The 557252-nt window shown below is 37.1% G+C and overlaps 6 protein-coding genes and 1 long non-coding RNA gene across 11 annotated transcripts; 2 read left to right on the top strand and 5 right to left on the bottom strand.

The window, feature by feature from the left end:
- Positions 1-28850: 28850 nt before the first annotated feature.
- LOC128810919 (uncharacterized) lies at positions 28851-30131 on the top strand. Its single transcript, XR_008438176.1, has 2 exons — positions 28851-28975; positions 29180-30131. It is a non-coding gene; the product is annotated as an uncharacterized LOC128810919 (long non-coding RNA).
- Positions 30132-38414: 8283 nt separating this feature from the next.
- LOC128810858 (homeobox protein vex1-like) lies at positions 38415-39894 on the top strand. Its single transcript, XM_053984000.1, has 2 exons — positions 38415-38843; positions 39523-39894. The coding sequence occupies exons 1-2, from the start codon at positions 38415-38417 to the stop codon at positions 39892-39894; spliced, it is 801 nt and encodes a 266-aa protein (XP_053839975.1).
- Positions 39895-42294: 2400 nt separating this feature from the next.
- LOC128810954 (homeobox protein vent1-like) lies at positions 42295-43905 on the bottom strand. The gene is given in 4 exon segments (XM_053984145.1): positions 42295-42654; positions 43157-43395; positions 43576-43878; positions 43881-43905. Coding segments are annotated over 4 exon segments (927 nt in total).
- Positions 43906-52458: 8553 nt separating this feature from the next.
- LOC128810895 (homeobox protein VENTX-like) lies at positions 52459-53856 on the bottom strand. Its single transcript, XM_053984057.1, is given in 3 exon segments — positions 52459-52998; positions 53119-53502; positions 53505-53856. Coding segments are annotated over 3 exon segments (903 nt in total). The 5' UTR covers positions 53712-53856; the 3' UTR covers positions 52459-52686.
- A 10019-nt stretch (positions 53857-63875) lies between these two features.
- KNDC1 (kinase non-catalytic C-lobe domain containing 1) lies at positions 63876-124987 on the bottom strand. Of its 5 annotated transcripts, none has more exons than XM_053984032.1 (31): positions 124786-124987; positions 120005-120203; positions 116617-116675; positions 100357-100503; positions 98082-98199; positions 96708-97729; positions 89200-89314; positions 86092-86163; positions 85928-85989; positions 83602-83760; positions 83193-83270; positions 82487-82577; positions 82173-82335; positions 81234-82078; positions 80982-81126; positions 79329-79420; positions 77506-77903; positions 75629-75722; positions 75420-75517; positions 74935-75146; positions 73526-73639; positions 72981-73128; positions 72545-72724; positions 71273-71488; positions 70874-70956; positions 69500-69650; positions 68978-69100; positions 68818-68877; positions 68042-68199; positions 64438-64509; positions 63876-64166 (listed from the first exon to the last, which is right to left on the bottom strand). In XM_053984032.1, exons 1-31 carry the CDS (start codon positions 124888-124890, stop codon positions 64121-64123), a joined length of 5625 nt encoding a protein of 1874 aa, XP_053840007.1. In that variant the 5' UTR covers positions 124891-124987; the 3' UTR covers positions 63876-64120. The 5 variants fall into 5 exon arrangements, 4 of the variants coding, with proteins under 4 accessions (XP_053840007.1, XP_053840006.1, XP_053840009.1 ...); XR_008438166.1 differs by lacking the exon at positions 63876-64166 and adding an exon at positions 66900-67779; XM_053984031.1 differs by lacking the exons at positions 63876-64166; positions 64438-64509 and adding an exon at positions 65614-67779.
- Positions 124988-177546: 52559 nt separating this feature from the next.
- Positions 177547-433548, bottom strand: LOC128810668 (adhesion G protein-coupled receptor A3-like). Its single transcript, XM_053983732.1, has 19 exons — positions 433328-433548; positions 390853-390924; positions 337023-337094; positions 333140-333211; positions 325332-325403; positions 324432-324595; positions 309071-309284; positions 297167-297331; positions 293570-293768; positions 292180-292329; positions 289096-289257; positions 286537-286752; positions 224593-224800; positions 223456-223664; positions 215053-215180; positions 214026-214149; positions 207417-207562; positions 182239-182334; positions 177547-179076 (listed from the first exon to the last, which is right to left on the bottom strand). Exons 1-19 carry the CDS (start codon positions 433546-433548, stop codon positions 177855-177857), a joined length of 3912 nt encoding a protein of 1303 aa, XP_053839707.1. The 3' UTR covers positions 177547-177854.
- Positions 433549-487546: 53998 nt separating this feature from the next.
- LOC128810674 (gamma-aminobutyric acid receptor subunit pi-like) lies at positions 487547-526011 on the bottom strand. Its single transcript, XM_053983743.1, has 9 exons — positions 525934-526011; positions 520600-520703; positions 511377-511444; positions 509933-510150; positions 509237-509319; positions 504684-504821; positions 494711-494863; positions 493642-493835; positions 487547-488104 (listed from the first exon to the last, which is right to left on the bottom strand). The coding sequence occupies exons 1-9, from the start codon at positions 525987-525989 to the stop codon at positions 487790-487792; spliced, it is 1329 nt and encodes a 442-aa protein (XP_053839718.1). The 5' UTR covers positions 525990-526011; the 3' UTR covers positions 487547-487789.
- Between the last annotated feature and the right edge of the window lie 31241 nt (positions 526012-557252).

Below are 557252 nucleotides of genomic sequence, written 5' to 3'. Positions count from 1 at the left end.
CACAGAGTGGAGCAAAAGTCCAAAGATCACAAAGAATTAAGAGGAAAGAACAAGTCATAAGAAATTTAAAAAGTAGTAAATAATTAGTTGATCTAAGGTACCTGCCTAGGTGGAAGGAGAAAGACACTGAGAGATCAGGGACATTTTATTCTGGTAAAAGTATCAGAGAAAATGAATTCTGACAAAGTCCATATAAAATTTTGTTCTGAATCCTCACTAAAAAAGATGCACAATGATCAAATGGGACCTTTTGCTCCTTTAAATCAAGCTGAATGCCAAGAACAAAGCATTAAAGAACAATTTTTCCTGAACAAAAATGTAACTGCCTTTGAAAAGTTTTTTGATGTTTAAAGAAAAAGGACAAAGGTGGCAGAACACAGCTGAATGATCCTGGAGGTAAAACCATCACTCAGAGTCTTGAAAGATTTCCTACGTATTTTTCATATAACAGCAACAGAGTATTTGGGCCAAATCAACCTAACTGTTCATAGCAACCTAATTATGTGATGGACAAGTGAGTCACATTTTCTTTCAAAACTTACAGATATCTAAAGTCAAAGAAAAAAGAAGCTTCATAAAGCTGTCATAAAGCTTCTTAAACAGATTCTGCATCACCATAGGAAAAATAAAAATAAATAAATTTTTAAGAAAATAAAAGCTAAGGTTAGCAGGGAACTGTTCACCAAAACAATAATTCTCTTTGAATCAAAGGTTTTTAGACAAATTTTGTTGCACCAGGATGACATCAAGTGGCTACTTGAGCCAATTACTCTATACTTGCTGGAAACAGTCATTATAACATCTCTTTAATAAGGTATTCCTACTGTGTAAACATAATTGTATTACCATCTACTGCCTCTATTTTAAATTCAAATTGTGCATGTCTTCATTTCAAATCCTCTGTGCTTTCCTCAAGCCTTTCTAAAGAAATAATAAACCTCCCAACTCATGGAATAAATTCCTTTTCTTATAATACTTTTGAGTTTAAGGAATCATAAATTCAGACTTCTGTGGACTTAACAGATTTATTAGACTTTATAATAACTGGAATAATTAGACTTAGCTAATCATTCTTTGAGTAGAGTGAAGACATTAATCCTTGAAATCTTCTTGGTATGTAAAACACATGATTAATAATCAAAAGTAATCTCACATTTTAAGCCAGTGAGAACAATCAGTCACTAACCCACCTCACCAGAGACATGGGAGAGCCTCCATACAGGAGGTTTTCAAGATGTGGTGGGACAGGTTGGAAATAATCTCCTCTCTGCTCCCTTTCCTATGAAAGGCTGGACCAGATGACCTTTCAAAGTAATTTCTTGCATAGGCTATTCTGTCATTTTGTATTTCAGACAACAAACATCTGTGGCTTCTATGAACTTGTATTAAGGCTATAAAAATATGATAACCAATTTAGAACTAGTTAATGGATTAAAATTTCAAGCACCTTTTGACTTTAATAATAATATGGTACACTACATTTTGTATTTCTCAAAATTTTATTTAAAGAAATTTTGATTTTCAAACATGGCAGTAAGGATTATAATCCAAATATTATATTTCCAAGTATTTAAAAGACAATCTCTTTACATCATAAAGGATGTGATCTTACAAGTTTACATCTTTCCTTCCTAGATGCTACACAGAATGTAAGACAGTTTTCAAAGAAAAAAAAATTTATTAACAGCAGAAGTAATGAAACCTTACAAAGAATTTTTATCCTTCACTCCCCTACAAAGCTTTACTGACCTCAAGAACCTCACCCTTATTCTAAAGAACCAGGCATAGTCTGCCTGCTTTTCATTCAATGTGACATTATTTTGAATAAATATCCAGTATGTGAGTGCCACAGATCTCATAGGAATTGAAGTATATTCCTAATTTGCTTGAAAATAGGTATAATTTCAAAAGTTATTATGATTGCAATGACCAGATGAAGAAAAGCAGGGACAGCATTGCCACATAAGCCCTGTCTCCTCAAAAAGGCAGTAAAAACAAACCACACACCAAAAAAACCCCACCACCACAAAACAAAACAAATCTCAAACCCTCTAATATTGCCCTGAACAGATATCAATTTGTAAGGTGTCTGTTTCCATTGTTTCTCTTGCTCTCCCAATGTCCTATATGAATTTATGGTAGGCTAAAAGTCTTCCACGTTGCTTTTCTTTCCTTTTCACCAGGTGTAAATGCACTTGAAAAGATTACCTGTTGGGGTACAGGTGTTGGAGTAAGGAAAGAGTTAAACAGAGAGCACCAGCAGCAGTGTCTCTCAGGACAGCTGTACCTGAGACAGAACTGGAGTTTCTACTTCTACATCAACACACAACTGCACACTCTGCACGCTCCTTTGCCATGGCTTTGGAGAGAACAATGGAAAATGTCAAGAGGACAGATTTATTGTGGGACTGCGAGTCCCACACAGTCTGTAAGCTGTATCCAAAATAAAGCTCTTAGGAGTAAAGATAACACACTGAGCACTTCTGAACAAATCTCAGATTCACTCTCTGCTGGTGGGTCTTGTCCCTTCATGTCTCACAATTACCCACTCTGAAAACGTCCTGCAGAATTTACCTACAGGAGATTTGTCCAAACCTTGTCTTGGCAGCAGTTTCTGCTCTGCTTGCACGTCAGCCGACATCTTCATTCAAATACTCAAATTACATCAAGCTGCCAGGTTCTGCCAAGAGTTACTCTAAGTTATGTTGTCATGATTTTATTTAAAATCTCTGATTGATACTAGGAAGGATATTTTTATCTGCTGTGAAGCCCACAATAAGGAGATCCATGCTAACCCCTAGAAAAACAGGCCTGAAAGAAACTACTCATCTACAAGAACTAAGCTGCCCTTCAGAGACTGATATTCACCCAAATACCCGCAGGGGCTTTTCTAACAAGACAGTCACCTTGTCTTTTCTGAGCTTTGGGGTTTCAGAGATAGACTTGATGAGGAATGACAGCTCTTGGTCATGGCAGACTCTGGAACTAACAAACTTCTTTTAGGTGACAGACAGAAAACTTGCTGCACTGAGTCCATGATTTTGTTGTACTGGGTAGAAGACACTTTTTCAAAAGTATTACTTGCCTTCTAAATATCTGTGTGTTTTTTCATTCGATCATTTATTTATATTGCAAGTAGTTTTAGAGCAATATAAGCATGAGGGTTGCATTGTCACGATTAATTTAACCACTGTTACAGTACCAGCAACTTAGTAATCACCAGAAGAAACAAAAATGTTTGATTCTGTTTTCACTGAAAGTCACAGAAAAATGTATGATTTTTAACAGGAATACACCTGTGGTCCTAAAATTTTTAATAATTTAGCTTTGAATTTTTAAAGTATTTCCTTTAGTAGCACCCTGCAAGTTCAAGAATATATTAAGGTCAGGCCATCATCCATTTGAAGATTTTAACCTATTACTAGCAGCTTAGACTTACAGGTATTTCTGTGATTTCCATGGTGCACAGATAAGAAATTATCCTCATATTTCAGTCAAAAACTGAAATAAAGAATACAGAATTAAGTGCTAACCAACTAAGATCATTCAGTCATTGTCTGTAAAACACTATCAGAGAATGGAAACATGAGGCACTCTTCTAGAGCACTTTATACACATTATTCCAACAGCATTTGATAAATAGCATAAACATGAAATAGTCACATCACAAAATCTGAAAGACAGGCAGTACATCTTATCTATTAATAAAGGACAGATATAATCACAGACTGGTTTGCAGTGGACATGACCCAATGATTCTCTAGTTCCAACCCCCCTGCCATGGGCAGGGACCCCTTCCACTGAACCAGGTTGCTCAGAGCCCCATCCAGTCTGGCTCTGAACCCTCCCAGGGATGGAACAGCCACAACTTCTCTAGGAAACCTGTAACAGCACCTCACCAAGCTCACAGTAAAGAATTTCTTCCTAATATCTAGTCTAAACCTACTCTCTTTGAAGCTACTCCCCCTTGTCTTCTCACTACACACGCTTGTCAGAAGTCCCTCTCCAGCTTTCTTGTAGACCACCTTCAGACACTGGAGGGTGCAAAACCTGGGGCTGGTATTCTCCAGGGTGAATAGCCCCAGTTCTCTCAGCCATGATAAGAAAGGTGCTCCAGCCCCCAGATCACCAGTTAAGAAGCTTGTTATTGTTGTTGTCCGATGCACGTTTCAGTTTCCACAATTTATTTTTCAAAGCTTTCAGGCTTTTTTCTCTAATTAAGGCTAGCTGTGTGTGTATCAGAGAGAGCGGGCAAGCACAAAGGGAGAGAGAGCAAATGTGCACACAAAAACTGCTGAAAGTCATTTCCCACAGGCTTGAGCTCTAACGATGGAAACAATAAAAAACTGTAGCTATTTAAAAAATATCTACTGGGGTTCTGTTTTAACAATAATTCAACATATTTGCCAATTTGTTTCCATCACTGGAAAATTCAAGTATTTCCAAGTACAGGAGCAAAGGAACAAATGAATGATAATACAGCTTGCATAAAGACAAAGAGAAAGGCTTTCTTTCCAGACTCCAAGACAATTTGCTTCTTCACCTTCTTTTAGGACAAAAAACTCTGAGAAAGTAGTCTGAGTACTGAAGAGGGTGTTTGCATAGCTTCCTTTTTAAGGAAGAGGAAGGACCTATAATAGTAGATAAGATATTCAGATTGAATGCTGGAACTATTTTGTTTTGATTTAATTGTTTTAATGATAAAATATCTGGAAGTCAAAATAAAAATCTGTTAATGCATTACCACTTAGCAACTTGAGGCTTGTTGTAGGTTTGTTTTCTTGAGGGTCAGATCCTTACCTGATGAAAATGCACATAGTCCCACCGACCTGGCTGTAACCAGATGAAGTTTCATTGCCTAGAACCAACAGAAAACATGCAGCATTTATAACTGACAACAATTTTTTTCTCTCTGATGCAGAGTGTTTTTATAGCCTGAGTGTTATTATAGCCTGAGTGTTATTATAGCCTATTAGTTGCAAAAAAGGACTAGGGAAAAGGAAAACTTTATAAATCCATTTCTGGTCCTACCATCATAGACAGAACATGATATTGCAAAATAAAAGCAGATTGTAAAACAATTAGACAAAAAAAAGCTTAGTTCTCTTTGGTTCATTGATGCAATCCTTCATTGTGAATCTAGCCATAAAGAATGCTTATGCTGTTGCTTAGACAACTGCAGGCAAATGAGAAATAACATAATACAGGACTGGACCCTTTCATCAACAGACCTACAATTTCCTTTTGTTACTGCTGTAGTGGTAGAATCGATTATGGCTTCTCATTATGTCCTTACCTGGTGTTAGCTCCAGCTAAGCCTGGCTTTAGAGATCTCATCCCTAAGAAATGTTTTTGTAGCATCTTTGGCACCTATTCTTGCTTCCTATATGCCCTCTTTTTGCATTAAGAAGCCATTGCTGATTATTTAGAGTTGGCAATAGTATGGTAGCAGGAAGCTTGTTGGGGTACAGGTGTTGGTGTAAGGAAAGAGTTAAACAGAGAGCACCAGCAGCAGTGTCTCTCAGGACAGCTGTACCTGAGACAGAACTGGAGTTTCTACTTCTACATCAACACACATCTGCACACTCTGCACGCTCCTTTGCCATGGCTTTGGAGAGAACAATGGAAAATGTCAAGAGGACAGATTTATTGTGGGACTGCGAGTCCCACACAGTCTGTAAGCTGTATCCAAAATAAAGCTCTTAGGAGTAAAGATAACACACTGAGCACTTCTGAATAAATCTCAGATTCACTCTCTGCTGGTGGGTCTTGTCCCTCCATGTATCACAGAGGCTGGACTAGTTGACCCCCAAAGATCTTTTCCAACCAATATTTCCATGATTCTGTGAATACTTTTTTCAATAACTGTTGATTTCTAAAACAATATTAAAAGTTATATTAATAACAGTACATATAAAATTTAGTATTTAGTGTGATTTACTCATCAGAACACAGTCAATATTAATCTCGGAAGACACAGAATACTTTTCCCATTCAGTAATCAATGGTCATTATTTCAGAATAAAAGCTATTTTCACAAAAGCTTTGGTATTCATACTGAACTGCCATTACTTAAATATAAATATTTTCTTTGAAGAACTAATACTGTGTTGGTTGTTAATATCTTAAGAAAGACAACAATTTCAGGTCCTAAATTATTGGCTGCTCTCATCTAATGACACACACAGATGCTTTATTAAAGACAGGTAAAAAAAGTTTCATAATTTCCACACCACGTGAAAGCAATCAGACAAAATCACTTTAAATTGCCACAAAGGGTTTAATTCCCTACTCCTTCAAATTTCATCACAATAATTTACAACTATTCAGAAGGTATGCAATCTGTTACTGAACTCGTTTGGTTTCATTTAACACCTGATTTCACTCTGCATATGTGCAAATTAATAGCCAACAGTGCAAAGCAGTGGAGAATTAGGATTCAAGGCAGAAAACTTTTTCTGGTGATTAGAGTTTCATAATGCACTTGCAGAATGGAAGGTCATCTGAGACAATTCCTAGAGTACAAATAAGTACACATGAAGTTATTTGAAACTCTTAGTTCTGTACCCTGGCAAGAGAACAGAGGTTTGGGTTAGCCTGAGGATGCAAACTAGACAGGAATTATTCACAGATGAGCATCCAGGAATAGCTGTTCCCAGCTGTCTCCAGATCTCTGCTACTGGAGTATCCCAGGCAAACTAGGCAGCAAAAGCAAAGTATAGCAGAATTTATAAGCCCACATTTCCTTGTGGAATTTGACTCAAGATCTAAAGAAATTAAATATTGTCACAGGCAAAATAGTCTTAACAATCAGGGAATTTATTTTAATTAAATTTAACTTATTACCAGTTAACACAAACTTACAATGACTGATTCAAATATTGGGTGTGAGAGCCTGAGACGAGAGATGTGGGACTCCAGGCAGCTCTTCAAAGTGTTGTTTATTGTACAGAAGATGTTACAGCAGTCTCGGGTGGTGGGTGACAGAGCCACGCCTACAGCAGACAGCTCAGCTTATAGGCAAGCCTGAAGCCACTTTAGTTCTGGTTACAATGCATTATATATTTTCTTTGCTGAGCATCTTAATACATAACAACCAATCAGCATAATCTAAAACACCTTTACTATTACCTATAGCCTATCATAACTAGTATCATTACCATATTATGGTCATTACTCTCCAATCACATGAGGCAGTATGCTACAGTTTAAGCTTAAAGTTGTTTTTCCATTTTCTTTCAGTGGAAAATTCTTAGCCCTTTTTTCTACTTTTCTACTCACATTGGCATGTTTGTTTGCCTGTGGTATCCTTCTGCTTTTCTGAAGATTTATTTCTGCTTGGTAAAAACATCTCTTTTCTTTGTGATCAACATATCCTTTGCTCTAGTCATAAAACCCCCTTCCAACTCAATTTAACCTTTGCTTTCTTAGTTGTCCAGTAATTGTCAATTTAGACATCTATTATTTTTCTATATCAAAACTTACTGCCATCTCTGTTCCATTCTCAAGTTGTACAGTCAGAGAGCTTTCTGCCAAACATACATATCTGTGAAATTTTCTTGTCAAACTTTCATCTTTTCCAGCATTTGGGAAGAAGGAAATATAAGTAATTAAACAAACACTTATGGAAATATCTTTCTTCCCCCTTGCTCAGGCTCAGCACAGGCCAAACTCATACCTTCCCTCACTTGCAAGTTTCAGCTTCCTTTATTTTCCCCATGACTTATGTTCTGCTCATCCTAATTTCCTCAGTGAGGTGGCAGACAATGCAAAAGTTTGGCATCGTGAGCATAATGGTTTCTTTCTGCAATCTGGGCCAGGAAAACGAGCTACACCAAAAACAAATGAAGATAACAGCAAAAAGATATTTCAGTTGCAGGAACAGCCAGTCATCAGTATTTGTAGGGAGTAAGGAAGATTTCTCCTGGGAAAACTAAATTGGCACAAGGCTTCTCAATATTTTTGGCCTTACTTAAAGTACCGAAAGTAATTACAAAGTCCCTGGGAAAAAGAGTTGTCATGCAAATTTCCTGCAAGAACAGTACGAGCCCCAGCAGGCAGATTCCAAGGTAACAGGGTGATAAAGGACTTGACAGCAAACTTAAAGCTGGAAGGAAGAGCCTGTAGCAAGCTGAACCAGAGCTAAGAGGCTGACCTTCAGCTAGATGGCTTTAAAGGCATTTCAGCCTCAGAAAAAAAGTGAAGGTCTTTCCATAAAGGGAAAGAACATTATACATAGTCTAGAAGGCAGCTGTTTCTGTTTCTTCTGTAAAGAAACGGAATAGATAACAAATAGCTGGTGTGTGTAATCATCAGGCCAGGACATAGGTAAACAGATACAAAATTAATTTTCATTGTCCACACCAACAGGAATTATTATGTGAAGCATAATTTGGGTGCCTAAACTCATAAGTTTCAATGCAGAAACAGAGAAGTTTCCAGGACTGTAACAGCCAAGCATTAATTTCCTTTGTGCTCCCCTGCCTTTGACCCTATCTCTAGTTCAAAAGGCATCCACTCAGCATCAGTTTGTTCTTTCTCACTAACAAAATGAAACTGACACCTAGTGGCAACACCCTGACAGAAAGGACCTCCAAGATTTTTTGGTGTTGATTTCTTTGTTGCCAGGATTTCACTCATTCATGGCACAATAACCTGCAAAATGTTAGTTGTTTGTACATCAGGAGAGTCGTCTTACATGGAAGAATGCAAGATTATCCTGATATATCCATGCTAAATCAGGTGCCAAATGCAACTAATTACTGCATCGTTCTGCCTCAAGCAACTTACCTTGTTTTGTCAGCAAAGCAACCAAACTAAGAACATTCATCTTCTAAAGCTCTTCTGCTTCTGAGATCTGAGCCACTCATGCAGAGTTGATGGCGAAAATATTCACGAAAATATGTCATTACATAATCTCTTTAACAGCTTCTTTGGAAATAATACACCTCCAGACTAATAATTTCCACATAAGAGGCAATGCAAACTGGCTTCATCTTACTAATTATTGTTTGCAGTATGAGTTCTATGCCAGTGGAGAATTCAACAATTGAATAAATAATACTAAAGTCTTCATATCTTTGTTACAGGAAAGCAACAGATAGTGCAACGTGCAACTCAAATTAGAGCAGACATGAAACAGTCCATTCGTCCTTAAGTAAAACCCTCAAAATTTATAACAAAGGTCATGGTGAAAAGCAAAATAATTTAAGACCCTATGGTGACAGATGCATGCCAAGTTTATATTATTTTAAGTTTGTAATATTTAAATGTGAACAAAATTATCCTTTCCTCAAAGTAAACTGCAATGTCAAAACAAATCATAATTGCAGTTCAGGTTCTGGGGTTCAGCTTCTTGTGTAAAAAGAGTTTTATTTATACATTTTAAATCTCAAAAGCAAATGATCCTCTCTCTCTTGTCTGTTTATTATTCTCACTTATCTCTTGCTCTTTTAATTTATAGGGACCTCAAGATAACCAAAATCTGTTCTATTTTTTCATTGTTTTAATTAAGTTCAGCATAATGATGACAAAAGGAATAGCAAAAACCCTATTTCAAGCAAACAAACCAGGAGTTAGCTGAGCTGGCAGATCTTCCTAGGCTCTCACAGCTTTAATTTTAATGCTGAAAGTCTAATCAAGTTGCAGTTTGAAACTGGAATGTTATTTTCTTCTGCTAGATTCAGTGCTGGTAATTACAAATTGGGTTTTGTAGGGGGAGGGGAGAAATATCTGTGTAGATCCTTCTACCTGGACTTGGCAGAATGCCTTCCTGCTTTTAAAAGTCCACTCAACAATAGCTTATTCTGCTGCACTTTCAGTTTTGTTAACTTTTATGAAAGCAGCTCCTTGGCTGAGTTCAGCTCTTCTCAAGAAACTCAGCTTGGATCTGTGAATGTACATAAAGTCGAGATCTAACAAGACAAGCATTTTTTAAAGATTAGCCTAATGTTCCAAAAATCCTACAATAAGCAGAAAAAAATTTGCACACTAGAACATTAATGTGAAACATATTTTGGAGCAAAATCCAATTAAACTCTCTTTTGAGTAATAAATATTACAATATTCAAATAGGACAGCTACTCAGATGGACCAAATAAACTGATATTTCTATGTGCCAGGAAGCATATGTTCTTTGACTTTAATATCCATAATGATTTTTAAATATGGACACAAAATACAAAAGGCCTATCTGGTTTGATTATAAAATTCTCAGAATGAGAACAAATAAACTGATGAATGTACTTATAAACAGTAATTGTGTCCTCCCACTAAATTTATTGAAAAGGAGAGAAACAGTAAAGCAATCTGAAATTTAGTTTAATGTCAGCATGACACCTTCCTGCAGAACTACCTAGTGTATATATGTCTGACTTCTTTTAAGAGGGTGTGGGGGAGAAGGGAAAAAAATATATATCTCTCCTCTCTGTATGTTGTTAATAGAAAACTCAGGGGGAAGCTCAGAATTTTTGCTGACTCCAGGTTTACCTGGGACTGAATCTCAGCCCTGTCCTGCTTGGCTCCTCTGGCAGCTCTCACTTATCTGCTCGTGGTGCAGTCGCCAGAGGCAGCAGAACAGCTGTTCTCTGAGATTCCAGGGCTCTGCTCGAGCTGGCTGGTTCCTCTCCAGCTGCTGCTTGTGCAGAATGCACTATGCAGATACAAGCAAGAGAGCCCAAAGCTAACTCTTATCTTCACTGCTATTAAAGTACATATGGAAATGATAATGGCAATAATATTTCATCTCTCACACAGAGATAATGTGTATAGAGCCTGGGAAAAAAAGGGTGCTGTGTCAGTGTTGAATCCTTATGAATAATACAAAAATTGAGATGCTGTGTATGACTGAGCACAAAGAGGATCTGCTCTATGGGAGACCAGAAATGAAGCATTTGTTTTATCAATTCTCCAGCCTGTAGGCTACACAATTAAAAATTCATTACAAATCAGGATGTTGGTGTCTTCTTGGCTGCCTGAGAACAGCTAAAGTAATTTCAAAATCCTACAAATGGACACAATTTTAGATGTTTTGATTTGCATGTCTCCCAGTAAGATTCTGGAACTCCATCTGCCTCCTGCTTACAACAATTTATATTCACTTGTTAATTTCCTGCCTTTTAGGTTCTGAGTGTTACTATCTCGGAAACAGCCACTTTGGGCATTGGGTCCTGGGTATTTTTGTTGTGTTTTTTTTAAACACCAACAATACTGAACAGTTTAAAGACTCTATTAGGACCCCTGAAGTTCTAGAAAGCATTGAAAATGGCCTTTTGTAGTATCCTGCAGGATACTACAAATCTGTAGTATCCTGTTAACAGGATATGACAAATTATCATAATTTATGTCTGGCCTGGGTTTGAACACAGAACTATACCAAAGACTTATATCTAGAGTTGATATTAAGAAATTGAATTCAAAATAAAACCCTGAGATTCTTTACATTGTTGTTTAATTTCACTTGGCTATTACTGCCATCTAGTGATACAATTTACAATAGTCGAAACTTCCCATTTAGAAATTACATTTCATCAAAAGTATTTGGAAATGTGCAGGGTATATTCTAAAAAATCTATGCTTCATTTATTTGCTAATGTAATGCCCTATGCTGGAATGCAATTATATACATATTCAGTTTTGAAGGTTGATGTTTTTTCTGTCTTCCCTATAAGAATGCATTTGAAGACTTGCTCAAGAATACTTTTCAAAACCATAGGAGTTTATAATGTATTCAACTGCTCTTCGAGTAAATTTCCTTTGAAATGGCCATGATCATTATTACTGCATTGGTTGTTAATAAATGATTCATAATTATTTATATATTCATATTATTTATAAGTTATGAAAATAATTTGGGTCGAGTAAAGAGAGCTAACCTCTTCCCTTTTTCAAATAGCAGAAGGTGTCCCATCTTGTTTGAAAAGTAATCACTTCCCAAATCTCCTACCTACCTAACTTGACTCCTGGGATATTACCAGAGGCTGAAGATCAAAGGCAAACAGGGCACACAGTCTTAATAATGAAGGTAAATTACCTATTTTAAACACTTATTATTTTTCTGTGATTTGAGGCCTTTAAATCAGGGTTGATCTTTCTAAAGAATTCACTGGAGCTCAAATTGGCAGATGGGGTTTATGAGTATCTGGGTTTACTTCCTAAGTAGCAAATTACCTAGTGATTTTCTACAGCTATGTGCACTTAATTTATTTTTTTTAGTCAGATTATCTCACCTGCGTGGCCAGACAATTCATAGTGCTTCCGAGCTCAAATCAAATTACACATAGAACAAAAAGATACCAACAACAAAATTTGCCACTTGGCAGTATTACATCAATCATGTTCAAATTTGGTTTTGATTGTTAATTGAACTGCAGGTGAAAAGTTGTCCCACACAATTCTACCCTGGGACAGCTCAGGCTTTCTCCAAGCTCGTTAGAAGTGTCTGGACCACAGACCAAGCACTGGGGGCTTAGGCACAGTGAGCTCTATTAGCTTTTTCTTCACGTGTTTCTCCAAGCACTTGGAGGCCTGTGCCTTTAGGGAATGTTTTTATATTCATTTAGAGGTCTTTCCTTGTTATCTTCCCTAGCTTTGATATTCTAAAGAATGTCGACATTCTTTAAATTAAGTAATCCTTGAGTCCTTTATTCTGGCAGAAATTTGTATTAAAAACACTTTGACTATCATTCTCAGAGTGAGCTGGTACTCTTTTAATATTTCCAAATACCAAATGTCTTCCTGCATTTTTTAATTCTCTGTGTTGAAACAAACTTGTATGTTTAATTCTGATTTTATACTTAACTCTCTGTACAAAATAAAATTGACAATTTAGCACAAAGGTAATCCTATTGTCACACGTAGCAGCAACCTCAATTCTAGATTACTTAATTAAAATAATCTCCAAAATCCCAGAAAGATTAATTCTTAGATTTTCAGCTTTTTGATACCTGGATAAATCTCATTGTAACAATACAAACAGACAAATGCACCTCTGCTAATTAACTGTGCAAAGTGGAAAGAAGAAAATGGAACACAGTGTATTTTGTGCAGTGGATTTTCATTCTTCCTGGAATCTCCTCAGATTTAGATACTGTTAATAACTATACACTCTACCATATTACAGTGAGATATTCAAAATACATGTTTCTTACCACTTGAGTAAACTGAAAGAAAATGCTTCTTCTGAAATCAGAGGTGTCTTTGCATTGTTAATTAAATACACAGATTATACTCTTTAGAAAATTAATGACTTCTTGCATTCATGAGTCATTGTTAAATTGGCTAAACTGATGGACTACTAACAATTCTAATTTGCACTATTTTATGAGTCACAACATGTCTAGTGCAAGACCCAACTTAAGGTGGTGGAAAAGTGTGCATTGCAAATTATCTTTTAAAGAAGCAATCTGCCAGCATCAGAAATGCAAGCAGGGATAGAAAGCAGAAATCATGCTCATAGAGAGAATTCTCTAGCTTGTCAGAGTCAGTGAAACAGATCAGAGCAATGCCTTTAAACCAGAGTGTTATCCAGAACTAGTCCAGGGAATATGGACACTCAGCATTTAACTTCGAAATGAAAAAAAGAGAAAAAATAACAATTCTTTTTTTCTGAACACAACTGTTGGGATGTTGCAAAACATAACAGCATGGGATGATTTGATGTTAGGTCTTGAACTGAATCTACGAATACATCATGATCAAAAGGGGGGGGGGGAATCTTCCTCCCTCCTCCTCCTTCAGATTTTAAACTGCGCTTTCTCCTTTCCCCCTCTGACTCTCCCACACATCGTGCCCTGATTTGAATCAATTCAAGTCGTTGAAAGAGAAGAAAACGAGCCTAACAAAGAAAGAAAGTTTGTCTGTGATTTAAATATGTGAAACAATTTATCCAGTCGAGTGCTAGAGCTGGTGTGAGGGGGAAGGTGAGATCACACAGCTGAGGAGTCATTTACCCATTCTCACAAGGATGAGCCATTATTTCACCAGTCCTCAGTGCAGCTTTTTCCTCAAAGTGTGCTTCCAAATCCTCCATCTCTGTGTCACCTATACAGTGTTGCACCCTGCTCTGTCTCAGTTCTGGTGCTTGTCCAACCAGAGTGCAGTCATGAATAAAAGACATTCATTTTCTCATTGTCACTGACATACTTTACTGGGTTACATTGCTTGAAAAAATTTAAAAAAAAAGTCAAGCAAGGCATGCTGAACCTGACCTAGTAAAGTGGAAGAGATGCTTGGTCAAGGCACTTCAAGAAGCCTGGCTAGTCAATCATACTGGTTTAGCTGGCCACTAAATTACATTCTCCCTCAGACTTAGAAAAACCTGGTTTCTTCTCACTATTCTCACTTTTCATCCCATTTCTTTCTTCATTTATGGACAGAATAACAGAACAAAGCAGCTGGAAGATAGAACTGGGCCATCATTTGGTAGAAGGACAACTGGAAGGTGAGTGGGGAATATTTGTCCACCCTACTCCTAACCTTTCCTGGAAGTGGGAAATTATCTGAGGCTCACAGCTTGAATTTTTCAATAGTAGACATCAGCAGCATGTAAAACTATTTCATTCTAATGATAATTGAAGAAACCTAGCTGGAAAAGATTAGCATATTGTGATTAAATGAAAAACCAAGGCTGAGTTAAATGTCAAGTTTAAAAACAGTATAATCTCATTAAACTGATTCATTATTTGCTGTAATAAAGGTAAATCTATTATCACTATGTCCCTATAAAGACAATAGGCCAGAAATTATAAAATAACAGCACATGAAATTATAAAATTCTGCAATAACATACCCACTATAATAACAGTTTTTACAACATCTCATAAAAATGAATTAAACAAAATAAATATTTTGCCTTATGACAGTTGGCTATGTATCTTCATATATTGAAAAAGAAGTTACACAAGGTAGATGGAAATTTTTTTGTTGTTATAAATTATAAATATGATTTTTTAAAGCGAATACCTATGCAGCAATTGCAGAAGGAAAAGGGATTAAATATTTTGAGCTTGCAACAACAGAGCTGCAGTTTGACTGTTCAACTGCAAGGCTGAGGACATGCAGCAATCAGATGCTGAACCAGGCCAAACACATCAGCTCTGCAGTGACCATCTCTGGGTCAATTCAAAACTCACTCTCCTCCAAACCTTTGCCAGTTCTCACTGTGCAGTTGAAAACAATTTGGCAAACTCAGCTGGGATCGTTGTAGTGGAACAATCTCAAGATGAGCCCTTTTATTCCTCCAGATGTTACTGCTGTACCCATGAAATGCATCAAGCCCACTCCAATAAAGATCAGCCTCCAGGTGGAACTGATGTAACCAGGTCTTTCTGCCCAAAGCAAGGTCAGCTTTGAGGTCAGAGGTCAGAAACTGCCTGGAGTTTTATCCCTTTAGTTATTGAAAAACATCCAAGGACAGAGCCTGTCCAAGTTCCATGTGCAGCCTGCTCCAATGTAAATGCAAATCTGTCCTGGAATAGGCTGGCTAAGCTATTTCCTTTGTCCAGTCAGACCCCAGTGGGCAGCACAAATCACTAAAGGACTATGAAGAATTTTGGTGTAAAGAAGATTTTCAAGTCTGATTTCCAGCAAAAGGGAAATAAATTAAACAGTTAATGTATTTTCAGCAGGGCAGCCTCCTCCTCACTTACAGTGGCCATAAGGGATACAACAAGGGAAGCACTCCCCTATAAAATACTCCTTGAAATACTGATCACTTCTCTGCCTATATTCCTAAGAGCAAAATCACCCAAAAAGCAGGAGTTTTTTCGTGTTTACTTTTTTTTTTCTCTGATCTACTATTTATTCATGAGAGGTGAAGTAAGACATTGAGAAATTCTGGACAGCTGCTAATTCAGCTAACATCCATAAATGCAGTTTTCTCTTAAATTCAGGTGGCTTTACATCAAAATGAAACAAGGCTGAAAACAGCAGGCAATAATTATTTCACTGAGCAAGGTCACCTGGGAAACTACATCTAAAAAAAAAAATAGAAAATGAACTGGCTGGACAAAATCTCAGAAGACTACTCGCCTGAATGATGAAATCACTACCTTTGTAATTAACCACACACAAACTCTCCTTCTCAACACTGGAAGCCAGGTTAAGGCCCAAATTAAAATCAAGATCAAAGCACTCAGAGAATATTCTATTTGTATTTAAATAAGTTCCTATCTAAAGAACTGTTTAAAAAGAGCTATGCATTATCACCTTCCTTAGGTGAACACATTTTTCCCTCCTTGTCAGTAGTTAAAAGAAATGAATATTCAGAATTAATAGCTTAATCGTTTCTGAATTCATAATTTCACTTCTATTAGAAAACTACATTATATAAGACAATGTCAGAAATAAACATTTGAACTTCTGACTATTGAAGTAGGATAAAATACTGAAATCTTCATGTTTTCAATGAAAAGCAATCCACTGTGAAAAGAAAAGAACAAGTTTTATACTGAAAAGTTTGAAAGTAAATATTGATAGTGGTTTGCATTTCAGTTTTGCAGCTACCAGAGACCAACAGGGTTTCACGTGTTTTTTCTGTAACTCAGCTGCAGAGGAGCTGTTTGGGCTTCGGTCACAGAGTGATACAAAGTATCTTCCTGGGGAGAAAATACTAGATAATAGAGAATTATCTCATTCCTAAGGAACAGTCTAACAAGAATCAACAGTGAGAAATGGAAAAAGAAATGCAAGGTGATTAATCATGCTGGGGGAGAGGGACGAGGGATTGCCAAGAAGAATAAGGGTCCCATCTCTTGACATTTCAGTCAAAATGGGGTAATCTTTTGAAAGGCAAACTACAGTAAAATAAAATTAGTAGGATCAACAGCAGAGGTAATGAGGTAAAATGTAAGAGCCTGTTAGTGGTCACCTCCTACTAAACCTTCTAAAACTTCTTGTTGCCTCCAGTTTCATAAATTCCTTCTCATTTACAGTGATTTGTTTCAAAACAAAAATACTTTATAAGTTTCAGAACACTTTGTAATGTAGTCATAACAGGGGAGAGGAAACTATTAAGCCAGACCTTAACTGAGGGAAAAAAGCAGATTAATCCCAAGGGGGTTTTTCCCTAAGGCTTCACATCCACACAGAAAATTCATTCTAACAAGAAGATACAAATCTATTCCCTACATTTTCTGGTAAGATGAATTTTCTGGCAAGATGAATTTTCTGGCTATAGATTTGAAAATGAAAATGTTAATAGTCCAATTTAAATGAGCAATTTTTAGACAGCAATTCTGGTCATTTTTATGTAGTCCTGGATTTCACCTGATTTCAGAGCCTGATTTGATAAGTGTTTTGAAATGGTCAGGAAGGACGGGCATATTATAAATAGCTTTTGATATTCTTTATGTGAATACTTTCCATGTAACAAGTCATTTCTGAAAAAAATGAAAACTTTTCACCACAAAGAGAAAGTCAGAGTTATCAAAGTTCTGGTTTATATACAGGCTTCAAATTCGTGTTGTTTTTTTTTAAGAGACACACATACTAACAAATGAATGTCATTTTCTGTGAATGAACCATTTTCAAAGTAAATTTGGGGAAAACATACACAATTTTTTTTTTTTTTAAGGAAGATATAAAATATTGAAAAGCCTTTAAACCCTGCATAGACTGAAAAAAAATTTCCTATATTCAGGAAACCATTTTAGTAGGGTTTTTTTAATAGTTACTCTGTCTTACTTTCACTAGCCAAAATAATGTTCAGTGTTTTTCTGATATGTTTATGACACACTTGCATCACCTGACGTACTTCAGAACTTGGCATAGAGAGCTAAGATTTGAAACCACTTTTAAAGAGTGAATGCTTACTGCACAGAAGGAAAATATTTTTCTTTTTGCTATTTATCAGTCTCTCTCAAAACAAAGTTGTTGCAGATGGTACAGAGGCTGCTTGGACATAATCTCAGCTAGAGATACTGCTAGACATGGACTACGGTTGTTCACAATCTGAAATAATTTTCTTGTTTTCTTTCTTTGCTTTAGGAGCTCAAAATTCTGCTACAAAGCCAGAGAAGTCTGTTACAATTCATTTATCAATAGCAGAACAGACCACTGTGCAATCCTGCACTGGATGAATCTTTTGGGACACATGAGCCAATATCCAGTAGTACTTAGAGGAGTCACTCAAAGCAAAATTAAAAATTGTCTGTGTATAGCTACAGAAGTATCAGGAGAAGCTTAGGTTCTGGTGCAGGAAAGACAGTAAAGTCAGAGCTGAACAAATCGATTTGGATGACTCTAGCAAAGTCTTGGCCCCATTAGATCCACTAGAAATACATGTGGCTTCCCTTCAAGAGAGCCACAACCTTTCCCTGATGCCCATCCATTTCCATCTGTCCTTAGTACATAACTTTCCTTCCATACCTTGTATAAAGTGATCAAATTTACACATGTATAAAGCCAGCTTCCTGTCTTGTCAAAAGGGAAAGTTGTCATACTACTCTCTCATTAAGTGAGGAAAATCTTTAAATTGGAATATAATTTTCTATAAATTTTCAGCAAACCAAGACCAAATCTTGAAAGCCTAAATAAAGTAAATTTTTACCTCATGCCACTGTAGGAGTCATGCTGATACAAAGGGACAGAATATATGTCTCAAAGCATCAGGAAAGTTAAAATCCTTTTCAAATGCATTTACTCACATGCAGTTATTAATAAAAATTTCCCTTCTTTAACTTCACATCTCAGTCCCCTTCATGACAATATAAAGTACCTTCTAGTTTATCTAATACTCCGCTGGTTAAATATAAAATCCAGACATTTTCACTTTGCTTTATGTTTCCTTTTTTTCTCTTTCTACTTGCACACTGTTTACTATGATTCTTTCCTAATAAAGGCTATTTTTTATTTAAGTCATAGAATCATAGAACAGTTTGTGCTGGAAAGGCCATCTTTTCCTCCTCCCCTGCCATGAGCAGTGACATCTTCAGCCAAGGCAGGTTGCTCAGAGCCCCATCCGACCTGACTTTGAATGTCACCAGGGATGGGCCATCTGCCACCTCCCTGAGCAACCCGGGCCAGTGTTTCAACACCTTCATTGTTAAATGCTTATTTCTTCATTGTTAGATGCTTATTTCTTGTGTCTGGTCTAAAATGACACCACTTCCGTTTAAAACCATCACCCCTTGTCCTATCACAGCAGGTCTTGCTAAGAAGTTTGTCCTTATCTTTCTTGTAGGTGCCACTTCAAGAAGTGAACCACTGCAAGATTTCCCTGGAACCTTCTCTTCTCCAGGTTGAACAATTCCAACTTTCTCAGTCTTTCCTCTTAGAAGAGATGTTCCAGAGAGCTGTTCCTCTCATCATCTTTGTGACCTCCTCTGGGCTCCATCCAACAGGTCCATGTCCTTCCTGTGCTGGGACCCCAGAGCTGATGCAGCACTGCAGGTGAGGTTTCACCAGGGCAGAGCAGACAGGCAGAATCCGCTCCCTCACCCTGCTGCCCACACTGCTTTGGATGCAGCCCAGGACAAAATTGGTTTTCTGTGCTGCCAGTGCTCAGCAGCACCTTCAAGCCCTTCTGGGCAGGGCTGCTCTCATTCTGCTCATCCCCAGCCTGGACTGATACAGGGAGTTGTTCCAACACAGGTGCAGCACCTTGCAGCTGGTGGTATTAAACCCCATGAGATTCCCATGGCCCACTTCTAAAGCTTGTCCAAGCCCCTCTGGATGTCACCCCATCCTTCAAGAGTGTCAACCATACCACTCAGCCTGGTGTCACCTGCAAATTTGCTGAGGGTGCACTTAATCCCTTCATCTATGTCATTAATGAAGATATTAAGTAGCACTGGTCCCAGTACAGACTCAGAGGAGCACCCCTTGTCAGTGATGTCCACTGGGAGGCCAAGACATTAACCACTACCCTCTGGGTGCAACTGTGCAGCCAATTCCTCATCCACCAAACAGTCCAACTATCAAATCCATCTCTCTCCAGTTGAGAGAGAAGGGTGCTGTGGGGACTGTGTCAAAGGTTTAACAGAAGTCAAGACAAAATCCTTCCCTTGCTGTTATCTCTCCATCATGGAAGGCCCCTGGGTTGGACAGGCAGGATTTGCCCCTGGTGAAGCTGTGCTGGCTGTCCCAAACCTCCTCCCTGTCCTCCATGTGCCTTAGCAGAGCTTCTGAGAGGAACTGTTCCATGATCTTCCCAGGCACAGAGGGAAGATCCGTTTCCCCTTTTCAGTCACCTGGGACTTCACTTGGCTGCCATGACCTTTCAAATATCATGGAGAGGGGATTGGCAACTACATCAATCCATTCCCTCAGGATTTCGGGATGCATCTCATTCCTCAGGTGGTCAAGAACTTGATCTTTACTTGCAGCAGGGAACACTTTTCTGCCATAGTCCCAATCCTGCTGTCCATCTGTCCATCCACTCTAGAGGTGTGGGAAGAGAAGTTGTCACTGATGACTGAGGAAATTCTGGGATGCAATTTAGCTAGCACTTGCTAAAATTTTCAATGCAATTTCAATTTCAATGTTTCCTGGCTTTAGTTTTAATATTAGTTTTAGTATAACCATTATTCCATGATACTGCATGTTTAAATTACTGCATAACCATATTTAAACTAAGATCTGAAAACATATAATGATGGCACCAAAATTATGCCCTAGAGCACACTCTTTCTGAAAGAACAGACATTAAAAAAAATAATGCTCTTAAAAAGCAGGCTAGAAGACTGTTTATCACAACCACCAAGGAGTCTACAGCAAATATGTCCAAGTTAGTATTCCCTAAAGACCTAAACATAATACTAACAAAATCTCACATCCTGAAATATAAATTCTAATCACCATAAACAGAATGTGTTTGATAGGTTTGCAGCAGGTTTCAGCTACACATGGAAAAAAAGTCTTCAAATATATGGAACAGGTATGAATTTTATTCTTACACCACTTAATTATTTTGTTTCACTGATTATCCAAAACTGAGTCTGAAGCAAGAATTGCCTAAGATTGGGATGCTGTATTTTTGTCATGTTCAAATTAAATACCTGAATAGAACTTTGCTTTTACAACAGAGGTGAACAATATAATAGTTGAACAAGTCTATCAGACTACAGAAAATATGAGTAAATTGTGTTTGTACTCAGAAATTTTAGAACAAGCAGGTCTGCTGTAACATTACTTCAAAACCATGGTAAATAAAATGTAACTGCCCACAATCAGTTAAGAGCTGTTGACCTCTTCATATCCATAAATTCAACATTGTGTCATACTGTTTTCACAAGAATGCTCTCCAAACAGTTTTCAAGGTTAATTTTGCTGTTACTCCCTCTGGCAGGGTAAGCAGATAATTCTGTCTCCTCAGTAATTTCTCTCCCAGCTTCTTTGATATCAGTAACTTGTACTCATGCTAAATGAAGTTTTCATATTTTGCCAAGGCCACTGTTTGAATTTGTCTATCTGCTATATTTTTGACAGTAATATTGATACTTCAAAGGATGTAGAAAAAGCATTGTCTGTTTCTTGTTAGTGAGATTGCTGAGAAAGTTTTATACCTTCAGTGACAACATTGTAGGGCAAGCTGCTCTACTGTCTCCATTTCTATTTCAGAGTAATTAAAATTGAGGAGGATTTGCTTGAACCTGATCAAAAGTATTTCTTCCTGTGGCTGTATAACAGATGGAGGAAAAATATAAATCTCCTGGTCACAATGTCAAGCATTAAAATATAAATTAACTGTATAAATGTTAAAGTTTTATTTTTCAGATCATATCCTTCAAAAAGTGTTCCATTCCTTGCATTGCTCACATTACTAATTCTATTGAAATAAGACTATTATTCTAAGTGTCAACATGTAAAATTGTTGAATTTAGGGCCTGTGAAACTTTTGGCTACAGTCAGTTTATTTGTTTACAAAACCAATAGATTCAAAATTAAACTAAAGAACAAGTTCCTAAATATTAAAATATTAACTTTTGTTCAATGAACAGCACAAAACCATTAAGGCCTGCTGCTGTGAATCAACACAATTTCACCCCACAAATCTTTACTCATTCACATCAGCTGGGGATCAGTCTACAGGAGATACTTTGCAGATGAGGCTAACAGATTGTTCAGAAGTGCTACTGCCATTTACTAATCAGCCAGGAAAATACTTGAATTACTTCAAGTCTTATGAGCCAATATATGTATTTAGAAAAATACATGTGAAATACAGGTGAAAAAAATCCTCACATTTTATTAACATGTAGGTATTTTTCCACATCTGAAATGCATTATTTTTATCAAATTTAAATTAGAGACAAAACCTGGTGTGTAGCAATGGCACACAGAAGTAACACCATTCTGAGACAAGGCACAGAAAAATTCCTGCAATTCTGGCTTTTTGTACTTTGAAGGTGTGGTGCTGCAGTCAGGCCAGCAAATCTTGCTTTCTTTCTTTTATGAAAATGGGGACTCTATTTCCACTTTTTTTTTTTTTTTTAATTAATCCTCTACTGAAAACTAACTAGTGAATTGACTTGGCTTTTGAAGAGGAACACAAAAGCCAGAATCAGCACAGAATAATCAACAGATGCGTGTGGCTGGAACTCAGTGGAAAAGCAAAGAGGCAGCAGTGCTCTATTAAGATTTTCCCTGCTGATGTCAAGAAACAGAACTTTAGAAAGATTCAGAACTGATTCAATTCAGGATTTACCTTCATTACTCTACCTTCTATCTATAGCTTCCTCTATATTTCCACAAAGATGAACAAGAGGTTTATGTTTGAACATGCTGGATTCCCAGTATTATACTGAATGCATCAGTACTTCAATCAGTATACTAATGAAGCACAATGAATGAAGACAGCAAAGTCACCTGCAAGCACTGACAAACTGAGAAAAATTTTAAAAACTGCTCTCTACATGCTCCTTTCTGGTGAAAAACAAGGTGACAGTGGTTCAAATACTTCTGTCAATGCTCAACTTGAAACACAATTTTTTTTTCCCTTAAAGTCACTCTGTTTGCAGGGACTTAAAATGCAAAATATTTTAGAGTATACTACACTGCTGAATTAATTAGAGTGATCCACTCAGGTCATACAGGAATATACAGTTTGGATATCAGAAGCCAGACATGCAAACCCATTTTGTGGAGCATTCATTATACTCTACATATCTGGCAGAGATTAAAAGGCTTGGGGCAGATTATCCCCCCAGTCACAACATCAGTGTAAGCTCAAGAATCCTTTCCAGGGAGCTGTGAAACAAGTTGTTTGTCCTGCTGAGGCCAGAAGGGAATTGCCAGCTGCTTGGATGTTCAGCTTGTTTCCTCACTGGTACCCTGGGGAAGACACCTCTGCAAAAACATCTGGCAGCCTTTATCCCACACTCGAGATGGATCACTTAATAGATGCATAATGGAGCATCACATTTCAGTTCAGAAACACTGCTTGGAAGGGAGAGAGTGGACAGCATCAGCACACCAGAAACTGTTCAAATTTAGCCTGCCCTAGTGTGCAAAACTGAGAGCAATTATTTTTGGTAGCCCAGAGTGATCTGCAGTTTAAGACAACTCCGTACCACATAAGTGAAAATTGTAACTCTGTATGTTTGAGTTCTACCAGTAGCTCACCCTACAAGCACATAGCTAAACAGTACTTTGAAGGAAGAGAAAAGAGTAAAAGCCACACTCATAGGGAAGAAAAAAAATTGATCTCAAATAAAATATTGGAAAGGATAGGAGCTTTTCCTCTTTTAAAAGAACAGCAAGAGGCAATTGAAGGATAGGAAAATCTTCTTTGGGTAGTTTCAAGGCATGTTTGTGTTGGCTAATATATATCAAATGGAACATAAATATTATCAATCAAATATCTACAATCAAATATCTTCATTTAAAAACCAAACAATTCTACTAGTTGTGTTGGAATTCTGGTGCATCTCTACAGTTAAGCAGGGTTTCAGTTTTGATGTGTAAAATACTGGCATTTCATATACCCCTCAGAATAAAAGGAGAAAAAAACACCCCAAAGATTTTGAAGTTCCAGTGATTTTGCTGAGAATCTTTTGCTGACTTCAGTAGACACTGAATCAGGTCTCTGAATATAGGTTTTTTTCCAGTTAACTTTCATAAGCTGCTTCCTGCAGTTTGCAAAAAACAACTTTGTTCACATGACTTAGCCCAGAAAAAACACTTTTGAAGGCCAACTACTGTATCTTGTGTTCCTTTAGCAGTTAAGATATTTGCCAGCTTCATTCTTTCAGAGAAAATATGCAAGCTTTCTTTCCAACAGTTTGAACAGTACCATTCCTGACAGTTGCAGAGTTTTTGTAATTTATACCTCAACTGTCTGCTCATATTTCATGCATCTTCACTTTAAGGCAATTTAATTGAAAAAAAAAAGAAAATAGAATAATGCATCTTGTTACAAAATCATATTTTGGCATCTGCAAACAAGAATGCTCATTTTCTTCTGTTTATATAATGTTCTATAAATGGATTTTGTGCAAATGGGCATTTTTTGAAATGATTGCTTGCTGATGGTTTTATGCATTCACTACATTTTCCTGAAATTAATTTGCAGTGGTCATACTTTTAAGTTAAACATTGAAGACTTTATGCACCAAAAAGTGAATTACTTTATATCCACCAAATAAACTGAACTTGGGCAGAACATTATTATATGAAACTTCCAAAGCATTAAATATAAATATTATGTGTTCAGTGTCCTTTAGCAATGCATTCCCTTACAACATATACCATAAGTGTTACAAATAGTAGTACTTTAATTATATGTTTGCCCAGGTAAGTTATATTACAGAATAAATGAAAAACTTATAACCTGTCTAATTTAAATTCAGCAGTTTTGTCTGCAAAGCCCTTCAGCTTCCCTGGTCACCTGTCAAGAGGCTGTGTGTTGATTTTTGTTTGGTCAATCACACAGGGCAATGTAGGGCTGTAGTTTCATTAAGAGCAGTTCATCATCAGAGAGAAGGGCCTTGAATCATCACAGAACAAAAAATACATAATTTTTAATCCATACACTGAAGTACAAAACAGAAGATGGGGGGAGGTTAAAACAATGAGACAATTAGCCTCACTAATTAGTGCAGACAAATTAGCCAGCACAATGAGCAATATGATCATTCCCACAGCAACTTGTCTATCAAGATAGTTTTTGTAGGTACTGTGGCAAAAGGTGATTTTTAACAGAAGATTTCTAGAAAGTAAATAAAAAAGCTTTTTATATGTATGAGTAAAGAGTAGAAAGAAAAAGATTCTTGTTTGAGAAAGTAACAATGAATGTTGTCATCCTTGGTTAAGCAGAGCTACAAATCAACATCAAGTAGTGAATGAAAGAAAACTGATAAAGGTACTGATTGTTTATGGAAGCCCTGGAAAGCAAAAAACATCCCTACACCAAAAAGTGCTTATGCCTTAGTCCTGAGAAAAATCCCAACTCAGGCCAGTGTAACCCAAAACCCTTTTGGAATACAGCAACATCCATCCTTCAGAATGTTTTTTAAGCTATTTTCAGAATGTGCATTTAGCACATATTATGCTTATGATAAGCACTATGACAGAGTATAATTAACAGACAGAAACTGACTGAATTCACACATATAGCCATTAAAATGCACCAGCCATACACTCATCAAGAATGCCATATTCACTGTGGACACCAAGCACCCTTACATGTCAACTGTCTGAAATTGCATGATCATCATCCTGTTGTTGTTAGAAAAGGTCTGTTGGTCCAAGAAAATAAACTCTAAAAAAAGTATGATACTTATAGGTAAGAGGAAACCATTTATACAAGAGTGTGGATGTGTATGCTCCATTTTGAAAGCCAGCACTGTAGGCTGGGAGATCCCATTCCAGTTAACAGCTCTCTTCAGTCTGTATCCATAATACACAAACAGTAAGTCCATTTCTGATCTTTCTCCTTTTGGTCATTACACAAAATGTGCAATTATGAATGAGTCTTCCAGTTTTAGTTCAGATGCTGTGGTAAAAGGTCTAACAAACACAATTTCTACATTTAAAATGTGTGAGAAATTCAATAGAAAAGGCCTGACTTTGTCATATCCGAAGTTTTTTGAGAAATACTATCCTACAAATTTGAGCTTAATTTGATTGTAAGCAGTATCTTGTAATAGTGACAATATACTACTTACAAGCAGATAGATTGATTGATACTCAAACTGCTGCTACAACTTCCTGAAAACTATGCCTCCAGCCTAAATGTACTTTTCCAAGCTGCCACACAGGTCTGATGAGCTGCATTCCAACCTATTCTCTTTCAAAGCTACAATTCAAATATTATAAATCATGCAGTTAATGGAATATAAATCTAGAGCTTTCACTCACATCTCTGTGTTACAGCCCAGTTTCCCCATCTGGATGCATCTGCTCTGCAACAGTCCTTCATGAAAGGACAGGTTAAATGCTTCAGAGGAGCAGTCCAGCATAGCTTTTAACACTCAAAAGGGGCTGTTCAAACAGAGTGCTCAAAAGTTGGCAGCTACATGCAATTAAGACTGCTCTTTACTTAGACCACAAGATTTTAAATATCAGCTTAAAAATGCCAAACTCTCTCTCTCCCCCAAGGCAGGAATCAGTAAATTAATAACAAGTGCACTAGGATGGTGAGGGCTGGGGGGTGGCCTGAGTTGTTGGTTTTGTTTTTCCTTTTGTTTTTCTTTTTGTTTTATTCTCTCTGGTCATGGTTCAAATTCATTTTCATGAAGCTTGCACGAGTCTTTTAAGAAGTGGTTGTTAAATATTTATGATATCAAATTACACATACAACACATAAAATATTGGAAACATCCATTCTTGAATGCATTAAAACTTCAGGCTATGTCTTTTACACTAGCTGCCAAATTTATGTGGCTTTCAGAGAAGTGGCTGAATGGAGCAAATTTCAGAAAATATGTCTCAAGGTTAAAAAGGATTAGAGAACTACTTTGTATTCAACATCAAAGGCAGAAGATTGACTGGTGTGTTCTTTTAATTTTTTTTTCTAAAATTTCGAAGTTGCCTGCTCTATTTTTATTTCTGAATCTAACACAGTTTAGTAAAGGTTTAATTCTGCAATCCAAATCAAAACCAGCTTTAACTGTGTTCAAAAGAAAGATTGGTACATTGCAGATCAGCTGTAGCAGGTACTTTCCAAATCCACAAATAAATAATAGCAAATATAAAGCACAAAAATCAAGAGACTGCTCCTTCACACACAAGTGAACAATCTTATTACTCTCAGTGAGGATCCTTATCAGAGCCCTCAGACCCCACACCAGATTTCATTATGGTTTTCTGTGGCTAGAGCCCTTAGCCTGAGCTTCACCCACCATCTAATGGCATTAGAGGCTTACTTAGAACCCAAGACCAGAGCTTAAAGAGCATCTGTATTCCAGCTGCCAATCCAGAAATTTAGTGTTCAACTAAATTTCCAGGAAAACAAACAAAAACCAAACAACCAACCTTCTCTCTCTCCCTCAGAACACAGCAAAACCAAGCTGACAATTCCCCTAGCACAACTATTATATGAAAAGCTGTTGAAATGTGTTCACAGAAAGTGTTCACAGCTCTCAACACTTTCTGGTTTTGTACAATACAATTTTTCTCTTTCCAGGTGATTTGGCTGTCTGACTGAAGGCAGAAAGCCCAGCAGAATTGAAGTAAGCATTGCATATTTAAAAAATCACAAAACTAAGTACTTGCTTCAGATCACATCTGGTATAGCTTCACAAGCACAGAACCTGAAGAAAAGCTGAATCAATTGTATCTTTGTAAAACTCTAGGGAAACATTCATCCTAAAGTGAAAAACAGATTTTTTTTTTCATTGAAAAAGGTACATCAGAATGCAATGACTGTCTTATGACAGAACGGAACAAACTGAACCTGAGATTAGAAAAGGAAAACTAGGAAATTAAAGAAACTTTGAAACCTCCTGACACTGAAAGAACACACAGTGAATTTCAGGAGTGCCCAAACTTACGAATAAACAACAGCATGTAACAATTAGTATTGTGACTGCTTGTGACACTGCTCTTCTCTGAATTAATTTGAACCACTTCAAACAATTTCAGCTGATAACTTCAGACTTCTAATATATAAACCAGATTACATAGGAGATGAAATGCAGTTTTATAGTGTAATAAATGACCCAAAAGAAAGACAGCAACTTGAAAGCAAATGGTTAATGAATTTGTTAGCAAATAGGACTAAATATGGTGAAAGATGTTTCCCAGCCTTGGCATCCAGCACGGAGCCTCACTGGTGCCTGGATAAGCAGAGGAAAGCCTTGTACACAGACCTTGCTATCTCCCCAGTAAAGTCACATTTGCAACTGAAGGACATTGATAGAGATTCTCAAAATAGTGTGCTGGGGAAAAGGGGGGTGAGTTAGACTGAAAACACAGCGCAGGCTTTGAGAACAAAAGGTCCTCTCACAGATTTACACTTTCCAAACACCAGTGATGTATTTGAAAGGAAACACAGACGATAAATTCTCATTCTCAGCGCACATTTCAAGACATCACTATAATTATTCCTATCACTTCTGTTGTCTATTGCACTCCCCCAACTTATGAGTAACACTTCCCATGTTTTCAGCAGCACTTTTTGTGTACCCAATGTGCAGGTGCAGCAAATACCTTGGCAAGGGGCAAAGCGATTATCACTTAAGAAAACAGTAACACTGTATAGTTCATTCTTCTTCAAGGTCTTGAGCAAAGCATAAATTCTCATGAAAACGAAGTCATTGCACTTCAGGCATCAGACAGAGAACCAGGTAAGTCTTATTGCTGCTTGTAGTGCTGATTTTACCATATTTTGTAATTTATAGACTTTTTCTTTCTTTCTCTCCTGCATTTGTTCAGTAATTCAAATAAGTATTTTCTTAGGTCTATATAAAAGCATCAAATATTGTACAATAGTGCAATATACTGAAAAGGGGATATTGTTACTAACTTGCAATTAATTTTCAGGTCAAGTCTACAGAGCTGCACTTCATTATTTCTGAGAACTCTGCACTTTCTGGTACGTATTTCAAAAATATGCACTGATGAATTTTTAACATACTAAATACTCTTGAATCCTATGCATTAATATTGGTTATCTCATATTTCAACCTCTGTTTTAGTCTGCAGTAGTTCTTAACAACCTTATAGTTCAAAAGAAATGGTACTGTGTAAAAAATAGAAACTATTTTTATTTTCCCTAACATTTACTTTTATATTCCAGGTTTACTCTTGCTGCAAGTGGAGTGGATCATGATCTGGCTCGTTGTTCCTTTTTCCTATGCATATACTTCTTTGAGAATTGCTTCTAAAGAGGTATAGGGCATGGGAAAATGGGGCAACTGAGGTGCTTCACCACTCATCCCAGGCAGCATCGCGAAGGCAACAGCAGAAATGTTTTGTGAAAACAGATGGGTCAAGAAATTAAAGGTAAATTTATGAAACTCCCAATTAATCCTCAAAACTTGTGTAGAAAGATACTGGCACTGTTTACTCTGATCTAACATCTAAATCTTGGTTTCCTCTTAAAACCCAATTTATTACAAGAGTAATATTTTAATCATTTCTCCAACTACATTATTTAATATGCCACTTGGTCTAATGTAAAGCACATGCATTGGTAAGAAGTTACCCCTGTAGTCCTTATTCCCATAAGTCTCCAATTGAAAATAACGGAAACGCAGTCACACAAACTGCCAAAAACGCCACTCTTTGTCCCTGTCTCACAGGTGCCAGGATCAGCCGTCACTGAATCCAGGTAATGCTGACTCATGTTTAAAGTCCAGCCATGCAAATGCTGCTTAAGTGGGTTGTCTGTAATACGTCAATTATTCCTAGGATTTTATCCTTTAAGATCCTAAGTACCTTTTGCACGATGCATGCATGTGTGGAATTGCAAAGTCATCTCCTGTAAAACTCGGTTAATAGTAAATCAAATTACAAACATACTAATTTTTTTTGTTTCTTTCCCCCACAGGTGTCTTGGAGGTGGTAGTAGAAGCTCTTTGCTCATTTCATTTAGTAGAAAAACAAAATTTTTATGTTTCTGTCCCATTACTTTCATTTACTCTAATAGCAATGTGTCACATCAATTCTGGGGGGGAAAATACTGCTGTTATGAAACAATGTAACTGTACATAATGCATGTCAAATAAATATCTAATGTATCAGTCACAGATCAAAAGTTTGTGTTACACTGCATCCCAGTTTCTAACAAGTGCTGTAAAGCTGTGAGCTCAAAAAGAGCAAAACAAGGTGCATTACAAGTCATTTTACCCTATGGTTATTGTTATGCTACACTATTCAAAATTAAATGAATATTTTAGAATTCACTTTTTATCTAATATAATAGTGTCAAAGGACTATTCTATTTACATATCACTTCTTTCTTACAATAAAAATTAATTTTAAAACATACATCCACGACCATATCTTTATTCCCCAGTTTCATATCAAAGCTTGTGATAAAGAGAGCTTGTAAGGGTTTTTTTTAATATAAAAAAATTAAATCTATTAATAGTTATTAAAGTCAAAATGAACCTCCAGAATTACTGCACAAGAAGTGGAAAAATACATACAAAACAAACAAAAGTATAACTAAACAAGAGACAACCACCCCATATAACTTAGTTTCTCATATTTCACAGAAATTTCACATTAATATAAAATTTAAAAAGCAATTGCACCAGACAAGTGTACATTTTACCTTTAATACATCTCTTTTAAAACTTAGCCTATAACAAATTCGAGATTCCTATTAACAGGACTGCAACTGATTCCTTTTTTCCTCATGGCACAGAATGCACAGTTTAAATTCAAAGCTAGTAGGAATAATAATGTCATCTTGGCCATTACCAAAAATGCAAAATAAAGTGTTTGAATTAGCAGTGAGATCTATAAAAATAGTAGGCCAAATATTAATCATAACAATAGCAGTGGAGCAGGCAGCAAGATTGAACTGAACAACATGAACTGATAAACAAACACCTCTTTTACATGATTTTGGGGTTTTGTATGATTTGGGGTTGTTGGACTTTTTGGAGTTTTTGTAATGCTTGTAAAATCATTTAAGAAGAGCAAATGTAGTTCTCCCTCCTGACACCACTGGTTACTGATCCCACCTTCCATGGCTACAGTGAAAACTTGGCAGGCCATAACAAACCTCTAATGGTTCTTAAACTCCAAACATCAGTCTCTGTAAGCGTCCATAAAGTGATGAAACAACAGGATATATAAATGATGAAACTCTGAACACGTATTGGCAGCAGAGCTACCAAATCTGGAGGAGGGGTGGGACAGCCATGGGACAGTGAAGCACAGATAATTTACAGGGCTTTTTACCTCTATCCAGCTCGTGCTTAATCTTTCAAACACAAACCATAACCCTATGCTTAAACACCTTTCTGAACAAGGCTGAAAGGAGAGTAAAAGATGTGGTTAAAGTGTGGGTGGAGAGACCTTTCCCCACTTTTTCTTTGGTATAGTGCAAGATACACTCTAATTATCATAAAAAATAATTATTCTAAGAAGGAACAATAAACCTAGGACAAAAGGACAGGATGATCCCATTCTGTAAGATTTAAATAGAAAGACAGAATTTTAGCTATAAATATCTTTTTCACCTCCTGAAAACATCAGGCTAAGATGAATCCACAGAACAATGTGATGAAAATAACATAATGAGGTACATGTCATGCTATTGATTAGTAAATACTCAGTGGTGTAAAATGAAGGGCTGGAAAAATGTAAAAAACATTGCAATACAAAGAAAATCAGTATTAAGGGTTGTACTGTTCAGCAAGTGCATCACAGTTTATATCACTGAGTTACACGGGCAGGGAAAGCTTTAATGAAGTTCCTTTGCACAAATGTATTCCTGCTGCTCATTCTGTTTGTCACTGCTCATGTAACTGCTGGGAAACAGGAAAAATTGAACACAAGACGTCTTTTTTCGGAAATCACGCCCTCGTATTTGGAAACACTGTGCACGCATGACTCATCCTGCAGTTCCCATGACTCTCTATTCCTACTTTTGCTTCACTGTATCTGGGCTTTAAACTAGATCAGAGAACCAGCCTACCTTGGGGGGGAAAAAATGAAGTAACAGACAAAAAATTCTTCTTCCCCCCTCACAGTGGAATTATTCCCCTGATCTAATTCCTTTTGTACCTGCACAAACAGGCACAGCTGCATCAGTATAATGAAAGAAATGAAAGAGAAGCAGAAGTTGCTTATGCTGGCAGGAGAGTTAGGAACTTCTTTGGAACTGCAGTATGAGAAAAAAATTTTTACCCTTCCCCTGCATCCAGTTTGCCTAACACAAAATACCCAGAGATCTTCATCTCTGCCTGTTTCAAAGACTAACAGACACATGTAAATGAAATTCATCTCTAAACACCACCTGTCAGCACTGCCATAAGTGACAGTGCAAAAGCAATAGGGAATCATGGTCTGTACATCCAAATAGAGGGGGTTTGCTACAAAATCAACACAAATAGGAGCAACATACTATACTAGGAGCACTTACATTCATTGGTTACTGAAACTGAAGCTAAATCATCAAATACTATTCCAGCATACACATGAAATTTTCTTTTTTATTTTTTAAGATGCTTCATTACCCCATGTGAACAAGAGAGGTGCAGCTCTATATGAAAAACTGAGCAGATTAAACAGCTCGCTGATGATGAAAAGGAGCAGTCTGTCATACCCTTCTCCTCCTCCTGATTACCTTGGACCAATTCAGGCTAATTTTCTGAACCTTAGTTAATTCTTACCAAAGACAGAAAGAGGAAAGAGAAAAATTCTTGGCTTTGGGGTTAAAAAAAAAAGCAAACCAGAACCAATGAACAGGGAAAAAAAATCCACCAAAACAACTTTGTATATTAGTCTTTGCTAACTTCATGGGTTTTTTCATGAAATAACTGCAATTTCATGATAATTTACACACCATGCATGTAAGCATAGAGAGAGAAAGGAAAACAAAGAGCCTGACTCAATATCTAGCTTCAAATAGCTCAACTTGGAACTAGCCCAAGGGTTCCTTGCTCTAGTACATAAATGCTACATCAATTTAATTAATGAGCTCTAATTCCTCCATCTCTCAATACTTGGAGAGGACAGTCAGATTTCACACGGCCCCAGAGAGGACGCGCCGAGGTTCAGCATCGCCCCGATCCTTCCCCCGGCCGGGGCCGCTCCGCGCCCTCGGCGCTCCCCCTGCTGACACCGCCCGGGCAGGGGCACGGAGCGGCAAACCCGGGGAGACGGGGATTCCAGACGCAGAGATGTGGGAACGGAAGGACTGGATGTTTATGGAGTATGTTGGAAGACAAGATCTATTGCTAGGATGGAAGAATTTGGGGCCTTTCGGGGTTTTTTTCCGAGCTTTTCCCTTTCTACAAGCCATTCATTTTAATAGTACAACCCCATTCAGAACTTGGGCTTACAATGCTTATTCGTGTCAGTAAAATATAGCTTTTACCATTATTGATAGTCAGCTTTGATATGCATCCACGCTGTGGATTTATTTTTAAAAGTAATCTTTGTAACCATTGTGCAAACTACCACAGGCTTAAAAGTAAAAACATACTGACATTATTCAAACTTAAATCTGGTTCATAAAATATGCCCTACAATGTGGACTGAATTTGCAGTCGAATAAACTATTACTTTTTTCCCTGTACTCCTCCATTCTGCAGGACCAAAGCCTCACGGCTATAGGTGAGAGAAGCTGGAGATCAAGTGAAGGAAAAAAAGAAAAAAAAAATGACAGTGAAGAAAGCCTAGTGACACAGCAAACAGGGACAGATTTTCCATGAGACGGGTCAAAATCTCCCTGTCTTTTTTTTTCCCCATCCTGTATAATATGTCGAGGGGGTTAAATTAAGATTAAGCAGTATTTGATTAAGCATAGAATTTGCATATGTTAATTCTAAAAAATAAGTATTGTTTTACATTAAATGGAGCGAGGGGAGAAGATGATGTCCATTATCTATGGCTAATTCAAGGAAGAAAAGCACTTCCCGACCCAGGGACACGCGGCGCTGCCCGGCGCGGTGACCGGGCCCGGCCCCAGCCCTGCCCGGCGCCTCCGGGCGGCGGCAGCGGGAGCCAGGTGGCCGGAGAGCGACACCCGGCTGGAGCAGCATCGGAGCCACGCTGGAGCAGAGGGCAAACTGCTAGAAAAGATGGCAAAAAGACATCACCCTGAAAGTAGACGTTGTATTCAAAAATCAGTATTTATTTACTAGTGAGTTACATCTCCATCTGCACATCAATCACTTCTGACCTGGTTCTACCTTAGTCTCTCCATCTGGAGAAAGTGAGGAATTATACTGACCCACTGACTGTAGAGATACCTGCATTTATTTATATAAAGCAACAAATCTACTCATACTGAATGAATCATCCTGGTTCTTCCTCCTCCCTCTCATGCTTCAAGCATTGCTCTGCTCAAGTTAAAGAGCTCATCTGACTTTTTAGTGAGTGCGTATATATCCAAACTGTTTACAAAAGTCATTTTATTTTCTTTCCCCCCTGTTTCCTGCTGGCTTAGAAACCCAAATGGACTCCCTAATCTAGCATATGGGGAAAAGCATGGCCAGAAAAACAGAAGCAGGAGTGAATCAATTCCTTCCAACAGCAGAGCTGGCAGTTCTACTCAACATGTTTCATTTAGTTGGGCATGTCTGTTGTATGAGATAGAAATTAATGTAGTTTGTAAAGTTTTTATCTGAAAAATGTCCTTAATAATTGTTAAAATAAGTGAATAACCTGTTTCCAGAGTTTTTCATTGCTAGCATACTGACAAATCCTACTACATCTTCTATGCCATAATATTTTTTGTGCTCAAACCAGCACCAGAAGAATAACTGTTGCTTTGCAGGAAATTATCTTGGCAAGTGATGCAATGATTAAAAACATTAACAACTATGAGACACATCATAAAGTTATTTCAAGAAGACACTTAAATGGACAATAAAAAGCAGAGCTGTAGGTGTCACCAGACCCTCTCACTGAGGGCTCTGTCAAGAAAAACTGTCATTAAATCGCAGCAATAAAATGTGGATCAGTTGCACCTCTGCTACACTTACAGCTACCATTTATATTCAAAGTTTGAGTCAGCCTGGATTTTGTAGCCCACGTGTTCATAAAAAGTGCTGATAATCAATCGAAAATGGGCTAAATGTTTCATCACAGGTTCTGACGAATGCTAATTGCTAACCAGAAACACACGGCAATTACCTTTTGACTTGTAATTGCTCTGAGATGATAGTCGCTTATGACATCCAATCACGTCATCGAAGTCCTTTTAATGGAAGCTTTGCCTCAAGCCATGATCTTTATCTTATGTAAATCATCACAACAACACTCCACGGCATGAACATTAGCATACTTTAAAAATAATGTATTTCAAGCATATTTTTGCTGGTGTTTATCACCTTCACAGCCACTGATACTTCCAGTTTTGTTGAGCTTCCTCTTTAGTTCTAATTGCAGGTCAAATGACAACTGGCAAAAATAAAATTTGTTGTTAATTAGGATACTGCCTCCTCAGAATCAATCACACACCACAGTACCCCAAGTCCCTAAATTTTAAATATCAACCAAAGGAAACATAACAGAAAGATCTTAGAGGGGTAAATAATCACACTAACAAGATCAAAACCCATTAAAAACAAAATAAAATGCATATTGATTTTCTAACATAATAGAACACTATGCATCTTTAATGCAGTCACATGCCAGCACAGGCAGTTTAGTCATTATATCATCTACTTCTGTTTACAATAAAAGAGCCAGTGTCTAAAACAGCCACCAGAGTCACTTTCATTGTTGTACATGGTTTTCTGCATGAAAAAAGTAGGAAGGAAGCCTCACAATCTAAACCACAGTCTGAAAGACTGCTCTCCTTAGAGGTAAATAAAATACTGTATTAGCTTCCTGCGTCTTTTAAATTAGGCCTTTTCTCCTGAAATTGTGCAATCGATTATTACAATATCGTCAAATAATAACACGATCGATGATCGCAGGATAAAAAAAACAAAATACCCACAAATCGACAGGTTTCACTAACATTAAAATACAAATGTAAAAACTGTCATCATATTGGCAAAAATTTCATTGTTTCAAGACATTGTTCATCTATTTAAAAAAGCACAATAATCAAAAACTAGAAACATTAATTAAAAAAAAAATGAACCATATCTTACTAATCCTTCTGGTTAGGTGTTACCTCTAACACTAAAATTACAATTATTCACTTCAGAAACTGTCTAGTACTTATTCGTTTTTCCAGACCAAACTTTACTTTCTCCAGGATGATTTTGCAGGGTTATAGGACTACGAAACAGGCTAACTAAAAAATAATGGTTCATTATTTGGAATGGTCCTTTTCAGACCATTGTCCTGAACACTGAATCATTTCCCAGTAATTTTTACTATAACCTTATGGAAACTAAGAGGGGGAGTGAAGCGGCGGTGGTGGTGGGTTTGGATTGGTTTTTACTAAAAAGAAAAGCCGTAACTTTCAACTTGCATCTTAATTGCTTTTAAGAGCTGCAAAATGCTGTGGGCACAATCAGAAGCATATGGAGACAATGCAACCACCGTCTCTGTTGGCTTAGTCAGAAGAGGTTTTCTTTAAAACTAAGTGTTAGGTCAGCCAAGTCATTGCTTTACCTCGAAGAGTATGCAGTCACCTACTGGAAGTGTCATGTTTATTAAAAAAAAAAAAAAAAAAAAAACACAACAAAAAAAAACAACCAAAAAAAAACCAAACCAACAAAACCAAATCAAACAAGACTGTTCAGGTAGATATTCAAGAGATGGTGTTTTTTTTTTTTTCTTTTTACTACAAGAAGAGCAAAAGACTTTATAAAAGCAGATGAATGTACATATGAAGAATATTCAACATTAGAGTAAAAAATTCTTACGTGGGTTATGCTTCAGCATAGTTAACAAAATTACATTGCATTTTTTGGGAGGAAATAATAATCTCCCTGAGGAATATAGAAAACCTAGGAAGAGAGAGAGCTGCGAGAGTAGCATTATCTTACTTAGGCCATCTCACTATAAGTACATCACCCTCCGTAAAAGGTGACATGAATTTCTTTGAAGTTGAAGAATTAGCACGTTGTCTCAAACATGTTCCGCTCCGCGTGGAAGCTGCTTCATTATCTCAGACTGTATAAACTCAAGCAGCGGTGACTGTTTACTGAAACAACCTGTAAATGTGTTAGCCCGTGTTTGCAGAGGATAAGGACTGTGCCATCCCAGGCCCACTTCAGACCGTAAAAGTGGTTCTTTTCTCACCCTTATCTGAATCATCCTTGAACAGGCTGCCTCTGAACAGAGTTTACACTCCTCTTCTTTGATCTACTTCATAAGAACATCAGAACTGTTTACTTTGAAATGCACACATTTCTTTCTTGGGATGCAGGGAAAAGAGATGGCGTTTTAAGACATGAACAGATACATTCAAGCGAACTAGTAATTCTCCCGGTGTCTCCTACGCTGTCCAATATCCTGACAAATAACTGCTCATTGCTTAATTTTATTCTTAAATAAACTCAAATTATTCAAAACTTCCGATCCTGTTCTCTGAAAATGACCTAACAAATCGCTATGCAAATGTCTGTCCTCTAGTTTCAACCACTCTCTCCCTGAAGGCGTCTTAAAATCTCTGATTCTACATAAACTGAAGTCGACAAGTGTACCTAAGACTTCAGAGGAAACTGAGAGGTCTGACTGCAGCACTCTGCCTCATGGACAGCACCAAAAAAATAGTTAGTCCTGCCTTTTCCAAGTAACTCCAAGCTCAAAAAACCTCTACCCACCCAGACTTAGTAAAGAGCACAGAGTTGCTCACAGACATACTGGTAAGATACTGTATCAGTGTTTCTTCAAGACTTCAAGATTTCTATCTGATGAGGACTACTTACTTGTTCCTGCCTCACGTCCCTACTTCCTTTGCTGATAATAGGCAAGGGGGTTCTTTCAAGCCTTGCATCAAGCAAGGCAAGAGGCTCGCAAAATTTGGGTATAAGACTCATAAAAGAGGTTTCTCCCCGTCCTTCTTTGTTATCTGCCCCTTCTGAATCCTCGTCCTTCATAGCAGAAGATAAAGACTGGAAATCACGGGGGCCGAGGGCAGCTCGAGCAGCATGAAGAAGCCCAGGCCGTGATGCAATTCCCAGCACCTACGTGGTGAGACGACTCCGCGCTGAACTTGGCGCCAGGTCAGGCAGCCTTGAGTTCTGCAAACTACTGCGCTCGGAGATTAGGCGGATGTAACAATCACCTGAAAGGGGAGATTAAAGCGCCTCTCAATGAGGTCCTTTGTCCCCGGCCTCATTTGATGCTCTGGGTCTTTTCAAACCGTGCCGGGGACGGCGCTTTAAATGTTTGCCCCGGCATCCGGGGCGGCTCCAGTGAGGGCCGGCAGGGCTGGGGACATGGAGAAGGGACCCTTCTCGGTGGAGTGGCTGGCCCAGAGCAGCCGCGGCGGAGCCCGAGAGATGCCCGGTGAGTCCCGGCCGTGCCCTCTGGGTCCCCCCGCACGCCGGCGAGCGCGGCGCTTTCGGTCACCGCGGGCGGGGCACGGCCGCCGCTGTGTCACCGCCCGCGGGGCCCGGGGCCCGCCGAGGGAGGGGTCCCCCCTTCAGACGCCCCCATCTGTCCCCGCAGACTCGCCCCGGGAGCGGGAGGCCGCGGAGCGCCCCGGGCACGGAGCGGTGTCGGTGGGCGCCGCGCCCGGGCGGCCCCGCACCAAGTTCTCGGCCGCGCAGCTGCAGGAGCTGGAGCGCAGCTTCCGCGAGCAGCGCTACATCGGCGCCGGCGAGAAGCGGCGCTTGGCCGCCGTGCTGAACCTCTCCCAGAGCCAGGTGAGCGCGGCCTCGCCCTCCGCCCGAGCGGGACACGGGCCCCCGGGGTGGGAGGCACCTCGCGGTCACCGGGGGACGGGGCAGTGACAATGACAGCGACAGTGACAGCTCCTGCAGGTGCGGCGGTCCAGCCCGCCCGTCAGCCTCGCCCCGCTGGCAGCAAACGGGGCTTGAGCAAACTGCCAGCCCTGCCTCGCCCGGCGCTGCTGTGCCCGGCTCAGCTCCGAGTGCTCCAGGGATAAGGGGCAAATGGAAAATGGTGAATGCGAGTTCAAAAGCTGAAACTTCACTGGGGTAAAAGTACTTTTGCAATCTCCATAACCTCAGTTTTCAGGCTAATTCTTTCTTATGGTTATGTATCTGACAGGGGCATTGCAGGATTTTTGAACAGAGCTACCCCTACCCAGCCCTTTTAGCCCCACTGCACAAGTCTTGTGTTACAGCCTTGGTCCATATCTGAGTATTGGCTTGCCATGCATCATGGAGTGTTCACAGTTTAATTCCTCGTCATGCCAAGACGACTACTCTGCAATAAATATAGGCCAAGGTTATTAACCCTCACCTTTACTGTTAATGCATTCTGTTACTTTGACAATAAGTCTGCCTTCAGGGTGTATTACTACACTGAAAAGGGATAAGAGGTTTGGTTCTTGATCTTGACTTTTTTTCTTATCCTCAGGTAAAAACCTGGTTTCAGAATCGTCGTATGAAGTTCAAACGCCAGACTCAAGATGCCAGGATCGAAGCTCTTTTCTCGGGCTTGTTTTTGCCCTATCGTTGTTACCCAGACGCGGCTACATCCAGCTATCCTCATGGGGTGGATGTCGATGTCTCTGCTACCTCTGCTGTTTCCCTTCACCCAGCTGTGCCAAACCCTGCCTTGTTGTTACCTTCTGTTCCAGCTCAGTCTCTTCAGCCAGTTTTGCCAAGTCCAGCTTTACTACTGCCTCCCGGGCCAGGATTATCTTGTTACTCTTCTGTGCTTCCAGCAGTGACTCTAACCACAGAACATAAAAGACTGATGTTCCAACCAGATCTTCCTTCCTGTTAAAAATGTGAACGATTATCTGTAATCTCAAAAAAGTGCCAAATACCTCTAAGAGTAACTATTTAACTTATTTTGTTATATTAAATAAACTAAAGATTCTTTGAATTATTTTTCTTTAACATAAAAAAGTTCCATCGCAGGAGAAGATAATTTACCCATATTAGAGAAGTTATACTGAGAGTGGAAGCGGAGGACATGAAATCTCTTTATTCCTACAGCTGTCACCATGCTGCATAGAAATTTTAATATAAATTTTCCTATCTAAAGATTTTCAGAAAATAGTCTATAATGATGTGGGGATATCAACTAAAAAAAGTGGAGTACTGTATACACTGCAATTTACATAGTAACTATGTAATTTAATACGCAATAGTGGGAGTTTTTAAGGAAACATTTGTGCATTTAAATTAAAATGTTACCAAAGGTAAAAACGCTATGAACAAAACTGAACAAGTTGCCCAGTATTCTCTTTTATGTGTATATTCTGCACCATTCTTCAAGTGGTCTCACCTGTTTTTTGATGGACATGTTGCATTTATGCACTAGAAGAGAGATAAAGCTAAGGAATTACCAGGCAAGCATGTATGTTGATGCCAATGTCAAGCCTACTTGCAATTTAAATCTACTTAAGAGAACGAATTGTTCACCAGTTCAGGTCTCTTGGGACACTCAAAAAGAAAATATTTCACTTTTTACTTCCAAAAGTTGCAGCTGTAACTTGATAGCCTTCCTAATTTTTAAACTGCAGAATTAGTTTAGGCTTGATCTTAGGAACACTTAGGGCTGTTCCTGAAAGTCACAAAGCAAGTTTTATAGAAAGTGGCAAAGCCAAGCCTTTAGACAATGGGAAACTAGACACTTTACATCAGTATAAAGCAGCTGCAGCAGGTGTGACTACATCTCCTTCCCCAATCCAGATTTATCTAATTTGCTTGCTAGGTGATAGACTACTCTGCAGTTGTAAACAGAGAAAAATCTAACACAAAACAAAATAAAAAAACACCACCACCAAGAAAGAAACCCAAACCCTCCCTTCCTCTTCTCACAGGGAAAAAAAAAAGGGGGCCTGGTACAGCTTTGGGCCATGCATTCCCTTTCCCTTCTTCTCCCTCCACCCTCCATGTCCGTGTACCCTTCCCCCCCAGCACCCTCCCCCCCCCATCACGTTTGGCAGACAAAAGGGAGACACTCGCAGGAATTTCCCCCACCACACCCCTTCTCTGTGCCCCACCAGGGCAGCACCGATATGTGACACAGCCAGGCAGCTCCAGGGACGACCGGTGCATTTCTAGGCCACTTAGAACACGCTTCACAGAAAATTCCCTTTACCCTTTCCAAGTATTTTTTTCACAAGTGAGAAGCCCCTAGGCTATTACATCGAAACTCATACGACTCACTGAATTAGAGGGCAGAGGGTGGAAATTTAGACTACTTGTACAATGCAACAATCAAGTAATGTATTTAAAAGGCCTTACAGGTGAATTAATAAAACTTCATTAAAATCTAGACTAGGAAATTAGTGTTAAGTAAGCGCTCTTAGGAGTGAACACCAATCCCAGGAAGAACTAAAAAAACCCAACACGTCAGGATTACTAGAACAAAACTTTATATGTTTAAAGGGAATAGATCAAAATGCTTAAAAAGCGCAAATTGCCAAGTATGCAATTATAATTGTTTTCTAATGGTGAGACAAAAGGCCAAATTTTCAGGCTACAATTCCATTAAGATGATATAGCTTTGAACCAGACACAAATATGCCCAAATTTTTTTTGCCTAGAGTTTGCTTTGGCAATTGTAAAATTCCATAATGAAGGCCTGATCTGTTAATTCCTGTTTAAAGATATGCTAACTTAATAAATATTATTACCACTGCTGCCTTCACATGGATGATGGGACTGGACTTGTAATATTAGATTTATATCCAGAGAGAAACTCATTGACAGCTTATCCTTCCTCTGGAGGATGTACTTAGCTCAAAGCACAGTGCAGGGCAACTGGATGCAGTTGCCTCTGTCCACGCTACCAAACACTCAACAGACAGACAATCTCGGTGGGACGGTAGGAAAGTCAGACAAAATGTATTTAACCATTAAATCCACTACCTTTACACGGGAGGACAAGTGACCACTGCAGTTTGCATTGCACAAGTGCAATCTTTTATAGAGTTGACACATATAACGCTATTCATATTTTATTTATATATATACACATTTATGAAAAAACTGGGGGGAGCAATGAAAACCATATACATAACACATTGTAGACTAGATTAATTAATATTTTAAAATTATCAAATATAAAATTATTCATGTCACATTTAACTTAAAATAATACACATTCTTCCAAATCAGGCAAGAGATTCTAAGCATGAAAAACATTACAGTATAAAACACTGCTTTATCACTATAATGCATATACTGGATGGCATTGCCTGTCCATTTTGTTCTGAATAACCGGATGGAAAGAAGGATGAGGAAGAAGCTGTTGATGGTAGTAGGGCAGTTCATTTGCCATAAAGTGATAGGTGCTTTGTGATGCGTCGTATCTGGGAACGGAGAAGCTGAACTGCACAGCAGGCATCGGGGTGAAAGGCAGCAGTCTCTGGTGCTGGGCAGCAAAGGGGTAGTGGAGACCATCCTGAAACAGAGCTGGTGAGGTCCCCGGGGCGTAGCTGTGGAATGGAACAGGGGACACGAGGCTGTGCTGGTGGTCCTGTATCTGTCTCTTCAGTTTCATCCTCCGGTTCTGAAACCAGGTCTTAATCTAAGCAACAAAAAGAAGGGAAGGATGTAGAAGATAAATCAGGGATTTGCCTAAGGATAATGAGCAAACTATAAACAACCATATCTGAACTGCTTTTGCCATTTTGCTTCAGATGGAATTGACACAGCGGGATTGATGCTTTTGCCATACTTAGCAGAAGGCAAAGGATCTGCGGGATGTAGAGGAAGAGTGGCTGTGTTCAGGGATTTTACAATAATTAATTAGAGTCTTTAAGACCAGTTTTGAGCTCCGCATGGTCTACACACAGATCGCCGTATATCCAGGACAGTTTATCTCACAAGAAATAAAGAAACCTTGACGGTTTCCCGATAGAAAGTATCGCAAATTTCCCGGAGTGGTAACTCGTTAATCCCCGAGGGATCCCACAGCCCCTGCTGAATTCAAGAGTCGGTTCATCTCAGAGAAGACAGATGTGGAACCGCCGACCCCGGCTGCTCCTGCCAAGCGAGGCCGCGAAGGATCCGCTTTCTGCGGGACTAACCTGGATCTCCGAGAGTTGCAAGGCAGCCGCCAGCTTCCTCCGCTCCGTGGCGCCCAGGTACTTCTGGCGCTGGAAGGTCTTCTCCAGCCGGCAGACCTGCTCCGAGGTGAAGGCGGTGCGCGCCCTCCGCTGCCGCCCGCGGCTCCCGCCCGCCGCCGCGGCCCCGGCGCGCTCCGCGCCCGCGCTCTCGCTCTCGTAGCCCGAGGACTCGTCGGCGCTGAGCCAGCCGCCGTCGGGGGCTGCACGGGAGGAGGAGGAGCGGCGGTGAGGCCCCTGCCCGGCTGGGGCAGTGCCTCCGCCGCCCCTCAGCCCTGCCAGGCCGTTGCAGCGGCGAGAGCCCGGATCCCGGCGTGTCCCCAGCCCGCTCGCCCGCTGCCCTCTTCTCTCGGTCTCCCATCCACCTCTCCCTCCTCACACACCTGTCTCCGACGGGCAGGGGTCGGTGATATCCCGGGGATCGTCTCGGCTCCGCTCCGCCGCGCAGGGCTCGCTGTCCGCGGGCTGGCCCGGCTGGGGGCTGCTCCGCCGGGGCTTGGCTCTGACCAGGAGGGTGGGACTGCCCAGCGAGCTGGGGGCGCGGGGAGGGGGCGCACAGCAGATGTGGGGCCTGACCCCGTGGGGCTTGGTTTCTTCCGAAGGGATCTGGACCTGATTCATGGCGGAGAGGGGCTGGGCGTCCCACAGCCGCGGCCCGCTCTTATATGGGCGCTCCGTCCCGGGAGGGGTCGTTTGTAAGTGCGAACACACATCAAAGTGGGAATCGAGCAGAGATAACAGCTACCAGCTAGGAGGAAAGTTCACACGTCTGGCAAATGTCTACAGCCCTTGGCTCCAGCGAGTCTGCGGGGCCGGGGAGACCCCCTTGAAGTGCAAAGCTGCCCCTCTCCCCTGGAGGGCAGGGCACGGGCAGCCCCAGCGCCGCAAACGGGCGTCTAAAGACACCGTGGCTGCCGGTGCCAGGGCGGGTTTACCACTCCCTTTTCAATCGCGGGGTCCCACACTGCACAGATGCCCGAAACCAGCCCCGAGACCCGCACCCAAGGCGCCGAGGCAGGGGTGAGGAATAAGGAACCTCGGGTAGAGCCTCTGCCAGTCCCGCCGTCCTTTTCCCTCCCTGGGAAAAGCCATGGGGGGCCCATGTCAAGAAGTCCCTACCCACGGGGCTCAACCCTCACTCTCCGGGCCAGAGCCAGGCTAGGGGTGAGCAGAGCCTCAGGCCCTCTCAGCTTGAACTTGGCGCCGTGTGTCTAGCCAGAAAACGCAACCCATCTCCCCAGTCGTTTAGTGATCAAAGCGCTGAGTGAGCAGGGGAGCTCGCACCTCATCAGCCTCATACTACCCCAATCCATATGCCGCTTCCCGAGAAGGACGGTGCCCTTGTAATGCAGGGAGGATACCAAGACATCTCCCAGCACAGCTTGGCTGGGAAAGGGGCATCTCGGCAGCTCAGCCCGTCTCCAGGTTCTTCTTTTGCTCAACTTCACCGGACTTTTGGTCACGCCAGTAAAAAATATCACACCGAGCACGAATACACCGGCAGTAGCGATTCTTTAATAACTCACATCCTAACCCTCGCTTAAAGGAGAATGGAAGCGAGCGCCAATCCCTCTAACGGGATAAATGCACTGATAGGACCTCAATTTCAATGACGATTCCAAAATCCTCAGAGTTCCTGCTCGGATGCATCACCGGAAGAAGTGGGCACCATGAACCTGGGTCTAACAGGGAAGTAGTTTGTTTCTTTCTAAAACACAGCAATAATCTAGGTTCCCACACACATGGGCAATGTGAGGAGGAAAAAAGAAGTCAACTAAACCCCAACTAAGCCAGCGCCCCAGTTTATTATGAAAATCATTTGGAAAAAACCTCTCATATTCGTGCTGTTAATTTTAATTGTTTCAGATGTTCCCGTAACTCCGTGGCCGCGGGAATGTGTAGAGGGTTATCGACCCCTCCCGATCCCACAAAGTCGGCTTATCCTTACACTGGCCCCGGGGGAGGGATAAAATCCAGGCACCTGAGCAATGCAAACACCTTACCAAGCCCACAGAGCCCAAGAGCTGGATGCCTCCTGGAGCTTTGCTTGCAACACCATCCCCTCAGGGCAGGGATGGGAAAGGTTGTTGTTGCCTCTGCACAGCCCCGACAGAGAGATCGCCCTGCTCTTCGAGGGGTGCTGGGCCCAGTCAATAAAGGAGTTTCACTTACTGCTGGCGCAAGACTCATTTTGGCTGATATGCACAAGCCAATGCAAATGCCCAAGCAGCTGAATACAGCTGGATCCCACTCTGGATCAGAACTGCACACCTGTGAGTGCCACTGGCCCAACCAAAACCACTGTAACACGAACATTTAAATCCTAGACACATTTCAGTCAAGCAGGGATAGGTTCTGTTCCCCAAATGAATTAAGAGCCTGCACATTAGTTTTAATAACTTCAAGATTCAATAACTGTTCCTTAACTATTCCACTCGTGTTTGGTTCCTCTTTTTCTGAAGTATCTTATTTCAGAAAAGCAGCTTCTGAATATCCTCATATGTGGACAAATCCAAGCAGAAAAACTCATGTTTTGCCACAGAGAAACTCACTCACAGCAAGTTGCCCTGATAAAGCAGTGAGTGCTATCTGCAGAGCCTGACTCCCTCACCAGAAAGAAGTTTAGACAAAATACAGGAAAACCGCTGGTATTCAGGAGCTCCTAAACGGAACACACACCTACCTAGCAAGCAGCATGGACTCTGCTTCCAGCAGGGCAGCCTCCCCACCGTTTCCCCAGCAGAAGAAATCTGTGCCAAGCCAGGCAGCCTTGGGTCCCCCATGCCCTGCAGGCCCCTCACCCAAGCAGACAGAAACACCCAGGGATTACCCTCTAGGAGAGACACTTCATCCCCAACTGCCAAAACCGAACCAGACACGCGATGACCACGCAGTGCTGTGCCCAAAGAGACCATTGATACATTATGTGTCTTATAGAAAGCAACTATTATTAACCCTAAAGAACTGCTGCCATTTCCTCCCTCTCCTTTGGCTAGGAATGCAGGGAAGCAGCTGACCTGTCATACAGTTTGCTGGAAGTCAATGAAAACCGTTGGGGTTTTTTTGGTGTGTTTTTTGGTTTTTTTTTTGTTTTTTTTTTGTTTTTTTTTTTTGTTTTTTTTTTTGTTTTTTTTTTTTTAATTTTTTTTGGTTGTTGTTGTTTTTGTTATACTCCAATCTGAATAGCCTATTTAGCGGGATATTTAAACCCAACGCTAGGATCCCCCCAACTCCAGATGAAAGTAGATGCATCTGTGGACCACAAAACCCTGGAACAGATGGGAAAAGTGTGGAAGGTGTTATGTGGCTATTGTAGTTCCCATTAGAAAGAGGTGACAGCTTGAGAAACTTGAAAACTTTAACGACCCTGGTGGGCAGAGGTGCTACATCTGCAGTTAAATCTTCCCCTCACCTTGCAGTAATATGGGGCTCATATGAGACACAAATTCACTTCCATTCAATTCTTTCCTATCATGTGAAAATTTTACAGCATTCAATTGATTTGATATATAAGCATGATGAAAAACAAATCTAAATTCTCTGGGAAAATTATGTATTTTCCTACAGAATTCTGTATACTCAGAACTTCAGATATTGTATAATATTGAAAAATAGATGGATTTTTCTTATATTCTTATATTAAGAACATAATGGACCCATTTCTCCAAATCACATTTTAAAATATTTATTGCTCTGCCTTTGTATGTAAGCCTTACAACCATAGGAAACATGCTTGCTGCTTCAAGAAAGGTACTGAAAGCTTATGCAGTCTTGTAAGTCGGTATGATACCCCAAATGTCAGTGCAGTGATTCATGCCAGGATGTGATAATTACAGATACGGCTGCCAGGACAGAGTGCTCTTCTCATGAGAGCTCTACAAGACTTCTAAGGACAAATGGTAGATTTCTGTCACTGGTATGCCTGGGAATATTTCATCTGGGGCTTTGTACACACATGGCATATAAACCCATGGGAACAGGCAGGACTGCAGCAACTCTACAGCATGAAGGTATTGCCTGAGGAAGGTCCAGCCCATCGTTGAGGCTGCAGCATCTCCTGCACAAGACACTAGATACTCATCCTTTGCCAGATGCTGAAGTACTTTTGTTGCTCTGGAATGCTGTTGGTGTGCCAAGGCCTTCAGCAGACCATCACATTGATTTTTCATGAAATCATAAAGAAAAAGTGGACATATTTTGCCAACAGAAAAATAATCATTCTCAAGGGGAATAATTGCTAGAATAGTTGGGCAAATCTTCATGTTGCAAACTTTGTATCTGCTAGCCATGTCTGTAAGTAAACCATGGGAAGAAAACAACCAACCAACCAAAAAAACCCCAAAAACAAACCCAAACAAAACCCCCCAAACAATATACAGACCAAACTATCATAGCATTTATCATAGATTGAAAGTTGATGTGCTAGGCCACCAGATCTGGCGGTAGTGGCTCCATCATAGGCAGATCCTAATTGCATTTATGAAAAGCGCAGATTTTCCAATATCTCCTTGACAAAACTGGAGGAGTGGAGATGATAGGGGGTGCAATACCACCCACTCCACTATGAGAAAGCAAAAAACCCAACAAACCCAAACAAAAAAGACTCCAACATTGGAACACCACAAAAAAAAAAAAAGTTTAGCTGCGCAAATGGGCAGGAGGAGAGAGCCTGGGGAAGTGTAGCAGCGCTTCAGAGGTAAGCAAACTCATTTTAAGGAGCGGGGTTTTAAAACACGGCTAGAAGTGCAGGCAAGACAGTTTGCTTCGCTTCAGAAGGGGCCCCAGGAATCCCAGGCCCACAGGCAGCCGCAGGGCCGGGCTGGGCTCCTGGCCGGTGGGACAGATGATGGCTGTTTGTACCCTCCACTGCTCCCCTTTGGAAATGCTAACTTGGTTATTCAGCGTCTCCTTTGATGTCCTGATAGGTGCTATTAGATAGTCAATTAGGCATCAACGAGATCGATTGTTTGGGAATAGATGCTTTTCTGTTTGAAGTACCCGTGAACACTAACAGTGCCATCACCCCGCCGCTCCTTTGCCCACGGGAACAATGCGGGCTAACACACAATAAATGACAAATGCTACTGACTCAGCCGGCAGCGCTTCACCCTCTTCCCTCCCGACTCACAGGCTGCAAGCCCAGATATCCCCATTCAACGACTGTGGGAGCAAACACGCACTTTGCATTAAAAACGATTTATCGAAGAAATATTTTTGTGTGCTTTGCATGCGGAGATGGACAAAGCACCTAGATAAGTACAAGTTAGCTCGAAACAAACTAGTACTTGAATTTCTATGTACGGCATCGCCACAGTGCCTGAGGACTTGTGACACCTCCACAGTTGCTCAGAATTGCCGAGGCAGAATAACTAGGAGCTGAAATAAGAATTAAAGCACTTAGCCTACTGAATACCGAAGAGACACTGGGATTAACTCCCTACTAGGTACTATTAGAGGATAAGAATAGGTTGAAGCCTAGGAGTTTAAGACACAGATATAAAGGAAGAGTAGTAAAATCTACTCAAGGAACATGTCGAGACCAAGAAGTCTCTCCTCTTTCTTCCCCCCTCCACTTCGGTGGGATTTATCAAGTTAATTGTCATCTAATTGAGTATCAAAGAAAGAGATAATGGGCAGCAATTAGATGTAATGGCCTAACAGTGCGAGATCTCTCTCGATTAGCACACAACGCCGAATAACTTCTCCTAGTTTGTAAAGAGGTCCCTGGAGTGGCTCCACCATGTCTAGGAGCTGCAGGGGGTGATATACCCCGATCCTATTCCCAATCCCCTGATGGCTGCTGTAGCCAAATTGGGACGCGCGGTTCCGAGCGCGGTTGCTGGCGGCTCCCCCGCCCCGCGGTGTTAATTCAATCAGGTTTCTCCCCCTCCGCGCACGCACTGCAGGGGAGAAGGTCTTTGAAGTTAGCGCTCTGGCAATTGTCCCCTCCCCTTTACCTCCCCGGGGAGCCCAGTTTCCAGATTATACAGCCTCTCTTCTTCGAGAGCCGCCGGTGGTTCCGACAATTTCACCCCACGAGCATTAAACTACTCCTCCCCAGCTAATCGACTCGGCTTTTTTTTTTTTTTTTTTTTTTTTTTTTTTTTTTTTTTTTTTTTTTTTTTCCTTTTCTCCATTCCCATTTGTAGCTCAGTTGCCCACACCGTTCCGGTGCTGGGTTATTGTGCTGCGATTGAAGACACAAAGGCGGGCTGCTCCCTGCCGCGCTGCCGGGGCTGCCCGGGGATCGGCTGCGGGGGCGTGCGGCGGCTGCCGTGCCGGAGCCGGACCATCCCAGCTCCTGCGAGGGGCCGATACCATGCAGGTGTCACTGAGGCTAGTGCCCCTTTACTGCTGCCAGGGCTAAAACGCAGTGAAGGAGAAATTCAAACAAGCAGGAATAAAGCATGAAGTCCGAGTTTCTTACTCTCAGAGCAAAGGAAAAACGTGCATTCACATTTTAATGCCAGAGTTGGGACAGCTTTAGCAAAAATGAAATTACTTCACATAAAGTTTTCTAGACAACTGGAACGTAGTAGTTGCCTTCTAGGGAGAGCCGATTTTTGCAGGTAGGAGAGAAATTATCATGTAGACATTCGGAGGAACCTGATACCATTAGGGACTCAGCCAAGTGATCATCACCTCTCGCGTTCATTTGAGCAATTACCGGGAAGCAGAACAGTATTTGCGAGCTAGCCCTGCCAGAACACTGTATTTCATGTGCTTGCTGAATATACCTGTGGCCAGGGAGTCATTATGTTAAGTGACCATTAGCACCCTTTTGAACAGAGATCGGCTTCTACCTCGCCAGCCGTTCTGCATCTCGTACGCCCAAAGCTGGGATGCCCCGTTACTCCCTCTAACCAGCGCTCACCCCTGGCACGAAACCCGCCAGCCTCAGCCAGAGCACGGGGAGCCGCACACGCCCACGCGGCACGCTGAGCCTCCATCCCCGAGACCGCCCCGGGGCTGGTGCCGCTCGGCCTCGCAGCCCTGCTTGTCCCAGCGTGGTGCCCACAAACCCCGCGGGCTTAAATCACGGCAAGGACGGCAGCACTGCGTGTTGTCCCCGGCAGCTCCGGTATCTCTGCCTGGCTCTAAACCTTTGCACGGAGGGGAAGCTGCTGCCCCGCTCCGGGCGCCGCCGGACGCGGCGGAGCCGAGTTCGAGTGCGGGCAAGGGAGAGCAGGGCAGAGCAGAGCAAGGCAGGGCAGAGCAGGGCAGGGCAGAGCAGAGCAGAGCAGGGCAGGGCAGAGCAGAGCAGGGCAGGGCAGGGCAGCCTGGGGCCGGCTCCGCGCCGCTCGCCCGTCGGACGGGACAGCCCAGCCCGGCGACTGCAACCCCGCGTTACGAGCCCCGGAGCGGGAAGGGCAGATCCAGGGGATGAGGGCTGGTTCAGAGCCGCCCCAGATCACTTCTCACCAGGGACATGGGGACCCCATAAGGGAGTCCTCCTGCCTCTCTCTTTTTAGCGTTGGGATGGGGAGACTACGACATCCTCCTCCCCTGCATAAACTGCATCCCCGCGGTTCCCCTCCCAGGAAACAGTTCCCCTCCGCAGGCGGGAGCACTTTGTTCTTCCTCTCTCCTCCCGAGCCTTTCCATCTGCCTCTTTCCCCGGGCCCATCTGCGGCGCTGCCCATGCCCCACTTCCCTTTCACCCTCCCCCATTTGGTCCCGGGAGGGGCGCTCCCAGAACGCCGCGGGTAGTCCCGGTGCCCTGGGAGCGCTCCGTCCCTTCACCCCCAGCTTCCCATACCGCCGCTCTTGCTTCTGAGAGCAGGAAGGGTTATTACCTTTATTCCTTTCGTACGAGCTGAGCAGAGCATTTGGAGGACTGGTGGGGCTCTCTTCTGTGGCCATACGAGATTATAAGGGGAACATCTAACCCTTCAACCATTGCTCCCTTGAAAACAGAATAGCCACATGGAGTCCAATGCTTAATACTTTTTTGGGTTTTTTTTACGGTAAATTGTACATTTGTTTGCCTTAACTGCTTTGTTATTTTAAACATGACTGCTTTAGAGCAGAGGAAAATATTCAGGATTGTAGCTCTTTCTGGAGACCCCAGTTCCCTAATGATGTTTGAAAGAGAGATTTCTTCAAATCAATATTACCGTTTAATGATACCTGACTTCGAGAAATAAGCCTCTATCGAATGGGAATTTTACTTACGTGTCAACAAACTTCCTTAATCCATATCTGCATAAAGTTCCTGAGATCTCAGCAAGATTGATAGCACCTGAGCCCTTTTTAATTTAGCTGAGACTCTTCAATTAGAGATACACAATTTATGCAATTGCAAACAAATACAAATATCTCAAATACAGCAGATTACAAAAAAAATCAAGGAGACTTGCAGAGGTGACTGCAAAGCCAACTGCCCACAGCAGCACATAATGTTGCTTTTTACCAGGCAAGGGTAAAAAGCAACATTATGTATACAGAGTGGCAGACTGGCCTCTGTATACAAAAGATATTCAAGGAGGCTGACAGAGAACCCTCAGACCATTCATTACAGGAGTTTAAATTACCAGTGTGCCGGAAATATCCTTGCAACCCCCCAGATCACCTCTAAAGTGATGGAAATTTTTATTGCTCTTTTCATGTTAGTTGACAATTGACTTTGAAAGATTTATGGTCAACTTACAGTCAAAGATCATTTTTCAGAGCCCCTTTTCTGGCCTGAAATCAGGCCATTTTGATCATCAATTTACTAGCTCATTATCCAAATTTTAAAAGTGCATAGCACAATGGTAAGGAATTTCACTGCCACTTATAGAAAACCAGCTTTGGAACGTCAATATTCTTTTGATCATCACCCTTATACCCTGATAACTGCATGTGAGATGACTAGATACTGTTTTGTAGATAAGAAATTTCAAGATCCTTTCCATGATCTGTTTAGGTAAGAGGTTCTTACTAATCTACTGAGGCAGTTCATTAAATCGTGAAGATATAATATCATACTTATTTAGAAAGTAATTTTTTAAATCTTAAAAGCATCTGTTCTGCTACTATAGCAAGCCCAGTATCGAGTAACAGGTGTATCCACATATTTGGCTAAAAGCACAGTTCCATGACAGGGTTGGATACCTGCTTTAGAAGACAGAAGGAAATTCACGCAGAGTAAATTGCAGGTGGGGCAGAACAAATCTAGATAAGGAGTGTATGCTTCTTTAAGAGAAGAGGAGCTTTCTTTTGGGGCAGGATGAATACCTCTACAATCCTTGAGAAAGGAATTCACATGAAAGCTGGAAAAATAGGTTTATTAAAAGATTTCATTTATATTATTGTTTGTCCCACCCTGTTTATATTTTACAATTGCCTATAAATGCAAGGGCCTGAAGTCCATGATTCAGATTGTCCAGCATGTCTTTGTAAATGTTTAGATCGGTGCTGCATCCTAACTCCACCAAGCAGTTACAGACGAGGGCAGCCCAGATATCTGTCAGTAGTGCAAATCCTCTTTAGTCCTAGCTGGTATCAGAGGGTCAGACACCCAGCAGGAAGGCCCTGGGGTCCCGGTACCCCACAAAGCAGGGTGCTGCCCAAAAGCCAACCGGCTGTGCTCTGCAGGCGCTGCTGAGGTCCAGGGCGGGTGCCGGCAGGGCCGCCAAAGGGAAGCCCTCAGAGGCAGCCCCTTGCCGGGGCAGAGCTGGCGGCCGGGCCACGTATGTGAGCGGCAGGGGCACCACAGCGCCCTGAGGTCCGTAAGGGAGAGCGGGGCTGCAGAAGGGCTCCGTCCTCAACTCCTGCAGCTGCCGCTTGAGCTTCATCCGGCGATTCTGAAACCAGGTCTTGATCTGGGGGAAGGGTACAGGGGAAGGAAAAAGGACGAGGTTACAACACCACTCAGGCTTTATTTGGAGCCGTGCCGTCGGCATTCGCCGAGCCCGCGGCCGCCGCCAGCGCCCCCCGCTCACCTGCACCTCGGAGAGGCGCATCCTGCCCGCCAGCTGCCGGCGCTCGGCGGCGCCCAGGTACTGCTGCCGCTGGAAGGAGCTCTCCAGGGTGCTGATCTGCTCCGCGCTGAACGCCGTGCGCAGCCGCCGCCCGCCGCGGCCGCAGGGCTCCTCCGGGCCCGGGCATTCGGGACCCTCCTCTGGCACGGGCTGCCCCGCTCCCGACGGCCTCCCGCCTGCTCCTGGGGACAGGGACGAGGAGGAAAGGGTCAGGCAGACCCGGGCACCGCGTGGGGAACCGCCCGCCCCCTCCGTCCCCGAGCAGCCACCGCGCAGCGCTGCCTTCCCGGGCCGGGGGTGTCCCAGACCCGCCGCCCCCTGCCCGGGAGCCCCCCCCAGGCTGCCCCGCGGCCGCGGTACCTGCGGCGGGAGTGGCCGCCATGCGCTCCCTGCTCCGGCCGCTTCTCCCGTCCCGCGGGCCCGGGGGCTGCTCCTGGCTCCGCTCGCTCTGGCCGACGCCGGAGCCGGAGCCGGGCCGGCGGCCCGCGGACGATGCTCGGTGTGGGGAGCCCTCGGTGGGGCTCTTGAGAGCTTGGCTGCTCTGAGACAACCATTCCACGGAGAAAGGGGCCTTAGTCATCGTGCCTTGTTTCGGAGATGCCGGGAAGGAGGGTGTCGGGGGACACGGGCCTCTCCTTTATACCGCAACTCCCGGAGGAAAACGTTGTTTGTGTAAATACACATCAAAGGGCCAGATAAGTATCATCTAATTGCTATCAGTCCTCCCCCCCCAACAAAAGATATCGTTCACACATTGCCCCAGCTCGCGGAGGCTCGGCTCCGCCGTGTCTGCCCCTGAGGAGTTCACTCCGCCGTCAGTGATTTACAGCTCTTGTTACATCCTATCCCCATTCAAATGGCATTTATGGAGCTGAGCAGCCTCAAACGGCGCTGGGGAATGTACCCCCGGGGGAGCGCAGCATCCCCGGCCGCTGGAGGGAGAAGGGACGCTGCTACTTCCGATCTCCCTTCCCGGAGTTGCTTTTCCATTCCTTTTCAAGCACTAGGCCCACTGTTCTTCTCAAGCCTGCTCTTCTCTGGGCTGAGCACCGCGTTCCCGAGACAGCCTCAGCCAGACAAGGGGAGAAACTCACTCACTGGGTTCTCCGGGATTGCAACACCACGCACTGAGTAGTTTGGAGGAGAAGGTTGTGAAACAGAAAAAGGTAAATGTCAAGGTCATTGGATTCCACGAGTCGACAGGCTTCTGGTTGTTTATATAAAAATATGGTTTCTGGACTAACGAATCAGAAAATGACAATTATTGCCGTAGAATTCACATTCTGCTGAGAGTTCTGCTGAAATTACAGAATTCATGTTTTATCTTCCCTCCCAGATCTCTTGCAGCTATGCAGGTCATCCAGATTTCTCTGCTATCTTATCTCTCCCTCTTTTTCTTCTTACTACCTTATGTATGTCTTTCAGAAACATTCCCATTCATCTTTGGCTTTTGTGTGCCACAGGGACACTTGGTTGCTGTAGTAAAGCCTCTGTAGTACATTGACAAAAGGCTCTTGGTGCTTTATGGGCAGTTTTTCACCGCAGGGTAGCCATGTATTCCCTCCCCTTTTCAACCTCCTGTCCTGTGCAAGAACAGAGTGGGACTTCCACTGCATTGATAATTCGTATCACAGCCCTGCTTGGTATCAGTCTGCCTCCAGAGATCACGATTGCACATCTCATTTAGCTGTCCTTGTTCTTGCCTGCTGCTTTACACTCACCCTCCACCTGCAGGCAAACCCAGTGCTCTTCTTCTGTCTACCCCGTGACTTGGCCAACCTGCTATTCTGCCACTCTGGCTGCATTTCTCAGCATTCACTTTCTCTGTGCTAACAGTTACTGTAACAACAGATCCAACTATTTCTTAGACTGTTGGTGAGGCAGAGGTTTGAAGACTGAAAACCCTTCTACTTCGTTTATGTCTAAATCTTCCAATGTATTCAATTTTAATATTATGCAGATATATATTTTCTTTATATTAATCCAGTAGAAGTTTCATTAAAAACCTCTTTGTCAAGCTTTTCCTAAACCAAACATTTCGACCTCTTGTCCACTCCAAATATAGTTGCTATATCCATTCATAGAGAAATCCTACAGTTTTTTGTTCACCAGAAAATTGTTTCATTGAACTATATTCAAGTTTGACTTGTGAACCCCTTTCAGGCTCTGTCATTGATTGTTCATTTTCATGGCATAGCATGAGTCCTACTTTGCTCTACCAGTGATGACACTGTTCAAGAGTTTGTCTCTAACCAAACAAAAATAGAAACACGATTGTCACCTTATTTAAAGGTGTCTACTAACCAGTCTAGAACCACAACCATAAATGACCAGAACTCTCCTGGAGCCCTTTGTTTCTGGCCTGTGTAGGTAGGGACTGACATTGCAGCCTGAGCCCACTAAACAAGCTTCCTGGAGGAAAAATGGTGCAAAAATGTGTAAATAAACATTCAAGCATTAATGCCTCCCACATACGTTATCTACCTGAAGAGGTCCACAAACACTTCTAGCATGGACAAAGCCTGTGGGACACATACTCACACAGACACACACACATATACATACATACATACATACACACACACACACATATATACACATATTTGTGGTGTTTTTTCACCAAACAAATGGAATTGTTCGATATCTAATTATTTGAATCCTCATCCATTTATAATTCCCAAGCATTTTCCGATTAACAATGGAAAGTTTAGAAAGTTTACTTGACCAGACAGTACAAAATTGCTTTTAAATTTCCTGTTTTATAACACACACATCCACCAACCCCCCTAACCCACCTTGAATATTTCAGGTTCTTAATTATTCTTTTCTTTATGTAAATGTGAAGACTTCCCTCACCACAGACCTGAGGATAAATTTTAAAATCCCAGAACTTCTGAGCATTAGACAGTTCTGTTGGCAACATATCTCACAGAGCAGACCAAGCAGGCAGGAGATGGAGAGGAGACATAGAGGAATGTGCTCTGTTCACTGAATTACTGAAGGACAAGTCTCTTGACTCAGCTGCATTTAACATGTGGCCTGGCAGCAAGCTCTCCAGTCAGAACTGGCAATATCAGGGCCACTGCCTGCTTGCAGAATCCTGCCAAGCCTCCCCTGCAGTCAGGCAAAATGCCATTCTCAAGGACTAATTCTCATGAACATCAGAAAAAGAAACTTTTCTGCAAGCTTCCTTCTCAATTTAAGTATTTCTGATCACTGTACCAGCATTCTGCATCACAGATGGGGCACAATCCCACCCCAATGAGATAAATATGTCCCATGTGCCCAGAATTATTTCCAGTCTTAGTTATTACAGAATATTAAGTATAAACAATATACTTATATCCTACTTATGTTCTTCTATATAACATATATATCTCTATTCAAATACTTAAAAAAAAAAGAAAGAGTCTATTTCTATGACATTACCTTTTCCATCTTTATATCAACAAATAAAGACACTTGGCAAGCTGTCATATAGGACAAAAAGAATACATGACCTATGGATGGAGCTCTAAAAATAGAAAATATTGAGTTTTATCATTCACTGATACATCTGCCTTTATTGATTTGAAGACTTTTTACCATCTGAGCTGCAAATTGCATCTTTATACACTGCTGTTTTATTAATTGCATTGTATTGAAGCAAATGGCACTGCAGAAAAGATGGTGTCAAATGCTGAGCTCCCAGAGACACAAATTGATCATGGTGTGATAAAGATTAAACCAAATCTCATTTCTATTACACATAAAATGTGTAAATCTCCTGGACAGGTAGCAGATGACTTCTGAATGTAATGACTGCTACAATATTTAACAGCTGCTAGTTTAATTTTATCTAAAATTCTTAAGCTGCCTTCTTTCTGTTTCTATCTATTATTCATTAAATGGTTGTTTGAAAATCTCCTGCTAAACTGTGATTCAGAAATACCATGTTTGAAATCAAGTGATATTACCAAGGAGATGAAAACCTGCTCATGCTAATGAAATTTGTCAGAGTAGGGCAGGGACAGACAGTAACTTTTACTCAGCTGCTACAGAGGGGCAGAGACAAAGAGCTCAGACATACCAACATGATTGCCACTAGCAGGAATCTGGAGATCCATTACCATAGATAATGGCAATACTCCATGCAGATGTTTGCAGAATACACAGCTGCCTTCTCTGGGGAGGCAGCACCTTCCCCTTCAGCTTTGCAGAAATCTTCACACACAACACTGCTCTCATGTTGAAGAGCTTCTGCAGAACTTCCTACCTGGCTGCCTACTAGACAGTTGATAATATTTAGAAATATTGGATAATAGATAATAAATAGAAATATTTTGGGATTACATCTCAGCCTTTGTGAATTACTTGTGGCTCCACATCTTGCAGCCCAAAGCTCAGCTGTGCCCCACTAAGCCCAAAGCTCAGAGCCCTGCAGGGGGGCAGGACTGTGCTGAGATGTCCCCTCGATGTTGGAGCTATGGAGGAACTGCAGGGAGCAGCTGAGGGTGCCACTGCCTCGGGTTCTCCACAGGTAGCAGGGAGAGCTGCCACCACTTGGCCTTGCTGCCGTGGGTACACAGGAAGGGACTGTCATTTTGTACCAGCAGGGGACCCTTTCCCATTGGAGGGTCCTGTGAGACCAGAGCAGAGGGAATCTGTGGTTCTTAGGAGTAGCTAGGTGGTGATGCAACTCAAGGAGTAAAAACCAGGCCGTTTATGCCACTCAGAGGCTGTGTGTTCACCTGTGGACATGCAGGTTTCCCACGAAGGTCTGCCCAGGGAAGTGAGGGCTGCTGGCATCTGCTATGCAATTTACACCCTGGTGTGTTTATCCAAACATTCTGTTTCTGAGTAATCACTATTTAGGACTTAAAAGCATTACAAATGGCCTCCAACCAATCTCTTAATTATCAATTATTATCATTATCTTTCCTCTTTGACAGAAAAAGAGCTACTTTTCCACAAGGCATTTAAGGACCATATGTGCATAAATACCGGGAGGGCCTGGTATAAACACAGTGACAATGCACAGATGAAAATTTAATGTCTCATCATGCTTGGAATTGATCTAAATCGACACAGCACTCAAAATGCCAAGAGCTCCCACGGCTCCTTAACACAAGGCTGCCATCAGCAGCTAAGAAGAGTCAGTGAAATGTTTTAAAAATATATATATTCTGCAGAGACATGCTACAAATATTAATAAAGAAAACACTTGTTTTAATGGCTCCTTACCCAAATTTAAGCTTATTAAAAAAAGTCAAATTCAGTAGGAAGCAGGACCACATTTAGGACATGTACTGCTGTTGTTACAGAAGCAAGGTACAGCAGCAGAGTCTTTTGTTTATTTATTTATTATTAGACAAACTATTATAGTTGGAAAACCATCCAAGTTTCGGGAATGTAAATCCTACTTCAGCAGTCATTGCTATCATATTGCCAGAGGGAGATCTCTATGGACACTGCTCAAATGAAACTGCTCAGAAATCTGTAGTTGGTTTAATTCTGTTTAGACTAGAAATTAGACTTTAAAAACAATTAGACACAGTTAGACACCTTGCAATCTTTTCAAAACCTAACAGAGTGCATTAAATCAGAAATTTTCCCTTTCCATTCATATTTCCCACAAATACTTTCCAAAGAAATTCAGAAAGAAATGAAAGAAATTATACTGACCAAAGCATTTATTATTCTTGAAAGTAACTTTTCAATTTCAGCTATTAAAGAAAGAATAATTTCCCCCCTTGATTCTAGTTAGAGTTAGCCTTTGAGCATGATGAGTCAGCCAGCAGGAGAATGAGCTATCACAGCTGGCAGCCCGGGGACATCTATCAGCTCTGTGCCCGTCCTGGTCTATGCCATACAATGCTGCTTTGAAATGCATTGGTCTCTGCAGTGAAAACATTTTACTGACACTTCCTTCCCCCCTAACTTACACCTAAAATAAATCAAGTCTTTGTATTGCTCCAAAACCAGTCTATTCAAATTAAATGGAAATAATCTTTACTTTTTTTCCCCCCCTGACTTCAAGGCTCATCTCCATTTCACAATTTTAGTTATTTCTCCCCTTTATCTGTATTCCTCACTATACACCATTTCTTCCTATTTTCCTTATTCCAGTCACTTCCAACAAGTATCCTGCAAATGTTACTATTGCCTGAAGAAGAGAAGAACTTTGGCAGGATATGGACCTGTAGCAACAGAGCATAAATGACACTGTATGTCTGCCTTCACCTATCCCAAAGAGGGAGCACAGACATGTCCTGACATTCTCTTAGTTTACTGGTAAGTGAAAAGCTGGGCTCAGTGGGTGAGGACAGGAATGTGGCTAGGTTAAGATGCTTAACACTGCCCCTGTAACCTGCAATTCGATGTCTACATTTCCTCCAGACAGTGCAGTGTAATTATTTTGCCAGGTTTTACAGAAATGAGTGTATTATACATGGATAGAAGGTAAACAGGATTTCAGACTATGACGATGTGTGTGCATGTTCTCTAAAAGATTAAAGGGAACAGCTGAACGCTGAGTATAAATACATGTTCATTTTACAAATGGAATATAAAAACCCTCTGCCATTTCGTGTTTGCGTTTTTCTAATAGGCAAGGGTGGCAGACATCTGAAGGGCCCATCGTGTTTCAGCCTCCCTTTGCTCCCGGTGCAGCAGCAACAGCTGAGACTGCAGAGGGCCTCTTGTGCCATCTCCTGGTTACAGCGAGACTTCACAGCCACAAAGCTGCCACACAAAGGAAGGGAAGTGGTAGCACTTTAGCTGAGGCAGTGATAGAATCAGGTTGGAGAAAACCTCGAAGAGCATCGAGTCCAGCCCTTAGTCCAAGTTCACCACTGAAGCATGTTCCTGAGTGCCACATGTACACAGGAACACTCCTGGGATGGTCACTCGGGTCCTGGCAGCTGAGAGGACTCACCCAGCACACGGATGGTGCATGGCACGATCGGCCTCTACTGCCCCTGCTGCTGCTTTTAGCATCAAGTCACTTTTCCACTGCATTAGCATATGCATAGAAAGGAAATTCAGCATCCCTCTACAACATCTTTGACATAAATTCTAGCAACTCATCCCACAGCATCACCTACTTTTGGTACCTATCAGTGGAAGAATGCAAGTAAACCCCTGAAAACTGAAGTGACTGGAATATAATTAAATTAATAATCAAATTAATATAATTCCCTGATTGCAGGTAAGTATTTGAATTAGTGCCCAATTTACTTTACTGAAGATCCCTACTGAGTCCCCTCTCCCTTCACAGGAACAAGAAGGCCTGCACTTATGACAGTTTTATCTCACTTGTTCTTAAAAATTCACAGGAAAGCAGATCTCAGAGGTGTGTTACAGATGAGTAACCTATTCCACTGCTTCACAGGAAGCTTTCCAATGTAAAAACTGAAACAAAATGAGCCTTGTTTCAAAATAAACAAACCCTCAAAAGCCCCTGCAGCTACTAAAATTTTTACAGCAACATTTCACATTCACAGGTCTGCTCAATCCAATCATGTCTATGTAAGTCCAGTTCTTTCAGTCTTTCTCAGTTTATGATTCTAAACATACTTATTGTGGTCCTCTACTCTCTCTCATTTTGGCTGTATGTATCCTAGCTGCAGTGCCCAAATGGTAAAGTATTCCTGCTGACGCTTCTCTATTGCCAAACAGAGCAAAATAATTACCTTCTGTCATGTGCAGCTCTCATGTAGTACACCTCAGGTCTCCTACCCCCACCTTCTTTTTTTCTTTTTACAAACTGTACACATGAATTCCTATTCAGCTTGTGATCTGTTATGGTCCCCAGAGATTTTTACTGAAGCTCTGTAGTGATTTTTCATTTAATATTTATCCTTCAAAACCGTAAGACCTGAAGCTGAAATTTAAACTGTTATCATGATTCTTGTGAGCTCTAAGCTTGTATGTTATATAAGTGTGCTTTCCATCTCACCTTATATTTCAGCAATACAATTCACAGACATTCCTACACGTTCCATACAGTGTAGGCTGGGAGAACACTGCCTTATGGTAATCCTGGATAGTTTGCCTCCCTCATCAGAGTATGGAGAGTCCCAAGCAGGTCTTCTCTTGTTGTTACTGTGACTGCAACAGTTCCCTTCTCAGCACCTGGGTGTGTTGAGCACCGAGCATGTTTTACCTCATTACTGTAAGGTAGAATATTTTGCTTACCCCCATCTGCACGGGTGCAAGGTGAAGGCCATCTGCAGGTCTTGGAATTCAGACAGCAGCACCTGCATTACATAGGGCAGCTAATGAGCAAAACAGGACATTGCATATGTATGAAATGTTAAGTAGCACGGATTTCTTTACTCACCCCCACAGCACTTTCCCTGGACCTTCACTCCTGAGCAGGGCTCCAGTGCTTTGGGTCCTCATTTCATTTGTGGTCCAGGATTCCCACTGTGGGAACGCTACTTTTGATAAAGCCAAAGCACTCACTTATTTTGTGTCTTGTCCCTGAAGGATCTGCACCTGCTTTTCACTCATAACATTTGGATAGTCCTAACCCCACTCAATTCACTTTCACAATTCAACAAGCATGTTAATTACCTCTGAAATGATGTATTAATCAGTTGTGTATTCACCTTAGAGGCCCATCATCTGAATCTGAGTGACCAAATATATAATCAGGCCAGGAGGAGCTGTTGTCAAAGCATTTATTGACTTCAACGTATAACATGCTGGTTTTATCTCTTGGAACAGTTACCTTGACCATTAAGTCATTTAAAAATTACTTCATGGACAAAAACATGTCAGCCTTTTAAATTAGTCTCTATGCTTGCAGATTTTCATACAGCTTTTTCAGTAACTCTTCTAGTGTTAAAGTTTTCCTGGCTGATTCTCTGTCATTCTCTTTACCTTGCCTTTCCACTCATTCCTGTGGTCTTGCCCATTTTTAAAAAGTAGTATTATTTTCTGGTTCTCTGGGAACTCACTTATTCTTCCTCAATCAAAAACACAGTAATTCCAATATTATTTTCCTCCTTATTATTATAGAACAGATTTAATCAGAAGTGAATGTCATGATATATCTAATTAGCTTGATAGCCTCTGTCCCGCATTCCTGGTTAACTTTGATCATGACAGGCATTGTTTAGAGGGGAGGCAGTGGAACAGCAAGCAGTCCAGGCTTTTTTACCATCTCATACTTGCCTCTTCTGGTAAGCAGAGAGCTCTTATTGTGTAACAGAAAAATATTGAAAAATCTGTTTTTATTGTTTTGCTTTTCCCTTGCTGACAAAAATTTTTTATGTGTCCACTTTTGTTCCTAACCTGCTATGCTGTTCTTTTATATTTGTTCTTGATAATGTAGCTGTCTTGTTTCTACTTTCACCTCCCAGTATTCTTTTCTGATTTTTTCAGGTAATTGATGAGCCCCTAACACAGCCACAGTGCTCTCTAAGTTTTCTTTCCTTTGCATGTGGATAGACTGTTGTTATACTTAAAATATACAGCCTTAGAAACTCTTCTTAGAAACTCTCAGCTCTCTTGAACTTTTCTTTGTGTTTTAACTCCTTCCCCAGGACCTCAATTCAATTCCTTGAATTAGCTGAAGTTTGCTTTTTGAAACCCAGTGTTATTATTCTGCTTCTTTCATGTCTTTCTTTCCTTTGAATCATGAACTCTGATGTCCCACGGTAACTTTCATCTTGATTGCTTTCCACATGCAGATTTTCAACAGTTTATCTATTAAACTCTGTAAAATCTTAAACAGTCAGATTATTCCCTATGGTTCCAGCACTAGCTTATATACACAAAGCTCTATCTGAAGTGTGCTCACACCGGGCTCACAGCAAATCATATCCTGGCTGTCATCAGAGGGATAAGAAGGTGAAGTGGGTAAGGATGTGAGCACAGTGTACTTCAACACATCCCCTGGTCTGGAGAAACAATAAATGAGAGACTATTTGTGACATTTCCAGACATCATCCTTGCAATTTTCAGATGCAGCCTAGGATATTCAGTATTTCATCAGTTTAGCTGATTAAACATCAAAACACAGTTGTTTGGCACTCCATTGAGTTCTCCACATATTTCCCTAGGTTTCAGTCCATTATTTTTTATTTAAATAAACTGATTTTGGGGGATTTTTTATTCCCAAGAATGGTCTTTAAGAGAATTATCCAACCTTTGACCTGTGGTTTACCTTCATGGAGAAAAGTTACTTTGCTCATGTCTGTGGATCTGTGCTCTCATCTCAGGAGTCATCTGTTCTTTTCCACCTTTTATTTTCAAGTCCTTTGCCCTTTCACTTCCTTGCATCAAGAAAATGAGAACTAGGAGATATCTTGAAGGGATATTAAGACACGTCTTCCTCAGAAAACCCAAACTTCTTCCAAGGGGAAACTTCTTCCCTTTTCCCCAGAAAACCCAATAATCCTAGTCTATGACTGTGCAGCTGACTCTCCTGGAATTTTGCTACTTAGGTGAATAATTTACTACTGTTACTGTTTATGAATTTTATCACATATGACGGCAAATAAGCATCTATTTGCAGAGTTGTTGTCATTCATTTATAGATTAAAAACAGCCACATTAAAAGTTTCTTCAAACTTGTTTGCTGCAGGAATTTTTAAGTAGGAATTCAAAACAGGAAATTGTTCATTCTCACATGTATTTTAGAGGGTTATCAGGCTATGAAGTCACATAAAAATCTCCAATGAAATATTCCACCATAAAATAGTAATTTATTGGTACATAATAATTACAAGATCTTTTGTAATGAAAAAACTCCCAAAATATCTTTATAGTCCAAACCATAGTGAGGGCAGTGTCTCACATTTATAATAACTTCATGAAGGCAAAAATATTTATAGGTGAAGAATTTCTCCTAATCAGTCAAATCCCAAAGATGACCACTCAACTAAGTTTGATTTATAGGACTTTAGTTTTCAAATATTGTTCAAACCTGCATTTCCAATGCTTTGAGGGTCTGTTAAAGCTCAGCATTCATTTAAAACAAATTATTTATAAAGGATATTTTGAGAAAAAAAGACTTTCTGAAAAAAAAAAAAAAGATAGTTCTAAACAGAACACTTGGAATTTAAACAAGGTTATGCTTTGGGGTGTATTTAAACAAGTATGAAGGAGAAATATAAGTTATCTGCACTCTTTCCACCATCACAATATCAAGGATTGTAACGCTCAGCTGTATGTTTAACACTGAAAAAACTGGTGGCTTCCACCCCTTTCTAACTATAACTTAGTTATTTTTTAATTTACAAACTTTCCTCAAGTTTTAATCCTTTGCAAATCACATTGAATACTCACAGAAATGCTGTCTCAATGCTTATGAAACCAATGCAATACACAAAGCCAAGTCCAGAAGTGGTGGAAAATTTTCTAAGGAAAAGAATTTGTCAGAATCATGAATCAGTGTTGATTCATTAATTCTATGCCAGCTCCTTGGTTTGCGATTCTACAGAATGGTTCATAGGTCCAATTGAGTTCCATCCCTGTTTCCTGCCAGGCTTCTGGAGGTGTTGGAGCTGAAAACCTGATTTCTAACAGAGCTGGTGTAAGAGGGACACACTTCCCAGCTCTCTCATAAAGAGGAGTGAAAACCCCAGGGATCCTGAAGGCAAACATCTGCCTAGGGCACCAATACACAAAGCAGCTGTAAAGTCTCCCAAGGAGCAGACTTAATTTCATAATTCCATAGGTCACTGTTTGAAAAATAAACATAAAAGCAAGATGAGGGGATTGTGGAAATAAATGAGAAAGAGCTAGGACAGCTGGTGGCAATTGTGGCTTAAAGAACAAATTCAAATATTTTTCCCCAAAAATTTGACTTTGGAACAGAAGCACAGGGCCAGACTGCAAAGTCCCTCATTCATGGAGTATAATTACTGATGCCAATAATATTTTACCAACTAGATTAAAATGAACGTATTTCTTTGATATATTTTGTCCCATTTTTTTTTTCTTAAAGGACATTCCTCACTAAGAAAAAAAAAAAACTTGAGCTCAACCCTTACTGCTTGTTAGTCATAAATGAGCAGCACAGTTATATGCTAGATGCAACTTTCTTCTGAAATCTGTGTCATGTAAGATGCACACACCTCAGTGTTCATGGACAAAACCAAACCAATTTCCTTGTAAAGAAGTGAATTTTTTTTTTCATTAGTTATTAATATTTGTTGCTGTGGTTGTTGTGGGGTGGTGCCTAAACACAAAATCTGAAATGTCTGATTGATGGAAACACCCCAAAGTAGTACCATAACTCAATACTATGCATTAATACCAATATAAAGTTTGATACACGGAAGCACTTTACAGAAGACATGAGCTGATTTTTAAAATCTTGTATAGCACCAGTTATTGTTATAGAATAAACAATATTTTCTAGATGTAGTAACACAGAGCTAAGAAATACACGAGCTAATTCTCATGAATGCAAAATATAAATGATAAAATTCACAAAAGCAATTTCAAAAGTCTGACTGGTAACTGTATAAAATGCATTTATTAAGATCATGTGATTAGCAAGTCTTGTGGAGTATTTTACATTAGTAAAACTTATGCTACTTAAAATTTTACTGTCATTCAAAGGCAAGGTGTAGGTTTAAGCGAATGGTAATTTTTAATTGACAAAACCCCAAATAACTACTAACAAAACCAATTATTTAAAATAAATGCATACAGATAAAATATGTGAAATGTATGTCCAAAGATAACGTTATTATTAACATTCTTAAATCATAAAGGTAGGAGGCAAATAGTTAATGTTTTCCCATTTGACAATTTTTAGAGAAATAGAAACACGATTTACTTCCTTAAGGGTAAGTCAGAATACTATAATTAATGACACGTTAAACCTACATATGGTAAATAAAATAAATCATATTAAAAGTAGGACAAAAGCAAGAAAACCCTGTTGAGGACTGAGTTTGTCAATGTTTAAACCAATAAGAGCCAAAAGTTAGTAGTATTGTATTAGTAAGAAAAAGTAACAGTATTTAAAGGAAAGTATGGCACACCGTGTTTTTACTGAGGAAGACGAGAAAGGGTTGAGATGTAATATTGCTGTTACTGACAAAGAAAAGGAGAAGCCTTCCTCTTACACATTGAGAAAGCTACAGTTTAGCATGTGCACATGCATTTCTGTCAAACACAACAGTACAACTGCAAAATAGCAGACATGTCCACACTCCTATTTCTTACATTGTTATCCTTCTCCATCACTAACACTTGATGAGATATTTAGTTCACATCTGCCTTTCACTCCTCTCAAAACATTTTAGTTTTTTTAAACACAGTTCTAAGCAAATCACTTTCAGAATAGTGCTTAAGCATGTCTTGCCCTTCCCTACTTTTCACTCAACACTACCATTGCTCCCTCTGGTAGAAATAATTGTATTTTGAACTGATTTTTAGCCTTAACATTCTGGCCCTGCATAAACCTGAGTAGCTCAATAAATTTTCTAGCAATAGCAACACATTTCATGGCCATTTAGAAGGTCTTGTAAGTATAAGCTCTATGAATAGGTTAGCACCACAGTTTTACAAGTTGCAGATCCAAATTTCACATGGTTATCTTGTATTGGATGCTGCTGGAGCACTGTGATCTACGAAAACAACCTCAGGAGCAAAAGCCATACTCAAATGAGCAGACAGACATAAATTGGCAAAGTGACTCTTGTGCCAAATACAGATGAACAAAGCAATTTCACATTTACTGTCTTCACAATGCCAGGAGTGCAGAAGCAGAGCAATGAATTGGTAATACTTACATCCAGATCTTACTTTCATTTGGAAACAGGTTAGTCTGATGACTTTAAAATCAAACTAAAAAAAAAAAAAGTTGAACGATAGCATTCTTCTCCTACCTTGGTAGGAGAAATAGGCAGCCAATTATTTATGCCAGTTACAGTTTTCATAATACACAACATAAAAGCAAGACACACCAACAGTCAATGCATTAATAGCAGAGGATCTGTGTTTCTGAATTATATGCACAATGTGACAGGATATAAGTGTACTGTGTTTATATAAAAATAGATTCAATATTTAATGAACTATGTTTTGAACTCTCCTAGGCCAGCTTGGCAACAGAAGCTGGTATCTTTTGGATATTGTTTTTCAGGCTAATTAATTATTTATGCTAAAGACGAGTAACAAAATTAATAAGCCTTTTCATCTATACTCTTTAATTTTATCTCTGTTTTTATTCTTTTGATCTGCCATTCAGTTGCCAGTGATTCAAATCTCATAAGTCAGCATTTTATAATTCCATGTTATGAATATAATAATTTCAACTTGAGAAAGTATCTTATGTTGCTTCACTTAAGTACTTTCTTGGAAGTAGGTCCAGTAGATGAAGTCAAGTCAATCCAGTTTTACAGTCTAGACCCAGAACAGAACAGATGAAACATAAATAATTACTGAAATGTTGCTTTCATCCTGCGCAGTGTGTCCTGAATTTTTCGAGAATGTTTTTCTGCTGGTATCTGATGGAAGTTGGCACAGTTGTCAGCTGCCAAGGCAGAAATGTCTGCATCTTTAAAACGAGTTATTCTTTGTCTGAGGTAAGACTGAAGCTTGAAATCTGGTGCATATGTGTAAGGATTCTCTTGAAAGGCATGAACTTGGCTCACAACTTTTGCAATATTTCTTGTAAGAGAATATGGTAAAAAAGATTAGTTTGTTTTACTGATGATAAAAACAAAAGCATAAACCAAAAAACAAACCTTGAAGGAAATTCAAAGGCATCCAGCATTTTATTCTATTGTATATGTACCTCTAGTTACATGTCTAAACAAATTAAACAATTTGGACTGTTAATTGTGAAATGCTGCATTAGCTCTCATTATCTCATTAGATGATAATATAATAAAAAGCATAGGTGATATATGCACAGAATTAAAATAATTACCTAAGTTTAGCCCACTTGTGAGCTCCATTTGTCATTGTGAATCCTCCAGTTTCAAGTTGCTGGACATGCATAGCCAAAACATGGGCTGACGGAATTGTTGGAAGAGTTTTGAATCTGTCTCCTTCCATCAGGCATAAGCTGTCACTTTTTAAAAACACCTAGTTAAAAAATGCACACAGATTAATCTCACATTAAGTTTTGGGGAAGGTTTTACAAGTTTTCCATGTACGTAACACTATCTATTTATTTGCCATGAATATTAACTTTTGGCACTGAAGTTGAAGACAACGCTATGAATTCATCTGGTGGCAAACTTTTTAAACTACACTAATAAAGTAACTTTAATCAAAAGATATTTCATACCTAATTTCAATTATTCTAAATCACATGCAAAACTGCATTTTAAAATCTCAATGTTTCAAAATTGTACACATCAATAAAAGAATGCCTATAATAAAATAGGCATTTAAGATTTTTCAGAACACATTACAGCTGCAAAGCTTCTGCAGAAATTTTCTAACACAATGTAGCATATCTAATGTTTAAGCTTGCTTTTGAAATTTTAATTTGTCACACAGGACACATGTTAACAAAATACTGAGATTAAAATTTATGTAAACTCTTGGATTAGCAGTAAAAAGTCTTCAATCAAATTAAACTCCCAATTAAAGTAATAATTATGGTTTTCATCCTGCAGAGACACCCATTTAAGCAGATCTTGCACCTTCTCCAACCCCAAAGATGTAATTTTGCATTTAGAACTTATTATACTATACCTCAACAGCCTTGAGCTCCTCCATTATCTCAGCTACTTTTGCAGGTAGAATTTTCCAGGCCTTACAATAAAAGAGAAAATATATTTTTTTCACATTAGTGTCTATATTGGAACAAGATTATATTAAGCAAAATGGTTAGAGAACAGAGTCCCAAACTTACTGGCAACTGTCGTACAATAAGGTTTTCCAAGCCTGCTAGGATTTGCATTGCAGTAGCAAAATTTCTTTGTTCATAGCAGCATTTTGCTATGAGAAGAAATTTTGATAACAAGCTCACCTGCCGCTGGAAAAAAATTAAGATATATAATATACAAATATACATAGTAAATCTACATAATAAAATTAAATGAGAAGGAAGAAGAGGTATTTCCTTTTTCAATTTGTTATCAAAATCGCTGTAGTAGCATTTCCCTTCACACAGTTTTTCCCTTCCTGTTGCTCAGGTGTCCTTGAAGAAAGTGGGACCTGTATTTCCCTCAGACAATCCATTTCTTACATTCTGTTGGATTTTGACACCTGCTACTAAAGAGCATCCAAGACCCTCCTTGTGACAACAAACCAAATTGTTAACTGCCCACTCACAGGTGTATTTCAGACTATTTCAATTTTGCTACATAACATCATAGATAATGACAAATACATAACTGTTTCGTAGTTAATAATGCAATAAACAATGACAAACCTTAGTTGTGTGACATGTTACAATTTCAGCAGCAACCCAGGTGCTGATACTGTCTGCATTTTTCAATAATTGCAGAAGGTACTGGTCTTGTATGCAGTTCGACAGAAAAAGATTACAGACTTTAAGTGAAACTGTCTCAGTAGAAACTGCCCTAAGGAAAATACAGAAAAAAAAGAGGCAAAAATAATTCTGGCTGATACTGTATTTTTAAAGAAAACCTTGATTGTGAAGATGTCAACTTCTAACCATTTAAAATAATTTTGCATTGCTTGGCATCTTGATTTTATACTTCATGATGTATGTAGTGAGCCATGTTACTTTTTCTTCCTTATAATTACAAGGTAACTATATCTGATTAAAAAAATAAGCTCATACAGGATACATTTCTGTACATAAAAACACTTTCACCACTCATTAGTGCATAAAAGCCCAGCCAATCTGACACAAAATAACAGCCAGACTCAAGAACTGCAGCCACATAAGAAATTGAGCCTCATATCAAGTGGCACCACAAGTTGTTTCCCATGACTGAACCCCAAAATCTGTATAAACCTTGGCCATTGAACAATCTGAGTTCATTCCCCACCCTTAGAAGCAAAAATCTACCATAGGCAGTGCAATTAACAACTACTAATTAGAAGCTAACTGAATCCACTGAGTATGTAAGAAGTAGACCATCATAAAAATAATTAGGTCTATGTGGTTGGATGAAAACATTAATTACTGATGAGCAAATAATTTAAGTAGGTTGGTAATCACTCCAGTAACTATAGGAAAATTCCCGTGTATCTCTGAATACCAATAATTCATCTCCCTAACATACAGAAGGAACATTGTACAGGGAAGCTGTGGAGTCTCCATCCACCTTCAAAACCCAACTGCACACAACCCTGGGCAACCTGGTCCAGCTGACCTTGCTTTCAGCGGGGGGTTGGACTACATATCTTGAGAGCTCCCTTCCAACCTCAGCTACTCTGTAAGACTGTAAATGTCTTTGAGATTTTATATACACATTCATGACACAGATCTACTTCAGAACCCATGACACTTTTTCCCTGCCAAAAATGAAACCTTTCAAGCAACCCCCAAAACAAGTTCTTATAAATAAGAACTTTTAGCCTCAACTCATTTCAGATTTCAAATAAATCACCTGGTAAATGTGGCCTTCCACATACATGCATGTGCATAGGTACATACCCATAACCTCATATGAATTCTCCTGAAATTAAATAACCCATATAAGCAGGCTACCTAGCCTGTAAAAAAATATTCAGTATTTAAATTGTTTCTCTGTTTCTGGCCGCATTAAAAGTGAAACACTCTAAGTTATTGTGCATCAACAGAATCAAAGGGTAGTTAAAATAAGCAACTTACTTTGGTACAGCAACACATTTATCTTTAACACCAAGTGCTCTGGAATTTAGGAAGTGTACTGGATGACATTTATTAAATACTTCCTAAACAAAAAAAAAGCAAGATATATCTGCTGTTACTTCTAACAGTTCTTTTAAAAATGCTCAGAAATAAAAATGACAGAGTATGGTCCTCCTCCCACCCCAGCAGCATGAATTATGAGAGGGATCACAGCCTAAGAATAGCATTAGATATTCTAAATTTCACTGTAGAGATTTCAAGAGAATAGTTTTAATTCAAAGTCTTATAAAATAGTATAACATCAGCTTGAAACAAGGTTGGGAAATGGTAAAGAAAGAAGAGAAAGAGTAAGAAGATAGGTATTATTTGTACTTCCAAATAAACCGAAGACCTTTGTACCTGTTGCAGCAGTGTCAGCTGCCAGCAAAGCTGCTGGGCACTGCACTCCATCAAGAGAACTGGTCCCACTTCATCTGCTCTAGCTAAGGAGACTGAGGATTTTCCTGTGAAACTGCTGCAGCAGGGCTTTGGCAAAACTGCTGAACTTGTGTGCAGTCGCTCTCTCTGATATTGTGCAATTGGTCCCATACCTTTGGATAACTTCCAGTAGAAGTTCTGTAGAAAAAATAAATGTAAGGTTACAACTTCTCTAAAACAAACTCTAAGTTTCCCCTTGATGTAACTTTCAAGAAAGTGTTATGAGAAACACCTTTGTGCATGCAAAACTCTTCAGCTAACCTTCAAGGTTAGCCCAGAACAAATTGGTTTACTCAACACTGCTATTTTAAGCTAATATAATATGCACAGTGGATGAGTCTAAGCAGGAGGTTGCCAGATCTCAATCAACAATCAGTGTTTCAAACAAGCCTTTGTGTATTCAAGCTTGCTGCCATAAAATATTTTACTTCTTTTTGCTCAGAATCAAACATCTCTTTCCAAGAAACAGTTGGTTTTTCATTCTCTTCCCTTCTTCCATTGTCCATTATCATTACTGTGCAGTGACAATAAAAAAAGTCCATGTTCCTCTACTCTGTTTGCCCTTTCTTCGCTGAATCCCCAGTATACCCATGGAGTTGTGCAACTTTATCACGTGGCTGATGTTTAATTCAGCTTGCAAATTATTGATACATTTGACTTCCACATGTTGTTTTGGTCACTCTGTAAAGAGATCTGTTTTTGGGAAAAGCCTGCAGTATGTTCTGGTTTCTGGGCCGTAGAACACAATAAAATAGTAAATACAGACAAAAGTTCAGACAAATTCTTGCTACGAGCTTTGAAGTTCTAGCAGGGAACCTCGTAGCTCCTGCTGTTTTCTTGTGTTTATAATCTTACAAAGATGCCTAATAAAAAGCATTAATGGTTGACAAGGGGGCAAAGGTCTCCTAATAACTATAAGTCACATGCTAGTGTCAACAGTGAAGAGTTCTACTCTCAAAATTTTGATTATCTGATCTGTGATTACTGAAACAGCTATCAGGAGTTAAAACTTAAGATTATTGCCATGGTTACAGAACTGTCTGAATCTCACATATTTTCAAAAGAAAATTTAAAATGCATGTACATAATTCTTACTAAGTAGATCTGGACTCTAACTTAGGACACTTCTGGTTTTGTCAAAACATAATATTTGGAAATGTGCTCCATGCACTGCAGTCTGAAGAAAAGACACACCTTTCTGGAAACATCTTCTGAGAGCTTTTTACATAGGGAATGTAATGTTTTTCTGCCTTCCTCACTTTCCTCTTCACGTTTGTGCACACCAGAGCACAGATCAGCACTGCCACTTTTCCTGGCAGAGGCGTCCTCGAGCAGCGACAACAAGCGCTCCCCGTAGCCATTTAATGAAGCAACCTGGGAATGCAAAATAGGCTAACAGAACACAGAACTCAATTTCCCAGAAATTATAAGCAAGTTGCAATACAGTTTTAAGATTCTTACCTGTCCAAAACCAGACATACTGAACACAGCTGTCAAATACAGCATTATTTTTCTTTTATTTACTTTAATTGTACTTAGAGTAGCTTTTTGTAATAACTATGTTACATATCCCATAACTGACTTAGTTTTTTTTTTTTTTTCTTAAAGGATCTACTGAATTCTGAATTACCTTGGAAGAAATAAATTCTTTTAGGGTACCCAGAAGATCAGTATTTGTTGCAAAGTCTACACTGTAACAGTCTTCAATCCATGCCTGCAGGATGTAGAAACTGCGGTTACATATTTTGGTAAGGAACGTGGAAGGATCCAGGCTTGCACTGGTGAGAAGAAAAAGAAACTTTACAAAATTGATATCCAATTCAAATTTAAAAATAAACATTGACAAAACCCACAAGTTTTATTTGGTATTTAATGTAGAATCTTAAATTCCTAAATTTCATGTCTCTAGAATCCATGGCTCTATGGAAACAAAGTTGAGGTTGTAATTACTACCCATTAGTGGATAACTGGTAAAAGTGAGAAGCAAAACTGAGAAGTAAGCACATTGTCAGATGCAGCTCTTACTCTCATTTTGCTCTCACTTGTTAAGAGAATCTTACAAAAACAAACAGCAAAATTATTTTAATTAAGCAGGACTTTTTAGAAACAGCTATTTGTTATTGGGAGGAAACTCAATTGTGTTTTGATAATGTTTTTCATGGGAATTTACTGTACCTGGATAAAGTGCTGCTGATTCTATCAAGAAGAAACTGCAAAAATTCTTCTTGTGTGCAGAAATAGCGAAATGTGTAAAGAAACTGCTGTACATAACCTTCTAAAAAGGCATTTCTGTAAAGCACAAGAAAAACTTCAGACAAGAACACATCTTCAACTTGCATTCAAGTACAGCAACAGCAAAAAAATCTTCAAAATATCAAGAACAGGCATTTTAAATTCTCAAACTCTTCATAAAACCTTGGTTCTTTTTTAAATTATTTTTACACATTAAGTACTGTGATTGCCAACCCTGAAAGCATAATTTGTTTCATAAAGAGTTTCTCTACTTTCAATTTTATGAATAACCACTTTGACATTTCCATTATTAAGGCAAGTTGCAATTCTAAATAGTATAGAAGAACTAGTACATTTTCTTTTTTTTTCTATCATCTAACTTGATGCTGCTTTAAAGCATTTTTATTATAACAGCATAAGAAGTCGATACATTAAGCAAGAAAATATTCCCTGTAGCTCTAATTAGAGGAGTAGTACTTTAACAACAGAATACACTTATTATACACAGATTAAAAATGAGGGCATTTTATTTTTTTATACACACACACACTCTTAAGGTCTTAACACAGGTTAATTGTCTGTTCTCCCTATTGGCTTACAGCTGACCATGGAAGTTTGGGTTTGATGAATGTGGAAAGTCCAATTCCAAAACATTTCCTTCACTTTGTGCAAAATATTAACTACCAGGAAAAGCAGCACTCAGTGTAACTGGGTCTCAAGAGTCAGGATGAACTGGAAGAAGTAGCTGGGAGGAAGTTGCTCCCTCTACAGTGGCACAAGTCTGATGAAGCCTCTGGCAATTTCCATCCTTCACACTATTACAGCTTAGGTACCTTAAAACAACACTGCCCTCACTGGAGTTGAAGGACATCTCTGTCCCCCTTTAAACCCTGAGATAAGCCTGCATCTTGATCAGTGCCAAGGTCTGATTATTGGGGCAATAATCTGTAGAATCAAACCTAAACATTTTCATACCCAGACCTTATTAATAAGAATTACTAAATTATATGATTATATGCTTATTTGAAGAATTGTTGTACTGCTGGCAGTAACATAAAGTCTTGATTCCATGGCAACTATCAGAGCAAACCTCAAATAAGTAAAAGATAAAAAATTCAAAATTGCTAGTTTTTTATTTATTATCAAATACTTTTAATGAAAGCCAGCAGATCCTTTGACATTTTCATCTCCATTTCTGTAAATGAGTGTTCACAGAAATAACACAAACTTGATAGAAAAGAGGATAATTTATTAAATGTTGAGTAACTAGGATTTGTCACAGAGACAAGTTTTTCCTGATTTAGCAACTATGCTTCAACCCACTCCCAATTTATGTGTAAAATATACTATACCTAGAATATAAATAAGCCATCAAACCAAGTGGTGTACCGGCCTGCAGAACTCTCACTCCATTCCGACTGTTACACTGGTGTTTCTCTGTGTTATAGTACAGCAGCAATGATGATTCATCCACAGGTGCCATGTCCATGGTGTCAGCTTTCCCATTGTGAATGACTGTAGGCAGCACACAGGATTCCACACCCCACTGCTCTGCATACATCATCTGCTCAAAGAAGCAAGGCCATGATAAAACAAGAAATTAAAGAGGAAAATTCACACAAAATGTAATCAATTTAAAGACAAATTGCATTTCATGTAATTGATTTTTTTCAAGAATACTAGTAGCAATTACCTTTAATAATTCTTTTGGATCTTACTTAATTTGGCAGTTTGACACAAACCATTTCAAATTTCATATAGTGATCTCAGCAGCCAGTCACACTGATGCAGTAATGAAATGACAAATGAAGCACAAGTGAAATAAAGTCTGACTTGCCTGCACATATTTCTTTACCAGTTCAAGAAACTGCACTTTTGATTTCATCTCCTGTAGCTGTCCTCTCAGTTTGGGCAACACAGATTTAGTTTCAGCTCCTTTAGATTTAAAATGCATGGCATAAGAACATCAATGATTCAGATTTATAGAGCAGGTCCTTAAAAGTACCATGCAGCCATTTTATTACTGGCAAGTTGCTGTAATCTTACCTTTGCTTCTTCTTTCTTTCTGCAATAGTTTCTGGTAAAACTTTATGGTCTTTCTGTAATTTTTTGTCTCCATCATTAGCAATTGTTCTAGTTCCTATTTAAAAAGAAACAGGATTCTGATCAGAATTGTAAGCAGAGAAGTAAGAGAGAGAAGTTTTAGAAGAGAATTATTTTGTATGAAGAAGAAAGAACATCCAAACAGACAAGAATATGTTATTAATAATGAAAAGCTACCTTTCATACCTGCGTTTACAGGCAAGATACACCAGGAGTTACCTGTTGCCAGGAAAGCATTAGTGATGCCACAGTTCTACAAGTTAAGAACTGGAGCAGACTGTGTGTAAGTTTGTCTGAATTTGTTCACATAAATAGGCCTTTAGTTATAATTGCACTTATCTGGTTGTTTCAAGAGCATTTTTAAAATTTAAAATCAGAAGTAATCCAGAATAAAAATTTGTATGTTCTGAATTTAGTGCAGGCCCTAGAAACACTTTAAACAGCTGACCTATATTTGCAGCAAGAACTCAAAGTCTGACTGAAATCAATGGCTTCCAAACAAGTATAAGTACATGATATTATACAACCAGGTCAGAAGGCAGACAAGAGAGATGCTCTAGAAATAAAGGACATATAAATTTCAAAGTTCAACTTTCATATTTTCTATTTATGTGTTTCGCAAAATTGAAAAAAATAAACTAAATTTCTATAGAATTATGTAACTTAAGCAGTGAGTAGAAACAAAAGTATATCAGGCCCCTCAAAATATATAAATTTAAAAGTAAACATTTACATTTATAATTGTTTGCATATCAAAGGTTTCATTATTTTACCAGCCAGTAAAAATGGGCCATCCACTTTGGGTTCAGCTTCTGATTTATTATGAAACAACAAACATGATGTAGAGATGACTTTTGCACTTGGGTCCTAAGTTAACTATCAGTGACCCAGTTACATGAAACAGCATTTTAAATGCAGTAAGTTCACAGAATGCAGCAGACAACTCCCACAAGCAGAGTGATCAGAAAACACACAGCTCAGAGCTAACCTATCAAACAACAGATTGGCAAATAGGTTAGCTTGAATGGGATGGACTTGCTAGAAATTAATTTGAGCTTAAGAAAAACCTTCACTGTTTTTCAGAAAAGCTCAAAAGGTCTAACAACATAGTTCATTAGTATAGAGTCATAAAAGCCCCTTGGGTTTTTAAAAGGTACTCCTACAGAGGCATTACATAGAGAACAGGGAAAGCACAGGAAAGCTATTATCCAGATTCTAACTGGAAGCTGCTCACTTCTACTTCAAGGTCTGCTTTTGCTTCATCAATTAAAACAAAATCAAGGTGATTAAGAGACTATGTAAACAGAAAGGGAATCAGAAGGAGTGGCCATTTGGAATCCAGTGGACAAAGTAGTTTGTCCCCTTAAAAATCTGGGGTGAGAAGGAATGAAGTCAGAGGCAAATTCCCTGTCTATTCCGTAACATTTTCTGATTCAGATAGGTCTAGAGTATAAAAACTTTTGATGAAGCTCTATGCCTGTGCTGTGCTCCAGTCACAGCCATTCTTAGCTCTTTTCTACAGTATCACCACCATGGGTTTGGTGCAAAGGGCAGACAGACAGTGCTTTTCCAGTTAACTTTAAGAACAGAAAATGGGTTGTAGATTGGTGATTGCACATTTGTGTCAGCGTGCTTTATTTTGGAATACTATGCCACTCCTGTGGTTTATTGCTAAGACATGACAAATCCTGAGGACTTCAAACTGCTTAAGAGTCAATATTTAAAAAAATAAATGGTGTTTTGACTCACTATAACAGAACAACTTTTATACAATTTAACCAGCAAGATGTATCTTAATGATTTAAAATCAATATACTTACCACTTTTTTAGCATCTATATTTTGTGACTCACTTGATTTCTGCTTTCCAAGGTTTTTCAAGTAACTATGAACTTCTGAATCAAAACATTCAGCTCCATAAAATGCACTGCTCCAACCAGGACTACAGCCACAAAAGTCAGGTAGATTGGGAGATGCCAGGTAGCTATTTCCAGCTGTCTTTATCATGGCCTGTTCCTCTGAACTTGCATTTTCTTCTGCAAAGCCTGGACCACAGCTGTTGCTTTGCAAATGCTGTTGCTCTTTTGCTATGGGGATTGTACTCTTCCAAGTCAATTGTTTTTTGGTATTATCCAAAGGTGAGTCATCAAAATCCATTTCAACTAATGATGTTTTTATCATAGGCTCAGCATTCACGTCAAAGTCTGCTTCCCCTTTTCCTAAAGAAGGTATGTAGGGGAAAAGAAATAATGGTCATGTGCTGTTTATTGAACTTAAACATGACACATGCAAAACACTATTATGAGACTACCTATGTGCTCTAACAGTGGGTTTAGATGCTTATTGTGACTTTATGTTTTTTTCCTCAACTACACATTGTGAAATGATAAAGGTTAAAAACACTTCAGAACTATTAAGCAATAGTTAAACAATAAACTTCTGAAAAGCATGAAGTATTTTCCACGCATATGTAACAAGCATTTAAACAACACTGAGAAACTTTAAAACAGAAGTTAAATATGTCAGACCTAAGCACACACTGGTAAATGTTCAGCTTTTAAGTTTTTTTCCCATCTGTAAATCTTGAATCTTTCATTCCATACAGAGAAGGCAAGAATATTTGATATAGCCAATAGATGTTAAACTTTCTGCTCCTACAGGACTCAATCCACTGAGTTATGATGGGACTTTTTTTCAGTTGTAACAACTACTACCAGCCTTCAGGGACTGAGGTGACAGTCAAAGGTTGGTGTAATGTTGACAGGAGCATTTATACCTGTCAGAAGTCTCCCTTTTCACTTGAGCAACCCTCCAGGGCTTAGATATGCCACCTTGGAGTCAGACAAAGCTAATTTCCTGGTGCAAAGAAATCACATACTCCATGGTAAAGTCTGGCTCCACATTTGCAATCATTCTGAGCCAAAATGGAAAACTGTAATATTGAACAACAGCAGACAAGTGAAAAATTACAAATTTATGTTTTGCTATAAAGATGAACAATGCAAGTGTATAAGCCCTTCTGTAAAGCACACACATTTTCACTTTGTTCAAAACAGAGAAGTATCCAAGTTTAAATGCTGAAATTTGGATGAACTACTTTGGAAAAAACCTCACACTGATAAAACAGCAACCAAATAGAAGCTGTCCATCAATGCACCAAGCCTAGAAAGGGTAATGGTTTTGTTATAATATTAGGATTCACCAGTCCCAGCTCAGTTTTGAGGTCAGTTACTGAAAGATAGATATTTTGTAAACTTTCAATCACAAAGTGTGTCAGGAGAAATGGAAAACCCAAACTGAAGAAGTATAAATAAACAATCCACTTATATAGTAGACACTAGAATATCTACTCAAACACAAGAAAACCACACATAGCAGTTACCATCCTTAGGGTTTTCAACAGAGACATCTGTTAAAATAAAAGTAAGTAAAAGTAAATGACATCCCACAAAATAACATTGGGTTATATGTAAGCTTTATATAAAATATATTTATGTCCTTAAGGCATTGATAGTGTTCAGATTCAAATGAAAATGTTAAAGGAGACTGCCTTCCTGAAGACACGAGCAAAGTGTCTCAAAGCTTCTGTCACTGATAGATTCCCAGCACTCACAAAGATCTAGAAACATGAAGTCCCTTCTCACCCTCTGTCTGATCACTGCTTGCCAAAAAGCTTTCAGATTTCTTCACATCTTGGAATATATTGTCGCATTTTGCTTCATCTGCCTCAGTTATGCTGCAAACACAAGGAGACAGGAAAAATTAGTATTTCCTATACTTTTATATTTACATCAGTAAAATGAAATCTTACAAGTGACTCTATCATGCACATAAAAGGCTTCATAGCATTTATCTAATTCCTAAATTTTTCATGTTCAGCTGCAGTTATTTTACAAGAAAAAAAAAAAAGTTCAAATGGCTATTCAAGCACAATGAGATATTTTCCTGTACAGCATTTGGCAAAACTCCAACAAGAAGGATCAGAGCACACACAGACAGAATGCATAACTACAGACTGCAAGTTCCTGTAGTGGGTTTTTCACTCAGGATTCAACCTCTGGATAAAACTGACTCTAAGTCATTCCTAGTTAGAATCATAATCATAATCTTAAGTCAAAGAAGCTAACACTGAAAAACTGCTATAGTCTTTGTCAAACTAATGTTAAGTAAGCAGTGTCTGAGAGATATTTTAAGACAGGCCTTGCATGTGATGTAAAAGCTAGACCTGCATTTTTCTCTGGATAATAAATGATGTTCTCTGTCAAAAACTACTTTGTAACAAAAGTTAATGTACAGGATAACCCTTCATACATCTCAGTAATTCAGCTGCGACCACTCAGGTTTCTCCTAGCACTGAACATTGGGGAACTAAGGGCCTAACTTCCAACCAATTTTCAATATCTCCTTAAAAATCCCAACTTAAATGGGAAATAGGCCAGCATACCAAGGTTGGGTATTTGGAGGTCATAATCTATTATCTCTGAAATTTGCTGTAAGGATTACACACCTTTCAACAATGAAGTTTTTCTAAACTGTATCTACTAAGCTTCTTTGTCAAAACTTGAAATTTGTAGTTCCAAAAACCCCCAAATTAACTTTGACACAAACTGATCACATTTTTCAACAGTCTTCAGCAAGACACTTTTACAAAAGTGTGCTACATTTGGAGGCTGCAGTAAAATAAGAATTTAAAAATTGTTTTTCAGGTAGATACATGTGTCAGTGAAAATTAAATAAGAAAAATGAGAAATAAATTTAGCTGGTTTTTGTCACCTAACAGGCTACTTACAAAACACTGCTAGGAGGAACACTGAGTCAAATTAAGCCAGTTAAACAAATATTTTCTAGCAAAGTTTAATTAATTTCCTTTTTCTTGGGTGTGATTAGAACACATAAAGAACTAATACCAAACAGAATAAACAAACTGAACAATAAGAACAATATACTTCTGACTAAACAGTCTTCTTCTAACAAGACTATGAAGCTCTCCATCAATTGATCAGGTTTGGGTTTCCAGTAATTGATTAATTGGGATTCCATTAATTGATCAGAATTGGGTTTCATTATTCAGCTATCCTAAGATGGAGTTACAGAAAAGGGTGGTAGAAAATATTTTTGACTGAACTATTAAGCACTATTTGCCATGGAGAAAGCTTTGAAAAACCTCAAATTGTGAAATGATCAGTTTACAGGAAGTACAAGTACCTGAGAAGAAAATGTATACTCTTTCCTGCTTCTACAAAATAGGGATAAAAGCATTAAATTCAAATATAAGGTCAAAGTTGAAAAACACCTACCATAAATGTGAAGATCTTCCTCCATTTACTACCTGATAGAGATTCTCCAGTAACTTTTCATCCCAGTAGAGGTCACAAAACTTCTCACAAATTCGATCAGAGAACATACCAAACTGAATTCCCTTTAAGTTTAATATGAAGTTACCTTGTTTAAAATAAAAAGAACAGAAACAAATAAAAGAGGGAGAAAAAAATTAATAGCAATATTCTTACAAATCAATGATAATAACATACAGAAGAAAATGCACATACCCATATCAAAAACTTCAGCTCCATTCTCTAAATAACCATCAAATGCAAACTCCTCTTGTATAAGATGAATCACTTCCTCTAGTAAAGTGTCACTTGTTGTGTTCTGATGGGGCAGGACTTCATCATCGAAGAAACTGTAACTGTCTTTACTCACTGAAGTACATGGTGTGTGCTCTTGCTCAGTGAAAAAACAATCTATGCTGGTAGCACACTCAGTTTCTTGGCAGTTGCTTTGAATAACTGCGCTACTTTTATCAGACTGGTTCTCTGTATTAGTAGTCTCATGACTTTGCACATTGCAAAAGGAGGCATCATTTTCTGCTTGCATGTTCATTTTATAGCTTGCAATAGTCCTTGAAAGTAGCAGTGGCAAACTGTGATAGCAATCATAAGCAATTCTGGAGCGAAGAGGCTTATTTGGTATTTGCTCTGATACAGCCAAATGTACTGGTACAAATGTCAGAACTCTTTTCCCTGAGTCCTGTTTGAGAATGATGTTATTTATATGAAGAAAATTAGGAGATGTAGGACAAGCTAAAGAGCTGGAGGGATCTTCAGATAAAATGCTCTTCTCTTGCAGAGCATGTGAGGAATCAGATGGTGATGGTAATGTAACTGTAGAAGCAAACGTATTGCCTGAGTATTGCTCTTCTGAAGACATCTGGAATGAGTGGCTTGGAACTTGTGAATCACACTCAGATGTTTCAGGTACAGTTTCAACAACACCTGTATCGTCAATACCACAGATTTTGGAGTCTTCTATATACCCTGATTTGTTGTGGTCCATATGTTTTTCTTTCCTTGTCTCTTTCTTGAATTGGTCAGAAACTGGTGTTTGAACCTCTCTGAAAAAATCCAAAGATTTTTTAAAATGAAAATTCAAATAGATTTAACAATCATGTTTAATCTTTAACTTATTCTGCTTTAGGATATACTAACTTAGTTATATTTGCATCTTGTTGCAAAATAATAGGCTTAAAGTGAGTTGCAGGAGAGGTGAATGCGGCAGGTAATGTTGCTTTCTCACAATTAAGTGAAATCTGGCACGGTACTGGTCCTTTAACTGCTACAAGTTTACTTTCACTGGTAAAAGGCACAAATCCTAAAAGCAAAAACACAGAAAGATGATCAATATGTAAAATATAAATGTAAAGTAAGTAACAATCAATTTAGATAGAAAAACAATTGCATATTGGACTGAGAAAATCTTATGTGGAGAACTGAACTAGAGAATACTAAACCAGACTGCTTACCTAGACTTGACTCTGAAGGGTCCATTTCATATTTTTCATTTCTAAATTTAAAAGTGATGTGATCTTGAGACAAGATGTCTTCCTCAACAGCCTAACAATAAACATTGAAGCCCAAATTGATGTTATTAGCATTTTCTTTTTTCAAATTCTGCTCAGCACATTATTTAAAAAAAACCCAATCCTCATATACACCTTGAATATTGCAACAACCTAGTCATGCCAAGGTGAGGAATTAAAAAATTTACATACAGAAGTCTAAGGACTGGTAGAACTGTTTAGAAATCTTGATAACTTGGTACTCAAAGTTTTGAATAAATTCAGTTCCATGGATTGACTGAATCCTGTATGCATTATACAGACACATTTGAAACACAAACAGAACCCAACAATTATATATTAATTTCTTCTGTGGGGTGGTAAATAAAAAGAGAGATTATGAAATTAGTTACTTGTTCTTCACCCATATAGATTGTGGAGTCAAAGCATCACAACCTGTGATCACTTCAAGAGCAAGAACTAGGAAAAGGCAATACTTACAGACTACTTGAAAATACATTAAAAAAAACCCCAAAACAACAAAAAAAATCACACCAACAAAACCAAACCCAAAATCTAGCTACACTTGCAGGCAACAAAATCTTACTGGAATACATTTACAGAATTAATTGAAAAAACATACAAAATTAAAGAAAGGTGGCACTTTTACCTTAAAGATGGGTTTACCCAATAATGTCAAAATATTTTTGCTGTTTATACCTTGTTCAAGTAAATAATGATTGCATGTCTAAAAAAAAAAAAAAGTAATTTTCAGTCAGTAAATAAGTTTTCAATCAAGCAAGGTATTCTTGGACAAGGACAAATTAAGATATATAGTCAATTAGAAGTAATCTAAGTTTAGGAAGTCTTATGAATCTTGTCCAAGTCCAAGTACCCTGATAATTTCAATATAAATGAAAAACACGCCTCTCTGTGTCCCTAAGGAGGTAACTTTAAAAACAAAACTCAAAGTGACTGGTTGTGATTTAATTAGATATCAATGTATTACAAGTATTAAGTTATTATTTTGATGTTAAAAACACTAAAATGAGACTTTAGACACAACTAAATCTAGTAACCTTAATTGCAGTGGTTAGAGAAGGTCTTTCTTCAGGGTTTTTTCTTGCCATATCCAGAAGTAGTTTTTTAAATTTTCTTGGCAATACTACTTTGTGACTCAGTGGAACACTGTATTTTGCAGCCATCCACAGAACTGCAGCAACACCATAAACACAGACCTATTGGTATAACATAAGAGACAAGAAAGATTTAAACAGACTAAAAAAAGCCTCCACTTCAAAAACAATCCCAGCAAATTATCAAAAAATTCCCTCAATTTCCTGCCAAAAAGAAAAAAAAAATACTAGAGCTTTTAATGTACAGATTACATTTGGCTTTTGAGGGTGCTAATGAAAATCCCAGTCCACTTCAAAATCTGGTTGTTATGCATGCAAGGCCAAAAACAGCAGCTATTTTTCTACTGTTGGAGTAATAGACATTAATTGTCTTATTCTTTACCTAGGAAAAAAGTAATTTAGAACCATTTTGAAGAATTCCTTTCTTATGTAAAAAGATTGCTGCAAGCTTCAGAGTTCTACCATAAAATGTGGCCAGCTGCAATTTACTTAAAAAAGGTCATGATAATTCAGCAAGTAAGTGGTACACAGTAATTACACACTAGCCAGCACAAGTTGTATTTTATAGAGAAGATTACACCTGTCAGAAGAATGAGGCACTGCATATTTATTTTAGCAATTATTGTGCTACCTGCAGCTAGACCGATTGAAGTTGCCCCAATGAGGGACCTTGAAAAGTTCTTGGTCTTTACCAGCTTTCTTTTTTCGTTTGAAGAATTACAATTTTCAGAGTCAGATTTAGTCCACTTAATGCTTAGTTTTTATATGTTAGCATGTACTAAAAATGCAATTTTAAGAAATTTAAAGCACCACAGTTTACATTGCCTCTGAAAGATATTACAAAAGCTCAATGGACAGAAATCTAAGCACAGTAGAAAATAATGTGTTCTCATAAAACAATGTTTTCTGGCACTCTTTTGAGCAAAGCAAACAGCAATGAACAAAACATAACAAGTTCACTATAAACAAAATAATCTTTTGAATAGTTCCATTTGAACCACTGAACAAAAGCTACTAATAGGTACAAAAGCACCTGAAATGGAGAAAGCAGCTCAATCAAAACAAAAATAATTTTCTTCCCCTTAGGTTTAGAACTCCAAGATTACTCTAAATTTATTTAGGAAAAACTTGCCATCCAAGTCTTCAGAACCTTCAAAGAAAGTTCTTTTTAACGGTTACTGTGATTGACATTACGCAGTCTTCATTTCCATACCATAAATTGAACTGAATGTTCATAACTAGAAAGTTATACAGCCATTAGGAAAAAGGCAGAAAAACCCCATCAGCTTATTCTATATATAATAGAATAATTGTAGAAAAACAAGGAAACACATTACTTATTATATTCTAAAGAAAACAAAGCATAAGGACTTTAGGATTATTAATTTCTACTGTCCGGTGAAACTGCTGTATTATATTTCAGGGTTAATTTAAGCCTCTGAAGCCTTTGAAAAACCTGCACATTGGATCAAAGCAGTTTAAAAAATTTAGGAAAGATATAAAAATATTTTCTACTTACAGACAGCTTTACAGAAAATTGGATTTTTTTAGTAGATTTTTATGAGCTTTTATTTTCTGATTCATGATTACTATGTCTGTGACACAAGGCACATATTAGCTAACCTCTTTTCTTTTTACATAATAGAAAGGTACTGTAAATTCTGTTCCCCTGACTTTTAAGATCACTGTGGTACAGTTTGCAATTCAAAAGTAGTTGCAGTGGAGACACATTCACTTGCTATTTGACATTTTTATTATCTTTGCTCTAAAAGCTCCTTATGGTTTTTATCTATAAGAAAAAGCTCTAAGAAAACTGTACTGGAAAAAGACATAATTCATAATGTTTCCCAAGTAAAAACATAGTGATAATGATTTTTTTATCCAGTCTTCTAAGTGTGAATAATGTTTGGGCTTTTGCCCAGATAGTCTAAGTTAATGATCTTACTGTGACCTTCAGAATGTGGAAAAATGACTTAAAAGCCTGTCTTACTTCTAAAAAACTGAAAATAATTAAGTCTTATGGAAAAGCATTGAATAGCAGATTTTTGGCAGTTACTCCAAGAATTCTGGAAGGAAAAACGATAGAACCAACTGATTTCATGAGAGATCAATCTATCAAAAAAAGCCCCACAGATAACCAAGAAACAATGGGAGAAATGAGAACTATTAACACAGTCTCAGAAGGGTTTAGCTTTCTTCTCCAACTAGCAGAGGGCTAAAACTGTCCTTCGATAAAATACAAAGCAATCTACATAACCTACCACATTACCTTCTCAGTATCCACATCCTCTTCTTCAATTTCAGGAGCTAAATAAAATACATCACAAGATTCTAAACAAGAAAATAAATCAGAAACAAAAGGTAAGATGATTGCTTTCTTCTCCACTTCCCCTGAAAAGAAATAAAAGCTGAACATGCAATCTCTTATTTTACCTTCAGCTTTTGGAGCAGCAAAGAGGATCCTTCCATGGCAGTCAATCAGGACAGAGTCCAAACATAAGACCACTGCAAAAAAAAAAAAAAAACACACAAAAGAGCAAGGCATAAGTATCTGTTCTTGTAGCTATTTAGCACTAATAAAAATAAATAATTTTAACAAAGAATTTACAGTGTCAGGAATGACCCTAAAATAAATGATGCTTTAAATAACATTTATGCTAGAACAGACACAAGCCAATAAAGAGACAATAGCTGTGGAATTATTCAAAGCAATTTCTGCAGAACAAAGACAAGAAACTGGAAGTTTATTCTCTTTATACCCAGCACTGAAAAAGAAGGTCAAGAAAGACATAAAACAAAAAGAAATAAATATAATAGGTAGATATACTCTAGTCTTCTCACTAGGTACCAATAAAAGATGGTCATTTTATCTAAGAATTTAAGTCTCTCTTCTCTTCTCCTCCTTCAACCCCACAAAAATAAAGGGTCATCATCTGGAGAAAGCTGACACACACGTGGCCAGATCCAAAACTCCTCCGGGTACAAGAGGATATGAGGTCCTGTTTTTCCCAAATAGTTATAATTTCACTTTCTCAGTGAAGAAATGTTACATAGGTCATTATTGCAAGGCCATGAAATTTTCCATTGATAAAAAAGAAATAATGGACTTCTAGAACTACTTTAAATTACCTGAGGTCTTCAGAAGCTTGACATTAAAATAATGAGATCACATCATATAAATTTGGCATTGAAAATCTTGTGGCAAAACTGTGTCTATCTGTTTGCTAACTTCAAAGGACATTTTAATTTAATGTGTTTTAATATATTAAGCCAACTGGCCAGTAAGTAGTCCTCTTGCAATCCAACCATAGTCTTCTATCTCTAGACCATCAAATGCAGTTTTCTTATTAAAAACAAAGTACTGGAAGAATAGATTCTTAAATTGAATAAGAGATTAAGACATTAAATGTATTAATTATGAAAGAAAATATTAAAGATGTTTAAGAGACACCCAAATATTAATTTATTAATAAATAATTAATTGAAGAGGTCTAAGAGGAAAAAAAATTAAGTTAGGAAAAAAGGCAGTAACACTTTTCCTTTTTTTTAGTTACCTGTACAAACCACATCTAAAATTAAATTATTCACTGTGCTTAACATAAAGGCTTGTCTACTACCTTCAATAATATTTAAGTTGGACCTGAAGTGTATGTATTGAAAAGCAAAGCTTTCCCAAATGAGAACCTTTGCTGGTTATTTCTGCAGAGGCAGCTTCACGCTCACTTGTCTTTGTTTGTCAGTTTGGCAGTAAATACCCCTGTGGCCCTGCTCACACAAACCAGAGCTCAGCTTGTTCAGTACAACATAAGAATCCTCACCTGGGCTCTCTGAATCACCCACGAGCAACATGTATGCAACATCCTCTGATAAGAGGAGAGGAATTAAGTTAAGTCCCAATGGAGGTTACAAACAACTTCTGTAGCAGAGTTGAATTAACAAATACGTGAAGAAGAGGCTAGCTTTGGGATATGTTTTCTCAGCCAGGTAATTCCTGCTTAGGATAATGAAAAAAAGTGTAATCAAGGAAGGATTTGGAGGCAAAGGCTGTCTATGTGAATAAATAAAAAATAATCCAGCTTCATATATTTAGCCATCAGCTCATCAGCTATGAGTCTCACTCTACCATTGTCAAGACAAAGGACTTTTTTACAAGATATATTCAAAATACGTAACAGCTTCACCTTTAGTAAGTATTATTCAAAAGGAACGTTGAGAGAACTTCGTATGTGTGTGTAGGCACACACTATAAACCTTTCCACAATGCACCATTCCCCTCAGAACAGGCAGAGAATCCTCTTGCAGAAACATTCTGATTCTGAAACCAATATTCAATTTCTAGGTAGCTTTATTTGTCAAATACAGATTTTTTAGAGTAAAGTGTCTTCCATTTGGTGGTTTGTATCAATACATTCCCTTCGATAGGCTACATAAGGTTCAGATGACAATTTTTAATATTTTTAAGACATGCATTCTTAAGAGAGGCTGGCTAAGCATATTACATTAGAATCTGAGCCATTATGTGCAGTTATCTGAAACCTTTAGAAACATAAGGAACATGCTATGAGGCTGAAATAATCTTTCTGTTACAAGGTATATTAAATACTTAGTTTTATGGGTAACAAAGTGCTCAGAATCTTAATTTATGGCTTATTTCCTTTTAAGCAGTTTTATATAATAGAAATAAAATAACTGAAGCTGAAATCCAAAGAGATGCAGTAAGTTTTCTGTACATTACTATCCAGTTGTTTATATTCACTTAAAGGCTTCAAACTCATCCCTGCCCATACTCTTAAAAGCAAGTTTTTTTTAAATCAAGGAAAAGAAAGGGTGGTGGTCGTGGAAACCTCTGCTCTGTTTATCAGAAGTGCTATAGGTTTATCATTAGTAGAAGCTAAACCATCATTCAGAATGTCCATGGAAATCTAGGATGGTCTTCTGAGTCGCACACAACATATTCTGATTTTGTCAAAGGACAGTTCCCTCCTCCTCTCTCAGAGGTTTATTTCTGAGAATTTGTCTATAAACTGAAGCATAGGAGACATGGAAGGACTAACTCCATGACAAGATCCTGAGTACTTTAAAATGACAAAGCCCTGTACTGCAGAAAAGAGGTCAGGAATCATTTGTCACAAAGAAATCCAGGCAAAAGAGGAAGTTTTTACATATATATATATATATGTAAGACTTATTTCTTCCTGCTTGATACAAGTCACAAGTGTTTTTCTTAAAAGCTGAAGTACAGATTCTCCATTCCCAAAAAATCTAAAAATTGTTTCACTGCTTGAAGCCAAAGATTAATTTCTGCTGCAAAAGCCATCAAGATTCCAAAGAAAGGAAAAAACCCCACCTATATATGAGACATTCACCTATATATGGAAGAAAACTCCAAATTGAGTTTTGTCACAATTTAAGGAAATCAAAATAGAAATATCTGCACACAAAATGAAAGTCCAGATCCTTTCAATCAACAGAATAAAGGAAATTTTAACAGAGTGAACACAAATAACTAGGCAAAATACTTCATTATAATAAAGACTATACCTGGATAATCTATGCAAGTCTGCAGAGTACATAAACACTCATGACATAATGCCCAGAGTTCATAGTCTTTCAGAGGCCTACCATACCAGGACAACAGGAGTTTTAGAGAGATCCACTGAAAAAAACAGTGAGGATGAAGAAAGTTATAAAAATTATCACAAAAACATTTACTAATGCAACAGAAAATTAAATCCTAATATAAAAAATACTCAACTTAAAAAGTAACAAGAAAATATATTTATTGCACTTACCAGTAATGAATTAATACTATTTTAAAAGCATGGCACAGTCAGCTAACTGTATAAATGAATTAATTGTTTCTTAATTCCTTCAGGAAGAGTGAGCTGTCTAGAAGGTCTTTCTTATCATACTAAGAAAAGACTCTTAGAATGTCCATTGTGTAATAGACATATTTTATGATGAAACATAATTACCTAATTATAGGGACAACACCTAGACTGAAAAAATTCAAATGACTGCCATCAACAGAACGGTCCCACATTCAAAACCTGATTTACCCTGGCAGTTGTATTACATGTCTTACCTTAAAGATTTCATCAACATTTCTTGTTCTTCTGTGAAAGATGTTAACAATATTGACAGAATTAATGACAGGTTTATTTGAGATCCCAGCATGTTGTTTTGTTTTTAACCACTGGTTGCTCAATTTGTAGTAACAGCATTTGTTTTTTCTGACGACCAATTTAGCTTTTGATATCTGGCATAATATCTTAATGTGACAAAGATACTGCTCCATGGAAACTTACTGTTCTTCAGAGACATGCTTTACATTTTGTGAGTTTTTATTTTTGGGGGGTGGTGTGTGTTAGTGTGAATCTAAGAACTGGAGATTTATAGTAGTGCACACACGCCTTCCTGATCAAACCGTGCTAATGGAAAAGCCCTTCTCTAGCAGCGGGTCTTGACATCAGCTGCCCTTCATGATCTCTGTTCATCTACCAAAGGAACACTAAAAAGTTCATTGTAGGCAGAAACCTCTAAGTGAGAGCAAACCCAAAGAACTCTTTTTAAAAAGAACACAGCACATTTTGTCTTACATATGCAGTCCTGAATGAGTCAATTTCAGGCCATGTTAGGGAAAAGAATTACCAGGATTAACTCTGGAAAAAAAAAAAATTTACCCTCAAAAAAAAACCCCAAAGAAACAAAAATCAATCAAATAAAAAACGAGACAAACCAACCCAAAAAAATCAAAATACAAAATTGAAGCACAGGAGACAAACAAAAACCCTTCTGAACTGTTTTGTTGCTTTTACAGACACCTTTATATTCCAATCAGTATTTGTAAAATCTGCATAGACTAAGGGTTTCTCCCACACACAATGGCACATCATTAACTTTGACAAATCAGCCTCTGCACTGTCATTTACTAAAGTAAATTTTTCATCTTTTTACTGAGATGCTCTTTGGATTTTACCATGAGATACATAATGAGCTGACTACTGCACTGAATTTCATAAAGCTCAACAAACAGAAATAGCTTCAGTGCAATCTATGGAAAAAAGAAGGACATTCATTTCTGTAGCTGAAACTTTGCTAATAATTTGAACCAGAAGACCTTCTCAAAGAACACAATACTTTAGGCTCATATTGTTTAAATATTCTTCGAAGGTGAACCAGATAAACTACATTTTTTTAAACAAAATATGTCAGGAAACACACCTTTTGATTTACTGAAAATGTTTCATATTCTACCTCCAACAGATAAAAATGAACTTGGTGCTATTATTCTTCTATCCTACATTGTGGCACATTGCAAAAATTAGTAACTTCAGCATAGACAGATTTGAACCCAGGTGATAAGATTCAGTGTCATTCTCCAATTTTGCTATCACCAACACCCTGGAGTGCAAAATTCTTTCATCCATGTGTTCTTTTACTGTATCTAGAAAAGTAAGCTCTTGAACAGTCTGATAAAAAGCCATCAATCACACAGCAAGAAGGAAAAGGACTGATAGTCAAAAGAATGACTTAGTCTAGAAAGCATATAGGATAGAGCTTCATACTGTTCATAGATTACTATCCCTGAGCAGCACTGTTCTCCCTCCAGAGCACCGTGGTTCTCACGTGCTTCAAGTGCCTTTGCTCACAGACACTTTACAAAGAAAGGAGCACTCAAATCTTCAAATTAACCCTGCACAGCTGACATGAGTGAAGAGAAACCACAAGAGAAATTTCAGACTGACTAAAACATTAAGAAGGCTTTGGGATTTAGGAATTTTCTTCTAGTAAGTACACACCAGTGCCACATGTTTCTCTGTAAGAGAATCCCTCCTCTTGAAGTTTATGTCTTTAAAGGCTCTAAAAGCTGCAGAGAAGAAAGACAGACTTCCTTTACTGCATATACAAATCACCTTTTACTTCAGGAGAAGGTGATGAATGGCTAGCCAGGGAAAGAAGAATCTCTCAGTAAACTGGAGACTGAAGTTTCTTGTACTGCAAAAAGCTGTAAAGTATTTCTCATCACCTCTGGGATATCCAAGCTCTTTAGAGTAAGAAAGAAATGACAGAAAGAAATTCAGGGGCCACAGGAGAGTAGGAATAAATCCTAAGAGCAGCAGCAAAAGTTTATGGTAAGACAGAAGTGTCAATGATAGATTAGAAAACAGAGGTGAAGAGGCACCAGAAAAACTCTGTTTTGGAAGAAAAAGGTATGTAGGGAAAGCAAATCTTAGCATAAATGAGAATCACTGCCATCTATGGGATGGCCAAGACAAACTGAATCAGGAAAAAGAAGGATGCAGTCTGGTTACAGTTTGGTGAACTTTATTTAAATGTATACACTCATTGTTTCTCTGGCAATCACTCTAAATAAATAAGAAACATCAAATATAATATTTTTAGCTGGTATTTGTGTGCTAATTGGTCTTCTGTCATACTAATAAATACTTGCACTGCTATTGTCTCTTACTATAATTCACATCTCTCCTCACCTTGACCATATAAATTTTATTCCTGAAAGAAACACCTGAGAAGGTCATTCTTCTAGTGTCCTAATTATTCCAAATTCCCACCTTCCTCCACCAGAAAGAGAAATGTGGAAGAGTTCAGATGAAAACTGAGGGTTCAGACCTGCTGGGGACATCTAACTCATGCTTCTAACACCTTGCAGAAGTTACCCCATGTAGTGAAGGTACACGACAAGACATGTTTCATCACATATTTGCATTTGTGGTGAAAAATGCATGCAGTCTGGTTCAATCAACTTTCAAAGGAAAAAAGGATACACTTCTCAACCTATGGTTATGAGGCAACTTTTATTTAAGGCTCAATCCTTAAACAAAGGTATTTAATGCAATGCTCCTGGTACCTCACCTCTGAGGTATTTTAACACGATGCACATTCTAACTCCACTGAACCTTGGTTTAGTAAACATAAAAGTATAAAACTCCTTATTTAGGCATGTCTCAGGTTTGGCTGTTTTGGTTTTTATCATGCAAGTCTCTAATTCATGGCTATTACTATTTCCTAAAACTTAAAAATAAAATCCCCACTCAAACACCAAGAAAAAGAAATCTGAAGTACTGGAAAATGTGTAATTAAATGCTTTTAGTCAAACCATCTGTAGCATGCAGTTACTTATCTATCTGTTCACTTATTTTAGCAAAGCAAGCTCAAGACAACTCTTCAGCATTTTTAAGTCCACTTCATTTAAACCATTAACATTATTTTAATAATGCTATTAAATATTCATTAATATATTATCATCAGTGAAACTGCACCAAAGAGAAAACAAAATTATAAACTAATGTCTCTTTCCGAATTTTTTTAATGTTCTAAACCATACCTTTTCATGACAGAAATTATATTACCCATTTTTAAAGTAATAAAATGTTTTTCATGGCATTGAAATTTTGTCAGAAAATATAAAAAAGCCAAATGAGCCATTATTGTCTATATCTACACCCTGGTGCCATTTTGGTTTATGCCCAAAGATTGCATTTTAAACCTTACTTGTTGGAAAAGCGATGGGTTTTTTGCAGCGCTGCAAAGATTGTTTAACAGATCTTCTACTTCACTGCTGGTACCAGAATTGTAACCCCCAAATTTAGTAAAGCATTCCAACTATGCAAACATAATTTATTTTATGAACATAATGCTGGCACATTTTAAATAGCCGAAGCAAAATTTTCATCATTCTTTTCTTAGCAAGTATTATTCTGGGAACTGACAACTTTTCTTTCCTTCATGTTATTTCCCCAGTGTTAAAGTGTCAGCCTGTAGCTACACGGTTTTTCACTTCTCTCATGCTTGACAGGGTATGAATGACCAACAGAAAACAAACTTGCATTTGCCAGGTTTCCATTAACCCTTCCCAAGTAAAGACCATAGTATTTAAATCACAGAGAAACATTTAAAAGGATTAGAGATGAGACATACCTGATTGGAATGAAACTGGTTAGAGAAATAAAAGATCCCCACTCAAACTTGAAGTGAAAAATATTTATTTATGGCATGCAAAACTATAAAAATTACTAGGAAAACCCTCACAAGATACATTGCAGTAGCCAGACAAAAGCAAGCAGGTATTTTTAGTAATGCTTACTAGCAGTAAAGCACACAACAATAAGAAGCAGTGTTTGAGTATTAGAAAAATACTGTCCACTGGAGAAGTACTGACAGGCAAGAAAAACTGTCTGTTCTCCAGAGCAGACAAGGTTGATCTTCAACCGGATGGGGCTGGTATTGCACCTTCTCTAAACAACATGAAAGGAATGCTGGAGAACTGTTCTAAAAGCTCTACTTGCTGCAATCATGCCAATTTGCTATAGAGAATTCAGAAAATGGCAGCACTGCAAATCCTCTGAGGTGTTTTCTATTTACCCCATAAGGCAGAAATCACATTAGCTGGGGATTCACATTTGTGCTTTTGCAGTAAATGAACAAACTCAGACTTAGGCTTTCTTAAAAAACCACAAAAAAATGGTATTTGTAAAATTCTGGCTAATGGGAACTTGAGAGAGAGACGGCAGTTGTACTTTTGTCATGTAAGGGATAGCACAGTGTGACTTTTTTTTTTTTCCAGTTGTCAAGAGGTAACACAGAGGCAAAAACTGCTATACTCTGGAAGCCTGAGGAATAAAATCTCTTTTCCAAAAGAAAAAAAGAAGCTGAAAACATTAACCCACTGCATTTCTCTAAGAAGACTCACAATAAAGTCTGCTATACAGTTCAACAGCTCCTAACTATGAATAACCTTCCTTCAGAAAACAAAGGATTACGAGGCTAGAAATTCAGCATTTCAGGAAGCCATTTCAGAAGCCTAGGTGTTAATATACTTAAAGGGTTTTTTTTTTTTTCTCCTTACAGAAGTTAAATAATCAAAGAAGATTTTACTATGTTTGCCTTTTTTGTTTAAGACTAAAAAGATTTTTCTAAATTGCACATTTTCTGTGGCAGGACCTGAACATTTGCTGGACTAATTTACTAAAAAAGAGAATATAGAGTGTGAGTCTATCAAGCATTTCTTCTATTGAAAAGACAGCTATGAACCTCTGATATAACAAAGAACCACTACCCTGCTGTCTTCATTTCAGATGCTATGTATTACAACACTTCTTATTAGGGTACCTGGAATAAGTTACCTTTTTTAATTCACAGTGATTGTCCCGTGAGATCAGTGGGAACAGGATAACCTCACTGTTAATAAGAGCCTACTTGTCTGCAAGAATGAAATTCTGTTTAGGCTGAAAGGACACTTTATTTAAATTGATGATGAAATATTTAAAGAAAAAGAAGACTTAAAAAGAATGGCAGAATAACCTGAGAATGTATTTTGGTTTACTTTTCTGTGTGTCAGTCTCAAGTGCTGCTGCAAAAAAGCAAATAAGATTTGTTACAGCTTTTAATTTCATGGAAGAATTTTGGAAAACTATAATTCTGGGGAAGATTATTTTCCTAAAACTACTTTCATGCATCCAGACTTAAACTTTTGCCCTGGTAATCTGGTAAGGACAGAATATAGGTCTTATTTCAACATCTTTTCCTCCTTAAAAAAGAATCCCTATCACTACACTCAACTTATGTTCATAAGTGATGGCAGAAATAGAAGAAAAAAAAAAAAAAAAAAGGATGTGTGTACAATAAAGGGATTATTTCTCAGAGTCTGAAGAATGCACTTGCAGGGTTTAAAACCAAATAAAGAATTCAATATGCATACAGTGAATAAGCCCCTCGGAAGGCAAAACCATGCCACATGGTACTTATCCACATTTATTATCCTCCTGAACTATGAATTTAATAAGCACACCTGTTGAGGGAGAAGAGACAGGAAAGGGAAAAAGGGACAGATTCTTCAACTTGCTCTAGTTTTTTAGCTATGATGAACCAAAGGCTCTTTACACACCGGATAATTCTAGGTTAGTGTTTCAAAGCAGGTGTTCGGGCAAGGTGAAAAGAGGGACGGACAGAGACTGAATATAACCCTAAGTGCCACTGTATGGGATGGCTGGAAGATGGGCTGGTAGGCAAGGAGAACAAGGCTGACTTGCCAGTAGACAAGCAAGGAAAAAACCCAACATTTTTACCTAAGAATAATTTCTGGAAACAAAATGTGTGAAGTTTGTGCTGCTCATTTTTATCCTGCTGTAACAAAGCTGGAGAAGGATAAACAATCCTGCAGTTTTAGCCAGCAGCTCTCCTACCACGGGGATTGTTTACACCTCTGAGTGTGGCACAAAAGAAAACCATCTAGTCAGAGACCAAACTTGTCCACCCTGAGATATGCAATTTGAGCAGAGAAGAGACCATATTACAATTATCTATCAACAAACTCTGGTAGAATCTCTCTCTGGTATTTTGCTATTTATAAAGACTTAATGCATGAGACAACATATCCATCATATTGTGCACATATTTAAATTCTATAGTGAAACATACATACCAAACAGAGACGGCAATTTAAGAACACAGAACAAATATAGCATATGTACAATTCCCAAAAACTTAAATGTACATGGAAGATTAAAAAAAAATAAGGACTCTATCCTCCTGACACTGATGGGATATTGTCACTGATTTCAGTGAGCTCAGGTTTACAGTCAGGAATTCTGCAATTTTCCTAAGCACCTGGGAGGCTCATTGCAAGGTAGTGGAATTTATGCATCGACAGTAACATAAAGAGTTAAAAATACATGTATGCTTTGGTTGTTCTTTTACAAATGCAATCAGCTATTAAGGAATGCTGCTCTAACACACTAGTGAGTACACTCCATTTGTAAAAAAAATAAAAAATTAAAATGGAAGTTGATTTTGCAACAGCATAAATTTCACTGTAGCACTTTAATTTTTAATTTAAGAAGAAAAAAGGATCACCATAATTAACTTTAATCACCAATATTAACTTTTAAAGTGTGCAGACTAGCAAAATTCCATTTTCTGGGATGCTAAAGGGGACAAGGGGGAAAGAAATCACACAGTATTTAAGTCATCTCATCTCCACATAAGTGACTACAGCAGCTATATAATGAAGACTTTATTTTTACTACCTGCTCATTACTTTTGATTTCTGAACCTCTGCCTCCACAAAGATTATCTTCATTATTGTTTGCGCTCATCACACCGCTGCTTAATTCTGGTGGCCTAATTAGGTTTGATCCATGTCTGTTCCCACTGGGTTTTGTTGTTAACACTGAATCCATCTTGTTAAAATGTGGTACATAATTTTCATTTGACCCTTGAAAAGTTTCAGAACAGTCTTCCAACACCATGTAGTTGTCTAGCATTTTCGCTCTACCAATTGACTGATTTGAGTCTTTTAGCATATCAGCTGGTTTTAGCCCTTCAGAGGTAGCACCAGAAGAGTCTTCTTTGTGATCAGATGAAGAAAAACCTATCTTTTTACCATTGATAAGTGACATATGTTCTTCTAGATTCAAGCCAGACACTTGTGTGCATACACATCGTGCTTCTAAATGACGATCATCAGATTGGTGATTCTTTGATTCTATTTCTGGTGGACTACTGACAGCAAATGAATTGAGATTTCCCTTTGAAAAAGCAACCTCATTATTATTGTCTGGAGGTAGTGACTCTTGTGTTAGGAAGTGATTTTTCCTATCTAGCGGTCCACTGTTGGTTACAGAAGTAAAAAAGTTATTTGTATCTGCAAGTTCAAGTGGTAGCTTTGGAAAGGTTTTCATTTTTCTCAAAGAACCTTTCTTAAAAAGGCAATCTCTCTCCAGGTCAATAACACATGATTTTATATCCAAAGCAACACTAGCAAAACTGTCAGTATACACTGCGTGTTTGTCCTCTTCTTTGCTCTTTTCAGTTTGAGTTGCAAGTTGAGAATGTTGAGTTTTCTCATTATCCAGATCAATTTGCATTTCCTTTAAAGCACTTTCTCTGCCAGTCACCATGGTAACTACAGAAGAGTTGTTATGACAGGCAGTTGTCACCTCTTCCACTGCAGACGAATCACCTGCAATGCTGTTTTTCTCATTTGAATATAATTTAGATCCCAAATTCCTCTGACACATTCTTCCCTTCCACATGTTATCACAGACATCTAGATACAAAAACAGACGCTTATATTAAATGTGTATTAAACCTCCTAATCACTCCTTGTAAATCTTTATATTGTTTGTTCTACCATTGCTGTTACATATCTTTAGTATATTACACAAATTCTCAATTTCTGAACAAATCACTTTGAATCATAAGGGACACTTCAAACATATTATGTTAATTAAGAGTTGCGTGTCCCTGTTTCCCCATCACCAATCTACAAATATTTAATAATTATTTGTTGTAGTCTAGAAAGGAACCTATAAAAGGAGATCACACAAACACATTCTTTGAAAAATCATTAGATATGTCAGGCAATCTAAAGTTTTAGACTAAATACATTTTCTGGTTACCTTGAGAAGCACCAAATGATTCAATTGAAAGAACTCTTCTTCCAACAGCAGACAAGCTTCGACAAATATTACTTGATGAAGCAATCTTCATTTTTTCTTCACATAATGACAAAATGCTCTAGAGAAAATGAATGTTAAATACTTATTTAATAATGAATAGATTTGTGAATTTCGACTAACATGAATGATGTTAACTCCCGCAGTACATCTGAATTTGTATGATGCTACACTGGAGGTCTTTCTTCTCCAATTCTTTATACTGTGTGTTTCTATTATGTGGTTGAATTAATTTCTTGTTTTTACCATAGGCTATTATGAAGTCATTTAATAAAATTCAAGTTTTAGCCTACAGTTAGAACATCAAGAACAACTGATAAAAATTAACTTAAATGTTATCCTTTATGAATAACATAGTGAAAATGCAAAAAGCTAGAGTGCTGATTACTTTTCTAAACAGCCTTCGCTTGAATTCAGTGACACAGGCAGGATGATGAATGTTTTTATAACTGAAATTACATTAACATTAAACCCTGAATCTTTTCAAAACTGCAAAATACAAATATCTAAAAAGCAATATTCCCAGTTAGAAAAAGCAATCATTATCATTACTGTTACAAAAAGTAACAGTACTTCATATCTCTAATCTGCAGCCTGGGCACCATTTGATGGCATTAGCATTGGTCTCACACATAATTAACTACAGATATTCACACATTTAAAAACCTGCCCCTTTGGGCAGGATGTAGAAGAGAGCTGCCTTTCCAAATACATCCCACAATTTCCTCAGTAACTATTCCTAGATAAACACTGGTGAGACCTCATACAGCTCTGAGGAGATGCTCTCACTTCCCCATTCAGCAATTCCCACTCAACTGCTCCTCTGCTGTTGTGCATGGAAGGAAGGAATTGGCCCTGTTGGTTCACATATGGGATTGAGGAAGGACAGGAAAAAGGGAGACAGGTATCCAGCTGTGCTGAAGTCTAGCAAATACCTAGAAAAGTCTAGGGGCTTTCCCTCCAAATAGCTCCCACAACTCTGTTCACCCAAGAAAATGTCCAGTGGAAAAGGAACAGAAAGAACATACTCATAAAGTGACCCTTATATATTACCCAAGACCAATTATTTTTGGGATGATTTCCATAGTCAGCAACAGCTTTCAGGGTCTCCAGACCACTTGGAGATGAGAGAGTGCTATACAATCCCTCCTCTGACAACTTAACAGTAAATGAATAGAAATAGAGAAGCTGACCAAGCAGGCTCCGTATTAGGCATGGTCTCCTGCTTGGGCAGTCCTCAGTCAGGGAGCCAATATTTTTTACTTTATTAAAATGAATCTGTTAATTCTTCTGTTGCAGTACTCCTTCTGCAAAGTATTGATCATAGGTGCTATACCATTTAGAATACACACTATCAGTTCAGGAAAATGAAACACCCACGACCCCCCCCCCCCCCCCCCAAAAAAAAAAAAAAAACCAAAAAACAACTAGATAGCACTATTCTGAAGTAGAAGAACTGAATCCAAGAAAAGTCACATTGCACATCTGTTATTCTCTGGTTACATTGCCACAGTCTGCAAAAACATTACAGTTTAACTTTTGCACATTAATGTCAAATAACTCTATCAGATAACCAACATTTAGAATGTAAATTCTTTGAAAACATCAGCAATTATTCTATATAGTTTCAAATTCTTTCTAACAGCTAAAGGTAAAATAAGAGGCTAAATGGAATAAAATACACAATCCAATAAAGATATCTAAGCCTTTATGTATTTACAGAAAAACTAGTTAATAGTAATGCTTTGAACAACATTGCTTTGAAAATGCCAAGGAACAGAGACTTCCTGGGGCAGGGTCCCTACATCCCCTTCTTAAATGCAATCCCATTATCACACAGATTTCACAGCATAATGCCTGTGCTTTTATTTCTAATGACACTCTGCCTCTCTGTAAACCAAACATTAAATGGGAAGAAAACAGTTAATGAGAAAATTTAGATCCACCAGTGTATTGACACGATCTTCTTAAAAATCCAAGCACTGTCGAACATCTACATCTACTTTTCAGGTTGTATATCCATTAGAGTGGGAAAAAGGATGAATTTCTGCAGAGTAGGGGAAGACCTCAGCTTTCTTGCAAAACCTGAGCATACTGCTTATCAAGACTATCTTGATAATTACAAAGATTAATGAGATAAATTGAGATTAACAAGCACATATACAGAAATATTAGTATCACCTTTTTTAAAACAAAAAATGATGTAGGGCTGTTTTACCTCAATATCTGGCCTATTTTCAGGATTCTCTTCTTGCATTTGTTCCAGTAGAGTGTGCAGATCTTGTCCAAATTCTGACTCTGTCTCAGGTTCTACAATATATTCTATTGCTGCTTTCAGTGTTGCACCCAAAGAATAGATGTGTGCCTGCATGAAGTTTAAAAAAAGACATTAAATATGTTACCAAGTCTTTCCCTCCTGCCACAAAAGCTTCAGTATCATACAAGCTTACAGTATTTTCAAATGTAAGGTAACAGTTGACTGGAAAGGTGATTTAATTTAAACGTGATAAACAAAAGCAGCTCCAGACCTGCTCTGGGGGATATACTTGCTGCAAACAAAAAGAAATTTTGTGGGGTCCAATTAGAACTCTTTTTTCCCCTCATCAATAACCAGTACTACAAGTATTACACCAGGCTACAATTAAATATAAAACTGAGAACCCTGTGTTTGTGTAAGTATTGTTTAAGTTAGAAGCATGCTAAAAAGTTTGACTGAAGGGAGATTGAAGTGACATTCCTCTTAGCAGGGAAACAAAATATTTATTTGAAAAAAACCCTTTTCTATATAGCAATATTTTATGAGTGCTATCAAGCACAAAGGAGCAGAAAAAATGCAGCATAATACCACTTGTCACTGAAGACACTTACGAAAGAGTTTTTAAAAATACTCCATGTTTTCCACCTCTGCTTCTCTCAAAGCCCACATCCTCGTGATGGCTTAGGGTTAAGTGAACCAGCAACTTTCTAAAATCTAGCACTAATGCAGTAGATTTCCCACACAACACAGTTACCACTCAATTTTAGAAGTATCTTGCTTCTTGGGAAAAAAAAAAATTAAAAACTGAAAATACTTATTCAGATCTGCTTAAGCAATGGTATTTTATCCGTGATGGCCTGTATTTTATATTCCATTCATAGAACACATTTATAAAATGTGTAAAATTTATAAGGAAATATAAGAGCAAGTTTGGATAAAAATTTCAATGGTAATGCAGCATAGCCAGGAACTCAAATGTACTGAACACTGGCCTCTGAGGTTTACAGATACATACATAAGTAAAATAATGACTGCACTTGCACATTAACTTGGTTTTAATGCCTTTGCTACATACTTATCTTAGAAAGAAGACTGACTTGAAGGTCAAAAGCAATTTTCTTCCTCCATCTACCCCTAACTTTCTCATTAAGGTGTGTTTTTGCCTCTGAATTGTACAACTTGTACTTTTTCTAAAGGTATAGATTTCTACAGCTTTTAGATTTACTTTCTAGTGAGGCAGGACACCCCCATGGAGGGAAGTGTAACACAACCTATCAGGAAGAGCTGTGTATGTGAGATCGGACAATTCCTCTCTTCCCCTCTCCCCTCCATGTCATCCCCAAACCAAGAACACATATACCAGTGCTGGCTGCTGGCTCTGAAGCCTTGATTTATTTTTGGGACACATCAAGACTAGGACAAGTGTCAGAAAAGCAGACTATATGCCATCTGATCTAGATAGAAAAGCAGTAATTTCAGTCTGAAGTTCTTCACTGTTATACAGCTTCATCATTAAGCAGAAGATGTAACTGAAGAGTTTTGAGAATCTCAGAGGAACTAAGACAGGAACTGGAACTGTTATGATTTTTATTTTGATTTAGCAGAAGAATCAAGGCCATTCAGCTATTCCAAAAGTAAGGGTTACTTTCGCCCTGTGCCACACAGGGCAGCAGCCCAACTGAACCACACCCTTGACAGACCAGAATGATTTTTTTTTTTTTTTTTGTGTAAGATGAAACAGACCACGTTGGCAAAAGGATACAAAACTATGAAGCCAGAGCAAATAGCCCACTAGCAAGGTGATGGAGAAAGTTTTTTCTTTTCACCACAACCTTTACCCATACTCATTTCAGCTGCAGAAAATACACTCCACCTAGACTAACAGAACTACTCACAAAGGAAGCATAACTCCTGTAAGTAAATGCTTGAAGCTTCATGGTATACAGACCACATAAGTTAACTTACTATAAAATTATCTAGATAAAAGTAGCATGACTCTAAGCCTGCCCAAGACTAAAGGTGTGAAAAGGTAGCTGTAACTAAGAAAAAAAGGATTAAAAAAAATATCTAGATTTATAAACTTTAGTATGTTTCACTTGGTGGAAGAAATTTAACGAAAATTTGGTGGAAGAAATTTGACCAAACAAATGTAACCTTCTTGGTGGAAGAAATTTAACCAAATCTCCTTCCACAATAGGAAGTTATGATGATTTTAAGGGTTTTTTTCTGTAGACCGTTTCATAAGTTTTTGAAACAGTGAAGAAGCGTACAGAACTTATTCCTTGATTTTGATATTAAACTCTGTTTTTCAGTAAGCTATGCCATCTTCCATTTCTTAGTGGACAACATAACAGAAATCTGAACATAAAGTTAAAAAAAATTAAGGAAACAAGGACACACTTAACAATATAGTACAGTTCTATCTAAAGAGTCTCTTGTATAAATGTAGTAATGTGCTGGGCAGTTTAATAATTGATATTAGTAAATTATTCCATGTATTTGATAGTATCTGCAACAAGTGACATCACCTCTGGTCCATAAAATTACTATTATAGAAACAAAGTAATCACTCCTCTAAGACCTGAAGTTAAAAACCACACTGCAGAAGTTACCAACTAATGCTACACAGACCAAGCCATGTTAGAATACCACAAGATATAATGCTGTGTAGTGTGGAGACACCTCTTAAGCCAGAAGGTACTTCCAAACAGAATAACTTCGGAACAGAATCATTTCTTCCAGTAAAAAATGTGTAAGAATTCACTATTTCTTATAATACATAAGCACAAGAAAGCCTATTTGAATATGATTTCATATATACAACTTGAATACCAGCTCCAAAAGTGGGACAGAAAGATGAGGAGCTTAACTTTAAGGGAACAAACAAATTTGTTTTTGACAAATTTTCTTCATCCACACAAGGCTGGATGCGAGCATTACAGGACATAGGAACAAGGGCAGAGCAACATTCCCTGATACCACATTTTCCAATTAATAATTTCTGTTCACAGTGGGGTATAACTCCTATGCCCTAATCTGCCTTTAAAAGCACAAGTGTCTGAGATGCAAACAGACAGGAGTCAAGCCCATTTTACTGCTCTGTTTTAATGAAGTTCACTGCATCTTTTCTTGTACAAGAGAAAGGCCAGTCCCAAACTGAAGTAAGATGTTTTTTTCCCAACACACAAGAAGTTGCTCTGTTAAAGTACTTCCTTTCCTCTGAAATGCAGGAAAACTAATTTTGCAGATGGCCATTTGAAGCACCATAGCTTGTAACTAATTTCTGTGTTAAAACATTTACAGGGAATGTGGTTACCTTTTTCAACTTGAAACTTCCTTTCATGTAAATCCCCCTTATACCTTTCCCCTCTCCCAGCTCTCCATACACCACCACTGCCACCCCACAAGTAAAAGGGGAAAGAAAATCCAGCTATGTAATCAATTTCCCAAGCTGGCAGTAAACATGGGTAATATTTAAGGTAATCCAACATAACCTTAAGGCTGTCCGAACTGGAGCAATGAAAAAATGAGATTACAATCATCCACTAGGTGGGGTGTTCTCCAAGTTAATGGATCAAAAAGCTTCTACTTAACTGCACAGATGGGATAGGAAGAAAATTTCACTTTCTGGGAAAGAAGAGCAAGATGGGTATATGAAATAAATAAACTAAACTCTTAAGCATAAAATACCTAAAGCTTACTAGAAGACACTGCTCTTAATGACAACAATCTCACAAGCAAGCAAAAGACTTTTCAGTCTACTCTATGGAGAGTAACGAATAAGAAAGGGTGGCAAAAAACTTTTCTTCTGGCCGACTAGAATTGGGACTGAATTGGCCATTAGAAATTTTATTAAATAGTTAAGAGGGCTTTTTTCCTTAATTTTTGAAAAAAACCCAAACCAAATCACTACAATAAAAGGAAACAAAATGAAAACCCAACAAAACACTCCTCCCTAAAAAACCCCTCACACCCACTTGTTTCAAATGTAGATAAGGAGAAAAGCTTTTTGAATTATAAGCATTTTTCATTACAGGGTAATACTTTAATAGCTGATAAACAGCATGCATTTCCTGAGAGATCCAAAAGAAAAACAAAACAAACCCAAAGCTCAAAACTCTTCAAAATTCCTAAGGAGGCTCAGGAATTAAAGACTAAATGTCACTTGTTACAAAAATACATAGACCATGCCAGCAAGACTGCATCACAGTGTCAGCTTCAAAAAGGATGGGAGGAAAGGGAGGAAGTCACATTAGGAAACCAGCTCCCCAGATCTGGTCCATATCCTCTTAGCCCAAAGCCAGCAAATATAACAAGAACTGTAGGTAAACCATTATGGTATGCATTACTGGGAAGGCCATTATGGAAATAATGTGCCCTTTAAGAATCCCAATGGCAAAAAAAAAAAAAAAAAAAAAAAAAAGATATCTGAAGAGAGTAATTATGATTTGAGGTTATAAAAGTCCTTCTTTCAGCAACATGCTGAAACAAGGGAACTCATGTATTTCAGAGAAAAATTTGAAGGTCGTGATCATACAAGTAGCTTCAAATTAAAATAACTTTTTAAAAAACTAGAGTGGTTTCCAAGACACAAAGGCATAAGAAGACAAGAAAACCCAAAAAGGTAATTCAAAAGGTGAAGATACTACATTTTTTTTAAATGATCAGGCTAAGTACTGGAAGCACTTACCAAGGGCAAGGAAAGCTTCTTCCATCATGTTATAATTTTATATCATGATTGAAATACATTCCAAAAGGCTTCTGCAAGTTCTCCTCAAAAGTTACTTGCCTTTCTGCATGCCATTTTATAATCATTTAACATTACAAGAAGTGAAATCAGAGAAGTAATGATCTGCTCTAGTTTTAAAATCTGCCAATCAAAAGATCAGGAGAGGAAATAAAAGCTCCAAGTCTACACAGAGAGTGTGACAGAGGCGTTGTTGTTACTGCTTGACAGGCCTAAAGAACTGAACTTCTCCAGGAACTCCCATTTGCAGACAAACACCACAGGAAAAAGCTGACAAAAGAGCTTTTGAATAGTGACTGCACAAGCATGTAGCAATTACAAATAATGGCCATTTATATTCTGTATTGAGATTTCACTAAGTTCAGAATTGTAGGTCTTCCAAAGAACTGAAAAAGACAGGGCATAATACAACTAATACTTACTGAAAAATATTTCTGACTAAATGACAAGTTACAGAAATTGTGTAATTGGTTGTGACATTTTTATCTGACCCTTATTTTAATTTGCATATTTTTTCTTTTTTTTTTTTTTTAATTGAGATTGCACGGCTATAGCTACTTCCACCCTTTCACAATTCAAAGCATTTAAGGGTTCTATAAAAGAAAGCTTCAGTGTGATTTTAAACCTCCAAGTTTTACAAAGAAATTAAAGGTAATGCTTGAGAAAATTACTACTGGGAGAAAACATTTAATATTTACCTATGTCATTTTTCTGTGTAGTCACTCTAAAATGCACTATTTTTATGCAAAAGAAAGTCAGTAATATTCCTTAGTGAGAAAATTAAAGGGAAAAGGTCTATTATTTCCAATACTTTTCTTCATTACAAAGGGACTAAATGCCTTTCTGCATAATTGTAATTACTGGAAGGTGTAATATTAAATATTAGCTGTATGTTCATTTGGCACTCTGGATACCTTGATAATTAGTCTGCTGAGTGTGCTAGAAGTGTTCAGCCACTGTAGACTACTCACAAAACATACAGTCTAGCTTGAAGTGGTTAACAAATACTGGAATGTGCAGTTTGTCCCTTCTAACTACAGTTAACTGTGCCAGAAAAAATTTGTTCCCCAAAAGACTTCTAAAAAAATGGGGCCCAAACTGCATCTACAGGTCACATTTTCTCACGGCTGAAGTCTGCAGGTATTTTAACTCTCAAATTGTCTTTTAACTAACCTAACAAAAGTAGGTGAAAGCTTTCAAGTCTGTATATGTTGTTAGGCCTGATCAGGTCATCAGTTTATATCACAAGGCACAAGCAAGGCTTTGTTACCTAGAGCCTGCATTTTACAGGTTCTGCTTTCTGGTGACCTCAATTTGTATCATCCTGTTTGAACTGAGAAACACTACTTGGGACATCAACCTAATCTCAGTTTTATAGTTGCAGGCTTCTTCTTTGTAACAGTTCATGCCAACTGTTTTATTTCCATTAATTTGTCTAAGTGTTAGCCACATGCAACCTTTCTGCATCTATGTTTTGCAGCAAGAATTTCCATATTTTACAGCATAAAAAGGTAGTATTTTGTTTGAATGCACCCATGTGCATCTTATTATTGCCACCCACTTCTTCATTTCTGAGAGCTGACACTCCATGGCTGCTGCCACAGCACACCTCACAGAGCTTCTCCCTCAGGGCATTGTCTTCCAGGCTAAAGAGTATTACTTGAAGTAATTGTTTCTTTTACAAATGGTGTTTCACCATCTGGTCCTGGAAATTTATGTTACTGCTAATTTTGTCAGGTTGGTCACTAGTCTATTCTGACACTTTTACTTCAGCCAAATTTTTGATAATTCTCCATAAAGAAGAGTTGCAATGTATGAACCTACTGAAGGTCCTAGAAGATTAAAACATGTTCAAAAAAATTACATATCTTTTTGGCTATAGCTTTCTTTGAAAAACTCTTCTGTATCTTATTCATTTGCAAATATTGCAGAGTTCAGGTAGCATTTCTCTGTTTAGAGAGATTTGAAAAATATCAGGTTTTCATTCTTTTGCACATTTTTTTCATACTTTTTGACTAACCTCAGGGGTTTCTTTTCAGGTCTTCTTTGACAGGAGGTTTTTGGTTTTGGGTTTTTTTTTTTTTTTTTTTAGTAAATCGTAAGATACATTTACAACAGTCTCTGTGCTACCTGCAAATATTATTTTAACAGCAATAGATTTTGGCTTTCCATATGACTCTGTTGATTGTTGTCCATAGAGCAATTTGCCAGCATCTACAGTAGTAATCACTTTGAAAAGAAATACTGTCAATTTAGAGCTATACCCAGAAACTAAGAAAAAAATTACAAATTTTTCAAATGGACCTCAATACAGTTTCAAAAAGCTGTTGTTACTTTAACTACTGTACTAAGGACAGATAATCTTAAACCACTGACTGTTACCTTGGTAAAGATTCATTTTCCTCTTGGAAGTCACATGAAGCTGAACATGCCTAGAATCTTGAGCAAATTTAAACCATGCTATTTGCAGGAAATTACTCATGTATTTGCAGAGTGAAGAAACAAATTAAGAACAAATTTCTTACACTTCCATCCCACTTTTAGGCTACCTTAATCACAAAGATCAGACATCCCAACACGGACAAGTAGCACACCAATGGGTTCCTCTCCTTCATGACTGAATAAGTATGACAGTTAAGGAAGAATACTGAAAAAAAACCCCTGAAAAACCAGCTGAAGATCTCAGAGGTTTAGATAGCAAAAGTTACTCACAGTTATCTTTAAAGCTTCTTGAACAATGGTATTTTTAAAAAACTCCCTTTGAAACGGAGTTTCGTGTGTCACAGCTCTCCTTATGATTTATCAGCCATTAACCTTCTTACTTTTAAGTCACTTCCCATAGGTAATTAATTTATCACTTAATTAAGGTAACACAACTATTCCCTGTAGGCATAGAAACAAGGAAGCCCGGGAAACAGTTATACGCATGCTGAGCAGACTGGCTCTGTCTTCTCTCAACTGTGTATGTTTTTTTTTTTTTTTTACTTTATAGCAAATACAATGTTAATCATAGTACTGAAGTATGTTATTAAAAAAAAAAACAAACCCAAAACTACATTCTTTTAATCTTAAACCTAAGAGACAGTGCCTACTGGTAAAGTCTGTCACTCTGAGTAATGCATTCACACCATTCTGTATTGAGGGATACTTATTTCACATTTTGGAGGTAAAAAACTGAATTGCAGCACTTCCAGATAAGAACATGGATGAGTAGCACATCAATTGGTTCCTCTCCTGCATGACTGAATAAGTATAATTATGACAGTTAAGGAAGAATACTGAAAAAAACCCTGAAAAACCCTCTGAAGATCTCAGAGGTAAGAACATTATGGGCCAATACACTAGGCTAGCATCCCAATTCTTTTATCATGACATGAATCAATGACATCCAGACTCTGACACGTAAAATAGTCATTACTGTACAATAACCAGTTAACTCTTCCTTAACAAAAAAATCTATGTAGATTTCCTTTTTTTTTTTTTTCTATCAGGATCATATATACGATGAACTGCAAAATGCAAAAAGCTGGTCAGACACTTCTCAATTTACCTCTCTGCATAATAACTTGTTATGACAACATTTAAAACACCAATTTTCACAGAACAGCTGGAGGTGACAGGAGCAGCCAAGGTTGGTAGCTCTTACTGTATATTACAGGAATGTAAACATTTGGTGAGGGAAAGTTTGGGGCAGATTTCAGACTGGTTATGTTTTTAGTTTGATTGTTTCACAGGGGAATGTTTTCTGTAGAAGTAAACCTTGCTCCTTTTCAACTCAAGCATAGAAGCAGTATTACAGTTGAGAGAAAGAAGAAGTTTGGTTGGGGTTTTTGGTTGTTTTGAGGGGCTTTTTTTCCTTTTTTTCAGTTTTTTTCTTTTGTTTGTTTGTTGGTTTGTGTTTTGATAGGGTTTTTTTTTTTAGTTTGGATGTTTTTTTCCCTGTTTTTGTTTGTTTGTTTTATTTTTAAACTTGGTGAAAGGGCTAAAAGTTCAAGAATCCTGGAGTATGCATATACAAAGAGATTAATTCACAATATGTTGCAAGGTTATCTAAGAAAACTTAAGCCACACTCAATAAATTTTCCAGGAGACACCACCCTGAGCTTCAAAAGCATGTTCGCGTTTACTCTGCTAAGGTTTCCTGAAATGCTGTAACTAAGGACAGTGACGTGTGAGTGACAACCATTTTGTCAAAATCCTGAAGGCTCTGTTGACTAAATCTCAACAACTTAATCCTGTACAATCCTCTACAACATCTAATTCACCAGGGAAACTGAATTAGTCTTGAAATTTTATCTGGAGATTAGGAAGGCATCTACCATCTACTCCTAAGTCAATAATTCCCTGAACTTTTCAGAAATAGTGGTATTTATAAATGTTCTCATACACCGGTGAAATGGCTCTATATTTCAGTACATGCAAATAGTAGAAATTAATTGCCATTGTTCCAGGGAGTATAAATTATCCAGATCCAGAGTAGCAATGATCATGGATCTTTTAGTAACCTGAATATCCACATAAAACAGACATAAAATTAATGAAAGAGGAATCTTTGAATAAAAAGTAATGATAAGGAATAATTCTGTGTTGCCTTTTGGCTTGCATTTCAACAGCACTGTTAACCATTCTAAGGAGTAAATACTGGAAATAAGTGGAAAGAGAAAATTAAGTTCTGCAAGTAAGACTAGTATGATGATGGATCCATCAAAGGAATGAGTTTGAATGGGCAGCACCAGAAACTGACAGATAATGATATGAGGACTAAAGAAGACAACTTCATCCATAGCTGAGAAAGTATCAGTACTAATGAGTTTACACGGAAGAGGTTGGAGACAAACAATTGATCCAAAACAATTTGTGCATCTTTAGCATTAAGAAGCCCAGAGATTTATGACACTCTGCATGTGTAACAAGAGAAAACAATCTCTTCTCTTTTCCATAGTTTTTGCCCATGATGGAGACTATCCACAAATTTATCCAACACAACCCTTCAGGCTTCAAAAAAAAGTAAATTCCAACAACAAAAACCACCTGTTTTAAGAGAGAACACAAAGTTCTCTCTTCACTCCCAATCTTTTCCAAACAAAAATTCTTAAGTAACATAATTTAAAAATTCTTTTGTACATCAGGGCATAATCTTCAGAAATCTTAGGGGAAAAATTATATATCTTAACTTTAATAATGCTTTCCTATAGGAATCTTGTAGCCAAATAAGGAATAAACCTAGAATTCTGTATGTTTTCATTGACCAGGTTACTTATGCAATCATTTTTCTTCTAACAACATTTTTCTGCCTAGGATACAGACAATTTCCAATAAAAAAAAGTCTCTCCGAAAAGTTATTTCAGCTTTAGGGGCAAAATTGTAGAAATATTGGCAATATGCTCAAAAATTTTGCTGGCAATGACCAATATGACAACTTTGCAACCCAGCTTCAGGACTAAGCAACTACTAAGCTGTAGGTTTTTGAGGTAACCAAATGATAAACTTTAAGATAGCCTAGGCATTAAAAGGAAAAAACAAAACAAAACAAACTCTGACGTAAAAAAAAAATTCCATTGGCCTCATTCTTCCTTTTGTTAACTTTGTGTAAAGCATCGAAAGGGTGTTTGCTCAGTCCCAAGCTCCTGAAAGGGACCTCAGCTGGGATGGTGATGTAAAAGCAAGAACAGGAAGATTCCATTTTCTTTTCTATAGCACAGTAGAGGCAGAGGTAACAAATGAAAGTAATTTATTTTTGTCACTGAAGGAAAAGACAGCTTTAAATAACGCTCAGAAGATTGAATGGTTTAGACTACAGGAGGAGATAAGTTACCATTTGCTGATGACAAGCTTTGCTGCTGTTAGATAGAATTAGTCTCAAGGGGAGGCTACATGAAACTAAGAGAAACAGAATAGAAGAAAAAAGGCACTAGGTGTTTTCAAAAGATTTGCTTCCCCCGTCAGATAAACACAAAACCAAAAACCCATCTAGGAGAACATATAAAAGTTTTCTTTTTTCATCCTGCACTGAGAGCTAAAGAAAAATAGAACAATAGAGATAATCTCACAGTATTCAAAGCTACTGCTTTAAAAGACTAGCAAAGTCATAAAGACATGACTTTCTTTATACTGTCTGCTGTTTGGATTTGGGAGAAAGATGAAGGCTTTCACATTTAGAGAAGGACCAACAGCTGAGACATGAGCACTAGGTTAGTAATGATCAGGTATTGAGAAATACTGCAGCATGAAACTGTCTGCTCAGTTTTCTTCAGTAGGCCTGACATATATATATATATCTATATATATATATATATAGATATATATATCTACACACACACACATGCTGAACCTTTCTTTATCTATTCTGCAGAACACTGTTTCATTTGAAACTTCAACCCATGCATTTATATGTACATAAAATATTTCTATGCATATTGTATTTATCACTCCAACTGCCTTGTCACATTTCATAGGAATAAGCTATATGAATCCTAATAACTTAATATTCAAAAACAATGTAATAACATTTTATTTTGTATTATTTCTATCTGCAGCAGTTCTACCACTTCATGTACATTTGTTTCTTTTTAAGGTTGCTGAAATACTTGGACTTTTTTAATATAATATAAATCAACTACAGCCCACTGAGAACTGCAAGTTGAGAGTCATGACATTCTAACAAAGATAGAGAGAGCATTCAGCCTTTTCCAGCTGTGATTCTCTCACAGCTGAGAGATCAGCACACCCCACTCCTGTCCTGATAGATAAAAGCAAGAACAAGTTCTAGATGAGAAAAAGAGGCAATGTGAACTTCACTTTCTTCCCCTTCACTAACCCATATTTCCTCCTCCTCTTCACGGTAGTATTTAACTCTTGATCACTTTTTCATTTCTTTTAATTTCTGAGGGTTTTAATCCTGCTGCACACTGAGGCTTCTGAACTACTGCATCTTATCACCTCCAAATACGGAAATAAGTCATTAACAGAAGTATTATCCAATCTCCCTCAGATAAAAAAAAAGACAAGAGTGAAAATTCACTGATTTCTATTACAAAGGTTCACTAGAACAAGCAAAACTGAATAGCCACATTATTAAAAGATTATAAATGCAAGCTCACACATGGTGGACATCAGTCCTTCATCTCACAGAAAGCTCATATCTCAGAAATGTGGTGTTCCACATAAATGAACCACTGTGTGCGACTCAATGAGAGTTTTGTGGTGCAGACAAATAGCTGTTTGAAACTGGTTTGAGACAGCCAACGTTTTTAACCTGAGGCAATCTTGTATTGTAGTGATAGAAGTAAGGCTATTAATGAACTCAACAATATTTAACTATTCGTGTTGAGCCTCCCGTTGGTCAAATTTCACAAGTCTAACACTGTACTGCTCAGGGCAAGAAAATGAAATAGGAGCCATTTTCATCAGGAAAAAGGCTAAAGTTCTTCCTATTTAGAAGGCAAAATCAGGGCAAATTTTAGAAGAAGCCTCAAATACGTATTTTTGCATATCAGTCTCTTCCTGTCTTTGAAGAACAGAAAAAATTCACATTCTTTGCTGTTCTCTACCATATGATGAGTAGAAAATTATAAAATTAGATGCTAGTGTTTATAGTCCAGATGTCTCTGACTTCTGGCTCAAGATTCAGTGAGAACAAAGACGTGGTTAATACCTGCGATAGCAAATTCAGGCACAACTTCCAGCTTAGCAGAAAAGCAGAAACTGAGATATTTCCATCAATGCAGGCAAGTGACAGCTTAAGTCTGAAAACTTAGAGCACAGTTACATCACATGCCTTCATTTGCATTAAGAACTTCAAATGATAATAAGTGTACTGTACAGAAATTCGCCTTTTCTTGGCAGTTATAGTATGGATCATAACTCTAAAGTGTAACTCCTATTGTCTCTCAGCACCAATACTTAACAGTACATTTACTAGAGCACAATGGTAATGGAAGTCTGTAAGGAGATAGCACTGTTAGAGGAAAAAAAAATAACATTAACAGATAGGCAGGAGATTCTCTGTTTTCATTCAGTGCTGTCCTAGAGTCCAGCAGTAGCTGCTTGGCTGCCTTTCTGTCTTTGTACTGCAACCACGCAAACACCTGGAAGAGGAGAACACACCAGAACTGGCCTACTCAATGCCACTGCAACCACTTAGCAACACAGCGACTTCAAGATCTCTTTAGATGCTCAGAAACTGCAATCCTTCCTCCAAGTGCACAGGATGGAACTGTGGCAGCACTGAAGTTATCATGGGAAGTTCAGCTGCACTTCACTGTCAGTACCGCAAGTCCCTTTCACAGCTAATTCCTTCTTCACCATTCTTCTCTGTAAAAAGTATTTTACACCTGATACTGAAACTGAAGGGCTAGTTTTCACCATCCAACTCTCAACAGTAACTGAAGCTGGTGCTATTATATTATTCCTACTTAACAAATGGAGAGCAGGTCAAGAAAGAAGGCACAAGCCTAAAACCAACCACATGAAATCAATTACTTTTCAGTCTTGTGCACTGCCATTTGGACAATGCTTTAGATCTCTTGCTATTTGAAATTCCAACTAGAAACTGACATCTTTAATAGTGCTGTTTCAGATGCCAGGACAGTAATGCATTTCAATTTGTTTCCTGTGTCTATTATTCTTATGTGCTTGTGAGTGCCAGCTAAGTTTAGCAACTAATTAGTCTGGAGTCACAATACCATTAGAGGTCTGGATCAGTAATTCACCAAGCAGGAAACAAAACATCTCTTGTTGAAATAACTGTAGCTTTAATTGAAGGATTTTTTAAAAAAATAGTTTAAAGAGGAAGAAGTCATCCAGCAGCCATACAAATCTCATTGTGTGCATCCATTTGTAGAAGTCACAAAATAGGTCACACTCAAATCAACCAAAACCTCTGGCTGACATAACTATTTTAAATCAGCCGAGCTTTGACACTGGAGTAACAGCTATCAAAGATCATCCTGAACATAATTAGTAGTTCCAAAACCAATTTTTTTCTGTTTATTTTGAAATCAGACAGTTTCAATAAAACCATTACTTGCCATTGTTTTAAACAAATCAGACCAAGCAGCTGCAAAAACACTCTAACAAAGAACAACCAAGTCAGGTCATCACCAAAGAAAGAGCAAGCAGTAATACAAGAGACTTGACACTTCTGTATAAAGGGCAGCTTATTGTAATCAAAGAACTTCATAACACTGAGAAAGCACAACAGGCCAGGAGATGTATATAAAGCACTACTATTCTGCTATTGCAATAGCAAAAGGTTATAATAGGGGTAAGGGGATAGACAAAAGTGTCAATACTTTTGGAAAACAGAAGAACTTGAAGTATTAACACCAAGAAGGAAATGGCCAACTTGGAAAGATTACAGTATTATAAAATCCTTGAAACAACTACATAAGCATTAACCTATTCAACATCTTGATCTGCAAAAGTAAAAACGAGCAGAGATCACCATGGAATCCTGGGCAGAAGGTGGTCTGGTACTAAAGCACTTAAAAATTCAACCAAACTCTACATGTGGTAAGAGGTAAAGCTTTGAAAGTTCCACAAATAGTTTGAATCCCATAGAATACTGACCAAATGCACACAAATTCCAGAGTAAAACAACACATTTCTGCCTTAATGCAGAGGGAAGCCCTTGCTTTTCTGCCTTGTGTATTGCTGTAGGGTGGTCAGTGGAAAACAGCTGAGGCAACAGGACACTGTCATAGCACTGCTTTCCCTGCTTTGGAAGGCTTCCCCACCTGCTAGATGAAGAAATAGCAACAACATACAGAAATCAGTGCACTCAGCCATTGTTACAAGAGACAAGGCAGAGCATTTTGACTTCCTTCCACACAAATGTGTACCTTCATGTATCTTCACTGACCTTTGCAAAAGGAATAAAAGGGTCAATGTTCAGAGTCACTCCTGACTCAAACAGTTTTCACTGAATGTTTAACTGATTGTGCTGTGCTTGGTATTGGGATTCACTGGGGCTTAACAGGTCTGTACATGCTGCTGAAAGAGAAGAGTTAAACAACAAATCTGTACACAGATGTGTTTTATCCAAAAGGCATATTCTGGCTTTGTCTATCAGATAGAACTAAAATTTCAGGTCACTTAGTATTACCACAGTCTTCCCAAATTCCTATTTCACCTTGCTCCATCTCCTTGGTCTTTGAAATTCTTTCAGTGTATCTATTCACTTTCTGCAGACAAGTTCAGCAACTACTAGGCAAGAAAAAAGGGTTGGGGGAAATCAGTTGGCCAAAGGAGCAAATAATTCTGCAAACCTTGTAAGCATTTCTGTCTTGGAAGCTTGTTAAGGGATGAAGAACATATTTATGTAAAATGTACAGCTTCAGAAGCACAACAAAAAGAAAGAAACAAAAACCAGTCACCTTTGGGTCTCATTTTCCTAAACCACATCTGAATATAAAGGCTTCTTCAGTTGCAAGTTTACAGAAATTGCAGGCCACTTCTTAACAATCCTTGTCCACAAAGAAAGACTTACCAAAAACCATCATGGGGATGAGGAGGAGAGTGAGCACAAAATCATTAGAACTCTGCTGGCATATGTAGATACATTAATAAAGCCTAGCAACAACTGAATTTTTGCTGCTTTAACCTTCAAAGACTGCACTATTTCATATTGTATTCTACCACCCTTCCTGCCTTATCATTCTCATTTAACATGTGGTACTTCACACTTCAAAGGTTCACTTCTCCTCCTCCTTCCCACCTCCCTCCATCAAGAAACAGAGAACTATAAACATGACTATGAAGGCTATAACTCTGAAAAGCAAAATATATTTGTTTCGAATATAAAGAACTAGATTTTTTAATATAACTTGAATTAAATGTGTTGCTAATTAAAGCATTTGAATAAGAATACATGCCAGAAAAAGTAGTGTATTAAGAAAAAGGATGTTAAGCAAGCAAGTGCTCCTGTAGCAGGCAATGAGATAGTTGACTTGGGAGGCTAATGAATTAGTATAAACAATTTAAATCTAATTTAATTTAACAATGTAGAGCACTTGTGCATTGCAAAGCAACAGATAGTAATCTGTTTCTCCATTAAATCAAAGATAAAATTGCTGATTACCCTTCTCTGAATTATTTTATTGAAGAGGATAGCGAACAAATTTTATATTTAGTCATAAAAGTTCATGGCTAGTCCCCAAACAAGCCCATGTAACCAGTGAAGGGTACCAGTGAACATAATATAGGCCAGCTGTGGTTTAGCATAACACATTATTCAGCCAAAATAGATTCTTACATTTTAACAGTCAGTGAATAAACGCTTATGCCAAAAATTAATATGGCATTTTAAGTTTACTTTTTATTTTCATAAAATATATCTAAACAGCATCATTTACTACTCACAATCTTTAGAAGTTCTAAAATTGTATACTGAGAATGCTTAGCATTTGGTATTGCCAGAGGTAGTAAAACTATTAACCTCCCCCTCTATTTTACAGATAAATTTATGAACTTGCCTCAAAAGTGTTACCGGTGATATCAAATTCTGGCGGAACAAAGGCACCTTCTGGATCATCTTTGAAAACAAAAGGAAATATGCCAGATTAGAAATTAGTAGTCTTGTTTACAAAAAACCACAAACCAACTTGATGATACAAATGTAATGATACACTTCTATCTGATGCAAAAGAAACTTCGTATAGCAGTATTTTGGTTCACTCCAATCTACTGTACAGAGAACTTGTTATCCATGTTTAAAGTGCTGGAAGTAAAATAAAGTGCTGTTTTCAAGCTTTCTCCAAGAAGGTATCATAACTTCCCTACTAAGAAACAAAACAGATTAAACACCCACAAAGAAATACATTTAACATGTCTAACCACTTCTTGCCTTCAGGCATTTATGTTTGGACCCAGTTATCCCCTAAGCTGGTGTGGCTCAGCTGTGGCTTAGGGGTTCCATTTGATTAACTGGACACTTCTACTCACTATTTTCCATTACAGACCTGGGTGATAAGGGTTCAAGCAGCAAAGCCAGTCTGAACAGCTAATTACTTCTGCATCTACAGGCCAGTTTAGAACTCTGACCTTTCTGCTTAGCTTGCTTTACTTATGATGAAAAAGTAGAGGAAGTAAATTGCCCATGCATGTGCTGCTGAGCAGAGAACTGAGCTACTGCAGCAGCCAATTCTGAGTGAGGAGGTGGAAAGAAGAAAAGAACATCTTATGAGAGTCTGATGCTGTTCCTGCATCCAAGCAGGTACACAGCATCACACTGCACTTATGTCACATGAGCCCAGTAAAGAACATCAAGGAATTAAACAGGAGCACAACAAAAAAAAAAAAAAAACAAAACAACAAAAACAAAAACAAAAAAAAAAAAAAAAAAAAAAACAAACAAAAAAAAAAAAAACAACAAAAAACAAACTACCCTCCACATACATATCCAGCTCACCTAATCTATCCTTCTGGGAAGTCAGGAAGATTGAGATTATTTACATGCAAAAAGTGTGTTTCCTTTCTCAACAAGAAGAAAAAAATAGTATGTTCAGAGGCACAGCATAATCATAACTTTAGCTTTTGTGCCTGTATTTTAGAAGTGAAATGCAAAGTTTTTATTAAACCCAGTTATATAGCAGAGACTACTAGAGAGGGCTTTTTAAACATATTCATATACTGCAGCTATGTGGCATGGCTGACTAGAGACAGTAACTGATTTACAGCTCCTTAGGACATACCCAAATGTACTTGCCCACTGAAAAAGAGGGTTATGCAACCAATTTTGCATTTCTTACCCACCACCACATTTTTTCCTGGTTTTGGGGTTGGGCAGAGGAGGCAGAAAGGGAAGGGAACTAATGGACAGATGTTTTGTTCTCTCCTCTCCCCCATGTACAGAGTACTACCCCTTTTTATCTCCCCACTACCTTTTCCCTTTCTTTCCATAGAACACTTTAAAGACTGTACAAGTATTTAACTTATCACTGGTACAGCTCACTGTATTCCTTTAATATAATGTTTACAATGGGAATGTACATGATCTGAAGAGACAAGAAGGTATCAGAGCCCTTGGCAGAACATCCTATTGAATGGTTGTCACTTTAGCACCACAGAACTTGCAGGAAGCAGAACTTGCTGCTAAAGCAGAGATGACAGGCTGGTCATTTTCTCTCACTGGAAAGCAAATCCAGAGTTATAACTTTCTTCTGGAAGAATAAATCCATAGGCAACAACTTCAGGGAAGCAAAAAGGACAACCTCCTCAAGTGCCTACAACGATCTTTTAACCAAACAGTAACAAAATCTGAGAGAAAGAGCCAAAGACACAGTGAAGCATGAGAGAAGTAGAACACAAGTGTCATTTTTTTGCATGCTTATGGAAAACATACCTTTTTTTAAAGAGAACTAGTGAAAAGTCTTTTCCTTAGAGACTAACATGACTTCAGGGAACTAAATCTTTGCACAGGAATTTGTTATCCCACATTTTAAGTATGTGAATACAGCATTCTTGGATCAATTGTTTGCCAGCTATTCAATTAGACTAAAACATTTAAGGAGAAATTGATTTTTCTCTTCCCCAGCTACAAGCAAAGATCTTAGCTGAGGGGCATTTTTCATCCACTAGATTTATGCTCTTCAACAAGTCTTTCATATACCCTTGGCTTACACAAAGCTAGCTTCTTTTTTAATTTCAAGGCATGACAAGCTCCTTAAAATAAAGGAAATTGATTCCACATTACCCCATTAACATGGAACTAAAAGTTGTCTCATGTCTATTTAGGGAATTTAATAAAAAATATCACAACAATTATGAAGGTATATTTTCATCTTTATTAATTATATTTTATGATGTTCCATTTATATGAAAGACTATCTTTAATTCTAAAGAGGCAAAAAAATCTTAATTTGTTGCAACGTTACCTTCTCATTTTTATTCTAGTATTTTTTCTAAATACTATGATCTAGATTTTGCGTGAAAGAATAAACACTTATCCTGACAGAGATTTAAAAATAAATTAGGCTGAAGAAATCACAACAAAAACTTGACTGGTGTGTATCTAGACTAGAATGGTTCTCCTAGTAATGAGCCAACATAATTTTTAAAGTACCATAGAGTAAGAGCTGTTTGGTTTTCTTTACTCTTCTTCTGTAAAATCATTAAGAGACTGAAGACCTATCATCTTGAGATGCATCACATGAGAAAGGAACAGCAAACATAACATGCTTTTTTGTCTAAGCTGAAACAAGAAGTTGTTTAAAGTCAAGCATCTCCCTGTTCATCTGTTATGATACCTGAACATCTTCCATGTTACTACATAGTGGTTTTTAACATACTAAAATTAATTTCTCAGTCAGTCCCAATATTTGGCAAGTCTGAAAATCATTACTTTAAAAATGATAATTTTTTATTCAAGAGAGAGCTTTAAAACAACCAAGGCTTTTATTTGAGAGAACTTTCCTTTTTAATAGCAAATATGCAAAAGAATTGCTCCATTTTTTATGGCCACAATCACCAAAATACACTGAATATCAGACTTCTCTAGAAATAGAACATACCCATGAAATGAGAAGATCTGTAAGAGGTAAAGGACATGCTTTACAAAGGACATACTTGTACACAGTCTCTGTGTTTAAAATGGACATAAAGAAGGACTTATCACCTGGATAAGAAGTCTTAAAATGATTAGGAGGAATTTTCAAAGCAAATTCAGAACAGCCTTTGTTCATCAAGTACAAAACTGAACACGTAATTTCATATGAAAATATACACACCCCTTCCCAAATAAGTTTTATTTTATCTTTATTTTAATTGTAAGTCTTAAAAAATAGAATGTAATGTTTTACTGCAGTTTCTCGCTATGAGTTTCCACGGTTCTAAAACAAACAGCCTGGAAACATAAATACTCACCACTGAGCTGTTCCATGAAGCATACATTGCCATTGGTGTTAAAAGCCAAAGTGTCAGGAGTGATGCAGAGTGTCTGGAAGATTGCAGAATGGGCAATGCTCTTCAAAGAATGGCAACACTCCAGGCAAATTGCCCAAATATCTTGCTCAGTAAGACAGCTATCCCGCAGTGACAAAATATCAGCAAGGGACACATTCTCCTGCCAAGATATGAATTAATAAATTACCCTGGATTTCATGACACTACTTTCTGTATCATAGATCACATTTGACACAATTGGCTACAAGTAATGTTTCCAGCAAGTTCTCAGACTTTCTAGGACACAGATTAATACCCCAAGAAACACCAAGTGCATGACTTTGCTCTTAACACAGAGATGTTTTAAGAAGCACAGTTAACCTGAACAAAAATATCACAGTATGCCAACATAAAAAAAAAAATACCATGCGAGATATGTAAGTTACACAAACACTGCATCAAAAGAAAGAGACCACTTGGAGGTAAAAGCAGAAAGACTAAATGAAAACATTTTGTTTCATCCGTGCCTTTCAAGCTTTCCCAGGTGTCTTAATATAAACCACTTAAAAATTCTCTTCACAGCACTTCTCCCTACCATTTGTGATCTGGGAAAAAGTACCCTTTAGATTAGCCTGTCTTAAGAATGATGCTGTTGTGAAGTTTAGTGGTGTAGACCATTTAATAAACATTGAAAAGCCAAACATGCCATAGGAAAAGTGTTTCTATACTTGGACTTAAAATCAAACACTTCAGCTGTCCTAGGCCTCTCCATTATATCCGGACCTTTTAGTGATCAAAACAGTTCATGGACTTACGTTTCCAAGTTGCTGTCCTAAACTGTAGTCAACTTGTATTGACTCTATTATCACAGTAAAGCTATGAGTCCATTCCCCCAAACAAATGTGTTTCTAATGTGGCTTTCCTGGTCAAGATGTTCAGAAACATTGCTTGGCTCAAAGCAACCAGCCTCTCTATGGATATTTTTGGAAAACAAACCCAATACATTATCTACAGCTACAGAAGTAAAGTCTTCATGAACTTAAAGGAATGAGGAAAAAAAACCCAAACAAACAAAACATCAATTCCATCTATAGGGAAAAATAAGGTAACAAAAATAGAAGGTAATCTACAGAAGTTACTTTGTATCAGAGCTATAATTACTATTAATTACACAGTGATATTAAATATACCCTGAATGGAAGATGTAGATACACATTGCTTAGCATAGAGAAAAAATAAAGTGTGTCATAATCAGCAAAAGAGGATGTGAATTATCTTACAGCTCAGAAAACTGCTGTGGTTTAAACTTTTAATCTCTTGGAGAACAGTTATAAATTTCTTTACCTACTCCAGCACTGGAGAACATCAATGATATCTGGATTAACATATACAGAAGGGGTTAACAGTTTATTAACATGTCTTTCAGAGAATTAAGCATTGCTTTCATAATATCCTTCAAATAAGAACTAAATCTCAGTCCAAAAGTGTATTGTGCTTTTTAGTGTAAAGTATAATGCTTAATAAATAAATATGATGTAAGAAATAAAGCACACTCACTGCTATTTGGCAAACTTCACTTCTCTCCTCAATGGTCTTATTTTTCATAGACATGGCCTAGATGTGGATTGATTTACTAATGGCAGCATTACTACAGTGCCTTCTAGCACTAATCATGGATCCTGGTCTCATCAAATTCAGTCCTACATGATAATGAACAGCAGAAGATCTCAGCACAAAATCTTACTTTCTCTGTGCTATGCTCAGTACAAATGTGTACTGTTTTGTTTACTTTTTATTACTGCCGTCAGAGTTTGAGGGTGGATAAGGAGGCTTTGCACATTTCCATAGGGAAGCTGTTCCAAGCACGAAGAGCAGCACAGAGGTTGCTCTATCTGCAAACAACACATGGCAAGAAGCTCTCCTACAAATTTTAGGCTTTGAAGCTGACCAAACTGAGTGGTGGGATGAGGATAGGCTTGGAAAGAGGAGACCCACTTCTTATTCTATAGCCAGCAAGGAGAGTTAAAAAAATAGAAGTTCTATGATTAAAACAATGAACAAGTAATTATTTTTAACGCTCCTAGAATCCTCCAGCTAGGTGACACGATGGCATTTGCCACAACAGAGAAATAAAAGAATGACTCACTAATCAAGATGCAAAACTATGAGTTTCATCTGTGCGTATGGACATAAGAGGTTCAATTTAGAACGTACATGAAAACAAATAAACCTGCAATCTTAAAGACAGCCTCAGCATCACATTCCAGTCACAATAAGGACTTGAGAGAACTTCTGAGTTAAGCTTTCAGGCTGAACTCCACTGCAAATAATAATTATCAGCAATGATACCTACAGCACAAACCTACAAAACATCTTTGTCTTGCGGTTATTTGGGAAATAAACGAAAGGTAATGATCTAACGTCAGATAAGCTTAGTTTATCTTCCTTCCCAGGGATGGGAAAGTTATGTCATACAGAAAAAGAAAAAAAAAAAAAAAAAAAGGAAAAAGGAAAAATGTCCTATGAATGTTCCATGGTTTCCATCAGCAGTGGATGGCTAGGTGAAGACAAAACTAACACAAAAAGGAAAAAGAAAAATACCACCATCACCATATTGCAGGCCTTTCTATTTCCAAGGCTCCAGGGCAGCAAGTTACTTACTTCAGAGAAACCACATATTTCCCAAATGATCACTCTTCCTTGACCTTAGTTATTAAAGCTGTTGTTAAGCAAGGCCTTTGTAGAGTGAAGCACTGAAAACACTGAGACTTGCATTTGACTAGCTTGTATCCCCAAAGCAACACAGACTAAAAGTTAGCACTGTGGAAAATAACATCCTTTTAACACTCTAACACAGGAGGTTCCGGCAAACTGAAGCTTCTGGTGAGCAACTGCTTCAGTACTTTGGACCACTGGAAGCTGCTTCATTCAAATGTGGTAAATATCAGAGATGCTGATGCCTTCTTTTTGTCTCTTTCAGCAAAAGACACTTGGGTTTTAATATGAAAGTGTCTGGTTTTAACACTAAGAACTACAAAAAGTAAACCTGTCGGGCAACCATGCTTAACTGCTCACTTTAGTTATAAGCTTTCCCTTATATTTTCCTCAGCAAGTACAAAACTGTTCAGTGGTATATAATTAAGCAGAGATAATTAAGAGAGAGTAGGAATAAAAAAATTAATTGGCCACAGACCATTTCTTAAAAATTTTGAAATAAAATATTAAGCAGTATGAAATGAATAAAGTTCTAGTAAAGAGAATAAATCGAAACACACTCTCATCCTTAGCATTTTCTTCTCTTCAGCTCAGGCAGATTCCTGCTTCACATATTGGCAAAAAACCACCTGCATCATTCTTTATACGTGGTACAATGATGAAAAGAGCAGACTCCACTAAATGACTAAGCAGCTCAGAGTTCAGTACAACAGCACTCACAGCCTTCTGACACCTTTTTGCCACGATAATTCACACAAACTTCAAAACATTCTATTCCAGAATCACAGAAAACATGGCAAATGCCATCTATTACATTCATCACATCTGAAGAAAAACACTGGATTGCCTTAGTAAGCTCTCTGAGTACTCTTCAAAGCAGCTCTTTTTTATTAACTTATCTAATCACCAGGTGATAGGTCATGCTCATTCTCACAAGAAAAATACTGAAACTCTTTATGTTTCTGTAATAACTAAATAGATGGGACTCGTGGGAACCCACAATCAAAGGATACATTTAGCAGGTATGAAAAATGGGCCCCGCTCTTTCTTGTACAGAAGAGTTGACCCTTAGCCTTCTCCATTCTGAGAAAATACTCCAAGTACTTAAGCCAATGTGTAAAAAATAAGGCCATTACAACCTTTTTCCAAGATTTTGCATGGGCCAGTCTGAGAGGGCCTACAGCACTGAACACTACAGACAGTGGAAGAACCAAACTGCCAAGCCAGTGGGTGCCTTAGGAAAACTGAAAGGGGCTTTGCGTTTTCAAACTTCCATTTAACCCTTGATTCAACACGGATTCTTGATATGGCAAGTTAGAAAGTTTGCAAGATCTGATTCGAGGAATGAGCAGCTCACGTATAGTTCACCAAACCTTTACTTAAAAAAGGAAAAAAATCTCCAAATATTTTGCCCCAACATTCATAAGGGGGTAAGAAACATACTTCACATGAAAAGATATAAAGATGAGCAAGAGCAACAAAAAGCAAGGGCAAAACCAGTAACAGAGCCAGACAAATGCAATGACAAGAACTGTGTTTAGCTACAGGTTTTTTGGCATAACAACTGAAGAAACAGATTTAACAGTTTGATATCTTTGGGTTTTATTTCCCAGTGTCAAAGGCCTTTTAGCACAAGGCAGCAATATACAGTTGTACAAAAAAGTGGTTGGCAGCTTCGGGAAATTATTCTGCCCATATAAATTTCCCTTGATCGGATGCGACAAGGACACGTACTTGCCGACTGCAGCATTAACCCACGGCTACGACAGCAGTGACGAGACAGCCCGCACTCGAGGACCATGACTTTGCTGTTGTGTGGAGAAGGTGCACGGGAACGGGCTAAGCCCAGGTTGGTGGCTGGGACCGCGGGGCAGGAGGCGCTGGCGGCGCACACGCGGAAAGCGAGCGGTGCTGTGGCCGCGGCCTGCCCGCTCCCGGGGGCCGGGTGCGCCCCCGGCCCGGCCGCCTCCTGCGGGCGGCCCCCGAGGCCGCTACACTACAGGTGAGCGCAAGGGCGGCGGCTCCATCCCCGCACCTGCCTCACTCACCTCATCCTCCAGCAGCGTCGGCAGAGGCTCAAAGTCGTAGCAGTTCACCTCCTCCTCCTCCTCCTCCTCATAAAACACGTCCTCTGCAGCGCCAAGAGTCTCCATCCCGCCGGGCGAGGGAGCAGAGGCTTCACCTCCGCAGCCTCCCTGTGCGCTCGGAGCACGGCCCTCGAGCCCCGCCGCGGCTCATCCTCACACCCGCCTACGGGCTGCCCCCGGCAGCGACCCCCGCGGCGCCGCCCGCCCGCTTGAACCCCCTCCCCTGCCGGGCCCGGCCGGGGCGCCCCCGCCCCTCCGCTCAGGCCCCGGCCCGGGGCAGCGCTGCCATGGCAACGGCCGCCGCCGCCTCGCCCGCGCGGCCTCACTGCGGCGGCTCCCGCCCTCCTGCGGCGCCGCCCGCCCCCGCCGCGCCCCGGGCGGCCCCGGCAGTCACCGGGGGACGGCCGCGCAGCGCGCTGGGTGCCCCGCGCCCCCCGCCCCCGCTCGCCGCCGTGGGGTGGCGGTGCCGTGGCCCTGCGCCCTGCGGAGCGCGCCGCCGCAATGCGAGCTGCGGCCGCCGGGGCCCCGCGGGAGCCGGGGCCGGTCCCCTCTCGGCTGTGCTCTGCGGGCGAACGGGAGCGGCGGGGAGGGAGGGCTGGTGTCGGGCGAGAGGGTGCCTGGTGCCCTCGGTGGGACCGGCGCTGTGCCGGGGCGCTGCCGCCGCCGATGATCCCCGCCCTGCCTGCCCGAGCCCTCGGGCTCGCGTTACCGCTACCGGCTCTCCAAACCGCTGGATTTACTGCATAAGCCAGGGTTTAGAATTAAGACAGGTGGCCAAGTATTTGCACGCTCATGGCATAACTCTTGACGCAGTTCGAACCATAACAACCACAAACAAAACCAAGGCGCTGTCACCAGCTTTACGTTCATTAGCCCCGGCCCATTTTTGCTATCCGCAGGGCTCAGAGTGCCTCAAGGAACATCATTAAGACTCCCCTTTGAAATCGACGGTTCACAATCAAGGATTCCTTCAAAACCGCCACCTGCATAAGCCAGTTTTTAATTCAAGTAAACCCCATTGGAAATCTCAGCCTCTTTTGAGTAAACAGGCTGTAGCCTGGGAATGGGAATCGGCATTTGGTAATGGACAAGTAACCCCTGACCAGGTGTCTCCTGATATAACTTTAAGCCACATTACAATCTTTTATAGCCATTGTAAAAACATGGTGGATGGAGAGAGTAGACTCTTTTCTCCTGTAATTAAATTTTAGAGCTACTGGAAAATAATGGTGCGAATTTCATTATTCTGTTTTCCTTTATAATTCTTTGTCAAAATGAAGTATGTTAATTATTTAATCTGCACATAGTACAAGCAAGCAAAGCGAGAGGGTTTTTTTTTATGTAGTATTCTATGGAAAAGATTAATACTCTATTAAAATATATATTAACAAACACTGTGAAGCAAACAAAGGTACGTTGATTAACTGCCCCATAAAAGTCATCCTGCAGTTGTAAGATTTCAATTGGATGCATTCCACAGTCATGGCATGCTACTGAGAAAAAAAGCCAATCTCTGACAGATTGCAGTCTTTCATATATATGCTGTCTTCTTATTAACATTTCTGAACTAAGTTGATATGAACAAAATATATACTTACAATCTGGTAACTCAGGCTTTTGTGAACAAGTGTTGAAGCATGGAGAATGGTGCCTGGTACTTCTGAAAAAAAAAAAAAGCCAACATGACAGTAACAGTAATTAAAAAATATAAAAGTTTCTTAAACTGTATTTTACCAGCATTTTTGGCAAAATATTTTCCTCAGGCAGCACAATCTACCTAAGAAGAACCTAAGAATTCTGGACTTGTGTTTCTCTGGTGCCTAAATCAGGCCTAATATCTACACTCACTCAGTGTATCATTGCAATCACTGCTTGAGCATTCACAAATATTTCTGAAAAAAGATTTTTAAAGGTAAATCTGTGGAAGCTGCACAGAAATTCACATGCTACTTTTGAAAGTATCCATGTTTTTTGTTGACTAAGGAATTCCCTTTCTAGTAACTGAGTGATAGGGCATTTCCCTGTGAGGTTAGCAGGCTCAGGTTCACACACCTACCCTGCATTATTGGGACCTGCATTATTTATTTATTGGATCTAGGCTTAGGTAGATTTTGTCAAAGTGCCTGACTGACTCCAAGTAATCCAGGATGCTTCAGACCTATCTCATGGTTGCTCTGGTTAACTTATTTGCTCTACTGAAGAGCTATTTATATGAAGTGGAGTATGTACAAAATGGAAAACAAAACTAAACAAACACAGTATTGTTCTGTAAACAAAAACTTGTAGTGGACTTAGCCTTATTACGAGTGTCATGATGGGCAGGACAGAACAGTCTCTGGAACTGACATGATTTGGTATATTTTTTCCAGAAAAATTGCTATGCCAAGCCTTTCCTCTCATCAATAATAGTGTTATTTTGCTTTCCTCACAGCTGAGGCCACTGTCAGAAAAAGCATTGCAACTTGTTTGATACATTCACATGGCAATTCTCAGGCTAGAATATTCATTCTTATTAACTTCTGCAATTAGTCATGGCCCATGGGAATTGTTGGAGGACATGCAACACTACACAGTTCAGCATTATAAAAAACCCCACATGTAGATGAAGCTGTCAGTTGTCTGCAGTTATATTTTCCATTCTTTTTTTTCCATGATATTTCTTATTGTAAGTTCCTGGAAGGTCTTTATTGGTAGGCATTTTTTGAAAAGCATTTTGATGGATGTGTATGTCTGTGGAAATTTACTTCTGAGTCTGAGGTTGACTGAATATGCAGATGAATATCATATTAAACACAAATATATAGAAGACAAATCAGGTTCTCGTAGGTGAGAGTTCTCAAAAGGCAGAAATAAAAACACTGCTTTGCACTAATAATAGTCTATAGCTGGAAAAGAAATCAGAAATTTTAGCATTGATTAAATGAATATACTGTGATTAAAATTGTTTTGTTAAAGGATATTTGGGACAGGTTTTACTATGAAAGTACCAGAGAGAGGTTTCACTTACCTGTGATCAGGTTTTGAATATGAACTGAGATATCTTTAGCAACAATTACACCAGGAATCACAATTATTAGAGATTTTGACTTCTTAATACTAGATTAGAGATGGAAAGCTAAGCAAAGGCAAACTCCAGATATAGCGTAGATATTATTAATGAGAAAATTCTTGACCAATAAGTCATTAAATCAACATGGAGTTTTGTGGTTTATACTGTATGATCACAGACAATGTGGAGGGAATGGATCAAATATACCTGATTTTAGTCCTCCCAGTTTTAGCATGCTCCCCTTGATACCTTATATTTTAGCTTTCATATTTTCCAGATTCTGTATTGCTATAATATATAACTCTGTTCAAGTTCTCTTCACAGTTTAGTCAGACAAAACAATCCTTTGCCAGCCAGAGAACCAAGGGCACCATTGCAGCGTCAGGCCCAAAAAGTGTAAACAACAGGGAATTGAGGAGAGCAATCTGGGAGGGTGGGAATTCATAACCTGAAGCTGTAATTGGACAATTAACCCCAATATGTAAGTGTACCAAAACTTAGGAAAGTGTGAAAACTCCTGACCAGTCACACATCTTAGGTCTGTCATGGGTAGAGCCATGGCCGGGCTCTTGTACTGCCCAAGGTGTGTCCTTTGAAAACTTTTCTAATAAATACCTCCTTTATTCATTTAACACTGTCTAGCTGCTGTTTCAGGTAGCCTCTCTAGGCACCAGCATTAAACTGTATCAAATTTATAAATGCATTAGAGTTAGGGAAGTTTGTAATTTTCACACAAGGAGCGTTTGCAGCAAAGCAGCTGACTTGATTTCTGTCTCTGACAGCAGTTGATAGCAGATGTCTAGGGAAGAGTGCAGGAACAAGGTAGTTCATACAATACAATATTCAAACATACAATATTCCCAGAGCTTCCAGAGTGTCACAGTTCAGATAGTCCCTAAGGCAGTGGTGGTATCTACTGGTTCAAGAGACACTTGAATGTTTTTTCTTTAATGAATTTGTTCATTTACTTTTTGAGTCTGAATGGCTTTACTATCTACCATATCCTATTACAAAATCGCTCCGCTGACCCACACATATAGTAAATTCTTTGTTTCGTTTGAGGCCCCTAACTTATTGTATTTAAAAAGGTGGTGGATAGATTCTTTATTTGTCATCTTTCTGTAATTCATGATACTGTAAAGTTTTCATGTCTCCCCTAGTTTCATCTTTTCAGGTGAAACTTTTCTACTTGTTAATTTCAAATTAACAACTTTTCTAGTTGTTAATTTGTAGAATTGAAACTGTTCCATAACTTTGATCATGCTTTAGCATTTCATAGTGTTTTTTCTAATTGTGTCATTATGTAATTAAAAAAACTGTGAGGAAGGAAGGAAGTTGGGAAGGAAGGAAGTTGGGAAGGAAGGAAGTTCGGAAGTTCGGAAGGAAGGAAGTTCAGAAGGAAGTTTGGAAGGAAGTTTGGAAGTTTGGAAGTTCGGAAGTTCGAAAGGAATTTTTTGCAAATATATGAATGGCCTGCAAAATAAAAAGAAGTACTTCTTTTAACTGCAATGTATTGATTTAGTTATGAGCTGCATGCCTTTTACTTCCAGGTAGCTGCATTCATGGGGTATCATAAAAAATAATTCAGTAGGCACTGGCCATAAAGAATGCATTCCCGAGAATACAGGAAGTGACTGCCAGCATCCCTGTCTCTGCAGCATAGTCTAAATACAGGCTAGGTGAGAAAGGAAATTGTACAGGGTACGACTGTTGCGCCACTTTGAGCCACTGGAGATGTCTTTCATGTTCTTTTGTAGGTTTTTACTTTTCATTATAGCACTTTGGTTATTCTTTTTAATAGATTATATAATCATAATTGACTATTATAATTTGGAGTACCAGCCTTGTAGATGAAAGGTACACATTTGTTACACTATAATTAGATTGTACATTCTCTTTTTAAGAATTTTCATTTAATGGCAATTTGCCTGAAGGTTCTCATTTTAATTTAGTTTGGGTGAAACTGAAGGAACTGAAGGATTGCTGTATAAAGAATTGGGGCTTTTGTGTGTGACTTTTGTGACTTGTATCCTTTTCAATTGTTTTGTTAATCAGCGATCTCTTTATTGCTTGGGTTTTAATACTTTCACAGTCTATGAAACTATCATTCTTCCTTTAGCAGTTATTTGGATTTCAAGACAGAGACAAGATTTCTGCCAGTTGCCAACTGCTGCTGCTACCTTTGTGGCAGCAGTAAGAAAGCATAGTAATAAAATCAAATTGTGTTGCTGCTACTGAAAAGCCTGAAAGAATTCAAAGGTAAGGAACTAAAATTTTTAAACCAGCCCCATTACTGCTATGACTCATAGAGGAACATAACTCTGCTTGCCTGAAGTAGTAGGTTAGTTTGTGTTACAGGTACTTCAGAATCTTACAAAGGCAATAAGGGCGAGTTAGCCATGCATTCATGAAGAAGATCAGAAAATTACACACATAGACTGCTTACTGCATGGGGATATCCATATAGAAGCCTACTCTTTTCAGGGGGTTGAATGGTAAAAGAGTTAACTTCAGAGTCATGAGGCACAGTCTGCAGTCATTCTAGACACCTGTCACATCATTCTTTTTAAAGAAATAATCAAACTCCATCTGCTCCTACATGTTAGGAACTTTTTAATTTCCAGCCTTTACTTATATTTCATTCACTTTTGCCCCAACATTGTCTTTTATTTTGTAATCTCAGTTCCAATTCTTTACTGATTACCCCTTTATGTATACATCTGTTCTGTTGCCTTTGATTTTGTTTTCATCCTTTCCTAACACTGCATTTTCTTAAATTCCCATTCTAGTCATGATTGCTTTTCTACTACACTACACTTTTGTTGTATTTATAATACTGATAAAACTTAATTTCATAATTTCCTTAGGTGCTTAGGAGATCTGATCTTGTATCTCTCCTCTTGATGAATTTCTTTAGGTATATGCTTTTCTTCATCTTCATAATTTCTCACATATCCACTGTCTAAAGACTTTGATTTCACTGCATCTTTGAATAGTAGTTTCATTTGTTTTCATATGAAAGATGATAAAAGGATTCTTGACCCTTCTCTTCCTCAGGACATCTTTCAGCCATCTAATACATTTCAAATGAACTGTAGCAGCCTCTTCAATTCCTGTATTCTTTTCACATGAGCTCTACTAGGTGGCACTCCAGGCATAGATAGCTCCCATCAGGAGCTACTTTAGAATAATGTGCTTTGCATTAAGGCATCTCCACATTCTTTAAATATCCTATGCTGTTCAAGTTGGATATTACCCTTCTCTACCAGCTGAAATAGAGATAGACAGCAGAAGTAAAGAACATAATTTGGCCCAAACTGAAGTAAAAGCGAAACTGTCATGGCATAATAGTCTTTGAAGAGAAATCACTGATATGCAAGATCAAAGACTGGAGTTGTTTTTATTTGTGTACAAATGGACAGATAACCTAGTAATCATCTGGTATGCAAACACACCTTTTTTTTCCACCATTGGAAAATTAGGACTAGAGGAGGTATGTGTCCAAAGTGAATCTGGTGCTAAGTCTGGTGTTTGGGAATTTCCAAGTTGTTGTCTCATTCATTCAATTAGATTATTAGGTTTTTCATAGGTAGTATCTATCCAGAAATTTACATGTGTGTGTTTACACACATGGAAAGACTGATAATAGGATTCTTCCTATTGATTTCACTCTGGAGTGTTATATGACTTCCTTTATCTCAGTATCTTACAATAAGCTTGTATTGCAACATAAAGTCCACTTTCCTTGTTTCACATGGTAAAGTGAGGCATCATGAAAATAACTTCCAGCATTACTCATACCAAAAGGAAATTTAAGCCATAAACCTGGAAAGCCAAATTTATGCAATAATTGCAAAATATTCTGCAATTGATTCTGAACTGTTTTAGTTTTGACATTATAATATTGTCTTCATAGCACAATATTGTCTTTATAACACATATTGGTCCCTTTGCTCTTTTAATTCATTTTAGTGGTGTTCATTTGAAAACACAAGAAAAAGTTGCACAGAAGATAAATTTAAAAGAAAATGCACATAATAAAATCTAATATGGTGCCTGTGGCAATTTCACATGGGAAAATAAGATACAGCATAGTACCAACCATCCTTCAGAGAAATAGCTCATAATGATTAACTAAGACTTAAATTCATGTGAAAGAAACATAAAAATTAACTAAGTGCATGCCACATTGTAACCCTGAGATTGCTTTTATTTTTGACATTTGGCTATTTCCTTAGGCTTTCCTCTAGAGATTTATGAGATCATTATCAGCTGCTCATAAGGAAAAGGAGAGCATTAACAGGGTAAAGTAGTCTCCCATCTATGGGTCAGTGAATCAAACTGATTTGTTTAAATTCTTCTTGAAGTTAATAAGCCAGCAGGAAAAGCCCATCCTGAAGTCTCCAAAACAATCACTTGGTATCCCAAACAGCTGATACACAATCCACCAGTGTCTGTGTTCTGCTCCTTTCCCCAAAGGCATGACCATGGCTGTTCTGGGAATCTTTCTCAATAAAACATAAAGACAAACTAGAACATAGATACCACTTTCTACTAGGGACAGAGGTAATAGACAATATTTACAATTTAATCTTTTTGATTTGCTGTGACTACTTGTCTCCAGTGAGGATTTAGCTACTGTGTCTCACACTTGGGTCAATGCAGTTCTTTCTTTCTGACACTGAACTGGAAAAGCATTAAGAAATTCCACCTGTGCAAGACACAACACCACAAATCTCCTGGGAGCATACCAGGTGCTGTCCTCCATATTCCTTACAGGCCCTCCAAAATAAAAGCATTGCTAATCCAGCAACCTGTTCTACATTCTTACCCTAGGAAAAAAACTGCTCTCCATGGAAGCCCTTCACTGTGAAGCACTCAGGAGCTGAGATCAGACTGTTCTTGGCAGAGAGCCCTATGCTATGTTACTTTGTGCCAGAGCTGATTAGAATGAGTCTGATCCCAATCAATTTCAGATCACAATGCTGAACGTGATCTTTCTGCCGAGCCCTTCAATAGGTAACAAAGATAGAGAAACTTTCAAAGATACAGATCATCCAATAAAGTCACTTGACCTCAGAAGAGCAGGATTTTTTTACATACAAATTGAGGCAAATCTCATACACGGTATCAGAAAATGTTTGGTGAAGAACACAGCAGGAGGCATACTGATGCTATTAAAAATGTAAATTTAATTTCCAAAATAGTTCCAGAGAGAATTTTATTTTTCACATAGCCACAACTGAAGAGGAAAAGGGCATTTGCTAAGGGTGACCTCTGCTAAGATGGTTTTCAAATGCTGTGAGTAGGGTATGCTCCTGGCAGGTGGAAGAAGTAGTCCTTTATGCAGGCCTGCTTTGGGTTTAAACCCTGATGCCACACACAGCTGAATGCCCTTTTTGCATTCTGAGTAAAAAATCCTAACACTTCTATTTCCAGTCACCCTAAATTAAGACTCTTTTCTAACTTCTCAACTCAGCTACTATAGAGAAAAAAAAATCAATTTTACTACCAAATCTCAATTTTGTGACTGCTGCCTAGATAATTTGCTGATGGATACATTAGTAATATCTATGTGTTGTCCCACTGGGCACTCCTTTATAATGGCAAATGCTCCTCTGAGGAGGAACAGTTGATACCCAGAAGTTAGCCATAAAATTTATAAATACAACCTGAAAACATAGTTGAAAATGAATTTTTTGCACATGCAGATTAGCAGGAGGAGAAGGAGAGATTTTACCAGAAGAGCACCCCTTACCAAGAGATCTCATCAGGAGAAAGGAGAAAATATCCCCTCAACCTTCAAATGATCCAGGCAGGCCCTGAAGGATTGATATGCTCTCTGTTTTACATGATCGTAGATTTTTAGACTTTTTAAGAACTAATTCCAGGGCAGAGGTAACTGATTTGTAAATGCTCTTAAAGACATGATTATTAGCTGTATATTATTGAAGCTCAAAATAGAGTTTAATGAGCCAGGATGAAAGATAAATTGCTGAGTTCAGCTAAAAGACTATAGTAGCTACAGCAAGTATGTGTTTGAAACATTTGTCATTAATTAGGTATCGTCAGTTACCTCTTGGATGAAGGCAAAGCCATCGTGGGCATCATAAAATCCATGAACTGCAGTCTATGTCTCCAGAATTTGATAATCCAAATTAATCAACTGGGCAAAACTCTCTTCCAAACCATTAGAGCTATTGATTCATCTGAATCTATAACATGTTATTAAATTTTCATTTTTAGTAAAGAGAGTTGATTTATATTGAGGAGAAAAAAAAGGGAAAGATTGTGTATAGCAAGCAGTTAGGTAGAAGAATATCCTATAAAGAAGGTCTCTTAGCACACAGGGAGAAGCAGAAATCATAGAAGGTAGTGCTTCCATCCGGTATTGCATAGGATTTCACTGATTTCATGAAATTTTTTGGTATCTGCATGAACACACCTTTCAAGAGGTAGAAAAGTGACAATACACCCCAATTTTCATCTGCCTCAGAAGGACAGGTAAATTATTTAAATTCAACTTCTTGAAAGAAACCCTTATTATTTGTAGGAGCTTAACCAGAAAAAATGGTTAAAACAAACAAAAAAAACTTCGCCTGCATGCAACCTTTCCTATTTAGACTTCCTTAATTCTGTTCACTCTTTACTACTGCATGGAATAAAGGGAAAACTCTTTTCACCATGGCTTCTCTCTGAATACCCTCTTAAGACCTCTTCCATTTGAGACCTAAAAATACAAAACTAGAATCACATATTCAACGTAACAAATTCCAGTTGTCCTAATGCACCTAATGTCTTCTAGGTCCCCAGACATCAGAAGTTGCCAGAATGAGAGTGGCACATGACCAGTGGAATGGCTTTTTTTCTTACCTTGTGCAAAAGGCTATCTGCTCATGACCAGAGCATGGGGTGTCCAGGAATGTTCTCTTGAAGTCAGAATTTTGGTGGGACTGTTCTGACCAGTGTGAAGCCAAAGGATTGGACATTTTGTTTGGTGTGAAGGAGAGCCTTCAGGTGGTACAGAACCAACACAGGAACATCCAGGCCATCAAGTGTTCCTACAGCTTATTCTGTCCTAGGCTTGGGGTGGAACAGGGTAAAACCTAGCAGCAGGCTGGTGTGCCAGGTCCCCTTGGCTGTGCAGGACATACCTCAGATGCAGCTGACAACCTGGCACAGGGGCTCAATTAATCAAGAGAGGTTATGTAACAAGCACAGAATTCCAGGCAGAAAAATTCAAACGTATCTGCACACAAAACCCTCATTGTCCAGTCCAGTCGCTTCTGCTCTGCACCAGCTGCTTCTGTGAACAGTTTTTCAACTTATCCTCAAATGTATCTGTCCTTGATCATTTAATCAGTATTTAAAGCTCTGTGATGTTATTGATCCCACTCATGCCTCCAACATGTGTTTCCAATGGAAAATCCAGCAGAGAGGAAAAGTGCAGAATATCTTTTCATCATCTCCAAGAAGAAAAAGATGCATTTTTCTCCTTTCTGATTTTATAGTTTGTTGTATAATAGCAATAATCTCTTTTGCTTTCATATACTTGCAATAAATGGCTTTTGAGATCGATGAAATGTCTGAGCTTCACTTTGGCTATTAATCATTCTTAGTAGCATTTTATTGCTTCATATATTACAAATAACAGAAATTATTCCTTAAACCTACCGAGATAGCTGAGGACTGCAAATTTCAAACCTAACTCTGAGAGACAGATTCACTGATGGCAATTCCTGTGTTGCCTTTTATAAGAGTAAGTAATAACAGCACTATGCCTTCTACCTGCAGGTTTCAACCCCCACTATACAATGCATTAAGGAAAAATGAACCTTGCTTCTCTGTTTGAAGGAGGGGACAAGGTGAGTTTGTGGGTAAGAAATACCTGTGAAGACCTCTTGCCATTTTTTTTCTCATTAGCTGTGAAAGCAGTATTTGTAACCCGGCAGAGTTTGTAATACCTGCTCTTGGTACCATCCTGCTAACAAAGCTCCTTGGGAGCCAACCCGCTGGCTGCAGTTACAGGAGCGTGCACTGACTGCCCTGTGAGAGCAGCAGTGTTGCTGTTCCCCATCAACATCAGCAAGACTGGAGTGAAACAAATATTCACTCAACAAACTTGTTCCACATATTCCCTAATTTGACCAGTTTTCAGTCCCTCTCTTTGCTCCCTATCCTCATTCTGCCTAGGGTCTAATCATGGCTTTTTGGGTAACCATGAATTGAAATGGACAGTGACATCAAAGGAATGAAATTCCCTTAAAGTTCAGTTTGGGAAAATATGTTCCAATCCTGAGAATAATAGTATTTGCCTTTCATAAAAAAAGAATTACCATGAACTTGAGCACAGTGTGCTATTCTCTTAGAGTCTTCTGCATTGACATACATCTAGCTCTTGGATGCCTCTGCTTTGATCATCTATCATCCTTTATTCCAATAAAAATACAAAACCTATTTCTCAGTTCAGTGAAATTCCATATTTGTTTACTCAGGTGATGACATCAGTGTAATTTCTTTGCATCCACATGAGATTTACCAAATCTAGTAAGAACTCAACATTGTGACTCCCATGGCAATGCCCTCTTTTGGGGCATCGTGAGCAGTCGGTTGCTAAAGAGCAACCAGAGCATTCTCACAGCATGGCACAAAACACCCTACTATTGCCATAGGCTGTGTGTGAATCCTGGCTGTCCGGGGATGGTGCTGTTGGGAGCTCAGAGAAAGAACCCAAGGCATCTTGTTTCTCCCATGCGCTGCGTCAGGGTGAGGGCAGATGGCCAATAGATCTGAATGCCAGGTCCACCAGCAGCACTGACAGTAAGAACATACTGGGTGTGCACACTGCTTGGCAGCACTGGAAACATAGATCTCCCAATTCTAAAGACTTACAGTGAAATAATATGAAAATGGGATGTTCACTTACCTACTTTTCTGCAAGTAACAGAAAGTCAAAAAGAAATTGGGCTGGGATAGCACAAGTCTTTTGTTTGGGCCTCAGCCAGCATGAAAAAAACAGGGGAAAAGCAATTTTAATTGATATGAAAGCATTTTCATGACAGTCTCAGTGACTGGCTGGGGTTTTTGTTTGTTTGTTTGATAACTAAAGGACAGACTTCAATTTCTTCTGCCATATCTACTCTAGGTACTCTGCTTTCCAGTGTCACAAAGTCTTCAATATTGCATCATGGTTCTAAAACTTTATCCAGGTTAGCTACCTCAATACCTGGAATTTATTTTAATGTTTTCTTTAATTTAATAATGATCCATCTGTCTGAGCCTAATTCTGCAGGCAAAATAGGTCCATACTATTAATGACAGCAATTTTATGTTATTGTATCACACAGTTGCAACAGGCAGTGTGTGAAAAGAACACACGAAAAAAGTCTACTTTAAAACTTCCCTGTTTTTCAACAAATCCCTTGTTGTATTGCATTTTCACTAGCCTTACATGAGACATTCTGCCACCCTCTAAATTATCTATGTCTTAACAGTGCCTTTGTATTCTATGGATTACTTCCCTTTGAATATTAGGAACCATATTTTAATAAGGGAAGTAGAGATTATTTGCTTTTTAGTCTCTGTCTTGACAGTAGAGGATCAGAAAGGGAGAACCGGTTTCTGTTCCTTATGCATCACTGGCCAAATTGTTTCCACATTTCCAGTCTAATCTAAATTACACTTGTGTGATTCCAGACCATGAGAGAAGACATGCAAGACTCAAACTGAGAGAGCCCTTGTAGCTTGCTTTTGAAAGTTTCAAAAAGTAATATTAAACTCCTCCAGGCTCCCTTACTCTCCTACTCTCTTCTCCCAAAGGCATTTGTTAGGGATGTAGGAGGTGGTTGTTCATACAGCTCAACAAGGTCTTGCCAGGCCTCCTCAGATCTGGGTTAAGTGCAGATCCTCCCTATATCCAATGAATGCATATTAATCATATGAATGAAATAAGATTTTACCTTCACCTGCTTGAGGAGGAATATGAAGTCTCTTCATATTCATCAAAAACTGATGACCATCTCAAATCAGAGATCCAATTAGTTCAGTTATTCTGTCTCTGCCACTGGTCAATAGTATATGCTTAAAGAAGACTGTATAAACACAGCATGTACAGAGTGATCCCTCCTCACTTTTAGAAATCAGCATTTTACTGTGATTACAAAAAGATCCTTGTTAACTAGTAGAGAGAACAGGAGCCTGGAAAGATGAGTTCTCTAAATTACTCTTCCCTTGAATTGCTTTGTGCCCTCAGGCAATTCACAAAGGTTGTGACTCATTTACCAAGTCAGTATGAAAATATTCATCAGAATTTGCAAGTTGGTAGGGTCTCAGTGCCCTTCTAAAGCTGTGTGTCACTGCAGCAAAACTTGTGAGACAATAGCTGTAAAATCTGCTACAGCAAACAATGGAAAAACGTGCCTTAGAAATGCTCTCACATCTTAAAAACCAAATACACAAATGAGGTTGTGAGCTTAGATCCAGGGGAACTTTGCACAGAGTAGAAATGACAAATTAGAGCTATGTAGTCCTATTAAAGTAACTTATTTTCTTTATATTTTAATAAAAATAACAGAAGAGCTAGTGGGCAGAGACCAATAGAATAAGTACCTCTCAAACAAATGTTAACAAAAATTAGCAGTCCCATAACACAGACAAAGAAACTAGTTTCACTTCATTTGAAACACAAAGGTTTTTCTCAGGACTTGTGTCCAAAAGTCTTTACAGCATTTTAAAGGAGTATGCTATAAATTCTTTCTTACAAAATTTACAAGATTTAAAACAAGATTTTTAAAACAAGAGTTTTCCTTTATTTGAAAATTGATTTCAGAAACTTCTAAGGTATACCACAGTTAGGTTTTGGGAACATTATTTATAATTTTTCTATTTTGAAGATGCCATTGTGAACCCATCAGTATGCCCTCTTGTTTCATAGTAGTTTCCCAAGCTATTTTTTAAAGAGTTTTACAAAATTAGAAAAGAGTAATACAGTCCTACAGAAAAGAACTGTATCTCATGCTCTCTTAATTTCTATTTATTCTTCCATCAACAGGAAAAATAATAAAAATGAAGAAAACTAATTTACGCAGAGAATTGCACATATAAGTGGAAAAATTGGTATGATTTCTTACTATATTCCAACGAATTTCATATTATCCATCAATAATACTATCCAGTCATGTGGAAGATTAAATAATAGGTTGGCTGCCTTCCATAAATTCATCAAATTTTCCTTTTATACTTAAAGAAAGTCTTACAACTTCAGTGAGAAAAAGGTCAATCAGAAAAGTCAAATCATTTTCTTCACTATGTCAGAGATTTTACATATGTATCTTACATAATGGAATTCTGTCTTGCTTCATTTGATAGGTTCTCCTCTTCTGCTTTGTCTGCTACTTAATATGGTGATATATTTTCCTCTAAAACCTTCCAAGCATCTTTCAAATTATGAAAAATATATTTTGTTCATTATAAAACTGTAATTTATCTAGTGACAAAGTGTCACACAACCCTTAATAGGTGTGTAGACTGGTATATTTCCCTTGTTCATGATCAAAGATTATAACCACTGCATTCAGTTTTGCTCAAAAAATGTAACAATTTTTAGTAAAAATTTATTTTTTATAAAGGTTCCCCTTCAACATCACCTGCCATATAAAGGTATATGCAAGGTTTTTTTTGCAAAACATTGCTTGATCAGCAAATTACTTCCTATCAAAACCAGAGTGTTACTGTATGGCAACAATCTCATCAGATGGGTTTGCCTGTACAGAAAACCTGACCAGAAATGTTATTTTCCAAAATATATTTTTTCTAAAAACGCTATTTTCCAAAGTAATAGTTTGCTTTTTGAGTGCAGTGTCAGAGGGAATGCATTCCAATCAATTTTGTTGTATAAATGTCTCTGTGAAGAACAGGACATGAAATCTGCTCTTTGCCTCAGTCTTTTGAGAGCAGCATGAAAGTTCCTAATTAAAATGGCTGGGATCACAAGCAGCTGTGGCACATGAGCTGCCTCCATCCACAGTAAATCATCAAGTCACCATATTGCATAGTCATAACAGATACTTCCCAGAATATTATTTCTTGGCTCAATGGACTCATGCTTTTGGTTATCTATTAGAAACTAGGGAATTCCATCTGCAAATTCATTCTCTAAGTGTAATTTCATTATAGTTTGCTTTGTGCAAGGGACATAGTAACAATCAAGTTAAAGAGAATGTTCTTTTGGTTGTCAGGAAAGTGGTGCAAACCACAAGTAACCAAACCCAGAAAGTGAATTCTGCTATGTCAGGCAAACTATTTTATTACTTGGTCTCTAAAAGCAAAAAAACAATACAGTAGAAGAATGCTCTAATACAACATCAGCATAAATGGTAAAAATCTAGAAGGGTATAACAAGAATGTCTGACATACTATAGCTGCATAAATTCAGTGCAGTTGCCAGCTGTTTCATCCAACATGTGTACTAATAGTGGACTATCAATACAATTATTTCTTTTTAATTTAAAAAACCAAACCCCAAAAAACAAACAAACAAAACCCAAACAAACCCAATTCTAGATTAATTTCTTAAATTTGCTTCACAGATTCAAACCTGTCTTTCCAAAGCTATGAATTTACTTAGAGTAAGAACACACACTTTGGCAAACCGGAGGGAGTTTGAGAGAGACACTTTTCTAACTTATGCTTATGCCAAAAACTGTCCCTCTTGCTTCCACTATGTGATAAGGGATTAAGAATGCCTACTCATAGTTCCTACAGCACTCTGAGAAGTAGAAAAGCCAGATAAATACTACATTTCATTTTGGAAAATGTTCCAAAAGTAATTCTTGTTTTATTGTGTGCTTGACTGCTCATCTGCACAGGTCTGTGTATCTGGGAATGAAACGGAAAGCTTGATTGGACTCGATGATCTCAAAGCTCTTTTCCAGCCTAGTCAATTCTGTGATTCAGTGATTACAGGACAGAAGAAATGCTCTTTGGTTGAATTATATCATTACATTATATATTACATTTCTTCATACTATGGCAAATGGCAAACAGCATTGAAACATAGCTTTCATTAATGTCCAACTAAATTAATTGCAATGGGTGCTATGCTCTGCTGTCATGAGTTGTGTAACCATAATGTGGTCAGTGAAACTAACTTGAGTGATTCATGAGAAAATCAGGGCTACCACCCTCCTTACATACCCAGTGGGTTACTTAGCATCAGAGTTGAGTGTCCTGGTACTGTTCAGGTGCTTAGGAGTGACTTGAATACAGCAGTGTCTCCACCGAAGAACAGGTTAGGGGTAGGGTTCAGAAAACCACAAAGCCCAGAGCTCCAAGCATGCTGCAGCTACAAAAGACATTCCAAGGGGGACACAGGACTGCCACAACATGGCTCTCTCTACACGTTTCTGCTTGGCACCAGGCTCAGCCCAAGGCTGCTCTTACTGCTCTGCCTATGGTTAGGCTTAGGCTTAGGGTTACACCTGGCATTAGGGTTCAGAAAACCACAACGCCCAGAGCTCCAAGTACACTGCAGCTACAAAAAGGCATGCCATGGGCAACAGAGAATAGCATCCAGCAACTCACTTGAGCAGAAATGCTGCAGCTTAATTCCTTCACTTCAAGGGAACGAGCTTCAGCCCAGTGCCAGAGCATTATCTCCTGCAATAAAGGACACCATTTCACACATCATCACCTCCCTGGCCAGAGGTGGTAAGACAGCCCCACTTCCAACCATCAAGCCCTGGTTGTTCCCCAAATACAGAAGAGGGGTTGCATTAGAGTGGCTGAAGTGCCATGCATGCCCAGGATGGCAAATTACCATGACACAATGGAGTAATATCAACCACCACAATAAAAAAAAGGATCAAATAGAATTTGTGTGTTAAAGGGGTTTGAGTGTATTGTTTGACCTGAGTTTTGTTGTGCACAAGCACCCTGAAACTCCCATCCTGCTCTTCCTGCTGACATTTACCTGCCCACCACAGCTGCAACCTGTAGTAATAAGCAAATTGCCACTCAATCCCCATCAAATCTCTAAGTTCAGCCATGTGTATGTTCTGAACCCAGAATGCATGGCTGGTCTCTGAATTTCCTGGAACTTAATCAGATGATTCTGAGTAAAAGCGAGACACAGACACATGCAAATGTAAGGGGAAAATGCATTTATAAAGGTTGTTAAATGATTTATGTCACGTTAGTTATTTTGATGCTTAACTTAGTGCATCTAGGGAACTATTTAATTAAGTTTTTTCCGAAAGAGCCCAACTATTAGCATGTTATAACAGGACTGGGAAATGTAACTATATTCTCAGTTGATGCTTTAATATAAATATGTAATATTGACCTGCCTGCCTCCAAGTAAGACACTAAGGAATGAATTTATAATTGTCTTTGCAAAAAAAAAAAAAAAAAAAAAACCACAACAAACAAACAAACAAAAACAAACAAACAAACAAACAAACAAAAAAACCAAAACAAAACAAAACAAAAAAACCAAAAAAACCAGCACAAAAGTTCTGGAGAACTAGAAATTAAGATTTGTTGAACAAATATTCCTCATGATCCACTTTTGAACCAGTCAGTCATTTTTTGGAACCTTCATATAGATTTGATTAGGAAACATCAATCAAATTATTCCTTTGTGCTATCATGTTTATTTATTAATAATAGTGAAAAAGTCATGTTTCCTGGAACAGGACAGTAATTAAGTTACACCAAAATTTGTGACTCTCCTCATCCAATTCCAAGATGCTTTCTGGCATCACCAAAGATTTTCTATCCTCAATTTTCTTGAAAGTCTTGTTATATGAACATTTTCTACTGTAACTTGGATTATTTTGTGCTTTTCTTTGCTTCCCTTCCTATTCAGAAAGTTGTTGCCCAAACAAAACAACAGGCACATTCTTAGGCCAAATTTGCCATGAAATACCGTGGTATTACTTACTTCTACTGTTTCATGTAAAAACCACAACACAATTTCAGGTGCAAGGAATGGTGCAAATTAAGATAGAAGTACCAAGATAAAATTATGTACAATTGCATACATTTCACTCAAATTACATCACCATTAGATTATTCCCTTTTATTAAACTCAAACCAGATTTGTGAATAAGAGTTAGTAGATATTTTTGTGATATTTTTGCAATGACAAATTTTAAAGAGACCACAGACCTTATGAAATCCTTGCAGTTCTGAGCTGGGTAGCATTTAGGCTTTGGTCAGCAGGACAGCAAACTCTCTTCATTGCCTTAACATCCAGACTTGTCTTTCAAAAATTTTTACTATTCATGGTAAATATGACAATCTTCTCAGTCTGTCTGGAGAAGCTAAAGGAAGAGGTTTTTCTATCCTGAAAGCTGAAAAAAAGATATCCAAGAGGTTGAAAAGAACAAAATTATTCTGTTAGTATATATATCCCTTATCACCCTTGACCTTGACTTCAGCCAACTTATATTACTCGTGTAGCAGTTGTCCATCTATATTTATATAAAACCCCAATTGCTGGGAGTAAAAAGATAGAAATAATCTATTCATGCATTCACACAAAGTTATAAATACACCTATTGGTAATTTAAATGGACTAGGTTTTACATGTTATCCTCCAGGTCAGTTCTGAAGTCTGAATTTGATTTTTCCATTGACAGAGAATGTGTGTGTCATACCTGTGGCTATTTCAGCCCTTGGGAATGATTCCAGTCAGGTAATCACTTGGGAAAGGTGTGATTTAACAGAGGACTGTTTTTGCTTTAGTTCAAAGGTCTATTAGCAAATACACAGGAAAACTGCAGCTTTGGAGGGACAATAATATAGAGGATTATAAAATGCTGTAATTCAAGGCACACCAACTCCCTGAAGATGTGAAGTGTTCCTTTTCTAAGTACTATTAGCAGAATTAGAGTAATAAAATGGCCTTATTTTAGAATCTGATCCATCTGGCCCACCTTTGTTAATTAGTAAGAATGTTACTAAATAAATAAAACTCCGATTTCCTTCAAGAAAGGACTTGCTAAGATCTGAAAATCATGAAAATCATGATTTAACAGGTTTCACTACGATTATGACATATCAGAGAGAAACAAGTTATAAAACACATCTGAGACATCACTTGCATCCCATCTCTGTAGGCCAGACATGGGATACAAATTTCTAGAGGTGTGAGTGGGATGTTGAAGGATCTCTCATTAATGGCATTTGTGTGAAAAATTTAAAGTGGTCTTTCTGGGGAAAAGAAAAAGATAAAACCCACAGCTTTGCATGAAAAACGATCTAATTGAAACATTTTATTCAGTAAATCTCACAGAAGTTGCAGGTAGAATTTCTTGAATTACTAGAATTCCTGCTTCTGAAGGGCTCTTGTCTCAGAAATATGGAAGGTTGCCTCCCTGCTTTTTCAAGACACAGCTGTGTGTTTCACTGCAAAGTGCATTAAGGCACAAAAGAAATAACTTTCCTTCAGTCTTGCAATGTGTTAAGCATACCCCAGATATGTAACAAATAATAAATAAAATAACATTGTAAGTGTGGCTGGGATTAGAATACTGTTACCATACTCTGGAGTCTCTGTCATGCTCTTTCATCTCACTCTTGACAGCCCACTTGCCACTTCACGTTACAGTTTGAGAAAGATCTGCCAGAACATCATCTACACATGAGAACAAGAAACTCAGGATCTATTTTTTATTAACTTGCTTTTTGCATTGGTGAATCTCAACAGGACCTTTGAATACAGCTTGTGAGTACTGACCAGAGCAGAAATGGAGTGCAGTGTCTAACATTCCTTTCCCATGAATTCTTAATCTGTCTTCTGAAGGAACTGGCAAAATACATATTCTCAAATTTTCCCTGCCCTTTATCTGCTTTAAAACTTTGCTTGTGTATGACTATAGTGCATATTTTAGAAAAGCCTGGAGAGGAAGTCTGCCTCTAACCACAATTATCTAGGATGTAGCAATTTGGCACATACAGGAAGATGAATGCAAACTGTATAATAAATCCTGGGACTCACCTGGCATGGCACTGATGGAGTTAAACACAGTTCCAAGCACTGTGATTGCTCCACCTTTATATTTTATCTGACAGTTCTCTTTCTCTCCCTGGATTGTCATGTAGCCCTTTTGCTCTGTCTGTTCACATTACACAGTAACTCCTCTGGTGTCTCTTTCAATTTTTTCCATGCAAACGCATTCCCTGTCACACATTAAAATTTGTGCACAGAAGATTTCCTAAGGCTCACTGGTGCTTTGGCACACCTACCTTTATTAATAAATACTTAATAATAAAAAATACTTATTAATAAATGTCTGGCCAAAATACTAGGAGCATATTTCAAAAATCGACAAAAGTAGATTTTCATCATATAGGACTTAGTAGACTGCTAGCATATAATTTCCCTGTGGAGGGCCCCTGGATTCTTCCATGGCTGAATTGGTTTCAGTGTTTGTATCAGCAGAGGAACCTCCAGCAACATAAAGTGATGGTGACAAAGGCTTTGCTAAGGAAATAGATTCATATTTGTGAGAAAAGACCATATCTGTCCTCAGGCAGTGGCAGACAAAGAAAACATTACCCCTAGTACTACAGGTTATATTGCTACATCCAGAAAGACTTGGTGGATCTCTTAATCTCCAAGGAGAATTGGCAGCTAAGATTTGATATGAGGACATTCAAGTTTTGAGACTGAGAAGTTAACATATCCCTGGATAAGTCTTTAGTGCTCCTCCTCTTTCCCCAGGTGACTTCAGATGTGATTTGAGCTGACACTCACAGTTGTGTGTTTGAACAGCTCTATTCAGTGCTAGGTTACAGTTTACATATCAGCTTCTCAGACTTAAAAATCATGAAACTCATGATTATGTTTGTCAGCCCATCCTGAGTTTTTACTTCCTTATGAAATTTATTGTAAAGGAAATATTGAGCACTTCTTTCCCCCTTTCAGATCTTTTAAATGTACAGAAAAACTTACTGAATAATATACATTCCTCCTAGAGGATTTGTATCTCTGTATCAGCCATAGCCCATAAAACAGAAAAGCTTATTTTAAGAACTTTGCACAACTAAGTTCTTGCTTGTTAGTATATGGTTTTGTCCTTTTTGATTTTAAAACACATAAAGGCAACATAAATGAAACCACATATAAAAAGAACTCCATGATCATATACACTTTCCACAGAAAATTTAAACATTTAAAATGAATGGATTCTGAAAGGAACAGCTTTGAGTGTTATTGACTGAAAAAGCAGATGGTACAAGGATACATTAGTGTCACAGAGCATTACCTTCATCCTTAGGAGCAGAGATGGCATCTCAATGATGAACTGGGCTTTTTTCAGTGCTTTCTAGATGGTTGAAGTCATAAAACCTCCTGTTTCTTACTGAAGTTGTGTACCAAAGAAATTAATATATCTGTGATTTACTTTTTGCATATAGATTGCTTCTCTAAGGGGAAGATTCAGCTTAAAGCTGATGTCATTTAAATCTCACCTAAAACCTTAAAATAGGGAGTAAGTATTACTTAAATAATGCATGAACCTTAAGCTAGCCTTTGCATAAGGGTAAATTCAGTTTCTTTAACCCTAACACACTAGAAATATTTTCAGTTATAGGGATGATGAAGGTTTGGCATATGAAGATACCTACTTGTTTCTTTCCAGAAGCCTGAATGTTCTTCCATTGCATAGCCATGTGAAATATGCTTATCAAAAAATTCTTGAGAATCTTGAAACAATGTTTACAATTATCCAAACATAACGTGCAAATCTGTGAATGCTCCAGATTCCATTCTGTGAAAATTTGGTGCAATTAGAGAATCTGGTGCTTTTGTGATCTTATCACTCTACAACTCTCTGAAGGGGAGGTTGTAGCAAGGACCCTTCTCACAGGTTACAAGTGACAGGACAAGAGGAAATGGCCTCCAGTTGCACCAGAGGAGGTTTAGATTAGAGATTAGCAAATATTTCTTCACTGAAAGGGTGGCCAGGCATTGGAGCAGACTGTCCAGGGAAGGGGTGGAATCACCATTGCTGGAAGTGTTAATAAAATGTGTGCACTTAAGGACATGGTTTAGTGGTAATATGGTGGTGCTGGATTAAGAGCTGGGCTTGATGCTATTGGAGGTCTTTTCCTGGCTTAAGACTCTGTTTTACTAAGGCTTACAGTGTCTTACCCTAGGCTCTACCATTCCCCAACCAGAAAGCAGCAGCAGCCAGGATGAAGCAGGGAGGAAGCTCCCCCTTCTCTATACATACAGCCAAAATTTTCCCAAGAAAAACAATCTAGAAAAAAAACCCATGTGAACAAACCAATTAAAGGAATCCTATTCACCACAGATATACATTTTATGAAAATAAAATTATTTTTCATTGAGCACATTATTCTCAGTTTAGTTTACAGCAGTCTTAAGATGTTTTGCTAGACAGACTGCAGGAATATTAAATACTTTTTTCTGGCTTCACTCTCAGGTCACCCTTGCCTCTTACACCATTTCCCATCTTCTCAAACACACAGGAATGGACAAGCCTGTGTCACTGTGTGACTGTGATGGAACCAGGAAGCGTTCCCACTCCAGTATGACACTTTAATCTTCATTAACTTTTACCTACTTTAAAAGAAACTCCTCAGGACAAAATTCAACAGTCCAAGCCTGTGTAAGTGTTCCCCAGGGTTTGCAGTGCAGCCAGACACTGAACGTGTGTCTGGATGGCTCCGCACGGAGAGCAGCTGTGTGCCAGCAGGATGGAGGAGCTGGGTGACCATGTGAGTCTGTCTGCTGCCTCCTGATCAAGGTTAAAATAATTTATACTAAACTGCCATCTGAGACTGGGCCTTGATCCAAGCATGCACACCAGTCTGCAGTGTCCTTTTGCTAAAGAAGATGCTGAGAGCGCAGGGCCTTGCCCTGAGCACAGAGAAACAGTCCGTGTGCCTAGGTCTAAATTTTTTGTGCATTTCAGATGAGAAGGTGGCATGAAGACATGCCCGTGGCAGCACAAATATCCTTTGGAACTGGGGTGTACCTGCTCCCTCTGGGAACCCACTAATCACACCTCAAAGAAAAACAGCACAGCTATTCCTCAAAAATAAACAGGGGAGATTCTGGAGATCCCTCTAGACTGTCCAGACTTTCCCTGCCTTGCACCATTTACCTTGTGATAATTTTGAACTATTCCCATAAGAAATTCCATGAAACCATGGAGAAAAATCACTTGTTCCTGTATATCTGTCACCCTGTCTTTTATCTCACAACTGGAGGAACATACAGGAGCAATAGAGAATTTTATTGTGAGATGCTATTAAAAAAAAAAAAAGAAAGAATTTATTTGCTTTAGTTCCAGAAGTGTTTTAATTACTAATCTATTATTTTAAAAAAATTAGTATTATTTTTAAATGACAGTCAAACTTCAGTAAACCTGGTGAGAAGCAGTAAACTGAAATTAGCCACAGGAGAGCTCATTTTGTTCAAAATGGCCACTGGAATAATTTACTTCGACAAAATACTAAATAAGTATGAAAGTTTACAGACTTTAAATATGCTGTTGTTTATGTACTACTATGCATTTACAAGAAGATGGCAAAAGATTATTTGCCTTTAGATGTTTAAATTGATAACAGAGGAAAAAAATATCAAATGAGAAAGTGTTCCTACAATACCTTAACTAGTGGGTGCAAGATGATTCACACTCAACATGAAGGGTCCATGTGACAAAATGTGACTGTAGCAATGCATGTGGAGAAAGGCATTACAGGCACCCACAGTGAGCACATTTGGATTCTCATCTTACTACTGTTCTGATGAACAGAAGCAAAACAATCCCTTCCAAGTGGCAAACATGCCTGCTTTGAATAATCCATTCAGCCCAGTCAAACTGTAGGTGAGCTTTTGGAGTCTGTGAAGACAAGCTGAAAAAAGGGGCTTCTTGCTTATTTATTTAATATTGAAATGAGAAGAGACAAGCTAAAATGAGGTCACAACAACCCATTTTTAATGATCCAGTTATGACTCAAACTGTGATTTGCCAGTAAAAGACAAAGAGCCAGTGAAATGCCTTTTGAATAAACTCTTGGAGTATCTGATAAGCAGGGGTGGGACCAGGTAGGCACTACCTCATTAAAGGTGGGATTTGTCTCACCTACTTCAGCCATCTGGAAGTCAGGCATATGGGATGAGCCATTTGCTAGGCTGTGTTTAGAGACAGTGGAGAGAACAAGGCTTTCAAAGAAGGTGATAAGTCCTTCCTGTCTCAGGAATGGACAAATGTAGGATTTAAACTCTTTTGCCTGTGAGGTCAGTTGTTGTCTCTCTGTGATAAGCTTGATTTAGATACCTAACATTTAAATAGCTGTAATTAGTAAAGTTTAGCATTTAGTACTTTAAATGTTCCAACTGCTTAATGAAATACAGACTCCTCTTCTGAAAGCCTGGTTTGTCAGTGAAAGTAGGTGGTACAGATTTCAGCTGATGGTGAAAAAAGGTCAACATCCAACACTGCCTGTTCAATGTGAGACTCAGTTTAGGCACAAGGGGATGTTGAGCTCCAAAATATTGGTAAATGGTGGCATCCTGACTCCTCCTCTATTGGTCAGTTCTGGAGATAACATGGGACTTGCTTGTGACACAGCCTTATGTATCAAAGGAAAAAAAATAAGCATGTCACATTAAATATTTATAAACCTAATGTTTCAGGCTCATTTTTTTTTCTTGTGACAGCTTAGACAAGTGGAAATAGGCTGGTTACTTGAGCAGAAATTAAATGAAACACAGTGAGAAGTGGCAGGTTTCCTCTTCTGTGTAGGTTAATGAGACCCTGTAGGACAGCAAGAAGGTGGTTTTAGCTGTTCTGATTAGCTTGACCTAAAAGCCACTTCATGATTCACACACAGAAAATGTAATTTAAAATTATCAAATTGATGCTCAAATAAAGACTATTTAACAATAGAAATTTTGAAATACCCTCTTCCCAGCACCTTCTTCTTCTTCCAACCCCCTGCCAGGTTTTATTGAATATAATGTTCTGGGCTGTGAACAACTCCCACCAGAAATCGTGTATGTTTTAACGCACAGGAGAATTTTTCAGCACTCTTGCAAGTCACATGTTCAAATACACTGGCTCTAAATTCAGCACGACCATGCCTCACCCTTTCTTATGCCTCCTTGCTGACTTCCACAGCAGTTTGTTTGAGGGGCCCCTGTGCTTGCCTTGCTGGTGCAATCTGTCTGGGAAGGAGCTTGCTGGAAGCCTGCGCTGCATGGGAGTGCACTGCTGAATGCCTGCTTTGGGGAAGCTGGCCTGGAAACCCACTGGGAATTCTCTTGTTAGAGCAGAACACTGTCCCTGCCAGGTTTTCTCCTACTGCTAGCTATTTTCATTGGTGGTGCAGCTTCACTTCTGATAGAGAACTACTGGCATTTAAATCAGGGTCATTTCATTCTAATCTGACTGCTGGTGAAAAGGGCAAAAAAGGATGTATTTGATCCATCCTTCTAGCAAAGCAGAATTTTTCTTGTTGAATACTACAGAGCCTGAGAGGTAAGACTCTTCAGATGATTAGAAACTCAATTCTACAAACAGTGGTTTGAAATGAAACATAAGCTGCAGGTTCTGCTATAATGAGAGCAACAGTTTGGACAAGTGAAAGAAAGTTCAGACATATATATGTAATGCAAATCTGCACATTAAGTGCTCTTTTTAGTTGTAAAGAATTCTCTTTCTGTGTGTTAGAAACATATTTGGACAAGGGATATCGTAAAAGCATAGGAGCCAGTTCCTTTTTATTCCCTCCCCCATTAGTACATAGCCTGAAGTCTTCTAGGCCAGAAAAAATGCATCTCCTTAATGTGGTCATTGTCCTATAGCAAATTAGTAGACATCATCAAATTATTCATTCTACTGAAGGCCATTTCCAATCTATCTCATTAGCACAATGTTCAATCCAGTTAAAGCTGAGTCAAACTAATATGAGTAACTAATGGACTGAAACACTGCATTTTTTTGTATAAAAGATCCTGAACTCAAAATACAATACCTCAGATATAAGATCAGATTATAGATTGCAGAATTTTCTTGAGAAGGACTTTAAAAATAGATTATAATGTATCTATGCCTGATTTCTTCTGGGAGAAAAAAATACCATAAAGGGATTATATAGACAAAATGCAACAAAGACCAAGTTAAATTCCAAGTTAAATCTTGGAAAAGATGTATTTTTTCTTGTATATCTGAATACTATAAAAGTAGAGATTAAAGAGCCCCACCAAATACCATCCAGGCCATATTTAAATTTGAAAACAACAGTAAACAGCATGTAATCTATGCAGATTTAAAAAAAAATACAGGCTCTGGCACACATTGCAATTTGCACCTAGATAGCCAAGCTTTCCAGTGTATGACTGGTGGGATTTGTATCTGTGTAAGGTTCACTCGTGTAAGGTATGTTCTAATACTCCCATGTGTAAAACAGACAGAGAGTCTCACATTTCACTCTGGATATCATCCCTGCAGTGCTCCTCTGAAATTCTGGCTACCAGTACCTCTCCTGGTGTCACAGGCAAGTGATTGCAGCCTGCAGGGGTCCCAGGCCACGCTCAGCACACATCTACATGCTCGGTTACAGACAGACATTAGGCGGCTTTGCCAAGCCAGTGGGAAGCAAATGAAATCTCCCCAGACAAGCTGTCAATTTGCTTTGCCTGGGGTAATGGACTGTGCTGTTCATTCTGTGGGCTTATGCAGGCTGGACATATGCATGACCATATAATTCCTCATTTCAGAGCTGTTGTTTAACGTAAATAGCTTTCACAAGGGGGGGGGAAGGGGTGTGTCTGTGCAGTTCTCTTTAAAATTGTCTTGAAGATTGGCTGGAACTGACCCTATAAATACAAGTTAATTAGTGTATAGAGACATGTGGGTTTTTTGAAACAGTAATTGCAATATGAAAGCAATACAAAATACTTTACAGCCCTAGTGCCCAGCATTAAAAAAAAAAAAAAAAAAAAAGCCAAGAAACTGCAAAACCAGCATCACAACAATGATGGTAGAACCCTGAGAAATACCAAACAGTGACTTAGCAAACCAAATTTGCTTAGCTAATCCAAAAGTTTGGATTTTAATATGTTTATCTCTAAAGAGGAGAATGCATGCTCACCAAGAACAGTCTTGGAAGGGATCAAAAATACTCACTGGAAGTGGAAGATGAGGTTTACATTGTACAGACAGCACAGGTTTTAACATAAACTACTGAAATGAATAATACTGAAAAGTGTCAATTTGCTTTCTGGAGAATTATTTGTTGATCAGAAATGATCACTGGGCTCTGACATATCAGTCAGAGTAGGTGGTCACTTCTGGCCTCCAAACCCCATGAAAATGAGTAATAAGGGGCTGGTCTCAGGAACGCATAATGTAGCAAGACCTCGCTAAAAAGGGTCAGAGTTTTGAAATGCCACAGCAAAGAGGAGAAATGGCTACACTACCTCTTTGGCAAGTTTGTGCAGATAAATTCTCATCCTATTTTATTTATTTTATTATATAAAATAGATTTGTATTGAACTTCATTATATCAAGCCTTTTCTGGTTTATCAAAACAATTTTACTCATGGCTAAAATAAGAAAATTTGCACTCACTTTGTCCATGAAACAAAATGAGAGCTTCACATAACAAGAGGCAGAGACCTGGAATCTCAGAGACATTTGGTATAATGTTTCTTGTCAGAATTATTTTTAATATACAACTGTAAAATTTTTATGTAGCCATGATGTGTCAAATATGGGGCCTTCCTAAGATCTTTGAAAGTATGAAATCATCATCAGTACCTGCAGCTTAATATAAGAGAACCTTCCTCTTCCCAAGAGCTAATTTTACTGTCATAGCTTACAATCTATAGCTGTAAGAAAATGTTTTTGTCCTTGAAAGACTGACAGTGAAAATTTGCTTCTCAATATAGGGTGATTTTTCTCACACATTTATATAAACAGAAATGGAATATTTTCCAGATTTCATTTGCCCACAGTATTTGCTAGGGAAATGTCTATCTTGTTCAAAAGTTTTAATTGTGAAAAAGAAATCCTGTGAGAAAAGGAATCCTTTGGGAAGCTCTAGCTATAATAGCTATGTCTGCAACTTGTGTTCTTTTGTGTGTGGGTTTGTGGTGGCTTACTTTTCTTTTATTTTGAAGGAGAGATATCCTCTCTTTGTGACCAAGTTGTTTGTCTCCCTGTTCAGCTTACATTATTTGATGTTTCTGTGGGAATGACTTACATTCAGAGGCATTAGAGTTATGATCATCACAAGCTTTTATTTTGGTGAAATAAACACGTTTCCCTGTCCATCCTCTTGCCTGTCAGCATTGATGATAGAGGGGATGCTGACAACTGTCAGTGCTATTAATGTGCACTGGGGAAAGAAAAGGGAAAGGATAGGAGCTTTTACTATTATTGTTGGAAAATTGCTTAATCCAGTAACAAAATCCAACAGGCGAAAGCCCTGAATTTCACAGTTACAGTAAATCTATTATTCAAATAAAATTTTTGCAGTCTGCCCTCATGCTGGCATCTATCAAGAATCAGTGTAAAAACCCCACACAGACTGATAGCATTTAGGAACGAAAATTTCCCTGTGTAGAATGGAATCTCTCGCAGTCCAGTGAAGTTCATGAAATTCAAGTAACTTTTGAATGACTCAGCCTCCTGGTTACCATATCTGTCCCTGTCAGGAATCTCCAAAAGCCAGTGTGCTGGAACCTCATGTTCAGATTTCATGCTTTCTCTGTACTGCCATCAATGTGACCCCACAACAGATTAACTGGCTTTACTTTACTGGGCAGCTGCATCACTCTATACACACAAGAAAAAGGCAAACACTGCACCCATTATTAAAGAGAGTAGAAAGGAGGACCCCAGACACTGCCCTGTCAGCCTTCCCTCTGTGCCTGGGAAGATCATGGAACAGTTCCTCTCAGAAGCTCTGCTAAGGCACATGGAGGACAGGGAGGAGGTTTGGGACAGCCAGCACGGCTTCACCAGGGGCAAATCCTGCCTGTCCAACCCAGGGGCCTTCCATGATGGAGAGATACATCAGTGGGCAAGGGAAATGCTTCAGATGGCATTTGTCTGTATTTCTGTAGAGCTTTTGACACAGTCCCCCACAACATCATTCTCTCTAAAGTGGAGAGAGATGGGTTTGATAATTGGATTGTTCAGTGAATGAGGAATTAGTTGGACAGTCACATCCAGAGTGTTGTGGTCAATGACTCAGAGACCTGATGGAAACCAGTGACAAGTGGTACCCCTCAGGGGTCCACACTGAGATCAAAATTGTTTAAAATCTTCATCCATGACAAAGACGGTGGGGTTGAGTGCACCCTCAGCAAATTTGCAAGTGACACCAAACTGAGTGGTGGTTAGACACACCTGAAGGATGGAATGCCATCCAGAGGGACCTGGGCCTCATGAGGTTCAACAAAGCCAAGTGCAAGATGCTGCACTTGGGTTGGGACAATCCCAGACATGAATACAGACTGGGAGAAGAAATTGTTAAGAGCAGCCCCACAGAGAGGACTTGGGGGAGTCCTGGAGTGCTGAAGCCAGGTCTGGGGGTTTTTGCACAAGAAAGACAGGGATCCATTGGAGCAAATCCAGAGGAGGTCCAGATAAATGATCAGAGGGCTGGGACACCTCTGCTATGAGAAAAGACTAAGAGAGCTGTGTTTGTTCAGCCTGAAGAAGAGAAAGCTCCAGGGAAATCCTACTGCAGCATTTTAGTGCTTTAAGGGGTGTACAAGGGCTTGTTGTTGCAATAAGACAAGGGCTAATGGTTTTAAATTAAAAGAAGGTAGATCCAGGCTACATATAAGGAAGAAATTACTTTACAGTGAGGGTGGTGAAGCATTGGAACAGGTTTCCTAGAAAGAAGGTGCCCCATCCTGGAGACATTCAAGGTCAGGTTGGATGGGGCTCTGAGCAGCCTGATCTTGAAGTTGTCCCTGCTCTCTGCAGGAGTTTGGACTAGACAGCCTCTGAAGGTCCCTTCCAGCCCAAACCATTCTGTGACTCTCAGCTGCCTGCTTTTGTCCTTGTTGAGTTTTGCAGCAATGTTCTCTTTAACATTAACAACTTTTTTTTTTGCCCCCACTGTATTGCCAGGAAAAGAGGGGTGAAAGCAAAAATGACATTTCTGCGTGTGCAAGACAGACAGCACTGACAAGATGCTGTGTTGGTGACAGACTGAAGGAATCTTCAGTCCGGATAATGCAAGGCACAAAACAAGCCAATATTCACCCCTCAGTATCACAAAACAGATATATATGATTTTTTTTCCATACTCTTCATATTTCTTTAGTGCTTTGTTTTTTATAGCAGCTAATGCTCATCTTGGTAAATTCTGACCTCTGCCATGTAAGAGGAATATGAGCTTTTGTAATCCTGGAACAGGTCAGGTATCTGAAGGCAGAAAATAAAGGTCAGTTGTCTCTTTACATCATTCCTGGAAACCACAGCAATATTACAGTGGTCTAGGTAGTTTAAACCAACCATAAGGAGAGATTCTGCCAGAAGTGCTTCTGCAATTCTGAATTTAGCTTCAGGAGACAAATAAATACAAACAAATTTGCATGTCAGGGGCAACACACAAAAAAGAATCTCTCTCATAATAGCAACCTATTAAAATACACATAAAATAAGAAAGGAAGGAGAATCAAAAGAGAAAAAGAAGTTAATTTTTTGTCTAACTTCCTCTTTATAACTTCAATTTTGCATTATCAAAATACAATTGAACTCATAACTAAAGAATCTTTAAAATACATAATTTTGCACTCCCCTGAAGTTTCCATGAAACAGATGCATGCTCCTGTTAAGTTATATTTTATGATTCATCTGGGGCAACTTAGTTCAGACATATCTTTTTGTTTGCTACAAGAATAGCCTAGGTTGATTTTTTTGGCAAATTAATTCTTAGTGAATGACAGAGTAAGGACTTCAGTTCCCAAAGTCATAAAATTACTTCTTCTACTGCATAGTAAGCCAAAGCAATGCATAGCTAGGTTTTTGTAAGCTATCAGGGTGCAAAATTAATGACTGTGCTTAATGCATTAATAGAAAGCAGTCCCATAGTGTGGAGCCAAAATAGGTTCAGCTGTGGGATGGCAGCTTCAATTGACAGTCTGCAGGTGGCTCTCTATGGATTATTGCTTCTCTCTAGTCACCAACTCATTTTTGTAGCCCTCCTAATGTGCCTGAATTATTCACTTGTGCAAGGTGAGGCTGAGAGGGCCCTGACTGCTATAGCTGATGCATTTAGCCCTGAGTTTCAGCACTAAGGTGGTGGCTTCAATAAAAGTATGGAGGAGCTTCTGGGGTGATGAGGCAGAGCACGCTGTAAGGTCATCAATCCTGATCACTGCCTGGGAACACCTGGCACTAAGAGTGCAAGATGGTTTTAGTGAAGACAGAGTGTATGGCATTGCATTATAGGAAAAGGGATTACAGTTAGAGAAAACAAAGCCCCCTGAGAAGGACCAGGCTGGTTACCTTGATGCTTAAGAGATGTTTCCCCCATCTCTAACATTAGCTTAAGAGTCTTCACTAGCAGAGACTGCACTCCATTTCATTATATATCTGCAACATAAACAGTTGTATAAGCAAGTCTCCATCACACAGGTCATAAGGGTTTACTACGATCTTAAAAGGCAATAGCTTTAGACACTTTATCATATGCCATAGTGGAAGTTATTTTTGTATCATATTATTTATGTAACAAGTCCCAGGGTGCTTTATGGAACTTTAGGCTCTTGCACTTCAAGTTTGAAATACTAACCATACCATATATTTGGTAACTTTATTTCTGGCTTTTGCAGATTGCCAGATAATTGTGCCATAGTAGTTTAGTTCTCATGGAAAAATACTGACTTCTAGAGGAAAAGCTACCTGTAGTTACCATTGCTAACAAAGTAAATAATTCAGAGATGTCCGCTTGAATCTGCAGCCAGCAAGAATCACACTTCTTGAACTTGAAAAGGAAATAATAAAATCGCAGAATCACAGCATATGCTGAGTTGGAAGGGACCCACAAAGATCATCAAGCCCAACTCCTGGCTCTGCACAGGAACATCCCCAAGAGTCACACCATGTGCCTGAGAGCTCACACCATGTGTTTTGTCCAAAGGCTTCTTGAACTCTGTCAGGGTTGGTGCTGTGACCACTTCCCCGCCGAGCCTGTTCCAGTGCCCAACCACGGCCTGGGTGAAGAACTTTGTCCTGATACCCATCCTAAACCTCCCCTGCCACAGCTTCAGGCCATTTCCCCAAGTCCTGTCACTGTCACCACAGAGAGGAGATCAGTGCCTGCCCCTCCTCTTCCCCTCATGAGGAAGTTGTAACTGCAGTGAGGTCTGCCCTCAGTCTCCGTTTCTCCAGGCTGAACAGACCAAGAGACCTCAGCCCCTCCCCATATGGCTTCCCCTCAACAGGGGTGTGTACTCATTTTAATTCCCTTTTATTATGTGACTATGAGAGTGTGCATCTATCTAACTAAATGCCTTTTTTTCTCTCAGTATAACATACTGTATCTCCATAGTAACACAATAGAAATAAAACCATTTAATTTGTGAAATTATATTTTTAGAATAGAATTATAGTATATAATGTATCATAACAATTTTTTCTCATTTTGCATTTTTCTTCTAAATGCACTCAAATAAATATATATAAAGAAAGCCCTGTGACTTAGTTATTGTAAGAGCATATATCATGGCACTATCCAAATAAGTGACAAGGTATGGAAGATCAGGGAGTAATGAAAAGCAGTCACCTCACAACCAAATTGGAAATCACTCTTTTCTGTAAAGTATGCTAAATCTGAGGATAAAATATCTCAGTTATTCATTGGTGCCAATAATCAGAATCACCTCATCTCTCCTGGATGCAAGGATCACTTGAAGCGACCACCTCAATTATTAAATCACAGCTTTATAACTTCACTGTGTTCTTTGTCTTGGTATGTCTGAGAATTTAACTCTTTCAGTGATTAGTGATCTTTTATTCTATATTTGAATTAGCATAGGTTCAGTTGTTTTAAGCCAATGGTATCATTTATGCTTCCATAATTCTTTTCCTTTCTTTGTGTTTCTACCCCCTGAAGCACTGATTTATTTTCTCTAAACAAGCCAAGATCATCTTTTATCAAATTTTAGTCTACCTTCAAATGTTGTTATATATTGTCCTTTTGTGAGTACTTTTCAGATCAAATAATAGAAGAGCTCTAACATCAAATTGCTATCAGAATGCCTTTTTTTTTAATACAGCTAACCAGAACTGTTTATTGTGTTGCAGACAAACTTTAAATAGTGTCTAGTAGTCTGTTTGTTTTTTTTAATTTGCCTGATGTATCTGAGAACAGCTTTTACTTTTTTTCTTCCCTATTACATTTATGACTCACAAATATGTTGTGACTGTTCAAATGCTGAACTCCAAATGCATCATTATTCCTTTCCTTCCTAAATGCATGGCTTTCTTATACCTCCTTTGTTCAGTGAAAATATCTTTTACTTACTATGGCTAGATATTCCTCCACTGTGCCATTATTAGTAATATCTGTTCTAAAGCCTGTTTCTGGAAGGTCAAAGTCTTCCATAAAGACAGTAAATCTTCCCTAATGCTAATATTTCTCTTTCTAATAACATTATGGAGATCTTTATCCAGAACAAATTAAACTCTAGGGGGCTAAAGCAGACAACATCATCCAAACCTTTTCCTTCCCTAAATTGTTTTTTACTCAAATTTATCCATTTTATCATGTTTTCTTTTTTCTTTTTTTTTTAAGCCTAGCACATTATACATTATAATGCTCTTTCACTACCCTGCCTTTAATTTCTAGCTTGCCTGAACAATGTGTACTCTTCCTATTTGTGTTGCACCCTATTATTAATAGTCTACCTCAGCTGGGCTATCCTAATTATATCTGGCTTGACACCTTGCATCATAATTCAGTTTCCTCTCTTAGGTTGTTCAGATGATTTTAATTCCTATACTAATATTTCTACTTCTTCTCAGCAGTCTCAGGTGATCACTTAGCTAGATTAGGAATATTTCATTTAAGGCACTGCCCACCTGACTATTGCTGTCACCAGCTTTTTCTCCCTCAAATTACTCAAATTACTTTCCCTGCAGCATCTTCACTGATTTGTGCCACTGCCTGTGGCAGTCTGAGCAGCCAGGGGTGGAGCAAAGCAGATTAGAAAGCAAATTCCCACTCTCATCTAATAGGGGAAATCCACAGGTGTGAAAGGACTCTGAGAAAGGAGGACAAGAAGAAAATATGTTGAAATTAAAAGCCAGTCATTTTGAAAGGGGGTTCACTTGCTCATAAGAGCTCTCATGTGAGGAGAGAGCTGGTGGCTTCCTTCACCCCCAGGTAATTCACCTGCTGAGGGTTTCCATGGTCTCTGGAATTGGTTTCCCTTCATCCTCCTTTGTAGAGGAGCTGTGGTTTTAGGATGATGGGAGTTTGACAGAGCACTGGCTTTGATGTTAGAAAAAAGAGGGACTCACATGTTTGCACAAATTTCTTTAACACAATGATCAAATATTGATCAGTTAATAAAGATATCTCTGAGAATACCAGGGTCTCAGAAATGAAGCTGCTGCCTATGATGCTGCATAATTCCATAATAAAGTGCTATTTTAAATTGTTGTCGGCAGGCAAAACCTTGTTCTGGCAGGAAAGTGGCAACATGTGCAACAGCTTTTTGCCTAGTTAGCATCCATATTTCTACATCTGAAAATGTGAGAAAATATATTACTTACAGATCATGCATCAGTTATAGAGGTAGGTGTATGGGGTTTTTTTGTGTTGTTGCTACTGATTATGTTTGGGGTTTTTTAAAATTCTCTAGAGCTCTGTGACAAACATACCTTGTAATTCAAATGAAGAAATAATATCTAAAAATTACAAAATTTGACACTGGAATAGAATATAATTATTTGGAGAAGAGAGATTTCTTAAAGGGCTTGCATGCCAGGAAGAAAAAAACCCTATGAAGTCACACAAAGGGAAATAGTGAAATCAGAACTGCTAGTGAAGATAAAAATGGTAGCATGTATTATTTGTGCAAACAGTCAAGCAAGAAACATTGATTTGGTAGGAAATGAATGGGACAAATCTGACCTTCATTATGCCAGCTCCTCTGAAATATTAAATAGAGCAATACTGAAATAAGGATTAAGGCTATTTTTGCTCCCACTGGAGCAGTACAAAACAGTCTTAGTGGGGACTGAGATCCAGCCATAGGACTCTGTTAATTAAAATAGCCACTCTTAAGATATTTACTGTCCCTAATAATCATAGCTATGCAATTTGTACTAGAATAAACAAATAATGCTTTAGAAGTTCCCAGTTGACTATTACAGCCTGGTCTGTCAGCTGTCATTTAGTTACAAAACCAATTTTCCATGTAGTTTATTTGCATAAACAACAGTTTTTTCAAAGAGCTTCACAGAAGAAGAAATCACATTAAACAAAATTAAAATTAGGTTAAAGTAATGTTAATAAACTGACAAGCTCCCCGAAGCCCTACTAGTCAAAGATTTTTTAAAAATTTCATGCTGAGTTTTTTTGATGTGTTCACCTCTCCAGGCAGACTTACGCTGTGTTAAAAGAATGATCATTACTGCTTCTTGAATCCTGTTAATTATGCATGTGCGTGCAGGGTTATTTGTAATTGGTCCCTCTCCAGATATTCTCTCATCTCTCTCTGTTTTCATGAAAATTTAAAAAATATCTACACTAACTATCATTTACTCACTAATATCTCTCTCTGTTTATATATTTCAGGCATCCTGTGCTGATGTGGGCCAGATTGGACAGATATTATTGCATTAATTTTATTTGGATGGACGAGTTGCAACTGCCAGCTTGGTGGTATTGGGCCACAGACTGCTTTACCTCATTATAATCATAGACAAGGTGCAATGAATTTTTAGTTCAAATACAGAACAGTTTTCATACCTGGCACACACAGATCAATGTATTAAATCTACTTGAATAACAAAGAGACCTCATACAAGGCACTTGAGGACTTTTCACAGGGTAGGAAACCAGTGGGGTCATTCTGCAATGTAGATGTTTGGTGAGCAAATCAGGTAGTTCAACTTGCTCTGTACAGTCCACTTAGCAGTTACAGTCTTCCCCTGGTCTTCATTAACATTGCCTGTGCCTTCACACCTTGTAACACGTACCAGATAGCTATATTTTCTAGGCAGAAGCAATATTATAGTCTCTTGCAAAAACTTATTTTATTTTTAAATAATATAAGCTTTTCCTCCACATATTATCCCAGTATCTTACATTTACCCACGTCAGAAAATTTTGCCCCTGAGATATTAATCTCACCAAAGACTGTAGGTTAGGTAACATTGCAGGGAATCCCATTAGAGGTGCAGTGGCTAAACCATGGTTTTCCACTGGAAAGTACTGAAGGATGGGATTGCAAATCACCAGATTTCTGTGGAAACCTCTTTTAATGTTCACCAACTGCCCTATGGGACTTTAAAGTATTGTTAACAAGTGAGTTTTAGATAATATCTGATCTCTTCTATAAAATTTGCATTGCTCTACAATCCCTAGTGAGCCTTTAGCTCTTGCATTTATGTCAGATGAGTTTTACTGAGAAAGGAAAAGACTGAAGCTGGTGACTAAATAAATATAGCTAGATGCCCATGCACCTCTCTCGATAACACTGAGGCAATGAAAATTCGTCAGTGCAGATGGCATTTGCAGGTATGGCAGAGTCACAAGAACAAGAAAGGTCTTAAACTGCCATGAATGGCCTTACCTTTGATGAAAAAGATATTTCTCTGTTTTATAGGATATTATTTTTTTCACATGTCATTCAGCATATGCTTATGCAACCAAAACTGGTCTTGTTATTTATATTTCACAATATTTCAGGCTAAGATTTTCTTTTCTTCCCCAGAGCTTCAGCTGAACTGCTCTTGCTTGACTGCTTCTGAGCCTGCATCTGATTACAGAGTGCCTGTGCTTTCACACTGCTCAGATAAAGGGCTTGCACTGCAGTCGTGACTTGCATGGGCTTGGGTTTTAGACCTTTCTTACGTCTAGACCTATGGAGATGACGACACGCTGATTCATCCATGAATAATCAAAGTGAACTCCTAGACAGTCTCAAAAATAGACTTCTTAGCTCACTTCTGTTAACCCCAAGCTTCCTGAACAATACTGAGATGTGGGGAAAAAATAATGTCATAATACGTGTTACATGCTGAGACAATGAGATGAGACATTACAATAGGGAAGGGAATAAAGTTTAACACAAACACTGCAGTCAAAAACAGGAGCTTACCTATTTTTTAAGCCAGTTATGGCTTTCAGCTTGCAGTTGAACAGAATAGCTGTTGAATAGCTGCTGCTATTTTGACACCCAGCTCACTGCTCATAGAATCGTATGAATTCAACTTTGTAGTATTAATTTTTCATTTAGACTACTTCACATGCATTAAAAAATGCAGAATGTTTCCTCTTCTTTTAAACCTCTTTAATAATTTTTACCCTTTTCCCTGATTTTTTTTTTTTAACTGAAATGAGGTGCTTGAGCATTGGCCAGTGAAGAGAGGGACACTGGACACTTGCTGGCTTTTGCAGGGCAGTAACTTATGGAAGGACACAGCAGCTGGGCAAGCCTGAAACACCTTTTCCCCTCATGCTACTGTCCCAATGGAATGTGGGGAGTTTGAATTGAATGGTATTTATTTCTGTAATGATTTCATTTCAGCACCAACAATTGTGGATAAACTGTCACAGTTTGTCTAGGAGACCAATTCATGCCTTTCCTTTAAAAATCAGTCCAAAGGTGTTTTATTTTCCCTGTAACTCATAAGCAATGTGTCTACAGATTGATGTGCATCCTTAGTTTTATGGAAAAAAGTCATATCAGGCAGCATCTGGAATTTATTGTTTATGAATTGGAAGATTTTATCAGTATTTGAGACCAAAAAAAGTTAACTGTCACATTAATTTTGTTATTACTTCTCAGATGACTTATCTCATATTCCTCTAATATTCAGCCAAAATGTGTTTTTATTTGCTGACTGTTATAATTATTTTCAGCGTTTAGAAAAAACATATTTTATCCAGTACTCTTTTATATTAAATTAAAAACTACAATAGAAGTATTATAAAGAACTTTGAAATAAAGAACTGGCCACTGTTTAAAATAGAGGTTTCTGTGAGGCCTTTTGCACTGCTGATATTTTTGTTTGTTATACAATTTACAGACACTAAAGTGAGGTGACCTTCTATCACATAAACTGCAATGAAGCTTAGGGGTGGCCTTGGGCTCTGATATCAGCTGCACCTCAGTTCAGTAATCTTATTGTCTCTCTCAAAATTAGGTCATCTGAGAGCCAAGTCCTCTCTCTTGCCCGTGGGGATATTACATACCCTATCTGTCTATACAAAGAGATTTAAACAGAACTGGTCACCCAATATCTGAAGAAAAGACTCAGGTTAACAGAAATCAATCTTTCTACAAATGCCAGGAAAGTGCATTATTACTTTTGATTAAATAATATAGTATCTGGCTTATGATGAAAATCCATGCAGTGCCTGTGTATTGTCTTGTATACAAGAGAAAAATACAAAATTATTTTCTGCCCCCCAGCTTTGTACTGAAGAGCCCTGTGACATATTCTATGAAAACTAGCATGTGTAAAGGATTGTGTCATTATATACAGCTGTTAAAGACCTAGAAAGCGAACAATGTGCTACTGACATATAAATAATACCTTCTGTGCACAGTTAAACATTGGTGCTATTTTTGCCAGATTTTAAGCTCTTTTGAGGCCAACTGGAACAGCTGAAATAGAACATTAAAAAAATGTTTTGATGCTGGGGCACAGATGGCTGTAGCCCAATGTGTCAAAATAAATGTTTCATTTTAGGACTAATGTGCGAAAAATAGACCTTCTCAATTACACCAATAATCACAGGTGCAAAAAGTGACTCTGTAGCTAAGAAGAGCTATTTCAGATGGGCATTCATAGAAATTCTATGTATTCTGTTCAACATTATGAAAAGGTAAATTACCTTAGACCAATGACTTACTGTCTTTGAAAGGCTGCTAACAGCCACAATCAAGCCTGAAGCTTTAATCTTTTATTTGGCAACTGAATTTCACAAACACATGATTGCTTCTTATGACAGAGGTAGTTTGAGAAGATGCTGCAGACAACAGATCTGTTAACTTTAAATCAATGACTTATGTATGCTTAGAAAATTCAAAATGGCTTGAACAGACTTCAAAGCTTAAACGTTTGTCCAGACTTTTCCAGAAGGCTTTGATGAATAACCAGAAGAGTCAGTCAAATACAGGTGGATTGTTTTCACAGCCAACATCTACCCAGACCTTACACATCACTGGAACTGGATGGCCACAACAAACCAGGTGCATCCACCAGTCTCTGCAGCAGCTAGGGAACAACCATCAGTCCAGTCTGCTGGAACAACCATCAGACTGCTGTGTTTGTAGCTCAGAGGATGACATCTCCCTGCTGCAAAGGGGCAAGCCATCATGGCTAGAGCCACCTCGCAGAAATGGTAAAGAGCTCTGAGGAGAAACTTCAAATTACCCAGAGAAAACAGTGTGGGAGAAGATAGCAGCCAGGTAGGAGACAAATGGCTTCAGCTTCCAATACTCAGGCTCCTTGGTTACAACTACAATGCCGGGCTTTGTTTGTGAGATGGAGTCACGGGAGAGAGGGAATGGTAATTGTTACACTACAGCACAGTGGGAGAATGATTCACATTGTCATAACCAACATTTTACTTCCCATGTGAAATTTAAACTTGCTCCAGCTGGTGCAGTGACAGCTCTCACAGCCTGCACAGACAGTGAGGGAGTGGGAGGGAGACAGCAAAGCAAAGCAAAGCAAAGGCAAGCAGGCTCAAAGCTCAGTCTGGAAGGCACCTCTCCTTTTCCTGAGACGGTGCCCTTCCAGGCCACTCTACGTGCTGCTGTTGCAGAACTGTGGCTTTGCATTATTTCATCTGCAGGGAGATTTCTGCTGAAATTTTCTGATTTTCTGCTTCTGCATTTCTGCTGAAGATGCAGGATTGTCAGTTTTCCCTGGGCACTGCAGGACAGAAGGCAAAGTGAAGTTCTTTTGGCTATAAGGGACCTGTAAGCATTGAAAAGCCTGAAAAAGCCTTTGAATATATTGCAGTATTCATTGTCTTAATCTAAACAACCTGATTTCTTTCATGCCTCATTACAATGTTCCATGTACCTCAAAACATTACTTTTCCTAGGAAAAAATATTTGGACCATAATCATGTATTTTTAAACAACCACTAGGGCTGATCCTCCGTTTGAGGATGAAGTGCTTAGTGTGGGCTTTGCATGGGTGACCCAAGAGAGTGTAGGAAGGGGACACACAAGAGGTGAAGAACAAAATCATGAACCTGCAGATTGAGTTTTAGGTTGTTAAAATGTTTTTCCTAATGATAGCTAAAACTCTGACCAATATAGATATTCCAAGGAGAGGTATGATATGTAAGAAGGTCTGTAAAGTTTCCTTACTGCCTTCAGAGGGCCAGCAGCATAAGGAAAAGAAAGCAGTGAGAACAGTCAACACCCCCATCCCTTATGTCTGTGAGAAGGGGATTCTCCAGAGTAGCCACAAATGTCAAAGTACTTCAACTTCAGATGGTTATGATAGCTGGCATGCAATGGCAGCCACAGAATCAATTCTGTCTACATTCTGCTTCAATTCCAGATGGATAAATTAGGCCAGTAAGAAATGAAGCAGCAGACAATGACTGGTAAATGACCCAAAAAAACTAGGCCAACAAGATTTCTAAAGAGAGAGAATGTTAGAGCCACAAAACTTGCTAGAGGCGTAGAGAAGTTTTTGAGTGAGTTAATTGTCAGCATCCCTCAAGTTATTATAGAAAATTCTAAAGTTAAGGTTGAGCAATTCAACCTCTCATGTATGAGAAACACAGCACTTAGTTACCCAAGAAAATTACAGCACTTAATTCTGAGTACAGAATTCAATTTCCAAGGATTAATAAGTAAACACCTTAATTAATGTATGACTTTAAAATAATTAAAGTAAGTCCTTTAAGAGATTTAACATCTTTTTCAGACTTTTATTTGTCCTGAATGATCTTCAGAATAATAATTATGCGAGCATTTCCTATTTGCAATCTTCTACACCAGCCACAGTCAAAAGAGTAATTATAATTAAATTAAATTATTAATGATTTCTGGCTCTAATTGTTATGACTAGATAGACTATGGTCTGACTCATTTAACTCTTAACTGGAGAAACTCATCAATATCTAATGGTTTATGGGGGAATTTCCATTTGCAAACTACATGCATCTGAAATAATTTGAATTAGAACCACATGGCTTCAATTCTCTAAAAATAACACATGGTAGTATTCTTTGCTTGTAAATCAAGACATTTCCAAGGAAATTTTGTAAAAGGAATTTCAAGTTGCTAATGTATATCTGAAATATATAAAAGGTCTAACTTTGTCTAGCCTGTGCAAAATTGTGTTTAAAATATCACTAATATTATAACTCCCTGTACCTCTGGGGAGATACTTGCAAGTGAAAGAGTAATTACTGCTACTGAAAAACCTTCCAAGGTTTTAAATTGTTGAATCCTTTTATGCAGAGTTGGATTACCTTTAACACTTAGAAAATTGGAGGATCCATTTAAAACCAGTAGGAAATACTAAAAATACTTAGAATATTTCAGATTAGAAGACATAGTCTGAAAACATGATCTGCTTGCTCAAAATAGAGGGAGGCAGTAACAAGCCCTCAGCTGATACCTCTGTAATGTTAATTTATCTATGTGTGTGTGTGTGAATCTCCACATGTACAAACTGTACATGTGCACACACACATACACACACATATATGCAGTGTAGAGCTGTGTAACTCCTAAGTGCCAGTGAAAGAAAAATAACCTTTTGTGCTGTGCACAGTCTTTTCAGGTCAGCCTTGTCCTCTGTTGAGTGACAGCGGTGAGGCTTTTTCCAGAACAAGCTCACTTCAGGAAGAGACCATCTGGATGCTGTCTGAGCCACACAGAGAAAAGAGTGAGAGGGAGGATGAAATCCAAGATATAGCAATGAGCTTTAGGGGCAACACAGGAGTGAAAAATGAAAAATGAAGAATTCAGATGGCTTAGCACAAAAATGAGAAATGATACTTCCTGGTAGATGGAGTGCTTTTGGGGAATGTCAGCAGAGGACATTTCCAAACTGGCTGTGGTGCTTATGTTGCAGTACTCAAAAACAAGTGGTGACTGGGCAAATAAAATAATTACTAAAAAAAGGAGCAGAATAATTTCAATCCGCTTTGCCACAGTGTTTAATCAGAACAACCTTTCCAATATATTGACGCCTCAAAACAAATAACATAGAAAATCAAGCAGAGCTACGTGCTGCACAGCAAAAGCATTTTCAGAAAGGAAGAATAATGAAGAGGACACTGTGGATGCCTGGTACTGAAGTTACACAACATGCCTGAGAAAATACACAAGTGATCCTGTCGTAGGACCCAGTATGCTGCAGCAGGAAGGAGAAACAGAGAGAGTGTGGGGACTGCAGCTTAATTATATCCCTGGATAAATTCATATCTAGGAGGAGAGGGAAAAAGACAGCAAAGAGCATTTCAGATCACAGCTATGACCTACCCTGTCAGCACAAGACCTGGGGCTGTCAGGTAAGCTGAGGTCAGCAGTGAACTAGAGCTGTCTTTTTAAAAAGACAAGAAAAAGTGAGTGGAATAACAGCAATGTTAGCAGTCAGTGCACAAACCAAAGTCAGGTAATGAAAACCAGGAGGATATGAGAAAAAACATTGTGCAGGAGGCTGGAAAGAGGGACAAAAAAGGACCATCTCTTAGTGTAGTCCAGGAGCAGAAATCCTGTTCATCACAGTTTGAGGAGTATACATTTCCACAGGTGCAAATTCTGGGACTTTGTACAAAGAGTAAGTGCAAAAGCAGGGCTGTGTCCAGCGAGAAGATGCCAATCTCTCTGCAGTACTTTGGGATCCTGGCACAGGGTTGCTTTACCTTGTTCCCAAAAGACTAAAGACTCAATCATTTTATATCAAGATCAAGTAAATATATAGAATAATGAAGATGAAACTTTGGACTTAGGAACTGGAATAATATTTTGGGAAACTTTTGAGATCTTCAATTTCTCTACTACCGTAAATGTGAAATCTGGAATTATTTTACCAATTACTGGAAAGATAGAAAAATAGAAGACTAAAGAGTGTATTCGACTATCAGCAATACTGAAAAATTTGTAAGAAAGGAATTAAATTAGAAACATCAAATTCTTAATATAGCTCAAAATTAGGTCATTATGTGCTAGAGAGGAGATAAGGAAGAGTTTAATGCAGACTGTTACAGGATATAGTCATAACATCTAGTTAAGCAAGAACCATTGTTGTTTTTGTCAGAAGTTAAGGGAGTTTTTAATTATAAACAGTAACTAGGAACTTTGTTATGTTGCAGAATATAAAGATTTTCCATTCAAATGTACAGCTTACAAAGAACCTGGAATAATAAACATTAAAATAACACTTAAACTGAACAGTGCCATGAAGGCCAAAGTCAAGGTTGTTGGAATATGACCCATTTCCAATGTCCCAACCTCCACAGGCAGGTTGAGACATTGTCCTTCCTTTTCTATCTCACCTCAACAATACCTATGTGAAAGGTGGATTTTTTTTCTGAGGCTAAATCTAGTGAACATAAAATAAAACGTAAACTGCCTGGAAAATTTTACCCTGTAGTTCTTACAGCACCAAGGTCAAAAATTTGTGTTTAAAGGGAAAAATACATTGCTAAAAGATAAGCTCTCTTGAGGTAAAAATTTCAACACACCATATCACTAAGAATTTTTAATGAACTTAATTACTTTTGCAGATTAAAGGGGAAGTGCTACTTTCAGCTCCTAATCACTGGATCTTTTCATACCTTTGCTGATAGATTAAAGACCCTCATGTAAAGTACTTTCTACATATTTAGTTACCTGTGGACAATGATTAAACTGCTTAATTATTTTTTCCTCTCTCCCCTCTCTCTATAACATGAACACATTACATGCCTTGAAGCATATTTCCAGTTTTCAGCCCATCTTTGAGGCTACTGTCCAAATACCATCTAATCTTTTGTCATCCTCACTGAGTGACCATCGAACAGAAGCAGGCTCACTGGTCCTGCTCAGTACCCTCTTTTACTCATCCAGGGCTTGTGGTTATTCTTACAATCACACCATTTCAGCAGGCACTTGTGCTCCTTCAATAACCCAGCACAACACCCTCCTCCCCTTTATACTGCATTTCTCCTTCATTTCCCCCCTCTTGTCCTCTGGATCCTTCTGTTTGTGAATGCATGCCAGGACATGTGACCCATGCTATGATGGAAAGCCCCCACTTAATGGGGTCTGTAGTTTGTCAGTCTCCAGATTAGGTTCTAAACCCTATCCTGAGCCTTTGCTGTTCCCTGTGCATTTAAGTCTAAGACCTGTGGCAACCAAAGGAAAGGCTCCTGCCAATAATTTCAACTCTACATCTAAAAGGAAAAAAGTTTGACTAAGGACTGCATAAATTAAACATTCCCTCACATCCGACAGTGGTTGCACAAGGAAGGAAAGCCTGTGATGAGCTGTTCAAAATGCCTCTTTGTCAGTCTCTTTCATTGTTTCACTGATTTAAATTCAAAACTCGTATATCATACACAGATATTTTCTTCTTACTTTGTCTAAGGAAAAGGACTTTTGCTAAAGATTTTTTCATCACACAGCTCCAGGGCCTTTGAAATTATAACCTGTGTATTTTGTCTGTATCAGCAGTTTCCCCACATCAACCTACAATGAAATATGTAAGCCACTTATACCACAGACTGTTTGTCATTCCAGATTTGATTGGCATATTCTGATCTTCCTGCTTTTGTTAAGCAAGTTGAACCTTAATAACACACTGAGAAGATGAACAGGCTAATGAAGCAGATTGCATGATCTGAAATCATTCCCTTACAGATAAATTTGAGAACTGCTGATATTAAGAGGATTTTTTCCCCTCTTCCTGTGGCTGTTTTTCACTTTTGGTGTAGTGCTCTGTTATGCAGCTCTCTGGCTCTGTGTGATCTACATTCTGAAGAAAAATAACATTTCAGTGTAACACTGATGATTGACTTTTTGTGTAATTAAAAAGAAAAAAGTAAGTAACTTTCCCTCTTTTCACTCCAATAGTACAAAAACATTTTAAGTGCATGTCCACACTAAGTGGGTCCTTAATCTAAGACAGCCCACCAGTGTATCAAAAGATGCAGAAAATTTTTCCACAGTACAACTGTGTACAACTTATTTTTATCCAGGGGGAAAGCCTTGTGGTTGAAGTGTAGTTACTTTGAATGTACTATAGCCCTTGACTGGGTGTCACGCTGCTTGTGCTGTGCTGTCAGGTGGAATACAGCATTGTTATAATGCTGGAATTAAAGCCTCCATACTGACTAAGAATGGCTGGGGGTTTGTTTTGTTTGTTGCAGCACTTAAACAATTTCCTTTATTATCCTAGCAGAGATTAGCTGGTCATTTAACTCTCTCCTCCCTGCTTTTTTGTTCTCATATATAGGAACACAGGGAAGGTTTCAATATGTTTTATTCCAGATGGAGAGGAACCACCCCTCCATGCTGATGTTGCATTCTTATGCCATCTTGTCAAGGGGACTGGGACTTTCCAGCTTCCAGCCTGGGCAATGGGCTCAGGGTTAGCAAGGAAGTGTGAGTTTGAAGGACAGGGACCTTTCTGGAGCTCACAGCAGAATGACCTAAACCTGCAGTGAACCTCTCCTGGTGTGCAAGGTTAGCTGTTGGCTGGAGGAGGCCACTGCAAAGTGCCAGAGACAAAAGTGTGTCCATCCCTCAGTGGCCAGAGCTGGCACCTCCTGCAAGTTGGAGAGCAGGGCATGTGATGCTTTTCTCAGCAACCCCAGGGATCTACTCCATAGGAGGCTTTCCAGTACAGGGAAGATGGGATTTACAGGCAGCCCATTTGTCAACACAAATGATCATCATTAAAGTACAGGCTTCCAACAGACTGCACAGTCAGGCAGGTACCTCCTGACTTCAGCCTGCTCCTTCTCCTGATAGCAGTGATAACACTTGGGACAATTATACAACTACTTTTGAAAAAAAACCCAAAAAAAAGCAGAAGCTCAATGGAAAGTCTTTCATTCCACTTCTTCCATTCTAGTCCTCAGCACGGGGAAGATTTGAAAAGCAGAGTTTGTGTTACCAGAAAGTTTCAACATCAATATTCTTCTAAGAACCCTTTCTCTAAAAGTTCCAGGGGGAGAAAAAAAAAAAAAAAAAAAAAAGCTTACAGTGAAATGACTGGATTAGCTCTAGACATACACAAAAGCACATTTAAAGAACACTAAATGTGCAGCATCAAAGCCAAAGTGTTAGAAAGCAGCATGAACTCAAATACTGAAAAACAACATCAAAAGACAGACTGAAGCTGTGAATGAAGGTTCCAAAGACAGCCTTAATTCTAACAGTTCCTCAATTTGGTGTGTTTGACTTTCAGCTTCACTCACACTGTTTGAAATCAGTTTTCTTTTTTGTGGTAGCTTCTGGATTTCAAAAGACATTAAAAATACAGAGATTCTGTCATGTGGAACATGAAATATCTGGTTAATCAACAGCTTTGAGCATCTGTGATTCAATACCCAGATTTCTGACACATTACTGGAATAGCTGACAGCACTAATACAGTCATTTTGTATGAGGACAATATTATAAGTGAATAGCCATTTTGCTAGCAGGTTTTCAGATATTTACTGATGGCAGAGGAGTCACAAAGCTTAGCTTTCACACCCAACTTGGAAAGACTTATGGACATAATTGTTTCACCTTTCTTCTCCTCTCCCCCAATGACCAATTTGGTCCCAGTTTGTTTCCAGCCTCCAAGTCTCTCTTTTAAAGTTTGTTCCTTTCCTTTCCATTAGTGCCCAAGTCATGTTGCAGCTCCCTACCCACACCAACCTCTCTCCTGCTGATCAGCTTGCTCCATTCAATTCAATCCAGTGTTAGAAGCTCAGTCTCTTTTTGATTTCTTCTAGCCCAGCATTTTTCTCCCTCATACAAACCAGTCAGTTCTCTCCTCTATTCCATCATTGTGCCTCTGAAGGGGAGACAAACTGGAGCATTTGGCAGAGAAGATAAGAACCAAGGCCCCCTGTTTTCAATCCTAATCCTAATCCTAGCTGAGGGCAGTTGAAGTGAATAATTTAATGGGCTGGTCCTTCAGAGCCCCTAGGGTTTGCAGCAGCAGCACAAGATCAGTGAGTGTGGTCCCAGTTGGGGCATACACAGACTAAGAAGGGAGACCCTTTACAGTAATATATTGTGATATTTTTAGTGGCTAAATTATCTGTACTGAACCACTTACTTTATAGAAACAGCAAGAGATGCCCTTTTCTTATAATAGCCATACTGCTCAAAGTTTTCAAATAATGGGCCTTGAAGACAGAACTATTACAAAATCACTGAAAGGTGTTATTGTGGACAGTCATTCTTTCATCAAGCCTCTTTGTTGAAAACATTGCAGCTGCTTTGGCTGAACTCTGTAAAATCATCCATCTGAGGGCAGTAATTGCTGAGGGCATAAATCAAGCTTAATGCTTAACTTTCAGCTATGTTCTAATTAGTGGAGAACAAGGTCTTGCAATAGAAAGAATCAGGGAATAAGTGACTGTAACTGCTTCCAGCTCACTAACAAATGGGCCAACAAAAGTAGTGTGAGAAGAATATGAATAATGTGTTTTATTGCTTTCTCTCCTCCCGGAAATTCCCCTTAGTCCCAAAATAAACTCTTCCTGCTACTTTCCTCAGGTGTTATTGAGTACCTGGGAAACAAATCTAGGAATGAATGAAAACACTGACAATGGTGGAGAATCTTGCCTGGCCGTGTGCTGCAGGTTAAGGCAAAGGGCTGGAGCAGAGTGATGGGCTGATGGGAACAGTCAGTCATTTTGTTGTTCAGACTGCAAGGCACTACACAATTCAAACAGATCAAAATGGAAAGAGACAGCAGTACCTATAGGGTATGCAGACACCATGTTTACAAAGAACCCCTTACCTCAGAGGCATGGCCAGCTGCACAACTTCAAGGCAGGATATTTGTTTGAGGTTGAATTGCTCTAGAGTTTTCAAATTTCAACCCTCCCTGAAGAGAAGTGAGCCCTCTTATACTGCCCTGAATTCACTGATGCGTGCTTGTTTGGCTCCCTAAAAAACTCAGGTAACAGACTGGTCAGGTAAGGGAATATGGATTCACTTGCACCTTCACAGACCCCCTAAAAGGGACCAAAAAAACATGGCTTATAGTCAAGGTAATTTGTAGAGTGAGTTTTCTTCTTAGCTATTCAATTGCTAATTAGAAAATAGTTAACTGGGCACAGCAAAAAAACCACCCCAAAAAACACAAAACAAAACAAAACAACAACAACAAAAAAAAAAACCAACAAAAAACCCCACCAAAAAAAAATCCCCACCAACCCAAAAGCTCCTTTCCTTGTGGAGTTAACTAAGTAAGTAAAAGCTGCCTAGAGCACCAAGTTACTACTGAAATTGCTCAACTGAAGTCAGCCAGCCAGCCCTTACACTCAGCCAATGAATTCTGATTGATCCAGCTGTGTTCTACAGCTTATTTCTGAATTGGAGGATGCTGCTATAGGAACTTGAATTTGTGTTCTGGCAAGGAAGCTGCTGAGCTGCCAACGTCTTCATCAGCCTGACATTTCTTTTCATAGGCAACGAAAACTCAGTGGGAGTACAGGTGGTCTCCTTTTTCTTGTTTCCATGCAAAGAAGATCCTATGATAAGGTTACTAGCATGATGGTGATGACAACTTTCTTTTTTCCAAATAGTGAAATGTCAGATGATCTCTTGATTGTGAAAAGACATATAATTTACAGTGGAAGCTACATCTGAATTTGTGGAGTTGAAATAAGCTTTGTAAGCCTTAATAGTATGTGCACAACAGCAATTTCAGATCTTCAGGCATGATTTAGTTCCATGTATTCACATATAACCAACCTGAAGCATGTTTGTGACAGAGCATCCAAAGAGGTTTTCTCCAGCTTGGGCTTATCTGATCGTTAACTAGGTTATGCTGTTTCATTCATTTCAGCTAACCAGGAATTTTAGGTCAGCTGCCTAATTTTGCCTGGGTTTGTTTGGACTTGGTAGTTATCTGTAGGCAGTAGACTTACTAGGCAGGTGCTTTAGAGAGATGGAGGGAGGAGGGCTTAAAACTGCTTTAAATCCACTTCCATTACATTTTTCTGCCTTCATTGCTTAGTGTTCAAGTGGGGGCTGCCCAATTTCCTGTGTTGTCCATCAAAGGTGGCCTTGACTTTGCTTTGGTTCAGACAGGATGAATGCTTTACAGCCCCAGTGAAGCTCCTGTGGTGGGCTAACATCTGGATAGGGTGCTCACAGGGTAGCTGGCAGGCAGCTGTGTGGTGGAGGAGAACAGCTGTTTATGGCCACTGACGGTGACTGCTCAGTCACATCAGTGCAGACACAATCAACGGATTCCTGGGAACAATACATATGAACAGACATAATGTCCAAAAATGTAGGCTTTATTTTTACACCCAAATTCATTATATGGGGCTGGGTAGGAATTCTTCTCATGAACAGCCTATGTGACTTCAAATTCGGTCATGAAAGCTGGTATTTCTATATGCAGAGAACAGCACCACAGCAAGAGCATATTTTCATCCTGCTAGTAGCTATTCAGATTTCTGTTGATTGCATCATTCTCTGAAAATTATCTTTTTTTGGAAGAAATTCCTCTTGCTTAATCTTGGACAGAAAGGGAACAGAAAAATCTGTTCAACTATTTTATTATCATCAATGAATCACCAAAACTAAAACTGATTTTAAAATGTGTCCGTGAGGAACACTAGGACAATATATCTTATATTCTGGTTATTTCTGACTTTATTTTTATAGGGAAGAAAATCAGGTAAAGTAGTAATGGTTCACTGACTATAACTGACCAAAACCCCACAATAAATCAAAACCAGACTTCCAAAGCATTGAAATTATCTCATTTATCTTAAGGAAAAAAAAAGTCAAAAGCATAAAAAGCATTTTGGTCAAATTTGATGTTACAAAACATTTTTATATTTATTTAATATCATGTCTCCTACTCTGTAGATATACTGTATATTTTCTGAAAAAATAATATGCAAACAGATTATTGCATAACACATCTCTTCCAAATTAGCCCAGAAATATTCACTAAATTAATTTTTAACACAATACGAAAAGTGTTTTAATATTTTACGTTTGAATTCCAGAGAGTTTTATCACATAAGATATTCTGTGGAAAGCAGCACCTATTTACGTTTTTGTAAGCCATTATGAAGATGGAATTGGCCTCTCAGACAAAATAACAGAGGTGATTAAAACACAAGCTGAATAAAGGAGCTTACTGAGTGGATTCTTGCAGAGTGAGTATTTCATCTTGGCTCTGTGTGTGTGTGTGATATTTTGCATAATGGTCTACAGACTTCCTACAATTTTACTGTTACAGAATATACATATACAGAGTGCTGAGACACAGAGAAGTGGATTTCACATTATGTCTATGCTTATTTAGGGTCACTGTCTATGTGGAATGAGTAAAGGTAATATTAAAAGAAAACAATTATGAAACAAAATATTTCAGTATGCAAACAAAGAAAAATACTGTATTTTAGTTTAGAGACAGTTCAAGCATATACAGCATATACATAATAAAGCTCAGTGTTTTGTCTTTTTTTTCATATTAGCTAAAGAAGCAGTCATGGAACTGGTGAATATTGGCTTAAAACTTGACAACCACCTAGTGCATTCTTCTTGCTCACCTTTTAAAAATACACAATCTGAGATGGATACATTGCACTGCTGGAGTTTACAATATATATTTCAAATTTACAAAAATACAGAAAAACAAGATTTCTTGCACTCAGATACTGAGCATTAACCCTTTGAGTACTAATTCCCACCTGCAACACTGCAGAACACATTCATCTGACTTACATGTTTTTATAACATTCTAACAATTATAATTGTCATCTTTATGTACACTATTAGGAAATTTATTCCTACATATTAAAAAAAAAGAAGGTAGAGTCTAATAAACTGCTAATAACAGAAAAATATGGGGCTTAAGTATGGTGAAGATTTCTGCCAAATATACACAGAGAATCGCAGACTGATGGTCTCTCAATGGAATTTTCTATTTCCTCTCTGAAGCAATTACATAAGTCTGTGTGAAGATATCACAACAAACTTTTTTGTGTGGCCATACAGAATTGTGCTTTTTCTCTCATTTCTGGATCCACTGTTCACTTTCCACTGTAGACATTTTTCTCACAGCTCTATGCTCCCATTCACTCTCTGAAATCTATTATTATTCTGCACCCTTCCTATTTGTAAAAACCAGTTTTATTTCATATAGGGATCGTTCTGATGCAGCTCTGTACTGTGAGTTGATGCTTTGTGTCCAGATGTTCACGGAAACATGAAAAAAATCTTGCCAAGAGCCTTGTTAATAGAGAATGCTACTGACCCTGGAATGCCCTACAATTCAGCAGAAATCAAGAACATAAAGAACTTCTCTGAAGGTCAAATTTGCATTAAAGGATTAAGACACTCTGAAATTTGCTAGGGGAGGAAATGGGTTTTCAGAAAGGAAGTAGTGAAATTAATAGATGGAGTCTAAGAAGGTGTTTTTAGAAAATTACTGAACTTCCTTTTTCTTGACAACTCTGGACTACATTGATCATGTAACTAAGACAATATCATATATACAGTATCTCTGAACTAGAATAAGCTACTTCAAAAAATAACTGTAGTCCTCAAAGAGTTAATGATAAAACTGCTCTACCTTAACAGATGTGGAAAGGTTACCGTGGAACAGCTTACAGATTTGTTTAAAAGGCATACTTTACAAAGAAGTGTAAAACCTGTTGAGACAATTGCTATTACACCGCACAGTGCCACATACGATGAGTAGTGCATGCTCTGTAAAGACATTAGAGTGGACCCTTATCAAAGCTATCATATAACCTTATACAAAGGATTGTGCCACTTAAACTAGTGCAGAGTGATTTTTTTTCCTGTAGATTTATAATGCTCTAGATTAATATCAATAGGGTTTGTCACAGCCTTGTACCACACTTTTTTTTGTTCTTTTTTTTTAACACATGTAACACTAGAAAACAGCAAATGGTATATCCTGACATATGTCATGCAAAATACAACCAGTACAGCACCAAAGATGTAACAGAGACATTACCTAGCACTTCTCTCCAACAGGAAAAAGGACAGAACAGAGACTGTACATTACATGACTTTACAGGCCATATGCTACAGAAGGTTTTTAGAGGCAGTATCACTTTTGTATATCTAAAAAGCTGCAACTTTATAAAATCCTGTTTATCATTTCTACCATAGACACTTCTGATTAAAATCCATGGCACAGTAATAATATTTTTCTACAAAAATAAATAAGTAAAAGTTTAAGATGCTGATATGTTTATAAAAAGTGTCTGAAGTTACTACAGAAAAAAGTGAAAATAATTAATGAAAATGATTTTTCTAAAGAAATGTCATTCTATATAACAAAAGGATATTGCCTCTCTTATTCAATTGTCTAGATTTCATTTTCTCATTATCTTTCAGAATAATTTTATAACTTTCTTTTAAAAATAATTTCACTTTAAAACTGTCACTATCCCTCTTTCTTTGACACTTACAAAGAAAATGAAAAGCTGTACAATTTACTGATGAGCTACGCAAACATACCACCATATTTATTTTGGAATAAAAACAAAGATAACGATGGTTTAGGGCAAAAAGCACATTATGATGGCCTATGAACTACACAGTAGTTTCATTTTTCCAAGGGCCAGTTTTGATATTTCCTGTACTATCTGAGCTGTATATCATGGCTTCATGCATGTTTCCCTTGAGAATTCCGTTGTGATTTGTTGTATTAAATGGCAATGACTGTGTCCGTGGGTGCATTTCAAAGTGAGCTGGGTGGTGCACAGTGTCACTGTCTGGCATTTTGCCACAACTGTATATTACAGTACTTGCGTCGCTGCTTTCGGGCTGGTTGACGGTAGGGTACGGATCACTCTTGGAGCAGCAGGCCCGTCTGTGACCCGACTGGCTCTCGTGTGTGCTGTGGGGACTGTCTGTGTGGGAGCTGTGAATGCTGCCGTCAATGCTCGAGGGGATGTGGTAGGCGTACTCCCTTTCCCCCGCAGACCTGTGCCGACTGAAGTAACGTGGCTTAGTTCTGCTTTTCAGACATCTGTGAATGTGCATGTTGGGTCTGAAGCTTCCCTCGTTGTGGACATGGATGTGAGCTTCATCATCAAGCAGCTGATCACAGTGCATTTTTGCACAGCACGGTGTCACGGGCGACAGGCAGTTAACGTGGTTCTGCACTGCTTGCAGGTTAGTGAGTTTGCAGTGGCTCGCTGTTGGGTGATTGAACACAGCTGACTTGTTGGGACACGGAGATTCCTGCAGACAAGGCGCATGAACTTGGGTGTCGCCATTGATGTTGACCTTTGGGCGCACATTAACTTGCACAGAGTAGGTGTTTCTTTTGGATGGGCAACAGGACCACCAGCAATGCCACACATCATCTCGCTTTGCACAGTGATGGATCAGGATGAAAAGCCCCAAGGTCACACAGAAAGCTCCATAAAGACAGCTAAATATCATATCCAAGAAATGGCCTTGAGATACTGCAAGTGCTCCAAAGGTCCAAGTGGCAGTAAACAGGAACAAAGTAAATGCTGCGGCTCGAAGCTGAGCCTTAAACGAATGCTCATTTTCCAATAAGGAAGAAGAAATCATGGGGCAGGTTGCCTGGGGAACGGACACAGAGTCTGTAATATGACCATGGCCCATGTCAGTACTTGGCATTCTCTGCGGATCTTCTGTCTTTTCCTTCAGCTCATACTTGCGTTCAGGATGGCGCTTCAGCTGCACGTACGTGCAGAGAAAGTAAACACAGGTCACCAGCACAATGAATGCCACCGGCCCGTAAAAAGCACCGAGGCTGGGCTCCCAGGCCATCCAGCAACTGAAAACAAAAACAAGAGAGAGTCAAGAACATTTCAGAGCCCACATTAGATGTGATGGACAAGTAACTGTTATCTGACTAGTATGACACAACAGTATCTCAGAAGTTCAACTTGTGGAGAAAGGGAGCCTGTCTTTAATATTAATTCAGCTGAGGCATCACTTTCTAATTTTTTAATAGAATAGAATATATGGTATAATTTACAGATTATTAAAACTGAAAATTTCCAAGAAATGTAGGTCAGTTTAGACTCTGGAATTGCAATGAAGTGTAAGACCATTTATGTCAACCCTTTTTTCTACTATTAAAAATGTCAGCACTAATACTTTGATTAAAAAGCAAATGAGGCATAGTTTATACACTCTATGTGAGCAATACAAATGTACAGATTTCAATGGTTTGTATCAATGAACATTGCTACAAATTCTTAAGCCTGAAGATTGTTCTTACAGAATTTTCTTCTTGCCTGAGGACAGCCTGAGTACCGAGAGGATGAAAGGACTTCCAGCTGAACTGTAACCACTTTCTGTAGTGAGCAGACCTCAAAGATGCATGCCATTTCTGAATTCTGCACTGTTTCTAGAGTCTCTGGGAGTTCATCCATGTCAATTTGAATGTCCTCAGAAAAATTAGGGAAACTGATGATCTCTTTGCATTATGTTAGTAGCATAGCATCATTGTAGCATGATCATGGTTTGCTAGGCTTTAAATAATATAACCATCACTGTTTTAGAGTAGCTTAAAGTAGCTCACAGGCCAGCAAGAGTCTGAGAGGACTGTCTTAAGTACAAATGATCTGATCAAACAAACATGGGAGAAGAAAACACTAATGAAATCCTAGATGGAAACTGGCAGAACATGGGTTAGAGGGAGAAGGAATATTTGCCTCATTTTGAATCTTCTCTATGATCTGCTTTTAGCCATGGTTACAGACAGAGTTCTGAGCTGGCAGTATAGCATAGTACAGTTGCTACTAGGTTCTTATATCCTAAATATTGCATGGATTTCTGGAAAGAGGAATAAGTTACTTTATCTCTTGGACTTGGACACAAAGTAATGGGCTTTAACTGCAGCAAGAAAGATCTAAATTAGATTTTTTAAAAAGTTGCTTAGCTGTTAGGACAATTAGGATAATACGCTATTGGAATGAAATGTGGTCTATCCATTACGGGAGCATTTAAAGTATCTCAGATACATAACTGTCAGGAATGGTTTGGATATAGCTAATTTCCCACTGGGTCAGAAAGACAGACCAGGTGATCTGTCATGATGATTCCAGTTCTAAAAGTGACACTGTGTGACACTTCATATTCATTTAGGCATGTGTGATTAGTTGCAGTTTCTCCAGTTCCAGTGAGGAAACTTCTGCTATCAGATTCTTGTCAAGCAAGGAATTATCTACAAGTTACTATAAAAAGGGCAGAAGGACTTTTTTCCTCCCAGGCTGAGAACTTCTCAGCTAAATAGAGGCAGTCCCACTGGACTTTACAGCAAGAAACTGCAGAATAATGCCTTTGAATTTTTAAAATCTGAATCTTAAACAGAAACATACACACATATATTAATGAACTTAGAAACACTCCAAAGAGTATACAATTTACTCTTAGACAGGCACAAGAAAAGATCCCCTGAAAGATATTTGTGAAACATAGGTAAATAACCACCTACATTTAATTGGGTAAGCAGAGAACACAAAACTACGTGAATACTTGAAATACATTTGAATGCTGCATATTTGAATGCTGCATATTTGATGCAAAGTGGAGAGTGGAATGCTCCCAAGTGGAACAGTCTCATGGGATGTTATTTCAAGTAGAATCTCATTGTGGATCACTTACAAAATCTATTCTGTAAAAAAAAGTTCAGGTTTGTGCATCTACATTTACTTCACTAATACCATAAAAAATGAATAAGGCATATAACTCACTATGCTGCCATTGAATTAGAAGGTTTTTACTCAATCTTATAACCATTCCTCATCTGTTCCTTGTTTTCTGTGCACACTGTGGCACCAGGTATTGATTTGCTACATTAACATGATTAAAGAAGTATAATCCCAGTAACTGCACCAAAATGAAAAATGTCTCATATTTATGAACATAAATAATAGAGCTTTATAATACACTGTTGATTATAAACTGGCTGTTTAATCGGATAAATTTGAATAAATATATAAATATGAGTTGGGCCCTAGGCAGAGCATACAGTTAGCCATAGTATGAACTGATTTCTTATTGGAATTTAAATTTCAATTACCTATAAGAATGTCTTTAAGGAGCCAGATGCTCACTTATGAACCATTCTCCTTGGTTGCCACTTCTCATGCCCGGAACATAACCAGTTTCAAATGTGTTACAATAGATGCTCAAAGCAGTAACTAAGAGTGATGTCCTCTGGAGTATTAGTGCTGCCAGAGTACTAAAATATCCAATCACTGTGTGCCAGTCACTGCCATGCTGATCTGTTACACGCACTGTATTTAACTTTGCAGTCTAATTCACTTTCTGCTATGCTTTTATGGAAAGACTAAATGTACTTATGGATACCTCATGCTCCATGCCAAGAATTAGGAATTAATAACAATGTGATGCCTGGTGAGCTCGTGGAGGTCTACTGAACACCTACCTACACACAAGGACATGAAAGGATTATGACAGGATTGCCAGACATTGTGACTGGACATTTCCAGGTGGTGAAAATCCAAAACATTTGGGTTTTAATGGAGGGACAGGAGTGGAGAAAGTGGAGAACGGATTTTTACTTGTCCTTTTCTTACATCATTATTTTTAAATTGCTTTAAGTTGCCAAAAGGATATCAAATCAAGGTAGATCATGAAATGAAAATATTTAAAAAAATAGCTGTATTAGATATGAAATTCATTAGGTATTTTTAATATCTTTCACTTATTCAGATGTAAATGTAGAGTAATTCTGTAAATGAAAGGTGATTGTATTGCCAGTAATGGAGTCAAATTGCTGGAGGTGAAGCAGCAAACTCCAGATTAAGACATTGCTCTTTCACAGCTAATATTTAACATAATTTTGTAACAGATATCATCCCAAACTGCATGCCTGTACCCTTTATAAAGTCAGGTACATTTATATCAATAAGAAACAGAATCTGTTTTCCTTAAAAGTTTTATGATAGTAGTTTATACTTACTATGGTGCATTGCCTTCAATCCCATAATTATTGATATTTGTTGCTGCTGTAATCCCACATATAATGAACGGAACTCCACCACTAATCAGATAAAATCTGTGGAGAGATAATAACTGATATTTTAATTTGCCTGACTTGTAGTTGAAAATACTTTTAAAATAATTGTATCTTCTTCAAGCATTTTGGGAATATAATATTGCTGAAATATTTTAAAAGTCCCTAAAACCAGAAAAGCAAAGAATGAAGTACTGTCACAAAAAGAACTGTACTCTATGAAGCAAAGAGCAGAAAGCTTAATATTTATATGGAGACACTTTTAACAAACACTTGATTTATAATTTCAGTAAATGTAGCTACTATTGATGCAATCTGAAAAACAAAACATTGTCTAATGACAGAAGCTAAATCCTAAATAAAGTTATTCCCCTCATATAGATATTTATATTTAATAGTTATTAAATATGCAAGCTTTATAAATTAAAAATATTCAGGCAAATCACCTTTATTATTCACTTTAACATACAAATGCTGCCAGGGAAATTCAGCAAAATCACAGAAACTTTTTTGTATCTTCCACATGACAAAAGAAAGGAAGCTCAGTTAGCCAAAGAGAAAAGGGTCAGTCCACTTCGTAAAATGTTTTGGTTTATTTCTTCACAGGAAAAAATCTGAAGAAATCAGAAGGATTTTGCATATACCTCATTTTTCTTCATTCATTCATTCAATACCCAGCCTTGCAAATGCATTAAAATATGAGCAGTTCCAAGGCTTCAGCGAGATCTGAGAAGTGCTAGTCTTTCTGTAAAAACTTGTATTGAGAGACAGAAAGCAGAGAGTTTCACACCCCTTTAACTGGTTAAATGCCACTGAACTACATGGATGCAGCAGCCATTACAAAGCAGGATCATTAGGCTACCTTGAAGTCCCAGGGGATCTCACTGAATTTGCCATCCTTCATGCCTATGTCCAAATTCAGCAAAATGAACCATCATCACATTTTCCATTTATATAAGCAAAACACAGAGTCATGCCTGGAGCAGAGCATTTCCACCCCTGTGGTCTCTGAGGTGGAGAGCACCAGCCCCATTCCTGCAGCTGGAAGTGACCATGCTCGATGGCAAAGGGAAAATGTTCCACTGCACCCAGGAGCTCAGCTGGTTCTCTGAAATCCTGACTCATTTCCTGAATTAACCACTGCTCCTCTGTCAGCAGACAAAATTAGTTTCTTTTCAAGCCACTTCTTTGGTGTGAAAAGAGTATGCAGGGATACAGTCACTTCCCACTCACTGCTGCTGTGTCCCTCAGGTCTAAGAGGAACCTGGTGAAATGTGGGACACATTCTGATCACAATCTAGCCACTAGTTTTCTATAAGGTATTATAAATATTAGGAAATTTCACACTCATTGCAAGGTAGGATTTTTACAGAAACAGAGCAATAGCAAGATTAAATAAATCAGCATTTAATTCAAGCCCAGAATTAGTGTTAGAATTTCTTAACCTCTTTTCCCACCTCCTTCCAAAGCAGAATTATGGATCAGGCCTCAGAAAATTTCATGTTAGTATTTACAGTCAATCTTTGTCCTAATAGTCTAAGCTGTAAACAGACCAGAGAAAATCATATTTTGCACTCATCTGGAAGCCCTTCAGATTTTATAAATTCAAAGTCACTGAGTATATATTTTTTCTTCAACTTGGCTTATTCTGAAGAGCTCAACAAATTCCAATGAACAAGCTGTCTTCCTACAAAATCCATTCATCCACTGCTGTTTAATGATTGTAAATATCTTTTGACTTGAGCATGTTGAATAAGCTAGCTTAATAGCTTTTTATTATTTTTAACAAAGACATTTTCAATGGCATTTTTGAAATTCAGGAAATTACTAGGGTACAGCATTGGAAAAGCTAATCCTAATTTATCTAAGAAATAGTAAGGAGCAGAAAAAATAGGAATACAAAAGCAAGTACAGGAAACTGCACTTCAAACTCATTTGAAGTGATTACACCAAAGAATTTACCTAAAATGCAACCTATAATTTCATTTTTTTGCAGTGCCACCACTTTTTACAGATTGGATACATACATATAAATCAATTCATATCTAAAGTTTTAGACAAGCCAGTATTTGGGTGTTAGGTAATCTGTTTCACAGCTCACACGTTCAGCAGGCTGCTGAACACAACAGTAGCAACAGATGTTCTGGAAGCACTTTAGCTACACAGTGCTGCAGAAATGTGGCAAAATACGGCCAAATTCCTGTTGTGGCTCAGAGCAAAGAGCAAGAAAATACATTCTAGAAACAGCATAAGGTGAAGTCAAATGTTTCAGTGTACCTGAGGTGCACTGTACTGATACCCAGCACATCACATTGCACACACATCCCCCTGTCTCACTGGGAGGGAAAAAAAAAGAAAGTAGCAAATAGAAATGACAGTGTATACAAATGATTCTTCATTGGTGGGTTCAGGATTCTTGAAGGGAGAAGTGAAATAAAAGCTGTCAAATAGAAGAAAAGTCAGCAAGAGAGGAATAGGATTCAAATAAAAGAATAGAATAAAAAATATAATTAAAGATATAGAAGTTAAATTAATTGTAAGAGCAGAAGTGCATGCTCTTGTCCATTTGTGTGAGCTCGTGGATACCTTAAACAGTGTATAAAAAGGAAAAGACCCTATTGCAAAGTCACCGAAGAAAAGACAGTGAACAAGAAGTTTCATATACATGTTAGTTGTGAGGAAGTACACTTGAAATGAATACATTTAGACCAGACTTTTTAAACATTACTTTTTATGCCATCATTAGTTGTTATCAATTTCTTCTTCATGCAGATGAGATAAAGCAAATAATTCTAAAGAAAAAGCTGCAGTAAAATTGATAGGGCATAAATAAAAAGTGACAAAAATGTAGATAATAAATAGCTATTCTTCATATTTCTAGAAAACCTTTTATCTAAGAGAATCAAAGGATCTTTAACATTAATTAATTTAACCTTACAGCCCCCTGTGTGGCCAATAAACAGTATTGTTCCTGTTGTACAGATGAGGAAATAAGGAGAGATTAGGTGTTCAAGGCCATGCAGGAAATGAGACTCCTTAACTCCCATCCTATGTTTACAGACAAGGCACCTCTCTGTTACTGTACTTGAAGGGACTGGGCAAACCAAGGCATCTAGGATTTTGTCTCCAAGCCCAAGAAACCCAACTGGCCCTCTCTCAGTTCAGGCAGGAGCAAGATGAATATAGTGTCATCTGAATGACCCCCTGACCAGGGTGGTGTCTTCCCAGTACTCACTAAGCCTTGCCAATGCCTGACTTGTGCAGGAGCCTGTGTGTGCTCTTCCCTGTGCAGCCCTAACACCAATATTCACTGATATTTGGAATAGCACCACCTGGGCTTGTACACAGAACAGGTTTTCCAGCCCAGTTAAAGTGGTCCAAGTTAAGGGTTGTAACTGGGAGATGCTGGTTCTTCTTCTTATGCTGCTGCAGCCAATTTTTGGTGACTTTCAGCCATACAAGAAGAAAAGTAAGGGGTGACGCTCCTGTCCAGTTATGCTTACTCACAGAATAAAGGAGTAATAAAGCTGTACCAGAAGCGTGAACCTTGTAGACTGAGCAAATAAATGCTTTTCAACTATCTTTGCCCCCACCTCAAGAATATTTTCTTATTAAAAAAAAAATCATTTTTTTCCTATACTGTTTGCCTACTTTTTATATACTATTTCCTCTGTCTTAGAATTTTAAAGCTTTAAAGGTCTATGCCCTTTGGTTCCATCAACAGCTTTTGTCTTCCAATTACCTTTTCTACTTCTGAATTGATTTTCTAATTTTTCTCATTACACCAGTGGGGTGTCTCCTCTTCAAAAGAGAACATGCAGTGACCCAGAGCTAATTTAATCTGCTTGTGTTACTCTTCTACCATTCAAGAACACAAAGAAGTGATACTCAGACTACCAGTACTGGAACCCTGTATGCAGCAGTAAGAAGAGCAGTGTGACTGTCACGGTGAAGGCAGACAATACAGACAGACTGGCTGTAGTCATGATAGCCATGCATGCAAATCTTTAAAGACTAGGAAACCCCAGGGAGAAAACAAAAATTCTTTTTCCAGCTATAATTTTATCTTGACAAGCAGTTAACTTATATAATATTTTCAAATTGTTTTACAGGGAAAACTATAAACTATCAGTGGGATGATTTGGGGCTTTGAAGCAACTGCCAAGCCGTTGCTTCAATAGCCCTTGGGAAGAGGTTTTCAAATTTGTACATGGTTGTTGCTGGCCACCCAGGGATGTCCTGATGATTCCTAGCAGGCTTTTACATCAGCATACATTTATTTACTGAAGCTCATTCCATCACATCTTCACTAACATTGTTATCCAAGCTAATTAGATTAAAACCAGCCTGGAAGGCCTCAGCAGGATGCACTCGCACCTCTCAGCTGCAGTGCAGCAACACCTACAGCCTGAACACTGGGCTGTGCAGACACGAGAAATGATGGGCAGTGATCTGCAGGAATCACCTTCCTTGAACATTACAGGGAACCCCAAGTTTCTGTTGCAGAGACTGCCTGAGACAAGCAAGTACAATATTTTTTATTACACACACTGACACAAACACAGCCCCCCCAACAGAGCAGCAGACACTGCTGGAGGAGATGCCCCTCTGTTGACATCCTGCCTTACTGTTCTCCAGCCTCCCTTCGGCAAGAACTCCTCTTGTAAGGCGAACTCTACCACAAAATACTGGGAGCTACACAGCCAATCTGATAGAAACAGGATAATGTCAGCAGGAACGACTGCAATGGCCTGCAGGCAGCATCCATTCTGATAACTTAACATACAGTATATTCTGCTAAGTTTATTTTCATAAATGTTACTCAGTAAGTCAGCAAGTAAAAGGAGAGTTCTACCCAGTGGTAAATTTCTTGCTTAAGTGTCTGGCTATTCTCTAGTGCCAATTTTTTCCGGACTAAGGACCTTGACTCTGAATTTTTCCAAAAAGGGACCAGACCTTTGCTTTATGGGTGTAATGCAAGGCTGACTATAAGGGTTTTTTTCTGCAGAGGTTGGCAAAATGGCAATGTATCAGGAAGTGATTTAAAAGGCTTCAAATAGTCCTTATTGCAGATATTACTTGATTAAGATGTACATATATTTAACTTTATTCCTCTCTGCATGCACAAATCTAGCAAGGTACATGTTAGATTTATATAAAGAAACCACTGAAGCATTAATTTCTTTTCTGCCTGTAGTACCAGAAAAAAAAATTCTCAATTTAGCTCTACTTATGTTTAGGGCACAGTTCATAGAGGAAGACTAGCCACTAGCAAACCAAACATAAAAATAAAAAAACAGCCACAGCAAGCACTTTCCCTTTTCTTTTTCCTTGAGCTGGGATTTGGTTTTAACATCTTTGTGAAAATAATTCATATAGAAAATGATCATTAACTTCAGAGCTAACCAGATGCCACTGTTCAAGTACCCAGGAGGCAGGCAGACAGATAAGTAGCTGCTCTGTACAAAGCTGAATTTATGAGCCTGATTTTCAAATTATTCTTCCTGAATCTTTCATGCATCACATCATTTTGTGGTCCTTTTTCCTGGGAATTTTGATAAAATACAAATAAGACTTTTAGAAATTACAGGATTCTGAGGATATACTTTTCCTTTAAGAAAAAAACCCAACAATTTTAAATCCTATTCCCAGATAGTCTTGACTTACAAACATATTTACAAATACTACATTTGTTTTTCTCAATGACCTTTTTGAAGAGAACCTATGTTTCCTTCAGTGCTTTTCTCCTGTCTGCAAAGGAGATCTAAAGATGGAGAATAGAGATTAAAAACAAAAAAAAGAAAAGGAAAAAGAATCTACTAATAATGCTAAAATAAACTCTACTTTTGCAAGTCAAGCTCTAAATGGTAAATAACAGCAGAAGTAAGGGTTGTGTGGAAACCCTATTTATCACCTTTTATGTGCCACTATTGTTATTCTCTTTAACTGCCTATTCACAGTCCACTTTTTTTTTTTTCCGTAAGACATTTCACTCAGCACAGGAGAAACAAAGGTCACAGGACAGGTAGTTATTAATTCATTTTAAATATACCCCTTCTTTCAGGATCTTATTGCAACTTAAGAGCTTTGCAAACATTAATTACTTAATTGTCAAAATGTCCTTCTGAGAATATATATAATCTTTTCTATTTAGAGTCAGACATTAAACCACAGAAAGACGAATTTAAAATATTGATTAAGCCAAGTCACTGCAGATTTGTTTGCTCAGCTTAAGATGTCCAGGCCTCTATTAGACAAAACTAGCCTCTGTTTTTTCATTAAAATTGGCTATGAGAATGGAGTTTAAATACCCTACTTCATCTGTCCTTAAAGAGTCACGGGAACCTGGGCAATAAAGTGGGACAATGTTAGTCAGTGTTGGAAGATCTGAAACCTCACCTAACAAATGCCTTGGAACCCATTTGCTTCTTGTCACCATCGAGTCAGGAATGAGAAGGATAGTGACACACTCCATCCACAATCAGAAGGCAGAAAAGTATCTTTAGTACAATCTCACAATATTTATAACCAACATCGTTCACCCAGAACCCGACTGGTTCTCAATAACACCTGTAACCCAACTGGTTAATTAAGGAACCACCCTTTAGTAAACACCTCACGAGAAAAACAACTTGTTCAAAACACCAGCTGCACATTGTTTACCATTTGTTTACCATTCTTTCTCTCTGCCTCCCTAAAACTTCCCAGACCAATTCATGGGAAAGCCTATCTGGCTTTCTTTCTCTCTGACCACAGCTTCTCTGCTGCGAGCCCACTGCCCTGCGTATTCACTCTGTGTCTCTGCCCCTCCACCCACAGCAGACCATGGCTCAAGCTCTGCCAGGCAGGGTGAGTTCAGGTCCTGCTGGTGGAGGCAGCCAAGAGGCTTCACTGAAGTGATTTCTAGTCACCTGCCTTGGCTAACACCCTTCATGGAGAGTGTGGCCATTATGACTTATCCAGAATTTTGCAGATGAAAAGGAATTTACAGGCTGATGGTAGAGTTGCAGTTTGCTTTACCAGGACCGCATGAGACAGTCTAAGCCAGCAGAAAGGACAGGAAAATAAAAATGCATGCAACAAAAAGATAAACAATTAATTCAGGAACTAAAAAAAATGTTCAGAGAAAATTTAGAAGTGAAAGGATATTAATTTACATAGAGATAACTGTATTGTCTCTTGGTGAACTAGACTAATTGAAGACCTACTGTATCTAAGAAACAAGAGACACCTTGACTTTTTTTTCCTGTTTTATTGGAGAATGCCTTGGGGGCTGTTAGAAATCAGACAGAGATGATTCTTACAGTATATTCCATGCTGTAGTTTACTTCTACTTTAGCTCTATTGACTTGTTCCTGCTTATTTTAATGAATAAGTAACTTAAGTCAGGGTAAGTAGGAATCAATCCTGAATGCACTTCTGAAGGAAAGAAGTAAGTAAAATATTAAGCATCATGTTGATGAGAAAGAAAATATATTTATAGGTATTTCTTAAAGATTCAGTATTTGAAAAAGTTCATGATATGATGCTTATAGAGAGAACACTGTTTATGGTAATGCTTGGAGAGAAATCATGTGAGGAGAAATATTATTAATGATTTAAGTTTTTTTTTTTTTTTTTTTTATTTACACAATCATTTTATGCCTAGAGAACAAAGCAGCCCTTTCAATTCTGTTTCCACAGTTAATTTCTAGCAGTAAAATGGCTGATACCCTTGTTTGGAGGTGTTCATTGCTACCTCATTTTTCCAGGCATTTGACTACTCTGGCATGGAGCTGTTAGCTGAAATCACTTTGCAGTTCCAGCCTACTGAATCAAACACAAGTGCTTCAGCGAGCATTGCAGTACACCTCTAAAAAGTCAATTACCACCAGGATGTCCTTCTGCCTTTCAAAGGGGAGGAAAGAACCATTAACTTATCAACCCTCATCAAGACAAGCAATGTTGATAGCAGCCTATATGTGACAATGGCATTTTATATAATATGAAAGTGAAATGAAAAGTAAAGCGTGTAAAGATAATAAGTGCTGCACTCCTATATTGTCACATATTTAATACTCAGATCACTTTGTATTAGTATCAACGTCCTATGACTGTCAGTAGAACCACCTTGCATTTTAAACAGGAAATATGGATTTCTCTGGTTTTACTTGAGCTAGTATTTCATTAAGGCTGCCAAAGGAACCAAATAAAATTACTATCAGGAGGATATATATTTTAATTTGTTTGACTGTGAAAGTCACTGACAAGGGGTTCTGGTCTATGTTCTCCTACAACTAAATTTTTAAATCATATTTTTAAAAAGGAATTTATGTCAATCCTATATTTTATTATGGCAGTGACCAACATAACTTCCTGAATTCCCCTGTGTTTCATGCTTTTTAAGTTTTTGACACTCATTTGCTTTTTAGGCAATGTTTTTTTCTCAAAAAGAATGTTATTTCTTCTGCAGCAATTTTTAAAAAGTTTAAGCAGACCATTCAAGTCCTTGCTTTGAAATTCTGTAATTCTCAGATGACCTGAAAATACAGTATTTTTAACTTTCACAGAGTGAGAAGCTTTGAGAGTTGATTCAGAGGTTATTTATTCACTACTTGATATATTTTTGGATTTAGCTAAGAAGTATATTTGTTGTATTAAAAAAAGATATTCTGAAGCAATAATTTTTATTATGAGCTATACTGCCAAGTTAGAGCTAAATAATTTTGATTGCATGAGATTCATTGGTAACATAGGAGTAATACTCTCGGTTTTATTTTCTCTTAAACTCTTTCACTGTACACACAGAGAATCATTCATAAAATATTAATGACCAAGCAATCAATGTCACAAAGATGGGGACTTTAATGGTAGACCCAGCAGCCTTATTCTTAGATTTGCTCAGCTGAGCATTTAAGACAGATGTGTGCAAACAGACAATGCAAAGAGAATACAGGAACTCATGAGATATAGCTCTAGAGAGACCATGCTAATTCTATTCTTCTAAATTCATGTATTCTTTTTCTTTTTCTCTGACAGAAGTCAATGATCTTATAAGAAGGGGAAGATCTTTGCCCGAAGTGCCCAGGGGGAGTTAAAATTGTTTAGAAGAGAGTGAAAGATATGAGAAACACTTTATAGATGTGTGTTTCCAAGAAACTTTGTTAATTTGCACATTTTTGGCAAGCCTTGTATCTTCTGATGCAAAATTAAGCCCCTGTTCCAGAGGGCAGGTGATACAGAATCTTAGCATTCTAAGCTGAACTTTTATGTGGAAAAATTGAAATCTGATTTCCTACAAATTTCATATTTGTCTTTGGTGTCTAAAACATTGCAAGGTTCCTTTGAGATCTTTCCCACAGTTATGCCACCTCTCTGTAACTTCAGCCCTCCCTTATGTCGAGGTATTTATCTTTGTTATTCACCTGTCCAGCCAGTCGTGTGGAACCTAGAGAAGTTTAATGATCTCTATCGATCTCAGACCGACTACAGCCGAGTTATTAGACATGAAAAGTCTCAACAACAAACACATCCTTAAACAAATTGTTTCTTTAACAAGATAAAAATAAAAATAAGAATAAATTTCCATTTTTCCATTACAGATAATTATAGGCGAAATGTGAAAATGTGAGCTTTAATGGTTCAAAGCTTAGCAAACAGGAATCTTAAATTCAGTCTTCAAAAATATCCTGCTTTTCTATATCAATATCACAATTTTTACTTTAGTTTATTAATTCCTGAATGAGGAATGTTAGTGTAACTACTTACAGAGAGAATATAGTCGTGAGAAAACTAAAAAGCATATTTATCTCTTCAGATGGCTTTGAAATATTTAAAGCACCTTCTATAGCCTGTTTGATTGATGCAAGCCATGAAAGTAATCAGTTTAGGAAATTTAATGTTGCCCCGTGAAATTTGCCATTTCTGCAAAAAACCCCAAATTGTCCTTCTTCAATGAAAATGAAAATTACAGCTTCAGACATAATTGTATGTAGAACTGCTGAATGCATCAGCTGGTTTCTGTCACATAGCAGTGAGTGGGTTGCTACTGAGTCCTCTCAGAAAGAATTAAAAATTACAAATGTTATGGCCACTGTGCAACATACATATTTTTAATATTTGAGAGAGTCATATTTGATAGGTTGATATGTCCTCATAAAGTGTCTTCTTATGAAGTGTACAGAACAGTGGTAAATTTAATCTCTCTAGATTTGTTCAGCATATCCTATGCATATTCTTAAATGAAACCCATACACCATACTCAAGACATATTTAGACTCTATAGAAAATATATGGAAATATCTCTATTGGCTTTTAAATATTAATACTTCAAAGTATTAAAGCATTCTTATGGTTTCTGAGAGTTTTTCTAATAAGGTAATAAATATCTCATCTTCAAACTATTGTTAATGATTAGGTGCTACATCCCCAAATTTAAACATTTAGTGTTTCAAACTTCTGCATCTCTTTACAATTTACAATTGTGAAGTTTACAATTATGTGCTAATCACAATTTACTGCTACCTTCCATTTAGTTAGGTAATTGGGTTTATTTTCAACTGCATGTATCTAAAATCTAATCACACAGCTCTAGCAAGATGCATCCTCAGGCAAAGTGAGAGGACAAACAGTCTTGTTTAAGACATGAAGAAACCACACACTAAATAAAAATAATATAATTTGGATTATTAAATCTTCCTGGTCTACAAGAAGTATTCAGTCACAAACCCAGAGGGCCATTTAAAATTGAAAAGCATTTACACAGAAGGTCCATGGAAACCACAAAACACTTTCTGTTGAATCTTTTCAGCTACCAAGCTTTCAGCTATCAAACCCACATCTTTAGAGAAGAGATCAAACAGCTTCCCAAAAGGAATTTTTTCAAACATGAAAGCATACATGCAGGTTTTGAATTCCTCTAAAGACCTCTGTGGTAAAGAAAGGGACTCTGTGTTTTAATTTGGTTCCCATTTTAAAATATTTTGATTTTTTAAATAGTTCCAGTATTTTTAGGGTTTGCCACAGGTCATGAGTTGAGGAGGGAGCATCTCTTAAAGTTAAGAAAAAGTGGTAGACATGATGTTCATTCACACTGATGCTGCTTTCAATCATACAGAAAACCATCTGGAAACAGTCAGATAAAGCCAGGGCAAGGCACAGATGTTGAAATCCTAAAATATAACCTCTGTGCTTTTACATATAGATCCTGAAGGCACAAATTTTTGCTTTATTTACCAAGAGTGCACGAGGAAAAATTGCAAATAAATCATTATGTACAAGGTGCCTGTATAAGTTAGACAAGTACCTTCTTGGTTTTCAGTTTTCTTTCTACCCTTATAGTGCCTTTGTTCACAATTACTTGGTGAGAAAAAAAAAATCTCAGTCCTTTTACAGAGCAGCAGGACAGAATAGAATGCTTCCCTCAACAATTAAATTGCAGTCCACAAAGACTAGAGTCTGAAAATTTATGCACCAGAAATCTAAACTGTGAGGCTGCAAAATATAGGTCAGGTAAAAAATTCAAAATACAAAAATAAAACATTTCATTTTTTTTAATCAGATTTTTTTCTGCATCTCTCTTGCATAATCATTTCTAAATCTTAAGTTTATTTTCCTTTTCAGAATAAGAAGACATAGCAAAAAAGTTGTCATCTTCCATGAATGAAAATCCAGTTTTACAGCTGGCAATATTTGGAACATGCAACTATTCTACATGCAACCACTACTTACACTGTAATAAACTAAAACAAAAAGAAAATAGTGGAAATCCAAAATCTATTAATTTGATTAATTGTGAATAACTTCTCTCCTTGACTTTTTTTGGTGGTATTCCAACATTTTTAAGCACATTTCATTACCTCCTAATGAAGGAGGTATTTTTCCCTCAGGAACCCTTAGTAATGACAGCTTTGTTTCCATGTATTTCAATTTGTAACATATTCCTGAATTTTGATGGGATTGGGTGATTTTTTTATGATCTATTTCAGGCCTTACATTTCATGTTTGTGGGTCCATCCAATACGAAAGCTAAAAGGATATAGGGCCAGAACAAGAGAAATAAGTCCTTGTACATTTTCAAAACTGACCTAGGTCAGAACCTGAGCTCACTTTTAAGTTCGCTCTGCTTTGAAAGGAGAGTTAAACTCGATGACTTACAGATGTTTCTGCCAATCTTATTTTTTTTTTTTTTACACTATAATTAACTTCTTATTCATTGCTATCTTTTCAGTCTTATGAGGGTCCATCCATACCAGCTGTCAATGCTGAGAGAAGGCTTCTTTCAGCCACTGCTCTTCTAGTATATATCAATATGTAATTTGAAACATATGTACTACTCAGAGTGGACTAATTCACAGGTGAGTGAGCATAGCGTGAAAATTCCTAAATTTTCAAATTTATTCTGAATATTTTTCAATATAAATGTATTTCAAATATTTTCAAATCTCAAATAAACTTGCAATATAATTTTTCAAATAAATGTAACCAAGATAGGAGACAATGAAACTCAGAAGGAGACCCTGCTCCACATCCCACCAACAATGCTTACACCTGTGGCTGAAACCAGCCAAAAACAGTTGAAACCAAGGAGAAATTTAAGCTCTGTACAAACCCCATTATTGTGTTTAATAGGTTGTGCATCCATTACTGATCCAAGTGCCTTATCCCCACTTGCTTCAATCAAGCTCCATGTGACATGCAGACTTCCTTGATTTTGTACTACACAACTGCACTATTCTTTTTCAGAAACTAATCTACCCTATAAAGAACCTTAGTGAAGTTTCATCCCTAAAGTTTGCAAAAAGGAAAACGCTGACTTTTTCAGTCTTTTGTGGAGAAAATATTAGATTAGGATTTATGGAATGTTATCCATTTCTACAACTTCAAATTTTTCATCTTGACAGATATGCAAGGTAGCCAAGAACTTAAAACTTAACAAGAAGTTTTTATTAAATGTAACAAGCAGCAGGGAAGCATTAAAACATGCTGAAAATAACTTATTTTTTAGATGGTTTTAAGACTTTTGGCTTCTTTCTGGAACACTTTCACAGTCCATAGGATGTAATTCAATCTGCTAATCTAGAGGCAGCAAGTATTCTTTTTTAATTTTATATTAGGAAAAATATTATGGATTAGTCTGCTATTAACCCATAGAAAGTACTGTTCAATTAATGACTGTCTCCACAAAACATGGAGATTTAGATGTATTGCCAAAAATTCAGGTTGACATTTTGTCCTTAATTCACCCTATTGAAAAGTAAGAAACAAAGGTACAATTGCATGAGTTCATGAATGTCAACCCTGATTTTTAACTTTAATGTTGAGGGGTTTTGCTGTTGTCGGTCTTTGTATTACTGAGCTGAGCTATGGAAAATCTTTTATGTATGATGATGGCATGAACATTTGCTTTTTCCTATTTTTTAAAAGCTGACATACACAGAAATCTATTTCTGGTGATCCCTATTCCAGATTTTAACCAGAAGCAAAAAGAAAGTTTTTGCATCATTTAAAAAAAGGTCAAAAGGTAAGTTTTTTTAAAAAATAGGGGTTTTTTGAGCACTCAACCGGAAGTGATGATGAAGCTTTGAAGGAAAAGGAAAAGCAGAGATGGAGTTATTTTTATAAACATTAATCAATAAATATTAATTAAAAGCTAGAAACAATATGTCATTTCCAGAAAGTTATGAACATGGGAAAACTAGATTTGAAAAGGAATAGACAGCCATTTTCACAAAACTGTAAGAGCATCTCATTGCTCAGCTTTCTGGGTCAAAAGGCTGCCTAGCTTTGCTAGGTACAATAATTATCGGATTTAGCAATGCCAGGACCTCAGAAGGAAATGTTCTCTCTAGTTGGAAAACACTCTCTTAGAAGCATGAAGAGGGAATAGGGATAACTGGTTGCTTCTTCAGCACCTCTAATAGAAGACTGAAATATACAAACAGACAAGTTTAATGCCATTCTGATATAAGACAATAATACGAGTATGCTAATCCACATTAAACAGCCAAAAATGCCTTACTTATAAATGATAGCCAGCATGGATTAGCTATTCTGCAAAAAACAGTGGTGATTTACCCACACTTTGCTCCTTATCTTTTGGATTCATGAGAAAGAGTTTTAGAGACATCAGTAATTCCAGATATAGAATCCCAGAATGGAAATGAACTCTCCCTGTAGAGGCACTTTTTTTCCTGGCAATGTCTACAAGTTCATCCAATATGAAGAAGCTGCAAGATCGTGTGACTGACCACTCATGACATTTTCTTGACATTGCTCACAAATATTAAAAACTAAACACAAATGGTCTTCTGTAATCATAGTTCTCTTACATCACAATTAATAGCTAAAACAATACGAGGTATCTCTTATTATCAAGAGATAAATAAGTCAGGTATGTCATGTGCTCAAGTTGTCTTTCACAGAAAACCTCACCAATGTTCACTTTCTGATAAACTTAAAATCTTGAGTGATTCTCTGAGTACTAAGTGTAATCCAGTAATAATGGCATTACCCCTTTGTCTGAATGAGTACTCAATGAATACAGGCATAAAGTTTAATCTGGACATTCTATTTTACTAAGGTATATTAGATATTATATATTGAAATTATTTTAATCTGCATCATTAAAATTACAGAATATTTCCCAAAATTTATTTTTAAGTAGCAATCAGCAGTATTTTCAACCTGTGAACCAAAATCTTCTTGTGACTAAATATGTGTAACTCCCACTGAAAGCCCAATGTGAGTGCATGTGTTTCCGAGCAGAAGGTGGCCTAATTTTTTTGTTATCTTTTATATAGTAAGGTGGTACCTGAATAAAAACACCTGCAGGATCAGCAGCCAGTTTCTACAAGACTCATAACATTTCCAAACACTGAAGGCATATTTGGAACACGTTAGTTTCAAAGTCTCTTCTGTCAGAATTTGCTTGCATAATGAAACAGGGGAGTTTCTTAAGAGGCCAATGAGGCTGTAGAAATTCAGCAGCAAATAAGAGTTGAAAAATGAAAACAGTGTTAGGAAAAATCCTTGGTTTACTAGTAACAGAATTGTAGGGCAGGAATAAACACCAGGATATCATTTAGTCCACTCAAAAGCTCTGAGTCAGGGTCACATTAAACATCTGTCATGACTGGCTTGGCTCTATCTAATCTATGTTAACAAATTCCTTGGGACAGAGTTCCCACAGCCTTCCAGGTAACCTGTTTTAATTGCCAACTATTTTTGTAAGTTGAAATATTTTCCTAATGCTAACCTATTTACCCCTTGCTGCAATTTAAGCTTATTTGTTGTATGATTTTCTCTTTAATGCCTTCTCATTTGGATTTTTTAATGAATACTAACTTGAATTATCCACATATCCAGTGATGGGTTTGAACTACTTAGGATGTAAAATATCAGGGAGATCAGTGGAACGTTATGTATAATTTTCCATGGTGTCTCAACTCAAAACCAAGTGAATTAATCTAATGCAGCTTTTCCTCCCAAGATTTTTAAGTCCTCCTCCAAACAGGCATCAACCAGAGATTATCACACATATTTCACCAATTTTGTTTGTCCAAGAAATATAATTTAATTTCCTTGAATTTTGCCATTCGATAATAAAGAAAAATATTATGAAAAATTAAAATTCTTAAAATTAATTTAAAACTATCACTGCTAATATATATACATATGTGCATAAAATAGATATATATATGTCTTATTGCTAGTTTATTTTAAGAAAAGTCATATTTTAAGATAAACATTATTTTTGGTTTAGCATTTGCTCTTGGAATCTGATAATATCTTTTAGCCAAAATGACTTTATGGAATAGTGGCAATGTATTGGTAAATGCAACACCTACTATGTCCTATGCCATGCTATAATTTAAATGCACAGTGATCGTACTGTACTGCAGTTATTATCAGACTATTTATTGCACAATCCTATATTACACTAGTTGGCTGCCTGCAGTGTTCTCATTTCTGTGACATTGCAGTTTATCAGCCTGCACAACATGCTTCATAATTCCTCATGACTTACATTTTCTTGTAACATCAGGGTTTTCATTACAATTAAGCTGGATGTATACAGATGCCTACTTAATGCAAGGGTCCTGTAACAAACTTTAAGTTCTATCTTTCTCACAGAATAATTTATGTAAAAAAGAATTTATATCTAATGTGACTAATTTTTCTCACTAATTAATGAGTACAATCATCTACTATTAAAAGTCAGATATTCTTTTCTGTAATTGTGGTGAATATAATTTCATGCAGATGGGAATGCTCAGTTCTTTGTCCATACAATTACAATAAGCACAATTGAAAAGATCTTATGCATTTATCTTTACAGCATTTTTGCATAATCAAGTTTAATCTATATGACACCAGAGAATCATCTGAGAAAATATTTAGTTCTTTCAAATCTGATAAAGTTTCCTACAAAACCCCCATTGGAGTCTGAATATATTATCTTCTAAAAATCCTTGAACTTGTAAAATTTCCAATCAGCATTTTACATTTTGCCTGGAGCAGCATATCAAAGCACAGAGAATTTTATCAAGCTTACCCACCCTCTAACTTACCCTCTACAATTATGTATATGAGTAGCTCAAATCCTAAAAGCTACTGAGGCAAGGGACAGTGTGACAAGAAATCTGAATTTCCAGGAAATATCTAGATGTGAACTCAGGATAAAAGCAGCTGAAAATTTAATCTAATACACAGTACTGCAGATCAGCATGTTGCAGTTCAAGCCTTTCAAAGCTGAAAATATCATTCATTTTAAGTCTTCAGGAAGCTCACAATTTCGAAAGCTTGCAAATGCCATAACCCATGTAGTTGAAATTTCTATCCCAAGCGCATAATTTCCTCATTAAATGCCCAGGTATCACTCAGGTGTGGTCATTTTCTTTTATTGGCTATGTTTGTCAACAGCCATAGCATTGGGGAGAGTTTTAGTTGAATGGATCTAAGTGACTTGCTATGCTGTTTAATATCTTGTTTACAAGTAGTAAGCTGAACATATGTTTCTTTTGCAATAATCATAACCCATTTATTTTCATCTATACTAAGTAGCTCAGACACCATTCTCTAAAAAAGGAGGATGAAACTTTACCTTCTACCTCAAAATCTCTCAAAGATTTGGTATTATTGTATTTCTACTCTGAAAAGCGTCAACATCATGTGCACCTTGCCTGTACCTTAGCTAATGAAGTTATGACAGCAACAAAATCCTTTTTCTACTTTGATTTTGACACGCTCTTGAAATCAGTTCACATCAAGGAGGATCCTATCCTCTGGGGATCATTCACTTAAAGTATTGGTAGTGCATTCAAATTCACTTAAAGTATTTGGTGGTGCTTTCAGGTCAGTTTTGAAGAATAGTATTGCCAACTACCCCATGAGAATGAACTTTTGGAATTTTGATTCATAAGCCAGATGAAGTGGAACTACAAGCAAAGCAGGCAGCTCCGTTACCATCTTTCTGTTAGTGACTTCACAATTCAATCACTCACATTGAAGGTGGAGAAGAAAAGCTCTAATCACTTCTCCTGTTTGATAAAGAATTGGCAGGAAAACACCTCCATGCTACGACACCATACCCTGGCAATCCAATGCTGTCAGCAACGAATGTTTACATGGCCTATGCAAAGTGCCACCACTTTCCCAGGATACCAATGACAATATATTGCTACTGTTGACCTCCATACTATTTTAATATTTTCATTTTACTGGAAATTTTCTTGTGTAGAACAATTAATCCAAACCTGAATTAAATGTTGTCTGTGACCAAAGATAATTTTATCCCCATCTCATGGAAATAAAATTAGCTTCAAGTTGAAATTCAGTAAAAAGAATTAATGAAAATGTTTCCCTCATTCCAATTTTATACCCTTTTCCACTGCAGACCTTTCAGCTATATCCTTGACACTTTAAGAGAGATCATGCTAAATAGCACATAATATCAATATGTCCTTGAAGTATCAAACCAAATTCCAAGTACCCTTAGGTTCTGCAATCCTGTCTCTCTCTTTAACTTGTGATATACAGACCTAAACCTCTTGTTTTGCTTTTAAGCTTCTCTTTTTCATTATCTCTAGCTTTTATACCTCAAGGGGCAGAATTCTGTTCTGTTTGTTCTGGCTAAAGTTCCTTCCAGCAATTTAATTCTTTTTGTTTGAGTGAGGGTTTTGGTTGATTTTGTTTGGTTATTTGGTTGGTTTGGGGTGTTTTTTGTTTTTTTGAGAACTTACCTAAGTTGGTGGGCTGAAAAGACAGAGCACAATCTCTCTACAATGATCAGCATTTCTCTTGGTACTGTTGTATTACTTGTGTTGTGTCATCTTTGAATGATAGTTATTAAAATTGTCTTCAGAAGCAATGTAGCATTGTTCAAAATATTAGCTCTATAATTAAATCAAACTAAAACTTAAGAAAGGCTGTTACCCTTACTTTAATATCCAATATAACAATATAATAGCTTATTTTGATGTTGTGAATATAAGCCTTACTTCAGTGGATAAAATGAACACAATAGCTGGAAGGGAAACATGGCTTTTCTTACATTCAATTGTCATTTATTAAATGCAAAAAATTTAGAAAAGCTTTCAGCAATATGGCCTTTCTCCTTCCTGGGAATATGACAAATATTGAAACAAGAAACATGGGAATACTGTTTTGCAGATAGTATCTAAGAAACATCACTAGGTTATCTTTAAGGTCCCTCCCAACCCAAGCCATTTGATAAAAACAGCTGTTACACACTTTGTTGTTTTTAGGAACTTACAGTATGGAGGTGATAAGCAGCCTTGAGAATACATGAGGATTGCAAAAAAATTCTGCACAATTTAAAAATCATCCAATAATATACATTTCTAGTCTTAACTTCCCATATCTAAAATAAGAAATGTTGATTATAATATCAGAAATGTGAGATAAACTTCCTGATTACTGACCCTGCCCACATCTAAATATTCTGTCCTGTAAGCAAAGGATACAATCAAGTACTTAAATTATAGTCAACTTCCTGGAGCAGATTCTCAGAGAGATTGTTGGCTCACCATGCCATGGTTCATCCAGCTGGTGAAAACCTTACTTGCACAGAGACATCATTTTCACTCACTCTGCAATGACACAATTGGGTCTATGCTAATAGTAAAGAGTGAACTAGAGAGATGTCCTCAAGGCTCCTGAGAATTCTGCCCTGTGGCAGTTCCCATTTAATTCAACATACTCAAACCATAGAGAATTTTTAAGAAAAAGACAAGTGATCCCTTAGGATAATCAGGTCTAAATTTATACTTTATAGACAAAGTTTGATATGTTCTCTGTGGGAAGGAAAGATGGGCTTTCATGGATCAAAACTCTGTGAGTTAATTTTTAAGAGCATATCACGAAGAAGAAAACAATGGATTGCAAATGATACTTTTCATCTGACCTCTTTCTCTCTCCCTCTCTCTCAATCACTGTTTCATTCTAGAAGACATGAATTCATCAGAGCCAGCACTAATGAAAAATGCACTAGAACTTAACTGCATTTCAGAGCTGCTGGTGTCAAGGGGACAAGTAATGTCTCTGTCTGTCAGAATGTAAATTATGTTGCTTCATATGATTCAGTCTGAAGATTCAGAAAAGGGCATGGCCAAAAAAATAGCATATTTGCCAAACCTGATGTTTAATAAAGTATTTCTTATCATAGTCAAATGTTGATCCCCCATTACACTGCTATCATGCTGCAATAAATTGTAGCCAGCTTGTTATAAATGATTGGAGACATTAACAAAGATCATTTTCTGAAGACCCTTTCAGCCTCAGGAATATTAGAAAGCGCTCGGTTTTTTTTTATTCTAGGGTTTTTATCTGGACATAATCATTCTTTAAAAACTAAATATAAGAAGTCTTTGGTCTTTATAACTGGAATGTTTTTAGTAACTCCATTATGGTGCAAAAATATCATGTGACAATTTCTAATGACATAATGAAGATTGCTGTGTGCAACTCATATTCAAGATACAGCCTGCTTTATTGGTAACTTATCCAGTAAAAATTTTCCTATAATCAATTTGTGATGGAAGTCACAACATTTCCTGCCAGGCTCTCTCAGCAGTTAGGCAAACACAGCAATAGATCCATTTGTGCCCATGTGTTGGTTTCCAGCTTGTCAGAATTCAGATCAAGCAGCTAAATGTTCATCCTGAGAAAAGCAGGTTTAACACTGAACAAAGCACTAAATGGGTGTCATGACCCCTGTAGTATCACGCAAGTCTGTAAAATCCCCTCACTGTAAGGCAAGAGCCTCATCACAGGACTAGTCGACAATAACAGAAGAATTTTCTTGTATTTGAAAGTTTAGTGTGGTTTCTCCTTTTTGCAGTGAAAGGATTTAGCATAATTCAGTGTCTCAAAGATACTTAGCTACTGTTTAGCTGGGTGCTGCTGATTAATGTTTAGTTAGCTGAGAGAAATAATGAGCTTGGGAATGAACATGAAGAGCTGCTGCCACACTCCCAAGGAGAGGGGGAGGATGCAAGTGCAGCACTACCACACCTTGCAGGAGCTCAGGATGTAGGTTGTTAGTCACCACTACACCACAAACACAGCTCACTAGGAAGACCCCTTTTGTTGCTGCTTTCCAGACCTTGCTCTGTACTCTGGAAGTGCATGTATGATGTACAGAAACTTGCCCATATACGACCTCATATAGAATAGCAGACACCCATACTCATGTCTGCATGTAAACATCTTATCAGCAGATTAGTAGAGTTTGAGCAAACTACTCCCATTCTCAACTACTGTACTTCTAGGTCTGCTCTGTGTGCAGGTTTAAAGGACAGTTAAGACATTTCAAAATATGTGAAATAGGAAATCAGCTTTCTCATTCTAAAAATTATTCTTAACTCTTAAAGTTACTTAAGGTCGAAAACAGTAAGAGCAATGAATTGAAGCCAGTGGTATTGACTGTAGGTACTCTGTGTGTGCTGCTGAAAACTGTTTCAATTTGCCTCAGTTATGATTTTTTAGCTATAGTACTAAGGCTACTACTTTGAATACAAAGGAAAGGGCACAATCCATTCTGAAATTGCTACTACAGCTAGATATAAAATTTTTCTAAAGCAGTGCATGAGGTACATTTCCTAACAGCCCCACAATTTTAGAAAGGACATTTAAAAAGAGGTACATTTCCTAACAGCCCCACAATTTTAGAAAGGACATTTAAAAGAGCTTGTCAAAATATGCTGATAAAAAATAAGATGAAGTTCAACAGAGACAGCGACATCATGTTATTAGTTTGGCTGTTGCTTCTGCAACCTTATTTATGCACATTGATATTTTTTTATGACAGATATGGGATATTGGACTCTGTAATCTGAAGACTGCCATATTAGTTATCTTGCAAGATATTCATTGAATAAAAGAGGTAGGAGAACATTAGGAGATATATTTGTACCTAACCTTGAGATAAAACTTAATTATCTGTCTCCTTATCACCAATCTCTGGCCCAGCTAGCAGCTTATTTATTTTTTATTTTAAATGTTTAGAATGCAATTGTGTTCACTAGTTATCTTATTAAAAATGAAAGTAATCTGATTTTTTTTTCCTGTCACGTTAGAAAGAAATGATTTTAACAGAATATCTTTCAGAAGTATTTTCTGCTGGTCTGTACTTCTGTCTAATCTGTATGTGCACAGAGCATCACATGAAAAATTCATGCACATAGCAGGCACAAAAACTAACACTACTGTGCCTCAGCTTGGGCTGATAAGAAGTTCTGTACATTGCAGTAATAGCTGAATCTTGCATGCCCCTTTGCCTTTGCTGGCAAAATCTGCCTTCAGATGAGTCAGAAGCTACACTCTGCCAGGTTTAACAAATGTCCACAGAGGATGAACAGATAGAATTATTTATTTCTATTAAGAATACCAGGGAGTATATTTTACAGGAAGTAATTTCATTATCTATTGAAGTGCTAAGGTTCAGAATTTCAATACACAAAACTCAATGATGCATTAATTTGATCTACCTCATTAGCATCTAGGCACATTTAGAGAAAAATGCCAGAATTGTTACAGTTGGTTCCAGTCATGAAAGTGATAGGCCCTCAGGGGTTTAACTCTATAATTAACAGATTATATATATTTCATGAATAATATATATAATAAAATATATATACTGTATAATGTACAGTGTACATAACATATCTCATAATATATGATTAACATATAAAAAGAGGCAATATTTAAAATCATATTGCCATGAAGTCAAATTATTCTGCAAAAATGCTTCAAATTTGATCACTCTATCTAGAAGAGAGAAAATGTATACAGAACCACAGCTTTACATAATAGGGTACTTATTGCTACAGCTCAAAGAAAAGTAGGAGAAAAAGATCAAGGGCACCTAATTTGTCTTGCTTCTGCAAATGAATATGCAAACAGCAGGCTGAGAAACTGCAGCAACTCTTACAAGCCTACATCCTTTTCTACTAACAGGTAAGGTCTCCTTTCAGATATTCTATTCTATTTATTTTCACTATTTCAGCTACTTTTTAGAATGGACCAAGCTTTGTGAAACAAATGTGGTGAGATAAATTTTATGATTTCTTGGTAAATTCCACATGATAGATTTATGTACTGATTTTTGGCATTAGATCCCACTTACTGACTCACAAAAGGTACCTCAATGTCTCCTAGAGCAAGTGCATATTTAAGGAATACAGAAACACTCACATGCAAACTGGAAACACCTTCTATCAAATACATCCCTTACCAAAGAGGACTGAAGGGCAACAGCCAAGCATGGAGCTCTTGCCAAACACATTCACTTCTGTAAGTAAGTCTGTAGAGAAGGACCACTGAAAAACTACATTTTGTTTAAAAGTGTCTCGTAGACTGTATAATTTGCTTCCTATCACTGACAGTCCTGACATATAAAAAAGCTTACATCCATCTCCATTTGAATAAACTTTATACTATTTGGCTATCTACTGGTGTCAAATGGAGACAAATTAACACCCTCTCACCCAAACTCAGATGTTTTCCCTTAAGTACCTGAGGAACAATATGTATAAAGGCTGGCATTGGCTTATAGACACAGGAACACTGACTAGTTAAAACATTTCTTATAAATGACTGCCTTGAAATGTAAGCATCCTTAATGGATTTTATGGAAATATTATGACAAAGAATAATTCAGACTTTAATTTTATTAAAATCAGGAAAGGTAAAATACACCCAAAATTGATCATTATCATTCTAAAAAAACAAACTACTAATTATGAGCTTAGCATTTTCTTGCTTAAAGTGATTGTTAATTTTACATATACTATGCCTGTTTTCAACATGAAGTGAAACTGATCATTACTATTTTGAATCTAGTGCTAACCATTGTGAAATTGTATTAGACATTTCAGTGCCTGTGTCTCTAAGACACATGGTGCCCTGTGGGAGAAAAATAGCTTAGAATAATTTTACTTAGCTATTAAACAATTATACCCATGTTCTCTTACAGCTAGAAGGTGGTTTATCATTTCTATTACTAAACTTAAAATAGCTACTATTTATTTTCACTGTCTGGGAACCTCAACATGACTGGTACAACAAAGATTCTAATTAGAGTCATCTTTCCTGTAACCTGACTGTCTATTGTTTTCCAACTCAAACAAGATTTGAATTTGAAGAACATACACTATGCTGGGTCTGTGTAACTTGTAACAATTTTCTACCTTCATAGTCACACTGCAGCATTTGAAAATTGGCAATTATTCATTTTGCCACGAGCTGGTAACTGAAGGAGTGAAAGTCTCATCTCTGAAGAATGGTGTAGTAAATCATGGATTAGCAAAGTCAGGCACTCTCAGTGAAAGACTATCCTCTTGCTTAAACCTAACAAAGCTAAGGATCAATATGGTACTTCTTCTCATCACAATACACATTTTATGTTACCTCTAATAAATTTCATCTCTAGAAATAAAGTGTTTTAAAAAGAAGAAAACTTGCTAGTTTTCTAACTAAAATCATGTTAGTAAGAATTTGACTCTGGAGAATCAGATGGAAAAACTCAATTCATCTTCCTACAGACTTTTAACAAGTTGTGACACCATCACACAGTCATTTATAAATGCTACTTGCTAAAAATTTTGTGTTTAAAATAAAATAATCTACATCTGTTTAAAAGAATACACCGTGGATTTCTCACAGAAAAGACATAAAAAGTAGAATTCATATTTCCTGACCTCCACTACAAAACTAAGGTCTTTAGGCTAAATTGACCATTCAGACTTGTCCATGATCTGTGGGAAAAAAGAGGCACCTCCATAAGGCAATTCATCCTGTCCTCACACAAACATTCAAGATGGATAGGAGGAATTGTCCTCTGGAAGTTCTTTTTCTGCCTCCCTCCAAAATCTGTATAGGGACAATATATAACTTTGACTAATAGGTAATTTTTTGATAACTAAGCTTAAAAAAGATGAATTAATCTTCTCGTGCCTTTGGCTTGAAATCCTGCTTTTGTGGTAAGGTTTTTCTAGGGTTTAATTTTTTTTTCTTGTGCAGACTGACTATTTTGGCTTGGAGTTTCAGCATCTCAGAGGCATCTGGCAAGAACTCCCACTGTCTTACACCTGCGATGCCATCAGAGACACATTTGAGTCTGCTCCAGCGAGAGCTGATAGGGAGTGCAGACTTCCAGTCGCTCCTGTAATAGCATTACATCTCTGATGGGGAACGAGCAAGGCTGCTATCAGGTTATTAGGCTTTCATACAAGTGTAGGCAAGAAGTAGAGCAGAAGAGATAAAGGTAAAGGGTCGTTACAACACAGTTTCTGATGATTAAATAAGGCTCAGAATCATGCCAGTTTCTGGTTTGGGGGATTTTTTTCCCTTCATAAGAAATCATCGGAAACATTTCAATTCTTCCTGTTCATATAAAGGTATCTGAACTTAGTCAATACCACTTCTGCATATTTCCATCCTCTGAGTAGACTTAACTGTCAGCATACAATAAATACTCAGATTTTTGTACACACCTAGGTGGCTCAGTTCTTTATGGATGCTATTTATAGTCTATAAAAAGTAAACAATACAGAAATAAGAATGAGAGTTTGCTTATAATTTATATGTTCTAGGAAGAGATTAAAAAATATAATATTCCATACCTGAGTAGAGGTTGCTTTGGATAAGAAGGTTGGTCACTGTTTTGGCAAGGCTGAGGTTTTTTTGTGACTTGCTTATAAATATTCCTGGCAGTTACTCCAATCCATAGCATAGTAGAGAGTGTAGAATAATGCAGTACTATGCCAACCTAAAACAGAGTGGACAATTAAACAACTCAATAAATGGATCAGTAAAACAAGAGTTTTACAAGAATCTTACTTCATAAGGGCACAGGGAAAACATTTTACACTGGATTTAAAGTGATGTGACTCTTAGTTTGTGTTGCACTCTTTGTTAGCCTATCACGAGAGTGCAATTTAAAATGTAATGAGAGGCCAGCATTTTTGCTCACTGTTATGCTATTTGCTTTAACTTTTCAGAAGTAGTTTCCTGCTGTAGTTTCCTCTCTGCTATATACAGGCAAGGTTGTCTTCTGGAAATGGCATCAGTGCTATTTGCACTGATAAATCCAGATTATTTTCAGAGATATTTTAATAAAACTTGTCTACAGAATTAAAAAAGAAAAAGACAGTTCTTGGCATCCCCCCTTAAAAAGAATTACAAACTCTAATAATGTTATTATCACTTTGTCTCCAAGAAACTGGTGTGTTTTTCATTGAAAAGAAAACAAAGTACAAACACCTCTAAAATGCTAACATCTTTGTTATGTTAGTAATTGTTATTCATTACTATGGAAGCAGTAATTGGAATTTTATCCTATCTCCAGTGCTTTATTACATCAACTAAGTCTGCATCTGATTATATAAAATGAGGTTACCTTTGAAGCAATAACCTGACATTTTGCAGTGACAAGTAAAATATTGCTATAATTGGAAAGAACATAAAAGTTTAAGGAATATAGAGAATTGCTGAACAAAGCTAACACAAATCTATTATAATGATTTATTGGAACCAGTGTTCATTTTTTGCTCCACTTAAAACAAAATAATTGATGGGTAAAGAAAAAAAAAATCCATGCCTTTTGTTTCTATTTAGTATTATAGCCCAAAACTTGAAGATAGCAGCAAATATCATCAACAGAAAACCCTTTGTAATTTTCTCTGGGACTTGTCTGTCATGTTAGACAAGAGAGGATAAAGCCTTCATCACTGCTGCTGCTTGAGGTAAAAGAAGCAGAAATAAGAGAATGAGACATCTGTGTATTATGAGCTGGCAGATGCTGCAGTTCAGGGACTGGTGCTGTCTGGACTTGGTTCACAGGCAGCTTGCAGAGTTTCTGTAGGGATGCTCTGAACAGGACCATGAACAGGGAGGGGAGGCAGGAGGATGAGAAAGGGGGAAGAAAAAGGAGGCAGAAATAATGAGAAAGAACTGGGAAAAAAAATCTAGATATTTAGCTTCTAACCTCTTTCTCATTTCAGCATAGCCCTGCTGCCATATATTCTGTTTTTCACACAAGTATGTGCAATAATAGGAACATTTGAAATTAATTCCAGGTCAAAAAGCACCTACATGTGAAATTCTGCAAACATACATGACCATATAGATAGAAATCATCAGCCACTTAAATGAATGTAAGACCCAAAAATAGTACAACAAAACAATTTTATTGAACTTTCAAGGAGGCAACTGAAATGACTGAAAACATCACAGCTATGCCACACCTGCAGCACATTGCTGTTTTTCACGGTGTGCTCATGTTTCAGCAACTGAGTTACTTCTGATACAAAGGAGAAATCGAACAAACACGGAGGAGGCAAAAATGTTATCATCCTCTGTACTAACTCTTTAATGAGCCACATCTCTCACTCAAAAAAACCACACAAACAAAACAAAACAAAAATCCCAAACCCCAAACTATTTGCATTTCTTGCTTGAAGGAAACGAGGATTTATCCTGAAGATACTGGACCTCCTTATGACTAACAGATTTGACATGACACAGCAGAAGTGTGGAATTTGGAAAGGTGCACTGAGCTGTTACACTAAATTCTAGAATTTTTTGCTATTATTCATCCACTAATAATTAGTAAAGAAATGCTTGTCACACTTCCCATTGAAAGTTCAATATTTCAAAGTGTTGGGTTTTGCTCTCTGCCTCCTCCTTCCTCTCGTCTCACTACCAACGTCAGTTATGTCACAGAGATGCATCGTCCTCATTGCTGTGCTTGGGGACTGTGACTGCAAGTTCTTTTGTCCCCCCTAACTCTCAGGGATCACCTGTTTGTAACTCAGGCTAGAAGGACACCTGGGCCCTAGGGTAGAAATACGTGAGATAGCAGCTTATGACACGGGAGGGAAGGATGAGGCTCAACAGAAAGACCAAGGTGGCTTTGTTCATTAAACTCTTCCTTGACTCTTTTAACAAATGCAAACTTGAGGTTATGCATGAAAGGTCCAGGGTACAAATTTAGCTGTGTGTATCTTGGTAATGGATTTCTAACTCTGTAAGGCTTCAGAGGCCAAAAACTTTATACAAATTAAATACCAAAGTGATAATTTAAAACTATTTTCACTATTAGCAGAACTTTTGTATTTCGAAAAAAATTGTATGGAAAGGGTTGATTTTTCCAAACAGAATAAAGGATTATAATTGGAAATATTGAAGTGATGACCTCTATTTTTAAGAAATGGCCACTGACAGGCCAAATGGAAAAGAAAAAACTGCCAGAATATATGCATTGAAAAGAACACTGTACCTAAAAGCTCTTTAATAACCACAGTTATATGGTAAAAATTTTATTGGATTCATTTTTAACACGTCTTGTGTTCTTAGAACTCTTATCTTTGGGAATAAGCACTAGCCTTTTGAGTAGAAGATTATACTTTTCTTCAGTAAGAAGATGCTGTCTGTTTGTGCTCCTTCAATAAATTTCAGTACCCTAGAGATAAGTTAAGTTCCATATGATGCAGTTACCATGGTAATAACCAGAATACACATTTATGCAAAGCATTTTGGCACAAAAAGGTCTCTTGATCAGCTTTAAGTTGCATACAATTTTCTTTATTTTCCCCAAATTTTTAATTTAATTTCTTTTTATCCCTAATTTTAATCATATTTCAGATAAGATTGTACTTCTTAATTCAGTTTTATTTAAAGAAGGACACAGATATGCATGAACATTCTGATTAAACTTTTAATCCTGCAACAAAAATTATTCTTTCCTGTGAGATGAAGGTGCTCAGGAGTTTCTCTGCAGTCTGTAACACCAATAGATGTGAATATTTCATGATCTTTAAACATTTAGCATTAGCAAAACCCCATGCTCCCTTCACAGGTAGAAAATTTAGAACATGAAGTTCAACTTTATGAGTTGAACTTGTAGGCTGCTGGCTAGTATGGAATGAGCTTTGCCTTTCTTGCTGAAGATCTACTGCCTTACAGAAATGAATTCACAAGCAGCTTCATGTATGACATTCATCAGGGAGAAGGAGATCTGAGCCTTGCCAAAGTTTACATGGAAGCTTTTATTTTATAAACCATAGTGGTTCTTGGAGATGTGATTGGAGTGATGATGCAGTAAAAAAAATAAGATTCTGTCTCTTTCCATAACTTTTCTGCCCCCTGAATCTTGCACCCAGAAGTCCATTCTTCATGCTTTAACATGTTTAACTGATGATTTCATCCCCTAGCATCCATAAACTCATGGATATCATCCTTTCCTCTAACGTAGAAGCCACGAAACAGAAATCTTTGAGAGTACAGAATTGATGGCTGCCATACATGGGGAGTAATCCAGCAACAGTTGTGTCTCCTTCTCTCTCAATCTTTACATGAAAAGAGTGAGCTTCCTTCTGCCTTCTGAAGCAAACTAACCTGAGGCCCCAGGTGGGAGATGGAAGGGCTCACTGGCTGGCTCAAGCACCTTTCCAGTAGTGTACTGCCTCTGATTTATCCCTGCTGCTCCTAAGACAACCTCTGACTTGCATGAAAGATTTTGCCAGTAAACTCGGGAGTCTGGATTCTACAACAGCCAACATTCAAGGATACCCAGAATGAGATTCAAGGGAAATCTAAAGAGTCTGTAGATTCATTCACTCAGGAAATGTGCGGAGATGCAATCAACTCTTCCAGACCAGCACTCTAGCATCAGGTTTTTTGTAAATCATAAAGACTGCAGAGCACATATGCAAGTGAAAGGTCTATACAAAATCCTCTCTGAAATAGATATGCAGATTTAAAAGGGAATTTTAGATTTTTAGATTCCACATAAAAATAAATGTCTGACCATTTCTGAAAAGACTTTTTTTTTGTGCGACTGTTTTGCCTTGAAGGGGATTTGAAGGTTCTTCCAGCTATCACAGAAAATAGGCCCATTTCCATAGCATTAATTCCTGATGTTTAAAACTAACCTCTAACTATTCATTTAGAGACAGAAGGTGATCCAAATGAAGCTAATTTAGAACCACCCTTTTTGGTTACATTTGAAAGATAAAACTTAACTTAGTGTATTATTTCACATTGGTAAGTATGCTGCAGTGAATTTTTTGCATAAGTTTTAGGGTTAATTCCAATAGGAAAGGTGGTGGTTGACTGGCTTTTATACAACATTTCCGTGATTAGGACAAAAAATACTTGCATTTGGAATCTTTCTCTATGCACTTGGGAAATAAAAAGTGAAAATTGCATTGCTGCAGGTTGAAGTTGTGCTTTGAATTTTAGCAGAATTAAGGATACCTCTGGAATGGCAACTGATGATGTTACACCTGTGGTATAACTAATATGTTAGTGCTGCTTGAAGCAGTAACATTTTCACAAATATATTTTAAGCCCTGGTATCAGAGTTTTGGCATGTTGGATATTAAATCACAGAGTAATTGTCTCAGGGTTATCATAGGACACAGGCGCTAGGACTCAATTTTGAAAATCTTGCTGTCAGAAAGCAAGAAAGGATCTGTGGCTGGCTATGATGTTCTCAAAGTGAACAGTTTTTCAGCCTCTATTACCAGCTATTGGAGACTTGTCTTAGATTGCTTGGACTATTTCACCCATTAGCTCTCTCTAATTACATCAGACAATTTCTACCAGGAACTAGAGGACAGTCTTTGCCATGTGACACTTGTATCTTTCCTACATTGTAACTACTGATGATATTGTCTATTGATGTAGCATATTATCAGGTAAATAAATAGCTTAATGAAACTGGTCAGCAGACATACAGGGATGGTTCAATTCAGTTTCACTAAGCATGCATATTTCTCAGCAGCTCAGGATCTGGCCCTGTCCCACAGCAAGAGACAGATGCCACTGATAATGCACTTTATTAAGATACCCCTGTAGTTTATGTACTACTTATAAAAGGCTATTAATAACACATTTATCTCAATCAATTTTTCATTATAGCTGTTAATACCACGTTGCTACCATGCAAGCTGCAAAGTAAATAATCAGACAACAACTGAAACAACAGATGGTCATTTGTGACCATGTAATTATGTGGCCATGGCTGCCCTACAAACTAATCTGCTACTATCACTTGCAAACTGCAGTCAAAGACAATGGTAAGTGATATTTCAATTTGCTAGAACTTACAAATTAGTTATGACACAATACACTAGATATTGTGAGATATTTCTCTCAATCTAGTGGGCAACTGTGTTATTTAAATGAGTATCATGTAATACACTTAGGTAGACTTCACACGTAGACCATCACAGTGCTTACAGACACACATGTGCTGTTTACTGATGGTCATGCACAGGGATACACAAAAGGCTTCCAAAGCACCTCACTGAACACTGTAAGAGTGATAACTCTTACACTAATTATGCAAGCTTTGCAGTGACTCTGCTGTTGGCTCCTGACTCTTGCCATTTACACCCATTCAAGGCAACCAGAAGAACAGGATTTCATGACAGGCAAAAAATCCGGGAGAACATTGGCTAAACAAAGTGCTTTACTACAGGAAAATACCAACAACATTCATGAGACCTGGTGCACTTCTACAAAATCTGAGAGGAAGAAATATTCAAGGCAAATAAATCGCAACAAGCCCTCAGCAGACATTACAGAAGATGACTGAAATTACTCTCTTTACACATTGGACAGACTCAGCCTTTATATTCAGAGCAGCTGAATCCAGCCCTGTCTGCGCATCTCACCACACTATTGCCCCAAAAATGCGGAGGGCAAGAGATGTGAAACAGTCCAGCAGTGCAAACAAGGGTCCATAAAGCACAAGTATGCTGGTCTGCTGTGTCTCCTTAGGGATCATCCAGAGAAGCCAGGGCCATCCCCAGGCAAACAGTGTATGTGTTACAAAAGTGAAGCAGTAACTTTAGTCCCACACATTCAATCCAAAATACAGGAAGGACAGAAGTATTCTGGATTCATAGGTTTCAACTATCCTGTACAGCAGAGAAATATCAAGATTTTCAATGTTTTTCTAAAAAAAAGCCAAAACAACAAGAACGAGGCAATCTGAGCGTCAGAGAAGTTAATGCATTGATCACCCTCTTAGAGAAACTCACGTGACAACCAAACACTGAACATCCCAGTACTGGCCTTTAGAAGACATGCTTACAATAGTTTATTTTGAAAAACTTAGGATACAAGAACAATATAAGAAAAGGAGAACTGCCGATATTATGTTAAAAACTCATTTGCAAGATTCAATTCTATTAGTAAGAATTACTAAGACAGATACTCACAGCTTGACATATAATTGGATATTTAATGCGATTGATTCCACCAGCAAAAACAGCGAATGTGAGAGCAGTATGGAAACAAAAGTTGAGAAGCATGTGCCATCCTTTTCTGCTTATTCGGATTGTGCTGTTGAAAAAAAAAATCATATTTTAAAATTAAAACTCCCAACATATTTATTATGAAGATTACTATTTGGGAAAAACCCTTAATTTGATAGAATAAAATTCTCAGATTCTTGAATACCTCTGTAACAATCTACCCATAGGACAGAGTCTGACCTATTGCAATAAATGATAAAAAGGTAAAATAAATTGTAAAAATCATAAAAGTCTACTGATTTAAAGTTTCCTCCCCCAAATCAAGCATTTAAAGTAGAGTACTAAAAGCAAAAGGCTTATTGCATAGCTTCACATATGCAGAACTTTAACAAGATGTCTCTAAAGGATTAAATGGAAGGTGAAGATCAGAAGATGTTGCATTAACTTCACGTAATTAATATTTAGCAGCTTCTACAGCACAATACATTCCTACTTGCTTAAATTGCTAATGGTCTTTAACCAGAAGTTAAAATGGCATTTATATAAATTTTTCATATAAAAAAAACCACAAGTGTTCCAAACCCAAAATTTAGAAGACAAAGAAAGTTTCTTTAATCCAGTGATAGTTACCAGTCTTCCAAGCAAACTTGGTCTTAAAAGCCATTACAGCAAGTGTAGCTGACCAAAGGGCTGTTCAACTGGAATTTGCCAGAAAACAACTTAATAGTGTTCATGGTTTTATATTCAATTGTTGAGTTAGAAATCTTAGGAAAAGGGTGCAGAAAATTTAAATATATATGCCAGGAAAGCTTGGAAACAGCTTAAGAAAGGTTAACATAAACTTAGTTTTGATTTCTCTGGTGTAAATCACATTGCTACCATTATTATCCAACAGCAATTCAAATAATTTTAATTTATCTTTACAGTAAGGCTTATAAAAATTCAAGAGTCATGCTGACCATTTAATATATGCTTAAAATGGAATTTTTACCTGTGATGGACAATGTAGGTGATAATGGAAGCAAACAGGCACAGCAACATAACTGCAGTACATGCATAAACCACAGGGTGCAGAAACTCCCCTGGGTACTGGGGGAAAGACAGCACTGTCTTAAAATCCTGTGGAAAGAGCAAAATGATTTAACATTGTCAGGCATGTGTGAAACTGAGACTTCATTCCAATATGTCCTGTCATTTCTAGTTGCTCCCTCTCAAGGGCAGGAAAAAAAAAAGATGAACTTTTAATGCAGATACAGTTCATGAATTTGTAATAACAGACTGCTCCTTCCTCATCTGCATACAGTTTGCTAGACAGAAATTAACCTTTTTGTGCAAGCAGACATATCCTAATTAAAAAAAAAAGGTCTGAAAAATACACAGAATATTACATTTTCCCAGCATTAGCCGTATCTGGTCCTTCTGATAACATGAACTTTATGAGCATATTTTACTAAGATATTAAGCACAAAATTTCAAATCACCATAAAGGTCTCTAAATGGCATATATATGGCTGCAGAAGAACCACTCAAAGTAAAAAAAAAAAAAACAAAAAACTATAAGAATACACCCAAATTATCGACTGACTCAATTATAATTACCAGTTGATACAACTCCTGTAACCCAGTGACCTTCACACTTAGCTGGAAGTACTCTACTCCCTGTTGTAATTCAAAAGTAACTTGGACAGCTATATTAACAGCTAAGTAAAGATCCATGTGTTCCTTTTGAACACTTCTTCATGAAAAACAATGAAAAACTATCAATATATTTGTAAAACTAACCTTATCAAATTTCCATTCTAAAATACACATTTAGGAGAGATAAATCAGGAGGTGTGATGGATAGAAAGCAAAAGGAGCCCATTAAATAAAACAGAATGTCTTCAGACAATCTGAATTAAATTCAGATTATCTGAATTAAAGCAAACATTACATTGCCTGTAATGCATTAAGCCACATTTGCTTGTGGCACTACATTTCTGCACACTGGTACTAACATTTATACACAAAACCTACCACCTGAATGCAAACAGTGTCATCTACATGCTACTTCCCATGTGCAATGGCACTAACTCTGCACATGAAAATGAATATACATCCCAGCAGAAAAAGCTAAAATCTGAAATAGTACCGAATATGACAATGCAGCAAACTCTAACATTTAAAATATTGGGAAACATTTAAAATACCTTTTTCTTATTTGTCAGTTTTAGGTTCCCTTAGAAGAAGATTCAATACATTATTTTCCAGAGGTGAAATCTCCCCTTAGGAAACTGGGACTGTAATGCTAATACCTCTGTTTAATTGCATTTGCATGCAGAGAGCTGATTTCTAGCACCATTATTTATGAATATGAACTTGTCCACGTACAAGCAGATAATGTTCATGAGTATATGTAATTACTAAATGGTGAGAATTTAGTTTACCTTCTAAAATGATCCTCTCAAGTAACTAATGCCCTGGTAGTTATTACTTTCCTTCATTATTAGCTTTAAAGTTTCTAAGATTGATTGTACTGGTTTCTCCAGATGCATATGAATGTCAGTTCTGAACAGAGCAGCTCACGACATACATAAAAAGGACCATCAAAATGAAAAAATAACTTATGAACAAAATGCCAGCTATATGTTATCACATCCTATTTCTCTTCATGTACTTCCTCAGCTTGCACATTAAACCTCAGTTAAACCTGCTCTCTTACTCCTGTTCTTCACACAAGTTTTCTCTCTGCCCTGCCCAGTTCACCAGCACCCAGGGTGAGGTGGAGTCACTTCTCATGGAGGAACTCAGCTTATGCTGTCTCATCTAGAGGTGTCAGTTCTTGCTACTCTTCCCTCAATCACATATGGAAAAGAAGAGGAAAAAAACTCTGTCTTTTGATGTGCTAGTTTTTTAACATGACAGACCTAGGCTCTTAAAGCCTTCTTCCCATTCTTGTTTTCTTCCAGTGTGCATGAATAAACAATCAGGATATCATGACTTCATAACTTTCAAATAATTCTTTAAAAGTCTGTTGGTTCAGAACTGTCTCCGAATGTCCACTCAAACATCCTTTTTCACCCTGCTCATCTTTTTCTCCAATGTTTTTATTTGCATTATCTCCCCCTTAATTCTTTTATCGAGTAAGTCTCTTGAGGTAGATGAATGAGTATTTCACAGGAATGTTCAATACAATTTTTGCTCATATTATGAGTAGTAATGCAAACAGCTGGACAATTTAAACAGAAATAATCTGCTGAAAATGATAAAACATTTACTTCCAGCTCTTACTGATGTATTTATATTTTCTTATACTATAGTACACTTTGGCATAAATTTAGGTACACAATTTCTCTGCATTCAGAAATGTGTTACTGTAACTATACAGTAGTAACAGCACAGTTATTTAAAGAATAAGTAAGTTGGCTATCGCTGTGAAAAGTTAAAGTTGTGAAAAAGGAAGCACAGTGAAGTTACACATTTGAAATGTGTAGCTACATATTTGAAAAAAATGAAAGCAATTTTGCTTGAGTACCATCACTGTGTACTAAAGAACTAGTTTTTAATAGTGTAAATGCAAGGTTCAACATCTCCCTGTGTTTGATCATCCATATAAAAGCAAATGCCAAGTGTCCTACAGGAATGCAATCATTTTGCCTGCAGAAGAATAAAGAACAATCAGCATCTTAAAGCTAATTCCATTTTTAAATATGAGTTTTATCTCTTATCTAATTTTCTACAGTAAATAAATGGTAAAATTTCAAGTAAGAAAATCATTAATGCCAAAACAGAATATTCTTTTAAAAAGTTTTGTATATTGAAAACTGATTTCATTATAGATATAACAGATGTATCTTGTCTGCTCTCTGATGATAATTAAACCTTATTGATCCATCAACTTCCCTTGAGTAATCTTCTGGGGAAGACAACATGCAGAAAAGAAGCATTTTTTAAAATGCTGTATGCAAAGCAGCAAAAGTGTACATTACATTTTAAAACTTTAGGTTTGATTTTATTTCCTAGAGGGGATTCAAATTATGATGATATTGAAAAATCACAGGAATTATCCCAGGAAAATGAATACTTACAAGACTTAGACCATTACAAACTGGTGTCTACAGCTACGAGGCCTGTTAGTTGTTGTCTAATGAGAAACTGTCATTCATTCACCCTTTTAAGATGGTGTGAAACAAACCAAGACAGTGGTGAGCTCTTGGGACACATGACATGAATCCCATATTGGGCCATATTACCAAGACTGCACACAGCAGAGGGAGGGAAATTATTATGCCTTCTATTCACCACTTGTGAGCCCAAATCTCAACTATTGTGTCCAGTTTTGGGCACTTCAGTACAAGAATGACATTGCTGAATGGAAAGGAGCCCAGTAGAAGCCACCAAGACAATCAAATGTCCCAAGGCCTGGATTCCAGGCCTTTAATTTCCATCCATCTCCCGAGAGTTGGCTATTTTACTGAGCTTTACAATCGGAATCCATTTACCTGCTGGCTGAAGTTGCACCATGATGAAGGCAAGATCCATTAAGCCAACAGAAAGGAAAAACAAACAGAAAGAAAGAGCTTGAGCCAGAGATCTGATTTGTGATAAAATCACTGCCTTTTGGAGGAGACAAGCCTGGAATTTTGAGCCTAGTACCAAGCCAGTTTATGCTTTTTACAGAACAAATAATATATATCATTAAATGCAATTTAATAAAATGTTCATGGAAGGAAAAAGAAATAAAAAGCAGATCTTGCTCTTAAGAGTACTCTAATTCCAAGACTTTGTGCAAAAGAATGTCAGTCAGGAATATTCTTAAAAAAGCAGCCTTTTCTGGGGGCTGGGCTCAGTACTGTCCATATGGGCTGAGCATTCTCTGATGAGCATTACATGAGCAGAAAGCAGTACATGCCAGCTGAGGACTGAAGTGAGGAGCATGTGCCTCCTTGCAGCCTCTTCACACTGGGAAACATCTACACACGTGCAGAGTAATCTAATTCTGGCGAATTTTGCAGTTCCCACTGCAATAAATGTTAATTTTACATATAGCAGGTAAACTTTCTGGATCACTTTCATAGTCTTTGGTGCATAAACTCTGCTAAGGTCTATCCTGTAGGTGTTTAAGTTCATGTTTAAACATGAAAAAAGATTTGAAATTTTAGTTCTTGAACCTCTTGTTATAGGCAGTCTCATTTTCAAAGTACAGAACAATGTTTCCACAGCCTGTGATGAGAAAACCCTGTGTTCTCTACGGGGAAAATGTCAAATACTGTAATTATGTCAACCTTCTAAATGACATCTCTGTAATACTTCCCCGACTCATGAATTAATTTCTCAAAAGGCTTAGACAGGCTGCTTAATTTGGAGAAGACCTGAAAGATGGAAGTTTAGAATTCGGTGTTCAGAACTGAACTTCATGAACAGGCTTAAGAAATTCTGCAATTGCCTCCAGTAACAATGAAAATGTTGAAAAAGCAGCTTTTTTTGAACGAGTTTGGAAAGACTTCAAAGATTGGGGGAATGCGTGCAAAACAAGAGAAAAATGCCCCAACTCTTACTGTGACCCATTCCTAGAATCCTGCCTCTTCTCAGTTTCTCATTCACATCATTTTCTAAGGTTTGCTTCCACAACAGTTTCAAATATACTCTGGTTTTGTCAGCTTAGTCTCCTTAGCCCTAATTATCTCATATAAGCATCCACTGAATGTATGCTACTTCTACAAATAATTACTCCTTATGCACATAAAGCAAACCCAAAAGTCCAAGAAAACCCACACCTTTGTTGGCTGGAATAATATGACAAATTGTGACAAAACAGGAAAGGAGCTACTTATGATTTTATGTTGATTTAACCTACTTTAAGGATTACAATTAGAAGTGCTAAGAATATTTATTAATCCATTTTATGTTAATTGGGAAGTATCATACTTAGATTTAATAATTTTATTTGTGTTTATTTGGCAGATTTGAGGAAATTACTATTGACAAAGCAGTCTAAGGGGGAAAGGAAATGCTGTATACAATTACAGTAATATCAATCACTATTGAATTTCTATTGTGTCCTAAGAAAAATGAAAGGAAGAACAGAGGACAATGTATGCCAAAACATATTTAGCAAATTTTGAAATTCATTGTTGCTATTGGATATTTTTGTCATCTCCTGAAGAGTTATTACTCAGATACAGAGGTCTCCGGATTGGTCATAACATACACACACGCTGTCCTGAAAAATTAAAATACTGATATACAACTCTGTTCACACAAGAGCATAAATACATAGTATTTAAGAAACAAATACTTATCATTAGCTATAATAAAGCTTCAAAGTATATAATTTCATGATTTTACTCTAAAATAGAAAATCATATGGCAGAGTTCAGGACCCTAGAAGGCTTTGGACACCTCCAAAAGAGGTGTAACGTAACGAACTCTCTTCCTCCTATAGATAACAGAAGAAAATACAAAACAGAGGACTAGTCTAAGCACACAGTACGTGAAGTAAAAGGCAGGAATATAATGTGGGAGTTAGTTCACATTATTTTACTCTCACCTCTAGGACATACTACTCAAAACCTGATCAGAAAAATATAATGCTCTGTTATGTCTGACTCTATTATTTTACTTCTATTTGCCAGCCCAACCCAGAGCAAAGTAAAAGTGCGAGGCCACGTGAGGGTAGGAGCATGTACCTTCTTCCCAAACCAACCTCCAAACTAAACTTTCTCTCTCACTGACATCACTTGAACAACTGTCACAGAAGAAATCAAAGGGCTCTACATGACTCCTCTCACTTGAAGTATGCTCATGCTTATTAATTATCAATCGTAGTTGATAAATCCTTGATTGCTGCCTTTCTAAAAAAAGGACCCTAGAAAACCTTTATTTTAACCCTTTTATGTTACACAGGCATAAACAACTTCTATGAAAGCACCTTAGGAAACCTTGTCTTACTATTTAAAAAGGTGACAAATCAGAATATGCACTGTACTAGCCATAAAATGAACAGCTGGATTGACTGAGGCTTCTGTTTCAACTTAATCTACAGCAGGATGTACACAATTCTGATGGTAATGTAAAGATTTAGTGCTGCTTTTTAGTTTACAGATATTACTTCAGTTTTCTGCAATTACCCCAAACCATAATAATCAATTATGAATTTTTGTTGTTTAACAGATGAGAGAATTACAGATTAATGACATGTATCATGATATTGTAGCTAATTTCATTAGCTACACACCATATGCCAGGTGTCTTGAATTTGCTGATGGTTTCTTAGTATTTTAAAATATATTAGGCATATAGATATAAATTAATAAGGTACACATAAGCACTTTATACTGTTCATTTTATAAATTAATAGCAATGCAGAACAATTAAGTATTTTTCATTACTGGTACGAGAATTGAACTGCCCAGAAAAGCATAGTTTCTATCAAAGAAAGTAATCCATGACTTTATGCCACAAAACAGTGATTAAGAAATAAGACCTGAATGAAAATGTTTGGACATAATGAAGCTACAAAAATTTTCAATTATCTGTTTAGAAAGGGAATGACTGGAAAGTGGATTTGTGTGTGTGTGCATATTTATATATGTATATTTTAAAATTACTTGTCATCCTTTTCCCTAAAAGTTACTGTGAAATATGAGCTAAGAAACATATCCCATTGTTTGCTACCATAGAAATTGCAAAGCAAGGGTGATTCTAAGATTCTACTTTCTTGTCTTACACAAAGATAAAATTGGAAGATGCACACATGAAACAAAGCACAGTCAAATGCTCATAACCAAACAAACACAAGGCCTAAAGCAGAATTACATACCAGACACAAAAACTCCAGCAAAAAGTGCCTCGGTTGCCTTTACAGTTGTAGAAAAACCCATCTCCTACATCTTATAAGAGAAAATCGGGCTTTACAAACCAAAAATTAACTGCAGCCCTTGTGTCAGTATTCAACTTTTCAAACAGAAACAAACTATGGAATTGGTTGATTGCAACCAGGTAATTAACATTTAGTAACTGCTCAAAGTTTAAGAGCAACATGCTGAACTCAAGCAGTTGAAGAAGGAGGAAGCCATTTTGGGTGTGGCACCTGCAAAGTCAACAGGTGCTTTCTTTAATTAATTTAAAAAAACATCCTCAAAGCAAAATTATGATTCACATTCTGGGAAACAAGAGGCTGGGGGAAAAAGGAACTCACAGGAGCTGTAGAAAATAAGGTATATTTAATGTCATCAAATCTGAGGAACAGCTCTTAAATTCTGAACAATTCTATAATGCGTAAAAAAATGTTCAACGAAGTGTCAGGGAAATCAGTTCTTACAAAGTGGACGATAATATCTGCATTTAACTCGTGGGCACCAGAGCTTTGTGCTATGATTGGCTGCCATCTGCGCTCCATCTGACAGCAGCAGATTGGTATTCTCTGCACACGTCCTCGCAATTCCTGTCGCCTGTGTTTGCTGTCCCTTACACATACACACAATACATTATTTACTCAACTATAAACATTTCTGTAAAGTACACAAGGAGCATCTACAGTGCAATCCTGCATCAGCATTCAAGAGCATTCTAATATTAATAGTACAGATGTCTAATCTTTTAACAACTGGTTTATAATAAATATTTTTAAGGGTGCAAACATTTTCTAAAGCTTAGAAACCTTTTAATTTCTTGTTCGCTTTCCTTTAGTCCCTGAATAATAACAGTTCATCATTGTATGCATATTTTTGCTTTCATGAAGGTAAATTTCTGTTAAGCAGGCTAGTTAAATAACTGCAATGGGAACTCTAAGTGTGACTGAGAACAGAGCAAAGCAGCTGATGTGTTAGCACTGCACAGGAATATTTTCCTTCACAAACAGCAATTTCGTAAGTAGGCTATCGGCATTGGTGCACAAACCAAAACTCCCACAGAATCAACAAGGACAGCTCTGTCCATACTTAAAAGAGCAGAAGATGTTATTCCTCTCCATTTATTAAATGATTCAACATTGCGGTACGCCTGCAACTAATTAGTATGATCAACACAGTGCAGGGCAGGAACAAAAGCAGACCAGCCTCTGAGATGTGCTGATGTAAAAGCACACAGGAGTATACATTTTTAAATCCTGTCATATAATTTATAACCATTATGTACTAATCATTCCTTGATGGAACTTTCATTTATAAGACTGAAGTTAATGTCATTTCTGATTAGGCCTGTCTCAGGATATTAGAACTGACCACTAGGTTTTTTCACTTACTAGCAGTTAAGTAACTTACTTCCTTTTAGACTGTTCTATGCTAAACATTATAAAAACCCAGAAGGTCAGTTACTGACAAGTCAGAATGAAACAGATGCATGCAAATAAAACATAAATTCATGGCAAAAGAGAGAGAGAAATATAAGTATATTTGCTAAGTCATATACTTACCATTAGCACTGCAAAGTTACTGAAGTGTGTACTCTGAATGGTGGTAATATTGCCTGCAGAACTAATTATGTGGCACCCTTCTCCCCACCAGCCTCCATGTCCATCTAGAAGGTCAAAATCCCAGAAGGCTGCAATGGGGTCTATACCCCGTGCAAAGTGCCTCAATCCTATAGTAAGAGGGCTGGTGAGGTTTCCAAAACTGCACCCATCTGCAAAAGGAAAAAACTGAATCAGAGAGACGGAGTGGAAAACCCTTTAGTGATGAATGCTCTGTAAAGAGACCAGATACACTAAACTATGTGGAGGAAAAAAGATAGTGGACATAAAATCTTAATGGTCAAAATCAAAGGTAGTGCTCACATCGGGGAAGTTTGCAATGGTATAAATAAATCTGAGCATTTCAATCACATATTGTGTCAAAATGATCTAATCATTCCTCACAAAAGAGATCTTTTTTATTGTTTCAGATTCTTCATTTATGACCAGTATTACACTAGTGCCCATGTAACTGCAGAAACAGCTCAGTTTTATGGCATGATTATTAGCTGAGACAATTCTGCACTTTGAAAGTAACATTCAAACATTTAAAAACGTTAAGAGAAATGAGAGCACTACTCAGTGTCGGACAAAATTAGTAAAATTGCATGGGTGAGAAATTAATCAAAACACTGACTCACTAGCACATACAATGCATGTCATTTAGATAAAAGTCTTTAACAACACCTGTTTTACATCCATCGCATCAGCAAGTATACTGCTGACTATTGATACGTGCAACAGGGCACTACTCCCACTCCAAAAGCCTTATTTTCACCAGTGCCTAGGACATTAGCATTGCAACTGTAAAGAGTAAAACAAGCTTCCTTCCGATAACTTTAAGAAGCAAGCATCTGTAACAACACAGTCAGCAAACAGTAGCCCAGAATTTGCATTCTAATCGTAGCACAAGGGCATTTCATTATTTGCAGGACAATCTGAATAAAATTGTGCAGATAGGAACAATTGCAAACATCGTACTAAAGGCAGAGACTGTTTCCAGCCTCCCAGCACACTGCATACTCTTCCCCTCTATTCTCTGCACAATCAAGTATACCGTAGCTTTTAGATGAAAGAAAATAATGCATAACAGCTTCTCACCTATTTTAGCAAAAACAGCTGGTGTGGCAACCGTCCTACGTTTCCCGTCATCTGCGAGATTTGACGAGTTTCCTGTGCTAGGAAAGAGTTTTCCATTCCGAAAGACAATAAACTGTAGCTTGCAAGTGGAGTTATCAACAGATTGCCAGGCTGAAGACTGAGAGAAGACAGACTGTGGCAAATGAACTGAAGCTACTGCTACAGCATTCTGTACAATGAGAAAAAAAAAGAAACATTTAAAATGCAAATCACAACAGGGTTGCTTTCATGATGTTTTAAACTCCTGTACAAGAAATGTATGCTGCCTTCCTTTTCCAACAGTCTGGAAGCAACCAAAGAAGCACGGGCTGTAACCATGGGAATAGGATTGGTACAGTGCATATTAAAAGGGAAAACGTTTTGATTGAATGTGAGAGTCTATATGGTCAAGCTCCCTGCTGCAGAGGTGAGAATGGTTCTTACCGTGCCTGCTAGAGGGTCCATCAACACTGCAGATCTGATTTAAAGAGACAACCTCTACCAGGTTTTCTCCTTCACTTAAAATAGAATCAGACAACTTACATTAAAACATTTCTCCGAAAGGGTACTTAAAGGGTATAAAAAATAATTTTATTATTAAAACGAATTACATCTGCAGAGAACTGCAAGTGCAGTAAACATCACAGTTTAGGAATATGTTTTTCTTGCTTCATAGAAGGAAAATCAGTTAACTATGTTTTAGTCATGCAGGACTAAAAAATATTACAAACACTAATGTAAAAGAAGAAAACAAGACAACACTGGGAGAAAATGAATGAAGACTGTCAGATCACTATAATGGCTTTGAGTCGTGTGTTACATACCCTTTTACAAGCAGATAAATCCCTTACAGCAGAGCTATAAAATACACCAAACATTGTGTTTTGAGGACTTCACTCATCAAGCATTTTTTTTCCTGCCAAAGTAGCAAACTAATTATTAAAGATTGAGATATTTACAAGGAATAACAAATGATGAGCAATGGAAAAATAAACAGGGAGTCTGTCCTGAGCCTTGATGTGAAAAGTGTATGTATTTAAAAACAAACAAACTACAAAATGTTCTAATTTGCATTTCCCCCAAGGGCAGAGTATGGCTCTGTGCACATAATTTACATAGATTACCACAGTTTGCTCATAGCACATGTGCACTACCTATTTCAGAAGTAAAACCATGATCTTCACATCAATATAAAGAAAAATGACATTTAATATACAACCATGTGCTAGGAGAAATACACATGTGAGAGATAAAAGGTGTAACAGAGATCAGCAAACTAAAATTACTATGAGAAGCATCTAGTGACCACGGAATAAATATGGAAGAAAGGCATGAGTAGTCTGTGATGTCATTTGAAAGCTTAAATAAAGAGATAAAGACTTCTGTACACCATTTTCCTTTTACCATGTATATTTAAGGAAGGTTTTCAGATTTTAACACTAAAAATGCAAAAACGTCCTTTTTAAAATAAGTATTCAATCTAGGCGATGCTGCTCATTAAAAGTACTCAGGAAAAAAAAGAGCAAATAGCAACAGAACATTTCTACATTAGAATTTTAAATTATTATGAAGGCTTTAATTGGTATTAACTGAGCTAAACATCAAGCACTCAGCCTGAGATTGTTTCTACTGTCTAATTCACTAAAACTGTTATAATTGGCTTTATCTTATTCTTCTGAAAAAGACATATTTTATTCTATGAAATCCCAAGTATCTGCATATGTTGAACCTCTGATGATACCATTTTGGCCTTAAAATTGCTATGAAAAAGTATGCACAGAGATTTTTAAAAGTGCCATTTATTGTACCCCAGATCACTGTTGAGGACTTATGTGAAGACATACAGACGAGTTAGAGAGCTTACGGTGCGATTAACTTTATATTTATGCTGGATTTTTATTATTATCCTGTGCTGGAAAAAGCAACAATGATGACATATTAAATTACACTAATTACTCATTATACACAAAAAGAGAAAGATAGAAGCATATGAATAAGCTTATGATAATGAAACCGACAGCTAAAGGCACTGGGTTAAGCAACAATGTGCTATGACTTGACAAAAGCAGCCCTACACAAACCAGAGAAAACAACAGGTTTATAGCACTTTTGCTAAAAGGGCAAATCATTTAATTTATTGTGGTTCTCTAATTGCTTCTCCATTGGGACTTACTGATAGTAATGGGAAAAAGTAATGGTGTAGACAGAGCTTGCCTGTGGGACTGGGGAGGTGCGGAGCGGAACCAGCTCCCACATGAAGCACAGGGAGCTGGGGCTGGTGGCAGTCCCTGGGCTGGGCAGGACCAGCTGCACCCAGCCCTTCCCTGCTAACCTGTGCCCGAGCAGGGCTGGGCAGGACCAGCTGCACCCAGCCCTTCCCTGCCCACAGAGACCCTTCAGCGCACAGCAGGGAGGGAGGGACCTGCCCACGGTGCCCCAGCCTTACCCACAGATTGCAGCTTCACATCCCAGGGCCAAGGTGGAAGTCAGGGAAGAAAAGCTGTGCACAGCCCACAGTGGAATTAGTGTGGACTGCTTGCACTGCTCAGGCTGACTGAGCAAATCTCAAACATGCAGCAACATCAAATTATTTACTTGACAAAAAGACACATCTACAGAAAACGTTTTCCTGATCAGATTTCAGGAGAGCATTTTTCCCTTGTTGTCTGCTCAAAATGAATATGAATATCCATAACACAATCTATTTCATAAACTTCACTAAATTGCCTACAGTAACTTCCTGGAGTACAGTTTTATTGTGAATACTGCCCACTTATATTACCTGTTACTTCAATTTTTTTTTTGAGTGCAGGTGGTCTGGTGGAGTGAAGGGCAAAGGGACAGGGTATTCCTTAACTGGACAAATGTACACATGAAGTCAAACTACTTGCTGCACATCAAATATTTACTTAGCAATTCCTCAAAATTAAACATCCAACTGTCTGCTACAGCGACATGCCTGCCAACAAGATCCTGTAGTAGGATATTAATGAAAAATGCACATAGTGAGAAGGCCCACACATTCACAGTGCTGTTTAAAAATATGAATAAATACATTATTTTCATCTGAGATGTGTGAGAATTTTCAATAGTATTACTTATTATCCACATGAGAGGGAGGATCTGAGCACTGAGGTAGTTCCTGTTATTGTGGTAGAGGATGGAGGGAACCCGACTGAAGGTTCAGTCTTGTATTCTGCTAATCTTGTGTGAAGTGAAGTGTAAGTCAGTTCCCCACTCTTGCCTCAGTTTCCCTCTCACTTAAGTGAGATTAAAATGATGGCATTTATTTTGCCCTGTAAGATGCTCCAGAGTTCAGAGATGAAATACAATATGGGAACACATTACTAAAACAAATGACAGCAACATCAAGTTTTGAGGGAATTACTGTGCTTCAGATGCTTCAAAATTCATATAAATAATCTCATTTAATTTTTTTTTTTAATTTGGGCACCATATCACCATATCACATAGGAGCTAAAGTATCTGAGCATGCTAGTGGCAAAAAAGCTGCCTGCAACACTAAGAAGAGAGAAAGAGCAATACAGACCCACCACAGGAGCTGCAGCTTTACAATGACAGCACTGGCATCTCATATTTTCCTGGAAAAGCTTACAGGTTGTGTCAGCATTCCACCAGTCAGGATTTAGACATTCTGTGAGTGTTTTCAAAACAGAATGTCAATAATCCCATCATGACTCCCATTTCAGTTTTAGTCCTATTAACTGGATTGTACTGGCATTGATTAGAAAAAGGGAATCCTGAACACAGTGCAGATTCTTCTAAGGAGCATTTTTCTTCTGGAAAATGCTTGTATTTTAAAATGAAAGCTATTCATAGACATCCACCCATTTGCACAGAAATATAATAGAAATTATGCAATTTTCAAACACTCTAAAGTGTCTTCCACGTCATCTGCCCAGATATCTGAAAATCTGTTCTGTGACCTGCAGCCAGGGAAAGAGGGCTTATCAGCTCTAAACCAGCTCTTAGGATTTCCTGGGAGGCCTCCTAGAATTTCTTCAAACCTGGTCAACTTTCCAAAAAGCAGAATGTAAGGTTGTTTTAAACACTCTGAAGCATAATTTGGACAGTACAGTTTTATAAGTACTTTTGAAGTTTTGTTTTTTCCCATTTTAGACCTATTTTTGTGTGTGTCTGTAATTTTTCAAAAGATCTGAGGCACCACAACAGAACCAATAAATCCAACTGTATTCTAAAAGTTTTAAATTTGAGTTAAAAATCTTATTCTAAAGCGGAAATGGTCCTCAGGATATTGAGAGCTATGGACGCTTGGCATTCTTGCAAGTTGTGCATGTGTGGCCCTTATTAAAAATGTTTTAAGGGAAAAAGGAAAGATTTAAAGTGAAGTTTTTCCCTAGGCAGTTTTATTCTGGTAGCAGTCCATTCCCTATAACGAATGCTAGCATTTACAAGGAGTTTTTAAGTGTTTAGGAAAGACAGCCTCTTGCCTTAGGTGACTTTGTTATATGCTGGCCCTTCTACTTTCATAATTCCTTTAAGAGACCTGCTCCCATTTACTCTTGAAGCTTTGCTTTCCCATTACAGTGTTCAACTTGCCATAATACTGAGAGACCATACTCATTATCAAACAATCATTATCAAGAAACCTACTTGGTAACCACTGTGGAATGACAAAAATCAAACTATTTTCAGTAACTCTTCCTTGTGTATGTCTCGGTACTAGATTGACTTTTGAGTTCAGGCACAATATTTTTGTTTAAGATAAAATATATTTCATAGGAAACCATAAAATTCTTAGTCCTCACAACAGTAATAAGATATATTTTTCCAGTCAGCAATTTCCTTAACTTAAAAACCAGCACCTTAACAACAGGTCAGAGGAAGTCTGGAAGGGAAAAAAAAAAAGAGTAAATGAAGTCACCTAAAACCTGGAGGAGAACTGGAAAAGCAGCTTCACTGTTTCCAGATTTCAAAGAATCTGCCAAAGTAGTGTAGAGATTCAGATGCAAGACACCATATATTAAATTATTAAAGATATAAGGGTGCAGCCAAAATAGGCACAAGCTATATAAAGTTACAGTAAAAAAAGTAGAAACTAAGCTCTACAGGTAATAGCTGTATTATTAAATATGTACTGAGTTAACAGTGAGGTCATCATAATAAAATCAAGCAAATAAATTATTTATACATATATAATAGATTTTATTTAGTCCTTCAAATAAGACAGCAGATCCTTAGAAGCAATGGAAGATTTTAGTTTGTGGTTTATGTTAAAGATTCAGTTGTTAACAAATAGAGGCACAATTGTGCTTTTCAGCCGTCTCTCCTGGTAGGTATTTAAACAACACTCCTTAGGAATTATCTCAGCATAAAATATATGAGATAAGGACAGGCATTTGGCCCAGTTCTATGAAACTTTAGGTAGTCTGTGCAAGAGTTCTGATCTCTTTTTCTAGCATGACAAGTATCAAGAAAAAGCCCCCAAAATTTAGACCGGGTGGGAAAATACCAAATAAGGGGTTTGTAAAAATAATGAAAACAATGCCAGTTTGAAAATGCTTATACAAGACAAGCAACTTGCCAGGTGCTAAAAGAAACAGGTTTTTATTTTTTAATGGGATAATACCAAACAAGGAAAGTAGGAGTTCCCTAGCCATGCTAACTTACCTACATAATCTTGCTACTAATTTGTCTTAGTTTAACTGTGCTGTCTGGAGTGATGTTTAAACACAAGTATGGAAAGGCTCAGGGAGGACTAGCAGGTGAAAAGCAAAGTTTATGCAGATTCCCAGGATGAAATGAAGCAGTACTTCCAAAAATGCAACATAAAATCACCTGGCTGCTGTGACAAAACTGCTAAGCATGTTGGGATTATTATGTGATAAAGTCATTATGTAGTAATTCTGCAGTGCACTTCCATCTCAATTCTGAAAAACTAAGCATGGAGTCCAAGACATCTTTGTTCTAGCCAGGCATAAAAGGTGGTTTGATGCACAGTGAAATTATGGCATCAGTAATAAATATATGCAAATTGCATCAAAAGATTAAAAAAAAAATCTTAATTTTTAAAGTTCTCCCTAATTAATAATCAAAAGTTTTCTAGAAAATATGTTTCTATAAAAACAGATTTAGCAAACAGCACTGAAATTTTAGAAAAGCTGATAATGTAAAATAATCTGGAAATCTGATTGTCAGGAGCCCTTTTCCAATAGAAGTTAAAACCAAAACTCTCCAAATTAGGATTTTATATTTCATATTTGAACATCTTGCAAACTTTCTAAGAAAATGAAAATATGTGCAAATCTACAAGCAACATTGACCTGTTAATGACCTATTGTGAAGGAAAAAGTGACCAAAAAAAAAAAAGATATTAAAGAAAAAGAACATGAAGGGAAACAGAATAGGTTTACCAAAGGTAAATAATGCCAGACCCAAATGATAATTGTCCTCAATAAGTATTTTTCCAGACAGGGCAATACAATTCACCTGATTTCTTTTGAGACATTAAGAACTAGCAGCAATTAGTTTCAGGCGAATACGGAGCAAGCTCCAATTGACAATACAGTCATTTGCTTTGAAAGGAGAAGACAGGCTGGAGCGAATATATCCAAAGTTTGTATGAAAATCAGCTTAAAGACTTCCAGTTTTTGTTTGATGACCTTGAAACAAAGAGCAATGTCATCTAAGACAATGTTCTGAATCATGTTTTACATATTTATAATGAGATTGTCTATTATAAGCTGGTGAAACAAGCCACTTTGGAAAGCAAAAGATAAGGACAAGGATGTGAAAGCACTGGTTGATCACAGGATGACTCAGAGCCTCTATGATTTAACAATTAAAAAAAAAGACTACAAATACAATCCAGAACATACAATATGACTCATTTCCATGTAAATATTCTGATTTTAAAGGCCTAATCAGAAATATAATACACAATTTTGATCAACTAGGCTGAGGAAAAGTCAGTCCAGAATAGAAAGGATGTAGAGGATTGTTATAAGGGTCACCCTTAGAATGAATAATTTCTTTCACAAGTGGAAAATAAAGGAGCTTAGCTTTGTTAGCCTGGCAAAATGAAAGCCATGTAAGCAAATGGCCAGCATGGGCACAAGGACAAATAGGACATTAGCCAAGAGCAAAAATGCAGACTTAAAACATTCAAATATTTCCTAGCCTTTATAACAGAGAGGGTGGGATACTTTTCAGGCATTATGGACACAAAAAGTTGTCTCCTCTTGAGAGAGTATTTGAAATCTCTATGACAGAATTACAAAATGAAGTTAGAAAGGCTTGATTTATTTCTTTGTTTTACAAGAGGTGTTTAAAATTTCTTCTAAGAACTCATGAATTTCCTGATTAAAGGAATTTTTGAACTTTCTACTTACATCCCCAATATACAGCTAATAGAGCTCATAAAAATCTCACTAAGAAGAAATAGAATTAAAAAAAACCTATACAGACATGGCAGGAAAAAGTGTGATAAAAAATAAGTGTGAAAATGATATAATTTTTTTTGAGAAACAAGTTTTTTGAAAACATTCTGGACACATGTAAGAGCTGCAGGCAACAAACTTTTGCAGGCAGCTCTAAATGACTGCTTCAATTCAGGGTCCATAACTGACTTGCCATGTTGCAAAAAGTTATGCCACAGAATGCATAAAATTCACCTTCCTGGGAATTTAAGAGTTCTTAAGGGTGGCCTCTGAGTTTTCAACTAGAATTTATTGGGGTTTTGGGGAAGATCACTGAAGTCCTAAAGAATTTCAGACTTCAACACTCACACTATGAGCTGTGGACCTACAGAGACTCACTGCAGCTGCATTTTTGAAAAGGATGGCTTCTGGCAGTGCACTCTACAGGAAAACTCATCCTCTCAGGAGTTTGGTTCACTGGGGCTTTCAGGGGTGCATTAGCTCCTAGAAATGCTGCATTTTCCTCTAAACAGCCTGTGATGAAGGAGTATTTTTTCTTTTTATTTAGAAGCAAAATTGATCTTCAGACATTAAATGTATTAATTTTTTCTGGAAAGCTCATAAGAATATTCAGGTTTGTTACATTGATACTGTGGTTTTAGTTGTTCCAGGTGCACTCAGAGGATGGGATGGACTTCTGCTAGAATTTTAAAATATAAGGAAAATAAAAAAATTTCATGAGCTCTCTATGTGGACCTTTCAGCTACATAATTGCAAAGCTTAGGAGGGACATCATAATTACACAGAATACCTAACTTAACCAAAATATCTTCTACAGCTCATTGACCACCAAATTCAATTACACATAAATATTACCAGTTTAGAAAAAGGAATCGTGCGAATTCTGACTAATCTGGCATACATAAGTTTTTTTCCTATGGTAACTTTTAATTTATTTTTTTAACTAGGTGAATTGTGTTAATGTAGACCTCACAACAGTATTTTCTGCATAGCTTAGTAATTATCATTTATAACAAAATATTATGAATAAGAACAAAGAGAATATTTCCCAACAGCCAGAAAAAAAGTGTTACCAAAGTTATTTCTGAAGTTGGAGAAGCACAATTTAATCAAAAGGAGATGGGATACTTGGTGGCTTCTATGCATGAGAAAATTTACTTGGTACTAAACAAAATTCATCTGCATTTTAGTAGAGTGCAATACATACCATTGCAGATATTACAATTTTTCTAAAGACTTTGATAATTTGTATAGATACATTTATGAGTAGAGAGTGATGCAGCCATTAGGTAATACAGTAATTCAAAACTGAATTCAATGAGTGAATATTGCAATTATTTAATAATATGATAGGACATGATGATAGGACTTCTGATTTCACTGATGTGATATTCACACTTTCACTTAAGTTAGATAAATAGTAGTTCATCTAGTAATATAAGTGGGAATGTAGTGAAAAAGCTTAGTTCAGAATTTTTTAATAAACTATTTTGATATCATTTTCCTGAGGCAAAGTGAGCTTCTACCTTGCCTATGATGTACAGAAGTCCAAGTGCTTTTCTGATGCTGCCTTTTCATAAAGATGACTGCAATGAAATGCTGATATTGCTGCTTGATGACTACTGAAATATTGTCCCTCTCTGATACTGGAGGAAAGCTGAAACTGCTGAAAATAATTTTAGTATTTTGGATCTTTTAGGAAGTGAATTTAAAATTTCATCACCATAAAATGATTCAACATTCTGATTTTGAATCATTTGGGCATTATCATCAAGAATGATCTCTTTTGCCTATAGTCATTAAACGATTCAGACCCAACATTACTCTTGCAAGCAAGGCACACATTTCTAGAAGCAGATGCAAGATCACTACATTCCTTTGCTTTGTTATATAGAGACAGTTAAGTATGCGAAAAAGAAAAGCAGAAGATGCCTTTGCCTTAGTTCCTTTTCATGCACTGTCACACCTCCCTTCCCTCAGTTTTAGGATACAAGTTCACTATCTTCACAATAATCAAGAAATTACGCCTCCTCAGGAGGAGAAAATATGATCTCTTCCCTCCTGTTCCAAAACTAATTTTTCAATTTTGAAAAATGGATATAGTTTTATTTCCAATTTGCCAAAATAATAATTTTCTTTCTGAGTTTCAGCCACGTAGTCAATTTATCAGTACAGTCAGAAAGCACATTTCATAAAAAGAAACGTAAAAAAAGGAAGTGAAGTGAGTACAGTTACATCAGCAAGAGAGAGGTTCTGTGTCACAGAGGCATTTGCATTTGGATGGACGTTCTCAAGGGCCTTGAGCTGCATGGAGCTAAAGCACACGTGTATAAGTGAAGGCAAGAGACATTTTCAGAGAATTCTTGTAACTGAAATGTTGAGTACAAAGGAGAAGACACAGTCCACTACTGCCAGTGCCTGAAGTCATCAGTAGCTGCTGCTCCCCAAAGCTCCCATGCAGAATCCCATACCCTGCTCTGTAAGTCTCACACACATCTTCAGCATTCTGATGCACCCAGTGTGGACACAAAATACAAGATATTGAGCTCAGTATGACAGTGAAATGTTAGTCAAAATTTCACCTCTGAATTTCAGTTCTGGCCAAATACCATGCATGCTGATACAGCCACAGGCACATTGTGTCTGGAGCTCATGTGAAAATCTGTGGTGTCGTCCTTTAGTTCAGCCAGAAAACATTCAGAGCCAGTTTTACCTCCAGCTGAATCACGTGTACTCTCTGTTCTCATCACAGACCACTAGATTATCTGGACACACTTCTGTTCTAATAAGAGCTTGGGGACTATCTACCTTGAATAGTTCTGCTGTGTTCTTCTAAGAGTTTTGTCACAGAATTACGGGAAAATCAAAAATATTTGCTAGCATTATCCACAGTCAAATCCAAATCCAGCCACAATGGAAGTGAAGTCTGAGTGAACTTTCCATCAGACCAGATCCCCACCAACCTACTGATCACTTTATACAGTCCTGTTAGTTTAAGAAGGTTGGAAGAAACTTACCTCTTATTTATTAATCTTTTACAGATGTTAAGAAAGCACCTAGGCATCTGTGAATTTTTTTTGTTTGTTACCACATAAAAAAAATCACCTGACATAATCTATGTAATTTTAGTTCTAAAAGCTGACTGAATTAAAATCTTAATCCTCTAGTCAAACCAAGTTTTGTAGCTCAGCTGCTTGTGAAATAGTGATGATGTTCCCCTGATTAAGACTTTAAAAATATTGCATACATTATCAGTACTTGTCATCTCTCATCACTTGAAAACTCCTAGTTTAAACTGGGTGAGAATGGTGTAATATTGCTGGGGCAGTGTGCACTCTATCACTCTCAGTCAAGTGAGTCCCTTGGATTTCAGACACCAAAGGTCACTTGATACTTCTTATACAGTGACTGAATCCAGGTGAGGATTCAGGAGCCCAGGAGGAGAATCTCCTGATTCCCATTCAGTGACTGTTGAGAATGAGAATTCCTAATATAATGCAAGAGATTTGTGATATAAGAGATTCCTTTAAATACTCAGACAGGTGCTAAAGTTACATGGGATGAGACCTATACAGTAATAACTAAGAACTCAGCTCAGTCTTCCCTCCCCATTTCTTAGATCAAACAAAAGGGAAAAAGAACTATCTGAATTCTTCCAAATATAAAACTGCTTCCAGTTTTCAGTGTACTACAAGACTAAACAGGAAAACAGACTTTTTGTCTTGCTCATGGCTTTTGAATTAATAGAAGTTTTCAAGTATTAGTGCCGCAGGGCTTGCATACGGAAAAAGCAACAGCAACATGTTCATTAAAAATAGTGGTGTATATTCCATGAAGTGTTCACTTTTAAAGACTTGTAAATTAATTATATAACTACAAACATTTCAATTTAATCAGTAGAAAAATTAATTGGTTTACATTGTTATATTGCAAGTATTCACAATGGTTTGAATATTCTTGGTCTTTCTCTCTTGCTCTACTGATTTTCTAATCTTTTTCCATAAAGGTCAATTCTTCTGGCATCAGTATATTTAATGTGTTCAAAAATTTTTACCAGGGGCTTTTATTTTAAAGGACTTTATTTTACCAGTCAGGCACATCAACAATGTGTATAGTTCAGAGATTCTCAAGGACTTCCACTGACACATTTGATGGATTTTTTTTTGTAAGTGTGTTATCATTCTTGCTGAATCACTTCCAGTCTCCTATTAAACTGATATGCCTTTATTTTGGACAGTAGCAATGTTCATTTTCTGACATAAAAACTTAATATGTTCACCATTTCACTACCTTTTCCTTCTGGACTTCCCAGTTTTACTTTCTGCATTAAATCAGATGGGAGTACTTTGGTGAATCCTACACATGCACTTCTGGACTTTTACTACTGCTATACCAGATGCAGACTTGAGTACCTGAGAGTATGAATTAATTATTTAGAGCAAGGATCTGAAAGAAATGTGCTCAAGTAGGAAAAGGGGGATAAAAAGAAATTGATACAGAAAAAGGTGAGTCTCTCATGCCAAGTGAAGGGCCAACATCATGTACAAAATTAATAACTAACATCATTAGCTGAAAGACAGTGTATTTTTTAAAAACTGGCAGAGTCCCAAACTGTCTATCTCAGCAATGAGAAATACTTTTATCATCAGGAGTTCTGAGTCCTGGAAGATCTATATATCCACAGTGAAATGGAAGCACTGCTGCCAAGGGCACAGACTACTTAAATTTGTATTCTCATTCTTCTCTATTATGTAACATAAAGAAAAAGTGTAGTAATTATGAGGGTCTACAAAAGAGTAATTTGCAAACTAACAAATGGATTTTGGTCCTGTTTCCCCAGCTACACCTAGAGTTATGGTCTTTTGTTTCTTTCACATAGGACACATTGCCTGAAAAGCAAAGGTCTTCTCTTAAGCACAGCATTAAGTGAGTATCTCAGCTATAACAAAATGAAATAACTTCAGTTAAGGTCCTATTTTCTTCCACAAATAAACACAAAAATAAAAATTGATTGGCTATTTTGTGCTCTTCTGCCATCCTAAATTTTTCTAATCCAGCATTTCTTCAATAGACGCACAATAAAAATGCAGTGACAAACAGTCATAAGGAAACAAAATCATATTCACTGGTCATAGATATCTTAATGTCTGTCTCTTAATTTTATCACCTTGTTGGGGCTCTTTGAGGGCCACACCAAAAGCATATTCTCCATACAGTTTTGATATCCTCTAGCTTTTTAGATACACTTTTTAAATGCCTTTGTTGAAAAGCAATAAGCCAGAAATTAGGCAATATATATATATTGGAACAAAGCATTTTCTTAGTCTGTAACACTGACATGGAGAACTCAAGGTACTCGTATTTGCTAAGCCATGGTCTATTCAGCAACATCGTGTTAGCATTACTCACCAAGTGGAATTAAAAACTGCACTACAGTTACCATGACAACCAGCTGTCTCCCACATACAGCATCAGTTTGAATTTGTGCAGACCATTTCTAACAATGATTTAAGTCAACAAATTCAGCATTACCCTAAGGTAAAAATCTGGTTTAAGAACAAATAAATATTTTTGGTCTCATAATATTACTTAGCTCACTACATTATTTCCAAGTAGGACTTGGGAGATTTTCAGAGAGCTGCAGTGACTTTTCTTAGAAATTAAAGGTGAATCGTAATCCCCTGCTCAATACAAAGTTGAGGACCATTAAAATTCCTAATACCCTGAACATGCAGGATGCATATGGAGAAGAGACACTGTAACATTCATAGGAGAGCTTGTGAAGAAAATGCATTTGAATATTTATTTAATCATTTTCTAAAATTTACATTTGAATGATGCTGCTGATTACCTTGGGTAGTACCACTAACATCATCAGTGTACGCTCGTTATACAGATTCTTACTAGAAAAGGAAGCTTAACCCATGTTCACAAAAGTATCAAGCAGCAATTCTCCACTGGGAAAATAACCTGAAACTTGGAATATAATTTCTAAGGAATTCTAAAATATATGCCTTTTCTAGTAAACTACTGGATTTGCGTGTTTTGGTTGCTATATCAGTTTTGCTTTTATTTTCAATAATAAATTTACATGGAAAGAGAAGCCTCAGTTGCTTTTGAAATAGCCAAGCAGATACATCATATTTACAACTTCATACAGTTGCATGTCTGGTGATCAGCATGAAGGAGCCACCTGGCTACTTCAGATCCTTTTGATTGCCAAGCATTCTTGCAGTAAATGGTCAGATTTGACTGTGGTTGTTCAGCCTGGAGAAAAGGAGTCTCTGGGGAGACCTTACTGCTTTCTACAGGTACCTGAAAGGCGCTTGGGTGAAGAAGGCTGATCTCTACTCCCAAGCAATAAGTTACAGGATAAGGTAAAATTACACCAGCCAGGGGAGGTTTAAATTGGATATCAGAAAAAATGTCTTCACAAAAAGGGTTGTCAAGCACTGGAACAGGCTGCCCAGGGAAGTGGTTGAGTCACCATCCCTGGAGGTGTTTAAAAAACATGTTAGGTGTGGCAATTAAAGACATGGTTTAGCAATGGAATTGGCAGTTCTTACTTAATGGCTCAACTCAATGATTTTTGAGCCCTTATGCAACATAAATTATTCTATATTTCCATGATTGTCACTGGATAAACACATAATGGCAATGATGAACAGATCCACTTTGGAACAGTAGGATGTATAGCTCTGAGGGAAAACAAGAACCTCCACAACAACATAAAACACACTTATCTATTGTGCATTTGTATACTGACAGTGGGGACAGAGAGCAATCTATATGCTTAAAAAAAGTTGACTAAGCTATTAAAAATGTAATGTATAGTCAAACTAAAGGTAACAAATTAATAACACTACTTTTTATGCAAGCAACTAAAAAAATCAAAGGCAGAAAAAATAGAGTCTGTATTTACTAAAGATACTGTAAATATTACATACTGAGCTATGCACATATTAATGATACATTCTACACTCATTTTTGTGGGAGGAAGCGCCACAACTAAACAAATAACATTACTGCAGATTTCCCATTTGCTATACGGTATAGCACTTGTTGCATTAGAGAACTTAAAAACACTTCAAGAAATAAAAATGATCAAATAAGTTGAAAAATCAAAACATTCAGAGGCTGTAAGGAGTCTGATGCTATGAAAAACATTTTTAATCTGTGATTGAGGATTTTTGAATCCTAAACCTCAGGAAAATACAGACAATAAAAAGTTTTAATTTTAATATAATGCTTTCAGTTTTAAATTTCATTTATGGGAGAATGCTGGTCAGAGGACAGAGTCAGAAAAATAACTATAATCATAGAATAATATCTAAGAGATCGAGGAAGGAAATAGCACAGACATTCATTCAGCTCTGGATCACTGTGGACACATTTGTTATCAGTGACAGGCAATGTGAAATCAAGCACAGACTGAAATCAAACCCTTCTTTAAGGTTACACTAAACTGAAATGACAGGAACACTACATGCAAGAAAGAAAAAGAAATGGATTTTCTATATAGCACTTCGATCTTCAACAATAGGAGCGCATAACGTTTAAATGTTAAAACAGAAGACTTCAAGGGAGAAAAGAGGTAGAAAGCAAGAGAAGGAATAAAATATAACCTGAGGCTCCAAATCCACAAACACAGACAGGAACAATTATTTTTTTTACCAGCAAAAAGGCTGCACAGTTAAAGGTAAATGACAATGGGAAAACAGATTTGTAATAACCCATTAACTCCTAGATTAAGCTGTAGTGTAATATCATAAAATAAAATACAAATTAAAAGTAAATCAAGACGATAATATAGGCAGATGTGAATCATTTTGCCTTGAAGCTGCATCTATACCCTTGTGTCAAAGATGCCTTAATAAGGTTCAAGTAGCATTGCTAACATTAATGGATATTTTCTTGCTGCATTTCAAAAAAGTATTTACAGCACAGTTTAAAAAAAATACGGTTCTATGATTATAAACTCAGGCAACAGGTCTTTTAGATACCAACTTAAAAATATGAAAAATTATTCAGTTTCACAGCTGCATTTCTCTAAAATAGGTCTCACCAAAATTTTTGAATAAACTTGTCAGATACATGCTTCTTGAATACAGTTGACTTATGGGTGTGTCTGTATTAACATTTTAGATTAGATTGGGAAAACTGGTCTGATATTCTGGAATTATTTTCATTCTATCACATTCATATCTGAATGCCAATTTTCCAATTTTCTGATGAGATCTCTACTGCCATGATTCCACAAAGCCCTCTCACAGTGCACAACGTGGATTCCATTCCAATGAAACAGTCACAAAATGTAACTGGTAAATTGCATGGGAGAGGACAAGGCCTAATCTGAAACAACTTCAAATACACAATATTGCTGTTGGATTCTCAGTTACACTCCACAGATTTGGACCTGTTGCATTGCATTGCCTATTAATGTGGGATTAAACAGTTCTCACTTTTTACAAATTCCTTCCTCCCTTCTGTGATTCAGGCCTCTCCTGGTTATCTTCCTCTTAAGAGTCTATTCCTAAGGCTCAAAAACAACTAAAATGGAGCTCTTTCTCTTCCCTACAATCTAACACTCTTTTTCTCCTTTCTAAAATTGTGGATAGCTCTGCAATAGCCACAATCATTTCAGCCTGCACATACCATTGGACTATGGTGCAATCATTGCAGCTGACAACAGGTAATCTCAACTATTGTCTCATTGAAGGACAGCCAGCTGAACCAGAATTGAATGTTTTTTTCAAATTAAAGGCAGTCCACAAACCTAAACTAGATGAAAATCTTAATCTCTAGACATTAATTGCTATCAGTAAATCCCCTTGAAACAGATGTCAATCAGGCAATTAAAACCTAATGAAAGAGATAGGAGAAAGAAAGAGGGAGAAGCAGGAAACAAGGAACCTGTGGCTCCCCAGATGATTCTAGGGATGGCTGATCTAACCTTGCAAATGATTTTATTGGAATACTGGCACACTGGCACAAAGTCTTGCACCTTACATATTCAGGTGACTAATGCAACGCTAGCTCATTTAAGAAAACTGCCCCCATTTGTGGAGTCCTGAAAAGTGCTGTAACTGCTACATTTACCTAAACGTGGAAGAACTCACATGGGGAAGGGAACCCAAGCTTGCCACTCTGCAGAAGTAACATCATGCTCTGGCTCTAAGGTACATGCAGGACAGCATTTGAAAAGGCCAGGTTAAAAGCCGGAGCAAATCAGAAAAAGCAGCTTCACTCTAACTCCTGAATGAGGTCTGCAAAAAGCCAGAAAACACAGCTCAACAAGAAGGAAATACCATTAAGTTGTTTGATTGATAAGGACAGGAAAGTTAATGCCTGGCATGCCAGTATTTTTTCACCTTGTAGGAAAGTCCTAGGATTTGTTTCTGAGACCTAAGTGCACTTCATTAACCCTTTTTAAACCCAAAATCTGAAGCTACTTGGGATGACTTGAGTTTTTGTCATCACTCTCTTTCCATCACTATTTCTATAGCAGTTTTGGCAAGCAGAGATTTGGATGACACTCCTTTTATCTAGAGAGGCTGGCATTTCCTCTTTGAATATAAATATTCTAACAATAATATGTTACTATTCCCATTGCTGATTAACTGCTGAAGGTAGACAGAGCAACTCAATTTTACAATCAGTCCCATATTCCTTAGAAACACTGACCTTTTTAATGTTTTAAAGTATGTGTTTATTGATCACATTTTAATCTAATCCTGAAATATATTTTCATCTGAAGCAAAGGAAAGGCAGTAATTTAAAAACGAACATTTTGAAAGACATTTTGATGTCTGAGTAGTTAGTGGATTGAATCAATGAACTGAAAAAATCAAAATTATTATTTTCTTCTGAGCAGTTAACCTCTTTTCAGATATACATAAAGGAATTGATACCATTTTGTTTGACATTTCCAGTCACACAGTGAAAATAAGATTTTTTGTTATGGAGATAATCAAATAGGATATTTTTAAAGATGTGGCTGACTGAAGCAATTAAGCCAATTCAAAGGTTGTGTTTTAGATACGTGAGTACACAATGATCTGAGAGTTCCTGAGAGAAGTCCATAATTACGTAAGGTGGGGAGAAGTGGACACTAAAATTGAGTCTGCAGGCAAGAGTTGTTGTATGTACCAATTTGAATATCTAAAGCAAAACTTTTGAATTTATTTTTGAGAATTTCACAGATGATTTAGAACAGAATGTTATAAGGGTACAAAGGGTTTTAACATGTGTGTGATTTTTTTCCCCCCTGCTTAGGCTTCTATATCCATTTTCCATCCATGCTTTTAAGAAAATACACCAGAATTTGAAAGATGCTGTATATATAAGGCATGTGCAATATACATTTTGCAGTAACTTGATATCCTGCTGAAAATATATCATAAGCCTTAGTCCAATAATATAGTTGGATTTGCTCTGGCAGAGTCCACTTCAAAAAAACCTTTAATTTTGTAGTTTGATGTATAGCACACATCCTTTCTCTCGGGCGTGTAGGAGAGTTTGCAATTTCACACCCTGAACATTAATTATCACTTGCTGTACACACCTTGTAGAAACGAACCCATCTAACAAAACAAACAGAAAGAGTGCAAGTCAGTATCTGCCCATTTTTCTAAAGAAAGCAAGAACATGTAATCTTCATGCAGGAAATATTGAAAAATGGCACCTAAATAATAGCAACAGTTCAGGAAAGAATGCAGCAGATCATCAGCCACTCTACACTGCTATGCTCATTTACAGCAGTTCAGGGTGTGCTGCAGTCTTTCCTCTGCATCTCAGTGAACATATGGGAGTTAGTAAAAATATTGCATGATTTCAAATCAAGACTCTGTTTTCATTTATTGTAATTTTCAGCAACCAGCAGGATTGCTTATCCCCAAACACTGAAGGTCTTTCCTGGTTAATCAGTGAAAAACTTAACACTGGTATTGAAACAGGCAGAAGCACTGAGTGTAGGCCAAAGTTTGTCTAAAATAGAATCATTTATTGTTGAAAACCAAATTTCTTCACTTCCACAAAGCAGTGATGGAGAGGATGTCTACATAAAGCATGACAGGCTAGAGAATAGATTTATTATGTTTGTTTCAAACCAGAAGAACCTCCAGTATGTGTCCTTTTGCTCACATGGTAAATGACCAATTGATTTTCTTGTCTCTGTTCAGCAGTAAATAACCTCATAAACACGGCAAGGTAAGGGCAGACATCCAAAAAATTCCAGTTTTGTGCAGCTATTTGTGTCTACCAGGTATCAGAGGCACACAGCGAGAAGCTGAAACAAATCAGGAGTGCAGGCTTCCTTTCATTATAGCACTGGGATACAAAATGTCTCTAATATGATATAACTTGCCTTTGAAATTGTTTTTCCACAGATCTGAAAGGGTCATTTTCATGTAATTACACTCTGCCGTATCTGATACACACATTAACTCTGCAAACCTCTGAACTGGCATTACATCAATTCACTGCAGATCACACCAAGGTTTGTCCAGTGTTACAGAGGTTCAGGCCCTTTTGTAAATTCCTAATCCCACCATCCTTTAGCTCCACAAGTCCAACAACTGAAATTCATCAAGAAACCCTCACACACTCTGATTTTAAGTGGAAAGTTCAAACCCACAATTTTAAAGTCCTTTCTTAAAACCTATGATCCTTACAACAAGCTGCAGTCCACCAGCTCTTTAACAATGGACCAGTTAAAAGGGGAAACTGCTTCTATATGTATATGTTGTCTTGCAATTCTCTGATTTTCTGAAAACATGAATCAAAAGGATCACCATTGTCACAGGAATAAACAATACTGAAGTTCCAACCAACAGGGAAAAATTTTCCCCTCTGCTCTGTTAAGAGTATTTAATGTGTTGCATGGAGAATTATATGACAAGAGATAAAAGAGAGAGATCATCTCTATGGAAACAGTGTGGTCTACATCATCGGTAATGGATAGCACAGAAATGAGCTATCCAAATGTTACACGGCATTCCAGTAATATAATTATTTGAACTAGTGCCTACATAACCAAAATGGAACTATAAAACGGTCCACACATATTGCCTGAGAGATTTTACCAGCCTTAACCACCAGAGATGTGATTAAACCTTTAATTGTTTTGGCCTTGCAGTGCAGAAAGTCCTTGAAGTTCCTTCACTATACTATCTGTTTCAAGAATTAGAATTAAACTGCTATAGCATAATTTTTCACAGATTAATTTTACAAATTCAGTACAGCCTTAGTAACTGACCAGCTAAATTCAGCCCTAAATCATGAGTCTTTGAAATTAAATTACACTCAAAAAATCCCCAAACTAAACTGGACTATGCTAAAATAGCATTGTCTTAATTGATAATTCAAGCCTTAATCATGTTTATTCATGATACAATTTTTTTTTCTGTTTGGAACCATTGTTTCTGATTTTTAAATTTTCTTTAGCCCAGATGTAACACAGCAAGAGACAGAGCAAACTGGCTTCTGCTTTTTACTTGTGTATCACCAGATTTGTACAGTAAGGTCCAATCAGTCCAAACTAAAACAAATCCACTGAAGAGAGCATTGTAAGAAGTGACCTAATCTGTGCTGTTTAAAAAATTAGGTTTTGATTTAAATATACAAACTCATACTTTAAGGTACATCATAACTGGTAAGGGTTTAATTCAGAAAAAAACCTCCCTTTTTCATTGGTACAGTTTCAAAATGCTGCACAGACCACGTTAACTGGCCCTTATTTTTATAAGGAATAGGTAATGTACCTGAAAATTGGGATGAGTTAAAAAACATAACTGGAAAAAGTTCACCCAGCAGACAGAAGTTGGACTGCGTAAATTCATAGAGAAAATAAGAGATGAGAATGGACAAAGTACATAAATTACATTCTTTGGCTGCATTAGTTTTACTCTTGTCCCCGTATCTCTTCTGTCTGTCTGCTGCATTCAGGGCTGGGTTCTATAACTGATATACTGCATAATGGTTTTATAGCTCCCAGCAAAGATGCTGATTATAGTGTGCACAATTATGTTAAATCCAAAATTTAGCATGACTAAGTTTTACTTTAAATGTTAACTACATTATTCTCTTTTTGTTTAGCTACATCAAACATTTTTACAGGTCTGCAGCTTTGGGATAATGCTACTTCGGCGTGCCAAACATTACAGCTTTTACCCTTCCTTGTATTTGTGTGGTGCATCAAAAGTCTAATGAAATTACATATTGGCAGATTTTATTAAAAGAAACACAGCAGAAGAAATCCTGACTACACTGAAGTGCACATGAATTTTACTTTGACTTCACTAAGACTAGTATTTAATCCATTCTTCTCCCATTTCTCAAGGTTTAAAAATGCTGTTTCATAGTTATCTTTCTTCTAACATGAGCTCAAAACACATTTTTCATGTTTAAAAACATCTCTGTTGTGTACAATGATTTGTTGATATGAACTTATTGGAAAATTATTTCTTTGTACATCAAATAATTACTGTATTTTTTTCTGAAAAAGTCCGAATGCCTCTGTTTATATTTTAAGTCTGATAGTAAACCTGAGCTATATGCACCTCAATAATGTTTCAGTCTCCTGCACTATTCATTCCAGACTACTTAGGGGTTTTAGGTCTGATACACACATGGCAAAACAGATTTTTTTTTGGAACCTCCAAATAAGTATACTGTGCATTGGGGAAAATTATACTCTTAGTACAACTGAAAATTTTCTTGTCAAATTAATAGCTTAAGTGTTTCCATTCTAGAATTTATAAGGAATTAAAAAGCATTTTATGAAAAACACAGCATTCAAAGACAAGGAAAATAACAGTGTGAAAAATCATGTTGAACCTTCCATCAAATCTAGTAATTAGGCCCATAAATATGGCATTTTTAAAGAAAAATTGTAAATGTGACTCAAACCATCACTAAGAGAAATATTTTCTGCTACACTTCTGATGAGTATTTGGTATCCAAGCGTTCTTAGCTGTACTGAAGCATAGAATGGGTATTTGGAAAAGTTCAGTTGCTTGAATTTCAACTGGAAAATTTTGGACAAAACCAAAACTCCAGCTGCAGCTGTATACCTTGTTTCGAGAACATCGAAACTGACACCCACACAGATATCTGGTGCTTAAAAATAAAAAACTCTATTAAACCAAATTCTATTTAAGACCCACATGAGATGCAGTTTGATTTTGTGTAAGTTTGCCCATCACATTTACATCATGCCAAATTAATGGGCATAGACTGGATTCAAAGCTTTGCAGATGCAGATTCAGACCTGTATTTATGCTATGATTTGAATTTATCCAATAGGCTGCATGAAATAAACAGTAAGTTGAGTTGGGAACTGATGCTTTCTAAGGGTACTAAATTTAGAACATCTGGGTCAGAAAGAATCATCTGTGTGTCTTAGGTCTTTCTGTATGTGGTATTTTTTTCAAAAATTGCTTTTTAAAAAAATTCAGTATGAAAGCTGGATACCATGAAACATTTTTGTTTCTATTACTTTTGCTGTTACTTGTATGATTTTTAAAGTTTTTATTATAGTTTCCATGTATGTACCTATGTGAACTGGTACTTGCAGGTGTAACCAGTCTATGCGCACTTTGTGTTTTCCATGAAGCAGCACAACTAAAGTTGTCTGAGAGACAACAGTTATAGCACCCAGATGGGATTTAAATCAGGCAGGGTATTAAATAATCTGCTATGTGCTTGACCAGTTATCCTCTGCCTATGCCCACCTTAAAAGAGAGGATCTGGTTTCTGATTGAATCTCCACACCAGGTACCCTGCACAGCCCTGGCACTCAGCACTGCCAGCACTTCTGCAGGCAAAAGCAAGCTAGACGTCTCAAAAATGGTGCAGGATAAATAGCAACCTCAAATTTCCCAGGCTCAAGCAAAGATGAAGGCTTTCATACTTTGAGAAAATTCATATCCCATATACATATATCCTTAAAAGACCAGTGACTGATTTAATAAAAATTATTCTAGCTTATTTCTGCCAAAAACACGCCACTGACATCAGTCAGAATTTTTTAAGCGAAGACCTACTCCAACATCCACTGTGTGCAAGCTTTGGATCAGGAAGAATTTAACTGGATTTTGTAGATATTAAATTATCAGTGCCCAAACCTGCCTTGCAGCATATAAAATCTAATTATTTTTATTCCTGAGCAGACAAATGTATGTATTTAAAATGGACTTCAGTGCATAGACCTGATAACAATGGTGGTGTTTGTTGAATAAATGTGTTGCATTTCAAGTGCCTCGAAACATCACTAGAACACTTCCATCAAGTAAGAGACAATCTTATTTGCTTATGGTATATTTAAATTATTAATATAATTGTTACTTCCCTGTTTGTAATTCAGATGTCATTTTGAGGAATAAACACTAAGTTTATATAATAAATTTATAATCAAATTAAATAATGTTTCATTACAAACATAATTACCAATATTCAGCCATCATTCAGCAAATGTTAGCTGTGATAAACAAAATCAACAAACATAGATGTTTTATAAAAGTAATTTTCCACTCTGCACAGTTCCAAAAATTGAAATTTCTGATCTTGGTTTCCTAACTACTAGTAACAGCCAACTGCATCCAGAGGTATTAGTGTTAAAACAAACTTTTTACTTGATATGTGACTGGGAGATAAAATCCTAATTGAACACACTGACATGTCTTCATGCAGCATGATTTTGTGAAAAAGCATAATATATAAACTACTGTGGCTTTCAACATACTCCAGTAGCGTTTCTCACACTATTTTTGTCAAGTGATGAGCTATAATTTATGCAAACTGACTGCAGATATTTTTCATCTGCTATTTGGATCATTATGATATTCACTAATGAATAAAAATACTGAATAAAAGGAAAATATACCTTACTTAGTTGGGGCTTTTTTCACGTTTTATGAATATGATGAGAAGCATTCTATTAATTTGTTTGGTCAAGTCATTATATTGTTAGGTATGATGGCAAATAACAGCTTTTATAACTGTGATCATATGGTATTAGATATATAAAAATACTCAAATACCTTAAGAATAGATGTATGATTGAAGAAAAGAACCGATAACAAAATACAAATCAATCATATAGCTAATTTGAACCACCATGCAATAACACAAGGAATGAAGGCATAGCAGGAGCATTTTTTTCCATATATATTTATACCTATACATACACTTAAACAATGCTTTGACCCGGATTTTAACTCAGAACTGCAAACTAGCTTAGACTTATCTATAATATAGTTTTGGAAAATACATGATCTATATGGAAGAATAATCAGTTTAATGCTGATTTACCAGACTTTTCTCGACAACGCAGTCATCAAACTCAGTAACCTCCTGAAACTCAGTAAAAGGTGAAAAGACATAGCTAAGGGTGCAGATATATGGATACAGGAATTCCTTGCTGCTTCATAAAATCACAAATTGTTTTTCTGCAGATGAGTCCTCAAGATGAGAGGACAACAGCACACTCTGTGAACGTGCCAAGTCTGATATTTTGTAAGCTCGTGTGCTTTATGGCAAAGAATATGGTTTTGCCAATTTGTTTGCATATTATGCTGAGTTTTTGCAGGTTGATGTACCTAATTATTCCCACAGAAACAACAAAAACATCTCTAGTAATGAATCTTATTAGAGCCAGCTGCATTCTTATACTACAGATAATGTCACAATTGCAGAATTATGCTCTTTTAAAATGTTAATAGAGAAGAGAAATGACAGGTGAAACTAAGTGATGTGCTTGGCCAGCAATGCTGGCCTTTGCCTACTGACAAAAGGAAAGTCGGAGATCAATTTCAAGCTGTGAATTTTGCCATGCTCTCTTTACTAGCAGGAAACAAAGACAGTTAAGTTTTGGAAGTTCTACTTCCTGGATATTTTGGCATTTCAAAAATTCTCTGTAATAGGAGTTGTGTTTTCTTCCTTTTTTAGGGATCACCCAAACTAAACAGTGGTCAGAGCAGCTACAAATTGTATGAAGATGAAAAGGATTCGGGACAAGATGCAGAAAAAGCAATGACGAAATGGCTGCTCCAGTGGGAACAAATGAACAGCTCATATGGGGAATCAACAGAAATGATATAATTGTGAAGAGCCAGAAAGCCAATCTAGAAATGGGTCTTTATGGTAGCAGTTTTAATCCTGCTCCTTATCTTTAGTGCTTGCATGGAGTAGCTGTTAAAGAAATACGTGAAGCACTTCATGATGAAGTCTCCCAAACAGTTCCAAAAGCACAGAGGGAGAAGACAGAAACCAAACTTCAGATTCTACATCATTGTGTTACATCACCTCACAGCTACAAGGGAACAAAATGTCCAACCTTTCCTAGAGACAGGAAATCAGTAATTTTTCTTCAAACTCCTAACAACATTTAAAACTTCTCATTTTTATTGCTCAAAGATAGAACATCTATTATGAAATTAGAATTCTGAGAAAAAAAATTGAATTCATGTAAAAGACATGTAACCAAGTAATTACTAGAGTAACCAAGCTAATTAGTTAATTATAAATCCCCCAACTTCTATACATAAATAAGGAAAGTTAACACAATTTTTTTTCCAAGGACATGATATAGTGCTTTCATGGGGACTAGCTGTGTATACACTTTAATTTGAGAGGAACAGTTTATGCATTTAACAGTTTATGCATTTCCAGGGGACCTTAATGCAATTTAAGACCCATTTACAAGACATCACACTCACACAAGCTAAGTGTAGCTTAAATGTGATTTCAAGATGCCAGATCTACAGTACTGTGCAAAAGTAGTCACGAGGCTGGATTTCAGAATGAATTCACAGTTTGTCTACACCATTTTACTCATTAGAGCATTTTTGAGGCAAGCATTATAGGGAGACTCAGACAAGCTCCTGGGCATTTGGCCAGGCACTGTGCCTACCTGCCTCACAATATTCCAACTGTCTTTGTGCTTACATTCCAAGAGTAACGTCGCAGACAGCAATTCTGGCACTGGCAGCCAGAGCAGAACAGTTAGAATAGCACTGCTTTACAAAACACAAGATAAGGAAATCTCTACTTAGTACCAGAATTCTATTGATACTTCAAGCAGAAATATACCCAAAATATGTCCTGATATTCAAGACACAAAACCATATGTTTAGAAAAAGCAGTAAATAATCCTAAAGGTCAAGGAAGACCACAAGCTCTTTGTGGGATTCAGTCTGAGAAGGATGTATATACTCTCATGCATGAATGTGCAAAGAAAATTCTAGAGTGACTATAGAATAATAACAATAGTAATTGTACGTTGCTGAGCGAGGCTTACACTCTTTTATTTCACACTTTTGACTGAAGAGAATTTGCAGCTTGCAATCTCATATTTAACTAAAGTCAGGCAAAGTAATGCATGCCCCTATATACTGTTATCTAAAGAAAACAACTAGCAACAGCAATTGAGCAAAAAAAAGAAATCATACAAATTTGGCTCAGGACCAACTAAATTTAATGTAGTTTGTATACTCTGGAAACAAGATAGCACAAATAGGGACAGAAAACAATTCCTCACCTGACAAAAAAGTAATCAAATAGGAATGCAAAATTTCTGTTACAGAACTTCTATATGCCTAATACAATGGTTTCCCTTGAAATCTTGCACTTGTCAGATAGCATAACTTTATGTAATTATTTCAATTACTGTAGTTGTTCTTACAGCAACAACCAGAAAGTTTGTGTTATATATTCTGAAGTTAAATTATTTACATAGTTTTACAAAGTTTTGCCAGATTAGCAAGCATGACCATGTAAATTGATTTATAGAAATATTTATTTGTCATGAATTCATGGATTTGTTCATCTTCCCAGTGAATTAATTTACAATTAAATGCAACAAGAACTGAATATTGTAGTAAACTTCAGCAAAAGAAAAATTTATTGTTAATAAAAGAACACTTTTAACCCCTATAGCATTTTCTATTCAAATATTTGAAAGCACTTCATTAACATTTTACATAAACATACAAGATAGTAATTATCTCTTAATTGCTCAGGTTGTAGAATTGAGTCTCAAAGAAATCAGGTTATTTAAGTAATAACCATCATGCAGAAAGTGGCGTGCAGGCAAAAATAAAACCCAGTTCACTTGTGTCCTGGTCTGAAGCCTTATGCAAAAGATCGCATTTGTATTATCCTGTGCCTTGTCTTAACTAAACAGCTGAGGTACCCAAAACCACCTACCCACAAAGCTCTCTAGAGGAACCATGAGAACTGCTCCATACCTTTTCTGCATTCAGTCTCTGACCCACCTTCGTGGCCCTTTGCTGACTTGCAACGCCCATGTTGTTCCTGTACTGGAAAGCTACATCTGGGAACAGTATTCCAGCTGTGTTCCTACCACTTCTGGGTAGCTATAAGAGGCAGACAGCCTGCAGTACCAAGCTGGGGCATTCATGGTCTCTCATAGAGTCCATGATCCTGGTCCTGCTGGAGTGCTGAAAGTCCTTCTACAAGCCTCTTCAGAGAGATGGCTGACCAGACAATGGAAAATTTAAAAGGCAAATGCAACTAATGTTATGAAATAGCACTAGTATTCAAGCACTAACATCATACTTTCTTCACAGAATAGCACGGAATGGGCCTCTGTTTCTATTTGAAAGGCTGCAAACTCTTACTCTCTTAATTAAGTTGTCATAGTAGGATTCAGTGGTATTTCCGTCATTGATCTTTTAAATGAACATAGATCAACAACCACCTTCAGTCCCCATACTCTGGAAGCTTGGAATAAATCTGCAAGAACTCTCAAATATGAACGCAGATCTGAAGGAATATGATGATTACATACATACTTTATACAAGCTTCCACTCAGTTCCAGAATTTTGGGAACATACACCCTCTTATCCCTCTGCTGTCCACCAATGTCTACCCACAGTTCAGTGCTATGTGTTAGTGTTACTTAAACCAGAATGTTAAAATGTTATGAAATGACAGCTGCACAACTAAAAGGAGTCATACCATATGAGATGGGAAAATATCTAAATATTTACTAGCTATTTTTAATACACAGATATTTTGTTAATTCTCACATACATTTTCATAATTATTTGTATCATATGACATTTTCCCCCAAAAGGCTCTAAGATGTGCAAAGAAAGGCAAAATTTATCTGAAACTCTGGTGTGGAAGTCTATGTTTTGATTCAACAACTACTTTTTAGAATGCAGAAGTATGAAGACTCCTACTGAAGGTAGTATGGATTCGTAATGGCAGGACAGCCTCTAATGCAAACAAAACAACATAAAATTCCCCAGGACTGAAAATTATTTTTAGTAACTCCCCTGTAGATGAAAAACCAAGGAAGTGGAGAATAGTAGCACTCAGGACATTCCAGTCCTCTAAAAAATTGAAGTGTTTGCTTTGTATTTACTATCCCAAGACAGGACAGTAACCATAAAAATCTACATAGTTTCTTGTCTGATGAGATGCCCTAGATATTTATTATGTGATGCAGCTGGTGTCATTCCTGACCAATACATTTTGTGTTGAGAGATTTTCACTGACTAAGTAACAATATAAAGTAGCACACCTGTTATTACATAACAAGCCCCAAAACGCTCATTTCTACAGAGACCTGTAATTCTTAGGAAGCACTTCAGAAAAAAAAGTAATGAAAGCAGTAAAAAGTCAGTCTCTACACCACAGTAAAACCTTATGTACTGGTTTCAGAGAGATTAAATAAAACTATATATAAACTATAAAAAAAAAGCCCCTTTATGAGCTTATAAAACAGATGCTTACACTCCACAGACTATTTTTGGAAAGATACTACCACTGATATAGACAAATAAATAATTTTGAATGCCTACAAGAAATATATGATATGCATATGACCACGTAGAAGTTTTTGAGTTAATTTTCTCTTGAGAAATTTCTTTTTCAAGGAAGTAGTTAGAAGCAAACTCTACACAGCCTTGCAATGCAAAGTAAATTAGCTCTACATACTACAGAGTAAAAGGAGAGAGCAAATTCCTCCCCTAGGCTTCCCAGCAGCAGAGCAGCCATTCTGCAATCATTACTGTGGTCCATTGGCAGGAGCAGCCACAGCTGTTATACATTACCCTGAACAGGAACCTTGGACAGGAGATTCCTGTGATCAAAGGTTTAATGGGCATCTTCCCTCCCCCTTGAACTCATTAACTCCTTCTCCTCGCTGTTATGGGGCAGGGAACACTTAGAACAAGAAATTTCTTGTGGACAAGAAATGCAGAATTCCTTGCATGCTAAGCAATGGCATTTTCCTTAGTAAAAAAATTCTGTATTTACTGTCATGTCCATACAGAGGAAATGTGCCTTTTAAGCAGTATCTTTAGTTCATATCATCTTCATTTTCCCTTTATTTTTCTGTATAAGTAAAAATAGTTTTTGATGCCTACATACTTCTTTCTGCTGTATTCCGGCCATGTATTAGAAACGTGCTCTCGATAAATGGAATATTTAGCTAATCTTATTGCTAATCTGCACAAGCATTTCATACCCAATTCTATTCAAAATTTCTGTCAACAAAGCAGTTCTCTTTCAGATTTCAATCCTATTTTTCAATTATTCATTCTAAGAGTTTCCAATCATTTCATACCCTATACTCAGACTCTTTAGACTTTTTCTAGCTGATCTTGTAATTTCTAAGCAGTATCTTGGAAAATTTTCACTTGCCACCCTTTTATCAGTATTGGGCATGCCCTTAGAAGAATAATATTCTTTTTTCTCATTCAGGCTTCTATACTTTTTCTTCCTCCTGTCATAAATGCTGTACTCAATACATCAATCATGACATACTTCCCAGTCATTTAGCACGGTTCACTCAAGTCACTAGGTTTAGTTTATGAGCTCAGATTTTATTCTTTTAAATAAAAGGCAGTATCAATCTACCATTATGTATAGTACTGTGATAGAGTGTCCTCTCCTCATGCTATAAAACACTAAAGAAAGGACATACAAGTAAAAAATGGAGGCAGAGATGCAGCTGTGATGAATATATTTTCCTGCTATTCTAGAACAGGTGAGAGTCAGGACCTAACATAGACCATTACCCTTAGGTAAAGATAAAACCAAAGAAAAAATGAACCAATGCCACAGTAGGGAGCAGTGATACATCCAAGGCAGGTAGCAGGTAAATTACTCTTTTCCAGAGCAATTAACAAAAGCAGTCAAAGGCTAGGAAGTGGGGATGATGGCAAACCAACTACCCTAATGCTGTTATGTAAACAATGGAGGATGTGGATTGTCTAACAGGTTCTTCTGGAAATAGCCTCAGACAGGCTGAACAGGTGGGTAAGTATTGGTCAGGATTGCCATTTCAGTCCCTATTTGTACAGAAAACTTGGTCAAGAGTCAAGAGTTTGAATGAAATTTGCCTTAAAGCAGAGTTCTCAAATACTACAAAAGGAAGGAATTGCCACAATGCATTAAGAACAATGACACTCCAAAACCAGACTTCAACAAATTGAGGAAACAAAAGATAGAATCTCCTAGGCAAATATTCAAGGTTTGGTTTGTTCCTCAAAAAACCCTCAAAAAACTGAAACCTAGTTCTGGAGGCAGAAAAATAACTCATTCCAAACAGGAAGATAACAATGAAGTGTATGAAGAGACTTAAGAGTTTAAATTGAGATCTCTTGACTTATTCACATTTAAAAAAGGAATAGTACCAAGAGTGTAAACAATATCACCTATAAAGGAATTTTATCAATTCCTTAGGGAGATGATAAGTAATGACAAGTAAGGTGCATTAAGTAAATCACAAAAAAAATTAAAAGTTGCAAGTGAAAGAGGCACAGAAGGTTATTCATTGCAACAAAGAAGTGGAATCACTAATAACAGATAAATCTGGAACAATTTGGAAATTTTTTCTTTTGTCTTCAGAAAGCAACTACTTGTGACCAATCGATGGGAATAATTTTAATGAAATTAATATCAGAGTAGACAAAAAAGAGTGGAATGGAAAGAATAAAACCATATTTAGATTTGCATTTCAGCAGGACTTAGCAATCTGCTAGAGCTGTCATCAGCTGAAACGAGATTTTATGTTAGGCCTGACAACACATGGAAAAGAGAATTAAGGCAGCAAAACCAGTACTTGCACTTCATTTCCCTCCCCCTTATATGTATCTTGGGATTCACAGAATAGTTGACTAAACTGGGATAGCTGAAAACTTATTAAAAAAAATTTATTCAAAATTTACTAAAAAAAATATTAAAAAATCAATGTCCAAAGCACCTGGGATAACATGATAATAAACAGACAACACAGATTTGCCAAGAAGAAATCATATTAAACCATCCTAATTTAATTTTTTTTGGTCAGAGTAATTAGACTAGTGGATAAGAATGAAGAAATATTTGCAATGTATCTTAACCTAAGCACATAAGAGAAATACAATCTTGCTGAAAGTGCTAAAAGATGAGCTCACATGGGCTCAAAATAAGGAATGCAAAAAGCAGATTTTGACAGAAGATTATTGCAGGGAAGATTTCTGCTTGGATTCCAGAAAGCTTGATTGGGTCAGTCATCACTACATATTGTCATGAATGATTAAGACATAAAAGACATTGATATTCTAAATCATTTAAGAGCAGCTTATTCTAAAAACATATAAAATTATTTTGGTAAGTTCTGAAACAAGTGAAAAATTTCAGGAAAGGAAACACTATCAGAGTTTAAAAGAAAACATTTAACCATGAAAGTGAGATGTGTGAAAGTGGTTAATTCAACAGAAACAGAAAATTGTAAAATTTGGAATAAAGCATATGTCTGAAATTTAAAGAAGTGGAACTGTTGTGAAAATATTTGAAGGTCTTTATTTAAGAAATTGCAGAGGGCCTGTATCACACAAACATTTAAAAGTCTTTAGTTGTATTTAGGCTTATTAGATAATCTGATGACTTTGAGGCAACTCAGCATCTTCACCCAAAGCTCTCATGGGTCTTCATTAAAAGTGCTTAACATTATTCTGTTAACTTTTGAAAATTATCTCTGATTTTGAACATAAACAGACCTACCATTTTATAGCCATCCCTCTATTGCATGAATAAACTATCTGTATTCTCACCATAAAATATTTCAACCACTCAAAAAATAAATTCAATTTATCCCAGTTGCTGTGTAGGCGTTTACAAATTTGTGGCAGCTTGTGCACAAGTCTGCTCTAGAGCAAAAAACCTAACAAAATCAGAAGCAAAGATTATATATATTACAGATTTTGTTTCAATATTTTGATAAATTAGTTACAGCTCCAAAGAATATCTTAATGCTTTAAGAGGCACGTTCCACATAATGTTGTATAGCCTGCACATGGGAAAATGGTTCATACAACATCATTAGTTTGCCAAAAAATGGACTAGTCTCAATAGAGACAATTCTAATGAAGACCTTTTATTCAAATCAAATTTATGTATTTCCTGGCTATATTTTATAATCATACAGGTCTATCTTTCAAACGGTTACTTAGCCCAAATTAGTCTATGCCTCATTTCTGAGTACACACTGCTCAAGAAAAGGTAACAGGGAGAGGAACATTATTCCTACAGGGTAATAACACCCTAATCAACCATTTCTGAATAGCTAGTAAATATACTTTATTTCAGAAGCTTTATAATTCCTTTATTGCAAACCCCCTATTTATCAAAAACTAAAATATTTGCCTTTAAGAGGATAATATATATATATTTATATTGTTTTAACTCAGTGAAGCAGCATTATTTAACAAGTGGTATTTTAAAAAAGGGTCTTTGTCAATTCTTGAAAATATCTTCATAGGATTAGCTGTGCACTAGCTACATTTTGAGTTCTTAACCACTGTTAAGTGCTGCTTGGCTCTTTGATTACATTTCTGATAGGAGTCATCCTATAGGCATTCTGAGTTCTTCAAAGGCATGTCCTTGCTTCACTGGACTGAGATTAGAAAATAATTTTTTCAGTTTAAAAAAACCTCCATATTTTTTCTCTGGCTCCTTGTAACATCCTATGTAGTTTTGGTGCTAACTTTATTCAATTTTTATTTATAAATTTAAATGAAAACTGCATTTGTCTATCTATGTTTAATCATTATAACAGAGAAGCATCAAAGAATTCCTCTGAAGGTACAGATCCCTGTGAAAAATGCAGCACAGGACACAGATCTTGCTAAAACAGTGTCTCTGTTCCAGCTAACAAACAAGTCTGTGGGATTAAGGAGAGAGCCACTGGACAGACTGAATTCAATTCTCCTATTACTGAAAAAGACAACAGAATACAGAAATAAAAGTTCCTTAACTTGAGATAACAAGTAAGCAAAAGATAATTGAGAAGAAACTGTGCAACATCCACAATTTGGCAGTTAGGGTACATTTTAACAAATCCTGAACTCAACCAATGTTCCCATCATACCATATGGGTCCCATAGCTGGAAATTCACCAGCAGTGCCAACAGATGTCAAAAAGCTTTCAAAGTAACAGAGTTAGAAAAGATTGTATGTATTAACTTAAATCAATGTATAAACATGCCAAAATTTCTGAGTTCATCAGCTTTCTCTCTTCTCCTTGCACTTGCCCTATAGACTGTGAAAAATATACTGAAGCCCACATGAAAAATGAAGCTTGGGTATTTTCCATTGCAGGGCAGGAAAATGAAGATGCAACATGCTAAATTAAATCCTCTCCAAATGAGAGTTCTTGGAATAGAAAAAAAGGAAGGGGATTTAGCAACACCATTAAAAAAAAAACAACACAAAATCAACAGTGGTGGCATAACCTAAGCCGCATTTGATTCTGTGGGAAAGATTAAATGGAACAGAAATGTTGCATAAACAGTAACATTACATTAGGGGCATCTGAACTTTTCAACCTTTCTAACAAATCTTTCTGAGGAGGGGTGCATTCAGGCTGACAAAAAAAGTGCTGATTCCACTCTTTTTTGGCAAGCATCCAGGAATATTCCTCTTCATTCTTTATAAATGTTCCCTCCCATCCATGCCATGCAGACAAAACATATTCTGACCAGTTTAGTGACCTCAGATGGAACGGAATGGATTTGACACCAAGTGAAAGAAGATAGAAACAGTCCATATCTCCAATCTGTTTATTAAAATGTGGCTGTTGGCTCATACCATGAGAAAATATGGGAAGTTTGTCTGAAATAATATTATTTCCAAAAAGAGTATTTTTGTTTACTGCATACGTTATGTGAAAGTAAAATGTGCCAGTGAAATACAGTGATTAATCTAAAGAAATTAATTCTTTGGCATTTCTCTTTAGACTGGAAAAAATTACCTGTCATAATAAAATAATAAAAATATATAATAAATACATAAATATTATATATATAATAAAATAAAAAATACCATATTAAAATACAATGAAAAAAATACCTGCCTACATGGAAAATCAACCCAGAAGTCATTGCAGTGGTTTTATTTTTGCCCTCCTTCTGTGAAATGATTATGGTATCTTCTCAAGCGAATTAGATAAACACCAGTGTTATCAGGGGAATTTTTATTTACAAATGGATGCCTTTTGTTAGCAGTCTTCTGTGTATGGGACACTTGAGGTTTAGAATTTGTCAGTACTACAGAGTGGAAGACAATATGGTCAATAAGTACAGTCTTCCAGTATCAAAATCTACATTTTATTAAATAATCAGTTATATAGAATGAAGCAATTGTGATTTTCTTTTTTTCCTTTTAGATACAATTTAGAAGATTCAGCAGATGACCATTGGAGAAAACATTAAGGCTCCACTGCTACATGAAGCACAATTTCTAGTAACAATTTCTAGGTAAGAGTTTTAGATATTGTTTACTGGGACAATTTTCCTGGATACAAAAGACCACTGTCAGAGTATTCTAACCACATATACATAACTTATGGCCTATCAGAATGAAATGCAGTATTTTGCAGTTGCTTCTAAAATGAATTTGTCACAAGGTATAAAGAAAAACTTAGTCCACTTTTATAGAATAGCAACTGTGTTTTACAAAATGTTGAAACAACCATGTATCTGATACAAAACATATCACTTTCATGAAAGGCAGGCTAGAGAGCTAAAAGCATTCCACCTTTATAAAAGCAATATTAGTGATGTGAGTCAAGAGAAATAAAATATGAAGAGAGCTCATTTTGTCTCTTCCCTCTGGAACTGCTACACAGGTAAAAAGCCAATAACCTAAGTTTCATCACCTGGCTAACTGATGAATTATGTCAACACTACTTAGTCAACAGATTTCAACACATGGACAATAGAACCCTGAGAATCTGTGGACTAATTTCAAGGGGTCTCTAAGAAAGTGTTAAGAAAAACCTAATCATAGATACTGTATGTGATTAATAGAAGTTTCTTATTTGGGCAATATCACCAGTGAAACTCCACTAATATCCCAGGAACAAGAACAGCTGAACAATCACTGCTACTTGAACCTGAAGGATCACACAGGATTGTATATTGATGCTTCCACATTAAATGACATTAAAATTAATTACTGACTTAACAACTAGTAATGTAAATAAGTTAGCCTACGCTTTTCATTTTCTGATCTACTGAAGGAGAGCTGCAGTGCACCTTAAACGTATCTCTAACATGCTATCCAAATAAAATCACATATTCAGATTATACAAAAGAGTAGGACCTCAGCTGCAAGCAAATCATAATGAAATATCAGTGGAGTAAGCAATAACTCTTGCCTACAATAGACCATGACAGCGATGTTCCTTAAACCATGAATCTGTTCAGGAAGATATTCAGCAATAGTCAAGACTAAGCATAAATTTTTATACTTTTCCTGTCATCATACTTACATATATAGATATTTAAGTGTGTATATACCTGGGGTTTATGCATACATATATATACACACACACACATATATATATACATTTGAAAAGATCTTCAGTAAAGCTTCTCAGAGAGAGCTACACAAAAGCAAGATAATTTCTACAGAACTCAGGAAAAAGTGTATCACTGAATTTTTACCATATATTGCATTAGAGAGTAAGTGTAGCAACTTCAAATCCAGTGCAGCTATTTTGTAGTATTTGAAAGATTATATTTAGCTACTCATGTTAAATAGTTATTTCCAGAAGCCTACAAAAATTACACAATTATTATTTAATATCTTACTGATAGTCTTAAATTAATTTCTCTCACAGGATCACTATCAGCTTTCTTTAATTCCTAAAATAAGGAAAAATAAAGTATGTATGAGAGGCAGCTCCTTTGACATACTTGTAAATAGTCATGACAGAACTAAAGCAGTGCATATCACGCCTTTCAGTCAAGTATCACAAAGATACTGAATATTAGATCTTAGGTACACTATTTTGGAAGAATATGCACTATGCAATACTGAAAGTGCTGTAATTTTCATTAGCAACAGTTAAGACTTTCAGAAATCTCCTAATTGCATATTCAGGTAAAGTTTCTCAGCTGTCTTGTGCTAAAACTCATTTAACATCTGAATTTCACAGAAGTCCAGTGTTCTACTATATTTTCTAGTTAAGCTGTTAGTAGTAAAAAAAAGTACAGTAGTATGCCTGGCAGTCACAGATCAAATTCATGCTTTAAAGTCACATTTAAGTTACAATTCTGCCTTTTTTTTTTTTTTTTTTTTTTTTTTTTTTTCCTACGAAGAAAGCCCCTAATAACAACTCATTATAAGGTGTTCCCCTAGTTAAGACTGCACAAGAAAACTCGGAGCTGCAAACTGGAGGAGGCTGGAGAAATGTTCTGGGACACTTTCTCTTCAGGCCTGCCCTGTTCAAACACCCTTTCCCAAGCCCTTGCTTTTAGCCACTGCCAAAGATTACATAACAAATTGATCAGTCTTTAGTCTCGGTGTTCTTCATCCTTCCCTGATGGTTTGGCGTCACTTAGTTAAGGATGAGATTTATACAGTTGAAACACATCAACAAGTATCTTTACAGAGCCTTGGGAATTCATGGGCTAAAGCCTACGTGGACAAATGATAACAGGACACTTAAAAGATCTCTATCCTACCACAGGGTATGTACAGGGTATGGTTCTCAAGACATTCAGGAGGATATTCTGTTGTGAAGGAGTTGAGGCTGTTTTCACTTCAGGCTGTTCTGGTTTTACTGCCAGCCCTGTCCAGTGAAGATAAACATGCCCAGACCATGGCTGTGACACTCAGGCATGTTCCCAGTTGACAGACATCATTATAGTGCTCTGGACTGCATTTGAGGAAGGATGTAGATATAAACACATTATCTGTTAAATAATTTCTGAGTGAAATGTGGCTATGGAAACCATATGCAAAAATTGCAAAGAAGATTGCAGGTAGATTTAATTTTTTGGAAGAAAACTAATGTTGGTATATTTAGACTACGGCATTAAACATAAAACCCTTACTTTTCTTCTTTTTTTCTTACTGACAACCTGTTACTGCTTTGATTACAATTTCCTTCCCTAGACACAGAACCACATGCTCCAGTCAGCAGTATTTTTACAAAAGTGCTTAGAGTCCAGGAAAAAGTTCAGTTTCTAGCTACATTTAAAATGTGTGTATGCCTGCACTTGACTTTCTCAGCATTGACTTCTGCAGCTCTTTCTTTTGAAGACTTGATCAGTCTGAACCTCCAGGTAAATATAGTATGCTTTTAACTTCCTAACCATTCAAATATGCGACTGAAGGTCGAGCCTATTAGACTTGCTTCAACTCATACCAATTATCCTCCCTATTGAAGGTGATGTAACTATGATTCCAGCTAATTAAGTCCGTAATATTGAGATAGAGTGCTTAATAAGGCTCAACACAGACAAATCAAGTTAACTCTGTCAATCTTCTTTGCTTTAATGCATTTTGTTATACAAACATTCCAGCAGCCTAAAATTTGTTGATTTGTATTTGGGTGCCTTTTTCTGCTAGAAATAGGAAAATTTGCTCCTCTTATGGTAAAATATCCTTCAGTGGCATTGAACTAAATATATCCTAATATTGAAAAAGGCAAAGCCTATTTTCCATTCCAGAGAAAATTTATCACCTGTAAATAAGAAAACCAGAGAAATATCCTCCAAGCAGCATCTGGTTAATAACGGCAAACAGGGAAATATCTATTCAGTCATTCTTAGCAATCAGTGTTAATTTTTACTGTCTCTGCATAGCTGTAGATAATCACATTCCTGTTAATTTACAGCTTTGTTCTAATCCTTAATTTAAAACTCTACTGAGATTTTTTTTTCAGTACCTCGACAATCATTTGACAATCTGTGAAGTGGCAGAATAACAGTAGTAAACCTGAGACCTAGGTTTTGTCCAAGGGTGAATATTCAAGGTAGAAAAGCAAGGAAAATTCCTAACTAAAGGGGCATCCAAACAAATGCCTCCATTGGAGGGTGGCTGGTCACACCTTAGCCTGTAGTCATGCAATCCTCCTCCATCTTCCTCGTCTCTGGTCACATCATCTAAAAGGATATAGATGCTGAAATTTGGAAAAGCTGGGAGTGATTTTTGTTCCTTTCAGGGGATAATTAGGAAAACTGCTGTATGTTTTCTTTGTTTCAAAGCACAGGAATGAGCAAAGCCAAGTTAATAAAGCAATTGCAAACAGCCTCAGCTCTGCTTGAAATACACAACAGAGGTGAGCTGGACCACAGCACTTATCTGTGTCTTATGCACCTGCCAGAGTTTTAAAGTCGGACATTGTAAGCTACATTGTAAGGTACAGTTAAAGCTTTTTGAGACTGAAATGGAAACTTTGAATTAGGAAACAAATTCAGAATAAACCTCAATTTAATATTCAGTGTAAACACAGAGACATAATTTTAATCTTTGCCAATGGAACCTCCACTGATATAAACTGATTAATTACCAGTATATGCAAGTTAGAGTTGTGATTCTAAAAATCTACTGTGAACCTATATCTAACACTGGAAATTCTCTTAATCTAAAAAGTATGAATTTAAACATCACTAGGACAAGTATTTTCATATATTTTCATGATGTCTGCACAACAGTATTAATGTTAAATATTACTATTCTGGTAATTTCTAACTGACAAGGCAGGACTCCATGCTGCCTTACCCATTAGGGATGTTATTTAGCTGAAGGTAAAAAATGAAATATTAATAATTATATCTTCTAAACATAAATGTACTGCTTCAGTGGTCTTCAGTTAAAGTACAAGGAGTACAAAACCCTTCTATCAAGATTTCTATGCCAAATTAGCATTCAACCCTTGCCACTAGGACAGTGCCATTAATTATTCTTGGACAGCACAACAAAGACAACAGGTGCTTGTAGGAAGGTCATACAAAAGGCTTCACATGGAACTAAGAAGCAATTGTTACAATAGTGAAAAGCAATATACAGTGTGAAGAACTTGCTACTAAAGAAGGGAAAAATAGCCAGTATTCCCAAGAATATCTTAGGCTTTTAGATTAAACGTACTAGTAAGAAAAATCTAAGGAAAGATGTGACAAGCTGATCCAACTCCAGGAAGTGAAATGTTTTATACCGATATCTCAACTTTGACTTCTTTAACTGGCTTTAAGCACAATTTTATGTACAGAAGACAAACAAAAGGAGGAGAACACCTCCCTCATTTCCTAAGCAGTGAGAATAGTTAATGACAGCACCAACTACTACATAGTATGGGGCTGCTAAAATCCTAACAGTAATTCTAATCTCTGAGTGTAAAAACAAAAACAAAACAAAAAAACAACAACAAAAAAGCAAAGTGAGATTGTCTTAAAACAAGTAAATAAACTTCTCCTCCTTTATATACAAAATAACATCCTTACAATTGTGTCTGCTGTCCTCCTCCAGGCAAACCACTTCTAAAACCATTAATATTAAAGTGTGAAGTTCAGTTGAACTGATTTCAGCAGATAAGTATTTTTAAAAGTAAAATACCCTTGTCCTAGTTTAGATGAGTTTCTAAGTTTGAACCAAGGTATTACACCTTTCCTCAAGGCTCCTGGGACTCCTGAGATGGGAGTGCCACCAAAAAAATGCAAGTCTATCATGTGGAAAAGTACAGATGTCCTTATGGAAGGAGCCCCTATTAAGATCTGGTAAACCCTTCTTCATTTGAAATCTTGATCATTCTGTGAATTAATGTGATTCAAGTCACAGCAAAGGAAATCAAAGGAGCTGTGATGGTAGCAATGGAAAAATACAGAATTGAAGAGTAAATTATGTGACCCAAGATTCACAATCTGTGGTAGGATTTTTCTTAATTACTTTATCTTGTGGTACAATCCCACTTTTTAAGAGGGTAATATTTAAGGTTCCTGTACTTTAAAACAAGAATGCAAGCACAGCAATGATCCCTAGACATTTCTATGATTTATCTACTATACTATTTAAGTTCTTGCTCTGGGCATTTAAAATAACCATGATAACATCATGATCAATATAATATACGTTTTTATCTTTCATGTCTATATCAATATTAAACTTCTGGTTTTATGCAGTGATAATGATCCCCATAGTATCCTTTTTTAGTGAACTATTAAGTTTTTTTTAAATCAGTACGAAGACTGACTTAATATATATATCACAAAAGATCCATTAAAACATATTTAGGATTTCACTCCCTTCCACGGGGATAGTAAATGGTAACTAATTCTCTCAGCAGAGTAAAAGGCATGTAAGTTTAACTGAATGTATACTAAATATTCAATTCCTGTAGAAGACATGTGAAAGGTAACATCAGTATTCATAAATCAGTGTCTGTACAGCTTGTCAATTAAAAAACCCCCAAGGATAAATAATACTTATTAGCCTCCCAGAGGTATTTCAAGAGTAGGTGGTTAACCCTTCTAGAACATATTAATAATTAATGTACTATTATGTGTTCACTTAGCGTATATAATCACCACACACATTAGAGGAGGTTTGTCCACTGGAAAATGGATTTATTTCTATATTTAATGGAAGGTTATATGAAACAAAGCAAATGCATAAGCACCTATTTTATGAAAATTTTAAATAACTCCAATAAAGACTTGGATTGCAAGTCAGTGATTCCCCCTACTTATTTCATTTTAATTCCCTTTTAAAGCACATTCTACAAGAAAGGAAGTTCTTACTCCTATGGGAGTGTAAGAGCAAAAATGGAACAGATCCTGGAAACACTAAAATTAATGATGTCTAAAAAATCATTATGGTTAAAAACCTTGAGCCTGACAGTTTTAATTCAAAACTTGCAAAAACTGAGAAACAGTTAAATAAACTGAAGGACCAGATGGTCTCAGCCTTTAGGGAATTCACTACAGACAGATAAATTGGGAAACAAGAGTCAACAGTCAGAAACCAAAGATATTCTGAAGTGTTTTGAAGGGTCTGATTTCTGCAGAAAAACTTGAGAAGATTATTTTTCTAAAGAAAAGCTAAAAATAAACAGTATTCCTGAAGACTGTTCTTCTAAGAGATTTTTCAACGCTTACATTCCAGAAGGTTCATATTGGGCATCTCTATGCCCAAATTCAGATCACTGAAATTAATTATTTCCTAAGACATCAATACTTACATTTAGAATAACAGAATGGGTAGGGTCAGAAGGAATCTTACATCTCTGTTGTATAACACTTATATTTCTATGATCTATGATCATTCTTAAAATTCTTTCAGATTTATGAAGCAGGAATTAAAAAGAACCCCAAATCTCTTGATCCTTGCCTGAATACCATAGACTGAGGAGGGAAGGGAAAAGGGGAAGAGTAATGTCCTCTCTGCTTGAGTATCTCTCATTTAGTCTTTACTGGAAGCAACTTGCATCTTAAAAATCAAGCTCCAACCCCTCTGCCATGGGCAGGGATGCATTTTTTCAAAGGAGAAAGAAAATTTCCTCCCTCTTTGGTTGGACTTGTAACTTCAAATTGTTTGATAAATAACTTTAAGTGATAAGTGATCAGAAAGCCAAGTAAAAAGATTGAAAGACTGAAGATCTAAATTAATTGCAGTGCATTTTCCATTAAGTTCTGTAGATACAGTGAAGGACAAGCACAGGAATTAATTACCCCAAACTCTTTAGCCTTTGTGGCTTTCACAAGGGAAAAGAATTTATTTCCATATTTGTCTGCTAGAAATGTAATTATTCAGGAATTCTCATGTTTACAATACCAGACTGAATCTAGATTTAAAAGCAGTAGTCAAACATCTTAATTACCCAGCCTTTCAATCAATGTTCCACACAGATTTATTTACATGCTTTTGTTTAGTTCTTACTGTTCATTCGTACACACAAACATAACACAATATCACAAGTAGATCTGGAAACCATACTGTCCCTCTTGACAGAAAAGAAAAGAACAAAGATGAAAAGGATATGAAAAAGGAATTGCTACATCAGTCATTAGGGGTCTCTCTTTAAGTTAAAACTTAATATATTCAGACAAATAATAATTGCTGGTTCCTTCTTCTCTTATCCCAGTATCTTTCTCAAAAGTTCTTTATGGCATTATACATTACGGCAAATGCTGAAGCATTAAAATTTCAAGCTTTTGAAATTGCCATGGAATTAATCTACACAAATGGAAGAAAGAGTAGCAGTAAAATTTCCTGCTCTGACTTTGTAGCTGCTCACCATGTCAAAGAAGATAGGGCATATTTTTTTTAGCATTATGTAAAGATTTCACATCAAACCTATGCCAACTACGACAGAAACAAAATTATTTACATAAAACTTAAGATAAATAGTACTGCTTTTTTCCTGGGAACAGACTTCAATTTTATTTGCATCTCAATCACTCACACCTTTCAAAACTTACACTTCTGATGCATCATTTACAGGTTAACAATTGAAAGCATATTTTAAAGTTCCAAGTGCTATTTTCTGTTATTGTAGACTAATTTTCTCTAAGTAGGCTTGAAAACAGCCATCTGCCATCACACTGGTCTAGGCCATGTACAGAAATATACAATTTCACAGTAACAGATCTGCTCACCCCCGAGTCCATAGATTCTTAATATGGAGAGGTAGCTATTTCTAGAGACAAGCAGCAGTGATAAATATCGCACTTCTTATATAAGAAAAGCACCAATTTATTTCTCTGATAAGAATTGGTAACATTGAGGCTTTAAGAGAGGTTGTATTTTACTTTACAATTTTGTCCATCACTTGACCTTCGTCATAGTAAATCTTTTTGATCCTCATAAGGTCAACATGGAATACATCAGTCACACCAAACAAATAATTATTTATTTCAGCCTCCCCATTTAAATTTAGTCTAGTGAACGTTTCAGAAAATAAATAAAAACTCAGATTGCATCGAACAAGAATAATGACACCGCAGACCTCCATTTTCTACAGTCTGCAGAAGTAAGAAAAGCAGAGAGCACATGCACTGAGTTACTGCCTGCTCATCATGTCAAAATCAACAGTGCAAAGGTGGGTACACCTTCCTTAATCACAGTCCTTTGCAGAAAAGGACCTGTGGTCTATAATCCTGGTGACATGAGTCATTTCCCCCCACATATTACCACACTGTCAGTAATCCAGAAAATAAAAGTGTCTCTTTGGCTGACTCACATGACTATTTAACAATTGGAAGTTATTAGTCTGATATGAACTAACTTTTGTTAAAGAAAAGTGAAAAATTAAGCAAGTGCTGATTAATATAGTTTACCACAATTAGATTGAATCGTTGCAAATAATCAGAGATCACAGATCCTACAGAAGGACTATTAAATTAAAAATTCATCATAATAAAGAACTATTCTATTGTTTAAATATACAACTCTGGAACACATGACTGTCAGAATGACTGAACAGGTACTTTTCAATAGGTGTGCAGTATGTGAATCTTTGTGCTTGGATGATCAGTTCTTGTTAGTGACTCTGCAGTGCTTTTAAGATTGTTTTCTAGTAAGCTATGCACAATGACTGCACTGTGAGTGTGCACATCTATTATCCTGTTTTATTAAAATTATTAAATTAAACATTTAGTTTGATAAATTTGTGTATTTAGGACTGAAACATGTTATTAAAACTGAAATATAATGAGTAAGGTTTTATCCAGCTTCTCTAAACTTATGTCAGTAGTAGTCATTTTAATTTAGGTGCTTATAAAAGTTCATGGAGCAGTTGCTGAGCTATTTTTACGTGGTTTGTATTGCACATATTTAAATAACAGAAAAACTTTGCCAGGAAAAAGATTCTATGGGAAATCAACAATATAAAGAATGTCTAGCTCAATGTGCACTATTTATCACTTTTTTCCAATTACCTAATTTAGTTGTTTTCTAATTATCTGTCTAGCTGTTACAGGGATGGTCTCCAAGGAGTTTGTCTAATGATCATTCATTGAATTTCTTTAATTTGAAGGAAAATAATTAGTGCTTTCACAACAAAAACATCAGTGATGTAAAGGCAAACAGGTGAATACTAAATACATGAATTGAAGGCTGCTTGGTTAATGTTGTACATAACACAGGAGTAATATCTTGATTGGTTTTCCAATTTTGCTGCAAAAATTTCAATAGAAGCTGAAGAACTTTCTACACCTTTGAAGTCTGGAGGTCTTACTTCCACATCGTTATCTTGGCTAAAATGTTAGACACTCATGGAAAAAAGTAAATTAATAAAGCTTTCCCAAAAGCAAACTAATTTAATTTTTTTTATTATTACCAAAATATACTTTGCATATGGCTCTTACCTCTCAAATTCTATCAGAGCATGTGGAAATAATACTTTCTGTCTCTTGAAATCCTTCTCATGAATTTCTGGTAAGGTGTATTAATGGTAAACATCCACAATAATTCTTTCCCATTACGGTACATATGCATATTGTGAATTACAATTTTTTATAATACTGAGGCTGCAAATCAATATTCTATAAAATTTCTAGAGCAGCATTAGTAGGTTACACTCTTAACTATTATGCTAGGAGCTTGTACTATTCCTCTCCCAAACATGTAAAACCAGAATGACATCCTGAATAGCCCTGAAATAGTGAGAACTCTTGCCTTTCATTAGAAGCCAGCTTTTAACCTAAGACTGTATTTTAACAGACCCTGTTAAACAATGATTAATTTTTTGACAGAGCATTATCCTATAACTTAACTAATAAAATACTCCTCCTCTTTTCACAATGTTGTGTGTTGCTTGTAAAAAACCACTAAGTTGCATCTTCATTACTCCAAGCTTACATGAGATTTATCAGGGTAAAAATGGACCCATCCCCTTGAGGCAGAATGCTTCTCTTGTGTCCTTCAAGCAATTTTTATCTCAGTATCAATCTGTTTTCAATTCACTTGACAAAACCACTTTTCTCTTTTTTACATGCATTATGCAGTGCATGTACAATTTTAAAAGCATTAAAAATACATACATTTCTGAGTAAAATGCTAATAAAGACATTGCTGTGTTCAGAGCTAATTTCATTATTTTCCAAAGCTACTGGTCATTTATTGTAATACCTGACCCTGTACACTTTCAACATTTTAGTAACATTTTCAATGTTATGCTGACCTTTGTCAATGTCTTCTATTGGGCTACCTTTGTAATGGAACTTGTGACAAGAATTTGTCCTGAGCAATGTGAATTATGTTTTCACTGCATTTACAAAAAAAAAAAAAAAAAAAAAAAAAAAAAAAAAAAAAAAAAATCGTATCAATACTAAGTATATGCTTCCCTAATTCCTGTCCTTTGAAAACTGAGATCAGAGACAGTGCAAAATATTCTGCCACCTGAAAAACCTTTGTTGGCTTCTTCGAAGTAAAAGAAATACATGGAAATGTTTAGTCAATAAATCTGTCTAAAAATCTTTCTCCAACTTGTTTGCTTATAGTTTCATCAAGCAGGTACATAGACTGCCACTATTACTGCTGTGACAAATGTAATTTGGAATATTTGTAAAAAATCTTATGTAAGCATCATCATCAATATTCATAAAGGTTTAAAACTATAGGTATATTTTGATGAAGAGTCCCAGAGAGAAGTCACATCTGTCAGTTATCACCATTAAGTAAGTTTTTCTGAGCTACAGTGCATTGGAGAGTAGAGTTTCTGCAAGAGCAGAGACCATATGAAACCACTGGGTCTAAGTACCAAAACTTTCCCAGTAATGATATCTTTTTCATTTTGATTGTGTGCTAAGTAAACATAAAAAGAAATTAAATTGCCATCTTTTTCTCCAGCAATCAGACATATTTTTAAATTTATCAAATAAAATAATGATATAGAGTCTGCCTACAATTTTGTATGATATTATATTTGTATTGTATTTTGCTCAGAGAATCATAGGAAGACTACTCAAACAATTAAAGCTAACTGGAACAATTCAGTATTATTTATCATATTATTTATCATGTCCAAATTCCCCACAGGATTTTTTTTAAATTTTAATTGAAGAATCTAACATTCAAAATAATTTTATCTTTAGGCAATCATAATACTCATTTTTATAGTTACTGAAAATAAAATTCTTTTGCCAAACATTCAGTTAGGATTACCAAAAATATCCAGAAAAAGCCCCAATAACACACTTTTCAAAACCTTCTCCAGTGTGAGCGGCACATCACTTAAGAGATGACATTCTGCCTTTATATGATAATAAATCACCAATTCCTTGAAAATCTGCACTGCAAGATATAAAGAACACCACAGTAAAAGAAAGGGAAATAAAAGTGTCATAGAAGAAACTGAAAAATTAGTGGAAGGGAAAAAGTGAAAACAGATCTGATTGTCTTAATTTGTAGTGATTATTCAAGACTTGCTCAATGAATAAGCAAATTCCTCATGGCCAAGGCTTCAGGTGGTCTGTCTTAATTTCTAAGGAATACTTAAGCAAAGATTTAAGGGAAAAAAAAAAGCCATAGATTATTTTCTTTAAAAACTACTTTTTCAAAGATGATGTAGCATTTAGAAAAGAAAGAGGATGGCACTGTGACAGTGTCAGAGCACATGAAATTCACAGAGTAGCTGATCTTAAAACAAATTGTAACTCCTTCATAGAGGGCTCTTTTAGCAGGGATTTGTGTGCATTAATGCTCTGGGAAGTCAATCAGAAAGAAAATGGCCTGTCATGTCAATAATCACTGAAGCAGGATTTACTGCTCTGAACTTCCTGTACTTGGATTGGTAACAGGTACAGCTACGATGGACTCACTACTCTGACTCGTCCTATTCTGCAAGCCTCACAACCTGTTGGAATACAAGAAATTCCAAGTTTGCCTGAACAGAGTTAGGTATTATGAACCTGGAAATGCAGACACTTCTTTCAAGGAATGTGAGATTTGTGAGTCCTTACAAAACAGCCACAAAACCTGCAAAGCTTCCTGTGATTAGGCAGTAAGGAGCAGGATTTGTTTCAACAAACAATCTAACTGAATCAGCTCTAAGCATTTATCTTGCTGCTTAAGGGTTATAATGTGCTTGTACTACAAAATATGTACTCAGGAGCCAATATTATAGGAAAATATAAACAGATATAAGATGACAAAAACAGCTGGCTGTCTTGACATGCTGTCTCAGCAGATGTATGAAAATGTTATGTACCTGAAGCTCCTTACAGAGAAGTTTTGCTTCATTCAGCTTCATTCAAGATTTGCATGCTTGTTTACTTTATGGAGATAAAATCGGAGGAATTTATTTGTATATTTACTAAATTTTAGATTGTGCTTTGCCTGGGTTGCCTGCATGACCCTGTTATGTAACGTAACTGCAGTAAATTTATATTTACTGCATTTTCATTTTGTTGCCATTCATAGCTCTTAAAAAATCAACCCTGGAATATTTTCTTTTATCCTTTCATGGTATTTCTTAAAATTAATGTTAATACAAGGGAGCAAGGCACTGTAAAAGGAACTGCTAAGACAGCTACTATTATGTAACAGTATGAAACCGTTGATAATGACATCTCAAAGATGTTACTGCCAAGCAAATCACCCTGAGCATGTGTTTAGACTCTGAAGCCTCACCAGTAATTTCTGAACATTGCATTTTGCAAATGTCCACTTCGGGTTGTTACATAGCTTTTTGAGCTATAGCGATGCCATGGGAAGCATGAAGCATACAGCACTTTTCAGTGTGTGGTTCCACAGTGAAAACTGACTACATACTAATTTCTTACGGGGACAATGACAGGTCAGCCAGTCCTTCCTGCGTGGATTAACAGATGAAAACATGACTAGTATGAAATAACAAGGTGAGATAAAGAGGAAAAGGAAAAATATGTTTTCAAGACTGATTAAGCAAAGAAAGACAAAGTTGTTCTACGTGGCAGAAGTATTATAGTATGAGCCTCTGACATGCCACAGGAAAATCTTTGGGGAAATCTGGAGAGTGTACCTTTGTTAAGAATATATGTAAGTGATGATCAAGAAAAGTTAGAACAAGTTACTAAAAGTCTTATAGTTAATAAATTGTATTTAGACATTCCTATTGATACCTTCCTTCATAACTAAGTGGCCTTAATTCAATTTAGCTGAATTCATTTCTAAATTAATTCAATTCAGCTGAAGTCAAAAATATTGAAATTGAACTGAGTCAAAACTATTTTGATTCTGGATAAGGGTGCCTACTTAGAGTTTCACTTAAACACTTTCAAAATTCATTCAGATTAATTTTCCTCTGTGTCTGCATGTAAGCAAAACCTTTAATCTGATTACAAAGGGAACTGAATAAATTATGCATAGAGTGCCACTAGAAACTTATTTCCAAGATAATTACTTCAGCAGCTCAGAACATTACTCTTTAACACATTTTTTTTGGCATTATTTCAATTTTGATGCATTATTTCAATATCTACATGTTGACACCTACAGAGGAGAGAGGCTTGTGCTCTTTCAAACCCTTTCAACTGGTAAGTGAAATGGAGTTTGTATCATTAGTTCTTTGTAAATCACCATGGTATGCTTTCACAGCAGCACAGAAGAACCCACTAGCAAAGTTAATGACAACAGGAGAAAAAGAGTTTTAGTCCTAGAAGAATTTTCCTACACTTTTCTCTTCTTCATAGTTGCATGAAGACACCACCACAGCTGCATGTGAAAGCCATAGCCTGCTCCTTTCTGGCACTGATGATGTTTAATTTAGTGTCCTAAAGTTTTGAACCTCACTCCAGTACTTGTTCACTGAGCTGAATAAACATCTCCCTGACTCTTCAGGTTATATAACAACTTCACATGACACATCTGCACATTTTGCCTGCAGAAGGTATATTTCATTTTTGATTCTCCTACCCAGTTCCCAGTAACAGAAGATCCATTTCATTTTAAAGGAAGCTTATTCTCAGGTCCTAATAATTATTAAAAGCTTCCATTATCCATTGGACTGAAATACAAGGCAAAACATCTACTGTTGTACCACTTTCAAGGATACTGAGAAATCAGCAAATACACAGTAGCTTTTATTGACTGTACAAATGTCCTGAAAACAGAAAGCATATTGGAAAGAAAATCAGCATCATCTATGTATCTTATTCTTCCTAGTGGCAACAGTGTTTTAGAAGAAACAGAATTGCCAGACCAATTGCAGGTAGAGCAAGTGGTACTAGCATAAACCTGAACAAATATGTTACCATATATCAAGGATTAGCAGATAATTACAACAAGCAACTGGTTACCAGTTCATGCTTATAGTGTCTGAGTTATCTCATTTTTGCTGATGGTTTAAGTTTAATTAGAGTATACCTGAGTTTAATGTTAAATGAAAAAGGTAATCTATTTTGCTTTTTAAATGAAAATAAATAATAGTGCCCTAGTCACTTTATGTTTGCCTTTTTTTTTTTTTTAATGCTGACAAACGGGATAAGATGTTTTCAGGAATACAAATACTGTTAGGCAAAATAAATATAGACTTCAGTGCAGTGATTTCATTGGGATTATACAAGGGTAAATCAGGCCCAAATAGTACAGCAGTAGGCTTTCTGAGTATTTATTGCAGAAATTATCAATATATTGTAACATTCACTGCTAGTTTTTAACTATGCCTAGAGTGATTTTCCACACATTAATGAATTCCCAAGAACCAACACACTGAGAAGGACTGTAGTGAAAGGTACCCCGTGGGTCTGATTCTCTTTGAAAGTTTCTTCCTTACCAAAATTCTTGCAGTTGCACTGTGGAGGAAAAGTTACTGCTGAAGGTGGATGCTGCCATCTGATTGGATTTGTTATTTGACAGAATTAAACTAAACTCTAAGGGTAAGATGCACTTTATTTAAATGCACTACATACATTCTGACATATACTCATGTTAGACATTTATTTACTACAGACTTCACTAAAATCAGACATAAAAATTCTGAAAAGTAAGGATTAAAGTATAGATGCCAAATCAGTGAAGTACTCTGAAAGCACACAAGACTGAAAACCATAGTTCTGGTAAACAGGAGCTATAACAATAGTTTGGAATACAGATTTAGTTCTATTCTATGTGGAAATTAGGAATGTACACATTTAAATGATAAGTACCACTTAAATAGTATGTTTGATATTCTGTGGCATTTCTGTAGATGACTGCTGTCATTAGAAGTGCAGTGATAAAGGCTGAAGAAACAAAACATAGCTGTAAATAACTCTCCAGTTCAATGACTCTGATAATTACATGCAACTTTGCTAGACTATATTTAGTAAGAATTTTGAATCTGTTAAGACACTTTACACAGAACTGATCAAACAGAGCTTATGAAATACAGGAGGCTTTCTGCAATAAAATGTCACAAAATGCAATTTTTTTTCTTCAAGTGTCAAGTCCTAAGATTACTCTTTTCCTTTAAAATAGCAGCATATGCTGGTCAGTGAAGCATACACTACACAGCTGTTACATCTACTGTATGACCTGTACATATCGAATTAGCCATTGTGTCTTTTAGTTCTGGTTCATCAGAGTTCTGGTCTGAAGGGCTTTAACCTACATTTAGGAGAAGAATTGTTATCTTGTCTATCCAAATTCATAGCCTACAGCCTGTTTTCAGCTAAAACAATTGGCCAATTTCTTTCTCCTCTTTTTTTCTCCTTAGCAGTAATGCAGGGTGTATGAAAAAAATTAAGTACAAGGATTAATGGCAGAAAAACTCCAGGACTGTCGTTTGATATTGTATAAATACGTATTCCCATGCACATAGAGAGGATGTGGACTTTTTAACAATCATCATCACTCCTGTTCTCAAGTTTATACATTTGCATTCTTGGCACATTAAGAAAAAGAACTATTTCTACATAGAATAACAAACATAATATAGCTTAATGAACACATAAATGCAAGTGTGGTACTATAAGACCTAAACCATTAAGATGTTATCAAAAGTTGAGGTAATTTCTTTCCAAAAAAGGAACCAATTTCCTGTATTGACCATCTTCTGGATACAATCTGATGTTGATGAAATCCGATTCAAGATGCTTACTGAAGTACTGAATAGTTCTAACTATTTTAAGTATAATTGTAACTTTTGGTTAGTATTGTTTTAAATTATGTTTTAGTTACGCATTGATGCCAAGAGAAGAGTCATTTAAACCCATTTGTTTTTCTCAAATTCATTAAGGAAATCTCTATTTCATCATGAAGTTTTCTCAGAAACTAAAGAAAGCTGTGTATGAGTTTCATTCGCTAAAACAAGATTATGAAGCCAATTAACTTCACAAAGAATGACTGTCCCTCTATGAAGTCAAACAATGAGTGTCTGTGTAGAATTCCTTTCTCTGTAAAGCAGAGCTTACATGTTTCATTACAAACTAACCTGGTATTGCAAAGAGTAAGTTCCTTCACTGATGATTTAGAAACTCAACACCTGTAAGTTCCTTCACTTTCTGGGACATTATGGGAGCACAATAACAATAATTTAGAATAATGAATTAACTATTTAATGAATTCCATTATGTAGAACTATGGAAGTTTAAAAATGGGACTCTTCTAACACATAGTCAGGAAATAATAGTATGATCCCATCTGTACTATGTTGAATTACAGTTCAACAAATTTACAAGATTTCCTTGATATATTTGATATCTATTATGCCAACCATACAGAAATCAATAATGCAGAGAGAGCTCACAGCATAAACATGAATCAGCGTATCAATATTAATTTAGCTAAAAATTAAATTTTTCATTGAGATGGGCTCAAGAAATACTGTGAACATCTTTGTGAGATGCCCACTGGGACAGTAGTCATGAGCTTTTACATCCTATTTTCAAAGTGTAGCACATGACAGTTTAAAATGGCAGACAAGAATGAATCATTGTAGTCACAGTCAACTCTCCTAGTATCACAAGTCTCGTCAAATTTTTCTTTTGTTAAAAAAACCCCAAGTAAACAACTTACTCCTCCTCCCTCACCATGAAAATCTCTACCTCTTCCCATACATTCCAACACTAGATGTTATAGCAGGGAATGATCTCACGAGAACTGTAAACTCAGGAAATTTATTCTAGTACATTTACTACTTCTGAAACACCCCCAGTCCCTTGCCTCACTCTCTTCACTTTATTTTCCCACTGTATTATTTTTAGGAGATATTTTCAAAGTTCATAAAATAGATTAAACCCTAATACCTACTAGGCACCGTAAATATGTATTATTACCTGTCCACATGCACTATCCTTCCAGAACAACTGTTGCTAACCCCATATACACAGAAAGCAAATTCCAGTCCTCAAGACCATGAAACACAGAAACATGGAATTGTTAAGTTTGGAAAAGGCCTCTAAAATCACCAAGTCCAACAGCACTGCCATGTTCACTGCTAAACCATTTCCCTAAATGATGTGCATGTGTTTTTTAACCTCTTTTTGAATGTCTTGAACACATTTTTTGAGTCTCTTGAGTGACTTCACCACTTCGCTGAGCAACCTGTTCCAATGCCTAACAACCCTCTTCATGGGGAAATTTTTCCTAATATCTAATCTAAACCTCCCCTGTTGCAACTTGAGGCCATTTCTTCTTGTTCTGACACTTGTAACCTGAGACAAAAGACTGACCCCCACCTGACTACAATCTTCTTTCAGGTGTTGTAAAGCTATAATGTCCTCCCAAGCCTCCTTTTCTCCAGGATAAACACTCCCAGCTCCCTCAGCTGCTCCTCAGAGGAGCTCCAGGAGTGCTCCAGACCCTTCACCAGCTCCACTGCCCTTCTCTGGACTCACTCCAGCCCCTCAATGTCTTCCTTGTAGTGAGGGGCCCAAAACTGAACACTGAGGCCTCACTAGTGCCAAGCACAGCAGGACAATTCCTGCTCTGCTCCTGCTGGCCACACTGTTTCTGACACCAACCAGGTACAATTCCATAATAAAGTTATTTCACAGACTCACAAAATACGCTGAGTTTGAAGGGACCCACAAAGATCATTAAGTCCAACTCTGAGCTCTTTATAGGACGCCCCAGGAGTCACACCACGTGCCTGACAGCGTTCTCCAAACACTTGAGCTCTATCAGGGTTGGTGCTGTGACCACTTACCTGGAGAGCCTGTTCCAGTGCCCGACCACCCTCTGGGTTAGGAGCCTTTTCCTAATATCCAATCTAAACCTTCCCAGACACAACTTCAGGCTATTCCTTCAGGTCATTTGTATAAACATCCGTGTATGTGTACTTGTGTTCATAGATGACTACAAGTTTATCACTCTTTTCATACAGTAGAAAATGCCAGAATTTTACATTGGCTTTTAAAATAAGATAAAAATTAAATCTTATAGAGGAATTAATCTATATATCTTTAGTTAACACCACTTCAATACATCAACAACAACTACTGCAACAAGGTTTTTTACTTCACAGAATTTTATATCTATTTTTAGGGACAAGACAGACTATGTAAAGTGCTTCTGAATTCACCGTGACACAAAACACATCTCACAAGTTCTACAAAGTGGTAACAGTCAATTGAGTAAGGAAATATTAAATCTTTCAACCCAAAAAAGAAATGTTAAAGGTTTCTACTAGTATGCATTTTTTTCTGGAACTAAAAAAGAAATCAAGGGTGAACTCCTTCTCCCAGCTAAGCCCACCAAAACCATAGAAACAACACCAGCCAATTAAATAATTTCTTCAGCAAACAACAAGTCAATGTTGGCAGAAATATTCTAACTGAAATTTCTGTTCCTGTGTCACAAAGACAGTTCTGAACCATTCTAGTCCTTCCATGATCAACTTGCTGGTGTAGTCATCTCTTCATAAGTCACTTCAGAAGAAGTATTCTACTAATTGCATCCCTAGGTCTACACTGTGCATAAAACATAGAGATAATATACCCACATCCTGGAAAACTTGCATTCCATTGCTGACTTCCACTTCATAGTCAGTAATGACTGTCTGGAGATACTCACACATATACATATCCTTTGGAAAGTTCCCACAGCACAGCAATTATAGTGCCCTAAGACTACACAGAAAATCACACAGATTAATTCCTCTACGTACATAAAACCAAAACCCACTCAAAAACCATTGATACATGACCTCATACACTGCTGCATTTTCTTGAAGAGAAATTCCAGCCAATATGGTCACTTTCACAATGAGAAAGGCTCTACCCTTGCATGAGCACCTTTATGCCACCCACGTACAGGGTTTGACTCCTCCAAAGCAGCCTCCTCACGTGTGCGCTATTGACCATTTCCTCAGATTATCATATACAGCTGGAGACAAAAAAAGTCAAGAAACAATCAAGAATTTCTAGTAAAAGAATCCACATTCAGGAAAAAAAAATCCAGCCATATCACCTCCTAATAATCAATCTATTTTAGTGAACTCTTTGTTATCACCAGTCTATTTGTGGACCAATATAAGCCAACAAACTAACACTGAAATAAGAAAAAAAAAAGGAAGAAAAAAAGAAGAAAGAAAAAGCTTCTAAATGCCCTTGCACAGTTACTAAAATTATAAATTTAGAAACCGGAAATGCCTTCTCCAAAATAAGCAACAATCAAGTACCTAAGCAACCATGTAGTGAAAAAAATTTTGAGAAACAAAATGTAATTACTTATTGGATACCGATGCATGCTCTATTATGTGGCATCAATCATTCTCTGAGAAAATAAAACAAACATTAAAAAAAAGAGTTTAGAAAAGAACAGTTGCAAATACTTAACTGACACAGGGAGTTCTATAAAAATGTTAAAAGTTTATTGCTTATACCATGAGAAAATTATGGGCATTTAATTTTATATAATGAGAAAATTGGGGGTTAAGTCCTCAAAAGCCAATGCAGAACTGGGACTTGCATTTGCACTCAGTATTGTACGTGGTCATTATTTCCTTTGTACCATCAAGTTAATGTAAAGTACCTTCCAACAACTGATGCTCCGTGTTATTAATTGTTCTGGTGTCAATGGGGTTTTGTTAAGTGGTTTATCTTAATTAGTGTACAAACTAATATTTAACAGCAGAATGCACATGAAGAAGTCTGATAGTTTATAACAAGGAAACTAATCTTATATTGCCCTTTGGGAAATCCCAAAGATAATTTTTCCGTAACAAGAGCAACGGTGCTGAAAATCAGAAGTCTGTTTTTTATTCAGCCATTGTGGATTAGAGAGTGGCAGCACACCTCTCAGATATATATTGACAGAATATATAAAATCAGTAATATTCATGTGTTCAGGAACAGAAGTTTGTTTTACAAGAAAGCAAATGTGAGTTCAAATAACACAATTTTACATCAAATACAAGTTGTTAATTCTCCCAGTCTCTTTGTCCTTGCATTTATTAATGTCAAGCTATCTATATTTCTTTTCAATTCTTCAGACATACAAGTTTGGGCTCCAAACTGTACATAGCATTAAGGGAGAATGACTAAATGGTTAGATGAATTTAAGTTTTAAACAAAACACATGTTTCTGAAACATCAATGAAATTTAAAAACCACAGATAGTTGATATTATTTGCAGAATAAGCTTTTTATCTGCTAAAAGAGAAGTGGCAAAGGACAAAAAAAACCCAAACCAAAAGAGCATGAGCATGTAGTTACACAAATTAAAGTTCCCTCTAAGCACCCATGAAACAGAAAAAAGTGTTAAATTTTTCCCACTTTTAAAAAAACATAATGTACATTAATTTTTATATGTTAAAATACAAGTAATACAAGAATTAGAGAAACACTTCCATATCCCTAAGATAATTGACATTTTTCACACATGCATTAATAATATTTGGGTACTGTTCCATTTTTCTCAATTTTTAGAAAGATCTGTAAGTGCAGAATGACCATCCACATTACAAAAGGCCACAGAAGTATGTGCAGAGTAAAAAAAAAGAAGGTATATTGAACACAGAACACCAAACTACAAACATTGCAGGTGTCATAGTAGGCATAAATATATGAAGTCCTTATTTGAGAAGGAACAGTAGTAAGTGATATCAACAGAAAAATGTGATTTGAGCATACTGGAAAGAGAAATTGAGGTGCAGTTTTTCTTGTCTGGTTTTGATTTTGAAATTAAACCCTCTAATTACTTGAATGACAGATATTTCAACTTTTCCATAGTTAGTACTCAGTGTATATTCTGAACCCACCTGCAAGCAAATTAATGCTTCCACAGAAAATACTAGTTTATATATTATACTGCTAAATGTTTTAACTTAGTTTTAATTTTATTTTAAAACAAGGATTCCATGGCTGTAATAAGAGAGATGCTAACAGCTATTTTTCGATACCTCTTAGACATTATGTCTAAGGGCAAATATAAAAAAATCCTTTTTTGAATTCAAAAGCTAGAATGAAGGTGATTATTTAGAATATTGAATAAATAGATATTATATGTCTGGATATATTCTAAATCACTATGAAAACCACTACAGGACTAAATTAAAACTATATATAAAAAATCTTTTAAAAAGTAGAATAAACATAAAAGGATGAAGCAAGTAAAATATAACAAAATTTAAAATGCCTACATCACATTAAGCTATACCTTTGTGATAGTACCCACCTAATCACAGAGAAAAAAGAAACAGTCCTAGATTAGTTATTGTAAAATTATAAATATAAGTTATTGTAAATTTATAAATTTACACCCAAGCAAGCTCTCTTGTAAATTACCAGAAAAATTTTTCAAATAATATCATTATCCAAGAGAGGAAGAGCAAAATGCTTTGCGCACTAAGACATAGAAAAAAAACTGAGAAAAGAGAAAAATGGGCAAAAATTTTTTCCCAAAGGGAAAGGAAGAGGACAAATTCTCCTGTATAACATGATATGCCTTGATCTGGATATTTAATTTTGACATGTTTGTAAAATATTTTGAACCAAAATAGGCATTGACGTTAGGTATTCCAGCCTTCTGTCCAGTGTTACTCTGTAATATGCCATACATATAAAACTGAGAAACTAAGTTTTGTTTGCTGTTGTCCTGCTTACTTGGCAATTTTTTCTTTATTGTATGTTTTCTGCAGTTGTGAAAATTAAAGCATGAGAAAAAAAAGAAAAATTATAACCTTGTACTGACTATGTATACAACATACTCAAAGTTCATCATATTTGATGAGGAAAGTGCTGCAATAATCTCTAAAAAGCAATGTGTGCTGGGAAATTAGAGACCATCACAATGGAAATGATGATGTCAACATAATTCATACTACATTTATGATGTCCATCAACCTACTGGTTATTACATGCTAGAAAAAAAATACAAAATTATCCTAACAATACACTGTGACATACTGTAGGATAAAAGTATTTTGTTGACTATGTTGGAAGGTATTTTCTTAATATGATGTATGTGGTTATTGAATATTTCAATGTGAATGTTCTCAACAGAAAAGTATTTGTTTTAATTTAGCATGGAATGAAAGAAGATCTGGAGTGGGGAACATTTAGTCTGATAGACTGAATGAGAAAAATCAATAATAGCTATCTTCTGTGCAAGTTACAGGAACAATATTAATTTTGCATTACATTTTTCACAAATTCTGTACACTATATGAATTCTGAATTTCCTGAGCTGATCTTTATGTACTGAAAAAATTCTGTACACATGCATCCTGAAACTGGGAAAAGGTATCCTAAAATGGATGAGCAACCTCATGATATCAGCAACAATAATTTTCCCATTCACAATTCCTCTTTGGATTTTTAATTCTGTGTTTTACCCTACTCTCATCACTTGCTGGAAATCTTTTAAGTTCTTTTCTCCATTCTTGGTAACTTTTACCTGTGAATTTACCATTATGTATTCATAGGATTTTGTCAGTGCACTTTATAATTTGTTTTTGTGGTTAGCATGTCTGGTACCAATTTAACATTTACCATTTCTTCACATGGACACTACCTGGAATACAACCTGACAAATCCAAAGGTCAGTCTGGCTCAGGGCATAGAAGAAATAAACAGAATTGAAAAGTTGAATGGAATGCATGGAGACTATCATGAAGAATTCAGAAGTCAGGGATTACATGTGAAATACACATTATTGAAATTTCAAACTTCCAATTCATTCGTGTGTCAGGAGAATAATTAAGATAGGAATAGACTTCTCATTTGACAAGCATTTTCAATGAAGCTGAAAGAATAGAATGGAATGTTAAGAAAATACTTTCTTCAAAGTTGAAGCACAAATACTAAACTTACAGTCCACCATAAACTGAGCATTTCGTTGCCATGGTACAGGAAGTTTAAAGGTTCATTCTGTACTGAGGAATTTTCCTGAGTCAGAGGGTGGGTTAACTGCACAAGTGATTATCTTTGCACACTGGAGATATTTTGCAGAATCAGGTTGGAACAGAGATCAGGTTCCAAGTATGCTTCAGGTCTGGTATCAAACGAGAACCAGACACTGGATTCATACTGAATGGCACTAAAATTTCATCAACTGTTCTCACATTGTCTGAGTTGAAATGTTACAGCAGCCTGGTTGGTGTGTGATCACCACTTCATTATCATGAGACCCTTAGACCACAGACAGTTCATGGGACAGGATTGTGCCTCAGGAGCATTCCTGTGATAGGATCTCAGTCTGGAAGCCCAGGGTGAGAGGATCCCATTAAACCTTCTTAAACAGAGAGGAAAACAACCAATGTGTCAAAATACTGTAACAAAAATTCAGAATATATATTTGAGCTTTTTTTTCCCCCACATAGTAAAGTCCGGTCAGGCAGCAAAAGCCTCCTACTAACAGCAAAAATGGGATCTAAGAGAAGGCATTTGGGTCCAAGTCCTACCAGACAAAACTTCTGATCTGCAACAGTGAAAAATGATTATTTTCAAACTTGCAGGTGGTTACAGAGTCAGAATTAGATTTAAAGATAAAAAATTGTGTATCAAACTGCAATAATATTTTAACTTAGGGTATCTGAAAACACTGCAAGTTGGTCTATAAACATATTTTAACCATAAGTGAATACAGATATATTTTATGAACTATCTTCCGAAATTCTCTGAATGGTAGACCTCTTTCAGTATGTTTTAAATTATTTAATTTTCAAAGTCTATTCTTTTTAAACTGTTTTTTACTTATTTATTTAAATTTGTATATTGCTTAACCTTTTTAGGGTGTTCTATACCATAACAACCAGATCAGGTTAATTTATGTACAGAAAATCAGTGTCTAAATATGTATCAATTTCCTACCATTGCCAGGAAATATCACTATGAATAGCTACAAAAGCTTTGATGGTATTCACAAGAAAGCTTGAGCTCACCTGTATCAGCCTTTTCCCCTCTACTGCTCACACTTTGCTTCCTGAGGATTCACTTTTTTAATTGATTAATGAAATTTCTTAATAGCAGAAAACATAAATAATTGTTTTGCTTAGTGAGCAGATGATTTACAATACTATAAATTTGAAGAAGGCTACATTTTCTAGCACAAAAATATACGAATATTCTCTTTTAGTAAGCTTCTTAAGCAATTTTTCACATTTTTATTAGAAGTTAATTAAATTTGTGATTACTACGTCTACTTGGTGATTTTAATTAGATGTTTTTTCTTCTTCATTATTAATCCTATGCTAAATAGAGGAAGACTGTAAGAGTAATCTCAGCATCTAATATGAAGTTCTAAAGGTCAGACATAATAAAAGAAGCAATTCTGACCTTATAACAAATTCTCTATTTTCCTAAACTTTGCACAGCACAATCAAGTAGGTTTACCTCCAGTGAGCAAACATAGAAATAATTTTGCTACTGGATGATGATAAAGAATCCCACTTTCTGTTATCAGTTACAATTTGAGATATCATTCCCTCCAACAGTGAAGAAATGTAACCAATTTCAGAATGAATTAAGGGAGTGGTTAAAAACTTTCAGAGAGCAGTGAATGAAAACGTCTTGCTTTTCGGGATAAAGGAACAGATCCAGTCTGCTTTTTCCCTACCACATTTAAAGCCTGAGTACACCTTCATGTTAAAACCTAAAGCCATGTAACGAACATTTAGCTGAGTCTATAATCTCCTGTATCCTGCTCTTACAACCTTTACAAATTCATATACAGGTAATAGCTAGAGGTCCACCTAATAAAGTCACTTCCATCAGAATATATATCACATATATCAAATGCCTTTTTGTGGGAATAAGCTCACTTTCTCCTGGCTCCTCTGTATCATCAGTAGAATTTCCCCTCTCTATATTGTATAAAGACAGGTAGGTTCATGTCAGAACCCAAAGTGTCCCTCAGACACTCTTGGATGTTCTGGGCCCAGGTCAGAAGCATTGGAGACCCCAGCATGCAGCTGGAAACCCCTGTGGCTTTGAATTTGATCCATGGAACAATTTACCAACCTTGCAGGAAGAACAAGAAATCACAAAAGTTTAGATATTATAGTAGAAGTAGTCACAAAGTGAAGGGAAGGATTTTTGAGTGCTGTACAGGGGGGTTTAGGCCTTGTACAGAGGGGTCTGAGTTTTGTACATGGGGGTCAGAAGTTCTAAGATGGAGGGATTTGGCCGTGCCCTGTCCTCCATTCTCCTTCCTATCCTCCATGTTCTTGGTGATGTTGGCACTCACAGATTGGTTTAGAGTAGAAAGTCACTGTTCAATATGGGTGATAGGCATTGGGGAAAAACTATAAACATTTAATGTGTGATACAAAAGATGGCACCAGCCCCCTGGGCAGTCAGAGAGAGAGAGAGGGTGTCAGAGACAGTGTCAGTGTGTGTGTGTGTCTTTGCCTGACCTGCTGAAAGAACTGCAGCAGTTCAGGAAGAAAATCTTTTAGATAACACACAATAAACTACCTTGAGACTGGATGACTGAAGACTACTGAGTCTTTCTTTGAAGGCCTGGGTTGGAGGAGAGACTTTACCACCTCCCGGGGTCACCCCAATCTGGGGGCGAGCCCCATCAGGTTCACAGTATACAAGGAAAGATTTTACTGAGATCATTATGGTGACATTCTGACAACATTTTAGGAAGGGGCTTCAAATAACTGGTGTAACTTACTCTACATATTTGACAAATGCATGCTGATAGAAGAGATGAGAAATTTGCAATTATGGTAGGATTTTTATAAATGGAGAGATAGACGAGTGGTTGACCATACAACTATAAAGAGACTAATTTACTAAAAGTGCTGGCACTCAGTTTCTAAAGAAGTTCAAATATATTGATGCAGCTAATAAAGAAAACTTTCCTATTCCTGTAATCCCATATATATTTCTATATCAATAATACTATCCCATACAATTCAGAGTGTTCCAGGGTTTCTTCTTGAAGAAATCTTGTGTCTTTTAGATCTGACCTTATGGATGGCTTTTTCTTATAGACAGACACATTAAAAGTGTTCAGAGAAAAAAAATGAACTCCATTAAAGGAAACAAATTTAACCTATTCTTCCATTATTAAGATGACTCCTTTTAGCAGAAGATCATGGGAGCACAAAGTACCATATAACTGACTGCATAGTCCATACAGATTAAAATGCACCAAACTTCAATTAAAATATTTTCACGTTCATTAAACTAGTAATATTGTTCAGAGAAGCATCATTTTGTCATAGTAAATAATTCAAGAAATAAGCCTATTAAACTGAGATTCAGTTGAAGGATAACTAAAATTCAACACTAATACTTAAATTTAATAACATGCTCAGCCAAATACAAAATTCCATTTCCTGCTAGATCAAAATTTAATTGTTACACTTCATTATTTGATAACAACAGTGTATTCTATTAAAAGGCTTATTTACTATTTTCTTCAGCTACTACTCAAAAATCCAGCAAAACACTCCCCCTCAGCATAAAGTGCAGAAGATAGTGCAGTATTATTTACTAAAGTAAAGGTAATTTCCCTAAAAAAAGATACATCTCTGCAATGTAAAACGCTGTGAGAGTGCTTCACTAAAACAAGTATTTCCAAATTAATTTGAAGAGATTGTTTACACATAGAAAAGTTTGCACAATCGGACTCAGAGACAGAAGGAACAAGACATTCACTCATCTCTATTCACATCCTGCATTCTGCCTGATTATATTAATGGAATATTCATTAGCACAACAAAATGTGCTACACCCAATACACCAGTTTAAGCCCACTTACATGCTGAAATTATTAACAAGTTTACAGTGCTAACAACACAAAAAATATTCATTTTACAAATCAGTATTCTGCCTAAAGGTGCTACTGAAAACACTAAATAAATAAAACAGATAAATTATATTCATAGTTGTACTGACTTACCCTGGTAGAAGAATTCACCAAAGAACCATCCAGATTGCCAGTGTTGCACTTGAAATTCAAATGTAGATCAGGATTGTGGTTGGCTTCCCATCTTCCCAAATCAGGAGTCACTGACTTATCTGAGCTTGTGGATGTTTTCTGGTAGGCAGTGCAAGTCATTCCTGTGAAACTGGATGGCTTGATCATGAAGGCTTCCAGAGCAATATTACGAGATACCTGTGAAAACATTGAGAATAGTTGTCACAAATCCATGAATCATGCTTGCAATTATATGTGCATTGTGTGCTTACTGCATATACTCAATAAAGGATTGTGCATGTATACACACATACACACAGAGATATGTGTGTATATATATTCTCTTGGGGTAAGAAAGAAAATAGAACTTATTTAAAAATATGATACAGGATTCTACAACAGCATAGTGGGTTTGCTTCCATCTTTCTTTCTGAGATAGATATACATATATAGATAGATACAGATCTGTTTCCATCAGGTACACTAGTTAGTATTCTATCAGTTTTGCAATTCCATCATTATCAGCTTCAGTGGAATATGGAATTTAAGCAATAGAGTTATAAAGCGAACTAGCAACACCAGGCTTAAGAACTATTTAAAAAACAAATAATGATGTGCTTTGAACCTAAGAAATGAAACAGGAACCTTCTTAGCTATTTAGTGGCTGAGTGTTTTCACACAACTTGTTCCATGAGAGCACTGAACGTGACTAAATGGTTCAAGGCAACACCATGTTACAGGTACATCTGTGACCTAGCCTTCAGCAAAGTGAAGCGTATGGAGATGGACACTGCAGCAGACTGCAGAGATGCATCTCTACCCTTAAACTAGCATTTTCATTTCATCACAGGCCTGTGCATGACATAAACAGCTCGTGTTTTAACAGGTGGACTACCTTAGCCTGGTACCACACTGATAGGACTATATGGTTTCTATATGCTTCCAGGCACAGATTGTTTCGTGATCTGTGGACCTGGCAGTGATGGATTAATGGTTGGACTCAATGATCTTAAAGCTCTTTTAGCCACCTAAAGGATTCTATGATTCAATGTTATATGGCTGACACAGTTTATAGTTTCTCTTTTTTTTTCTTTGGAATTGTACTAGAAACTATGGGCTACCTAAACTGTGGGTGTTTTATTTGCTGTTTTCTAAAATAAAGAAAGCAGATGCAATTTCTGTGAGAGAGTTTCCTGGCTGGCCTCCCAAAGGAACAGACATGTTTGGTATTGCATAAGATGACACCAGAAATACTCCACAGCTTTTGTTTATTTACAAATTGTACTCAACAGTAAACTACTTCTCCTACAGCAAACCATAAGAAGCTAAAAGATAAAGCATGGCAAAACAGTTAGTGACACATATCTAAGTCTGAGTACATAAAATTACTCTTTTCAGTAATGTCAACATCTTCCTGAAGCCGTGACAGGGAAAAAACTCAACCTTTGTCACTTGACATTTAAAAGATAGGCAAGTATAAAACAACAGAGTCCTCCTAGTTGTCACATTGTAAAATACTTCTAAAAGTTACATTATTGTCACTATGCATTTAATAGAAATACTTTTAGCAAATTTGATTATTTAATGTAAGTGAGAATTAAATAAAAAACTTCCTTTAAGAAACAGTCCAATATATTTCTGTCTCTGTTTGAAAGACCACTTTACTAAAAACAGAAACTAAGGCTATTATGCTATTTGGCTTCCTCTATAATTCACTTCAGTCTATAATTTCTTTTTTTTTCTTTTTTTTTTTTTTTTTTGTTCCTTTTATTTTTATACATTTTTCCTGTGATTGACGCTGTACCTAAAGTCACATTTAAATAGTGTTTTTCTGTAAATCCAGTGGACAATCGAGAAAAGAATAAAGGTTGGTTAAAAGCAAACAAGCAAGCAAACTAACTCAAGGAATGATAAGGCTTTAAAGTATTTATCTAAACTTTTAAAAGGATAACTTTCAAGTTTGTAATTTAGATGTATTTCTGCTATTTAGATGTTGAAACTGACAAGACAATGTCTTAGTCTCCAAATGAGAACCTCTCAGTATCCAAGTGACACATTTGTGTAGATGGAGGACAAGGAGTAAAAAAAAATCATTCCTAACAGGTACAGTTTGCTTCTAAAAAATGAAAACTATCCCTGAATTGGTAATGTTTAGGACATGATATACCTTTGATGATAATCTTCTAAATAGTTTAATCAATAGTTGTCCAGAAGCCTCTGGGTAAGGCATATTAAAATCTTCCAACTACAAAGGATCTTGTTGTCTTTTATGATCTGACATGTTGCTGTCAGTCACTCACTCAACTTGGACCTTTCAAAATAAAACCATATGCTATAGTAGCTTTAAAAATAGAAAGTGAATGAATAGTAAGAACATTAGAAAGATATTGCTGTGAACACTATATTGTCACAATAAATAAAACTGATCAAAGAAAACCACTTTTTAATACCACTGGTGATGTTAAAAAAATATTTTGGTCTTGCAAATAGAATTCAAGAGAAAAATATCTTACAAAACATTTTTTAAATTTTTTGAAATACCTTTGATATAACTTGAATCTTGCTGGTCAATATTTGATTTGCAATCTGTTCCACACATCGTACAATCCTGGTGCAGGCTTTGTCTTCTTTTTGAGCCATCCACAACACGTGATCATCCACCAACATTATATTGCTGGCAATCTCAATAAGAGCATCCCCAATCTGGAAAAAATAAAAAAAGGTATTGTCTGTAAAACTCAAGAAGTAAGAAAAGAACAGATAAGAGTACAGGCACCTTACTTCTCTTGGTGACCATCACTGAAAGACAGTTTTGATTTTATAAAAAAATTAAATGGACTGAAAAAGAAAAACCAAGAAAGGAAAAGTGCAACTCACATCAAGGAAGAGCTTTTTTAATTCACAACTTTAAAACTTATTTTCTAGATAAACCAGACAAATTGAGTCAATTCATCTCAATAAACAGAATTCCAAAATTATCACCCTCTATCTTAATCTAATTAAAATTGGCCATGTCCTTCTAAAGAGCTGCTTCATGTTCAATCAAAGGACCTTGAGGAGGAGGCTTGGGGGAAGGAAAAAAAAAAAGAGAGGGAAAATATATTTGAGAGACATCTTTGTTTCAGACATGGAATAAATTTGAGATATAAATTTGAGATATAGCTCAGGTGCTGATATAAACTTAGATCATCTCATGAGCCACAGCTTTGGAAGTTTTAATTCACACTTGTGCCTAATCCAAAGTAACAGATCTTTGTTTTGCCAGGTGACATTTTACAGATTTTGGTAACCATGTGTTTGAAATTTTATTAGTAGTTATATTTAGAAAGAATAAATATCACTGTGAATATTTTTTGTAATTATTTCAAGCTGAATAAAAATATATGCTTTTTAAAATTCAAAAACTTAATTTGAGTAAAACTTCAAAATTGACCTGACCACGTTACTTATATTTTTGAAAGCAAAGATATGGAAAAGACATACCCAGATGTCACAAGTAAATCTGAATAAAAAGGTATATAGAAGAGAAAAACAACTGAGAAATATTGCTAAAGAAAAGTTCAAGAAGCCAAAAAGTCACACTAATAGAAACAGACAAATATACAGATGATTCAGTGGAAAGGAAAATAGAAATTCAGCAATTGTGAAAAAGATTTAAAAGATGGCTAAGGTTATGAAGTTAGTTCTGCATTTTTAATAAAAAATAGATAAATTTCCCTTGCATTGCAAAGGAAACAAATAATGAGACTACATGGGAAATTTTATGTGACTGTTCCTGAAATATTTAATCTATTTTTGAGAACATAATTACTAGATAATTCTAGATGGCTTTTGACAATGTGACAGAGTTATTGATAAAATGAATAATAATGAATCACATTAAGAGTCTGGAGTGATTTATGAGAAACTATAAAAGCAAACACCAATCAGCTAGGCAGTAACTTACTGAGGGCAGAACAATAGTCTATAAATATACAAAAGGAGAGAAATAAGAAAATGAAGTAATTTATACTATAATTAAATGCATTAATGAAGAGTAAAGTCATGTCATTGAAAATACAAAAATTTGGGCTATTATGCATATTCCTGACAAAAATTGTAGTGTGTTGCAAATATGTCCCTTGTGCAGCTATTGAACCTCTCTTGTTTGAGAGGCAAACCACCAGATGGGACAAAGCACCTTTATCTTGTATGAAAATGAACAATCCCATGTGAAATGGGATGCACATCCCAGAAAAGAGGTACAGAAACTGTATTAGTTTAGAAAGAATGTTTTTGAATATATTTTGAAAGATTGCATTTTAATTGATTTCTAATGGATTTATTAATTCCAGTTTCAGCTGCTAGTCAATTCCAAACTAACTGCCTTATATGAAATAAAGTGCAGTCCTATTTATAATTACAAGTGCAGTGAAGCTATTGACACTTAAATTTCATAGGTGCTTTTGTACCTTGTGAGTGAGAGCTAAGAAATGGGTGCTAGTTGAGAGCTCAGTGGATGAGGACTTTATCTAGCAAACTTGAGAAAGAAGTAAAGGAAAAGAGAGAAAATTTAGGAGAAACGTTATAAATTAAGAAAATAAGGTATTACTAAATAAGAGATGTAGACATAAGTGATGGGGATAGAGATGTTTTGATAAAAAAAAAAGCAGAAATGAAAACCTATTTGAAAGGTGGAAGAAGTCAATTAAAAGATTAAAGATGGTGCTCAGCTTTAATGGAAAATACATCAGCTGCTAGAAAAACAAAGAGGCTTTATGGCAAATCCAGCTGTTTCTTTTGAATGTCAAATTTTTGTTTTGTCAGAAAGCAGCAAGACCTTATCAGGATTCTGAGCTGAAATAAAGTTGCAGCTTTGAAACATGATTCTTGGAGAGCACTTAATAATATACTTTAGATCTAGTGTATTATGGTGAAATTTAAGTTGGAGACTTTCTCAAATTGGCACTAAAATGTTAACTGTTATAATTCCCAGAGCCAGAATGGAATGAACATTGCCAAACCAAAAGAAAACATCATGTGGTCAAAAATTACAGTTTATAAAATCTTTATGCAAGCAGTTACTCTGAAAATTAACAGTAAAAAAAAATATGATGAACATTTATGTTTTCTCTAAAAACCTATTTTTCTCATAGGGTTGGCATAATTGGCATAGTTGGCATAATTCTGATTAGATTTTTCTGCAAAAATGGCATAATGCTGAAAGTTTCTGATAAAGTTGCACATAATGACATCCTTACAAGTGATACCTCCTTGCAAAATTCAGTGGAAACCTTCTGCTAAAATGGAGGAAACAAAAGAAGCATATGTAGCTTCAGTGGCCAGCCAGAGTCCATTCTAACATGTTAGACATGAAAGAAAGTAAACTTAAAAAGAAATTTATTAAGTGGCTCATTAAAAACAGATTTTATTCCTAAGCAGCAATGCCCTTGTCATCAGTGAAGAAGACTTAGTTTCTTTTTTGGCACAAAGAGACACATCACAGTTTATGCAGAACATTTGCAATCAGCAATCAGTTTTAGGAGCTACTCTTCACTGTGTGCCCGCATACATTAAGAACAGGGCCATATGTGAAGACTTCACTCCTAAGTGATACTTTTTTTCAGCATAGAGAAGATATCTTACATCTTCAACTTCATCCACGAAGACAATTAACTTTTCCATTATATAAGCCAAATATATTACATCCATTTTATCCGCAAAGAGGGAAGCACCTCTTGTGTAGGCTGTCAGCTGCCGGGAAAACTCCAGCACGGTGGTCAAATTGATGTGCATCTGAAAATACATTAGAATTGTTAGGCTTAATAAATCAGCTAGCTTCATTCTCTTTAAAAACTGGAGATCACATCCATAATGCCTGCCATAATTTCACATGGATTTATGTGCATCAATGTGCCATGGATATACATTTCAGGGGAATATTCAGGCATATGAATGTATTTTCAGCCTTAGGTCTTAGATTTCATTGCTGTTATCTGAAGACACCACCACAGCACACCAACAAATTTTGAAGATTTTTGTCTACTTTTTCTAGACTGTAACTATCTGGCCTCATAAAATATACCAAGCTACTTACCTTGCCTTGCCTCTATCTCTAGACCTTCATGAAAACAACAGTGTGAGCAAGAGTTCCTATGCTCAGTAGCACAGGGTGGGAGAGCAAGAGAAATTCAGACTGACTGTGAAGAAAATCTTTCCAGTTGTAAGAGCAGTCAGGCATTTGAACAGGTTAACCCCAAGAAATTGTGCAGCCTCTGAGGTTATAAAGTCTTGAGTGTCTAAGGCCCTGAGAAACCCAACCTCACCTCCTTGTTTACAGGAGAATAGACTGGATTCTAGACATCACCCTAATTATTTCATTACCCTGTAATTGCAATGGCTCTCTTAATATATTAATTACTCTTATTTATGAACCCATTTGAAAACAAACTTTCTGTGGTCTACTGATACTACCAGGGAAGAAATGGTCAAGGAAATGGAAAGCTGTAAAATCAGTATGGCAGTTACACATCTGGGCCATCCTCCACAGTGTTTCCTGTTACATTCTTTTTTTCTCATTAATTTCTATCCATCTACTTTTTCATTTCATTCTTTTACTTATCCATAAGAAACAATTGAAGCACTGCTTTTTTTAAAAAGATATTAAAAAGGCATTCTAAAGAGGAAAGGCACTTTAGCTGATGAAACTCTGATATGGGACTTCACAAGAAATTAACATCTTTCTGGAAAACCGCGTGAGGGGAAAGAAAGTCAAGCACTGATCACCCTGCCAGCATTACTAATAATCATCTAGACTCTAAGCATCTAATGGAAAAAAGTATTAAGATAAAGGTAATGCTGTGCACTTGTTCCTACTACAACTTCCAATTACCATAGAAACAAATGACTGTCTTTCAAGTAAAGCATTTTGTTAAAAGTCCATCTATCCCGAACTTGTGGCTGAACTGACATTTTTTGCAAGCTATTCAACAAGATCAGTACTAGAGAAGGGGAGCCTTGGATTTCAAAATGTTACCTGACTAAAAGCATGAAGAACTTGAGTTATTTCTTGTGAATAAGGACACTCAGAGTAGTTTTCTTCATCCCAGCGTCCAGTTCGGTTACATTTACGCCACGCCTTTGCCTCTTCTGCGCCGTTGTGAAATGCAACAGAGTTAAAAGAATACTGGAGACAGGGCTGGTAAGCAGTTATCCCAGCCAATGTTTTGGGCCACCTATAAACAGCATGGTAGTAAAAATTCAAATGCAAAAGGCAAGTTACAATATAGATATATATAACAATAAATAACCATATACAACAACATAAAGTGATATAGGAGAGAAAACGGCTATTTTATCTTTTACTCCATAATGTTTTATAATTAATTACTTGGTTTCCTTGGAAAATGTCAGAATTATAGAGGTTCAAGTCTGGCTGGTCACACATTCATTCTGCATTAATTCTAGGAAGGTGTTTAGTATTAAGGAAAGAGATATGATTGGTGTTTTTACTACATTAATGTCTGCAGACTGCAAAAAGCAGAGCAGTAAATCCATGAAGGAAAAAGACCCAAAAAACCCCAAAAAATGAAACTCTATTACTAAATGCTCTTAAAACTAAGTGCTCAAAATGTACCTGACAATCTCTGCTTTGCATTTTGACTCACCACTAAAAAGCCTTGAGTAAACAAAAAGCCCCAAATGTCTCAGAAACCAGTGTACAAGATTTCAGCAGAGATCATGTGTCATGAAAGAGAAAGGAACTAGCTCTCAAAAATTAGCTATTTAGGTATACATGATTTATGTAGTATGATTCCAAAACAGTATTTGAAAACAAACTAAATCAAGAGCAGCCGGAGTTCTTCTATTTAGCTGATCGGTCTGTTATAAAACACACTTTCTGTGTATAGAAAGTGTTTTCTGCTGCATTCTCTAGAATGGATCTATTTCTACAGATACCAAATCTATTGTCATTTACAGCCTAGTATGGACATAGCAGGATCAGGTAATTGGTAGAAATCTAAGAAAGCCATAAGCATATCATCAGCGAGTCAGCAGGTGTGGGAAGGATATGGTTTTTTTAATTGCACTGATGTAATGAGTGAACCAAATAAATCACAAAAAAATTCTGCCTTTCACTGAAATTACACCTTGGGAATCAACCTTTCCACAAACAAATGTATTAGCTCCTCTAGTTACACAATGCACAATTGTACGTTGTTACATAATATACTGAAAGGTTTTGGGCTATAAAAGTTTTCTTCATTTCAAAAAAAAAGCTAAGAAGAAGAATACTTTTGTTTTTCACAGCTGTCACTGAAATAATTGAATGTGTGATGTTAAAACAGTTGATAAAAAAATGATTCAAGAAAGGAGCTTTCCCAAAAAATCAAAATATGTAAAGTAGTATACAGAGCATATAGCAGCATAGAGGACTTTTGCCTCTGGGATGAAATATTATTTTTAGTAAAACATTTGCATTAATGCAATTGGCAACTTACTTCAAAAGTAAAACTAAAGACATAATTCTGAGCCTAGTATTGTCACAGTGAGCAGAATCTGGCCTTTATGACTAGGAATGATAGCATGCAACAACATTATAATTTACCTTTCAGAATAAGCTTACAGCATTCTATAAAACAACAACCAAACAAAAGGTAAAATATAGAGATGATAGAGAAAACCTCTTAGTAGAAAAGGTCAGCTCATTCTGACTCTCAGTGCCTAATTCTTGCTGCAGTTACACAATTATAAATACCACCTAGGCTGGACCACTGAAATAGCCACACTCCCCGAACAGTTGATGCTTTTTTTCCTTTTTCTTGCCCAATAAAAGAACAGTTCTTTCTAGTTTTGCCTTTGTGGTTCAATTCTTTCTACTTCCATACTTGTTATGTTACCAAAACTTCAAAGACCTTTGTAAGAGAACTTGCTGGTGTGAAAGCTCCATCTCTGAGGATAAACCTTTGAACAATTTCAAGCACTAATGCTGAGTTGGAGGCTCATAAATTCTCTACGATTTTAAATTCATTCTCTCAAATGCCAAAAGAACCTATGGACTCATCATCCTTTAGATGTACATTTTAAAAATAAATTTATATGGATTTCTAGGAAGAAGATCAATAGGTTGAGAAATGTCCACTCTTGTTCTTTTGATTTATATAAAATGACAAAAATGCCCCTGGTGTTAGTTTGTGCAGCATGAAGATTTATATATATTTATTTATGGAGAAAAGGATGTCATTTTAAGGCAAGAACATGAACTTCATAGAGTTGCCATCTAAAAGGTTCAGTGTGAGTTTTCTGATAGGAAGTATATATTTTTTTAAAGATATAATGGAAACTTATTTCAGCATATCCACTATGAAAAAAACACAATTCCAGTTATTGTGATGACAAAAAAATCTGTAGCTAAGATTGTCAAAGGTCTCTAATGAAATTTAATCCATTAATATATATGCATTGCCTCAGCAATTTTGCCTCAGTGAGAGAGGCAAACTCGCTGGTGCTGAGGTTAACACATATAAAATAGCTTTGTAGTAAAGAGAAAACAGATTATTTGAGTAGGTTTTTATTTCCACTTCTTTCTAATTCAATCCTTTACTTTTATTCAAACACAAGAAATAGTACAAAAAGCTTTTGGGCTTTTAAGTTTTAGAGGTAACCTAAAAATAAATAGAGGCTTTCAGGTCAGAAATATTTGCAGAAAGTTCTGCTATTTAAGAAAGGCTTCTTTTCTCATCTACTTTCCTTTCATTAACTATTCAAGCTGAATTATCATTATAATTAATTTGGTAAGAAATTACTGTCTTGATTTCTCAATGGGATTGCCATCATACATGAGTCTTATTGTCAAGCAGGTTTTGTTTAAGAGCTTTGTGCATATCATTGGTGCATTTTAGAGTTGACTGAAAACAATACCAAATTCCACAGAAACCTTTTCTTCTGATTAAAATTATTATATGATTAAAATCATTAAAATTTTTAAAAGCCCCACCAGCATATGTAGATAAAAGTAATGATGGAGCAAAAGCTACACTTTTTTAGTCTACAAAATTTTGTAGACGCCTAAGATTCAGATAGCAGGACAGGTGTATTTTGTAAGCATATGATATACTGGTAAAACTTTGTGTGCTTTATCTCACCTCATACAATCTATTTGTTTTACTAAATAATTTTACTTTCTAGTTTGATCCTCTTCAGTGAAATATTTTAGTAACAGTCTCATGTCATTTGTTACCTCTAATCTCAGCTGAACAAAGCCATCAGAACCAGAACAGATTTAAAAAAGTAAAGCACTGAAGATTTAATCTTCAAATGCTTTAATGCAGTGTTATCATCTTCTACAAAGAAAAATTTTGAACCTTCTTTAATTTATCTAATTTCTTAAAAATTTTCCATAATGCATACTGAGGAATTAGACTTTCTGACTTTTACAAATCACTGCTTCTCTTGAAGCACTAGGTCCCATTTCCCATCAAAATCATACAGTGCTCCTCTTTCCTATCATATTAGATAAAAATGACAACTAAAATAAATGATTTGTACCTGACACTGAAGTGTCATGTAAGCATGAATATGGTCTGTACCTGCATTAATATATGAAACACACTCCAAACCCAAAAAGTCATACCTGAAATCTCCCTTGTTGTTAATAACTCTTTCTGCAGGGCAGTAGGGAGCAGCTGTTTCAAGCACCACAATTTCTACTTGTTTAGTGCTATTTCCATAGGAGTTCTTGACTAGACACTCCCAATCTCCACTTGCATCAATGTCAATACTGGACAGGATAAGTTCACTAAAAAAAAATAAAAGATTCATTATTTTATACATTTAATTATACAGATATCAAGTCACTGGCTTTCTGACATTAACTTATTTTTTATGAAAATATCAAAATGGGGTCCATGATATCAGAGGGACAGACAGTATGGAAGTGGCTGTAAGCTCTTGGCAGCACCAATTTGTATTGACTACTCAGGTTGTAACAGGCTAGAACGCAAATCATCACAAAATAATATAAACTATTTATCAAAGCCCATTCCGCTTTCCCCAGGTATTACAGAATATTTGGTTTGTTGCCTAACCAAGCACTTGGAAGTCAGAAAGGCATTTCAAGTTGACCACACAACCAGCCCTCAGAGAATGGTTTTGCCTTCAGCTGTGATTACAGCTCCTGTGGCATTTCAGCACCAGAATCTGGCACTCTGCCATCAGGGGTAGAACATTATTCAATTATTCCAACTCTACAGATGTCATAGACCAAAAATAATGCCAACTACTACATTTTGAGAAGGTAACACATTGTATCTTAAATCTGCCATGGGGCTAGAACTAAATTTTACTACGGTTTTAAACAAATTACAGCTTTTGAAAGTAGTTGGGAGAAAAAAAGAACTAGCATTTATCTGAAATATTTACTTTGCTTTACAGAAATGGCTTGTCTTTGAATATGCCTTGTGGTTTAGACAATTAGAAATTATGTGAGAAGAAACACAATAGGGTGAGTGAGAATGTACATTATAAAAACAGAAGGACTGAATTAACAGTTAATAAACTTATTTCAAATCTGTATTTAAAATAAAATCTAAACAATTTTACTTGTTACCTTTAGCACATTTTTTGTAGACCCTGAAATTTTGAAAGATGATTTTCTCAAGAACCTACCATGAGACTGTTATTTAGGTCCTCAGAAAACAAGTAAACCACGAGAAATAGTCTTTGATTTAAGATAGTTGTTTCAAAATTTTGGATATTTCTCCAGATATTCAGTGAAATTTATTATTAAATAGCAACTTTAAAAATATCACATTATTCCTATTTATGATGGCTTTGAACTCCAAGTGCCTTATAACCCCCATTTCATTTTCACAATGAATTCTAACATAGTTTTATAGCAAAAAAAAAAATATAGAAAAAGCATTACTAGCTGTTCTCATAGAGTAGTTCAGTATTTTAATGTCAAAAGAAGCAATTGTTCTCTTAAGAAGTCTCAGGTGAATAGCCCAGTAACAGCAGCCTCTCAGCTAATTCTTAATACATCTTTTTGCATTCAGGTAGAAATACTTCAGCGAAATTAGCCAGTTTAACAGTGTTTTAATTAAATATTATATTTCACACATCACAACAATCTCACATCATCTTTATAGACAGTTAAGAAAGATCATATTCCTAGAGCTTATAAAAACAATTATGCATAAAGCTTTTTCACTGAAAGAAGAGGTAGAAGGTATATTCACTTGTGGCATCAAGATGTGGGGACTTCTCAAATGAATAGAATGCATGATAGTTGTGCTGATCTTCTGATATGTTTTCTAGAAAATATCTACAATCATTGTTAACAATAAAAATGTGATAAAATTGGAAACCATGATGATGGTGATGGTAGGTAATTACCATATTTCAGCTTATTATGAATTTTACAAGTAATAAGTATGCAGATAAATAAATATAAAGGGTGTATTTTCCATTTATTTAAACTGCTGAAATGTGTTCTGATGTAAATGTATCTGCTGCTTAACAGGTCTCCCCTCAGTAGATGAAGTTTCCTAGACGAGACAAATGCTTCCTAGAGACAAATATTTACTGATACACCAGCCTTGTTTCTGATAGAAACACAATACTTGAACACTGGTTCAAATTATCTCAAAAGACATGTAACTGCTCACATTCACAGTTTTAGTCTTTTATTGCCCTTTCTTCAGATGGTGATAAAAAACAAGCCAGAATAGGTTTATGCAATATAGTGACTAGATCATGAAATTGTCTTCTGAATTGCCATCTGGCCACTGTAAATGATGCATTCATTTATAATCCTCTTGGAATATTTTGATAGCAAGCCCAATGGTGAAACTGTTCATTTACTTACCATCTGGATATGACAAATGATAAATTGATCTTACATCTCTGGAGAATTTGGGGGACTGAATTTAAAAAAGTCTTTTAATACTCAAAAAAAGCAGTCAACTTGATCCTGTAGCATTCTCTCTGCTTATAATCCTTGAAGACTTTTACTTCACAGTCCTCAGATGAGAAGGAAAAGGCGGGCCTTTCTTGGGTATAGAATTTAAAAACTCTATTTCACAAAGTTTTTTAGTAGGTCAGTTACATATTTTAAGTCTTGGCATTGTTGCATAAGCACACCCAGAGACTCTCACTCATAGTCAAAAGGCATTCTTGATCTCTCTTGGCAATGGCAACAAGTCTTGGTTAAAGGCGAGAACTCTCCCATAACCTGAGAACACGGCAGGACTCTGCTTTAGGAGCTTGACAAAACCACAAAAGAATTAAGAGAGGATGGCTCCTTTGGCTGTATTCTTTTCTTGACTATCCCATCGCACAGGAGCTCATAAACATCAGGCCACAAATGCCAACAATCTTGCCCCTACCATGCAGCTTTTCTAAGGATGGAGTATGAGTCAACAAGGATTCCTACGCCCTCTGCATTAGCAGTCACATCCCACTCCTCAGCAGTGTCACAGTTGCCACTTTTCAAGGAAATTTTGACTTTCAGGATGAGAAGAAACGGCCTCAAGTTGCAGCAGAGGGAAGGTTTAGATTAGATATTATGAAAAGGGTGGTCTGGCATTGGAACAGGCTGCCCAGCAGAATTGTGGAATCACATCCCAGGAAGTGTTCAAAATACCATGTGCATGCAGCACTTGGGGATATGGTTTAGTGCTAAACACTTGGACTTGATGATCTTAGAGGATTTTTCAAACCTTAACAATTCTGTAATATTCTATGATGATAAAATGAAGTCAGACATTCATGAAATGGTATCAAGGCTAACTGAATAGGAAGACTGCTGCCTGATGAGAAAAGGATGACTAGCAGGCTTTTCTTAAGTTTCCTTTTGAAATTATAGTGACCTTCTATTTAAAAACATTGAAATGAGGAAAGAGAATATACATTATTCTTTTTTGTACTGGGAAATTTCATGCGTGATAGAATTCCTTTTTACAAACGTGATGATTGACATATTGAAAAATTAATTAAAATGTACAGCTGATGCAATTGCATAAAAAGTTTGTTCTCATATTCAACTGAGGCCCGTGGCATTTGTCATTATAAAGAGAGGAACCATAATACACACAGAAGCCATAGTCATGTAATCAGTAACCTATGACAATAGAGTTCTATTTGAGGCATAGTTTTGCATTGCTACAGCTATGCATAACTAATTAGACAATCAGAAGTAGGTCTCATTATGCAAAGTTACTCAGCCATGTCCTGAAGAGGTACTATAGCAACATTTACTGTACGCCCCAGCAGTCATTTGCATGCCAGGAAACAAAGTAACAAATAAAGAAGAGACTTTAACAACATATTTTGATTTGCTTTCCACAAGAAATACTTTAATGGTGCAGCAACACTTTAAAGTCTGACTTGAGTTTCCTTTAGGAAGAACCAACTGGTCTTCCTGCAGGAAAATAAAAATTATTTACTTTAACTCAGGAGACATTTAGGTCTTCTCATATTCTTCTTCAGACAGATAAATAGCTAATGTGTTCCCACAGTTCAGGCAGAAGGTCTGCATAGCATGCCTCCAACCCATACCACCTTAAATTATTCATACTAACATGCAATTTAAAAAATGAGTGTTGGGCTCCAGAGTACATTGCTGCTCAGAATACAGCCTTTCACAGGGGACATAAGGTTAAAACACGGAAAATGAAGAGAGAATCTCTAAATCAAGGCACTTGTCTGAACTCAAATTGCTAGTCTGATCTCTCCGACAAAATTAGTTATTTACCCTTGAAAGAAACAGCTTTAGAAGGCTGATGGCCTTTGAAGTAAACTTGTGTCCAGGCAACAGCAAGAAAAAAAAAGAAGATGAAAGTTGGTGTTCATTTTATGCGAGATGTCTAGCAAGTATTTTCAGGTGTAATCAATGTCTCATACACTGAGATAATGCAATACACATCCTTTTTTTTTTCTTTTGATTGCATATAAAGACAAAGCTTAACATTTAATACCATCTATGGGTACTCAAGAAATGTAATGTGCTATAACATACTTTTTTCTATAATTTATCTATCAGCTAATTTGTTCACATTCTAGAACCATGGCAAGAGTTGGAAAGGACCTAGACTTAATAACAATATACTGACAGAAAAAAAATACAGAGGCAAAAAACCACAACAAACCAAATAAAAACCTACTTCCAAAATAAGAGAAAAGCTGTATATCAGCTAGTAAAACCAACTCACTGTATTTCCTTTGTATTGCTCAAACTATTTCAATTGAAATGCAAATGTCTAAAAATAGTGTCACAGGCTAATATCCATTTGCTGCCCAACAGTTAACAGTGAGATGTGGTTTCTATAGGTGGATATCAAAGTACCTGTGATCTACACGTATGCCATTATTTTCTTTCATAAAATTGAGAAAACTAACACTATTAATATTAGAGTGACTCTACCACACCATCTTCAGAAACTACTTCAGAAAACGAAATATCTCTACATCATACCATAACACGTTTGGTTTGTTGTATGAGCTCATTCTCACCCATTGAGCTTGTCAGGTAGAGACAATCAGCTACTGCTCTGCACAGAAGGGCATACATAAAGATTTTTTGTATTTATCTTCAAACTCCCTCAGTCCTGGAGTCAATACATGCCAGTCTAGCTAGCTGAGAAAGTAAGTAGGAAGAGGAAAAAAAAAAAGGATCAACAGACCTAGAGACCCAAAACTTTCTCCTGCTGGATAGATCTGTGGTAGCACAGTGCCATAAAGATATCTGAAGAGAGTACACCTGGGCCAGGGCTTATTTAAAATACTTCATGAATCAGTTGTCTGTCACTGAGCTGCTCTGTCAGTTGGTGAAAGGTTTAGGGATGCTCAGATGTGTTTATTGTTATTAATTCTGTTCTACCAGCAAGCTGATGGACTGCAGGATGGCTACAGCTGCAGCCTTCTGGGGAAATGGTGCTACACCTACTGTATACCCTTCATCTCCTCGTAAGTAGCCAGTGTGCTGCAAAGTCATATTCAAAGAAAGCTTTATTTCATTAGCATAACTCCTGTGATCTGTACACTATCAGAGATTCTTAGACAAAAATAACACCAATCAAACCAATAGCCAAAATTGTGTAAAAAGCTTTTAAATAAAATATTTCCCAGATGACTCAAAAGTGTTAATCTGCTTATGACAATTCTTGATTATTCAATTACATGCCAATAGGACCAGAAAAAAAACCCCAAAACAGTCATCACAAAACTCCCATACAACACACAAAAGGAAACAAACAAAAAACCCAACTAAATTAATTTTACAATTTCAAATTATTTGTCAAATGCATATTACTTTGACATGATACAAATGCAGAAATTAATTATCTAATGAATATTCTATGGATGGTGGATACATTAGGGTTAGAATACTGACCTGTTTTACTTGCCCACTTGCAAGAAATTTGGAAAGATCTAAAAAGATAGGACAGCAGTTTCCTACATAAGAACTTCAGGAATGATCTCTATTCTTTCTCATCTTTTGGTGTATCTCTTACAGTGTAAACTTTATTTTGTAATGGCCAGCAGCCACTCAATCACAATACCATAAACAATTAAATATAGGGAGTGTTTTATCCTGCAGGGAGAAAAAGGAGGGGAGAAGAGCTATTTTCATGGAATTCCAGCATATTAATGGGAATATGTTGAACAGATTGAAATACATGAAAATTAAAAGTAATTCAGTTGTTGTTTCAATATTTCTAACAAGTGTTTCTTTGAAGAAATGGCTTGCTTCACCAGTAGTTAGGGTGGTTTATCTGGTATGAGATTCTGGATGTATGTCATAAATGCTCTGATATGCTCACATTTGGTTCACAGATTTACAAACTACTGCCTGGACTCAGAGAAAATGTATAATTATATCTAACGCTGATGCTGACAGGAAAAATACTTTAGAAAAAGCCAGCCCTGAGATGTTGACTCCCAACTGCTGCTACAGTGCAGCATGTCCTCAGCTGTGTAGCTGCAGCTGTTTGAAGGGCCACATTAAAATCATTCTGGCCTTAAAAAGTCAAAGCAAAACCCTCTGATTCTCCCTTGTGGGGGATAAAGCGTCATTTTTTGTTCTTACTACTGAACATTTCACTCTTGTGGCTGGATAGACCCATATATAGCTGCTGGATATAAGCAGAGATGGAAGTGAGAGGTCAAAATTTAGTGCAAGGCATCTTCTTAATCTGATCTCAACACCAAAGTATATTTTTGTAACATTCTTCAAGGACTCCATCAAAATGTTTTTATAGTTCTGACTTATTATTTTTCTAGGTTAATTTAATTCTATCAGCCAAAATACTTTTTTTTTTTTTTTTGGTGAAAATACCTATTTTTCAATCATGCTTCAATAAGCACTTACCCAAATTAAGCCTACAGGCTTTATGACACAGCACAATTCTTAGTAATGGTCTATGCTTTAATGACAGAGGGTATCGTGGTTGCTGCTTTTGCTTTTCATTGTATCAGTCTCTCAACAGGTTATATTTTAAAGTATTCCCCACACTGATTAATAATAAAACTGTCATTGACTTTTATTCAGGTAATTGAAATATTATTAGATAAAAGACCTAAGTTTAATTAATCTTCCAAATTAATTCACATGAAGGTACTCTTAATCTCACGTAATGAAACCCTTACCCTGGGCATTTCATAATATTCTGCAATAATTTAAAATATTATCTTCCTATCTTATATATGAGAAAACTGCTGGTGAAGTTGCATCTATCAGTAGTCCTTTTCTGCCTCCAGTGCCTGAAATGAGTTGTATACCATTGCTTACAGGGTTTAAAGTGACCTCAAAATAATAAAGAAATATTGATTTACAATTTAAACTGTTATTTTGCTTCATTTGTTTCCTAACTCCTTGACAGCTAAAGGTCAAACTGGGTCAATTAGGTAACCCAAAAATATCAGCACTGAACACCTTCTGCTTATCTCCCTGGATTTCTCAGTATGACCCATAGCTGCTCATCTCCAAAATACTCATGACAGCAGAACACAAAGTGATTATAAAATATCTACATTTCTGAATCAAGTTATTTGGATCTGTTCTAATCCTGCTAATCTTGTGCAATCTCCAATATTCTGCCATGATTTGGTACATATCTGAACTTTCAGTCAAGTATCCAACCTACCAACATCCTTATCAGGGATTTTCAGACTGGTTTTTTTACCTAAGACCAGTTCAAACTACTGCTGTTTGCTTCATATCTTTTCCAGATGCATTCCTGCCCAAACTGTTAACAAAGTTAACAGTTTAGGGATCATCTGGGTCATTACACGCCTTGAATTTCTGCCTTTCGCACAGAGGTTCTGGAAGCATTTTGTTCTTTCTTATAGGAAGTGTCTGCCTGCATCTCAACTTGCCATGATACCACCTGTCTACTCCTGGAATCAATTTCCTTTCTCTAATCATATCTTAAACAATCTTTATTCTTCTAGTGAAACTGCCTCAAACTCCTAATTCTTTACTAATATCTGCAGTGATAATTTCAAACAGAAAAAAAAGTATTAATTGGACTCAGCCTCCTGTTTGGATAACATAAATTGTGATCAAAAGTTTTAACCCACAACATTTAGTTTGAAATTTTGTTTGAAATTTTTTTTATCCCTTTCACTATTACAAGTGGACCATGATTTCTGATTTCTTCCATAAAAGGAAGAAATTCTACCTTTCTTCCACACATTTTTGAAATTTTCACATAATCATATACCTCTCATCTCAAACATTACTAATTATTACATTATTTACTTGGCAGTGGCTACTGTCACAATGCAAAGAAGCATTTAAAAGATTTTAAAAACCAGATTTTTAAGCTTAATTTTTTTTTTAACTAAAAACCCCACAAAATAAAGTGGCTTTGTCAACCATTTTTAGAAGACTGAGAACCATTTTTAGAAGACTGACAGGACAGACTATAATAGAAAAACACAATTTTTAAGGGGATCAAAATTCAGTCCTAAGAGACTGTATTTCCAGTGGCAAATCCATCTGCACAACAAAAATTACATCTGAAAACAACTTTTGATGCCAACACTTGTTAGCCTAGGTTTAGTTGAGAGCATGTTGGTTTCTCCAGGTGTAGCTCTCCTTTATATGGGTTCTTAACTTTCTTCACAGTTTAATGTTTTCAGAAGGAGCACTTGTGAACTGCAATGGTCCCAGAGCAGCCATTACAGCTGTCAGGGCATAAGCACTGTTAAACACTCTACACAAGTATTTGCAGAATAGAAATAAAAAGACTTCCAAATTGTCATTATATTCTTTGTGGTAAATAAGAAACCTCTTGAAAATTAAAGTATCTCTGCCACTGCGGAGCTTCTTGGTTCATAGAACTAAAATAGTTTCCTTTTCTAGTTGAATATTCTAATAACTGTCCTGCTAGCTTCTCCAGACACTGAAAGGGAAGAGTGGGGAAGCTGGAAAAGATGCTGTGCTGCAGAGAATCCTACATGGCCTTCCTTCTATGTGGCTTCAGGGATACCAGAGAACCAGAATGTGTTGAGCTAGAATTGCTGCTTATTATTAAACTGATATAATATTCCAGGCTAAAGAAATTAGGCTGTCTTCATAGAAGCATCATTAACAAATTCAGCTAGATCCATTCACAAATGATAGGAAATTAGTCCCACATCATATGTATATTTTCATATATGACTATGACATTTATACACAGGCATAATGACAGAAAATTAAACACCAGCAAAATCAAATATTATTATCATTGGCAAGAAATGATAAATGCAAGCTAGCAGCAGAATTGAAAACACCTTTTCAAGATCTCCTGTAAGGGTATGCTCCTTGCCAAGAAAAATGTCACAGACCGGAATACAGTTCAAAACTTTAGTTTAATTATTGTAACAAAAATATTTATTTTAGTTTATTCTGCTTTATCATAGGAGACAAAAAATACACATTTGGATATTTTATCCTTCTACTGTGCCAGTTAATAAAACAGAAGGGTTTAGCATGATATTTGTGTTGTAAATCCACGTCCAGAAATATCTGGAATTGCCCAATAAAATAACCACCTAAAAATGTTTGAATAAGCAGCTTTTGGAACATGACTATACCTCTTTGTTCAAAACCAGCTATAGAAATCTTTAAATTGCTGAGTAGCACAGGCCAAAGTCTGTCCTTTAGTGCAATTACAGAGAGCCACAAACAGTGGACATTTGCTGTAAAGACTAGACATGCAAAGGCAAAATATGATACTGTAGGAACTGATTTCAAGTTACCTTTATTTTTAGTCCAAATCATATATTTAACATTTGATAGCCTCAGGGAGGCACAGTCTTTCTGATGTTTCAGTGCCTTGTACAACCATGATTTAGCCTTAAGAATTATCACAAATTAGTGTGTAACAGCATGTAACAAGCATACTAATACATGCTATTGTAACATATAATAAGCATGCTATTACATAGTATTTCCATTTTTAATGATAATAATTATATAAATTAGGATATAGTATAAATGGTCATAAAGGTGAGATTAAAATTAAGAAATGCTGAAGGTAATTTTACCAATCACATGACCAATCTTTTGTTATTTTCAAAAATGCATGTCTTTATGTTTAAAAAAATGACTTTAAAATAGTACAGTTTTTAAAAGTAGGTTCCAAAGTATATCTTTAAGAAGTTAATTCTGATCAGCACCTACATCAAGGCAGAGACACAGCTGCTTGAGTATTAGCATTTTTGGCTGGATAAGGATTATGCTCTCTGGTCAATGCAGTGTTGATGCCCTTCTACATTACAAACTGCCACATACAGTGCAAATAAACGAGAAATTAAAATGTTGCATGCTTCTAAACAGCTGTTTAAGGACTTGGAGATTTATTAAAAATATTTTGTCATATTTTAACAGTCTGTATCACATAACTTGGGCAAGTCAGAGTATTTTTCCAGTCTATAACAGCAAATGTGATGATGTATTTAAAGAACATTTTTTCTGAATAGATGTGCATACTGTACATTCCAGTGCATACTGCACCATCAGCATCAAGGTCACCTATTAAATGGCACAGTAAACGAGGTAAGCAGAAGATCAACCATCCTTATTAAAATATGCTATGGTAGACAATGGTTTTTATTTTACAGTCTGGCAAAAAAGAAGTAATGTAAGGTAAAAATCAGTCAAGCTACTTACAGTTTTTTAAAAAAGATAGTTATTTTGAAAACAATTTTAGACTATTTATTTTAGTTTATTACTATGCTTTAAAAATTGCTTATACAGTGCAAGATATAATTTAGTTGAAAAACATAATGAGGTGATTAACAGCATGTATTTTAATTTTGATATAATGGAAATAAGAAGAACATGCTTTAATTTAAGTGACTCAGCAGTTATATAATAGCTCATGCACATGGCATTACTGTACTAATTGGTCTAATAGTCCTTTTCACTGATATTAGAAGAAAGCCAGTAGCTCTGAGAATAGGTCAGATCTATGCCTCTAGATCTACAGGACTCCAAAAAGGGTCAAATAATCAGTGGGTAGATGAAATTAATAAAGCCAAAAGTCCCCAGTGGACAGGATTTAATTTGACTCCCTTCATAACTTCTATTTGATAGTTCAAGAAGCATTTCAGGTCAATTTTATTAATAGAAACTGTTTGAGTGAAAAGATGTTAATGATTATCCAGAGCTAATTAGCATAGTTATTTTCACTCCATCTTCTACAAAGAGAAAGGCAGAACATGCACACAGAATCAGACCCTCTTTTTGATCAGTGATGGAAACTGGCAGAGGACAAAAGGATGTGTGCAACAACTTAGCAGCTTTTAGTGACAAGCCAATACTCTGAGATGAAACCCAAAAATAAACACTGAAATTTATAATTTATTAAACAATGTTTAACAGGAAAAGTGAAGCAAAACTGGAACATTACAGTCGCTGCCAAATATTAGTTTTTGCTTCTTTTATATTAGACTATTCTACTTCATTCCTCTTGCACTTTTCACATCAGCAAATGCATCTGTAGATCTCTGTATCCCTCAAGCACAGAGGCACAGAGATGGCAAAAGTCACAGAAAATTGAGAAATATTTAATAAGAAACAAAAATGATATTACTTTACTAAAGAATACAGGATCTAGTGTATTGGAACCTACAAAAACTAATCCAAGACTTTTCAATTAATAGTTCTTCATAGGTCCATCACTCAGACTTCTAGATGGTGTCATGAAGAAGCAGTTTGGCTGTAAGTCAGTCATATGCTACTGAAGCTTTTCTTCTTTTCTTGCTTTTTCATGTTTCTTCTCATGGTTTACTGTATAAGAAACTGTTTTTATCTGGTCCAAACCCATATCTGATCAAATCTGGATACTTAGACACAAAAAGTACAATTTGGAACCACAGCCAACCATAGCCATGAAAAATCTCTACCTGTGCTCAGATTCAAGCACCCAATTGAGCTGCTTCAAATTAATTAACTCCTGATGCACGTTTTAATGAGGCTTGTGGCAAGTTGAACCTGTTCCCCTTGCCTGCAAGGCTGACTATGACAAGAGGTGTGTGTTACCGTGTAATTAAGCAGCAGTCGTGAATGATGCTGTCCTCCACGAAGATGCCGCTCTCCTCATCGGTCTCGATCAGGCGTCCCGCGTGGTACCACTGCACTTGGGTGCTGTTGTCCACGTAAGTTGCAGTACACTGGAAAGGCAAGCGGTCTCCATGGAAAACCACTTGTCTTTGTGAAGGGATCAGCTCGAAGAGAGGAAGTTCCAGAGGCCCAGCTGCAGGGAAAACAAAACAAAACCAAAAAAAAAAGGAAAACAAAGTCACAATTAATTCCTCTCTTATGAATATTGTAATGTGAACTAATTGTATACCATTCTAGCTCCTTATATCTTCATGTGAAAATGGTAATGTAAGAGATATGACCACTAAATACCCCCTGCAGTCTGATCATGTTGTGAGCTCTAGAGATAACAATTTTTTCACTGGTGTGAGCCCAGATAAATACAGGATTACCAGAGTATCTACAGAAAATGAGTTTCATGAAACAGGTCACAGAATGGTTGAGGTTGGAAGGGATCTTTCGAGATGCTCCAGCCCAGCCTCCTTCTCAAGGCAGGATGCTTTACTATACAAGTACAGAATAAAAAAGTGAGTCTTCCAATTAGAGAAAAAATACAGCTATTAATATAGGTTCAGTTAACATTTACAAGACCACTTCACTGTCAGTAGAGGAAATGCCCACTGTGCTCCAGAACAAAACTTATTGTCTAGAGAGCCTAAACTACTTCATATGCCTGGGATTTGGATAATAATAAGACTAATAATAGTTAAACTTTCCCCTTAAGTTCAACTGTCCCCATGACTTTTCATTTCCCGTTCCTTCTGCCTATTCCACAAGTCATCTCTACTCTCTAGATAATTACTTAACATTAAATATTTATCTAAGTAGTTCTTTTTATCTATTTAAAGATGAAACTTTTTACCATATTTTTTAAATGAACTTTATCTCTCAAAGCTCTCTCCCAGAAACACCCCAATAATGAGAATACTGCACATTCTAAGCAGGCTATTACAAAAACCAGCTCTCATAATCACAAATCCAAATGCCTAAACAATTAAAAAAAATGCAAATTTGGAAGGTATGTACCTTTTTGGCCCTGATAAAAGTCTGCTATTTCATAGATTTGAGAGTGATTGAAGGTTATTTTCCTCCGTCCTAAAGTCTCATGAACATCGTGCACAATAGTTCCTACAATACAGACTTTTCACCTCAGGCTCCAACACCAAAACAACTCACTGAGCCTGGATCACTTTTTAACCTCACTCTGCAATCTCACCTTAGACAAAAGGCCTACAGTCTTGCACCTTGGTTATCATTCTACATTGATGAGGAAAAATAATTTTAAAGCTGGATCTTCTCCATTCTTTTTCTTCCGTTTTCATTTAAAGGCCTCTCATCATTGATATCAATCCATCCTACAGAGTTGTCAGCTGAAAGGTCACCCTTCCACCATTTGTACCACTAGTAACTATCTCAAACATCTATTTTTCTGACAAATACTTTTTTTTTTTTCCATTTCACTGCGTGCCATTTTATCTTCCTTAAACTTGCTCCTCAGAATCCTCCATTGCCCATAACAAATGCAGATGAACTTAGCCATGCCTATCCAGGTTGCAAGTCATAATCACTGGTTCTACAACTGCTAAAATTTGTGGACAACCAATAGTGTTCTTTCTCTTACTCAGCATTCCACTTTAACACACTTCTTTATGTCATTCACGTGCTGTCTTCAGAACTCTTAAAATGTAAGAAGTTGCACTTACAAACCCAGCTTTGGGCCCTTGTTACTATTTTGTTAAATAGTACATTCATCACCTGCTTTGAGACAACAGGGAGAGGGATCACTTCTACTTTTGTACAAAGAAGAATGCTGGCCAGCACAGCATGCAAAATTGCTACAAGAGAATATGTGCTACTGCTGTCTGGGAGAAGCACACAGAGGATTAAAAAGGACTAGCTGCTCTCTACTGAAATATTTTAAGTCTGCTTTGGCTATAAGTGTAGCCTTCAGAAAGCCCACCTTACCTGTGTACACATCCTGCAATTTACCTTTTTATTGCACCTGTTACATGGAGACAATGATGCAATACTAAAAATCCCTTGAAACATACATAGTATTTTTATATGACTTTTGGCTTCTAATTAAGAGAAGGTAAACCAGATTAATGCCTGATTCCTAACAGTTGCATCCTTGGTCTTAGGCATTTATATTAAATGCCTTTAACTAGCAGATGGAGAGAATCTCTCTCTTCAAAAAGTTGTCATTTTTGTGTTGCATTATGAAGTCAATTATGGAATATAAAGAAATATATGGAATGCAAATTTAGCCATAAATTAATGAAATTACTACCAAAATGTAGAAAAATTAGGCATACTGTGACACATACAACAGCAATAGATACTATTCACAGAAACAAAATATTTCTCATCAACACAGTAGTTTTTAACTGAGGATGTTGTACTTGGTTGAATGGTTTTGGTCATGCAGTGAGTGACACATTGTATCATGAGGCTATGAAGTAAGAAGAGTGTGAACTAAAATATCAGTATCTTTAAGTCAAGTTAAATAACCTGCTGAGCATATGGATGAAGTGTAACACAATCATTCTGAATTTATCACTCTCTTGACACTGGTGTCCAAGGCTCTCCCATAACCCCTTCTGTTGTTCAGACTTGGCAATCACCAAACCCAGAAATGCAGTGGGAATGAGGTGTTCTCTACAGGTTTTGTCAATTAATGATCAGAAGTGAATGAAAAGTTTTCTTTACTTCAGCATGTCAAAAAATGATCAGTCCTATCAACAGTGTACTCATCTTCTTTTTCTTTGCAAATCCTTTTAAGTGCCAGCAAAGATTAATTAAACATACCCTTGGAATCAAACATACCATTATGCTAGGATATCCTCCTGACCAACTTTGAGAATGTACCTATTTGGATTGGCAAAATTGAAAAATAATGCTGAAAACTCTTTTTCAAATTAAAAATAATAACATTTCTATGGATTATGACATTTGCAGACCATGGAAGGTAAACATAAGTACTTCTGGAAAACATCTGTTTTTAATCTCTGTGACGTCCACGTAAAAATGTTAATACCAGAGCTAATCTTCAGTTGCTTTCCAGGGATAGTAATGATTTAAATGTCTGAGGCTGGTTCTGCAATCATTACTCATGCAGAAGTTCCAGTTGACTTCTGTGACACAGCTCAAATTATGAGGATTAATCACACCAATAAGAATTTCAGAATTAGGACCAATACCATTTATCCCAAATGGCTCTAAAATTATTGTAGAATCACATCAGCATCAGCAGGAAATACTTATTTTAAATCCATAATCCAACAATCTTTCAAATTCAGAATAAAAATAAAAGTATTTATTAATGCTTTACACACATTTTCAAGCTTGACTTTGAGAATAAAGTAAGAAATTCAGAAAATATTTGGAATTATTTTGGTATTGATGTGACAGCACTTTAAATATAACAGCTCTGGCGAGTATAACCTTCTACAATTGAATTTTTTTTTCTTTGATTATGTGGGTAATAAAGACTAAATTGGGATTACTAAATATGTATAATCTCTGATGCTTATATTTATGCATGTGTGTGCGTGTATGGCAGACACAACAGCCTCATAACATGAAAATATTTACTATTGCGTGTTGGGAAGGGAGGGAGTAATTTACATGGATTTTATTTACATTTTACACACTTGAAAAATATTCCAAGATGCTCCTTCCAAGACAATTCACTGTGCTGCCCTCGATCTTGGAGCCAGCACCCCTATCTGCAAATGAGAGGTGTGACTCCTCTGGAGGCATTCAGATCAAGAGCTGATGGAGTGTTTTACAGTCTTTACCTGTCTTGTCTCTCCAGTCAGCACTAAACCATGATTGCAGCAGAGCACCACAGGAATCACTGATTGCAGCATGAATCTAAAGGTCTAACCCATCATTACAGTAATTACATCTTTTTTGTTATCTTTCACTTCTCAGCAGAAAAGGGTTTTGTTGACTGAAGGCCAGACTCTCTATGCCATCCAGTCTTGTATTTCAGATTAGATCCAGACTAGAATACTGAGGACATACAGAGAAGGAATCAGGTTACACAAAAAACACCAAATTAAGATTATCACTTGTGTCCTTTTCAAATAGAATTTATCCCTGCATATTTTAATGCATGCAGTGTCCCAAGATGTTGAAAAAGAAAATAGAAATTATTTTAAAAACAATTAGCAAAAGTAGAAAAATAGCAAGGTACACTGAAGCTCTACGGGAATGCTCCAATGCATACGCCCTTAATATATTTATAGGAGAATTTTTCTCACACACGTGTACACACATCATGTATTTCCTAGTTTTCCTTACAATTCAGTTCTTGAGATTTTAAAAGTATTTCAATTTCCCATCTAATTTTGGCCTTCTATTTCGTTTTACAAGTTGGAAAGGAGAAGAGTACAAAGGAAATACTGCTGTTTCTTGACATACATGGAACAAAAATGCTTGTAAAAAAGATAACAAAGTGTGTTTTTACCCATATTTTAGTTACATTTTTAAGTACCACATTACTATCTTTAGATAATATTCACTTCCAATGAGTGCACACTTACTGTCTTCTGGGGGGATGACTAAAAGCAAACCTGTAAGCACAAAACCTGGCCCATGCAACAGATCTGTGTAAACACTACAGAAATTTGGCTAGTCACTAACCACATGGCCAGCACAAGATAGTGGAGAAACTGTCCTACCTCCAGCCAGCTTTGTTGCATTTCCTGCTGCATAACCTTTAATCTGGGCAGTTCAGCTCTACAGCTCAACAGTTACTACGTGCATAAACCTGTACTACACCAGCACCTTCTGCCATTCAGTCTACCAGAAACAGTTTTCTGCTATACTTTTTCTGGTCCTCATTAACTGGCTTTGTTTGCTTTCAACAGTTTTCATACAACCAGAAATAGGAAAATCCACAGCTTCCTCCAGGCTGCCCACACATCATTTCAGCACTACAGTGCTCATGTCTCAGGATACACCTTTGACTTCAGTTTATTGGTAGAAAATTCAGTTTTCTACAGTGTACCACAAGCTTCTGGGACAGAAAAAAAACAGAGGTTGGCATTTTGCTTCTTGTTAATCACTTGATTTATTGTATTGCCAATGGGCTTTTTATTTGAACTGAGTGTGCCTACAGAGTGCGGCACATCCTGCTGACAAAAGTGTGAGTTAGAGCTCTAATATTTGTATACAGTCTCAGTGGGAAAGAAATGTGCATGGAAAGCACAGTGGGGGGAAGCTGGAAGTGAGGACAAAGCAAAGGAACCAATCCAAGAAAAAGGACAGATGAAAATGAGGAAAAACAAATTGAAAAACATTAGTTAAAAATCCAAATTGCTGACAGTGCAAATTATATCTGATATTTACCAAACGGAACTGGAGAAAAGAGCATGATCTGAATTGCTCCAACAGCTAGCTCTGCCAAAAAGGGAGGTGCCAGCACACCAATGCCAGTTTCTGTGTTGCAAAATTTGCTGGCAGTAAGGAAACGTTTGGTGTAGAAGGTCACAGACCGCACCACATGCCAAGGAAGTCAAGAATGAATACAGAACAGAGGCCAAGCTTCAGTTTTAATAAAAGCTGTGCCTGACGCCAGTTTCAACATAATATCAAGAAAATACAGATGCCAACATGTATTAAGCAGCAGAATAAGGTAGGTCTCCTGGGCTTGGGACAAGAAAGCTTTGTATCACATTCATTTACCACTCACTGCAGGAAAAGCAGAGCTTTTGTTCATGTAATAGCTTCTTATTTCCACCAGCTTCATAATGCTGGCATGGCAAGAGATATTCCACACCATTTTATCAGTCCCTTTCACTCTCATACACGCTTTTCAAACAGGAACACGCTTTTTCAAGCAGTGGTTTTGCTTTGGTTGGTTTGTTGTTGGGTTTTTTTCCTTCCTAGCATCTTAAAATTAACTTATGGGGTTTTGTTTCTTTTGTAATGCAAAGTGCTGCACTGAAATGGTACCCACTAACCACAGAGCAAGATTTCTGACATGTATGCTGTTTTATCTAAAGCTACAAGTTCTTGATTGCGTTTTTACTCCTGCAAACTTCTGTAAAGCATCAAAGGAGATCAGCAGAAGTAGTAAACAAGATTTATCATAAGTTAGAAGGACAGTAAGCCCAGGCTGTCACAGTCCATTGCTACTGGTGCTGCAGTTACCTGTGTCAGCTAACCTCATAGAGGTATTCCACAGACACAAAACAGAAGCTAAAATTCAGTGCAAATATGCTGAGATGAGCTTTGAATGAGTCTTCAAGACTTACTTGGATTACATAACTAATCTGATTTATTTACTTAAAAAAATTTATAGCTAGATAGAAACTAAGAAAGGCTGAGCTGGGGAATGTACAATTCAAATCTAGTAAATTCTGCCGAATCCAAGTAATACAGGTTTCATCCAGCGCTCAGCAGATGGATGACATTTCCAGCCATGACAAAGTTATTTAACCTGTCTTTGTCTACAGGAGTTTCCTCCAGATTCCTTTTGTAAAACCAAAATATTCTTTTTGCACCAGTTCTAGGGACTGTGTCTTGTGAGGGAGCACAAGAAAAAGCCCTTTCTTATTTACTGATGATAACAGTGATTTACTTGATAGGAAATCAAGTGGCAGTGAAAAACAGAGGTAACAGGTTTCACTCATTTAATAATAGGTTTCGTTTATTTAATATAAATGTCAAATACCATAACATTTTAATTTGTAAAATGTTAACAGTTACTTGAAAGATTTCCACAATATGAAATTCAAGGTTTTGTTCCAGTTAAACAACTTAAAAATTGCATTGTCTTGCACTGGCATAGAAATCTAAAAGAATAGGCAAATAGTTTTCACATCACTGAATTCTTTCCTATCAAATAAAACTACTGCAACTTTTCAATTTTTTATTTTCAAATCATCCCAGAACTCTACTTCAGAAGCTGGAGAGCATTTGATTATTTGCCATATGCTGAAATTGACATATTGACAGCTATGGTACTGGAAGATTCATCAACACAAATTTCTTCCCAGCACCAGCCAGAAACCCACTGTTAAAAAGCTAATTTTGATTACTCAAATTACCCTTATGGCAAGTGAACTGGCTGGCTCATGGCTTTGCATACTCATTACACCTTGCAGTTAATAAAATGGCTGAGCAGTGGAAAGGTAAAGCTCTAAAAAATCACAGAATCATAGAATGGTTTGGGTTGGAATGGACCTTTAAATTTCACCTTTAAACTGACCCTGGAATGAGCAGGGACATTTGCTCCCCAGGTTTGCTCAGAGTCTCACCCAATCTGACCTTGAATGTTTCCAGGAGTGGTGCATCCACCACGTCTCTGGGTAGCCCATTGCCAGTGTCTCACCACCCTTATTGTACAAAATTTCTTCCTTATACTTAATGTAAATAGATCCTCTTTTAGCTTAAAATCATTACTCCTAATTCTATTGCTACAGGCTCCACTAAAAAGTCTGTCCCCATTTTTGCATGAACACTCTCTAGGTACTGAAAGGATGCACTGAGGTCTTGGAGCCTTCACATCTGCAGCTGAGCAACCACAACTCCTTCAGCCTTTCCTCACAGGAAAGATGTCCCATGTGTCCAATCATCCTAGTGGCTCTCCACTGGACCCACTCCAATAGGTCCAGCAGGTATAATCAAATACACTGACTGGCTTTATCTAACTGGGAAGCACAGTGGTAGCACTCATCTTTCCAAACCTCAAACCTTTTTTATTTTCAAATCATAACTGAACACTCAGATCACAGAAAGATAGTGGCAGGAAGGTCTCAAGGGTGTCAGAGATTGCCCCTAATTGCCCAGAGTCCAGAAGGCTGCATGAGTTCTTACCTATGCCAGAATGTTAAAAAAACAACAACAACAACAAAATTAATTTATAAAAGAAAAGTTGAACAAGCGACAGTTCTGTTGAGGTATTAAATTTTTGCAGTCCAAACTCCTTTCAGCCCAGCTGACAGTGTCAAAAACTCTCAACAGCCATTTTTATACAAACATTAAAGAAAGTGCTGTATGTTGACATGTGCTATAAAAATGTGAAATGCCACTATGATATAGTCCACTTAATTGAAAGAATGTTAAGATGAAATATTTATAGAGAATTTTCCTATGATAACAATTAAGATTATTTACAGCAAACCCTAATAAGTGTTGTTATTGGACAATATTAACATAGGTTTGTTAAAAAGCTTATATAATTTTACCTAGAAATCACCAGTATAAAATTTAACCCTAGTGTTATAATGTTCATGTTACCATAATAAATAAAGAATATATCTTCAGAGATACTCAAGGGGTTGTAGTCAAGGCTGTTTGTTTTAACACTGTTTTGTTCATGAGCAACTGGCTTTTGAATATGGCCAGCTAAGTGCTCAAGGGCAGGAGTTGGAAGATTAAAAAGGCCTCATTTCACTGCTATTCTCACTCCACTTTGGATATTTTCCTTCAGTTATTTTGCATGATCTTTGGAACAGTAGTCAAAGACAATGTAGAAAATAAGACAAAAGTGTACATTAAAAACCTCTAATGCAGTATATAAGAGTAAGCTATGGAAAAAAAACAACAAAAAAACAAACAACTGGGTACATTCCCTGCATTGAAATCAGCAAGATTTCAGGGATGAAAATTTCTGTTGAACTGAATTTTCGTGTGTGAGCACAAATGCAAGAAAATATGTTGTAGTAAAATTTCATCCTCAAATGAACATTTTAATATTTCTGCTATTTCACATTCATAAGATTTAACTGTTACTAATTTTATGCCCCCAATCTTGCAGCAGTGTTCTATACTGCCACTAAAGAAATTAGATAATAATGTTTAATATTAAATGTAGGGCAACATAGTCCTTTTTCCCCCCATTTTGAGACTGATCATATTAGATGAGAAATCTAGAATTTGGAGACAAAAGATTAAAGCATTTCATACTACCAAATGATAGTATGGAAACCAACTTTGATATATGGTCACTTAGCTCTGACATAAAATGAATTTACCCCAAAATATACATAATAAGTTTTATTATCTGATTTATATACATTCTGTTATTATGAGTATTTTCTTATTAAAGAAAATACTGAATTGCTAACATTGTAAAACAAAAGTAATTGGAAGAGGATTCAAATACTGCTAATTGTATCACTATCCATATCTTGCAAAACCTAATCCTGTGAAAGGTTATTAGTGTGAATATTCCTATTTTAACATAATTAGACCTACTCATGTGATTAGAGACCCCCTGCAGAATTAGAGCTGAAGTCTTGATCCTGCATATTCTGGAAGACAATGATGTTCTGCATGAATGCAGCAAGCTACTTGTGGACTGCCAAGAAACTGCAGGACTGAAATCTAAATCTGGCTAATTAATCCATCATCCTTCCTGCTTGAGGTTTGGAGTTTAGTCAGTTACTACATACTGACCCCCCCACAGTTCAATATTTACACTGTGTTAATGTAGTAAGAATTACTTGTAAATTAATAAAGAAATTATTGAAACAATCATCTCAAACCTGTCCTAAGTTTGAGTAAGTAACAGATGTTACCAAAAATATGTTTTGTGTACACTGAGAAAAATAAATAAAAAAATACTGCTTGTTAATTTTAAGCTAGTGGTTTTTCTTGCAACATATTTTACATAGAAAAGGAAACTTTTAACAATAATCTATGTGCAAAATATATATATATATAATTTTAAGACTTGAATGGGAGTGTAGATATTTAATTTTTGGCACCAGATGAAAAAAGGAATTTCAAATCCACTTTTTAACCAATATCCCTAACACAAGATAGTTAACAATACTCTTAAAAAGTGACACAGATCGAATGCATTCAGTTGATTTAAGCTTAAATTTAAATGTTGAAGAAGTTCTTTCAAAGACAAAATTCCCCACTATCTAGTTTTTTTCCCTTTTTCAGCATTTTAAAAGTACGTATTTCTTTCAGTGTTCTTACTATTGAGCAGTGGATACTAACTGACTCTGCTAGGAATGATGGAAAAACAATGTGAATTACATCAGGTAAAATTATAAAGACATTTCAACAAATACAGTATCTAAAACAACACTTTTCCATCATTGCTGAGAAAGCATTTAAAGCCACACTCTGTTTTAAGAATCTATATCAAGGAAAAAGAAAGCTGCTTCAAAAAAATGAAAGTACTTTATAGAGGAAGTGCAGGAAAGAAAATGCTCTATTTTTCCCCAGTAGTATTACTATAACTGATTTAAAATTTCTTGAATGTTTCAAATTCTTTTGTATTTTAGGTAAGATTGCAAAAAAAGAAAAAAAATACTTATAAAAATAGACTAGGGAGCGGCATGTGGCCTGAGAGAAATATACCCTAATGTTCTCTTGATATTTAAGCATGAGAAATGCAGATTAGAAAATGTGACACTAGATAGATAATTATGAAAGTACTTCCTACCTTTGTACGAAATTGAATCTTAAAATGGACAAGAAATCTCTAAGAACACAAGTAGAATGAATGCATAAAGCATACAATGGTGTTTTCTTCTTTTTTTTGCTTTGCACAAGTTTCAATATGAACAGGTATGGAGCATCAGAGCAAAAAGCACCTACATTTTAGCCTGATTCTGCTTCTTTGATGGAGCAGATACTCTGATTCTCAGTGAAGTGAGGCAAACTACAAAAGACAAGCTGCTGGTTAAGTACAAACAATTCCCTAACAACTTTATCTCCTCCCTTCCAATAAATTATTCACATTTTCTATGAAACATTTAAAGAATTTTATTGCAGAATACAGAAGTCAAAAAAGGATTTACCTCTTTGATTTATATTCCTCCCTTTGAAGTGTCCATCCTAAGTAGGGAGTCTATCATTCCCGAAACCCCACATTTCAATAATGAGTCAGAACCTGCCAATTCCATTCACGAGTTAACACTTTAAGCTAAGGTAGTTTACAGAATTCAAAAACTGAGTAATAATTCAAACACTATTGGACACTCACAACTATTATCTTCTTTTCTCATCTAGATTTTTATTCTGCAGCAGTGTTAACACTTTTCTCAGCCCCCTAAGGCATGGCAGAAGCCTCACCATACAGATCCTACACAGACAAATCTTCTGTTCTACTTTGAATGTTCACTCCTTGCCATCTCCAGTGGAAGTCCTAATTGACTAAGAAAGCTTTTAGTAAATTATGAACCAACTCAAAGAATTTCTCACTGTAAGTTTGATGTAAATACTTAGAGTTCTATGGATCACAACCAACAGATGCACCACCTGTGGACAGAACACACTTTCTGGCATAATACATACTTTCAGAATAATTTACTGTAACAATCCCTCTGTGAAACACCCTACAGTTGGTTTTCATGAATGTGAAGCACACAGAGCAACAAGAGAATTCAAACCAAGCTTCTGGGTACTGCAGCTCTGGGTACTCTACCTCTGAAAAACAGGCTCCTGTGACTCGGGAAGCATTTATGGTAGATGAGATAAAACCAGATGCTATCTCACCCATGCCAATTCAAGAAAGGAAAATTACTCAGCTGAGATATTTGTCTTGTATTTTGCTCTTACTCTGTGCTTTCCAAGTTCTATTTCTACCATATTTTCCCCTGCGTCTTCAATGAGAGTATCTAACATTTGTGCTCATAAGTGTTCCCTTTACCTTTGAAGTTTCTTTGCTGAGGATGGTATATGGACAACATGTATTAATACTAGTTTTGCTAATTGTCTCAGTTTTCTGGTTGCAATTATTGCAACAGCATGGGTTTTTCAGAGATGTGCAGACTATAGGTGAATGAATAATGCTGTATCTTAGAACTTCTTGTAACTCTTGTCCTACAGTCCTGTGTTGAAGCAGCTCAACACGGAAAGAGATTTTCTCCCATTCAATTCAATTCAGATAATAAGGAAGTGGGAAACAGAAACATTCAATGCAGAAGCATAATAAAGAGAGAAGCAATTGATTTGTTGGGTTTTTTTGTTTTGTTTTTTTTTTTTATTCTTGTTGAAGAATAAAAATGTAATTTATTATGTATTAATGCAATAAACTCTAAGCAAAAAAAACCAGATTTCTCAATATCCTTTTATATTTTCTTTTCAAGCAGTTTCTTTTTTAATTAACAGAAGGGAATAATAATATGTTCTCAAGTACTTCGTTATAAACATCACTAGAGCATATTCAAAACCCAAGATTTTAATTTGTAGGAGACCTGTATGAGGAACAGCACTCTGTCCCAGGAGAATTAGATAATTTTCTTTGTGGTATAAATATATAAATAAATACATAAATAAGTAAATGTCTTAAGGCACCATAAAATTATTTTTGTACTTTGACCTTTGCAATATTTTTTGGCAATATTTAGTAAATATTTTCAGCATTTTAGTCAAAATATTTATCTAAATATTATTGATATTATTGATATTATGTCAACTACTTTCTAACTTTTAAATAAAATCTAATTGGAAGAAAAAAGAAAGTCAGCACTTTTGCAAACATCTGTTTTGATGAGTCAACGTTTTTTAACAGAAAAGCACTCCATCACAGTTCTATGTCAATTGTAATTTGCAGAAAACTGAATTTTTACTTATTCATGATGTTCAGTAACATCAATACAGTTTTGAGACTGAGAAACTAAATTCTAATATCTCATTCATCAGTATAAATAATCAAAACCCAGCTTTAAGAGCAGTCTTTCATAATCCCCTTAAGACAAAAACTCATACAGGTCTTTCCTGAATGAAGGATTTGGCCTAGAGAATCCATCTCTGCTGGTGATGTGAGCCAGAGAAAATCACAGACTCCTATCAGACCTCAGCAGTCATATTTAGGAAAACTAGAAATTTATAGCACTCGTATTCAGGAAAATATAATTTACCTCCTGGAAATTGAGTAACTTGTATTTGGAGTCACGGAGCAAGAGTAACAAGGCACTGTGTGAAGCCAATTTCACAACCATTTTTCAGAAAGATACTCTGTCCATGCCATTATGAATTCATCAGAGTCCCTCATCATTATGGCAGAAGACAAGGGCAAAACCGTACTTTGTCATCCAACTAGCTTTTCAGTCTTATTTCCAACATTGTGAAGAATTGTTTTATAACCAAACATTTCTGACAGTTGGAGAATTTTTTAAAAGAAGATTTAAGTAGCTCTTAAAAGCTGTTAGTGAAATATGCAAGCAGAACCCTGGGAATTCTAAAATTGTGCAGTCACTGAGCTCCTAAAACTCCCTAAAACAGGTTTTCAACTGTTTCCAACAGGCAACTTACTACTTTGGCTATCATGAATAAGTAGATGCGTGAGAAAGATTTTCCAGGAAGAAATCCAAAAGACGATTTTTTTCTCACCTCAACATATAAAATAAATCTAAAAAGCTGATGGCAAACTGCTCCCTGTAGCTATTCAGAGTCCAGATACCTTGACTTTTTGGTTCATTCCCTAACTCCCTTGCAAAACTCTTTGCCCATTTCTCTCCTATTTTTATTTTTTCCCTTTCATTCTTCTTTTTTTTTGCTCATCTTCTGACTGTGATATCTCATTACCTCCTTTACCATGTAGAAGGAAGATCAATGTCTATAAATACCTGACAGTATGGATGATGTTCACATGAAGGACTTTCTAATTTTTAAGTCACTCAATATTTTCTTTAAGATATGTTTAATTCGATCAGCTCTGTGCATATTTCAACACATATTATTTATAAATCATTCTCAATAGCTATTATTATTTTGGTGCCAGACAGCCTTCTATTATGCCTAAGCTCAAATTAACTTACTGAAAATGAAATTGCTAAATGTTCTGGGCACTGTGAGCTACCCAGCAGATACTCTGAGCACCATGAAATACCCAGCAGAAATTATAGAGTTGGTGGAAGGCTCAGCAATTATAACCACTGTAAAACTCTCTGCTGATATTGGAAGCAAAGTCAAGCTACTGGCAATCATTACAGCCCTTGTTAAGTGTTCTGTGAAGTTTGTAAATAGGAGTGAGAACTAGGTGGGCATTGTAAATTCTGTATCAAAGGGCTGATAGGGAGACATAATAGGAATTAAATTATGAAATTCTGAGAAATTGCTTTCATTTCCTCCGTAGAAGTCAGAGATTTATATTCACTTGTTACCTGGAAACACCAATTAACAGTCCTTAATCACTTTTCTGATCATTCCAGCACTTTTAGAAGAAGTACTTTTCCTGTTGGGAAATGGGTCTCTATGAAGATGCCCATGCTGGCTCTCTATAAAATGGGACTTTAATATTTGAAGAGTATTGTAGAATTTCAAATGTTTGGTAATGCAGGCTACTGGAAATGTCTCTGCTTAGCACTCACAAGAGCTCATTCCATATTTGCCTCCAGACACCTATCTATGTTTCCTTAACAATTCACCTGATGGACTATCTGTAGGTAGTATTCACATCCTTTCACATTTCTTCCAACTTATAAACATATGTATTTGTTGTTAAAACAAATTCTCTATATATCATTCCAGGCAATTTCTGACCTCCCTCCTGTTAGGAATATGTTTGTTAGCAACACACATCACTCTTCTTGTGGATATTAGGAGAAATGCATGACTCTCCTTTTGTTTGCAAAAGACTTTAGCAAAGCCACAGTCTCAGCAATTTTCTGTCATTCAAGCATGTCAAAGATTCAAAGATTCTGAAATTCATCAACTATGTGTGAAATTAGACTTTTGATTCTGGAACCCACTTGCATAATCTCAGGCAGTAATCTTTTCTCTGCATTGTGATACTTTTAAAAATCTCTGGTTTAATCTGCTCATTGCTAGACAATGCCCAGTGTGAAATGAGTTTTCTTCACCATATCTATCATGTTTGTTATGGTGGAAAATATCCAAAAAACATTTCACTTCTAGATCTTCATACAGAATTCAGCTAACTGAAGTTCTGTAAGAATTCTATTCATCCCCAGGAAGTGGTGATAAAACGTATAGTTACAGGTTGATAAAAATAAAAAATAAAAGAATTAAATTTGACATAAATATCACTCTGTCAGATACATAACTTGAAAGAAACATTATATCAACTCCTGTAGGAATCCTCAGTTTCATGAAGAATACAATGTAGAATTAGCGTCATAGTTAAATGTTTATGTCATAATTGCATTTTACTGAATACATTGCAGAATAGTGGTATTCTTGAGATATGAAATAAGACATTTCTATTTTTTTCTCGTTCATTCTCAGGTGTATCTTCTGTGTCACATACCTGTCAGATTTATTAATTTTTATTTTGGTTTTTTTTGGATCAATTCTGGCTTTTTTATATTTTTCCTGGATTCCACTTCAATTTGTAATGCTCAATGAGAGTACAACTCACCACATATCAGCTGGTTTTCCTTCAGGTTATAAAGCGACAGTCCATGCAAAGCCCTGGGGTAAGCACAAACTGTTTCCTCTGCTATTCGGACTGAAGCATTTCTGGCCCATTGCAAGACCCATTTCAGGTTACAGTCACAAATCAGCGAATCAGTGTTGAAATGTCTAAAAAGGCAAAGAATAACCACAACTGGTCAACATGCAGTTTCCATGAACATACTTTCTTCTGCTAGATTCAAATTATCTAATTCCAAAGAGAATTCTAGATTAATGCATAACTACGGATGCATGAATTCAAAAATAGTCTGAGACAACCAATACACGTTTTCCCACTGTTTATTACTTTCATAATATTATGCAAAAGCTCTGGGTTTAGTTCCAGGTCAGCATCATTGACTACTGAAATAATTTTGAGTCTGTGTTATTATAGAAAATCATATTACAACATACTTTCATTTACTAAAAAAAACCCCTCTAAGTAGAAACATTCAGTATACACTTTCAAATCTTAGGCAGGTATAATTCATATCAGTAACTGGGAACTGTTAGCATAATTCCACGAAAAATTTTTAATTAGAGGCAATTAGAGGCCTAATACAATGTAATGCATGAAACAATGGAAAAGTACAAGATTATAAAAAAAAAGGATCCTTGCCAGGAGGACCAGACTGGGCTAGTCAGGAATGGGGTTGAATTGTCAGTGCCATCCATTTCTCTGCAACAGGTAAAGATGGCAGCTCATCAACAGTGAGCCAGACATGGATAACAAAATACTGCAAATTTTATTTTTAGAATGCATCTCTAGAAACAATCCTGCTTGAATTCATATTCAACTCTGCTATGTTTATTCTAATGTGTTTCTGAAGTATTTGAGATTACAAACAAAAGGAATGATACTCACAGGGCTTTCAGAGCTAGCAGCTCAGAAAAAAGTCCATTCATGAGACTTGAAAAAATATTCCCTGACAAATTCCTAGGGAAAAGAAAAGCAATTTACTGTTGGTTATAACAAATAGAAGAAGAAAAGAAAATTGTTATAGAATATAATTTTCCCAATGCTAATTAAAAAGTTTTGCTTGATTGACAACAGTAAAAACATATTTAAATTTGGTACATTGCTTTTTGGTTTTGGTAGGTGACAGTAATATTTAAATCAATTCACACACACTTATTTTCACAGCAGAATTCAACATACAATTCACTTGGTCTCATAAAGAGGAACACTTCTACATATTTAAAAGAACAGAATTTGAGAAGAGAATATTCTAGAATTTGAGTTAAAATATTAATAAAATAATTAGTCAGTGAGACCTATATTATACTTTTATTGTGTAGACAGAATGTCACTTCAAGCTAAAGAAACAAAAACAGTGTCTTAATTTAGTTATGTTCCAAAGAATTCAAGTAATTCCTTAAAACAGTAATGAGTATTCAAAGTGACTACACAAATAGTTTTATTACAAAGGACTTTAAACACACCAATTTTTCCCATCCTTAAATTAGGTCATTTCCATTTTAATTGCTACTCTTTCTTGTCTTGATGGCTGAATGGCTCAGGCTGAATACTTGCAAACAGAGGCAATTCACTTCTACATAGTTTAACAGTATTGCTCTACCAGTGCCTTAGAAGTACAAAAATTAAATGCTTAATTGTCAAGTAATAATGTATTTTGCTATACCCATAAACTTAAAAATTAATGCATATGCAAGATTAACATTTCAGAGCATATGAATTCCTATTTATGAAATACTGATATATGTTCCTTTCTGTCCAGTGCCTGAACACTATGTGTTTGAATTCAAAGTTGGTTACAAAACTTCAGTTATCAGGAAAATTTCAGAGCTCTTCACTGGAGATATGTTGCAGATATAGGAAAAGAAATAGTAGACTGGCAAAGAAAAATGGTTTTATTACTTTTTTTTTTTTAAGGATGTTGTTATAATTATTAATTTTACTTCTCTTTTGCCTACAAAGAATGTAAACTAAACTGAAGAGTGGCATTCATAGCATAAGCAATGTGCTCATAGTCAGGGATCTATCAAGCTGCAAGAGATCTGAAACATGTAAGGAACCAAAGTAAGAAAGACAAAACTCAAGAAACCTGCTGTCTGCCGAAACCTGTCCAGAAATCTCTGGATCAATGGATTCAAGTAAGAAGAGAAAATGTTGCTAATTTATAAATTAGTTTAAGACACTCTTGAAGCAATAACTAACTCCATTTTTATATACAACTGAACACTTTAAAATTTCTTAGTAGTTTAAAACAAAATTCTGGTAATAGAATATAAAAATAAACTGGCTCAGCAACGTAAAATGAAATTATTGAGTGATGATGAGATGTGCTGATATAACTGAACTAATTTTTAAGGTTTTATTTAACAGTGCACCTTTATACATTTGTGGTACAAAGCTCTTGGAAGAACTTTCAAGTACCTCTTTAACTGTGGATATGTCTGAAGGTGGAAATGAATGTTTGCTTGTAGATACATATTTCTCTACCTTTAGTATTTTCCATTTGTCAACAGGAAACTACAAATATTGAGCATTTCACAGACACATTTAACCTTTTTTCTTAAAATTAGATGGACCTACTTACATAATTTTTTGATGTAAGGTCTGACAAGGCATATGTTGCAAGCAGCTCAGTGAACTGAGACTTTAAAAAGACTAGATCAGAAACTGATAACCCTGACATTTACACTGAAGTAAATCACAAGTGGTTGCAGCAGTGTGTAGGCAGTTACATGAGTATAAATTTACTGACAGAGGACAGTCAGTAAGTCCTGAACTGACGGATGGGGAAAGCAGTCTGCCCAGTCCTGTCCTTTGCCTTGCCCTCTGCAGTACAGGAAGTTCTCAAATCTGATGCAAACCCCAGGCTCTCCCTTGAACAGCTTGCCAGGCTTCATATGGCAAAACAAACAGAGCACCACGAGTGAAGTTTGGCAATTCCATTTGGACTGAAGGAAAGTTTTATGTCTGGTCAATATTTCAGGAACTAAAATAGGGGACAAACTGCAAGTCACTTGCACAGTGTACATAGCAGGGTTCAGCAGATGGACCTGAGCACCTGCTAGAGGTGCTCATTTGGTGGGGACTGAATCCATGAGCTTTTTTTACCAAATTCACCAAGACATTGAGCCAGACCTGACCTACACCACGCTAACCTAAACATTCCTGACTTGTGTTCCATTTACAGATGATTGTAGAATTCCTATAGAATTCCTTTTTATCAAGTGCTGGAATAATTGAGTTCCTGACAGTGACATCAGCAGAAATCCACCTAATCAATTTTTCATACTCTTCTGGCAATGACCTGGTTTGAAGTTTCCATATTACTACTAATAATTAGCAAATTAAGATCATGTTCACAGGGCTGTGAAAATCAAAAAGCAACACATTTCTATGTCCAAGATTTGGATATCCTCCAGTGGAAATAGATTGTTCTTTAATAAAAAATTCAGAAATCTTCTCAGATCACCCAAATAACTCAGGCATTTCTGAGCTGATGCAGCACTCTGTAAATACCTGTTTTCTTAGTGCATGTAACTTACATTATATATTAAAATATTGTCAAGTATATAGTGCTGTAAAATGCCTCCATTTCAGGTATCCTAAAACCCCACTCTAGCTTGATTTTAAAGGGCATTTATTCTAAAAAATCTGTAACATCTCGTTTGCAAATATTTCAAATATAACAAAGTAATGCACTCCAAAGCTCATAGCATTTAGTATGCCATAACTCACTCCATTAGTAGAAAGATGTGTTTTCAGTTTTATCAGAGGTAAAACATTTCAGTCTTACTTAGAAAGTCCTAAACTTGTTTTCTCATTACCAGTATTTTTGCTTTTAAGAAATTAATAAAGCACTTTTGCCAAATGTTTTAATATAAATTACAATTGCCACAAAACAGTCAAAAAGAGTTTCATGTGTCAAAGTACCATTTGAGACAGAATATAGATAGAAGCAGAAGCATGAATATGAAGACTGCTTCCCTCTTAAGAGCAGCATTAAAAAGCAAAAGTTGAATGCAACAGTAACAGACTGACCTGTGCCAAAAAAAAAAAAAAAGTGCGACAGGAGGTGTAAAAAATGACAACAGAAGTACAAAGAGGGCAGGTTATATATTGTGTATTTCCTTATTTGCTTAAATGGGGTCTGTTTGATTAACTGTGTTAGTGGTTTTTATTTGATTTCTGGCACCATACAAAGTGATTAGTTGGTGCAATGACATCAAGTCACACAAGATTTCCAGTACAATATTATCACAAAGCTAACTGCTGCTGATGATTCAGAGACAGGATGAAGAGTAAATCAGATATAGATTAATCAAACAATTGGAAGCAATTATAAAGTTTGGGGTTGAACTTCCAAAGAGAAAATCCAGCAGTAGCTACTTGTTGAAACAGATTTCAGGCTGCAATATTTTGAAACCTGAAAAGATAATTTATGAGGGACTAAATAAATGAAGTCTGGTATATCAGCACAGTGGCATCACCCCAGTATTCCACAGCTCTTAATACTTAGATTAAATATAAACAGAATTAATGTAGATAGCAGCTCCATTACCTAGCCAAAATATATTTGCATACTTAATTCTGGAACAAAGCACCAAAACATTGGTTCCAAAGAGATTTGGAAGATTTGTTGCATTCAATTATGTCACTCCTAGTTAGAATACATGCACCTCATCACAGCATAAACACAGCCAAAGGGTAATATATTAGCCAAAAGAGGTAAACTAGTATCCTAGAAGATGTAATAAATCCACTCTCATATTGAGGTACTGCCAGCTGCATCTGTCCTATGACGTGAAAGCATTTTGAAATCATTTTACAGAGTAAAAATCATCAAATCCAAGAGGGTGTAAAAATTAGATCAATCTCAAGGAACATAATCAGAAGCCACTGGCTGCAATAATTTCAGGGCCTGTATGAAATTTAAGGTTTCATTAGTAACTTTGAATTCAATTTCTGTTCCCTGACATACACCTCCTGACTGCAATGGAGTAAAAGTCTTCTCTACATCATAAGAGGCTGACCATTTCTTGTGGTTTCTGTGTGTCTGCATGTTTAAAAACAATACAAGATACTACTAATTTATTTTTTCTTTAATCAATTCTGTAGGTTGTCCTGTTCTAAACTAGACTGCACAAAACCACCAAGCCCACTGAAGGGTGTCTGCATTATCCCTGAAAGCCCAGGAAATCCTCATCCTTTTAGTGAAGTATTTGAACATACCTTTACTGTACTCAGTTTAGATTTATGCATCACATCACTGGGCTAAGCCACACTATGTTAGTTTGGGCCTAGAGCTGATTTTTCAGCTCTAACTCCATTTTTTTTCCAAACTGAATTAGATTTACAAGATTGAGTGAAACACATTGTGTTATTTTGTTTCACCTGGTATTTGTGCTTGTAAACAGTACAAGAAAATCCCATGTTTGTACTTCACAGAAGGCACATGAAAAGATTCATGTCCTTTGCTCCTTCCAGTGGACTCACGGCTCTCCCTACTGGTTTTGATAACAGCCTGCAAAGATGCTTCTGTACTTCATCTCTGCTAACATAACACGGGAGGGCTCTAATTACCAAATCAGCAACTACATAAATCAACACATATCTATCCTTCATTATATTTCTCCTTCAGTAAATGGCTATGAAACCAGTTCCATGTTTAAGAACTTGTCATCTTTTTCTTGTTACAAACACTGATGTTGCACTGAGTAAATGCTGCTCCATAACCTTTCCAGAGAACAGCTTTCTCATACCCCTCAAATGGCAAGTAAACACGATTCAGAGGTAACAGTAGCAACAGAAAAGTGACCTATTGTCATTTAAGCATGTTTAAAAAGTATGGTTCTTCATAAACTTCCAAGGCAAACAAAGCTACAGTGTTAGAAGAGTACCAGGCAGCATCAGCTTGCAGTCTGCTAACAATGACCACTTCACAATTGAGATCTCTGTCCAAATATCAGCATTAGAACATTATATGAGATTTCTGAGATTGAGGAACGTGTGATACTCTGAATGTCAGGGGACAGTTCCTCTTGATTGGCACTGTGGCTGTATTTCTTCACAAAATAATCATTGACCCAACAAGAGTGGTGGTACTCTTGACTCTGGTTCAGCGAGGACGACAATCCCTGCAAGGCTGCTGTAGCTTTTAACACAGCAGTCATAAAATGATTCACTTCAGACAAAAGGATAAGGTAGACTAAACTATTACTAAGCCTCTGATTTCCAAAGGACAGACATTTGAAATACTACTACTAATAAAACAAATTAAGTAATTAATAAAACCCTAGGCCACATAGACTACAGTGCAGGATGGACCTATTTATTAGGTCAGTGGTAGAAAGGCAATTTAAAACCCAAATAGGAAAAATGGAAGAAAGACTAAATGTTAATCCATTTAGTCCATTTAATAATGCATTTAATCCAACCAAATTTTAAGTCTTGAAAAAAAAAAATTAAATTTTTAAAAGATCAAAGAACTGGAGAGAAGATAACAGGAAAAGCTTATCAAAGTGACAGGAAGAATTTAAAATTTGGAAAGTATGCTAAGACATGGTGCAAAAGATACTTCAAAAATAGTACTCTATTATAACTAAGAGATTATTAAAGAGTAGGTATTATATACAGCCTAAATATATCACATTACTATGATTTTTAAGATTCAAGATCTTTTTATATGATTACATGATACATCATCTAAAGCCACATATTGATTTTTTTACCAATTTCTGTTTTGCCAACATTTTTTTTCCCATTTTTCTTTCTTTAAAAACTCACTTATAAAATAGAAAGAGGCCAGACTAAGAGGTCTCCAGTTACCAGAATCATAATTTTTTCACTGAAGCATGGACATCATATCCATAAAAGCGTGAAAGACCTGGTGTTAAGTGCATTTACTGTAAAACAAAGTAAGATAATGGACAAGATGGAAGGGAGGGGAGTAAGACATTACTGATGCTCTGCAGAAATGGTCTTCTGAGTGGTTGCATTTAGAGCTTTCAACAATGACTCTGCCTCACAGCATTAAGAGAACGTGAACATGAAATCTGGCAATAACTAAACCAAAGTTTGGTCAACATTAAGAGAACAAGAAGAGATAACCTTCTTAAACACGAAAGTACTTGTAATCCATTAAATAACATTATTCAAAGTGAAAGATATTACTAGACTGTCACATGGGAGCTAAACTTAAGAAATGTCTTATTCAAATTTCTGCTATAAACCGGAGCCTCTGAAAGAAAATGATACAGCTAACTCTGGATACACAGCCATTTCAAAATGAAAGTTAGACCCACAAAAAGACTGGATGCAAGAAAATACAACATTAATGACTGTGTAGAGAGAACTGGTGAATCCTTCTCTGGTCCTTAGCTCAGAAAAAAATTGCCAGTGCTGGGACAGACACTCAGGCTACCAGAAATAGCAGGTATGTAGCAAATTGTACAAAGGAAACTGTGCTGGTGTGGTTTGATCAGCCCAATAACCACGGGCAGTCAGCCTGCACATTGTGCCTTTTCCCAGCATCTCTGCATCGGTGAAGGGTGTGGAGATACACTGCCACATTCTTTCCTGGGCTTCAGAGAAAAGGGATAGTACAGCCAAAAACTGTCACAGACCAACAGCTGTGCACTCTCTGGGAATGAATTTCTGTTCTTTGCCACCAAGGGACTGATGTTCTGTACCGAACTTCTAATTCACTTTTAAGATGTGGTCTTACAGATTTGTGAATGGAAATACCAGATCTTTCTGAGAGAGCATGGATTTGAACAGTTTCTATTGAGTCTGTTCCTAGCAACTAGAAACACATTCCATTTAGTAACATGACTTCACCATTTTGAATTAAACTTACCTTCCAAGGTAATTTGGCTTTATAGTCATGGTAATCTTCACTGTGCACAACAAAAGCAGAGATAAAAGCCCTCAACAGGTGAGTTGGGCTTGCCTAATTTGGCACATCATCTGAGATGAGTAAAAAGAGGGGCAGGTTGCACCTGTTCATTATGTGCTATCAAGGTTCTTCTTCATCTGTTCTCATTTGTTTTCATCAGAGAAGACCTGGCATAGTTACTGCCATTAATGGGATCTGTAAGGGTGCCAGACTTCAGCCTTTTACCTGGTGTTATCTTGACCTCATGGCACATCTTTCTAGAAAGATTTCCCCATTTGTCCAAGGAAATGCCATAACTGGCTGGAAAGGATGAAAATAAAGTACGAGATTTGACACATACTATAGGAATGACTATATTATAGGATGCAGTATAGGAATTTATTTCTCATTCAGGAATGAAGACAGAAGACAGATCTGAATTAAGATATAGGGCCCTCCTGAGCTCAGCCAAATGTCCATTTAAACCAGGATTCTTCCTATGAATTTCCTCTTTCCCAGACAGGAAACTTACAGCCAACTTATTTTTATCGTTTCTTAGATATGCAAACAAAAATTTCATGTTTAGCCTCTTTTTAATGTGGAAATGATATTTAATTCTTTGCATTTCTGATAGATTTTACAATTGAAATAAAGAAAACATATTTAAAATATCAACTCATCACAATCAAAGGCTCAGGACAAGGGCCTTTTAGTACAAAACCTACAACTTTCTTATAATGTAATTTCTTGCCAACTATACTCAAGTCAGTCATGTGACAGTTGAGATTTCTTCTGTTTAAAACAAAACTGGTGTTATACTCACAGTTTGTGAAGATTATTAAGTCCAACAAACATTTCTGGTGTTAGGCAACCAATTCTGTTATTTGAAAGATCCCTGAAACAAACAAAAATTCCATTAAATATTGAATCTGTCTTATTTATATAAACACCCATGTAATCACACAAAGCATCTATATTTTTAATACTTAAGGAGTTAGAGACAAATGAGAAATAAAACCTTTTCCCATAGTGTAACATAACTGACTTACATAGACTAAATAACTTTTATATTAACATTATTGAGCAATATTCCACAAATCATACTGTGACTTCTAATTGCATTATAATGGCTTTTTATATATATGTAGTAAATAAAAGCAAAATAATATTACAAATACACAGAATTTTCCTGATCTGAATTATTAGCATCTGCAGTTTTTAACTTGGGAAGAATACTATGCATTTTGTTCCATGCAATATTCAGCCAAAACTGACTTTTTTTTTACTGTTTACTCATGTTTCATCTCATTAACAGCAGCCTTTCTTGCTGAAATCACAGAAACCAGAAGGCAATTAATTTTTGAGCTAGTGAGGTCAGTTTTGATAAGCACTTGGCAAGCTCTTTTAAGAGCAATACTGTGGCTTTCTGAGAGCAAAAACAGTAAAAGGCATTACATTCCATAACCTTTGCCTGCAGAAAGTGAAGAAATGTTTTCTGTATAAGCCATACATGCAATATAGTGTACAGGATGCTTACAGGAAAGAGACAAAGACAGGTATAAGCAATCATATTGTGGTAAAAACATGAATAACGCCCCTTGGTATATTAGAGTTTGGTTTTCAACCATGACCCAAATTTTCCTTCTCACCAAGTACATTTTTAAAAAAATAATTGCAGTTACATAAGGATTTTAAGTGATCATGCAGCAAAGAAAAATGTTAAAATTGATCTGAATGTATCTGTTGTTTTAGAATTAGAGGTAGTTTTCTGATCCCTTTACTACATTGTGCAGATTTCATGTTTTTCTACTGATACATGAGAACATTAAAGTAATCAAATGGAAGACTAAAGGTTGCAGTTTGACAAATCCAGTTACTGCTTTCATGGGAACACATTCAATTAGCTGGAAAATGAAGGCAATCTCTTTAGAGTTCACTATGAAGTCATTTTCTATCAGACAAAGAATATATTGTTGTGCAAGTATATGTTGAAAATTCACATTAGAATGAAAATATTTCTTAAATGCTTGTCAAGGATATTAAGTAGGGAACAGCTGAGATAATACTGAGGATACAATATAGTGCATTAATTTCATGTTAGCATTATTCTTCACGTTCTACTAAAAGCTACATAGCAAATCTAAGAATGCAAGTTTAAGACAAGTGCATATATATATATATATATATATATATATATATATATATGTTCATCTACATATCCTTCTATTAGGAGACATAAAAAAGAACCTACCCAGAATTCTCGGTTGGGTAATGCCTTACTTTTGTCTAGGCAAAGTCTGAACACATATGGAAGAATTGCATCACAATGTGGGGAATAATCTGGGTAGCAAAAGCAGATTTTGTCTATACTAATCAATATGGGCGCATATTTTTTAAGAGAGGCATACACTAAAATATTTTTTTTGCCAAAATGAAAGAATAAACACTGTTTTCTCAAAGTTTTCTTCAATAAGTGTTATTTTCATAAGAAGTTATATAGCAGTGACTGAAATTTCTGTATTGTAATATATGTTTTCCAAAGAAAAAAAACTTTAACAAAAAAAAAAAGGCAACTTGCTACATTTTTCCCCAGACTAATACCTGTTACATTAAATAAAATTCAGTTCATATGTACAAAGCTGGTGCTCCGTTTCAGGAATTAAACATTTAACTTACTAATGCTGATTCAGAAAGTTGATATTAGAGAAAAGAACTCTTCTGTGTTGAATAACCAAATGCCATAATTTTAGTGATTCATAAATTTTCAATTTCCATTAATTTTTGTATGTACCTTTTTGAGTAAACCCTCAAAAAATTCAGTTTGTCATTCAAATACAAATTATAACAGTTCTCCAAATCATTCACAGAAAACATTCTGACAGCCTGTGGCTTGTCTGTCTGACTTGCCACAGGCATTTCTCTTGCAGTTGCTCATATTACATCAGCTTCTGCTTTTCTCGGCATCATTTATATTTTACACAGGAAATAAAAAGATGTGAATGTATAGTCTTAAAGTAATTACTGTATTCAGTATTCAACAGGAGTTTTACACTATTTATTCCTTTTGCTCTACTATCTCCTTCCCAAGAGTTGCACACAGAAGGAGGGAAGATATTTTCTTGTTTACCATGGAAATACATAGATTTGTATCAAATGTGGTAGTCCAGCAATTAAACAATTCTCTGTCTCTAGATTGCTCCCAGTGTTACTTGTTCATATCAGCAACGGGGTTTTTTGAGATTTGGCATGACAAAACTCAACATTGCCAATTCTACTGTGCTGAAGAGCCTTTTCTTCCCTCTTGTCCAATGCCTGATGAATTCCTCTCCCTTCATTCCTTTCTCCTGGCTGACCTAAAGGCTCCACCTGTGCAGTCTGTGGATGAGCAGCCCATGACTTGCACAGGTTTCCTGGTTTTCCCACAAGAGGTCAGGGTTGTGTTATTAGAGTACGCGGCCAAAGCAACAATTAGCGCTCATTTTTATTGTTGTATTCTACTGTTACCCTGTACACGAGCCAGCAAGAAAGCTTCAAACCTAATGCTCTTCTTTGTGTTAAAAACGTACATGGTACTCTGATTTTGTCATTATTATGCAACTAGCTCTCTCCCCAAACACACTAAAAATGGGAGGCTGGTATTAGAAAACACAGCTACAGCATGATCAGAGAGAGAAACCTTCTGCAGTGCTCCCAGACACAGCAGTTTGAGTCTACCACACAGCAGAAAAGCAGAGGATTTGTAAAACTCTTTTTCTGTGGATTTGCAATCCTTCTCCTTCTCATCTAAATCTTCCCATCCCACTAAAATAATCCCTGTTTTCTCATAGGTTTTCTCGTAAGACAGCATACATGACGGCTAGGACAATGCCTGGTATGTGCTGATGGCCTAGTTAGCCTGTGCATGGACATTTGGAAGCCGTCACTTGGAAAATTATAATTAAAAAAGGGTTCTCTCACTTTTCCTTTGGCTGAGTACAACTAAGGAGGATCTGTAGTCCTTGTTAATTAAAAGAAAAATGCCCAGCTGTAGAATCCTACTAACTTAGATATTTTTACCCTCTAAAATGTACTTTAAAATTCAGCCAGTGCTTCCGAAAGTAAGCACTTGGAAAGAACCTTTTCCAAGACAGAATTGCAAGAATGATGGGCAGGGAATATACTGTGTAAGATCTTGTTTCCTTAGAAAACCATGATGAAAATAAAAAATATCAAGCAAAGTCAAGGTTGATGGTATGGAAAATGGTAGACAAACTCTACAGTATGACAAAGTTTCCTTTTTAATAATGTATTTGATAGGGCTGATATATGATAAAAGAAAAAAAAAATTAGCGCAGCACAAACCATTGTTCACACACATCTGAAGTGTTTCGTGTTATTTATGATTAATATCTATAGTGATATATCATCTGCTTAGTCATTAATTAGGCATGTTTTGTACCTTTGTAGGTGTATTTGTTAGGACACTTCCTGGAGAGTAAACTGATGATTTTAAATGGGAAAAGGTAAAAAAGGAAAAGAAATGGAAGAAAGAAGGGAAAGAAGGAAAAAAAGGCATGCTAAATGTAAAAAGCAGAGTGTGTGATTTTCTATTTTACAGCCAGTGCCCTTATTTGATTATTGCTTGGTGGCATACTTGAGTTGCCCAAGGACAGAAATGTCGATACAAACACAATTTTCAGAATAATTCAAATGGAATTAATACTTACAGGCGCTTCAGTTCTGAAAGCCCATAGAAGGCCCCTGGCTCAATTGTGCTGATCAAATTATTCTTCAGATCTCTAGAGAGACATAATAGGAGGAGCAGTTAATTATCATTTTACCTACTTTACCACTGTTACACATGTGGACTGTGAAATGCAATGCAATTCTAACCCTTATCTGTCTTAGCTAAAACTAAGAATTTAACTAGTAGCATCAAAAACAGTACATCATCTGCAGTTTATAAAAACATAATTTTCCCATTAAGATGGTAAAGATTAGAAGTTTTTAAAAAAATCTCTTTATTTTAATTCTTCTTTTCCTATTTATACTTTTCAAAACAAGCTTACCAGCCTTTCTTGCCCCAGGAAAAATGTTTTAATCAATGAGTGAATGAAATAATTAGTCAGCAAAGCAGGAGCCTTTTAGCTTGCTTATTCATTGTACTGTGCACTTTACACTTAATAAATTTCTCATTTCCACCTAGTGTAGGCAAAGCAGTTGGCATGTGAGACAAACAGGTCAGGTTTTGTTTCTCCTATTTTAAAGATTGGTGCTTCATTTTGCACTTGCTGACAATCCAGAGGATTGGCTGTTTTGCAGATAAAGAATATTTCACTGGCATTAGTAATCTCATCTGCTCTTGACACAGAGCTTGGGGCCATGACACTGCTCTCAGCTCAGTCCCCACAGAGATTTACTACTGAAATGTCTCAAAGACTTTTGTGATGTGAACCCTGAGGAAGTGCCTTCAGTGCAACTAGATAAGCTGGCCTAGGAGACAAATGCTGTAAATTCTTGTAGGCTGCGTTCATCTTCTGATAATTTGCAATTCATAGGGAGTAACTGTAACTGATGCTCACTAATTTCAGTGCTGTTTCTCAGGCTGGACACTTCCAGAAATTACAGCATATACACTGCTTGACTCTGCCAAAGCATGGATGGAGCAACAGCCACAAGAATAATCTTATCTATGACTTTTTATTTTACTGCAGATAAAATGCACACTAGCTGAAATCTTGAGTCCACTACCTCTGTTTGGCCTGAATAGGGTAAATGCTTATTTCACAGAAGGATATATTTTATTTTCAAAGTCAAAATCAAGTATTTCTGCACTTTTCTAGTCATTTTTGCACATCTCTTGAATACAGTTCCAAAAACGTGTGCCTCACACCCATTCCATTATAGCAACAATGTCAATGAGTGATTTGTCCCTAAGATCTGAGTTGGACTCTTTAAGAATCAAGTTCAGCTTTCAGCCTGCAACACTGACAGTCTTTAAGAAGTCTTTGAGAACTGGAAGAAGCTTTAGGGAGTTTTGTGGTCAAACATTTTCATCCTAGTTCCCTGGTATCAGCAGCAGCTACTAGATTTATCTTTGTCTTCATTTGCTCAAGAAGTTCTGACCATTTCTTTAACTGTGAGTTTTCCACACGTTATAATAAATAAAACTGTTTAAACAAAAGTTCTGTACCCTCTTCTCCAGAGTCAACTTGCAAGGACAAGTCTTTTGTTTGGCAAAAATTAATCTACACAAGTGTTTATTCCTTTGATGATTTAAGGTTTTTGCTCTGTGGGTGAGTCAAAGCCTCCTTTTTTTTAACATTCAAGTATTCAATAATAAACATTTGTGTCTACTCCTTTTGCTTGTACAGTATGTTAAATATGTAACTACTCAGGTCAAAGAAGTTATTTAACTTGCAGAAGTAAATCCATATAAAAAAGACTGGAAGAATACTGTTTTCATCATGGAACAGCTGCATTCTTATAAATCATAAGAGAAAGCAAAAACCTGTCTCAAGCTTTACACTGAAGTGTTTACTCACTTGTAAACAACCTAAGAGGCTTAGTACATATGCAAATATGTGCCTTTTAGGCAGGGGAAACTGCCAGTTTTAATAATTAATCTTTATATCAATTACATACATTCTGTGTTAACTGCCAGCTCATCTAAATACTCTACAAGTTGCAATCAGGCAAAGTGATCAGTTCTTGTAGCCAAGAGTAGTAACAGCTCAGAACAAATATAAAATAGTCAGGGTAAGAGGCAAGCTGTTGACAGATGAGTTTTAATGACAGTCAAAATGACCTAGCAGACATAAGGCCTTCCATTTACTGAAATCATCTATGTTCTAGTTTATGGAAACTCTGCCCTGTTTCCCCAGAATTTGTAACCACATAGGAAAAGCCAGCATAATCCTCAACTATCACCCACAGGAAGAAAAAAGGTCATTTAATGTTAGTAGAAGGTGGACCATTACATGGAAAAGTGTCCATCACTTACCCTGTCATAAACAAGACATCTGGTCTCCTTATTTTGGAAATTACACTTAATATAGATAGGTCATTTTTGTAAGGATATTCTCAGAAAATTGTAGATGATTACACTGCCCACAATTCTGGCATTTTCTTAGTAATTAGTATTATTGCATAATGTTTCCATATAATACTGGCCTAACAAAGTAGGTGTTTCCTTCCTTGTGATCCTTGAACACTTCTTTTCATGTGATTAAAATTAATAAATAAAATTATCACAACTGTTAAACACTTTGCATTAGGAGATCCCATTTGCTTCCCACCCACTTGTATTTTTTACTAAATTACTATAATTAAAATATTAAATTAGCTTCTCCCATTTTCTGATTTAGGAAAAAGTTTGTCATATTGAAGCCTTACAGTAATTAGAATTAACTTGCACTGAGCTAAATAAAGAACCCAGAGTAAATTTGGTTGTATGTTTACATTTTTCCCCAAGAGCTACTGCTGAGGTTTGGCAAAAGGTCATGATCCAAGACAAGCCAAAGAGCAGCCCAGGCTGGACCACACACATGCACCTATACCAGACAAGTGATTTTATCATCAACCAAAAGCAAGAGAGAAGGGGAAGAACCCCAGTATCATAATATTGAATGACCACAGTGTGACCCAGTTGAAGTCCAAAAAGAAAGCATTTTCTAACTAACAGTTATGATTTTCCATCATTTCTGATGCTGCATTCTAACTTTAAAGTATCTATTCTGAATCTGAATGACGTGTCATTAGTGGTGTGGGAGTATAGACCTGAAAATAAATTAAAACCAAGTGCCATGTACAAGTACAGATAGACGGAAGCTACAGGAAGTTAGTCATAAAACCTGCAGCACTTATACCCAGGCTGCAGAGCTGCACAAAATCAAAATGGGACAATATTTATTGAACTATATTTCCCCTAATATCATTGGAGTTGCTAGATAAACTTCTGCAGGGTACTCTGATCTTAACTTGACCTAAATAGGTAGAAGAACAATATAGAATGGACTGTGTTATCATTAAAAAACAATCTCAAATGGTTACAGAGGAGACTTTCCTTTTCACCTGCAAGTCTGAACTTACATAAATTACATACAACAACCATTAAGCACTGTGTTCTTATTTGTAGGTATTTGCAAATAATAGGCCCACAGGTAGATACAATCAAGGATTCCTTTACTAAGAACCACAAGATGCTGGAAGTTTATCAACTTACACATTAAGCTTTCAACTGACTTTTATTTTCTTAAGAGAAACCTTAAGAAAAATAGCTGACTTGATGCGGGGGAATTTGTGTCTGAAGCACTCACTTCCTGATGGCTTAGCTGAGAGGTAAATGAAACAAGAGGAACAGGCTACTAATGGGACATTTAGTAACTACTCCAGGCCTCTCAGCTATTAGACGTCTTCTGTGGCCAAATCCCTGATTATCTGAATGTATTCCTGAGAATCCTGATGCTTCCAGGTCACTGTGTGCACTTACACATTATAGAACATAGTGGGCAAAAGTTCACTGAAGTATAGACAGTCCATTAACAAAGGAATCGCTTTATCTTAAACTATATTCTGATGTTTTGAACCAACATCTTGGCCTTCAGACATTGCATATTCTTTCTCCAACTTACAATATAAGTACTGTAGATATTTTGAATACATATTCAGAACAAAAATATTCAACTAATTCCAGTACTTTGTTCAAATTCCTGACATCGATACATCTTCCATAAAAAATTATAGGTTGTACCAAGAGGACATCTGTGTTTAGAAAGCTGTCATTATGGTGCTGCAAACTTTCCAAAAAAGCTCTGAGAAGAGCAATCAGTTGTTGAGCAGATGCCAAATACCAATGAAATATGACTGACTTTCTACATTTTGCATATTACTATGAAACAACAACAACAGACAAAAAACAAAATAAGGTCACATCTTCCACTTCTTTCTCATGTGAAATATTACAGCTAAACTGAATGTCACCTTTGCCCGAGAAATGAATGCAGACTTGAGATCTTTGAAGAAAAGATCATGGTCACTGCAGTAGGAAAGAGGCATAGCCAGTGATGGAAGACAAGAGTTAGCACCTATTCTGCCATCATGACAGCAACAGTCAGGGCTGGCACTCCTGAATGCAAGAAACAAGAATTAAGTTGATATTGGCAAAATGTGTTTTGAAGACATTTCAAAGGTACCTATCTGTACAGGAGCCAGTAACTTGCTGTACTTTGGTGGTAGAGATATAATCAAAACTTATTTTCATCTCCATTATTGGTAAATGCATTGTTGAAAAAACATATCTCATTAAACAGGTAGGTTAAGTAATAGCAGTTACCTGCTACTATCATCAGTAACTAAATTAACTAAGGTGCTCCCATGGAACACCAGAGCTCATTTGTTGTCTTTATTTAATTTTTTTTTTAATTATGAGAATGGATATTTAACCTACTTTCCAGAATCAGAAAAGATATGGTTACATCTCAGTTAAGTTCCAAGAGATAAAGACAAAACTCTTTTCAGTTAGAAATATCAGATAATAAACATAAGCATGCACACAAATATGGACAATAATTGTCCAATAATGGTCTGCCTTTCCAGACACAGAGGCTATAGGTCTTTTGTTTGCTTAGCATGCTGATGATGCAAATTCCTTTAATTTTCCCTTTTTAATCCAAGCCATTACTGACTGGATTCCCTAAAACAATAGACCCTAAAGACTAGACAAAAATATGACTGCTGTCCACTCAAGGTGCTAATGAATGATCAGAGGTTTCAGGCCCATCACTTGATGGCAATTATGACATACAGAACAACAGAAAGGTCATCACACTTTGGTTTTTAATTTAAGGCTGATGACTCATTCACATCAAATGTGCTGTGGTAATCTGGCAGTTATTCATTATTTAGAAACATGCCTAAAAGTATAAAACAAAGTACTAAGAATGGCAGCTGAAACAAAACAGAGAGAGGCTTTATGGTAGTTTGCTTGCTCAAAGAATCCCATAGAATGTTATAAGTTATTTCATTTTCACAGTAATAGTCATAGAGCAAGAATGTAAGACTCAGGATATTTGAACTGAAGGAGCAGCATGCCAAGTAAGAAAAAAACCCTAAAAAGCTTGGTAAAACAAGGTAAAAAAGATAAGACTTGCAGTACAAATCTTTTGATACATTTTTATAAATGTATATGATAGAAAATAACATTTTAAAATATTAATTAATGCAGTTTCATTTTAAATATAGCACTGACCAACCAGAATATAGGTGCAAAGATGTTTGGCATCTGCCTCTACTTTCAGCATTTTGTTATTGATAGCTCAAATTTAAATGCATTTTCAAACAAAGAAAAATCATCTACGCTTTCTGGATTCTTCTACTTTGACATGTTTTTAAGAAATAAAAATTCAGAATTCCAAACATATGCAACTGTTCCTATTTGTTTTCTTTTTTATGCCACAAACCCAGACACATGTGGTAAGATCACATTAGGCACAGAAGCAGATGCTTGGTACTTGTAACCTGGGGACTGAAGACAGAGTGGCTGTGCCACCCAGCTCCCAAGGAGGGGTCACTTGGAGCAGTTGTATGGGGCTAAACCAAGACTGAAACGTCAGAAGAAATAAATACTGAGAGCTGATAAAGTGGGTTTCAGTGTCCACAGCTCTGCAGTGCCAGCAGAAAATGCCTCCCTGCTGGCAACAAGGCCTTGGTGCACAGTGACAGATCTGGCATTATGCTGATTACAATGGCAGAGCTTGTGTCATGGAGAGACACGAGGAACACAGAAACCTTTGGTAGCTGCAAAGAGCTAGAGGCTTCCTTAAATTCTACACCGACTGGGACTTCTCTCTGTATTCATGCCTAGAAAGCAGTTCAGCATGCCTTACGTTTCTTGACATCTGCCCCACGCCTCTCACAAAAAAGCTCATCGCCGGGGAAAGAAAGAAAAAAAAAAAAAGAAAAATAATTTCGTTCAGAGATTAATTCCAGCCTGTGAGAAAACTGTAATGAAAATTAAAAAGTCAGGGGAAAAGTATCCTCAACCTTTTTTCTTATTTTAACAAAACACACAGATCAAATAAAATGTAAAACAGACACATAGAAAGTGGGTAAAACACACTTTTTACTGAGAAAAGTTTCAGCTCCAGTTGTAGGAGTTGTTATTCCACATTCTACGACTGCGTTGCTTTGGCTGTTACAGATTTCCAGCACTGTATATTCAACACTCCTAGGTCAAATTTCAAACTCTGGAATTATAGCACAAAAATAACATTAAATACTAGAAATTTATCCAGAATTTTCAAAAGAGCATCTGAATTAATCTTCCATAATAAAATATGGAGATTTTCACTTTTATACCAAATTATCAGAGGTATCAGTGTAATGAAAATGTGTTTTGTTAGATATGAGAACCTTAAAATATATATCCATCGTATCATTGAGTTTTGGGTGGGACTTTTTTTAAGGAAATATTTGATTTTTTTTCTTTTACTGTATCAAGATTGAGTTGGAAAACCACAAGTGATTCATTATTAAATTTCAATTTGAGATTTCATGAATTAAAACATCCAAAGAAAAGAGGAATGAATTTTAGCCTGAGGTGTAAAGGAAAGATCAGTACCTGCAGATGGCACACAGATTAATCTAGGAGTACTATTGACCAAAACTAAAATAGTTTATTACTCAGTGTAGATCAAGAAAACAGGAATCATCTTTCCTATAACATTTATTTCACTGTACTGTTTTCATAATAGAGAAGTAAAACATTACTAAACCCAAGGTGAATCAATTCAAAAATGTCAAGGAGCAACTCCATCTTTCTTCCTACTTACTTTTGCTACAGAGTTTCATTAAAAGAGTAAGAATCTTAATTAGCAATATCACAAAGAACATGGACACTGACATAGGTACTCAGTCCAGGGACCTGCAGTGATTATTCAGCTCATGATGGGAGATGGATGAGGGAACACTGCAGAAATCTCCACCCAACTCCAGGAACCATCATAGTCAAAGCTGTTCCTCCTATTTACCTGGGAATATGGCAACACCCAGACACATTCCAGCATCATATAGAGAAGCAAGACCTTGCTAGAATAGGAGGGGGTATCAAATATAGAAACCATCAGAAAACTTAATTTGGTCAGTGTTAGAGGCAACATTAATTGCTCAGAAATCCTGTCAATTTAAACTGCCAGTAAGTAGTTTAAGGATAACAGGGAAGAATTGCCTATAAGCAGTTTAACTCAGAGGAATTAAATCTTGCTGGAAGACTGGTCTGAGAATCCTTCCCCAAAAGGCCCTGTTTTATATAAACTGGGTCTTTGGTAATAACATAGACAAATTTTAGTTTTTCAAAAACCAGCCACATGTGCTAATGAGAAGGCATGCAAAATTGTCTTCTGCAGAAATGAGGGTTAATGTGAGCCCTCTGCGAACCTCCTTGAGTATTTTCAGTGTACAGTTTAAAAATTTGCACTTTCCTGCAGGTAAATATCAGAAATTTTAAAATACTTTTTGCTAAGATTTCCTGTAAAATACAGATGAGCAAACCACACGGCTGAAAAATAAGACCAGAGGTTCTATGTGAATGTATAATTTCTATCCATTCTTTAAACTCATTGCCACATACTTTATATTCTATACAATGTGTATGTTGAGATTTTCAAGTAAAAATTATTTTAAAGAAACTAAAAAAATCTTATTTCTTCTATCTCAGAATTGCTAATATTAATTTCAAGCCAAAATATATTCTATTATAAATAATATTAAGTTGGCATATACTTAATAACCTGTCTGTGTTGGTCCCACTTGAAATGTTCTTCTTCAATGATTTTTATGCCTTGTTTCATCACTAGTGTTTCAGGTAAAATCATAGGGTTTTAAAATACATTTTCTTTTGCTTATATAAAAGTTTCAGTTATTCAACCTTAGGATATGCAAAGTCATTGAAAAACCAAACAAAAATCAACACAGACATAATAACACACAATAGTAGCTGGGGCCGCAGGAACAGCCACAGGTCTTCACAGCCTGAAAGAATACCAAAAAATGGAAGAAACAGGAAAGGAAACACAAAAAAAAAGGATGCAGGGAAAGATGTTATTGTTGGAAAAATGTTATTGTTGGAGATCATTATGCTGAAAGCTGTTTTGTTCAGTTAGGCATCCCTTCCTTATCAATCCTTCTCACCACACAGAGTAACAGAACTTTTCCCAGCTTATTTACTCATAACTTATTTCATGGCATCTCTTCTACTTTCATCAGATTGCCTCTCCCTCAGGCCCTCAGAAATAGTGCTTTATTTCCACAGGTTTCCTAGGTCAGGCCTGGGATCCAGCTATTCTGTCCCACAAATAAATCAGTTTACTCATCCAACCCTCCCCCAGCATGTGGGGCACACAAAAGCCGGTGGTCAGGTATGAACAGCGCTGGTCACACCTCCCAGGGCTGTTGGAGCTCTGGGAGAGCTACACTACTCAGCAAGAATCTGGTGGAAGAAAAGGGACTTTGTGGCAGCTACTTAAGACGTATATTTATAAATCTGCACTTGCTACATCTTCTCAAAGGATGACAGCATCTGACACAAATCATGTGTTATCTTAATGACATCACTATATAAAATTTCAGATGGATATATCATTGTGGTGGGCTGACCTTGGCTGACTGCACATCAGACTAAGAGAACTATTTGTGGTCCTAACGGGAAACAGAAGCCGAGATATTCACAAATTCAATTAAGTGACGTGCTGAAATACAACTAAACTATGTTACGTAAATTTCAAAAAAAAATGCCAGGAAAAAGAAATGTCGTTCATGATTTAGACAGCTCTATAAACTAACTTTACAAGTGAGTTTATTTCATAGTCCTGTCACTTATCACAATATTTAATTTTTATATAGAACATATTTTATATTTTTCCTAATATACAATGCCCTGATAAAACTCTTAATGTTTGTGCTAAGGCAAGAAAAATTTTGGTGTCTAATCAAGTGTTTTGTAAAGTAAAAATTTATACTGCAGGAAAACTCTGACTCAACAAGAGTTCAACCAAAACTCCTAAGAAACATTGCCAAGTAGTCTTACATACCTGCATTTTAAAAGGTATATAATCTCTTGGAATCACAACTCTTGCATCAAATAAATGTATCTGAACCCGTAGACTACTAGACTGCTCTGGGTCAGGAATGCAGCTACAGCTGACCCTGAGAAACTGGCATTTTATTTAATTGTACAAGTGCTTTGCAGTAACAACAGGAAAGATGCTTTTAATTCTAAATTGACACCAAAAGTGATCTGCAAATTATAACCTTTCATTCCAGCCTGCAGTCATCTAGCACAACTTTCTTTCATTCTGTTTCTAATCAATTCTCTCACTTTTAACCACTAGTAATTTGCCCTGTATTTCATTCCCTTTGCTTACATTCCTATCCTCTCAATTTCAAGAAGAAATTCCTGGCTTTTGTCATGTTCTGACTGTTTTCTGATCACGCAACAACTGTAATAGTTTTGAAGATGTATTTCCACTAAACAATTTCCCTGGGATTACATTTAACAAAAATACGTGTCTTATATTCGTTCCTCCCATTTTGAAACATTTTAATCTTTTACACCTGAAAGGAAACAGACCATTTTTTGCCCTTTTAAAAGGTGATGGATCCAGTGCCCACTCATGAAACACTTCAGAGCACTAGACTGGGATCTATCTAATGTTTTTAGGCAAAAATAAAAATAGCTTCTTAACATTTTTGTCCAGTAAAATGAATTATTGAATTATGATTTATGATCATCACTTGAAAACTTCATTCTTGCGAAAAAATGTAATTATACTAATTCTTCTATAGTCTTCTTATGAAACTTTTAGATACTAGGATAATTAATGTGATGTATAAATATATATATTATTATTAAAGTCATAATATTTTAAATCATGTCTATAAAGGCAAAAATATCTTGATTATATGAGACACATGGAGCACAAAGATGATGACCATTGTACCAGCGAAATCCAATAGCATAGAGAATGCCTCAAAGTATTTGAATTACATAATAACTACAATTTTAATAGTTTTCTATAATAATAACAGTAGTAGTAGTAGTAGTCATAGTAGCAGTAAATATGTGAGTAATAATTAATGATCAAGTTAAATTAGATCTTGTATTTAAAATATCTCCTACATCTCTTAATGAAGGAAACTTGCACAGATGAGGCTTCACTAGTCCTTCATAAACTAAGCTTTATATTACTAAATATTAGTAGGATTACACTTTTCTTATTCCTCCAAAGACTCCTATAGGATGGCCAACAGAACAACATCCACCAATGGAAAAATTACAAAGCACTATAGCTTTTATTACTCTCTATTGTTTTAATAGCAGAAACTATGTTCTTTTATTTGAAACAATATTAACTGCTCAGTATGCAGTTTGGCTTGTGGTACGTAAGTCTCTCAACTGATCTTCTGCAAAAGCAACTCTCCTCATGGCTATTTTACTTCAAGAAAAATAAACTTGACCCTGGACCCTGCCATGTCTCCTTATTCAAAACCACTAAAATATTTCTCTCTTTAGGAGACATTTATTAACTGTGAAACAATGCTGTTTCAAAGTGACATTTCCTTTCTATGTCGTCATTTCTTTCAAGTGATCTCAAACCTTTTCGGCTGAACACTAGCTCTGTGAGGCTGATTTCAATTCTAGGTAATTGTGAATTAAAGTTCTCTCTATTTGTACAGTAGCAGAATCCAACTGTTTTATTAAAAGATGACCTCAAATCTCCCTAAGAGATGGCCTGATGTAAAACTAGTTACTGGGGAACATGTAACTCCAACTTTTCTATTTTGAATTTCATTTCTATTTTGAAATTTTGAGAGCGAATTCCTGATAATTGTTACTATAACTCACCTCAACAGATTAGCAACAGTTGGCATAGAGCTCCATAAATAATGCACATGTTATTTAGAGATTCTTCCTTTTCTAGTTTATTTTCATTTAGCCAATATTGAGACATAAAATATTTGTTAAATTCATACAAGCAGTATCAGGGAAGAATGCTGGGGCACAGCCAGTCAACTAATGTAAAGCATTCACAAACTGGTACACAAACATTGCTGAAACAAAAAGCAGGACTGGATAATCTCTTCTTCAAATCAATTGCCCTGAATGGCAGAAATAATTTTCAACACTTTCAAGTACTCACAGCATATCAAACTCAGAAACTACTTAATGCTTAGCAGGGCCATGACAATATACACCGGTCACCCGGAGCACGGCAGGAAAAGTCTTGGCCTGAGTCCAAAAAAGCACTTAGACAACTAAAGTAAAACTTGAGTGGAGCATTGGTTCTGAGTCCCAGAGTGCAATTCACAGCCCCCTCTTCAGCTCCTATGCGTCCAAATGGCTGCAGCTACTTCAGCCTCCCCTTTTCAACTCCCCAAATTTCAGAAAGGCTGCTGGGCATGCCCAACACCTCAGAGCTTGGTGACACACAAGAGGCATTTTGGGATTTGCAGGCAAGACCTGCATACACCATGGTTCTCTGTGAGGCCAAGCAGGCCAAGAGGATGCCACCAGCAAAGCCACGAAAGCAAAGCACAGCACGGCATCCAAGGGAACGGTGAAACATTGCCATGCATCATTTCTACAAGTACCAGTTACAGCTGGAGAAATGGAAGACACTGTTTTGGTACCATCCTCGCCCAGAAGGGATGGATAACTACATTTGAAATACAGAGGAGGTAAAGGAACTGGCTAGGATCTCTGTTCCCTAAACCAGTATTTTTATATGCTATCAAACAATTGTTTACAGCAAAACCCATTATCTCCTTGTTGAAGAAATACCCTTGGCACTTGTCTGCTTCTGTTCTTTTCTTTCTGGCCCCATAAATCTTGAACACATGAACACATATTGGCACAGCTCCACTTCAACAAGATCTACATCCTGGTTAAGGCCTTTTCCACAGAGGCAAGTGAATGTGTGATGTGCTCAGGCTGAAGAGGCTGAACCTGAGTCCTTCTCTTCCAAAGTAGATACTCCAGCCAGCAGGCCAGTACAGAAAGCACAGTTACCTTCTTGTATGACCACATTTCAAATAAAATATGGAGTCAGTTATGCCTATAAAGAGGAATGGTTACAGTAGAAGTATTAGGCTGCAAATCCCAGTCCCAGGAAAAAAAATTTATCCTCTGAAAGGTTCAGTGCCTGTTCAGTCCCTCAGCCATGATGGCTAGTTTGGATTCTCTTCTTACAAACCTAATTCTCCCTGTTCACTGTGTAAAGAGCTTAGGCCTCCAAAGAATAGCTGAGAAAGCCAAGTATTTGTTCTACCCATGACAGTGCTGAGAAGCACCAAGTCTACTATATCTGGTTGCTGATGGGAGCCTTAGCAACTTCCTCAGCTAGCAAGATGCTAAATTTTCTGTTTAAGGGCTGTATATATTATTTACTAACCATTTGGCTTGGTTTAGTTTGTTTTTAGCTGTTTTTAGATGGCTTTGAAATAGGCCAAGACAAGAATCAACTTTCTCTTCAATCCAGCAAGAAAACCCAAGCAAGACAGGAGTGGGAAAGCAAAGTAGAGAGCATAATTAATGTGACACTTGCTCTTTTCCAATGCAGAGTGCTAAGGTACATGCTTGGGATTGCAACTCCAATTTCTAAGTAAGGGCACAGTGCAATACCCATAAGAAACACCGCAGGCAATACTTCTAAAACCAATTTATAATTGCATAAAACAGTGAATATGAGGCTAAATATGATTTTGTGTTTCTTTTTCCGTATTTAAAAGAATTTTTAAAAGGGTTAATTCTGAAGAACAGTGTTTTCCTCTGGAACAATATACACTATGCACATATTCCACTCTTATCCCTTTCCCTCTGCTGATAAGTGGTGGGAAAGGGCAACTCAGAAAAAATGTCATCCCATATCTGTCTCCCACTCAGCACACACTAACCCAATTCTCAAAAATCTCATCAGTGTTCAGCTCATTAAATTCAACTGAAGGATGAGAATGAAGCTGCACCACTAACTGTGCACAGTTTGTATTTACCAGCAAGAACACTGTATGCAGTGTTGCTTACAACGTACCCTGTAGTTAGGAAGCATTCTTGTTGGCAGCTTTGACAATTTATCTATTCATATCAAAGTGAAAGAGAGGCTGCTTTAAAACTGGTGCTCCTTGCCCTAATGGGAAAAGAAGAATATTAAAAACTATTACAGTGAAATCTCTGTTGTCATCAAAAGGTCGTTGATTCAACAGACAAACAACCTAGTGTTAATGATTTAACAAAACATTTTTCACACAGATTACATGCTCATCAGTCAATATATAGTATTTTTCACATCAAGAAACTAAAGATAATTTGTTTTTAAAATGCCAATTACAAGAAATTGTGTGAAAATCAAATACAATGCCTAAGTAATTATGCTCTTACCTAGGCAATGTAATTAAAAACACAATGAAAAGAAATGTTGTCATTGTTTGGACACAGACTCATTAACAAGAGGACTGTCCTAAAAGGAAAACAGTCTTGCTGTGAAATTTCTTCAGCAGTCTTTTGATTTGAAAACAATTTATTAAGGCAAGCACATAGGCCCAAATTTCATCACTCATTTGTCTCTGTTTTGAGCAGATTCAAGCATGAGGGAGAGAAGGTAAGAGGCTGATTTTGACTTTGTGAAAGTAACTACACCAACAAATTCCTGCCAAATAGTGTATTAAATAAGATAAACATTACACAGTATTTCAGTCATCCTAAACTCAAGAAAAATAGAACTCATACAATAATCAAAAGAGTAGAGAGCAGTTAAGACTCTTTCACTTACTTTGAAAATAAGTTTTTCAGCTCAAGAAAAGTATATTAAAAATATCTTGATTTTGCAATTGTCAGCATACCAAAAAAAAAAAGTATATGCAGACATCTATTGCACAGAGGACCAAAAAATGAGAAGCTTATCTCCATCTCTAACCACAAGCCTCAAAAAAAACATTCCCACGTATCCTGAAAATTTAAAAAAAAGTGATTTTATAAAAGTGTGTTAATAAAAATATCCTCAAATACAAGCTAAATATTATTTTAACATTATATAGACACTCTCCTGATAACGTACAATATTCTATATTGTTTTCAAGAAATTTAAATGTAAATTATTTATCAAAACATGAATAGTCAACAATGAAAATGATAATGGAATTTTTATGCAGGTTTCAAAAATATTTTGCAGATAAAGTCAAAATCTACAAGTCAAAAATCCAGCAAAACCCATCATCATTAGACAAATTCAGCAGTTTTAGTTGCAATTGTGTATGTACTTCTCCATAATTGATGATGACAACACACTTGTTTTTTATGCATGAAATGGAAAATTTATTGTGTATTTAACTATTCATTTTATTGCTTTTGGCTTGGTAAATGCTGCTATTAAAAATATGAGTGTTGGAAATGTTGACAGTTGACAGGTAAGATTTTTTGACTTTGTTTTGAATGAAGGCTCCTCTTAGGTAGAGTTGAGCTAAACATAGTCACTCTAACTTTGAGTCTATGCAATGTGTGGGTGACTGATCCAAAGCCACATTATATAGGTGGCATCAATTAAACTTCTTCTGTGACACAATACCTACAAGTGCAGAGAGCAAATGAGAATTAGGTAATTCAAAAAAGGAATTTTCATATACCAGTAGATTCTGAGAGACTATGTACTGAATTGTGCACCCATTTCAGTAGGGGATTTGAACTGTTTCATGGCAAGATATTAGAATTTAAACATTTGTATGGGTGATTAATTTTCCACTTTTGTAATTTGATTGTATCTTCAATGTTGGAGTTTGTCAGAAGTTATAGTACTGCAATTCACCTAGAAATCTGGTCAACATTTAGAGTAAGTTGTTACTCTTGATTCACTAACAGGCTGGGGCAGTACAGTACATGTTAACTGTCTAGAACCACGGGGTTGTAGAACCATTAGCCATGACCCAAGTACTGCTACATTCCACTAAACTGATAAAACTGGCCGTTTACATGTTAAATAAAATACAGAAGTTGATATCCAGGGTTGCATCAACTAGAACTAAAAGTATTCCTGTACTTCTGTATATTTTTGGCTGAATGACTTGTTTCCAGGAACAACAACAACAACAAAAGAAAATACAGAAAACTCCAGAAGGCCCCAGACAAGGCTGGAGCTCTTTTGTGCTATGCAAACACATTTTTTCCTATTCTGGATATATATAGAATGACAAGTCATGAGATCACCCATATGCAGTCATTTGCAGGATCAGCCAGAGATGTTATGTTCCCTGCCCTAAAGAGATCAGAATGAAATTTATCCAAGTTTTGTCACTGACCTCTGAAAGACCAGAATGAAGTAAAAGAAATTCTTGTCTTACAACTATTTCAAACACAACAGAAATACAAAGTAGAAAAAAAACTTAAATAAAACATGATTTACATAAATGAAAGATTGCTCTGATGTTGTAGTTCATTTTAAGCTAATTCTATAAACTATAAGCATTTCTCTGGGCAGTCTCTTCATGATACTGATTACACCAAAAACCACCTTCCCAGCTAATCTGTTCATTCTGACTTAACTAATGTATATGTGACACCGGTGTTAAGGATCTGCACAAGATTTATAGGCTACCACAGTATGTACTCATGCCAGTAGAGTCTTAATTACTTTCAGAAAAATGGGGAATGTGATGACCATATTTATTGTTATAACCTTTTTTTCTTTTGAACTAATCAAGCACAGCTTAAATAATTCACTGGGAAGAGAAAATATTCATAAAATCTCTACAGGACAGTAATTCCTGATGGAAATATCAGAAATCTGCAGCTTTCTGAGTAGCAGAAAAAGGTTGTACCATTGCTGAAAAAACCCCACCAAAACAAAAACTCAACAACCCAAACCTGGCATAGGCCAACATTTCTCTTATTTATAAATGTCCGCTGTGTCACCCAGAAAACAGAAAACTACTGTGCAGTGTATTAAGATCCTTAGTCCAGCTGGTCCATTTTTTTCTAAGCTTTAAAAACCATTTCAAAAAATACAAAGTATTTTTAATGGATTTCAATGGTCTCTTTCTTCTTTTACACAAAATCACTCATAAGAAGGATGTTTTCTTAAAAACAATCTGCTATCCAGGTCCACCCTCCCAGGCATGTCCCTTGGAGCTGTTCCCAAACTATCCCCAAAGCACTAGCATTTCAGCAACTGGAATGACAACTTCTTTTTAATTGTTTGAGATCCTGCAGGCTTCTATCTGAGAACAAAGCATGCACATAAAGCACATTCTATGGCCACGATTCAAGTTCTTTTGAAAATAAATGATATATTGAAACAATGCTATGTTACATAAAGTGGTTTGACACTGGATGCTCAGCATTACACCAAATCACAGCCAAGTTCAATTCCCACCCTTGCAACTGGACATACACGAAGCACAATAAAACTTACATAAAGCAGCTTTGCATTATGTGGAACCTAAAGCATTTGGTTGAAGTCTGAAGGGATTTTGCCATGAAGAAAAGATAAAGTTAATTTAGCGACAAACAAATAATGAAATCAACACAAAAGTCTACTTGATGGTTTGGCAGTGATACATTTTCATCTTACAAGAACATGGGAATATCTAATGAAGTACAAAAGCAATACATTTAAAGCTGACAGAAGGAAGTCCTCTAACACAATATGCAATTAACCTACAGTCTCATTACTGAAACGCATCACTGAGGTCAAAAGCTTAGTAAAATTCACTAAAAGAATTGGGAATTATGTGCCTCATGAGGACATTCACATACACATCAGGCAGGGTTTCTGAAGACACGTTATAAGAAAAGAAAGGTTGTTGATGACTATTCTGTTCTGAAGATTTGATAATTTTACTATATATTTGAGCTAAAATAATGACTCAACAACACGGGTACCAGAGCCACTAACTTTAGCAGAGTAGGATGCTCACCTCAGGTACTGGCAATGGGCAAAATACTGGAGAAATTGCATAGTTTGATTTGCAGCACGATGACATAAATTCTTCTAATTAAACCAGTAAAAGCCACAGTGCAAATACTTTCAGAGCACATTAAAGCAGCCTAACTACATGTAACTTTGTTACTAATTTAGAGAATTAAGCTAAGCAAATTTAAACAATCTGTAAATTAAGTTTGTGTATTTAGAAATAGACAGCATTTTGCCACTCAGCCCTTCAACAACAGCCCTGAAGCACAACTCTTCCTTCTTTTGCTCATTCTTAGTTCTTATCAACCTATCAATTATTAATACGTTTTGCATGTCAAATGGCTCAGTTATAATGTAAACTTGATGACAATTGATTTTGTAATTTAAAGCAAGGGTTTGAGCTGTTCTTTTTTTCTTTCCTTTTTTTTTTTTTTCCTCAGAGTCAGCACTCATTTCCCAACTAATACAGAGAATATCACATTTATTAAATTAAGCCTTGCACTTTCAGAAGACTTCACGAAAGGATGTGTTTGTAATCTTCAGTGTTTATTTTACTATGAAACCAACACATTCAGCAATAAGTCAGATTTATTGTGAAAATAAACACATTAGGACCTTATAAATAGCTGTTAGAAAAGTTCCGTATGGTCTGCCAAAAGCCCCAAATGATTGGTTCATGAACTTTTCCTCTGTATGTTCTAATGGCTTGAAAAAATTGTTTATTTTTGACTGGTTATGAATAGATGAGGATTATATTTCATCTACAGTCTCCATTAAAGTATCAAGATTTAGAAAACTTCCAAACTTTTCAGAAACTCTCATTTAAAAAAATAAACTGTTGACAGCAGATATACATAATGGAATGGCAAAGCAGAGTGTTATTTTAAAGCTGCATTTACACAATGAGTTTCTCAATTTACCTAATTATATCCCCCCAAAAGAAAAGAATAAATCATGATACTGCAAGATTTTACTGGTCTATCTAAATGCCTATAGCAATTGCTGCAGCATGAGTTAATGCAAACTGTCTACCCCAGCAAGAAGGCTCTTACACTGCCCTGTACCTGCAGCAAATCACCTTTAACAAGCACAGGAGCCTTTTGGTGAGAGACTGGACATACACTTACTTGTACATGATCCCTGCATCCTGATCCAGTGCCCTCCCAAATTAACTCCCTGGGAATTATAACACTTTCCCCAGTATCAAGGAGCCAGCATCAATTTCCAAATCACTCAGATCTTTTCAGATCTCTCCAGCACACAGAGACCAAGATGCTGCCTCGTAAAACCTGGATAGAGAAGCATTCCTTTAAAATGCAGACATCTTTCTAAGTATGCAGAAAGATCGAGTCCTCATTCTCAAACCTTAAAAGAGTATCTGCAAAATTATTCACCAGTATTTCTATGAGTATGAAACCAGATGTCACTGGTTTAATGAAAAGCATATCTGTGTGGACACTGTATTAGGGAATCTCTTCTCAGTAGTGATAACCAATATTGTAATAACAGGAAGGGCCAGAAAGCATTTCAATTTCATGAAAACTGGAGGCTTGGTATTATTTTCTCATTCAACACTAATAAAAGAAATCCATTTCTGAGTGGTTTTGAAGGAAATAGGAGAGCGGGAGAGCCCAGCACACAGATGTCTTGTGACAGGGAACGGCCATCGTTGCACAATATGGAGCAAACATTTGAATCTTGGCAAATGCCTTGGTCAGTTTTAATTCTCAAAACTGTTATTTTTTGCAAGTATAAAATAAACACTACCTGGTTCAACAGAAAACACAGTCAAGTGCCTTAGTAAGGGTACAGCACTGAGCCCCAGAAAGCCCCTGAGTTCCAGCCATCCCTCCCACTGAAAGCATCACCAATGAATTAACACAAAAATTTTCAGCTTTGAATTAGAGAAAATACCCCTCCCCCTGTTTGTAAAACAAATGTAGGACTCTAAAGTCACCTGATATCCATCAGAAATTAGATGACATTCCAGCTGTGGAACAAAACATGCAGCAGAATTCCTCTTAAGTGAGCAGAATTACCTCCTCCTAAGTAAAAATCTTTTTCTTTTCTATAGTTACTTTTACTTGCTACAGCAGATGTGCCACATTTTGTATTAGTTTCTGCTTGAATGAATAATGGAGACATGAGCACTTGTATAAACAGGGAAAAGTATTTAATGAACATATTGTACATACTAAAGAGGCTGCTTTCTGTTGGAAGCACATAGAATGCATTTTTCCAAGTGCATGAAAATCCCACATTATTGATGCATGAGTTTTCTATGAACTGGGCCAAGCATGAACTTTCAACTGCATTTAAAACACTGAACTAAATGTGAGAATTGGTCGTTTCCCCATTAAAAAAATTTGAAAAAAAATTAAAAAAAAAAAATCCAACCCCTCAGGGAAAACAGAAAATACTAAAGTGACAGTATTATTTTTACATAATTTTCTCATTAGATCATTTGTCTATATTTCTATTTGGAAAATTCTGCCTCCTGGTCCCAGATGAGTGTGCTCCTCTAGAACTGCAATTTGTTTCATTGTGTTCTCATTCATTTTCACTCTCTTCACGAGCAACAGTCACATTTGAAAAACCAAAAGAAAAAGACAGAGGAGTTGGAACCTCGTATTTACAGCATATTTATAGCATTTGGCATGCTGGACACAGTTTTCTGAAAGATATTATTAGATTTGCCAGCAAGCGTCCTCCTGCTTTTTCAGGACCTTGTGGGTTTGATCTACGAAGGCAAATGCTGAGGCTCTAAAAGCCTGGCTGCAGCCAGAGTCCTGAGCGAGCTCTTTGGCTCCCTACACATTAGAAGCACAGGAACTACCAGACCAGACTAAAACTCCATCCAGCCAAGAGTCCTGTAGCCAGCTGTGGCCAGCAGTGGAAACTCATAATAAATGCTTCTGAGGAACAGTGTGACACCTCCCTCATGTTCTCTCCCACGAGCTGGACGCACCACGGGTATTTCATCATCATGTAATGCCTGGGAGGAGACAGCAGCATGGCCTGACACGGGCATCCCACAGACAAAATGCTGACACCATGGAACAGAGCAGGCTGATGCAATGCCAGGCCACTTTGGCTTTTGTCAGGCACCCTGGGAGGTCAGAGGTGTGGCAGCAGCCAAAGTAGGTAGAAGCTACATTGCCCCACACCAAAATGGTCATCAGCATTTCAGACCTCCCATAAACATGAAGCTGCAAAAGGAGCTTCGCCAGCTCTCAGGTACCAGGTTCATAGATAAGAGAGGCTTTAACAGCTCTTCAAAGGCATGTTTTCCAACATGCAAGGGCTACCATAAACAGTGACCTAAATTTGACCTAGTAGTTTGACTCTAGCAAATCAGACACCAGCTGTTGACATATTGGGTGACAATGGCTTCTGAATTGCAATCATAGTGAAAAGTGAGGAAATATTCTAATTGGTTGGTACCCACAATCTGTACAAGATTCTTCAAAAATCTGTTTGTACAGAGCACAAATACTTTAATTATTTACAAATAATGCCATTTACTATTATGACAATCTTCCTTTACACAGGAAAGGTACTTCCTCCATTTGTGGCCTTTAATGCACAGCTTTTTCCAAAGGAAAGATGGAGACAGTGATGCACTCCCATTCTCATTTAGGAAACTGACAGCTATTTCCGATATGTAAGATCTCCATTGTCACCAACCTTCCAAATATCCTCCTGAGCCAGGTATTTGCTATCCTCCTCATTGACTTCCTAGATCCCTGACACTGAAGATATTCACTCTAGAATTAAGCAACTCATCAAATTAAAAATAAGCAAGTCACGCCTGTATTTGTGATGTATTCAACAGCATTTCCTGACTTAAACAAACCGAAGTCTTAAGGTTATAAATTGCCTCTATTTTGCAAAAGAGTATCTCTAAAACCAGGAAAAAGGCTCAGAAATAATTTTTAATATTTAACTGCCTTTTTATATTGCAAAATGTATGACAAGCACATTTATCTTATAGCAGATTCTCCATCAACTGGCTCAACAGCTCTGTATTTCATTAATATAAATCTATATTTCAGAGAATGGTTTGGGTTGGAAGGGACCCTAAAGATTATCTCATTCCAACCATGCTGCACAAGCAGGGACATCCATCACTAGACCAGGTTGCTCAAAGCCCCATCCAACCTGGCCTTGAATGCTTTCAGGGATGCCCCATCCACACCTTCTCTGAGCAACCTGTGCCAGTGCCTCATTGGCACATAAAGAAGAATTTCCTCCTTTTATATAACCTACCCTCTTTAAATTTAAAGTCATTTTCCTATGCTCTATCACTACGTGCCCTTGTAAGAATTCCCTCTCCAGCTTTCTTGCATGCCCCTTTTAGGCACTGGAAGATCCTCTAAGAACTCTCCAGAGCCTTCTCTTTTACAGGCATTCATTTTAAGTCTTTAAAAGAAATTATTCGAATTTTTAATTTGGTTGGATATTTTTTGGGTTTTTTTTGTAAGCTGAAAATATTTCATTGCAGAAAGCTGAAACTAGCATTAAAAGTAGCTGTACTTTACTGGTTAGTACAAAATTTAAAATATAAGTAAAAAGTTGCTAGATATATCCAAACCATATGGCCATATCCAACACAAATAAGGAAGCAGCATCAGTGTGTATATATATATATATATATAAAATTATAAATTAAATCTAAAAATATATACATCTAAATGTAATTATAAAAATTGTTACTTTCTCAACATGAGAAACAGCTAACTAGCCTAACTCAGCAAGGAGGTAATTTGTGTTTCTCCATCAGTTAAGACACTACTGCAAACATTTAATGGATATTCTTGCATATTTATGCAATATAAAATGTTATCAAAAATACAAGATTTTAGGCACATAGGCACAGGTACTATAAACACATGATATATAACAAGGGTTTCAATTTCACTTTTTTTTCCTTCCTCCCCCAAGAACCTCTTTAAGTTCATCTGTACAAAAAAAAAAAAAGATTTTGTATCTCACTTGTAACAGACAGACATTTTGGTAGGATAGGAAATTCTTTGAATTAACATCTCAGTGTTGATGCTTGTACATATCAAACTCACACATGGCTTGGGAAAACATAACCCTTACCTAACACAACATATGAAGAGGAAACAAAAGCAACCAGAGACCTGAGCACAGCAACTCTGCCTTCATGATTCCCCTTTAACTGTACTTTTCTCTTTGTTCTTAAAACCACTGTTCATTATTTTTCTACAGAGACTTGTTATTCTATTTTAAAAATCTGTTATATTAAGTATTTATACAACAGGCCTGTAACAATTATCACTGTGACATAGAAAAAGAAGCAAATAGGTTCATCACAGTAATTGAAGGGCAACAAATGAGCTTTGTTTAATTCAGATGTTTTATTGGAAGGAGTAGGCTTCAGTGCCTCAGTCATGCAGCAGCAGTGTCTAGGGAATAAACTGCTAGAGGCCAATTAATTAAACAGCTAAGGGACAACATGACCTTTTCTTTTCCAAGTATTTATAATTATTTTTAAAAGACTGAATAATAATATATTTATACACAAATTTATAGAAAATATGATCAATTATAAATACTTTATCATAATAGAAGAGCAGCAGAAATTATCTCAATTTTATATTACTGTCTTTGATAGCCATTTATGGGCTTTCAGCTGAGAGTAAAAGACTGTCATCATCAACTGAATTCAATTTCACATTGACAAAATTGATCCTATTAAAATAAATCTACTGGCACAAAAAGGCAACATTCATTGTTCGTTTCCAGCCAGCCATAAGAGAAAGGGAAAGGGGGCTTAAACTATTTCTACTTTAATCAGTAATCTCCTGAGTGTCTGTGCTCCTTACCAACACTGCCCTCTGAAGAGCCTTCTAGACTTTCACTCAGTCAGAGCCCAAAAGAAAGCCAGCACTTTTTGTATTATCACACAGAGCTGTGTGATTGCCTCTTCTGTGCCCCTTCCACTCAGATATCACCACCATGAGCACAAACCAGATATACATTTACACACCTCTGAGTTTTTTGTAAATAGTGAAAGTAGTAGAATAGTTCTGCTCAAATATACCAGTAACATCAAAACAGATTCAGAATTTAGGCTAGTTAGGAGAGACTAAAGGTTAAATACTGATTGACAAGAAGCTATTAAATTGAAATATTTTCATTGACAAAATCTCATCTCAATGAGCTGAGAAATCTGAAGTCATGTCCAAAACCTTAGCAAGCTGCAGATTGGAACCATGTCAGGACCAGAAAGTAATTTACACAGCTGGTCCCTGTAGTGGCCCTGCTAGGGAGGCACACTCTAAGGCTTGGATCTCTTTTCTAGAATGATACACAATAGTGCAGCACATCTAAGTGCTGCACATCATTTTCAAGAACCAACTGTCTAAAATGAAAGTCGACACATCAAATAGAATGGCACACTATGCACATCTTCTCAATTTTACCTAATTTGAAAGAGACAACCAGGCTATTCTACAATGGAAAACTGAAAATTTACATAGTAAGCTTGACATATATCTATTGCCTAGTTAGCAGGTGTTTTCACAGTAACATCACTAAAATGTACCAAAAACATTCAAAGTATTGTGGTTCCAGGCATTTTTGTAAGCTCACATAACAGAGAGGGTTACACCCCGCAGACCTCTGAAATTTTTACAGATGTTTTCACTTCTTTTTGTTTAATCAGGCCACGCCTATTACTTAGCAGAAAAGATAATTTGAAAGTATTTTCATGCCTTAATCACATTAGCTGGGTTCCAAATTAATTGTTACCTTTAGGCATTATTATTAGTCACAGGCAACACAGTCTGTTTGGCTTCTCTTTCTTTCTCAACATGATCCAATAACACATATCAAAATATTAGTTTATTAATAAAATTAATAAATAAGAATTAATAATTTATAAAGCACTTATGCTAAATAATTTTTATAAATACATTTAGATCAGTACAAAGTTAAATGCAAAAATTAATAGGCAGTAGAGTGGATATATGGCACATCTAATGCAATGTTTGCTGTTGTCACAGATACTGTGACACAGATCTATCACCTTATTCACAGATATTTACAGATGTTACTGCTATTTCCTAACTCCAAGGTGCTTCTCAGCTTGTTTGTGGACTTAAGAATTTTCTATATTAGTGTACATTTACATAGTAGAGTGATTTTTGTATGCCATTTTCTCATTGAAAACTATGATTTTACATAGTAGAAAATTAATATTTCAGTGGTATTCTTAACAGCCACCATGCATAGTGTTGAGACATCCAGGATTGTAATACAACTACTATTAATCAAAATAAAACACTGGTAAAGGTTTCTCCATTAACTCCCTTTGAGAAGTGGCTGAACATGACTTAGACAAGCCATGACACCTGTGGCATTCAGTGCAAAAAACAACACTGTCCTTGGTCTTGACCTTTTATATCTCTGCTGTAATCACAGGAGGAAAACATTTCAAATATATTTAATTTTTTATTTTAGAAAAACCAAAGGCAAATTTTAAATCTAAAATATATAGTACAGATGAAAATCACAGTGGTAGGGAAACTACTGTTTAGTCAAGTTTTTAAAAAGGAAGAAACACAAAGCATGTTGCATGAACCACTGGACTGTGCAGTTCCTCATATTGTCTGAAAACCAATGTGCTGAAGGTTATTAAAGCCAAGAAACAGAAAACATAACAATCTCAATTGAAAGGCTGCATCCATATAGGGAAAATAGCAGCTGCCCTTCAGTTTGTCTGAAAAAATGCAGGCATAAAATTATTATCTAAATTGAAAGGAGTTGAATCCAAATTTCCCAAAAGAGGAGTGGACTGGAAGTGAAGAGTTTTCTAAGTAGAAAATGGTTTAAGAGGAGAAGGTAAATAAACATTATCCAGCTAGGATCAGGTTGTCAACTTTAAATGAGTTAAATCAGTGAGGTGCAATAAGTCTGAACCACAGTCAAAAGATGAAAATTCAAAACCCTGAAATATTCTGTATTACCATGGAGCATAATGAATTCATATCTGTCACTACCAGGAAATGGGATACAAAGTTGTATAAAGGTCAGGAAGCACAAATCAGTCTAATAGCACTTTTGTAATACTTTCCATATTACATACTATCAAGAATTATTTCCCACACAGTTTTTCTTCTTTACTTTAACAACCCATGTATACACAGTTTCCTGACACAATGGAAAACCTGGCATCTACAACACCTCAATAAGATTAGAGCTAGTGAATGGCAAAAAAATAAAATGTTTCAATCTCTTAGAAGAGTTTAGCTGCAGAATAAATTTATAGCTCTGTTTTAGGCTCAATGATAGCTGCCCTCCATGCACGTAGATGAGATGTATTGCCACACTTAGCTCTGTATTTAAGGTCTACTTCCATTTTTTTTTTTTTCCTGGCTAATCAGGGAATACAAATAGGTGTTGAAAATTTCATAAAGATGAGAGAAGAGAAAAACAAAAGGCAGAGAAGAAACACATCAATTATTTTAGCCTGACCATGTCATTGCCTAGAATATTATTTTGTCACAAGTGTTCCGACACCTGCAGGTGCACCTAAGGGAGCTGACACTGCAGGGACACGCTGAGCCCTGCTGTGTTTGGCTTGCACAGAGGTCAGCCTCTGTGCAGAAACCTGGCCCATTGGATCTACTGCACAGACACAGACCCAGAACAAAGCACATGCCCATCCAGTCCATGGATCCATATTTTTCCCTACCAGAAAAAAAATTACAGAGTCATGCAATGTTGCCCTAATAGTACATCTTTTCCAAAGTGCTCACTGAGGTTTTGGTCACTTCTGCAGTTTTCCATAGAGCTGCCCAACCCCCAGTTATGGCATCTCTGGCAATGGTATTTGACATAAAAATGGATAAAGCTACACTAAATACAATACAACTGTACTATGTATCAACTTGCATGAAACAAAATACTGGCTGAATTTTACATACTGGGGGAGGAAAGCCACAAATCATGTCTTTGTTTTTTATGTTGATATCATTTTAACATCTAAAAGCAATAACGACCATAAAACAGACCATATAACCTGACCACTGCATTATCTTCCTCTACTTTTAGAGTTTTAAAATACTAATTTTATATGAATGGAATTACTTTTTTTTTTAAAGCAATCTTGTTAACTGTTCTCAAGAGCATGTTTCAACACAAGCTTTTTAAGGGACTACTTAAATATGTATCTCCACTGCTTTACTACTGTGCATGCACACCACAGAGAAAACAACCCTGTACCTTAACTAGCAACCTACTTGTTTTCTTCCATTTGGGTCAACTGAGAAAAAAATGTATTGAAACCATCATGAGTATTCTAGACTAACTATGATGTCACCTTCATCAGCTGAAACACTTCAAGAAATACAGGATACTCCTGTATTTTTTTTTTATATTTACAATCATAAATATAAAAAAAATGTGTATCAGTTCATGGGTTGTAAAATATTCAAAAGTTTACATACATTTTTGGAAAACAGCAGGAATTCCTTTCCATATGAAAAACAGAATATGTGAAATATATTAAAAGTAAACTGCAGCTTGGTCTCACAGGAAGATTTCCTGGGCAAACATTCACTAGAACAGAAAAACTTGCTATCAACAAGACTTGCTAAAATCATCTCTAAGAGAGGATGAGTTTGAATAGGCTGCCATATCCCATCCCCTCTCCTGTAAATATCCATCTGACCTCCATGGCTCATCAAATCCAGTGCAGTCTCTAATCCAGGGCAAAGGGGACAGCAGAGCCTGTGCCACAGGAAATTTTGGTGAATAAGTGAGATAATGCATAGTTCATACAAAGAAATCCAGTTCCATCAAGTTGGATTGGATTATCCTTGTAACATCCTTCCCAGGACACTGGTTTTCAGAGGAGCCTATGTGAAGTATTGTACTCATCCCTGTGTGCATTTACTTTGTTGTCACTCACCTAAAAATGTATTATCTCACATTTCTGAGTGCCCCCAGGTCAAGCACAGGTCCAGCACACGTTTTGAACTCTAGCCCTGTACCACACAAAACTCTACTTGTGCTGCTTCTGAATTCACAGCTGTCAAAGCCATACATAGGCACCCTGCTCTGACCAAACTACTGTGTATTGCACAAAGAACCTGCAACTCAGATTATCTATGCACAGATAAACAAAAGTTGTCCATATTTGAAGGGAGAAGCATTTTCAGGGATCAATAAATTCTACAGGAGACCCAAAGAAGGAAAAAGGAGATCAATTAACAAAAGTTCATGAAAATATTTAAAACAGAATAGGCTGAAAGACAAGAACAACTATCTTCTCATTTACTTAAATATTCATAGAATGCATTTGAAGTAGTATTTTCTGGAAGTACAGGAAGCAGAATATACCTTTTATGTTAAAAGTAGGAATTTCCATTATAGATAAGACACCAGCCCAGTGAACAGGGTGATTGTTACACTGTTTCCTTACAGAAGTGGGGAACCTACCTTAAAGCAATACTCGGTGCCTTTTTTACCTATGTAGGCTTTTGAAAAGCACAAATCCTTTTTCCTCAAATTACTTTGTTTTTTTAAGATACAACTTTCTCAAGGGATGGAAGTACACTGAAGAGTTATTTCTTTAAGGAATAGGAGGTGGGAGGTTCCCCCTCCAGTTGCAAGGTAACATGACAGATTTCATAAATTGAGGAAATGAGCATAAAATTCAATCTGTTTTCCCATATAAAATACTATTAATGATATATTAACTTACATAACCAGGACTATCTCAATAAACTTTCCAATTACACGTGGGAAGTATTCTTTGAGATTGACATCATTAATACCAATGAAAATTAATGTGAATACCACAATGTTCTTGAGTGCATCAACAGAGGAACATTCCCCAAGGGAATTAATAAGGAATACCTATATTTAGCAGCACTGCAAAATAAAATAATTAGAATAAAGCTGGCGTCACAACAGCCCTCATTAATGCCAGAAGTTTAGTTTTCTTTAAAGACTGAGCACAAGAAAAGTAAAGGACAAACTTTTAATTGTTAACATGGTAACTATACATCTCATTTGGAATACATGATGCTAGGAGAGTTGGCTGCAATAAAACAGAATCAGCAAAAGAACAGAAGATATACATTGCTTCAGTAAATAATGCTTTCCTGTGGTTTGAGTATGGCTGGGACAGAAGAATCTATCAGCAACTTAACTAAAACTGAATCTGCATTACATTCATCACCCCACTGAAGACTACAGGAAAACAGGCACACACTTGTTCAGGTCTGAGGTTCTGTGAAGAGGCTTTCCCTTCTTTTCCTCTCCTAATTTAGGACAGAATCTTTTCCATTACTTCCAAATTAAATTTGACCAGTGAAACAATATAAGATTGTGCAGTGCAAAATTTATCCAAAGTGGTAATTTCACTATCATCTGAAGTAACACCAGCAGGTTTTCTTCATTTTCAAGCTGCAAAACCTGACTTTTTCTCCCCTGGGACTTCAATTAGAAGGTGCATGCAGTGAGGGATAAAAGAGGGTGGCTGGGAGCACAAAGGTGGTACAAAATTTGCCACACCCTTTCTTGCCATATGCTTCTCCAATTACATTGTTTTGTGGGTATGTACATATAGCTGTCTAGGACTAATTTAAATTCCTCACTTGAACAATGCATTCCTGCCTGACTGGTACACAGCTGCTTCCGTCATTCAGAATATTTTGCAGGAGGTTGGTTTTGTAAGTGAACATATCTCCTAATGTCTGCTAGAAATTAACCCATGAGTGCAAATAAAGGGATTTTTTATTGCATTATGATTGGTGAATTTCCTTGTGAGAAAATGCTAAACAGAAAAAAAAATAGCCCAATGATAACAATTTAAGCGTATGTATTTCTGGGAATTGTATTTGCAAGTTTAATAATGAACAGCAGTCTTTGTCAATGGAAATCTTGCTTCTGTCGGGAAGCCAAGGAAAGGGAAATGGTAGGTGAAAGGGAAATGGTGGGCTGGTGTATTTTATCTATAAAACCATAGCCTCATAGGCATTTACAGGCATTGTTAGACAATAGTAACATATTGCATTTTATATATTACATTCTCTATCATTTATACAAGGCATGCTATTAATAATTTCATATTACTTTACTAGATGTGTACCTGAAAGCTGTATCCAGGCAGTTTTAGTGCTCATAGAATCAAAACTTATACAATTAACATTTAAAGATGGGTTTGATTGCAATGTTTTGAGCAGTTAAACAGCTGCTTGAATGGGAAAACATGTAACTTCCTGTTACAGTAGTTCACAAATTCCTGATTTTGTTGCCTTGAATTCAGAGCACCACCACAGCACTTTAAAAGAAAAAAAGTCCAAAGCAAATTAGTTCTTAAGACAGGGTCTTTTTTTAAATTTTCACCTTATAAAAATGCACTGTAATAGAGCATATACAGAGATGAGAAACAATCTTGGCAAGTTAACTCTTCAAATGCCTTTTTACCAAGGCAATGCAAAAGTGTTCAATATCAAGCCAGTTGATACCAACATAACTGTGTGGCTCATAAGTAACAAAAAAACCCAAACTGGATATAAAGCCATCCACTAAGCTGAAAATATTTAGAATTACAACCTTAACATGCTATAATGAAGGATTTCACAAGTTTTATATTCCTATTGCAAACATCTCTGTACATTAAACATTTGATGATGTGAGAAAAACAAGACACTGTCTGAGCAAAAACTTTCTGTCTAGCATAGCAACAAAAATAAATATTTCCTTCAAAAACCCTTAAAACTGTAAGTGAAGCTACTTTTATTACTTATGCAGGATGACTTTATCATCTGGGTGGCCAAGTATGCACTAGCAAAAGAAAAAGAAGAAGTTTTGTAAAAAAAGAAACTTTCTCAGACCTTTGTGGAGGACTACATGGAGTATTAAGTCTTTCCTGAATTCTGAGTTATAGTTCAGCAGATTGTAAAACACTGCATACAAACTGGCACAACACACAGTTGAGAGAGTTTGTGACATGCCAAACTCTGGCATTTCAAAATAGTTAAAAGGCAACCTACTGACATATGACAAATTTCCACAGACAGCAGCAGCTGCATAGCCTGGTGGTTTTTCCACGATTAGCCTCAGTTACAATTTGATGACTGAATTAAGTTATCTGCTAGCACTTCCAGCTGGCACATTACATTACTTTGTGGTGTCATGCTGTTTGTCCATGGCCAGTATTGTGACATGATAAGCTCCATGTTTATCCTTTTTTAAAATCCTGGAACTTCATGCAAAGTACTGATTTCTTTAAGTCATACTCAATTCAGGCCTTATCAATTCCAGTTTTAAATAAATTTCATCAAAATAAACTTATAAGCAAATTAAATTCTCTCATCCCTCCACACTGTGGTACTGTACATGACAATACTTGGGGAAAAGAAGGTCCAAAGATACAGCTGAATTGCACCTTGGGGGCAAATGAAGTTTCATGTCTTTATATTTCCTGGCTTTCAAATTGCTGCAAGAACTGAAATAATCCCTGGAAGATCAGTAGAAACTCAGGGTAGCCTCCTGAGAGCATTTTGTGGTTCCCACCTAATGATAATTCCACAAAGACATACAATCCTGTCCCACATCCAGCCTCTCTGTGTCCTGGATTCTAAGTGTTACCCAACGATGCATTTGAACGATACCAAAGGAAATATAATATGATCAGAGGCAAGCATATATATAAAGAACAAAGGTTGTTACTTTGCCAGTGCACACCCTTTCAAAGCCAAGGTGCCCCATTACCTCTCACAGGCAGAAGCAAGCCACCCCTGGTGTCCTGACTGCTGAGGTGGGTCCCTGCAGACAGGGTCAGGCTGCAGATCTCCTCGTCCCATAGTCACAGTAACAAAACTGGCCTGCTTCCCCCTGTTACCATTCAATAGATATCTGCTGTACCAGAAATGGGAGACCTGTAAACCCAGTGTGTTCATAAGCTGTATTGCTCCTAGTATTGTATTTCCTCCTAAAACACTGAAGTTTGAAACTGTGTACACCTGGCCTCAAATTTCCGAATCTGATTTTAAAAATAGCGATAGAGAAGCACTTCCATCGTCAAGGTTCATTTTGAGACACTGGGAATAATTCACAGTGGTACTTTGACAAACAAGTTACTTGTGAAACAACCATTTCTTGTCCTCTCTGGTGTTAAAAGAAAGCTTAAGTGTTTTTTAATTTACATTCCACTGCATTGTATCTCCATCTTCATAAATGGTACTAGGTTTATTGCTGTGAAGCCTTACTTAGGACAAAAAAACCCCACAAACTAAAACATGTTTCTTGTTCCATTTCAAAACATTAATTCCTCTATTCAGTTTCCTTTTCTTAAAAGCAGAAACATAACTTAAGGTGAATAACTTCTCAAAATGGAAGGAAGGACAATCTTCCTGAGAAAGAAAATTAATAGAAAGGATTTTATACAGTCCTATGGGTGTTGACTGATGTCACCCCATACTTCTGAAATCAAGGATAAACCATTCATCAATATTTTACTAAACTCACAACTAAGCCACGTTTAGTAGGTTTTGAGATTCTCCTGCAAGATAAGCATTTTGCTCATACGCCATTTTTAATGGCATTGACCTTTGTTATTTCCAATAGTACATCAAAACTAGGTGGCTGCTACATGACACAGAGTCAAAGATCCTCATCTACCATGCCACTGAGCCTGAAACCCAACTTCTTGCCAAGGACCCAAGCTCCTCTTGCCTGCTCTGAGACTAGCCTCACTTCCCCCTGCCCCAATTACAGCACCAACTCTAATGGAATGTAATAACACTCCTGCCCAGATCCACCACAACACATGAGTACTTCCAAAAGTTTCCCTCTTTGCAGTTATGATAATTCTGTTCCCCAGCCTATAATAAAAACTTCTGAAAATAATCAAGGAAAAAAAAATCATCCTCTTTTCTGAGATCAAAATGAATTTGCAATGGAATTTTGGTTTTGTTATGTGGGTTTTGGGAGGAGGAAGGAGGTGATGGTCTTTCAACTGATGTGAATGCGACTCTTTCCGGAGCAAGCAAAATGTGTAAGGAATGCAGAACGGAGCCCTTGAGGTATTTGGGGGATGGTGAGGGAACAAAATCAAAAGTGACTGAGGTGCCTCTGTTAAAACCATCTACTTTGTACGCACATGAGCATTTACTCATTAAAGATTCATAAGAACTTTATAGTTTTAACGCACATGTGGCCAGTGTTACAGTTCAATAGCCAGAACTCTTAAAAAGGAAATAAAAGAAAAAAAAGGAAAAAAAAAATCAGACCAAAAAAAAAGAAGGAAGATACTTTATTTTTTTTAACTGACTTTCTTTTCAAGGGAGATAGAAACCTCCTTTTTAAACACCAAAGCACAGTTGCTGCAAAAGCCTGTCATTCTAAGAAAGGTCTGAACAAATGAAAACCAAATCAATATTTCTGTTGTAATTCATATTCACAACCATGGCCCTTTTCCTACTTTGAATTTCTGCATTTCCTTGCCCCAAAAAAGGATGAAATATGTCCCTTTTTAACAATCAACAAGATGCCGATGAGGAGCACCTTGAATGGCTCCTTAGCTGCAAAGAAGAAGGCAAAACAAAAAGAGAAAATAATTAGGGAAGGGAAAGAAGAGCCGTCTCTGTATTAAGCTGAAGGCTTGAACATGGAAGATTCAGCTTTGGACTTCTGTAGGTCAGCCCAGGATCTCACAACTTCAACAGGATCTACTCACTGTTTAAGAATTAATTGATTTTTTTCCTTTATGATCAGTTTTTCTGGTGCAGGTTATACTCCAGATTTGCTAGAGGCTGTTGTATTTCAAAGGTGGAGACATCTCTTTCAGAGCAGGCATGATGGGGATGTCTTAGAAACTGGCTGATGTTGGCATGTCCCATTCTATTACTTTATTTTCACTGGAAAGGTGAAGGGCTTTTTGCTGCTGTTTTCCTTTTCATTTTCTTCTGTGGTCAGAAAGACACACTTGACTTTCCAGGGGTTCCTATATTTTTCCCTTTGCCTGGCAAAAATCACAGATTTTATACAGAAGACAGGCAGCCATCAGCAAACCCTCAGCAAACTACCCAAGCTGGCATCGGACTGAGGGAGGACTGAGCTACATGCATTAGTATGTAAGACATACCTCTGGCATAGTTGTGCAAAAGAAATGTTTTGCAATGAAGCAGTAAATTGTGTAAGCTTTGTCTAGCAGATGAATTACAGTTTTTAGCTTGATTTTTTGCCCCCAAGAGACTCCTAAGTAATTTTTTCCAATACAACACAGACCATTCACTCATTGCCAGTTTTCCCCTACAGGGTCCTGCAGTGTGTATCTGAAGCACGTTATTTTTAAGCAATGTGAATTATTCCTTCTTCCTCCTCACTGTGAGCGGCACATGACTCCGTCTGCAGCCATGGATCCACCAGCCATTCCAGGGATAAGGAACACAAAACATACACCTAAACACAGGTGCCCACCAGTGTCCTCAGCCAGGCCTAGCCAGCCCTGCCAAGAAACACCACATGGTTTGAGCAGGTCAGAACAATGAATTTTCCTCCTTTTTCAGCACCTCTTTGGAACTCTCCACTTTCCCTGTGTGAGCATCAGCATCCCAGCACTTGGTCACATCTGTACAACTGTACACAACTGATGTTTTTGCATCTTCCCAACTCATGTCCACTGCAGTACCAACAGGAATTCACAACCCTGCTTTCTCCACCTGGATTTTTATTTAATTTCATACTCCATTTTTCCTTCTCCTACATTAATCTTCTTTTTTACCATTTCCAATAATCTCTTTCAGAAGCAGGGACCTTAGCCAGAGAGCTGTAGGTGTTACTATTACCATCTACAAAGATCACCTTCATCTCCAGTTCAGCTGAGCACGCACGGTTCCCTCATATTGGTTAATGTGCTGCTTGGCTCAGTGCTGTGACACTTCAGTGCAGCTGAGAAGCTCAAAAGGTATTGCTCTGCAAACCCTGATAAAATAGGCAGTCTTCCTATACATTCATTTCTAATTCTGTCAAATTTATTATAATAAATCCAAAGCTAGTGTCCCTTTATTAGTAAAATATTTAGTGCTCTCTGTTTGACTTTCATTCCTCAGAACTGTTTGGTCAAGAAAGTTCTCTATATCCTTAGATAATTACCTCACTATTGGCCTCAGGAAGATAGAACATTTTTTTACCAAATGACCACATCTGTGCCATGTCAGGCTTAGTTAGAGATTAATAATAGGTACTATGAATCTGCCTACAAATTTTCACACTCAGAGTATCTTACAGCTACATTGAGATTGACCATACACAATAAATATCAGTCTCAAAAGCATGCAAGTTAGCAGCAACAGGGAAGATAGGCAAAATGCAAATTGGACCAATTTGAGTTTGTTCAATAATACACCTCAAACTCTGCCTCAGTATAAGCTTACTTTGGTTCATATTCTATTCTATTATTAAGTATTCCACAGGATTATACAAAATTTATTGACATGCTCATGCCCACATCTAACATGTGTAAAGACCATCAAGTTGACAGCTCTACTGAAGCATTCTGGAAACAGTAAGAGCAATGCCTATTATGACATCTGGATTTCTGAGAAAAAGAAGGGAGGATATTTGATATTCCTCAGTATCAGGTATTTGATACACCACCATAAGGAAAATGTCTGGATTCTTAACGGTCTTTTAACAAGTAAAATCAATATGAAAAGGCAGATAATTCTATAGTCCAATCATCAATTTTTTTTCTCAGCTAATGCATAGTATTTTTCAATTCATTCTGCTAAGATCACCTAACCTGATTTGTCTGTAGTAAAATAATTATTTTAGCAATTAATGCTTGTATTGCTAAGCTCTAATAGGTCATTCAAGACTGAAACAGAAATTTTTGTCATTCCACATGACCAAAATCTGACATACAACATTATTTTATTTTTCTGGTTTTTACCTTTTTGTCCTCATTTTTACAAATTTTAAGAATAATTCTTTTTGATTCAAGGTGTTTCTACTTTTGCAAAACTACTCTTTTTTAAAGAGTACAAAACTACTCTTTTTTAAAGATATTAGCATTTCAGGTGAAACTTTTTTATTGTTTTATATTTAGTTCACTGTACAGCTTTTAGGTACTCACTTTTGGGCATACTAAGCCACTGATATTGTAACTCCATCATCATGAACACAGACCTGGTAATCAGAATTCTCATACTCAGTCCCCAATGAATGCAGTTAAAATTCTTCTATCCATAATTTCATTCACTTGGACTATGTTAATTATGGTCCTGAGCTCTGTAAATATCTTTGAACTCCTTTCTCCCACTTTCTTTATCCACATGAATCCAGCAAGATACTGTGATAAAGACTTTTACTGGGAATTTTCACAGTTTATAGATGATACACACACAAATAATGTACCAAGTGCACTTTGTTTAAAAACTTGCATCTCAGCCAAATGGAAAGAGATTATTGAACTGTGCAAGACCCCATCTGAAACAGGGACAAATTTCTGCCAGATTTCATGTCTGAATATTTCAAATCTTAACGTAAGTGTTCAGGGAGGAGAGGGGAATGGATGCAAATCCCAATTTTGAATGATTTCTTTAAATCTTGGCCAAAGCACACTTGTCCTCAGAAAGAACCCATCTGCTTTTTAACAAACCTCTGTAAGAAGTTAACCCCTGGCTTAACCTAAAATGAATCACGCAATAACCAAAAGATCTGATGAAACTATTCACACCAGAGATTAAAAACACAGAATTAGAACAAATCTGTACTAAGCTCTAAGAAGAGACTTCTGCTTATGGCAAGAGAAAAAAAATCACAAAATTAAACTTTCAACCTTTTAAGTGTTTTATTGGAGAAGTAAGTTCACGTTTTAGAAGATTTTAAAGAAAAAATTTGTACAAATAATCTTTATGATGCTACATTTGCCTGAAGTGGCAACACTACTATTTAATGACAATATCTATTCCATTCTAGGAAAATACAATATACAATTCTATCAAACAGCCGTAAAAATAGGGCATAAAACATATTTAGAAAGAGTTCTGTGGTGCAGCAAATTAGATCTTTTTTCCTCAAAAAAAATTTACAACATGTACTCATCTTTCAACCAAGAAAACCAAGAATGGGTACTCAGATTTATAATAGTTCAAATTATCTTAAAAAAAAAAAAAAGAAGAAAGAAAAAAAGTAAACTAAAAGTATGGGAGGTGTGTAGAAACTGAACTGATGAGCATTATTCCAAGCAAAAATCATGCAGATCAAATTAGTCCTGATGTACTTGTTGCTGATGAAAATCATGTTATAACAAGAATAGACTGGACTCTGGAGAAGTTTCTTTAGGATTAAAAAAAATATATAATTCTTTGGGTTTGGCAACAGTTAATCAATTTCATGATGAAAATCACTAATTAAAGGTTACCTTCAAACAACCTGGAAACAGGCAACCCAAATCATCAGGGGGTGGTGAATGTATAGGGATATTTTCCTTAGCAGAACTGTAACTTTCCTGTGCAAGGCATGGAAAGATCAAATCGCTTCCATTGCCTCCTTCTCTGAGAGTAAAGAGAGCAAAGAGGGGACAGAGGATAAAGACCTGCAGCAGCGCCTCATATTCTATCAGTCCTTTCTTACACTGTTCCCTGAAGTCCTTTCTGTGATGTGGTTAGGATGAAAAAGCAAAAAGCAAGGCAGTCACATTCAATTTAATTGCATGAAGTCTTTTTAAAGTTAGGTAGGATAAAACTAAATGGGTACACTACAGTATAACAGTACTAACACCCAGAAATTCTTTCTTTTCAGCAGTATAATAAAATGAAATAAATATATGTTTAGGAAGATACAAGCAAATAAGCCAGAAAATGAAGCTTATGCAATCCCAAATTTAACATACAAAAATGCACAAAATAGCTGACATGCAAAAGAGAAAGGTCAGTAAAGAACAAAACCAAATTGCTTTGCCATTTAGCACTGGAGGATGTAGGTAGCTTGCTGGGTAATTGGCTGATTGACTGTTCTGCTAACTTTCTGGGTGAGTGGTGGAGCAGAGAGGCTGCTTTCCTTCAGGCTCACTGCTGGCATATTGGCACTGATATTATACATACTTGCACATGCGCTCTCTCTTTTAATTTCTTTGAATCCATACTCTCTGTCTCACACAGGAGCCTGAAAATTCAATGGGAAATGAAAGGTGATTGCACGTAGAACCAACACTGCCAAACTGCCAGTATTGTTCTGATCTATCAGTTCATACTTACCTTATGTGAATTTATCCTAGCAGCTGATATAAACAGTGCACTTGTGTAGCTCTAAGTTAGAAATCTACTACTGTCTCAATATTGAAACAAGAGAAATACTATTTCTAGATTCACTTCAGCCTGACTGAAGCAGGAAAGTGAGCAGCAGCTGCTCTCACAGTTTACTTTTCTAACATTAGCCCAGTACTAAAGTTTGACAGTAAAATCTGTAACTAGTATAAAAGGTTCATTCAGTCATTCTGCAATACTGTGCATGATCCTGTCTGCTTTTTGCTGGCTCACCACACTTCATTAGGGTTGGTTTTTCATATATCATCTTTTAAATGTTGAACTATACAATTACTTAATAGGTCATTAGAAAAGCTTTGGTTTCAGAAAATGTGCATTTCATGGAAATCTGACTGAGGACCACAAAACAGTGTAAATGTTGTTTATCCTTCCCAACAATTTTGTAAATAGTAAGTTTTCTTTAAACCCAGTTAATGAAAACAGTATCCACATCTGCTTTTACATGCAGCTAACATACCAAGAAAACGGGGCAATCAATGGGACTTCATAGCGTACCATCAGCGGCTTAACACACTACAGCAACATATGCAAAAACGCTAAAACATGCAAGCATTTAAATAAATAAATAGAAATCACACAGCTAATGCTCTACAGTTCATTAAAAATGCTAGGGTTTTAGCCAACTGAACCTCAACCTCACTATGACACACCAAGTATTTAAAGAAATGAATTCCCCAGGTTCATTTAGCAAAAGAAAGCCTGGCACACCCCAAGTTACATGAGCTGTAGCAAGAGCAGCAACAATGACATACCTGTACCAGCTTTTGTGTAAGTTGGCCTGAGCCCAGAGCCCTGAAGAGCTCACGCTCGCTGCTGGCGTATGCTCAGCTCCATGTGTCCGGCACACAGCCTTCATAAATTACAGCTCTACATTCTTTGTATGCATCAGGCAGAGTTTCATTTCCCAGCCTGCACCTACTTTTTTCCTAAAATGCCTGCTAATGAAATAGCTGCTCAGTGGCATGCTGTGTTTTTCTCAAGAGACATTGGCTGCTCCTGTGAAAAGAGTTGAACACTGGGGAACAGCACCTCTATAACAACATGGAGACGCAGAAGAGCCACAAGTGCTGCTGAGAGACCTTAGGTGGGCTGAAGAAATGTAACTTGGCTTAGCTCACCTTTGTGAGCAGTAAACCCTAGTTCTTTTATTGAAGAATTGTCATATGAAAAAGCTTTTACAGATTCGTGGGGGAAATGGACCAAAGGTATGTAAGACCATAGGACTTCATGCACACTTATGGAGCTGTTTAAATAAGTATTCAGGTATAGAATGCTAAGCATAAAAAACAGAGTGCCTGTGTTGTGGTATAACACAGGCAACACAATAAGAATAAGCAGACAGAATGATGAAAGAACACACATACAACAACAAAGGACAGAAATACATATTTTTAATGATGCAATTCATGCAAAAAGAGAGAACTTTTGGGACTTTTCAAAGGGAAGAGACCTAAAATGAGAAAACAAGAGTTTAGGACGTGCACCCATTAGCACAGCAACTCAACACAGAGGTAGGAAGACCAGAAATTTCATTATGTAAGTATGAACAATAGAAGAAGTTCTGCATAAAGACCATTTCCATCCAACATGCTACTGGTGACCCCTTACAAATACTTGACCCTCCACCTCTGTGCTAATACTTACTATTTTATAAGACCATTTTTCTAGTTTTGTTCTATGTTTTTCCTTTCATTGTCACTGCTCATCAAAGATTTCAGCAAGGCAAGTAGAAAGGTAGGAAATTAATGAATGAAGGAGAAGTTATGTCAGAGCTATTAGCTAAGATGAATTTTCTCATCTTACAGTAATACAGAGTCTGAATACATGAGTAGATAGCTCTATGAAACCAGGGAGCAGCTGCTGCGCAATAACGTAGTCAGTAGGGAAATATGAGTGAAATGTCTCATTTCTGTTCCAAGTGAAAGACATTTAATTTGACTTACACAAATAAACTACAAAGTAATCATCACAGACTGCCACTCAAACACCTGAATGCAAGGAAATCAGGAGAGATGACCTGTAACAAAATGTCTATATTTTACCCTCTGTGCAGATGACTGAGCTTAGAAAAAAAAAAAAAAAAAAAAGGAAAAAAAAAAGGAGAAAAAAAAGTTCAATCTACTGAATTCTCAGTTCTTGAGAGGGCAAAAAGAAAAGGAACACCCTCACCCATCTAGCACTCAACCTGAAAATAGGGACAACAAAAATAAAAATAGGATGGAAAGTAGGAATCGATTCAATGTCCTCAGCAGAAAGCTTTAAATTTTCACTGGCCTTCTTTAAGTAACCATTTGGTCAGCACTGGCTTGTTATGCAAGAGCAGAGAAAGCAGCTTTGTACAGTCCTCCTAAGCCCTAAAGTCACAGTGAATTTCCCAAGGATATTTATTTACTGCATGTAAAGGGATGCAGAGGGGTCTTTTCTAGATTCAATTGTATCCGTTTTACAACACGAACATCACTTCTGAATGCTAAACTAAGCTTAAATTTTCCTCATCTGAGTATTCAATTAACTGGATTAAAATCAATTGTTTAGACTATAAAGAGAGTACATTGCCATTATGTATAAAATAAATCTTTGCAGATAATAATCTTACTTTTAGATACTTCAGGCATTGTACCCATAATTTTTTTTAAAGACATGTACAATTCATGGTTATTTTCATTATGTCACTAAGAGATTATCATATTTTTGGCTTGCTTAGATGAGCAAAGTGATTATTATATTACTGTTTATAAATGGTGAACCCTACAACGAGAAAAGGATTAATATAAGTTAAAGGATAAAAATACTAAAAAATCATATGGATAAAAATAGGCTATGAGTACATTTAGATCATAGATAAGAAAAAGTAGAAATAAATATTTGGAACAGCCTTAAAACATTTTTTCAGTTTGATATTGTTTATGCATGAATATGGCTTACTAGAGTTAAACTGTAGCTTGTGACATGAACTTTTGTATATCCAGAGCTGAATCCTCCCCAGGCATCTTCCAGGACCAGCAACATTTATTTATTTATTGTTTGTTTGTTTGTTTGATGCAGAACATGGCTTCAGAAGTTTCCCCTGCTCCTCTTGTTTTGCTAAAAAAGGCTAAACGAGGGTGTATTGGATAGTTTACACTGGTAACCTGCTGTCGTGGTTTGACATGGAAGTGAATTTTTTTTCCAGGAAGTTGGGTCAAACCAATCAGTGGTCAGGTTTGGATATTGGCACCTGGAGTGACCACTGAAAGTATGGGCACGCCTCTGAGAACACAGGGGGTTAAAAGCAAGAACTCCCAGGGGAGCTGTCTCTTTGGTTCCGGTCGTCAGAGAGTGCAGACTCTCCCCTGCCCAGCCATGGGCTGGGTGGGGGAGGGGAAGCCACGCGGCCTTGTCCAGGTAGGCCGAGGGGCTGAGGGTCTGGAACCGAGCCAGCTCCTGGACGGAAGGGTGGAGAGAAGTGGAGATGCCTTTGTTCCCCCCCCACAGAGGGAAAGTGACAGAGAGCCTGGCGGCACTGGAAATTTGCCGGCAGAGGAGAAGGAGAAAGGGGGGGGATGATGCCCAGCGTGGGAGGCGGAACGCTGGACCGAGATATCAGCCGTCCAGGGAGTCTGAACTTTTAACCCTTTCCGGGAAATGAGGGCTTTTTAAAATATTACTCCTCCTTGATTTGTAGTGGAAGAGAGACAGTCCGGGACCTGAGATGTTAGAAGAAGAAATATTTAGGTGGGAGGAGATGATGAAGTAGCTTTTGGCTGGACTTTTCTTGTTAGCCATGGACTGAACCAAAATCTCCTGCAATAGAGACTGCATTTTAGGGGGATGCAGTGGTGACCCAAGGAGACCTGCTTCAGCTTCTAACAGCACAGGAATGGCAAGAACAGAAGAAAGCTGAGGAGGGAATGGTGATTCCCTCTGTCTTCGGGAAAGAAGATGATTTCTGTTCTTGGACCCTTGGCCCCAGGGGAAAATGGGGGGGACTGTAGTCCCAGGATGAGAAGCTGAACTGTTGTATCTTTGGGTCCATGGCAAAGCATCCTTAAAGGAGCCCTATGAGCAGTCTGTCCATGCACGGTGGTGAGAGCACTGTGACATGGAAAGGAGAGTGTCACACTGGCAGATTTTCTCCGGGCGGTTGCCATGTGTGACAGGGAAACACAGGAGGTGGCAACTGTGTTTCCTGGGGGGTCTGTGGTGCAAGAGAGACTTCTCTCTCCCTTGATAGCTTGAGTATTGATTATCTGAAGGGTGGTAATTTGATCAGGAGTCCCAGGTGGTGTTTCATGGTGGGTGTTTTTGGAAATTGGGAGGAGAAGGGGTGTTTTAAAAGGTCTTCATCCTGGATTTAGTTTATGTGTTTTCTGTAGTAGTAGTAGTTTAATAAAGTTTTTTTTCCCTTTGTTATTAAGCTTGGGCCTGCTCTGCTCTGTTCCTGATAACATCTCACAGCATTTATTTGGGGAAGGTGCATTTTCATGGGGGCGCTGGCATTGCGCCAGTGTCAAACCATGACACCTGCTCTAGTCCTGTACTGGAAAGTCAGTGCCTGTGTTGGCATGCCTTGCTGGCACAGTCGTGGCTAAGGAAACTGTCAGAATGGCTGATGAGGATTTATTGGTTACAGTTGCAAAAACATGAAAAAGAAAAATTAAAAAACCCAACCAGTGGCACATTACAATTTCTTCCTCTGTGACACATTATAAGGTTTAGGGCCATTATGTTGAACTGAAGTTCCAGTGTTCTTAATGGAGAGCTGGAAAGCTGCTAATGGACTGGCTCGTTTATGGTGTATGTGATGAGAGGGAGAGCAGAAGAAATTTTCTTTTTATCCCTGGAAGTTCAGGCTGGCTGCAACCCATTCTGGTCTTACATTCCTAAATATTTTTGTAAGTTCACATAACTCTGTACAGTAGGAAAGCTTAATACAGTATTTAAACTTCACTCAAATGGGAGAATTGTCCCTGGTGAAGCACTTGCACTTCTCAGAAATACCTAAAAGCAATTAATGGCACAAAGGGGAAAAAAGTATCAAATTCTCAATTTAGCTGCTGACATAGTACATAAAACACTGTTTTGTTCTGAACACAATGTACTTTAAACTCCCTTTCAACAGAAAAGCATGTCTTTAAGGTCTTTAAAAAAGTATTAACTTACTTTGCATGAACAAACAAATGGGAATACTGAATGCAAAAAAATGGTAAAACACACTTGGTGAAAGTAATAAATGTACCGTGTGTCTGAGTACATACATTAGGTGTAAAACTTTCTTTCATTGGCCATTAATTACAGCATCATGGCAGAAGTGTTACAATTATGACTGAGGGTATGTTTTTTAATAAATTTGGCTTTCACAGGCACCCACAGCTAACATTTTTCCTGATTTAACATTTTTCATATTTTTTCATAGACAGAGATTGATTTACTTTAAGAGATTCAGGTTGCCCCTTTGGCAGTTTCCTGGGTTATAAAGGCATGATAAAAACATTTTACTTCTGCTTCAACAAGTTTCTTGCATTATGCTAACTCAAGTGGCTTATTTTTAACTTAAACCACTTATTTTTATCAGATGAATCTCATTACCACTGCATATAGCAATTTTATTTCATTTTTTCAAGTTAACAAGCAAACAAAAATATTCATTTTATTTCAGCACAATGTTTCTGTCTGTATTTTCCTCAGCAAAACACTTTCTAAAGCAGCACATAGTGGAATTTTCTAATTCTTTTTTTTTTTTTTTTCACAGAATATGTGCATAGCTCAGACTATACAAACATCCTCTATAGCTCTCCCAGTCACTTTCCATTTCAAGAACGAGGCAATTTGTGTTAACACAAGACAGCTTATCATGTGCTAAGTCTGCATGCAATTTTCTCGTGAGAACAACCATTTTGTACCTACTTGACACACGCAGCACTATACTACACCCAACTAATCAATTCTGTCTATATTAAGAAGTGGGCAGAAAAACTGCCCACAGCTGTTATATTACATCAGCTTTACTAACTACTTCAGACAACTCATTTTGGGGATTTTTTTTTTTCTTTAAACTAAACTGGCATAAACCATAGCCCTTCTTTCCATTCCTTTTCAATTCTACTTTTTTTTTTTTTTTTTTTTTTGCCTTCTCAGAGATTATTGGCAAAGCACAAGCATCAAGAGAATAAGCTGTGCTTTCTGCAGGCATCCCCAGAAGTTTTGAGGGCAGCAAGCTCCCAGGGTCATTGGTACCCTTGAAGCATTTACAGACTAGCATGATATGAATGAGTAATAGCATGTTTTCATCTGAGATCTCCCAGCCCAGTCTACAGACATGCACTTTTGGCAGACAATAACTTATATACATAGGGGGTTTTGTCCCTTATAAGTAAGCAATTGAGAAATGTCTGTCAATTGATATGAAGTCAGAAGTGGAGACACAAAAAGAAAAGTTATCAGTAGGGCCCAGAAAACTCTCTGGGAGGGAAGGATTGAGTTTGGAGCTTCTCTTTGGATACTCACTTTTACCCAACACCACCATGATGTTGAGATGTCCCTAGTCAGAACATGAGATCTCTTGCATCTCACATGTATGATTACTACCAGGTGAGGCAACTTTTTGGTCTTCTTGAATATAAACATGTTCAAGACCACGTTGCATCTGATTACAGCTAATATATAGTATTTTCTGGAGTTTGAGAGGGTTATTCCACCAATAGCCTACAGCTGAGGAATCTGAATAAAAGGATTCAGTAAAACATATTGAATAAAAGGCTTCAGCTACCAATTCACCTCACAGTTCCCTTCATAAGATTAGCTCAGTTGCTGATGAACTAACACTAATTTTTATCAGCTTGGCTTCCCAGAATGCTTCTCTCTGACTTCATACAAACTGCCCTAAAACCACATTTCTGTTTTTCCTACTGTTTCAACCAGTCTGCGTTTCTTTATAGAATCATTTTTGCATCATTCCTAAGTGGTATAGTTAAGCTTTGTCAATCAAAAAAGATTCTATATTTTGTGACTATAAAGCAGTTTAAATTAAACATTGGTGTCTATGATAAAAATGATCCTGTGAAACTGCTGTGTCCCCTGCTGAACATTTTTATTTTGCCATGCTCACATTTCCAACAGAAATCTGTTTTGCAAATAGTTACACTCAAAAGTCCATCGATGCAGCCTGGAAAACCACTGACATCTTAAATACTGGTACTACACCACGTCCATGCCAGCAGTTGGCCATTTTGTGCCCAAGCTGAAACCATAGTTCCATGTCACAAGCAGAGGAAGGTAATCTCAGCAGCGCATTCAGAATGACACAAAGGCTTGTCACGCCCACAAGCAGCACCTGCGAGGGAAGGCAGCACTGAGCAGCTCTCAGATCTCGCTACAAACCATGGAATTAAGAGCAAAGACATAGCCTGGCAGCCCATGTTGTTTCCAGGGGGAAACAAGTAACCAGACAAATGGATGTGGCAGTTCGGGAGGCAAACAAAAAACAGGCTTAAAGTATAAAGAAAAGATGAAAATCACACTTGGTTCTGGACCCTTGCACCAGGAACAATGGGATTGATTTACTAACATGTTTTTCAGAGTTAATTACTGCTATTTTTAAACAGCACTGTAACATCCCAAAGGAAACATCCTCTTTTTCTAAAATTACTCCTTTTTTTTTTTCCACATTACAGCATAGCAACTCTACAGCAGTAGACATACAGGTTATTTTCCTGTTGTCTCATCCTGCAAAATATAATGTTTGTGACATCTAATAGTCTGTATTGTGACTTTGTACTGGTAAATAACAAATGAATAGAGGAAAAAAATGCATTACCTTTCTGTCACACTGCATTACAAGTACTTTGATAGATACTTCATGGTTGTAAGACTTACAGTACATAGAGCCTGTTAGAGGGTAATGTAATTTTACTTCTAATTTCTAACTCCTCTGTTTCTGACAGTCATATTAAGAACAGCAAAAGTTTTACAATTCCTGATAGACTGCTAAAACATCTTTTTGATACTGCACACTAGAACATAATGGATTCTGGTGTTTAGAGAGTTTTTTTTGGTTGTGGGTTTTTTTGGTTGGTGGGTTTTTTTAACTCGTTTTTAGGGAGGCCAGTGTCAAAAAATACTCAGCTTTTGCACTACTAAATGAGTAACTTTGCCCAGTTTGACTTGTGACATTGATCCCACCTCTGTTTCTTCTCCTCTGGCTTCTCAAAATTTCTATGCAATGATAGCAAATTGGATACCCTCCTCCTGTGCAATTCATTAAAACACTGCCTGCAGCAAAATGATCTTACTTTGAAAAGCAATTCATCCTGTACTCTTTCACCAACAGTAAGGAACAACAGTGGCTTTTCCAAGTCCAGATCCATGATATTTTCCAAGGTTCCTAAGGTCTGCTGTTGCTTCTTGCTGTCTCTACCTTCTTGTAGGCAGGTATTTTCAACAAGCATCAGTGTCCTCTATCTGCACTTGTACATTTGTGCCCATTAAGGTTTCTTCCCAGTCAGGGCAGGAATGTACATAAATGAGTTCACATAAGGTAGAAATGTAAAATAATTGACATTACACAAATATCAATGTACTTTTTCTTGCTTTCTCTTTCCTGATAATCTGAGATCTCCCAGTATTAGTAGACCTGGAGATATTAAATTAGCAATACAGATAAAAACCAGAGAGGTAGAAAAAGATCAAGTGATGAGACAAAAATTGAAAGAAAATTAAAAAAAAAACCTCTAAAATAAGACAGTCCTTGATTTCCAATAATTTCTCTCAAAAGCCTCTTGTTTAACATCAACATATAAATATTGTATTACCTAACCATTATGCATTTGCTACCATATGCATAAAATTCCCTACATATACAATGTCCTTTATGATTAAGAAGAATTGTTTTCAAGTAAAAGACATAGAAGCCAAAAAGCTGTATTTTTAATTGAATGCAATGCCTAAAATATAACACCTTATCTTTGTCATCAGGTAATGACAAATGAAATCTGCCTATAAATAAATATGGTGGGGTAAAAACTTTGTTCAACTTAAAGTCAGTTAGAAATAATTAGATAATTCTAGCTAATTAAGTCATAAGGGAGAATTCTCATTGTAACATTAAATTTTATTTGCAATTACTAAGTTTGTGGTTTTGAATGATTTACGAGATATAATTCAAATATTGTAAATGCTAATGAGGAACTGTTGTTTGACGCTAAAAAAAAAAAAAAACTGGCAGTAAGGAACTGAAGGTACTCTTGTGCTATGAAGATCATTTTTATATCTCCTTTCAGTCTCATATGAGGCTCATACCAATCTCACCAATCCATGCCATTAATATTTTAAAATATTAAATTTATTTTATAGAAAATGTATTTTGTAGAAATAGATTGATTTTATGGAAAATACTCTTTTTTGACATGCATTTAATTATTTTACAGTAATTCAGTAATACATTACAATCTTCATTGACAAGTACATGAAGTTAGATATTTAAAGAGCACATTCATTGAAGTGAACATCTCTAACTTCTGTCTGCACCAGAATATATCTGACATTGGCATTATTGAATAACATGACCAAAATTATCACAATGGCAGAGAACCAAGCACCAAAGAGACGCAAAATCCCTCGCCTGCAGCCACCACAAAGACAGACTGGTGTGAGGAAAGCCAGGAGGAGTCCCAGGATGGGCAAGGAATCTGGTTCTAACCCAGGGATGTGATAAAAAACCCAGGAAAAAAAAACCCCACAAACTTACAGCAGCTGACCGTGGCATTTACTACCAATGAAAAAGTTAGATGGCTACGGAGGTGTGTGTATTAATCTCTGAAGAATACAGTCCAATTCACTACCTTAACACTCATTTTCTTGGTAGAAATTGCTTTTCTCCATGCTCCAGGATGAGCCTTAAAAAACATTTATTTCACAAGAAGCTAATCTAATTTTAGGTGATAAATGATTATTATATGCATAACTATTTTCTTTCCTCTTTCTGATCTGTCCACTACCTACATTCACTGGGTTTGTTTTCTCTTCAGCATTTGTAAAGCTCTTTATCTCCCAAGTATCTCCAACCCTCCAAACCAATTATCTGCAGTAGACATGTCTCTGAATGAACAGGTACCTTCACTTCAATAATGCATGAATTTTCAGAACTTTGTTTTTTAAGCGCAGGATTTACAAGTGCCTTTGTGCAGACCATATTGCAGGCAAACATAGCTATCAATTAACATCAACCTGCCAGCTACATTAGCTGTGTTTAGGACTGACAAAGGGAATTCTCCTGCCTCATGCAAACACTGGCATCATCATAATTAAAAATACAAACCCTTCATCTGACACTGAAACCAAAAGGGTAACTCAAAGTTCAATGACTGCCAAGAGGAACATGAATTGTTTTCAGTATGTTTTAGAGTACAGGCACAAAAAACTGGAGAAAAATCCCTGCTCCTGAAGAAAAATCCTTCCCCATGACTATTCCCATCCTTCTGCATCTAGCAGAATATGATCAATCACTTCAAACAGTAATGCAGCATAATGAGCTTTTGTAAGCATCTACAAGCCAACACAGTAAAAAATTTTACATGGAAAAAGCATCACAGCATTTCTCTAAACACTCAGCTCAGTGGCATTTGAGGTCTCCAAGCTTATCAATTTATTTTCTGCTAAAAGTGCTTGCACACTCCTCAGCTGCAAGATCGTCAAGGGAAAAAAAAAAAGCCAAAAATGTTGCACAGCTGGATCCTGGCTGTCAGTCTGAAATATTGTGAGTTCATAATAACCAGTATTTTTCTATTTTTACAACAATCCAAAAAAGAACACACATTCTAAATTTAATCTATGAAGTTTCTAATTTTAAAGATGTCATATACAATGTGTTGAAAGTAAAATTGTTAACAGTTTCTTTGAGCATATTTTCAATTCTTCACAGTACCTAGGAAGAACATCTGGTTTTTTGTGTGTGTGTGCACATGCACATTTCAAATGTATAGGCAGGGCAAAAATGAAGAGGACAGTAATTTAGAAAATGTAAATTGCATGTTAAAAATGTCAAACCTTTATGTTTTACACTTTCATTACTTGAATTTTGCTAAAGAAATTCTAAATATCATATTTTTGTAACAACTGCTTAACAGCATATTTTTTATCCCTTTTCATCCCTCAACTTAGTGTGTTACTACTTCTATTGCACACCACAACATATAGTTGCAGAATGTCCCACTGAAATCTATTAAAAGTAGCTTTTAGGCAATCTTGCCTGATAATAACTGAGGACAACATGTGGCTGTGCAGCACTGACATGTGACTGGAACTTGACTGTACAGCAGCACTTAATAAAACTACATATAATCTAAGTGTGCCCTGGTAGAGTAAGACTCACATATAGTGCTAAAAAAATTAAATCAAAACAAAAAATAAAGTCATTGCTAAATTCTTAGAGAGACTTCCATACTGTTTCTCTTTGTCTAGAAAATGTAACAAAGCAAGTTTCTGTGAAACAGTCACTGCTGCTTATTAGTGCCTGGCATGCTTTTCTTCTGGCTCAGCTGGGAAAAATATGTGTAATCTTGCTTAGTGATCTTTCATCCTGATTTCCCAAGGAAACTGCTTATGCAACCATGGTCTGTTTGTGTATGTTTCTTTATTTTTATTTGCTGGTTCCCTCCCAATAGCTTCTGAACCCGTTAGAGGTTCAGTCACTGGGACAAAGGAGCAACAGTCTCAGAGGTATAATGCTCCTATAAAACTAAAGGAAAAGTACATTTGGTTATGAAAGAGAGACAGAGCAATCTCAGACACCCACTTCTGAAAAGCCCAAGCACACAATCAATCCCACAGCACCAGGAGCACATGGCAGGGAAGCCACAATAGGCTGCCCCAGTGAGGGGGAATGTGGGGAGAGAGCTCAGGGCAGGGCTGTCCAGGCACCTGGGGTGCAGTGGCTGCTGTGCAGAGTAAGAAAATTAGCAGTGTGGATAACAGCTGAAGGACATATTGTTTTGTGCCAGCTGGCACCAGGATGAGGGCAAAAGATTTATTTTCCTTGTCTGGATCTTGGCTTTAGGTCCAGCACAGCTGGAGCACCTGACCCAATCACCTCAGTCTTTGTCCCCAGAAGCAGCCCATGGACTATGACTGGCTAAATATCCTCAGACACAAGAAGCCTTGCCACAGCTGGCACTAATACTCTCACTGCTGCACACTGAGGGGGATGGCAATGCTTCACAGCAGCATCCATGCCACATACTGCCATGACAAGGCATCTGCAAATAACTTGGTAACCTGCACTAGCCTATGATTCTTTGGGTGCATGCTTAACCCCATGCCCAAAAAATAAAAATAATTAAAATAATTCTTAAAGAAGAAAACTGTCACAGATTTTTCAATGTAATCTATTGCTCTGATTTATGCAATAATTACACCACCAAATTACACAGACAATTCAGTTCAGATCCTTCCAAATATTTCACTAAATGAGAGTTTTCAGATTGCCGAGACTTACTTGAAAGGGCTACTGCACTCTTTCATGGCTTGGAAAGCCCAATTTGCCTTTCTTTTATGGTACCCAGAGCATAGGAAAAACTTATTTAAATCTTTGTTATAACTCCTGCTGTTCTGGGAAGGCAGAACACTGACTGCAGAGAGGGAAGGCACTGAAACTGAAATCATTACAAGCTGTCAATTCTTTGCCCTGAGCTTAAAATCCAAACTGAATTCTCAGCCTCCTGAATGTGAAGCCAGCCATCTCCACAGGGTGTATCACAGGAATGGGTTCAAGGTGTGCACTCTTATTTAAAGAATTTATGGTCTGTGGATCTCTTCTGGTTAAATTCCATGTAGCTCTCCATATTTTTATAAAAAATTCTTTACCATGCTTGCTTCAAAAAAAGCTTATTTATATTCTTACCTACACTTCTGATTTTATTCCAACTCAAGGACCATATAACTGGACAGCATATAATACCTAAGTTTACAGAAAACCTTTGTTCTCCCACAGTATTTACTTCTAAATGCCTCTTGTCTCTACAGTGTAAGCTCAGTGGCATGGGGACACATCATGATCCAGATGCCACGTCACATTTGTGAGCCAACCTTTCCAAACCAGCACATGGCAATTTCTTAATTTCAGAAAACTGTAACTGTGGAGAGAGATTGCCACCTCTACAGGTCACTCATGAGTCATTGTTTATACACATACTGAACATGCACCTTTGTGAGTCAGTGTTTTTCAAAGCATTTTTACAAAATGCCTAGTAAAAATATTAGTATTTCATACATGTCTTTTGATCACTATTTTAATAGACATTATTACATTTCATTTTTAATACTAATGGGTTATTATTAAATATAGTACTACCTTTAAATAATTAAACAGGAAGTAACTGTTTCCCCAAACATATTTTTCCCTGGTTTGTTGGCTGTATCCTCTGAAAGCCTAGTATCAGGTTTCCTATAGCAGCAACACAGTCTGAGAAAATCTGAAATGCTAACCTTGTTATTCTTATCTTATGGTTGAAAAAAAAATCACAATTTTCTGAAAAACATTTTGAAAAAAATATTCCATGTATAATATTAGAATTCTACAATTGCCTTAGTTTTAGAGAAATCAATTTTGTCTTTCTTTTAGAATGGACAGTTAAGGGGTAAATAACTTTTCTCGATTTGCTTGATAGAATGAGAGTCCCACTTTGAGACAACTATTCAGTGAGGGACCTCACTTGTGTAACATGCTCTTGAGAAATCACCAGAACCTGAGAAGACTAACACTTCTGTAATCCAATTCCTGTTGTGACATGCATTGAAAAACAAAATAATAGGGGGAAAGTTGTCACTCTCTTATTGGAGTAGTGCTTCAAACCATTCTTTACCCAAAAAGAAGGTTTAAGCACTCCAGAATAGGGAAGAGCCAGAATATACAAGTCATTCAATTCCACCTGAAATTTTACTTCCCTAATTTTTCCCAGTTTGACATTGAATGATTTCATTTTCCATGTAAGCTTACACTCTTCTAGCTCATGATCTCATGGTAACTGTAAAAAAAAAAAACAAAACTACTGACTTATATGATTCTTTCCTCTATGGCACTCACATTACTTTTTCTTCTGAACAGGACCACAAGGAGTGCAAAGCCAAATTAGGTGAGTAATTCTTAACTCCAGCACATCTATGTTCCTAAGCACCTAATCAAGATTATTTTAAGGGAAGCTGGACTTTCCTGCTAGAGTACTTCCTTTCAGACAAGGAATGAAAGTTCTTGGTCCATTTTGATAAGTCATGAATATCAACAGCAGTTGCTGCCACAGTTCTCCATTGTGTGCACCTGAAGTACTGCTCTGGATTAGGTTCTGTCCAAACGGCAAAGCTGGGGAAACCTTTGTCCAAGAGCTAGGAGTACTCATCCAGCTGCAATTCATTCACACTCACCTCCTAGCAGACTATTCCAGCTGTTCTCACCCCTACAGCTGAAACTGGGATTTCACAGATATTGATAAGAAGCATATGGGGCCCGAGTGGCCCCAAATGAAACAGAAACAGAGCGGCCGAATCATGAGAATGTCATCACTTGAATTCCAGTCTTCAATTCACAGACCACTCATGGATTTTGTATTAACACCATAGCCAAACAGAATTATAAACAGAGGAGATGATACTCATTTTATCTGTACTATTGTGAAAAATCAGTACAGGAAAATGAAATGGTTTAGATTGTAATGGTATATGAGGCAACACACCTAAGGCAGTTTTTCTGTTTTCTCACTGTTCTTAGTTTTGTTAGTAAGTTTTTTCAGGTTGAACTATTTCTCTCACTAGTTAACTAATAAAATTCTTAAAACTACATGCTCAGTATAATTCTCCAATGTAAATTAAACCTTAAGAAAAACCTCAGAGGAAATGTTTTCTTTTAGTTCTAAACACTACATTAATTTCATTTACTTACATTACATGAGAATTTAACTTCCTAAATTCCATTCTTGCAATAAATATGTAATTCTGTTCTGTGTTCTAAATGGTTTTGTCTAAAATATTTGTAGACTTCTTTACAAACCTCATATCACTATTAATCCTAATATTAAACCAGTTAGTAAATAATACATCAATCACTCTATATTCCATATTACTTAATATTCCATATAATTTAATACATTAATATTTAACATTAATGAAAGTATTTGATACAACTATAACTTTATGCAGAGAAAATGTAAAGTTACTTAGCATAAATGTTCTGAGAGTCACTTTACCCAAATCCTTCAAAGGGATTGCTGTAGACCTTGAAATAACTTGTTTATTTTTAAACCACATTTAGAATACTCAAACAACTCGGTATGCTATACTTACCTATTTTATTCCACAACCATGAACAGCATGCATATCACACACATCTATAGCAAAAATATTAGCTAGGGTTGATTTTAATACTTAACTTCTTTGCATACAGAAATATTCACACCACACAGAATATATTCACGCATTCATGAATGTAGCAACAATTTCATATCAACAGTTCTACAAAATGCAGCTTCTCTTACAAAGCAGTATAAACGCAATTGAGCTTAAGCTGCAGGAGATGTTGGAAGATATGCATGACATAATTACTCATTTTTGATGTACTGGTACCAGAAGTTGCCTACAGATATAAGAAATAGCCTTTTAGGCTTGTTCACAATTATTCTCAAATGACTGACCTATATATATACAGAAAGCAGTGTTATTATAGTGTAGCTATTACTGCTTATTTATTTCCATTGAAGTTTCCAAATATTTTCTTCCTAACTCATTAGCTGCTCCTGAGCTCCTCTTCCCCCCTTCAAATATTGGCTAGAAATACATGGCCATGGAGCTTTATCAAAGTCATTGTTTGCTCCTGTGATAAATGCTGTCCAAGTTGTTGATATTATAATTAAAATATAGAAAAAAAAATAAAATTAGTATAGATCTAAAATAGAAGTATTGGAGACCAATGAGTTAAACAAGGCAAACTACATGTCAGGTATATTAGTGTTACCATTACACAGAGCAGTCTCTGCTGTGATAGTGCACATAGTGTAGTACACAGCTTTGACTGGATGTTTATTTTAGTTCCAAATTGATGGGAATGCTTTATTTTAGTTCCAAATTGATGGCAGTGTTTTCCTGCATGTTCCACGTCCATCCCCATGCACTCATTTTTATGCTGTTTCTTAACCTGATGACTGCCTAGAAACTCTACTGTGCAATATAGCTCAGAACATCTCAACTTCCTTATCTGACGTTTGTTTCTATATTTAAAGTACAAAGACTTTTAGTTGAAGGTGGAGCAAGGCTGATCAGTTACTCACAGTCTCTCCAGGGATCTCAGCCCGAAGAAAGAGCCATTCTTCAACCACAAGATCTTGTTGTTACTCAGAATCCTACAAGAAGTCAGGAAATAATCTGGTTAATAGAACATGATAATTCCACTGATCTAAAATAAATAATTATAGCAAGTGACTGCTCTGTAAAGTACTAATCACAAAATTCACTGCTTCATTTGCATTATCCCATCATAGCCGTAAATAAAGATTACCATTTCCCAAAGCACATGGTTTCTTCTTTATTAAATAAAAGCACTGGCAATAAATATGTCAAGAAACGAATTTTGACTCCAGTCTGAAAATTCCAACACTGCTAAATGCCGACACTTTACTAGTAGATTCTAAATTACCACTAAGGTACTTGTTGGTCTTCCAAGTCTGCAAAAAGGCTGATAAAGCAAAAGACATGTCAAAAACTGTTCCAGCAGATTAGAGGACAATAAAATCACTTTGCAATGGCTGCTGTAGCAGGGAGGTACAAGCCATCGTACCATGGATAGCTCATATACACAAACAAAGTATTTCATTTTCTATAGGAGAGACAAACAAAAACAGACAAGTCCAAAAATGTTTTCCTGTTGCAACCTCTGCATAATAGAAATTCATGCCTGACTCATCAAGCACCACCATTGTCACACACTTGCAACCTGACCCTGCATGCAGGCCATTGAAAAAGTTGTTTATTCTTCCTTTTTATGTTAAGGTACTGTGCATTTCACAAGTGATCGTTTCTAGCTCAGTGATTTTCCATCACTGTATGTTCCCAGCTATTTCAGAAGCAATACAATATGAACATGCACTTGTTCTGAAGATGTTACCCCTTAAAAACTTTCCAATATGCAAAAGAAATGGTTTGTTTTAGAAGCTGGAGAAATTGGGTTTTTAATCTAATGATTATGCAATGTGCATAAGAAGCATTTGTCTCTGAAAAATCTAATTCCAACTGACTGAGAAATGAGTCTTTTAATGTAACATTTACAATAAATTATACTTCCCTAGTGCACCAAAGTACATTTCAAAATAAGACAAGCAGTTTGCAATAAGATAGAAAGTAGAACAAAAAAAATTCAAAAGAAATTTTATATTCTTAACTAGCAAACTTGAGATTTTTTGATCAATTTTTAATTTTTGTCAAGTTTTTAAACAATCTGCTACACAAGACAAGATAGTCTTGCTCTTAGCATTTGCCATTGTATATGAACAGTAAGTTCTTTGGCCCAGCACAAACCCATCACATAAAATCTCAAGTCTAGGTGCAAATGTAACAACACTGACCCACAGGAAAAAAAAATCTAAATGTAGCAAACTTAAAATACTGCAATTTTAGTAAGATCTGCAGATTTCTGCAGATCTAAAATTCATAAATAAATGCATATTTTGATGTGAGTTGATGGCCCACCATGGGCCATCTGCATGGAGAAGAGAGGTGCTCAGATCTGACCTATCCTACTTGTGCTGCTTGTCAATACACGTGTGCAGCAGCATCACTCCTCACCCAGAACCAGACAGTGGCACCCACAAGTGGCAATTTGGCATCGATCATGATCCTTACACCCATGCATCTGAAAGCACACTGAACCCTAAGTTTGCAACAAAAATTAAACCTGCTCCAATATACACACAGTTTATTTCTATCAAATAAGAAAGGCCGCATCTCACAAGTTCCTCCTCCCACTTCTCAGATTAAAAATCGTATGTATGATAATATTCTTTATCTAATTCACGAACTCTTCTTTACCATGTTAGGAATACATTTCAGGAGTGACATGATGAAAGACTTGTTTAAAATTCAAAAGATCTAAACTAGAAAATGTAAATATATTAAATGCTCCAGTGCTTTATTTTCAGTATTCTATTACTTTATTCTTTTATTCAACTTGTCATCTGAGGCTGCACAGAACTGGAGTCAGTCAAGAAAAAATGAAGACCCAAATTTAAAATTGGCTAGGCTTGGAAAGACTAGCATAAATTAGTCCACTTCATATTGGGTCATTTTTTTTAATATGCCTTGTTACAGAGTGACCATCTTTGAGGTCTGTTACAATGACATTTGGATACAAAGATGATATCTGGACCACTCTGCATAGTCAGATTTGCAAAGATACGTTACTTCAAAACTCACGGCTGGCTTAGATACAAGTACTTCTGTCTGTAAAAAATTTTCATTGTGCCAATTGTTTTTCCAGCCTTCTATTCATTCTGCCCAGAAAAAGAGGCCAGTCTGAACTTTGCTGGCACTCCATGAAAATGCAGGTGGTCTCCTACTCTACCTCCAAATCCCATTCTGTACAGCCCTACGCATGTAGATTGAAACCAGCATCATTAATCCACATAAAACAAATTCCTATTAATTAAAGAGAACTATCAAACTAGTAATAAATCACAAGATTAAGCAGATCATTTAGTTCATAAATGGAATACAGTAAACACAGCTCATGATTCTTCAATACTGCTATCTCATTCATTTTTGTGAAAGATAAACTGAGTCTTGAAAAATGTGAACCACAAAATTAAAAAAAAAAAAAAAAAACAACACAACTTAGCTATGTAGATTTGAGTTTCTAAATGAAACCCTTCCAATCTTTATACCAGAGTTTCATAAAGACTTTCACACAGAGATCAGGTTTCTAAAATTAAGTTTCCTTCAGGGTTTCCTCTTCTCTACAGCGCCAACTTAAATTCAAGTTTTATAAACAAAGTAATATGGGTATCATAGTTAAAATATTATTATTTTTCTGTTCAGAAATGCAGCTTTAGAGAATCCTAACATTCCAGTATGGTCCCTAAGGAAAACAACATCCTTTCTAACAATTCATACAAGTTATCTACATTTCATTTAGCTGGGTGGTACTGCTACATGGGAAGAATCCACCTGTTTTTAATTAGTTTTAGTGATGTTCAAGAACTTGCAACAGGCTGTTATCAAGAAGGATTTGGCTTGCACTGAAGATCAATTCTGTGAATAAAATTAACAACTTCACTTGGAAACATAAATCACATTATTTTTCATACAGTAATAAATCACGTACTAAACTTTCAATGCAACTTGTAACATCCTTCCCTTCTGATAATATTTGCTGTGAGTATGAGGATCGAAGGGAGGAAAGTTTTGGTTACAATGTTCAAAATCCTAACAGAGAAATGAGGCTAAACTACAGAAAATGAAGTTTTTTAAAATAGTTAATGCCAGGAAAAATTGTGGCTCTTACTCTTGATGCTGAAATTACACTGAATAAGTTTTGTACATTATTTCTTTAGACAAGTAACAGAATGGATGTGAAATGTGTCAAGTATGGCCAAAATAGGCAAGTTTCTCTTTCCCCTCAAATACAGTCATCTGCTTACAGGGAAATGCTTCTAATTAAAGACCTGAAGAAATTTTGCAGTGATAAGCATCCTTTTCTTGAACTTACAGATGCAATGGTTTGGTAAATATGCACATGGAAAAAAGAAATGTTATTCATGTATTTTGTTTTGGAAAGCTAATAACAAATTTATAACTGTCAGATCTAACAGAAACTGACTCATCCTAATCAAACTTCAAATAGAGGTTGCATTTTTTAAAAATAAACTAGCACCATGCACCCACTGTGAATAAGTACTTCTCACATTTTATCTATCCATAGCATTTGCACTTGGTTGCTTTTTGGGATTTTTTTCTGATGTGTTAGTGAATCACAGTGATGAATCTCACTATACACTGCAACTAGGCAGCTGGTTTAAATAATTATCAGTTTCTAGCCATGTGCTTAGAATCTCACATTTTAAATATTTTATTCCAGCAGAAGAAACACTATGAAAAAATGAGCAGACTTTATTTCAATGATAGTATTTTCCAAAACCAAAATCCAGTTAAAGTAGTTCTTTTGTTTTGGTTCGGGTTTTGGGGTTGGTTGATTGGTTGATTTAGGCGTTGGTTTTTTTGGTGATGGCAGTGGGGTTTTTTCCTTTGTTTATTTTTTTTGGTTTTGTTAAGGAAGAAGTTTCCCAGAGAAGTCCTCTAATAAGCATTTAAAGCAGTTTGCAAACTGTCTTTGCACAATATATTAATGATTTAAGCCCAAGTAACTGAAAATCCAAATCAAGGTACTTTCAGTCCCAGCTCTGACAGGATACAACTAAAATAGTGCTGGGGAGCAATTTACTTGTCAGTACCACTCTGCTGATCAGACACGTTATGAACCACTTTGTTACTGCAGTTGACCCTCTGAAATCTTGTGTCTCTGCTACTCCTTCTCCTAAGACACTCTGGGGGACAGTTTACCCCAGGGAGGCTGTTCAGAAGATGTTAACTCTACACCAGCTTTGTCCTTTCCTGGCCCTGTGGAGCCTTCCAGCACTGGTCCTGTCCTGAAGGGATATCATTCAAACACCCTCTCTTGACTTGCACTGACATCCTAGAGCATTTATTCCATGCACGTAGTTTCACAGCACAAATGTGCTTCCCTGGGGGGCTGCAGCACAAGCTGAACACAATTTCATTCACCTTGTACTGGAAACCAACCAACCAAACAACCTCATTACACACCAGGACCAAAATCATGCCAAGGAGATGCTACCAATGGAGAAGCATGGACAGCCCATGAGCCACTGCTTCCACTCTCTCTTGGACGCCCTTGCTTTACAGGACAGACACATCTAAAAGAATAAATTGTTCTAATGGATAAAAGTAATCCCTCTGATTTTCTTTCTGATTCCTCTGTTTGAATTAAACAAGCCACAAATCACAGTTTGCTTAAAATGCTGCTGTAATTTTTGGTTTTGTGAAACCATTGAAAGTACAGGATGATGAGACACTCTGCAACAGAGTCTCATTCAAGTATAAAAAATGTCCAGCATAAGAGAACTTACTATAGTATTTTAAAAGTATCAAATAAAGAGCTCTCAATCATAATGCAAACAAACTTCAACTTCCTATAACCTCTCAGAGAAAAGGAATCTTTTTAATAAGTCTCCAAAGTCAATGACATTACAGAGTAAACAAATTCCACAGCTGAGGCTTCTTCAGTGGGATGGTGCAGCATCCCACCCAGTAAAGCCTAAAGCCTGTGAGCTCACACAGCAGTGCATCCACAGACAAAGCACAGCTCAGATAACCAAATCTGTGGAGGACAAGGCCTGTAGATGAAGACTGCTATTCCCAAATGCATAGTGAACACAGAAGGAAGTGTGACCCATTAATGAAAATATTTATTTCCTCTGATAATACTCACAGGGGAAAATACATGAAAACCACAAGCAAAAAACTCCCACCCAACCTTTATGAAAAATCAGTAAAATGTCAACTTTCACCTGATTTTCTGCTGAGCAGCCCAAGAGCTGGTACCAATCAAACTTGACCCAGGACTGTGTCTAGGCTGATAGACCATGTCTAGAAAATTGAAATCTCCAGAATCCTTCCTTTAAGCCCCACTCACTGAGCACAGCTGAAGGGACACTCAAGTGCTACAGGAAACACACCCCAGACCCCCAATCACACCTGCCCCTGCTGTGCACTTCCTCTTAATCCCCATTCAGTTTTCCACTTCTCAAGTAGAAAGGTGTGCTAGGCAGACATCCCTGAAAATTTGAAAAAAGACAAAACCTGGTCTACTAAGATTGTACATCTGGAACGACTGTGTTGGGGTTCTGCAGAAATTGAGTTCTGCAGTTTCTCTTACATACTAACTTAATATCAAGAACTTGAAGTGTCTTTTATTTCAAAATAACAATTTAAGTACAAATGGTAGTTAATAATTTTTTATGGAAGTCTGATAACAGCTGACATAATGAAGTTTAAGATGTTCATTCTCTTTACATGTGGTATGTGGTTAGATACAAAGGAAGTGTGAGCAGACATCCTGTGAAATTCCCTAAAACACTGGTAGGGAAAAATGAATTTGATTTCTTTATGGTATCAGAATAAGACTGGAATAATTTGTATTGAAATCCTACAGTGTAAAATGAAAAATTAAGTTGTTCTAAATTTTTTAAACGTTTTAAAATCCTTCTTGGTAAACCAGACTATTGTTTATTCCCCACAACATCCATAATTCATTGAGAGCTACACCACAGAAACAAATTAAGGAGTTTGCCCACAAACATGGCAGAAATAGAATAATAAATTTAAAAATGGATACCTGCTTTTTGTGCCATACATGGAGTGATACATGGAGCTATCATAAAATATAGGTACTAACTGCACTTTTTTATTCCCCTCTCCAAACTGAAATCCACAACTGAGCTACTACCTAAGACTTCAACAGATAATATTAGAACTATACAGACAGACTAGGAGGGAAGTCACAGAACAATAACAAAACTGATTGAACAAGTGAAAAGAGAAAAAGGACTGAAAACATTACTGACAGCTCACGAGATGAATGGGGTGTGGTGGACATCTACAGAGTCTGATAACCAAACACAAGGAAGGAAAAGTTGTAAAGATATGGGGAGTATTTATTAATTTATTATGTATCAGTATCTGTGTACAGTAATTCAGTGTCTGCCTCTCTTTCTGACTCTGAGAACATTAAAGCTTAAAAGAGCATTAAGCTAAATTATCAGAAGAGTGAAGACGCATATAATGGCCTAAAGTGACACCTCTCTTCCTGAAGGGGATTGTGACCCATTGTATTGTCTTTTCAAACTAAACAAAGTGTGTGGTCAACATTCTTTAAAAGAATCATACAAAAATCCTGTAGAAAGCAATAAAACCCAGCCGCTCAGCACCTCTAATTCCAGCTGGTTTTATCATTATCTTTCACGCATACCAGCTTTTGTTAAACCCATTCACTTGCAGCAATACCAAGCATTAGTGAAAACAGAAGAATACTCCAAAAAGTGCATTCTATTGTACATAGCATGTTCATATGGCAGAAACAAACCCCAAACAGCTACAGTCAAAAAGGCAGCAACAGTGTGCTAATTATCATTCCAACTTGTACAGTACCAACAGAACAGCAGCTTCCAGATCTTGACGCTATTTGATGATAGCAAAAGAAAGCATAAGCATCAAGGGATTTCCTTTAAGGTAATGAGTTATTTAAATGTAAGTCCTTCCAAAAGTGCAAATTAACATTAATAGTCTGTAATAAATTTAATAGAATGTGGGAGAAACAGTAGTAGTATGAAAACAGAATATTGCTTTTGTGGAAAACCACTGTTCAATAGCCCCACTTTCAGTAATTTAAAGCGTAAGGCAAAACTCTTACTCTTTTGTCTTTGGTTTTCATAATCATGGCTTTTCATCAAGAGTCCTCTTGGAAGATATAAGGGACTGCTAGGTCACATCCAAAATACCAAATGCAGAGAATTCTCGTATTAATTACCACATCAACTGATTTAATTAGGTAAAGTCATATTCAAGAGCCTTTTTTTGTAAGCAACATCTCAATTCAAACAGTAAAACAAAATATTATCATCACTAGCAGGACACTCAACTCATCTCTCCCCAGTACTGGTTTAGTGGTATTAAGGTATCAACAAAAGGAAGCAGCAAGGTCACTCTCAAATAGAAATTTTAATATGATTTCCTAACAGTGGGGGAGTTAAAAGAGTTTTCAGCTTTTGAACAAGCCCACTCCACTACAGAATGATATTAATTAACTGAACAGGACAAGTAGCAGTAGGAATCAAAGCATTACTAATAGGACTGCAAGTACTTCTGAAAATAAATGTGCTTGTCTATTTTATGACTTTTGTCAAGCATTAGAGAATTTCTGAACTAGATGATCCTATTAAGCAAAACTTTTTTTTCCCACAAGAACTTGAGGTCTAAAGGTTATTTCTAAAGATCACGGAACACCTGAGGTGTCATACAGGATTCTATTCTACAGAATATACGTTTAATCAATTATATTCAAGAAAGTCAGTACCTGGAAAACTTACATCATGATTGGATGATTGTAGAAAAAGGTTTGACAATAGCAATGTAGCACTGGAACAGTAAACTGGAATTATGCAGTGATATTTCCTAAAATCACATAATACTGAACCCAACATAAAATATGAGGATACAAAAAAATGTGATAAATCATTACTATTTTACTACAGCATGGACACTTATAACACCATTCAGCTGCCTAGATAAATGTTGCTTTTACAAGATTTGAACTTGAGTGCACGCCATTTTTTTCAAATGTTAGTTTAAAAAACCCACATGATCTTTTGATCAGACAACATTTTCATTACATCTTCTGAAGAGAGAAGTTTATCTAAGTGAACTTTTGGACAATATCACTATACCTACCATGTGCATGGTCTTTACTTGAGATAGTTATGCATGTTTAACTTCCCGTGATGGGTCTTACTGAGTCTAGCAGAATTATTTACATGAATTAAATTTGTCATGTGCATTCGTTTTTGAAGATCAAAGATCCTATTGTCAACATTTTCTTTGGAGAAAGAGAGGAATCATTCAAAGTTCTCTACAATGAAAAGGAAATCCTTATGTCTGACCTTGCAATAAAACACTATTTCTAAAAGCATATGTAGCCAACTGGTGACAGCATGCCCTGGTGTTCTTGGTTTTGCCTTTGATCACTGCACATTCTTCTATCAATATGTATTTAAAATCCATTTCTAGTGGGAAAAATGAGATTCATACAGAATTTTTTAAAAATTGAAAGTTCTCCATTGAATAAGCCTGTGCAATATGCAAATGGATTTACTGAAGTGATTGTCTGCAGGAGGCTTAGCTTTTGACATGCTTTTCATTTTCAGCTGACATTGTGGGAAGATTACATTCTTATGTTTGTTTCTTATTCACACTTCTATAAAATTCACCGACAGCGATGGCGCAAACACCGCCAGGCGCTGCAGAGCAGCTGAGAGAACAATACACTGGAGCAATGTGCAGATTGAGCATTTCAGCACGTGCAGCACCAACCAGACAAGAGCTGAGAAACGTCTTTATCCTACAGGACATGAATTTTTACACTCTTTGCAGTGGGAAAAAGAAGTTCATTTAGGTTCCCAGCTTCAAAATGGTTTCTGCAAGCGATTTACCATGGTGATTCATGGCAAGGTCAGCACAACCATTCCTCTCTCCAGGGCTGACACTTCACTGCTCAGCCAAATGATCACAAGCACCCCAAAATGCCTTACACCTCCACAGCTGGGCCAAACCTGTTTTTTACACTACATACAATACAGTCAGGAGGCCTTGTTCTACAAATAAATCTTGAATTTTAAGTACAAGGACTTTAACAAGACTACCATATACTTGGTTAACATTTAATTTAAAATTATAAGAAAGAATTCATCTTTCCTAATTCAGATTTTACTGTCACTTACTTCTAAGTCACTTTGTAAAAAGAGTAAAATTTCCTGAGTCACCATTCCTTTTTTATTACACTTCTTATATTACCTTTTGTTTCCTTTGTAGGATCTTTTCAGCACTTCTCTTATTCAGCTCACTGCTCTTCTCTTAAATCCTGAAATACTCATTTAGCTTTCCCCAGTTTTGCTAATCTTTTATGTATTTCTAAAAGAGCATTACAAAGTTTCCATATTATTTCTGAAAACTATGCTCAGAATTGTCTTCAAAATGCTCATGTCTCTCCATTACTAAAACAGTTAAGCAGTAAAAATTGCTGACTATAAATCCAGAAAAAATACTGAAAAGTTTCCATTGTAGTAATTTATTTTGATTTTCCCACAAATTGGTTTGTTGTTTTTATAAAGTTTACAGCTTAACTTAGAAGTTCTGCTGGGACTGTAATTGTATTCTGCAAAAGAGCTATCTGCAGTAATATTTTTTTAAATGACAATGTATACCTTCTGATAATTCAATGAAATACAGACCTCATTGTGCATCCTTTGGGTAATATATATTTAAACTGAAAGCCTGAAAAAAACTTGGTCTGGCATGATTAAATAATTCCTGGCTGAATTTGTAAAGAAAATCTTTTCTCATAAGGATATATTTGAAGAGCTCAGTTAGGAAATCTAAATTGTTTTTTCTATTTTTCCTCAACCAGTATGACTGAATATCAGAATGCTCCTCAGCTTTCCACATGATGTCTAAGACTGACAGGAACACAGTTTTAGCTGTTAATAAGGAGTGACAAAGTTTTTCTAAGGCACTTCAGACACCTACTGATACACACACTAGCAGAGTGACAGCCCAAAGTTTTAAACAGTTAGTGATTATTCTTATTTAATTCAGAGGGCAAGTGAACCCAACACAATGCATACAGTCCATCATACAAGTTTATAGTTCTTTTTTGAGGTCTTTCAAGTTTGCAAAATGGTTTAAAAATAGATTTGGGTTAGTGTCCATTTGAGGGAGAAAATGCAGGATGACAGCTAATTTGATTCTCCCAGTCTGGATTGGAAGGGACTCTTGAGGTCATCCAGGACCATCTCCTGCCTAAAGCAGACCCAGGTAGATCAGAGCGCTGCTCAGAGTGGTAAAATGAGGACACCTTTGTGTAATTGTGTAATCCACAATAAAATTCTGCGTATTGTATACACAATAGCTGTTGTGGATTACAACAGCTTGAACAATCCCTAAACATTTGAAATTTAGACAGCGCAGAGATCATCTGCTCTAAGCTTACTGCACAGGTCAGACAATTATGCAAGAGAATTGTCACAGTAAGTGTCAGACTGAGAAACTCCAAACATGAGGATGCAGACCATGAGATTTTCCAGAAACTCCTTTTGCTTTACCCAACATGGGTCCCTAACTAGACAATCAATAATTAATTATTGTAAGCAGAAGACTCCACTTACTTAGTTAAAAGTACTAATTTTAAGCCTAAGCAATATCCTCATGTCTTAACACTCAGATTTTGCACTGGTGAAGGGAAATGTGTTTACCTTAGGAAAATGGGCTTTAAGAAAATTCTCCTAGGACATTTGAGAAGGCAGTTTTCACTCCATGTGATGAATGTAACACAGCAATTATCTCCGAGTCCATCTACTTCCCAGCTTCCAAGCTAAAGTGGTCAATGACAGTCTCGGTTGTGATTCGTCTTTTTTTAATCTCAGTCTCAAATGCTATATCTATCAGCTTAGGTACTTAAAATTATCTTCCTAAGGCTGTGTTGTTTAATATTTGATGTTCTTTCCATTTTAACTATAGCTGCAATCTCTGAAATAAAGCTTTCAGCACAACTGTTCAAAACACTGGTATAAATAATACAAAGACACGTATCATTTGATTCAACTTCCATTACACAACTAACTTCTCCCTACCTTGCTTTGTATCTGTTTCTTTCACATTACTCAATGTTCAGCTCACTCAACCACCTTTTGTTTGATACTCAATTGCAAATATTCAGCTTTACCTCACAGTGTGCATTTCTGCCAAATGGCTCCTAAAACTTTTAGTTATTAAATAACTGTAGCTGAATGCATTGCTTTTAAAATAATAAATTCTGGCAGCAATATCCACAAGGAATTCCAGAGCCTTTGCAGGGAATCATGTCCTGAAATGATCACAGCTATTTTAAAGGAAACTTAGTTATTCATAATGGTTCCTCAATTCATTTCTTTCAACAGTTTTAAAAGTTTTCCTAAACTAACGATGACAGAATAATTTATTCTTTTTTCAGAAGTGTCGTCAGATCCTTGAATAAATAATGAGAGTGAAAACACCTTTCAGGGATGCCTGAAATGACATGAAAGGATAAGTAACACCAGTCACATTTATTTATTTTTTAAAAACAGAGACTGTCTTCAGAAAGAATTGAAGAAATAAAAGGCACAAAAGAAATAAAAGCAGGGTTAGAGGAGAGAGGGGAGAGAGTATAGCTATGAATACTAATGAAGAAAAACAAATAAAGAAAAGTAAGATAAAGATTGTCTTTTCTGGTACACATATAATTACAAGCTATTTACTAAACTGATCTACAAGCGAGACACAATTTTTGTTCTTTAGAAAATCAGCACAACCTGCTTGAAGAAGAATGACAAAAAAAGATTCTGTCCTTAAATAATTCCTAAAATAAGTACCTTAGACAGTCATTCTTTGGGCAAGCCCTTGTTAGAGTAATGGGCAGTTGGGTGTACCAATGTGGAAGATCCATCATCCATCAAAGACAAGAAAGTACAGAGCACAACAGACAATTCTTGTAACAGCCAAAATCAGCATCTGTCTCTTTTCCACTGAAATGCCATTTTATAATTTACAACTGCACGCATCCAACACACGAAGTTGTTATTTCTTTGCTGCTCATACACTTATTACTTTGTGCTCACTGAGCTGCTATAGGAGGTGGTTAATGTATAGAATTTAAGGCAGCAAGTTGCTGATACAAGTATTACATACTGTTGCTGAATTTTGACTGAAACTATGTAACAGATCTTAAAGACTACCAAGTGCCAGCCAGATGATAACAAAAAAAACCTTAACCTGTAATAAACTGTAACATACACTCTCCGAATTATCAAATAAGATTTCCAGCATTAAACCTGAATATTTCAATGATGTTTCAATCAATTTCACCCTCATACTATGAAAGACTAAATTAACATAGTTTTCCTTCATTTAAATATCTATTTCTGCTGTGTTTCTAGTATTGAATGAAGCTAACTTTGGTATTCCTTGCTTGTTATGTCCCTTTCTCTAAAATTTGCTTACTTACCCTCCACCATACTCCAAGTTCTTATAGAATATCAGTAAGGTACTCAGAGAAATATAGAAACTGTGCCAGAAATTAGCCCCAGCAAATGCCACAGAATATTTAGAAGGCATCAGAAGCCTTTCTTTACCAAGTTTTCTGAAATCTTTGTGTATTAAAGATTAGGTAAAAGCAGGAATTTTGTTTCCAAAAATACACTATTTCAAGATGGTAACACAAACCCCAATACATACTTTATCTCTTCACTGTAATCTTTATATTAGGCACTTTCAGACTAAACAGAGACATTTTCATTCCAAGTCCTTCACATAAGCCAAGCAATCTGATCTGATTGCTTCAGCGCAAAATCAATTATATTCAGCATAGACTAGGGAAAATATTAATAAGAATGGCTCAATGTCTTAATTATGTATGATTCTGGTCTAAGCAATTTGAATATTTATGTAGAATAATAGATTACCTTAAAGCATTTCATGGCAAGATAAGCACACACTCCCATAAGAACAATATACCTGAAGTGAAGCTTAACACATCCACATCAGTTGTCTACCTACAGCAATATTATCTAATGTGTCATGTTCTGATTTGCTTTTTCTTTCATTTCAAAAATGCTTTTATACCTATAGAATGCATCTTATTACAAGATGACAGCTCTGGAATTAGTTTTTGAGGGATTTGGCACTTTTTAAAGTCTCCATCTCTTGAGAAGTCTGGTTGCCAACTTTCTTTAAAATGAGAAGTTTCTAGATACTGTGGACACAAAACCAACAACAAATGAAGAAAAAAAACTGACCCAAGGGTACCATCTGGGCACACTAGAGGAATCCTTTAAAAATCAGACCCTTTTTCCCCCAAAAAAACCCAGCCCTGAGTCACAACTTCTGCAATGTTTCCTTCCTACCTTTCAAAGCCCGACACACTAAGTACTCTGCTGAAGCAGACCCTGGAGTTCCAAAATGCAGTGATTTGCCTGGCAGAGCAGGGAGCCTCACACTCCCCTGCCACAGCACTTGCCCCTGCAGGCCACTCCATTTTGCCCACAGTAAACCTTTGGGATTGCCATCTATTTTGAGAAGGGGAAGAGGTCAGGGCTCCCCAGGCAGGGCAGCAGGACCCGGCACAGCCCCCGTGCACACAGGATGGGGAAAAGGCTGAGCCCACACGTACAGGACATTCAAGCTCACCCAGAGCTCCCTACAGGTACCAGTAAGTCAGGAGGAGAGTAAGAATTGGGAATCTCACCAAGCAGCTTTATTTTGAGTGTCCATGGCTCCCTAAGGGCTCTTTTCATAGCAAAATATTCAGACTGTCAGCCCTGAAGCACTTCTTAACTAAAAGCTATATAGTTGCTGCTGAATCATCTGATACTCAACTCAAGCATGCCTTAAGAGAGAAAGCGACAAGAATCCTATACTAAATAAAGAGGAAAATCTGTTTTCTAGATGTTATTTTCACATTTCTATCTAAAAAGACTCTATCCATAAATTTACTTCATTTCAAATTTACAGATGCTGGAGATACACCATTCAGACATGTTTCCTTCATCAGACTAACCAATCTTAGAGAGGGGATGTGTTACCTTTCAGACACTGCTGTGCAGACACTCAGACATTATCTTATGATTCAGCAGAGTCAAGATAAGTGGAATTTTAAATTGCTTTTGATGTTTCTTACATCTACAGTAATGAATGACACAACAGCTATCTTTTGTGATACATGTGCATCTGAAGATCATTATCATGCTGCATGTTCTGAAAAAATGTTATTAAATGTTAAAGTACTACCTAAAGCAGTTTCATATAGCCAAGACCAAAAGGGAACTGCAGGAAAGCAAAAGGCAGTATCTCCTGTGTCCTTTTTCATTACTACAACACACATACTAGAGGATATATAAATATATTGTTTCTTACTCTGAAAGGTATATTCTTGGGCTAATAGAATTTTTATAACCTTTTCTAAGGGAACAGATTTTCAGATATTTGAAACGGCAAACTGTTTTATGAATTATGCTAAGTTTCAAAGGTTATTTTTCATTGCAAAGTCTTCTCTCACTGGTTGTAGCAGAATGGAACCAAGACTGCATTTATTTTGCAATAATGTTTCTTGATAATAGCACAGACATGAATAAACACAGAATTTCAAGCTCCCTTTTCTTCCAGTGCAAAATAAAATAGGTATTGAGAACAGTTAGATCATAAGCAAGGGAATAATGGAAAAAATATTTAAACTTTCACACAGGCTTTATGATCAAAGAAAAAATACAGAGCAATCTAGTAGAAGCAAAAATGAGATGAACTTCATTGGGTCCCTACCACTGAAAGCTCTAATGTTCTTTGTTTTATAAAGCATATTTGAGTATTCTCTGCCCTTAAAATTACACCCATTTCTCTAGGTACTATTATTTCACAGAAAGTGAATCAAAGTACCAGAAAGAGAATTATTCATGTGGCTTTGGACTTCCAGGTGAGTTGGCAACAAAATCAAATTTCCAGCGTCTCAGGCTGCAACTCTGAGCAAGCAACTCTCCCTCCCACTTCACTGATTTCAACCTGAGCATTGGGATGAATAAGAATTGCATCGCTGAGAAATACGAGGAGAACAAAAACTGTGAGCAAGAATTAGCTGAGATACATGAGTCAATTTCAGACAGCTTAAGAAAACTCCAGCTGCATTGTTTAGGCAAAGCTAATTTCACCCCTCAGACTGAACTTCTTATTAAATCACTGAGTATGAAAACCAACATACAAGCAGATATTCATTTTACAGATTCCATTATACTGAGTTTCAGCAAAGCACAACTACCTCACCTCTCTGGGATTGCTCTCTTGGTGCTTTTCCTGTTAATGTGAAACAGGGTAGAACATCAAGTGCAGCTGTGAAACCCATCTGAGCAGAAGGGCAGTGCAAGCAGTGGTTCCTGCCAGGGCTACCCAGAGCCCAAGGAATGGACAGGAAGGGGATCTTCTGAGCAGAGACAGAAAACCTCCAAGCAAAGTCTGAGTTCACTGTGTGCCACCACTGAACATGAAAAACATTCATTCATCTTTATGAGAGACATACTTAGGAATTTTCTTAGAGGATACACCTCAGAGAATAACACTGTCAATGCCAGAGAACAAGGGTTTCGCAGGTCTCTTTGGAAAACCAGGAGCTTCTTTACGTTGCCAAATCCTAAGGAATATTACATTAAGCCTTTAAGGGGCATTCCTAGTTGTAACCAGTACGATTTGATAGAAATTCAGGGGGGAAATGGCACAATTTGATCAGACAAGTTTAAAAGAATGAGAATATGGCACACAGAGTATTGATTTTGTAAAGTCAAGCTGTAAAGCCTGAAATCACTTCCACTCAGCAGATGCAGTGTAGCAAGACTTAAAATCCAGTACAAGAAAGTCTGGTTACTGATCCACAGAGTTCACCATAAACTTAAAGGTATCAGCATACAACTCCTGCCTCAGAACACATCTCCAGAACTCCATCAAGATGTCAGATGTCTGCTGTACTCTCAGCTCCCTCTACAGTGTAGAGAATAAATCAAAAAGATTGCTGGACTCCTTGGCACCTTTACAGAGCGCTGTAAGTACCTGCGTTAGAAAGAAAGATTTTGACTGTCAAAATTTCTTTATGTATAATCTCCATACATATTTGAAGGGCACAAGTTTTGAAAATTTACAGCAGTTCTTGTAGATTAAGATGACAACTGAACCCAGCCATTCCATTTAACAAGCGTCACGGCTCACGGCAGTGACAGAACTGCATTCAAAACAGGTGAAGAAAGGGTTAAATCAGTTGTCACTTGGTGAAATTTTGACCTTGACTTTCATGTAGATACTTAGCTTCCAAGGGCAATGAAAAACTGTGGTGGCATTCATTGACCTTTCCTCCACACCTAATGCTGCCTGACAGAAAGACTTAACTCAGTCTGTCAATTATAAATTGCCACTCTGCTCTCACTCTGATCAACTAAATCATCTGAGATATTAAAAACAAAACCTCCCCTATACCTGCCTTGGCAATAAGTCTCATGAAAACATTCATTGTTGGATAAGTTTTTGAGCTTGCACCAATCTTTTACAGCTGTGATAAATCACTGTTACTACAGTTGGTGTGACTGCAAATCTATCTTAAAGCAGAAGAAATCACATTTCCAGTTATGGCTTGTACTACAAAATAAGATGGTTTCTCTTGTAAACCTTTTAAAGGCTATTTCTAGCATCAATTTCAGAATTTTAAGGACCTACTGCTGGCCCTAGAGCCTGAAATCAGATACTTGCACAGCTATAGCATCTGTTTAAGTTCAACTGAGAAGAAAGAGGAGAGGAGGAGAATAATATTAATAAAATAACAAAGTTAGTGCATAACAACTTCCTGAAATGACTTGCAGTTGAACTGAATAAGAGAGTCAACTACCAACCTCATTTGGAGAATGTCAACAGAATATAAAAATCATTGAGGATGCAGTTAACACCACCTGACCCAGCAACACACGTGTCTTCAACATTTTATAGATTTCACCACAAACACTGATTCTGTCTATAAAAATTAGTGCTTTTCAGAATGTCAAACCTGGAGTTATAGCTTCTTCAATTTATCTCTATTTTATAGGTTTACAAAGCTTGTGACATTATTAAAGCAAGTCACAACCTTCTCTTGCGTGTGAGAATAGAACAACTATCATAGGGTTGCTCTGTACATTATACTTTGCTTTTTTTTTGAGACATCTCTTTCATCTTAGGTATTATTTATGCTTTTATACATTTACAGATTGAAAAGAGTACTTTTAAAAGAGGTTTAAAATCTACAAGACTGTCTTCATACCTGAGCCTGACACTTTCAATCATGTTACATTATACTGATCTAATACTAGAGTCTTACTGAAATCTAGATCAGTTTAGAAATCTCTTTACACATCTCTAGGCAATTGCTCACCACAATAAACTCTTTGCTCAGAGATAAAATATTCTCAGAGTACCCATTTTACCAATGCAGAATATCTACATATAAGCTTTGGAAACCATCATCAGGATAAGCTCAGCTCAGCACCTGAGAGACATCTCTCACCATCTACGTGAAATGTGGAAGTGAGGTCCTGGACTACAGGCAACAGCCAGAAGAGGGTAAAGGAAGAAGATCCAGGACAGAGGCACTGAGGCAAATAACAGGATTAGACTGAAATTATAAAAGTGAATTCACTTTTTATCACTTTCTCACACTATTTAGATTTAAGTATTCTCTGCAGAGATGCCCAAGAGACAGATGTTTTAATGAATGCCCCAGCAAGTTTCACCATACTCACCACAGCCAAATAAAGAACAGATGTGTAACCTAACAAGAGGTACCTCACTTTAACTACTTGATCACCCTTCTTCTAAAGCATCCATGGTTGCAATTTTATCCAAATGATACACCAGAACTATAAAAACCTCCTTGGCCTGCAATCTGGATCATCTCGCTCCCATCTGTAAATCATCAGCTAACCACTGGCTAATCAGCAGTTACATGCTTTAGGTAGCAATTTATTTCATAATTTTGAAAAAAATATATACAAAATTATTGTGGGCTTTAAGAGGCATGCAGGAATAAGATTAACAGATTTCTTATTTAAATGACATTGTCTGTATCAACAAGCTTATACAGTAGATGTGACACTAGTTTATTTATATTTCTTTAAGTTTGCCACCAGATTTTCTAAGCTGTATTAGCCCAAGGCATGTAACATTCATAAGACAAGTAAAATTTCTGGCCACATAGTTTATCTTCCAAAATTTTGCAGCTGCATAATTCAGAAAGAATGAGTAGTGAAAATAACTACAAACCACAACTAGCCTCATTCATTCCCAAATGCATTATCACTTAAAGAAGTGAAAATTCCAGTATTTTACTTTCTAATATGCAGCATACCTTTAAAAATAAAAATACACCCCACTCAGTTTGCATTCCAAGTGAACTTGGTTCTTCTCAACATTCACTCTGTTCCCAGAGAGGACCATCAAGCTCCTAATAGTTCAGTAAGCTCAAAATAAAGGTGGAACTCTTTGCCATACTGCTTTGGAATGTTAAGTCTGTAAACCAGGCAAAGTATTTTATATACTTACAGGTGGTTTTCATTCTATAATAAAAGGAATTTAAATTCCTAAATCCTACAGTGTTATTATGAAACTAAGACAGTTTGCTAAACTTCAACAATGTGCCTTTATCTTTAAGTTCTTTCACATTTCCTAGTATGTTTAAAGAGAAAGAACTTTCATAAGGCTGATTAAAATTTTCCTAAGCTATATAGTTTCATAAATATGTATTCATGAAGAAAGAAGAGCTCTTGAACTTGAGATGGGCAGCTTTTGAATCCAGAAATTCAATTTCCTCAGAGAATATCCGAAAGCCACATTACAGGAAGCTATGGTTCCTGACTTAAGGGAAGTGGAGGGAAGGAAAAAGAAAATAACAAAATGTGCAGCTGACCTGAACCTGCCAAAAAAATGAAAATAAATATTAGTCTGCATATATTGTCCCGAGCACATGTTGCATTATAAACAGCAGCTGGAAGGCACCAATAAATAAAAAGGGTATGAACTTTGTTTAATATGTCTACACTTAGCAAATTAACAAAACAAAACTAGCAGCATAAGCTGTTCTATCAGCATTCATAAGGGTTCTCTTGTATTTTCCTTACATTTCAAATTCATTTCTGATTGCTTCTGCTAGTAAACAATACACAAATATTGTTAATGATAATGATACACAATATAATTAATGATAATATTGTACATTGACAAGTCTGTCTCTACCATGTGAAGTACTGCAGACTTTAAAGACATTGCTTAAAGTCTGTCCTCGGTAAACCTGTCACTCCAAAGCATCAATTAATGTACCTGTAGCCTTTTTAATCTACTCCAGTGTAAACACATTTTCTCATTGTACATTTCTTGTTCCAAATTTCCTTTAAAAGCATTATATTACCTGCTCTGATGGTGTCACTCTCTGCATTCAGATATAGTTTATACAAGTATACCAATTTGTCTTTCATATCAACTAAACTTACTGCTTTGTCTAGGTATTTCTATTGCAATCAAAAAACTTTGTCTCAGCATATTAAACTTGGTTTTATTTATTATACTGCAGTGGTAAACACTTTTGAATATAGTATTTTTCATAAGTTGTACATGTGCCATACTTAAATTTCAATTCCTTTATTTCAACTCCATTCCAATGTCACTAAAAGCCCCCTCTTAAGTTTACTGCTCATTATATCCTGTCCATGCATTAGTTCGCTCTTTGTGTCAATATATCCATGTTAGTCCCTCTTTGCTTACTGGGGATGATATCTATATTTAGTCACCAAAGTTCAGAGTATTGAATTTTTCCAGGTTCATTCAAATATTATTTGAGCAGCACGGAAAAGAAAAAACAGAAGCTTGGTCTTTCATAATTAACTGATAAAGTAAAATTATTTAAATTGTTGTCGCTGTTTTTTACAATGAGAAACATTGCTACATTACAAAATGCATGTATTAAAAGAAATAAAAGTAAAAATTGTGCATTTTCTTCCAGAAGTGCCCAACAGACAAATACTGATTTTTCATAAGAACTCAGTAAATACAAGTGCAAAATGCAAACAGTTTGAAAGTATCAAGGGTAGACTAAATCCTGACAATCTTTATGCCTGCCAAGGATAACATTTGGCCCAACCTCTTCTCTCCTGAGAAATAAAACAAAAATGTTACTTTTTCTGGGTTCAATGCATAAGTAATTAATAAAAAATATAAAAAATAATGATTTATGATAATTACTTGTTTGAAAAAAAAACAACACCCTGCCACTAAAGTATTTTAAAATATGTTCATTTAATTCTCTTCTCTCCTAACATACACAGTTAAAATCCATGTTCTTACAATTACAAGAAAATAAAATTCAAGATAATTTTGATATATCAGCATCGAAGAGGTTTCTTATTTCTTTACACTTGGAATCTCTCTTTGAAGGTTAATTCATTGGAACTATTGGCTTCCTTCTGGGAATCATTCTTTCTGGTTTCCAGCCTTTCAAAATATTATTACTTTAATTAACATGTATTTGAAAACTTGATATTACTGCATTGCTTTCAAAGTCTACTGAATACCTTGTACCAATCAACTTATTCATGGAATAAAATGACAGAGGCAAACTCAGAACCATCCAACAGCTATCACATATAAATCCACCTTAAAACGTTATGATTTTAATTTTTCTGTAAGAACTGCAGAACTGAAGCAGTACTTTAAAATCCTTGATAATTTTAGCATCTTTGGCCTCCCCATCTACTTCTCAGATCATTTATGAAACCCAGCACATCTTCATGGTACTTCATAAATAAACAATAATGACAACTTTTCATGCAGAAACATTTGAATCACCAGAGCATATTTGTTCACATCCATCACATCCTTATCCTTAACTGACATTGAGGGCTGCACCTGTAATTTTTAATTTATAACTCACCATCTGAAGACATCAGTCACTCCCCTTATGCTTATTTTCCTCATCAGAACCTCTGTCTCCAGATCAACATCTTGATGCAGAGACGGAAACAACTTTTTCCAACTTGGATGCAGACAGGCAGCAACGGACATCAAAGCTGACCATGAAGGTCCCAAAACCTCACTAAAATGGGATGTGATCCCAGCTTCCTCTGAAGCTGAGAACGACTAGCCAGCAAGCACATAACTGGACAGGAACTTCACAAAAGCAAAGCAGTGCACAAGTATTTTTCTTAAGTGTGTTGCACATATTCTAAGGCACAATTACTAAGTGCTCCTGTGGCTGCCTGGTGTACTTTTAAGCTTACCTTGTTGTAGGCAGTAGGCCAGACTTACTATGGCTGCTGTCAGCTACAGCTAGAAATCCATCTAGAAGTGTCAGGTTACAGCTAAAACCACTCCAATAGAAGAGGAAAAAACATGGGGAAAAAAATTCCTTTCCTACCATCTTCTATGAAATATAATTCTTCTAGAAACAAATACATCAGCTCTTCTTCCAAACTAAGGAAATGTTGCCAGGAAAACAGCTTTGACAACGTAAAAAATTAACATATTTATTTGAAGTTTATCCATTCAGAATGTTTAACCCTAAAAGTAACGGGCCTACTTCAGTGGGGCCCCACAGGGCTGGCTGAAAGGCAATAGTTCACTTTTGAAACTCAAGTCTGAGACCCATGTCCCCATGGCTTAAGCAAAAAAGGACAAATCTAATCCCCTGAATTCTGACCTGGAGAAGTACAAGACTTGGATTATCTAATGACATAATGTTGCTCACAATCTTTTTTTTTTTAATAGAAAGATTTTTAACCTGCATTTTTCAGTTCAAATGCTCCACATATCTTGTATCTGACATAACATGATGTTAAAAGTCACTGTAGTAAATCAAGGTAATGTGAATGAATCTGTCCTAAGAATCAGAAAAAGTCAGAAAGTCAGAAGTTTTCAAAGATCTTAAATAACAGCAAATGCACTATCCATAATACTGGCAAACAAAAATTACTTAGCTGAGTTTTTTTAACACTTCTGAATGCCTCTCACTGCTGCTATTTCATATTATATTCAACAAAACTTTCAGTGAATATTTCACAGGTGATCCAGTAAATACACAAAATCATTCCACCCTGGCACTACAAGATGTAGAATTAGTTCACCTTCATCAGCCCAGTCATGCCATAGACAGACAAAAACACCACACTCACAGGCACAGGGCTACCAAGATGTGGTGCATTGACCTCGTCTGGACACCAAGTGCTCACCAAGCCACTCGATCCCTCCCCTTTCCAGCTGGACAGGGGAGAGAAAACAAGATGGAAAATGACTCGTAGGTTGAGATAAGGCACTTCACTGAAGCAAAAGTGAAAGTTTGTGCATGCAGAAGCAAAGAGGGGGAAAAAAAAAAGGTTTTTTCCCTACTTCCCACCAACAAGTGATGTTCAGTCACTTCCTGGGAAGCAAGGCTTCAGGATGGGTAGCAGTTGCTCCAGAAAGCAAACAAAGCAAATAACAAATGCTCCCCTTTCTCCTCCTTTCCTTAGATTTTATAACTGAGCTGATGTCACATAGTATAGAATATCCTTTTGGTTAATTTGGGTCAGCTGTCCCAATTGTCCTCTCCCAGCCTTCTGATGGGGGGGAATGTTGGAGAGACAGCACCAATGCTGTGCCAGCCCTGCTCAGCAGCAGCCAAAACACTGAGGTGTTCTCAACACCTTTCTAGATACCAATGCAAAGCACAGCACTGGGAGGGCTGCCATGGGAAAATGAACTCCATCTCAGCCAGAACCCATACACAAATACACTGAGGAGTGTTGTGTACAGAGATAACATAGAATCCCTCTGAGTTTCTGAACTTATATATAAAATCATGTAAAGTAACCCTCAAATACATGTAACAGGACTGTGAGTTGGCCAGAGCTCTGAAGATGTGCCTAGTCCCTTTGCTCCCAGACAGAAGTCAAAGGTCTTTCTACTATGGCAGACAAATCAGGAATAAGAAGGGGTTAATCCAGACCTCCCCATGTCATTGCTTTCATACAGTTAGAGGCAGAATTCGAGGTATTTTTTTGCTGTTTGACAATTGGTTTTTGAAAATTAATTGTGCTTCATTTGTATCAAAATCTCCACCACCACTTCTGGTCTTTTGGCAACCCCCACGGTGTCCCCATGTTAGTGTCTCCTTGAGTTCAGGACATGAGCGTGCTTTGAATAGAATCCTGTTCATTCCTCCTTCTGTGCTCCAGTTTGTGGCACAATGCTGCCTCCAAGCATGCTGATGGGATTTCTGTGGGTGAAATCAAGTTCAAGCTCTGCTCCAGGAATGCATCTAATGCTTTTCAGAAGGAGAGGAGCAGTCTGTCTGTAAGACCAGACTAGAGCTAGTCTGAAATTAAATACAAACATATATTCCCCTTCATACCCAAAATATGTAAAAAGTAGCTCTCCAGCAGCATTTAATACTCCAGAAACCCCTCTGGGATGGACACCCACTTCTCATCACCAGCTCCTTCACCCCACAGACCCACAGTACTGGTTGTGTTGGAGCCCTGAACAAATGCCCTGGTCAGCCAGGCACCTGCTCACCATCTGCCCTCCTGCTGGCTGACAGGTACCTGGAAATCCCAGGTGAATGGCCAGCTTTACCCCAGGCAAAATCTCCAAGGCACCGTACCTTCTTGCCCTCCAACATCCTCACAGCAGCTTCTATATTTTAAGTTTTGATGAGGACAAGGAAATACTTCCTTCTGATCAACATAACCCTCATCCCAGGGGATGTCAGATAAAAATACAGGCAATAAACACAGGAGAAGGTCAATTAATTTACTTGCAGATTACTGAGCTTCCATACTTGGCTGGAATGCCTTGGAAACATTGAAAACCCAAGACAAGTGACCTCCCCCAAACCTCACCCTCTCACACCTCTGCCACAAGCCCCACAGACCCATCATTCAGTCAGGCCTGGAAAAACAAGGCAGGGATGTGTTTGTTTATCATCAGGAGCTACTGCCATTTTATCACATTATCTGTGACCTCTTACACATAGAAGAAATTCTTTGGTATTTCCATTATAGCATATGCAAGAAACCCGGTACAACCATTCCTCTTTCTCTCACTGTAATGGGAGAAAATGGCAACGACATGACAGGTGGATGTGAAAATGCAGTAAGACTGAAAGGAAATACAGATTATCATTAAGCCCAACCTCTGACAACTAAAGAGGTGTCCACTATTTACCTGAAGGATGATGTTCCACTGTATTGACAATGGTCATCTGAATCTGCACAATATTTAGCAGTTTACTGCTTTCCAACAAGCTATGCATCACCACTGCTCCCTCTATTTTTTCTTTTTTTTTCCTATCATCTCAAAAATAATAATCCTGCAACCTAAATTCATACTTTTCAAACAACAGAAATCAGACATATTTGTCTAGAGAACTAATAGTCTCACTCCCTAAAGTGCTTTCTTTCTCAAGGATTTTTAACTGTTCCTAAATATTGAATGTCATTTATGAACACCAACAACATGTGTCTTAACAGAACCAAAAATGACAGAGTTAGCTATCAAAGTACAACATCTATCATTTGTATCATAAATAAAACAAAATTTTCACTTGCTTTCAACTACACTTTCTGAATAACAAATACTACAGATATAAGTATAAATTTAGCTATAGACAAGACTACATATTTTGGTAAATGCTAAAATTAAGCCAATGTGCACATTGTGTAGAGTACTCAAACCAGAAAGCAAATACTGTAATATTGCATTTCTGTCACAAACTATACATTTCTTACAGTAAACTTAAAAATTCTATTTTGATTATCTTTAAAAATAGCAAAGTAAGGAATAGTCTTTTATAAAATGGATCTTGACTTTGGATGCTGAACCAATTACAAAGAGCTGATTTCTCACTATAGAAAATGGGAATTTATCTCTCTCACAAACATGATTAAAATGAATCAAGTACCGTGCTATCATCTTGCACAAAAGGAACTATTGATGTATTTCTGTCAGCCTGGTATGAGTAAGTTTCCCCATTCTATATTCATTAAAGTAAAGTAAGATCTTAGTCACCTTGAAAGAACACAGAACATGTTCTGCACTCTCTGTTCAAAAATCCCAGAAACTGCAACTATCACTCTCACCAGGCTCATAATGTAAGTGCTTAAATATACAATTGATGTGTCCTGGGAAGAATTAAATTCAGAAAAAGCTTGTTTTAAATCATTCAATATTCTTTTATTTTATTAGAAATCCCCAAAGTATAACTATTGCTACTCATGTGCCAGCTCCTGTTGTCAGTTTGTATTTTCTCAGCTTGGCTATTGTCAAGATTTATTGACAATAACATTTGGACACATACTCCATCAAAATGCAGTATAAATACATACTGTATTAAGTAAGTTGTGCAATCTTGGATCATGCATGCTGTACCACAAGCCCTTTCCATACAGACCTCATTAATGGTGCCATAAACTGATGTGACATCAAAAAGTTTTTCCTGTGAAAATGGTACCTGTTTGCAGAAATGGCTGCAGCAATAATTTTTATCAACACCAGAGAATCAGGATAGCATCTGGAGAGACTACACAGAGTGAAGAGCTCTGAACAGTGGAAGGGAACAGCAGCCTCCTTTAATGCCTGCAGCATGGATGCCATAAAAACATCTCAAGATCCTGCTACCGAATTCTGGCAAAGGACTTTGCTCTTGAATACTTTTATAATGGTTTGCACATTGTCTTAGAAAGCCAGTTTTAAGTTACAGAGGAGAAAAAAGCTTGCTGGCTTCAAGTGTTATAAATGTTTTGTGGGGGTTTTATTTTTTTCATTTTTAAATATAAGCTTTGCCCCCAGCATATGCACAATATCTCAATTTAATTCCAAATTATTAGTAGCTGTTTTACAGAAAGAGCTGAAATCTAGCTGCATTGTGAAACCCCCTCCCTATATTTTTACTTTACAAATTGAAACAGTGGTAATTTAATTGTCTAGAAAGCATTTACAATTAAAGAACTGGCAGCATTAAGATCTCTCCTTTAATACCTTGGATTACTCCTGTGGCATTAGAATTTTGGTATAATATAATGCATATACTCATACCTGTTACACAAGAGATCATCCACCAATAATACAAAAATAATTCTAGATTATATAAGAATTTACCAGTGAATCTTCAGGGTGATTTATATGTTCTCTTAAACAGTTGTCATTTCAGTAAGTAAAATACACAAATTTTGCACACACGTGATGTAACTGTAGGTTCTCCAACTAGCTGTAAGCTTGATTGAAAGTGATGTGAGAACAACAGACATCTAACTTGTTCCGTCTCTGTTTATAAATTATAGCATACTACTTTCATTGTTGCATAAATTATTTTTAAAATTACTAAGAAAGTCTAAGAGGAAATCTTTTTAATATGGCTAAAAGGTCGCATTTCCTAGTACAGGAAAGAAATAGTGCCAAATTATAAAAATAACTTTTTTTTTTTTTTAGTTTAAAATACAAGGTACAGAAGAAGACCTTCAAAACAGTAGCTACTGAAACATTAAACTTAATGAGTAACTTAAAGATCAAAGGATGGTAACATTCAAATTACAAAGCTCTTCATGACTTTCATCTCTGCAATAAAGCTGCTATACACTGACTTAGAGCTATACTGGGTTTTAGTAGAATCCCTTTTACCAACAACCACCACTCAATAAAAAAAAACTAATGGCAGCAACAGACAGAGAAAGTAGAAATACAGTTCATTACAGAAGAATGTAGACACAGTGATTATCTTTAAACTGCAACTTCTTTTGCTAATATCTTTTTTGTAGTCAGTATCTTTTAGGTAAAGTGGCAAGGATTAAATTTGATGGAGAAACTGAATTAGTTGTGCACCATCAAATAATAAACAAACACCATTAAAATCACTGTGTTTGACATCTCAAGAGTTAAATTAGAGCCAGAGTATTTGGCAGAATTCAAAGCAGAACTATTCACAGATGAAGTACACCTGGTGAATACGTTTGCCCATGTCAAGCCAAAAGACACTTGGAAACTCTCCAGTGTTGAGTACTTCCAAATACACAGTGTACTACTGCACAGTCAACAACGCTATTTTGATACTAGCAGGATTCTTCTTCTGTATTAGAAACAATGAGTCACACATTTACAAGTACTACACTAGACTGGCAGCTTCTAACATACAGAAAGACAACATTGCATAGATGCTCTTGGTATTTCTATGTCTGTACCCAAAACCACTAAAATAACGGGTTTGGTAGTATTCACATAAGTACATGTGAATACATACTAGAAGTAGATTTTCACCAGGTCATTTATTTTAATGCCCAGAAGAGACAATGTGATCACAAAGCCAAGAACCCCTCTCAGTAATAAACATGTTAAACCACTAACTTGTTGAAGTTTTACAATATTCAGTCTTAATTTAAGAAGATAAAAAGTTTCCATTACAATTCCTATGTCTTCCAAAGGTTAATTACTCTCACGTAGATTTTCATTTGCATTCTTATTCTGAATTCATTTGGTTTGTGTTCTCAATAACTGTACCTTATTATTTCCCAAATTAAAATATCTTTGACATCAGACATTGTCTTTTTTCTGATGATCAAACAACCTCCTAACCTCAAACAAGTAAAACAGATTTATGAGAACACATTCAAGGATACAGCACAGATTTTGTAGTTCTTAAATCATGCTTGAAACTAAAATGTAACGCCTTTTTCTGGTCATCTTTTTCTCAGTAGCAGCAAACAAAAGTAACACTCCTTAATTCTGCTTTTTATTCCTCACTTTTGGATGCAAGATGATGTTATCACTGCACTTTTAGTAATATCACACCAGGAACAGATGTTTAACTGATTATGCATCATTATAATTAACTGCTTTTCAGTGACACAATTTTGGAACTGTTTTCTGGAACATGCAAGTGCAAACTATTTTCTTTATTCTGGATGTATGACAACATTCTTGGCCATGTAAAAATGAATGCTGATCTATTGAGTCCAGCTCACCAAGTGATCCGTGTAACTCTTCAGAGCTACCCCCGGCTGTAATCATTTCACCTGACCTGAGAACTTTGTGTGCTCCATCTGGATTGTGCATAAATACAGCAACAAGCCATCAGGAGCAGGTCAGACAAGAATCCTTGTAACTCTGTCCTGTCTCTGACAGTGGTCAGGAGAAGATATGTGAATACAAAAACCACGGCAAGAAGCTCTGCAGCTAACCTACTTTTAATTTCTTATGAAACTTCAATAATTTGTCGCCTCCTCAGTCCTATAATATGGAAAAGAGTGAATAATGTTCCCTATTTACTTTTAACACACTTCAGGGGTGTTCAGGAGAAAAGCCCCTCAGCTATTCATCATTCCTCACACAACAGCTTTCTCACAACTCTGCATATTTCTACACCTTTCCTTCTGCTCTTATGCCATTTTGAGATGGAAGAATCAGAGCTGTGTCAGAATCAGTGTCCAAGATGCAGGTGCACCACTGTGGGCTTACACAACGGGAACAAGATGCTTTATTCTGTCATGCATGTTGACTACTCTGAGTTTTCCTCTTCACAGGGTGTATCCTGCCTCTAGGGCATCACTCCTGAAGCTAACAAGTGCCTCGTTCACAGCCAATCAAACTGTAAGCAAAGTTAAAATGTTCCAAACACCTCTTTTCATTTAACATTTATCAATGCTGAATTTAATCTGGATTTTATAGTACTCTTTGTCCTGATCACTTAAATTTACAGAAAATCACAGAAAAGCAGAGGAGGAAAAGACTTGGACAGTGAATGGAATATTCATAAGTTCAAGACATCAACTAAGATTTTCACCCCCATTCATTTAAACACTAGAAAACTAACCTTAATAAAATATTAATTGTTCAGTGATCTATATGTCTTTTTCTGCAGAGTAACTGCTATTAAATACAACACAAAAACAGACCAAAAAATATTATTATAACACAACAGTTGCAAGCTCAAAGTGCGCACACAATCCCCTATAACCGCTCGGGGCTGGGGAACCCATCAGGACCCCACAGCATCCTCCACTGCTGCAGGACAGCCTTCCACTCTGACTCACTGCCCACAACAGGCACATTTCTCCAGACCTGCACAAAGACCTTGGCAGAAGAGATCTGCCACTGACGACTGGACAGGATGTCCTCTGTGCAGTCTGTAAATGTCCAAACCATGCAGGCAGACTGATACATGGAGGAAATTATCTAAATCTTAAGCATTTTTCCCTGCTGTAAAAAGGACTCAGTTGATGGAGTGTAAGCATGTGATAAATCTGTCCCTAAACATCTTGTCCCTCAGGGTTAATCCAGCAAACAATGGGCACCCTGAAGGATCAAAACTGGCAAAGTCTTTCCTGCTGAAGGATCAAGGAGAGGACTCTCCTACTCCTCAGTTACTGGAAGGTGACTCCCATAGTTTACAAGTTCAAAAACAAACTCGAAACACCCTCTCCCCAAAACAGCACAGCCAAGACAGCCAGCAGTATGGCACAAAATCAGGAAAATGGTGCAGAACAAAGTAAAAAATCAAAGGTAAAAGCCCAGAGACAGGGATCAATCACAGGTTTTGTGGCCAGATGTTCAGAGATGATTACCCTCATGCATGCCCCACAGAAATAATGGGGAGAGACTATTCCAAGAAGGTAGCATTACAGAGGTACTTCTAGACTGGCTAAGAAGTACAATCCTGTATAAAATAAAATTGTCAATGTTTTTACCTTTGTTTCTCCCCAGTCAAAAAATTCAGGCTCAAAATCAGAATTTTTCCACTTACAGTTTCATTCATTTCTTCCAGTCTCAGATAGTGTTGTGGCCCATATCCAGTAAGTAACAAAATCTACTCAACTTCTTTCAGTACGTAATAACTATAGAATACAGTGAAAGACAAAAGTGAAACAAATAAAAGTGAAGTAACTCAGTGTTCTCAATCAGCAGAGTCATGCTGCAGTCTTTCTGAACAAATACAGTGCCAGCCTCAATAACCAAAGAAACTTATATTTAACAACTGGAAAATTAAATTAAAAAGGACCAGTAACCAGCACTCTACACCTTCTGAAGGCATTTACCTCCTCCAAAACCTTTTTTCACTGGCATGCTGTTATTGCAATTTAGCAGGCTTTTTCTTGGTCAGACCATCTCCCTCTCCATTTTCTGCAGTGACAACAACTAAACAAAGCACAAAATACTGGCCTCAACACACAAGGAAAATTGAAGATGCTCTTACTGTTCAGGAATACAGAGGGAAACAGGAAAATCTATCAATCTGACACAAGAAAACTAGGCCAGCCAATGAGAAAGCTGACTTTGAACTTTTATTCATTTTTTTCTTAATCCAAAATTTTAAAAGCAAGAATAGAGCTTCTTTTATTTCTCCTAGAAGACCAACGCATTCTCCCATGGGTTGAGTTAAATCTAATGATTTTGTTATAAAAAGAAGTTTTATCATTGCTCTCTCTTGACAGTGTTGAAAACAGAAGAAAGCATACTATTAGCAGAATAAACTAACTTTAATTACATTGTGACATTTCATCACCCCCTTACCTTTCAGCTTACTGAGAGTGACAAACAGATAATAAGAGAAAAGCAGAGAGATGCTGAAGACCAAACCTGATTCATTCTCCCAGGTTTGAGAACCATGTCAGCTCTGACTGAAACAAACTGGAATTTGGAAATAAACAAAAGCAGGATGGTTCCTTGCCAGCAAGCAATTGAGCTGTGGTACTTCCTGTCATGGGATGCTCCAAATGCAGGGAACTGTCATGGGATCTGCAAGGGGGCTGGATCAGGCTGTGGAAAACCAACCCATGTTGGTCAATCAAATGCACAGGAGCTACAAGTCTGAGCTGTGATGCAGATGAGAAGATCCTTGTGGAAAATAGCAAAATGTTATTCTACTGTAGGCAACTGATTTAAAAATGCTTAGTCTGGAGACAAGATACTGGGATAATCCATGGCTCTTCAGCCCGGTCCAGGACAGCCGCATGTATTTTTATTAATAGTCCAGGCTGGAGAAAATGAAAAGCTGTGTAACCATAAATATTTTTAGAAGTCCATTTATTATATCTTCACTCATTCAAGAACAGTATTATTGATGGACAATTCACACAAAACAGCAAAGTATCAAGTAAAAACAGCCAGGAAACCCAGCTGCCACAGTTCTTCCCACTAAAGCTTCTTCCAAAACTTTATTACCTATTCCCATTTTAAAAAGGAAACACCAGCCAACCAAAAAGGCTAATAGACTAACTTAATCATATGGAATGACTTGCTCAACATGTAATTCAGTGCCACTATTTTGACAGAAACTTTCAGAGAAAAAAACCAAACCAACTTGACTTAAGTGCTATTAAATAAATGATTACTTGAGGGATTTTATTTGTTTAAAACAATCACTCTGCTTCAGCTAAAGAAGTATTTTGGAAAGCTAGCATTAAAAAATTATTTGCTCTAATCTTTTTCAAACTAAAGCTTGGCATCTAATCCCTCTTCATTACCAAATAGCTTAGTAACCAAGTATTCCATTTGTAAAGTAGTCACAATAACAACACCAAAATAGCTGACCTGAGTTCTTCAAAAGTAACTACAGGAAACAAAAACTCAAACAGCATTTACTTACACAGTGAGTCAGGCAACAAACTCCCTTAGTCTTATTAAAAATATATGAAAATATATGGAGGATATTTTCATATGAAGCAATTTCATCCAATTAGCAGTACCGCTGTATTACTTATTTAAAAAAGAGATGTTGTCCTAGTCAGCAAGTTACTGTTCAACTGTGTAAAGTTGTTATGAAGGTCATTTCATACATCAATTCACTAATGGACTTGTTATTAAATATAGGTACAAATGAATTAATTAGAATTGTTTTTAAAATAACAGTTTATTAGAAACAAATTTATAATGATAATCAATAATCATGAATACTTTACAGCAGTAACTTCATTTACTCTAAGTGCAGAAGATTATAATTTATTACATTTATTTAGCTCAGGGTTATTTTTTTGCTTCATCAATCTATATTGCTGACTCTTTATATTGTTATTTATAACTTTTAATAGTGCAGAAAGGGGAGAGAATTATGAATAGTACAACAATAAATAATAAAATGTTTTTTCTCCCCGCATTTTAAGTCTTAGGAATTTCCTTTTTCATCCTTTTATTATAGAAGGGAAAGACAAAGGGAAGAGTTAGAAAATTTACTTTTTCTGCAAATCTCATTATTTTAAACAGAAAAAGAAGCAAAGACATCAGAACCAGAATATCTGCTAGAGCTCCATAAGGACTAGCAAGTATACGAATATGCCAGGTAACTTTTAATTTAACAACAGCTGGCATTAGTTTTGTACACATTAAGACACAAAAATAAATACCAAACATACAAAAATAGATACCAAACATACAATTGACATCAAGTCACTTTCTGATGTTCGTCTCTCTAATGTTGTCCTCTTCTGCTCTTCCTCAGGTTACTTGGGGTCCACAAAACAGGTCCTCAAACCCTTTATGTGACACTACCAGCACTGGTACTAAAGAAAGGAAAGGAAAGCAAAGGAAAGCTCGATTCACAGAAAAAGAACCCGTAAAACCACAACTGATATCTTACTGCTCCCACTGGACAGATATAGTCTTACCAGTCTCCCAACATTAGAGGAAAGAACTATTTAACTCCCTTCCACAAGACCCTTACATGATACAGCCCAGACAAAGAGCAGATTAACTTTCCAAGAGCCTATTGTTTACCAAACATGGAGGGATAAAGAAACAAACCTCAGATATTCTCACAGGCAGCAGCAGTTTAACAGCTACCTGGATATCTGGTGTCGTAACTCCCACAGCTTGACTGAATTTTCTAAGCACCATGAGATCCAAATCCCTTTAAAAGTCGTAATACCGTACTTTGAAGAGTTACTTGAAGAATTATGTGACCAAATTTTGCTATTCTCCCTTTACCACCTTACTATAGGTGAGATGCTGTGTGACTGCATCAGGGACTACAGTAAAAGAAAACTCTAATGATGAAAATGTTGGTACAACACAATTCATTAATGCCTTCCCAATAAAAAACCTTATAATGATGGCTTCAATTACTGAGAGATTAAAATGTTGTTTTATTCCAGCGGAGAGCAGGTTTCCATTTATGCACTTTGACTCCTTTCCTTTCCTACATCTCCTGTGCAGTATGGATAGAAAAACGTGTCTTTTCCAAAATTAGCACATATTTGTCAGCTGTTACTTCAGCTGACAAATAGCCATCTTTCTCAGCCATAGCAGAGAACAGTTCATTAACCTGATCTAATTCAAGATAAAGATTTATAATAATGATGTGAATAATACTAGCTGTGACACAGAAGAAATGGATAGATATGCTAATGTAAACTTTGAGTTTTGTGGCTCTGCATGGAGAATAACAGCAAACATTAAGATTTCATCTTTACCACTATAATTATTTGTGTTACACACATTTCACAGTTTTTCATGGGCAGTTGCAATACTGTTTGAATGTTGCTATCAAGGTGTAGAGAAAACTGGAAATTAGACTTCTCCCTTCTAAACAATATGCAATGCTGAGGATGGAAAACAACTTTGATCATTGTGGCTGTTCCCTCTGATCAGCAGCGGCGTGTCTGGTGGGTCAATATAGAATCACTGCTTGACAAAACCACATTCAGACCTCTCTACTCCACTAGCTGCAGTTTTAATGATAAGATCTAAGGAAGGAGAGTTAGAGATAAAAAGATTTTTCTTGTTTCTAAGTTGTCTAACAGAATCAACTCCATCTGCCTGGCCCCAATTCCAGGCACGGCTGAACTCCAGGACTTAATTCAGATCTCTCTAAGGACCCATGTCCTCGCTTATTTCAGTTCCACTCAACGAGTTCAGAAGAGAAGGGTAAAATGAGTCAAGGATCAAAGGTGATGAGAGAAGATGTAATAGAGGGCTTTAGAAAAGCAAAAGAAACTGGGAAGTCACGCAAGATTAAAGAAGTGGTGGAGATTGTGAGCTGAAAGCAGAGGCTGCAGCACAGGGCAGAGAAATTGCAGAGACTGGCACAGCAGAGGACCAAGAGCAGAGCTGATGAGGAGGGAGAGGGTTTTTTTATTTTTTTAGAAATTCACTGGCAGTCTACAATTCATATAATCAGTGAATAAAAACAAGATGCAGATGAGAAGAAAAAAACAGGTGGAAGTATCAACAATAATAGGAGTTAAAAAGGAAAGTGTAGAATTGAAAGATTCTGGGAATGCGACAGATGGAACAAAGTAAAGAGGATGGTCCATGGAAAACAAAGAACTAAGCATTTTTCTTAGTAGTGCAAAGTTCCCCAGAGAGGACACATGTTAATATATAAAAATTCATGAGTGAGGAGTTCACAGGAGTTAGGAGTGCTGGCAAATTTTATTCCTCAGAATTGATCATACTTCTGTTTTGCTTCTCCCTCTCTCTTAAATGCTTGTAGGTGTCCTGTTGTGCCAGATTGTGCCAGCACATTCCATTAGAGAAATCTTACCTGACACTTCAGTATACTTCCTGTGAAAATTCTATAAGAACTAATCCAGTAGTAAAGTTGCTCACCAACAGACTATGATCTCCTTCCACCCCTCCTCTCTCAAAGAAACTGGTACCATGCACATTAATTTCTAATGAAAATATAAACACAAATGTTGCCAGGGAACTACTAATATACAATAATGTTATGTTCAATTCTTCCATTATGTTTTTCTTCACATTTTCCAGGCTTGATTTTGTTATTACTAGTTTTAACCTTATTTTCCATTCTATGATGCAGTTTGTTCTTTTCTCAAGTCACAGTACACAAAAAACTTTTACCCTCACAATTAATACTTTTGATTATAAAACATGAGTTCTCTGGGACAGGCAATCTCAAAACATAAAGAGAAAGGTTTATGAAGAGACATCATCTTGATTGCTATTAATTCTTCAATAAACAAGAAGAATAATAAATGTTCATAATTTAGAGACCTTGACTTACCAGGTTACTTCAAAGTCATCATGATACCTTAATAATATAAAAAATCCATTAAACCTCATTGTGTGTTGTACCAAGCCTACAGTAGAAATGCTGAAAACATAGGCCAGTGTCCTTCCAGCCTCATGAGTTTTGATGAATAGCCACTGAGCAAAGGCAAGCTAAAATACAAGTTTAAAAGAATTTGCTTATTTATGCACAGCTATCAGCAAATTCAGATTCTATATGATCCAGGAATCAATCTCAGGTTTTTGCAAAGACTTACAGGTCTGTGAGCATAACACCCATAAATCCCTGTGTGCTGGTGTTATTGGCAGAACGGTTTATGCATTTGACAAACTGCTGTTCAGATAAGATGATATCCAACTAAGTACAGAAAAGAAACTGTCAACAACTCTGCAAGACTGTAATAGAAATTGCAAAAGCAGAGCTTTCATGACTAACCATAACTTCAGAATAGTCTCAAATCAGTCCCAGGCATGAAAACACAGTTGGAACTGATTTTAAGAGAAGGGTGAAGAATGGCATGTTGCCACAAGAATAAGAACAAAGCCTAAACTGTGTTCCTTGTATTACATAATTGCTAAACCAGAGAAAAAAAATGTTAATATTATAGATAACACAGAGGTTTTAGCCAAATTATATTTGACAAGTCTAGAACTAGACAGCAAACTTGTAACTGATAGAAAATAATTACAGTTGACTGGATAAGTACATACCCAACCTTTTCATGGTTTGTATGCTTTTATTGATGTGAGGGTTTGGATATTCCATTAGAAACATGGAAAGGGAGGAAGTTTAGAACTAATAGGCTGTTTTCCCACAAAAATCTAAGTCAAATGGCATAAAGAGCAATTCTTGAAAACATGCATCAATATTATTGAGTAGTGAAAACCAAGCTGGCAAAAGCCCTGGCTCTCAGATGTGCATGAACAAAGGGTGAAAGGTGCAGATACACAAATATGTGTTTTCTATTGGCTGCTAGAGCAGAAGTTCTGCCTTGGTAAAGGTACTCTGTCCTCTAACTTTCAGATTTATGCCAGCTCTGTATTACAAAACCAAGGCAAAAGACATCAGTGAGGAAAGTAGAGATGGATAAGATGGAACATGGCTGAGTCCAATAGTGGCAAAATTTGTGATGACAGAGGATCTCAAATAGGGAGAAACTTTTCACAAAAACACCATTTTTCTTTGGCTATTTCTGCCCAGAAAATTTTTGGGTCTGTTTTAAGAGCAAAGTAATAAACGGGCTTCTAGCATCACAGGGTTAATGTGACTCTGTTGTTATAAAGCACCTATAATTCAAATATTTGTGATTTTAAAACACTGAGGATGCAGAAAAAGGACAACATAAATAAAATTCTAAACCTTTGGAATTTCCTTTTAATAGCTCTGTTTGGACCCCTTCTTTCTGGACCTTCCCACTTTCACCTCTCTCCTAACCACTTCACGACTCCCTACTCTTCACCTCTCCTCATATTTTATTATACTGCCAGAATTTTTAGAAGGGGACAAGGAAAGAAAAATATACTTTGAGAAATGTGCCAGAATGCCTTAAAACAAAACTAAAAAAAACCTAAAAAAGAAAACTTAAAAAAAAAAAAAAGGCATCGCATTTTCAAATCTTTAAGAACAATCCATTTTAAGGGATGTCAGTACGTTGGTCCCAAGGGCCAGCAACTCATGCAGCTTCATATACAGGCAGATTCCATATACACAAATCACCTTCTCCCTGGCACCAACTCACTGCAAGAGATGCAAATACATACACTTCAGAAACTAATTTCTGTTGCATATCTCTTTAGATCAATAAAATTAAATAGATTTTATGAATACCAGGCAAACATGTCCAAAAAAAGATAAGAGAGTCAACAAGATATACTAAGTCTTTTCCTGTTTAAGGCAAACAAGGTCAACAGCCACACAACTGACAAATTATACCATATCATAAAACCTCAGCTTCAATTAGAACTTCTCAATAGGTATCAGATCATATACTTACATGATAAAACTCCCTTCCCACACGCATTGCTCTCCCCCTGGCTATCCTCACCCATTTATTTTTACCTCTGGAATGAAACGAAGTGAAAGATCACAATACTGCAAATTTCCTAGTATGCAACAAAAATAGGACTTGATTTCTACATTAAATTACCAAATTAATGAACTGTTTGATATTGTGAAATGATTTTATCTGTTTTCAGATATTCTTATCCCCTTCTCTCACACAAACTGTTTTCCTCAAAAAAAGTTACACTCGAGGGATGTAAGAGCACCAGGATGATACATGGCACTGTTTTAACTCATGGCCTTTAAAGTTCAATAATAGAGAAAGAAACTTCAGGACGACTCCTATATCTTTAAAAAGTTATATGGTAACTATTAAAGTAGCATTTATTGTATTTTGAACATTATTTGCTATAAGAGTTCTATTTTCCATAGTGGAATTTTTTTCACACTCCTCTTGGGTGTGTGATGCCAAATGCATCCGTTTCATCCAAAAAAATCATCATTTGGAAGCGATAACACTACTAGTACTTTTCAGGTGCAGGTATATCCTTGTCAGAAAAACCAAAAAGAAAATAAAATAGGATATGGCCACTCTAGATGAATATATTAAATGTATTCACAAGGAAGATTAGACTAATATTTGAGTAATATTTGAAGAGTTTTCATCACTAGAACCTTTATCTTCTCCATACTTTGCTCTCCTCAACCATCTGTCCAGACCTTCCAAGTCTTTGGTGTATTTTATGTAGGCTTCCCTGTTAGGAGTTTCTTCCATACACTGTTTTTTTTCTTTTTCTTTATTTAAGAGTTTCAGAGAAAGCATGTATAAATATGTATATACATATAAATAATGAAGCAGAAAACCTGTTTCTTTTTCTTTTTTTCCTGCCACTTTGAGTGAACACAGTAAGTTAACCAAGGTGAAAACGTTTGCAATAACCTTTATAACAAGAATCACCCTGCCTTCTTTAATAATGCTCTTATTTACAAATTAGCAATGCTATGTTAGGTCTCAAATCAATAAAGAAGAATATGTGAGTTTCAAGACATGGAAATAAAACTACTGAATAATATTTTTAGTTCAGTCTTTCTTCAATTCTTTGTTTGCTTTGGCTAGCTTAAACGCTGAACTCTTTGGGACATAACATTTTTGTGATCTATTTTTAAAACAAGATGCTTATGTCAAATAAACCATATTGATATACCTTAAACTGAATATAGGTGTGTAAAAGACCAGACCGGACATGAAAAAAACACAGTAATATAATTCTGAAAAAATTCCAGTGGACATCATATAAATGAATGTGACATAAAAGTAATTTTGGGACAGAGAAAAGTGAGGCAATGCTGCTTTCAGAAGACTATTTAATGTTTGTGAAGTGCTTTGAAGATGAACACCCTTCATACATGCTATGGATTACCATTGGAGTCATGTAGCCTTACTCTGAAATTGAGAATCTGAGGAATTTGAGACAACCTCCAATTTAAAGTCAGAAGAAAGGCTTAGACATAAAAAGTATGAAGAATCCTATATGATATACAATTGATATAAGCCATACACTAACATAAATTTTGTTAATTTCTTCAATTTTTCTTCATTTCTATTATGACAGTTTAAAATTACACCTTTCAATAGGTGTATCTGTGGGTAAAATTTGTAAAAGTATCAACCATTGCTATACATCTTAGACTTTTTGTTGAATTGAGAGAGGGAAAAAAAAAGTGATGCTACTATCAGAAACTGATGGCATTTATCAAAGTATATTCTGCTCAGTGATACCAAGTGATATGTATTGAACTGAGAACTTCCAAAATTAAAAGCATGAAGTTTTTAACACCACTTGACATGAAAGAAAAAAGTAACCCAGCAATATACTGTCCAGTAGAGAATCCAATCTCCTAATTCCCAAAATTTCAAACTGCAGAAGTTTCACATTGTAAAAAGCAGCAAAACAACTTCTCCACATAGCCCAAATTTCAGCAACTCAGTCAAAAAGTTTACAACTAATTTTTCTGTCAACATAGAAGAGACGGAAGATTGCAAATAGTCTCATTCCCTAGAGTTACATTTTAACAACCCAATCACGCTGATTTAAAAAAGTAAAATATTGGTTTCATACAAGAATTCCCAAGTATTCAACCACAGAGTCTAAAATGAGAAAACTACATTATCCTGAAGTGATATGACTCCTCCTTGTTGGGTCTACACTTCAATGCCTACTGTGAGTAGATCCCATAAATTAGTGATTCAACAGCTGTATTCTTCATGGGAAAAAAAAAAAAAAAAACATAATTCCCTTTCTCCATCTTGTCCCAAAATACAAAGCAAGAGATGTATGTTGTAAATCCATAAGGACTAGAATTGCTTTTAACAAGATGCATGCAAATACTTTGTTAAGCTACAGCTAAGTTTTTATTTTTGATCCACATCAAACTCGTGAATCCTGCTTCCAAAGCAGTAAAATACTAAATAAAGACAGTGAAACAGAGTCCAGAACAAGGGTTTTTTTGTTTAATTTGGGTTTTAATATAAAATAAAGAGGAGGGAATAGGTGCTTTATCAACTTTTATTTTGATTTTACTTCTAGTGTGATTGTTTATCATCAGGAGCATTCAGACAGTACTGAATAGCTCTAGTGTTCATATGATTTCAAAGAAACTCTGCACACTTCCCCACCTCATAAGCTGAAAATGGTCCAAACATGTCAAGAATAAGCATTTCTTCAGTGACTTCACACTAGTTTGTAGTCACTGTGTGTGATTGTGTCAGAAGTATTCCTAGTAGCAATAGTTCTGTACATACATACCATAGAGCCTAAACTATCAAACTCAGACAAGACCCACAGTCACTTAGGTGAAAGAACCTAAGCCACCAAACTCAAGCTTCAATTAAGCTACCAAATCATAACTTCTAAATTTGCTGATAAGTACCATAACTGAGCATGTAAATGAGATGTTCCATATCTGAATGGCTTAAGAGATAAAGCAGAGGTAATTCTCTTGCAACACCACAGAGCAGTTACCAGAGTTTGGCTTTGATCTTGCCTTCCAAATGATCATAGCACTAGGCAAACAGCATCCCTATATAATGAATCATCTGCCCCAAACCCCCCAAAATGTTCATTACTTTGTTTCATTACAGTATTACTGTATCTGAACGTATATTCTTTTATTCACCTCTATATTTCTTAATTGTTAAAGCAATCCAAAAGGTTATGTTCCATATGTTAAAGCTCTCTTTCTCTCTGTGGGCCCATAAAACTGAATGGAAGCAGGCAGCATCTACCAGAATATTATCTTTTGCCTCCATCTCCTATTCAGCTACAAAAACAAATCTAAGAGCGCTAATACTTGAGCTCATTATCATTATTTTCTACAGCTGGCCAAATCCCATAGGTGTAACTTAATTCATAAAAAACAGTTTCATCTGGAAAATCTTTGACATATTCAATCAAATTTTCACCTACTGACAACTACTGATACAGATTTTAATTTTTTTTTTCCTTTTTACCTTCAATATTTAGCCTTAAATTTACTTCTGGAAAAGAAAAAAAAAAATCCTTCTCAAAAATGAGATGAGACGAGACTGTAAGAGGAAAAGGGATACATTTATGTGATACATAGTACTATACTTGTCCATATGAAATACAAAAAAACCTCCAAAAACTGTATATTTTATATCAGCTAGGGCCAACTAATCAGCTCTCAGGTCAACAGGTATTTGTGATTAAGTTTAAAAAAAAACTAGCACAGTACCTCTCTAATGAGTTTTGAGCAAGTGTTACCTGAAATGAATGTTTAGGGTGATAGGATCAAGTTTGCTACTGGTGCCTTAAATCATATGTATAAGTGAGCAAATCCTCCCACCTACCACTTCAAACACATCACCTCCCCGTTCATCTTTTCTCACTTCTGTTTCCAATTCAATTTCTTTTCACTGCAGTGAATACATACTTCTGTTGATCTCTTGGTCAGCTGGATTCATTGACTGGTACTTACCTCAGCAAAAGTTTCTTAAAAACCTAAACAAGACTGTGAATCAATGTTTAAGAGGAAAAACCTTTGCAGACATGCTGAGTGTGAGAGTTTCTACAGCTCTTTAACCAAGAGGAAAAAATAGTTCCTGCCTCCCCAAGATGTCGACATTTTATAATTCTGATGAATTCTCTAACTACATAGCCAGTTATACAAACTGCAGAAGTAGCAGTGAGTTTATCACTGAGGTTAAAACTTACATTGGTAAGTAATGTAATATTCTAAACCAGCCCATTAAAAATTAGGAGGAAGTGCAATTATTGTCTCTTGTATAGAAGCAGAAGTTTCCTAAATAAATAATCAGCATACAGATAATCAGCATCAAGTCACTCAACAGTTATAGCTGAAACTGAATTGGAGCATACACAGCACATCTGTACATTTACAGGCACAAGCTCCCCAGATGTTATGAATTACTATCTTTACCAGTTGCCTCCTGAAAGTGTTGACTTAAAGAAAATGCACTGAACAGTGGAGATGTTCATAGCAGGAACTGTCAACAGAACTAAATTCAACAGTAAAAGATCTGTTGATATGTGCATGATCTAAAGGGTAAATATCACAGAGCTATCACTGCTTGGGTGCATTACAGGGACATTACTTTCAGCTGTACTTGAGCATGCAATCACAGAAAGTTCTACTGCCTTAATTATAAGATACTATTTATTCAATTTTAGCTATGTGCAACAGGCAACACAGTATCATAACCTAATTCCTAGTTTACAAAACAACCAAAAACCGAACACCATACCCCGAGTCATTTTAAATTACCAGACGGCTCTGAACGGGAGTGTCATATCGTTGTACAGAAACTCATCTTTAAAAAGGAGACATCAAATTCCAAACTTTATTTAGAGGAGACGAGAGAGAAAGAGAAAACCAGTTAATGACACAGCACTCCAGGAGGCAATTCAGCATTACCGAGACCATTCATTTATTGCCCGGACCGTGCGAGCCCGTCCCGTTGCTGGCGGAGAGGTACACCAGAGAGCTCCATCACTTCTGCTCCCACTGACATTTCCCAAACCGCCGCCCGCAGCAGCGTGCAATTTACACCAGGGAAAGCCCAGCTCCCCCACTTGGGCACAAACGCCAGCAGGAGTTTCCCAACTGAACACGAAAAAAAAAAAAAAAAGAAACCTAAATAAAAAACCACCCCCAAACTCTCAGAGACTTTTTAAAAGCAGGCTCAGGTCTGCAAGGGGCACGGAGCGGATCTGCGGGCTCCGGAGCGGCGGGCGCGGGGTCCCCTCGAGCCCCTCTCCCCCGGGGCACCCCCGCCCGCGCCAGGTGCGCGCCGCCCCGCGGGCCGTACTCACAGGGACACGGTGCGGTTGGGCAGCACGGCGGGCTGCAAAGTTTCCACCAAGTCTCCGCCGGTGCAGACCACTTTGATGCGGAGGGCCGGGCGGCCGGGCCCCTTGGCGCGCTCGGCGGCGCAGAGGCAGCGGTCCACGATGAGGTCGGGGCAGTTCCTGCTGCCCCCGCACAGCCCCAGCGCGGCGGCCAGCAGGCAGAGGCGGGGGCACAGCCCGCGCATGCTGAGCCAGCGAGCGGGAGCCGCCGGCTGCCGCGCCGCGCATGGCACGCGCCCGTCCGCGCCGCTCCGCGGGCCCCTCCACGCCTCCTGCGCCCACCCCGCCCCGCCTCTCTCGCTGCGGCCGGCTCCGCTCCGAGGGACCCCCCCCCCCTTCCTCCTCCTCCTCCTCCTTTCTCCGAGGAGCCGCCGCTCCTTTCCTGCCGCAGCCCGTGCGGCCGCGGCGCTGGGCGGACCCCGCGGCGCTCAGCGGGCCCCCCCCTCCCGCCGCCCCTCACCGGCCGCGCCCCCCCCGGGTCCGGCAGCCGCAGCCCCGGAGCGCCCGGAGCGCCGCTACCTGCGCTCCGTGCCCCGCGGCGCCGCCAGCCCCCGGCGGGGCTCCGCGCTCGGGGGACACCGGACAGATGCGCCAAGGACGCGCCGCAGACCGAAGAGGCGCGGCCAGCCCGGGCACAGGGCAGGAAATCGGGAGCTGGAAAAATTGTGTGGGTCGGGAATCTAGTTCTGAAAACAGCCACCTTTGCTACCGCTCTTGAGAAGCACGTGTGCTAAGCGCTGTTCGCACCTATGGCTGTGGGAAAGGAGCTTCAGGACTTGGGCAAGGGTCAGTATAGACCAAAAGACAGGACAGTCCAGCAACTGCGATCGGGAAGGGTCCATGCAGTTAGCTGACTTCAGAAACCTCAGATAATGCTGTGAACATGGCCTAAAGCAAAGGTTTGATCAGTAGTCAAAGACAATTCATCATCCAGGTCAACGAGCGTGTTTCTTTTGTACTTGTATTTCTCTGTCATTTATGGCACTCGGTGGCTTTGGAGCACTCTCAGTAGTATTTTGTGATCTGACTAGTAACTTTTAGGGTCGATTTTCAGCACTAACTGCAAGCTACCCTGTTAGGGTTTTTTTGCTGGAAGTGAACAAAAAAAAAAAAAAATTCCACATTGCAACAGCAACTTCCATTTTTAATGGCCCTTTAATGAAAGAGCAGGTTCCTTGCCTTCACTTACTGGATGGAGACTCACAACACACATCTTCATTGCAGGATCTAGGCCAAAGTTAGTAATAGTCTGCCATAGCTATAAAGCTATTTTAAGAAATTACTTGGGTTTTATAAAATAATATTTTATTATAGGCCCTTAGGGAAGATTTGTCTTGCACATTTACAGTGCCTGTTATCACTGTGTTCTAATACCTAATTGGAGCCTTTAGGCACTGTAGTATTAATAAGTGATAGAAGGGGTAGTGCCCTTGTGAAATTCAAGGCTAATAGGAAATTTTTCAGGAACAATCTTTTTCTGCACAGTTGTTGATTTAAAGAATCATAAATATTACAACCTCTGCTCTTTTATTTTTAAAAGCAAAGTTGTGTAAGGCTTACTGGCAGGCAGCAAAATGGATTGTATTTCATGAGACCACTCAACATTGCTATGGTTGCATGATGTTATTTACCATAAAGAAACCCAATGTATTTCATTTTGAAAATGCTCTTTTAGCTTTGAAAAATTCTGTCTCATCCACACTGTTTTTGAAAGTGCAAGTGAAGAATACGCATTTATTAAGATGGTAGCATAGATTTTGTTCAGAGTTAACCTTGCTGAGAAGAAATGGAATTTTTCAGTCAAACTCAGCCCTTAAACATATGCTACCAGAATTTTAACGTTTTTTCCTACCTCACTGATGCTGAAAGGTTTTTTTTTAAAATATTGTTTAATTAGGGAATAAGAAGGTTTACATTCACATTGAAGCCATCTATCAAATTCTAGACTAAAGGCAGAATAGAAATTATTCAAAACATTAGAGGCAAAAAAATAAGAGGAAACTCCCCTCCACTTCCTAACGCATCTTTTTTCTTGCTTTATTACACATAAAGCAAAAAGTTCAGCCATCTTCACTTTTCCTCACTGACATCTACAAATATCAAGAACGCCAACATTTTAGATGATTTAAAAGCACAGATGATAGCTCCTGCCCTGAAATCTCACAGTCTAAACAATTCCCCAGTCAATTAAAAAAGGACCTGAGCACCTAGAGAGCTCAATGCTGCTTCAGTTGTCACCAGCCAGCACAGCAGAACATTTAATACTGGCAGTAGCAAGTCATTTTCACAGACTGTGAAAGATACAACTTCCACCCACTCATTATGCAAACAACTAAATTCCCCATGTCTTAGGACAGCACTACAATCCTGGATTCCCTTGTAAGAAAGGAAGAAAGAAACTTGTGGCACTTTGATTTGAAACATTGCACTGTGTCTGGGATCCAAAGTGTCAGTTTTAGACAAGCTGTGTGCCCCTTTGGACACTGACACAGCAGATAGCATGGGACAGGTCATGAGCTCCTTAGCTGGGGGTTGGTGTGTGCAAAGAGAAAATTATGAGTCTATTGGGAAGTCAAAGATACTTGGAGAATTTAGGTATCTGTGCTGTTAAACAGAACAGAGAAATTTTTCTAACATTTAAACTTACACCTTTTAATTTCTCCTAAATCTTTCTAAATCTAGCTCAAAGTTATTGCCCACGTATATTGAAAGGACACACTTTAGGATATCTCTCCTTAAAGTTTTCTCTCTTGGTTTGGTCAGAAATCAAAATGGGATATGTACTGGTCTACTTTTTCACACAAAGCCAAACACAGGATCTTAAGAAACACTTGAGAAGTCCTAAAATGCCAAGTTCTAATTACATGAAGTTTCTGGCTGACAGAAACAAGACCAGATTTTCACTTGAAACATGAAAAAAATTCTAATTTTGACATTTATTTACAGATAAATTCTTACTTTTGTTATTTTATTAAATCGTAGAACTGAGGGATACATTTTCTTAGATCAAGGAAGTAAGAAAATTACTAAAAATGTCTATTTTCTTTATATTTTTATTTCTAAGCATCAAAAGCTTGAAGCTTTTTTAGTAGGTCTGTCTGTGTATCCACACACCAGGACCTTATTACAATACTTGAGACAAATTTTATCCTGTGGCTGAATGTGTAAGTGTTAAAAGGGAATGTAAATTAATTTAGGAATATAATGCTAAAATAATATTAGCCTGAATGAATATGAACAACATAAAAAGGAATCAAAGGTTAGAGATACAGGTGATTCACTGAACTACAGGGTTACATTTCATTTAGATCACGTTCCCAAGCACAAAACAGCAGCAGCACCTGTTTAGCATCACAGGACATTACACAGCAATTAAGTAACAAGAATGTGTTATACAATAATAGGAAATATGGGGAGGCAGAATGTAAATAAGTGAATTTGAATTTTGTCAGGATTTCAAAATTGCATGTTAGTATTGGAACAGAGCCATGGAAACTTGAATAACCACTAACAGGTTTTGTTCATGGCTTTTGTTTCATTTCTTATCCAGAAGTTGGCATTCTATCAGCCCTCTAATTCCTTGAACATTGACTCTTTACTGAAAGTAGTAAAACAATGCATCATTTACTCCATTTCCTCCATCACCTCAGTATCCCATCACTTTTTTATTCCATCATGACTGTATCTCATGCTACTCATCACATTAGCATAGCACAAGTGTCTGTGAGCCTTTGCAGTAGAATGATTAAAAAAAACAAACCTAGAAATTATTTGATGTAGAAAAAAGATAGGTAAAGTAACTGAGAGAAAAACAATCCAGAGCGTGTTTCCACTGGGATGTTTGGAATCCTATAAAAAGATATTATTTGAAAGGTGATAGAGGAAAGACAGAAGAAGGGATAAAAATATGCATTCATGTAGAAAGGACACAAGAATTTTTACCTTCACACATGATGAACTAATAATACATCAGTATCAGAGGTGAGATAATCCTGGTCCATAGAAAGGCTCATGTAAGGCACTGGTGATATCAAAACACAGAGAATAAGCAACAGAAGTAAAGTTGTTCTAAGATAAAGCTGGATAAACTGAGTGCAGAAACAGACTCTCAGCAAAACCATCCTGGTGTTATTTAACAGTCTGAGTAATCTTTTAAGGAAACGTGGAAACTGAGTCATTCAGGACTGGAGTAATTGGAGCAGGGAATCATATACTGGAGGAACAATGCTGTGTTAGAAAGATCTGACAAAACAGGATTTCCATATCTGCTATTCTGCATCAGCACAATCAGAAACACCTCTGTATTGGTTTTATATTAAGAAATTATACTGTAAGAAACCTTCAAATATCATTGCATTGCTTCCCTACTGTTACATTTCTTCAGCATATTCACATTTCTATATCATATCTAAAATCAAAAGGGGTTTGAGCACTTCAGTCCTCACAGGGCACCAAATTTCCAGAAGGTTTCATTGAACTATTCATTGAAGTAAGGAAGTCCTTGAAGTTAGAGACCTCTTATAAAAAATGTGGCTTTATTTGCTCTTAGCAGAGATCAATGTAAAATTCTGATAGAAACTAAGACTATTGCTCTGAAATCACAAGCAAATAATTATAAGCTATCAGTGGGGAGTGGAATAATTATCACAAAAATATCAACAGGGAAATAAATTATATTTGAAGGGAAAAAACTCAAGTGTTTGATATTTCTCAATACTGAGCCAAGTTTTCCTCCAATGAATACTTCAGGGTTATTGCCAAATAATACAAAGTCCCCTTCCACCAGAAAAATCATACCTACAAGGGAGTATATGTCAGTGTAAATTTCTGATGACCACCAAATACAACTCCAGCTGTTGCCTCTGCTGCTTCAGAGAACATGTTGAAATTATTCAGAAATACTGTTGATGTCACATATCTTTTAAAGTTCTAGCCTTCATCTCTTCATGCTATTTTATTTACTTGTGCAGTAGCAGAATAACAACACTTCTGAATGGTCAGCCAAAGGAGAAGTAGTTTTTTTTTTAACTTTGTACCTTCTGAGGTCTCACAGGGGGCAAGGTTCAGTCTGCAAAACTGCACTGAAAATTGAAATGCTGTCCTGCAGAAGTCAGAGCAGAAAGTGCAGAAGGGATGGCAGCTGCCTTCTGTCCCACAGAGCCAGGCATCTATTCCTGCTGGAATGCAGGGCTTTCAGGAGAGCCACTCTCTTTCTCACACACGTGGTTCCAAGATACACTGGGAGGATATATTTTTGGATGTTCATGTACACATGCCAGTGCTTCTCAGTGTTTTTCTTTCCTAAGACATATGAGAATTCTGACTGATTTACCAGCATGCCTTACATCAGAGAAAAAGGGAGAGGGAACAGACTATTTTTCAGGTGGAGAGATATTTCAAGTTTTACTTCCCTATCATAGAAAAATATTTTTTCTCTCTGTCATCTCCTTGCATTAAGAAGGTCAAATGAGTCTTTTCCACACCTTCCTGAATTATGATGATCTCCTTTGTGCTTCTAGAGGTGTCAGATTAGTCACTCTCTTCACTGCAGGTGAGACAAAATGGTAAGTGGATATTCTAAAGTTAGAAGATGGCAAGTGTCAGATATAAACAGCAAAAGCAATATATTCTTGTGCCCATGACAGAGGGGTTAGAACTGAATGATCTTTAAAATCCCTTCCAACCATAACCCTTCTATGATTGTATGATTCTGTGACTTCATTAATGGACTTTAAATACACTTTACAGTAGTCATTAATGGAGTTTAGGGTTGTAATGTGGTCAGATAATGCCAGGGTGATTTCTGTCTGACAGAAGCTCTGGGCATCACCTGGTCCAAGTTCCAAATTAAAACAGCTTCAAAGGTACATTTGGTTGCCCAGGGCTTGTCCAGAGGTATTTTGAATCACTGCACTGAAGAGGATTTCCCTTTAGTTTGGTCATCCTTGCTGCAGAGGACTGTTTTTTCCTTTGCTCTTAGAATAATTTCCCTTGCTGCAGATTGTATCTATTCCCTCTTCTTCTTTTGCTGAAAAAGAAAGTACCTCTGAAAAAAAGTTTATCTTTGCCATCTGCTGTCCAGCTACCCATGAGATAATTGAAGACAGCATTAAGATCCTCCCTTTGCCTCCTCTTCTCCAGGCAGATCAAGCCCTGCTCTCTCCTTTATGAGTCAGGTGTGGCAGCCCCCCAGCAATCTTACTGATGCTCCAACGAGGTTAAACCAGTTTATCAATGCATTTTTCTGCATGACTCTCCCATCTTGTGACAATATATGGATGGTGCAAAATAAAAGTAGTTATTGCTTTATTATTTCCCTTATTAATCAACTTAATGGCAAGGATTTCCAGCAAGCTGACGGGTTATGTGCTATCATTCAGGCACTGAATTAAAAAGACATCATAACCTAACCCATATTTCATTGCTTGGGAGTTTATTCCCTTGTAGCAAAAAAGGAAAATAGTGATTTATAATCTGAAAGACAATGATTAAAATAAGAATCTCATTATACAATAAATGCTTAAAATAGAAAAATGTTGCTTTGCCTGCTACATTTCATCCCTGTCACTCACTTACACGGAATCCAACTGGAATGCCAGTAGCCTGATAGAGAAGGTTCCATGAATAGCTAGTGATTCTAATCACTTAGTAACTTGTATTTAAATGGCCAATTCCCTGTCTTTACAGGGAAAAAAAATCAAATACTAAACGAGAATTTTTTTTCGTACATGAACACTGACTTAAAAAATAAACTATAGAGTGGCTTGAACTAATTTTGTAGAGGATTTAAGTGAAGTCATATTTTGTGGCCAAGATAGAAAGTCTATTGGTAGAAATACTAACATGGAGAGCCAACAAATTCAATTATCACTAACAGCTGTGCTACATTCTGCTAATATCAATAATCCTGCAGTTCAGATAAACTCTTAACACACTTCCATCTTTTTCCTGAATTCCTTCTGTAAAAACAAATTTCTGTCCCTGTTGCCTTACAAGCAGAAAGTTGCATCTATTATTTTCTGTCCCCTTATTCCCACTTTAATTTCATTTCCCACTTCAAACCACTTGAAATTGTTGTGTCATTTATTATTATGTATTGTTTCCTTAAAAATCCTTTGGAGAGCTCATATCTTCCTCTAAATTAAAAGTGTTTTAGAAACTGATCTTCTCTTCTCCCAGGTAGATGCCTTCTTCCCTCTGTTTCTAATGTCTTTAGATTTGCCTGTAATTCTGGACTTTGCTTTTATACTTCCTATGCATTCTTAGTGGGCATCATGTTTTCTAAGGCATCATACCCATTTATGTCATCTACTAAAGTACCATATACAGCAACAGCAGCAAATGTCAATAAAGAAAACATTTTAAAGCAGTAGAATTACAGGAATGCAAAATAAAAAGTATATGTATTTGCAAATCTTACTTGCTGTTAAGCATAGCAGAAATGATTCAAGAAAATATTAGTGCTTTTACAGGGCCCCACCTACTTCTGAATCTTATGGTATCAGGCCTAAAAGCAGAGAACGTAGCTGCTTCCTTAAAACTCAGAAATGCCAATGTCCAAAAAACCTATTGTGGAAAGAATTATTTTAAAAATCCTTTTAAAACTATTATTCTTTATGCTTTTATTGTAATATGTACTGTTTTCCCAGTCTTTCCTATTAATACGGAAGCACAGTTGGAATACTGAATCACACTCCAGAATGGCATGGTTGGTGTGTATGATCAGTGTTAACTGAGTTGGGAGACATTCCTTACCAGATGGATATGGATGTTTGTGAATGCATAATGGCCCTTTAAGAAGCTTAAGAGAAAAGTATGAAACCTTTTACAAGCAGCATTCCAAAGCAGGACTGCCAAAAGCAAGTGCACATAAATAGCTCTGATAATTGGAGCCGTATTCCTGCACTCAGTCCTGCAGCAGGGCAGGGCTGCTGACCACACACCATGGCTGGATTAGCCACCTGCCCTGGGCTGCTACTCAAGTTGCCCTCATCTTCTACCAAATACCAGGAACTGAGGCTTGTCCTCTCGGCCAGAGCTTCAGCATTTGTCTGTCACTGAACATAACTTCCCACTTTCTGCACACAAGTGGATTTTTAGGTCCTGCACTTGTTTTAAAAGCAGCTGCAGGCTGGTGCAAAACCTGGCCCCACCAGGTACGCATCTTCTCCAGGCACAGCCAGTCCTGTCCCCAAAACAAAAAAAGGGGGTAGATGACATTAAATCCATCAGAACAGAGGTAACTCAAGGAACAGACCCCCAAATTTTACATTCTTCTGATTCTATATTGCAATGGCAGTTTCAATGAGACTCTGGTGAAGAGCCATCTACATAATACTAGTCATTATTTTCTTTATCTAAATTCTAAAAAACATGTGTATGGCATATGTTTCTCATCCTTAACTGTGACCTTTGTTTATTTATAGTTTTAAAACCTCTGACTACTGCCAGACACTATTAAAAACAAACATTTTAATTGTTTTCATGTTTTATCCTCCCCTCCCCTTTCCACCCAAATCTGACAGGATGAAACATTGTTTTTGCTTGGGATATAGCTGCTTCTGCTGCAACAAGAAAAAGGACTAGAACGAGGTTGTAATACATATTTTCAGAATAGTTTTATATTCAACAGTCTGGAAACAAAGCAAGTGTGATCTCCCAGCCCTCTTTAAGATAAATCTCCCCATTCCCAGGCTCTGCCTTCAGCTGAGGGTGCAGAAATGAGAACTGAATTGCTCCTCTGCCTTAACTCAGCCAAACTTAGCTCTTTCTTCCCAGCAACACAGCCACAATGCGAGAGGCCATCTTCATTTCCCACGTAAACAAATAGCTGGACTATTCAGTGAAAGGTGGGTTTTGTTTCCACAGGCCTATGAAAAGCCTTCTGCATCCAAAATTAATTGCTTTAACAACTTTAAGCTTTTTGAGTTTGTTTGCTTTTTCCCATTTGTGTTTTTGTCTGTTTTGGTTTGGGGTTTTTTTGCACAGGTTTAAGCATTTGAATACAGACCGAGTGCAAAGGGGTAAAATAGGGATAAAATACCACAGAAAAGTTAAACCAAAACTTTTTCCAGTCTTTCTGATCAGCTGGCCTTTGTGCTCCATTACACAGATCAATCTTTTTTGTTTTGGGGGTACAAAGCCATGTTCAGTGAACCTTCTTGGCACCATGCATTTTACTGCATGAAGTCCATCACTTTAGCAGCATTGCCTAAATCTCTTAGGCAAGATGCTAGGAAAAAGGATAAAAACACATTAATTAAAGGTGCTTCTAACCCTCCTGCAGTATTATCTCCAATTCTAGGTGTACATACCAGAAGAAGTTCTTTTTTTGATACCTGATGTACCTTCTTTTCTGGAGTGTTCTACTTTCTCAGCCAACAGCATTGACCAATGTTTGAAAGAAGCTGACTCAAAAACTGATTTGGCTGAATCAGTTTCCTAGTTTGAAAAGGCACTATATGTCACAGTTTTCCTTCATTCTATTTGCCTTTGTTGGAAATTAAGTCTCCTTAGGCAAAGCCATTCTTAGTAGGTGTGCCTGGCACAAGGAACCCCAAACCGTTGGGTGCAGTTTTTGCCAAGCAGGATAGGAGCAGCATCACATAACATAACATACTCTGAAACTAAAAACAGAGGACACCAAAGAACTCTCTCATCTTTGGGGGAAAGGGAAAAAAAACTTTTAAAAGGACTAAGGATATAGCTAACTCTCATCCTCCATTCCTGTGAGGGTTCCCAGCTCTTCCTTCTTCTGCCTTTCATTGTCACGATGAGGTAAAATATCTCCGTAGTTAAAAGTACCAGGTGAAGGAAAAACAGACATACAACTAGGATACTTAGGGACAGCCTGTCAGATGGTGAATCAGTACAGTTCTGATAAAAAGAGGCTACTAAAATGCATCTTCTCTTTACAGATTAATCATATTCTTCCGAGACAAAGAGGACATAAAAATATTCTCAGACCTTGGTAAAAAATAATGATTAGTGAGTGTAAGTGTCTGTCTGGGGCAGTGAAGGTGTCCAAAGAAGTAAGGAATGGAAGTTTTTGCATGGTTCCTGATGTGTCTGGGAAACAGAAAACAGGGAGGGAACAGTTAAAAGCAGGGTGATCACATGTTCTTTCATTGCCCAATTTTTGTTTGGTTAGGATGATTGCTGGTCTGTGACATAAATTCCTTGTGAATATATTAATTTATTTCTTTGATCTTTTTCTGCTCTCTGTGTTAGATGTCTTCATTCAACAGGCTGCAAGTGGAATTTCTGATCCCTCCTCTAACTGTCTCCAGCTGTATCTTGATGACAGAAGTGAAATCAACCTTCCTTGAAGGTAGGGAACTCAAAGTCCATGGCCTAAATGAGGTCTGTGATTCAAAGGTGTGTTCCTCCATCCTATCTCAACAGGGGCCACTGCACCTCGTGCCTCATTCCCTCCAGGCACAGCAGTTACACTGTGCTGATGGAGCCAGAGACCTGCCCATGCTGACTGAAAAGTGACAGTCACACCTCAACGGGAAGAGTGATGGAAAATCTGACTGCAGACGTTTGCAGCCCATGGTAACCTCAGTTCCACTGTGCTTGGGAGCTGCTGCTATGTTGAGGTAACAGAAAAGCTTTCAATTTCCAGTGAAACTGCAAAAATCAGACATCTTCATCTGCTGATGCTACTGTTCCGAGTCCCTGTCCCAAACGCACTGGATGGATGTACTGAACCATGTGCAGCTGGAAAAGCAGTGAGGCTCAATGCAGCCTCCTGATTCCTTGTTCACAGATGAGTAAAGCTCTGCTTTTGTCTCCTGGCTATACCATCATAATTTACAATCCCAATTCATAGCCCAGAATTACTACTGAGTATTTAAATCACCCAGGCAAATAAAATATTTCTAAGTTATGGTGTAATTTAAATTAGTGACAGTATTTCCACTGAACTTGCATAGCCAGGCTTTCACCCACTAAATCTTGCCAAAATTGATAATAAGCCATAACAAGTAATCACTTATTAGTAATCAGGGCCTTCACTGATGTTGTGAAAGCCTGGTCTTCTGCATAAGAGAAATTCTAAGAGTTTCCTGAATTGTGTCCAAAATAGAAATAAAATATGGATAGCCATTCAGAAAAATAGATATCCAAATTGGATATGGATTTTTGGTAGTGGAAATCTACTGCAGTCTTTACTAAAATCATCTTAAAGGTAATTACTGCCATTTCTATATAGTCTGCATCTTGTCTCCATGAGAATTTGCTTAGCTCATAACTGCAGACATATTTGTTATCAATTGGAAAAAATACCTATATCCTCAAGATGATAAAGGGATTAAACTTCTTGAGGTTTTGCAGTAAGTTTTACATCCTGTTCTCATTCTTATGATTCCTATTCTGAACATTCCAACATTTTCCTGCAGGAGTCAGGAGCCTGATATTCAAGCAGCTACACACAAGCTGATACTGCTCCTCCTTGAAGCCACACATTTCCAGTAACTTTGATTAAGCAGATTTTATAGAAGCAAACCTCAGAGGAAAACAAAAACAAACAAACAAACAAAACAAAACAAAACAAAACAAAAAGGAAAAAGAAAAAAAGAAAAGGAAAAAACCCATAATACAAAAAAAAAAAAAAAACTTGAAAGCTTACGCCAAAATTAAGAGTATTGTAAAGATATTTCACTGTGCTTAACAAGGTAGGCAAATGCTATTTCAGTTCATTCTATCAAAAAAATATTGAGTGACATTAAATATTATATATTCTGGAGAATTTATCAAGAGGAAGAGGAAAAAAAGAGGTTCAAAAATTGTTCAAGTATAATATAAGATTTCTCATTTAAATCAAAAACTGATAGTCTTGTGATGCTTCCATTGCAGTTAGAATTATATAACTGAAGTAAACAATTAGATGTCCAGACTCTGATTTTGTGTGTTTGGGGAGGGACCTAATATTTGTCAGAAGCCTAAGAAAATAACATTGATGTTTAATACTTCAATTCTCATGAGTTGCAAATAAATCAATTAGTTATGAACAGCTCTGATTCTCCTTGTAAACAGCCTAAAAGCTACACATACTGATTTTAGAGCCAGGGTAAAAGTTCTCCCACTTTATTTATAGAGGTGGAGAGAGACAAGGATATCCTTTGGACTACTGCAGCTCAAAACTCAGAAAGAGTTTCCTGCTTCCAACTGTGTCACTAGGAAACAGGAAAATCAAAAAAGAATATTTACCAAAAAAAATATTCCTCTAGTTTGTATATATTATATCAAACTGCTATTACTACTGGCCATGAGAAAAAAAGCTTAACAGCTAGTCTTTCTTGACTTTAGGCTATTTATTATCATAGATTTACACTTCTGAAATCATAGTTAACAGCAGAATTCCTCTGTGTTCGAAGCACATTTATAGTCTAGGAATAGCTATTGCCAGAGGAAATAAGCAAGAGGGTCAGGGGACAAGCAAATTAAAAACAAACCCAAAATAACCCAAGGATGTACTGCTTTGATAAATATAAACTTATTTTCAATGTTGTTTTTGAAAAAGGATGTCTATATTGGATCAATAATAATGTATTTATTGAAACTTACAGGAATCCATGAGGTATTTATTTTCATGTGAAACAAAGCCCTGAAATCTGTGCAGGTGACAAGGAGCCTTAACAATGCATTCCCCACCCCCCAATGTGTGTTAATCCTGATTAATCCCAATTTTAATGATATTTTACAGCCTGAATTTTTTTAAGTTGTTACCACAACACACAGAAAATACTTAGCATGGCTGCCAAATTGATCTAATCCTCCTTTTTAAGTAAAACAAAATAGTAGTAGTCAATGTTTTCTTCTACTACAGGAAAAAAACCTCCTAGCTACCTTTTTCTGAAGATGCACAGCTGTATTAAAGCTCTTTAGGAGGGTCACCCTCTTGCTTGTTTTTTCAGCATAGACCATGCACGAGGTATCAGATGGTTTCAGAAATCCTTTTATTATGTCAGTCCAAAGGGTACCACAGTATAAATGCCTGTGAATGTTAGCGAACTCCATCCATATTTCCATACCCATGGAAAGCCAAGTCTTATGAAGAGTTGTGGAAATGTGCAATATTCTTAAACAAAACAAAACAAACAAATAAGTAAACACAACTTCCCCCAACAAAACTGACAGCAAACCACAAACCAACCCTCCCTGTGAAATACCACAATACACAACGCAAACAGGAAAAAAAAAATCAGTATTATCGTTTGCAGGAAGTCAGGAGCCAGAAAAAAATAAATTAAGAAAACATTTTTTAGCTGCGGCCTGATCTGCAAGCTTTAGAGAACATTTGAAAAAGTCATTACACAGGAACATGTCAGTCAAGAGAACAGCTTTCTTGTAGTCTCAGTTTCAGAAACAAGTACATTGCCACTGCAAGGCTGTCAGATAAGCTCATCTCAGCTGGAAGTGCTGGACTGAGTCACAGCATTACAGCTTTTCTGCATTTCTCAGTTTGTCCTCTGTAAAGGTCTTTCACATTTCAATCAGATCTTCAAAGGCATGTTACTGCCATCAATATTGGGACCAAGTTTCACCCAATGGGTTGATTCTCCTGTCCAGGCTTTCAGTCTGGTACAGAAAAGTAGGATCTAAAGTAAGTCAAGTGATCCAAACTTCTTTGAATGGAGTAAGTAAACAGCATTTCCTTATCAGGCCATGACTAGATAGAAAATAGTTTTGTTTGACATTTATAATTATTGGATACCTAAGTAAACTAATGGTTGGCTGTGAATACTGATCATGAATAACTTCAAATATTGTCATAGCTGATAAAACTTTCTGATGGTTATATGGCTAAGTCTTGCTACAATAACAGCTGACCTTAAATAATCATACATTTTTTAATAATCTCTTCATCTAATGTCCATTTCCCCCTCAGCCTAAGTACTTGTACATTTCAGAGAATGGTTTAAGCATTAGGAATGTGTTTTGAAGCCAATTGTCTTAGGTTTATTTTCATTATTAAAAAAACCCACACAAAACCAAAAGAAACTACCACTTTTAAAGGGGACTACTTCAATGTATTATTTCTTCTCTTGTATAATGGACATTTTTACTGAAGTACTGAAAATCAAGTCAGTGGTGATTTTGCTGATATCCCAATAGCCTGAGAAATGTCTTCAAAGACTCTGAGGTTGAAGGGCAGGGGCTGGGCTGGCAAAGGTCTGTGTTGGGCACTCTCTGCTTCAGCACAGTTGCACTGAAATGCAGAGCATAAAACAGCACAAGGTTGTCCTCCTGGGTTATTTCAGCCTGTTCCCCAACATGGAACACAACATCCAGCATATGCAAGAATTTCCCTTAAGCCTACTGAGCTTTTAGCATTTAATAAGCTTCTACAGAAGTTCATAGGTGCATTTCCCCACACTACTTAAGAATCGATTAAAGAGTAAAATTTAAAATTAATCCTGCCCTCAATTTAAGAGTAAGTGAAATAAAATGGGAGGAATAAGTTTTAAAACTTCCATATTTTTCCTCAGTGTTCTTGAAGTAGTTACAAAAGCAAGACTAAAACCATCAAGAACAGTAATTAAGCCTTTCTACTCTCTTTTATGTCTTCTGTGATCATTTGAAAGACAGGATCCATAGAAAAATAAAGGCTTTTTCCCCTTAATCTACATAACCTGAACAATCAGGTTTTGTCTTAACTCACATCATTTTAATAAATTTGTGTTTATGTTATTTTAAAATAGTGGCCTTGTGTACAACATGTGTATACCAAAAACATGCTTACACCCTGCATAGTGCTTTGCTGTGAATTACCAAAATTCTGCAGGGTGATTATGCAAGCTGGAGACATCTGATGCTCCTGTTCATAAGAATTTCTTCACAGGATTACCCAGGAACAGCTCAGAGAGGCCCAAACAGCCCTAGCACATTTAAGATTCAGGCAGCAACTTTGTGAAGTTCCTGTCTGTGTAATGTCCCAAGGCAGCCTGGTGTTCTGCTGGTTACCAGAAATTTCTTTTAGAAAGGGGAAGGAAAAAAAACTACACTGTGGAAGCCAGAGAAGCAAATGGAAGTTAGTGCTCACAGGGCTCTCAATGGGAATTAAAATAAATGCTCCTTGTCATTCCACTTACAAGGACTTAAAGTCTGGAAGTAAATCAGCAAGAAAAGCTTTTCCTTTGCCTATCTTTTTACTTTTTGCTCCTTCTTACCAAAATGAATGATTTCTGAGTATCTAAATTGGTCTGAAGACAGGAAATATTTATAATACATGGGGTGCTTATAATAAAATAGGATTAGTGAATATTTAAACATATAAATCACAAATGCACTGCAACTATGACACACATGGTCTCCCTTACTAGTATCCAGAGACTTCCTCAGTGCTGTGACAGGTAGGGTAAGACAGATTCCTGCTGTCCCCAACCCAGTCATTTATTAATGCAAACAACATTAGACAACTTGCCCTTGTTTTACTCTGATGGTAAATAGCTTCATAAGCCCACTAGCTACACAGGATCATCTTTTTAGATTAGATTACATTAAAAAAAAAAGTTATTTGGGAGGATCCAATTTTCCACCTTTTCTTTTTCTTTTAATAGAGTAACCTTTTAAAGAAACTCAAATCAAGATTATTTGAACACTATCAAAATCAAAATCTAGCCATTGTAATTTCAGTTCACATCACCCTGCACTGTTATATCTAGGCTTCCTTGAATTTGTGCAGGATATGAAAAGAGAAAGCTTTGTGGTACCAGCTGAAAGTAGTTAACTGTTAGTGAAAGAAAATAAATTTTATTCCAAAAGAAATTTAGGACTGGAGTTCATGCTGCTGTAGAATCACTGGGAAATCCAAAATGGTCAGACTAAGCTGTCTTATTCAACTTGTCCCCTTACTTTCCATATCACTCAGAGGATGTATATGCAATTGTATCACATCTCTGTCCATTCTCTAGGCCAGACTATTAACATTAATACATAAAACATCATAAATGCAGGAGTTATAACACTGTAAATTCACTAGCTTCAGAGAGGCAATACTATATTATTATTATTAATATTAATATTATTGATGGTATCATACATTTAGGATATTGTGATGAAAATACTTTACCAAGAAACAGCTGGTCAATTTAAATGTGTGAACTTCTACACTAAACCCTTCTCAAAATTTGGTTAAGGGAGTTGTTAAATAAATGAAGGATGAAAAATAAAATTGCTTTGCTTTGTTAATTCTTTGCCGAAATTACTTTGGGGGATACACATTCGGATGCTTTACAGATAAATGTATTAAAGCACCTCAACAGGACTTGAAAGAGCTGCAATCTATTCCTGGCCTGCTAGGAAACCCTGCCACAGAGCCTTCTGTATCTATTACTCAGTTCTCTTAGAGATCAAATTCCTATTAATCACTTTGAAATTTACGAGGAAAAATATATAAAATGGTTAATTCTATTACATACCTCATGATTTTAATGCTAATCCTTCTTTCAGTTTGCATATAAAGTTCTCATTGATCTCAGCAGCAGCAGGATCAAGGCTTCTGGTAACAATTTTGGAAAGGTAAGGATTTTTTCTGACACCCAGGTAGAAGAGTTTCTGGAAGAGTTGATGTAGGAAAGGGCAGATGGAAAATTTTCAATGGTTCTTTCTGCATGAGCTGTAATATTGAGGCTAGTAGATGGAGCAGGGTGGTGGATTTATTTTGTTTGGTGGTTTGTTTTCTTTTTAAATACATTGCTCTCTTGGTGTAGAATACTCACAGTTTTGCTTCTACCTATCCAGTGTCAACCAGCTGTAGAGATAGCAACTACTTAACCTACTCTCCTTTAGCATTCTGAAAACTAATATTTTACATGTTGTCTGTCAGCTGAGGCAAACTTATTTTAAAGTGTATCAAGTGATTTCAGAAGCAGGCAGTGATACTTCATTCTATCCTTGGTAATTGGTTGCAAGACTTGTACAAACTACAGCTTGTCCTATAGTGCGAAAATGGCAACACATTATTTTGTTCTGGTGTTTGCATAATAGTCCAATGAAAATCCTACCTCCCTTATCAATAAAGTTTGCCTGGAGCACCACTTTCCTTCTGTGGTATAGCACAGTTGGTCTATCCTACTTCTCAGTGACAAACCCCACAACTTTCCAATAAATAAAGCCTATTTATAAATTAGTTTGGTTTTGCTTTGGTTAAGCAGTGGAAGGACAAAACTTGAAGATGCAAATGTAAAATATCTGAAAAATAATATAGATTAGAATTAAATTATTGGAGCTGTTTGACTCCTGGGATGTGTGGGTATCTCCTGACAGTCATTAGTGGCACTGCATAAGTTGTTAAAGCCCCTGGAAGTGTCAATAATAGTTTCATAACAAAGACACAGGTGGGAAAAGCAGGATGGGAAAGAGAAATCATTCAAACATTCAAACTACTTTCTGCTCATTCCAGCAGCTCTCCCTGCTCATGACCCATAGATCTTTAAAATGTCTTGTTTAAATATCCTCTAATTTATTTAAAAAAAAAAAGAGTTGTCAGCTGGCCACAGACCACACATTCCAGAACTGAAGTAGAAAGGAATGTGAATGGGTGGGTGGGGGAGAGGAAGGAAATCAGATTTAGTATTGAAAACAAGACTAAACTGAGAAGCAATGATGTGCACTCAAGCAGTTGCAGTGTGCAAGACTATTTTTGTTTAGAGTACCTCATGTTCAGAAAAATAAGTGGTGAACAGCTAGTTATTTATTTACACACACACTCTTGCACACACACACACAGAGCATTGTAGGTTCAGCTGTTATCTTAGCTACAATCATTTCTTCTGCTCAAGAAATGTAAGCAGATGTCAGCATTTTCTCTCCAAAGTGAAGGTAACTGCTGTGCAGAGCACTGCATATCTCTTCTGCAATCGGTACATTAAAGCAAAATTTAGGAAGTGTTACATAAAAATTTTCCAGTAGAGGCTGAATGCATATTAAAAGATGCTGTTAAATGTCAGTTAGCAATATAGTGTGCATTCTACTGCATGAGCTATCACTGGAGGCAATGCCTTTCATCATCAATCTAAAAATGGTTGTGGTGATAAGATAAAGCTAATACTTACACGTGTAGGTCTGGATACAGGGCTCCCTTTTATTTACATGGGGAAACAAATGGTCTCAGCACGTGTGTATATTTCAGACAAGCAAAGAGAAATCTCCTTTCCAGTCCCTGCAGCGAGGCTGGGTTTGTTCTCATTGAGAAATGACCCTACAGCACATGCCAGTGAAATCACATTGATTTTTAACTCAGTAAAAAAGGCAATACTTGTCTCTCAGAATGCAGATATTTTTGCAGACATAGACAGAACTAGATTAGTTATCTAGGGACTTATGGAAAATGAAATGTCCTTTAAAGTGTATATTAAGTACCACAGAGAGCATGTAATTGTAATGACTCACAGCTATTGCTGGTGATAACTCCACAGTGCCATTAGATGAAGAAAAAAGTTGATAGTGTTCTGGCATATCTTGAGAAAATGAACATGCATATGTTCACATTGCTGTTATTATTGCCATAACTATCACTCTAGGGCTGAGTAGCCATAACCATTTTGTGCTAATCATTGTACAAAACACACACACAAATCTTTAACAAAAGAGCAACTATCTTAGGTAGAAAAAAAAACATCAAGACAAAATTTAAAGGCATTGAAGCAGAAAGACATAAAGTACAAGGATGACAAGACAACTCAGCACTGCAAGGTGTTTGTTTCAGGACATCACCAGCATAATTATTTTCAAGTACCTATTTTTTTTAAGACAAGAGACAAGCAGCAAATGACTTGTCAGCTACTGTACTTTATGGAACAAATGGAGATGCATTTGCCTCTTGTGAGGCCTCCTCTGGAACTTGCAAAAGTTTCTTGTCATCAATGTTGAAGATTATCCTGAAGATAATCAAGGGAAAAGATCCCATTTCATGAGAACAGATTAAAAGATTTAGATTTCTTTTTATTTTGCCTAATAAAATGTGGGGGGGTTGTAATTGCTGTTATAAATATATTGTGGATAAATGCTCAAGGAGAGGGGAGAGTTTTACAATACTAGACAATATTGGTGTAGAAATAAATAGTTGCAGCATTGATGTGCAGTCTCTAGCCATGAGTGAAGAGAAATTCTGAAATACTTCCCAAAAACTTCCCAAAGGAAGTTTTGTTGGAGCCTGAACTAATTCTTTTTAAAATTACATTCAATCCATTTTATATAACATGACTTCTATAGCAATTTAGTTGCCTCTATATAATAACCCAAAGTACCTTGCCTTCACTCCTTGTGGTTTGTTTATTGGTCCAGTTTTAGTTGGCTGAAATTAAGTCCCTAATCTCTTTTTCTTAGGAATACAGAATTTTATCATCATAGGAACAGTAACAGGAACTATATTGAAATTAGACACAAGCAGGCATCAGCCACTAAAATCAGTGTGGCTCCATGGGAAATAAATATCTGCTTACATGGATTAAAGTGTCATTCAGGATTACAGATTACAGTCTCCAACGTGTTTATGGGCGGGGGGGGGAAGCTTACAATATATCCTGCACTTCCATGGAATTAGTGAGGCTAATGTTAGGCTTCCACAGACAGTAATTCATCATTTTCCCTCTTGAATGAATGGGGTATATATGATTAATGAAGCTTACAGATGACCCACAGTCCATGTTACATAACACAAGGTCCCAGTGATTGACAAAAATCAATCATTTCACTTGTACTTCATTCCTGCTAATAGGTTTATAACCACCTTCAAAAGATATGAAGTCGTAGGGGATAAATTTTCAGCTTGATATAATGGCTTAATAATTTAAGAACAAATATTTACCCTTGCCCTCCAAATAAGAAAGTTTATTATTTAGCACATTTGTTAGTGTTTTTTCTCTGCTATGTAATTTTTATACCTCAGCTTTTACACTTTCTCCTAATTTTTAGGAGCCTATAATGAATGCCATTTCAAGAACCATGCTGCATACCTTTACCATGAAAATTGTATTTTAAACAAACTCTAAAAAAAAAAAATCATAAATTAAAAAATTTGGTTACCCAAGTTGCTTTTTCTTTTTCTTCCGATTTTGTGAATAACTGTAGGTACCTATCAAATAAAGCTGCAGTAACAATTAAGTAAATCTTCCTTCATGTTTCCAGCAGTGCAGAAGAAATCCTGTACCTTTTAATCACTTGAAATAAGGTTTTCATTATTATTCCATCAGAACATAAATGACTGAGATAAAAAACTCTTATGATTTTTTTTAAATAGAAGAGATTATTTAGATCAAAATTAATTACTCGTGTTCTGACAGTGGCTGTGTTTTGTTCATTGGTTTTGGTTTGAGTCTGTGTTCTATTAATGATCAGATAGAGAATTTCTTGCTCTAGATGATTCACTTACCAAGAACCCCGATTCATTTGTGCTAAGGCAGCTAGGAATTTTTCTTACAACTGTAGGAGAAAAAGAAAGTGGTTACAGAGGAAAAAAAACCTAATAAAAAAAGAATGCATGGAGTGGAAGAGGATATTTTGAAGAAAACACCAGATGATTCATTGATGGTGTTTACTAGTTAAAGTTCATTTCTGCAATGGAGGCTGCTCCCTGCTTCACTCACTGACTTAAATGGTTTCATTAGTTTGACATTTATGACATTGTGGTGCTCAAAAGGCAAGTTTTGAGGCTGAGCTCCCAACTCCACGTAATGACAATGACCCGAATGGCATCAGAGTCGACAGCTGAGCCCATGTCCCATGTGTTACAAGGCCTCTGTGAGTGGATTTTTGAGTTGATAAACCAGGCTGTCTTTTACAATTACTAATTCTTCCCTATTTTACTGTTGATTCATGTCTGAAATTTATCCATGTGCTCCTCTACCAGACTGAATCCAACTTCTAAAGAAAAGTGATTTCTGTTTCTGGGATGTGCACAGAAACATTAGCATTTTTATGCTTATTATATTTAAACAGTTTAATACTGTTTTCCCTTTCATAACCTCTTCTTATTAGATATTTTTGACATGTTTTGGGTCAATTCTGTTACAGATTATGACTGAAATAATTCATTAAGCCTTGAGGATGACTTTTAAATTAAACATTGGGTAGCACATCTTAGGGAAGCCTCTCTGAGGGTGCCCTCTGTTAACAGAGAGGTTTTATTTCTGGGTAGGTTGTTAGTCACTTTTTCATTTGGATGTTTACTTTTCAGATTGAAATTCAGAAGAGGAAGTTTGAGAGCATGGCTTAGCCTGAGTAATAAACTGAACACAAAATGGATATTTCCTTCCTCTGAGTTTTGGATTTAAAAGATACAGCATATGATTGATGGAATTATTGACCAAGTGCAGTGGCTCAAAAAAAATTAAAAACCCCAAAACTTGTCTTTTAAGGTTTTTTACTTCAGTGTTTTTCTGGGGAATGCCAGCTTTTCACCTGAAGTTCTATTATGAATCTCTTTGTCCAAAACCTATTACTTGATTGATGTGTCTGTGACATCTGTTGTTGTTCCACATCAGAACCCTGTGCCAGCTCTCCAGCTGCTTGTAATACTATTAAACACAGTTGAATGTAACACAAAGAAAGAAAAAGAAGAAAAAAGTAAGAGCTACATAATATATGAAGAAATATTCTTGTAAGATTTCTGAAATTATGCAAGATTCTCAAGAAAATGGTGTCTTTACGTCCAGGAAGAGGGTTTTTAGCCCTCTCTGACATATACAGTTTATTACTTTAATACTATGCTTTTCTGACTTTTTATTTTTAACTCAGTGAGAAACTTCTATTAAGGTCCTCACCATTAGCAAGTGAGAGGTTGGAAGGGTGTTGATAGCAAACAGGCTTGCAGAGGCCACTTGTGTCTCCTGATCTCTGATAAACAGCTTCCAACCAGCTCCAGGAGCCTTTTCCAGCAGTAATGTCCACGTGAAATATTTAACAGAGATATGGAATTTTGAGCACTAACACCAGTGTGTTGAGGGGAAAAAAAAAAAAAAGAGTTCTCAAGAAAGAAATAGCAAAAGCACTTGACAGAGGAAAGAATTTACTGATTAGTCTTATAATTTATCCACAATCCTTCTCATGTTACCAGGGAAGTGACAGCTGGAAAATGAACTTAGGTGTTACTTTCTGTCAGAGCATGAAAGAAATGCTTGCCTTGAACACAGCCCAGCCCTGGTACCTGCAGGATCCCATTAGATCCAGCCAAGCTTTCCCTATATACACATACCCTGGATACCCTTTGGAAACTGCCAGTTTTTAAGAGAAAAATCAATCTCCATAAATCAACAAAGCAATTAGATACAGCAAGGGGTAAAATTAATTTTAATGAATTTAAATCATCACTGATTTGCAAAACATCAGGGCTCTTACAATCCTGCATAAAATGCTGTCAGAAAAGGCTACGCATCACAAAGGGCAAAAGCCATTTTGCATTTACTGAGGAAATGCTTCTGCCATTTCTGCCTGAGAAATGGCAGAGACTGTGGATGCCCTTCTGTGCAGGAAAATAAGTCTGAAGACTGGATCTCATATAGAAGAATGCCAAAATAGCCATACAGCAAAACATTTTTTGCAAGAGTTCCAAGTTGTGGTTTAACTGTTGTGTAATTGTATAGAATTTTGTTTGAGACCTTGGTCTCTGGTGCCCTGTGAATACATGAGTCTCTGCTCAGACCAGTGCCTGGTCCTGACCTGAACAGTGATATTTGAAATTGTGGACTAGGACAGTGCTGGCAGAAGACTGAGTTAGATACTGGGATCATAAAATTAAATAGTAAAACACGAGGTAAAATATCATAATCTTACACTACACTTATTATTGACTCATTATCATGAGTTTGATTAGTTCTAGTTTGATTACTCTAGAACTTAAGAGATGGAGTGAATAAAGAACATAATAACTGATACAGATCAAGAAATGGTCTTTTGCCTATTATAGTCTTCAATAATCTTGAAAAGAATAAATAAAATATATGGGTTTTTCCCCTAATCAACATAGATTAGATTTCTGTAATTGTGATACAATGTAATAAATTTCAGCACATACCTACTCTGAATGTTCTGGAGGTCTTGCATGCTTCTATATGTTAAACATCCACCTTTTCATTTTTATGGGAGCTATGGCACAGCTGTAGTAATAAAAAATGCCACTTCCTTGGGGATAGGAAGAACTGAGGAAAAGTAAACTTTCAGGTAAGATGCTGTTGCTAGCACCTATCCCTCACTGGGTAACTTTGCAGTTCCTTTTTTCACTTAACAAGTTACAAGGCTCATTTGGTTGTTAGGACACAAATGCAGCTTTCTGCCTGAATGTCCAAGATGCCTTCATTTCCCTAATGAGCCTTTAGTTGATGTCTCCTTTTCTCAGTTCTTTCTCTTCTGATATCAATTTTTTTAGCAGCAAAAGGTAGCATAATGCACTCATAGGAAATCACATTATTTTATAAATCATTAAAGGAGAAAGGCAGAGATTGAGGTTTATTAAGCAAGACAGCAATTGCCTCTGATAGTAAATATTTACGACTATACTTAGTGGCAACAAGCTGAAGGAAAAAGAATTCCAGTAACCTTCTGTCCATTTCTTGCAAGCAGAGCTACCAGCCTAGCCTGAGTCCGTGTGTCCCTCCTGAGTGCAGGCATGCAGACAAGTAATCCTTTAGCACAAGTACTTTAGGGCTGTCACTGGGCATAAGAGTGACTGCACAAAGTCAAAGTCGTGGCTTTGTTTCACATCCACAGTGATCTGCAGAGTCAGAGCAGAGCTAAGGAGAAAAGCTTTTGTCCTCCTACAGCTTATTCCTGACACTCTTGAAGGCACTATTAAGGCTTATTGCATGGACATTTCCCTCCTAAATGTTCATTTGACTGGTCATTGTAAATTAAGACCACAGAATCCCTTTCAAAGAGTAGTATGTCTGAGTTTCCACTAACAGATTTTAAATACCCATTTGGAAATAGTCTTCATTATTTATGTTAACTATTCCTGCTGAGAAGGAAAACACACATTATGGATGCAATATTCTTAAAATGCTATGGTTAGATCTATGTTAAAAACATCCCTTAAAGGATATGAAACTATACATTTTACAGGAAGTTACAAATGGAAACTTTCAAAAATCAAACACAGTCAAAATTGCTATGGCATTTATCTATCTATATAACAAAACAATTTTTAATCATAAAACAATTTCTTTTTTTATTCTTGGAATCTTATCCATGAAATAAAATCCAATCACCAACAAAAAAATCTGAAATCCATGTACTTCATTCCCCATTGGAGATCTGCTGCATGTCTTACTTGGTTTTAGTTATTTTGGAGTCAGAAGCAATCATTTAATTCTCCTCTTGTGATAACTGCCTAAGGGTCACTTCCGTAAGCCAAATGGGTAACTTAAATCAGAACAATGGCAAAGAGGGCAAGGTGAACAGTGAAACTGCTACTGAAGCAAAAGGTAGATTTTTCCATGCCAAGTGGTAATATGTAAGATTCTGTAGCAAATCCAATGCCTTCAAAAATGGGCCAAAAAATGGGGTCACATTAACATCTTTTATGAGCATTAAAAACAGGTCATGCATAAGTCATTGTATATGAAGTCTTGTTGCCAGATGTCAGAGGGGAGGAAAATGGCAAAGCATGGTGTTTATGTGGGATTCAGCAATAAAGACAGATCCTTCCAAAACACCTGCAAAGTCTGATACTTCCAAACAGCTCCTTAAGTGATATTTTTCTCTATTGCCTTTTAAAGTTGCTTGATGACATATGAATCTGAGCTAACCTTCTGATTAAGCATCAGAGGAGACTATACACCAGGCAATTTGTGCAACTTATTTAATAATACAAACCCACCCAGAGTGCAAATGGAGAAGAAGGTAAGGCTATAGGATTCAAAAAAATCTGGCAAATATAAGATTTGAAAGCCAAACTTTAGGTATGCAGAATTTTAATAAATTGCTTTTCTGCCAGCAAGTGAAAACACAGTGTTTTCTCCTTTTTAATGTCCTGCAAGTTGAACTTTCTAAACTACTATTAGTTATGTGAATTATACTGCCTAAATGATTTAAGCACTTTTGGGTCTTAGCCAGTAGGACTAAAGGTGTTTAGTCTCTCTAACCTGCAAACACCAGAATGCAGCCCAGAAAATCTAACAATGAATGAGGATGAAGTTCAGGACCTTGTATATTCACATAAGTGTCTTGATTTTACCAGGATTTTTTGTAAGCAGTAAACCTAGTGCACCCCATCTTCCTTAGGACTTTCTGTCCTTTAGTCTTACACTTCCTGACCTTTCCAGTAATTCTAGCTTGCCTTCTCATTTCTGCTTCTGCATCAGCCTCTCCAATATCCACCATCTCTCTGGGAGTACCCCAGCTCTCTGCACCTTCTTGACTCCTATCTCCTCAAGAAGCAATTTATGCTGCAGCTGTTTCTGCGACATCAGCCAGATTTTTGCTTCACTGGTGTGTGCCAGAAAGAACAGAATGGTGCTGAGCTTTGCACTATATGATTTTCCAATGTGGAGGTACTAACTCAAATTTCCTTTTAATACAGGGACTATCTAGTTTTCACAAAACTCACTGAAATGTTATGTCTGAACATTTTCTTTTTACCTTAAACATGTTTGAAATCAGACAACACATTGCAAAGTTTTTTAGAAAAACAAACAGAAGGAATACATAAAGCATTATCCCATTCAGAAACAAAACAAAAAAAAAAAAAAAAAAAAGAAAGAAAGAATATTGAGATTTCAATTCCTCCTCCCTGTAAAGACCTGTGGGGTGAGTTGCAAGTAGTCAAAACCAGGGATATTCTTTGGAAACTCATTGTCCCATCCATCATTAGTGAATGAAGTTTCTGAACTTCATTCTGGACCTGAATGAGAGAGGGAATGCTAAGCCAGGAGTGTTTTCACCACCCACGAATATCTTCAAATTGAGAGAGCTCAGCTCATTGGCACCAGGGTGATAAATAAGCATCTATGGTTTGAGAGTGTGGTCAGTGAGATGGATAAGCAGTTCAATGAGACTAATAAACATTTCATATTGTCATTTAGAGTTAAGTGTGGCAGATGTAGATGGGACTAATGCTAGTTTTCACTCTATGTTATGATTAATTAGACAGACAACCTATTGGTGTAGTGGTACTAATACATTCACAATAAATGTTTGTTTTTCAGGGCTATTGCTTAAGATTTTGGCTTAGAAAAACTACCAATAACTTCAGTAACAGTGTAAAGGAAGAACTGAATAAAGTACAAAGAAGATGTAGGTCTCCCTTCTCCTACTCACTGTCTAAATCTGTAGGAAAGGGTTACTCATGAAATGAAGTGTGTTCTTTCTTCTCCTGAATCTGTAAAAACCCTTCTCTGTGATGTCTGCATATTTTAAAGAAGAAGAGCAAGAGCCAGAAAGAAGCAGAAAGGTTTGCTGTAAATCCTGGGGAGGAAAAAAGATGTTTAATAATGTATGAAGATCTGTTAGTTCCCAGTGGTTTGGATCTCTCAATACAGGTTTCTCTGGAGGTGCCTTTTACAGTAGGTAAAGTTAGCTTTAACAGTACAGTCCCATCCACCTCGATGCCAAACAAGGAGGGTGTGAGGAGTTTAAAAAAGGGATTTCCTAAGTGAATTGGGAACCTTCATATATCCCTGCTTTGTTTCTCATGTCTAGAGATAAAAGATTTTTTTGTCTCTCCATGTGTAGATTATTCCGATGTAGAAGAGATCAAAATTATTATTCTGTGGGTCACTATATTAACTAAGTTCAGGACTTTTTGTTAAGTTATAACTCAATTTTATAAAAGTTTTGAAAGTGCTTATTTCAGCAAAAGTATTGGCTAGATTTTGATAGAATGGCAGCATTTAATGCCTCTACATGCTGAGCAGTTGTCAGTGTTTAATCATGTACTAAGCCAGTAAATACTGTTAAATTCCCTTACATTTTGCTAGTTTATATATGCTTGATTGATATGTCCCATGTTCTAAAATAGAAATCATTAGTGAATCTGTTAGCTCCTCTGACCTTAATAGTGTGTAACCAAAATTAATTATCACATTGAAGTATTTGCTTTAACTTGCCATTAAGTGATTATTGCAGAGCAAGAATGCAGAATCTCAGTGAATTAATCAGTGACCTATATTTTCTGGTGCTTCTGCTTAAATTTAGCCTTGGTCAGAATGACAGAAGATCTGTCCAATTGCATTCTTGTTAAATGTTCTCAACTGAACAAGTCCAGTTACTGTCACCCAGCGAATAAAGGAGTGCATTCTTCACAATGCTGTCACACATGGATTGTTATATTGATGGGAACTTTTAATTCATTCAGCTGCGTCCCCACCAGAGTCTGCCCAAAGTCTGTGTAGGAAGCAGGACACTGCTGTCTGCAAGCAATGAGAGGTTTGCCGCTGACTGTGCTGGAAGCAAGTTTGAAACATAAATTATTAATCTACTTTTACTTTAGAGCCCTCAGCAATGGGAAAGATGCTTTTCTTCAAACCCGTTTGAATACTGCGATAGACACCACTAATTCAGCAGTTTAGAATCAATGTGCTGCAGCAATTTACTTGTACCATGATGTATGCCCAGGAGGATGGAAAAAGTGATAACCTCATGGCAAATGGCAGATTCTGACAATAAACAAAAGTGTTATGGTTATTTTGAGAGAGAACTTTTTCCTTACCCATATTTAAATATGCAACCTAAGTAATTTTAAAATAAAAAACAGTGCTCTAGCATGACATTAATACTATATAAATATATTTCCCTCCAGCAGAAAATGAAAAAACCATCTTCAATAGTGAGATACATTTTGAATAGTGAAGTGTACCATTTAAGATGAAATAACCATTTATTTGGATCCATGTTGTGTTTGAAAAGGAAAAAGTATGTGGGAAGAATTAAACAGGTTGTGAAAGTGTAGACTACGTATCAAGGTGAGTAATTCTAAAACAAATGTGTACCGGCTGTTTGACTGATATACTGCAGAGTTACTGATAAAGAGAGGACAAAAATACAGGTTTTTTTAATATAGATCATGGATGCAAAGATCAAGAATAAAATGGACAGGCTGAAGTTGAAACGGAAAAATTGAAGGTCAGGTTTAGGGGAGCAAGAAAAGTGATTTTTCTTCTTTTACTTACTGATCTTGAAACAAGAAAATGTATAATTTGAGACTCATCTGGCAAAGTGGGTCAAGACCAGTTTTTCAAATAGGATTACTAACCCATTTGAAAATTTGAAAAACCTAATGAGCAATGCTTTGAACTTCAGGGTTTGATTTCATTTTGAAATGCCGGTACACACATGCCCACAGTGTGGGAGACAAACAGGAGTCAGAAATCTGTGTGTGGCCGCATAGCTCAGCCTTTCTGGAAACAGAGGGATACACTGCTGTGATGGAAAGACACAGGCCTTATATCTAAAACCTAAAGCATGATGAAATTAGGATTCAGTCAGGGAACTGGCACACAAAATCTCTCAGGAGGGTACCCTGAAGGACCATGGGCCCAGGAGAGCTGACTGATCTTTAAGGACAACCTCTTTAGAGCAGAACAGAGGATCCTGACAGGCAGGAAGCCAAGGGTGTCTGGTAAGGGAGATGAGGAACTCCTGAGTGGGCTCCAGCACAACAGCATACATGGAGCAAACATGAGGACAGGCTACCCAGAAGAAGCACAGAAATATAGACTGGGCATGGAGGGCCAGGAGCAGTCATTCCAAATATCCACCGGGATCAAAACTGGTGAGGAATGTGGAGGGCAGCAAGGAAGACTCATACAGTCACTGGAACAGGAGGAAGGCTAAGGAAAATGAGGCTGCTTTGTCCTCGTGACACAGGGTACAGAAAAAAGTGAACTGCTCAGTGCCTTCTGTGTGTCAGTCTTCACTGCCAAGGTTTTCTCTTGGACCTTCCAGCCCTAACTGGCTTGCAGCAGAGTTCCTACAGAAAATAAAGCTTGAGTTGTGCATCCCTTGAGCCAACTGAACACAAGTCTGTGAAGCTGGTAGGACACATCCAAGGTGCTGAGGGAGCTGGTTGCCATTGGCACACAGTGACTTTCTGTCATCTTTGGCAGCTTGTGGCAGTCAGGGAGATCCCTGGTGATGGGATAAAGGAAGATGTCACTCACGTTTGAGAAGAGCGAGAAGGGGAATCCTGGAAACTACAGGTTTGCTGTCCTATACTTGTTCATTTCTGCTGAGCAAAAAGTCTATTTAAAGTTTAATCAAACTGTCTTTGCTTTTTAGGAGTTAAAATTAAATCCGTGTTCTCTTTCATAGACTACATGTGAGAAAACCCTGTCACCAATTGAATTCTGCCTTCAAAGTCTCAGTAGAAACATTTCAGTATTCTGCACATTAACACAGAATTAATTCTCATCTCCTATATTCATATACGACAGCCAAATATTTGTGCATCTTGCATGCTGAAACACATACTAATTGCACAAACCAGTCATCTTTCTTCTGCAGATACTGAAAAAAGCCATTGAGTAAAACAGAGTGCAGAATGAAGAAAGAAGTTTCTCATGTCTCCTAAGAACATACAGTTTATATACTATATATTTTTACCTTTTTCCCCAGCAAGTCTGTTTTCTATTTCCCTACATACTTATCTGGTTTGTTGAAACAGCTGTATCTTCCCAACACAGTATGAGTGAAGATCACAAATAATATTTGTACAGCAATTTTTAACTACTGTACAAAGAGAAACAATCTCCCATGTAATTGTCTTTTTCCTTCTATACCTAGAGTACAGTCTTTATTTTTAAAAGTGGTGATGACACTCTGAAAGCCCACCAGAGTGAAAATGTACATCTTCTATTATTAATTGCATGAAGAGTCTTACTTGCAATGATTTTTCTTGCACTTGAAAGTATGAAAAGCTCTTTTTGCTTTATAACAAAGCACTTGGTACCATCATTTTTGCAAATCTAGGCATATCTTCCACTAACTGGAGTGCCTGGAACACAAGAGCAGCTGAGATGGGTCAAAACTCTTAAGAACCATCTAGGACTTAGTCTTGTCTTTAGTAATGATTCTCTACAGGTACTTTGGAAATTGTACCACTTGAGAGTTATTATTCTTGCAATGCATCCTCCCAGTTTTCATGTATCTATGGTTAGAGACTTCCTGAGTTTGAGATTCTAGCACTATAATTGTGCTTTATAGCTTCGGTTTGGTTTTTTTTCATCGCTGTATTAATTACCTTATGAACCCATTAAAAAATTTACAATTACTAAGTGCAGTAATGATGACTTCCAAAGTTAAATTACAAGTTATCAGAAACAGAGCCTCTTTTATCCATTTTGGGTCTTCTGACAGACAACTTTATCAGGCCTCCCTGAAGGTCAGTATTTATTACTACTCCTCTTGTCATTTTCTTCTCAAACAGTCCTATGGACACTGCAATCTGTTAGCTCCTCACACATAATACTCCTGTATTCAGAACTTCCTCAAGATCCTTTTTTTATAAGCACCAAAGCAAAAAGATTAATTTAGCTGTTTTTCTCTCATACTCATTTATTTTCTGTCTACACGAGATGCCTGCATTCATTAATCCTTGCATCCTTCCCACATCCCCAGCAGATGTGCTGCCTTGTCACCATTCCCAGCTGGGTCATATAGTAGTGTTATTATACTTTTTGTCTGTTGGTATGGAATTTCAGTCCACAGGGATGGTGCATAACTGATGGACAAATTTTAAAGACATGCCACTTTTGTTACTTCATATAATATGTACACATCACTGACACAATCCATTGCTATTATGGTAATACTTCCATGCATACAGTATTTTACACAGATGACAGAGGCCTACTAATCAAAATAACATCTATTCTAAGGATAAAAACCCACAGTAAATCTATTTGCACATTTCCTGTTAACATCAGTAAATTATGCAAAGAAATAATTATTTTATGGCCTTTGATATAGAAACACATAATTGCTTTCTTAGAGTAATTTAAAGCTTCTCTCTACTACCAAAGTAATACAGGGTCCCACTTGGTAGCGTGGGACAGTAGTTTGCTTTTTGCAGCCCCTGATGTAGAAGGAAATATTTTCTATGGGTTGAAAGGGACAGCCCAAGTTAATGAAAGGGGAAACAGAGAAAAAAACTGTGAAGTCCATTGAGGATTACTAAACAGATAGATCTGATCTAAAGTGTGTTTTTGTGGCACTCTAATTGGTGGTTATAGTTACTTTGAGTTTGCAAATACATGTGATTTACTTGCATATTTTTGCATCTTTCCATCCCAGGCTTGCTTCCACAGACTTCCATTGTCCTCTAACTTTTTCCAGGAACATGATGCTTTCACAGTTGTAGAAAAAGAATTTACTGTTGGGCTAATGCCAGATGGAGCTTGGAAAGTCCTGAGTCTTAAACATCTGCTCTTTTAAAGTAAAATTGGATATATTTTCAGCTTAATGAGCTGAAAGATAGATTTGTGATAGATTTGTAGTTTCTATCACAATATGAAAATCGAGAGTGTATCTGATGAGCAGGTGCTGGAACTCAATCTTTTTTTATTCCAAATCCCCATCAGAATAGAGGGAAAATATCATAACAAGATGGAAAGATATCTGTGAGAGAGGATGAAGAAATTCAAACCTGTTACCTTACTCTAAATTTATAACTGAGAATATCGAAAGGTTACATAAATATAAATTTATTTTCACAAAAGCTAATGAACATGATTATAGCTGTTCTGCAGACGAGTGGAAGGCTTGTGCTGTGAGTGGGATGTATGTTAAAAATCCCAGCTGTTGCTTCTGTATTTCACATGAGACTATAAAAGCTTATAAAAAACTAAGTCTGTTTTAGCTCCAGTGTGTATGTGTATTTACTTTTCCTAACTGAAGGGTTATGTGACAGTTCAGTGCTCATTTTGTGGAAACCTGTGGCTGTAGCAGAAGGAAGAATTCAAAAACAAATTTCACAGAGGAAAGTAACTTATTACAGTTTAATTAATTTAGGTCCCCAGCTTATGGGTAAAGAAAAGGATAGGATTCAAGAAGGGACATGTAATGTCTCTTAATGATATCTGATATGTCACCTGTGTATACGTCTGTTTATTTGTGTAAACATTTATTCATTTGATTCAGAACTCCTTTAGACAAACATATGGCTCATCATACATACTTACAGTTCTGTGCTTGACTTAATGAATTCACACAGATTTGATTCTCTCTTTGAGCAAATAACTTGTGATGTTTCTAAGGAACAGCACATCTGCACTGGAGGTCTGAAAATCACATAACAGGATACAATTTTGCACCAGGAGTGCAGCTGAGGGACTTGGTCCAAAACCTGACAGAAGTGTTAGCCATAGAAACATATCCTTATAAGCTTTCTTTCATGACTTTCTTTTTCCAAATTCATTTGACATTTCTGTTACCTGATGGAGAAAGGTATAGTCTTTCCCAAATACTTTAAGCAATTGCTGTGCAAACATAATATTCTTTGTAGCTGCTTGTCTGTAGCACACAGGTGTCAGCTACAAAATAAGTTTAATTTAGCTGACAAGAATCCACTCCAGACCACTATAACATATTTAAACAAAGCAGTTTTAAAACACACAGAGAACAAAACATACCTCTGTTTAGTACCCCATACACACATTTTGAATTATTTTTATACATACTAAGAAATTTCTCAGTTGTGCTGGAAAATGTTACTTTAAATAAACACCAAAAATCTCAAACAGTGCTGCCCCAGAAATACTTCACTTGATATTTTAGACATATATAAGAAAATGCAGAATTTCACGTGTTGCTGTACAAAATATTACTGTTCTGTTTGTGTTGTGCTGCCTGGTTTCAGAAGATATAACCATACATAGTTCTCCAGTATCCATGGATGGCAGGGCATTAGGTGCTACTCAACAACAAAATGAAAAAGTGTCTGCACCTTAGCAATCTCCAGAAAGTGACATCAACTTTCTGCTAAATTGATGTTACACAATGTGTTAAAAAGGAGACAACTACAGATTCATTTAATAAATTATCTCTTTACAGGACTCTGAAGAGATTTATCCTTTGTTTTAAAATGTATAGTCCTGGTAACAGGCAGAAACTGAAGTGAAGCTCAATAAAAACTCAATGTAAGAAGCTGCAGCAAAAAATGGTGCTGATTCTCAGATGATTTATATCCTGAATTTTATTCACAAGAAGCATACAAACTAAATTTCAAATAAAACATACCTTCGCAATTAAGAGACCTATCTTGAGCTACAGACGACATTGTTTGCTGATCTAAACAAATAAGGAGAAATTTTCCCTGAACGTGTATACCATAGGCCCATTCCAATTATGCCCAGGAGCCAGGATATCTATTTGAGTTTAGTTTGAGGAAGCTGATGGAAAATTTGCCTGTCTTTTGTCTTGTGAAGGAAAAATAAACAAGGATCCCTATAGGTGTGTGTAACCCCTGTGATCCCAGGGCACTTTCTTCCTCTGCATGTTGCTTTGTCTCTGCTGCAGTGCTGTGATGTGTGATGCTCCCACTGTGTGCTTTGCTCTCTGCATGTCCTGCTTGCCCTGCTTGCACTCCCTTGCTTTCCCAGGCAAGGAAGAGAGTCCAGTTCAGAGCACCATCCAGTCCACCCTTGAATTTTTCCAAGGATGGAGCACCCACCACCTCTCTGGGCAACCTGTGCCAGTATTTCGCCACCCTTCTCATAAAAAAATCTCTTCCTTTTACTTGTCTGAATCTACCCACTTTTAGTTTAAAACCATTATCCTTGGTCCTATTTCAACAGGCCCTACTAAAAATTCTATCCGTGTCTTTCTTACAAACCTCCTTTAGTTATTGGAAGGAAATATCTAGATATTATCTAGGAAGAAAGATTTAGGTAAAGCTTTACTCCTCTGTCTTTATGCAACTCAGTACATTGAAGCTCAGGTTTTAGTCTTCTTCAAGGAAGACAGGCCAGAAAAGGAGCTACTCTGGGCTGCAGGATAATTGCTCCCAGGAAGGAAGTAGAGAGCAGAGACAGGTTGGAACATTTCTTTTGCTTCTGTTTCTGTAGCACAAATAAACATAAACAGAAAAAATAACAACAAGAGGAAGTAAAACCAAAATGAAAAACTCTTAGAAACTTTTCTTCCCCTGGGGAGGCTCTGACTACACAAACAACATAAGACAGAAGTGGGCATGCTGGATTTTTCACACTCCCCTCATTGTGGCTCAGAAAGGATCTTCTGAAGTTATGATCCCAAGCATGGTATAGGAAACCATACAGAAAATAACAGAGGATAAACAGCTTCCTGCCTGTATAACTGCATTTCACTGCCAATTTTGGACTGGATAGTTATACACAGACGCTGCAAGAATTTGGCCCCAAAACTAGTTTTTTGCAACAACTGAAGAATTAGATCAATTTCTGTACTGTGCCATAAAATGAACAATGACAGTTGCAATACTCTGTCTTACAGATTCTTCCATGTGTTCATTATTTTTTGAGTGATGAATGTAAATATTAAAATGTTGTGATATTTTTAAACTTGGCTTTAGAATACTGGAGTGGCTCTGTGGGAAAATAATTTGTCCCTGGCTGTGTAACAATCACTTTCCACCAGTCAAAGCTCTGGCTACAATCTGTTTCTAATTAATCAGGAAGACAAGACAGGGCGAGTCTTGTACTGGGACAATAGTGGACTGACTGTAAAGCATGCCAGATGAAGATGTGTTTAGTGCACTAAAAGGAACAATCTAATTATCAGTTTAGTGCTTGAGTGTTAAATTCTTCTAAAATAACAATGCACATTAAAACATCGCAAATTATCTGGATTCAGTGAAACCATGTAATATAAAACAGCGACACCCTGGCAAAACCTGAATATCTAGAATTTTAACATAAAATTTCTAATTCTTCCAGAAGCCCTGCAGAGTATAGGAAATTCAAAATTGTTCACACTCTAGCACCTTGTTCAAAGCTAGATGTTTCACAATTCACCTTCAATAATTCTTAGAGCTGACAAGAGTGAAATCATTTTTACAATGTATGGAGTAAAACATATAAGCCTCCAAAATATAATGAAAATAAAGAATTTTTTTAAAATAGCTTGTGAAAGCCACTTCTATTTTTTAGCCAGCAGTAGTTCTTAGTTGCTGAATAGAGCTCTCTCTTGCAAGCTTTACTGACACAGATGGTTCATCTAAAGTAAGGGGAAGCATTCATCTACCAGCTATGTGCAGGGGCAGATCATAAGAGAGAAAAATGGTTTACTTTAGAAAATGGGAGTAATGGAAAGTCTGTCCATGTTCACTTTCATTTTGCTCTTGTTCCTTTTATTTCTGATGTAAGGAGCATTGTAGTGAGTGCTGTGTGTCATTGCTCTTTGGGATGCTGGAAATAGAATAGGAATTGTTCCAGCAACAGAGCTTAGAAATTATAGTGAGTGTGTTTGTGAAAGAGGAGTTATGTCTGTTTATTATTCTGTCTTCTTTTGAAGAAGAACAGAGCTATCCTATAATCTCTTAAAGTTAAACTATTTTCAAGCTCTTTCCAGAAAAGTATTTCTGATTTTATTGTAAATATGAAGTCCAGTGTACTGTTTCTGTACTTAAAACAAAATAATGGTCTGTTATTTCTAGATGGAGAAAGTAGTGAAATAACCTGGAGGCTTGTTTAATTTCTGTCTGTGCTATAACTCAGCGGGGTCAGACAGAGCGATATTCCAAGTGCATGGGTTTAGCTGAATCGTTGATATTACACTGCAGATTAAAATCACAAATGACAGGAAGACTTACAGGTTGCTCTGTGTACCAGCAACAGTCAGAGACTTAGCTGACTTTTACATATTAAGTAGTTCTTGTGAGTGGGTGGGCTTTGTGGGCAGAAACTCTCCCAGGGCTGAGATCTTACTTGATAATCTAGCTCCGGATATAAAAATGTTAGCCATTGGAAACTTAATCCAGCAAGGGACTTTTAATTTTTTTTGTAGCCTTCCATCTGTGAAGCACATACCGTTTTTCTCCCATCCCTCATGGTCTCACTTCTTATCAGCATAATTCACAAAACAGATTGGTTGCATATTTGTTTTGCAAGATTCCCATAACTGATGTGAGCACATGAACAATAAATATCTTAATTAGTCCACTCTGATCTGTTTAAAGTTTTAACTTCCCATTTTGCTGCACTCTGACCAGAATTAGTCTCTATTTTCTTTTGGAAAAGGAATTTTTGTGGAAATCCTCGTTGCATTGCAAGATAGTTTTATGCTGTGGGATTTTACTACTTGCCCCTCAACCTCTAGTGTAGGGTTGAGTCCACATTGGACCTATAAAAGTGTGAAGAACAGTAATAGTAATTCAGAGGGAAAAATTACTTGTATCTGAACAAGGCAAGTAAAACCATAATAAAGTCTGCTGAGGCTAAACTAAATAGCATGAGTCATTTCTCAGCAGGGACTCTGTGATGTATGCTGAGCATGGGGATGCTCAGGCCAAGAAAGCTCGTTGAAAATACCTGGGCTCAGAACTGTTGCAAGACAAACCTTTACTGAATGTACCATGAGTTTAAAATTGGGAAGACAAAGCAGCACCATCAAGCAATGCAAGCCAAGGAAGCAGAATGATGACTGATAAGTGTCCTCATCAGGCATTCTCAGCTATGGTACTGGAGGTTCATGAAAATACTTTGGTCACCAGGGGCTGGATTTTTGGTTTTCAGCTTCTAAACTCCATTAAAATAGAATAAAAATAGGAGGAAGTATGGCCCTGTTGCTTTGGTTCTGGCAGCTGATAGCACAGCCATGAGGGAGAGAGGAGGGAGCAGACAGGTCACACCAGGCTGTGTCAGACAGCCCTGTGCTATGGGGAGTGCAGGAGCTCTGCCTTTGGTCAGAGCACCCTGATATTCTGGGGCAGGGACATAGCTGAATGTGTTTGCTACCTCTGAAAAGCCTGTTTCAAAAACTAATGGTATCAAGTGTCAAGATCCCATTGCAAGACAAAATATTTATGCCACTTACATTTTATACACAATTCTTACAAATATTTTTATGGCTGTTGTAATTAAATATAAATTTAATAAATAATTTCCTTGAAATTAGGAGAATTTTTTAATCAGAATTACATGCCCTTCTGATGTATGTGCAATAAAATTAATTAATATTGACTGTAAACTTGGTCTTGAAAATAAAGTATAAAAAAACAACTAATGCAGGACAATTTATGTTTTTGTATTTGATAGAGAGATAGTGCAGTAAAACAGGTGCCTATCTAAATAGTTAATGAGACCAATAACAAGGAAACAACAGCTCCACAGAATCCTGCCAAATAAAAATAACATGGAACTCTAATGCTGTGCAAGAAGATCACTGTGAAAAATATTTGCTGTGCTTTCTATAGGAATTGAACTGAGCATCTACAGCTTGAACTTTAGTTATGTGGACAACCAGCCCTCAAACAGCACTAACAGACAGTGCAGAAGGGGTGGGTGGTTTGTAGGTTGTCTTGGAGTGGGGCAGTGACTTTTAATGGATTTATCACACATATGACTTTGTCTTTTTTGTTAAGAGAATAGAATTGAGGAAGAAAAACAACATATGAGCATAGACTGAACATGAAGAAATTTTGGGTTATTCTTATCTTTATCATGCATTTTCTGTAGGCCTCAAGGCACAGATAAACTTCAGCAGCTCTGCTGTGACTGCCCAGGTATATCCTTGCACAGTAACAAATAAAAAGTGGTTTGGGATAGTAAGAAACCATTTAAGGAGAGAAACTCTGAGAGATCTTCTTTCCACCCACATTAACTATACTCCTGTGTGAGCTAATTTGTGGAAAATTATAGTTACCAAGTGCTGGATAAATTTGTCCCAGATTTATGGATTTAAAGTCACATCTCATCATTAAAACAAATTTATACAAGTCCTTGAAATTAACCTTATCTTTAAATTTTATCAGTGGTATACTTAAAGTGGTTCTGTAAATTCATTAGGCTGTACTGGTATGAGTACTTCTATGTATGATAATCTGTTGTTTATGTAAATAGAAAAGAGATTTCATGGCTTGTTTTTACTCTGTCCTTTAAAGTAGAGATAATAGTAATCATTTTAGGGATTCTGAATTTACTCACTGAAGCCCAAGGACATCCTGTGATGTGCTATCATTGCCTTTCTTTAAAATGGGAAAACCTATAGAATATTCTGGTGTCTTCTCAATAAATTTTCTGACCAAACATGCTAGGGATTCAGTAATGCAAAAAGAAAAGAACCTGTCTGCAATTATCCTGTAATGAATTCATCATGGGCATTATAAGCTAAAATCTCACTTTTGAGTGTGAAGCAATTGTACCTGCTCTTAAAGACCACACACACCCTGCAAGCTGATGTTTAAGCACACTGCAAATAGTATCTTTGGTCTATATCTTGTTTCCATCTGAAATAGTCCAGCTAAAGGAGAAGTGACATGATACCTCAAGTCCTTCTTACATGCACACAACAGTGAATTACTTGAAGACTGAACTCTGAGCTAGATTCCTTCAAGCCTTTGTAAGCAGTGATCTTGTGTTGCTCTCAGAGCACCCATTGTGGGCTCCTTTGCAGGAAAGTTAAACAGTAATGCCATGTGAAAACCCCACAGACCCATGGGGTAATGTCCCATTAAACTAAATGACATTACAAACATAATTAATACCCACCCCACCTAAAGCCATCAAGATACTGGGCATTTAGGAAAATCAGAACTTAGTCAATTCTGCTGAAGTTTCAAGTTCTTATTTTTAATTATGGCAAGGTAATTAGATAGTAAAATATTTTGTGAGTCTCTGAATTATTTCATGAGGATCATATATCTATGAAATATGCTATAATTAGATATTCATGTCTAATTGCAGAAGAGAAAATGTGTTAAAGCTATGGATGGGCAGACTCTGGAAGGAATGCCTTAACTCATATCCCTTCACCATTTGATGCAAGGCTACCTGGATTTTCTAATCCATCAGCAAACGTCACTGCATTGTTGCTCATCCTTTGCAAGCTCCAAAGGCTAAATCCAAGGAATTAATGTGAAATTTTGCCTTAATGATATTTCTGCCAGCCTGAGCAGGTCCAAAAAATTGAAAGATTTCATGTGTTCCAAGCTCAATCAGGCAGGAATATACACTTCCTCTAGATGCTCAGTTATAAAGCATCTAGCTTTATATTCAGTTATACATGCAGAGTTGCCCAAATGCTACTTCCCAGTGTCTATCAAAATTGAAAAAATGCCTCACAGGTTTGATTTCCTCAGTGAGTTAATTAGCATTTGGAGACTAACAGACATTTAGCAGTGGAACACAGTATTGGGATAAAAAACAGCTATTTCTTTCGGCACAGAGGCAAAGAATGTCAGAACCTGAGTACATAAGAATGGTAAGTAGTATTTCAACCACTACTAATAAAATTGGGTAAAAGATAGACAACAGAAGAGTTTCAGAACCAGTGGGATGTGTAGCACTCACTCTCAATGTCAACAGATTCATGTGCCATAATTAAAAAGTGATAAACCAAGGTCTATGAAGCTTTCTGTTGAGAACATTTCACATTCAGTGGTGCATTTGGGGAATAAATTCAGAGCAAGCCATGCATGGAAGTCTTCAGGGCATGCAGAATGATTTACAGTAGAGCTGTCCTCATGTCAGTCTCTGCACATAGACAAAAATGGTGCTAAGCCCAACTTTCTCAGTTGGCTTTAGATGCAATTAGTAAGTAATCCTCACATGTCTAGTCTTGTTTTACAAACCTAGTTACTATGAAGATAGGTTTTAGCCCAGGAAAATGTTTTGCTACTCTCACTCCCTATTGCCATCATTTGTAACTCAATAAGCAAATTACATGTAGTGGAAAAAATATCTCCCTCTATACTGAAGGATGTTCAAATTTATGTTCTCAAATCACTGTTATCCATCTGGAAAACAATTAAAATCTGATCTGCTCATCAGACATATTTAGTAACAACTGTTTGTTGCAGACATTTCATATCTTAAGAAGTTTAGGCAAGAGTTTGCTCATACACATTAACACACTCCTTTCCCATTGGTTAATTTGCCTGGAGGCTTGAGAGTCTGCCAAACTTCGACTGAAGTCAAACAAAAATTTTTCATTACCTCCATTGGAAAATTAATCAGGTACTTGGTCTGCAAATAACATGGATCTAGACATAATCAGTCATATTTTTCTTCAAATTGCTATTTACCATGTCCTGTGACTAACTTTCAAATCAGTTGAGAAACAATATTTGAAAAGGTTGTGATATAATAAGGCAGACTATTGACATTTTTCTGGAATGTTATTGAGCTCATTGGTTTTCAATTAAGAGTATGATCTACACCAGCTCAGTAAATACACTGAGTCACATACCTTAGGAGATTATTTAAGTAGAATGCAGTGATGGGTCCTCTTAACACCAAAATGGAGAAATATTTGTATGTAGGCAGAAAGTATATTTTAAACTTGCATTACTATTCAACTTCAAATAAAGCATCTAAGCACAGGAAGGTGTGAAGCAGGACCTGAAACCTTCTAGATAACATCTGAGAAAAGGCATATGGAAAGATTTTGCAGGGATAGTTGTGGTCTGGGACTGAATTGCATACTCCCTTTCTTTCCTTGAAGCTTTGCCTAGCTGGATAATGCAAAGAAGCATAGGGATAACACAAAATGAAGATGATTAAGAAGTATTGAGCCAGATATATATATATGTACGTGTGTGTATGTGTGTGCGTGTTTATATCTATATACACACACATATGAGCAGTACTTTAGAAAGAAGAAAAACATATCTGAACTTTAAGGTGGAATAACTGTATTTTGGTTTTTTGTACTGGAGCACTTCGTGCACTTCTCTGGCAGACATCTCACAACTGTAAGTCTTGGGGAAAGGCTGACTGAAAGATGATGCCGGGGGGATTTCAGTCTTACTGATTTATAATTTTTGTTATGATACTTAGTTAGTGGATCATCTGTTATTTTTTCCAAATTACAAGCTGCAGAAGCAGGTGATATTTTTCTCTGAGTTCGATATTCATGGAATGCATGACAGTTTAATATTTTTTGTTGTTAATGATTTAATTGACAGTATTAAAACATAAATAAACCCCTAAAAACAACAAACAACTGTGGATTGTATGCAGTTGATCCCATTTGGTAAGCTCCAGTTTGGAGATGGATGCATATTACACTTCAGCTAAATAATTGGTCAGGGAGAGAGCTGCACTAGACGAGAGGCCCATCTTCCCCTAGGCCTTTTCTCAGATGTTAGCTACAAGCTTTCAGGTCCTGCTTCACATCTGATTACATAAATTATTTTCCTTGATAAAAATAAAATTGTAAAAAAATCATCCTTTATTCTAATGGTTCCTTTTCCAAAGCACCCAACTCACATGCAACTTGTATATCAGGGTCAAAGAAAGGAGAGGAAGGAACTGGAGACTGGTAACCAATACACAAATGAAAGAAGAAGCCTTCTTGCCATTTGTACAAAGATTAAATATAGCTTGATAACCTTAATTCTGTAGGGTCTGGAACAGTGATAACAGCTGAATGGCTTCTTTTCAAACTCTTTAAATTTTAACTCTGTACTTCCAGAGGCATTATCAGTATTAGATACTGGTTTTACTAGCAAACTAAACCAGCAAGGTAGCACTTCTTTCACCTGGCAGTAGACTCAGGCTCAGTTGTCTCAGTGGTAGGATACCAGGAGCAATATTTGCATGTGGGCAGAAAGTGTGTTTTAAACTCGCATTACTGCTCATCTTCAAATAAAACATCTAAGCACAGGAATCAGCCTTCAATCCTCCACTTAGACAAAATTCCCCAAAGTGCATCACATAGAGGTTTTTAAGTCTTTGGAAAGTCAGTTTTAGAAACCTACACCTTAAACAGATCTCAAATATGAAAAAAGAAGGACATATGTATTGTTAAATAAAGGACTGTTGGAAGTTTTATAGACAAAATAACTTACTGATGAAGAGATCCCAAAACAATCCCATGAATAGCTGAAATCTCTGAGTCAGTGTAGGGCAGTTTTTTGCAAACCTTCATTCAGTCATTTATTCCCTATCCTCCAGCTGTGAAAATTCTGCAAAGGATTGAATTCACATGGTACTGAATAGTTCTCTGTCCTATAGAAATGTCTGTGGGTTATCTGAAGCAATACAATTACAGTCATTGCAATGAGGAAATGACTTTGTGGTTCTTTATACACAAATTAACTTTAACAGTAAAACATTCATTGCATTTTTTGTTGTCATTGGAGAAAAGAAAGTCAACTTTTACAAATGCTTGTTATAAATTGAGACCCAACTGCTGCAGGTTTTAGTTTCATTTTCCCTAACTTAAAAAATCTGACATGAATCCACACAGACTTCACCAACAAGGGGTAAAAGGTGCATAATCTGTCATATGTCCTTTGCTTTAGTTTTATTGCAGAAATACATCCTGATTTTTTTTTAGCATATATGATGATCTGAAGTCTGTTCAAGGATTTCTGTATTTTTCTTGCTTACGTTTTCCTCAGAGGTCCAAAATTGCCCTGGTAATCCCTCATGCTGGCTATTCAAAGAAGCAGGAGACATTCTAGCTGTTGTGTTGATACCCCACATGCAGTAAAGTGGTAGTCACTCAGAAGCAGGTGATTAAGAATTGGTCAAAAAGTAGAATTCAGGAAATAAATACACTAGAGGTCCTTTTTTTAATGTCAAATCATTGCATATCATTGGAGGCAAGTTGGCTTAGCAACAGCTTTCAGAGACTGGCTCTTTAAGAATAGTAAAAATATTCAGCAGTAAACAATAAAAGCTATTAAAAAATTTCAGGAAATTAAATCACTAGCTGAATAGCAATTGCCAACAAATAAAGATTTACATTGTACCTGTAATCAGGTCAGGTTTTCAGGGACAGCCAAAATAAGAATAAAATAAGAATACAGGCCAAAAAAACAAAAAAACAAAAAAAAAAAACAAAAACAAAAAAAAAAAAAAAAAAAAAAAAAAAAAAAAAAAAAAAAGAGAATATTCAGAAATATGCACATCCATAGCAATTGCTATGGATGGTTGTTGCTCCCTCAGATAGTGGAGCTAGAGGAGCAACTATTTACATTTCATTTGCTAGCTCTGAATGTGCTGGTGAAGTTAAAGACATACCAAGACAGAAACATTGAATATAAATTCTTTGTTGTGACCCATAAAAAACAACCCATTGCTCTTTGATATTTTCAGTAGTGGAATAATTCAGATCACTCTTTGTAGGCTGAGGCATCAAACAGAGAAAATGCTATGATGACTTCTTGTGAAAGGCAATCATCTCTTTCCACTGAAGTAGAAAAACTTGAGTTTTCTGGAACATTTTATTTAAATTTGCCTTAAAAACAAGGTCATCTTTTATTGCAAAATAGCTTGCATGTAATTGTTTTATGTAGTATATACTCATGTTTGTTAGCCCTACACATCCAAAAAGCTGTGATTCAGAGCTCATAAGCATGAACTGTCTGCTTTTGATTAACACTGTTCTTTATAAATAAATATTTCAAATCCAGGCAGTTATCTTCACCATATGACTTATCACATGTCTTTGTGCCTGCCCTTGTCCTGACAATAAAGTTCATCATAGAGACAAAGAAATAAGGCCTAGAAGATATCCCAAAATCCAGTACTCCTCCTTTTTCTGTAATCCAGGAGAGTAGGATGCCCAAAGTCCTACTCAAAATCTGTTCTCTTAATTAAAGAGCAATATGTAAGTTCTGACAATAGTTGGTTTATTAGACAAATCACTTTTATGTGAAATGTTAGTGAGAGGAGTTTCCAGCTATAAAGGACACCAACAGAGCTGGGACTATCACTAAAGCCTCAGAAAATCTCAAGCCAGTGCTCTGTGACACTGCAGTTCTCCTTATGCTGGTTTGTCAGTGGGAAGCAAAATCTACTGAAAATCAAACCTTCAGACTCCTCTTTTGTTCAGCTTACACCTCAACAAATGCAAAGGCAATCAGACAAGGAAATTGTGGTGTTCTGGGGTGGGATTGTCTACCCACTTTCTTACTGCAGTAGCCCCATTTTGAAAGTTCTCTTGGAAATAGGTGAAATAGATTGCTACTTTTCAAAGTGTCACTTTATAGTGCTCTCATTATATTTCTGCCAGTTTTCTTCCAGGCATTTAGAAACTGAGAGATTGTTGCTAACATCATTTTTTCCTCAGTAAATCTGACTGAATTTGCCAGGCAGCAAAGGAAGCAGCATGTTACCAGCTCTCAGTCATGCTATACACACATTTGTATCTGTAATACTTGCTAGATCTTAAGGGCAAAACTCTGTTCTCCGTCTGCAATGCAGTGTTTTAGCTGCAGTGCAGATCATTTGTATCTGTGCTCCCTGTCCAAGTCTCAGAGAGGTCAGCTGTGATTTTGTGAACATCCCTCTGCAATTTCTTTCTGTATTTTAGTGTCTCTTTCACAATCAGTGTGATTAGAGGGGGTGTGTGGCCTTTCTGCCTGTGCTGGCTTGTTGCTGACCCAATGGCTCTGCTCCTGCTCTTTCCTCTGATTCCTTAATGCACAATCATTGCTGACCCTCCAGACACTCTCCCAGCCTAAGTAGCTGCAAGGGTGACCTGTGGTCTCTGACTTCACTTCTTCAGTATGTTTTGGATATCAAATAATTTATGTTATAGTTTCCAGTATGACTTTGGTTTCCACTTTATAACTAAACCATATGAGGCCAGAAATTAGCTTCTCTCCTGACAGCTGGGACAGCGCTGTCCAGGGTTCCTTCATTTTTTACCTGTCATGTTGAGGAGTGCAGGGACAGCAAGAGCCTGGATGGAAATCTTTAGAATAGCAGTGACACCTTACCTCCTTGTAGTATGGTGCTTTCAGATAAACTTTACCTGAGAAAACTGATCTTTTTCATGTGTTTTCTAACTTTGATTTCATCCCTTCCTTCTGTAAGAAAATCAAACTGTAAACCTATGTCTAAAATGGTAGAAGACAGGTTTTCCTTAATCAGCTGTTTTTCCCCAAATGTAAACAGACAAAGTGAGGCAGGGTTGCTGTTTTTTCCTCTGCTCACTTTCTTAACTTTTTTCCAAAAGGCCACTCTGGTGAGGAGCCCCTCTCTGCACATGGACCTGCAGGAGCCCTGTTTATTACTTGGTTTGATGTTTGACCTGACCATTGATGCACATAATTGAAAAGCAGTGTCTAAAGTGCAGAAGGAATCCATTAATGAAATCGTGCCTTTTCAGGACACATTTGTACAACTCATATATAGGCATATATAAATATATGTACACAGGCACGTTAGACATAGATAAATATATGTACACAGGCACAAAGAGTGAGAATCCTTTTGCAATCCACTCCAATCACTGCTGTTCAATACAAGAAGCACAACTCTCCCCCTCCAGGCAGTTTTGGTATGTGCCTATAAAGGATGGCTACACAACACTTTATTTAAGTACTAGAAAAAGTCCAATAGTGGGGAATCAGAGTCAGAGAGATTTCTTCCACGAGCAGGCTGGACCAGAGCTAAATGCTGCATTGCACCAACTAAAAGACAGTGCCTTCCTTCTGCCTGAATTTACCCTGTGCTTCACCACTTCAGACAAGGAAAGAGTCTGCAAACATCTAGGATTATAGCCATCACTTATTCTTGTGTTCTAGTGCTGCATGCACAGCACAGTTTCATCACCTTTAAAGACTGGTGATCCAAAAAATGGGAAAACTGCACCCATATATCAACTAACTTTTAAAAGACTTATTTTTATCCTTGACATCAGCATTGCTTTAATAAAACTTAACAAATGTCAGGTGTTTTCTGATATATCATGGTCTCTGAGGTGAACTCTGAGATCAAATACTTTGCTAAAAATCTCATTGGCAGCACTAAGTTTTTATTGAATTCTTCTCTAAAGATCAACTAATAATTTTTTTTGTAAATACTTAGACATGGGGGATGTTTCAATCATTGGAAATTGATCACTGAAGCTATATATTATTGTTTCTTTTTCATGCCTGGTTAAAAATGCAACTAATATTGGAATGAATTGCTGTTCTTGCAATTTTTCAAGTTTTCCACAGCACTCAGTCGTAAGTGCTAGGAAATCAGTTCCTGTAAATGCTAATTTCAACAGAGTATGACTGCTTGAGAACATAAACATAACATATAAAATAGTGGGAGCCCAGACACAAAGCTCATTGTGAAATTACTTCAGCTAATATTACAGAAAGTTTTCAAAAACATATAGGAAAATCTGGAATCAAAAACTTGAGCCCATATTTTGAACATGGTGCAGTAAGAAGAGCAATCTATTTAGTGAAAAATCCCAGAAAATATATCACAAAGAGACCTTTTATTAGTGTCAACAAAGAGAAGAAAATTCTGCTGAATTCCACCAAAATGTTCAAAACAAAACCAAAAGAACATGAGCTGAGAGCACCCTCTTCTGATCATTATTTTGTTCTTCAAGTTCTAGGTAAAATACCTTCTGCATATGTTGTAAAATTCCACTGACCTGCTCTTTATCAGTATCACAAATACATCATCTGCTTGGGAGATGAACATAATACATTTGTTTCAGCTACCAACTGATATTTTTACTTTAATTGTTCTTTTTTTTTTTTTTTTAATTGTGCACACTTTAAGCCAGTTCTTCCAGTAACTCTTCTCCCTTGTATGTTCCAGTTTGATTTCCATAAGGCCACCCAGGGCCAGAAGTGCCAGGGACAGGCTGATTTTTGTCTAATTCATGCCACCGAGAGAGATTTCAATTCAGGGGGAAAAAAAAATCTGATTCTGTGACCTTGTACCTCACTTTCAGTCTCTGAGGACTGGAGGAGAGAAGTAACTCATGAATATTAGAGCTAATGAAGCTTGATTTTCCCCAGATTTTTGGTTCAGTGTTGATTGACTCTTACGTCTGGAAGATGTAAATTGTGACTGAAGCTTGTTCTGCATTTGAGACATTTCGATGTGCCCTCTTCAGTGTGTATTCTCTGGGATTTAAAAATACTCCAGCTCTTGCTGTGGTGTTTTTCTCAGTGGATACCTCTCAGATATCTCTCTGACCTAGACATCCATTTACATAAATCTTGTAGGCATGTCCTGTCTCTGAGATTTCTGTTCCTTTATCATATTTCATAAAAATAAAACAGTGGGTTCAAAAAATTAGATATCATGGACTAGTGGGCAGATATATATTGAAACATATACCTTCTAATTAATTCTCTGAAGATTTTCACTAGAGAGCCCTTGATAGGCAGAGGTGTGGAGAGTGGTTCCCCTTGGTGTAGGGAGTGAATCAAGTCAGAAGTGAAGCCCAAAGAGGCAAAGGGAGTGATCAGCCATGCCAGGAGTTTCCCGCTGTGCAGATGAGGCATTTCGGGGTGAGTGATCCCATCTCAGCAGGAGAGGCTGGTGGACCAGCACACACTCCCAGCATCACACAGATTGGAAACCAATAGACATTAAATGGGAAGATACAGGCACAATCCTATTATGTGATAAGGAAACTGGGGTGGATAGGGACAGCACAGAGATAAGAGGGTCATGAAAACTAACGGAGCAATTTGGATCTGAGAAAGGGGATGCACTATTAACCAGATGCACTCAGCCTCACTGCATTGCCAGATGAGGCTTGTCCTTGTCAAAATACAATAAATTGGCCTCTTCAGCTTCTCCACATTTAAGGTTCTGGCATGAACCACTTTAGACAAATATAAATTGATGGCTGAAGTATACACAGGAATGACACAGGACCAAGATGATGCTGAAATATCATTAAAATTGATGATTTTGGCTTGTTTGTCTGTCATCTTTAGTACAGCATGACAGTGCATCTGGAGACCTGACATTATCACAGAACACTGTAAAGCCTTCTGGGAAGGGAAATGCTAGAGCTGGAAGAAAGGCATGTGCAGACATGCAAAACATGCAGGAACAGCTTTTGATCCTGCTGGTAAAGAGCTGTGCTGTAATTCCAGGTGTCTGACAGGAACGAAATCCAGCTCAGGCTATTGTGTGCACCTGCTTACAGAAACAGTAACCTACAGCTGGGCTGTGGAAACAAAGGGTCAGGCACTGTCCAAGTCTCCTTAAAAGGTAATGTGTGGCAACCCAAGGCAAATGCAACTTTGAGTTATTGGCCCAGAAGTGGTAATTTAGAAGTTGGGAATTTAGGTTATTAGAGTAGAATTAAAGGAACTGGATCTTCTTCCTTTTGGCTTTTTACAGGCCTTAAAGATGACAGAATATTCAGTTGGAGCTGCATAGTAGGAATGATCAACCAAAGAAAATATTTACCATTACCCTGCAGCTGGAATGTGCTGGTAAGGACAGAAACAGGATAAGGAATTTGCATTTTTTGACTCTGGCCATTTGTAACACCTGAAATAAGAACCATAGCATATGTAAGAATATCTGGGTTTGAAATGGTGCAGGGTCAGCCATGTAGCTGGCATCTCTAAGGAGTCCTGTATGGAAATTATGGAAGTCTCCAGAGCTATCAGTTCTTATTATTAGGCTTCACAAAATGTGGACTAGCACTACATGAAAAGGTTGTTCAGTAGAATTAAAATTATCCTGGGGCATAGGAAGCCTCAGACTTCAAAGTTTCTAGTTATTTGCACATCATACTTTAGTTTTTTCTTTTAATGAAAAAAATTACAAGGCTCTCAGAATCTTTCATTATGAAAGAACCTCAAAAAGTAATGATACTTGAGCCCAACACCTATACAAGGATGATAAAGGGGAAAGATAAAACAATGCTCAATATCTTATCTTCCTGATAAAGAAGCAGAGAGCAAAGTTTGATTTATATTTTCCTAGTTAAAAAATTTCTTCAGACTTAATCTGCTATATTATTATTTTGAGGTCAACACTGTCAGTTCTGTTTTCCAAAATGCACTTAAGGGTTATCAAGGTAAGCAAGGATTGGATTGGATCCCTGCAGCCAACTCATACATTGAGCATAGGGTGGAAGCTTTTCCTATAGATCTTTTTTTCACAACCATGGAAAATTAGATATCCAAAATACACTGCTGTGAATGGAAAGCACTTTGATTAGGACTGACTTAGCAACATGCACAGCGTGGTCCAGCACAGGAGTCCAATGGATCAGCATTCAAACGCATACAATGAACAGATGGTTCCTGTAGAGGAGATTAATGCAGCATTTTTGGTCACCTTGTACTTGCACTCTTTCAAAGCAGGTGCTCAACAAACCAAGACTGGAAGTGGACCAAAATGAACTGGCTTCTAAAAACCTGGGACATAGAAAAGGAGGAGACAATCCCTTCTTCTCTCTTTTCCAAGAATATATGAGTGCATGCAATGCCAGCTTTGCCCATGATGACCAATCTCACATGTTTGGTACTGTTTTTGAGATGCAACATCAATAACTTCAACATGAGGACCAGGGGCACTGACAAGCTGAGCATGTCAATATGTAATTCAGGTTTGAACTCCATTTTATGCTCTCGTGTTAATTTTTTTCTGATTTTGTCAGCTTGTTCCGAGTCCAAAGTGGCCAAGCCCCAGCTAGAACCAGAACTGCTATTCTGAATCCACTCCTGATCTGATTTTAAAGCAGAAAGATTAAATTCCTCACCTTTAGGAGAAATCAAAAAAAACCTGGCATCAAACCCTTTCACTGTCTAGGTTCCAAAACTACCTGCTACAGCAAGGAACACAACAGTAGTGGAGATTTGTGTGTTTTCACAGATAAAGTTATCCAGTGGTTAAATCTGGATTAAACTTCAGAGCAGAATTTCAAAATTAATCGGGGTCATGGTTTGTGCACACGTGTGATGGTGCTAAAATCTTCTGGGGTTTCTTGTCTTCTGCAGTCTTGTCTATGTTTGATCTGGAATAGGAAAACAGGGTCCATTCCAATTTGGAAAGAAACCCAGAACCCAAATTATATGAGTAAACTCACATCATGAGACTGAAATGCCCCCGAATACCCCCTTATCCTTTCTGAGGATGGAAAGTTTGACAGTCAGATGGGACCAGGGAAGAAAGATTTCTCCAGATGGAAAATGATGAAAAGCTGAATTTGGCAATATTATTAAAGTGGACTCCTGGATTTAATTATAAAGTTATAGAACAAGTGATGGTAAATCCATTACAGAGTTTGAAATTATGTCCAGCTTAGCTGCTTTAAGCACTGTCAAGCACCCACTACTCTACAAGAATTCACTCCAGTTTTCAACTCTCAGGTTGAGATGGCTTGTTCTTGCAGTGACTTATTAATCCACCCAGAAGACTCTCATAGCTCATCTTCCCACCTTTGCAACCAGCCCTTTCAAGGGAAATTTTCTTGACTGAAACTGGCTTTTAAAATTATCGTGATCTTTGTGAAACTGTTAGCAGTATGCCAGTGAACTACCTGAGAACATCTATTTAGGATTCACAAATCTTTATAGGGAAACTGTTAATAGAGCCACTATTCTGCCTGCCTTGAAATATTGGTGCTTTGATTTGAAACATTATAACCTGCAGGAGAACACCTTGACAGAAGGATAGAAAATTCAAGCTTTAAACACAAGGTATTGCAGTCATGAAGTTACTTTGTGGACAGAAAATGTGTGATTTCAGCGGCTAAAATGGTGGAAACAACAATCAGGGCTTGAGAAGCCTGAACTTCAGTGTGAGAAATAGTCCACCTGGCAATGCTGCCCTGCCTGACTTTAATTAATCTGTCACTACAAACATGACCTAGTTACCACAGTACAAATGTCAGCTTGTAATAGCTTTTCCCTAGAGTCCTCCTTAACTAGCATTTGCCATTTACATTTGCTCGTTCAGTGATGAAGAGCAGTTAATGAGCTCCATCTACTGCTGCACGAGTGAATTGTTCCAGCAGCTCCAACTCCCCAGCAGCTCCCCAGGCTGCACTGGGAGAGGTGTTCCAGACGCTCTGCTGCACCATGCCACTGCCAAGGGCTCTTAGCAGAACATTCACCTCTTTGTATTTCTTGTTCTGCTTTTCTGTCATCAGCTTTACTGTACCTGGGTTTTCTTTATCTATAATCTTTTAGGTAATTTCATTTTGAATTGTAGGGTGACAACGTGGGGCACATTTTCTTCTTCTTTTTTTTTTTTTTTTTTTTTTTCAATGTATTTTCCCATGCAAAAGGCATAACAATTCTCTTAAAATAATTAGTACAAAAAACCAAAGAGGCTTACAAAGCAGGAAAATTTATTTAAGTTACTGCTGCAGTCTTAATAAACAAGGCCACTGTGCTGAAAATGTGTACTCAGATCAAAAGATGGATGCCCTTCTCTTATGCTTGCCATATGTGTTGACTGGAGTATTCAGACAGGATATTTAGTTGTTCATGTCTTAAAAGAAATTTAATAGTGACTTAAAATGCCTTCTTTAGCTTATGAGAGGGTTAATGAATACCTGTTCCAAAATATTACCTTCCTTAGTATTTCCCTCTTGATTTAGGTGAAATATTTCAAATACTCTCAAAGTATCACAACTGGCACCACAGTAAGCAGGCTGCAGGAGATACTTACCTAAAGCATGGGTGAATCAGAAGAACACCAGATAATTGATGAAGAGAAAATGTAGCAAGTATTAATACCTTTGTTATGTCTAAAGTCTAAAAAAGAATAAAATAGTATATCTGATCAAATACCATAATACTTTTCCATTTAGTAAGAAAACAATATCAAAGATCTTGCTAAGATAAGAGGTGTTTTGCTCGTCTGCAATGCTTAGTCTACAATCCAGTCTACAATGCTTAAACTGCTATGTGATGGCTGCCGAATCAATTAAAAGACCAGGCTTGGAGACATTGCACAAAGGAAGGAAAGTTATTCCTCAGGCTGGCTGCTGCTTTCAGGTCTGTGGAAAGCAGGGCACGTCCTGCTGACAGCAAAGCAAACCACATGAGGATGCATCATCAGCTCCCGCTGTAACCCCCTTCACCTGCCTTGGGTCCCTCATTGCACGTCTGCCTCAAGTGGTCTCAAAATCCAACATTTCTGAATTATGAGTCTGATTGGAAAACATTAAAATCAAAGTAAGAAAATCAACTATCAACCAGAAAATGGTTGCCAAGAGTCCAAGGTCTTTTCATCAGATATGAAACCAACATAATTTTCATTCCCTCAGCCTCAACTTTGGCCCCTGATCTTAGCACTGAAGGAGACTTCCCCTTCTCTAACTTTCCTCTGACTTGTAGCATTCAGTGAATTGTTCATGAATGCTCCTTACTCAGGGGAGCCTTTATCACTAACTCCGAGGGATTTGGGAGTTTCTAGGGACAGAAACTATGTTTGGACAGGATAATTCAAATGAATTTATTCATTCTTCATACACCACACTGGAAATCCATTGGGAACATCTTTAACAATAAATTCACATTGAACCAGGTTTTATTTTTGAAATTAGCAGTTAATGTAGAATTATGCAAAGCAAAATAATGAATAATCTGGCTGTGCAGTCAATTCTTTTGTGAAAACATGGGAGACTTCATTGTATAACACTACTTACAATTAGCACATCAATGGGAAAACAGACCCTGTTTTCAGCTATTGCATTGTAAATAAAGATGCTCAGACGTTCAACAGCTTTAAAAAATAATATTTAAGGTGAATTGTCTCCAAATTAATTGGAAGCTAAAAAACTCTAAATGCTTGCTTTATGCTTGCAGTAAATGTAAATCCCAAATTTACTGTTAACATGACAGGTAACTGTTTGAAAAGATTCAGGAACAATGTAAGTTTCAAATTTAAGAAAAGTACAAAGATTTAAGATTTGTCTTCTGCAAATTTTATGGGAGTAAGAATTGGAAAGAGTCCAGCTTTAGAATTGGAAACTGAGAGTCCAGTTTTACACCTCCAAGAAAAAAAAGTCATACAGCCTGTTCCTGAATAAAGGGTTTCAGGTTAAATATTCAGTAGCAGAATGTTAAATGAAATAATAGAAATTTTTTTGGTTGCTCATTAACACAGGCAGCCTTAATTTGATTTCTTGAATGTATTTACTTTCATATGAAAGTCAGAATAGCCACAAGGTACCAAGACTGATCTTGAAAGGCCTTAGTAATAACAGCAGAGAAACAAATTTTCAGTAGTCAACCCTTAGAAAATAAAAATACTGAGGGGATTTTAGTGACCTAATAATTGTCTACCAGTGTGCAATGATTTTTATGAATTTAGATGGGAGCAAGGGCAAATCTGTCTCACACTGGTATTTTGCACTTCCTTCCTTCATGTAGTGATGTTCTTCACAAGCAGCACCCTGGTGATCAGCTGTGTCCAAGTCTGCCCATGTTAGGGGAGCTCTTGAATGTATTTGCATGTGTGCAGCAAGTCTGATCATCAGAAATACACAGTGCATAAAAGCACATGCACACATTTATACCTATATATGCAACAGATCCATACATTATTATGGTCAGGGAAAATTTAATTTAAATTAAAATTTAATTTAAATTAAATTTCCATGCTTGCAGTGTAGGAGACAGGCTTGTAGTATCTGTCAGTGAAGCAACCACTTAGAAAGACCGTTATGGGTTTTCATCACCTCTAACCATTCTCTCATGTGGGTCATCATTTTATCTGTAAAACTTTCCCTGTTTTATCAAGAGCTATCACACATACAGGGTTTTCTTTTCTATTCAAGAAGTTTTCCACTTTTATGTGATTTTTTTTTAACTGCATGTAGTTCAAGAAGACTTACTAAGCTGAAAATTAAACATATCAACTTTTTCCTCTACATAGTAGCTACCCAGGCACTTGTGACTGAGCAGAGTACAGAGTATAAATGTCAGGATAAATTGCCATTTTCCATTAAGGACTGATGAACTAAATCCTCACTCAGGGAAATACATCTCTCTGGATTTAAACCTTTTGGCTCCAGTCCATTTCTGTAGTCTGCCCTGCACTTACTGAGAAAAGCCATTGATGACTATGGGAGTTTTGTCTAAAGATGAAGAGGGATCTTAACACATATTTGTGCCCTTACAAAGATGAATAGATTATTTGTTTTTGTTGGTAGCTCATGTCTTCAAAACTGTTTCTTGCTACATAGCAAAACCACTTTGATCTGCAATTAAACATTTTCTTATATAATCTAGAAAATGTATGCATTATTGACAAAACCAGAAGGAACTGAGTACAGAAAGCAGAAAGGGAAAACAACATTTCATTTTCTTTTTACATTTATTCAATGGAGTTGAGTATAATATAACTCTTATTTTACAAAGTTGAGCATTAAATATTAAAAAAAAGACTTACTGGCCTTTGATAAGTAGTTTGGGACATGCATGCTAATATGAAGCCAGTTTTGCATAACAGACATTTAAAAGCAGAAAAGTGAGTTAACAAAATTTTCAGACACTCTGGAAAAGGTGGCATGTCCTTTTATATCCCTTTATCCAAATGTCATTTCTCCATTTTTCCGCAACTTCCCCTCCCATGTCCACTTTCTAAATTTTAATATTATAAAATAAAATATTTAGAAGTACAAATAATACACCCAATAAAGTACATTAATTATGATGAATGATAACGGGAAAGAGAATCTGGCATAGTTGTCTATGTGGTAAGGATTTTTAACATGGAAGCAGTCAAAGATACAGAAAAGTCTTTTCATTACCGACATTGCTGAACTACACACACTGTGTTGACTTCTCTCCCTTTTTCTGTCAATGCTGGTCTGTTTGCTTTTGTTTGAGTCTGTCTTGTTCGTATTGTCAGGGACACTGCAACTGTTTGTCACTGCTGCCAGGACTCCATTCTTCTCTTCTTCATCTTCATCATCATCAATAATCTGATGGGGAACAAAACAGCAGGTACTTAAGTGCATGTTTCATCACCTGTTTACTTTAGAGCTGCAGCAAATGGGATTTTTCTTATGACTCCTCCTATGTCTCACTCCTCACCTTCAAGGACAAGCACTTGCATGCACCAGGCAGCTCCTTTCAGCTCTCAAAGCCTCCATTTATGGGGAAACATTGACTGAAGCAACGCCGTACAGCAAAAACTTTTGAAACACTGTCAAGCAAATCTGGATTTGTTCAAATATGGGCAAGGAACTTTACTTAAGATAGCAGCAAATCCCTGAAAGGCACAACAGTAAGCTGTCTTCTGCTCAGGGCAAATACTGGCAAAGGTTAGTGCCCAGAAAGTGTGAAGGCAAAGCCCCAGCCTGGAGATGGAGAGGGTGGGGGAGCTGCCAGACCAGCCAGCTGGGCTGGCTGCACCCCAAATCAAGCACCCCAGGATACAAGACACTCTCCTTGTGTGCAACTGGCTACTTCATTCTGGTGCTCTGTGACAAAAATCAAGTGACTTTAAAAATAAAGAGGGACAAGCCCCACCCACAGCTGATTTAATACTAAATAGCTTGTGATACTTTCTGTCAAGTCCTGAAACCCATGCTTTAAGTTCAAAGTTATGCTAGGGCTAAGAATATTTTTATGTGCTTCACTGCATCAAGACAGGTCTTTGGAGAATGTTGTGTAAGCCTTCTGGTGGGTTTTGTTTCATTGATTAGAAATGGCTCTGAGCCATATAGTTCATGTATGAAATTTTCACCCTTTGAAGTCAGTGGGTTTTCTGTTACTGACTCAGAGGACACAGGATTAGACATCAGCTGCAGATTCAACTCTAAAATTTCCTTGGAATTTCTGGGGTATTCAGTTTGACCTGGGATATTGCAGAGACACCAGCAGAAACAAGCTACAAAGACTGGCTCCAATTTTGTATCTAAACTAAACCTTATGTATACTTTGAGGAGGGGTCATTTTAATTCAGGTAGGCATACATATAATTTTTATTTTCTCCTGATAGTTTTATTACCTCCCAAATCAGTAGGTGGCATAAATGTAAGACAAGTCTAAAAATATTATTTGTGAAGTGTAGACTGCAGAATCTCTTTCTTCTGATCAACTTGCTTTTTTCCATTTGCATCATGAGAAGAAACAGTTTACACAAGGACAAACTTTTGAAAGGTTAAGATGTACATCCCTATGTACAGCCAGACAAAAAGCTCATTTAGATATATCCCAGCTATTAAAGTCAAAGAAAGCCAATTAAGCCACCTAAGTGTCTCCATGCTGATACAGAATTGCTCTTCTGCTCTTCTGCCCGGGATGCATGTGTACAGCACAAGCCCTGTATTCTTCATCTAAAATTACTGACACCCTTGAAAATTAAAGTGGAGTCTGGACAATGTCCTCAAATTGCTGTGAAACAGTGAAGCAGAACAAATGGCAGTAGAAAAGGGATTAATACAGCTTTCCACTTTCAATTAAAAAAGAAAAAAACATCAAAACTGGGATATTTTATTTGAGAGATAAACGTAGCTCAACACAACGTATCATCCTAAAAATACACTGACCAAAAAACCTTGGTCATCCTCTACCTGGCCTCCCACACCTCTGTGAAAGACTGGGACAAAAATCTGCCTATAAAGCATTAAGAGGATCAATCCATAAAACTCCAGTCCGAACCTTAAATAATCCCCACGGTAGTACCAAAATTCAAACCTCATGTTTTTACTTGAGGCCTGACTCTGTTATAAATATCTCTCTCTAATGCTTCAAAAAGTTCAGGCAGCTGAGTCCCCTCAGTGCTGGGGATGGCAGAGGAGTCTTTGTCAGCAGTGCCTGGCACTTGAAATGAGGCATCAGAGCAACAACCTAATGAATGCACTCAGCACTTCAAAAGTTAATAAAATAAAGGAACCTGAGAGAAGAGTCCCAAGGTTTTTTCCCCTGCATTCATTTTTCATTATGACATCTGTACTTCAAAACCATCTGGATTTGGGGCATTGCTTAGTTTAAGAGTCTATTTTTCTCTCAGGTAGGGCTGGCTATCAGTTGTTCAGAATCAGTTTTATTTCAGAGCATGAAAGGACATTGTGTACGTGCCAGTTCTCCTTTCTCACAACTGTGTGTGAGCAATTCCCAGGAGGCTGATGTGTTATGAGGCTGTTCTTGACTCCTTTCAGCTCCCCAAGGGGCAGTTCTCACTTAAGCAGAAAATACCATAAGCAGCATATGTACAGGATTCTATCTGCAGTGCAACAAGGCAGGGCTCTTGTAAAACAGAGGGGAGTTTACAGCAAAAGTGCTGTATCACATAACTTGGAAAGGAGAGAGCCAGTCTAGAAGAGAACCATACCTGTTAATTTATAAAAAACTGCAGTCTTATAGAGTGGATTTATCAAGGGACTTTTCCATACTGTTATGAAGAACTGAGCATGATGAAAGACTGAGCCGGTTTACATTATATCAAAAAAAGAAATTGTACTATGAGTGTTCAGCTGTGGCTCCAGTTTTAAATGTCATACTAGGTTTTCTTCTGGATACCAGCTGTCAATGAGGCAGCTGGCACTAAGGAGGGCTTTGTTTAGATACCAAATCGATACCATCCAGGAAAGATGCTGTACATCATCCAAAAAGTCTGTGTCACCTGGTACTGAGGCTGCTGTTTACACTAAGTGAAGTGTTTGCTGACATCCAAGAGCCAACAGAATTGAGGAAAGTTGTCACTGTCACTGGATAATAAAGCTGCACAAGTTGCACACCTGGAGCTTATGTGGTGCTCATAAAGACTGCATGAGGCTTCCACAGAAATACCACAGAGGCTGAACGTCAGACTTAAAAAATTATTTTCAGTTTTCAAACTGTTCTCCATTCTGCCTTAATGGTGGAGGTTCAGGTAAAATACAGAGGAAACCCAAGGAATATCTCTGTGCTTTATAAGAGGGCACAATTAATGCCTTTGTACAAAAGAGAAGAAATTCAGGCGAGGCAACCTCTCCTTTGCAGCAGCCTGTTGCTCTGGAGCTGATGTGAACAGCACGTTCTGCCTGACCTCCCTTGCAGCAGGTGGTTCCTCTGCTTTTGCCATTAGCTTTGAAGGTGTCTCTGTGGGTCCTGGTTCACATGAAGTGAAACATTGCAAGAGCATGGATATGATGAGCTCTTTCACCAGTTTATGTTCTAAACTGGAGATCTCAGGGGCTTCAGAATATGCCAGTGCCCAACTTCTTCAAAGAGCAAAGCGGGAAGCAAGTGAGTACAACTAATTCTTATACAAGAGAGAGGGTGAAATTTCCATTTCACCTCCTACATTTATTTACATAATTCTGAGTGCAAATTTTCCATCAGCTCACATATGGGAATAACAAACTGGGACGTGAGATTTCCAATTAACCTGTGTCCACAAGAGAATACGATAATGAGGACAACACATTTACAGTGACGATACTCACACATAAATTGCTAAGTACCTGCTAGACAGTGACATGAGATTTTAGCTGGTATTTTTGCCCTTGTGATGTTTTTGTTTTTACAACAAGAAATGAGAAATACAAGTCAGGTGTGCTCTCCATGACACCCTGATCAGTAAGCAGTGCTTGCCCTTGGCTACAGTAGGAAAAGGACATGACAAGCATTTTCCTTATTCTACAGAGTCACAAGCTGATCTAGGACCAAACAACTGCTCCTTCTCTTATATCCCTATCTTTGTGTGATAAAGAAGTGCATTTGGCTTGCTTGCTCACTCCTGATACACAGCAGAAGGTAGGAAACAAGCCTGAACTGAAAGACTATTTTTTCTGGTCATTAAGTTCATCACAAAACTTTCCTTTCTCATTTTACAGCTGTACCTCCACGTACTTCCATGCACATTTTTGAAGTCTGAAAGTTCCCATGTCCACCCCATCTGCAAGCATGAGTACCTGCTCCAGATGAAAGGGAATGTGACAGAGGCAGGCGAAGGCAAGGGCAGTATAAGTGCCCTTCACAGATGCTTAATCACCCAAGCACTGAAACACTTTCTTACCTGAACCTCCAAGCAGCTTTTTTTTTCTGTACACTATGAGCAAAATGACAACCACTTACTTCACAAGATGGATATGCTCACAGGGAATTGTCACTGATGTTACCTTGCCAGTAAAAATTACTTATAGGCTTTCCACTCAAATCCTCACTCAAAATGAGTGTTTGCCCATTTGCAGACAATCCCCTGATAGACGTTATCTCATAAAGCCCACTGGGGTGGCTCAGCTTCGTGTCCATTTTGCAGTCTTTCTCCACACACCTAGACCCAACAGCTTTTAACATATTCTTATGCATTTATAGGACCTATCTTTCATCCAAACAGCCAAAATCTCATATTAATTGATGAACTAGCTGGACATAACCCCCCCCCCCCCATACCCACCACGTATTGCCCGATCTTCAAAAGGTTTTGAAGCTCCTCCACTTGAGCTCAATATCCTGTTTCTTGAGTATATTGAGGAGCTTTGTTTAGGCATGTGTTCTAATTTGTTCTAATTTAGACATTCTATTCTAATTTGGCTTAAACAGTTAACAATCTTTCTTCTTCTGGACATTTATCCCTGCAGCACTCAACCAAACTTCTTTCTGCCTCTTTTTTTCTTCTTGGTATTCTCATTTTCCATGTTTTACTTTTTTCTATTAATCCAAATTTCATAATTTCATAAGCTGCTTAAAATGTTCTTTATCATGCATATTAGGTTCAGTTCCATAATTAAAAGCTGCAAGACAATCATCTTTCAGCTTCCTTGTGATTTATTTTTTCCCTGCTTATAAAAGCACTGCTATACACTGAAGATGGAAGATGTGACAAAACCTCTTCATGAACCTCTTCATTATTTCAACAACCATCAGACTCAAAAAATACCTATGTTGATTTCATCCATTTTTATTTTAAGTCTATTTCACAGTATTTCAGAGTTGTGAGAAACTCTTTAGAGCCACAAAAGCACTGTTATAATAATGATTCAGAAGGTAAAATGGATTCCAGTCTGACTTCAGGTGCAGCTGTTGAAAGAGAAGGTGAGAGCAGAAAGCCACAGGGAGCTGATACACCCAGAACATGAAGACATCTGCCAGGAGACTGACTCATGTTCCATGCATGTGCAGGTTTCATAGATGGAATGCTACAAACTCTTTTTTTTTTTTCCCATATCGCAGTAGGATCAAGTCACCAAGCTCAGCCCAATTTTTGAACTGTGAGTAAATGCTATTGCCTGGCAGACAAGAAGTGCCTGCGATTTTTGTGAGACATCTGAACCATTTTATAAATGGCCGTAAAGCCTGTACTAAAAGAGAGAAGGAAGATTGCTTCAGTTTGTTTGATCTCTTCCAAAAAAGCTCCAGGTATACAAATATTTTTTTTCTTTTTCTCAAGATTATTATGTTTCCCTGCCCCAATTCTAAAAAAGAAACTACCTTAAATACATTTACCATTAGTGCTAAGATAATTCATTCTTCTTAGCAGATATAATTTAAATCCAGTTTGTAGGACAACAGCAAATAATTAATTTACCTTTGGAAGTTCCTTCGAGCTGAGTTGGTGCAGAGTGCAGAAATGAGTCACAGCATACTCTAACAGTGCTCCAAAGATGAAACTGAAGCAGATACCAAGGTACACATCAATTGCCTTAATAAAGCAATTAGCATTTGGGAGTGAAGTCCTGGCTCCCATCATCAGTGTTGTCATTGTAAGGACTGTGGTGACACCTGTGGAATGGAAAAATATATGTTCTAGTGTAACACAAATGGCACTGAGGGCCTCTACTGCAGGGGCCCTACTGCAGGAGAGTTTTCCCTGCACCTGAAACTCCTAGGATGCCACAGCATTTAATGGGTCATGTTTTAGGAAGAAGACTTTAAAATTTACTTGTGACTCCTAAGTTAAATGCTTAAAAACAGTAACAGAAAATGTTAGCAAAGCTGAGAAGACTAGAAATTAAAATGAGAGAGATTTTGGTGTCATGGAATGTATAATTATGATTAACACATTATTATTGCAAATCTATGCAAAAGGTCCCTTTAAAATATTCAGGTATCATTTTGCTCAGGGTAGTTGCCCACTGGCCTCATTCAATGTGAAATCCTCCTTTATTTCCCATTCTGTAGGAGTATTTTTTTCCATCCCACCTGCAGCCTGATCAAACCTGATTTGCATTCTTTTCCTTTCAGAGTATCTTTTCTTTGAAATTAATTATATTTAATCTCTTATAATTCTCTTGTTATTCATGTGTTAATTAGTATGTATCGTGAGACCTCACAAAAGCCTCACAATTGTCTGTGCATGCCATGTATTTGAATATGTTTAAATTATTTCCAAAATGACAGTTTTTTGCTTTGCTTTCAGCAGCCTCCCCTGCCTATAAGTCTCCTTCCTGTAGCTGCCAAAGGCATTTTTCTTAGTTAAAGAATAGCAAGGCTTTAAGGGGAATCTACATGATGCATTGAGTATGGCAAACCCAAAAAGAAATTCCATAAAACTCAGAAGTGTTTGCAACTTCAGGACATGGATGCCAAGTACATGCAATAGAGAAGGCGCCTCAAGGATCCAGCCCTTGGTGTGGGTTGGTTTATCAGCTTCTCACCTATGCAGATTCTGGCTGGAACTGACGACTGGCTTATCCAAAATGACACCCAGGAGAGCACGACCAGAAGGATTGATGGCACATATGTCTCTAATATGAAATACAAGATGTTTCTCTTGAGTTCAAAGTGAAACACGAGTTTTGGGTAACGTCCTGTGGAAGGAGCAGGGAAAAAAAATTGTGAAGGTGCAATTCATTAAAAGATCCTTGAAATTACAACCTGTATTACTTTGGTGCGCTACAATGTGGAAAAAGATTAACGAAAAAGTTTGTAAAAATTAAACACAGCACTGAAAAATTCATATTGAAGACTCTGAACTGAAGGAAACAATCAAACATGTAACATTCAGTCACCATATCCAGAGTTTTATTAAAGACACCTTGAATTGGAAATTAAATGAGGATTAGTGAAGGAAAAAATAAATCCATCAATGCATGAAGATGATGTTTCGTCATGTAACACAAGGCAAGGAAATTTGAAATCACATATGGATTTAGCTGCCTCTATTCATAACAACAAGTGAGCTACTATATAAACTAGAGGATTAAGGATTGTCATTTCATGAAGGTGCCACGAGTTCTTACTTTTAACTATCTCACATACCCAGTTTGTTTTTCTTTTCATTTACCATTGCTCAAGATGTGGATTGAGGGTACCTGCTCTGAAATTGCTGACCTACCTCTTGCATTCCACTTAAACCCAAGCAGTATCTTTGCATCCTTGCGATCCTTTTTATTAGTGCATTAGAGTGTTTGTGTTGCCCTGAGCAGTGTCACTGATGTGGCTCAAATTATTTGCTTCTGAGTCAGTGCTTTCCAGAAGATGAACTTTTGGGATCACGGAGTCAAATACAGAACTGTGTTTCATGAGGGGACAGCACACTCATAAGCAAAGCCTGAATTTCTTATCCAGCTAACTGAGCAAAATTTGGCTATGCTGAAGCACACAGTCTGAAATTGTTCTCAGTTCAGTGCCTTACAGGAAAACAAAATCTTGCTTTTTAAATGGGCAAAAAAGACTTCTTGCTCTGAAGTTCCAGGTTACAAATTGAGTGTTATTAAGTTTTTACAAAATCATTTTAACTCCATTTGCATGCCAGCGAAAAATCAGTGAGAGACTAATGCTCTGTACTCCGACAGTTTTGGTTTCCGCTATTTTAATACAAAACCTATTCTCTGGCACCAATATCTGCTTCCAGTGCTGCCTGCTGTGAGTCAGGACAGAACTACAGAACAGTGAATTCACTTCAGCAACAGCAATACAGGCACAGACAGGCTATTTGTGCATCCCTCAGGTGCGCTGTGAGACACAAAGAAGAGCATTTTTAAAAGCCTGAAGTGCAAGTAGTGGATGCCAAGAAATGTCTTATTGCTCCCAGATGAGAAAATGGATGGCTACATTTCAATTTTTAAAAGCACTGTATATGTTGGTTGCATCAAGAGAACAATAACAGGATTTTTAAACCAGAAAGAATTGCAAGATTATGTAGTCTGACCCTAATCACAAGCCACTAAATTTCCTTAATCATCCCTTGCTTTGAACTAAATAATTTTGGTTGGAATAGAGCCCACCTTTCACACAGACATGAAGACTTAGTCTGAGGATATCTAGACACGCATCATTTCTCTTGGTAGATAATTCTGTTTTCTAAGAATCAATGCTTAATTTCTAATATTAACCTGTTTTCAGTTTTCTGCCACGTTGACCATCTCTTCCCTACTAAACTAAATAGTCCTCTGGTAGTCAGTTCTTTCTCCTTACAAACGTAAAAATACACTGTATTTAGGGTTTTTCTTTGTAAATTCAGTATGTTGATATCCTCAAGTGTCCAACTGAAAGAAAGGGTACAAACATTACAGTTAAATTATCTCCAGGAGGCAAGAGGTACAAACATGTTTTACACCATTATCACATTTTTACGTGAGAAGAGGGCCATTACACCAGTGTACCTCTACCAAGGCTGTGACTTTTACCAATACAGTTGTTTCAATAGATGTCATTTTGCTCACCAAAACTGATTTTAAGTGTATGGAGACCAAAGTAAAGCACTCAAAGTCAGGGAGTGAAAAACTTAAAGATGACTGTGCAACCTTTCTTTCTCTGTCTGCACCCAACCGTGCTCTGAAATGAGCACGGTGCAAAGGGAAAGCTCTGAGTCTGTACAACAAAAGGCTACAGCACAAAGCACTTGTAGGGAAAGAGAACTGGATACTCCACAAAAGCTGTTTGCATTGTACTTCTGTGCTGACCACAGGGAAGGATGTGCCCAGCAAAGGGGAGTGAAGAGACCAGACCATCCTTCCTGCAGAGTGCCACAGGCACCTGGGGATTTCCTGTGGTTCAGCCTTAGAAGAACTCGTTGTTAAGAAGGAAAACTCTGAAACAGTCTGTACAGCCATACAATAACACCCTCTCCTTGTTACTGCCCTACAACTGTATCTCTATTTACCTCAGTATAAAAGTTAAGTGCATACATGTGAAGTTAGTTCAAAATATCAAATTTAAAAGCCACAGTTTGCAATTTTCAAGTTTAGACAAGTCCTTTGAATATTCTGGTGTTATTATTTTTTCTGATGCCAGAAATTTCTGAAGTAATGTGAACAAAGAGAAACAAAGATGTAACAGATTATAGCTGAGTGGTTTTTTGAGGAACAAAAAAGAGATATTTCTCTAACCTTAAGGCTTTCTTCTTGCCTGAATCCAAAGACATATCATGGACATGATAATAATAGTGTCAGCATTTCTCTCTAAAGAGTTCAGAAGAGCTTTTATAATGGAAATTTTGAAGCAACCTATATATAGAAATCATCAGAGCTCCTCCTGTAATAAACTGAAGGAATCAGTAGTCGAGAAAAAGTATTCAGTGCACACTTATCATGCTAAAGAAATGAGCAATGGGATAAAATGAAGATAGGGAAATATTGCAGTCCCTTTTTCATCTACACCACGCATGTACCAAAAGTTATCATCTTTAAAAAGAACAGATTTGCTGCTCCTGTTGCGTGAGCTGCATATGAGAGAGTAACTCTGTATCTCATTGCCTTTGACTGGCACATCTGAGACCATGGTGCCATCAGCCAGAACAAAATTGAAACAGATTCATGAAATCCTAGTCCTGACTTTACTAGAGTTAACTCAAGTACAGCTCAAATTAACTCCTCAAATCTGCCAAGTTTGCCACTTTCTTGACAACAAAATACTTGCATTAAAATGAAAATATGTTTTTTCTTTCTAGTTTCTGGCCCATGATGAATGTCACCTCAGTGTGAGACTGCTCTGATTTAAATTTGTTAACATGATAGAAATAATTTCTGCGCAGATGCCTAACTGCAGCAAAGGCACAGCATTAGCACTTTTCAAAGTATTGAATTACTCTGTGTAACAGTTTCTCAGATGAACCTGAACTTAAATGACTGTCAATATATACACTCTAAACACACCACAAGGTGAGGTATTCCACTTAGGTGACCCACAGTGAAAGAACATTCAGCTGAGTAAGGCTGGCTTTAGAGAATTTATGAGAGAGCAGAAGTACAGAAGTTAAGTGGCTCTAACTTGTAGATGAAGAACAAATCCAAACAGCAGATGACAGTCTCCATACCTACTCTAACCCTCTCTACTGCTAAGTACCCTAAAAAGGAGAAGGTCCAGCTGACCACTGTTGTTAAAGCATCATGAAATTTATGCCTTCACAAGCTTTTCTCACTAGCTGAGCAGGCCTAGGCCTAGGTCTGAGTCAGATCTTTCTGAAGGCAATAAAAACTAGTTTATGTCATTTTATAACTTGGCATTGAAATTTGGCTTTTGGCTTTTAAAATTATATTCTAATTTACAGTTCTGATTATCAGACACTTTGTATAGACTTGCCACTGATGATTCTGTCAACAATGACTATTCCTGCACTGCTTGAGAAATACATAAACCTAAACAAGCCTTCTTTTCATCCTAGGTCGTTCATTTTCTGATTATCCCATTATTCTGTGGCATCTGTTCCCAGCTGATGGCAGAATGCTGCATCTTTGATCTTTTCTGCAGCATTTCTGACCAGTGAATGGTCCCAGCAGAGGTAACTAAGGAAGGATTGATTCTCCATAAATACTGTCAGCAGTTCTTAATTTCCACTCTAAGTGTTTTGGGATGGGACCATCTTCCCCACAACCACTTCCTGTGGACTTTCTGCTGAACTCTACTCCAGTAAAAGACTACTCCACATCACTCTTTATGTAAGAAGCACTTTGGTGTCCTGCACAGAGGTGTGCAGCCAGGCACAAAGAGCATCCTTTTCTCTCTCATGAATTATTTATGCTAACCCCTTGGGTGTCTGCTAAAATGTGTGATGTACAACTCACACAAGCATGTCAGTGTAGTTCTACCAATGCATAATTTCCTTGTCATCTTGCATCTTTTAAGGGAGAGGACAGGAGAGCTTAAAATAGATTATACTGGTTTAACTATACACTGAAAATGTAGTTTTCAGTCTGCAATTTCGTTATTGCTTGTTTACAATGAACATAGGCAGTGAGTAATCAGAATGTCTCCACTTTTACACGATAAATAAGTTGTGCAACTGAAATACAATTCTCTGACTGCTGCAGGATGCTAAGGATGCCAATATAAATTGCTAATATGCTACTACACCTCCTTTGCCCTTCCCTCAGAGAACAAACAGTCTTCTGTCCTTCACAGTCTAGATCTTACAAACTACCCCTTTTCTTACTTGCTTTTCAGAGGTGAACTAAAGGAAATGAAAGTTCAGGCTGGGCTTCTCAACAAGTGTTTCATCTTCATGAAAATGCTTTACAAAAAATAAGTTTGAAATTCAGATTTCCTGAGAATGAAACAAACCCTTTCATGTAGTGTATATGTGTACATATATTTATCCACTTAGCTTATCTAACAAAAAAAAAAAAAAAAAACAACCAAAAAAAGCAGAAAAAAAATTATGCCACCAAAAGTTTTCCAAGTGTTGAGGTGTATTTATGTCTATGCTATAAAGAACTTCAGAGGAGTTGAAAAAAGAATGCTTCCTAATATCCTTGATATTCTTTCCATTCATTGCATTTCCACATGGGTTTATGTTCCCATAACTGTGGAAGGAGCTAACAGCAGGCCTGTTAGCTAAAGGAGCGAGAAGAAGCTGAGAAGCAAGAAGAAGCTGATAAGGAGCTCTCTTCAAGGCTGTTACCAAGGAGACCAAGAGAAGAGAGGAATTGAAGAAAGATAAGGAGGGAACTTTGCAGCTGGACAAGAAAGGTAGCTGAAGTCAGTGTTACTTTTCACCAATGGTGTTATGTTGAATTATTGTGGCCGATAGTTAGGGTAGAAGAAGTTTAAACAATTAGAAAGTGTATACAAGGTCAGCCATTTCCATGATAAAGAGTTGCCATCACAAGACTGCTTAATGTCTCTGCTTTGTGTCCTGACCGCCTCAACAACGACACATAACTTTTTCAAAATTTCCAAAATTGTTTTCTTTCTAAACTGTTCTACATTGCAGAAGTATCTCAGAAACAATTCATGATGGGAAACATCAATTCAAGTGGAAAAGCTTGTTTACAAAGAGGGATGCTGTGAGCTCAAAGAAGTAAATTGAACATAACATGATAACAGATAGATGTGCATAGGTAATTGTTTGAATCTTATGTTGAGGCTGACTGAAGACTCACCAGGTAAGATTATTACTGAATAGCTCTTGGATTCTTTGTGAGCCCTGTATGGCAAAGAATAGGTTCTCTGAAGTAACAATTGGAGAGCAATTACAGACAATAAAAGAACTGGTAAAGGGAACGGGGGAAGTTATCCAGTGCATCATACCTCAAAAGGAAAAGTACTGAAAAACCTAGAAAAACTTGATTATTAACTAAATAATCTCCTGAACCTTGGGAAATTGCAGATGAGCCTGTAGGACAAAGCAATGCAGTGCTTCTATTTAGAAAGAGACCGTGACTGATGAACATACACTTTTATATAAACTATATAATCTATATATATAGTTTGTCTACTTTTTCATTTCAGATCACTAATTATAAATGAGAATAATTCCTCCCTGGCTTAGCTGTGACATCCCCTCGAGAAGCTGATAACAGGCAGTGGCCAGGGGACCACAGAGCTTCAGCACTGCACAGCCACACAAGGGCTGAGGGGCCTCTAGCCCAAGGAGGCTAAAGCAGGATTTGAGACAGACATCAAAACCCTGGCAGCAACTGCAGACAAGAACAGCAGCCAGCTCCTTTTGCAGCCTTTTTAACAGAGCAAATATCTTGTCTTTGTGCATCAAGGAGCAGAGATTTAATTTATGCTTCTGTCTCTTCTTTCCTTCTGTTCTGCCAAAATAATACCATTTGAATATGCCAGTTTGTTGACTTGACATTTTCCAAGTGGGGATGTGCACCGAGAGCCCTGCCTGACATGCCTCTCCCTGCTTTCTGGGCTGAAGACTCAGCATTAGACTAGACCTGAGCAAGCTGAGCCTCTTCATTCCTGCTGCTGCCAAGGACTTGACAGGAGGGCTGAGCAGTGGGTGCAAGACTTAAGGAAAGATGCTGGGAAAAAAGCTATCAATAGCCAATTAGCAGGAAGTCTTAAATTATGTTTTTGCTTCTTTCTCCAACTAAAAATGGAAATTGAGATTAATTAGCCATCGCTTGCTGTGAAAATAGAAGCATTTAGCAAGTGGGAACACATAGGGTCTGTCCTGTGCCCAAAAGTATTCCCTAACATGATGACATACCATGAGTGTGTTAGGAGTGGAGTTAGCACGTTGGAGAACAGGACTGGAGTTCAAAAATACCTCACCAACTATTATAACCTAAGTAAAACAAGGGAATTCAACAAGTATTAAGTCCTGCACTTAAATGGGAATCACCAGCTCCCAGAGCTCAGGGAACATGTGGTTACAGGGCAAAAAAGGAGTCAGAGAACTAGGAGGAATCGCTAGCTGAACAAAGTCAAAAGTGCATGATAATTTTCAGCAAAAAAAGGCAAATATCAGCCTAGAATGCATAAAGAGGAACAGATTTCATGGAACACATTAAGTAAACCCTTCCGTCCTCAGGGCATATCTAATGGGAACCCATTTTTGGGTGATGCATACCAGCAAAGAGATGAAAATTCAATGGGTGAACAATAGCAAAGACAGTATATCTAGAAAATTTCTTATATGAATTAAAAAAGAGGAAAATTGTTGGTCTGAGAAAATATGTATCAGTCTTGATACAGTGAAAAGGCTGCTGAATAAAAGCAGGACATTTGTCTTCAATATTCTCATAATGGGTTTGAAATGCAGCAAGGGAGCTCAAGATCAGACATGAGGAAAATATGCGTGTAATAAACACCAGGAAAAAAAATCATCTAGGGAGGCTGTGAAGCAGACACTTTGGAGTTTTGTCTGACTTACTCCTAGAAACATCTGTCAGGAAGTAGGCTGCAGATATAGATGACCTTGCCTTGTGACACAAGAATAGATTAAATGAATTTTTAAAATGTATTTCAGCCTTATTTCTATTATTATTTATACAAAAAGCTACACTGTAACCATTCTTCATTGCTTTTATCTTTTTCCAGTAAGAAAAGCAAGCTTTTTATATTAGTATTTATTACTCTGAGAATGCAGGTGGTGTTGGCTGGACAGCTAAAATAAAATTGTAGCACCCACTGATGCAGATAATATGGTTTGGGAGTCCAAGATTTTATCAGTGTACAGAGAATGAGGACTATAGTTAAAGACATGTAGGAAATGGTTCTAGCAATTAAATTACCCACGTCCAAAATGAAATTGTTCTGTACCAAAACAAAATCAACACCAAACCCTAGCCAGAAATCTAGCTAACATCATTCAAAGTGACTTACTATTATGTGATTACAGTAATGTGATTACTATTATGTGATACATGCTGTTCTACAAACAAGATTAATCCTCAGTGTCCTTTTCTTAAATTTACTGAAGTTACTTATGCAGGAATTTTGCTGACTGCATTTTAAATTTGGCTCTGTCAGTGGCTGTACGTGAACTTGGGTTTTGCACTTCAGTAAAATATTTCACTTGCACAGCAGCTGTACTGCCTGTTCAAGTTCACAGAGTATCAAACCCTGATTGCTTTTTTTGCTGTGCTAGGAAATACTGCACACAGCTCTTCTCTTATAACTTTAGCTTTAGCCCTTTGAATTGTAGCGGTTATAAATAGCTGTTATTTATAACGTTATTGTTATTTATAAGCTACTCTCATATCTATTAATGGCCCTGAGGAAATGCAAAACATCATTTTTCATTTCAAAATTGATTACACAACTCCATAATCTGTTGCTTTTTTCTTTTAATATGGCCTACAGTAGGCATTGCTTTCCAAAAAAACTGTAGAAAATAGCACCTAGTTCAGAATGACTCATTAGAAAATTAAGAGGATTTGGAGATTAAATTGTAAAAGCACTGCATAGCATTTGATAACATGGCTGTCTTGAACAGGAGATCTGGAACAAGCAGGTGTGAGAAATTTTAACTGAATTAATTTGCGTGTCTTAAAATGTGTAATTAAAACAAAAAGTGCCTTTTGACTTATATATATATGATTCCTGCCAACACAAAGGGAGGAAGACAGCATCATTTACTGGAAGAAGAGTACAGTTCATCTGATCATACCTCTTCAACTCTAATTGGAAATTGGTTTTAGCCAATTTAGTTAAACAATAAACAAAACCAAAAACCAACCAACCAAAACAAACAAAACAACCAAACTTTTTTTGTCTTTAAAGTCCTGATTCTGTGATAGAATGTGATAGGAATTAAGTAGCTTTTCTCTTCCACTTTCCTGGTATGGTGAACATACAAGGGTCCTAATACCCTTCTGGGCAGATCAGCAGTAAAGGATTATTCTTTGACTGAACCTGATGCTGCTTACCCAGAAGATGTAAAGAGGAAGGCAAGCAGATGTCACTTACATAACTAGCAAGAAACTCTGTGATCCTCGAGCCTGCTAGTATGTATTTAATTTATACTTTTATATCCATTTAGAGAAGTTCAATTTTTTAGCCTGAATTAATACCCGAAATTAGATCACAAGTTTCTCTGTGTTTTGTTATTAGAGCAGAAATACCCAATAATGGACTAGAGAAACTATATTTCTGTGATTCAGAATTAGAAATGTCCTCTGGTGAAACTGCAGTTTTGAAGGATGTGTGTGTCTTGATTTAAAGATCACACCCTTGTGTGGGTGTGCTGACTTGAGCAGAAGAGAAACCAGGTACACAGTGAAGAGCAGCAATGAAGGACCTGGCAGTAACTCAAAGAACAAAAAGGTTTTACAGGTCTTGAACTCTCTGAAATCCCTTTCAAAATCTCTGGAAAATAAATAAGAGCACACTGTTCCCTGAGGTTAGAGTCCTGCAGTTTCCTAAGCTCGGCAGAGGAGCAGGTCTGTGGAAACACTCCTGACCCTTCCCTGGGCACAGGAACCTCAGGTCAAGCAATCTCCTTCCTGCTGCCCACCAGGCTGGGCAGAGGCTGCCACAGAAACAGACCAACTCCTACAAGCCATGAAACTCAAATTCCTGCAGCTGTGAAAGCACACAGCATATTCTTGGAATTTCCACAGATGAATAGAGGCTTTTGACTTGCCTTGTAAAGCCAGAATGGCTGATCTGAGCTGGGTATCCCGAGCTCCCTGGTCTGTCTCCAATTTAAATGCCCAATTGCATGCTCTCTTCCTTCACAAGAGCTCTCCCTGACATATGGAAGGAGCAGTAGATTCTTGTTTATAATTCTTTAGATAATGTGTAGCTTCTAAGAAAATGCTCAGTCTTTATATTAGCTTGGTCTCTGATTGTAACTTGAAAAGTATTTATGGCTTCAAGAATGTAATTATTAGAACATGAAAACTGTCATCCTAACAGAAAGCAGTGCTCAGGTCCTTAATGCTGCTCTCTTTCCAAAGCCATAGTTCAAACTGCACCCACAAAGTGTTTTTAGGGGTGTTTTACCTGTCTCATACACAGCTTCAGTTACAGAGGTAAAGTGGTCTTCTACCGTGTACTGGGCCAGCTGGAGTGTGTCCAAACCTCGAACTGAATCATTTCCTCTGGTCCAGTAAAACATGACATCATTGATGTTATAACCCCCTGTAGTGAGACACAGGCCAACAATAGTGTTTATTTTGCACAATAATTAATTTGTGTTGAGCACACTTATGGTTCAGCTGTTTCTTATTTCTGAAAGTGCAATTAGACATTAACAGTGATGAGTTTTGGCAGATTGTAATGCCTGTTCACGACAAAATTTCCAATACCATGCAAAGTCTCCTGAGTTAAAAGCCGACGTTTTTGGAGGTGGTCTTTTTATATCTTCTATTTCAGTAAAAATGACAAACTAATAAAACAGATTAGTACCACCTGGTATTCTAAAGGCAAAAGCTACTAGGATCTAAGAAAATGAGCTTTTATGAATTACTGCACTTGCCAGCATTTTGACTAGACATGAAATGTGCCCTGTGTTGCATCCCAAGATGCTGTTTCTCAGTGCAGTGCGCTGTTCCTCATTCCCAGAGAGATGAAGGGATGAGGAGAGCAGCACAGCTGCTGCTCACTAGTGCTGTGCTCCAACCTGAGCTTGAATCATCACTTGGGACAAGGTTTTGGCTGAAGAGCTCAGATACTTGCCAAGGACACCAGCTTAGAAGCTGATGTTTCTGCAGGCTCAACAGCCTGGCATGCTTCAGGGGCCCCAGGAGGTTCCCTCTTAACCTTCAAGTAGTAATTAGGAGCTGGATGAATCATCTATCAGAAGGCAACTGTGTTTTGCACACACTTGTCAATGTGCAGCACAATCATAGCTAAAATACTCTGTAGCTTTTCCCCGTTATATAAAAGGCAGCCACTTTACAGACTAGTGTATATGATTAATTCAAGATTATGTTAATGTAATTTACATGTTAACAGGGAGCATTTGAACATCTTTTTTCTTTAGCTTTCTTAGATCAATCATTCCTGTATTTGACAGATTCATATTGTGCAAGTTAATAGCTCAGCTTAGGGAACAGAAACACGAGCAAGTGATTATTTTTAGACTTCAGTCACCTGTAAGTAAATTACAGTGAGACAATAATGCAATACATTGCACAAGGGTATATGCTGCAAAACTAACAAAGCTCAAGAATCACAGAAAAAAGAGATGTATTAAAACAACGAAAAAAAAGTGCCTTTTAATATTTTTAAGTTATTGGGTTTTTTTTCTTGCAATGACAAAACAGAACTGGTTTCTCCAGCCATCTCATGCAGGAAAAAAAGGAGTTCATAAGTTTTATTGTAAGGAAACACTGGGCTGGTTATCTATTAAATTACAATTTCACCTGAAAATTCTTTCTCTGCTCATTCTTTAAATGTAAATTTTGTTTTCACTATCACTGGCAGTTATATGAAAAGGTATCATGGCCTGGAATATCTGCTCCCATTATCACATTTATAGCAATTAAAGCCAAAACACTTTTGTGTCAAAAGACTAAGCCAAAAGCATATGCATCCAAGCTAAGTTTTCAATTCCCTAAAACCACATTCTGGGAAATTTCCCAGATTCCTGAGATGTAAAATAGAAGTAACATTTTCTATAAACAAATGATTGTATTGTCCTTAGTCAAAACAAGGAGGCTCATATAACCAGTTTTTTATGCATGATTCCAGCCATGGATTTGTTTCACTTCCTTTCAGTCTAAATGAACTTCAGACATTTAAATAAAGTCCAAAGAACTAGAGTACCACAGTAAATTCCTTTTTGTTTTTATAAGATATTCAGCCTTCCAAGTTGTGTGAGACAGGAGAAGTTCTTGGTACCCACATGAATGATAACGAGCATATCTTGAAACAGAGATTATTTTGCTTTTGTTCCAAAATATTCTCATTAGTGGAACAATTAGTAGGCTTGGGTGATCCTTCCTATGAAAATTCTTTGAGTATAATAATTCCAAAACTCTTACGAAGAATTTTTTACTGAGAGCGCCTTCCCAATAGTCAGTAAAGTTAAATAGTACAGTGCTCCTCTGTGCAAAGTTGTTCTTTATTCAAGGGATTAACATTTTACTAATTATAAAACATTTCAAAAGTTTATAGAGACAAAATCCTTAAGCCCATGTTATTTGGCTTTTACAAGTAATCTCTATTCTCTTTATGTGACACTGAGTTTTTATCCTAGCTAATTCCTCAAGCCCAGAATGTCTCATTCCTGTACATTGTTGATAGAGTATGAGCTGCTAATGTCAATAGGGTTAACTACAGGAATAGTAAATTTGGGATTAAACATTCATAATGCCTAATACAAATTAGTTTCTTTACTTTTCTGTTGCTAATTTTAATTTTCACTGATTGTCAAGCACAAGTTAAGTGCCTTCACATGGCTCTTCACTGAATAAATGGTAAAGGACAAGTTCAAAAAGAAATAAAATTTCAGAGACGGGCCCAAGACATGAATATGTATTTGGACTGGGGTCTGTGTGAGGGAAATGTGAGGACAAACCCTACAGCCCAGCAAGGATGAATGGCAGTGTTCCCTGCCACATGGCAGAGAGCAGGAACCCCTCCTTGGCAGCACCAACCAAGGCAGGAACCCTCCACTTTCTCAAATGTCACAGCACCCATATCAACAGAGACTCAGAGTGCCAAGTCTTTGTTTTCTAACAAATGCCAGCATTACCTTCTAAAGTGTTGCAATTAAGGGGGGGGGGGGGGGGAACAATAACATGTTGGCCAAAATGTGTTTTGCTATGTAGAAAGTACAAGTCAATTAAAGTTACTAACTAGCAATAACAGAAAAGTATGTTGGAAAGGTCACTGGGGATGCCTTATTCTGTAAAGCCATTACTTCATAATATCATGACATATTTGTCTTTATATTAATAATAATAAAAGCCTCTTTGTTTCAGTTCAAATATTTGCTATAGATTTTACATTTTATTTATAAGCATCAATATTTGTGCAGACGTGTGTGTATGTCTGCATTCACAATTCTTAAACCCAGGTAATGGTGTTGGCATGCAGTGTGATAGCAGGATGATGACATTATTCATCTACATATTAACATAGCTTATCACATGGAAAACAAACCCCATTTCCAGCCTACCCAAAAGGAAGGATTGCAGTGCATTGATGAGAAAAGGCCACAGCCCGAGGCACACTCATTCCTTTTTTTGTATTTGTTGATTCTATGTTTTCCTCAAAACTAAACACCAAAGTAATGGGAGCATTTGTTGTGACATGACTGGGTTTTCCCCTTGGACAAGAGACACTTGTGTGTTGTTGAAAAAGCAGATGGAACCAATCTGAAAAAAGCTTGGGTTTAATTATATGGGGAATTCTCCTTTTTATTTTTTTAATCCTGTCAAATAAATTGTAAATTCCTGTGGGACATATATTTCATTCTGGAACTAGAGAAAATACTAAGTTACTCATTAGGCAGTGCTGTTGATTTAAATCTATATACACTGATTTACCAATATGCTTTTCCAAAGGAAAATAAAGACAAATCCCAATTTCAATTCAAATCACTGTTTGTTAAACAGATCTCATAAAACTGCTTATTCTAGAGGGATGCCTGTGTGAAGAAGGTTTTGGGTTAATTTCCTTTGTGTCTCTGTCTAAAATGAAAATTTGTGGCAATCTAATTGGTCATTAACACCAAGAGATGAACAACACACACTTCTGAAAAGATACAGAATAAAACTTGACAAGTACTGAAAAGCCTTCTAAAAGATTTTGGCATGTATTGACACATTTTAAATATATATTTTCATCTTACAGAACCGGTTATTCTTCTGTGTTATCCCATGCCAAAATTATTTTCTAGAGTCTTGTCGTATGAATAACAGCAAACATTTAACCAAAAAAGTGAATATTTGTGTGTTTGCAAAGTAACCATGCCTACAATGTATTAGAGGACCTATTTCAAAGAAAATATGAGAACATTGATTGATAAAAATGAAAAAAAATATATACATATTTACTCTTGTTCATCAATTGATCACATTTTTTACCAGGGCACTGATAGAGAGACAATGAAATAAGTCAGAGTAAGATCTGAAAACAGTAAATTATGAAATATGAACTATATGCCTTACAAATTAGCCTTATTCTGATTTCTTTCTTTCCTAAAGGGATTTTATCTCAGGGGGAAAAAATTACATACTCTCTGAAGGGGAAAAAAAATTATCTCATCTGTGCTAGAAAATGCCTGCTCACAGAACTCCCTCTGAAGACCAAGGCAGCAACTGCAGGATGCACTGCAAGACCAAGCCTGTGAGAGTCTCCCAGGATTTTGCTCAATCATTAACTAGCACTGCAGCAGTTCAGTACTGCCATGCCATCCCCAGTGATGTCATCTGCACATATGTACACACACCTTTGCACACAGGTACCACTGTGATTCAACAGGGAATGGCCACATAACATCCCTTGCCTTCTATGGAAATTCCAGCCACTCTGGTAATATCTAGCAAAAATAGATCACAGATATTTTTCTAATTGTATAAAACAATAAGGATTACGTGTCTTACAGCTCTCCAGTTGCAAAGTACATGTCTGCTTATCCATTGGATATTTAGTCAGATCCATGCTGCATGAAACAGTTGTGGTGATCCTTGGGGAAAAAAAAAGTTTTCTAAGTATTAATGGGACAAAATTGTTCATCAGTAAAAATAAAAAATGCCATGTATCCTTCTTGAAATAATACTTTCAGCCTAATATCTATTGTGAGGAAAAAAAAAAATCTATTATTTACTGGTATCTAATGTACAAGAGTAATACAATCCCAAAGAGAAACCACTGCAGAAAGGCTGAGTTCAGTGATGATCCAAAAAGGCCACCCTTTGCTCCCTTCTCACAGTACACATTTTCCTTTGATATTTGCAATATACGTTAAGATTTTGTTAGATTTATCAAAACCTTTTACAAAGAGTAATTCACAATAAATCACACAAGTCCATCATCACAGCTTGCTTTCCCCTGTGATGGCTTCATTGCAAACTGGAATGGCAACATACAATTCCTGTGTTCAGCCTGCACAAAAGCAAAAGGGGCTACGTAAGGAAGATCTATTATTAAATTTAAGGATTTATTCATATTGATCAAGAATATTACATATTCTTAAAACTACAAGACCCTATTTTTACAAACAGACCCATTTTCTTAAGCAGAACCTGGGAAGTTTAAAACATAAGTAAGCACAATCATAAAGGCTGATATTTACATACCTTATAGCATACAAGACTGTTCCATTAGGGTATATCCTTATAAGACGATTCTCAACAGTGACATCATGAAGAAAAGACTTTTTTGAATCAACTATAAAGGTATCTGGTACCCAAAGCATTTCCACAAGTCGACCATCTAAGCTCAAACTCTTATTACCATCAAAGCAAAGCCTCTCATCAGTCCATCGCTGCCTTAGAAATATGGTAGCTGTGTAGTCCTGAAAGAGAAAATCAAATTTGTCATACAAAGGGAGTCTGTGCTGTATTCACTTTTACAGAAGTATATGGAAACAGCTGCCGGGCACAAACTGTGATTCTCCATGTCCCTGGCACTCCAAGAGCAGCTGTACTGAATTCTGCCAAATTTTCTAGAACTCCATGTGAGGTTGGTAGATTTTGTTCTAATGGTCATTTACAGTAAAAGCTGCTGGCCTTAGTCTGGGGCTATGAATCAGCTGAAGTCAGAGCTTTGTAAGCAGATAATCTGGCTCTGTAAAACTTGAAGTTTTAGAATGATTTATGTACACAGTTCCAAATCCCATTCACATTAGCTAATAAGAATGTTTTAAGAGCACAGGGCAAAAAGTAGAATAAATTCACATAGACAAAAGAAGTTAGTGAAACAGGAAAGGAATCTTTTAGTACAATTTCTCCTTTTAGCATCACAAAGGAAACAGTGGTACCAAATTTATCAAGACCTTGAACACAGCACTCAGTCCAGTTCCCCTTCAATTTAGATATGCCTTGCAGTCCTACAATAAGATCACATTATTTCTTAACACTTTTAAAACAACCTTTTATTTTATGGTGTGTTTTTATCAATATTATAAATTCATCTGAAGTTCTGACCTTATTTCCCCTTTCTAAATCGTAATTAAAAATTACTAATTACTAATATACTCATATTTAATATCTGAGTAATTTTTTTTCTTTTTATTTCTGTGTACCAATGTAAATCTTTAAGTAAAAGTACATTCCATTTCATAGTTTGTTCAAGAACAAATGATACAAATTAAATTAAACACAGCTGGAATAAATTAATATGTGACAGCAACAATAGAAGAGAAAAACAGCTTGAGTTCAGCTGGATCTAATAATAGAGAGAGTGGCTTCAAAGGCACACGAATACATCTTTATTTTTCTGAAATGCATAAAGATTTAGACATTTCAGCTGGAAAATAAGAATTGATCCACATGCTTCTCATTAAGATTAATACTCAGTAGCAGATTTCTGTTTGTATCTGTGAGAGGTGGGATTCACAGCTGCATTTCTATGCTTATTATAGTGTTATAAACACAATGTGTTGTGAAAAAGAGAATTCCATCTCCTAACCCATATTGACTTCACAAGGAGACAAGCCCAAAGTTGTATTGCCAGCAGCTGTAAGCACAAGATATCAGCTTATCAACAAGCAAAAAAAAAAGACTGCAGAAACTACTATACCATATTTATTTCTGATATTGTATCAATGCTTGCAATATCCATACTCATTCCAACTGACACAGGACCATCTGCAAAAAAAAAAAAAGAGGAAGTCAGAATGTAGCTCATAATTCTTTAATATTCAGTGTTCACGAGAACTGTCTACAAAATATTTCCATTTTTTTCCTAAATGTTTAGAAGCTATCTTAAATATTCCTCAAACACAGATTATGCAAGAATTTTCATGTTCTTAACCAAAATGTCATACTTCTGAGCTAAAACTATTTTAGTTTTCAGAAACAGGCTTTGTTTCTTAAATACTTCCTGGTTTATATGATTTTTTTTCCCCCAGAAAAAAACGTGCTGGGGAAAATGTTACACAATAAGGTGTGGAAGGCACAATCCCCATGGTACATCACACTCTTCTGCTGTGAGGAGCAGAGCAGTGGAAAGAATTCTTCCAGTTGCAACATCTGGTCCTTCAGATGTGGGTGAAGTAAGAAGTTTCACCTGGCAATGTCACATGGTTCATATCCAGATGGCACAGCTGAGTGACTTTCTTTACTGTCCATTTAAGGATTTATGGTATATATTGTATCGCCGTGATTTAATATCTTGCCTTTGACCGCTAGCAGGAAACTTGTGATTTAAATACCTTCATTTATAAAGGAAAACTTGCCATAAGCTGCAGTCTATTCAGTGTAGTTAAACACCTTACCAAGTAGTTCTTATTGTAATGTCAGTCTGCTCTGATTCCCATTTCCTCCTGAATGTGCATTTCACACTGTTGGAAGGAAGATCACCAGCTGTGTATTTTAAAATGCATAATTTTTGCAGAGCTTTGATGGAAACATTTTCCTGGTTGAATATATGCAGAATTATTAAGAGTGCTTGTACAAAGAAATTAATATTAAACCAGTGCATCTTTCCAAGAAATCGAGAAGAAGAGAACACAGCACTGAGAAATGCAGAAATACTTTAGGTAAGATCTCTGTAGCTGGAAGTGCCCCTATCTCACAGCACACAGCTGAAAGCCCTTCTTGGCTCCTTGCAATACATTTTGTAGAAATCTCCTATATGGCCCCAAATGGCATCCAGAGGAACATGGAATCCAACTCCACCCTCCTGAATAGCACTAAAGAAAAAAATGTTTCATTCTAAGACATTTAATTAGCATTTTTATTTTTTCCAAAATATTTTCTATTTCTAATGCATGTGCTAAAATCATTGCACATCTGTCACTCCTGAAAAAAAATTTTTATGTCCTTTGTTCTGGACTCGGTTGAAAGTTTAAATATAAAGCTCCAGCTTAAAACAGGACTGCAGGTTTGCAGCATGACCTGCTGCTAATATGCATGTTTATTATATACTATTAAATTATACATTGGATTTAGAAACTATTGTTCATATATTGGAAAAATACTTTGGAAACAAAATTGTTTCAAAGTTAACTTTGAAACAAAATTGACTGAAAAACTCTCAGATCATTGACAGGTTTTTCTGCTGTTTCTTTCCATTCTGTTTCTTTCCATTCTTTCCATACTCCATGAATAAATTCATTTTTTCTCCCTCCAGGATTAAAAGCTCAACCCCTAAGAAACTCATCCCAACTACCTGAGGTGCAACAATTAATACTTATATTTACCATTGTACTATATCATAATTGCAGGCACAATATTGCCAGTCTCAAAAGATATCAGACCCTCAAAAACCATTGAATTTTAAAACAACGTGATTTATAATGCATATTCTGGGGTTTTTTATGTCTTCCTAGAGATTCCCATGTGTGACTGTAACAGAGCATATTATTTCCAACTATCACACGATGATTTGGGGAGAACCCCATCCAGCAAGGCACATGCCTAATGATGGACCACCCCAAGGAGAGGACAATGCAATGTTCAGATGATTATGCAAGAATCATGGCTGGGAATAATCCAACTCTTCCTATTATATCATGATTAGGAAGGTAGGAAAAACACCTGATCCTTGCCCAGTAAAGTGATACAGATTAGGGAAAATGTCCATTAGTGACATTTCAGTATCATCAGTGCTAGGTTGTTAGGCATGTGAGAGGAAAAGCTGACTTTCCAGAAAGATTACTGAAATTAAGCAGGGGTTAATTTCTCTGGAATCAGACAAACAGAACTTTGTAGATCCTTTTTTCCTTTCCTGCTGAAATATTTTTCAAAATATTACTGAGTAACACAATTGCAGTGTTGGGTGACTCCCAAGCACCACAAGACATCCAGCTCAGGTTAAGATGTACTTCAAGCTCAAACTGACTGAACACAGACAAAACCATCCTGCTCCACTCGCCCCAGCCAACAGCCCTCACTGCCCAAGAGCACCCAGCCTGCCCAGCCCAGCATCCACAAAAACTCAGCAGAAATTACATCAACCTGGATACAGCAATGTGCTCTATGGGAGGAGTTGTGCAGGAAAACAAATTATGGAAAATACCTTTATTAACACAATACAAGATGCTGAGAACAGCTTTGCTCCAGCAATTAATCAATTCAGAACAACATTAATAGTTAAATGCTGATTTCTTTTTTGCATGTGAGGATAAATGTTTATTTAGTAAGGCACCATAAATTGTAAAGTACTAATAACAGAATGAGTCTGCTCATAATTATTCACCAGGGTTTCCTCTGAACTTCCTCTGAAAGGTCTCCTGTTGACAGTGTCAAGAACTGGGCAGCAAACCAGATGAGGCAGTCAGTTCCTACATTTCCATATGTTTGGCAGAAGTTCTGTATATAATGACAACATCAGAAGAAATCTACTGATCTTCAGAAGACAACTGAAGTCACTCTGTCCTGCATTATTGAAGGGAATCTTCAAAGCATGGCAGAGCATTGCCAAAGGGAGTGCCTTGTTACAGCACTGGCTGTGCAGCCTAAGCAACACACATTTTAATTTTACTGCAATTTATGTAAACTGTTCCTCTATGCCCTTTATAGATATTCATAGTGATCCCAAATGGGAAAGCAGCCAGAAGAGTGGCAGATAGCATACCTAAAAATTAAGTTTGGATCACTCACTGCAATGATCCCGGTCTGTAGCAGCAAAATAAACCACCAGTGTGTCACGTGTGTACCTGCTACTGCAATGGATCAGCACTATCAATAACTTCCAGTGCTGAGCCGTTAGCATGAGCCCTTTTGCATTTAGTTTAAGAAAACTCAAAACAATTCTGACATTCAGAAAGGCCTCAAAAGGATTTTTGGAAGAATGGCTCATCTTTTCAGCAATACTGGATAAAATACTGCAAGTAAACAGAGAATTAGAAGGAAAATTATCATAATAATAATGAATTATTAGAATAATAATTTCTAAACCTCATAATATATTATAATAATAATTCCTAAAACCCTCATTTTGTCTCTCTGGTTGCCAGCTTTGCTTTGGAGTATTACAGAATTCTTACATAATGCTTAGATTTTTTTCAGTGCATTTAACTTCCCGCCACAAGACATCTTTCTTGACAAATAGTTACATGCAGAAAGCAGACAGGTTAAGACAGGCCTTCCGACAGATCTCAACTGTAATTCTTGATTTGAAGGCATCAGAAGACAGACCCATTTCTAGCACGAATCAGTTTCAATCCTATTTGTTTACATCAATAATTTTTAGACATTGATGTTGCTTTGCTGGCGCAGTTTGTGGACAAGACAAAAATTGGTGGGGACCATGTTAACAACAGCTTGTTAAATCATTTGTCAAACCCCCCATGTTCCCATAGAGACAAATGCAAGCAATTAATGGGGGGACAAATAAGACAGGCAGCACACACAAGATAGGAAACCATCTTGGCAAGCAGTGCCTTTGACAAGGATTTAGAGGCTGTCACAGATAATCATTTTAACATGCTCTTTCCATCTTATGCTTTGGCAGCAGCATTATTGCAATGGGGAGTAATGCACAGAATTAAGTTATCTTGCAATCTATTCTGTATTGGCAAGACTGTTATGACTGTGACAAGATTTGTTTTCCACATTTAAATAAAATGTTCAAACAGCAGACACCGTTTTGGTTGAGAGAAAGAGATATATTCCAAAAGACAAAAAAATCTGGAAGCTTAATATCAAATCCTGTAACATAAAAATCAAGGAGCATTGTTTACTCAGCTCCTCAAAGAGAAATCAGAAAGGTGACTTGTCCAATGTCATAAAATACATGCAGTAGTAGTTGTTTGGCAAAGCAAAGTTTATGGATGCTGGAGACAACAGGAAACTACAAATAAATTGATCTTTTTACTATCTGAGCATAACCACCATTTATAATTTAGAGTCTCTGGAGCCAAGCCTTTGGAGGGATTGGAGAGGCAGGGGAGAACCCAAAAACCAAAACCCCCCAAACTGTCCTGCATGCAGGAAGCTGGGTTTGGTGGCAATCAGATGCTCTTAGTGTGTCTTCTGAGGAAAGAAGGAAAATCTCCATTACCATGGGTATGCTGAAGTTTACATATTCTGGGCTTTTTGCTTTTCTCTAAAGGATTAGATATTGGCTAGCTAGGACTTAAAATAGTCTTTAGAGGGTGGTTATTTGGTATTTCTTTCTCATGTGCCCTGCAAGTTTGTCTCACTAAACCAAAGGATGGATGTCAGACACAGCTAACATTCTGATATCTCTTTGTGTCTTTCGTACACTTCTGAAGACTAAAATGCCTTCATCTAATTAAATTTATAGAGCTTAATAAAAACAACATTTGAGGGAAAAAGCCCCATGATGACAGGTCTTAGACAGAAGGCTGGACCCAAAAATTTTATTTGCTTTAATTTAAAACTTAAGTCTATGAAATTTATTACTCATTATGAAGTGAAAGAAAATAATCTTTTAAATGTGATTTAGAATAACTGATGTAAGCATGACACTTTTCTGTTCCACTTGAAAGAAGCTTCCATATTCAAATATACTTAGCTGTGACCTTTTCCTAGTATCTCTCTTTTTAATTAGAACACTTAAATTATCACATTCAATCACAGAACAAAATCTATTTGTATAAAATTATTTACAAGATTTTATGCATCCCTTAACAACCCTATGAACCTAATCCAAGGTTCACTGAAGTCTGCAGGAATTGCTCATTAATTCAGAGAGTTTGGCACAGCACATAAAGTTACAAAATTGGTCTACATGGTTCCAGCAGAAAACCTGAGGTGGAAATCAACTTGTATTGCTGAGATAAAGTGTTAGGGTAATGTAGCACATTTAAGGGAAATAACTGTTGATTTTTAAATCCCTTATGCCAGTTTTTCTATAAAAGTATTCCATATATATCTGTAAGAGTAGGATAGATACTATTATATTGAGGAGTAATATCTGCTAACATTAGTATAGGAGCATTTCATATTCCAGTCCAAAGAATGGCTACATTCATTCCAGATTAGGGGTTTGGGGTTTTTTTATTCTTTATTGCACCTATCTGCTTAATTTATGAAAACCTGCTTGATGAACCAGCTCAAAGAGGGACATTAAAGTGCTATAGATAAGGAAAGAGAACTTTCTTAATAGCAATATTCAGATGAGGGCAGAGCTAAATAACCAGTCCAGCTGAGATTCCTCTGTGCTAACAGTGTCTGAAATACCCTCACAATGTGGCAACTGGTACATGCCACCCACCATGGACAAACACAAAACACTCAGCCAGTTTTACTTGTCTGCAGGCCTCTGACACACTAAGGCTGGCTTCAACTAATCCAACTTTGGGCACTGATGTAGGTGCTTAGAGGTGGGAAGGACAGTCTGTGTTACACAAAAATGGCAACGTTTGCACAGCCGGGGTCTGGAGGGGTGACTGCGCAGGAGGAGATGACCAAAACAAGGTGAGATAAATCCAGAATTAAAAACTAGAAAAGCAGTAGATTCAATCCATGCAAGGAGAGGAGAAAACAGTTTTTATGTTGTTATGCAGTCATTGGACTCAAATGAAAAAGATCTTCATAGTTGCCTTGTTAATGACACTACCCCAGTTGAGGTATGTGGTTGGGACATTTCCAGTCATCTGCCAGTCCTAGCACAACGACCAAAAACAAATTAACAAGCAAATGGAGGGCTTATTAAACTAAAAATTTATGAGCTGCTGTAAATTTTACTTAACTAGTAAATATTTCTGGGTTTTCTGGCTTTAGGAGAAAGGAACCGTCATTTTATGAGCATTTGTTTATACCTAACTTTCTTTTCAGGACTAAAACCCCATTTTGTCAAATATTAAAGAGCTCAATGACTCTGATTTTACAAGAATGTGATTGTATATTGGCAGCAATCATCACTTCAAAAATTGACCTTTCCAGCCTGAAGAAAATTTTCAAGGACAAGTAAATTTGAAATTACTTTAAATGAGGTTATTCTAAAATTTAAACTCACCTCTGGCCCTCTCATACTTGATAAAAACCACAATTCAGAGTTCCATTATGACTCACTAATATTAAGCTTAAAGCACTGTAGATGCCCACAAATAATACCATCTACTTGTATGACAAATTTCTTCATGCATATTTATGAGTGTATTTCTAACTGAGCTAATAAACAGAAATACACATAATTTTGAAAGCAAAGGAATCTTGGCCAAAACTAAAGAAAAGTAAGGCAAGTGTCTTGAAAAGGCTGGCTTTAGCAGCATATCAACATACACATACTAGGTTCCCATTTATAGAAATCCTTTCATTCAAGACAGCAAACATAGATTGTCAGGTGCATATCCATCCTTTTCTGTTCATATTTCTGGAAACACGAGTTTCTTTCTCAGAGTATATCATCACTCATAGGTTGCACAATCAAGACTTTGCAAGCTTTTACAGTAGCTGATGATCTCTACCAGAATACCCCAATTTATGTTTTTAATGTGCATTTGTTCATTAGCCTACTCGAGTCTAATCTGCTGTTTGACCTTAAGATCCATCTCTAACTGGTCTGTCTCTTACAATTAACATAAAATCATCCCAAAGAAACTAAGGATTTGGGCAGTGGGGCAGGGGGAAGTCACAGAAGAAGTATCAATGACTAATTGCTACTCTGGCGTCATCAGCTCTTTGACAGCTGTGCTGCAGTCATTGATGTCATTCTTGAGTAAAGCCAGTTACCAAGAACAGACACAAGGTACACCAGCTGCAGGCAAAAAACCACCACAGAAGTCAGGAAAATATTACATGGAACAAAGCTAGCATAGCTGTGGTCACAGAGATAAATAAATTCCCCAGGTTTGTTAAGCTGAGGATTTAGGTGCTTTGCCAGCTCTGCTTCTGAGAAGAGCAATCACTTCTCCTCCATCTGACCCTCATGCAAAGTGTAGCCCACCCTGCCAGTAATGGAGAGGGGTCAGGACTAGGCTGATACCACACCCCAGCCCAAGCACACCTTCCTCTGTAACAGGGAAAGTGATCCCTGTTGTCACAAAAAGTTAGATGTCACAAAAAGCTAGAGGTTCAAAAATCAGAAGCATTGCCTGAGTCATCCTAACTCAAATTATTCCTACAAAGTAATTTCTCACAAAACCACCAACCCTGCATTTAGAAGTGGCATCAATAAAATGTATTTTTTTCAGAGTGTCATCCCATTCCTTCAGCACTAGAGCTAATAAAGATCCATCAAAGGTTTCTGAGGCAGTTTGCATGCCTGAGCTGTAGTGAGCATATGCAGCGATGCTGGCACTGTCTGGAGGTGTGAGACTGGCTTTGTGTGTGACATTCTCAGTCTGTGCCCGAGCTCCTCTGGGATTTCTAGGCACATCCAGAGAGCCCTTGCATCCCTCTGAGCAAAACATCCAGAAAAAAAAAAATAACTATAGCATGGCTGTGATACAACAGCTGAGCAAAAAAGATGGAGAAAAGGGAGATTTGTAACTCAAATATGCTTTATGGTAGGTCTTAATTGCAATTATAGGATTTTGAAATGAGACTCTGTTGTCTACCCAAGCACACTCATCATGGCAGTGCCAACATATCTCTAGTACTAACATGAGGTAATGAATAAAATATATTAATGGCCACTGAACAGTTATTTTACATTATGCATAATCTCCAATGAGGAAGGGTTAGTTTATTTATTAAAGTTAATTTTATTTTGCTGTCAATCTCCTTAGAGCATTAAATATTTTATACCAGTTTTATCATCAGCTAAGATAATTACAATAAAAACAAGCAGATGAAATAGTTTTCCCCTTTTTCTTCAACCCAAAAGACAGGTTTATCTTAAAATTATTATAAATGGATTCAGAAACAGCACATGATGTGGAGCATCCATACTGAACCAGGCACTTGGATAACAAGAGGTAACAGTGTGGTCTTATAAAATCACTAGTCAATCATTTGTTTAAGCAAGATATAAAGGGATATAAAATATTTCATCTGCACTCATACATTTCCAAACATCTAGCTTAAGACCTATTGCCTAGCATTCACACTACAAGTTAATTTTCTGACAGACACATGGTGCTGAGTTTCTTTTCAACATTCAGAATATTTTCTTCTTCAGTGTTCTGCACTTTCTCCAGGACAATCTCTTCATGCCACTTGGTAACTCCTCAGTACTTCTGATACATCCAATAGCCTGACTCAATTTAAGGGAGAAGTTTTTCCCTGAGATTTCAGGTGTCTGACTGCACTGCAGGGCAGTAAAATCAGCCTCGATGCAGTAGACTGTGTGGCTCTTCCAATCTGGTGACCATTGGTTTCTGATGCAGGGGACTGACATTTTGATTAATTTTCTGTTTTCCGTTCATTCCCCCTGCACAGGTCTCAGTAAATCTGTTCAGTGACCTTTAAGACCTGAGGCAAGAACCATTTATTAAATAATTCTCTTGCAATCTTATAGCTGAGACACAAAGTACTTTGCATAGTAACAAGATTTGCCTGTGCTTTTATGAACAGCTTGATATATGAAGCCTTCAAATCTTTAATCAAAGCTTTTTATAGCTATTATTTAGGAAATTAAAGGAAATTACTCTTTTAAATAGGGAAGAGGTTACAGCTTATTTCATGAAGACACACATACAATGATAGTCAAGCTTTCTAACAGTCTGGAAGTTTAGCTTGCAAATACTTGGAATAGACAAGTTTCACCTTGGGCCACAAAAGCTATTAAACTCTATCTTATTATATCACAGAACATATATAATCAGACCAGTGGCTGTCAGATATCAGAGGAAAAATCTACAGAAAAACCCATTTGCTCTCATGCTGAACTTTAGACACCACATTATGTTATGACTCAGTCTTATTGAAAGAGCTTTTCTACTTACTATCAAAAAATGGACGTAGATACTTGTTGTACCCTTTTATTATTTTTTGTATTGTTGGAGGTAGAATTTCACCTTTTCCTTCAGCTTTAGGAATTTGCGTTGACCTGAAAGGAATTGAAAATGAGGATGTTTTAAAAGGACATAATAAAAAAACCCCATATTCAAAAAAATCAGATTTCATAATCTGTATTAGTCTCTTATTGGAAAAGAACTCTTTTATACCTTACAGTTTATTGTTTCTTTTTATACCTTAAATTCTAAGTCTATTTCTTTTTATACCTTAAAGTCTATTATTTCTTAACACTCTATCTGAGAAACAATCTTCTTTAATACTTTATCTGTAAACAGGGCATTATGGTTATAATCTAGGAATGTGGAAGGGATGCTGGTTGTTTATTAAGCTTCTTTTTACATAATGAAATACATTATATTTAGGTCTCAGAGACAGAAACCAACCTCAGAGACTAATGCATAAAAACACTCTTAAAATCCTGCTTTCACAACACAATTTTTAAACAGGCTACAGAAATAATCCTGTTGACCAAAATCAGTGAAGCATAATGAGAAGTCAAGTACTTCCTCTGTTCAGAAACAGCTACAAATACAATCCATAGAAGTTATATATTAATAATTACAAACCCTTTCTGCCTAACCCCAAAGGTGAGCACCCCAAGACCGTGAGCAGGGTGTGCTCTTCAGAAATTACAGGGCAGATGGTAGCAACTATTTGCTCCCATTGATTTGCGAAAGGTGGGGTATGAATTCTGAAGTTGAGAAGCAAATTAATTGCCTTAGTGAGCCCAGCTGGCAGAGGCACTGTCTCTGCTGCTGGAGAGCAGACATCTGTATAAACACCAGGAGAAGGGTGGCCAGCTCTCCTACAGGAGGTGCAAGAGCTGTAGCTGTGGTGATTTGCTCCTAGAGAGGAGAATCTAAGCATAAACCATTAGGTAAGGGGCTACCAGTGGTTTGTGATCTTCCCTTATAGTGCTAAATCCTCACTGAATGTCTTAGTTCTTTCTGGAGCTGCTCCTGAAAACTCTGCTTTCTCTTCTGCATTATATTTCTGGGTCTCTTGTAGCTTTCCAAAGCTTGGTATTTTCATTTTAATTTTGCTGTTTCTGAGAAAGCTTGAGTTGTTTTGTCAGGACACTGAGACACTAGGAATAATCCAGTATCTTAAACTGGAAAAGCTTAAATGCTGAGATGATCTCACCAAATGCACATGGCCAAATCACACTGTGGTTTTAAATGTGGTGTCCACTGGCTTGAAAAGCTGCTCTTGCTGTATAATTTTTTATTCACCAGACCCTATTGCCACAGAAGTAGCTGTTTTTCATCAGCTGCCTTATAACACAAATATCTTAGCTATTTGAATGATCTAATTTTTTTTCCTTTTTTTATTCCCTGTTTTTTATTTCTGTATTGCCAAAGAATGATATTGTTACTTAAGTGTACCCTTGAGTAATGCCAGCATTAAAATAAGGGAAGTTTCTCCTGTAAGTTTTTTCCTAAAGAAACAAACAGAGTCATGTTGAGTTGAGATTTGACTATAAATAAGGCCAGTTTTATGTTGCATAGAAGTGTTAAAATTGGAAATGCATTTGAATGTAATTAATTTCTTAAATACTGCACTTGGAATAGATATCTCTCCTTTAGTAATTTACATATAAATTTTAGCTAAGTGTTCAATGAGCTGCATGAGCTTAATTTCACAGCTTTACTGGATTGTTCTTGAGTAAGTTTTACACGTTGTGAAATGTTAAAGGAAAAGTTGTTTCTTTTCTACTGCTAAGGTATATCATTATTCTGCCAATCAACATGCAATTGCAGAGTGGTCTGGTTCATTATCATTAACTCTATTTTCTAAGATATATCTTTAAATTTTTCATGGAAGTCCCTCCCTTAAATGACCTGTGGTAATTTATAATTTTCCTCATTAACACGTGATGTGTAGACTCGTATCACAGATCTTTTGAGATTTATGGTTAAGTAAGCCTGGGAAAGCTGTTATGCTGTAATTAAGGCTGTGAGTTAATGAGGCACAGTCCCCTGTGTCCTGTTTGGCCACAGAACCTTAGAGAGGTCCTAGAACAACAAGCCAACAAGTGAAAGGAACCTGAGGCCTCCTAAACGTGAGTGTGTGGTGTGAGCAGCCTGCTGCCTTTGGGCGACACTCAGAGGCAGATTGTCAGTGGTGAAAGACAAGGAACTGCAGAGGTTCTGTGCCCTGGGCAGTTTGGGGTTTCTGTGTTTTAAGGGATGATGCCCTGTTACCTTTACAGTGCTCTTTGATTCACGTGCTCCATTCCCAGCTCAGCCACAGTGAGCTCACAGCTGCACACATTCACAAAGAAAAAAGCTAAGACTCCTTCCAGTTATGCATCTGCATCTTCTCATCAGTGCATCTAAGCTTCCCTTTTAACAAATATTTGTGTTGTTATATTTGTGTTTCATAGTTAAGGGAAGCTAAGTTCCTGCATTTTCTTAATGTATGTGAAATACCTTGGCATGCATTGAAATATGGAATTGCCTTGCAACAGGTGTTCCAGCAACCGAGGAGTGAACAGGTGTTTACAGAAAAAAACCTGAATATATAATAATTTTTCAGCTGAGAATATCTATCTGTTCTGGGCTGTCAATGCTTAATAAATGCTTTAACCCATCAGGTTCAATGCCCTCTGGTTGCTTTTATAGAAGCTGAATTATAATTATTTATTTTCCTAAGTCATTCTTACACGCAAAAACTGCAAATTTTTATGGGTTTGGCTAAACTTGAAAGGTTCAACAACTGTTTGTTATTTAAGGTACTTTCAAGTTAGCATCTTAACAGAATGGGGTAACTGGAAGGGAAAAAAGGAACATTTGCCCTAAACAGTAGTATATATAATTTATTTAGGCATAAGTACAGTCTAAACACATGTACAAGAATATTTTTTCTGGCTATTTTTTGTCAGAAGATATGTATCACGAAAGCCTGAAAGACACAGAAACACCTTAGAACTGCAAGAAGATAAACAAAATGCCAGATACAGTTTGAACAAGCTTTTGAAACACTCCCCCCAGGAAAACAAGAATAAAAAAAGCTTTTTTTCAGGCAATTCACTGACAGGCGAAGGGCTTACAGATGCAAATAAAGTTGTTATTTCTGGTTTCGTACCTTTGCTCAGTGATATGGGGGTTGATATGGTCTTTGCAGATAAACTGTAGCAAAATCTAAATCACTGATTAATTCTCTGCTTTGAAACAGACAGTACTGTCACCTTCTTTTTATTAGTAAATGGTGAGGTTGAAACAAACATCATGTTACCAGGCACAAAAACAAACAGTGAAATACCATATATACTCTTGATATCACTCAAAAAAAAAAAATTCATAGAATTCTGATTCCATAAACCCAGGTTAGCATTCTTTATGTTAAAAACACCCTCTCTGAAACAAATGGGAACCCTTCTTCAGACCAAATAACATGCATTTATAAACCTGATTCCTCATAATGACAAATTTGCCTCAATTTTTTCATTACTACTTAAAAAAAAAAAAAAATCTGGGAAACAAATCATCCAAGCAACTCCCCAGATATAGATTTTAATAGTAAAAAGGGGGGCATGTTGTGATCGTAATGTAATTTAATGTTAAGTGAAGTGAAGAAGTGTCATTCAGGCAGGGAGAGATAGAAAGGAAAAAAAACAACCCCATACCATTACTGACTGTAAATTATTCAGTAAAAGAAACTCTCTTCACACGTTAGGCAGAGATTTTCCAAGTGGAATATCTAAGGGACCACTTGGCAAAAAATCATGGCCCTTGCTTTGGGTGCACCTCAGCCCTTGGGTTTTATTTAGAAATATTTCTCTGTTTCAGTGCCAAGCAGAATAGTTTTTGTTTTAAACAGCACTTTCACAAACCCCTCCTGATTTGTGCACTGCAAAAATGCATTTTTGTACCCAAGCATCATCTTGTCTGTGAAATAACCAAGGGCCAGAGCCTCTTCTCAGCCTGTGTCTGGATTTGTGTACAACAGGCACATCAGCTCAATGCCGTGCACTCGTACCCAGGCACTCACACAGGTGCTGTGTGTGCACTTCAGCCCATGGATGACACTCAGGAATGAACTGCCTGTGCTTCTGGACACTCACAGCCAGATGAAGTTGTAAGAGGATTCAGTCTGTCTGATATTCATGGAATGTGCACCACAGGCTGAGCTCCTGGGGGAGTTTTGCCTCCTTGTTATTCAGGTGCTTTTGAAATTGTTGGTCTTTTAGCAGTGTTTTATTATGGCTAATCCATGAGTCATCCACTCATCAGAGTGGGGCAAGTCACAGCTGATGAGGAAAGAAGGTGGAATTAGAGCAAGTGCATGTTTTGGACAAAGACCTCTCTATAGGAATGGAGAAGGTGGGGGAGGTGGATGCTTTAAACTTATTTTCAGGGTACTGTTCCACCTGTTCCCACTACTGAGAGAAAGCTTTGTCTAAATTAGTGTTTGCACATCCACTTGAGTTAAAGCTCAGACAGAATCTTATCCTGAGGAATCTACTGTGAGATGAAGTAGTTTAAGCAATTCTAGATAAAGAATTGGCTCACAGACTTTAAATACTTCTGATGAAAGTAGTGATGAGAATGTTTAAGCTGTCCATGCTTGCATTTTCTTATTATAATTGCTTAAAGAATATTTTTGCCCATTTTCATAGAAGGAATATATTTTAAGTGCTCAATTTCTATATTTTTTTGTCGTGGCAGCTGTACTGTTAGAAGGGCTATGTGCAGCCAGAGGGGATCATTTTCACTTTCCAGCATAATGCATCTCAGATTTCCTAAAGACTTCACAATTTCATAACAGAGAATAAGAAAACAGTGTTTAAAATAGGTAATTCTTTTTAAGATACTCTCCTTTTAGTGCACAATGATGATTTTACTATCTCAAGCTTGTAGTAAATCTAGGTGGACTGTGTGCTTCTGTCCTAGGGCAAGGCACTATGCTCCAGGCAAGGACCGTGTGCCCATCTGAATTTATTAAGCATCTGATACAATACTCACTTTGTATTTAGTAATCCTTTATTTGAGGGTTCATATGCTTCATAAATATCATTCTTTTTCTCCCTCATCAATCTTTCCAATTAAAAAAAATCTGTTAAGGCAGCTGAGATTCATGAAGCTCAGTCCTGTATTTCTGTATTTATTAATACCCATGTAAGAGGCAAGATTCAAATGCCAAGAAGATTTTACTTTGTTACCTCGTCAGATATGTCTCTATTTATAAGTAAGTTTATTATAAACCAACTGATATAATAATATATTGAAGAAATAATAATTTTAACAAATACTTCTTACCTGTAGAGCAGCAATAGAAAAAGGGCTCTGAGACTGCAGCACTTAAGACTGCACATTGTCACAAGTTCTTTCAGAAGTTCTTGTAGCTCCTAAAAACAAAAGGTGCAGAGGTAATTTTTTACAGCACATATGCATTTCTAATACATTAATTCCCAAAAGTTTTAAACACTAGAGATATTGTCTCTTGAATAGCTTCTTCTAATGTATTAGTAAATATCTACATCAATTTAAAAAATCTCAAAACTTGAAAAAAAAGAGGTGGCATCAGGATTAATTTAACTAACCAACAGAAGCTGCATTCCAGTATAGTACAGCTCTTTCATTTTAGCCTCTGTCCTTTAAATATTAGGAAAAGTAATTGCTGTGAAAAATAATGTCATCCTGTGCAGGAGAATTGCAAACACTGAGTTTTGTCTCTGCTATTCATGCTTGTGAGTGCATCTCTGGCATATCAGTGTCCCTTCTAAAGGGACAATGCATGGCCCCATCTTAGAACACAGAGCTATTTAAGAGCAGCCTCTCTGGAACATGTATAACATCAATACCACTGGTATGTAACTTTGGTTGTCTTTTTGTTAATGAGAAAAAATGAAATTTTAGGCTTCTATGCCTAGCTATTAAAAAAAAATCCTTTGTATATAAATCATATATAACCATCCATATTCATGAGAATGTTTGGCTGAGGCAAGATGTCTTTTCTGAATGGGATTTCTTTGCTTTTGTCACTATGATTCACATCCACAATGGTTATTTTAAGAAATCTGTCAGCTCTGTAATCCATTTCTGGATGAAAAGAGTATCAATCCATAGTGTAATGCAGTCATGCAACAGATCTGAAATGCACAGACTGTGCAAACTTTTGCTGTATTTCAGCAGAGTACAAAAACCTTACTTGTAAGACTTGCTTCAAAACATAAAACAACCCTACATATCAGGAATGCTACTTACCCAGAACCTGCAAGACAATTGTTAATTGTTAATTAATGCAACTGGAATATCTTTTTTAGGTTTCAGGAAGGGATAATCAAACCTATTTTCAGTGTCCAGAATAAGTTTTGCAGGAGTATCTTGCATTTTCATTTCCCAGTAAATTGCTAATAGTAAAGAACTTCAAGTTTCACGGCCTGAAACTTTGTTTCACTGTTCTTTAGTGACCAATGTAAAATGCCAGCAGACTTTTTAAAAACCAAAGTAATTTTTCTTTCAGTCTACAGCTCTAGTAAGAGCAAAACTAGTGGTACTTACCTAAATTCATGCCGTGTGAATAGGATATGACTTTTATGTAACAGTGAAGTGACAAAATAACTTGTTAATGTCTCCAAAGAAAAAGGAAAACCATTTCAATGGCTTTTTAAATGAGGAAACATTCTCAGCATCTTGGCTACTTTAAGCATACACCAGCCTGGTAAATATTAATGTCAAAATAAATCATAGACTCCTCCTGACTTCCACAGAAAATCATGCATGAGACATTAAGAGAGCTGGTAATAGGAAAAAGCAGCACAAATGAGCAGATGGTGTTGTCAGAACACTGCTCTCTACATGCTGATTCTGTAACACCCCTGGTGCAGATCGTGGGATCTCTTTTGCGTATCTCATTTTGGGTTTGGATGCTTTCTACATTCATTATCTTTATCTCACAGGAAAATATGCTAAAAATAAAAAGCCTCTTACTGACTTTATAAGTACTTCATAAAGCTGCTTTTATATTTAGCTTTTGAATTGCTACTATGAGCTCCTAATACGACTGAAGATCCTTTATAAACAGATTAAGGAAACCTATGGATATTTCTGTACTTGTTTGGGTTTCATTTTTACAGTACTGAAGATGAAAAGGAGTGGGCTTATTACTGATTTCTTTCTAAAGCAACTGGTTTACCTTCAGTTCTTAACCAACATCCAAGGCAGCAATTTTAATGGAGGGTGGGGTGGGGAATTTTGGTCTTTTACACATCAAAGTCAAATCCATCCTATGGTACATGGATTATTTTTGTATGCTCAGGAAAAGAGAGCATGGAAGTGATGGAAGGGAGAAGATCTCTTCCTTCTGTGCAAGAAACACGAATCAAGAGATCTAATTGCCATGTCAGCTGGCTTGCCCTCACTGCAAAGGGACACTGCATGCCAGCCAAGGAATAGAACTGGGTAACTACTGGAGTCTTAAGCTGTTTCACAGATAATACTTAAGTTGGATATATAAATCTCTGCTGCATGTGTGTACATGCTTGCATGCATGCACACATTTTCCCTGCTGCCCCTTTCTTAGGGGGCTAACTGAGCTGGTTTATTCTGCTGAAATGCCTGCTCTAGGCAGGACCTTTCCTGCCACACACTTCTTTATCAAATGCTACACATTCACAGCAAGGTTCCTTCCTGCATGTGTGTACGTATGGAACTACTGGTATTTAAAACTAGTTCATCAGAACCCATAATATTTTCCTCCCACCCTAGAAAAATAAGCATACCTGTTTTCTGCGTAGAATATTGAGCAATTTGGTTTAACTAGACAGACTGCATGCTGTCCAGATTATTGTGCATATATTGACACATCTTGTTCTAAACATTTAATTGAGGTGAAGGTAACAAATCTGCCCCAGATTCTCATATGATAAAACAACATTTTTCTACTTTTACTCAGATCAGATTAAGACTGTAAAATGTCATCCAATGTTTTGACATTTCTCATGGCAATTCAGTTATTTATTATCTTCAGCATGACAGGAAAAGCAAATAATGTAAGTTTCACAAACCTTTGAGGCTGAAATGGGGTGAGGCAGACAGCTGGCAGAGGTAGTAGAAACATCCAAAGATTTCACTGGAAGTATATTTTGTGTGAATTAATTAAAGGATAAGATACCTATTATGTTGAAGTACCTTATGCACAAGTGGATGCATGAGAAAGACTAGAAATTATTAGATAATACACTTTGTCATATGGTAGTGGCCATATGCCTGAATTCCCATGGCTGCTACTGCAGGCATCTAAAACTGCATGTAGAATTATCCTAAAATAAAAAGCAGATGGTGGGTTTTAGAGTATAAATTGAATTAGCATTACAGTTGCATTTTACTTCCACATCTAAACTGTTGAATGACAGTGTCTTTAAGTGCTTGACTGAAAGGCAGAGAGAAACTCAGGAGGGATTCATTCAGAGTGGCAGAGAAGTACAGCTGCCTCCCCTGCTCTGGATTTTCTGCTTGCATTGTCTACCAGAACTGCAAAGTAACCTGTGAGCTTATCTGTTCTTGACTCCATCCTGTTTGTTAGATCAAAATGAACCAGTTAGAAGGGAAACAATGGAAAGCTGGAAACACTAAGAACTCTGTGGGAGAGAGAGTATATGGAAGGCAGTCACAAGATAAGATTTGGAAGTAGAAGGCATATACCCCTTGGGTCAGTTGGGGTCAGCTGTCCCAGCTGTGTCCCCTCCCAGTTTCTTTTGCAACACCAGCCTCCTCACTGGTGGGCTGGTAGAAGAAGCACAAAAGGCCTTGACCCTGTGCAAGCTCAGCTCAGCAGTAACTAAAACATCCCTGAAATACCAACACTTGTGTTCAAAGCACAAATCCAAAACACAGCTCCATTCTAGCCACCATGAAGAAAATTTACTCTACTTCAGCCAAAACCAGGACAGCTTGGAAAAGTCAACTGCATACAACAGACTGACAGTAGCCACTGACCAAGCACTTTGTGGAATAAAGTGCCATAATATCTGTCTTTGGGTTCATCTGGATGCCTGCCTATAATGGCTGTAGTTTCATGGTACTTCCTAATACTCCCTGAAAGAGAAAGAAATGCAAAATTTTCACATTCAATTTTTTTTTTTTTCATATTAGGATTAATACTGCAGAGACGGCAGATTGACTGAAAAGTATCAAGAAAGGGTTTCTTAATGTAGCAAATTAAAAAGAAGGAATAAAACCCAGTGGCAGCAAAACTCAGGTCTAACTGGGGAATTGACTGATGAAAGTGGACAAATGCATGTGTCTGCATCCTATTATAAAGGGCACCCTCTTATGTGGCTGACAACTGGCTTTTGGCACACCAGCTAGCTTGTTTTTAAACCCTGGGCACATCTGATCTTGCCTACCACGGGCAAAACCATGCAAGTCTCCTTGGGCAAGTAATCAGAGTTAATGTACTTGGCCCATAGAAAGTAGCTGTCTTGTCATGTTTTCTCTGCAGACAGGCAGCACAGGGGCCATCTGTTATGACAGTGTTATGTCAGCAATGGAAGGGCTCTTAGGCCTCTGCTGCTGCTGTATCTGGCAATAGTTCAAAGTGAAACTCTGGATTCCAGTTATGCTATGATCTCCTGATCAATAGTTGTCACGTGTGCCAGGTAAGAGGAGTGTCATTTTCTCAGTGAAACACTTGGGAAGTTGCTCCAGTCTGAAAGCATCTTCTCAAGTTCTGTAACCTGAGATGTTTCTGTCAAAGATATTTTTCAGCAACAGAAGCTCATACTGTTAAATAAGTAGAATGAATTTAAGATGCACCAGAAATGAAAACTGCTTCTCTGTTATAGCAAAATGAGCTTTAATTGAAACTTCATAATTAGAAATTGTTTATATAGAATAGGTATAGGCGTTACATGAGAGTCTTTAAAATTATCCCAAACAAATCAGTATGACAAATGCATTTATTTAAAAAAATAATTTAAAAAATGACCATAGCATGATTTCAGACTATATAAGCAACAACTCAGTGATTTACTTCAGTGTCCCAAATAATGTACAGGTTTATATGTAAAATCACTGTCCTCAAAATACACTGGAAGGTCAGAATAAAAGTCAAAAAAATCTATTGTTACAGCCTTACAATTTTTAGTGTCAGCACTTCTAGCCACCAAAGGAGTAGGGATTAGCAATATGCTGCTAATACTTACATAATTAAGTGTATGAGAGACATTTGGTGCCCTGGATTGAGGTCTTTATTTCTCACCAAGTTCCCTGTATTATCAATTTCATGAACATCAAAGCCTTAGAGTAAGTTACATAACCTATGATAGGATTATTTTATATGTTTATCTGTTGTTGTTTTCACTCTCTGCATTTTAAATACTCTACATATTGTGGATTAGCTGTGAAATAACTGGCAAGGATGCTGTTAGCATTATACTGTTTTTCTGGAAAATTAATTTCAGATTTATAAAAAGTGGGTGCTTAGGATGATAATACAATTCTAGGAGTTACCTTCATGGAGCAAGTGCCAGATGTCCTGTTCCAAACACCATAGCACTAAACTGAAAGGTTTCAGCAATGTTCAAAAATGGATGTAGTAATAACCATTCACAGAATAGATTATAAGAAATGAACATGTTCATGTGACTGCTTAAATGTAGTGCTCATTACAAGCTCTGCTTTTATCTACTGAGAAATCTACAGAAAACATGCCCCACGGGATATTTTCTAGTTTTAAAAGGCAGAGAACTAAGTAACTTCTCTCCACCTTCTTCCTAAATATGATTTTAGATAGCTGACACTCAAAGGTCTGGCATATTAGTGGTGTTTGATCAACAGAATCACAGCTGATGATTACTGCCATTTGTAATTACCCAAAGAAATCAGAGGTTTATGGGGTTATTAATGGCTGGGTTTATGTGCATAAACACTTTATAAAATTTTTTGCTCTGTGCATCTCAGTTCTGCTCTCTGCACAGCTGGACCTCTGCATAAGTCTGCAAATGTTTGAGTCCTCTGGTACCAAAATACAAATCTCAAATCTGAGGCCTTACTGGCTTTTTAAGGTGTTTGTCAATACTCCGAGGTCCTCCCACACCCAATCCCACAGACAAGCGGGGATTACCTTCTGCCACACCAGTTTTACAGTCAGAATTCACAGCCCACCCATGTGGCTTCAATAGGCCCTCAGTTTCTGTGCAATTTAAAGAATGAATGTGTTTGAGTTGGGTCAGAGAGGTAGGTAAGCTTCAGAGGCTGCAACTGATGGCTGAAACCTCAAAGGCACCCTTGGAAAGGTTTTGGCTGTGCAGGAAGGTGCAAACAGCTGTAGGATGGCAAACACTCCTGGCTTGGGTGGTCTCCCATCAACCATCTGAGACCTGACAGCTGCCTGGGTGAGCACTTTAGGTCACCAGGCTTTTATAGGGCACCCACAAGTGTGGGCTGAAGGCAGACACAGCACTCCTGCAGCACTGAAACCTTCACTGTTTACACAAACCAGGATAAATAATGTGGTTTTAGCAAATAATTATATAGCAAAATTGAGACCGTTTTGTTTGAGCACTATCAGCCTAGATATGATTAAGGTAAATAGTTGAAAACCCAAAAAGTTGGACAGGATATGTTGCTTCAGATTAAGAAAATAACAACTTGATTTGGAAAGACAAATTGAATCCTGTCTCTGTTGTGCCAGTTTAAATTACTGTTCCTTATGAGAGTTAGCAGATCTAGAATCTTCTAGCCATTAACCTGGGGCCAAGTCTCCCCACCTAGACCATGATGACTGAGTTTTGCTCAGCATTCTCATGCTGTAGAAACTACCCAGGACCCAACTGATGTCCCTGCAGCTTCCCTCCGTGCAGCCGCGGGCCTGGGAGAACGAGGGTCATCCCACTCTGTCCCTGAACACACACTTGAGGCTGTGAGGGAAATGAAGGGCCCTGCAGGAGCAGATTAGGGTCAGTCATATCCATCTTCTCTCCTCACTAAATGTTCTGCAATGTGCCTTTGAAATTTATGACAGAGAACAGCCCCTTGGTCTGCAATTCGTTTTGTTTTCAGTTGCAAATTCTTGTTAGTTTGGGAGCGAAGTGGAAGAAGGAAGGGAATACACCCCAGCTGAGCCCCTTATTTTCCATCCAAATTATGAATTTCAGTAATAGACTTTTCTGGGTTTGATTATTGTTATGCATATCTGAAATCTTCCAGAGAAAACTTTATTTTTCTTAGTCACCAAATATCTACTTCTCAGTTTGGGCCCAAGGTCTTAGACTCAAATTCCTTAGTGAATTGTTAAATATCTATAACCAGGTGATTTACAAACTAACCATGATGAGCAGTGCAACAGGATGAAAGACTGGGAAGGAGAAAATCAGTCTTCAGAGCAGTTTCAGGTTTTTTTAATTGATTAAGTTTTTGTATTCAAAATTAACTGGTACAAATAAATAAAATTAAAATGACTCAGTAGAATTACATATTTTTGTAAATTTTGTAAATAATAATCACGGGATATAATGCTTTTTGTACAGCCATGCAAAAATGTGACTGTTGTCCAAGTTGAGTGTCCTGGGCTCAGCTGTAAGCTTTTGTACCTGCTAAGGTTGAGGTCAGAGGAGTTATTCCAAGTGAGATGTACAGCTGAGCTCAAAGTAGTCAGGAATTTAGTCTAAGAGGAAATCGCACAAGGGGCTTTGAAAGCAAGAGGCATTTTCCCAATAAAATATGTATTTCCAATTTTTTCCACAGATACCACATGGGAATATTAGTTAAATCTGTGTGTGTCTGTTGCAGGATCTTCCTTTTCCTTCAGCACAAACTGCTTTAGCTTTATTCTATGACAGGTTATTACAATTACCTGGAGTGTTCAGGATGGAGTGCAGCCTTTAAGAATCCTGGTTATAAAGTTTGAATAGCCATTGAAACTGTGTATACAGGATTTTTTTTTTAATAACTAGAAAAAAAGAGCCTTCTAGAGAAATAAAATGCTTTCATTAAATTCAAATATTCCCTTTCTTCATTACTCAGTGCTCAATAACAGGTTTAATCAATGTGATCTACTTTAAATTTTTTACACCTTTTTAAGTACTGGTGCATTGTTCATCTCTCTATTCATTTGAGGTGGGATGCAGATTTGATGAGGAATTGGGGAGGAAAATGGGAGCTGGCTCTTACGTTATCTCTCTTGGAGAAGTTTCTCCACGTGCCACTCACTGTTTTTAAAAGCAAGGTTTTGCAGCCTTTTGAGGAACACACTCACATCTTCGATTTTACTTATTAATTGAAATCGGAATTATTCTGAGTTATTTTAATCCGGCAGCATAATGATACCTCAGAGAGGAAACACTAATATTTTAAAAAAGCAATTTAAAAGCCAACAGAGCGGAGGGGGAGGGATTAGGAGGGAGGGAGCCGCGATGCCCGAGGCGGGCGCGCCTTACCTGGAGCGCGGCGGAGGCAGCTCCGAGCAGCCTGGCAGCCGGCCGAGCTCTGCGCCCGCCGCGCCGCGGGTTCGAGCCCGCCCACGGCCGGGCGTGGGCGGCACACGAGATGGATGCTCCCCTCTTGCTGCTCGCTCAAGCCCCCACAGGAGCCTCTAAGCGTTCCCTGCCACTCCTCCTTTGCTTAATCTCGCTTGCAGCGCTTTTCCGTTTCAAGCGTGTCCGGGGAAAAGGATGCTAGACAGAGAAGTGGTGAGGGATCCCTGAGAGACAAAAGTCGGGGCAGCACTTGCCATGGCTTCTTTTTCTGCCATACCTCTGTAACAGAGCTTGCATGAAACTTCCTGCTGATTGCCTGGGTTTTTCTTCTTGCAATTGTCCCATCCCAGCTACCCTGGGTAGCAACTTCCACCCTTGTTCCCTATTTGACGTTCTGGGTGCCTTTGAGAAGCATTGTTCAAGTCTTTCCAAAAGTGAAAGGTTTTGCAGATGTTTTTCTATCTTCCCTCTCACTTCAGGACCTGTTGGCAGTTCTCAGAGAGATGAAGATTGCACTTTTTCTAGGGAAACACCGTTCTACAAAATTTAGGATAAGGGGAACCACTTAGGGAATGTGATTACCAACAAAGATTGTGTTAGGAGAAACCACTTCAGACAGAATTTAACATCTGCCATCAGAAATCATTTCCTCTGGCTACAATATTGTGGATGAGAGGGATACACAGGAACACACCAAACCCTTCCTGATGCTGTCACCAGTAGCAAAATATGGTGGTACTGGAGCAAGGTATGAAGCAGGGGAGAGAAAATTATTTTGACTATTTCAGTTTCAAATCCTGATGCTGTTTTGGGGGATTAAAGAGTTGATAACTTTTGAGGAAGGCAAAGACTGAGAGGTCTCAATCCTGTATCTTCTAGCAGTTTTTTCTTCCTAGAACAAGCTAGTCTCAGTTCGTGTCAGAAGTAAGCATATGTTGTTTGCTTTTTCACAGAATTATAGAAATATTTTGGTTGGAAAAGACCTTAAAAGGTCATAAAGTCCACCCCCCTGCCCTGGACAAGGACATCATCTGCTGTATCAGGTTGCTCAGAGCTCCATCCAGCCTGGCCTTGGACACTTACAGGGATGGGGCATCCAAAGCTTCTCTGGGCAACCTGTGCCAGTGTTTCACCAGTGCCATAAAAACGTCATCTTTATCTAGTCCAAATCTACCTCCTATTAGTTTAAAACCTTTACCCTTGTTCTTTCTCTTAACTCTGTCTTAAAGCTAGTTACAGACATGTTGCCCTAAGAGGCCATTTGATGTCCCATATGTGCTGTGACTACACTGGAAGCTCCACCCAAGTTACAGAGCATGGGAAGATCTGAGGCTCAGACTAGGAGAGGAAAACACATCTCTACATGGCAAAAAATGGAGCAGATTTCTCTACTGTTGTTTGCCTTTCTATTGTTATTGCTAATGCTCTTATTTGTTACTGCATCTGTAGGAGGGAGAAATTAAAGAAATGTAATAACCATTCTTTCCTGCACATGTTGAATGTTGATCCAATTATAAGTCAAGAATATGTGCTGAGCGTGCCTGCTCTGGGACAGTTCCCCCCATATCTCGTTTGAACGGTCTGATTGCATAAAGCATGTAGTGTTTGTCTTCCATTCATCGGTCAAGCAGAAAGAAGCTGGAAACCCAGTGGGAAAAAAAAATCCCTGGCTGTTTCTATTACAGAACAGCTGTAAGTGGGAGAATAAGCAAGTTTGGTCTCATGTGGCCTATTGTAGCATTAGAACTGAGAAAACAGCTTTAAAGTCAATTCTGTAAGCAACTGGCACAGAAACAATGCTGATTGTTATTCCCAATAGAACTCCAAGCACAAGTTTAGTTAATGCATAATATCAGAAATCCTCAAATTTCTAGGGATCTCTTCCTATTTACTTCTTAAAAACCATTTTCAAGTTCCCACTAATTGCAGGTCATCATTTAATCAGAATGAAAATATTATGTTTGAAACATGCAAAGCATCAATGTGATATTGCCTGTTTCAGTTCACAGTGCTCAGCTGGAGAACATGAAATTCCCACTTTAAGACCTTGTTTTTCAGCACCTGTCTTCATTTCAAGGCTCTAAGGCAGCTGTGATGCATCTGAAAGTCTGGGGCAGGGCATATTCTTCTCTTCTTACCAGAGCCCTTGGGCAACAGTGATCACTGGGATTTCAGATCACCTCAAGCAACACCTGGGCTGTGACTGCTGGAGACAAGCAAGTAAATGACAACACTCAAAATTAATTGCTCTGGCCTGTAATGTTAAGGCTGTCAGCAAAACCTGTTAACATAAAAACAAAATTTATGCTGGTTTATTGTAAAGCTTATACTTCAGAGTGCTCCTTTTATTAATTTTCTGCTGGGGCTGTTGCAGCCTCAGCATGGGGTGTGCTAGCTCAGGAACAATTGGCTGGTATGACTCTGTCTCCATGCACAAACCTGCCCTGTCACCTCAAGAGTCAGCTCCTGGAAGCCCTTGACCCCTTTGTGCTCCCTGCAGCAGTGGGACCTCCGAGGCACCAAACCACATCCTGCCCTTAAGCTACTCCCAGAAGGGAACAGCTCAGTTATTAACCCAAAGCTTGAGTCTTTCAATAGAGCCATTCATCAGCTGGGAAAATCAGCTGACTCCATCCTCAGGCTGGTAGAGAGTGATGAAATTGTTTTAGAGAACAGCTTGCAGAAAATACTCCTCGAACACAAAAATCTAGATGTCCACAGCAAGAAATTATTTAACTCCTCTGTGGACTTAGTCCTCTGCATCTGTATTGGAGCCCATGTTGGGTAAGTTGGGGTTTTTAGTAGGTTTTCCTTACACTTTGTAACCTCAGAGGGTGGTTGTAACATTTGCAGCACTGATTAAACAACATTGTAATCTGTAATGACTTTCAGCATCTGTAATGCCAAGAGTAAAAGAAAACACATTGAGCTTTTGGTATTCCAGGGATTCCTGGAGGTATGTTAAATTCTGATCAGCAGTCTGGGTGTGAGATTTTTTTGATGCTTGAATTGCTTGTCCAATAACACATTAGCATTACCACTTAAGTAATATATTGATACATGAAATTGGGTGCAGCATGAATCAAAATGTCCCCATTTTTAACTTGATTACTTTCACATTGACTGGATATTATTTTGGACATATTAAAGTAATTGGGAATGCTTGGAATGCTAATCAAATGAGTACAGAATAAATGCAGTATTGAGTGAGGACCTGAAAATTAGACCAAATAGCACAATACGTATCTAAGCAAAAGGCAAAGAGTGAGAAAACACCCACTGGTCTATTGTATTGATTTAATTATTCCTATTTTAATAAGGTAACAAGTGAGGCTAATGTTTAGGACTTTTAAAATCCACTACTAGTAAAGTATTGATTTGAAATTACTATAACAATTCTATTTCATTAATCTGTGTCCCAGAGGATTTATTTGAAAGAATAAAACTAACACCATAAAATGTGTTCCACCTTTAGAATTCTTCAGGAAATGAAGTTTTCCGATTACCATAAATTGTGCGAAGAAGGGGATGAATCAATTAACATTCTAATACAAGGTCTACTTGCTAATAGAAATGTTTGTCCATGAAAGTCTACTTTCTTATACTGAATGAATAGTTGCATTTTAAATTATTGTAATAATTCTCAGTGGCCTGAGGGCTACATACTCTGCAGCTCTTACAGATTATTTGAGTGGAAAATAATGAGCATATAAAATGGCTCAAATTTAGCCTTTTCTTTTTGCATCTTGTTGCCCAGTCACACACACACACACAAAAACCCCTTTAAACACTACCTGTATCAAGAGTTACACATAAAACGTATCAATTTTTATTAAATATTTCATGGTTTTATTTTGTTTTAGATCCATCCTGGACTGAAATTTTTTCACCTCTTGATAAGCCTTTATTTGTCAAGTGAACTTCCTTTCTTATTTCACTATTTGCTGCTTTTTTCACTGAAGTAACTGAAGCTTAAGGAATTATTTTAATGTTCATCTGACATCTGGTAGGATTACTCATGCCAAGATCAAAGCATATTCGTGTTGAAATTGGGGTCTCCTACCCTATATCAGTCTGAGCACTCTGGCTCTGTTACCTCGAGGATCGCTGTTGCAGCAGTCAGGCTGCACCTTTAACCTGAACATTTTCTCAGACTTTGCTCAAGGCACTGCTCACCTTTACTCTTGCCATGGGGTGACAAAGCACTTCAGGATGAAACCTCCCTGGGAGCAAGGCACCTTCACCTGAAACCACCGTTCCTTTAGAGGTTGTTTTGAGAAGCACATATTTTTGGTTGTACCACTTGTCAGCTTATTTTTAACAGCACGGCTGCATTTGTCAGAGCTTTGTTAGCTCTTGCTACACTATTGAATATGTCCAGGTGCTGCCTTTAATGAAGCACTTTTGTTCCCATTATGCCTGCAATAATGTCAATACTCGAGAATTAGATTAAATGGATGAGAGAGCTGAGAGGAAGACAGTGGATTTGATTACCTCGGGTAATTGATTTTCTTTGCATGATGCTGTCAATGTCTGAAAGGCCAGGTGGATTAACTGTCAAGAACAGACAGGCTTGTGCTAGTCCTGTACCATATACAATTTTCCAGTTTATTTTCAGTAGGACTGTGGAAATGTGAAAGCTTATGGCTGGGATGTCTCCCGGTGTTTAAAAAAAAACTTGGTTTGATAGGATTTGGATTTGGGATTTTTACTCACCTGGAATGTTTGCTTTTCACCATGTTCAGCTATCAATAAAAAAAGCCTTCCAGAAGTGACCTACTGAGACACCAAGAAGCAGTTTGGACAATGCCCTTGTCACAGGGAGCTGTACAGACATTAATGATGAGTTGTGAGAGTATCACATGTGGGTATTACATGGAGTAAGAAAAATACATTGGGTATAGTGGGCAAAGCCCAGTTTTAAGCAGGACACGAGAAAGCTGTGAGACACCAAGCTCCCTCTAACTGCCCAGACAAACAAATTTGAGTTCCTGTTGTGAAGTCCTAGAGATAAATCTGAAATGCTGGGAGAAGACTGACTTGTTTTCCTCAAAGAGAAGCTGGCGTGGTGACCGCACCTTTCCCATATTTCCTCATGAAATTCTCCTGTCCATGTTCAGTTTGCCTGAAGATGCAACCAGAGTTCATGAATGTAATTATTATCTTTTCATCATCAACTCTGCGATATATTAATTTTTCTGTATATCAGAGTTGTGTTTCCTAAGCCATACCTGCTGTGCAATCTGAGCAAGACTAAAATAATAAAACTCTGCTTTGATAGAAAAGATGATTTTTCCAGCCCAAATGGAGTCGTGTTGGGAATGTGTTCCACATGGCTACATCTGTTTATGGGTTACTTTGTTCTGCTGTTCTCTATATCAATATATTACATGACATTAGAGAGCCAAAGTTTAGAGATGTTGTAAAACAAGTAAATCTATTTTGTTTGTAAAAGGAAATAATTTATTTTGTTTCTTCCTTGAATTTTAAACACTGCATTCTTTATACAAGAGGGTTTCTGCTATTTAGGTGCTCTTAACTATTTTCAAAACTTACTGAAGAAATTAAGAAAAAATCTGTTTCTGTAGCTGGCTGTGCACTACCCCACAGTCTGAATCCTACTTGTATTCAATGTGGGCTTCACAGTAGTAGCAGTGATATTTGTTAAAGCTTAACAGCTACTTATCAATTAAAAAAAAAATTGGCCAGTATTTATTTTACATTTTAAATTTAGGTGCAAGCATGGAGAAAGTATTTCTAATAGGCACTTGCCAGGTTTTCACTTACTGTAAAATTATGCAAGGAGAATAATAGCAAGGGATAACAGTCTCTTACATGCCACTTAAATTAAGATGTCTTCAATTTAACTAATTAAAATGTAATATCCACTTCTGCCTTAAAATATACTGTGTACGAACATCATTATGTAGAAATATTAACCCATTAGTATTTATGCCATAAGCTGGTGAAGTTAAAATTTCTACAAGCTCATTCTAAGTACGTGATGAAAATGTTAATTTTTTATTGTAAATACCTCTTTGTAAGACTGTCATATTTGGAGAAATTTACAGAAAAAAAGGATTTTTGCTCTGCATAATTATGCACTCGCTGCAAGCTAAGCGGATTTTTCTGGGAGTATTACAATGGGGAAATTGGAAGTATCTGGGTGAAATTAGTGGTGTGCATTTTCTAGTGGCTGCCTCAGCAGTTCTCTGGAGGACACAAACAATCTACTCAGCATTCAATGCCTCCTGTAGTTTGCAGTAAGCAGGAGGACATATCCAGGCAGGGTTGGAGAAACACAGCAGTGGCAAAAAGCTGAGATTCCTATAAAGAAATGGGTATCCTGATGTTCTGGCCCTCCTCAGCTGACTCTTGTGTAATGGGTGCAGGTCCTGTGTCTCAATGCTTGTGATTTTGACTTTGGAATTGCAGATTACAGAGCTAATTGGCAAGAGAATTAAATAAATACAAATATTGAACTAGGTTTGCAGGCCTAAGCCGAAATAGCCATGTCCTAAAAACTTCAAAAGAAGCCAAGAAAGGTATCATATATTAACATATCTGCAATGTGGGTCATTAAAAAGATTTTTTCATGTTCCTATTGAAGTCAGAAGTAAAATTCTAATCTGTGCAAGAACAAACCTTAATTTACAGGAAAACTGTTATCTACATTATTCCAGGAGCTAAAAAGTTTTAAATTGCAAAAAGACCATGTGATAAGTGTGTGGTAATGCTCAAATCGTTTTTCATTTTCCTCAGGAGTGCATGGGGAATTGTTTGAATTCAAAAGATATAATATAATCTTTCTGATCTATTAAACTAGAAGAAAAAAATAAATCTGAGAAAGAGAATGCCAAAGGCAGTTAAAGAAGTTATAGATATATATGACGTGGAAATCTCCCAGCAAAAGTTAATGCAAGTCAACATCAACAGTGGTCTAAAATGCCACATTGATTCAAAATTACACAGTAATTGATGAAATGAGAATGAATTGTCTTCAATGTCTCTTTTAATGAACTCAGCAAAGAGTTTTGTTCAAATCGTCCTTGGGATGTGAAGTTCTGAGGCTCAGAGCCTCATAAACCTACTGGTTTATAAAGTGTGTGTGTATGTTTAGAGTAGTCCAAATGCTAGTTTTTCTTATTTTGTTTTTGCTGTTGTTCTTACAGTACTGATGCTGTCCTGCATTCTTCTCTTCTGTTCTTTCAATGTATTATACTGAAGTCTTGATATTTAAGTTAGAAATCATCCTTTAATACTTGAAGTTATGCAATTATTGATCTCCTGGTCTGATGTGTGTTACTTTATGATCAAACAGAGTAGTAAAGTTGTACATAGTCATTTTGCAATTTAATTATCAGGCTAGAGGAATGCTATGACCCTGCATTGAAGGAAAAGCCTGGAAATCCATTGTAGTTGGGCAAAATGTTCTACCCTTGCCTCTGGGCTGACAGTAAACAGCTGGAAAATAAGAATTGTGTCTAACATTTTACTAATGAGGAACAGGATTGTGAGAACACAGTTCCTTTATTTTGCCCATGGCTGTAACCTCTGGTGTCTAAAAAGATGTCTGGGCTGATGCTTTTTCCTATGACTGAAGTATCATCAACTATCAACTATTTAAGGGCCAGAGAAGGTTTGGGATTCTGCCTTTCTTCTGGAGCAAAGGGATCTCATCTCATCTGTGCTGAAACATATGCTCTCTTTCTATGTTTGTTTGCATGAAAATTTGGTTAATTCAATATATTTGAGAATAATTATCAAACCTGAGGCAAATTAAGGAATGGTCCTTGGCCAGTTCCAATGCCTCAAGAAAAATTAGGTGGGAGCTAATATATATCAGCAAATAGATAACTTTATTTCCTTAAGCAAGTAGATTGAAAACAAATTCAAAGCTGCAGAAATAGTAATTTCAATTTCAACAGTGAAATAGCAGTTAAGGTTTTGTCAGCTCTGTAATGGCAGTATGATTGCACAATGTCTAGAATTGTGTGGCAACTTTAATAGCAAAAGTGCTGACGTTTTTGAAGTATTAGATTTATCTCTGAAGTAAAAAAACTTTCCAGGAATTTTAGTAAAAATGCAAACAAAGAGTTATCCCTTTTTGTACAGCTAGAATTTAAGAGAAGGGTAACTTTTTGAATTTTAGGAAAACAGTTCTGCAATAGATGTTCTACAGTTTAGTTATTAAAATATATATCAACTTTTAAAAATTGGGCAGCTATGAGCCTCGAAAATTGAAATTTTGAGGAGTTGAATATGGAACACTGTCTACTTTCTGTAAATAAAAATGATTTAAACTGGTTCATCTACTGCCATCACATAAAATAGCAAGCTTTAAGAAAAACACCACCAAGAGTATATTAATATATTTTAGGTTTGGAGTACAACACCAGCATGAAATTATGGGGCGGGGGGCGGGGGGGAGTTGGCCCAAGCTGCAACTCTAGTTTACTCTGTTCTGCCCGTTTTCTTTCTGGCTGGTTATTACTCACTGAAAGCAAATTAAAATGCCTTTGATCCCTCTCTTTTGGAAGAAGGGCGGTACTTGGTTCCTGCAGAGGGTGGCAGTGTGGTACCGTCCTCGAGCTCTGGGAGCCCCTCTGCTGCTCCCGCAGCCTCCTGGCTTTGGGGGGCAAACGAGCATCGTCCTGCCCGGCCCAGCCCGGGGCTCTCTGTCCTGACACCCATGGCGAGGAGGCTGCTCCAGGTGAGCTGCATGCAGTAGTATCTGCAAATCACCATTAAAAAAAAAATATTAATAATAATAATAATTTTTAATGAAAGATTGGCCAAGGCACGTTCAGTGGGTATTTTCATTATCAGGATGGTCATTCCAACGCCAGAAAAAGATCAGCTGTGTTAGTTTCTAAAGAAAGTGCCTTTGCTGTGGAGGTGGTGGAAAGCAGGGTTTGCTGGCTCAGTAGCCCTCGGTGAGCAGCTGGAGGTCGGCGTGCTGGCGCAGGAAACCTGCCCAGGGATGTGACAGCTCCTGCAAACCACCCCACCTCCAGTTAGAATGGTTCACTCACCTGCACCAGTGGCACAGGTGACAAGTTACTGAAGCAAAGTTGTTTAATAACTATGGGCTGATATTGAAAATATGCAGAGCAAGGTAAAACTTGAGTCTTTCCACGCAGTATTGGATGCTGAGGTGCCAGTGTGACAGATGTAATGGCTTGTTTCAGGCAGCACATTTATGTAACTACAACTATTTCCTTGTCTTTAGATATTCTTTATCTAATCAGGTCTCTGTATTGCATAAATAATCCTGCTTGTCCGAGTGTGCAGGTAGTTCAGAGTGAGATTTCTATCTTTGTAAACACTATAGCACTGGTTTAGTTATGCTGTGCAAGCTGTTAAAATGTTGCTAAAACTTTAACTTAGGTTAATTTAATTTTTTTTCATTCTTTCAGCCTGTAATAATGAAAAGATTGCCTAAGCTATGTGGAAAACTAATTCTATTATTTAGATTTTAGTATCATGTGAAATGAAACTGCTCATTACAGAAACTCCAGCACAAAATTAGCTTTATTTCAGAGTAAATTATTTCCATGATAAAATCTCTGTGATGTAATAAAATTAGGTTATTTTCTAATATATCCTTGTGAGACTCCACATGGAATGAAATAGTGCATTTGCATTGGTTTATTTTGAAAATAATTTGAGACAATTAATATTGGGAATAGCGAAATTAGTATAATTAACATGAGCAGGGAAAATATGACACAGTGAGTATTCAAGGCTTTGTACAGGTCACTAGCTTCAGTGATTTAATGTAAGTGAAAATTCCAGGGTTTTTATAAACCTCACATTGTTTAAACTGATGTAGTGGTGCAATATTTTTACGACAAGTGTCACCTGGCTGGCTAGGTTTAACCTACATCAAGTGATGTACTTCAGAGCAGGTTATTGGAGTGAGCTAGACTGAAGCAGCAGCAGACCCAGAGTGTTTCCAGAGCTCCTGCAGTGCCAGCTTTAACTCAGAAAATGCATATTCAGGGCAAGAGACTCATGTCTTCCCTGATGTTGCTGTGGTGACCAGCATGGAGGAAAGTCTGCTGCTTTGCCATGGCACTTGCAGCAAGAGCTCCTCCGATAGTGTTTACACATCAAAACACCTGGGGAATATTTACACGGGGCAGTTGCTCTGGAAGCAGGCCATGGCACAAACTAAGACAGACAATGTCTGCAGAGATCTCTCCAAGCATTTCTGACCCTTTGCCCTGCTTGCTTGGCCGGCGGCGCGCAGCCTGCAGGGCAGCCCTCAGCCCGGAGGGCTCACAGATCGAGATGCTCAAGGACATGGGCCAGGCTGCTCTGGGGATCGCTGAGCTCTGCCAAGCCTGGGGTATGGCCGCAGTGCAGTAAAGCAGTGAGCTGGCCCTGCCTGTTACCCCCAGATCTCCCTGACCAAGAAGGAGGCCTGGCTGTGGTGAGGGACACAGTGCTGGCGTGCGGGAGCCACGGGGCCCTGGCCAGCGCAGCCCCCAGCACGGCACCGCAGAGCCACAGCTCTTCCTCCGGCTCTGCCCTGCAAGCCTCGCAGTTTCTCCCACAAGTCATTGAAATTCTAATGGGACGTTGGTTTCTTTCCAAGTAACTGCAAAAATGCTGCTCATATATCACAGTATTCCACTGTACCAAATGGACCAGGCCTTTTCTTGTATTTATTTATATTTTCTACAGATAAAATAAAAATGCACCCCGAATTAGAAGACTAAAGAAAGAGGCAATCAAAGAAACAGCTTAATCCTGGTTTGTTCAGGGGTTTTCTTTTTTTTTTGCTACAGCTAAGAATCTTGATTACAGCAGGGACTTTTCATTTTGTTTTTATTTTATTTTACACAAATGATGTTTTTATGAATCTCACAGCTTCTAAATGCTTGTTTCAGCAGTGATCTGGGCACAGCTGCCTAGTCTCCCCAGTGGCCAAGTGGCAGCACAGTTGATGCATCAGTGACCTAACATGGTGCCACTCACAGAGGTGGCTGGGCTGCCATTTGTTTTGAGTTTCCTACTCCAGCCTGAATGACCAGCACTATTTTATTCTTGTGCTAAATTTTGGCTGAAGTCCTAATGTGGTTTTTTTCTTTGAATTGCAGTTGAAGACATTAAGATCAGGACTCAGGGAGCAGTGCCTGGGGGATGGCTTTGACTAGTTGGCTTCAGGATTTGATGTTGCAGGACTTTTGTTCCTTACCTTACCCTTGCCCTATTTTTTGTAGTCATGTAACAGTTTCTCAGAGTGTAAGGTAGGCCTATAGGTGTCCTTATTAAAAGAGTAATTGAGGGAAAGACTCAAGGAAAATGGTTTATTCCAGAGTAGCTTGGCTGATGGATTCATGAGGATGCTGAAAGTACAGAAGATTACCTGGAAAGGGGTAATGAAATGAGACCAAGAAGGTAAAGGAACAGTGATCAGAACTGTGTGAGCATGGAGAGGTGATAATTACTGGTGAGGGCACTTGTCCTCCCTCCCTATAAATTAATGGTAAGGTTAAATTGCCTTTATTAAATCAAGCTTAAGGGGTGGACCATAAATATCCAACTTCCACTAGAAAGATGAAAACTACCTGGAAAAATCTGGTGGAGTTATCATTTATTGAGAGACTTGTACAGATGTATGTTTAAATAAATAATTTTAATATAAGTACTTCATTTCTGTATTTTGCTATTCCTGTACCCCAGAGTGTAAGCTGGATATGGAATCAATCTTATGAAACTTTGGATTCATACCTTGGAGTGGAAAAAAAAGAAAGAGGAAAAAAAATAGGGGAAAAAAATCAACACCTGCAATTGGCTTCAAATAAAGTATTAATTACTAGTGAGGATATAAACAATATTCTGTCGCTTAAATTAGTGCAGTTTTAAAAATGCTCCCAAATACTCTAAAAACTAAAGATTTTAAGTGTCATCTTTTTGCATGTGACATGGCAAAGTAGCTATTATTTTTTATTGTAAAACTTACTATATAAGAAATGCAGGCAAATAACATTTTCATAAATGGGTCCATTATGCAGTAGATCTTCACCTTGTCATAGATGTCCATTTCTGTTACCATTATTATGTTCCAAAAATAAGTATCAAATATCTACAGGACGTTTGCTAGGTCTCTGTTATTGGCAGTCATTCAGAGCAGTGATGACAGGCTACTACATAAATTAGGCAACCCTAGTACACAGTATATGCCGTCAAATTTAACTTACTCTTATACATGACATCTGGAAATAATTTAAAGGAAAATTATTATAGTTTTTTCTAAAGTAAAACAAGTCCTCGTGCTTTAAACTTAGTTTAGCAGCATTTCATTCAGAATTTCTTAGGCATAAAAGCACACCAACGGTAAGAAATGGAAGACACAAAAATCCTCTCCACAGAAAAGAGGCAGATTAAAACCTAAGGTGAAAAAGGCTGATGTAAAAATATGAAAGGAGAAAATATTTTTAGGAAAAAGGGAGAAATGAGAGAACACTTAAAAGAGAGAAATCAATAGATGGGGGAAGGGTGCAAAGGAAAGTGAAACGTTACAAAATCAAAGAAAAAATCTTGCTGAGGCAGGAGCTGAAAGATGGGAATGGGAACTATGCAAAAAATACTAACAGCCTGAGGTTGGCAGTGTTTGTGTTTGTACATGCTCATGTAGCCCACCCAGGCCCCCACCCCCTTCTGAAATTCCAGGAGCCTGAATTTTAAGCAAAAGGTTACTCTGGGAAAATGCATTTTTCTATTTCTTACTGCTAGGCAGGCCTGTGTCACAGCAGTAGGTAATGCTTTCCCCTGAATTCTAGACTGTTCTTTGAAACAGAATATAAAAAAATAGTAATAATGAAAAGCACACCGAGCAAAAGAGAAGCAGAATAGACCGAGGCTAATCTGCCAGCACTCAGAGAAAAAAAAAAAACATTTTTCCCTACCACAAAGAACCCTATTGTTCCCATGCTAAGTATTTAATTTTGCCTGCATTTAAACCAAGCTGTCTTAAATTCTGTTTTCTTATGATGGGAAAGCATGTGCCAGTTACTGCAGCAGTGTTCAGTGGCTCCAGGGAGGAATCGACCTCTGTGATTTTCAGGGCCATTCAGTTTTTCTCAGCCTGCTTAAATTGATTTTTGGTAGAGGAGAGTGTGACCTGCCCTTTATGGCTGGGAAATCTCACCACCTGTTCAGCTTGTAAAAATCAGAGTTACATCAGGGAAAGAAGCCTGTGAGAAATCTGAGCACTTTGGGAAATGTTGGGTGCAATGACTGTTACCCACATATGTCTCTCTGGTAAATCTTATTAATGAACCTCCAGCACATGCACTTTCATATAGGCTTTGTCACTGTGTTGAAAGTCAATTTTCATTTGTTCTGAGCTAGGAAATTTTTGTGTGCATTCTTCATGTAGCTAACAAAAGTCAGGCGAGTATCACCATGCAGTGCATTTCCCTGGTAGGGTGTCAAGCCAGGCAGAATCTCTTTCAATATTAGAAGAAATTCCCCTTTATTTAGCAGAAATGAGGATGCTATTAATAAAAGCAAGCTGTTATTAACAGATAGTTACTCACACAGTACTTTCAATTATTTCCTCCTACAGTCACATTCACTCACACTCGTTACCCAGTGAGGATATGGAGAGGGCTGGCATGCTGCTGTGTTTGCTCAGGCAGTTTGGCATGTTCCTAAGAAATTGAGAGAGGAGCATGGGTGGGACTGTCACTACACAAACATTTTTAACAGAACTAAATAATGTGATTGTTGTTGCCATAGCACTCCTGCACAGCACTTCTGCCTGTGGCTGCAGCCTGAGCACTTTTAAGTTATGAGGAGCATACAAAAAACCCACAGCACCCAGAGAAATTACTTCAGTTGTCTTCAAGTTTAGGTCACCACTTGAAACTTCTGCTCTCTATATTGCAAATTATTTAAAGCAGTGAATGTTGTCTTGAAAGCAAGTAAAAAACTCTGGTTTTATTGGGCCAAGCTCAGTCTGTAAGAATGGTGTGCTTAAAATTCTTGTACATCTTCACGTGTCTGTGTAATTTCTTTGGTCATATGGAGTAAAAATTTGTGGGAAGAAAATTGTTCCAGAGTAATATAGTTTAAATGTATTGTAGTTTAGACCATAAGAGGATAAAACATCTGAAATCTCCGAAGTGTACTGACCTGGTATATTTTTACACTGTGTTGCTTGGAGAAGTTCCTTGATGCTAAAAATAATAATTTCTAACACTGTTTTCTATCTCCAAGGTTACTAAATCTTTTAAACCTGAATGTAATTAAGATTATACCTACAAAATATATTTTTAGCCTGTTTGATTTTTCTGTGATGTAATGTTCTAGTAGATGCAGCTGAGTTAGAGGAAGTCTGCTCAATAGGAGAGAACAGTAGAAGTGAAATCAGTAGTTTCTACAGACAGTTGTTCTCTCTGTGGCTTTTTGCATGGGTACAAAAATTTTGCTTAATGACTCACAGGTCTTCAAAGACCAGCAACCAATTTAGAGAAAGAAACTGCATGTACACCCTTAAGAAATTTGAAATCTGTACAGGGTGTTTGAAATAAGACACTTTCTAATGGATTTGAAACTAGAGCTATTCACTGGGTTCACTTTTTTGGTGCTATTTTCTTGCTCCAGTATCTTCTATGACTGAAAATGAAAAAAGTTAATTGAGCAGATGTGCCTGTTAGCTCAGATAATTTCAGAGGGCTAAAAACTTTTTTTTTTCCTTTTTCTGCATGCTGTATTTTAATGTCTAAGTAAGTAATGGATTGGTGACATGAGCACCTGTTGAAAGCCTGTGATCCACACAACAGAACCACTCTCCTCAAAGCCTGACAGCCATCCTGCAGAGTATTTAAATGAATATCTGCTCACAAATGAGAGCCTTTGATTATCCATTCCTCACAGGGCCTTGCTGGGCACAGGAGGGCTGGAGCTCCAAGGGCTGAGTCGGGAGCTCTGGCACAGAATCCTTTCCCAAGCCAGGCTGGTCCTGCTGCAGCTCCACCATCCCTCCACACCTAAATGTCACCCAAGGCTGCATACAACTTTTTGCTTCTCTAATGCATTTGCTGTCATACAATAAAATCTCTGCTGGAAATATCACCAGGAGAATCTCAGTGGGTGGATAAATCCTTATTCCAAGTGTGGCGAGCACACCTGGGAAAGGATAGCACCTCTACGAGTAGGGTTTTGTCTGCAAATGAGAATGATTTCAGAGCCTGCTAATTTGTAACTGAGATAGTTAAGGTATCTCATTTGTGATGGGGAAAAAAAAAAAAAAAAAAAAAAAAAAGCAAACCACTCTGCCAGAAAGTGTGTTGTGCAAAATCTTTGGAAATGTGACAGTTTCCTTGGAAAAGAAACTTCTGTGCAGGAATTCCTTAAAAAGACAGTCAAGCATATTTGTCTAGTCTTTCCTGAATCTTTTCAGTTGGGAATTTTTTTTCAGACCTAAATCTTTCCTTTACAGGAAAAGGTATCATAGGTATTCCTGTGAATAGCTATTCATATCATTTGGTTCCCCTTTGTAACTTTCTTTTTGCCAAAGAATTCTTAGAGAAATACTGACATAACTCTCACACATACTAAAATAATGCTGAAAAATATTGAAATTTCCGACTGTAGGAAATAGCTTAATAAATGGAGAGTTGAGTTAATAGAATTTATTTTATTGGTGCTGTCAGACAGGTCAGAGGTTTGAAGAGTTAATGATTTAACAATGGAATGAGAGAAACAGGGATATTTAACTTAAGAAAAAATGTTTTCAACTTGAAAAGGCTCAGCCATCTGATGTAGCTGAGAGATGTAGAAAGGCTATTTCTAGAACCAAGATTGTTGGACAAGAATATACTTACACATTTAAGTAGGTGAAGACACTGCTGAGTTTATATGGGGAAAATACTGACAATACAAATGACAGTTTAAACTGGATGCCAAGTTGGAGATGTGTTCAAGGGAAAAGTGGATGAAGGATGCTTCCTGCATGCTGAATGATGAAAGCACACATTTTGGTACACAGAACAGCTCAAGGAGAAAATGTGCTTTGAAAGGATCTGCGTATATTTAGTAAGGAGGCAGATCTGTGAGTACGACACAGCGTTGTAGTTAATAACTTGTAATCAGTGGTGGAAAAAGGGAAAAGCACTAAGGGAAATAGAGGGATTGAAAAGCCATTTATATCATGTAGTCCGTATGTATGAATTTATGGATCTCAAACCAATCCTCCTTTATAAATGCATGCACAAACACTGTATTTCATAAAGTAAGTCTCTCGATTTAGAATTGAGCATGAAGCTTGGCACAACTGGAACTGACTGATCTTAACCTTTTTCCCAAAAATAAATAATTGCTTGCTTTAAACATATGGTTTCTTATTTTTTTCAGCTAATTCAAAGAGAAATGAAATGGGATGAAGAAGATTTTATATAAAACAAAAGTACTAAAACCTGTGGAAGTAATAAATATCAATCACCACTGAACTTGAGATATATTATTTCCTAAAATTTGGGACTTCTTTGAAGTCTTCTTTCTCAGTCTCTTGAAGTGCAAAATTAAAGAGCCGGAAACCTCTCGGCGACTAAATAAAGATGACCACACTGAAATGCATGTAAAATGAAGTCATGTAAAATGTACATAAACCCACAAGGAGAAAAATCTGGCAGTGAGAATCCAAAAGCGAGTGTGAAAATATCCAAGAGCTCTCATCTCTATAGATAGTTCTGCATGGTGCTCATGGACTTGCATAAGCTCGGCACGGGCACATGGTGAAGTGAGGTGGGATGTAAAGAGGGCAGCAGGTTTTCACAGTTGTGGAGATTTTGATAAATTTCATTATCTTCCAAAGCAAAGTTTACATCTGAGGCTTTCTTAAAAGGGAGAACATTTAATGCTTCTAGAACACAGGAAAGCAGGTGGGTGATTTATCATGGGTTTATTTATGGCTGTGGTTAACAAACAAATGCAAAACAGAGATGATTGGAGGTTTAAAGATCTTTCCCTTTTTGCCACTGTCTTCAGATAGTCCTTCTGGATGGACACAGTCAAATTCTCTTCTGCTGTTAATTGAGTGACATCTGATGGACAATGCATCACCATGCTGCTGCTGGTTTCCTCTGTGGATGCTCACTTAATAAAGACCAAATCACTTAACAGAGGGTGAGTGGGTAGTCAAGCTGAATTCCGACATTTGAAAAGCATTTATTTTAAAGTTATTCTTTTTCATTTTACGTATGTTTTCCACGTTATGTCTACTTTTATTCTTTTGAAGAAATACTAAGATTGAGTGACAATCTGGTCTAAATATGTGCAGTTCATTTTTTTGGAGATATCTGCTTTCAGATGGTTTGTATATTTATTTTTGCCTTAGCTACCAAGGTGCTGTGTGATAAATTCAGATTGGTCATAAAAACACTGAGATGAGCTGGTAATAAAATGGTCTTCTTTCTTCAGTCTTAAGGCATATTCAAGGCCCATATGCACGCTACTAATTCACATTTTCTTATTTTCTGTCTTTAATTTACCAAGTTTGGGAGGTACCCTGCATGTTAGATGGGGCAACTGGCACTCACTATCTTCCCTTATCAATTCATGATATAGTTATCACTTATTGTTCTGACACTCCCTATTATTTTTTCTTGTTTTATCCTCTTAGAGCTTTGAGGATATTTTTTCTGTGTTTTCCTTCCCTTTTTCTTTCTTCTACTGGAGTACCTTTTCATAAAATTCAGCTATTTCTTTTTATAGAGCTCCTTTCTCTTCTAGATATTGTGACCCCATAATATTGAACATCAGACTTAAGGTGTTATTAGTTGCTCCCATGGGCTTCCTACCCCAGGAGCATTGGAATGTTGGAAATTTTCACTTCAGTGAGCCATTATTAGGGATTGTTTGCTGTTCCTGACAGATAAAATAGTAGAAATATACAAAGAGATGCAAACTGTAAGAATAAAAGATAAAAAGATTTGCAAATACCATTAGCACTTGTACATTTGCTAAAAACCAACAATAATAGCTATGTCTAGCTCTGTTTGCCATTGCTTGGAAGGAAAAACAAGAGCTTTGTTGCCAGCAGGGCAGTACCCTTGTCCTGGATAAATGCAATGACTAACAATCTGAGCAGCAGACTTGTGGGGCAGGGTGCTGCTTATGACTGGGACTGTGACAGTTTTGTTAAAATTACCAAGCAAAATGGGGACTCTGTAAATTTGGTTTATCATATTTAGAGTGACATGGGTAAAGTACCAAGTGCATGAAATAACCTGAACAGAAAGAGCAACTGGTGTTTTGTTAACTAGTTAATGAGCAATAGTATGTTCCTTTTCAGGACATACCTTTTTTTTTTTTACACAAAGTTGTAGAGCATAAAAAGACTAATTGTTTTTACTTTTAGTATGTTAACGTGTCTTTTTTAAGGTTAAATAAAGTTAGTAATATAATCTTTAATGATATTATGAGACTTGTATTGAAAGTATATTGAATCTATAGATTAAGGCACTGCAAGCATGTTAAAGAGTTTCACCTAATAGATAATTTGCTAATGAATACATAAACTAGGTGGGCAGTTTAAGGTGTTAGAGAGTGGGACTTTGGTACGGCTCCTTTCAAATCGTGTCAGTGCCCATCATTCATACTGAGGCTGAGCATAGCTGTCTGCATGTTTTGATGCTGAAGTTTTGTGAATTTTTAACAATAAGAGTGTTAACTTATTTCATTTATTGTGTAAAAAATACAATTTTTCTTCAATAGAAAAACAAACCTAACAGAATAACTAGAAAATTGATTCGCCTCTACAAAGGAACAAGAACTTTTTTTGCCAGTTTCAATGAGCATCATTAATTCTGTGTTATCAGTTTTGTAGAAATCATACAAACACAGTTGAACAGTTGCTCTGCAGATGTCATCTGAGCAGTATTGTGCCTGTATCACAAAAATAATAGAGACAGGCAAATCTCCAGGCAGGGATCAAACTCACAACCTTAGTGATTTACAGTACTATACTCTAACCAGCAGAGCCAATCTCAAGGTGATAAAGGTGATACACAGGTTTTGGGTGAAAATGCCTGTGAATAGTGGTATAAATACAGCATATGGACCTTTTCTGAAAGGACAATTACAACTATTTAAACAAAAACAAGGAAGCAAGATGATGGAAAGAAACTTAAATGCTTTTAATAGATAGTGCATTTCGTAAGTTTAAGGCTAAAGAGCAATACTTGTTTGCAGCAAGATGAAGCTGAACGTCATCTTATCTTTTTACCTAAATACCAGAAGAAGATTATTTTTCTTTTCTGAGAATTGCATTCTTAAAAGGTAATGTTCAGTGCACACAGATACTGTATAGCTCATTGCTTGTTTGTCTGTTTCGTCAGGAGTCATCCAAGAGGTTTGCTTTACACAAAGGAAGTGTTTGGGGAATCTAAATTAAGCATTTGAACTTCAACTATTTAGAAGAACCCGGAGATGTGGGGAGGACTTGGCCTACTGTGTTGTGAAAACTGTCAAGTCTGAGGTGATTGCAATGTGGGATGAGTGGGCCAAGGAGCTGGAAGCTGTAAAAAAAAAAGAATCTGGCACTAGGAATGGTTTTGGTTATGTGTCTTTTTTTAATGCCTGGCCCCTCTTCTCTGCCTTTCTTTCCAGAAGGAAGTTGTCCTAATCTCTTGGATTACTGTCCCTTTGCAGAGCATTCTGCTCCTTCTGGTCCCAGCAACTTAACATGTTCACTGCTTTTCTGGAGACCTTCATCTTTTATGGTGTTTCAGAGATGCTGGGCAAGGAGGCCTGTGTACCTTTGCCATCCCTGCTCCCAGGGCTGATGGCTGCTCAGTGGTGACACACTGGGACTAAATGCCTGGGAAAGCCCAAGGACTGTTCAGCCTGTCCCCTACTCAATGTTTACATTTCTTGAAGCTGCCACTCCCCCCTGTCACTTAAACATACAGAGTGATAAGTTGTAATCTAAACACATACCCTCAGACCCCTAAGCAAACTCAGACTTCAGTGTTGTTGAGCTTGCTGATGGGATGGCCTGTTTTCATTTTAAATATTTCAGATTCTTTCATACCAATTCTTTCTGTAGAAACAAGCTACTTGTGCATCTAATGCCTATAGGTTTGTTTTCATGCTCCCTGACTCTCTTTCTTCCTATGGATGTTTCTTTCACCCATCCCAAAGATGAGTTCTGGCCCTGGATTCCAGCATTATTATTTCAATTCCATCTCCTGTTTTCTGGAAATGAAGCTAGTCTTCAGTCACTCTTACTCCCTTCCTTAGTCCCAAAATCAGCATAGCTCATCTGCAAAATAGCAAATTCTACAGATCTAGGAAGTTGCATCATTTTAGCCACAAACCAACACACACACAACTTTTGTAAACTTAGAGCAAAACGACTGTAAATAAGTTCTTAGTATGGCTAGGAAGAATGTGGATATTTAAGATGTATTTTGTTCCTCCAGATTTGCTCAGGATGCTCAGTTTTGTCCTGGGAGTAAAAAAGTGGCACTCTGGGTTTTTTGCTATTCTTACCCCCTGCTCAAGATGTGTGGAAACTACATCCTGAGTTCTCTGGTTTCCTCTTTTTATTTGTGCTGCAAGCTTCCTCCTCAGCTGTCTGGAGCCTTATCTGAGTACAAATGCCGGCCTCTGGCCTCCCTCCGGGGCTGCTCTCTTTTTTCCTCATTTTGTTTTCTTATGGAAATGACTGCGACAAAGGATCTGCTGTTGCCTTCTGCTGATTTGTGTATTGCAGGCAGAGGTTTGCCCGAAGGCAGGAGGATCAGCAGACAGAACCAAACTGCTCTAGCAAATGTGGATCTGACCCTCTGTGGAAGGGGAACTCTGCATCTCATGTCACATGAGGCTAAAAAGTCCACTCTTCCCTTTGGGCTGTGACAGAGGATGGGGAGTGTGTAATGCCACCATTCCCTGCTCTTGCAGCTGTGGAATACTACTCACGAGTGTATCAGTCCATCAATTAAAGTAGATCATCCAGCTGCAGAACACAGAAATCTGTTGCCTGTGGCTCTGTGAATAACCTGGATGTTTTTTAGGTGTAGCAGACCATCACTATTCACAGCAATTCTTCCCCACGGGGCCTTCATGTTCCAGGTAACAACTTCCTCTTGTGTGAAAACACTGCTGTGTGCTTCATGGTCACTGACTGATCATGTATCATCCTTCCCTATAGAAGTTTCATGTGTCTCAGTTTGAAAGTGAACTTTCCTAAGGAAAAAAAAAAAATAAACAAAAACCTGTCACTGGCAGACTGCTATAAAGAAAGCTTATTGTGGTTTGTCAGGTGCATTTAAAGGACTTGAAATACATGGCTCTGGGCATCCTAAGGGGTGGTCAACATTGTGTGAAATCATATCTATTTTGCTCTGAGGGGAGCTTGTACATATCTTCCACTTGTTAAATTTGGACTTCTCAGCTCATAGGTGAGCTCAGCTGACTGAGTTTATTGAATTTCTGCCTGTAGAGACAGTGAGTCTTACCCAGCATTTGAAAAATCAGTCCTGAATTCCAACTATTTTTTAAAACTACTGTTCAGTTGAGTTAATTTATTCAATGTATGGCATTTTTGTATATATTTGGTTTATTTCCTGTGACAATATTCTGCCAGCAAGTATCCTTTAGGGAAGTCAGTGTGTAAGCTGATATTACATAAGGATTCATATTGTTCCAAGGTTTTGGGGTTTTTTAAAATGTATTTCTTACTGATAAATCTATGCAGTTGATACTTATTACAGTGAATAGTTTTAAATTTTCATTTATTAACTAAGCATTGTATCAACTACACTCCTATATTTAAAAAAAAAAAACTGATGTTCAAGGTGACCAACAAAATTACTTCTGCCATGCTAAACCATCTAAATATGTTGCTGTCTTTTCACTGGAAGTAAGATCAGCTCTTTCGCACTTCCCAGGCCAATTTTTCTCATTAAGATGACAAACACTCAGTGTCTACCTTCATCTCATGAAACACTCCTCCTTGAGCTTTTGAACCAACAGTGAAAGTAATTCACAAAGTATCTAATCACTAAAACCTAAATTATCACAGAATCACTGGGTTGGAAGAGACCTTCAAGATCATTGAGTCCAACCCTTGCTCTAACACCTCAAATAAACCCTGGCACGGAGTGCCACATCCAATCTCTTTTTGAACACATCCAGGGATGGTGACTCCACCACCTCCCCGGGCAGGCCATTCCAGAACTTTACCACTCTTTCTGTAAAAATTTTTTCCTAGCCTCCAATTGAAACTGGTGCAGCTTAAGACTGTGTCCTCTGGTTCTGTTAGTTGCTGCCTGGTGAAAGAGACCAACCCCCACCTGACTACAACCACCTTTCAGGGAGTTGTAGAGAGTGATAAGGTCACGTATATTGTTTTATTTAATTGATCCTTATCTTCCTGTTCCCAGGAAGATTTTAAATGGGAGTGTTGCCTTACCAGCTGGAGTAATACAGGCCAGGTCAATATTTGTTTGTGAAGGAAAAGGAACTGATCATTGTTTGTGATGGCTAAAAGGGATTTGAAACCCCATGTCCAAAAGTCATTCTCCAGGTCCTAACATCAGGATCCTGCTTTTCCTGTCTCTCCTAGGGGCAAGAACTCTGGAAAGTGGTAGTAGGCACAGAGGTGGATGGTGCTCAGCCACAGAGAGAAAGTAGAAGTGGCAACTCTGAGAGGGGAGCAGGCTCTGGCACAGACAGGGCAGAGCAGAATGGCTGCACATTCTGGTGGCCTGTGCTCCAGGTGACTTCTCCCCCTGGGTGGCCAGTAGGGAAGATGCTGGGAAGCTGATGTCCACTTCTCTGAAAAGAAAGTGAAAGAGCCAGGCTGGTTCACAACTTCCTTTGCAGTGGGAGGCTGACAGCTCTGTAAGCAGTAGTGTGGAGGCACTTGTGGTTCCTGGAACAGGACTGAATGTCATAAGCTATGGAGAAACGTTGATGAGACCCCTCCAGCACTACCCTGTATTTCTTGTTCGTGGTGACTTAGGATTAAAAAGTGATGGAGGGTAGGATCCCTTCAGGACTTCCAGGCAGGAAGTCTAAAATTGGCTCTTTCATGAAGTTTCCCAGGAGATGCAGTCAGAGGTGGGACTCATTCTATGGGACAGGTAGGTGCTGTAAATTGCTTTTCAGCAGTTATTGCGACTTTGTCTC

This window comes from Vidua macroura, chromosome 8 (genome assembly GCF_024509145.1).
Source record: "Vidua macroura isolate BioBank_ID:100142 chromosome 8, ASM2450914v1, whole genome shotgun sequence".
NCBI lineage: Eukaryota > Metazoa > Chordata > Aves > Passeriformes > Viduidae > Vidua > Vidua macroura.
Note: the sequence above shows the minus strand (reverse complement) of the source record. Positions and strands in the feature narration are given on the sequence as shown.

Coding starts and splice junctions, on each gene's coding strand:
- LOC128810858 (XM_053984000.1), top strand. CDS start 38,415: ATGGAGAAGGGACCCTTCTCGGTGGAGTGGCTGGCCCAGAGCAGCCGC. Junction 38,844..39,522: donor TGAACCTCTCCCAGAGCCAG/GTGAGCGCGGCC, acceptor TCTTATCCTCAG/GTAAAAACCTGGTTTCAGAA.
- KNDC1 (XM_053984031.1), bottom strand. CDS start 124,890: ATGGAGACTCTTGGCGCTGCAGAGGACGTGTTTTATGAGGAGGAGGAG. Junction 73,640..74,934: donor ATGGCTTATTTATATTCTAG/GTATAGTATATT, acceptor TGTGCTTTACAG/AAATGCCTTTTTAGAAGGTT. Junction 69,101..69,499: donor TAACATGTCACACAACTAAG/GTTTGTCATTGT, acceptor ATTTTTTTCCAG/CGGCAGGTGAGCTTGTTATC.
- LOC128810668 (XM_053983732.1), bottom strand. CDS start 433,548: ATGCGCGGGCTGTGCCCCCGCCTCTGCCTGCTGGCCGCCGCGCTGGGG. Junction 292,330..293,569: donor TTCTTCATGCTTTTAGTCAG/GTAACATTTTGA, acceptor ATGTATTTTCAG/ATGCACATCAATTTGACCAC. Junction 179,077..182,238: donor ATTGAAGGCAATGCACCATA/GTAAGTATAAAC, acceptor TTTTGTTTTCAG/TTGCTGGATGGCCTGGGAGC.
- LOC128810674 (XM_053983743.1), bottom strand. CDS start 525,989: ATGTGCAGTCTTAAGTGCTGCAGTCTCAGAGCCCTTTTTCTATTGCTG. Junction 520,704..525,933: donor TTTCTATTGCTGCTCTACAG/GTAAGAAGTATT, acceptor AATTCCTTTCAG/GTCAACGCAAATTCCTAAAG. Junction 509,320..509,932: donor ACAGTCTTGTATGCTATAAG/GTATGTAAATAT, acceptor TTTTTCCCCAAG/GATCACCACAACTGTTTCAT.